At 46.3% G+C, this 576,716-nt stretch overlaps 1 protein-coding gene and 1 long non-coding RNA gene across 3 annotated transcripts; one reads left to right on the top strand and one right to left on the bottom strand.

The window, feature by feature from the left end:
* Positions 1 to 65,697: 65,697 nt before the first annotated feature.
* LOC143998290 (uncharacterized) lies at positions 65,698 to 66,978 on the bottom strand. Its single transcript, XR_013277830.1, has 2 exons — positions 66,812 to 66,978; positions 65,698 to 66,565 (listed from the first exon to the last, which is right to left on the bottom strand). It is a non-coding gene; the product is annotated as an uncharacterized LOC143998290 (long non-coding RNA).
* A 153,848-nt stretch (positions 66,979 to 220,826) lies between these two features.
* Positions 220,827 to 476,950, top strand: CCDC127 (coiled-coil domain containing 127). Of its 2 annotated transcripts, none has more exons than XM_077491977.1 (3): positions 220,827 to 220,955; positions 379,536 to 379,657; positions 476,143 to 476,950. In XM_077491977.1, the coding sequence occupies exons 2-3, from the start codon at positions 379,540 to 379,542 to the stop codon at positions 476,811 to 476,813; spliced, it is 789 nt and encodes a 262-aa protein (XP_077348103.1). In that variant the 5' UTR covers positions 220,827 to 220,955; positions 379,536 to 379,539; the 3' UTR covers positions 476,814 to 476,950. The 2 variants fall into 2 exon arrangements, with proteins under 2 accessions (XP_077348103.1, XP_077348104.1); XM_077491978.1 differs by lacking the exon at positions 220,827 to 220,955 and adding an exon at positions 221,031 to 221,052.
* The last annotated feature ends 99,766 nt before the right edge of the window (positions 476,951 to 576,716 follow it).

The following is a 576,716-nucleotide window of genomic DNA, read 5'->3' on the forward strand; positions in this document are numbered from 1 at the left end:
ATTTTGGAAAGGAGACACCCCAAGCTATTTGCTGAGAGGTATGGTGAGTATTTTGCAGACCTTCATTTTTGTCACAAAGTTTAGAAAATTTAAAAAAAGAAAAAATATACATTTTTCTTTTTTTTTTCTTCATTTTCAAAAACAAATGATAGCTGCAAAATACTCACCATGCCTCTCAGCAAATAGCTTGGGGTGTCTACTTTCCAAAATGGTGTCATTTGGGGGGGGGGGGGGTTTGTGCCATCTTGGCATTTTATGGCCTTCAAAACTGTAATAGGTAGTGAGGAGTGAAATCAAAAATTTACGCCCTTAGAAAGCCTGAAGGCGGTGCTTGGTTTTCGGGGCCCCGTACGCGGCTAGGCTCCCAAAAAGTCCCACACATGTGGTATCCCCGTACTCAGGAGAAGTAGCAGAATTTATTTTGGGGTGTAATTTCACATATGCCCATAGCATGTGTGAGCAATATATCATTTAGTGACAACTTTGTGAAAAATAAATAAAGTTTGTAATATTCCCGCAACTTGTGGCAAAATATAAAATATTCCATGGACTCAACATGCCTCTCAGCAAATAGCGTGGGCTGTCTACTTTCTAAAATGGGGTCATTTGTGGGGGTTTTGTGCCATCTTGTCATTTTATGGCCTTCAAAACTGTGATAGGCAGTGAGGAGTGAAATTACAAATGTATGCCCTTAGAAATCCTGAAGGCGGTGCTTGGCTTTCGGGGGCCCCGTTAGGCTTCCAAAAAGTCGACCACATGTGGTATCCCCGTACTCAGGAGAAGCAGCAGAATGTATTTTGGGGTACAATTCCACATATAACCATGGCATGTGTGAGCAATATATCATTTAGTGACAACTTTGTGTAAAAAAAAAAATAATAATTTTTTTTTTGTCATTATTCAATCGCTTGAGGCAAAAAAATAAAATATTCAATGGGCTCAACATGCCTCTTATCAATTTCCTTAGGGTATCTACTTTCCAAAATGGGGTCATTTGGGGGGGTTTTGTACTGCCCTGCCATTTTAGCACCTCAAGAAATGAGATAGGCAGTCATAAACTAAAAGCTGCGTAAATTCCAGAAAATTTACCTTAGTTTGTAGATGTGAAAACTTTTGCGCAAACCAATAAATATACAGTTATTGACTTTTTTTTTACCAAAGACATGTGGCTGAATAAATTATGGCCTAAATGTATGACTAAAATTGAGTTTATTGGATTTTTCTAATAACAAAAAGTTGAAAATATCATTTTTTTTCAAAATTTACGGTCTTTTTACATTTATATCGCAAAAAATTAAATCGCAGAGTCAGTCAAATACCTTTAAAGCTCTATTTGTGGGAAAAAAAGGACGCAAATTTTGTTTGGGTACAACATTGCATGACCGCTCAATTACCAGTTAAGGCAGCGCAGTGCCAAATTGTAAAAAGACCTCTGGTCATTGACCAGCAAAATGGTCCGGTCTGAAAGTGGTTAAAGCCAAGCATGACCTCCCTAGTACTGCCCTATTTGGGTACCTTCAGATACGGCATTATGCCCTTAATATTGCCCCGACACTACAGTTCTCCATGCTTTCCCCATTTGAGAGAGTAGTCCTTTCAGCTCCCTCACAGATAAATATCTACAAAGTTTTAAACTCTGAGGTCAGACCTAACGACAGACTCTCCCTCAGGAAACTTAGCTACATACGCAAGTGGGAAGAAAACCTTGGGGAGGAACTCTCCCCTGCACAAGGGAGGTGTAGGGGAGAGTATGGTCCTGTGCGGCCAAAAGTTCTAGGTGTCTTCATGAGGTTCTGAGGTGTCTTCATGACCGTGGCACACTGTTCCACCATATCTACTGGAGTTGCCCAGCTCTCCAGTCCTACTGGAGCTTGGTGCAGGGCCTTCTCCATCAGCTGTTGGAGGTGGATGTCCCCCTTTCCCCTAAGCTATTCCTACTGGGTCTTCTCCCTCCCATTCTCTCTGGACTAGCAAAAAGGCTTGCCACACATATTCTCACGGCAGCAAGGTGTTTAGTAGCATTACAGAAGAATCGACAACCCCCAACTCTCTCAAATCTGTACACCAGAATTAAAGATGTGGAGCTCATGGAGTCTATATGGGCCCAACTAGAAGACCGAATGGCCAGACACACAGCAATATGGGAGAGTTGGTATCTCTGGGTGGAACCCCCTTGACTGCTGGGGCACCCCCCCTCTGCGCCCGGGGTCTTCGTCTGCATAAGATCCACGGGTGGTGAGTCTAGATGGTTGGAATTACTCTCTACTACACGTTCCCTCCTCTTTCTTTCCTTTCTTTACTATCCCCCTTCCTTAAATACAGTCCATGCATTTACAGAAACATTTTCTTCCTCGTGGTATGTTTAACTAATGATTGGGACCTGCATATAGGTCTATAGGAACTACCACTGTGTTGGACACACGCTTTCTTAGCCCCTGGAGATTCCAACAACCAAATCCAACAGATTTTGTCTGACGAATCTTGTCCGAAACTGTTGCAGTTTCGGTCGGACGAAGTTGTCGGAAAATCCAATCGTTCAGAACGTGATGACGTTATTTCGTTACGACGGGACTACGTTCAGGCTAGTAGCCAATAGCTTTGGTGTAGGAATTTGATCTGAGCATGCGTGGCACTTTGTCCGATCGGAATTCTCTACACATGATCGGAGTATGTCCGATCGGACCAGTTTGACGGAAAATATTTCCAGCAAGTTGGAAAATTTGGTCCGACGGAAACAGTCTGATGCATACCACACACAGTCGGATTATCCGACAAAACGGTCCGATAGGACACATTCCGACGGATTCTCCGACCGTGTGTACAAGGGCTTAGAGTTGAGCCTCAACCCTGGTGGGTCAACCAGCAAGGCCTTACGCTTGATAATTGCAGGATGCATCTACATTACCTACGGAAGTCTGCTGATGCTTTCTTTCTTCCCTCCCCTCTCCCCTGCTGTGTTGGTTTTACCCCACTACCCCCCCCCCTCCCTTGTTTTTGTGCTCTGTATTTTTGCATTGTAATAAGTAAACCTTATTAAAAATTATCAATTTTAAAAAAAATATTACATTTTATTTATGGAATATATTCATTTGTCCAATTACATTTGAGCCCCTGAAAATAGGGAGACCGTGTATAAAAATAACTGCAGTAACTCAAATTTGTACTTGATATTTATGTTCAACCCCTTGAAATAAAACTGAAATCTGTACTTCAAATGAATTTGAATTGTTTTGTTTTGATTTTATTCTGGTGGCATACAGAGCCAAAAGTATGAAAATTGTGCCTGTTTCCATAAATATATGGAACTAACTGTAGTTCCAATAAAGAAATTGGAAGGTTGGGACTTTATATAAAGCACATAGTTGCAAATGAGTGAATATGGTGAATATAACAAGATGTTTATTAGTTCATATACATGACATACAAACACATTCTTAATGTCAGGTTCTGAAAGAGTTAAACAAGATAATAACATGGGTATCAATTAATATTGCAAGGTTAAGGTTCCACAATTCACCAAAATGAATATCAGTATGCATATACAGTATAAATATTACATGTTAATGCCTGCATTACCTCAATGATCCCTGTCATGATTGGTAGGGGTTTGTGCTAGATAACATAAATTCAGATAAGCGCATAATAATAACACGGCTTATGCTAGCTCTATGCATTTTGTGTCTTTGACCCATTCTTTAGGAGCAAGCACGTGATGTATCTGAAATTAAAAATAAGTTGTCTAAATGATCTAACATGTATCAATAAATAAGGGGGTGGGACAACCCCCCCGCCCCCCAGATGGATTCTTGTAAGTTACCAAACTTACAAGAATCCATGCACAAATGGTGCAGTGCTGAAGACCATCATCCATCTGGAGACATCATGACCAGGAGCTGTGGTGGCAAGCCTGGTGATAGCAGCCCACACCGACAACATTTAAGGTGGGCATAGGCACACAGGGCACTTCTGGTGTGTGATGGAAATGATGAGTGAGCCAACCAAGTGTAACTTCTGTGAAAAATGTTTAATGAAATTTTATATATATATATATATATATATATATATATATATATATATATATATATATGCCATGGTTGGCAGAAACCCGTGCTCATAATGAAAGTGATGGGTGCAAGAGTGAGGGCTAACTACAAATAGGGCTGGAAAAAAATGATAAAAGTCAATAAGGGGGAAGGGAGAGAGAGACCACCAACCACCAAGGAGACAATTGTAGGATAATACAGACAGATGAGCGAAGATGTCTCGTGTGATTTCAATAATACCTGAAACTGGGAAGAGAGAGGAGGACCGTGATACACTGTGTGTGTGAAGGAGACACCACCACAGAGCAAACCCCCAACATCGTGCACATATGCAAGTTGAGAGGGAGGCGCAATCCCCTAGGCGATGAATCGCCCGGCAAATGGCACCATGGCACCCTCTCATGACACTCACGGAGATGGAGAAACTCCCACCGGCTTACCAGTGCCATGAGGATGCTGAACATTCAGCATGTATGACATGGCATCAATGCGCAGTGACGGTGCAACTGCCCCCCAAAGGCGTCATAAGAGGCGGGGGAGGGAAGGAGGCCCTCAGTGTGCATCGCAGCTTCAGGACCAGATGAGAACAGATGGCCCAACATCACCAACTCATACACCACCAATGCCATGGCTTCATATAAAGTCCCACAAACCCCTATCTCCTTTGTTTAGTACCTAACTTTTCTCTTTTCTTGCAAGGTACTGAATAATTTACTCTGACCTTAGCTAAACTTTACACCGGCCATAAACTGTCCAATCTGTTCACAGCCCTTGACACTACATAGCTAGTTTCATAAGCAACTAGCTTTGACTCGGCTTCTCCTGCTGCCCTCTTTCATGGTGGTCTCCATTGGACTCACTCCCCCAGACCCAACAGACAGAAAGGAGGTGGAGTTGGCTTCCTTCTATCCCCACAATGCACCTTCCAAGTCCTTCCTGTCCCTCCCTCTCTATCCCTCTCTTCTTTCGAGATGCACTGTATTAGTCTGTTTTCTCTAATTTCTCTGAGGATTGCAGCAATTTATCGGCCCCCTGAACCGGTGGACACATACTTACTCTCATTCCAATGGTAATACCCTTGACTTTGTATTCTCCCATCTCTGCAACCCTGGCAACCTCATCAACACCCCCTTTCCTCTCTCTGATCACAACCTGATTACTTTCACTGTATCATTGCCTCCAACCACCCATCCCTCCAAGCAGCAAACAATTACTTGTAGAAACCTTCGCCACTTTAACCCTTCTCTTATCTATTCTGCTACTGACCACCTATATGACATAATCTCTCCCCTGTCCTGTCCTGACCTTGCCACCTCTGTCTACAAAAGTTCACTCTCATCCTCACTAGATGCACTTGCTCCTCTAACCACACGCAGTATCAGGCCCCGACCATTACAACCCTGGCAAACTGACAACACTAGAAATCTCAAGAGACGTTGCCATGCTCTTGAACGACTGTGGCATAAAACCAAATGCCTGCCTGACTTCACCCTATATAAATCTGCCCTTCTAAATACAATATAATTAAATACAATTCCTGTCTCCATGCTGCCAAACAAGCCTACTTTGTCTCTCTTATTAATTCCCTTCATCCAGTCCCCGTCAGCTCTTCTCAACTCTGCTTCGTCCCCCACCCCTAACTCACTCACTGGCCAAGAGATTGCCAATCACTTCAAAGACAAGATTGATGAAATTCGTGAGGACACCTCCACTGTGCGTACATCTTCCCCACCCAACATGCCTTGCCTAACAGCACATTCAACACTGTGCTCTTTTGAATTGGCTACTACTGAAGAGGTTACAAAACTTTTCTCAGATGCCCACCTAACCAATTGTCCATTGGATCCTGTTCCCTCACAACTACTACGGTCACCCTCTTCTTCTATCCTATGCTCCCTCACTCACATCTTCAATCTCTCCTTCTCTAGTGGCACCTTCCCCTCCCCTCAAAAACATGTGCAGATTACTCCCATACTTAAAAAGCCCTCACTGTACCCTACCAACCTGAACAACTTAAGACCCATCTCATTGCTCCCATTCACCTCTCAACTTCTAGAACACTACAATCATCTTACCTTCTTGACCCCTTACAGTCTGGCTTTTGCTCGCAGCACTCCACGGAAACTGCCTTACTAAAACTCACTAACGATTTAATAACTGCTAAAACCAACAGCCAGTACTCCATATTTTTCCTATTTGACCTCTCTGCGGCCTTTGATACTATTGACGACCCGCTCGTTCTCAAAAAACTACATTCCGATGGCCTCCGAGATTCTGCTCTATCCTGGTTCTCTGCCTATTTATCACAGTGCTCCTTCAGTGTCACCTACAACTCTTTCTCCTCCTCTCCATTGCCCCTTTCTGTGGGGGTCCCCCAAGGCTCTGTTCTTGGACCCCTTCTCTTCTCTATCTATACCTTCTCCCTTGGTCACTTGATAACAGCCCACGGCTTCCAATACCACTTATAAGCTGATGACACCCAAATCTATCTGTCTACTCCTCACCTCAATCCTTCAGTCTCCTCTCGCATTACTAACTTACTAACTTACATATCAGCATGGATGTCACACCACTTCCTTAAAGGGGTTGTAAAGGTAATGTTTTTTCACCTTAATGCATTCTATGCATTAAGGTGAAAAAACATCTGACACTGCCTGCGCCCCCAGCCCCCCGTTTTACTTACCTCACCCCTCGAAAATCCCGCGCTCACCCCCGCCGTCCTCTTCACCGTTCAGCCTGGCCGCTGATTGGCTGGAGTGGATGGATGGAAAGTAGCGCAGCCATTGGCTCGAGCTGCTGTCAATCACATCCACTGAGGTGGAGCGCCGGGGGGGGCGGGCCGTGTGATACAGCGAGCGGCTATAGCCGCCGGCTGTATCACGGGAGCGCGCCCGCAGGTGCTTCTCACCATGTGAGGGAGCTCACATGAATGTGAGAAGTACCTGTGGGAGGAAGCCGAGACAGCCGCCGAGGGACCCCTGAAGAGCAGGTTCGGGGCCACTCTGTGCAAAACGAGCTGCACAGTGGAGGTAAGTATAACATGTTTGTTATTTAAAAAAAAAAAAAAACTTTACAGTCCCTTTAAACTAAATCTCTCTAAAACTGAGCTATTAATATTTCCCCCCGCCCTTTTCCATCAAAATCAACAATGCAACCATCAGTCCCTTCCCTCACGCCAGGGTACTAATTGTAATCCTAGAATCTGACTTGTTTTTTCAAACTCAAGGAGGTTTTGGTTGCGGGCTTATGATTTGGGTGTAAGATAAGAAGCTCTGTCTTTGATTGGTTCAGCTGGAGGGAGTTGGTGGTCATCCAGTCCTCTATTGATTTGAAGCAGTTTTCAAGTTGTTGTTGGTGATCTTTTTTTCCATTGATCCGGAAATAAAGTTGCGTGTCGTCAGCGTAAGAGTGGAAGCAGAGATCTGAGCATCTGATGATTTGAAGGAGTGGGCGAATGTAAATGTTGAAGAGAACGGGTGACAACGGAGAGCCTTGAGGGACTCCGCAGGTGACTGCCCGAGTTTCGGAGAGGAATTTTCCTAGTTTCACTGTCTGTGACCGATTTCCTAGGAAGGACGCGAACCATTGGAGATCTATGTCTTGGACTCCGGCTACTTCTGTGAGGCGGACGAGTAGAGTATTGTGATCTACTGTATCAAACGCTGCACTTAGGTCTAGCAGTACGAGGAGACACGGCTCTCCGTCATCTGCTGCTTCGAGGGCGTCATCCCAAATCTTGAGGAGAGCTGTTTCTGTTCCATGACCCGGGCGGAAGCCTGATTGCAGCGGGTCCAGGAGTTTGTGAGTATCCAGGTGAAGTTGTAGCTGATGTACTACAGCTTTCTCCATGATCTTAGAAATGGTGTTGAGGCTTGTAATTGGCCTACGGTTGTTTGAATCCTGAGGGTCCAGGTTTGGTTTCTTGAGTAGAGGTTTGACGATGCCTTGTTTGAGGATGCTGGGAACAATCCCTTCGTGGAATGATCGGTTTATGAGGTGGGTTATGGTTGGAGCCACGATGTCGGAGCATTCTTTCAGTAGTTTTGTGGGGATGATGTCAATAGGTGAGGTACTGTCACGCAGTTTATTAACGATGTTTTTTGCGGTGTCTACGGTAATTGGGGATAGTGAAAATTTTGGCGGTTGCGGTATGTTGGTGCAGACATCCGCTTTATGTATTTGCTGGCTGAGGTTGGATGTTTTCTTCTGATAAATTGTTTCCCTGATGGTTTTGACTTTATCGATGAAAAAATCGGACAGTTTGTCACAGTAATCCTGGGATTCGCTTTCTGGGGGTTCTAGGCACGCCGGATTCATTGATTGATTAACCAGTTTAAACAGTTCCCGTGGTTGGTTTGCGGCCGTTGAGATTGTATATGAGAAGTGGTCCTTTTTGGCTTTGAAGATTGCTTTCCGATAATTCTCTGTGAGACCTTTGTAGTTAAATAGGTTTTCCTCGTGGGATTTCTTCTCCATGTTTTTTCCGCTCTTCTGCGTTCTTGCTTTAGTACGGAGAGGGAGCTATTAAACCATCCAGCATTTTTCTTCCTGATGAGTGCCCTGCATTTTGGTGCTACCGAGTCTGCTGATTGCAGTAATGCCTTGTTCAGGGAGTTGAGTGTTTCTTCCGTAGAGTGGTTTAAGGTTATTGTAGATATCTTTTTGGACAGAGTGGTTTTGAAGGCTTCGGAGTACAGTTTTTTATGCGATCTGGTCCAGTGCGTTGTTACAGGTTTCCGTTTGGCGTTGGTGATGTTGGTAGCGATTTTGAATTTGATGGCGTGGTGATCCATCCATGGCAGAGTTATGTTGTCGAGTATGTTGACGTCGATGTTCTGTTTGAAAATGAGGTCCAGGGTGTGTCCTGACCCATGCGTGGGAGTCTTTATCAGTTGCTGTAGACCCAGTTCTTCTAGTTGATTGATGCAGGCAGTCACGATGGGGCCTTTAGGCTCGTTTGCCCAAAGGTTGAAATCTCAGAGTGCCAGGAAATTTTTTAATTTTAGGGTGTGCATTGCAAAGGATTCCGTGAGGGGTGAAAGAAGATTGGACTTTGGTCCCGGTGGTCTGTAGCACAGTAGAATATGAGTGGTGTCATGGGGTGTTGGTTGAAGATGTAGCGTCAGGGTTTCCATAAAAGGAACTGGGTTCTGAGATGATGGTTTAGTGAGATCCAGGTGACCTTTAAAGATCACTGCTAGGCCTCCTCCTTTTTTCCCTATCCGGTGTTCGGTTAGGATCCTGTAGTTTTCCGGCACCAATTCGGTGAGGATGGTGTTGCAGTCAGAGGTTAACCAGCTTTCGGTGATGAAGAGGCAGTCTACATTGTTCTCGATGATGAAGTCGTGTACTTCCAGTCTATGTTTGACTGCAGACCTGGCGTTAATCAAGGCGCAATCTAATTGTAGTGGTCGAGTAGATGTCTTCCTGTGGTTGGGAGCTGCTTGTCGTCCGGTTTTTAATAGTTGTTCTCTTTGAAGTATTTTTTGTATGGAAGATGGCAATGTGGTGTTGATGTTCCTTAGTCTGTGCAGAACTTCAGCTGAGTATTTGAAGTAGCACATGGTTTGTGGATGCTGTTGCTGGTACTATGGGCCTAAGATGATGATCCTGATCAGGGTATTGATCCTGAGGTGGGGCTAGGTATCAGACTTGCCGCCGTGCTTGAGGCTATTAGCGCGCAAGTTGATCAGGGGATGCCTATATGGATGCGGAAGGAGTTGTTGTATTCGGTTGCTGGCTGTTCCAGCTACCTTTACTTAAGGTGGAGGTCTCCGCTCAGAAAAGAAGTCTGGCTGTGATCTGGAATAGTCGTCCTAGGATAGCGTAAAAAATGGAAAGGAGGCCGGAGGTAGGGGTATGCTAACCTATGGCTGTTCCAGAGGAAGGTGAAAAACCCCCTGACAGTAGCAGCCAAACGCACCAGTGGGGCAAAAATTCCTTCCTGACCCCCGTAGGCGGTCGGACGGAGTCCCTGGAACAATCACTGGGGGGGGGGGGGGAGTGGAGGTGCGAGCTTAGCTGGCTGCGGTTGTCCCCTTTAAACACTCTGGTTCCGGTGAATCTGGCTTGCTGTCAGCCTGACGTTTCTGGAAAGCTGTCTGGTTGCCCCTTGCAGTGGGATCTTTAAAATGGAGGGGAGGATGGAGGTAGGATAGAGGTTAGAGACTCCTGTCTTAACTCCTGTTTTCAACTCCTGGTTGTTAACTCTCCACTTTAGTTCAAAAAATCCACTTGTGTTCACAAAATCCACATGCAAGCCACAATCAGGGAGCAAGCTCCTGGAGGAGTTTGTATAACTACCTTTATACACCTGTGAACAATTAACCCCTCCCCTAATTTGGCAGGAAGAAAGAGGGGGGAAAAAAATGCTGTTTAAAAAGTGTCAGAAAAAAGGTCTTTTAAAAACTGCTAGCAAATGTATCAAATAAAGGAGGGGAGAAAATAAAACACCCCCAAAAACAACACTTGCAAGCAGAAGCAGTCAAGCAGAAGCAGTCAAAGCACAACTCCTGGTTGTTAACTCTCCACTTTAGTTCAAAAAATCCACTTGTGTTCACAAAATCCACATGCAAGCCACAATCAGGGAGCAAGCTCCTGGAGGAGTTTGTATAACTACCTTTATACACCTGTGAACAATTAACCCCTCCCCTAATTTGGCAGGAAGAAAGAGGGGGGAAAAAAATGCTGTTTAAAAAGTGTCAGAAAAAAGGTCTTTTAAAAACTGCTAGCAAATGTATCAAATAAAGGAGGGGAGAAAATAAAACACCCCCAAAAACAACACTTGCAAGCAGAAGCAGTCAAGCAGAAGCAGTCAAAGCACAACTCCTGGTTGTTAACTCTCCACTTTAGTTCAAAAAATCGACTTGTGTTCACAAAATCCACATGCAAGCCACAATCAGGGAGCAAGCTCTATAGTCTTACCCCTCTTCAGTCTATCACCTTACCAACCGCTCAGTGTCTGCCAACCTTCTCCATCAATCCCACTGGCTCCCAATCAACCAGCAAATTAACCCTTTCATGACTAAGCCTATTTTTGGCATTTGGTGTTTACAAGTTAAAATCCATATTTTTTGCTAGAAAATTACTTGGCACCCCCAAACATTATATATATTTTTTTAGCAGAGACTCTAGAGAATAAAACGGCAATTGTTGCAATATTTTATGTCACTCGGTATTTGCGCAGCGGTGTTTTAAATGCAAATGTTGGGAAAAGGGACACTTTCATGAATTGAAAAAAAATGAAACAGTATTATTAGCCCAATTTTTTTGCATAATGTGAAAGATAATGTTACGCCGAGTAAATAGATACCAAACATGTCACACTTTATAATTGCACGCACTTGTGGAATGACGACAAAGTACAGTACCTAAAAATCTCAATAGGCGACGTTACCAGGTTAGCGTTACAGAGGAGGTCTAGTGCTAGAATTATTGCTCTCGCTCTGACGATCGCGGCGATACCTCACGTGTGATTTGAACACCGTTTACATATGCGAGCGCGACATCCGTATGCGTTTTCTTTGCTTCGCAAGCTCGCGGGATGGTGGGCGCTTTAAAAAAAATGTTTTATTTATTTTAAAATGAATAAATTGTTTAAAAAAAATTTTTTATCACTTTTATTGTTGTCACAAGGAATGTAAACACCCCATGTGACAGTAATAGGTGGTGACGGATACTCTTTATGGAGGGATCGGGGGGTCCCTCCTTTATACCTCAAAGTATTCAGATCGCCAAAAACTGCGATTCTGAATACTGTATATTTTTTTAAACCGGCACCATTGGCAGCCGAGTAAACGGGAAGTGACGTCATGATGTTGCTTCCGTGTTTACTATTAGGAGACTGAAATGATGCTGATTATGGCGTCATTCCAGTTCCTCCCCAGCAGCCGGAGGCATCGGAGCGTGAATCGGTGCTCCCTATTGAGCGGGAGCACCGGTAAAAGCAGCGGGAGGGGACGTCCCCCCGGCATAACAGCCGAGCGGCTTTTAGTCGCTTCGGTTGGTATGGCTGGATAGCCAATCGCCCGCTGTAAAAAACGGTACCGGGATGATGCCTGATTCCAATCATCCCAGTATAACCCCCAGACGCTGAGTACGCAGATCTGCGTACGCTCCGCGGGAAGGGGTTAAATTCTAAATACTAAGCACAACATACAAAGCCATTCACAACTCTGCCCCGAGCTACATCACCAATCTTGTCTTCAAATATCACCCAAATTGTCCTCTCCGCTCTTCTTAACTCGCTACCTCCACCTGTCCGGCTATCCCCTACTCTTGCTACCTTCAGGCAATCCCTGAAAACTCATCTCTTCAGGAAAGCCTATCACGTCTCTAACTAATCTTTTACCACTTCCATCAGTTCATTCCCCACAGTTACAACCTTTTGTACCACCTGCCCCACCCTATTAGATTTTAAGCTCTTCTAAGCAGGGCCCTCTTAATCCTCTTGTATTTTATTGTATTATAACTGTATTGTCTCCCTTGTAAAGCGATGCGTAAACTGTTGGCGCCTGTATAATAAATAATAACCGCAATTGCACATTTTCTTTTGTGAATCAGCCTCCCCAACTCAACACATTATCTCCTATTGGTTTAAACGAGGCAATCAAACCTTTTTAGCATTATTTAAAGTAGGGTTGCAACAATACTGATACTAGTATCTTTGCTGATACGAAGCATTTGCATGATTACTTGTACTCATGCAACTGCTCTGATGCCTGGATACCTGGGCAGCCTCACAGATGATGGGTGTGGTGGTGGGAGAGGTACAAGCACCAATCTCCCTGTGTGGCTTTCAATAAAGTAGCTGACAGCCTCTTCTCCTCTCCCTCCCGTGGCTTTCAGCTGCTTTATTGAAAGCCATGCAGGGGGATCAGTGCCTGTAACTCCCTTCACCGCCACACTGATCACCCCCGACTGTTCCATGTCCTCTTCCAGCTCCCCTCTGTCCCAGATCTGTCAGAATGGAGAGCAGAGGAAGGAGCAGGTAAATATGACCATTTACCAACTCCTTCCTTTTCTTAATAAACAGAATCAGTGATCAGTGACTCTGTCCATTTGTATCTGAGCATTGTAAACTGTGTTACGATGCTTTAGTTTATGAATGGAGAGGAGCCACTGTCTCTTGTCCATTTATCTTTGATGCAGCTGAGGCTGCAGAGAAAGAGCCTGGGGAATCTGTGTCCCTTTCCTTGTCTCAAAGGGGAAATATCAGGGGTATGTTTAGACCCCTGATATCTCCCAAAAGGGCCCCAACAGGGCTGATAAAAAAGAATAATAAAAAAAAAGAAAGAATTGTAATAAATATTTAAAAGTAAAATTGTATAAAAAATGAAAGCATTGAAAAAAATATATAAATTGTAAAAAATAATAAAATAAATACATTGTAAAAAAATATTGTTAAAAAAGTGTACTTGACAAAAAGTAATGGTGCTTGTACTCGACCATAAAAAGTGGTATCGGTGCAACCCTAATCTAAAGTTCCACAGCCTGCTCCTTTTACATGTCTGAGAACCACAATGCCTTTGGTACATATCTAACACCTTTTATAGCTCATCTCATTCTCATGCTCACTTCTTCTCAGTAACTTACCCACACACCAGCTATTCATGCTTTTTCTTCTTAGCGCTAACTTTATGTAGCACATCTCTGTATCAGGCAACTTTCTCCAACAGCAATGTTTCAAGACCAGCTGTGGTATTGTACGTGTCCAGGTAAATTTTTATGTACTGTATGTATGTGTATGAATGCATGCATATGTATGTGTGTATACAGATATTTACCATACATGTCCAACACGACCCCCACCCCCATTTTCCCTACACCTATCATCACATTTTTTCCATCATGTTGTACATGTCATTCATTATTTTGCTTGCGGCACAATCATGTTTTGACCACAGCCATATATATCTTTTGTTCCATCTGGATCATTTACGTGTCTGGTTAATTTTTGTGCAATTGCTCACTCAACTAGTTTACTGAATTACACAGAAGTGTGTGAGCCAGACAGAGCAATATACATGTCTTCATGTTGGCACCATCCCACTAATTATTGCAAGGGGGGACTCCCCAAGCCATAGGCAAAAAATGGGACTTTGAATGTGCCAACAACAATAAGGAGGAAACAAAAAATCTAATATATAAAAGTCAAAATGTATTTTATCATATTAAAAAACACAGAGTGCCATCTGGTTAAAACCACATAATTCAGAACAGGTAAAAGACTTCGGCAGGCAGTGGCCAATGATTCAAGCACGTAAAATCAATGTGTTTCGCTGTATTTAGCTTCATCTGGATTCATGCTTGGAGATGGCAACTGAAAAAATAAAGAAAAAATTTGACACTACTAAGAAGACATTATATACACCAAAGATCATCTTGGATATTGATATATTCATACATATTTGTTCATTATAGTGACCAGGGAACACAGAGAAAAAACAAGAGGGAAGTGGTGAGGAAGCATTAAGGAAAACAAATGGCATCATGGGGGACATTTAAAAAAAAAAAAAGGAGGGGCCCCAGCCAGTCATTCCAATGTGTGTAACCATAACAAACACTTACCCATATAACTAGTGCTGACAAAAGATCAATAAACTCTAATATCGGGTGATCAGGTCCCCTTATTGGATAGAGATAGGCTTTGCAGTTAGAAAGGTTCCCTTAAAATTAACACCACAGAAAAGAAGATTTGACGGTATCACAGGTGTGGGTCGGAAAAGAAAATAATGATACCATAACTTAGGACAGTGCTACTACAGCAATTCACACCAATCCTTATATAATCCATCCATATTCACAGATTGGAAGCCAAAATGCTGGAAAACACAAGATGACAAATATTTCTAAAGACAGCGGGTTCCTTTTTTATTGATGCAGGGAAAAAGCAAGGGGTCATAAAACAAAGGTGCCTTACCAGTGTAGAAATAATCAGAGCAGCCCAAATCTTGGTTATATATAGCAAATGCTAAAGGGCTTTGAATGCATGGGAACATAAAGAATGATAACATACCAAAAAGCAGAAAGCTTAGAAGATGCATGTCTCCACAATAAGGAGGGAATCATAGCAGCATGCAGATAAATAGAAAATATCTCAGTCATTTGTGCATCGCAATGCTAAGGTGCCTAGGAAGCATAAATAAGTCCAATAACATACCAAATAGTGGATCAATGGCATAGACCAGGTCTGCCTCTCCAGTCTGTGAAGACTGAGGCATATGGGTCCACCTTATATACACATCTTTCCTCAGGGTAAATTGGCTGCAGCCCCCGTGCCCCGCCATTGAGGGGTACATGTGCCGAGACAGGGCACCCCGTCTCCCTGACACACACACTCTCCATCATCAGTGATGACATTACATCCTGTAAAGACACGGAGGAGTGGTGGACTCCATGTTAGAACGCCCTTGTTGAATGCAGTGAGGACGCCATCTTAGTACACCTTCAGATAGTAAGACCATCGGCCCCAATAAGCTTAGTCCGCAGGGAATATCCCTCATATACCAGTCCATCACCCCATGGAAAACACAACAAAATGACTTCTCAAATCCAGACAGCGATCACAAAAAAAAGAAAGAATTTTTAAAAGAATTTGTGGATGAGACTTCCAGAATGCCCTTTTAAAAAAATCCATTAAAGGTAGGATTTTTAGAAGCCATTATAGTACAGGTCGGGGTGGTGACCCCTGCATTGGATTACCATTGGGAACTTTTAAATGCAGAAACTGCAATTTTTGCAAATTTGTGGAAAAAATTTCAGCAATCACCCTACCGAATGGCAAATAGTGGAAGAGCATAGTGTCATGAAAAACGGTGGGGATTGTCTATTTACTCAGCTGTTCATGCAGTGCTTTCTATGTAGGAAAAACTAAAAGGAGATTCAGGGAGTGCATCCATGACCATGTCAATGATATGAAGGGGGCCGACCTCTTAAGTCCAGTAGTTAGACATTTTGCTGTGAAATATGAACCAGTTTAACCAGTTCCCTACTGCTGTATTGTAAAATGACGGCACCAGGAACTGTTCCTCCCTCCGGGCGGATGTCGTATGACGTCTTCTATAATTGGTTCAAATAGTATGGGGCGCTACCCACCCTGGGGAGATCCCAAATAATCAATTAAAATTGGAAAGAATAAAACTGGAATAAATAAATAACTCAATCTTCTGTATCTATCTTCTAAATAATAATAAATAAACAAATATAAAGCAGCGGTGCAAAATAGCAACAATGCAAAATAACCTGTAAACTTAGTGTAATATGCAATAGATGTGCAATAATCCTAATACTGATCTTTCAGTTTGAACCTTAAAGTGCATAAATATTCAATACATTTTCAGTGCATAAATATTCGATAAGTAAAGTGCAAACACAATATTAAAGTGCAGAAGTCATAAGATATTGTGCAAATATTCAAATTTGTGTATCCAACTCATAAATGTGCTGAATTTTCTTAAAGTGCAATCTGCGACAGGAAGAGAAAAAAAAAAGAGAAAAGAAAAATGTTCTGAATCCGGAATCCAAACTAAAATAAAGTCTTGATATTTTTCAAATACTGGAAAAAAAACACACAAAACTTCTTCATAAAAATTAATCTAGAGGTTTCTTTAAAGTGCCAAAACTCTGTGCAATAGATGTTCAAACAATGCCAATTCATGCATCCATTGTGATTTGTGCAGTCCGGGGTGCGCCCCACTGTTTCCCCTATCCTCTCACCTCAATTAACCCCTAGTTGTGCTGTATAATACTGGCCAATGCTCCCAATCGGCCGATCAATCTCCTATGATTGACCTCTCTAATAATCAATCCACAGCTGTAATCCGATCTTAACCAGTATCAACAGGACCCAATCCGGAGGTGAGATAAAGAAGGAATAAGGGGCTCCAATGTGTAGTAAATCAATAAATAAAATGTATTTACACACAATATCACTTACATTTGAAATCAGTAAAAAACGGGGGGTGTGGCTTGGATGGCTTCCGGAGCAGACATGTTCCCCGAAGCTCCTGGTTAAGCCTGCCTGCACAATCATCAATACCTGCCTCACAGTGCCACAGACCATGGGCAAATCCCTCAAGGACAGAGCAGCTGGCTCCTGGGGATAATCCACTAGAGCCTCCTCAGCTCTGCCGCTGCTCATCACTGAATATTTTAACCCCGAAGCTCCGGCGGGACTACACGCGGCCAAGATGGTGCCGGCGCCATCATCTTGTGCAGCAGCCCTCTCCTCCTCACCACCACAAGCGCCGCCGGGACACACAGCTACAGCTCTGAGGGGGACCTCAGTGTGACATATACCCCTACCTCCTCCGCTAGCCCCCTGACCGGACCCTCTGCTCCCGCTGATGGACACATGGTGGGGAGCCTGTCATAGCCGTTCCACCCCTGCCTAGTGGACTCCCCGCCATCTCCCTTGGCAAATGTGGACCAGTCAGCTTCTCTCTCCCCATCCTGGGACCCCTGCTCTCTGCCACAAAGGCCCCAGGCTACCAGAGACAAACCCCTCCTCTCCTTCCCCTCTTCAGAGGGATCACTCACAGGCTCCGGCTCATCTCCCTACCTCAAAGCCTCCAGGGGCCTTATTCGCCAGCTGCATGCTTGCAAGGACCCTCCAAAAACACCAATTACAAAGCCGGCACTCTCTTTTGATTGCCCCAGGGAGGCTACCCTCCGCCATCAACCCACCCGCCCCCTGCACAGGATTTATATGTCCAGGCTGCAATGGACTCTGATGCTGAACCCGAGGCGTGCTCATCCTGGCAAGATTATGTTCACTGCATGCCCACAAAGCAGGAATTCTGTATTCTCATCCAAGAAGTCCGCGAAACCTGCAGATCCGACATTAATATGCTGCGCACTGACCTCCATCAGCTATCTGCTAAAGTCACATCCTTAGAGGAAGAGGCATGCGATACTAAGCATGAACTCTCACAAATACACGAACGCCTGACAGTGCAGGCTTCCACCCTCAGGGACTTTCAATGCCATCTCGCGGACCTCGATAATAGAGGTAGACATAATAACATCAGGATTCGGGGTCTCCCAGAGGTGACTCAGGGCGAAGATTTACCCGCAACTCTGCAAGATATCTTCAACAATATATTGGGCTGCCCGGAACACATCAGAGTTAAATTGGACTGAGCCTATCCCCCCGTCCGTCTTCGCAGACAAGGGTACAGGCCACGAGATGTTATCTGTAGAGTGCATAACTACACCCTCAAAGAAGACATCATGAGAAAAGTACGCAACATGTGCACCATTGATTTTGATGGAGCCTCCATACAGCTCTTCCTGGACCTGTCCTGGTTTACCCTCTAGCAGTGACAGTCCCTACAACCCCTTCTCACCTCATTGAGAGAACACGACTTTTGGTACCACTGGGGCTTTCCCTTTAGCCTCACCGCAAAGCCAGACGGAAGGTCTACCACATTGCGATACCCTTAAGATCTCCAATCCTTCCGCAAAACATCCCACACAGGGCTGGGACCCTTTGCCGACCCCTCCGCCTCGTCCAGAACCCTGGATCCAGGTCCCGGGAAGGAAGCGCCCAAGTCCGCCCCCCCCTGCGGGCCCCCCTCCGCCAACCCCTCAGAGATAAACCTTTGCCTCTCCGAGAGCCCTCTTCATGCAAATGACTTAGCAACTGGCTCATCTCATGTCCCTATTCCAATAGGGCCCCTGAAAGTGTTCTGTTACCTCCCTCATCCAACTCCCTCAATCCAAATTTGGACTTCTCTAGCGAGACAACACACTATTGATCTTACTTGGTATCTGACTGGTGGTATGGGTGCTCATCGGGCACCCCTTAGCTGACAGATGCTCATTCCCCACTCATCCCCCCACCCCCTATCCATCCCCCCTCCCCCACCCCCTACCCTTCCCTCCCTATCAGACCACCCTTCCCTCCCTATTCCCCCATCTGGCCCTCCCTATTCCCCTACCCTACCCTTCTTACTCCCCCAGCCCTTCCTCCCTATTCCTACCCCCTCTCACCCTACCCCCTCCCTCCCATACCCCCATAACCCCCTTGGGTTAATGGTTATATTTGTTCATTAGTTTATTTTTTATGGGTTTAGCCCTGGTTGTGGGTATAGGTCACTCAAACTGATAAATGCAGGGGTTTTTTTCTTCGTACTTATATTTACAAATGCAGGCAGGCCTTGGAGCGGACCGCCTCTGTCCTGGGCCTTCCTCCCTCCCCCCCCGGGGGTTCTCTGGATGGCTCCCTACTATGGTCTCTCTGACTGGGACTTTTCTGCCCCCCCCCCCGATGGGGATCCCCAACCCGCCACCTTTTTTAGGTGGGTTATATTGTGCATGGTAACTGGATTCTGTTTTGTGCTGAGTCTAACGTTTTTATTTTTATGCTTCCTTTCCTCCTCTTCTGGCTTCTTTCTCCCTCTTCCCCATCTCATCTTTAACCTCTTGGATGCCTTCCACCTCTGGGGCTCGAGTTCCATCCACAGGGCCGCAACTCTCCAACCCATAATTGTACCGGGGATGCACCTAGTGACCTCTAGGATCGCCTGGACCCTGTCAAGCCTGTCGGGTAAGCTACCCCCTCCCCACCTAACACATCCACCATGATTGACATATTATCACTTAACGTGAAAGGCCTAAACTCAAATATTAAGCGGAGCCTGGCGATACGAGTGTTTACGAGGTCTACTGCAGATATTATTTTTATCCAAGAGACGCATCTTGCTAAAACTGGTGCCATGGCATTTGCCCTTAAACATTTCCCACAATTATATATGGCCTCTAACCCATGCAAGAGAGCAGGGGTGGCAATTCTTTTTAAACGGGGCACCCCCTTTCAGCTGCAATCCCTATACATCCATATATATATATATATATATATATATATATATATATATATATATATATATATATATATCCACTAGGACACTATCTTATCCTCAGAGGTACTTTGAAAGGTGCTAATATCACGTTATGCAACATTTATGCCCCAAATGTTAACCAAATCTCCTTTTTGACCAAAGTATATAAACGGCTATTTGAAGCACCCCACCAGTATTTGGTCATCAGAGGGGATTTCAACTTGACTTATTCCCCCGGTCTAGACAAACACTCCCTGGGGCGTGGAAAAAATCCCCACAACTACCGACAGAAAATCCATCCTCTTCCGCCAACTGACCAGGAAGCATGCCTTGTTTGATGCTTGCCGCGCTATCTACCCATCAGCTAAACAATTCACCTTTTATTCTCACCCCCACAAATCCCGCTCGCAACTGGACTATTTTTTTGTTAATGCCCCAACTTTAAGAGCCTGTACGGACTCAGACATTCATGCCATCTCATGGTCGGACCATGCCCCTATCAAACTCACCCTTACATTCTCCCCGGGAACCTTCAGCACATGTAACTGCCACTTAAATGACTTCCTACTTAAACATGGCCCTACCAGACTGGAACTGGAGTGAACATTGAAGCTGTACTTTGCAGAAAACGGCTCCTCTGGGGTTTCTGCCTCCTCTCTGTGGGAGGGTCACAAGGCAGTCTTTAGGGGTCAGTGCATATCTCTCTCCACGGCTCTAAAACGGAACGCTAATGCTGTCCGCAGAACTCTTCAAGATAGACTTAAACACTCCAGCAATACTTACTCCACAATGTTCGCACGTAAGCTTAATCAATCCATTAAACCTACCCATGTCTATAAACTCAAAAATAACTCAATTTTCAAAATTTTTTACTCAAATTTACTCTCGGCCCCGTCCTCACTAATTCCCCCTGTAACACTTTCTTGGTTAGATAACCTCCCATTTCCTAAACTTACTCAAACACAAATAGATAATTTAAACGCCCCATGTACAGAAGATGAACTACTCCCAATAATTAAATCTCTTTAGAAAAACTCCGCTCCAGGCCCAGACGGATTCTCCTCCTTCTATTACAAACAATATCACCAACTATTAATACCAAACTTAATAAAATTATATAATAATGTTCTAAAAGGAGATCAATTCCCAGATAAGATGTTACATGCAAATATGTTTCTCATCCCAAAACCAAACAAAGACCACACGTTACCACAAAACTACAGACCAATCTCAGTAATAAACAATGATCTCAAAATATTCAGCCGACTCTTGGCAAATAGATTAGCATCAATAATCCCCTCCTTAATTTCTCCCTATCAATCAGGTTTCATCCCAGGCAGACAAATCACAGACAATATAAGGTTAGTTACAAATGTTATTCAAGACGCCAATATCAATTCCAAGTCAGTCCTTATACTCAGCTTAGATATCAACAAAGCTTTCGACAGCGTATCATGGAATTTCCTAGACATAGTTCTAAATAAATATGGTTTTAAAGGGGAATTTACACATGCATTTCATGCTCTTTATCGTAACCAATCTACTAGAATAAGATTACCGTAATTCGGACTTCTTCAATGTGGGTAGAGGCACTCGTCAAGGCTGCCCCCTCTCCCCATTTTTTCGCTCTAGCGATTGAACCCTTAGCAACAGCTATCCTATTAAACCCAGATATTAAAGGCTATATTGCAAACAACAACACATATGAATTAAGTATGTACGCGGACGACATGATCCTCTTTCTTACACAACCAAATATCGCCCTACCGAACCTGCTACAGACATTCAACACTTTTGCATCTTTATCAGGACTGACAGTAAATGTTTCCAAATCCATAGGTATGCCAATTTAATATTCCACCATCCCAATTAGATTCCTTACGCCCTACATTTGATTTCTCCTGGTCACTAGAATCACTCCCCTACCTGGGCATCTTTCTTACCCCTAATATCAATGATTTATCTTCCAAAAATTATGAACCTTTAATGAATAAATTAAGATTGACTCTTAAAATGTGGAAATCATTTAAAATATCATTCTTAGGCAGAATCACAGCAGTTAAAATGACCATTTTACCAAAAATATTATATCTATTTAGAGCACTCCCAATTAGACTAAACAAAATAATGATCTCTAAATTTCAGACAGTAAATAATAAATATGTATGGCTAGAATCTCACCCACACTTATCCAGAAGGGTATTATATAGACCACAAAGAAGTGGAGGACTTGGCCTCCCGGACTTTTGGTTATACTATTTGTCAGCAAGATGGTCTCAAATGGTCCAATGGCATATTTTCAACTCTAAGGCCGCGTACACACGCGCGGACTGTTTGCCCAACCTTGTTCGTCAAACAGTTTCGGCAAACAGTCCGCTCAAAATTTGCATGAGCGGACTTGCCCACACACGAGCGGACTGTTTGACGAACAAGGTTGGGCAAACAGTTCGCTCAACTTTTGAAATGAACGGACTCGCCCACGTAAGGAGGAGGCAAATCCGCCCATTTCGAGCGCGTGTACAGGTAGGCGGGGCCCGCGAAGGAGACGTCGCGGGCTCCGCCGCCTGGAATGGGCTTAAAGGGGAACCCCAACGCCGAAAAAAATCGGCGTGGGGGTTCCCCCCAAGTCCACACCAGACCCTTGTCCGAGCACGCTACCCGGCCGGCCAGGAAAGGGGGGCGAGCGAGCGCGCCCCCCCTCCTGAGCCGTACCAGGCCGCGTGCCCTCAACATGGGGGGTGCCTTGGGGAAGGGGGGGCCGCGCGGCCCCCCCACCCCAAAGCACCTTGTCCCCATGTTGATGAGGACAAGGGCCTCTTCCCGACAACCCTGGCCGTTGGTTGTCGGGGTCTGCGGGCGGGGGGCTTATCGGAATCCGGGAGCCCCCTTTAAGAAGGGGGCCCCCGGATACCGGCCCCCCACCCTATGTGAATGAGTATGGGGTACAATGTACCCCTACCCATTCACCTGTGGAATAAAGTACAAAAAAAAACACAACACATGGAAAAAGTATTTTATTGCACAGCTCCGGGGGTCTTCCGTCTTCGGGGGTCTTCTCGCCGGACTCCTCCGCTATGTGTGTGTAGCTCTTTTACTAGCGGAGGAGTCCGGCTTTCTTCCTCCCCGCCGCCGGCCTCTTCTCCCGACTTCGGGGGTCTTGTCCCCCTCTTCGGTTCTTCTGCCGGGCCACCGCGCCTGGTCCGGTGGCCCGGTCTTCTGTCGCCGTCTTCCGTTCTTCTGTCGCCGCCTTCGGTTCTTCTGCCGGGCCACCGCGCCTTCTTGTAGCTCTTTTACAGGCGGTGGCCCGGTCTTCTGTCGCCATCGCCGCCGCCGCCTTCCGTTCTTGTTCTTCTTCTTGTTCTTCTTCTTCTCCTGGAGATGTTGACTCGACGATCTCTCCGGCCGGAATGCCAGGGACACGCTCCGCTGCCACTTATATAGTGACAATGGGGCGGTGTCACATGGTATATGTCACATGGGTTGGTCACATGGGTTGATGTCACATGGGGACTATGACATCGTAAGGGGGCGGGGTCACCATGTGACCAACCCATGTGACATATACCATGTGACACCGCCCCATTGTCACTATATAAGTGACCGCACAGCGCGGCTCTGGCATTCCGGCCGGAGAGATCGTCGAGTCAACATCTCCAGGAGAAGAACAAGAAGAAGAACAAGAAGAACAAGAACGGAAGGCGGCGGCGGCGGCGACGACAGCGGCGACAGAAGACCGGGCCACCGCCTGTAAAAGAGCTACAAGAAGGCGCGGTGGCCCGGCAGAAGAACCGAAGGCGGCGACAGAAGAACGGAAGACGGCGACAGAAGACCGGGCCACCGGACCAGGCGCGGTGGCCCGGCAGAAGAACCGAAGAGGGGGACAAGACCCCCGAAGTCGGGAGAAGAGGCCGGCGGCGGGGAGGAAGAAAGCCGGACTCCTCCGCTAGTAAAAGAGCTACACACACATAGCGGAGGAGTGCGGCGAGAAGACCCCCGAAGACGGAAGACCCCCGGAGCTGTGCAATAAAATACTTTTTCCATGTGTTGTGTTTTTTTTTGTACTTTATTCCACAGGTGAATGGGTAGGGGTACATTGTACCCCATACTCATTCACATAGGGTGGGGGGCCGGTATCCGGGGGCCCCCTTCTTAAAGGGGGCTCCCGGATTCCGATAAGCCCCCCGCCCGCAGACCCCGACAACCAACGGCCAGGGTTGTCGGGAAGAGGCCCTTGTCCTCATCAACATGGGGACAAGGTGCTTTGGGGTGGGGGGGCCGCGCGGCCCCCCCTTCCCCAAGGCACCCCCCATGTTGAGGGCACGCGGCCTGGTACGGCTCAGGAGGGGGGGCGCGCTCGCTCGCCCCCCTTTCCTGGCCGGCCGGGTAGCGTGCTCGGACAAGGGTCTGGTGTGGACTTGGGGGGAACCCCCACGCCGATTTTTTTCGGCGTTGGGGTTCCCCTTTAAGCCCATTCCAGGCGGCGGAGCCCGCGACGTCTCCTTCGCGGGCCCCGCCTACCTGTACACGCGCTCGAAATGGGCGGACTTTCCGAGCGGGAACAGTCCGCTCATTTCGAAAGTACAGCGGACAGGCCCACACACGGGCGGACTGTTCGCTCAAACACAGTTTCAGCGGACAGTTTTTCGGAATTTCCGAAAGACTTTGTCCGTCCAACTGTCCGCTGAAACTGTCCGCTGAAAGCCCACACACGAGCGGACTGTCCGCCCAAACACTGTTCAGCGGACAAGGTTGGGCGAACAGTCCGCCCGTGTGTACGCGGCCTAAGGTACCATGGGTCAGATTTGAAAAAGAGTCCATCAAACCACTATCCATCTCAGGTATTCTCTGGGGCAATAAAGTCCCAATATACACCATCGACGCCCTCAACCAACGACCTCACACTCATACCAACTATGGAAACTACACAATAAAAAATTAAATCTTATTTCTAGATCTCTACCCCACGCCTCCTTTGTAGGCGACCCAAAATTTCCACAAAACACTAATGACGTGGTTGACTTGTCTTAGTGGATCAGCAATAATCTCATCTCTCTCACGAACTTTATAGAAAACAATAATTTCACCTCATTCGCCTACCTCCAAACACCAAATACAGAATTTTGTAGATTCTTACAGATCAGACATTTCTTCAATACGTATTTCGAAATAGCAAATCCTCATCCCCCCTCATTCTTTGAAAATATCTGTCTTAAAACACCAAGAAAATCCGGTATGATCTCAGAAATATATCTTAACCTTCTCAATAACACTGAAATAACCAAACTCCCATATATGATCAAATGGGAACAGGAAATAAATCTCTCGTTCTCATCTCACGAATGGGACATTTGTATTAGCAATGTATACAAATGTACGAGATCAATCACAGTTAAAGAGACTGCATACTATTTTTTTTACCAGATGGTACTACACCCCAGTCAAATTACATTCCATATACCCCACAACACCTCAAATATGCTTCAGAGGCTGCAACTCCCCAGGTTCATTTTCACATATCTTCTGGGACTGTACCAAAATCACACATATATGAAAACAGAGAATTTTGCCTCAGTGATTTCAAATAATAATATACAGCTAACCTTACAAAATTGTCTCTTATATGCCCCTATCTCCTGTCTTTCCACCTATAATATGAGATTGATTCATACAATATGTGTCGCAATTCATTGGTTAATAGCATTCCATTGGAAATCCCAATCCATTCCTTTGGAACATCTTAAAAACAGAGTTAACAACATTAATCTGATGGAAAAGATATTCCATATCACACAGAATACCACCCATTTATATAATAAGAAATGGGACCCATGGTTTAACCACTCCACCTCCTTTTTTAATCCTCTCTGAAATTTGGTGTCTCAAAAAGGGCTGTCCAAAACGTATGCACTATTATGATTCTTATCCAACACTACACTAAACTAAGTTACGAACCATGGCAATATATATGCATTGATTTTGTACAAGATTTTTATGAAGATTTTCTATGTATAACTTGTCATTCATTGTAATTATTATGTTATATCTATGCTTACTCTTTGTACTACATTTATGTACCAAATAAAATAGTTTGTAAACAAAAAAAAGATAGACTTAAACACTTGGAAGCGCGACTACTTTCCTCCCCGTCCCTGGCCACCCTCAGGGAGCTCATAAGTGTCAGGGCCGGGCTGAAAGACATAGACCTGGGTAAGATAGAGAAGGCTCTGCTTAGGCTCCAGCAGACCTACTATGATAAAGCCAAAAAACCACAAACACACTCCTAGCCAGACAACTACATGAATGGGCGGCGACCTCCTCACCTGCCCACCTAAAAGATGCTAAAGGCATTCTTCAGTCCCACCCCACTAAAATCGCCCCAACTTTTCCATGACTATTATTCTACTCTATACAATGACCCGAATGTCCTGCATAATCCCCCCTCTCCTGAACTGTCCCAGAACATCAACTCCTACCTGGCGGACTGTGACCTCCCTGTACTCTCCTCTTCGGCTCTTGAGAGTCTCTAACTCCTCTATCACAGAAGAGGAGATAGGGGACACAGTCAAATTGTTACCGAATGACAAAGCCCCGGGTCCAGATGGCCTACCATACCGGTACTATAAAACCTTCCTACCACATTTACTCCCCCATATGACAACCCTGTTTAACTAATTTCTATCAGGCACACCTATCCCAAGGGATATGCAAGCCTCCTTCCTCACGCTAATTCACAAACCGGCAAAGACCACACCCTCCCCTCTATTTATAGACCAATGGCCAGGGGTCAAGTCCTGGGGAAAAAAAGTGTGGGAACTCCCACCCAAGATCCACTCCCCCACCAAAAAATATAAAAAAATGATACGCTCATATGCATGAATGCTTCAAAAGTGGTATTTTTCATCCAATGTTCGTATTGTGTGTATGAAGTTTGAACTGTTAGTACATCAAAAAAAAAACAATCCTCAATAAACAAATACGGCAATTCTCTGAATAATCAGGATTCATTCAATTGTGCTTCCATGCAAATGTGAACATCATGTTCTGATCTTTATTGGGGAATTTTATTTTGTATATAGAGTGTTTATGTGGTGAGTTTACACTTTTCATTGAACAGAGTTTGGATAACACAGGGTTAAACGGAAAGGTCATAAATGAACTGCACATTATCTGGACAGAATGCTTGGGGGGATAGTGATGTGTTTCTGTTTAGGAGATGTATGTTAGCTTGGGGGGCTGCAAATTCTGCAGGACTCCAACACACGCTCACTGATATTCCAACCCTTCACATATTTCCACATAAACTTCCCTCCTGGCATTAAACTTTGCCAGGTATTGTGGTCAGCTTACCACCCCAAACTGATGTCCCTCCCTCAGCTCACCTCTCCCTGAATGTCCTGTGAGCAGAATAGCTGATCTACCCGTCAGCTAGACCTAGACCTGATCTACCCATCAGCTAGCTGTTATTGACAGGTAGATCGAAGTGGAAGCTGTCATAGGGCCCCCTACTGGCAATGCCTAAATGGTCAGGTGTGCGGCACTTACTATTGCAAGCTGTGTTGGCAGCTGCTGGTGTAGCACCTGCCACACAGCTCACATACTTCAAAGTCTTGCAGGACATGGCTGCTAACGGGAACTGAGTTCTTGTTGTGGAAAAAGTATAAGAACTGCGTTCCCATGCGTTCCCACTGGACTTGAGCCCTGCCAATGGCACTTTTCAGCACAGATTTAAAAATCTTTACGAAACTACTGGCAAAAGGTTGAACGTCCTCATGCAGTCGCTAATCCATAGAGACCAAGTAGGATTTGTTCCTTTTCGCCAAGCTGGGGACAATACTCAGAGGGTCATCGACCTCATGGAGGTTGCGAACAGGACCAGACTGAAGGCTTTACTGCTTAGTCTAGACGCGGAAAAGGTCTTTGATAGGCTGAGCTGGCCCTTCCTGTTCGCAACTCTCCATCGGGCAGGTATTGAGGGACCCTTCCTCAGAGCCATCACTCACCTGTATTCATCCCCCTCGGCCAGTGTCCATACCCAATTCACCACTTCCGCTATCTTCCAGATCTCCAATGGGACCCAGCAAGGCTGCCCGCTCTCCCCTCTTCTATACGCCCTATGTATCGAACCCCTAGCAGCCCATATCAGAAAGAACCAGAACATTCACAGGATACCAGTCCATATTAGAGATTTTAGATATCAGGCTACAAAATCAATAGCTCTAAAACGGAAGCCCTCCCCCTTATATACCCCACCAAACACTATCGGTCCTCTCACAAACGTTTCATTATACGTGGAAGATGTCCTCTCTAAAGTACCTTGACACCTACCTATGATTCTCTATAAGGCCAATTTTCCCCAACTCTATGCATCCATCACAGCCTCCCTGGCCAAGTGGAAGTCTCTGAAGTTATCACTTCTTGGTTGCCTCGCAACATTAAAGATGACCATTTTACCCAAACTTCTATACCTTTTTGAGACACTACCCATCCCCGCCCCAAACTCACACTTCAAGAGACTACATGGCGATCTCCTAAATTTTTTATGGAATTATAAGAGGCACCAGATCAACAGATGTTGAAACAGAGGTTTTGTACGCTCCCCGAAATCAGGGCGCCCTCACGTTCCCTAATATAGCCAAGTATTATTTGGCTGCCCAGTTGCACCCTGTGGCCTCTTGGTGCACCCTCCATGCCTTTAACCACTAGACACAAATTGAGAAACTGTGGTTAGCCCCCGTCCATCCGAACTCCATGCTATGGAGCTCTAATGTAGCAGCTGGAAGTGTGCAGCTATTAGGACCAATGGCGCTTCTACGTACACTATGGCGGCGCTCAAAATTGACATACCCGCTTACCATTACCTCCTCTCCAGTGACCCTCATTCTTGTTTACACCTAATATCCCAGATAGCCTGACTTTGCAGACGTCCCACTTCTGGATGGAAAAAGGCCTATTCCACTATGGTCACCTGATAGACCCCAGTACTAGATTTTTAAACTCCTTCCAGGACCTGCAAAACACCTTTAATATACCCAGACAAGCCTTTTTTAGTTATCTGCAATTACGGCATTATGCACAATCCCTGGTAGTGAACCTTCAATTCTCTCCACTAACCGAATTTGAAAAACTGTGTCTAGAGGGCTCGTCCCCGAAAGGTATGATCTCGCGCACTTATCAGCTTCTGACCATGAACACATCGCCAGTCAGGCCACGACATGCCTACATGGGTAAGTGGGAGCATGCCCTGGGCGAAGCTATACCCCTAAGCACATGGCAGCTCATATGGTCGCAGGCCTCTAGGAGCTCCATATGTACACTCTATAAAAAGAATATAAGATTTTATTCTATTTGTATCAGACCCCTGACCTGCTCCACTCCATATATCCCTCGGCCGACTCTCGATGCTGGCATTGCTATAAGGATAGGGGAACGCTATTTCATATATACTGGACCTGCCCTCTACTAGCCCCATACTGGCGGATGGTGCATTCCCTGCTCCAATCCATCTTCAGTGCTGAGGTGCCCTTCCACCCGAAAATCTTCCTTCTGGGCTTACCACGTGTCTCATTCTCTAAACTGTCAAAGAAACTGTTATCACACGTGCTAACTGCAGCATGGTGTCTGGTGGCCCTAAAGTGGAAACAGAATGAACCCCCTTCTCTATTCGAGCTGCACACCAGGATCAGAGATGTTAAAAGAATGGAGTACCTGAAAGCCTCCCTAAATTGCACTCTTAATAAATATAACAGAATATGGGAGCCTTGGGTCCTGCTGGAGACTCCCATAATTTAATGATCTGCAATTCTCACCCCACGGAGACCATCGGTGCATGGGAAGGATGTCTTTAAGGCGGTGTCGGGCACCCCCGGGGCGGGCGGTTGTCCTATCTTTTTACTATTCTATCTCCTATCCCACTTTTCCTTTCTTGACTAAGCTTTTCTAATCTCTATTATTTTTTTTTTCTCTCTCCCCTCATTTGTTAACGAGTCCTTGTACAGGCTGTATACTACTACGTCCGCTTTACTATACGACAACTGTGCCTGCTGTCAAGGGCTGTAAGCTGCATAAGCCGGCAATGAGCTTTACTCTTGGCTGCACTGTTTGTTGCTTAAATACCTGAAAGTATAATCACCATTGTACCGTGTATTTTCCTGTACTCTATTTTAGAATGTTATGTCTTTATGTTTGTTTCTTTCTTGAAAATCAGTAAAACTGCCAGTTTTCAAAAAATCAAGTAAAAAACGATGAAGACACGGGGTACTTCCAGTTTCGGCCACGACCGGCAGTGACCACGACACCTGCCTCCTCCCTGACGCGTTGCATCACTGATCATGTGACTTTGTCAAAGGGTTTGACCCTTTGTGTGTAAACACACAGATCCACGTCCTGTCACGTTCTGTCAGGGGAGAGGAGAACTGATCGGCTGTTCCTTGTACAGAGGAACACCGATTGGTCCCCTCCCCCCACAGTTAGATTCACTCTCTAGGACACACATTTAACCCCTGCAGCGCCCCTAGTGTTAATGCTTTCCCTGCCAGTCACATTTATAAAGTAAATCGGTGCATTTTTTATAGCACCAGTCGCTTTATAAATGTGAATGGTCCCAAAATAGTGTCAAAAGTGTCCGATCTGTCTGCCGCATTGTCACAGTCACAATAAAAATCGCAGATCCCCGCCATTAGTAGTAAAAAATAAATAAAAATGACAAATCTATACCCCATTTTGTAGACGCTATAACTTTTGCGCAAACCAATCAATATACGCTTATTGGGATTTTTTTTACCAAAAATATGTAGAAGTCATATCGGCCTAAACTGAGGGAAATTTTTTATTTTTTTTAAATGGGATATTTATTATAGCAAAAAGTAAAATAAATGTTGTGGTTTTTTTTTTTCTAAATATATGCTCTTTTTTTGTTCATAGCGCAAAAAATAAAAAAAGCAGGAGGTGATCAAATGCCACCAAAAGAAAGTTCTATTTGTGTGGGGAAAAAAAAGGATAAAAATTTAATTTGGGTACAACGTCGCATGACTGCGCAATTGTCATTCAAAATGTGACAGCGCTGAAAGCTGAAAATTGGCCTGGGCAGGAAGGGGGTGAAAATGTCCTGTATGGAAGTGGTTAAAGGAAATGCGTTTTGTTGCCCTTGAGAGAATTCATCCCCACCTGAGAGGACGGGTTTTTGATAATGTAATTCTGCAAAAAGAGTGCAGATGGATATACACTCTTGGCTTGCATGACACCTGGCCTGAATGAGAAACTAAGCTATGCCCTGTTTCTTTAAAAATTATATGTAAAATATTGCATTGGGGTTTACATCATAACCCGAATGACCCATAAAAACTTGCACCCACAGCATATAACCCACATTTTCAAAAAAGGTTTTGCCTTTTATTTGGGATTTCTCATTTATAGATTTGTTTGTACTGGAATATATTTTTTTTTTAATGTAAAACAATGGAGGACTTATATAATTTATTGATTCCCCCCCTCCGTTGGGGACAAAGGACATTCATGCCTGCTCTTTTGACACATTAATATCAGTGAACATATAGGAACATAAAACATGCATAATGTTGGAATAGTACATCACCTTGAGGTGCTTTCTAATCTGGAGGGCTGTTTGTGGTTGATATTTTGTCTTTTTTTTTTATCTCTATCTATGGATTTGGGAGGTGTCGGGTGTATTTTCACTCTCCTCTTTCCCTTTGTTTTATGGTCCCTTGCTTTTCCCCTGCATCAATATGAAATGAATCCGCTGTCTCTAGAAACATTTGTCATCTTGGATAGGCATAATAAGGTGTAAATATGGATTATATAAGGTTTGGTGTGAATTGTTGTGGTAACACGATCTCAAGTTATGGTATCGATATTTGCTTTTCAGACCCACACCTGTGATACAGTAAAATATTATCTTCTGCGGTGTTAATTGTAAGGGAAACTTTGACTCCATCGTCTATCTCTATCCAATATATATATATATATATATATATATATATATATATATATATATATATATATATATTGTGACAGAGCGAGGCTCTGTCCCTATGAAATTGGAGGAAAACGAGACGCAGACACAGAGTTTGCATATCTCCAGCCCTGTGTCTGGGTCTTGATGTTAACGAGCAGGGTGTGTGCCCAGCTGCATATAAGCCATATAAATGAAGGGCTGTTGGTGTGGAAGGTAGAGGAGTGTGAACAGCTTGCTGCTGGCTGAAGAGTGGTTTGCCCTGTGGGAGACTGTAGTCCGTGTAAGGGACTGGGAAAGGCTGACAACCTTGAGAGTCAGGAAGACTAAGGAAGTCGGTGAGTCCAGGGGGCTGGAAAGAGTTGACAAATCTGTTGGGAGCAAGCAGAGGAACTGTTGACAATTGAGAGCCAGGTGGCTTGGTATGTTCATTTGTGTGCTGAATGAATTTAAACCCCTGCGTGGGATTACTGGATGAACTAAATATTTTTGTTTTCTTATAATAAACGTGGGCTACCAGGCCCTTAACCATAAAACGCCTGCCTGATGTAGACTAAAACGTGCATCTACCAATTGTGCTTAATCACCCCAACATTACAATATATATATATATATTTATGGTCCAGAGCCCTCTGACCGATACGGATAAGGATGACAAACAAGGTTAACATAAACTCGCTTACTTGAAATGGACCTGAAAGTGTGCCCTGGTCTGACGTACGGTATACCAAAATAAGGGGGCATACCTTAGATAGAGAAGTGGGTGATAAATGAAATGAATATGAATGGAGTGAAATGAGTACTCTCATGAGGAGTATAATGCTTGAGAAATGCCCTGAAAAAGGGGATGGGTGGGTGGGTATCGCGCACCGGAACCGACGAGGAGGATAGGCGAACGGGCTGGTTATATACTCCACCGGGCTCCTCCCATAATTTCAGGCCACCATACTGGCCTTTCTATTTATGGTCCAGAGCCCTCTGACCGATACGGATAAGGATGACAAACAAGGTTAACATAAACTCGCTTACTTGAAATGGACCTGAAAGTGTGCCCTGGTCTGACGTACGGTATACCAAAATAAGGGGGCAAAAACATTCAGGTAGGGGTTGCATTTTATTGATTCAAGTTTGTTACTGGGTGAGCTCGACAAAGGCCTGGGCCATCTCCACTAGCGGATTGGGTATGTAGCGGGCGAAACAGGTGGACCTCCATCTGCCCAACCTCTCGATAACGTGGTCCGGGACCCCCTGGCGGGATGCCGCCGAAGCTGCTCCGATACGGAATGAATGTCCGGAGTAGTGAGTAGGATAGAGGTGAAAGATACCCAGGAGTATCCTGAGATGTTCCATAAAGCGGGCAGCGTTCAGAGGCTTAGTGTGAAATGGCAGAAGCAGACTAGTTCCTTGTTGATCAGCCAAAAGGGTCAACAAGCGGGTGAGAATGGCGACCGGGTACCAGCGGTTGTAGGACTTATAGAAGTGTATGTCCGTACCCGAGCCAAGCTGCTGTGTCTTGGAGACTGCTAAGTGTAAGACGAAATGGTCTTTGTATCGGACCAGGTGGTGCTTGCACAGCATGCGTGCTGTGAGGCTACTACAAGTAAACTCGCTTGGCCGTAAGAAGCCGAAGAAGGCCGGGTGTATGGCTGCTTGTAAATGACACTAATGTGGAGACCGAAAAGGTGAAGTGGCCAGGATATCTGACATATTTCTAAAATGTCTCCTGTGGTAGGCAGTCGTTTGGTGCCGGCCATCGGCTGGCGCTTCTGGATACCGCGCATAACAGCCTGAACGGCGTGGTAAAAATAAGGAGGGTACGGTAGGGTCCTGGAGGGAGGTGAAATGTTATACACCGGTCAGGTATAGCTGGATCGTATTAAAGGATAACGCCAACTGCGAGTGGCAGTAGGAAAAGAAGGCTATGACTTGCTTGACACGGGACGTCTCTGTGCTGTGATACGTGATGAAGCGGTTAAAGGCCCTCCAGGCTTATTGATAGGCCTTGAGGGTATTGCGGGAAAAGGGAGTGATCAATGAGTTGGGTAGCCGCTAGGAGGTGAGGGGCTAATCCAGGGTCAGTTGAGACCAGTCCGGGATAGCTGCTGATGTGGGTCCGGCTCCGGGTACCTGATCGGAAAACGAGACGAGGTTAAAGCGGGAGAGGGCGTCCGCTGCCTGATTGAATTTACCGGGGATAAAGGAACAACGGATGTTGAACTGAAACAACAACAAGAGCTGGACCAGTCGACGTAGGAAGGACATAAACAACAGAGAGGACGCCTTGGCGCAGCCAGGAATTGCCAGTAACTGGGGAGGCCAGGGAGCTGCGAGCCAGAGGTGGCCAAAAACAGCCGCAAGCCCGTGGAGGCCGCTGCGTCGGTCATCACCTGGGGAGAAAGGGAAGACACGGAGGGAATGAACAGGGAGACACCATTCCCAGACGATAGGAATTCCTCCCGCATAGCAAGGACTGCTATTGCCGCGGGATCCAGGCTGAGGACTTGCTCTGGATCCTGTGAGAGGGACAGTAAGACCAATAGGCGTGACACAAAGGCGCGCCCCTGAGGGATGATGCGCATAGCGAAACTCGACATGCCGTGTAGGGACTGTAGGTGTCTTTTGGATGACTAGACTGGGGAATATGCGAGGATATTATATGCCCCTAAAGATGGTAGTTGTGATGGGCGAGCGTTTGCCGTTGGCTATGGGCTGATGCCTCTGGATGCCTCGTAGTGGGGATCTTGCTGTATGGGCCAAATGACAGATGGCTCTCCGTGCACTGTAAGGATAAGAAATGCTGAACGCTGGCTAGAAATAGCCTGGGCGTGCTACAGGAAGAAGCCAGTTGCGTGTGTCAACATGATCCTGGTGCGGGACGGAAGTTGAACTCAACTGTCCTAAGGAAGAGACCGGTAGGCAGACAACAGTGAGTGGTTTGTAAGAAAAGCCACAGGAGACGAGTGGCCAATTAAGTGCTGCTGAAAATGACGTGTAGCCAGTTCGTGTGCCACTGAGAACGTGCTTGCCAACGAATGATTGCAAGAAGTTATGCTAAGTCGCGAGCCTTGGCATGACCAAAAGTGTGTTAAACGTGTGCTTGCGACAATTGCCCGGGAATTTGTCACTGGAGATGTGTACGTAGTGACTGTGAGCCATTCGTGTTACCGCATGTGTACTGCGAAGACTGCAGGAGTTGTGCTTGAATGTATGTTTGGACGCGTGCTTGCGATGATTGCAAGATGTTACCCAGGATGCGTGCTTGCTATGATTGCAAGATGTTATGCTAGGATGCGTGCCTGCAACTAATGCGAGGAGTTATGCCAGGACTCGTGCTTGCAACGATTGCAAGGAATTATGGTAGGTCACATGGGTAGCCAGGCCGGAAAGACAGAAGTCCATCCAGTCCCACCACAAATCAAAATAAATAAGGTATCACACAACCCGACACACCCAATTCTACGCCCGCAGCTGATCCAGAGGAAGGCAAAAAAACCCCAACAGAGCATAGCCCAATTTGCTACAGCAGGGGAAAAAATTCCTTCCTGACCCCTCGAGAGGCAATCGGATTTTTCCCTGGATCAACTATACCTATAAATATAAGTACCCCGTAATACAACGTACCTTTAGGAAGGTATCCAGGCTTTCCCCAAAGCAATCTATCGAGCAGCCAGAAGTGCCTGCCAACAATGATTGCCATAAGTTGTGCCTGGACATCTGCCTGCAACGATTGCAAGAGGTCTATGCTAGAATGCGTGCTTGCCATGATTGCAAGAGGTCTATGCTCGAGTGCGTGCTTGTAATGAGTGCAAGAGGTCTATGCTCAAACGCGTGCTTGCGATGATCGCAAGAGGTCTATGCTCAAACGCGTGCTTGCAATGATTGCAAGAGGTCTATGCTCGAATGCATGCTTGCAATGAGTGCCAGAGGTCTATGCTCGAATGTGTGCATGCAATGATTGCGAGAAGTCTATGTCTGGATGCGTGCTTGCCATGATTGCAAGAAGTCTACGCTTGGATGTGTGTTTGCAACGATTGCAAGAAGTCTACGCTTGTATGTGGAGAAAACAGCGAGACCCGCCTAAACGAAGCTGTGTTTCCCTTCCGAGGCAACTAATAATGAAATGAGGCCGAGGAGCAAGGCCCCCGGTAGGCGTCCAAACATTGAAGAATCAACTGGACCCCAACCGGGAAGCGGTATGTGACAGTGAAATGAGAGAACCTGCCATGACAGAGATCCAGATCGCCATGCCACAACTTGCGACCGAGCATGAAACGGATTCTGGAGCATGTACTGAAATGAGGCCATTCCTGGGGCACGCCGAGACGAATTTGGTACACAGATGTGACTATTCGTACCGGCACGTGATAGGTGAAATGAAATGAAACCCATGACAAAGACAAGAATCAGAGGACGAGCCCATGAACCAAACAGATGAATCCTGTCTTTGGAGCATGTACTGAAATGAGGCGTAGCAGCTGGGCACACCAGAACGAATCAGTGCATAAAAACAAAATGCGACAGGATTCGAATTGGAGCGTAATAAGTGACAGAAATGATATGCCATGACAGAGACAAGATTCAACGACTGGACTGATGGTTACAACAAAGAATCCGTCTCTGGAGCATGTACTGAAATGAGGCATAGCAGCTGGGCACACCAGAACGAATCGGTGCATAAAAGAATGCGACAGGATTCGAATTGGAGCGTAATAAGTGACAGAAATGATATGCCATGACAGAGACAAGATTCAACGACTGGACTGATGGTTACAACAAAGAATCCGTCTCTGGAGCATGTACTGAAATGAGGCGTAGCAGCTGGGCACACCAGAACGAATCGGTGCATAAAAGAATGCGACAGGATTCGAATTGGAGCGTAATAAGTGACAGAAATGATATGCCATGACAGAGACAAGATTCAACGACTGGACTGATGGTTACAACAAAGAATCCATCTCTGGAGCATGTACTGAAATGAGGCGTAGCAGCTGGGCACACCAGAACGAATCGGTGCATAAAAGAATGCGACAGGATTCGAATTGGAGCGTAATAAGTGACAGAAATGATATGCCATGACAGAGACAAGATTCAACGACTGGACTGATGGTTACAACAAAGAATCCGTCTCTGGAGCATGTACTGAAATGAGGCGTAGCAGCTGGGCACACCAGAACGAATCGGTGCATAAAAGAATGCGACAGGATTCGAATTGGAGCGTAATAAGTGACAGAAATGGTATGCCATGACAAAGACTAGAATCAGGGACCGTGCCTGATCCTGCGAGTGACTCAGTCTCTGGAGCATGTACAGAAATGAGGCCGAACCCTGGGGCACTTCGAAGCGAATCGGTGCATCGGAGATGCAACAAGATTCGCACCGGAGCGCGGTAAGTGACAGAAATGATGAAATGATTATTCGAATTGGAACGGTCCGACCGGTTTACGGCTTGAAAACAACGTGAAATTGCCATTGTCGGGACTGCTTGATTTAACGTAATGAGCAGTCGGCTGTGATTTCGAAACGATTCGATCGATTCGGATATAGAGAAATGATCGGGGAGTCGTTCGGCTTAGAAATGACGTGCCTACGAAACGAAGTGCCTGATGTGGCACGATCGACATGTCCCGAAAAGGTGATAACGACTTCTTCCGAAAGAAAAGGGGGTAGTGACATGAGGTAACGAGTACGAGTGCCACAGTTTAAAACGTTCGAAAAAATGAAAGTGAGAGGTTCGTGAGTCCAGGGAATCTCGTTTGCGTGACATTGTAACACGTGAACTGAAAAGGGTGCCGAAGCCCTACCTGCGACAGCCGGCCCAGACGTGTTGTACGACAACAGAAAATTTCGTTGAGCGACACTCGGACGGCAAACACACGGACGCTGACGAATGACAAGACGACTTGTCAAATGCGAAGGCGAACGGACAACGCGGGAACTCACGAACACGGCTCACTACGTTTTGGTCTCGAGGATAGTCGGCCCTTGATTTCTGACGTATCAGATATCGCGCACCGGAACCGACGAGGAGGATAGGCGAACGGGCTGGTTATATACTCCACCGGGCTCCTCCCATAATTTCAGGCCACCATACTGGCCTTTCTATATATATATATATATATATATATATATATATATATATCTACCTTATATTAGAGTTTATAGATCTTGTGTCAGCACTAGTTATATGGGTAGTGTTTTTTATGGTTACACATTGGGGTGACTGGCTGGGATCCCCCCCTTTTTTAAGTGTTTCCTTAATCCTTCCCCTCCCCCTCCCTTCTTTATTTTCCTTTTTTTCCTCTTCTGTCCTCCCTGATTACTATTATGAACAATTATAGGGTTGTCACAATACAACTTTTTTAAGACGGAGTACAATTAACAATACTTTTTTTTTTTCAAGTTTTGTATTTAAGTAAAGCATACAGAAATACAGAAAATACCACAATGGTGTGCATAAATAACTTTCATCGGTGTGCAATACAAATATTTGACCAAAATACTCAGACACCACATTGTAGTTGAAGATGGATCAAACATCTGAAGAGCAACCCTGTAATTCCCAGTCTAGGAAGTCTCTTTACCCCGCATGACAATTTTGCATGTCAATTACAGTTATGCTACTAACAAATAGAGAAAAAATAGAAACAACCCTAAGGTCTAAGCAACAAGAAGAGATCAGTAGGGCAAAAGCAGAAAGAGAAGGATGGGAGAGCAACTAAAGAAGGGGGTGTCAGCAACCTGTTACTCCATCCATGGCCAGGTAGCCTCACGGAATGACCCATGTCCAGGTGACTAGGCCACCAGCTCCACAAACTCCTCAGAGTAGATGAATTTATGCAAATAGAACCACTTCTTGAGAAAATTCTCATAGAGACCTTTCTCCGTGGCCACCAAATCCTCCATTGTGTTAATTTCCAAGACATTTTTCAACCAAACGGCAACCGATGGTGGCTGAGTCTGCTTTCCAGAACAGTGGGATGCAGCTTTTCACCACTGTGAGCAAGAGGCAATATGGATATTGAAGTAGAATAATAACGTATTGAACGAGGCAGGACCTCAGTGATGCAGGTTTATTAACAACAGTTTGGAACATACAGGTTTATGTTCTTAAGTTATTATTAATAGCTGTGCAAACATAGTCCCACCACATGGCCATAACACATGTATGAGGTGAATCTGGGATCGACAACTACAAGCATTCTTTTTTTATATGGGAAATTGTTGTGACAATTTAGGACTGTGGAGCGCATGAAGGCAATGGAGGAGAGGGAAGGTCAGGGACCAGGGTAGGCAAAGAAGAGGGTGCAGGAGATGATCACCAGCAGCGTGACATACAGCAATGACACCTGCACCGTGATAGAGTGATCTGACAACAGCATCGTGATAGAGAGCACTGACATCAGCAGCGTGACATAAAGCACTCACACCAGCACTGTGATATACAGCACTGTGATATACAGCACTGACAGCAGCACCGTGATATACAGCACTGACACCTGCACCGTAAGCAGCCCAAGGAGGAAGTCAGCATAGCACAGGGATGGTGGGAGCCCCTCATAATGAGCATAGCACAGGGATGGTGGGAGCCCCTCATAATAAGCAGCCCCAGGAGGATGTCAGCATAGCACAGGGATGGTGGGAGCCCCTCATAATAAGCAGCCCCAGGAGTAAGTCAGCACAGCACAAGGATGGTGGGAGCCCCTCATAATGAGCATAGCACAGGGATGGTGGGAGCACCTCAAAATATGCACAGCAGGGGCGTGGCCTAACCATGGAGGAGTGAAGACGTGTGTCTCCTCAGCTCCGTCTCACCGCCGCATGATAGCAGCATAAGGAGGGTGAATCCGTCCCCATCCTCACACAGCGATGTCCCACAAGAGCCGGGCGTCGTCCCAGCATCCGCGGGTGGACCGCTCGAGGCAAGCGCAGCTAGATAACTTCTTCCCGGGGCAGGAGGAGAAGGGCCGGGAGGCCTCCAAAATGGCGCCGGCCGGCAAGGCCCTGGAGCCTGGCAAGGCCGCGCCAGCCGCGGCCGCAAAGTCGCACCGGAGGGATGCATCGCCGATACCTTCCCCGCAGTCGGTGAGTGATTCGGCCCCCCCGACCTCCCCCAGGGTCCCCCGGTTTGCTGGCAGAAGCTCCTGACGAACCGGACCCCCTGGCTGACGCAGATATCAGGCGCCATATTCTGTCCCTCCCCACCAAGGCTGACCTGGAGCGCTTTGCTGATAGAGTGGAGAAGGCGTTTAAAGAGGACATTGCACAGCTTAAGGCAGACACAGTACACCTGGGGGGCAGGATGGAGTCCCTGGAGCAGAGGTTTGAAGAGACCCTCCCTGTCATAAACATGCTACAGGATAAATGTGATGCGCAAGGCCGTCAGATTGAGGCCCTGCTTTGTCAGTTGGACGATACCGAGAACCGCAGTCGCAGAGCTAACATTAGGATCCGGGGCCTCCCCGAGGCCACGGGAGCTAGAGACATTATTCCCACCCTGGAAGGCGTCTTTAAGGAGATTCTAGGCCTGCCTGCCACAGCTACTGTAGAAATTGACCATGCACATAGGGCCCTGAAACCCCCCTCTCAAGATGTGAATAATCCAAGAGATATTATCTGTAAGCTACATAAATATACGCTTAAGGATCGCATAATGCAGAAAATGAGAGGGAAACCCTATTTTGACTTTGATGGTGCACATCTGGCTTTTTACCAGGACATTTCCAGGCGCACTCTTATGCAACGTAGGGCTGGTTATTCAAGAGGCTGGACTGTCATACCGGTGGGGGTTTCCCTTTGCCCTCCAGGTTACTAGGGACGGTAAGACCGTGACTCTCCACACTAAAGATGATCTCCCACACTTTTTAGCTTCCTTGGAGCTGGAACAGGTTGACTTTCCGGACTGGAGGAACCCTTCGGACTTTGCGGCTTTTAGATTGCCGACACCGCAACCGTGGCTGCCCGCTAGAAGTCAAAACCGCAGACGGCGCCATAGGAGACAATCCATGGATCCTTCCACGGACTCTGTTGACCTGGGTCCCTGAGGGTGCTGAATCTTTCTCCCAAGGACACGCTCCTGTGATCTGCAGAACTCTGGGTTGACTTGCCTTACCTGGAACTCCCCACGGCAGCTTGTGCTGGTTCGAGTTTTTGATTCACATTTGCAGTTATTTTTTTTTTCTTTTTTGACATTGTTTTTGTTATGCCGTGGGGAACCTGCTATGCGTTAGTCATTGCCACCTTACTTATTTTCCCCCTCCTTTATCGCACCAAGTTAGATGCGGTAGACGGAGATGGGGGCCCCCTTCCCTCTTCACTATGGGATTCCACGTACCCCCAGTAGGATACCCGTTTTTCCCCCTTTTTTTTTTTTACTTTTTACGGGCTTAGATCCTTGTTTGGATATGAAGTTGTGGCCTAGGCCCCACCCCCCTCCTGTGTGGGGTGGGGACCTTGACATAACTTTTAGTTTTTTTCTACCTCTGGCCGACCTTGGCCGCTATGTTTTATCATATGTGCCTTATCTATGTCTCACACGTATGTTTTTTCTCCCCTTTTCTCTTTCTCTCTCTTCCCTGGTCTGCTCTCTTTTTTCTGACTCTTCTTTCTTTAGGTCAACTCTGCCATTTTGTCGTCTGCACCGGGCACACCACCAGTTCTCGGGCATAACCCAGCCTAAATTTTTTGGATGGCTACACTGCAGGTAAGCACTTACAATGTTAGGGGCCTATGCTCCCCTCATAAGCGTAGTAAGCTCTCTCCTTCAGGAGACTCACTTTACGCATCAGTCGTCCCCTAGACTACCTACCCATCTTTTTAACCAGTGGTTCCTGAGCAACTCCCCCCTAGCTAAATCGAGAGGTACAGCCATTGCATACACAAGTCCTGCCCCTTTCAACCCTCTGATCACAGGGTAGACCCTCAGGGCAGGTATGTTTTCTTGAAGGGCACAATAGCTGGACAACTATACACATTCGCGACGCTTTATGCCCTTAACGCTGACCAACTCACTTTTATTGACCGTACATTAGACCGTCTAGCAGATTTTAGGGAAGGCTTTTTAATTGTAGGAGACGACTTTAACGTAAGCCCCGACCCCCAGCTGGACACATCCCATGCGAGACCCTCACATTCCTACAAATTCCTTAAACACTTCCGCAAGACTATGCAATCTCATCTCCTATCGGACGGTTGGCGGACACTACACCCCTCTGATAGGGACTACAGTTACTATTCAAAGGTTCATGATGTATACACACGCATTGACCACATCTACGTTGACCGCAATGTTCTGGAACTCCTTCAGTCTGCGTCTATCGACGTAATTTCTATTTCAGATCAGGCCCCAGTGACGGTTGCCTTTGCCCTGCCCATGGGCCTGCAGAGGACCTGGACATGGCGGCTCAATGATAATTTACTGGATGATGGGGTCGCGATGAAGGAGGTCACAGATACACTAACTAACTACTTCAGGGAAAATTTGTCAGCTGAATTGGGTGAAGGGGTTATATGGGAAGCACATAAGGCGGTGGTTAGAGGAGCCTTAATTTCCCAGGGGTCTAGGCTGAAAGAGGAACGAAGGGCTGATTTTACATGGGTATATACTGCTTTTCAGAAAGCGGAACTCGATCATAAGACTAGTGGGAGTCCAGAGGCATTGTCGGCTTTGACGGAGCTACGGGAATTATTTCTGCGGTTATTAGACCGCCAAGCCCGCAAACAATTTCGCTTTTTGGCCCATAAATATTATGAACACGGGAATAAATGCGGAAGGATGCTGGCCCGCGCCCTCCGTAAACGCCACGCTCAGACATATATTCACAAATTGCACAATTCTGCGGGGGTTCCGGTGATCCAATCCTCTAAAATAGCGGCCGGGTTCCGAGAGTATTACACAACACTATATAATCTAGACAATCTCCCCCGCAACCCGAGTGGATAGACTCACGGCGACCCGTGCCTACTTGGCGGCGGCTGACCTACCGAAACTTACTGAAGAACAATCCGCAGCCCTGGAGCTCCCAATTACTGAGGAGGAGCTTGGGGCCACGGTGGAGTCCTTGCCTAATGGTAAGAGTCCTGGTCCGGACGGATTCACTAAGGTCTACTACAAAGCTTTCCTGCCCCGGCTGCAGGCTCCCATGTGCGCCTATTTTAACGCAATAGCTAGCGGTGGTGCCATCCCCCCAGAAGCCCTTCTAGCTCACATTACTGTGATACCGAAGGAAGACATAAAGATTCTGACGAAAATTTTAGCAAATAGAATGAAGCACCTTATTCCTGACCTTGTCCACCCTGACCAGACGGGCTTTGTAGCCGGGAGAGAAGCCAGGGGTAACTCCCTTCGGGCGGTCCATCTTATTCACTGGGCCCGCTCCCGCCCAGTCCCACAACCGTATATTGTTTTGTCCACAGGCGCTGAAAAGGCCTTTGACCGCATAGACTGGTCCTACCTGACAGAGGTGCTTCACTCCATACAATTAGGCCCACGGATGTTGACTACGATCGCGGCCCTATACTCCACACCCTGTGCTCAGGTCAAGGTGAATGGGACTTTGTCGGCCCGGTTCCCCATTAGAAACGGCACAAGGCAGGGGTGTCCTCTTTCACCCCTCTTGTTTGCCCTGGTGCTGGAGCCTTTTCTCCGCACAGTGAGGGCTAGCCCTGATATTAAGGGCCTCCAAGTTGGTAATACGGAACACAAACTCTCGGCCTATGCTGATGATGTGCTGTTTCACCTTACGGACCCCCTGCTCTCTCTGCCAAACCTGATGAGGGAACTGAAACTTTTTGGATCGTTATCTAATTTTAAGATAAATTTTTCAAAGTCAGAAATACTCCCCATTCAATTGGCCCCTCACCTAATAGCATCCCTCAAGGCAGCCTTTCCCTTTGTTTGGACTATGTCGTCCCTGCGATACTTGGGAGTGCACTTAACAAACCGTTTTGATACCTTATACCTAGCCAATTACCCACCTTTATTGGATGCGATCAAGCGAGATCTCTTGCAATGGATGGGGACGGCGTTTACATGGTTTGGTCGGGTGAACGTCATAAAGATGAATGTCCTACCACGTATACTCTTTTACTTGCAGATGATTCCGATCCCCTTGCCCAAGTGCTTCTTTGACCGCTTAAGTAGTATGATGTCTCGTTTTATTTGGAACGATCGTAAACCTAGAATAGCGTTACAGGTGCTACGTCGTTCGAAGAGGAGGGGGGGCCTGGGTGTCCCAGACATCAGACAGTATTATCGAGCTATAGCCCTCCAGAGGATTCTGGATTGGCATTTCCACTCTCGAACTAAGCTCTGGGTCCCTCTGGAGAAATGTCTGGCGGGTAGGAACTTATCTTACGCGCCCTGGCTGCCCCGGGAATATAGAGGCCTGGCGGAGATGACCTCCCCCTTGACGACCCATGTGTTTTCAGTTTGGGACAGGATCAACCCACTCCTAAAGCTGGCTCCCCCTATGTCCCCGTTGGCCCCACTGGGTGGCTTCTTATGGTTCCCACCGGGAGAACAGATGGCTTTCTTCGAGACTTGGGTTGATGATGGGAACGCTAGCTGCGGGAAACTCATGAGGGATGGTGGTCTTATGCCGTATGAAGCCCTGCCCGTAGGTAGTCGCGTCTCACGACTGAATTTCTGGAGATACAGACAACTGCACCACTTTTTCCAGGTACATGGTCGAACTATTAGGGATCCCCTGTCCCTCACCCCACTTGAGCGCATCTTTCTTGTGGAAGAGCCGACTCCACACCTGGTTTCTCAGTTATACCAGCTGTTGGACTCGGCCGGCCCCCAGACCACCCCTGCCTATATCAGACGATGGGAGACTGACATAGGGACGACGTTTACGGAGACGCAGTTATCACCCATCACCCATTCGTCCTCTAGAGACTCCAAGGTCCAGGAGACCAATTTTAAACTATTGGCACGTTGGTACCGGGTGCCAGCGGACTTAGCTTGTATTTACCGCTCCGCATCGGAGTTCTGTTGGAGAGGGTGTGGGGACCGAGGGACCCTAGTTCACATATGGTGGGATTGCCCCCTAATTCGACCCTTCTGGGAAGACATACAGGACCAAGTAAAGGTAGTAACAGGGATAGATGTCACTCTCTCGCCGCTGCACTTCCTTCTGCAGGTACCCCCGGTTCCGCTCAATACATATAAGAATACTGTGCTGGCACATTTGCTGAATGCAGCAAGACGCCTGATTCCAATATACTGGAGAAGGCCTGGAATCCCCACTCGGGAGGAGTGGTGCAGGGGAGTGAACGCGGTGAAAGAGGCGGAGCATTGGGTTGCCACCTGTAAGGGCCTTGAAGACCGATTTCATGATGTCTGGAGACCCTGGACGGCATATGCATCGGACCCTAACCAAGTACCCTCAAGTTTAGACGTGGCCCTGCTGGAGTTGGCAGACCCTACCCTTAAAGCTCTCAGATTGGGTGGAGCCCGGGGGGGACTAGATTTCCCCCTGGGGGCTCTTAGCAAGGGAATACTGCCTATGCAACCTAACGTTCGGGAATGGTGTGCCCGGTGCTGACAAAGCGGACATTTGGTACTTATACTCAGGTAAATTGGCCTACGCTACCTGTCCTCTACCTGTCCTTTTCTTCCTACCTCCCTTCCCTTCTTTCTACCTCTCCTAATCTATCCCCCTCCCCTTATCCGCTGCAGCCGCAGCTGTTCTTCCTTTCTACCCTATGCTGTCCTTTTCTCTCCTCCTCTTCCTCCCTTTTTTTACGTCTCAACCTCTCCCTGGTCTGAATGTCGTAGAGCCTGAGATACCAGAGCGGGTAGATGGTGGGCTGTGATCCCTTCATTAGCCCCGGGGCATCCGGGCGAGAATTTCCGAGGTTGGCAGGTGGAGACGTTCTGGTCGACCCTCTGTGGTGACGCTGGATTCCCGGGATGCGCTAGTGGTGGAGGGCGGCTAGCTGGCGGCTGTTAGCCCCCCCCCCTCTACCCTAGTGACGGGATGGCGTCCACTCTTCAGATAATTTTTATACCAGAGTAGTCAACGCCTACAAGCCTGTTTTTTTACCCTTGCAACTATAAGGTTTCACCAGCCTACCCATTACATGTATGCCCACGACATTCTTCCATTTTCTATGACTCTGTGACCTCTTTCTTTATGTATGTCTATTTGTTCAACTTACATGCTGCTAAACCAACCCTAAGGCGGTTTTTATGCAGCCGATAGGTATTGCACTTAAATGTGATGTTGAGCTTGTCTTGTATTTCATGTTTCTGTTTCTGTTATATTGCAATAAATACTGATTATACAAAAAATATGCACAGCAGAGGTACAGCCCCAGGAGGATGTCAGCACAGCACAGGGATGGTGGGAGCCCCTCATAATATGCACAGCAGAGGTACAGCCCCAGGAGGATGTCAGCACAGCACAGGGATGGTGGGAGCCCCTCATAATAAGCAGCCCCAGTAGAAATATGACACCGCTCAACCTCTTCAAAGGAGGAGGGTACGGGCATATAGTACGGTGTGCTTTTTTTGGACAAGGAAGTGAGCCAAATGAAGAAAGAAGGTCTGTGTGCTCGATTAAAAAAATTGTTTATAGACATACACATGGTCTACTGGTCACATGTGTTGAATTCCTCTGAGATCTATGCCTCATTCATTTTTAGAAATGTGAGGTAGTTAACACTGTCGTGAGCTAGGCGAGTACGCTTATCGGTCACGATCCCCCCTGCTGATGTAGTCGGACACCTGGCGGTCTAGGCGTTCCCTGATGCTGGATCCGGATGACACCTGTCGATGGATCGGCTGAAAGAATGACCTCATATCCGAAGTCACCAACACATCTTCAAACCGGCCTCTTCTTGCAGGCGCTGTTGGATTGCTACCCGCAACTCCTTCTCTGGGAGTGGGAATTGCTCCTCTGCCAGCGCACGCAAAGGCAGAATGCAGCATTTCTCGAAGCAAGTCCTGGAAGTGCTGCATTCTGACAGCCCTCTGTGACAGCGGTAACATTTCCGCCATTTTGTGTTTGTACCGGGGGTCTAAGTACGTTGCCACCCAGTACTGGTCCTTGACCCTTATGCTTTTTATACGGGGGTCCCTATTAAAACACTGGAGCATGAAGGCCCCCATTTGCACTAAAGTGGAAGCAGTGTGGTGGCCTGGCTCCTGCTCATCATCCAGGATAATGTCGTCCTCTTCATTCTCCTCTCCCCATCCACGCACAACAGGGATCCCAGAAAGGTTTAAAGCATGCTCTTCTTGCTCCTCCTCATCCGCCCCGCCACCATCCTCCTCTGACTCCTCTTCAGACTTCTGTTGTTCACTTGTCTCAGATAGAGTAGCCCCCCGGGAATTCATCCAGCATTGCGACTTCCTCATCTTCCCGCTCCTGCTCCTCCACAGCTTGATCAATGACACGAGGCAATGCACGCGCCATAAAGAAGGCATAAGGTACCATGTCACTGATGGCGCCATGGCTGCGACTGACCAGTTTGGTGATCTCCTCAAATGGCCGCAGAAGTGTGCATGCGTCGCGCATGAGCAGCCACTGGCGCGGTGAAAAAAAACCCAGCTCCCCAGAACCGGTTCTGCCGCAGAGTTCATACAGGTAGACAACTGCACGTTTTTGCTGGAGCAGCCTATCAAGCATATAGAAGGTTGAGTTCCATCGCGTCGGGCAATCGCAAATAAGACGTCTGACCGGCAGATTGTGTCGCCGCTGAATGTCAGCAAGGCGAGCCATGGCCGTGTAAGATCTTCTGAAATGGGCCGAGATTTTCCTTGCCTGCCCCAAGATGTCCTGGACCCCAGGGTATTTGACAACGAATCGCTGCACGACCAAGTTTAAGACGTGTGCCATGCATGGCACGTGCATGATTTTGCCCTGTTTCAATGCGCTAAGCAGATTGGCACCGTTGTCACACACCACTTTACCAACTGTCAAATTGAGCGGTGTTAGCCACTGATCTGCCTGTGAACGCAAAGCTGAAAGGAGTGTCGGGCCAGTGGGGCTCTTGACTTCCAGGCACAACAGATGCAGCTCGGCATGGCAATGTCTCACCTGGCATGTCGAATAGGTTCTGGGGAGCTTGGGCGGAGCAGCGGAAGAGACGCTAGCAGCGGAAAAGGAGGAGTCAGCCGAGGAGGAGAGGGAGGAGGATGGAGTAGGAGGAGGAGGAGTAGAAGAGTCAGGCCTGCATGCAATCCGTGGCGGTAAAACCAAATCTACACAGGTGCCACGGGTTACATGCTTAATGGCCGTCAGAAGGTTCACCCAGTGGGCAGTAAAAGTGATATACCTTCCCTGCCCGTGCTTGCTAGACCACATGTCTGTGGTCAGATGTATCTTGGCACCGACACTGTGTGCCAGAGATACATTCACTTGCCGCTGAACATGGCCATATAGCTCTGGGATGCCCTTCTCTGAGAAATACTTCCTTCCTGGGACCTTCCATTGTGGTGTTCCAATGGCCACAAATTTGCGAAAGGCCTCCGAGTCCACCAGTTTATATGGCAGTAGTTGGCGGGCTATGAGTTCTGACAAGCCAGCCGTCAACCGTTGGGTTATCCGGCGTCATCATTTTTTCACACTAGAACATTAGGCCCACGGAAGACTGCCTTTTTGCAGAAAAACGTGAGCTTGGCGTGATGGAAGGTGGAGTGGAGGACAATTGTGAGGAGAGAGGAGAAGGAGAAGTAGAAGACGAGGCTGGACGGGGAGAGCCTGCAGTGTGGCTTTGTGTGTTCCGTTGCTCCTACCCGGCTCGGTGATGGCTGCTCATGTGCCTTCTTAAGGCGGTCGCCCCTAGGTGAGTGTTGGGCTTACCGCACCAAATGCGTTGACTGCAAAGATTGCAGGTGGCAACGCTATTGTCAGCAGCGGACACGTTAAAAAAAGCCCACACTGCGGAGCCATGTCGATGACTTGCTCCTGATACATTTGCAGTCTGCTTTGTCCCTCCTGTGCAATGTAAGTTATTCCTGCTTCTCCTCCCTATCTGCTGGTCCATATCTCCCTCTGAACTCCCCTCCTCTTCCTCTCTTGTGGGCACCCACGTGACATCACTAGACACGTCATCATCAACGTCACCTTCCCCACCGCTATAAGTAGAGATCTCGGAGTAGGCAGCAACACCGAGGACCAACCTTCTCCTTGGGCTGATCTGGGTACTGTCGTCAGACTGCTGAGTAGCGGTTGTTGCTGCCTCCTCTTCCTGATCCAATACCAAGAGTGGCTGCGCATCAGAAATGTCTTGATATGGATCGGAAAATAATTCCTGTGACTCAAGCGGAAGGTATGTGGTGGTGGTAGTGTCTTTGGGGGTGCACATAGCAGAGAGTGAAGAAGAGGGTGCAGATCGAGAGGATGAGGAGGGTGCAGAAGAGTAAGGCTGAGCGTGCCACTCAACCAAGTCTGGTGCGTCCTTTAAAGTAATTGAATGCACCTTCTGCAACTTCCCACTTTGGCTCAAGCCTGTTGCTCCTACCCTACCACCCCTGCGGAAGGGCCTGCCTCTTCCTCTGCCTGTCATTTTTTAAATGACCCTGTGACAAAACTCTCGGTCCCTATACCGATGAAGGACTGCTGCAGTATAGGGCAGCGGTCAGCAGTAGTGCACCTCAACCCTATGTATTGTGGACCTATACCAGTCCTTATAGAGTAGCAGACTGTACGTCACTCAACCCTATACCTTACCAGTCCTTATAAGGACTTTTGTGGACCAAGTAGGTTGTGTGTGAGTGATTAGCAGACTGTACGTCAGTCCCTATACCGATGAAGGACTGCTGCAGTATAGGGCAGCGGTCAGCAGTAGTGCACCTCAACTCTATATATTGTGGACCTATACCAGTCCTTATAGAATGGCAGACTGTACCTCACTCAACCCTATGTACTGTAGCACCCTATACCTTACCAGTCCTTATAAGGACTTTTGTGGACCAAGTAGGTTGTGTGTGAGTGATTAGCAGACTGTACGTCAGTCCCTATACCGATGAAGGACTGCTGCAGTATAGGTCAGCGATCAGCAGTAGTGCACCTCAACCCTATGTACTGTGGACCGATACCAGTCCTTATAGAATGGCAGACTGTACCTCACTCAACCCTATGTACTGTAGCACCCTAGACAGACCAAGTTACCAGTCCTTATAAGGAGCTTTGTGGAACAAGTGGGTTGTGAATGATTAGCAGACTGCAGCAGAAGGGCAGCAGTCAAGTATAATATTCTTTCTATATTTTGAAGAAAGAATATTATACGTGTACAAGCCTATTACCATACCACTGGTACCAGTCCTGAAAAGAACCTTTGTGGAACTAATAGTAACAGCTACTGATTAAACTGACCCTCACTGCCTCACACACTGCTTCCTGCCTGTCCCTATATAAACTGACAAAACAGAGGCTACTGGAACAATAATTGAAATAGCACTTTTGTGGACCTGATAGTAACAGCTAATGACTAAACTGGCTGTCCCTGAAGCACACACCGTCCTGTCCCTTTCTCTTAACTGACAAAAGACACTCAGGCTGCTGCAACAATCACTAGCACAGCACTGCCTATCCTGAACTACACCTAACACCTATACCAGTCCTGAAAAGAACTTTTGTGTACCAAATAGCTAGCGATTTGGGTCACTGTAATCTCTCCCTGCTCCACACAGCAACCTCTCCCTATAGTGACAGAAGAAAGAATGTAAAATGGCCACCGGATCGGGTGTATTTATAAGTTAGGGGGAATGTCCAAGTGTCCATGTGCTGTAATGTCTCAATTGGCTGTCCTGTACCCCATGATGGATGTGTCATCATAGGTCAAAGTTCTTTTACACAGTAAACACGGAAGTCCGCCGGGCAAACGGCGCCAATAGTCCGCCGAATGGGCGGACTGCGAACAGCCGAAATTCGCCGCTAAACGACCGCCGGGCGAACCGTTTGGCCATCACTATCAATGACACCCCTGACAGTAGCCCAGGAATAGTGTGGGAGGCACATAAGGCAGTCATCCGTGGGGTACTGATCAAGCATGGGGCACGCATCAAGAAGAGACGCACCGCACAGGTGACAGCATTACTTAGTGACCTACATCTAGCTGAGGCTAGGCATAAGCATATCCAGACTACGGCAGGCGAAACGGAAATCAGGCTTCTTCGGAATAAAATTACCGACTTAATGCAATTCCGAGCCAAGGCAGCATTACAAAAATGTCGACAAATCTCATACGAGTCTGGCAATAAGTGCGGTAGAATTCTACCCCAAACATTAAAAGACCAGGCATTCGCGAGTTACGTCCCCCATATTATGACTCTGCACAACCGGAAAGCTATCCTCCCCCGGGAGATAGCGGGGGAATTTAAGGAATTTTATTTTAAGGAATTTTATATAACTTACAGACTCCCTCCCTCTCCCACACCCAAATTGCTGGATTATCTGTCCGATTCCGATATGCCCAAGCTACCAGAAGAGGTAGGTAGGGCCCTAGAGGAACCTATTACCCAGCAGGAGTTGCAGGCGGCGGTAGGGGCGGCGAAGATCGGAAAGGCCCTGGGACCAGATGGGTTCACGGCCCAATACTATAAAACGTTGCTAACGTCATTGGGGAACTTTATGCTTAAATTCTTCAACTCGTTGGGGACCACACAGACATTTCCAAGGGAATCCCTGCTAGCCCACATCACGGTAATCCCTAAGGATGGGAAGGACCCCTCGCAATGTAGTAGTTATAGGCCAATCTCACTACTCAACACGGACCTTAAGATATTCACAAAATTACTGGCATCCAGAATACAAGGCCTTCTCCTGTCCCTGATCCACCTGGACCAGGTGGGCTTTGTGCCCACCAGGGAAGCACGAGACAATACAGTCAGGGTTCTTAACCTTTTACACATAGCCAATAACACCAAGACCCCCGGGTCTTTCTGGGGATGGACGCGGAGAAGGCCTTCGACAGGGTGAACTGGAGATTCATGACTTCTGTTTTGCGTCATGTGGGCTTTGGCGAGAGGCTACTGAATTGGATTGGCTGTATTTACTCTAATCCAACGGCCCGGGTCCGGGTCAATGGGGTTCTGTCCGAACCCTTTGAGATATGCAATGGAACTCACCAGGGATGCCCGTTGTCCCCTCTCCTTTTCGCCCTGTCACTGGAACCTTTCCTGCGTAAGGTGCGAGCCAATCCGAACATTACGGGAATTCCAGTGGGAGACACACAATACAAAATTGCTGCATATGCAGATGACATGACCAACCCAACAATTTCTCTCCCCAATTTGATGCAGGAATTCAGGGAGTATGGCAACATCTCCAATATGAAAATTAATTTTCATAAATCTGAAGCAATGGGAATAGGTCTCCCCCAGGGTCTTATAGCAACGCTCCATCAGGATTTTAAATTCAAATGGACCCATACAGCCCTGAAATATTTGGGAACGTATATCCCACCAACCATATCCCAAGTCTATGTTTTAAATTTCCCCCCATTACTGTCGACAATTCGTACCCTGCTTGTCAAATGGAATAAGGGTCTGCACTCTTGGCTGGGCAGATGCAACATCGTCAAGATGTGCATCCTCCCTAAATTTCTCTATCTTCTGCAAGCTTTGCCGGTCAATATCCCTTCTCACTATTTTTCACAGACCAGGGCATTATTATCCGACTTTATTTGGGCTCACAAACGACCGAGACTTAACTACCGCCAGCTGACCCGACCGAAACAGCAGGGAGGACTAGCGATACCAGATCTCCGTAGATACTATCAGGCCGCCCATTTGACCAGACTGATAGATTGGAACAGACACCACAATACCAAACTGTGGACCCAGCTGGAACAAGCCCAAACGGGGGTGGCACTGAACAGAGGCCCCTGGTGCCACAGCCGATTACCAAACAGTGTGAAAAGCCATCCTATCATAGGAATAACCTCGCGCATTTGCGCATCTCTTTTTGTGAGCACCAGGCTTGTACCACAGATTTCCCCACTCCGCCCGATTCTGGGGACCCCAGAGTTTTCCCCCGGGGGTCACGGACCCAGCGTTCCGTTCCCTTAGGAAGTCTGGGACCTACCAGGCTTCCCACTTTAAGGGGGGCAAATGGGCGACTACCACTGACATTATGGACCCAGAGGGCCCGTATAAATTGGATTTTTGGAAAGCAACCCAGCTGAAACATTTTTTGAAGTCCCTGACTCCCCCTGACAGTTTCACCCAAAGTTTGACCTCCTATGAAGCTTATTGCTTGGAGGGAGGTGCCATGCCCCATGCCCTGTCTACCACATATCAACTATTGATTACGTCACCGGATGACAGTAGTCCGAGTTGTCTGGGGGCCTGGGAGAGAGATACGCGGTGCAGATTTTCGACACGCCAAAAACAAAATATCTTACATTTTACACACAAATCTTCCATCTGCTCAAGAACACAGGAGACTAACTTTAAAATTGTAACCAGATGGTATAATACCCCGGCGAAGCTGCATCGGATCTTTCCGACATCATCAGACAGATGTTGGAGATGTCGGAGAGAAGAGGGGACGATTCTCCACGTCTTCTGGTCCTGCCCTCTTTTGGAGCGGTTCTGGAGGACGGTTGGGGAAACTATTTCAAAGTTTACTGACATTCCTGTTCCGGATGACCCTGCCTTTTTTCTCCTCCATGCCACAAATATTTCCCGAAAGAAATATAAGACTTCCTTGCTCCGGCATCTACTGGATGCTGCCAAAGCGTGCATCCCACTGAGATGGAAGAGCACACAACCACCGACAATTGGTATGTGGCTGAGAAGGGTTGAGGACATCAAGAAAATGGAAGATTTAATCCTGACAAACGGGGCCAGAACGAGAAATTCACTAAGACATGGTCAGGGTGGAACATATTTATATTCTCAAGGGAGGGTAGGGCCCTTCTGGAAGGGGATGCCTTGAGTAGTTGAGGATATTCCCCGGGTATGAATCACGGAAAGAACGGACATACCACCACTGACGAGCTTGGAGCCCGGCGCTTGGTGATCGATAAAGGGGGATTGTCCTGCCTCCGTGGACCCCACCCCCATCCTACCCCCCCTTCGCTACCCCTTTTCTTCGCACCCCCCCTCCTCCCTCTCTCATTCTCACACCCTTCATCCCCCATCTCCCTGTGCCTAATTTTCTCGCTAATTCTTGTCTTACTTTATAACATTTCTCTCTGTTCTCTTTTAAGGGTTTGGGCTTGGAGAGAACGATAGAGTGTCCTCCACGCCCAAACTATCCTCTCTATATATAAGTTTAAAAATCGGGGTGGGATTTATGGAGCAGACTGGTGTTTCCTTGATAATCTTGGTAAAGGCCTTTGGCCTTTACGGTACGGAGGTGGAGACGCCGTGACGGGAAAGGCTCTTTACTATGGAGCAATGGAGGGAATTGCTTAGACAAGGCCGAGATGTTGGATGTTCCTATTTCTCTGCTCCGTAGGTTAATGTACCACTTGTGCATGTTGTATATCTCACCCGTTACCGCATTGATTTATTTTTATGCTTATTTGTTCACTGTACCATTTACATGTTTTGCTCCATGTTTCTCTGCCCTTTGAATAAAGTATAAATTTGAAAACAAATATCATCACCTCCAGCCACCTGTCTGTGTCTTGTATAAAGTAAATGGGTCTAGTCTAGTCTAGCTTGACACAGATTCTAAAGAGTATTTCACCTATTGTTGTTTTGTTGTTTGTGCTAATTAACCTGCAATTGAATTGTTAGTGAGCTAGGAGCCGAAAAGTCTTATCCCTCAGTCAACTAGTCTGAGTGTTGATTTAGATAATTATCTCATGCTAATTAGGTTAGGTTTTAGTCTTCTACTGTATTATAAATACTTGGCATTTTGGTTCTAATAAATCAGTCCATGTTGAGCAGCTAAGCAAGTCTCGTCTTGTTTTGGGCTTGTAAGCGGTTGGAGTATCTGATTGGAGTCAGATTGGAGCAAGCGGGATATACTGACGGAAGCACTCAATCGGAGTGTGGGATCGGTTCTGTCTCATTGTTGACAAGCAGTGGGATACTTCTTGCAATCTGGAACATCTAAACCTCCACCTGGATCCAAGGTTCGGATAGCAGGAGAGGAGGAGAGGTACAGATACCAGCCGCCATGGAAAAGGAATTCAGAAGGAGGTTGCGAGAGAGGCAGCTACAGCACAGAGGACCAGTATCAGAGAAGGTCCTGCTGGGATGGTTTGATTCTATTCGCTGCGGACTCTGGAAGGAAGCGCTAGCCCGTGAGCAGCGCCACCAGGGAAAAGTTCTCCCCTCCAACCAGGAAAGGTACTGGTCGCAGTATGGATTGCGGGTGCTGTTTTTAGGAGAAAAACCGCACAAGGAGCAGACAGCTGAATTAAGCAGGCTGGTCTGGGCAGAGATGAAGCGGGATGAGAGTTACAGAGCCCTCCGGTGGCATGTATCCCAAGCATATCCCTAGATAGCGGATGACAGCCCAACGGAAGGCTTAAACTACGGCGGCCTGGGACTGTTGTATGTGAAGCTGACAGGGGACTCTAACTTTGGAAGTGATTTGGAGTGGCGGTTGGATGAAATCATGGATTACAGAAAAGAGATACTGAACGTCTCGGAAGTACACTGGGCACTGGAAGATTTGGAGTTTCTGGCCGATCAGGAATGGGAGCTGGAGATCGCCTACAGACGGCTGCTAGATTCTGCTCAGTGCCAGGGCTGGGCTTCCTTTGCCTGGGACTATAAGGAAATATCAGTGGACAACTCTGAAATCCTGGCTGAAGAGTCAGCAATGTGGCAGAGTAACAGTGTGCTTTGCCAACCTGCCCCCGCAGCTATGGACGCGGAGGTCTTATGACGGATGCAGCAAGTGCTGACTGACCTTGATGATCCTGTTTCTGCATGGGATGATCTTGGATGGACGAATGTGCCTGTCCAGCAGCATGCCGGAGAACCGACAGTGGAAAATCTGGAGATTGCCATCCCCAAAGCTGAAGTGCAGACAACAGGGCAAAGCTATGCTAACCTCTGCTCAGCACCGACAGCATCTTCTGGGTTCTACGGACAGGAGATGGTGAAACTATATCCCCAGACACCAGTTGCAGAGACAGGGGATTTGATAGACTTTTCTGCTGAGGAAGAAGGACCGTATGAGCCTCCAGCAGAAGAGCTGGTATTAGGGCCAAACTTTACTGTGCTCTGCCAAGCACCAACAGCAGTGTCTCTGGAATTACAAGGAACTTCCCCAGCTGAAGCGCTGGTCACTGGACAGAGGGTCCAAGGCCTCTGCCCCACGTCTGTGGCAGTTCCGGAGGTTCAGGGTGACAAGGTGGTGGTCACTTCCCAGCAGCAGATCAGGATACAGGGGGAGAAGGGAGAGAATGTGTTTGTCGTCCCTCCCCAACAGTTGGCCAGGGTGGAGGAAGCAGTCTTTCCTCTCCAGCAAAGATCCATGCACCTGGAAGACAGTGATAGAGAAATGTCTTCCCAGCAGCCAGATGAGGGAACAGAAAAGGAATCAGCCGGCTCACCTTCTCCATGGCAGTTACACCATTTGGGAGTGGAGGAAGCCAGCCTCCTGCCACAACAGTTAACCGGAGTGGTGGATGTGGAGTCCCCAGCAGAAGTGCTGGCAACAGGTCAGACTGCTACCAACCTCTGCCCAGCACCGGCAACTGTGGAGTTACAAGAGACTCCCCCAGCTGAAGTGCTGGCCACCGGACAGAGGGTCCAAGACCTCTGCCCCACACCTGCAGTAGTTCTAGGGGCCCATGGTGAGAAGATGACGGTTACTCCCCAACTGTTAGCCAGAGTGGATGATGTGGAGCCCTCAGCTGAGCTGCTAACAGGGCAGAATGCTACTGGCCCCTACACACAACTGCAGCTTGAGCTGATATTGGGGTATGGAACTTTGGTCTCCACTGACACAACGTCAGAAAATGGTGCAGCACTGAGACAGGAGGATGTCAGCCTTGCTTTGCAAGAACTGGGGGATTTTCACCTACCAAAAGTGGACGGGGATGCCGGGCGGTCGGATCCCCAACAGCATTACGGAGTGAGCCCAGTCACCCTGTCTTCTCTCCAGCATCTGAAAGGACTCCAACGGCGGGCGTGTTCTCCGAGAGAGGCATAGGTTGGCTGGGTAAGTAATGCTCTGTTTGGGACACTTTATCTGGGGTACTGTGTGGATACCAGCATTAGAGGACTGGAACCCCTGACTAACTTCGTAGCCAACTCGTCTGGGGTCTCCTCCTGTGTTAGTCTCCTGCCGAAAGGGGAGAAATGTGACAGACCTAGCTGGGACCAAGGAAATTGGAGGGGACTGAATGCGAGCCTCTTGCCTTGTGATTATGGGCCCTCGCATTTGGGGGAACGGTGCTCTTTGTGAGCTGTATGCCTAGGGACCCCTGAGGTGGTACTACTTGGATTCAGGTCCGTGCCCCCCCCCCCCCAAGACACACAGACTCTGGATATGTAAATGCCATGTTACCAATAGACTGAATCACACTATTGGGACATTATATGTCATATAGGTTTTAACTCCTATATGTATGCATTCATATATTGGTTTCACAAAAAGGTACTATATTATATATATATATATATATATATATATACACATATACATATATATACACATATTTATGGTTCAGAGCCCTATGTCCGATACGTATAACGATGACAAACAGGGTTAACATAAACTTACCACTTGAAATAGACCTGAGGGTGTGCCCTGGTCTAACGTACGGTATACCAAAATAAGGGGGCATACCCTAGATAAGAAATGAGGATTAAATGAAATGAACATGAAATGAAGTGAAATGAGTACTCTGTGAGGAGTATGATGCCTTGAGAAATGCCCTAAAAAGGGGATGGGAGGGTGGGTATTGCACACAGGAACCGACAAGGAACACAGCAGAATGGGCTGATTAAATACCCCTCCGGGCTCCTCCCATAAATTCCGGCCACCGTACTGGCTGATAAGGAACACAGCTGAACGGGCTGATCAATTACTCCTCCGGGCTCCTCCCATAAATACAGGCCACCATACTGGCCTTTCAACTTATGGTTCAGAGCCCTATGTCCGATACGTATAGCGATGACAAACAGGGTTAACATAAACTTACCACTTGAAATAGACCTGAGGGTGTGCCCTGGTCTAAAGTACGGTATACCAAAATAAGGGGGCAAAAACATACTGGTAGGGAATTGCTCTTTATCGATTGAGTTTGATCACTGAGTGAGTTTAACAGATGCCTGAGCTTATTTCCACCTGAGGATTGTGGCTGTACTGGGTGAAGCAGGCAGACTCCTACCTGCCTAGCTATTCAATGATATTGTCTGGGGACCCGCTGTTACCGATTCTGTAAAAGTGGATGTCTACGCTGGAGCTTACTTGCTGCTCTTTGAAACCGCTAGGGGAAGTACGAAGTGATCTTTGTATCAGGCTAAGTAGCGTCTACATAGCTCTCGGCCTGCTGGATTACCGCAAGTGAACTTTCCAGGTCACAGGAACCTGTAGTAGGCCAACACCTGGCTGCTTGTAGGACCATGCTAGGGGAGAGAACAACCGAGGGGATAGTCAGGATGGTCGGAATACCCTTAAGGATGTCACCCATTCGGGTAAGCATTTGTCACCGACCATCGGTTGGATTTCCTGGACTTCACGAAGCACGGTTCAACCAGCGTGGGACATGAATAAAGAAGGTTTGCGGGGTCCGGCAAGGACAAGAAATGTTGCCTGCCGGCTAGGTATAGCCGAACAGTGTTATGGTATAGGCAGCTGAGTATGACAGTATGAGGGAAAGGCCAGTAACTGCCTGATGTTGGAGGTTTCATAGGAGTGGTGTATCCGGAATTTCTGAAGGCCCTCCAGGCTGTCTGGTAGTTTGAGCATGTTGCGAGAAAGTGAGACGTTTACGAGTTTGGTCGCTGTTTGTAGATATTGTACTAAACCGGGGTTTAGGTGAGACCGACCAAGGACAACGGCTGACACTGGATCGGCTCCAGTCAAATATGACAGCACATCTGCTACGAGATTGCTCTAGGCCAGGAACAATGTATAGTCAACTTTAAACTGAATTATAATGACAGCTGTACCAGCCTACCCAGGCAGGACATGACTGCTAGGGATTTAGACCTATCTTGCAATAATCTCTGCTGGTTGCCTGATGGTGGCCAAAAATTGCAGCGAAGCCTGTGATGGTCGCTACATCTGTCCCTAGCTGGGGTGATAGGGGCGAGATAGACGGTATAAACATGATATACCATGATATTGAAAGATCCGTGGCATCCAGATTAAGGGTCTGACAGGGGCCCTGAATCTGGGAGGGGAAGACGAGGATGCATGACATAAAGACCAACCCTGGGGAATGACCATATCGCAGAACTGAGCATACCCGAAACAGACTGAAGCTGCTTCTAGGTATACCCCTGTGTGTGGGTGAAGTGTTTGAAAAACTGACCTGATAGGGTCAGCTTGTCAAGAGGGAAACTGGCGTGCGAGGATAATCTACATGTCCCTAAAGATGGCAGTTGTGATGGGCAAGCGTCTAGCGTTGGCTACAGGCAGATGTTTCTGGATACCCGTTAGAGGGGATCTTACTGTATGGGCCATCAACAGACGGCTCACCGGGGTCCTGTAGGGATAGAAATGTCGGGTGCTGGCTAGATATAGCCTGACCGTATTACGAGAAGAAGCCAGCTGCGTGTGGCAACTCGACCTCTGGTGTAGGACGGAAGCTGAACTCAACTGCCCAACGGGGGGAATGAGCGTCAGGAATGGCGAGTGGCGTAGTCACTGGGGCTAAGTGGCCAAATGAGTACCGCTGAAAATGATGTGTGGCTGAGTGCCAACAAAATGCTTGCAACGATCACAAGTTATGCTAAGTTGCACGCCTAGCCGTGATAGCAAGTGTTGCGCTTAAATGTGTGCACACAATGATAGCAAGGGAGTTAACGTCACTGGAGATGTGTTTGTGGTGGCTGGACTCGGTGGTGTCGCAGACATCCGGACACAGGGCTGTGAGCAGTATGACCTGAAAAGACTGAATAAGTTATGCCAAGATGCGTGCTTGCTACGATTGCAAGAAGTTATGCTAGGATGCGTAGTTAGCTAGGTTGAAAAGACAAAGTCCACCCAGCCCACGACAAAATCAACAATTTAGACAAACAACATTGCACAACCCGACACACCCAATGCTATCCCCACAGCTGATCCAGAGGAAGGCAAAAAAAAAAAACCCCGCAGAGCATGCTCTAATTAGCTACAGCAGGGGAAAAAATTCCTTCCTGACCCCTCGAGCGGCAATCAGATTTCTCCCTGGATCAACCTACCTACAATATAGCACCCCGTTATACTACGTACGTTAGGAAGATATCCAGGCCTTACCCAGCAATGCACTGAGCCAGCCAGAACTGCCTGCCAGCAAGGATAGTACTACGTTTGTGCCTGGGGCTTGCTAGCGACAACTGCAAAGTTTATGCTAGGATGTGTGCTAGCAACCATTGCAAGAAGCAGGGGCGTAACTAGAAATCACAGGGCCCCATAGCAAAATGTTGTATGGGCCCCCCCACCAAAAAAAAATGAACTAATGCCATTAAACAACAGACTACCACACCCATGTGGCACAGTACCCAGGCAACAGCTTATATTAATTTTGAACAACAAAGTATGCAGTATACTGTATGCAGCCCCTGAAGGGAACACATTGCTGACCTCCAGGCCTTCTAACCAATTTCTGTTCTGTTATATAAAATGAAATAGTTCAACTCACCATAATGCAAAATCAGTGGGATCCCTGAGCGTGTCACTTGCCATCATCGCCTGCCACCAGATGCAGATTGTAACTTGTCACACGTTGTGAAATGTCACCTACCACATGCTGCGGATTGTACACTTGCCACATCCCAGATTGTCACTTGCCAAGTCACCTGCCACACATTATGGATTGTCACTTGCCACGTCCTGGATTGTCACTTGCCACGTCACTTGCCACACATTATGGATTGTCACTTGCCACGGCCTGGATTGTCACTTGCCACACATTAAGGATTGTCACTTGTCACATCACCTGCCACACGTTGCGGATTGTCCACTTGCCACGTCGCCTGCCACCAGATGCAGATTGTCACTTGTCACACATTGCAGAATGTCACCTGCCACATGTTGCGGATTGTCCACTTGCCACGTCCCGGATTGTCACTTGCCACGTTACCTGCCACACATTACGGATTGTCACTTGCCATGTCCTAGATTGTCACTTGCCACGTCTCGGGTTGTCACTTGCCACGTCACCTGCCACACATTACGGATTGTCATTTGCCACGTCACCTGCCACACATTACGGATTGTCACTTGCCACGTCACCTGCCACACATTACGGATTGTCACTTGTCAGGTCACGGATTTTCACTTGCCACGTCACCTGCCACATGTTACGGATTGTCACTTGCCACATCCAGGTTGTCACTTGCCACGTCACCTGCCACACATTACGGATTGTCACTTGCCACGTCCTAGATTGCCACACTTTACAGATTGCCACTTACCACATCCTAGATTGTCACTTGCCACACATTATGTATTGTCACTTGCACGTCCCGGGTTGTCACGTGCCACGTCACCTGCCACACATTACGGATTGTCACTTGTCACATCACGGATTTTCACTTGCCACGTCACCTGCCACATGTTACGGATTGTCACTTGCCACATCCAGGTTGTCACTTGCCATGTCACCTGCCACACGTTACGGATTGTCACTTGCCACGTCCCTGGTTGTCACTTGCCACGTTGTCTGCCACACATTATGGATTGTCATTTGCCACGTCATGGATTTTCACTTGCCACGTCACCTGCCACACGTTACGGATTGTCACTTGCCACATCCCGGGTTGTCACTTGCCACGTCACCTGCCACACATTACGGATTGTCACTTGCCACGTCACCTGCCACACATTATGGATTGTCACTTGTCACGTCACAGATTTTCACTTGCCACGTCACCTGCCACATGTTACGGATTGTCACTTGCCACATCCAGGTTGTCACTTGCCACGTCACCTGCCACACATTATGGATTGTCACTTGCCACGTCACCTGCCACACATTACAGATTGTCACTTGTCACGTATTTTCACATGCCACATCACCTGCCACATGTTACGGATTGTCACTTGCCACATCCAGGTTGTCACTTGCCATGTCACCAGCCACACGTTACGGATTGTCACTTGCCACGTCCCTGGTTGTTACTTGCCACGTTGCCTGCCACACATTATGGATTGTCACTTGCTCTGCCACTTTCCTGCTGTGTCACAGAGTCAGGCAGCAGATTATCAGTCAGGCAGCAGAGAGATAATGTCATCTCTCTGCTTCCTGGCTGCCTGCACAGTGAGGGGGAACTGCACTGCAGGGATGAGAGGGCGGCGAGAGATGATGTCATCTCTATGCTCCCCCGCCCGTCAGCTCCCTGATTGGCCAGCCCGCTCACGCCCACTCTCTCACCAGCGGACCGGCCACTCTCATCTGCCTCCCACTATCACCCGCGGAGCCGCCCGCGGACCACCCGCGGAGCCGCCCGTGGAGCCACGGCACCTATCCTCACCGGGCCCCACTTGACTGCGGGCCCCATAGCGCCCGCATGTGTTGCTATGGCGGTAGTTCCGCCACTGGCAAGAAGTCTATGCTTGGATGCGTGTTTGCAACGATTGCAAGAAGTTTATGCTTGGATGTGAGTCTGCCACGATTGCAGGGAGTCATGCCTAGATGTGCTTGTGGTGACTGCAGGATGATTGTGATTGGATGCGTGCTAGCAACAAGCTTGCACAGAGTTGTACTTGGATGCGTGCAAAATGAATCCGATATGAACCGGATGTATGTGTGAAATGAATCCTATGAATTGGTTATGTGATAATCCGACCCAATCGATCGTGGAGTAGATGACAATGAATCCGATATGAATTGTTGAGTTATACCCATAAGGCTGAAAAGACGGGTGCGGATTAATGCGTTGCTGGTTTGAGGGATTTGAGTTGGTAAGCGATGAATATGTGGAATGAAATAAATGAAATGTTTGCCGTGATGTAGACAAGAATTGGTATGTTTATGATTAATGATGAGTTGGAACTGCGGAGCACAGAACGAAATGAGGTCAAGACACCTGGGGCATGCCTCGATGAATCAGTGCATGGAGGGTGCTACTGGACTTGACTGACCTGTAAACACAAAGGCCAAACCAGTTGAGGATTCCATACCTGTCATAGACAACTGGCCAAATGGTGACTCCTAATGGGAGTGGTGAGCTTTGAAATAAAACGAAATGACATAAAATAAAATGAAATGAGACAAACAAACACAATGAAATGTTTTTTTTTTTTTTCCCTTTTTCTATTATTATTATTTCTTCCTTTCCCCCCCCCTTTTTTTTTTTTTTTATGAAATGAGACGAACAAACATAAACAAAATGTTGCCTTTGATGAGAACCTGCCATGGCAGAAGCGCAGTTCGGTCGTGTCACCGGCGCCACTGACAGCGAGCCGGACTCTGGAGCATGTACTGAAATTAGGCAATTCGTGAAATGAGGCCAAATGAGCATGGCCCCCTGTCCAGAACCCGAATTTGTAAAACAACTGGGTTTGAACCGAGGTGCAGGAGGTGACAGTGAGATGAGTGAAATGAGTGAATCCGCCATGACAGAGGCCCGAATCGCCATGCCGTAACTTTGCGACTGAGCACGAAACGGACTCTGGAGCATGTACTGAAATGAGGCCAGTCCTGGGGCACGCCGAGACGAATTAGAACATAGGTGTGACTATTCGTGTCGGAGCGTGATAGGTGAAACGAAATGATACCCATGACAAAGACAGGGATCAACGGCTGTGCTCAAGAATCAACGGTGAACCCTGTCTCTGGAGCATGTACTGAAATGAGGCGAAGCAGCTGGGCACACCGGAACGAAACGGTGCACATAACTGCGACAGGATTCGAATCGGAGCGTAATAAGTGACATACCATGACAGAGACCGGAATCAACGAGTGGCCCACCGATTCGGTAAAGAATCCGTCTCTGGAGCATGTATAGAAATGAGGCCAAACAACTGGGCGTACCGAGGCGAATCGGTGCATCGATATAATGCGACTGGATTCGTAACGGGGCGTGATAGGTGACCAGAAATGATATGCCATGACAAAGACAAGAATCGAAAACCGTGGCTGAACCTGCGAATGATTCTGTCACTGGAGCATGTATTGAAATGAGGCCGACAACTGGGGCACACCGGAGCGAATCGGTGCATCGGAGATGCGACTAGATTCGAATCGGAGCGCGACTCGTGACCGAAATGAAATGATTGAAATGATCGAAAATGATTGAAATGATAGAAACGATTGAACTGATCGAAACGATTGAAATGATTGAAACGATTGAAATGATTGAAACTCTCCGGTTAGTTAGAATTTAGGACGTCTGTTTGGGAATTTTCGAAATGATCCGAACGATTCGGACGTAGGGACCCGTGATTTGGTCGGTATGCGGAAGGTTTGAAAAATGAAATGCTCGATGTGGAGTCATGAACGAGTGACCACGACTTCTTTCGAGAAGAATGAAATAAAATGCAATGATTAAAACGATTAAAATGAGCCGGTTAATTAGAATTTAGAACATCTGATTGGGAATTTCGAAATGAACCGGACGATTAAGGCCGCGTACACACGCGGGGACTGTTCGCTCAACTTTGTCCGCTGAACAGTGTTTCGACAGTTTCAGCGGACAGTCTGACGAACAAAGTTTTTCGGAAATTCCGAAAAACTGTCCGCTGAAACTTGGTTTGAGCGGACAGTCCGCCCGTGTGTAGGCTTGTTCGTCAAACTAAGTCTCGCGCATGCTCAGAAAGAATTTACACGCCGAAGGTTGCATTGCAGTGTATAGGACGTCGTTTTCTAGTCCCGTCGTACGTGCCGTTCACGTCATCGCGCGCGGTTTCAGCGGACTGTTCGTTCGTCGTGTGTGGGCAAGTCCGTCCATGCTAATTTTGAGCGGACTGTCCGCTGAAACTGTTTGACGAACAAAGTTGAGCGAACAGTCCCCGCGTGTGTACGCGGCCTCAGACGTTTCAGTAGAGACCAGTGATTTGGTCGGTATAGTGGGTTTGTGAAATGAAATGCTCGATGTGGTGTCACGAACGGGTGACCACGACTTCTTTCGAGAAGCAAGGAGCACAAATGTTTAGAGGTAACGGATGCGTGAACGATATCGGAAAAATACGAAGGTGATATTTCAGTGAGTGGTTCGTGAGTTCAACAGATCACAGTTTAGTGACATGAAATAACATGAAATGAGAAATGGGAGCCGAAGCCCTACCCGTGGCCGCCTAACCAGATGCGTTGCACGATACCGGCAAGTTTCGAGTTGTTGCGCCTCAGACAATACACAAACGCTCACGACGGCAAAACCGACTGTAACACGAGGATGAAGACAGGACTTCAATGAAGACGGAACTCACGAACACTGCACTCCTTCTATCGAACGGTCTCGAATAGTGGGCCCTAGATCTGTGGTATTGCACACAGGAACCGACAAGGAACACAGCAGAATGGGCTGATTAAATACCCCTCCGGGCTCCTCCCATAAATGCCGGCCACCGTACTGGCTGATAAGGAACACAGCTGAACGGGCTGATCAATTACTCCTCCGGGCTCCTCCCATAAATACAGGCCACCATACTGGCCTTTCAACATATATACACATACACACACACACACACACATACAAATCTAACTGCTTTATTCAATATTGTCTATATATATATATACACACACACATACACACACACACACACATCAGTGTTCTCTTATTCAATGTATTTTAACAGTTTTAATGAGGACACATGCAGACCATTTTTCAAACTAAATTAATTTAATATACATAAACTTCCCATATTCCACATATTTACTTTTTAAACCACCAGTATAAGACGTTTTATCACTTATTCTTGACAATGTTTATTTATTACCTTTAAGGAATTTTATCTTATCAGACTATAGTTCAACTGCTGTGAAAGTATTCCTCTTCTAAGCAGTTGACTTAAAAACTTACAATGAACTATTCTATATTATAAATATTATTGTATTAACTCACTCCTATAAATGAATAACTTTCAATTAAAAGTGTAAACTCACCACATAAACACTCTATATACAAAATAAAATTCCCCAATAAAGATCAGAACATGATGGTCACATTTGCATGGAAGCACAATTGAATGAATGCTGATTATTCAGAGAATTACCATATTTATGTTTATTGAGGATTGTTTTTTTGTTTTTTTTATGTACTAACAGTTAAACTTCATACACACAATACGAAAATTGGATGAAAAATACCACTTTTAAAGCGTTCGTGCATATGAGCGTATCATTTTTTTTTTTTTTTTGGCAGGCGAGTGGATCTTGGGTGGGAGTTCTCACACTTTTTTCCCCAGGACTTGACCCCTGCCCATAAGGCTCTGAATTTTCCTGCATAGGTCTTTTCAGCTTAGGCAAGTGCTTGATGTTTTTGGAGAGATCTCATCTTCATCATCATTTGCTGGTCCAGTATCATAGCACAAGCTGCTTTGGATGCTGTAAGACAGTGCATACCTGTTCTGCAAAGATACAAGTCTCAGATTTTCCAGTTTCACCTTTATTGCATGAAATCCTTCCTTTGTAACAATTAACATTTGTAACAAGTTGCATCATGTCTTCTGCGATCAACCGATATTTGTCTACATACAAAAAGGAAACCTGTAAGCGCAGAGATATGTGTACCTCTATACGTGCAACAATCACAGTTCATTAGTCCATATGATAAGCTAAACAATGGCAGATCCCAAAAGGAGATAATGGTAGGCACAGCTATCCTTATAGAGAAGCAAGCTCTATAATAGGAAGACAAAGGAACAAAAAGGAAGTGCCACCTTAGTGAAAAAAGTTAAGTAAGATTTTAATGATACAGCAATAAATGCACTTACAGGAAGGTGAATAAAATCAGGCTCATCTGTGCGCACAGGGTGCAGTCCAGTGGCTGGTCCATCCTAATCCACGGGGAGATGGTTGTGGGAGACAAGATGTGCAGCCTTTTCCTGTGGCCACCAGGAAGACAGCCAGGTCCAACGTGGAACGCAGGTGGAACACAGGCGATGACATCACAGGAAGCAGAACCAGGGGAAGCAACAAGGGAGGAAGTTCTGGAGAGAACAAACAGGCTACACGCTTGGAGTCTACTGCTCCTTCTACAGGCCTATGGAGGTACTGCTGGTGAGGAGCTATTTATGTGTCAAGCTGCTTGTGGGACAACAGGTGCCAGCACACCATGATCCCACTGACAGCAACAAAATTCAAAACAAACTAATTGGATTAAGGTTGATATATAACTACAGGATGTAATCTATTAAGAAAGTATCATAGTATTAAAATTAAAAGAGTGTTGTATTGGATTATGTGTGTGTATGACACGATCTGACCAACGAGGGAGCAGCGGGCGGGGCCAAAAACATGACCAAAAGTTAAAAGAGAGGAGGTTAAGGCTAGAAACACAATGTGTCAAAATAAAAGCTCATGTATAAAACTAAAATCGAGAGATGCATACATGCATGTACTTTCACCAAAGGGTGCACACATGTACAGCATCCATATATAGAATGCATGGGCTCGTATTGAATGTAAAGTGCATTAAAACATAATGTATAAACACAGGGAGGACAGTAATAAAATCAAATACAGTATAAGCATATAAAACATCAAGAAACTCCATCATTCATAAAAAATATATATATATGTGAGAGAAATATATCTACACACACAGGTATAAACCACAAGTGAATAAAATAGATTCGATTAAAAATTGTTATACGTATGAATCTATGTGTGAAAAAGGGATATGTGATGTCTGCCAATAATAATAATAATTTTTTTTTAAAAGGGTGTGGGGTTTAGAGACATAATTAGAAGTATGTACGTAAACAGTGATGAACCCCATGAGGAAGTCAGTGTATGACGAAACGTTGAGGGAGTGGCTGTGCGGCAATCATCCCCAGTAATGTGCAGCGTTTTGGAGCTGAACGAGTAAGTGGTGATTCGCATCTGTGTCTGGGCACCGAGGAGGGGGTGAGATTAACGCTAACAAGCTCGTACACCTTGGGTCCGCCGTGGCCACAGTCCAAATTTGTGCTGTTGTGCTGTTCAGGAGTGAGGCTTGCTGGGACTTTGATATTTATGTGCTGGCTTTTGAACTGTGAAATGTGAGTGTAAAGTTTGAAGTTTTTGTGTTTTAATAAATTGGTTTATACGGTTTTACACTATTGGAGCACCTTTATTATTTTACATGTGGAATATCTGAATTTGCACAATGGATGATTGGAGCAACGATTAACTTGCTGTTTGGTTTACTTATGCATTAGGAGTCAGTCAGTGCATTTCTAAAGGGAGAGGAATCACTGATCACTTTGGTGTGGTGGATGGAATAAGAAGATACATTACTTCAAAGGATATTTTGTACACTTTTACGAACTTTATTTTGAATTTTTTGTTTTTGACACATTTATTTGGCTCACAGGGTGTTACAATTGTTGATTTCACACACGTTGTTTATACCATTTAATTGATGTCACTTTTCTTGTGGAGTTAGTTATAATTTATATGTAAGTGCCACTATCTTTTCCCTTTTTCTGGTCTTAGTTTTAAAGGTAAAATACAATTTGAACTTAATTTAGTGCATTCCTTTTACTTCTACAACATCCGCTAAAATAATATACATGTATCTATATAGTTTTATCATAATACAATACTCTTAAGCCGTGTACACACGTTCGGAGAATCCGTCGGAATGTGTCCTATCGGACCGTGTTGTCGGATAATCCGACTGTGTGTGGTATGCATCGGACTGATTCCGTCGGAATATCCGTCAGACCCAATTTTCCAACTTGTTGGAAATATTTTCCGACCAACTGGTTCGATTCGGACATACTCCGATCATGTGTAGAGAATTTTGATCGGACAAAGTGCCACGCATGCTCAGATCAAATTCCTACATCAAAGCTATTGGCTACTAGCCTGAATGTAGTCCCATCGTAATGAAATTACGTCATCACGTTCTGAAAGATCGGATTTTTCGACAACTTAGTCTAACCGTGTGTATGCAACAGTTTCAGACGGATTTGGTTGTCAAAATCTCCGACCGTGTGTACAGGGGCTTAGAATATTCCTCAACATTATTAGTACATGTTTTCAGTATGAAATATTTTATATAGATTATTATTTTACATTTTATTTCCTAGTTTCCAGCCAATACTATTTCCCATACAATAAATGTAAAATTCTTATAATTTCTTAAAGCGGAGGTCCACCCTAAAGTGGACCTTCCGCTCATTGGAATCCTCCCCCCCTCCGGCACCACAATTGGCACCTTTCAGGGGGGAGGGGGGTGCAGATACCTGTACAGTACAGGTATCTGCACCCACTTCCGGCGTAGATTCTGCAGAAAGGAACGCCCCTTTCCGCAGAATCTACGCCCCTTTCCGAAAGTCCCCCGCTGCCTGCTGGGAAACACACGGATCCCAGAGACAGCGGGGACCATCCTTATTGCGCAGCGCGACTCGCGCATGCGCAATAGGGAACCGGGAAATGAAGCCGAAAGGCTCCACTTCCTGATTCCCATAACCAAGATAGCGGTGGCAGCACCCGAGAGACGATCGAGAGATCGGCTTCGGGTGCCGACATCGCGGGCGCGCTGGGCGGGTAAGTGTCCTTATTTTAAAAGTCAGCAGCTACAGTATTTGTAGCTGCTGGCTTTAAAAAAAAAAAAAACGGCGGAACTCCCGGCGGACTCCCGCTTTAACCTTGATGCCACCTACCAGTCACTATTACCCTGGTCATGTCATAGGGCAATATTGTCAGTCCAGATATTTCCTTAGTTTTCATTCTGTAGTCTTCCCACAAAGTTTGCTAAACCCAAAACCATTTCACTTTTTGCCCATCCCTGCTACTGTAGAATATTATGCAATAACAGTCAGCATGGGTCTCTTCTGTCAGTCACTTCTATACTGTAAAAGACAGTAGCCTATTTTTAATTACTCTGGTTTATTTTTTGACCTCTCCTATGTCTTAAAACATGAATTATAAAACATCATATTAAATAAATCTGTACACACACACACACATATATATATATATCTTGCTTTTTTTTTCTTTTTTTTATAAATATCCCCAACATATAAATGAGAGTTCTTGGCCCACATCATGCAAATATCAAGATATAAATAACATTATGTATCTTGAAAAAAAATGTGTTTATAATGATTGAACATTTTCTCAAAGTGGAACTCTACTCATAAAAATGTGATAAAAAATAGGATTTTTCTCTGAAGTTCATTGACGGACACAGCTCCTTTAAATCTTGACCGTAGGGTTATCACGCCACCTTCAGGACAGAACATGTAACATGTAAAAACAGCAAGACTGCATAGCTCCGCCCAGGGGATGGTCCCTCTGGCTGTAACCCCTCAGCCTGCTTCCTGCAGCTCAGTATGTCAACAAGCAGTACAGCGTAAAATAGGAGGGGTGGGTGCTGTGTCCATCAATGAACTTCAGAGAAAAGGATTTTACGCGGAGTACAAAAATCCTATTTTCTCTTTCGTTCATTGATGGACATAGCTCCTTTAAATCTTGACCGCAGGGATGTCCCCAAGCAGTGTCAAAACGAGGGGTGGAAACAGCAAATAACTTCACCCACAACCAGAGGAACGCCACAACAGAGGAGTTGACATCTGAAACGGCTGCACCAGAACTTGCGACCAACATATGCATCAAAAATGCATTTACAACAAAAACGTAACTTTCTTTAAAAAAGAAAAAAAGCGTAAATTGCAGCTTTACACAACCACCTGCAAAACATTGCGGCCAAAGCAAGCATCCAAAGATGCGCTTACATCAACTTTGTAGAATTTTGTGAAAGTGTGAACGGACGACCAAGTCGCCGCCTTACACATCTGGGAGACAGACGCTTGATGTCGGAAAGCCCAAGAGGTCCCGATTGCCCTGACGTGGTAACAGTTTGAGCAGGGGAAAGGCATAAATCAGCCGATACTGCACCCATGGAGCCCTTAACGTGCCTGACACGTCCGCCCAGGGGTCTCTTGTCCTGCACACAAACCTCTGCACCTTTCGATTGAGCCAAGAGGCCAAGAAATCCATGTCTGGTGTGATCCACCGCAGGCAAAGAAGACTGAATACCTCCGGATGCAATGACCATTCTCCTCGGTCCAGCATCTGGCAACTTAGGTAGTCCACCTGCCAGTTTTCTATGCCCGGGATGTAAATGGCCAAAAAGGCTGGTCAGCTGAGATTGTGTTTCCCAGCAGGCAGCGGGGCACTTGCGGATAGGGGCGGGCACTTGCGGAAAGGGGCGTAATCTACGCCCCTTTCCGCAGAGAGCTATCCCGGAAGTGGGTGCAGATACCTGTACAGTACAGGTATCTGCACCCCCCTCCCCCCTGAAAGGTGCCAATTGTGGCGCCGGAGGGGGGGAGGGTTCCGATGAGTGGAAGGTCCACTTTAGGGTGGACCTCCGCTTTAAGCTGCAGAGGGAACAGCTGGGGGTGTACACATGATATGGCTGCAGCTGGAGGTATACCCAGGGTGCAATCCACACAGTTGCGGTATAGTGATGCTGCATTTACGGGCTTAAAACAGGTGGTGAAGAGGCAACATAGGCCTCTTTACCACCTTTCAAATGCCTTTGAAAAGCGATCTGTGCATGGATTGCTTTGCAGAGGAGCAGCAGTACTGGCTGCTATCACACACAAGCCTTACAAAAGCAGTTCTGATGGTACAGGAATGGGGGGGGGGTCTGGATTAAAAGTAACATACACAGACACATGCAGACAAATGCACGCACACACATACACACACACACATACAGACAGGCATACATACAGGCATGCATACATACAGACAGACAGACAGACAAGCATGCATACATACAGACAGGCATGCATGCAGACAGACATGCATGCATACAGACAGGCATGCATGCATACAGACAGACATGCATACAGACAGACAGACATGCATACAGACAGACAGACATGCATGCATACAGACAGACAGACAGGCATGCACACAGACAGACAGGCATGCATGCATACAGACAGACAGGCAGGCATGCATACATACAGGAATGCATACAGACAGACAGGCATGCAGACAGACAGGCATGCAGACAGACAGACATGCATACAGACAGACATGCACACAGATAGACAGACATGACCACACACATGAATAAAGCACTTTTAAAATGAATCTAGCTTGTAGCATATTACAGTATCTTTCCAGCTTCCTCATTCAGCCGGGTACTGCACTGTAGGGGGAAGCAGAGAGCACAGCACACTCCTCTGCACTTTACTTTCACTTTTGGGGCTGAGGAGCTTCTCACAGTGCCGATGAACAGCTCGGCAGGGGATCGTTTATCTGACAGCCCTGATAGCCAGGCGGGCCGTTCAAAACCGGGACGCGGGCCGCGAGTGGCCCGCGGGCCAGACTTTGGACATGCCTGGTCTATGCCAAGCATAGAACAGAATGGAACAGATTTTTCATAAAAATGGGTACAATTATCTAATATCAGTGCTGTGTACACCCCAATCATGGGAAATACTTCGTACATCATACATTTGCATTACAATAGGAAAAACTTTGATTTACTTTAAAAAGGAGCACACATTTATTAAAGTATATCTATATCAGGGGCGTGTCCAAGATGGCGACGTGAGCGGTCGCACTCTCTGTGAGCTCCGCCGGCATCCTCTGTATAACCCGCTTTCACGGCTCACAACCCCGCGATTTTTGCCTATGGAGCATCTGGATGAGGCGGCAGACTCCCCTTGCGCAATCCGGTAAGGGAAAGAAGTTGAAATTCCCCCCAATCTCAGAGCAAGAGCCACCACCTCCGGCTGAGCACGTGGCCACGCGCCTCACTAATATGGCCTCCCAGACCCCCCCCTGTGGATCCCCCTGACTCCAGGCCACCCTGGCTGGCTGAGGTGATGGCTGCAATAGCGACCTGCCAGTCGACCCTTACCGCCAAAATAGAGGAGGTGCAGCTGGATGTAAGCCTCATAAGGCAGGACATTGAAAAGCTCCACTCCAGAGTGTCTGAGATGGAGCACCGCATATCACGTGTGGAGGATGATTCTATGGAGCACACGGCGTCCCTCCGCACCCTCCATACTAAAGTGAGGGCCCTGGAGTTTAGGGCGGAGAACGCCGAGAACAGGAACAGGAGGAACAACCTCAGGATTATTGGCTTGCCGAAGGCGGCTGAAGGCAGTGATCCAACGACCTTTGTGGAATCTATGCTGCACTCCCTTGTTCCTGGTGTGCGCTTCTCCCCTCATTATATGGCTGAGAGGGCCCACCGCGTTCTGCCGAAGCCGAATCCCCAGCAGGGGAGCAGGGGGACAGCAGGGGGAACTTCTCTACCAAAATGCTAAACAGATGATATTTCCGGATTACTCCGTGAAAACCCAGAGGTAGCCTCTGACCAAGTCTTTTGACCAAGTCAAGGGGGCCCTGAAAGCCTGCAACATTAAATACAGCATGCTTTTCCCTGCCCGGCTGCGGGTCCAAGACGGGGAGTCCACGCGATTCTTCCACTTGCCTAAGGAAGCATCCGACTGGCTGGATACCCTGCAGCCAAACCGCTGACTGAGTTAACTGTAAATACTTTATCCAATATAGAATTTTGGGACACCCAACCGCGATGAGACAGGCCACTTTGCTGTTTAGGGGTTGCAGTCCCGTTGTTTGCGGACCCCCATCCTTCATTGCACTGTTGGGGCCCCCTGGCCCTTCCCCCCGCTTTTTTTTTACCCTGCTATATCAGGGGACTGTTCCACCCCTCTCCTGGGAGCGGGCTGTCCAGATCAGAGACGTGTACTTTTGGGAGGAACACAGACACTTCTGCAGGGCTTCGTCCTTTGTTGGCCTGGTCTCAACTTCACCGCGGTTTACCCTTGGTTTGGATGCAAGGCGTTCTTTCTTGCAAGTTAATTTTTCACTGCAACATAAGTTTTGTGCCCCTGGCGAACTCAGGAGACTACTCTCAATGTTTAATCCGCACCCTCCAGGTACTGTACTATGTTCAGCAGTGCCGGTTGGAAGACACTAATATTGCTGTGGGGTACATTGCCACATCAGATCTATGGTCCTGAATCCTGTACCAGCTACTACCCCCACATGCCTTTGACGCCCGGTGGAGGAGCACACTGTGGAGAGTGGACAGGCTCAGACGGATACCCCCGGCTGCTTTCCGGTGGACTCCGGCTCGCCTCTTACACGGGTCCCCCCTTTGCAGCCAGAGTGCTGAGTTGGGACTTGGGGATGAAAGCCCTTCCCAGTTTTGGAGGACAGGGTGGGGTGGGGGGGGGAATTTTCTGACCCTTATGGGCTGTTATGGGTTTGACTTGTTTTTTTTGCTTTTTCATTGTTCTCTCTTAATAAGTTTGGATGTTTTATTGAATGTGCTTTGCATTGCTTCCTGAGTAAACTAATCTTACATGCAGAACTGAGGCCCACAGACGCTCCGCTCCGGGTCCATGAGCCTTTCTCCAGCGAGTTTGAGTCCAGTTCACCCTGCACTTCCCATGCTGACTGACCAACATGGCTACTCTTAAAATAATGTCCTGGAACACCAGGGGCCTCAACTCCCCAGTTAAGAGGTCACTGGTCTTCCAGTTTATAAGGTCCCATAGCCCCCACATATGCATCCTCCAGGAGACCCATTTGGTGGGTAGCAGAACTCTAGCTCTTAAAAAGCCGTGGGTGGGCAGCCATTACCACTCCACCTACTCCACCTTTGCCAGAGGGGTGAGCATACTAGTGGCTAAATCATTGCCCTTTAAGCTCCTGGACATGGCGCTGGACCCGGACGTTAGATATATTATTCTTCACGTGAGGATCCTCTCGCAAACATGGTCCATTGTGGGTCTGTACCTGCCTCTTCCTGCTTCACTGAAGTTACTGAATAGGATAACAGCTAAACTAGCCAATTTTGGCTCGGATCACATGGTACTGTTGGGTGACTTTAACATAACCCCCGAACCTAGTGTTGATAGACTGGCGGCTGCGGGTCCTGCGGGCCCTGGTCTTTTAGCCTGGGCCGAAACATATGGTTTAACCGATGTCTGGAGAGGGAGACACCCTCAGACTCGGGCCTACACCTGCCACTCTGCAACACAAGCTCCCCGGCTAAACTTTGGAGGCTCTCGAGGTTTTGGATCTCAGATCAGGATGTAGATTTCCAGTTTACTGTGGCGATGGACGGTTACTGGGCTGATAACAAGGGCACTGTGGACTCGATGATGGTGTGCGACACCTTCAAGGCATTTACAAGGGGACAATACCGGTCCATTATAGCCAGGGTTAGGAGGGAGAGGCGCTCCGCCTTGGTGGCAGCTGAGACTGAGGCTCCCAGGAGGAGCTCTATATTAGGTCCCGGGACCCTCAACACTACACTAGACTGCAAGCCCTGACTAGAGAGGTCCTCTCTTTTAGGACCTCCCTGACCCAAAAGAAGCTTCTCGCACAATCCCAGCGTATTTTTGAACAGGGAGAGAGGTCCGGCAGACTGCTGGCATGGCTCTCTAGAGAGCAATCAGGGAGCACTAGTATTCCCCATATCCTTGGCCCTAATGGGGACCTCCTCTACATGTCGGAAGAAATTAATTGCTGCTTTGCCACATACTATCAAGGGCTTTACACCTCGCAGGTGACTTTTAGTGATGAAGACCTAGACTCATACTTAGCAGAGGTTGACGTCCCTGTCCTGACGGACAAATACAGCTCAATGTTAGACAGTCCCATCACCCCAGATGAAACGCTCAGAGCACTTAAATCTATGCAACCGGGCAAAACCCCTGGCCCTGACGGTATTCCAGTAGAGCGGTATAAGCAATACCCTGACGTTCTGGTCGGTAGGCTCCATGTCATGCTGCTTGCGGCAGAGGACGCACAATTGCTCCCACCCTCCATGGGAGAAGTGGTCATTGTTGTAATTCCGAAGCCGGGGAAGGATCCCTCCCTATGCCCCTCGTATAGACCAATCTCGCTTTTGAACATCAACGCTAAGATATTGGCTAAAATGTTGGCAAATAGACTTAACAAGGTCATAACGGCGCTGGTACACCCCGACCAAACGGGTTTCATGCCGGGTGGGGGCACGGATATCAATATTAGAAGGCTTTTTGCCCATATAGCTAGGGCTGATGCGGAGGGGGAATCCTTGGTGGCCTCGCTCGACGCCAAGAAGGCCTTCGACTCAGTTGAGTGGAGGTACTTATAGGTGACCCTGACTAAATTCGGTTTTGGTCGTAGGTATATTTCTTGGGTCAAGATGCTTTATGCTTCCCCCCAGGCCAGGGTTTACACTAACGCTTCCCTCTCCGAGCCCTTTCCACTTAGTCGAGGCACGAGACAGGGATGTCCCCTGTCCCCGGGCCTCTTCGCCTTGGCCATAGAGCACCTGGCCGCACTCATCAGAGCGGACGGCGAGATACAGGGTATTCCAGTTGGGATCATTCAGGAGAAAATTTCCCCGTATGCAGATGATGCCCTGTTATACCTTTCTGACTTGTCTACCGCCATGCAGAGAGTTCTGACCCTGTTTGATCATTTTAGCACTCTTTTCGGGTATACGCATTAATTAGGACACGTCTGAACTTTTCTCGCTCCACCCTTCCATCCACAGGCCAAATTTACAGACACATCTTAAATGGGCAGACAAGATTAAATATTTGGGAATCAAGATTACTACAGACCTGGGCGAGCATGCTGCTCGGAACCTCCAGCCACTCATGCAGCAGGTCTCCACCAAATGTGCAGCCTGGCGTTCACTCCCCCTCACACTGATAGGCAGAGTTAACCTTCTGAAAATGATGCTATTGCCCAAATTCCTGTATTTCTTCCATAACACCCCGATCCATATCCCCAAGGCTTTATTCAGGAGACTGGAGGGGCAGATGGGATCATTTGTCTGGATGGGGAGACCACCTAGGGTGGCGAAACAAATACTCTATCTGCCCCTTTCCAGTGGAGGATTGGTGCTCCCTAATTTCCAAATTTACTACTGGGCAGCAGTTTTGGTTACAGTTAGGTGGTGGTTCTCCCAGCCCAGGCAGAACCTGGCTGTTACACTGGAAGCGGCAATCATGGGGTCCTACGCAGCTCTTAGCAACCTCCGTTTTAGGGGGGAAAAAGCTGATACCTCCATAACGATCCCCATGAAAACTACAATCGGCCTGGAGGGAGGCTAGGGAAATTCATGCGAAACCCTTCCATGTGTCCCCCCACATGCCCCTTTGCTGTAACCCTCTCTTGCCCCATTTTGGTTCCCTGCCGGACCCCTCGGTGTGGGCCAAACTGGGGATAAAGACGATACAACACATAGTTAGAAATGGTACTCTCATGTCCTTCCAGGACATGAGGTCCCTATACTCGCAGTCAGCGAAGTGGATGTTTCACTACTGGCAATTGAATCATGCTTTTAAAGCCCAGTTCCCGGAGGCAATAACTTTAGAGTCTGACCCAGTGGAGAGGCTCCTGACCTCTACAGCGATGGGTAGGCCCATCTCTTCCCTTTATATGTACTTGACTGTGGCCCATGACACCAAGCTGACCCGATCCTTTGATAAATGGAAACTGGACATTCCTACGCTAGATGGCGAACAATGGGAGGAGTGTGTATCCGTGTCTATCCCAACGATGATTGCAGCCAGGGATAGGTTCATACAGCTCAAGTTCGTGCATAGGGCTTACTTCACCCCACAAAGGCTGGCTCGGATATTCCCCCAAAGAGATCCATTGTGTCCCAGGTGCAGGGATGCGGTTGGCTCTTTCTGGCACATGGGTTGGACTTGTCCTAAGATCCGGCCCTACTGGAAGCAGATAGTCGACACGCTCAGTGAGGTGTCCGGTGCCAGGGTCCCGCCCGACCCCTGGTCCTCCTTCTGAGTCATATGGAGGAGATCCAGGGGGACAGATACACTAAACTGTTTTTGTCTTTCTCCTTGTTCTATGCCAGAAGAGAAATTCTTCTCAGATGGAAATCGGTGGAACCACCTCGGAGGGAGACCTGGAGCCATACAATAAATGCTATGCTGCCACTATACAGACTCACCTATGAAAGCAGACAATGCCCTGTTAAATTTGACAAAATATGGTCCGACTGGATTGACGCTAACGGCTGAACCTCACTAGAACTTATTCCTGGGATCACCCACAAATAGTTAGATTGAGGCACTGGACTTGTGCCCCCCGCCCCCCCCCCCCACCCCCAGTGGTTGACCCACTCTTCACTTGCTTAGGTGGGGAATTCAGACCAGGCTACCCTTGGGTTTCCACGGTTTGAGCACATAGGCTACTTACAGCGGACAACAATGTCTGCTCTAGTAGGAGGGGGGGAAGGGGAGGAAGAGGGTGGATGCATCGGGGAGTAATGGGACTAAGTACTGCAGCTGGAGATTGGAGATGGGAAAAGAATGATGATCTGTTCATGTATATCTCTGTAGCCATTTTTTTTTTCTTCTGCACCTGAAACTGTACTACTGTTTTGTCTTTCAATAGAACATCTCTGTTAAAAAAAAAAAAGTGTATCTATATCTACAGCTTTGTTCTTTCATTGCAATATAGTCTATATGCAGGCACACAAAATAGACTTTGTAGAACTACATTTTTATAATGTTCATAATTAAAAATAAATAAAAAATATTACACGGTCACTTGCACAGTCTGTTAAATTCAAAGAGGTTAAGAAAATGTGCATTACTATGTTCCTGCTTATCCAAAAGAAGACAATAAAACCTGAAAACATTAATCAGTGTTATTATCAATAATGAAACAATGCCTAGATCAACATCCTACAAACTTAAGATATCTAAATATTTGAGTATACCATCACTAGCAACAATTACCACTGTTTTGGAGCGAAAGAAAGCTTCACATTTTTATAAGACACGGTTTCTGTTGTCAGTAAAACTTTCTAAATTTAAGATTAAAATGTATTATGTGTTCTTTACAGGGAAAATAAGTAAATAGAATGCCATTACAGTTTATTTAATTACATTTGACACATTAGCACATTGTGCTCAAGTCTCCATAAATTTTTTTTCCCCACATCAATAAATGTAACACTTATAATTGGTGACCAAAAACAAGCCACATATCTGGGAATCTTGGGATAAGGCTAACCCAATATTTAATAAAGTAACAAAACTATAGAATGGATCCCACAATATATATATTATATATATATTATCCGCTTCGCGCCTGCCCTATAGCCGAAAGACGGCTACAGAGCGGACGCTATCTGCCGGAAAGGCCATCCCCGGACGTCCTCCTGTTTACTTCCGCAATGCGTGCTTCCGGGTGCCCGCATCGCGGATGTTCTGTGCTGGCCGTGTCCCTTGGACACAGCCAGTCACAGATTGCTGTAAACGGCCAATCACATCGGCCGTTTACAGCGCGATTGGCCTATCCAATGAGAGATGATCTCATATGTAAACATATGAGATCATCTCTCAGCGCCGCTCTCCCTCCTCACACAGACAGCGTGTGAGAACAGCTGCAGCGGCCGTAAGTAAAAAATAAAAATTAAAAATTAAAAATAAAAAAAGTGCCATCCTCCCCCAGTGCAATCCACCCCCAGTGCCATCCGCCCCCAGTGCCACCTACCCCCAGTGCCACCTACCCCCAGTGCCACCTGTTAGTGCTATCTGTCCCCAGTGCCACCTGTTGTCAGTGCCATTTGTCCCCAGTGCCATCTGTCATCAGTGCCACGTGTCATCAGTGCCACATAGTGCCATCTGTCATCAGTGCCACATATTAGTGCCATCTGTCATCATTGCCACATATTAGTGCCATCTGTCATCGGTGCCACGCATCAGTGCCATTTGTCATCAGTGCCATTTGTCATTAGTGCCATTTGTCATCAGTGCCACCTGTCAGTGTCACGTGCCATCTGTTGTCAGTGTCACCAATGCCACTTATCAGTGCCATCTGTCATCAGTGTCACGCGTCATCGGTGCCACGTGTGTGAACAGCTGCAGCGGCCGTAAGTAAAAAATAAAAATTAAAAATAAAAAATAAAAAAAGTGCCATCCGCCCCAGTGCCATCCTCCCCCAGTGCAATCCACCCCCAGTGCCATCCGCCCCCAGTGCCACCTACCCCCAGTGACACCTACCCCCAGTGCCACCTGTTAGTGCTATCTGTCCCCAGTGACACCTGTTGTCAGTGCCATTTGTCCCCAGTGCCATCTGTCATCAGTGCCACGTGTCATCAGTGCCACATAGTGCCATCTGTCATCAGTGCCACATATTAGTGCCATCTGTCATCATTGCCACATATTAGTGCCATCTGTCATCGGTGCCACGTATCAGTGCCATTTGTCATCAGTGCCATTTGTCATCAGTGCCACCTGTCAGTGTCATGTGCCATCTGTTGTCAGTGTCACCAATGCCACTTATCAGTGCCATCTGTCATCAGTGTCACGCGTCATCGGTGCCACGTATTAGTGCATCTGTCATCGGTGCCACGTATTAGTGCCACCTGTCATCAGTGCCACGTATTAGTGCCATCTGTCATCAGTGCCACATATTAGTGCCACCTGTCATCAGTGCCACGTATTAGTGCCACCTGTCATCAGTGCCACATATAAGTGCCATCTTTCATCAGTGCCACATATTAGTGCCATCTGTCATCAGTGCCACGTGTCATCATTGCCACGTATCAGTGCCATCTGTCATCAGTGTCACGTGTCGTTGTCCTGGTGCTCCAGGGCCTTCAAAAGTGTAATAGGTAGTCAACAAGTTAGATGTGTAATTTATGCTCTTAGAACACATGATGGCACTCCCTGCATGTTGGGCCTCTCTATGTGGCCAGGCTGTGAAAAAGTCCCACACATGTGGTATTGTAATACTCAGGAGGAGTAGCAGAATTTTTTTGGGGGTGTAATTTGTGGTATACACATGCCATGTGAGAAAAATAATCTATTACAATGACAATTTTGTGGAAAAAATTAAAAAAATTAAAAATCTTAATTTTTTTAAGAATTGTGGGAAAAAAATGACAACATCAAAAAGCTCACCATGCCTCTTACTAAATACCTTGGAATGTCTACTTTCCAAAAAGGGGTCATTTGGGCGGTATTTGCACTTTCCTGACTTGTTCGGGTTGCAATAAATTAGATCGGCCGCTAGTACATCAGATGTGATCAATTTTGTATGATTCGCACCACAGCTTGTAGACTCTCTAACTTTCACAAAGACCAAATAATATCCACTAATTTGGGTTATTTTTACCAAAGACATGTAGCAGTATAAATTGTGGCCAAAATTTATGAAGAAAAATTAATAATTTGCATAATTTTGTCACAGAAACAAAGAAATATTTGTTTTTTTTCAAAATTTTCGGTCTTTTTTTATTTATAGCGCAAAAAATAAAATCCCCAGAGGTGATCAAATACCACCAAAAGAAAGCTCTATTTGTGGGAAAAAAAGGACAAAAAATTCATTTGGGTACAGTGTTGCATGACTGAGTAATTGTCATTCAAAGTGTGAGAGCACCGAAAGCTGAAAATTGGTCTGGGCAGGAAGGGTGTTTAAGTGCCCAGTAAGCAAGTGGTTATATTTTTATATATATATTGTAATATTGGGGGTTGTTTAACTGAAGTGTAGCACTCACTAGCGAGACCAATCCACACCAGAAAACTCAATTTCAGGGCTTTTCGACCCACTTTTATTAAAAAAAGAAAAGAAAATGTCCATCAATAGCTCCCACGCAGGGGTTTCAATTTCACAGCAGTCATAAATGAAAAATAACAAGCCACCTGGCTTTATGGTCAGCAGTACTGCGGTTTGGGCTTTACCCTTCAGCCCTCTTGGCCATATAACAGAGATCACGGACTGTACCTCTTTTACTCTTCCTCACTGCTCATCCCACAGCTTTGGGCTTTCTGACTACACCATGCAGACATGCATGCTTCTCCCTTGCTTGCCTGGACTCCTCGGGAGGGTGGAGCTCAGAACCATGGTCAGGTGTCTAGAAATAGACCAACACACACCAGTCAGTATGCTGGTGAATCCCAAAATCTGGACCCAGGATTGGGGATTTCATCCCACCCAGATCACTACGAAATCCCCGGGCTCCAGATCCCAAAACAGAATTTAGTAAATAATGAGGAAACTGAAAAGTTAGTTTCCTCCCAATGTTGCAAGCTCCCTGGAGCCCCTCAACCCGCCTGGTTGAAAATATTGGATCCATACACTGGTGGGGTACCATACTACCACAATATATATACATATATATATATATATATATATATACACACACAATACACACACTTGTACAATAAAGTATTATACTTAATTGGTTGGTTGCAGATTTACATTGTATGCTATTACTGTGTATGATCCCCAAAAATCCACATTTTAATATAATTTTTTTAAGGAGAGCCTCTCCTAAAATATGTCTTATGTATATTTCACCCATAGCTTCAAGGTCTTTCAAAATGTTATTAGTTACCTAGAGTTCCCTTAAGAATAATTATATACACATTTTATTGTTAATTCGATCTATTAGTTAATTAACAAATTAATAATTAACTAATTAATTATTGTTAATGCAGAGTGACCCTGTCAGGTCACCTTGAGGCGAGGTGACAGATGCACACCGTAGGGATCAGGAGTGCACCGCAAGGTTGTGGACCCTACGGCTGACTGCTGCGGACGGGAGACAGGTCCCACCGGGGTTAGAGCGTAAGATTCCCTGGGGCACGGAGTCTAAAGCCCCGTACACATGAGAGGACTTATGTCCGACAGACTTCCGAAGGAGTTCTGCCGGAGTTCTGCCGGAGTTCCGACAGAGTTCTGACTGACTTTTCGGCTGAGTGGACTTGGCCACACACAATCACACTAAACTCCGACGGATTCGAACGTGATGACGTAAGACTGGATTTGAATAAGGAAGTTCATAGCCAGTAGCCAATAGCTGCCCTAGCGTCGATTTTAGTCCGTCGGAATAGCATACACACGAGCAAATTTTTCGAAGGGACCGGGTCCGGCGGAGTTCCGTCGGAAAAATTTGAAGCATGTTCCATATTCTAAAGTCCGTCAGACTTTGGTGAATCAAAAGTCCGTTGCAGCCCACACACGATCGAATAGTCTGACGGAATCAGTCCGTCGGACTTTGGATGTTGAAAAGTCCGCTCGTGTGTACGGGGCATAAGAGCCAGCAGGTGTTCAGCAGAGCCTCGAGTGGTGAGGATGGACTTGGCTGCAACTGGCTCCAGGTCGCGACCCCCAGGGTCCCCCAGCTCACACCCACAGTAGGCAACAGGTGGATAGGGATGGTGAGGACAAAGCCAAGGTCAGGGCCACAAGCAGACAGGAATAGTCAGGGACACGCCAAAAGGTCAGGATCACAGGCAAACAGGGATAGTCAAAGACACGCTAAAGTCGGTAACAGACCAACAGAAGAGCACACGGCAGGTAACAGGAAGCTAAACACACAAAGGAATTCACAATGGTTGATCAGCAGGGCTGGCCTGCAGTGCACAGGTTAATATAGAGCTCTCTGATAGGAGCTAGGGTGGAGTCATGCCAGAGGAGGGATTATAAAAGCAGTCAGGTGAGGGTCGGCTGGTCTCTAGAGATGAACACATGGAAACAGGTAAGCAGACCAACTCTATTGCATAACCATGACAGTACCCTCCCTCTTACGGGGCCTCTCCCTCCCCCGCCTGGGTCCAGGCTTAAAGGGAAACTCCAGATGGAACCTCCTTAACAGACTAGGAGCAAAGACCTCAGATGCAGTGATCCAAGACCTCTCCTCAGGGCCAAACCCTTTCCAATGTACGGGGTACTGAAGAATGCCTTTACGGAGCCGGGAATCCAAAACTTGACTAACCCCGTATTTTAGATTATCTTCAGAGACTGGAACCGAGGTAGGAAGAGGACGAGAGAACTTGAGGACTAAAGGCTTTTTAGGAATGGGTAAAGGCATGAGAAGATCAGGAGCCTGAGCAGGGTCCCCCAGACCCTTAAAGATGAGCTGAGCATCTAGAACAGGACCACCAGACTGGGCAGAGGTCAGTGGATCCCTGAGGTCAGGTTGGTTAGAAGGTGTCATGTCACAAGAGTCAATCTGAATAGCTGAAACACAAACAGAATGCAGAGAACCCTGAGAAAAAGATTGAAAACTCCACCTGGCCGAATGTGGCAGTCTATCCAAAGGATGGATTGAGCCTCTTAAACGGGTTTGAACGAACATAGTAGCAGTAGGGTGAGGCCGGGTCACCTAAGGTCCTGAACAAGAAGCAGGAAGATCATTGGGCATGGGCTGGACTGGCATAACTGGTGCAGAGGCTGACTGACTAATATTGTCAGGTGTAGCGACCATCTTAATCGCATCACAGGGCATAGCAACTGTGGAACTTGCAGACAAGTTAGCCTGGCTGTGCGTCCATGGGAGATTAGGGACAGGCAAAGGTAAATGGTTATGCAAACTAGAGTGAATGATCGACTATGGTTCATAGGTGGGCCCCTCATTCAGAGTACCACATGACCTAGAGAGTGCATCAGTCCGACTATTGCAGGACGCATCCCAGAGATCGCTATATGCAGCGGGAAGAGCAGAAGATACTGGGATGGTGGTAACAGGAAGTTTCTCTTTTGAGGTACCCTTGAGTAGGCAGGAAGAGGAACAGGAGGGACCCCAAGCCAGGATCTGTCCAGCAGACCAGTAAACGTGTGGAGAATGGAGCCGTAACCAAGGAAGACCTAATATGATAGGAGATGAAGCCTTAGGTAAGACAAGGAAGGATATCCACTCCTGGTGGAGTGTCCCTACTGACATCTTAACAGGAAGAGTCTGGAAGCGGATAGGGCCCCCTGGGAGAACAGTGCCACCAATCGCCAAGACCACCAATAGCGTTGTAAGGGGCAAAAGGGTAAGTCTCATGGAGGATGCAGTTTCCCAATCCATGAAATTGGCAGCGGCTCTGGAATCCAGATGTGCTGAGACCGAACCAGAGGAAGCACAGACATGAAGCAACACAGAAAGGAGAAGACGAGAAGGTGAAGGTGATATTTCAGGGTCTAATACTCCACCTTCCAGATGTATTAGCCCTGAGCGTTTTTCCGGACGAAGAGAACAAGTGTCACGGAAATGACCTTTGGCCCCACAATAGAGGCATAGGCCCACAGTTCTGCGCCAGCGCGTTCTTCAGGAGATAACCTTGTCCGGCCCAACTGCATAGGTTCCTCAGCAGGCAGGGGGTGCGCCTCGGATCGAAGAGAAGGGACTGGGGGGCTCAGGCTGCCTAAAGAACGGAGACTGCTGGCATCTTTTTTCCAAGGCCCTCTCCTGAAAGCGAATATCGATCTGGTTACACAAGGTGATGACACTGCCCAGACCAGCAGAAAGGGATCTTCCTGCTAATTCATCCTTCACTCTATCAGAGAGGCCATGTAAAAAGGTTGCAACTAGGGCCTCATTATTCCAGCTCAGTTCAGCTGTGAGGATACGGAACTGAAGAGCATACTGTCCCACAAAAGTGGACTCTTGACGAAGACGTAAAAGAGCGCTAGCCGCTGAGGAGACATGACCCGGTTCCTCAAAGATATTCCGAAAAAGTTTCAAGAAATCAGACAGGCTAGAAACCACTGGATCATTCAGTTCCCACAGAGGGGCAGCCCAAGCTAGTGCCTCGCCGGACAGGAGGGATATAATATATGCTACTTTCGCCCGATCGGAAAGGAAGTTTTGGGGCTGAAGTTCAAAATGAATTGTGCACTGGCTAAGGAACCCCCTGCAAGCTTTGGAGTCCCCAGAGAAACGGGCCGGAGCTGGTAGTTGTAATGAATGTGTAGCTGGGACTGATGCGATAGGTGCAGCGGCAGATAGCAGTTGATGTTGTTGAACCGGGGGTCCTAATGAGGCCTGAACCTGTTCAACACAGGATGCCAAATCCTGAAGGAATCGCATCACCTGGGTCTGATGCGATTCTTGGGTCTCAAGTCTGCGAACTAAGCTCTGCAATGGATCATCTGCAGGAAGCGGCACGTCAGCCGGGTCCATGGCTGATCAAACTGTCAGGTCACCTTGAGGCGAGGTGACAGATGCACACCGTAGGGATCAGGAGTGCACCGCAAGGTTGTGGACCCTAAGGCTGACTGCTGCGGACGGGAGACAGGTCCCACCGGGGTTCGAGCGTAAGATTCCCTGGGGCACTGAGTCTAAGAGCCAGCAGGTGTTCACCAGAGCCTCGAGTGGTGAGGATGGACTTGGCTGCAACTGGCTCCAGGTCGCGATCCCCAGGGTCCCCCAGCTCACACCCACAGTAGGCAACAGGTGGATAGGGATGGTGAGGACAAAGCCAAGGTCAGGGCCACAAGCAGACAGGAATAGTCAGGGACACGCCAAAAGGTCAGGATCACAGGCAAACAGGGATAGTCAAAGACACGCCAAAGTCGGTAACAGACCAACAGAAGAGCACACGGCAGGTAACAGGAAGCTAAACACACAAAGGAATACACAATGGTTGATCAGCAGGGCTGGCCTGCAGTGCACAGGTTAATATAGAGCTCTCTGATAGGAGCTAGGGTGGAGTCAAGCCAGAGGAGGGATTACAAAAGCAGTCAGGTGAGGGTCGGCTGGTCTCTAGAGATGAACACATGGAAACAGGTAAGCAGACCAACTCTATTGCATAACCATGACAGTACCCTCCCTCTTACGGGGCCTCTCCCTTCCCCGTCTGGGTCCAGGCTTAAAGGGAAACTCCAGATGGAACCTCCTCAACAGACTAGCAGCAAAGACCTCAGATGCAGTGATCCAAGACCTCTCCTAAGGGCCAAACCCTTTCCAATGTACGAGGTACTGAAGAATGCCTTTATGGAGCCGGGAATCCAAAACTTGACTAACCTCGTATTTTAGATTATCCTCAGAGACTGGAACCGAGGTAGGAAGAGGACGAGAGGACTTGAGGACTAAAGGCTTTTTAGGAATGGGTAAAGGCATGAGAAGATCAGGAGCCTGAGCAGGGTCCCCCAGACCCTTAAAGATGAGCTTAGCATCTAGAACAGGACCACCAGACTGGGCAGAGGTCAGTGGATCCCTGAGGTCAGGTTGGTTAGAAGGTGACATGTCACAAGAGTCAATCTGAATAGCTGAAACAAACAGAATGCAGAGAACCCTGAGAAAAAGATTGAAAACCCCACCTGGCCGAATGTGGCAGTCTATCCAAAGGATGGATTGAGCCTCTTAAATGGGTTTGAACGGACATAGTAGCAGTAGGGTGAGGCCGGGTCAACGAAGGTCCTGAACAAGAAGCAGGAAGATCATTGGGCATGGGCTGGGCTGGCATAACTGGTGCAGAGGCGGACTGACTAATATTGTCAGGTGTAGCGACCATCTCAATCGCATCACAGGGCATAGCAACTGTGGAACTTGCAGACAAGTTAGCCTGGCTGTGCATCCGTGGGAGATTAGGGACAGGCAAAGGTAAATGGTTATGCAAACTAGAGTGAATGAAAGTGTAAGATTCCCTGGGGCGCGGAGTCTAAGAGCCAGCAGGTGTTCAGCAGAGCCTCGAGTGGTGAGGATGGACTTGGCTGCAACTGGCTCCAGGTCGCGACCCCCAGGGTCCCCCAGCTCACACCCACAGTAGGCAACAGGTGGATAGGGATGGTGAGGACAAAGCCAAGGTCAGGGCCACAAGCAGACAGGATTAGTCAGGGACACGCCAAAAGGTCAGGATCACAGGCAAACAGGGATAGTCAAAGACACGCCAAAGTCAGTAACAGACCAACAGAAGAGCACACGGCAGGTAACAGGAAGCTAAACACACAAGGGAATACACAATGGTTGATCAGCAGGGCTGGCCTGCAGTGCACAGGTTAATATAGAGCTCTCTGATAGGAGCTAGGGTGAAGTCATGCCAGAGGATGGATTACAAAAGCAGTCAGGTGAGGGTCGGCTGGTCTCTAGAGATGAACACATGGAAACAAGTAAGCAGACCAACTCTATTGCATAACCATGACAGACCCTAATCCAAAAACTGACTTTGCCACCTGTGTAGCATAACTAGGAATAAAAAAAAATGAAAAGGAGTGAACTTTTACAAAGTATAACTTTACATATGAAAACGTGCTGGCTGCTCCTAGAATAAAGAAACAAAATTATTACTTTAGTCAAACTAAAAATCAGCCTGATGATTACTAAATATTGTAATCTGGTAGGACAAAATAAGTTATAGCCAATACCAAAAAGGGAGCTTGCTCACCAGAGCTTACAAGCTAATATTAAAAATGAAGATTCTAATTACCCCCCCCCCCCCCCCCCCCCCCCGTATGTGCTGCATAGCTGGATGGTAGCACTGTTTTTACAATGCATTACAATGCATCACTCTTCACTATTCTTTTTATAAAATAAGAAACAAATTCTAATTTGGAGTTCCCTTTCACCAAATAAATAAATCCCATTGCTATCTTTGTAAATACTACTAACTACTAGGCAAATATATAAATATGTATAAACAAAATTTAGCGCTATGAAGTGATAGTAAGGATACTAAGGAACCAGAAAGTAGATTCTTAGTAAGTGTAAACAACCTGTGTTTAAAAAGACAGGGGTACGTTTAAGACTTATTGTAAGATAAGTGTAAACAACATCATAAACAAAGCGCGATAATTAGTGCAGTGAAACAATGACAGTGCCTGAATAGTATGGCAACAGTGGGGTCACATAACATTGAATCTTGTGTGGGCAAACTATTATCAGTTCATCAGTATATACAGTTCATCTGTCTAAGCCTAAATCTCCTTATATGGCCAGTCTCCTCATATCAGCCAGGATAATATTGTCATGGTACTACTTAGAGCGAACCCACAGGCGAGCAGGTGACACGTGATCCCCCAGGGCGTGGAATCTAAGAGTCAGCCGGTGTTCCGCCAGTGACCCTCTCACGAAGGTCTGGACTTAGCTGCGTGCTGACCCCAGGTCACGACCCCCCGGGTTCACCCTGCTCACTAGGGAAGTTCCAGAAGACACTGTAGACTAGAATGGATGGATGAAGCAAGGAGAGCCAGGTAGTGAGCCAAGGTCTGGGTGGGCTGCAGACAACGTAATCAGAACAAGCCGGGTCGGCACACAGAAGATCAGTTCACGAGAAGTCAGGTAAAACAGGTTACACAGGGAAGCTTCAGAAACAAACGTTGCTCAAGCAATGGTAGCTAGTTAGGAAGGAATTTAAATAGAGAAGCACATGAGGGGCTGGACAGGAAGTAGCAGGAAGGAAACATATATCAGGCAACAGGTGAAGGGCGTCTTACGAGGCCTCCCTACACGTCTGGGGGCTGGCTTGGAGGGAAATTTCTGATGGAATCTGGTCACCAGACGTGGGGCAGAGACATCAGTGGCAGGGACCCAAGACCTCTCCTCCGGACCATAGCCCTTCCAATCAATGAGATAGAACAACCTCCCCCGGCAGTACTTGGAGTCCAATATTACTTTAATCTCATACTGATCCGAGGTATCAGCCACAGGAGCGGGGTGAGAAGAAGGGCGAGAAAAGCGATTGAGAACCAGTGGCCTGAGCAGGGAGAGATGGAAGGTGTTGGGTATCCTGAGATGAGAGGGTAAACGGAGCTTGAAAGCCACTGGATTGATCTGGAGGAGAATAGGAAATGGACCAATGAAGCGAGGGGCAAATTTCATCGAGGGTACCCGAAGTCGGATGTGCTTGGTAGAGAGCCAAACTCTATCGCCAGGCAGGAACTTAGGAGCTGGACAGCGATGACGATCTGCCGCCATTTTATGCCTGGAAGCAGCTAGATGAAGATTCCCAGAGACTTCTTTCCAGATAGAGTTGAAGGACCTTTGGGTCTCGGCTGCTGCTGGTACCACAGGAGAAATGGGAACAGGAAAGGGAACAGATGGATGCTGCCCATAAACTGTGAAGAAAGGAGATTTCCCAGAACTGGCACTGGCGTGATGGTTTAAGGCAAACTCTGCCCAGGGCAAAAGGTCCACCCAGTCATCTTGGTGAGCAGAAATGAAGGCACGGAGAAAAGGTTCTACATTTTGATTGACACGTTCCGTTTGCCCATTGGACTGGGGATAGAAGGCAGATGAAAAATTAAATTTAATCCCAAAAGAGCTGGCCAAGGCTCTCCAAAACCGGGCAGTAAATTGAACTCCTCTGTCAGAGACAATATGGGAAGGCATCCCATGAAGACGAAAGATCTCCTTTATGAAAGTTGTGGCAAGACTGGGAGCAGAAGGTACCAGCCAAACTCTATCGCCAGGCAGGAACTTAGGAGCTGGACGGCGATGACGATCTGCCGCCATTTTATGCCTGGAAGCAGCTAGATGAAGATTCCCAGAGACTTCTTTCCAGATAGAGTTGAAGGACCTTTGGGTCTCGTTTTCTCTGTGCCTTCATTTCTGCTCACCAATTCCTCTACCAGCCTGGGAGAGGAATCAAGTGACACATTTTGGAGAACCGATCCACCACTACCCAGATGACTGTAGAACCTGTTGAGGAAGTCAGATCTGAGATAAAGTCCATGGCAATACAATGCCAAGGTACATCGGGCACTGGTAAGGGCAAAAGCAACCCAGCAGGGGCGGACGTGGAAGATTTGGAAAGTACACAAACCGAACAAGCTTGAATGTATTCCTTGACATCCTTACGAAGAGAGGGCCACCAATAATGACGCTGAAGAAGGTCACAAGTACGAGGAATGCCAGGATGTCCAGAAAACTTGGAGTCATGTGCCCAAGCAAGGAGTTTGGGACGAAGTGCAGGGGCTAAAAAAGTTTTACCAGGAGGAGGCTGCGTAGACTGGAGCTGAGTGGTGGCTAGAATACGATGCGGAGGAATGATGGGACCAGGATCTAGGTGATTCTCAGAATCATTGACATCAAACGACCTGGACAAGGCATCGGCTCGAAGGTTCTTGGCACCTGGACGGTAAGTAATTCAATGGGTTCAAGGGACCAGAACCGAGCATTTACACCTTTGCGGGTGAGTGATGTAATAGGAGCCACCAAGGTGGAGTAGTTACGAATGAATTGGCGGTAATAATTGGTGAAGCCCAAAAAGCGTTGGGTGGCTTTAAGACCAGAGGGCTGAGGCCACTCGGAGATGGCCCGAAGATTGGCTGGGTCCATGAAGAGACCTTGTGACGAGATTATATAGCCCAGGAATGGAACTTGTGTTTGTTCAAATAGACACTTCTCCAATTTTGCACATAGACAATTGTCCCATAGACGCTGTAGCACAGTTTTTACATGAAGACGATGGGTAGATAAGTCTGGCGAGAAAATTAGAATATCATCCAGATATACAATAACACAGACATACAGAAGGTCGCGAAAGATCTCGTTAACAAAATTTTGGAAGACCGCTGGGGCATTGCATAAGCCGAAGGGCATCACAAGATACTCATAATGCCCATCCCTGATGTTAAAGGCAGTCATCCATTCGTCTCCTTCCCGGATTCTTATTAAATTGTAGGCCCCTCTAAGATCCAATTTAGTAAAGATATGAGAACCTTGCAGTCTGTCAAAGAGTTCGGAAATTAAAGGAAGAGGGTATCGGTTCTTCACGGTGATGGCGTTAAGACCCCTGTAGTTGATGCATGGACGGAGTGAACCATCTTTTTTTGCTACAAAGAAGAACCCGGCTCCGGCAGGTGAGTTAGATTTCCTGATGAAACCCTTTTGCAGGTTTTCCCGAATGTATTCAGACATGGCTTGTGTCTCGGGGATAGATAAAGGGTAGACTCGGCCACGGGGAGGAGAGGTCCCAGGTAAAAGCTCAATGGAGCAGTCAAAGTCTCTATGAGGAGGAAGGCGATCGGTGGCCTTTTTGCAGAAAACATCTTGGAAGGATTGATATTGGGCAGGCAACATGGGAGTTGTGGAGGTCTCAGCAAGAGGAATGGAAGAAGGAGGTAGCACCCTGGAAATACACCTTTGTTGGCATGGAGGGCTCCAAGCCAATACTTGTCCAGAATTCCAGTCCAGATGTGGGGAGTGTTTCTGCAACCATGGGAGGCCCAGCATGATGGGACTGGAAGATTTAGGCAATATTAGGAAAGAGATCTCCTCACTATGCAAAGCCCCAATGCGTAACTCTATAGGAGAGGTTTTAAAACGGATTGGACTCATAGTCAAGAAGGAGCCGTGTACTGTGGTCAAGGAGAGAGGCATAGCCAAGGCAACAAAGGCGATGCCCAACTCGGAAGCTACAGACTGTGAAATTCCCGGCAGCATTAGAATCCACGTATGCAGAGAGTTGATAGGCATTCTGAGCCCAGCGGATAGCTACGGGAAGGGTGAAACGAGGAGAATTAATGGATCAGTCTAGATCACCTCCCTCTGAGTAAGCTAGACCCTGGAGTTTCCCGGACGAAGTGGACAGGAGTTCAAAAGATGTATTTTATCGCCACAATAAAGGCACAAACCCAGTCCCATGCGTTGGCCGCGCTCCTCGGGAGTGAGACGGGTTCGCCCAAGCTGCATAGGTTCCTCCAACACGTGAGAGGTCGAAGACGGAGAGGATTGCACCGATCTTTGGACTACCTGTGCTGGACGGCCAGCAGGGAGATGACTGGATCTGGATTTCTCCAGAGCCCGCTCCTGGAAGTGAATGTCAATTTGAATGCTCAATGCGATTAAGTCATCCAATGTGGTGGGAATGGCGCGTCCAGCAAGTTCATCCTTGACACGGTCAGATAGGCCTTGCCAGAAGGTAGCAGTAAGGGCCTCATTATTCCATTTGAGTTCAGCGGCCAGCGTACGGAATCGAACTGCGTATTGGCCGACTTTCATTTCTTGCTGACGAAGATAAAGGAGGGCCCCAGCAGACGAAGACGCTCTGCCAGGCTCATCAAAAGTTTTCCGAAATGCATCCAAAAAGAGCTGGAGGTCAGAGGTGATAGGCGCGTGTGATTCCCAGAGTGGAGAGGCCCAAGCTAAAGCATCATCAGAGAGGAGAGAGATGATATATGCGACTTTGGTGCGATCAGTTGGAAAATGATGGCTGGAAAGTTCAAAGTGGATGGAACACTGATTAATGAAGCCCCGACAAGCCTTAGGATCACCGGAGAACCGAGGTGGTGATGGCAGATGCAGGCAGGGATTGCCAGGTGCAGCAGGTAAGACCGGAGCAACTGAAGCAGGAGCAGAAACGGGAGGAGCTGAAGTTGCAGCGAGTTGCAGACGATCCAGACAAGAGGCTAGATCCTGGAGAACCAGCATTATTTGGTCTTGCTGGGAATTAAGCCTCTGAACTAGATGTTGCATGGGATCCTCGGTCAATGGCCGATTCTCAGAGACGCTCATGGCTTGAGCAAACTGTCACGGTACTACTTACAGTGAACCCACAGACGAGCAGGTGACACGGGATCCCCCAGGGCGTGGAATCTAAGAGTCAGCCGGTGTTCCGCCAGTGACCCTCTCACGAAGGTTTGGACTTAGCTGCGTGCTGACCCCAGGTCACGACCCCCGGGTTCACCCTGCTCGCTAGTGAAGTACCAGAAGACACTGTAGACTAGAATTGGTGGATGAAGCAAGGCAAGATGAGGTCGGCAACCTTACCATTGTACCGTGGATCAAGGAGAGTGGCCAGCCAGTAATGGTCCCTCTCCTTGATCCGAAGAATACGAGGATCCTTCCGCAGGCTTTGCAGGATCAGAGAGGCCATGCAGCGTAGGTTAGCAGAGGCATTCGGTCCGGGGTCCTCTGGGTCACTAAGGACAACATGATCCGCCGCTACCTCCTCCCAGCCACGTACAAGTCCACGGGTTTCTTGGGACTGTAAATCTTCCCTACAAGACTGCTGCTGCTGCTGATGCTGAGTGCCAGCCTCCACCTCCATGCTGACACAATCATCCTCCTCCTCCTCCTCCTCCTCCTCATCCTCTTCCTGTGTGATGGGTGGCACAGCAGGAACACTGTCTGGATAAAGGGGGCCTTGAGAGGCAAGGAAGTCCTCCTCTTCCTGCCTCTGTTCTGCCTCAAGTGCCCTGTCCATTATTCCACGCAGCGTATACTCCAAGAGGTGGACAAGAGGTACAGTGTCACTGATGCATGCACTGTCACTGCTCACCATCCTTGTGGCCTCCTCAAATGGTGACAGGACAGTGCATGCATCCCTGATCATGCCCCACTGGCGTGGTGAGAAAAAACCGAGCTACCCTGACCCTGTCCTGGTGCCATAGTCACACAGGTACTCATTGATGGCCCTCTGCTGCGTGTGCAGCCGCTGCAGCATGGCCAACGTTGAGTTCCACCTGGTGGGCATGTCACATATAAGGCGGTTCTTGGGCAGGTTCAACTCCTTTTGGAGCTCAGCCAGCCGAGCACAGGCATTAAATGATCGGCGGAAATGCACACAGACTTTCCTGGCCTTCTTCAGGACATCCTGTAAGCCCGGGTACCTGCCCAAGAACCGCTGCACCACCAGGTTAAGGACGTGAGCCACACAGGGCACATGGGTCAGTTGTCCCTGTCGGAGGGCGGAGAGGAGGTTGGTGCCATTGTCGCAAACCACCATTCCTGGCTTAAGCTGGCGTGACGTCAACCACCTCTCGGCCTGCCCCTGCAGAGCTGACAAAACATCCGCCCCAGTGTGGCTCCTGTCCCCCAAACAAACCAGCGCAAGCACGGCATGGCATCGTTTTGCCTGCGTACTTGCGTAGCCCCTGGAACGCCTATGGAGCACCGCTGGTTCTGAGGACAGAGCACTGGAAGAGGCCATGGAGGAAGAAGAGGAGGGGGTGGAGGAGAGAGGTGTGTCACAACCAATAGTAGAATTTTGGAGGCGTGGTGGCGGAACAACCTCTAACACTACTGCACCTTGTCCTGCAACCTTCCCAGCTTCCAGAAGAGTGACCCAATGGGCCGTGAAAGACAGGTAACGTCCCTGTCCATGCCTGCTGGACCATGAGTCAGCGGTAATATGCACCTTACCGCTGACCGCCCTGTCCAGCGAGGCAAGGACATTGCCTTCCACATGCCGGTAGAGAGCCGGAATCGCCTTCCGTGAGAAAAAGTGGCGTTTGGGGACCTGCCACTGAGGAACCGCACATTGTACAAACTCATGGAAGGGGGCCGAGTCTACCAACTGAAAAGGCAGCAGTTGAAGTGCTAGCAATTTAGCCAAGCTAGCATTCAACCGCTGGGCATGTGGATGGCTGGGAGTGAACTTCTTTCGCCGGTCCAGCAGCTGGGGCTGCTGACGTGGGTGTACTGCTAGCAGCCCGGAAGTACTTGGCTGTGACACACCTAATTGTACACCTTCATTCCTCTCAGAGCAGGTTTCAGAGAGGACTGAATCTCCTACAACTGACTGCAAGCTCTATTTAAAACGAGCAAGATAGCTAGCTATATAGATGGATATAGCGGTGTATACTGGGTTCAGAGCCCGCAGACAGCACGCACAATCTCCTACAACTGACTGCAAGCTCTATTTAAAACGAGCAAGATAGCTAGCTAGCTATATAGGTGGATATAGCGGTGTATACTGGGTTCAGAGCACGCAGACAGCACGCACAATCTTCTACAACTGACTGCACGCTCTATTTAAAACGAGCAAGATAGCTAGCTATACAGATGGATATAGCGGTGTATACTGGGTTCAGAGCACGCAGACAGCACGCACAATCTTCTACAACTGACTGCACGCTCTATTTAAAACGAGCAAGATAGCTAGCTATACAGATGGATATAGCGGTGTATACTGGGTTCAGAGCACGCAGACAGCACGCACAATCTTCTACAACTGACTGCACGCTCTATTTAAAACGAGCAAGATAGCTAGCTATACAGATGGATATAGCGGTGTATACTGGGTTCAGAGCACGCAGACAGCACGCACAACAACAACACGGCCGGCGGGATTTTAAAATCTGTTATCACAAAAAGTTTATGAATAAAACTCCTTGTCATACATACTGCACTATGGATATGCACGTGATACCAGTGGAGGAACGGGGGTCTCCCAGGACAACAGCAAACTATTGCCAGAGAGCAACACAGTAGCTCATACTGTGGAGGCTGATCCACCCCGGATGGGGTAAGATTTTTGGTGAGAGCAATCACATTATCATTCACTGTGCACTGGGAGCAGCAGTTGCAGATACTTTTTGAAGACATTCACGGAGGATCTTTTACTACTATTATTCACCTGTTATTTATGATGTGTCACTTAGCATATTGATTTTTTCATAAACGTGGGACTTTCACTGATTGTAATTTTAAATAGTGTTTGATATTGTTTTGATAACTTTTTTTCAAAATTATTTCTTCATTTTTCTTCATATTGTATGCTTAAATCTCACTTGGGATTTGCACGGTTGCATTTCTATTATTATATATATTTTATTGCAATTGAATGTTCACTTATTTTTATTTAATTTTTTGTCTTATAGTAAGGCTTGCACTTTTATGGTATTGACACAGGTGCATGTGATTTTATATGGAATTTTTCTAATAACACCAGACACCAACATGTGCTATAAAGGAATTTTTGGGGTTTATTATTATTATTTACCAGCATGCTGATAATTCATGCACTAGTCAGTCTATAGCTTTTTTTCCACAATTCTGATTTCAATTTCTTTCATCATTGAGTATTTAAACTTAAAGGTATAGTGCCAAGTCTATTTCTCTTTTTTTATCATAAGATTATTTCCACCTATATAGGGTGGCAAATTAAATAGAGGCTGCTCATACCACAGATACATTAATTGGTTCCGTAGCGCAACCTTCCTCCAACCTTGCTTTTCATATAAACAAAGAAAGTTGTGGATTGTCCACTTGCCATGTCACTTGCCACTTCACCTGCCACTTCACTTGCCACAAGTTGTGGATTGCCACTTGCCACGTCACTTGCCACCTGCCATGTCACTTGCCACAAGTTGTGGATTGTCCACTTGCCATGTTACTTGCCACTTCACCTGCCACGTCACTTGCCACAAGTTGTGGATTGTCCACTTGCCAAGTCACTTGCCACGTCACCTGTCATGTCACCTGCCACAAGTTGTGGATTGTCCACTTGCCATGTCGCCTGCCACATCACCTGCCACAAGTTGTGGATTGTCCACTTGCCACGTTACCTGCCACAAGTTGTGGATTGTCCATTTGCCACGTCACCTGCCACAAGTTGTGGATTGTCCACTTGCCACGTCACCTGCCAGAAGTTGTGGATTGTCCACTCGCCACATCACCTGCCATGTCACTTGCCACAAGATGTGGATTGTCCACTTGCCACGTCACCTGCCGCAAGTTGTGGATTGTCCACTTGCCACATCACCTGCCATGTCACTTGCCACAAGTTGTGGATTGTCCACTTGCCACATCACCTGCCACAAGTTGTGGATTGTCCACTTGCCATGTCACTTGCCACCTGCCATGTCACTTGCCACAAGTTGTGGATTGTCCACTTGCCATGTTACTTGCCACTTCACCTGCCACGTCACTTGCCACAAGTTGTGGATTGTCCACTTGCCAAGTCACTTGCCACGTCACCTGTCATGTCACCTGCCACAAGTTGTGGATTGTCCACTTGCCATGTCGCCTGCCACATCACCTGCCACAAGTTGTGGATTGTCCACTTGCCACGTTACCTGCCACAAGTTGTGGATTGTCCATTTGCCACGTCACCTGCCACAAGTTGTGGATTGTCCACTTGCCACGTCACCTGCCAGAAGTTGTGGATTGTCCACTCGCCACATCACCTGCCATGTCACTTGCCACAAGATGTGGATTGTCCACTTGCCACGTCACCTGCCGCAAGTTGTGGATTGTCCACTTGCCACATCACCTGCCATGTCACTTGCCACAAGTTGTGGATTGTCCACTTGCCACATCACCTGCCACAAGTTGTGGATTGTCCACTTGCCATGTCACCTGCCACAAGTTGTGGATTGTCCACTTGTCACGTCACCTGCCATGTCACCTGCCACATCACCTGTCACAAGTTGTGGATTGTCCACTTGTCACGTCACCTGCCACAAGTTGTGGATTGTCCACTTGCTATGTCACCTGCCACAAGTTGTGGATTGTCCACTCGCTACATCACCTGCCATGTCACTTGCCACAAGTTGTGGATTGTCCACTTGCCACATCACCTGCCACAAGTTGTGGATTGTCCACTCACCACATCACCTGCCATGTCACTTGCCACAAGTTGTGGATTGTCCACTTGCCATGTCACCTGCCACAAGTTGTGGATTGTCCACTTGCCACGTCACCTGCCACAAGTTGTGGATTGTCCACTTGTCACGACACCTGCCACAAGTTGTGGATTGCCCACTTGTCACTTCACCTGTCACGTCACCTGCCACAAGTTGTGGATTGTCCACTTGCCACGTCACCTTCCACAAGTTGTGGATTGTCCACCTGCCACATCACCTGCCATGTCTCCTGCCAAGTCACCTGCCACAAGTTGTGGATTGTCCACCTGCCACGACACCTGCCACAAGTTGTAGATTGTCCACTTGCCACAAAACTTGCCACTTCACCTGCCACTTCACTTGTCACAAGTTGTATATTTTCCACTTGCCACGTCACTTGCCACCTGCCATGTCACTTGCCACAAGTTGTGGATTGTCCAGTTGCAATTGCAATTGTTTAAAATATTTTTTAATGTTTTTTCATCATTTGCAATGATTTTTGAGATTTTTAATGTCAAAAAAATAGGTCACCTCTAAAAACGCTTATAAACGAAAATGCGGCAAAACGTGGGAGCGGCGTTTTGCGTCTGAAACGTGGAAACTTTTGTGTCTGAACCCATTTTTTTTGCTTCTGGAAAAACAAGGTGAAATGCAACTGCCTAAAAACGGCAAAAAACTAGACTGTACATGGACACATAGGATAACATTGAATGAGTTCAGGGGCAGTTGAAAAAAGTTTCCAACTGCCTCTGAACATGCATTTAACAGCGTCTCATGTGCATGAAGCCTTATGAGCAGAGATGTCACAAATCTCAATGTGTATTTCTGCTGTGCCACAAAAACATCCCAGCAAGGACAAACCTTCACTACTGAGGTCTACTGGTGTGCAGCCAAGGAGGAGTCATGGTGTATCCCTTTATGAAATAACCAACAGGGGCAATTTATTTTATAGGCATAGCCTGGACTGTAGATACTAAACCTTCACCACCAGTGAAGGAACAAATCCTAAAATAGTTGGACAAACTGCTATAGTAGTTGTTGTCCTACCTTACCTCCATAGACTGAGCAAACGCTAGCCAGCTCATACCCAGGTGGGTCTGATTAGCAACTAAAGTCTCAATGAGCCCATCCCTAGAGACCAATTTAAGACAGCCTCTAGAAGAGGTGGTTACCAATTTAGCCTGGGGGTAAATAGCTACTTGCAGGCTTCAAACAAGCAATCATGTAGCTCTTGCATAGGTTTGCACAGAAAATCCTCAATTAAAAGGATGTGGGAGGGGGCATGGCCTGGACATGGCCGAGGAAGGTCGCGTTTGAACAGAGCTCCCGGCCGAATCCTTTCCTCGTCGACTCACACAGCTCCATAGACTGCAGAATGCTCTCTGCCAAGCGGCGTACATCACAGAGACACAGAGGTAAGAACAAACTGACCCCCAGACCCGCACCTTTGGGAGAAATCCAGCACCTCTTTCGCCGCAGCCAGCCGGGTGCTGTGGAATCCAACATGGCGCAGGTACAGACCTCTCACATGACAGACTAAGACCGCGCATCGCGGTCGGCATCCCCGGCGAGCCCCCACAGCCCAGAGATCTTTCCTAGCACTCCGCATGCTTTCTCATCGGGTTCCGCATTCCAATCCAACCTGTGGAGCAGATGCGGAGATGAGAGTGATTCTTAAAGCGCTCCTGACAAAAGCGTATATAGAAGCACTGGTGGGCAGGGTGGAAGCGGCCCACCGTAAAGAAATGCAGGCGGTGAAGCAGGAGATACAGTCGCTCTCTAGCAGGCTCACATCTGGAGAGTCGACCCTGGCGACTCTAGATAGCAGGGTCACAGCTTTGGAGGCGCATGGGACAACACAGGCAGAGAGGTCCCTTGGACTGCAATTACATATGGAGGAAATGGAGGACAGGAGCCGCAGGAATAACGTGGCTATGCAGTCTTCCTGAAGCCACGGATGCGTCTGACCTGGAGGCTATGGTGACGGACATCTTCCGCAGGGTCGCTGGTGACCAAATTCGGGGTCGTCTAGAGTTTGATCGGATGCATAGGGCATTGGGCCCCAGATCGGAGGACCCAGCAAGGCCCAGAGATGTGATCTGTCATCTGCACCACTACGCCCATAAAGATATCATTGCACGCAAAGCTTGTGAGAGACCTGGAGTTGGATGGGGCGCCACTGGCGATCTTCCCCGACATTTCCAGGGTGACCTTGCAGTGACGTGTGCTCATGAAACCTCTGCTGGACTTAGCAAGAAGTCAGGGGTTCACATACCGCAGGGGGTTTCCCCTGGACTTTCTGCCACGGTACCAAGGCCACAGGAATAACCCCATGCCAAGAGGGGGTTGACCCCTTGACCACCGTGGAACAGACGGAGCTCAAGGGAGGAGTCGCCAGGAGCAAGCCAAAAATTCTGATTGCAGAAGGGCTGCATCTTCCCTGAACACAGCGTATATCAGAGGTACTTTTTCATAACGTCCTGATTACTTCAGCTGCACAGCTGACCTCCCAGACCCAGGGGTATGTTGCCCAACCGCACCCCAGATGTCTAAGTGGCTAGTCCCCTGTTCCCCCCCATCCCTCCCATGCCCGCTGTTCCTAAGTACCAGTGGACATTACTCTCTGCACAGTGGAGCATGCTTTGGGGGTTGGGCAATATCCCGCCACGTGTTTTTTAGGGGTCCATGGGGTGCGGAGTGCACCGTTCCCATGGGGCAGTTGGACATGCTCGCCATGGTGCTATTGGCCGGACAAGCAACAAGTTACTGGTACTTTATACAAGTGTAGTGTCGTGATCCTAGTTGGGGGGAGGCTATTTTGTGTTGGCCACCACTTATTTGGGAGGGTTGCCCAGAGTTGCCGCGGGTGGCAGTGTGGAAGGGTAGCCTCTGGGAGCTGACGCAGAGATGGTGTCTAATGCTGAGTGGTGGTGCCCCCTCCCTTCCTCCCTCCCTCCCTTCCTTCCTTCATCCCTAACCCTGCTTTACCCGAGATCAAGTCATGATATTGAACATGAGGGGGACCTCTGGGGAGTGCTTTAGACCAAGGTCGCCCCTGCAGCAGGGAGGTTTTTTTCCTGCAGGGATCCCTTTACCAGAACGAGAGGGGCGATGGGGCATGGTGACAGAGGTTCCCATTTCCTTTGGGTAGCCAGGGGGTAGACATGGGCCCATGGGTTCTGTGCACACCCTGAGATGGGTTGGGGGGGTGGCGTTATCTAGGTGGGGGAGGTGGGCTGGGGGGATGGCGAGATTTGTTTATCCCTAATAGCAGAGGGGGCCCTCGAATGGGGTGAGCGGCCATCGATTACCACTGGGGTATTGAACTTTGCGCATGGGGACGGGGGGTGCTGCTCCGGTTTAGTGCACCCCTTGGCCTAGTACACAGTGAGGACCTGAGCCAGAAAAGCCTATCTGATAATGAAAAGCATACTACACGTGTCTGGGGGGATGATCTTAGCCCTGGATAATGCTGCTGATCTCCTACAAGGAGAGTTTATCTGTTTGTAAGTTTTGTATTTACATTTTGATATGACCTACACTGTTCTTTATACTCTGTAGATAATAGCAACTGTTTTATTATGTTTTAAAGCTGCAATTGTTCACTCAAATGATGAGTCAGTTGGGGGGGATGGCTGGAGCCTTACACCTTCATGGGTTACAGTCCGTCTCCGCCCCCAATTAGGCCTGCACTTGCCTCCACTTTTTAGTGGTGGAGGGTTTGTGCCTTATTAAGTTTCTACTTGCAACCTTAGCTAGTGGGCCTCGTAACTGAGACCGGAACTACATCTACCTTTCTTTTCTTCTCCTTCTCCCCTTCCCATCCCTTGCTTCTCCCTTTCCTCACTCCCCTTCCCTTTTTCCCCCTCCCCTTCCACCCTTGGTAGCCAGGGCAATGGACTCCATGAAATTTGTATCAATTAATGCCAAGGGATTTAACAGCCCAGAGAAGAGACGCATTCTAATGAATGACCTCCACAAATTACATGCGGACATCGCTTTCATTCAGGAAACTCATTTTAAATATGAGAAATACCCGCTCCTTAAAAACGTCTTCAATATAGATTGGGCCCTGGGCAAAAATTTTCTTGGGCCCCCCCCCCCCCCATGCAATTTCCCTCTCCACCTACTCTGAGACATAAAATAAATAGCAGCTAGATCTAAAATCAGTTTTCTGTTTCAGATCAGGCAGCAATTGCAATTGGTTGCCAGCAGTTACAGCATATCATTTCTGCTTACTGACTAGTTGCTAGAGGTTACAGCACATGTTACGGCTCACTGATTAGTTGCTAGAGGTTACAGCACATCACCTCCTCACAGCAGGGGAGCATGATATACATAGAAATGCCACCTTTATTTACATATCAATGCTGCCGGACGCAGCTATTTACTTAGTATTGTCACCGCTATTTACATATGAATACTGGTTATTTATATGTAAACACAGGGTCTGCAGGTGAGTCACTTGCACACAACAATAGGGCAGAGCTAGGCAGCATTAGTACCAGCACTTCACACAGATATTAGGACACAGCACAGGAATAAAACTTCAAGGGACAAGAGAATTTAAACCTGGATAGTTGGCAAGTATGAGGCAGCTGTTTTGGGCCCCACAACAATGACAGGGCCCAGGGCAGCTGCCCCTTTTGCCCTGCCTTAAAGACGGCCCTGCCGACGGCTTACCATTCCACCAACCCCTCAGCCAAATCTAAAGGGGTCTCCATCCTAATATCAACGAAACTCCCCTGGCAATGCCAAGCAACCTTAGGAGACCCAGAGGGTCGCTTTATGTTCATTAAGGGACTGGTGGGGGTATTCCTCTTATGCTGGCCTCCATTTATGCACCAAATGAGCACCAGAGTGTCTTCATTGCGCGGGTCCTAGATAAACTAGGGGAGTTTACCATGGGACAATTAATTCTGGGAGGTGACTTCAACGTCTCGCTAATACCCTCCTCAGACACATCTTCGGGACAGTCCTTGATACCCCCGTTACATAGGAAACGTATAGCTAACTCTCTACATAAGGCACAACTGGTGGATTTGTGGTGCTTAACACATTCTGAAGAACGTGACTACATGTTCTACTCGCACACCCACAAGCTATACTCGAGGATTGACTTTTTTCTTGTACCTCATAACCAACTGCACTCGGTAAAAAACACCTCCATCGGGCACATCACATGGTCGAAACACGCCCCCATTACCCTTGAATATTTTCTGACGGGGCGACCCTCGGCTAGTTCAAGATTCTGGCAGCTGAATGAGACCCTCAACCAAACCCCTGAACTCATGGCAGAAGTGACGAGGGCGATGTCCCTGTACTTCCATAAAAACCCCAGACTGCGACTTGGGCACCTTATGGGAGGCGCACAAGGCGGTTTTCAGAGGAATACTGATCAGCCATGGTTCACGGATAAAGAGGGAGCGATCGGAGCAGTTGACTGGGTTGCTGTCCACTATGTCCACATTGGAAGCAAGTCACAAACATGGCCCCTCCCAGTCACTCGAGTCCGAGCTGGGCACGGTTCGTAGGCAGATAACCGATCTGCTACACTACAGGGCTAAAGAGGCGCTGCAGTGTTGTCGACAGGCTTCCTATGTAGCCGGTGATAAATGTGGTAAAATATTGGCCAGAACGGTGCAAGAACAAAAGCCTCCTACATACCCCACATTATTAATCCTGATGGTCAAAGAGTCATCCTACCTGAACAGCTATCTGACGAGTTTGGGCAATTCTACTCTAAACTATATAATTTGAAGTGCAACCAGCCTTCCCAGGCTGCTATAAATGAATATATAGTGTCCTACTAGCTGCCCTCCCTGTCGGCGGATATACGAGAAGACCTAGAGGCTCCCATTACCATGGAGGAACTTAGTTCCGCCACTGGACACATGAAACCAGGTAAAAACCCAGGACCAGACGGATACTCTATCTTATATTATAAGAGCTTCCTCCCCATATTAGGTCCACACATGGTGTCATTCTTCAATGCAATTGGGTCCGAAACGACTTTCTCTAGAGAGATGCTGAAAACCCACATATCCCTGATCCCCAAGGAAGATAAAGACCCCACTCTGTGTGGCAGCTACAGACCCATATCCCTATTAAATGTGGATTTAAAATTATTCTCCAAAATTCTAGCATCCCGTTTAGCGCACCATCTCCAAACCCTATACACCTGGACCAAGTGGGTTTCATACCTGTAAAGGTAGGTCCTTGCTCTGTTAGGTGCTCGATTTCCCTCTTCCTATCTTTCCTAGGCCGTGGTCTGGATGTACTTGGGAGTCCCATTCACCGGTGAGATAACCAAAACTCATACACGAGATGTATGTGAATAATGATTACATTTAATGTTTTGAATACAACAGGTTATATGCTGAGACAATTGGGGTGGCACCCTGTGGAGTAGCCAATCAGGGATACCCTCGTAGCTGTACACCAAACTTTTCCTAGTAACAGGTTTATTGACAGAACAAGCAGGATAAGCAGAAAATCGTGTCTTCATGGCAAAGCACGTCATTAACCTTCACGAGATAAGAATAAGACTACAATATTCAACAACATTGTGCTAATAGTCTGTGATCCAGACGTTCTAGGTCACAGACGCAGTTAAGGGAATATAAGATAATTGCATATCTTGGCTTTCTCTGTACAAACTCTCGCGGCCAAGGGCATTCTAAGAAAACAGCATATTTTCCAAATAGCGAGCATCTATATCTTAACAGTAAGGCCGCGTACACACGCGCGGACTGTTCGCCCAACTTTGTCCGTCCAACAGTTTCGGCAAACAGTCCGCTCAAACTTAGCATGGACGGACATGGCCACACACGACGGACGAACAGTTTGCTGAAACCGTGCGCGATGACGTGAACGGCACGTACGACGGGACGAAAAATACGACGTCCTATACACTGCATTATAGCTTTCGGCGTGAAAATCCTTTCTGAGCATGCGCGAGACTTAGTTGGCCGAACAAGCCTACACACGAGCGAACAGTCCGCTGAAACCTTGTTTCAGCGGACAGTTTTTCGGAATTTCCGTAAGACCTTGTTCGTCCAACTGTCCGCTGAAACTGTCCGCTGAAGCCCCACACACGAGCGGACTGTCCGCCCAAACACTGTTCAGCGGACAAGGTTGGGCGAACAGTCCGCCCTTGTGTACGCGGCCTTAGAATTCTAGCTTGGTCATACAAAGTTTAAAATGGAAGACAGTATAACAAAATGGAGACATGCTAATCCTTATAATCCCTCCTGTGATCATAACTTTGGCACGAAGTTATCGATCATCCTCTATACCAGACATTCTTGGAAAAAGCCATAAGTGTTTTCTCTTCGTCATTGGGCTTGGTTGCTATTGTTGGATGGGAAACCTTGGAGGCTGCTATGCAGCAGCACTTGACGATCACATAGAACATTACTATCAACAACACTATCATCACTAATACGAGAAATATTTTCTTGAAAAATCCCAGTATTGTTGGGGCTAAAGAAAACGTTTTACTGTCCTGGGGGGGTAGTTTGTTCCGTGCTACCTTTACTCCTAAACCTTTGTTGTTATTATTATTATGATTACTGGGCCTTGGAACTAATGCTCTTCTGTCTAGTGATCGGTTCTCAGTACCTTTTGAGCTTCTTGTAAACCCACACGACCCTGTCATGATACATGTCATCATGACTATAGAAAAAAACACAAAAGTCAATACTATCGACCAGAGCAAAATGGTGTGTAGTACATACTGATCTTCTAAGCCCCTGTCTCTTTCTTTTTTCAAAGACTTCAGTCCGAGCTGGTGGGAGGAGGAGGAAAGTCCAGGGAGATTCTGCCGAACTGTTCCTGGAGGGTCTGTAGGTTCGTCTCTGGGGTCCCTTTGGTGGTGGCGTCCTCCTGTTGGTCTTGGGCAAATGTCCTCTGGGGGTGTTCTGGAGTCGGTGGAGGTTCGGGGCATTTTTTTTAGTCTGCTGGCATGGATCCACTGAGGGGTGTAGTCTGTGAGGACAGCAGTCCTGGAGACCTTCTCCATGTTCCATGGACCGGAGTAGATGGGCCCCACGTGCTTCCGTTGGGCAAGCTGCTTGATCAACACTTTATCCCCCGGGATGAAGGGGTGAGTAGGTTCTGTTGGAAGAGGAGAAAAGGTGACAGCAACTTGTTCATTATGTTCTTCTACTGTACTTACCAGATGTTTCACGTACTCTTCCTGTAAAGAATATAGGTTAATGTCAGTCTGTGCATCTAATGCTTTTAAGGTTTTTTCATACAGCTGTTGCAAGGGTTGGGACCCTATATGTCCGGGACCATGCAGGTAGGAAAGGATGAGGGCCGAGCTGGCTTCGGGGATCCCAATGACCCCTCCATTTGTCCAAAGGCCTCTTTGGTCTTTGGACAATCCTTGCTGGACCCAGAAAAGGACATCAGCGTCTGTGGCCATGGATTGGATTTGGGCTGCAACTGAGGGGAAATCTGGCGCTGAAAAATCTTGTTGGAAAAATATTGTGGTAGGGGCGGGTGGATGTGTGGAGGAATTTGCCGCCGCTCGAGCGCATCTATCCGCAAGGGCGTTGCCTCGGGCAATGTAGCTACCAGTGGTGGTGTGAGCCTTGACTTTAATAATCGCCAAATGTTTGGGCAGTAGTATAGCCTGGAGAAGGGCCAGGATATGCTCCTTATTGGCTATAATTTTGTTATCAGCCGTTCTAAACCCCCTGTTAGCCCAGATCACCCCGAAATCGTGAACCACGCCGAAGGCGTATCGACTGTCAGTGTAAATATTGACATCCCTATTTGTGAACAGGATGCATGCTCTGGTGAGGGCTACCAGTTCCGCGACCTGTGCCGAGGAAGGCGGAAGTGGCTTAGCCTCCAGAACCAGATCTGGGAGTTGTACTACCGCGTATCCTGTCAGAAAAGTGGAATCCGAAGGGCGCGAGCAACTGCCGTCCACAAAAACTTCCTCTGCACCGGCCAGAGGTACGTCTGTTAAGTCCTTACGTGGGGAGGTGACTTGGTCCAACACTTTTGTGCAGTCATGCATTTTGGATGGTTCACCATAATTCATGAGTTTGAGCAGAGAATGTAATAGCCTGAGGATGGGGGAGGTGTCAGAGGTGTGTTTGATGGTCAGTTTGGAGGTGTTTAGAAGAATGATTTCATACCCGCTGGCTCTTTGGGTGGTCATATGTTGTGTATTGAGGTTTTGGATAAGGTGGGTGACTGAGTGGGTAGTGTATACAGTTAGGGGGTGTCCCAGAACTAACTTGTTGGCTTCTTGAATGGCCATGGCACATGCGGCCATGTTCTGGAGGCAAGCAGGCATGACCTGGACCTGGAGTGGGAGTTTCTTTGAAAGGAAAGCCACCGGTCGGTAAGAATTACCGTGCTCTTGGGCAAGAACTGCTGCAAAGGCAGATCCATTAACTACACAATATAGATAAAAAGTTTTCCTGTAGTCCACTAGTCCTAAGGCCGGGGCGGAGGCAAGGGAGGAGAGGAGGGTGTTAAATGAGTGTAACATTTCCTCCGTCCATTCCACCACTTTTGGCGCAGTGGAGAGCGTGGCCCTCCTCAGAATGGAGTCATGAAATGAGCAGTCAGGGATCCATTGCCGGCAATAGACGATTGCTCCCAGGAAAGACAAGAGGGCGGCCTTGTCCCTGGGTGGCTGCAGAGCGTTAAGGGCTGCGGCACGGTGGGGGGAAACACTTCTCTCTCCCTTGTTGAGGATGCACCCCAAGTACTCTACAGTAGGGGGTCACCCACTGTATCTTTTTCCGTGAGGCCAAGTGACCTGCCTTGGCTAGGTGATCCAGCAAGTTTTTTGAGTCTTCTTCACAAGCTTCTGGGGTAGGGCTGCAGAGAAGGAGGTCATCCACATATTGGATGAGTACCGACCCGGCGCTCGATTGCCAGGATTTGACTGTCTCATTCAATACCATAGAGAAGGCTGCCGGGCTGTCCACATAGCCCTGCGGTAGGCGGGTCCAGGTCAGTTGCCCCTTCCCCCCCCCCCCCCAAGAAAAAGCAAACATGGGCTGGGCCAGTGGATCCACAGGGATGCTAAAGAAAGCGTTAGCTAAGTCAATTACCGTGTAGGCCACTGAGTTTGCCGGTATGCAAGAAAAAATAAAGGCAATGTCTGAGACCAGAGGGGGGAGGGGAACCACCATTTTGTTGACTGCCCTGAGGTCCTGGGATGAAACCTACACTCGCGTTATTCTCTGCCCAAATAGCATGGGTTTCCAGGGAGGCAGGTAAGAGTACAAAATACCCTTTTTTGGATTGTCTCTTTGGGCCTTGTAAGTCGCAGAGTGCGGAGCTGGCAGTTACTGCTCCCTGTGGATCAAATTTGATCACCACTCCCAGTTTGGACATTAAGTCCCTTCCCATCAGGGAGACTGGGCATTGGGGCAGGATGGCAAACCGTTGTTGGCAAAGTAGCACCCCCTCCGGGGTGGTTACTGATAAGGGTGGGGTGATAGGGTGGGTAACAGGAGTCCCATTAATACCTGTGGAGCTTCCCTCAGAACATTGTGGCGTGTCAAAGGTCACATCATTGATGGAGCTAGAGGTGGCACCAGTGTCAATTAGAAAACAAATGCGTTTTCCATCTACACCCAGGATCACCTGGGGTAGGCTCCTCCAGGACACATTGTAACATACCAGGCTGAGGGAAGGGACATACTCCAGGCAGCCCTATGTCCTGCTTGAGGGTTGGGTGGCAGGCCATTGCATGGGAATAGGGGCTGGTGGGGGTGGTGGAACACGAAGGGCGGCATTGTTAGGTGGAGGGGGTCTTTGGGGTCCTTGATAGGGCTGGTGATATCTGGGGCCTGACACTGGTCCTTGGTAAGTTGGGGGACGTTGATGTTGTGGAGTTGAAGGAAAGGCGTTAGGGTAACGCCTTCGTCCATTTCCCTTCCCCCAAGGTCCCGTTTGGCCCCTACGGTAGGGACAATTGGACTTCCAATGTCCCATTTGACCACAGTTGAAACAACCCTGGTCTGGTGGTTGGGGGGCATATTCTGGTCTTCGAGTGGGGGCATATGGTTGGAGTGCCATTAAAGGGGTTGGGGGTTCAAATGTGTTATAAAATAACCCCCCTTTTTGTTCAAAAACCCCGGAAGTTTCCCTGGAGCGGGTGTCTGACATGAAATCCTCCGGGGGTTGGGTAGCCCATTTGGGGTTAATTAATTTTAGCAGCTGTACTACTTTTGGCTCCCCTCCGGCCATTACAGTAGTGGTAAAAAGGGACCCATCCGCCCCATCTACCACTTTCCAGAGGTTGTATACTCGGGTGCAAAAATCATATAATTTTTCCTTCGGGGCTTGTTTTGTTTGGACCAGATCTTGCAGAGCTGTGATCCCTTTGTAAAGGGTGCTCCAATGTTGTCCTAGGGTTTTCCAGAAAGCTGGCCAGCCCCCTTTTCCCTGGACATGGGCATTAAACAGGTCTTTTACCTTTGGGGGGTCGGGGCAGTCGGGGTCTAGAATATGTATTATACTCTCAAGATCAATCGGGTCCAGATTTGACCCGGCGCACTGGCGCAACAGGAAGGTGGCAGCTTCCCTAGGATGTTTTCTGGGGGATAGACAGAGTTCTTTGAGTTTTGTCAGTGTGCCTAGGGGCAGGGGTAGGTGAATTTCTGTGTTACCAATGGTCATAAGGGGAGCCTTAATATCGGGGGTGTCCTCATCATCCTCGTCAGTAACTACGGGAGTGGCCATAGGTGAGATAATGGGTCCTGGCGCTGGTATGGGTACGGGTAGTGGTTTCTCTGTAGCCAACTTGATTTTGACCTTACTCCTGGTGACCACCCCCATCTTAGAGAGTTTTTCCATGGCCCGATTGTCTTCGGGACTCAGGACTACAGCCTCTCCCTCAGTGGGATCACTGCTTTGGGAGGTTCCCGGGCTCTGGTCCGGGTCTCCCTCTGTTTCTCGTTTTGCTTGTGCTAGGGCGGCTCAGGCTTCCCTCAAAATGCTATGTCCCTGTTCTATTTTAGCTCTGGCTGCCTCTACCTCAAGGGCAAACCGTTCCTTCTCTTCCCTAAAGTCTTTTTGCTCAGGGGTCTCCCTCGCCTTCCCATCGGCTTCTACTCGGTCCTGGTACTCCTGGCCCTCCCTGTCCCTTTTGGCTTGGGATTCCCTGTCCCATTGTTGTCTTTGGTGCGGGGTGGAGGCGTTGTACAGTGCAGCGGATATGGCAGCCATGTCTACCCCAAGGCTGGGGTAGATGGCCAAGGCCTGGGCAACCTCGCCCTCGTCAGTTTTGACAAGGACATAAGGAGGGGGTATTTCTGGGGCATTCAGGGGTGTAGTTATAGGGGCCGAGGGTATTGGTTTTCCTTCTGTGAGGGCATGATTTTTGGCATGCTTTTTTTTATAAATTTTTAGAGGGGCTTCCCATATCTTGCAAGATTTTTTCATGTAATCTACATCCCACTTCCCGGGGGGGTATGAGTGCTTATGTAACTGACAAATCTTTTTTACTACATGCCAATCTTCTGTGTTGCAGGGGCCCGCGGGACCTATATCATGGATCCCTAATTGCTGGCACCTTTCCCTAACCTGACTCCAAAATGGTTCTACATAGGGACCGGGCACTATAGTCTGCACATACTGATAGGGAGTAGGTTGTTCATAAGGGGTCCCGTCTTTGCCTACAGTATTCCCCATTATGGGGGGGTGTTATGAGATGCTTGGTAAGGGGGCAGAGGTGATAGCAGCCAGTGGCACGAATCACCTGTTGTTGAACTTCTTCCAGGGAATGTAAAGCAAGGAGGTGGGATTCACTGACTGGGCTATGCAGGTTTATTCTGACTAGCGTGACAACGGGAGATGTTTCGTCCTGGGGGTACACAGGGCGTTCTCCTAGTCTAGTGGAATATCCCCCTGGGCGAGTGGCTATCAATATCAGGATATCAATTTGTTTAACCACTTTCAGACCGGACCATTTTGCTGGTAAATGACCAGAGGTCTTTTTACAATTTGGCACTGCGCTGCTTTAACTGGTAATTGCGCGGTCATGCAATGTTGTACCCAAACAAAATTTGCGTCCTTTTCTTCCCACAAATAGAGCTTTCTTTTGATGGTATTTGATTGCCTCTGCGATTTTTTTTGCGATATAAACGTAAAAAGACCGCAAATTTTGAAAAAAAATTATATTTTCTACTTTTTGTTATTAGAAAAATCCAATAAACTCAATTTTAGTCATACATTTAGGCAAAAATGTATTCAGCCACATGTCTTTGGTAAAAAAAAAGTCAATAATTGTATATTTATTGGTTTGCGCAAAAGTTGTCACATCTACAAACTAAGGTACGTTTTCTGGAATTTACGCAGCTTTTAGTTTACGACTGCCTATCTCATTTCTTGAGATGCTAAAATGGCAGGGCAGTACAAAACCCCCCCCAAATGACCCCATTTTGGAAAGTAGACACCCTAAGGAAATTGATAAGTGGCATGTTGAGCCCATTGAATATTTTATTTTTTTGCCTCAAGCGATTGAATAATGACAAAAAATTTTTTTTTTTTTTTTTTTTACACAAAGTTGTCACTAAATGATATATGACACCCCAAAATAAATTCTGCTGCTTCTCCTGAGTACGGGGATACCACATATGTGGGACTTTTTGGGAGCCTAGCCGCGTACGGGGCCCCGAAAACCAAGCACCGCCTTCAGGCTTTCTAAGGGCGTAAATTTTTGATTTCACTTCTCACTACCTATTACAGTTTTGAAGGCCATAAAATGCCAAAATGGCACAAAACCCCCACAAATGACCCCATTTTAGAAAGTAGACACCCCAAGCTATTTGCTGAGAGGAATTTTGAGTCCATGGAATATTTTATATTTTGCCACAAGTTGCGGGAAAATTACAAACTTTAATTTTTTTTTATTTTTTTTTCACAAAGTTGTCACTAAATTGATATATTGCTCACACATGCTATGGGCATATGTGAAATGACACCCCAAAATAAATTCTGCTGCTTCTCCTGAGTACGGGGATACCACATATGTGGGACTTTTTGGGAGCCTAGCCGCGTACGGGGCCCCGAAAACCAAGAACCGCCTTCAGGTTTTCTAAGGGCGTAAATATTTGACTTCACTCCTCACTACCTATTACAGTTTTGAAGGCCATAAAATGCCAAGATGGCACAAAACCCCCACAAATGACCCCATTTTAGAAAGTAGACACCCCAAGCTATTTGCTGAGAGGCATTTTGAGTCCATGGAATATTTTATATTTTGCCACAAGTTGCGGGAAAATTACAAACTTTAATTTTTATTTTTTCACAAAGTTGTCACTAAATGATATATTGCTCACGCATGCCATGGGCATATGTGAAATGACACCCCAAAATAAATTCTGCTGCTTCTCCTGAGTACGGGGATACCACATATGTGGGACTTTTTGGGAGCCTAGCCGCGTACGGGGTCCGAAAACCAAGCACCGCCTTCAGGCTTTCTAAGGGCGTTACAGTTTTGAAGGCCATAAAATGCCAAGATGGCACAAACCCCCCCCAAATGACCCCATTTTGGAAAGTAGACACCCCTAAATTTAGGGGTACACTAGTGAGACTAGGTAATAAATGGCGGGTGCCCTGAAACTATAAAAAATAACTAACCAACCAGCGTTACCTGTAACAGTTATATGGTGATCACTGGTGAAAGGGTTAACTAGGGGGCAATCAGGGGGCTTTATGCGGTAGTATATGGGGGTCCCTGGCGCTATAAAAAGCTGCGGCGAACCTAAATACCTACCTGCCTAACTAGCGTCACCTGTGACACTAATACAGCGATCAGAAAAACGATCGCTTATTAAGCTGGGTTCACACTGGAGCGATGCGGGAACGCCACGAATCCGCGGCGGGTTCCCGCATCGCATGCCTCCCGGCGGCAGTTCACACTGCCCTATGCGAACTGCTGGGAGTGTCAGTGAAATGTTAATGACACCCCCAGATCAGTTCGCATATCGCAGTGCGATCTGCAAACTCGGATCGCATGGTGTGAACACCCATGCGATCCGATTCTGCTGCGGACCAAAAAAAGGGTCCAGTGCGAGTTTGCCGCGGGTGCGGCGGGTGCGACACGAATTCAGCCATACTATCTGTATGGCTGAACTCGAATCGCACAGAGATCGGATGTGATTTGCACTGCAGTGCGGTGCGAATCACATCCGTTCTCATAAACCGCTGCAATGTGAACCCAGCCTTAGTGACACTGGCGACGGGGGGTGATCACCGGGTTAAACCTTTATTGGGGGGGTTAGGGGGGTACCTTAGAACTAAAGGGGGCTAACCCTAACTGCCCTAACAGTTATTACAGTCACAAATGACACCCGCCGGGTGATCAGGGGGTTAAACCTTTATTAGGTAATAAATGGCGGGTGCCCTGAAACTATAAAAAAATAACTAACCAACCAGCGTCACCTGTAACAGTTATATGGTGATCACTGGTGAAAGGGTTAACTAGGGGGCAATCAGGGGGCTTTATGCGGTAGTATATGGGGGTCCCTGGCGCTATAAAAAGCTGCGGCGAACCTAAATACCTACCTGCCTAACTAGCGTCACCTGTGACACTAATACAGCGATCAGAAAAACGATCGCTTATTAGGCTGGGTTCACACTGGAGCGATGCGGGAACGCCACGAATCCGCAGCGGGTTCCCGCATCGCATGCCTCCCGGCGGCAGTTCACACTGCCCTATGCGAACTGCTGGGAGTGTCAGTGAAATGTTAATGACACCCCCAGATCAGTTCGCATATCGCAGTGCGATCTGCAAACTCGGATCGCATGGTGTGAACACCCATGCGATCCGATTCTGCTGCGGGCCAAAAAAAGGGTCCCGTGCGAATTTGCGGCGGGTGCGATGCGAATTCAGCCATACTATCTGTATGGCTGAACTCGAATCGCACAGAGATCGGATGTGATTTGCACTGCAGTGCGGTGCGAATCACATTCGTTCTCATAAACCGCTGCAATGTGAACCCAGCCTTAGTGACACTGGCGACGGGGGGTGATCACGGGGTTAAACCTTTATTGGGGGGGTTAGGGGGGTACATTAGAACTAAAGGGGGCTAACCCTAACTGCCCTAACAGTTATTACAGTCACAAATGACACCAATGCAAAAATAAAATAAAAAATGACATTGGTGTCACTGTGACTGGGGGGCAGGGGTAATTGGGGGGGTGATCGGGGGGGGGGGTGTGAGTGTGCCTGGCATGTTCTACTGTGTAGTGTCGTGTTGGTGCAACTCACCGATCCTCTCTACTCGGTGTCGGAACGAAAAATACCGACACGGAGGAGAGATTACATCACTTCCTCTCCTGTGTTTACATTACAGGAGAGGAAGTGATGTCACGGAGCATTTTCATTCGTCGGGAGCGATCGCGAGGGGGTGGCCATGAATGAATGGCCGTCCCCTCATCCGGGATCGCTCCCGAACGAATACCGACCCGCGGGCAGGCAAGGACGTACATGTAAGCCCTTATGCCTGCCCGTGCCATTCTGTCGACGTACATCGTCGTGCGCCGGTCGGGAAGTGGTTAAGAAACAATAAACCAACAGTACAGCGAGGGCAAGGGTTAACAATTTCACAGCAATCTGGATCACAAGGTAAAGACATTGAAAGAACAGCAAAATACAAAAAAACAATTGAAAAGGCAAGTTTGAAATACTTACGTAACCAGGAAAGAAAAATATGAACAACTAAATCACATACAATCGTTTTACATGACTAGATAAAATGTGCACTGTGTTTGATTTGATCAAATTACCCTTCGGGCGTCCCTTGAACATCCGACCTTATTTGGGGAGGGCGCAATCTATTGCTTCCCTTCCCTGTAATGTTCCTCTTTAATCTATTTTACTTAATAGTTTTAAGTCAGGCCAACCTAGCCGGACTCTCTTTTAATCTATTTTACTTAATAGTTTTAAGTCAGGCCAACCTAGCCGGACTCTCTTTTCAGGTACGAGCCCTCTACTTCTCCCGATGGGCCAGCCTAGCCCACCGCGGAGGCACAGCAGCAATACAGGTCCCGCATGTGGCGGTCACCGCGGCAGTATGAGTGACACCAAAAGATCCTCACCAATAAGGTAAATAAATCAGTAGTCACTCACCTGCCGAATCGATGACCCCACTTCTGGTACCAGCGGTAAAGGTAGGTCCTTGCTCTGTTAGGTGCTCGATTTCCCTCTTCCTATCTTTCCTAGGCCGTGGTCTGGATGTACTTGGGAGTCCCATTCACCGGTGAGATAACCAAAACTCATACACGAGATGTATGTGAATAATGATTACATTTAATGTTTTGAATACAACAGGTTATATGCTGAGACAATTGGGGTGGCACCCTGTGGAGTAGCCAATCAGGGATACCCTCGTAGCTGTACACCAAACTTTTCCTAGTAACAGGTTTATTGACAGAACAAGCAGGATAAGCAGAAAATCGTGTCTTCATGGCAAAGCACGTCATTAACCTTCACGAGATAAGAATAAGACTACAATATTCAACAACATTGTGCTAATAGTCTGTGATCCAGACGTTCTAGGTCACAGACGCAGTTAAGGGAATATAAGATAATTGCATATCTTGGCTTTCTCTGTACAAACTCTCGCGGCCAAGGGCATTCTAAGAAAACAGCATATTTTCCAAATAGCGAGCATCTATATCTTAGCAGTTAGAATTCTAGCTTGGTCATACAAAGTTTAAAATGGAAGACAGTATAACAAAATGGAGACATGCTAATCCTTATAATACCCAACAGAGAAGCCCGAGATAACACGATCAGAGTCCTTAACCTCCTTCATGTAGCCAATAAATGGAATTACCCGTGTATGAGGTGCTAGTCGGTTGGCAAGGATCTTAGCGGTGTAAAAGAACTTTGACCTATGATGACACATCCATCATGGGGTACAGGACAGCCAATTGAGACATTACAGCACATGGACACTTGGACATTCCCCCTAACTTATAAATACACCCGATCCGGCGGCCATTTTACATTCTTTCTTCTGTCACTATAGGGAGAGGTTGCTGTGTGGAGCAGGGAGAGATTGCAGTGACCCAAATCGCTAGCTATTTGGTACACAAAAGTTCTTTTCAGGACTGGTATATGTGTTAGGTGTAGTTCAGGATATAGGTTTGAGGCAGTGCTGTGCTAGTGATTGTTGCAGCAGCCTGAGTGTCTTTTGTCAGTTTAGAGAAAGGGACAGGACGGTGTGTGCTGCAGGGAGAGTCAGTTTAATCATTACGTTAATACCACTCAACACTGCGCTATCCCAACTGCAGCTGTGTCTTTTATGAAATAAGCGCTTGATTCATTGTATACATGTAAGTTCATTACTTTTTTATAAAATTTTCTTTTAAAAACGGAATTATACTATTGTGGCCCTCATTTCTTTTTGTATGGGTTCGACAATGTGAGTTGGATTATATCGCTGAAGATTTGACATTTTTTGAGTACTGGAATGAAATAGTCTGATCTGAAACTTCCCTGGAGAGTTTATCTTTGAAAGATTTTGCATACGAGTGCACAAGCCTTTGCGATCCTTCGAATGTATATTCGTTTGGATCTAATACATCTGGTAAGCCTATATCATAAATGGTGATGGGAATACCACGTGGTGTCTGCATGTTATTCTCATATAAAGAAGGTGGACGGTGATTTCTACTTCACGTGTGGATTGGATCATTATCTACGAGAGACTTTTTTGTGTCTCTTTTTGGACTTTCTTGCATCACTATATGTTTTTTTATGATTTTTTACACTAATGAATTATGTACATAAGGTGTATTTTTAAATGAATGCTATACAATTCTGGATTTGATATCTGTATAATATTGTGAGATCACTGATTGGTTATATATAAGGTCACTCTTTCCTTCTTTTTAGCGCTACACTATGATTTAAAGAGGAAGTAAACCCTGATGGGTTTACTTCCTCTTTTTTTCCCTGCAAAGGTAAAGCATAATGGACTACTATGCATCGCATAGTAGCTCATTATGTGTCACTTACCTGACACAGGAGCCAGCAAAGTCGCCGCTGATCCCTGTAGTCCGCCGCATCCATCTTGCTAGTGGCGTCTCGCAGCTCCGACCAATGACAGCGGCGAAGCCGCGATGACGTCACTCCCGCACATGCGCACGGGAGTCGCGTCTCGCAGCTCCGCCTCTGCCATTCGGCGAAGCCGCGATGACGTCACTCCCGCGCATGCGCACGGGAGTCGACAAATTAGGCAAATCCATTCTTGGATTTGCCGCATTTAGTGCGCCTGCGCGCCGCTGTCTACGGCGCATGCGCCGTAGACAGCGGTGCCCATTTTCGGGCAAATATCTCCTAAACCATATAGGTTTAGGAGATATTGCTTGGACCTACAGGTAAGCCTTAATCTAGGCTTACCTGTAGGTCAAAGTGGTTTGAAGGGGTTTACTTCCTCTTTAACATTTGCAGTTTAATCATTAGCTGTTACTATCAGGTCCACAAAAGTGCTATTCCAGTAACTAGTTATTGTTCCAGCAGCCTCTGTTTTGTCAGTTTATATAGGGACAGGCAGGAAGCTGTGTGTGAGGCAGTGAGGGTCAGTTTAATCAGTAGCTGTTACTATATTAGGTCCACAAAGGTTCTTTTCAGGACTGGTATCAGTGGTATGGTAATAGGCTTGTACACGTATAATATTCTTTCTTCCAAATATAGAAAGAATATTATACTTGACTGCTGCCCTTCTGCTGCAGTCTGCTAATCAGTCACAACCTACTTGTTCCACAAAGGTCCTTATAAGGACTGGTAAGGTCTAGGGTGCTACAGTACATAGGGTTGAGTGAGGTACAGTCTGCTATTCTATAAGGACTGGTATAGGTCCACAATACATAGGGTTGAGGTGCACTACTGCTGACCGATGCCCTATACTGCAGCAGTCCTTCATCAGTATAGGGACTGACGTACAGTCTGCTAATCAGTCACACACAACCTACTTGTTCCACAAAGGTCCTTATAAGGACTGGTAACCTGGTCTAGGGTGCTACAGTACATAGGGTTGAGTGAGGTACAGTCTGCTATTCTATAAGGACTGGTATAGGTCCACAATACATAGGGTTGATGTGTACTACTGCTGACCGCTGCCCTATACTGCAGCAGTCCTTCATCAGTATAGGGACTGACGTACAGTCTGCTAATCAGTCACAACCTACTTGTTCCACAAAGGTCCTTATAAGGACTGGTAAGGTATAGGGTACTACAGTACATAGGGTTGAGTGAGGTACAGTCTGCTATTCTATAAGGACTGATATAGGTCCACAATACATAGGGTTGATGTGCACTACTGCTGACCGCTGCCCTATACTGCAGCAGTCCTTTATCAGTATAGGGACTGACATACAGTCTGCTAATCAGTCACACACAACCTACTTGTTCCACAAAGGTCCTTATAAGGACTGGTAAGGTATAGGGTACTACAGTACATAGGGTTGAGTGAGGTACAGTCTGCTATTCCTTAAGGACTGGTATAGGTCCACAATACATAGGGTTGAGGTGCACTACTGCTGACCACTGCCCTATACTGCAGCAGTCCTTCATCAGTATAGGGACTGAGAGTTTTGTCACAGGGTCATTTAAAAAATGACAGGCAGAGGAAGAGGCAGGCCCTTCCGCAGGGGTGGTAGGGGTAGGGCAGGAGCAACAGGCTTGAGCCAAAGTGGGAAGTTGCAGAAGGTGCGTTCAATTACTTTAAAGGACGCACCAGACTTGGTTGAGTGGCTCACTTAGCCTTACTCTTCTGCACCCTCCTCATCCTCTCGATCTGCACCCTCTTCTTCACTCTCTGCTATGTGCACCCCCAAAGACACTACCACCAACAACACCACCACATACCTTCCGCTTAAGTCACAGGAATTATTTTCCGAGCCATATCAAGACATTTCTGATGCGCAGCCACTCTTGGTATTGGATCAGGAAGAGGAGGTAGCAACAACCGCTACTCAGCAGTCTGACGACAGTACCCAGATGGGCCCAAGGAGGAGGTTGGTCCCCGGTGTTGCTGCCTACTCCGAGATCTCTACTTATAGCGGTGGGGAAGGTGACGTCGATGATGACGTGTCTAGTGATGTCACGTGGGTGCCCACAAGAGAGGAAGAGGAGGGGAGTTCAGAGGGAGATATGGACCAGCAGATAGGGAGGAGAAGCAGGAATAACTTACATTGCACAGGAGGGACAAAGCAGACTGCAAATGTATCAGGAGCGAGTCATCGACCATGTACGGTCACATCTGGCGATCCCAGGACACCGGCACATGGCTCCGCAGTGTGGGCTTTTTTTAACGTTTCCGCTGCTGACAATAGCGTTGCCATCCGCAATCTTTACAGTCAACACATTAGACGCGGTAAGCCCAACACTCACCTAGGGATGACCGCCTTAAGAAGGCACATAAGCAGCCATCACCGAGCCCAGTGGGAGCAACGGAACACACAATGCCACACTCCAGGCTCTCACCGTCCAGCCTCGTCTTCTACTTCTCCTTCTCCTCTCTAATCACAATTGTCCTCCACTCCACCTTCCATCACGCCAAGCTCACGTTTTTCTGCAAAAAGGCAGGCTTCTATGGGCCTAATGTTCGAGCGTAAAAAAATGATGACGCCAGATAACCCTCTTGCCCAACGGTTGACGGCTGGCTTGTCAGAACTCATAGCCCACCAACTACTGCCATATAAACTGGTGGACTCGGAGGCCTTTCGTAAATTTGTGGCCATTGGAACACCACAATGGAAGGTCCCAGGAAGGAAGTATTTCTCACAGAAGGGCATCCCAGAGCTATATGGTTATGTTCAGCGGCAAGTGAATGTATCTCTGGCACACAGTGTCAGTGCCAAGATACATCTGACCACAGACACGTGGTCTAGCAAACACGGGCAGGGAAGGTATATAACTTTTACTGCCCACTGGGTGAACCTTCTGACGGCTGTCAAGCATGTAACCCGTGGCACCCGTGTAGATTTGGTTTTACCGCCACGGATTGCATGCAGGCCTGGCTCTTCTTCTCCTCCTCCCTCTCCTTCTCGGCTGACTCCTCCTTTTCCGCTGCTAGCGTCTCTTCCGCTGCGCCGCCCAAGCTCCCCAGAACCTATTCGACATGCTAGGTGAGACGTTGCCATGCCGTGCTGCGTCTGTTGTGCCTGGAAGCCAAGAACCACACTGGCCTGGCACTCCTTTCAGCTTTGCGTTCACAGGCAGATCAGTGGCTAACACCGCTCAATTTGACAGTTGGTAAAGTGGTGTGTGACAAGGGTGCCAATCTGCTTAGCGCATTGAAACAGGGCAAAATCACGCACGTGCCATGCATGGCACACGTCTTAAACTTGGTTGTGCAGCGATTCGTTGTCAAATACCCTGGGGTCCAGGACATCTTGCGGCAGGTAAGGAAAATCTCGGGCCATTTCAGAAGATCTTACACAGCCATGGCTCGCCTTGCTGACATTAAGCGGCGACACAATCTGCCGGTCAGACATCTTATTTGCGATTGCCCGACGCGATGGAACTCAACCTTCTATATGCTTGATAGGCTGCTCCAGCAGAAACGTGCAGTTAACGTCTACCTGTATGAACTCTGCGGCAGAACAGGTTCTGGGGAGCTGGGGTTTTTTCACCGCGCCAGTGGCTGCTCATGCGCGACGCATGCAGACTTCTGCGGCCATTTGAGGAGATCACCAAACTGGTCAGTCGCAGCCATGGCGCCATCAGTGACATGGTACCTTATGCCTTCTTTATGGAGCGTGCATTGCGTCGTGTCATTGATCAAGCTGTGGAGGAGCAGGAGCGGGAAGATGAGGAAGTCGCAATGCTGGATGAATTCCCAGGGGGGGCTACTCTATCTGAGACAAGTGAACAACAGGAGTCTGAAGAGGAGTCAGAGGAGGATGCCGGGGCGGATGAGGAGGAGCAAGAAGAGCATGCTTTAAACCTTTCTGGGACCCCTGTTGTTGTGCGTGGATGGGGAGAGGAGAATGAAGAGGACGACATTATCCTGGATGATAAGCAGGAGCCAGGCCACCACACCGCTTCCAGTTTAGTGCAAATGGGGGCCTTCATACTCCAGTGTTTTAATAGGGACCCCCGTATAAAAAGCATAAGGGTCAAGGACCAGTACTGGGAGGCAACGTACTTAGACCCCCGGTACAAAAACAAAATGGTGGAAATGTTACCGCCTTTACAGAGGGCTGTCAGAATGCAGCACTTCCAGGCCTTGCTTCGAGAAATGCTGCATTCTGCTTTTGCGTGCGCTGGCAGAGGAGCAATTCCCACTCCCAGAGAAGGAGTTGCGGGTACCAATCCAACAGCGCCTGCAAGAAGAGGCCGGTTTGAAGATGTGTTGGTGACTTCGGATATGAGGTCATTCTTTCAGCCGACCCATCGACAGGCGTCATCCGGATCCAGCATCAGGGAACGCCTAGACCGTCAGGTGTCCGACTACATCGGGTTAACGGCCGATGTGGACGCTCTGAGGAGTGATGAACCCCTGGACTACTGGGTGGGCAGGCTCGACCTCTGGCCAGAGCTTGCCCAATTTGCAATCGAACTGTTGGCTTGCCCCTCGTCCAGTGTCCTGTCCGAAAGGACGTTCAGCGCAGCAGGGGGGATCGTGACCGATAAGCGTACTCGCCTAGCTCACGACAGTGTTAACTACCTCACATTTCTAAAAATGAATGAGGCATGGATCTCGGAGGAATTCAACACATGTGACCAGTATACCATGTATATGTCTATAAACAATTTTTTTAATCGAGCACACAGACCTTCTTTCTTCATTTGGCTCACTTCCTTGTCCAAAAAAAGCACACCGTACTATATGCCCATACCCTCCTCTTTGAAGAGATTGAGCGGTGTCATATTTCTACTGGGGCTGCTTATTATGAGGGGCTCCCACTATCCCTGTGCTGTGCTGACTTCCTCCTGGGGCTGCTTATTATGAGGGGCTCCTACCATCCCTGTGCTGTGCTGACTTCCTCCTGGGGCTGTACCTCTGCTGTGCATATTATGAGGGGCTCCCACCATCCCTGTGCTATGATTATTATGATGGGCTGCCACCATCCCTGTGCTGTGCTGACTTCCTCCTGGGGCTGCTTATTATGAGGGGCTTCCACCATCCCTGTGCTGTGCTGACTTCCTCCTGGGGCTGCTTATTATGAGGGGCTCCCACAATCCCTGTGCTATGCTTATTATGAGGGGCTCCCACCATCCCTGTGCTGTGCTGACTTCCTCCTGGGGCTGCATATTATGAGGGGCTCCCACCATCCCTATGCTGTGCTGACTTCCTCCTGGGGCTGCTTATTATGAGGGGCTCCCACCATCCCTGTGCTATGCTTATTATGAGGGGCTCCCACCATCCCTGTGCTGTGCTGACTTCCTCCTGGGCTATGCTTATTATGAGGGGCTCCCACCATCCCTGTGCTGTGCTGACTTCCTCCTGGGGCTGGTTATTATGAGGGGCTCCAACCATCCCTGTGCTGTGCTGACTTCCTCCTGGGGCTGCATATTATGAGGGGCTCCCACCATCCCTATGCTGTGCTGACTTCCTCCTGGGGCTGCTTATTATGAGGGGCTCCCACCATCCCTGTGCTATGCTTATTATGAGGGGCTCCCACCATCCCTGTGCTGTGCTGACTTCCTCCTGGGGCTGCTTATTATGAGGGGCTCCCACCATCCCTGTGCTGTGCTGACTTCCTCCTGGGGCTGGTTATTATGAGGGGCTCCAACCATCCCTGTGCTGTGCTGACTTCCTCCTGGGGCTGCTTATTATGAGGGGCTCCAACCATCCTTGTGCTGTGCTGACTTCCTCCTGGGGCTGCTTATTATGAGGGGCTCCCACCATCCCTGTGCTGTGCTGACTTCCTCTTGGGGCTGCTTATTATGAGGGGCTCCCACCATCCCTGTGCTGTGCTGACTTCCTCCTGGGGCTGCTTATTATGAGGGGCTCCCACCATCCCTGTGCTATGCTGACATCCTCCTGAGGCTGCTTATTATGAGGGGCTCCCACCATCCCTGTGCTGTGCTGACTACCTCCTGGGGCTGTACCTATGCTGTGCATATTATGAGGGGCTCCCACCATCCCTGTGCTATGCTCATTATGACGGGCTCCCAACATCCCTGTGCTATGCTCATTATGAGGGGCTCCCACCATCCCTGTGCTATGCTCATTATGAGGGGCTCCCACCATCCCTGTGCTATGCTGACTTCCTCCTGGGGCTGCTTAAGGTGCAGGTGTCAGTGCTGTATATCACGGTGCTGGTGTCAGTGCTGTATATCACGGTGCTGGTGTCAGTGCTTTATGTCACGCTGCTGATGTCAGTGCTCTCTATCACGGTGCTGTTGTCAGATCACTCTATCACGGTGCAGGTGTCATTGCTGTATGTCACGCTGCTGATGTCAGTGCTCTCTAACACGGTGCTGCTGTCGGTGCTGTATATTACGGTGCTGGTGTTAGTGCTTTATGTCACGCTGCTGATGTCAGTGCTCTCTATCACGGTGCTGTTGTCAGATCACTCTATCACGGTGCAGGTGTCATTGCTGTATGTCACGCTGCTGATGTCAGTGCTCTCTATCACGGTGCTGCTGTCAGATGACTCTATCACGGTGCAGGTGTCATTGCTGTATGTCATTCTGCTGGTGATCATCTCCTGCACCCTCTTTGCCTACCCTGACCTTCCCTCTCCTCCATTGCCTTCATGTGCTCCACAGTCCTGAATTGTCACAACAATTTCCCATATAAAAAAAGAATGCTTGTAGTTGTCGATCCCAGATTCACCTCATACATGTGTTATGTCATTGGCCATGTGGTGGGACTATGTTTGCACAGCTAATAATTATTTTGTGGCTGCAAATTTGATCTGTAGGTTTGCAAAGTTCGCCTCTGATTGAAGTCAATGGGGCCCGCCGCGAACATTCCGGTTCGCAAACTATCGGCCGCGTTCACGGTCCGCGTTCGCGAAACGTCCCGTCGGAGGTTCCTCCATCACTACCAAGCACTAGACGACAACAGCCTTGGGGGACATCAGGAATGACCTTTATTTGACATCTCACACAAAATATATATACAGCGGGGTGACTAAAACCTAACCTAATTAGCATGAGCTAATTATCTAATTCAACACTCAGATTAGTTGACTGAGGGATAAGACTTTTTGGCTCCTGCCGAATTCAATTGCAGGTTAATTAGCACAAACAACAAAACAACAATAGGTGAAATACTCTTTATAATCTGTGTCAAGCCAGACTAGACTCATTTACATTATACAAGACAGTCAGGGTGGCTGGAGGTGATGATATTAGCATCTAAGAGTTTGTGTCCCAATAGTGTGATTTAGTCTATTGCTAACATGGCATTTACATATCCAGAGTCTGTATGTCTTGGGCGGGCACGGACCTGAATCCAAGTAACACCACCTCAGGGGTCCCTAGGCATACAGCTCACAAAGAGCACCGTTCCCCCAAATGCGAGGGCCCATAATCACAAGGCAAGAGGCTCACTCAGACTAGTTTGACTGAAGGGATAAGACATTTCGGCTCCTAGCTCACAATTCAATAAACATTACTATAAACATAAACAAAGGAATAATTAGCACAAACAACAACGTTTGGAATGCCCTTGCAAGCCAGACTAGACTCATTTACATCTCAGACAGGTGTCTGGAGTTAATGACATTAGCATCTGACAGTGTGTGTCCCAATAGCATGAGACAACACACATCATCTATACATATATACAGCATTGAATCTGACTAGCACAGATTATAGCGGGGTTCTCATTCACCCTATGCCCCTTAAAATCCAGGGCCCATAATCGATCGGCAAGAGGCTCGCACTCAGTCCTCTCAAAAAGCCTGTGTCCCGGCTAGATCTGTCACACATCTCCCCTTTCGGCAGGAGACTAACACAGGAGGAGACCCCAGGGGAGATATGGACCTGGCATCAGAGTTTCCGGGGCTGCTGCGGATCGTCCTTTCAGCATACACCAGGACTTTGTCTGAGGATGAATACCGGGAGCTCAGGCAGCAGATTCGGGTGGAGCTCTGGATTGGAGCTCTCCAGCTCGCTGGTATAAAACAGGGCAAGTGCTTTCCAACCCAAGAGCCATGGGCCAGTGACCAATGGGCATTGCGGATGGCATTCCTGGGAGAGTGGCCCCAGGAGCAATGGGTGACTGAGTTGGACAGGCTGGTCCAGCAGGAGATAGAGCTGGACAATCATTATCAGGCTCTGCAATGGCACGCAGAGCAGGGACATTTAGGGGAGACAACAGAATGCTCTCCGGAGGGATATGACTTTGGAGGCCCTGGATTGCTGTGGGAGAGCCTTACAGATCGTTTTATGTTTGGCGATGAAGGGGAACCTACCCTTGAGAACCTGCGAGAATATAGAGAGGCTATTCTCGGTCTTGCAGGGGTCTCAGAGCTTAAACCTGATCTGGACCATTTGTTAAGGAAGGAACAGCATCTGGAAAGGGCATACAGGAAACTGTTCAGCAGCATGCCAGAGAAACGGCAGTGGAAACTCCGGAGATTGTCGTCCCCAAACCTGAAGTTCTGACAACAGGGCAGAGTTATGTTAACTTCTGCCCAGCACCAACAGTGGCTTTGGCCTTCTTGAGCGAAGAGGTAGTCGGCCTATCTCCCACAACACTGACAGGGACATGTGATTTTCTGCCAGCAGCATCTATGGAGTTACAACAAACTTTTCCAGCTGAGGATCTAGTAATTGAACAGAGGGCCCAAGACCTCTGTCCCACACGTTTAGCAATTCCAGAGACTGGGGATTTAATAGAAGTTTCTGTAGAGGAGGAACTACCTTGCAAACCCCCAAGAGAAGTGCCAAGACCTCTGCCCCACACATTCCGCAATTCGGGAGACCCAGGGTGAGGAGGTGGCAGTCTATCACAAGCTGCAGATCAGGATCCAAGGAGAGAATGCAGTCGTCACCTCACAACTGCAGCTTTATCTGGTGTCAATGGATGGGCCTGTGGTCTCCACTAACAGAACACCAGCAGAAGTGCTGGCAACCGGGCAGAGTGATACCAACCTCTGCCCAGCACCGGCAACAACTGAGGAGTTCCAGGGAGCTGGGGCAGTCAGCCTCTCTCCCCAACAATTAGCTGGAGCAGATGATGTACGGAAGCTCCTACACCCCGCTGAACTGCTGGCAATGGAACAGAGTGCTGCTGACCTCTGCCCACAACAAACAGAGGACAGATTTCCTATAAAGGTGGATGGAACTTCAGTCTCCACCTATATACCCCAGGGATTCTCGGCAGTTGGCCCAGATGCCCTACAGCCTGACGGACTGAGCCCAACCACCCTGTCTTCTCTCCAGTGGCTGAAAGGACTCCGGGGAGAAGGGGCGGTCCACACCAGCATCAGGCCTGTTCTCTGAGAGAGGCAGAGGTTGGCTGGGTGAGGAATACTCTGTTTGGGACAATTTGTTTGGGGTACTGTGTGGATACCAGCATTAGAGGACTGTAACCCCTGACTAACTTCGGAGTCAACCCGTCTGGGGTGACTTAAGTCTGCTATCCTGATCTTGGATCCTAGTGGAGGTTTGGATGTCCCAGACTGCAGGAAGCAACCCACTGCTTGCCACCAATGTGACGGAACCGATCCCACACTCCGATTGAGTGTTTCCGTCTATATACCGCTTCCTAAGTCCTGGAACATAAGTCTAATGGATCTGGCTATAGGAACCCCCAAGCACTAGACGAAACCAGGCTTGGAAGACATCAGGAATGACCTTTATTTGAGATCTCACACAAAATATATATACAGCGGGGTGACTAAAACCTAACCTAATTAGCATGAGCTAATTATCTAATCAACACTCAGACTAGTTTGACTGAAGGGATAAGACATTTCGGCTCCTAGCTCACAATTCAATAAACATTACTCATAATTAAACATAATCGATCGGCAAGAGGCTCGCACTCAGTCCTTTCAAAAAGCCTGTGTCCCGGCTAGGTCTGTCACATGAGCATTCTACCCAAATTTCTGTACCTCATTCAGGCTCTCCCTATACACATTCCCCGGTCCTTTTTCAAGCAAGTCCACGCAATGTTCACCCACTTCGTCTGGGCAAATAAAAAACCCAGAATCAGCAGAATCTACATCTCCCTGCCAAAATGTCAGGGAGGTCTAGCGTTACCAGACATCAAGCAATGCTACCTAGCCTCGCACTTAGGTCATATTTTAGACTGGAGGCGCAATAGGCAATCCAAACTCTGGGTAAAAATTGAGCAGGCCCAAACGAATATCCCGTTAACCACCTCAATACAGGACACTTAAACCCACTTCCTTCCCAGACCAATTTTCAGCTTTCAGTGCTCTCTCACTTTGAATGACAATTACTCAGTCATGCTACACTGTAACCAAATGAATTTTTTATCATTTTGTTCACACAATTAGAGCTTTCTTTTGGTGGTATTTATTCATCACTTCATTTATTATTTTTTGTAATATAAGCGAAAAAAGAGCGAATTTTTTGAAAAAAAATTTTTTTTCTACTTTCTCTTTTAAAAGAAACCAAAAAAATCTAATTTTGGCGAAAATTTAGGCCAAAATGTATTCTACTACAGGTCTTTGGTAAAAAAAATCCTGATAAGTGTATGATCATTGGTTTGTGTGAAAGTTATAGAGCCTACAAGCCATGCTATGCATAATTGAAAATGTATCAATCCTAATGCACTGATGGCCTATCTCAGTTCTTGAGGCCCTAAAATGTCAGGACAGTACAATAACCCCCCAAATGACCCCTTTTTGGAAAGAAGACAGTCTGCGATAATTGGTAAGAGGCGTAGTGAATTTTTTGAAGTTGCAATTTTTTTCCCACAATGCTTTGGAAAATTAAGAAATATATATATATTTTTTTCTTCACTAAATTATCATATTTACAAGTTATTTCTCACACATGGTGCAGGCATAATTGCAATTACACCCCAAAATACATTCTGCTATTCGTCCTGAGTATGGAGATACCCCATGTGTCAGACTTTTCCACAGCCTGGCCACATACAGAGGCCCAACATCCATGTAGCACCATCAGGCGTTCTAAAGGCATAAATTTAACACATTTCAACACATGAAACACATTTCATTTCCTGAGCACCTATTACATTTTTGAAGGCCCTGGAGCACCAGGACAATGGAATTACCCACAAAGTGACCCCATTTTGTAAAGAAAACAACCTAATGTATATTCTATGAGGCATAATGAGTCTTTTGAACATGTAATTTCTTTCCACAAGTTTTTGGAAAATGTGGAAAGAAAATAAAAACCTATTTTTTTTTTCACAAAGTTGTCAATTTAGAAGATCTTTCTAACACATAACATGTACATAGCCAAAATGACACCCCAAAATACATTCTGCTACTCGTCCTGAGTATGGCGATACCCCATGTGTCAGACTTTTCCACAGCCTAGCAACATACAGAGGCCCAACATCCATATAGCACCATCAGGCGTTCTAAAGGCATAAATTACACATTTCATTTCCTGAGTACCTATTACATTTTTGAAGGCCCTGGAGCACCAGGACAATGGAATTACCCACAAAGTGACCCCGTTTTGTAAAGAAAACAACCTAATGTATATTCTCTGAGGCATAATGAGTCTTTTGAACATGTAATTTCTTTCCACAAGTTTTTGGAAAATGTGGAAAGAAAATAAAAACCTATTTTTTTTTCACAAAGTTGTCAATTTAGAAGATCTTTCTAACACATAACATGTACATAGCCAAAATGACACCCCAAAATACATTCTGCTACTCGTCCTGAGTATGGTGATACCCCATGTGTCAGACTTTTCCACAGCCTGGCTGCATACAGAAGCCAAACATACAAGTACCACCTTCAGGCTTCTAACATATAGCATGTACACACCAAGAATTACACACCAAAATACATTCTGCTGAGCAAAGGGTAAAAAAAAGGCTCACCTGTGGTTTTAGCAGGCAGGGACACCGTTCCAGAGCAGTCAAAGCATTTTCTAGACAGCCAAAGGAAATGTCCGGGAATTGTCCAGGCAGCAGACAGATATGGAAAATTATGAACATGGTTCAGTACAGTCCAAGGTTTAGCAGGCAGTTCAGGCATAGGCATGTCCAGTTCAGGTGGCAGGCACAGGCATGGCCAGTTCAGGTGGCAGGCAAAGGCAGGGCCAGTTCAGATGGCAGCAGGCGGCACTTTGTACATTGGGCCTTGGTCAGGTAAGACCCGAGGACAGGGGTAGAGGCTTCTTCCCACCCAAATCTCTACGAAGCCTCCGAGTCTCCAGACCCTAATCCGAGAAAACGAAAAACCTGGAGAAAAAGGTTTTCTCCACTCGGAAAACTTTTTCTGGAGCCCCTCACATGTGAGACCCCTGTGCTGTACAGTGGCAGGGCAAATTATCAGTTCAGGAGGCAGGCAAAAAGCATGGTCATTTAACAGGCCGAGGTCAATTCACGTTGAAGGCAGAAATATGTTTGGCAGAAGCATAGTCATTTAACAGTCCGGGTCATACACAGAAATGGCAGAAAGTGGAAACTGGAAAGAAATCATCTTCACTTTACTAATAGTTTAGTGAAGTATGATAGCTTCGATAGCAAGTTCCAATGCAGAGGCCTGGCTGGGAGGCATAGTCTGGACAGTAGTATCGGGTGTCACGGCGAATTCCTCTACTTGTACACACACGGCATTTTTTTGGGGGTTTGCGACCTGTTTGGGTAGGAGGGAGGATGTCGGGAAAGTGCCTTTCATGGAGTCTGGCTACTGCATCAGAGCGAATTAGTTGAGTGGGTTGGCCATGGGGATAGACAAGGGCTGTGATGACATCTTCTTGGAATCTTAGATAGGTCAGGGAACTTTGGGTGCTCTTAGAAAAAATAATATAAGAATTGAACATGGCCAGTTGCATCAAATAAACGGCGACTTTCTTGTACCAAAACAGTGATCTCCTGGTGGCCAAGTAGGGCTGCATCATCTGGTCATTCATATCCACCCCCCCCATGTATAAGTTATACTCGTGGATACATTTTGGCTTCTGGATGGGGCCTTTTCTTCTTTGCAGTTCCACCAAGGTGTCATTGTGTATTGTGGAAAGGATGTAGACATCTCTTTTTTTATCTCTCCACTTCACCGCTAGTACCTCGTCAGTCCGCATACTGGCCATTTCACCCTGTTTTAATTTCTTGGTGACCAATATCTGTGGGAAGCCTTTGCGGTTGGTCCATGCTGTCCCACAGGCCACAGTCTGCTTTAGGTATAGATGGCGGAAAAGTGGGAGACTTGTGTAGAAATTGTCTACATATAGGTGGTAACCTTTCCCAAGCAATGGTTGGATCAGCTGCCAGACAATTTTGCCACTTGTTCACATGTAGGTAGGGCATCCAGGGGGGTTTAGCTGTCGGTCTTTTCTCTCATAAATTATGAAGTCATATGTGTAACCCATGGCCCTGTCACACGCCTTATAAAATTTTACCCCACATCTGGCTCTTTTACTGGGCATGTATTGTTGTATTCCAAGTCGCCCAGTGAAGTGTAATAGGGATTCATCCACACAAATATTTTTATCAGGGGTAAACATCTGTTTGAAACTGGCGGAAAAAAAATTGATCAGGGGCCGAATTTTGAATAATTTATCATAACTGGGATGATTTCGAGGGAGGCATTGGGCATTGTTATTGAAATGTAAAAATCTCATGATCATCTCATAACGGTTTCTGGGCATAATTGATGAATAGACCAGCATGTGGTGGATAGGTTGGGTAGACCAGTAGGAATGGACTTCATTTTTTTTTGTTAGCCCCATGTTGAGGGTTAGGCCAAGGAAAATTTTAAATTCTTCCACGGTGAGGGGTTTCCAAAAAAAAGGACGGGCATAGGAAGAACTGGGATTGTTGGCTATATGTTGGCTGGCATATAGATTACATTGCTCCACAATGTCGGTTAGGAGATCATTGGTAAAAAATAAATGAAAATAATAAAGTGGGGTTACATTTTCCGTCTGTATCTGAGGGCCTGGCTGGGATTTAAAAAGGGGAATAACAGGTTCTACTGACGTATCGGGCAGCCATGTTGGATACAGCAGAACATCTGGAAGGCTAGTATGGGCACTGCCTCGTTGATGGGATGCTCCGTTGCTAGTATCTGGCTTATCTTCAAGGAAGGTTGCAGAACTGCTGGTGGATGCCGCTACTCTCGTCCGACATACTCTGGAGCATCTGGAAAGCCTCCTCTGCGCTGTACGACCTTTTAGTCATGTTGACGGGCAGATGTCAGATGGCGGGCGGAAGATGTCAGATGGCGGGCGTCAGATGTGCCTGATGGCGGGCGTCAGATGGGCCTGATGGCGGGCGTCAGATGGGCCTGAAGGCGGGCGTCAGATGGGCCTGATGGCGGGCGTCAGATGCGCCTGGTGATGGCGGGCCGATGCGCCTGGTGATGGCGGGCAGATGCGCCTGGTGATGGCGGGCAGATGCGCCTGGTGATGGCGGGCAGATGCGCCTAGTGATGGCGGGGCAGATGCGCCTGGTGATGGCGGGGCAGATGCTCCTGGTGATGGCGGGGCAGATGCGCCTGGTGATGGCGGGCAGATGCGCCTGGTGATGGCGGGCAGATGCGCCTGGTGATGGCGGGGCAGATGCGCCTGGTGATGGCGGGGCAGATGCGCCTGGTGATGGCGGGCAGATGCGCCTGGTGATGGCGGGTCAGATGCGCCTGGTGATGGCGGGCAGATGCGCCTGGTGATGGCGGGCAGATGCGCCTGGTGATGGCGGGTCAGATGCGCCTGGTGAAGGCGGGGCAGATGCGCCTGGTGATGGCGGTCAGATGCACCTGGTGATGGCGGGTCAGATGCACCTGGTGATGGCGGGCAGGTGTGCCTGGTGATGGCGGGCAGGTGCGCCTGGTGATGGCGGGCAGGTGCGCCTGGTGATGGCGGGCAGATGCGCCTGGTGATGGCGGGTCAGATGCGCCTGGTGATGGCGGGTCAGATGCGCCTGGTGATGGCTGGTCAGATGCGCCTGGTGATGGCGGCAGATGCGCCTGGTGATGGCGGGCAGGTGCGCCTGGTGATGGCGGGTGGCTGATGTGTCAGATGGCGGGCTGATGTGCCAGGTGTTTTTGGGGACACTGTGTTTTGGGGGACACTGTGTTTTGGGGACACTGTGTTTTGGGGGACACTGTGTTTTGGGGGACACTAGCTGGGAGATCAGTGGGTAAACAGCAGACAAACAGCTATAAAACTCACTGATCTTCCCGGCTGAAGCACAGATTTCTCTTCCTCTCCTCACTGACAGGTTCTGTGTGAGGAGAGGAAGAGATGAGAGCAGTTACAACTGCTCTCTATTTACATTACATGACGACTGTGATTGGACACAGTCGTCATGTGATCAGGAGGGCCAATCACATGGCCCTCCTGTTGTATTTTTCTCTCCGGTCTCCGGGGGTCTCAGGCAGATCGGGATCGCGCCGCTGCGCGGGCACGTGGCGGCGCGATCACCGGTTATCTGCCACCCATCCCCCTTTGTTTACTTACGATGGCTGTGATTAGACACAGAAATCGTGTGGATCAGGAGGGCAAATTACATTGCCCTCCTGCCGATCCGAGATGCGGCGTGTGCGGGGGACACACGCGCATCGGGATCGCGTAGTTGTTTCTTTGACAGGACGTTCGGGAGCGTCCTGTCAGGAGTAGAGAGCTCCCACCCGGCCGTTTATATGCAGTGGCCGGGTGGGAAGTGGTTAAAAAGCGCGCTCTGGTGCTTGGCCTCAGCCCCTGGGGATCTGAAGAGCTACCCGCTACTGGGTACCACCCTGCGCCACAGTAAACAATGCTCTTTACAATACTCCTTGGCCTCAACATGTTCACCACTCTACCCAGTATTGGGTCACCCGGATTTTCTGCCGGGTCTAGAACCCAATGAGTACAGAGGCCCGAGGGAGGCCGGCTTAGATTGTGCCACTGCATTTGTGATCGATGGCGCTGGCAATTCATTGCGGGAATGACTGATTTGACGGAAGTGTTTTGTCTCCCTTTTTGGAAGGCAGTGCAGTTGCATCACTTTATTCACTCATTACCCAACCCTAGGGATTTCACTAGACAACCGATGGAATTTGAAGAGTTGTGCTGTGGTACTGACCCCGTCACAAAAACCTTATCCAGCATGTACTCCATGCTCAGCAATGCTACGTCACCACCACATTTACTCTACATCGCCAAGTGGGAGAGAGACCTCAATCGCACATTTTCTGAGACACAAAAACAAAAGACCATCAGTTGTGCCCTCCAAACATCCTTGTGCACCAAAATACAGGAAACCAATTATAAAATCATGTTGTGTTGGTATCTCACACCCTCTAGATTAAATAAGTGCTTCCCCGACACCTTGGATCGCTGCTGGCAATGCAAGAGGGAAGAGGGATCAATGCTTCATGTGTTTTGGTCTTGCCCCGACCTACGGAGATTCTGGGGGGAAGTTTGAGGCATCACTCAGAAAGTTTACGGAATACGAAATACCAGAGGATGCGGCCTTCTTCCTCCTTCACTTATCCGAAGTGCCGATCAAAAAATACAAAAAAACGCTAACTCGCCACCTGCTGAATGCTGCAAAGGCATGCATTCCAATGCGCTGGAAACAAACTTGCCCCCCTACAGTAGCGGATTGGCTGAGGAAGGTTGGAAGATTTGGTTCTCACAGCTCAGCATAAACACGAGACATACTTAGCAACCTGGTCAAATTGGAAAATCTTTATCTATTCAGAAGGAGTCTCGCTCCTGAACTCTTGACTGCATACAAATAATTTAGGTTACCAAAACTCCTAAAGTAATGGTGTTATACACACCCACGCCCTGGCTGCTCTCCCCTTCACCCCCCCCCCCCACTTTTTTGTCTCCTTCCCCCCTCCCCTCTCTGTTCACTCTTCTTCCTTTACCCATCGTTGCTACCCTCCGTCCCCCTACCCCAACTATACTTACTTCCTTTATAAGTTTGTCAGAAAATGGAAAATGAAGGGAGGAGAACCGGCTAAAACCGAGCGGAGAGTAACTGATTGGTTCTTACTGCGACCAAGTCACCACACTTTGTCTCTGTCATAACAATTTTAGATGTGAATTGACTTTTTGTTTGCTGCCATATTGCATATGAGGTCTGTAAAATGCTATACATTTTGAATGTTTATTTTTTTTGTATTGCTGGGAATTTTCCCTTTGTTGGTGTTCAATAAAAATTTTTATATTTGGGAAAAAAATAAGGGATGTAGGAACCGATCTATGGTAAATCGCCTTTAGATCTGCCACTGAGTGGATTGTAGCCCAAACCAACAAAAAAGGTTGTTCTTACCTCCTACACTATAATATAACCACAGTGTAAAGGTGGAGTGGGAGGTTGGAGCTTATGAAAGTTACCTATAGCAAGCAACCCCAAAAAGGAGGATCTGTCACAAGGGAACCCCTACTGTGCCACACAGAAGCTTGTTCCCTGCCCATCGTTGAATGTTAGGTCAGCTTTTAAGCATCTTGAAGCAACTTCAGATTCCTAGCAGCTGGGCTAATAGGGTCGGTAACCTAGAGCACCTGCTGACCAGGGGAGCTTCTGAATCCACAAATCACTGCCCAATTAATAACTTGTTCAGTGGTATACCTGGCCTGTAAGTAACTTTTTGTATCTACCAGGTTCCCTCTGTACGTTATATTCATCCCTACTAATGTACCACAACTGGGCATGTAGGGAGAGGTGTCTCTGTAGTGTCTCTGCTGTAAGAGGAAGCTGTGGCTGGTGGTTTTAGCAGTAGCGTCTGGGCTATTTGTATCCCGACCCCAGGTTTTGCACTGCACCAGTCAGTATATACACGGGGAAAAGGGAAAAATGCCTTACCTACCTCTTTCCCATCTGAGGTGGTTTAGGCACACTCGTTCCTCTGCACCACCTGTCCACCATACAGCTTCTCTGATGTAAGAGGGAGCTGCGGCTGGTGTTTTTAGCAGAAGCTTCTGGGTTATTTGAATCCAGACCCCAGGGGAGATTATCTCAAATGCCCAAAAACCCTCTGGCTGGAATTGGAGATTTTGCAGCTAAATTCCCAAGGCAAAGGAAAGTACTCACCGTTGTCGTCTTTCCCTTTTGCCACAGCCACCCGGCTTGCTTTTCCATCCTTAAGGTCCACATGCAAGGAGGATAACCGCCAAAGTGCCCCCCCAACTGCTGTCCCCATAGGGAGGTGCAAGGTTAGGCTGTGTCCTGCACTGTACCAGTCAGTATATACACATGGGGGGGGGGGGGCAATGCCTTCCGTTCCTCATTCCTATCTGAGGTGGTTTAGGCAGACATCCACCATAGTGAACTGGTGCCTCCTCGCTCTAGTGAAAGGAGGATGTGGGCGCCTGCTGACTCTCGGCCTTCCCTCCTGGGTAAGAATGCCGCCGCCATTTTCCAGAGGTTTGAAAATGACGTGGGTGCTTGTCACCGCACCCTCTCCAGCAGCCCACGTGAGCTACCGGGGGCCCAGGAGTCAAGGACACGATCCCCCTAGAAAGAACCAATTGCCAGCACCCCCGTCTGAACAGTCACCTGGACAGGTAAGGAGGGGAGACAGGATAATGGCGCCTGAAGTTCTGCGTACACCACTGTACCCAGGGTCCTTCAACTCTCAGGGGGGCTCTTCCAATTTCTGCTGCCCCCCTGAGGAAAAGATAGGGGCACCCCCCAGGAAGGATAAGAATATCCTACCAGACCCAGAGGCTTCCCAAGCTTGTGGTCCAGCTCCCAGGGGGAGACCACCAGCCCCAGGCTTCGGGTCATTTGGAAAAAAAAACAGTTTCACTGTGTAGGGAGAAACACAATCAAAAACTGAGGATCAAGGGGAAGGGTGGGGACTTAAAAAAGCTGTTGATTGATTGTGTTTTCTGTAGGGAGGAGCCTCTCATCTCAGGTGTGCCGTCCTGGAAGATGACTTGTGAAAAAAAGTTTTAAAAATTAGTGTTTTTTCGGGAGCAGATTTTAATGACGTTTTTAAAGCAAAAAAAAAAAAAGTGAAATATTCCTTTAAATATCGTGCCTGAGGGGTGTCTATATTATGCCTGTGAAGTAGCACATGTTTCCCGTGTTTAGAACACTCCCTGCACAAAATGAAATTTCTAACGGAAAAAAAGTAATTTAAAACTGCTCGCGGTTTTAATGTAATGTTCAGACATTTCCGGCAATATGAATGAAAACCATTGAGAAAAATGGCATGAGTAGCCCCCCCCTGCCCGTTACCAGCCCCATTGGGTCTTGTATGGATATTAAGGGGAACCCCGTACCCAAATTAAAAAAAGGAAAGGCGTGGGGCCTCCTAGGCCCTATATACTCAGAACAGCAGTATACAGGCAGTGCAAAGAAGACAGGGACTGTGTAGGTTTGTTGTGTTAAGTAGAATCTGTTTGTAATTTTGAACTGGTACATTTTTAAAGTTTTAGCTCCAGTCAAAAAATCTATTTTTAAGCTTTTTGGAAAACATAGGGAAGGGTTATCACCTCTGTATACTTTTTTTTTGCTGTCAGTCTTTTTTCATCTCACTTCCTGTTGTCTCCTTCCGTTTGCAAGTAGGAGACGTTTGTAAGTTGGATGTTTGAAAGTAGGGGCCTGCCCTATATGTTCTGCAGGAATTTGGGCTTAAGGTGTTGGTGTTGGAACTCCCTGCTGTGGACTATTATATCAAGAATTGTAATTACATGCCATTGTTAAATAGTGGTAGAAAAATTGGGCCTTTGGTGGTGGTGCTGGTGCCATAACACTGTAAGTCCTCACAGTTACTCTTGGTGGGCGCTGGAACGGGCCCTGCTGTGAATTATATAAAAAATCTTAATTACATGCACCTGTTGAACAGGGGCTGAAAAATTTGGCCTTAGGCACTGGTGCTACATAACTGCAACCCCTCACAGATACTCTAGTTTGAGCGCAGGAAGGAGCCCTGCTGCAAAGTATTGCATCAAAAATTGTAATTACACGCCCTGTTAAACGGCTGAAAAATTGGGCATTAGCCACTGGTGGAGGCGCCCAGAACCAAAAATGTTCTTCCAAGCTATCAGCAGGATCATTGAGGAGGAAGAGGATAGTCAGTCAGCATAACAGGATAGTCACTCAGCATCAGCATAGGCAGTCTTGAAGGGATGTAACATTTAAAAAAAAATTGTTCCGTTACATCAGCTTCAGGTGCTTGGTAGCTGGTGGTGATCCAAGGCTGATTCATATTTATGAAGTCAGTCAATCAACCGAGTCGGTGGACAGTGATCGGTTACAAAGCCTCCAGCAGCACTGAATGTGCGTTCCGAAAGAACGCTGGATGCAGGACAGGCCAGTAGCTGAATTGTATACTGTGCAAGCTCTGGCCAGTGATCCATCCTCAAGACCCAGTAACCCAGAGCATTTTCGGTGAGAAAGGTGTCCAAGTCTGATCTTGCCCCTAGGTATTCCTGCACCATGTAAATCAGAAGCTGTGCGGGTGATGGTTGCTGGAATCAATCATACCTTGGGGCTGCGGACTAAAAAATTGTCTGAATGCATCGGTCAGACGGCCACCTTCTCCACCGCTCCTTCTGTGACTGACCGAAGCATCAGTAACACGTTGTCCAAGACCAGGAATTTTTAACCTCCCAGTTTCTGGGAACGCGTTGCACAGACCTTTCTGCAAGGCCTCCCGAAGATGTCTCATCCTCTGCTCCCTCTGCAATGGCAAGATAAGCTCCATAACCTTACCCTTGTACCGTGGATCAAGGAGAGTTGCCAGCCAGTAATGATCCCTCTCCTTGATCTGCTGAATATGGGGATCCTTCCGCAGGCTTTGCAGGATCAGGGAGGACAAGCAGCATAGGTTAGCTGAGGCATTTGGTCCGGAGTACTCTGGGTCACTAAGGACGACATGATCTGCAGCCACCTCCTCCCAGCCACGTACAAGTCCACAGGTTTCTTGGGACTGTAAATCATCCCTACAAGACTGCTGCTGAGTGCCAGGCTCCCCCTTCATGCTGCACCACCAAGTTAAGGACGTGAGACACACAGGGCACATGGGTAAGTTGTCCCTGTCGGAGGGCGGAGAGGAAGTTGGTGCCATTGTCGCAAACCCCCATTCCTGGCTTAAGCTGGCGTGGCGTCAACCACCTCTCGGCCTGCCCCTACAGAGCTGACAGAATATCTGCCCCAGTGTGGCACCTGTCCCCCAAGCACACCAGCGCAAGCATGGCATTTCATATTTTTGCCTGCGTACTTGCCTAGCCCCTTGAACGCCTATGGAGCACCGCTGGTTCCAAGGACAAAGCACAGGAAGGGGCCATGGAGGAAGAAGAGGAGGAGGGGTGGAGAAGAGAGGTGTGTCACAATCACCAGTAGTAGCATTTTGGAGGCGTGGTGGCAGGAACAACCTCCAACACTACTGCACCTTGAGGAACCGCACACTGCACAAACTCACGGAAGGGGGCCGAGTCTACCAACTGAAAAGGCAGCAGTTGAAGTGCTAGCAATTTAGCCAAGCTAGCATTCAACTGCTGGGCATGTGGATGGCTGGGAGTGTACTTCTTTCGATGGTCCGGCAGCTGGGGCAGGGAAATTTGCCTGGTACAATCGGACGTCAGTGTACCGCTAGCAGATTGCCCACAAGTACTTGGCTGTAACACACCTAATTCTACACTAGTGATGGACGAACTTCCGATGGGACGTTTCGTGTACACGATCCGCGAACGTGCCCAAATAGTCGTGAACCACAAGGTTCGCAGCGGACCCCATTCACTTAAATGACAGATGAACCTTAAAAACCTCCAGGTCATATTTTCAGCCACAAAATACTTACTAGCTGTGCGCACATAGTCCCACAACATGGACACTGACATACCAGAAGTATCACGTGAATCTGGGATCAACAACGAAAAGCATTCTTTTTTTATCTGTGAAATTTTGACAATTCACGGGCGGCACAGTGGTGTAGTGGTTAGCACTCTCCTCTAGCAGTAAGAAGGGTCACTGGTTTGAATACCAACCACGACACTACCTGCCTGGACTTTGCATGTTCTCCCTGTGCCTGTGTGGGTTTCCTCCGGGTACTCCGGTTTCCTCCCATAAACCAAAGACATGCAGGTAGGTTAATTGGCTTCTGTCCAAAATTGGCCCTAGTATATGAATGGGGACCTTGGATTGTGGGCTCCCTGAGGGTAGGGACCAATGTGAGTGTGTAATTTGCGGGGATAGGGACAATTGTAGACACTCACTCAGGTTGAACTGGATGGACTGGTGTCTTTATTCAACCTTACTAACTATGACACTAACTATGAAACTATGTAATGTAATGTATTTCAGGAGCGCATGAAGGCCATTTAGGAGAGGCAAGGTCAGGTCAGGCTATGAAGGGGGTGCAGGAGATGATCAGTGCCACATTCAGGGCAGCGCAGTCCTGTGCCTGTGTCCCAGTGTGCCAACCTGTGCTTGAGCCCCTCCCTCTGCCCGGCCCTTACCCCCACCTATGCAGGGCTCCACTGTGGTGGTCTGGAGGTGCCAGTCCAGTGCTGATCCTCAGCCATGGTGCTGGCACTGCCTGCTGATTGGCTTCTCCGCTGCTATCTCCCTCACTGTCTGAAACCAGCACCGTGATAGAGAGCGAGCACTGACACCAGCACCATGATAGAGAGCAACAGGGATCCTAGAAAGGTTTAAAGCATGCTCTTCTTGCTCCTCCTCATCTTCCGCCCCAGCACCATCCTCCTCTGACTCCTCTTCAGACTCCTGTTGTTGACTTGTCTCAGATAGAGTAGCCCCCCTGGGAATTCATCCAGCATTGTGACTTCCTCATCTTCCTGCTCCTCCACGGCTTGATAAATGACACGACACAATGCACGCTCCATAAAGAAGGCATGATGTTACTGATGGCGCCATGGCTGCGACTGACCAGTTTGGTGATCTCATCAAATGACCGCAGAAGTCTGCATGCATCGAGCATGAGCAGCCACTGGCGCGGTGAAAAAAAAACAAGCTACCAGAACCTGTTCTGCCGCAGAGTTCAGACAGGTAGTCGTTAACTGCACGTTTCTGCTGGAGCAGCCTATCAAGCATATAGAAGGTTGAGTTCCATCGCGTCGGGCAATCGCAAATAAGACGTCTGACCGGCAGATTGTGTCGCTGCTGAATGTCAGCAAGGCGAGCCATGGCCGTGTAAGACCTTCTGAAATGGGCCGAGATTTTCCTTGCCTGTCGCCAGATGTCCTGGACCCCAGGGTATTTGACAACGAATCACTGCACGACCAATTTTAAGACGTGTGCCATGCACGGCACGTGTGTAATTTTGCCCTGTTTCAATGCACTAAGCAGATTGGCACAGTTTTCACACACTTTACCAACTGCCAAATTGAGCGGTGTTAGCCACTGATCTGCCTGTGAACGCAAAGCTGAAAGGAGTGCAGGGCCAGTGTGGCTCTTGGCTTCCAGGCACAACAGACGCAACACAGCATGGCAACGTCTCACCTGGCATGTGGAATAGGTTCTGGGGATCTTGGGTGGCGCAGCGGAAGAGACGCTAGCAGTGGAAAAGGAGGAGTCAGCGGAGGAGAAGAGGGAGGATGGAGTAGGAGGAGGTGAAGAAGAGCCAGGCCTGCATGCAATCCGTGGCGGTAAAACCAAATCTACACGGGTGCCACGGGTTACACGCTTGACGGCGGTCAGAAGGTTCACCCAGTGTGCAGTAAAAGTTATATACCTTCCCTGCCGTGTTTGCTAGACCACGTGTCTGTGGTCAGATGTATCTTGGCAACAACACTTTGTGCCAGAGATACATTCACTTGCCGCTGAACATGGCCTTATAGCTCTGGGATGCCCTTCTGTGAGAAATACTTCCTTCCTGGGACCTCCCATTGTGGTGTTCCAATGGCCATAAATTTTCGAAAGGCCTCCAAGTCCACCAGTTTATATGGCAGTAGTTGGCAGGCTAACAGTTCTGACAAGCCAGCGGTCAACCGTTGGGTTGGGTTAGCCGGCGTCATCATTTTTTTACGCTCGAACATTTGGCCCACGGAAGCCTGCCTTTTTCCAGAAAAACAGGAGGATGGCATGATGTAACACATCATGGAGTGGAGGACAATTCTGAAGAGAGAGGAGAAGGAGAGGAGAAAGGAGAAGTAGAAAAGGCTGGACGGTGAGAGCCTGGAGTGTGGCTCGGTGATGGCAGCTCATGTGCCTTCTGAAAGCGGTCTTCCCTACGTAAATGTTGGTCTTACCGCGACTTATGCATTGACTGCAAAGGCTGCAGATGGCAGCACTGTTGTCAGCAGCGGACACGTTAAAAAAAGCCATGTGCCGGCATCCTGAGAGCGCCAGATGTGACCATACATGGTTGATGTCTCGCTCCTGATACATTAGCAATCTGGTTTGTCCCTCCTGTGCAATGTAAGTTCCGCCTGCTTCTCCTCCCTATCTGCTGGTCCATATCTCCTTCTGAACTCCCCTCCTCTCCTTCCTCTCTTGTGGGCATCCACGTGCCATCACTAGACACGTCATCATCAACGTCACCTTCCCCACCACTATAATTAGAGATCCCGGAGTAGGCAGCAACAACGGGGACCAACCTCCTTGGGCTGATCTGGGTACTGTCGTCAGACTGCTGAGTGGCGGTTGTTGCTACCTCCTCTTCCTGATCCAATGCCAAGAATGGCTGCACATTGGCAATGTCTTGTGATGGATCGGAAAATAATTCCTGTGACTCAAGCGGAGGGTATATAGTGGTGGTGGTGTTGGTGGTAGTGTCTTTGGGGGTGCACACAGCAGAGAGTGAAGAAGAGGGTGCAGATTGAGAGGATGAGGAGGGTGCAGAAGAGTAAGGCTGAGTGAGCCACTCAACCAAGTCTGGTGCATCCTTTGACGTAATCGAACGCACCTTCCGCAATTTCCCACTTTGGCTCAAGCCTGTTGCTCCTGCCCTACGCCTACCACCCCTGCGGAAGGGGCCTGCCTCTTCCTCTGCCTGTCATTTTTTAAATGATCCTGTGACAAAAGTCTCTAGAGAAGTGCAGTATGTATGTGGAAGAAGGTATATAACATCCCGCTTCAATCTGTCGTTTTGGGGGGCCACTGGTCTATCACACCAGTTATAATACTTTTTTCTAATTGCGTTTGCACTCTTTGTAGTATCGCTGCAGAATCACAGTAACAATGCTGCACAGTGGAAATGCACTATAGTATGCAAGTATTTTATACGTGTATTACACCCCTATATACTACACACCAAATAGTACACCTATACCAGTCCTTAAAAGGACCTTTGTGGACCTAATAGTAGCTAGTAGGGATGGCCGAACGGTTTGCCCGGCGGTCGTTTCGCGGCGAATTTCGGCTGTTCGCCGTCCGCCCGATCGGCGGACTATTGCCGCCGTTCGCCCGGCGGACTTCCGTGTTTACTGTGTAAAAGAACTTTGACCTATGATGACACATCCATCATGGGGTACAGGACAGCCAATTGAGACATTACAGCACATGGACACTTGGACATACCCCCTAACTTATACCGATCCGGCGGCCATTTTACATTCTTTCGTATGTCACTATAGGGAGAGGTTGCTGTGTGGAGCAGGGAGAGATTGCAGTGACCCAAATCGCTAGCTATTTGGTCCACAAAAGTTATTTTCAGGACTGGTATAGGTGTTAGGTGTAGTTCCTGATATAGGTTTGAGGCACTGCTGTGCTACTGATTGTTGCAGCAGCCTGTCTTTTGTCAGTGTAGAGAGAGTGACAGGACGCTGTGGGCTGCAGGGACAGTCAGTTTAATCATTAGCTGTTACTATTAGGTCCACAAAAGTGCTATTCAAGTTATTGTTCCAGCAGCCTCTGTTTTGTCAGTTTAAATAGGGACAGGCAGGAAGCTGTGTGTGAGGCAGTGAGGGACAGTCAGTTTAATCAGTAGCTGTTACTATTAGGTCCACAAAGGTTCTTTTCAGGACTGGTATGGTAATAGGCTTGTACACGTATAATATTCTTTCTTCCAAAAATAGAAAGAATATTATACTTGACTGCTGCCCTTCTGCTGCAGTAGTCCTTTATGAGTATAGGGACTGAGGTACAGTCTGCTAATCATTCACAACCTACTTGTTCCACAAAGGTCCTTATAAGGACTGGTAAGGTCTAGGGTGCTACAGTACATAGGGTTGAGTGAGGTACAGTCTGCTATTCCTTAAGGACTGGTATAGGTCCACAACACATAGGGTTGAGGTGCACTACTGCTGAGTCTGACCACTGCCCTATACTGCAGCAGTCCTTTATGAGTATAGGGACTGAGGTACAGTCTGCTAATCATTCACAACCTACTTGTTCCACAAAGATCCTTATAAGGATTGGTAAGGTATAGGGTGCTACAGTCCACAATATATAGGGTTGAGGTGCACTACTGCTGACTGCTGCCCTATACTGCAGCAGTCCTTTATCAGTATAGGCACTGAGAGTTTTGTCACAGGGTCATTTAAAAAATGACAGGCAGAGGAAGAGGCAGGCCCTTCTGCAGGGGTGGTAGGGGTAGGGCAGGAGCAACAGGCTTGAGCCAAAGTGGGAAGTTGCAGAAGGTGCGTTCAATTACTTTAAAGGACGCACCAGACTTGGTTGAGTGGCTCACTCAGCCTTAGGCCGCGTACACACGGGCGGACTGTATGGCCTACTTAGTCCGCCGAAACACATTTCAGTGGACAGTCCGCTCGTGTGTGGGTTTCAGCGGACTTTTTCAGCGTGCAGTCTGGCGTACTAAGTATTTCGGAATTTCCGTAATTCTGTCCGTCATACTTTGGTTTCAGCGGACAATCCGCTCGTGAGTAGGCTAGTTCGACGAACTAAGAATGGCGCATGCTCAGAAAGGATTTACACGGCGGAAAGGTGCATTGCTGTGTATTGGACTTCCTATTTCTAGTCCCGTCGTACGTGCTGTACACGTCATCGCGCAAGCTTTCGACGGACTGTTTGTGCATCCGTGTGTGGTCAAGTCCGTTCATTCGAAAGTATGACGGACTGTCCGTCGGATTGTATGACGGACTAAGTAGGCCATACAATCCGCCCGTGTGTACGCGGCCTTACTCTTCTGCACCCTCCTCATCCTCTCGATCTGCACCCTCTTCTTCACTCTCTGCTATGTGCACCCACAAAGACACTACCACCAACAACACCACCACATACCTTCAGCTTGAGTCACAGGAATTATTTTCCGATCCATATTAAGACATTTCTGATGCGCAGCCACTCTTGGTATTGGATCAGGAAGAGGAGGTAGCAACAACCGCTACTCAGCAGTCTGACGACAGTACCCAGATCAGCCCAAGGAGGAGGTTGGTCCCCGGTGTTACTGCCTACTCCGAGATCTCTACTTATAGCGGTGGGGAAGGTGATGTCGATGATGACGTGTCTAGTGATGTCACGTGGGTGCCCACAAGAGAGGAAGAGGAGGGGAGTTCAGAGGGAGATATGGACCAGCAGATAGGGAGGAGAAGCAGGAATAACTTACATTGCACAGGAGGGACAAAGCAGACTGCAAATGTATCAGGAGTGAGTCATCGACCATGTACGGTCACATCTGGCGCTCCCAGGACACCGGCACATGGCTCTGCAATGTGGGCTTTTTTTAACGTGTCCGCTGCTGACAATAGCGTTGCCATCTGCAATCTTTGCAGTCAACGCATTAGTCGCGGTAAGCCCAACACTCACCTAGGGACGACCGCCTTAAGAAGGCACATGAGCAGCCATCACCAAGCCCAGTGGGAGCAACGGAACACACAAAGCCACACTCCAGGCTCTCACCGTCCAGCCTCGTCTTCTACTTCTCCTCTCTCCTCACAATTGTCCTCCACTCCACCTTCCATCATGCCGTCCTCACGTTTTTCTGGAAAAAGACAGGCTTCCGTGGGCCAAATGTTCGAGCGTAAAAAAATGATGACGCCGGATAACCCTCTTGCCCAACGGTTGACGGCTGGCTTGTCAGAACTGATAGCCCGCCAACTACTGCCATATAAACTGGTGGACTCAGAGGCCTTTCGAAAATTTGTGGCCATTGGAACACCACAATGGAAGGTCCCAGGTAGGAAGTATTTCTCAGAGAATGGCATCCCAGAGCTATATGGCCATGTTCAGTGTCGGTGCCAAGATACATCTGACCACAGACACGTGGTCTAGCAAACACGTGCAGGGAAGGTATATCACTTTTACTGCCCACTGGGTGAACCTTCTGACGGCCGTCAAGCATGTAACCCGTGGCACCCGTGTAGATTTGGTTTTACCGCACGGATTGCATGCAGGCCTGGCTCTTCTTTTCCTCCTCCTCCTCCTACTCCATCCTCCTCCTTCTCCTCCTCGGCTGACTCCTCCTTTTCCACTGCTAGCGTCTCTTCCGCTGTACCGCCCAAGCTCCCCAGAACCTATTCGACATGCCAGGTGAGACGTTGCCATGCCGTGCTGCGTCTGTTGTGCCTGGAAGCCAAGAGCCACACTGGACCGGCACTCCTTTCAGCTTTGCATTCACAGGCAGATCAGTGGCTAACACCGCTCAATTTGACAGTTGGTAAAGTGGTGTGTGACAAGGGTGCCAATCTGCTTAGCGCATTGAAACAGGGCAAAATCACGCACGTGCCATGCATGGCACACGTCTTCAACTTGGTCGTGCAGCGATTCGTTGTCAAATACCCTGGGGTCCAGGACATCTGGCGACAGGCAAGGAAAATCTCGGCCCATTTCAGAAGGTCTTACACGGCCATGGCTCGCCTTGCTGACATTCAGCAGCGACACAATCTGCCGGTCAGACGTCTTATTTGCGATTGCCCGACGTGATGGAACTCAACCTTCTATATGCTTGATAGGCTGCTCCAGCAGAAACGTGCAGTTAACGTCTACCTGTATGAACTCTGCGGCAGAACAGGTTCTGGGGAGCTGGGCTTTTTTTCACCGCGCCAGTGGCTGCTCATGCGCGACGCATGCAGACTTCTGCGGCCATTTGAGGAGATCACCAAACTGGTCAGTCACAGCCATGGCGCCATCAGTGACATGGTACCTTATGCCTTCTTTATGGAGCGTGCATTGCGTCGTGTCATTGATCAAGCTGTGGAGGAGCAGGAGCGGGAAGATGAGGAAGTCGCAATACTGGATGAATTCCCGGGGGGGCTACTCTATCTGAGACAAGTCAACAACAGGAGTCAGAAGAGGAGTCAGAGGAGGATGGTGCCGGGGCGGATGAGGAGGAGCAAGAAGAGCATGCTTTAAACCTTTCTGGGACCCCTGTTGTTGTGCGTGGATGATGAGAGGAGAATGAAGAGGACGACATTATCCTGGATGATGAGCAGGAGCCAGGCCACCACACCGCTTCCAGTTTAGTGCAAATGGGGGCCTTCATGCTCCAGTGTTTTAATAGGGACCCCCGTATAAAAAGCATAAGGGTCAAGGACCAGTACTGGGAGGCAACGTACTTAGACCCCCGGTACAAACACAAAATGGTGGAAATGTTACCGCCTTTACAGAGGTCTGTCAGAATGCAGCACTTCCAGGCCTTGCCTCGAGAAATGCTGCATTCTGCTTTTGCGTGCGCTGGCAGAGGAGCAATTCCCACTCCCAGAGAAGGAGTTGCGGGTACCAATCCAACAGCGCCTGCAAGAAGAGGCTGGTTTGAAGATGTGTTGGTGACTTCGGATATGAGGTCATTCTTTCAGCCGACCCATCGACAGGTGTCATCCGGATCCAGCATCAGGGAACGTCTAGACCGCCAGGTGTCCGACTACATCGGGTTAACGGCCGATGTGGACGCTCTGAGGAGTGATGGACCCCTGGACTACTGGGTGGGCAGGCTTGACCTCTGGCCAGAGCTTGCCCAATTTGCAATCAAACTGTTGGCTTGCCCCTCGTCCTGTGTCCTGTCCGAAAGGACGTTCAGCGCAGCAGGGGGGATCGTGACTGATAAGCGTACTCGCCTAGCTCACGACAGTGTTAACTACCTCACATTTCTAAAAATGAATGAGGCATGGATCTCGGAGGAATTCAACACATGTGCCCAGTAGACCATGTATATGTCTATAAAAATTTTTTTAATCGAGCACACAGACCTTCTTTCTTCATTTGGCTCACTTCCTTGTCCAAAAAAAGCACACCGTACTATATGCCCGTACCCTCCTGTTTGAAGAGGTTGAGCGGTGTCATATTTCTACTGGGGCTGCTTATTATGAGGGGCTCCCACCATCCCTGTGCTGTGCTGACTTCCTCCTGGGGCTGTACCTCTGCTGTGCATATTATGAGGGGCTCCCACCATCCCTGTGCTATGCTCATTATGAGGGGCTCCCACCATCCCTGTGCTATGCTCATTATGAGGGGCTCCCACCATCCCTGTGCTATGCTGACTTCCTCCTGGGGCTGCTTACGGTGCAGGTGTCAGTGCTTTATGTCACGCTGCTGATGTCAGTACTGTATATCATGGTGCTGGTGTCAGTGCTTTATGTCACGCTGCTGATGTCAGTGCTCTCTATCACGGTGCTGGTGTCAGATCACTCTATCACGGTGCAGGTTTCATTGCTGTATGTCACGCTGCTGATGTCAGTGCTCTCTATCACGGTGCTGCTGTCAGTGCTGTATATCACGGTGCTGGTGTTAGTGCTTTATGTCACACTGCTGATGTCAGTGCTCTCTATCACGGTGCTGGTGTCAGATCACTCTATCACGGTGCAGGTGTCATTGCTGTATGTCACGCTGCTGTCAGTGCTCTCTATCACGGTGCTGCTGTCAGTGCTGTATATCACGCTGCTGGTGTTAGTGCTTTATATCACGCTGCTCATGTCAGTGCTCTCTATCACGGTGCTGGTGTCAGATCACTCTATCATGGTGCAGGTGTCATTGCTGTATGTCACGCTGCTGTCAGTGCTCTCTATCACGGTGCTGCTGTCAGTGCTCTCTATCACGGTGCTGCTGTCAGTGCTGTATATCACGGTGCTGGTGTCAGTGGTTTATGTCACGTTGCTGATGTCAGTGCTCTCTATCACGGTGCTGGTGTCATTGCCGTATGCCACGCTGCTGATGTCAGTGCTCTCTATCACGGTGCTGCTGTCAGATGACTCTATCACGGTGCAGGTGTCATTGCTGTATGTCACGCTGCTGGTGATCATCTCCTGCACCCTCTTCTTTGCCTACTCTGACCTTCCCTCTCCTCCATTGCCTTTATGCGCTCCACAGTACTGAATTGTCACAACTATTTCACATATAAAAAAAGAATGCTTGTAGTTGTCGATCCCAGATTCACCTCATACATGTGTTATGTCATTGGCCATGTGGTGGGACTATGTTTGCACAGCTAGTAAATATTTTGTGGCTGCAAATGTGACCTGTAGGTTTGCAAAGTTCGCCTCCCATTGAAGTCAATGGTGCCCCCCTGCAAACGTTACGGTTCGCAAACTATCGGCCGCGTTCGCGAAACGTCCCGTCGGAAGTTCATCCATCACTAGTAGCTAGCTAGTAGCTAGTGAATTGCAGACTGTCCCTGCTCCAAACACCAAACTGTCCCTACACTGAGAAACGACAGCAGCAGAATCGGTCAGCAGCACTGCATACAGTGCACTATAATATGCTTTCTATATTTGAAAGAAAGTATATTATACGTGTATTACAACCCTATATACTGTACACCTATACCAGTCCTTAAAAGGACCTTTGTGGACCTAATAGTAGCTAGCTAGTAGCTAGTGAATTGCAGACTGTCCCTGTGACAGACCTAGCTGGGACCAAGGCTCTTGGAGGGGACTGAATGCGAGCCTCTTGCCTTGTGATTATGGGCCCTTGCATTTGGGGGAACGGTGCTCTTTGTGAGCTGTATGCCTAGGGACCCCTGAGGTGGTGTTACTTGGATTCAGGTCCGTGCCCGCCCAAGACATACAGACTCTGGATATGTAAATGCCATGTTAGCAATAGACTAAATCACACTATTGGGACACAAACTCTTAAGCCGCGTACACACGGGCGGACTGTCTGGCCAACTTAGTCCACCGAAACACATTTCAGCGGACAGTCCGCTCGTGTGTGGGCTTCAGCGGACTTTTTCAGCGTGCAGTCTGGCGGACTAAGTATTTCGGAATTTCCGTAATACTGTCAGTCGGACTCGCATTTCGGCGGACAATCCGCCCGTGTGTATGCCAGTCCGCCGTACTTTTGAAATGAGCGGACTTTTCCCGCCCGGAGAAAAGTCCGCTCATTTCGAGCGGGTATCCAGGTAGGCGGGGCCCGCGAAGGAGACGTCGCTGGCCCCGCCGCCTGGTATGGACTTAAAGGGGAAATCCAACGCCGAAAAAAATCGGCGTGGGGGTCCCCCCCAAGTCCACAACAGACCCTTGTCCGAGCACGCTACCCGGCCGGCCAGGAAAGGGGGGCGAGCGTGCGCCCCCCTCCTGAGCCGTACCAGGCCGCGTGCCCTCAACATGGGGGGGTGCCTTGGGGAAGGGGGGGCCGCGCGGGCCCCCCACCCCAAAGCACCTTGTCCCCATGTTGATGAGGACAAGGGCCTCTTCCCGACAACCCTGGCCGTTGGTTGTCGGGGTCTGCGGGCGGGGGCTTATCGGAATCCGGGAGCCCCCTTTAATAAGGGGGCCCCCGGATACCGGCCCCCCCACCCTATGTGAATGAGTATGGGGTACAATGTACCCCTACCCATTCACCTGTTAAATAAAAGTACCAAAAAAAACACAACACACGAGATAAAATACTTTATTGCACAGCTCCGGGGGTCTTCCGTCTTCGGGGGTCTTCTCGCCGGACTCCTCCGCTATCTTCTTGTAGCTCGTTTGCTAGCGGAGGAGTCCGGCTTTCTTCCTCGCCGCCGGCCTCTTCTCCCGACTTCGGGGGTCTTGTCCCCCTCTTCGGTTCTTTTGCCGGGCCACCGCGCCTTCTTATAGCTCTTTTACAGGCGGTGGCCCGGTCTTCTGTCGCCGCCGCCGCCGCCTTCCGTTCTTCTTCTTCTTCTTCTCCAGGAGATGTTGCCTCGACGATCTCTCCGGCCGGAATGCCAGGGACGCACTGCGCGGCCACTTATATAGGGACAATGGGGCAGTGTCACATGGCTTTATGTCACATGGGTTGGTGTCACATGGTGACCCCGCCCCCTTACGATGTCATAGTCCCCATGTGACATCAACCCATGTGACCAACCCATGTGACATAAAGCCATGTGACACCGCCCCATTGTCCCTATATAAGTGGTCGCTCAGTGCGTCCCTGGCATTCCGGCCGGAGAGATCGTCGAGGCAACATCTCCTGGAGAAGAAGAAAAAGAAGAAGAACGGAAGGCAGCGGCGGTGGCGACAGAAGACCGGGCCACCGCCTGTAAAAGAGCTATAAGAAGGCGCGGTGGCCCGGCAGAAGAACCGAAGAGGGGGACAAGACCCCCGAAGTCGGGAGAAGAGGCCGGCGGCGAGGAAGAAAGCCGGACTCCTCCGCTAGCAAAAGAGCTACAAGAAGATAGCGGAGGAGTCCGGCGAGAAGACCCCCGAAGACGGAAGACCCCCGGAGCTGTGCAATAAAGTATTTTATCTCGTGTGTTGTGGTTTTTTTGGTACTTTTATTTTACAGGTGAATGGGTAGGGGTACATTGTACCCCATACTCATTCACATAGGGTGGGGGGCCGGTATCCGGGGGCCCCCTTATTAAAGGGGGCTCCCGGATTCCGATAAGCCCCCCGCCCGCAGACCCCGACAACCAACGGCCAGGGTTGTCGGGAAGAGGCCCTTGTCCTCATCAACATGGGGACAAGGTGCTTTGGGGTGGGGGGGCCGCGCGGCCCCCCCTTCCCCAAGGCACCCCCCCATGTTGAGGGCACGCAGCCTGGTACGGCTCAGGAGGGGGGGGCGCTCGCTCGCCCCCCTTTCCTGGCCGGCCGGGTAGCGTGCTCGGACAAGGGTCTGTTGTGGACTTGGGGGGTACCCCCACGCCGATTTTTTTTGGCGTTGGGGTTCCCCTTTAAGTGCATACCAGGCGGCGGGGTCAGCGACGTCTCCTTCGCGGGCCCCGCCTACCTGGAGACGCGCTCGAAATGAGCGGACTTTCCTCTGTGTGTGTGGGCGAGTCTGTTCATTTCAAAAGTAGGGCGGATAGTATGGCGGACTTAGTACGCCGTATTAGTCCGCTCAAAAAGTGGTGTGTGTGGTCAAGTCCGTTCATTCGAAAGTATGACGGACTGTCCGTCGGATTGTCTGACGGACTAAGTTGGCCAGACAGTCCGCCCGTGTGTATGAGGCTTTTAGATGCTAATATCATCACCTCCAGCCATCCTGACTGTCTTGTATAATGTAAATGAGTCTAGTCTGGCTTGACACAGATTATAAAGAGTATTTCACCTATTGTTGTTTTGTTGTTTGTGCTAATTAACCTGCAATTGAATTCGACAGGAGCCGAAAAGTCTTATCCCTCAGTCAACTAATCTGAGTGTTGATTTAGATAATTAGCTCATGCTAATTAGGTTAGGTTTTAGTCACCCCGCTGTATATATTTTGTGTGAGATCTCAAATAAAGGATTCCTGATGTCCTCCTAAGACTGGTGTCATCTAGTTCTTGGGGTTCCTATAGCCAGATCCATTGGACTTGTGTTCCAGGACTTAGGAATAGGGATGAGCTTCGTGTTCGAGTCGAACATACGTTTGACTCGAACATTGGCTGTTCGCCCGTTCAGCGAATTCCGAACGTTATGGGCCGTTCGTGCCAAATTCGTGTGGCGCTCACGGCCCACAATGCACTGCGATGGCGCAGTGCATTGCTGGCTCATGATTGGCCAAGCATGCACTGTGACCCCGCATGCTTGGCCAATCACAGCGCCGGCAGCGAGGAGAGCCATGATTGGCCACAGGCAGGATGCCAGCTCGTCTACCTCAAAGACCCACACCAAAGAACAAAGCGGACCTCTCCTTGCTCCTCATCAGCTGGCATCTCCAACCCCACTAGACCTTCAGTCCTCTCTGAAACCTGCTCTGAGAGGAATGAAGGTGTAGAATTAGGTGTGTCACAGCCAAGTGCTTCCGGGCACTCTGCTAGCAGTACACCCACGTCCGATTATAGCAGGCAAATGTCCCTGCCCCAGCTGCTGGACCGGCGAAAGAAGTTCACTCCCAGCCATCCACATGCCCAGCGGTTGAATGCTAGCTTGGCTAAATTGCTAGCACTTCAACTGCTGCCTTTTCAGTTGGTAGACTCGGCCCCTTCCGTGAGTTTGTACAATGTGCGGTTCCTCAGTGGCAGGTCCCCAAACGCCACTTTTTCTCACGGAAGGCGATTCCGGCTCTCTACCGGCATGTGGAAGGCAATGTCCTGGCCTCGCTGGACAGGGCGGTCAGTGGTAAGGTGCATATTACCGCTGACTCATGGTCCAGCAGGCATGGACAGGGACGTTACCTGTCTTTCACGGCCCATTGGGTCACTCTTCTGGCAGCTGGGAAGGATGCAGGACAAGGTGCAGTAGTGTTGGAGGTTGTTCCGCCACCACGCCTCCAAAATGCTACTATTGGTTGTGACACACCTCTCTCCTCCACCCCCTCCTCTTCTTCTTCCTCCATGGCCTCTTCCAGTGCTCTGTCCTCAGAACCAGCGGTGTTCCGTAGGCGTTCCAGGGGCTATGTAAGTACGCAGGCAAAACAATGCCGTGCTTGCGCTGGTTTGTTTGGGGGACAGGAGCCACACTGGGGCGGATGTTTTGTCAGCTCTGCAGGGGCAGGCCGAGAGGTGGTTGACGCCATGCCAGCTTAAGCCAGGAATGGTGGTTTGCGAAAATGGCACCAACCTCCTCTCCGCCCTCCGACAGGGACAACTGACCCATGTGCCCTGTGTAGCTCACGTCCTTAACCTGGTGGTGCAGCGGTTCTTGGGCAGGTACCCGGGCTTACAGGATGTCCTGAAGAAGGCCAGGAAAGTCTGTGTGCATTTCCGCCGATCATTTAATGCCTGTGCTCGGCTGGCTGAGCTCCAAAAGGAGTTGAACCTGCCCAACCTTATATGTGACATGCCCACCAGGTGGAACTCAACATTGGCCATGCTGCAGCGGCTGCACACGCAGCAGAGGGCCATCAATGAGTACCTGTGCGACTACGTCACCAGGACAGGGTCAGTGGGGCATGATCAGGGATGCATGCACTGTCCTGTCACCGTTTGAGGAAGCCACAAGGATGGTGAGCAGTGACAGTGCATGCATCAGTGACACTGTACCTCTTGTCCACCTCTTGGAGCATACGCTGCGTGGAATAATGGACAGGGCACTTGAGGCAGAACAGAGGCAGGAAGAGGAGGACTTCCTTGCCTCTCAAGGCCCCCTTTATCCAGACAGTGTTCCTGCTGTGCCACCCATCACACAGAAAGAGGATGAGGAGGAGGAGGATGATTGTGTCAGCATGGAGGTGGAGGCTGGCACTCAGCATCAGCAGTAGCAGCAGTCTTGTAGGGATGATTTACAGTCCCAAGAAACCCGTGGACTTCTACGTGGCTGGGAGGAGGTAGCTGCGGATCATGTTGTCCTTAGTGACCCAGAGGACTCCGGACCGAATGCCTCAGCTAACCTACGCTGCATGGCCTCCCTGATCCTGCAAAGCCTGCGGAAGGATCCTCGTATTCTTCGGATCAAGGAGAGGGACCATTACTGGCTGGCCACTCCCCTTGATCCACGGTACAAGGGTAAGGTTGCTGACCTTATCTTGCCATCGCAGAGGGAGCAGAGGATGAGACATCTCTGGGAGGCCTTGCAGAAAGGTCTGTGCAACGCGTTCCCAGAGACTGGGAGGTTACAAACTCCTGGTCCTGGTCAACGTGTTGCTGAGGCATCGGTCAGAAGGAACGGTGGAGAAGGTGGCCGTCTGACTGATGCTTTCAGACAATTTTTTAGTCCGCAGCCCCAAGGTATGATCGGTTTCAGCAACCATCACCAGCATCTGATTTACATGGTGCAGGAATACCTAGGGCCAAGGTCAGACTTGGACACCTTTCCCACCGAAAATCCTCTGGCTTACTGGGTCTTGAGGATGGATCACTGGCCAGAACTTGCACAGTATGCAATTGAGCTACTGGCCTGTTCTGCATCCAGCGTTCTTTCGGAACGCACCTTCAGTGCTGCTGGTGGCTTTGTTACCGATCACAGGGTGCGCCTGTCCACTGAATCAGTTGATTGACTGACCTTCATCAAGATGAATCAGTCTTGGATCACCCACAGCTACCAAGCACCTGAAGCTGATGTAACCGAATAATTTTTTTTGAAATATCACATCCCTTCAAGACTGTCTATGCTGATGCTGAGTGACTGTCCTGTTATGTTGATTGTCTATCCTCTTCCTCCTCCGCTGATATGTTGGAAGAACATTTCTGGTTCTGGGTGATGCCATCAGCCCAATTTTTCTGCCCCTGTTTAACAGGGGCGTTTAATTACAATTTTTGATGCAATGCTTTGCAGCAGGGCTAATTCCTGCACTACAACTAGAGTATATGGGAGAGGTTGCAGTGTCGTGGCACCAGCACCAGTGCCTAAGGCCCAATTTTCCTGCCCCTGTTTAACAGGGACATGTAATTACAATTCTTGATATAATATTTCACGGGAGGGCCCGTTCCTGTGCACCAGCACCACAACCACCAAAGGTAAATTTTTCTACCACTGTTCAACAATGCCATGTAATTACAATTCTTGATATAATCGTTCACAGCAGGGCGCTCCAGCACCCACCAAGAGTCACTTTGAGGGCTTACAATGTTGTGGCAAAACCAACACCTTGTTCCGCCATTTCTGCAGAGCATATAGGGTAGGCCCCTACTTTCAAACATCCAACTTACAAACATCTCCTACTTGCAAACGGAAGGAGACAACAGCAAGTGAGATGATGGACGACAAAACAAATTATACAGGGGTGATAACCCTTCCCTATGTTTTCCAAAAAGCTTAAAAATAGTTTTTTTGACTGGAGCTACACTTTAAAAATGTACCAGTTGAAAATTACAAACAGATTCAACTTAACACAACAAACCTACACAGTCCCTGTCTTGTTTGCACCGCCTTTATACTGCTGTTCTGAGTATATAGGGCCCAGGCCCTATATACTCAGAACAGCAGTATAAAGGCGGGGCGGTATAAAGGCGGTATAAAGGCGGTATAACAGCGGTATAAAGGCGGGGCGGAGCAGTATAAAGGCTGGGCCACACGCATTTCCTTTTTTTAATATGGGTACGGGGTTCCCCTTAATATGTGTACAAGACCCAAAGGGGCTGGTAATGGGCAGGGAGGGCTACCCATGCCATTTTTCTCAATGATTTTCAACCATTTTGCAGGAACCAGATATAACATTAAAACCGCAAGCAGTTTTAAATTATGTTATTTCCGTTAAATGTCATTTTGTGCAGGGACTGTTCTAAACACGGGAAACACTTGGCACTTCACAGGCATACTACAGACACCCCCCAGGCACAATATTTAAAGAAATATTTCACTTTTTTTTCACTTTAATCGTCATTAAAATCAGTGCTCCTGCCAAAATGGCCATTTTTAAAACTTTTTTTTGCATTGACCCATGTCCCCTGAGGCAGGAGCCAGGTCCCCAAACCCTTTTTAGGACAGTATCTTGCATATTAGCCATTAAAATTAGCACTTTTAAATTCGAACGTTCGAATCCCATAGACTTCAATGGGGTTCTAACGTTCGTACGAATTTGGGGTCCGTTCGAAAGTTCTGGTGCGAACCGAACCGGGGGTGTTCGGCTCATCCCTACTTAGGAAGCATTATATAGACGGAAGCACTCAATCGGAGTGTGGGATCGGTTCCGTCACATTGGTGGCAAGCAGTGGGTTGCTTCCTGCAGTCTGGGACATACAAACCTCCACTGGGATCCAAGATCAGGATAGCACACTTAGGTCACCCCAGCGGAGACATGGTCCTTTCAGCATACACCAGGACTGTGTCTGAGGATGAATACCTGGAGCTCAGGCAGCGGATTCGGGTGGAGCTCTGGATTGGAACCCTCCAGCTGGCTGGTATAAAACAGGGCAAGTGCCTTCCAACCCTAGAGCAACGGGCCAGTGACCATAGGGCATTGCGGATGGCATTCCTGGGAGAGTGGCCCCAGGAGCAATGGGTGACTGAGTTGGACAGGCTGATCCAGCAGGAGATAGAGCTGGACAATCATTATCGGGCTCTGCATTGGCACGCAGAGCAGGGATATTTAGGGGAGACAACAGAATGCTCTCCGGAGGGATATGACTTTGGAGGCCCTGGATTGCTGTGGGAGAGCCTTACAGATAGTTTTGTGTTTGACGATGAAGAGGAACCTACCCTTGAGGACCTGCGAGAATATAGAGAGGCTATGCTCAGTCTTGCAGGGGTCTCAGAGCTTAAACCTGATCTGGACCATTTGTTAAGGAAGGAACAGCATCTGGAAAGGGCATACAGGAAACTGCTAGAACACGTTCAGCAGCATGCCAGAGAATCGGCAGTGGAAACTCCAGAGATTGTCGTCCCCAAACCTGAAGTTCTGACAACAGGGCAGAGTTCTGCTAACTTCTGCCCAGCACCAACAGTGGCTTTGGCCTTCTTGGGAGAAGAGGTAGTCGGCATTTCTCCCACTACACTGACAGGGATATGTGATTTTCCTGCCAGCAGCATCTATGGAGTTACAACAAACTTCTCCAGCTGAGAATCTGGTAATTGAACAGAGGGCCCAAGACCTCTGTCCCACACTTTTAGCAATTCCAGAGACTGGGGATTTAATAGAGGTTTCTGTAGAGGAGGAACCACCTAGCAAACCCCCAGCAGAAGTGCTGGCAACCGGACAGAGGGTCCAAGACCTCTGCCACACACCTGCCGCAATTTGGGAGGCTCAGGGTGAGGAGGTGGCAGTCTATCGCAAGCTGCAGATCAGGATCCAAGGAGAGAATGCAGTCGTCACCTCACAACTGCAGCTTGATCTGGTGTCGGTGGATGGGCCTGTGGTCTCCACTAACAGAACACCAGCAGAAGTGCTGGCAACCGGGCAGAGTGCTACCAACCTCTGCCCACCACCGGCAACAACTTTGGAGTTCCAGGGAGCTGGGGCAGTCAGCCTCTTTCCCCAACTGTTAGCTGGAGCAGATGATGTAATGAAGCACCTACACCCAGCTGAACTGCTGGCAATGGAACAGAGCGCTGCTGGACTCTGCCCACAACAAACAGTGGACAGATTTCCTGTAAAGGTGGATGGGACTTCAGTCTCCACCTGTATACCCCAGGGATTCTGGGCAGTAGGCCCAGATGCCCAACAGTATGACGGACTAAGCCCAACCACCCTGTCTTCTCTCCTGCGGCTAAAGGGACTCCAGGGGGAAGGACCGGTCCACACCTCTCCCCAGCGTCAGGCATGCTCTCTGAGAGAGGCACAGGTTGGCTGGGTGAGGAATACTCTGTTTGGGACACTTTATCTGGGGTACTGTGTGGATACCAGCATTAGAGGACTGGATCCCCTGACTAACTTCGGAGTCAACCCGTCTGGGGTCTCCTCCTGTGTTAGTCTCCTGCCGAAAGGGGAGAAATGTGACAGACCTAGCTGGGACCAAGGCTCTTGGAGGGGACTGAATGCGAGCCTCTTGCCTTGTGATTATGGGCCCTCGCATTTGGGGGAACGGTGCTCTTTATGAGCTGTATGCCTGAGGACCCCTGAAGTGGTGTTACTTGGATTCAGGTCCGTGCCCCCCCAAGACATACAGACTCTGGATATGTAAATGCCATGTTAACAATAGACTAAATCACACTATTCAAAGGAGGGGGGTAAGTGCTGAAAATGGTCTGGAAATGGCCTGACCCACATCCCAGTTAATGGTAGATGCGGAAAGGGTCAGGACAAATATTTAGTAGGCAATATCTTACTTTAAAACAAATATTTTTATTTTACTATAAAAAAAATCAAAGGGGTAGTTGTTATATGGGCAAAACAGAAGCCCAAATGGTAGAAGGAATATGAATGAATGTGTGGATACAAAAAGCAAAAATAGGATGCAAAATACAATAAACACAAAGAGCACAATACAGGTGAATATTCCTATTCCGACGCATTTTGAGTATTTCAAACTCTTCCTCAGGGAAATGGATCAGCAAACATATAATATCAATCTACAAAAAAAGAGATAACATAAGAGGGCGTCAATGGAGGTCCCTCACAGAACCCGCGGGGGGTAATCTAAAAAGGGTACATAGGATGTAAATAAGATTGAAAGGAGATTGAAATAAAGTAAGTAATGTGTATATACATATTATATATATACTGGGTAAGCTCAAACAGGTCAGCATAAAATGAAATGATTGACCGGGTATGGCCTCTCCGTGAGCAATTGAAGTGGTACCTGGAAAGCCACTGAAAAATTTGTAGAATTGTATTGCGGAAAAAAGCTGGCGGTGGTAAATGACAGACACAGCGCTCAGGTCGAAGCACGTCTGGTGTTTCAAACAGGCAGTGGGTCTGGAAATAGTTGTTGTAAACACCAGACGTGCTTCGACCTGAGCGCTGTGTCCATCATTTACCACCGCCAGCTTTTTTCCGCAATACAATACAAACACCAAACTGTCCCTACACTGAGAAACGACAGCAGCAGAATCGGTCAGCAGCACTGCATACAGTGCACTATAATATATATTTGAAAGAAAGTATATTATACGTGTATTACAACCCTATATACTGTACACCTATACCAGTCCTTAAAAGGACCTTTGTGGACCTAATAGTAGCTAGCTAGTAGCTAGTGAATTGCAGACTGTCCCTGTGACAGACCTAGCTGGGACCAAGGCTCTTGGAGGGGACTGAATGCGAGCCTCTTGCCTTGTGATTATGGGCCCTCGCATTTGGGGGAACGGTGCTCTTTGTGAGCTGTATGCCTAGGGACCCCTGAGGTGGTGTTACTTGGATTCAGGTCCGTGCCCGCCCAAGACATACAGACTCTGGATATGTAAATGCCATGTTAGCAATAGACTAAATCACACTATTGGGACACAAACTCTTAGATGCTAATATCATCACCTCCAGCCACCCTGACTGTCTTGTATAATGTAAATGAGTCTAGTCTGGCTTGACACAGATTATAAAGAGTATTTCACCTATTGTTGTTTTGTTGTTTGTGCTAATTAACCTGCAATTGAATTCGGCAGGAGCCAAAAAGTCTTATCCCTCAGTCAACTAATCTGAGTGTTGAATTAGATAATTAGCTCATGCTAATTAGGTTAGGTTTTAGTCACCCCGCTGTATATATTTTGTGTGAGATCTCAAATAAAGGATTCCTGATGTCCTCCTAAGACTGGTGTCGTCTAGTTCTTGGGGGTTCCTATAGCCAGATCCATTGGACTTGTGTTCCAGGACTTAGGAAGCGATATATAGACGGAAGCACTCAATCGGAGTGTGGGTTCGGTTCCGTCACAGCCCCTACTCCAAACATCAAACTGCCCCTCCCTACACTGAGAAACAACAGCTGCAGAATCGGTCAGCAGCACTGCACTATAATATGCTTTCTATATTTGAAAGAAAGTATATTATACGTGTATTACAACCCTATATACTGTACACTAGGGATGAGCTTCGTGTTCGAGTCGAACATACGTTCAACTCGAACATCGGCTGTTCGCCCGTTCGGCGAATTCCGAACGTTATGGGCCGTTCGTGCCAAATTCGTGTGGCGCTCACGGCCCACAATGCACTGCGATGGAGCAGTGCATTGCTGGCTCATGATTGGCCAAGCATGCACTGTGACCCCGCATGCTTGGCCAATCACAGCGCCGACAGCTAGGAGAGCCATGATTGGCCACAGGCAGGATGCCTGTGGCCAATCATAGCTCAGGCTGTGTAGTACATGCCCCACACTATAAAAGGCCGCCAGCGCGGTGGCCTTGTGTAGTGTGTTGGCGTCTGAAGCAGTTAGTGGGTGTTCTGTGTACATTCAACACAGTATACTCCGATCGTTATCGGACGATTTTTCGATCTTGCTCTTCTGTAGTGGTTGTTGTCTGCGTGCCCTGACCGCAGTATACACCGCTATATTCACCTATATAGCTAGCGATATATCTATCTTTTATAATAGAGCTTGCAGTCAGTGTTAGGAGCTTGTGCGTGCTGTCTGCGTGCTCTGTACCCAGTACACACCGCTATATCCACCTACATAGCTCTTCTCTATTTGAGCCATCTGCCATCTGCAGGAGTTATTGGACGTTGTGTGTGCCTCCAGCACAGCACAGTATATATCTGTATTTACCCCTTATCGCTGGTGTTCTATAATAAAGGCATCTGCAGGAGTTAGTGGGTGTTGTGTGCCTCCAGCACAATATACACCTGTATCTACCCTTTATTGCTGTTCTTTAATAGAGCCATCTGCAGGGCTTAGTGGGTGTTGTGTGCCTCCAGTACAGTATACCCCTTTATCTACCCTTTATTGCTGGTGTTCTATAATAAAGGCATCTGCAGGAGTTAGTGGGTGCTGTGTGCCTCCAGCACAATATACACCTGTATCTACCCTTTATTGCTGTTCTCTAATAGAGCCATCTGCAGGGCTTAGTGGGTGTTGTGTGCCTCCAGTGCAGTATACCCCTTTATCTACCCTTTATTGCTGGTGTTCTATAATAAAGGCATCTGCAGGAGTTAGTGGGTGTTGTGTGCCTCCAGCACAATATACACTACCCAATTGCTGTTTTACCCAACTTCCTTCAGGCCATTACCATGTCTGGAAGGCCAGCAAGGAGAGGCAGACAGGCGCGAGCCGATAAAAGAGGGCAAGCAGGCTCTGTGTCTAGAGACAACAGTGCTGGTCGTGGACGCGGTGCATTGTCATCATCAGCACGTGGCCATGGGACACGCTTGTCCTTTTTGGCAGCTGGACATGTTGAGCCGCAACATGCCAACGACTTGGTAGAGTGGATGACCAAGCCCTCTTCATCCTCCTCATCCTCTCTCACCCAGTCTCAGGGTACTAGCAAAGCAGCTGCCAACGCATCGTCTTCCCTCGTCTCAATGTCATCATCAGTGACTCCTTCCCTAGACCCACCACGTCCTCCTGAGGAGTCTCCTGAACTCTTTGAGCACAGTGTTGGGTACATGCTCCAGGAGGATGCCCAGTGTTTTGTAGGCTCTAATGATGATACTCAGCTAAAGAAGGCAGTAGCGTGAATGCAGAGAGAGGGGATGCTTAAGAAGGACAGCAATCTGGCAGTCATGTTCCACAAGCTGCAGCATACTGCCAGGTTTGCTACAGCGATGAAGAGGGAGGGGATGATGAGGGCACTGACTCCACGTGGGAGTCTGGTAGGAGAGAGGAGGAGGAGGAGGCACATGCCCAACGAGGCAGGATGCCCTCCGGGGGCCAGCTTAGGAGCAGCACACCGACTGAATCACACCGCAGAGCTCCGCCTGTGCAGGGCGCTGCCTCTGCGTGTTAGTCTAAAAGTTCTTTGGTGTGGGCCTTTTTTGAGACGAGTGCATCAGATCGCACCGCTGCTATTTGCAACATATGTCTCAAGCGTATCTCGCGTGGCCAAAACATCAGCCGCTTGGGCACCACATGCTTGACCAGACATATGTTGACCTGCCATGCAGCTCGTTGGCAAGCGTACCTCAAAGACCCACACCAAAGAACAAAGCGGACCTCTCCTTGCTCCTCATCAGCTGGCATCTCCAACCCCACTAGACCTTCAGTCCTCTCTGAAACCTGCTCTGAGAGGAATGAAGGTGTAGAATTAGGTGTGTCACAGCCAAGTGCTTCCGGGCACTCTGCTAGCAGTACACCCACGTCCGATTATAGCAGGCAAATGTCCCTGCCCCAGCTGCTGGACCGGCGAAAGAAGTTCACTCCCAGCCATCCACATGCCCAGCGATTGAATGCTAGCTTGGCTAAATTGCTAGCACTTCAACTGCTGCCTTTTCAGTTGGTAGACTCGGCCCCCTTCCGTGAGTTTGTACAATGTGCGGTTCCTCAGTGGCAGGTCCCCAAACGCCACTTTTTCTCACGGAAGGCGATGCCGGCTCTCTACCGGCATGTGGAAGGCAATGTCCTTGCCTCGCTGGACAGGGCGGTCAGCGGTAAGGTGCATATTACCGCTGACTCATGGTCCAGCAGGCATGGACAGGGACGTTACCTGTCTTTCACTGCGCCATTGGGTCACTCTTCTGGCAGCTGGGAAGGATGCAGGACAAGGTGCAGTAGTGTTGGAGGTTGTTCCGCCACCACGCCTCCAAAATGCTACTATTGGTTGTGACACACCTCTCTCCTCCACCCCCTCCTCTTCTTCTTCCTCCATGGCCTCTTCCAGTGCTCTGTCCTCAGAACCAGTGGTGCTCCGTAGGCGTTCCAGGGGCTACGCAAGTACGCAGGCAAAACTATGCCATGCCGTGCTTGCGCTGGTTTGTTTGGGGGACAGGAGCCCCACTGGGGCGGATGTTTTGTCAGCTCTGCAGGGGCAGGCCGAGAGGTGGTTGACGCCATGCCAGCTTAAGCCAGGAATGGTGGTTTGCGACAATGGCACCAACCTCCTCTCCGCCCTCCAACAGGGACAACTGACCCATGTGCCCTGTGTAGCTCACGTCCTTAACCTGGTGGTGCAGCGGTTCTTTGGCAGGTACCCGGGCTTACAGGATGTCCTGAAGCAGGCCAGGAAAGTCTGTGTGCATTTTCACCGATCATTTAATGCCTGTGCTCGGCTGGCTGAGCTCCAAAAGGAGTTGAACCTGCCCAAGAACCGCCTTATATGTGACATGCCCACCAGGTGGAACTCAACGTTGGCCATGCTGCAGCGGCTGCACACGCAGCAGAGGGCCATCAATGAGTACCTTTGCGACTACGGCACCAGGACAGGGTCAGGGGAGCTCGGTTTTTTCTCACCACGCCAGTGGGGCATGATCAGGGATGCATGCACTGTCCTGTCACCGTTTGAGGAGGCCACAAGGATGGTGAGCAGTGACAGTGCATGCATCAGTGACACTGTACCTCCAGTCCACCTCTTGGAGCATATGCTGCGTGGAATAATGGACAGGGCACTTGAGGCAGAACAAAGGCAGGAAGAGGAGGACTTCCTTGCCTCTCAAGGCCCCCTTTATCCAGACAGTGTTCCTGCTGTGCCACCCATCACACAGGAAGAGGATGAGGAGGATTATTGTGTCAGCATGGAGATGGAGGCTGGCACTCAGCATCAGCAGCAGCAGTCTTGTAGGGATGATTTACAGTCCCAAGAAACCCGTGGACTTCTACGTGGCTAGAAGGAGGTAGCTGCGGATCATGTTGTCCTTAGTGACCCAGAGGACTCCGGACCGAATGCCTCAGCTAACCTACGCTGCATGGCCTCCCTGATCCTTCAAAAGCCTGCGGAAGGATCCTCGTATTCTTCGGATCAAGGAGAGGGACCATTACTGGCTGGCCACTCTCCTTGATCCACGGTACAAGGGTAAGGTTGCCGACCTTATCTTGCCATCGCAGAGGGAGCAGAGGATGAGACATCTCCGGGAGGCCTTGCAGAAAGGTCTGTGCAATGCGTTCCCAGACACTGGGAGGTTACAAACTCCTGGTCCTGGACAACGTGTTGCTGAGGCATCAGTCAGAAGAAGCGGTGGAGAAGGTGGCCGTCTGACTGATGCTTTCAGACAATTTTTTAGTCCGCAGCCCCAAGGTATGATCGGTTCCAGCAACCATCGCCAGCGTCTGATTTACATGGTGCAGGAATACCTAGGGGCAAGGTCAGACTTGGACACCTTTCCCACCGAAAATCCTCTGGCTTACTGGGTCTTGAGGATGGATCACTGACCAGAGCTTGCACAGTATGCAATTGAGCTACTGGCCTGTCCTGCATCCAGCGTTCTTTCGGAACGCACCTTCAGTGCTGCTGGTGGCTTTGTTACCGATCACAGGGTGCGCCTGTCCACCGAATCAGTTGATCGACTGACCTTCATCAAGATGAATCAGTCTTGGATAACCCACAGCTACCAAGCACCTGAAGCTGATGTAACCGAATAATTTTTTTTGAAATATCACATCCCTTCAAGACTGCCTATGCTGATGCTGAGTGACTGTCCTGTTATGTTGATTGTCTATCCTCTTCCTCCTCCGCTGATATGTTGGAAGAACATTTCTGGTTCTGGGTGATGCCATCAGCCCAATTTTTCTGCTCCTGTTTAACAGTGGAGTTTAATTAAAATTTTTGATGCAATGCTTTGCAGCAGGGCTAATTCCTGCAATAAAACTAGAGTATACGGGAGAGGTTGCAGTGTCGTGGCACCAGCACCAGTGCCTAAGGCCCAATTTTTCTGCCCCTGTTTAACAGGGGCATTTAATTACAATTTTTGATGCAATGCTTTGCAGCAGGGCTAATTCCTGCAATAAAACTAGAGTATATGGGAGAGGTTGCTGTGTCGTGGCACCAGCACCAGTGCCTAAGGCCCAATTTTTCTGCCCCTGTTTAACAGGGACATGTAATTACAATTCTTGATATAATATTTCACAGGAGGGCCCGTTCCTGTGCCCCCCCCAGAGTAACTGTGAGGACTTATAGTGTTGTGGCACCAGCACCACAACCACCAAAGGTCAATTTTTCTACCACTGTTCAACAATGGCATGTAATTACAATTCTTGATATAATCGTTCACAGCAGGGCACTCCAGCACCCACCAAGAGTCACTTTGAGGGCTTACAATGTTGTGGCAAAACCAACACCTTGTTCCGCCATTTCTGCAGAGCATATAGGGCAGGCCCCTACTTTCAAACATCCAACTTACAAACATCTCCTACTTGCAAACGGAAGGAGACAACAGCAAGTGAGATGAAAAAAGATGGACAACAAAACAAATTATACAGGGGTGATAACCCTTCCCTATGTTTTCCAAAAAGCTTAAAAATCGTTTTTTTGACTGGAGCTACACTTTAAAAATGTACCAGTTGAAAATTACAAACAGATTCAACTTAACACAACAAACCTACACAGTCTCTGTCTTGTTTGCACCGCCTTTATACTGCTGTTCTGAGTATATAGGGCCTGGGGGCCACACGCATTTCCTTTTTTAATATGGGTACGGGGTTCCCCTTAATATGTGTACAAGACCCAAAGGGGCTGGTAATGGGCAGGGAGGGCTACCCATGCCATTTTTCTCAATGATTTTCAACCATATTGCAGGAACCAGATATAACATTAAAACCGCAAGCAGTTTTAAATGACGTTATTTCCGTTAAATGTCATTTTGTGCAGGGACTGTTCTAAACACGGGAAACACTTGGCACTTCACAGGCATACTACAGACACCCCCCAGGCACAATATTTAAAGAAATATTTCACTTTTTTTTCACTTTAATCGTCATTAAAATCAGTGCTCCCGCCAAAACGGCCATTTTTAAAACTTTTTTTTGCATTGACCCATGTCCCCTGGGGCAGGAGCCAGGTCCCCAAACCATTTTTAGGACAGTATCTTGCATATTAGCCGTTAAAATTAGCACTTTTAATTTCGAACGTTCGAGTCCCATAGACTTCAATGGGGTTCTAACGTTCGTGCGAATTTGGGGTCCGTTCGAAAGTTCTGGTGCGAACGGATCCGGGGGGTGTTCGGCTCATCCCTACTTAGGAAGCGTTATATAGACGGAAGCACTCAATCGGAGTGTGGGATCGGTTCCGTCACATTGGTGGCAAGCAGTGGGTTGCTTCCTGCAGTCTGGGACATACAAACCTCCACTGGGATCCAAGATCAGGATAGTATACTTAGGTCACCCCAGCGGAGATATGGACCTAGCATCAGAGTTCCCGGGACTGCTGCGAATCGTCCTTTCAGCATACACCAGGACTGTGTCTGAGGATGAATATCTGGAGCTCAGGCAGCGGATTCGGGTGGAGCTCTGGATTGGAACCCTCCAGCTGGCTGGTATAAAACAGGGCAAGTGCCTTCCAACCCAAGAGCAACGGGCCAGTGACCATAGGACATTGCGGATGGCATTCCTGGGAGAGTGGCCCCAGGAGCAATGGGTGACTGAGTTGGACAGGCTGGTCCAGCAGGAGATAGAGCTGGACAATCATTATCAGGCTCTGCAATGGCACGCAGAGCAGGGACATTTAGGGGAGACAACAGAATGCTCTCCGGAGGGGTATGACTTTGGAGGCCCTGGATTGCTGTGGGAGAGCCTTACAGATCGTTTTGTGTTTGGCGATGAAGAGGAACCTACCCTTGAGGACCTGCGAGAATATAGAGAGGCTATGCTCAGTCTTGCAGGGGTCTCAGAGCTTAAACCTGATCTGGACCATTTGTTAAGGAAGGAACAGCATCTAGAAAGGGCATACAGGAAACTGCTAGAACACGTTCAGCAGCATGCCAGAGAATCGGCAGTGGAAACTCCAGAGATTGTCGTCCCCAAACCTGAAGTTCTGACAACAGGGCAGAGTTCTGCTAACTTCTGCCCAGCACCAACAGTGGCTTTGGCCTTCTTGGGAGAAGAGGTAGTCGGCGTTTCTCCCACTACACTGACAGGGATATGTGATTTTCCTGCCAGCAGCATCTATGGAGTTACAACAAACTTCTCCAGCTGAGGATCTGGTAATTGAACAGAGGGCCCAAGACCTCTGTCCCACACTTTTAGCAATTCCAGAGACTGGGGATTTAATAGAGGTTTCTGTAGAGGAGGAACCACCTAGCAAAGCCCCAGCAGAAGTGCTGGCAACCGGACAGAGGGTCCAAGACCTCTGCCGCACACCTGCCGCAATTTAGGAGGCCCAGGGTGAGGAGGTGGCAGTCTATCGCGAGCTGCAGATCAGGATCCAAGGAGAGAATGCAGTCGTCACCTCACAACTGCAGCTTGATCTGGTGTCGGTGGATGGGCCTGTGGTCTCCACTAACAGAACACCAGCAGAAGTGCTGGCAACCGGGCAGAGTGCTACCAACCTCTGCCCACCACCGGCAACAACTTTGGAGTTCCAGGGAGCTGGGGCAGTCAGCCTCTCTCCCCAACCGTTAGCTGGAGCAGATGATGTAGGGAAGCACTTACACCCAGCTGAACTGCTGGCAATGGAACAGAGCGCTGCTGGACTCTGCCCACAACAAACAGTGGACAGATTTCCTGTAAAGGTGGATGGGACTTCAGTCTCCACCTGTATACCCCAGGGATTCTGGGCAGTAGGCCCAGATGCCCAACAGTATGACGGACTGAGCCCAACCACCCTGTCTTCTCTCCTGCGGCTAAAGGGACTCCAGGGGGAAGGACCGGCCCACACCTCTCCCCAGCGTCAGGCATGTTCTCTGAGAGAGGCACAGCTTGGCTGGGTGAGGAATACTCTGTTTGGGACACTTTATCTGGGGTACTGTGTGGATACCAGCATTAGAGGACTGGATCCCCTGACTAACTTCGGAGTCAACCCGTCTGGGGTCTCCTCCTGTGTTCTCCTGCCGAAAGGGGAGAAATGTGACAGACCTAGCTGGGACCAAGGCTCTTGGAGGGGACTGAATGCGAGCCTCTTGCTTTGTGATTATGGGCCCTCGCATTTGGGGGAACGGTGCTCTTTGTGAGCTGTATGCCTGGGAACCCCTGAAGTGGTGTTACTTGGATTCAGGTCCGTGCCCCCCCAAGACTCTGGATATGTAAATGCCATGTTAACAATAGACTAAATCATACTATTCAAAGGAGGGTGGTAAGTGCTGCAAATGGTCTGGAAATGGCCTGACCCACATCCCAGTTAATGGTAGATGCAGAAAGGGTCAGGACAAATATTTAGTAGGCAATATCTTACTTTAAAACAAATATTTTTATTTTACTATAAAAAAAATCAAAGGGGTAGTTGTTATATGGGCAAAACAGAAGCCCAAATGGTAGAAGGAATATGAATGAATGTGTGGATACAAAAAGCAAAAATAGGATGCAAAATACAATAAACACAAAGAGCACAATACAGGTGAATATTCCTATTCCGACGCGTTTTGAGTGTTTCAAACTCTTCCTCAGGGAAATGGATCAGCAAACATATAATATCAATCTACAAAAAAAGAGATAACATAAGAGGGCGTCAATGGAGGTCCCTCACAGAACCCGCGGGGGGTAATCTAAAAAGGGTACATAGGATGTAAATAAGATTGAAAGGAGATTGAAATAAAGTAAGTAATGTGTGTATACATATTATATATATACAGGGTAAGCTCAAACAGGTCAGCATAAAATGAAAATTTGTAGAATTGTATTGCGGAAAAAAGCTGGCGGTGGTAAATGACAGACACAGCGCTCAGGTCGAAGCACGTCTGGTGTTTCAAACAGGCAGTGGGTCTGGAAATAGTTGTTGTAAGCACCAGACGTGCTTCGACCTGAGCGCTGTGTCCATCATTTACCACCGCCAGCTTTTTTCCGCAATACAATTCTACAAATTTTTCAGTGGCTTTCCAGGTAATCATACTCCTTTATTACCACTTCAATTGCTCACGGAGAGGCTATACCCGGTCAATCATTTCATTTTATGCTGACCTGTTTGAGCTTACCCAGTATATATATATATAATATGTATATACACATTACTTACTTTTATTTCAATCTCCTTTCAATCTTATTTACATCCTATGTACCCTTTTTAGATTACCCCCCGCGGGTTCTGTGAGGGACCTCCATTTACGCCCTCTGTTGGGTAAACCCCTACTTCCTCACTCAAGGTCGTGAGCCTTCCATCCAGGGCGGGAGCAATTTTTCAAGGATCAATCTCTCTCCACCTCCTGGTTCCTTCGTCGGATGCGAGGAGATAAAAGGCAGCACAAAAAACATCCCCCCTTCCTGTTCTCCTGAGGTCCATCATTGTTTTTAACTATGTATAATTATGGATGCATTTATGACATATCGAGCTTCTGATACAGGGTCAGTACAGCCCTAGCTTTTACTCAATGTCAGTATGCTACAGTGACTATAACCTTTGTATTAGCCACGCATCTTATGTTATCTCTTTTTTTGTAGATTGAGATTATATGTTTGCTGATCCATTTCCCTGAAGAAGAGTTTGAAACACTCGAAACGCGTCGGAATAGGAATATTCACCTGTATTGTGCTCTTTGTGTTTATTGTATTTTGCATCCTGTTTTTGCTTTTTGTATCCACACATTCATTCATATTCCCTCTACCATTTGGGCTTCTGTTTTCTCCATATAACTACCCCTTTGATTTTACTTGTAGTAAAATAAAAATATTTGTTTTAAAGTATTTGTCCTGCCCCTTTAAAGTCCCGCTGAGGCACCCTTTCCGCATCTAAATCACACTATTGGGACACAAACTCTTATCACCTCCAGCCACCCTGACTGTTTTGTATAATGTAAATGAGTCTAGTCTGGCTTGACACAGATTATAAAGAGTATTTCACCTATTGTTGTTTTGTTGTTTGTGCTAATTAACCTGCAATTGAATTCGGCAGGAGCCGAAAAGTCTTATCCCTCAGTCAACTAATCTGAGTGTTGATTTAGATAATTAGCTCATGCTAATTAGGTTAGGTTTTAGTCACCCCGCTGTATATATTTTGTGTGAGATCTCAAATAAAGGATTCCTGATGTCCTCCTAAGACTGGTGTTGTCTAGTTCTTGGGGGTTCCTATAGCCAGATCCATTGGACTTGTGTTCCAGGACTTAGGAAGCGATATATAGACGGAAGCACTCAATCGGAGTGTGGGATCGGTTCCGTCACAGTCCCTGCTCCAAACACCAAACTGCCCCTCCCTACACTGAGAAACGACAGCTGCAGAATCGGTCAGCAGCACTGCACTATAATATGCTTTCTATATTTGAAAGAAAGTATATTATACGTGTATTACAACCCTATATACTGTACACTAGGGATGAGCTTCGTGTTCGAGTCGAACATACGTTCAACTCGAACATCGGCTGTTCGCCCGTTCGGCGAATTCCGAACGTTATGGGCCGTTCACGCCAAATTCGTGTGGCGCTCACGGCTCACAATGCACTGCGATGGCGCAGTGCATTGCTGGCTCATGATTGGCCAAGCATGCACTGTGACCCCGCATGCTTGGCCAATCACAGCGCCGACAGCGAGGAGAGCCATGATTGGCCACAGGCAGGATGCCTGTGGCCAATCATAGCTCAGGCTGTGTAGTACATGCCCCACACTATAAAAGGCCGCCAGCGTGGCGGCCTTGTGTAGTGTGTTGGCGTCTGAAGCAGTTAGTGGGTGTTCTGTGTACATTCAACACAGTATACTCCGATCGTTATCAGACGATTTTTCAATCTTGCTCTTCTGTAGTGGTTGTTGTCTGTGTGCCCTGACCGCAGTATACACCGCTATATTCACCTATATAGCTAGCGATATATCTATATTTTATAATAGAGCTTGCAGTCAGTGTTAGGAGCTTGTGCGTGCTGTCTGCGTGCTCTGTACCCAGTACACACCGCTATATCCATCTACATAGCTCTTCTCTATTTGAGCCATCTGCCATCTGCAGGAGTTATTGGAAGTTGTGTGTGCCTCCAGCACAGCACAGTATACATCTGTATTTACCCTTTATTGCTGGTGTTCTATAGTAAAGGCATCTGCAGGAGTTAGTGGGTGCTGTGTGCCTCCAGCACAATATACACCTGTATCTACCCTTTATTGCTGTTCTCTAATAGAATGATAAAAACAGTGTAGCGCTTCAATAATAATAAATGTGATCAACATAAATTATATAAAAAATAATATAACAGAGATCGTATGAATATGAATGCCTAGAGGAAAGTCCAACATTGGCCGCACATTCCACTATGTAGCAGGTACGAGGGTGACCGAACCGTCACAGAAGAGGAAAAATGGACTAGGCGAATGTATTCATGTGAATCTGCTTGACTGTAAACATCAAGAGAAAGTGGATAAAATACTTCTTACCAACTCAGTTGGACTCACACAGTCGTATGACAGTTGAGTCTAGAAGGCTTGAGGTCACAGTCTGGGACCAAGGAGTACGAAGAGGGAAGTCTGTTGAGCTGATGGATGAGCTCCAAACGATTGTAGGCCCAATGATGGATCCTTTCAGAAGGAACGTCAAGGTTGTTTGAAGTCAAGCTCAGACGCGGCCCGTTGTACTGATGCTCCAATCTCCCCCGAATGGGGAGGGAGATGTTATAGAGGTTTAAGCCAAAGAAACGGAAAAAGGAAAAAAGGCTCCACATGGTGCAGGTCAAACGGTATAAAAATGTTGGTTTATTGAAGTCAAAAAATAATTAATGACTTAGTGATCACATAAAAAATATAAAATAGAAATTAAAAGCAATGTAGGGTGCCAACAGCTCGCCCAACGCGTTTCGACATATGTGTCTTCTACAGGGGCAATAAAACTAGAGTATATGGGAGAGGTTGCAGTGTCGTTGCACCAGCACCAGTGCCTAAGGCCCAATTTTTCTGCCCCTGTTTAACAGGGGCATTTAATTACAATTTTTGATGCAATGCTTTGCAGCAGGGCTAATTCCTGCAATAAAACTAGAGTATATGGGAGAGGTTGCAGTGTCGTGGCACCAGCACCAGTGCCTAAGGCCCAATTTTTCTGCCCCTGTTTAACAGGGACATGTAATTACAATTCTTGATATAATATTTCACAGGAGGGCCCGTTCCTGTGCCCACCCAGAGTAACTGTGAGGACTTATAGTGTTGTGGCACCAGCACCACAACCACCAAAGGTAAATTTTTCTACCACTGTTCAACAATGGCATGTAATTACAATTCTTGATATAATCGTTCACAGCAGGGCGCTCCAGCACCCACCAAGAGTCACTTTGAGGGCTTACAATGTTGTGGCAAAACCAACACCTTGTTCCGCCATTTCTGCAGAGCATATAGGGCAGGCCCCTACTTTCAAACATCCAACTTACAAACATCTCCTACTTGCAAACGGAAGGAGACAACAGCAAGTGAGATGAAAAAAGATGGACGACAAAACAAATTATACAGGGGTGATAACCCTTCCCTATGTTTTCCAAAAAGCTTAAAAATCGTTTTTTTGACTGGAGCTACACTTTAAAAATGTACCAGTTGAAAATTACAAACAGATTCAACTTAACACAACAAACCTACACAGTCCCTGTCTTGTTTGCACCGCCTGTATACTGCTGTTCTGAGTATATAGGGCCTGGGGGCCACACGCATTTCCTTTTTTTAATATGGGTACGGGGTTCCCCTTAATATGCGTACAAGACCCAAAGGGGCTGGTAATGGGCAGGGAGGGCTACCCATGCCATTTTTCTCAATGATTTTCAACCATATTGCAGGAACCAGATATAACATTAAAACCACAAGCAGTTTTAAATGATGTTATTTCCGTTAAATGTCATTTTGTGCAGGGACTGTTCTAAACACGGGAAACACTTGGCACTTCACAGGCATACTACAGACACCTCCCCCAGGCAGGATATTTAAAGGAATATTTCACTTTTTTTTTTCACTTTAATCGTCATTAAAATCAGTGCTCCCGCCAAAACGGCCATTTTTAAAACTTTTTTTTGCATTGACCCATGTCCCCTGGGGCAGGAGCCAGGTCCCCAAACCCTTTTTAGGACAGTATCTTGCATATTAGCCGTTAAAATTAGCACTTTTAATTTCGAACGTTCGAGTCCCATAGACTTCAATGGGGTTCTAACGTTCGTATGAATTTGGGGTCCGTTCGAAAGTTCTGGTGCGAACCGAACCAGGGGGTGTTCGGCTCATCCCTACTGTACACCTATACCAGTCCTTAAAAGGAGTTTTATGGACCTAATAGTAAGTAATAGCTAGTGATTAGACTGAGGCCGCGTACACACGCGGGGACTGTTCGCCCAACTTTGTCCGTCAAACAGTTTCGGCAAACAGTCCGCTCAAAATTAGCATGGACGGACATGGCCACACACGACGGACGAACAGTTTGCTGAAACCGTGCGCGATGACGTGAACGGCACGTACGACGGGACGAAAAATACGACGTCCTATACACTGCATTATAACTTTCGGCGTGAAAATCCTTTCTGAGCATGCGCGCAACTTTGTTTGACGAACAAGCCTACACACGAGCGGACTGTTCGCTAAAACAAGGTTTCAGCGGACAGTTTTTCGGAAATTCCGAAAAACCTTGTCCGTCAAACTGTCCGCTGAAACTGTCCGCTGAAAGCCCACACACGAGCGGACTGTCCGCCCAAACACTGTTCAGCGGACAAAGTTGGGCGAACAGTCCGCCCGTGTGTACGCGGCCTGACTGTTCCTGCTCCACACAGCGTCCGTTCCCTACACTGACAAAAGACAGAATGTAAAATGGCCACCAGATCAAGTCTATTTAAAAGGTAGGGGGTATGTCCATGTGCTGAAATGTCTCAATTGGCTGTTCTGTACCCCATGATGGATGTGTCATGGGTCAAAGTTCTTCACAATGTAAACTAATATGTCCGCTGCGAACAGCGCCAGAAGTCCGCCGGTTTGGCGAATTGCGAACGAACAAAGTTTGCCGTGAACCAATAGCCGGGCTAACCGCAAGGCCATCCCTATTCTACACCTTCATTCCTCTCAGTGCAGGTTTCAGAGAGGACTGAAGGTATAGTGGGGTTGGAGATCCCAGCTGATGAGGCACAAGGAGAGGTCCGCTTTGTTCTTTGGTGTGGGTCTTTTAGGTACGCTTGCCAACGAACTGCATGGCAGGTCGACATATGTCTGGTCAAGCATGTGGTGCCCAAGCGGCTGATGTTTTTGCCATGCAAGATATGCTTGAGACATATGTTGCAAATAGCAGCAGTGCGATCTGATGCACTTGTCTCAAAAAAGCCCACACCAAAGAACTTTTGGAATAATGCGCAGAGGCAGCACCCTGCACAGGCGGAGCTCTGTGGTGTGATTCAGTAGGTGTGCTGCCCTTAAGCTGGCCCCTGGAGGGCATCCTGCCTCATTGGAGATAGTATCAGCAGAACACCAGCAGTTGGGGTAACTTTAGCCGTACACTGTGCAGGTGGCTGTCAGAGAAGTTACCTGGCTGGTTGCGGTGCTGGTGTGCGGCGATGTGTGACGGTGCGCGCTGGTGCGCGTGTTCCTGTGTAGGCTGTGGTGCGCGCCCCTGCGGGTGCTGGTGCGCGCCAGTGTGCGCTCCTGCTGGCGCCGGTGCGCGCCGATGCGCGCCGGTGCGCGCTGTTGTGTGCACTCCTGGTGGCACTGGTGTGCGTGTTGGTGCTCGGGCGCGCGTGCGGGCACGGTACTTGGCGCCAATCGGCCTATTTAGGTCTGCCGCATATTTCACTCAAGTGCTGCCATATCATCAGCTCCCCCGGTTCCTGCTCCGTTGCCTGTATCCACGTTCCTGCATCCCGATCTCCTGATGACCCGGCTTTCTCTTGGACACCCCTGATCTCCGCCTGCACCTGACCTTGGCCTGTTCTGACCTCGCTCCTGCCTGTTTCTTTTGTACCGTTGCTGCCCGCCTGTTGCCGAATCCTGCTTGTACCCGGTCCTGCCTGCTTGGCTCCTGCTCCGCACCCAGATTGCCTGTGTTCCTGTCTACTCTCCTGCTGCTTCGGAGTTTCTCCTGCTTCCAGCTCCTGGGCCCTCATCACAGGTTCTCATACCACTCCGCACTTCCAGCCACCTGTCTACTCTACCAGGGGTTGTAAGTCGGACACGTACGGGAGACCACCCTCTGCCCCAGCGGACTCACCGGTCTGGTAAGTGGAAGTCTGACAGTATCAGGCAGCCATGACCGAGTCCGGGCAGGGGGCCTCCCCCATGGACGAACTATGCAGACATCTGGCTGGTCTGACTCAAGCCGTAAAGAACCTCCAGGAAGGTTATTCAAGATTGGAGGAGCAAGTTCAAGCCTTATCCTCTTCATCTAATCCCCAAGGAACATCTTCAGCCGGCCTTTCACCCGCACCCTCCGTAGTGATGCTTCCTCCAGAGCCACGAGTACTTACGCCCGGGAGATTTCCCGGAGATCGCAGCAAGTACCGTGCATTCCGCAATTCCTGCAAGCTTTATTTCGCACTGCAACCTCGGACATTCTCTCTTGAAGCAACTAAGGTGGGCTTTGTGATATCCCTGTTGTCTGGCGAGCCACAGACCTGGGCCCACCGCCTACTGAAGCAACAATCTGGGTCCCTGGATAGTCTTGATAACTTTTTCTTGGCGATGTCCCAGCTATATGAGGACCCCCAATTGACTGCGACTGCAGAAGCCGCAATGCACTCTCTCCAACAAGGTCGCAGAGCGGCCGAGGACTATGCGGTTGAGTTCCGCCGCTGGAGATCCGACACGGATTGGAACGACGCCGCCCTGCGTCACCAATTCCAGGTGGGACTATCTGACCCACTCAAGGATGAGTTAGCACGAGTGGGGATACCACAAACCTTGGATGAGCTTATCAATCTCTCCATTCAGATTGATCGTCGCTTAACCACTTCAGCTCCGGACCAATAAATACCTTAAGGACCAGAGGTGTTTTTGCAATTTCGCACTGCGCTGCTTTAACTGGTAATTGCGCGGTCATGCAATATTGCACCCAAACGAAATTTGCGTCCTTTTCTTCCCACAAATAGAGCTTTCTTTTGATGGTATTTGATTGCCTCTGCGATTTTTATTTTTTGCGATATAAATGGAAAAAGAGCGAAAATTTTGAAAAAAAATGATATTTTCTTCTTTTTGTTATAAGAAAAATTGAATAAACTAAATTTTAGTCATACATTGAGGGCAAAATTTATTCAGCCACATGTCTTTAGTAAAAAAAATGTCAATAAGCGTATATTTTTTGGTTTGCGCAAAAGTTATAGCGTCTACAAACTAGAGTACATTTTCTGGAATTTACACAGCTTTTAATTTATGACTGCCTATCTCATTTCTTGAGGTGCTAAAATGGCAGGGCAGTACAAACCCCCCCCAAATGACCCCATTTTGGAAAGTAGACACCCCAAGGAAACTGCTGATGGGTATGTTGAGCCCATTGAATATTTATTTTTTTTGTCCTAAGGGATTGAATAATGACAAAAAAAAAAAAAAAAAAAAGTACAAAAAGTTGTCACTAAATGATATATTGCTCACACATGCCATGGTTATATGTGGAATTGCACCCCAAAATATATTCCGCTACTTCTCCCGAGTACGGGGATACCACATGTGTGGGACTTTTTGGGAGTCTAGTCGCGCACGGCATCCCGAAAACCAATCACCACCTTCAGGATTTCTAAGGGTGCAAATTTTTGATTTCACCCCTCACTACCTATCACAGTTTCGAAGGCCATAAAAAGCCAAAATAGCACAAAACCCCCCAAAATGACCCCATTTTGGAAAGTAGACACCCCAAGCTATTTACTGAGAGGCATGTTGAGTCCATGGAATATTTTATATTTTGCCACAAGTTGCGGGAATATTACAAACTTTTTTTTTTTTGCACAAAGTTGTCACTAAATGATATATTGCTCACACATGCTATGGGCATATGTGAAATGACACCCCAAAATAGATTCTGCTGCTTCTCCTGAGTACAGGGATACCACATGTGTGGGACTTTTTGGGAGCCTAGCCGCGTACAGGACCCCGAAATCCAAGCACCGCCTTCAGGATTTCTAAGGGCATAATTTTTTTATTTTACTCCTCACTACCTATCACTACCTATCACAGTTTTGACGGCCATAAAATGCCAAGATGGCACAAAACCCCCCCAAATGACCCCATTTTGGAAAGTAGACACCCCAAGGAAACTGCTGATGGGTATGTTGAGCCCATTGAATATTTATTTTTTTTGTCCTAAGGGATTGAATAATGACTAAAAAAAAAAAAAAAAAAAAAATGTACAAAAAGTTGTCACTAAATGATATATTGCTCACACATGCCATGGTTATATGTGGAATTGCACCCCAAAATATATTCCGCTACTTCTCCCGAGTACGGGGATACCACATGTGTGGGATTTTTTGGGAGTATAGTCGCGCACGGCATCCCGAAAACCAATCACCACCTTCAGGATTTCTAAGGGTGCAAATTTTTGATTTCACCCCTCACTACCTATCACAGTTTCGAAGGCCATAAAAAGCCAAAATAGCACAAAACCCCCCAAAATGACCCCATTTTGGAAAGTAGACACCCCAAGCTATTTACTGAGAGGCATGTTGAGTCCATGGAATATTTTATATTTTGCCACAAGTTGCGGGAATATTACAAACTTTTTTTTTTTGCACAAAGTTGTCACTAAATGATATATTGCTCACACATGCTATGGGCATATGTGAAATGACACCCCAAAATACATTCTGCTGCTTCTCCTGAGTACAGGGATACCACATGTGTGGGACTTTTTGGGAGCCTAGCCGCGTACGGGACCCCGAAATCCAAGCACCGCCTTCAGGATTTCTAAGGGCATAATTTTTTTATTTTACTCCTCACTACCTATCACAGTTTTGACGGCCATAAAATGCCAAGATGGCACAAAACCCCCCCAAATGACCCCATTTTGGAAAGTAGACACCCCAAGGAAACTGCTGATGGGTATGTTGAGCCCATTGAATATTTATTTTTTTTGTCCTAAGGGATTGAATAATGACTAAAAAAAAAAAAAAAAAAAAATGTACAAAAAGTTGTCACTAAATGATATATTGCTCACACATGCCATGGTTATATGTGGAATTGTACCCCAAAATATATTCCGCTACTTCTCCCGAGTACGGGGATACCACATATGTGGGACTTTTTGGGAGTCTAGTCGCGCACGGCATCCCGAAAACCAATCACCACCTTCAGGATTTCTAAGGGTGCAAATTTTTGATTTCACCCCTCACTACCTATCACAGTTTCGAAGGCCATAAAAAGCCAAAATAGCACAAAACCCCCCAAAATGACCCCATTTTGGAAAGTAGACACCCCAAGCTATTTACTGAGAGGCATGTTGAGTCCATGGAATATTTTATATTTTGCCACAAGTTGCGGGAATATTACAAACTTTTTTTTTTTGCACAAAGTTGTCACTAAATGATATATTGCTCACACATGCTATGGGCATATGTGAAATGACACCCCAAAATAGATTCTGCTGCTTCTCCTGAGTACAGGGATACCACATGTGTGGGACTTTTTGGGAGCCTAGCCGCGTACGGGACCCCAAAATCCAAGCACCGCCTTCAGGATTTCTAAGGGCATAATTTTTTTATTTTACTCCTCACTACCTATCACTACCTATCACAGTTTTGACGGCCATAAAATGCCAAGATGGCACAAAACCCCCCCAAATGACCCCATTTTGGAAAGTAGACACCCCAAGGAAACTGCTGATGGGTATGTTGAGCCCATTGAATATTTATTTTTTTTGTCCTAAGGGATTGAATAATGACTAAAAAAAAAAAAAAATGTACAAAAAGTTGTCACTAAATGATATATTGCTCACACATGCCATGGTTATATGTGGAATTGCACCCCAAAATATATTCAGCTACTTCTCCCGAGTATGGGGATACCACATGTGTGGGACTTTTTGGGAGTCTAGTCGCGTACGGCACCCTGAAAACCAATCACCACCTTCAGGATTTCTAAGGGTGCAAAGGCCATAAAATGCCAAAATAGCACAAAACCCCCCCAAATTACCCCATTTTGGAAAGTAGACACCCCAAGCTATTTACTGAGAGTCATGTTGTCTGAACGAAAAAAAAGAGATTGATCGGTGGGTATGCCCACCATTAGATACCTCCCTTCATCCACCCACTTCTAATGATGGACATACATGCACCATTTATATATGCCGAAGCATGGGGGCATCCTCCCGCAAAAAAGTTATGCCGCGTACATACGTTCAAACTTTTCCATGGGCAAGCCCCCTGTCGGAATTTTGACCGTATGTACGCGGCATTAGGAGCAAAATCACTCCTCCACCCCTTATGCCCCCATGCTTCGGCATATATGCTCTTTTTTAACTGTGGTGGTGAAATCAGCGCCTACAGCACTGGAGTCACGGTTTTATGTATCGTGGGAGCAAACGCTGTTGCTGTCAAGATAAATAAATCCGCGCTGCAGCTGAATGGCGTACCTGCTAAGCAAATTATGGTTAACGTTAAAACAAAGTAACATCCCAGTAAAACCTTACCATACCATACCTGCAAAGCAATTGCCAAAAAAAAACTGTAAAAAATAAAACATTTTTTAACACAACCTGTGCCTAAAATATATATATGCCGAAGCATGGGGGCATCCTCCTGCAAAAAAGTTATGCTGCGTACATACGTTCAAACTTTTCCACGGGCAAGCCCTCCGTCGGAATTTTGACCGTATGTACGCGGCATTAGGAGCAAAATCACTCCTCCACCCCTTATGCCCCCATGCTTCGGCATATATGCTCTTTTTTAACTGTGGTGGTGAAATCACCGCCTACAGCACTGGAGTCACGGCTTTATGTATCGTGGGAGCAAACGCTGTTGCTGTCAAGATAAATAAATCCGCGCTGCAGCTGAATGGCGTACCTGCTAAGCAAATTATGGTTAACGTTAAAACAAAGTAACATCCCAGTAAAACCTTACCATACCATACCTGCAAAGCAATTGCCAAAAAAAACAGTAAAAAATAAAACATTTTTTAACACAACCTGTGCCTAAAATATATATATGCCGAAGCATGGGGGCATCCTCCCGCAAAAAAGTTATGCTGCGTACATACGTTCAAACTTTTCCACGGGCAAGCCCTCCGTCGGAATTTTGACCGTATGTACGCGGCATTAGGAGCAAAATCGCTCCTCCACCCCTTATGCCCCCATGCTTCGGCATATATGCTCTTTTTTAACTGTGGTGGTGAAATCACCTCCTACAGCACTGGAGTCGCGGCTTTATGTATCGTGGGAGCAAACGCTGTTGCTGTCAAGATAAATAAATCCACGCTGCAGCTGAATGGCGTACCTGAAAACATGAAAAATGGTTAACAATAACACAGTAAACAGTAAAGTATAAAAAATTTGAGAGAAGAGAGAGAGAGAGAGAGAGAGAGAGAACAATAAAACGACAACTATTTTTGGTTTTTATATTTTATATTTTTTTTGGTTTTTTTATTTTACTTTTTTTTTTTTTTTTTTTTATACACTTTTTTTTTAACTGTAAACTGTAACTGTAACGGTTCGGGTCTCTCAAAATGCGATGGCATCTTGGGAGACCCTGTGTAAGTGTGCCTAGCCTGTGAAATGCTGTACCCTACGCTAATACTTCACTAGTGTGTGGTAGCGTTCAAAACACTCACCCTGACAAAGACCAGGATTGCCAGGACAGCGTGGACAATAAGAACGGGTGTCACGCCTATATCCGCGCTTGCTACAGACACAACATCTTTTTTGGGGGGCTCGTTGGGTAGGGGTACTCGGGAGGACATAAGAATAATGCCTCTCATGCAGCCGGCTTACTGCATTTGGTTGGGAATGGTGAGGTACAGAACCGTCTGGAAACAGAAGCTCTGTGACAACCTCTCTTTGGAAGAAAAGAAAGGTTAATGTTCCGCCTGAAGTTTTGTATAGCACAAAAGCATTCAGCAAAGCCAATTGAAATAAGTAAGCAGACACTTTTTTGTACCAGCGTCTGGTCTTACGGGAAGTTAGATACGGCGCCAACATCTGGTCATTGAGGTCCACCCCTCCCATATTTTTGTTATATTCGTGGACACAGAGGGGTTTCTCCACAATACCAGTCGCCGTAGAAATTTGGACCGTCGTGTCTGCATGAAGGGAGGTAAGAACGAAAACATTCTTATTATCCCTCCACTTCATAGCGAGCAAATTATTACACCAATAGCAGGCTCTCTCCCCCAGCCTAAGACGGGAATCTACAAGCCGCTGGGGAAAGCCCCGGCGATTAGGTCGCACGGTGCCACATGCTCCAATCTGATTATCAAATAAATGACTAAACAGTGGCACGCTGGTGTAATAGTTGTCCACGTACAAGTGGTACCCCTTTCCGAATAAGGGTGACACCAATTTCCACACTATCTTGCCAGCGCTTCCTATGTAATCAGGGCAGTTCTCCGGCTCTACGTAACTATCTTTACCCTCATAAACCATAAAGCTCCATGCATAGCCTGTGGCCCTATCACAGCACTTATAGAGCTTGACCCCGTATCTGGTACGCTTGTTGGGAATGTACTGTTTGAATGACAAGCGACCAGTAAACTTAACCAGGGACTCATCAACGCAGACAACTTTTTGGGGAGTAAACAAGTCTGCAAAACGTTGGTTGAAGTGGTTTATGAGGGGCCGAATTTTGTAGAGCCGATCGTATTCAGGGTCTCCACGTGGACGACAAAGTTCATTGTCACTGAAGTGCAAGAACCGCAAGATCTGCTCGTATCGTTTCCTGGACATGGAGTTAGAGAACACGGGCATGTGGTCAGCCGGATGCGTGGACCAATAAGCCCGCATTCGCATAAATTTGTGTGTGCCCATGTTGAGGGAAAGGCCCAAAAACGTCTTAAATTCGGAAACCGTAACTGGTTTCCAATCTCTGGCAAGAGACGGCAACTGGGGATTAGCGGCGATGCGTTGACCAGCATATAAATTGGTTTGGTCCACAATAGATCTATAGAGATCTTCCGTGAGATACAGAGAATAAAAATCGAGTGGCGTAAAATCATCTGTATCCACCTGAATACCGGGTTGGGCAGTGAATGGGGGAAGTACGGGTTCTGCAGAAGTGGTGGGCACCCAATCAGGATTGGCGAATTCTGCAGGAAGGGCACTATGGGTACGACGGGCCTGTCTTTGTCTTCTTCTTGGTGGCAGCGGGACACTACTTGTGCTTGCCACCTCGCCAGCTTGAACTGCACTTATGGGACTCGCCACGTCACCACGTGATACTGCAGTGCTGGATGTACGTCCAGGGTGTACTAGGCCGCTGGTGCTTGCCAGTTCACCAAAAGGATGAGCGGCGCTAGTACTGGCTCTATACTCCATACGAGGGACTTGCGGTTCCTGCACCTCAACAACATCAGAAAATCGGGGTCGGGTACGCCTGACAATAGCAGGGACCTCTTCTTCGTCGTCAGAGCTATCTGACATGGAGGCGCTGTCCTCTACAGGTTCGTATTCTGAGCCTGAATCTGACAGATCAGTGTCTTCCTCTTCACTATCTGTCATGCTCAGAAACGTGTAGGCCTCTTCACTAGTGTACCTTCGCTTTGCCATTTTGGGCTCTAAATTTAGGGGTACAGTAGTGAGACTCACAGGTAAAAAAGCACCTAGCCTGTCAGCGACTGTATAAAACGCTACCAAAAAAAACTGTTAGCGATCGCAGGGATCAGGCCTGACTCTGCGAACGCTGCAGTTATGTGTGTTGTGTTTTGTAAGTGACAGTGATCGATCGATACTGCACTTGGGTGGGCTGGGCTGGGCTGGGCTGGGCAGAGGGGCAAAACGCAGGTGCTAGCAGGTATCTGGGCTGATCCCGCTAACAATGTGTTTTTTTAGAACCCTAAATTGCTGGGCACGCTAGTATAGATCTGATCAGATCAGATATTGATCTGTTCGGATACTATACCACTAAGGGAGGTGTATGCTTTGCGCGTGTGTGTTAGCGGTGCTGGCACTAACCTAGCACTGCCTGGGGCGACGCAGACCCTTTCTGACCCTAAAACCAAATTTATATCACCCGCCGGGTGATCAGGGGTTAAAACCTTTATTGGGTATTTATATGGGGGTACCTGAAGCTTTATAAAAAGCTGACGGGGAACCTAAATAACTAAATAACTAACTGGCTAACCAGCGTCACCAGTGACACTTATGCAGCGATCGCTGGTGAAAGGGTTAACTCTAGGGGCAATCAAAGGGTTAAAACCTTTATTATGTTATATATCGGGGTACCTAACGGTATAAAAACCTGGCGTTGAACCTAAAAAAAAAACTAGCTTCCTAGCGGGACCAGTGACATTATTGCAGCGATCAGAAAAACGATCGCTTAGTGACACTGGTAAAAGAGGGTGAAAGGGTTAACTGGGAGGGCAATCAAGGGGTTAAACCTTTATTAGGGGGGGGTAGGGGGCTACCCTGGACCTAAAGGGGCCTAACACTAGCTGCCCTGACACTTTTTACAGTCACAACTGACACTAAATGTAGTGATCAATAAATAAATGAACACTGCATTAGTGACACTGTGACTGGGGGGGGGGGGGCGGGGGGCCGATCGGGGGGGTGATCGGGGGGTGACTGGGGTGAAATGTGTGCCTGTGTGTACCTATGTGTCAGTGGACTGTTGGTGCACTTACTTGAAGGTCTTCACTCCTCGCTGTCCGGTTCAAAAAGACCGCCACGAGGAGTGTGACATCACTTCCTCCTCCTGTGTTTACATTTTCACAGGGGAGGAAGTTCGTCACTGGCCAGGAGCGATCGAGAGGGGATGGGCGGAAACCAACGGCCATCCCCTCATCGCCGATCGCTCCGGCACCGAAAGGGACCGCCGTATCTAGCGGGAGGGGGTCCGATCGGACCCCCCACCCGCTAGAAGGCATTCACGTACATTTACGTGATTGTGCCTTCCCGTGCCATTGTGTTGACGTACATTGGCAATACGGCGGTCCTCAAGTGGTTAAGGGAGCGTCGGTCGGAGAGATCTTCCAGCCATTTCCGTCCCACTTGGATGCTCCCCAAGGTTCCAAGTTCTGCTGGTCAGTTTCTACCCACTTCTACTGCTCCAGCTCAAGAAGTTCCCGAACCAATGCAGCTTGGTTTGCTCCGGCCCTCGCTGACCCCTGAAAAAAAACAGCGCAGACGTACCCACAACCTGTGTCTCTACTGTGGGGAACCTGAGTACTATGTCAGGGCCTGCCCCAACAAGACATGTAAGTGTGTAACCACTTCTTCCATGTGTGCATCTGTTCTGCATAAACCCAGTTCTCACCTTGCTCTTCTCATCACATTACAGCTTCCAGGAGGGAATTTTCCAGTGTCAGCTATCATTGACTCCGGATCATGCAGCTGTTTTATCGATCAGACTTTCGCTGCCAACCATCACATCTCACTTCTACCCAAGGCCCAGGGGCTTGCTGTACACCTTGCGGATGGCTCCGCCCTTAGTTCCGGTCCAGTCACACAAGAAACCGTCCCTTTGTTGGCTACCATCAGCACTTGTCACCAGGAGCACCTACGTCTGGATGCCATCTCTTCCCCCCTTTTTCCCATCATCCTGGGTATGCCTTGGCTGCAGGCCCACAATCCCAGCATAAACTGGGCCACAGGAGAAGTCAGATTCCTTTCAGAGTATTGCCAGCAACACTGCTTAGGCCGACCATCCGATGATCCCTCTCAACTTCTCTGCTTGGATGTTGATCCAGAACTACGTCAGTCCATCCCCGAACCTTATAGAGACTTTCTAGACGTATTCAGCAAGAGAGGAGCAGAGACACTTCCCCCTCACAGGCCTTATGACTGCCCTATTGAACTGCTACCAGGCACCGAAGTTCCTTTTGGGAGAATTTTCCCACTAACGGAGCAGGAGCTAGATACTCTGAAAGACTATATCGACGAAAACCTGAAAAATGGGTTTATCCGTCCTTCCACCTCCCCAGCCGGTGCTGGCATTTTCTTTGTCGAAAAGAAAGACCATTCCCTGCGTCCTTGCATCGACTATCGGGAGTTGAACAAGATAACTATTAAAAACCGTTATCCTTTACCCCTAGTACCCAAATTATTTCAAAGGCCTGGGACCGCAGTCATCTTCACGAAATTAGATCTTCACGGAGCTTACAATTTAATCCGTATCCGAGAAGGAGATGAGTGGAAGACGGCTTTCCGTACTCGATTTGGGCACTTCGAGTACCTTGTCATGCCCTTCGGGTTGTGTAACGCCCCCGCAACCTTTCAACATTCTGTCAACGACATTTTTCGTGACTACCTGGACTTACATGTAATTGTGTACCTGGACGATATCCTAATCTTCTCATCATTAGATGATCACCGTAGACACGTCCGTAATGTTCTAACCTGACTCAGGCTACACGGGCTTTATGCAAAACTCGAAAAATGTGAGTTTGAACGCCAGTCTATCCAATTCTTGGGCTTGGTCATATCGGTCGAGGGCATCAAAATGGACCCCCAAAAGGTGTCTGCCATCCTGGACTGGCCTGCGCCTGTGGATAAAAAGGGTGTACAGCGCTTCATTGGCTTCTCTAACTTTTATCGGAAGTTCATCAGAGGCTTTTCTGCAATAATTGCCCCCATTACCGAACTGACCAGGCAGGGTACCCGATTCTCTTGGACCCCCAAGGCCCAGGCGGCCTTTAAAAAATGTAAGGCGTTGTTTACTTCAGCCACTATTCTGAAACATCCAGATCCAGCTCTGCCCTTCGTCCTTGAGGTTGATGCTTCAGAAATCGCTGTTGGGGCAGTGCTCTCTCAGCGGCAGGGTGCCAAGGCCCTCCTCTATCCGGTAGCGCTCTTTTCCCGTAAACTCTCGATGTCCGAGAGGAACTGTGATGTTGGAGATCGAGAACTTCTGGCCATTAAGGCGGCTCTGGAGGAGTGGCGTTACCTATTGGAGGGTGCTGCACATCCCATCTTGGTCTACACCGACCATAAGAATCTGGAATATTTGAGAACAGCCAAAAGACTAAGACCACGGCAAGCCAGATGGGCCCTTTTTTTTCCCAGATTCCAATTTCATATTACCTACAGACCTGGTTCTAAGAATGTTAAGCCGGGTGCGCTGTCTTGCATGTTTTCTGATCCTGAAAAGACTCTGCCTCCCGATAAAATCCTCCCTTCTGGGAACTTCCTGCTCCTCCAAGGGGACCTTATCTCCCAGATCAGACAGGCTTCTGTGGGAATGCCCCTGGTCCCTGAAGCCAGCCTAAGAGAAGGTTTATTCTGGCATAAAGGCAAGATTGTGGTTCCTGAGGCCTTAAAAGTGAACGTATTGGAGCTCTGCCACGACCACAAAATGGCTGGACACTTTGGTACCCTGAAGACTGCCGAACTGGTCCAGCGCACCTTCTGGTGGCCCCAACTACTCAATGATTGTAAGAATTATGTGGACTCATGTAGCACTTGTGCCCGAAGTAAGAACAGCCGGACAGAGCTTGGGGTCTACTGAAACCCTTACCTGTTCCTGAGAGACCATGGAAAATGATCTCAATGGATTTCATTGTGGAACTTCCCCCATCCGAGGGGTTCTCTACCATCTTCGTTGTGGTGGACAGGTTGTCCAAGATGGCTCATTTCCTCCCAATGAGGGGCACCCCCTCGGCCATGGAGACAGCCAAGATCTTTGTTAAGGAAATTGTAAGGCTGCATGGGGTCCCAGCGAGCATCGTGTCCGATTGAGGTGTCCAATTCACCTCAAGGTTTTGGATGGCGCTCTGCGGATCCCTTGTAATCCCTTTTCATCAGCCTATCACCCCCAGACAAATGGACAAACTGAAAGAACGAATCAGTCCTTGGAGCAATACATCCACTGTTTTTCCTCCTTCTCTCAGGACGACTGGGTCTCCTTATTACCCGTGGCGGAGTTCTCGTACAACAACTCCTTGCATTCCGCCATCAATCAAACACCATTCTTTGCCAATTACGGCTTCCACCCAGCTTTTCTACCTAGTTCGATACCAGAATGTACTATTCCTGCAGTTTCCGAGACTTTGGATTTCTTCTCCACCAACAACAAACGCCTAAGGGAGACTATGGCCAAGTCTCAGGAGTACTATAAAAAGATGTTTGATAAGAAGAGATGTGGAAAACTTATCCTGGCGCCCGGCAACCAAGTGTGGTTGTCCACAGTTAACCTGAAAATGGCCTGTCCCTCTAGGAAATTTGGCCCTAAATTCATGGGTCCCTTCACAGTGAAGAGAAAAATAAACAAAGTCACCTATGAGCTTGATCTACCTGACTCTCTTAAAGTGCACCCGGTCTTTCACGTGACTTTACTGAAACCAGTTACCCCAAACCCCTTTGCTGGCCGCACTACCGGCCCACCCGAACCTGTCGAATGAATGAGTCGAAGCAATTCTCGATTGCAGAAAGAAGGGTAACGTAATCCAGTACCTCATCAAATGGAAAGGGTATGGCCCTGAGGACAACTCCTGGGAGCCCGAGAGCAACTTGCATGCTCAGGAACTTTTACGGGCTTTCAAGAACCGCCATGCTTCCAGATTGACCCAATTGGGCAGCCGGAGTCTGCCCTTAAGGAGGGGGCACTGTCAGAGAAGTTACCTGGCTGGTCGCGGTGCTGGCCGTGCTGGTGTGCGGCGATGTGCGATGGTGCGTGCTGGTGCGCGTGTTCCTGGCGCGCTGTGGTGCGCGCCCTGGTGCGCGCCAGTGTGCGCTGTTGTGTGCACTCCTGGTGGCACTGGTGTGCGTGCTGGCGCTCTGGCGCGCGTGCGAGCGCATGCACGTGCACTTAGGCGTGCACGGTGCTTGGCGCCAATTGGCCTATTTAGGTCTGAAGCATATTTCACTCAAGTGCTGCCTGATCATCAGCTCCCCCGGTTCCTGCTCCATTGCCTGTATCCACGTTCCTGCATTCCGATCTCCTGACGACCCGGCTTTCTCTTGGACACCCCTGATCTCCGCCTGCACCTGACCTCGGCCTGTTCTGACTTCGCTCCTGCCTGTTCCTTTTGTACCGTTGCTGCCCGCCTGTTGCCGAATCCTGCTTGTACCCGGTCCTGCCTGCTCCGCACCCAGATTGCCTGTTTTCCTGTCTACTCTCCTGCTGCTTCGGAGTTTCTCCTACTTCCAGCTCCTGGGCCCTCATCACAGGCTCTCATACCACTCCGCACTTCCAGCCACCTGTCTACTCTACCAGGGGTTGTAAGTCGGACACGTACGGGAGACCACCCTCTGCCCAAGCGGACTCACCGGTCTGGTAAGTGGAAGTCTGACAGTGGCACAATACACCGACTGTAATTACTGCAGCTGCCTGCCAGCGGTATAGGATCAGCAGAACACCAGCAGTTGGGGTAGCTTTAGGAGTGTCCCTAACTATATTTAAAAGTGTATGTTTGATACTTAATAAACAGTTTCATGCTCTGGAAGTCTTACTCAGAAGACTGGTGTGGCTTGTCTCGTGATTGAGGGGTTAAGGGCTGCAGGCTGCGGGTGCGTTTGGGCGACAGGAGGCACAGGTCTGGCAGAGATGCTCAGCAGGGGTATCCGAGATCCGTCACAACCAGAAATCGGGGTAGCTTTAGGCGTACACTGTGCAGGTGGCACAATACACAAACTGTAATTACTGGAGCTGCCTGCGGTATAGGTTTAGAAGAACACCAGCAATTACGGTAGCTTTAGGTGCAAACTGTGCAGATGACACAGTAAACCGACTGTAATTGCTACAGCTGCCTGCGGATAGAATCAGCAGAACACCAGCAACTGGGGTAGCTTTAGGCGTACACTGTGCAGATAGGACAATACACCGAATGTAATTTCTACAGCTGCCTGTGGTATAGGACCAGCAGAACACCAGCAACTGGGGTAGCTTTAGCTGTACACTGTGCAAGTGGCACAATACACTGACTGTAACTGCTACAGCTGCCTGTGGTATAGGACCAGAAGAACACCAGCAATCGGGGTAGCTTCAGGTGGCACAATACACCGACTATAACTGCTGCAGCTGCATGTGGTATAGGACCAAAAGAACACCAGCAATTGGGGTAGCTTCAGGTGTACACTGTGCAGGTGGCACAATACTCTGACTGTAACTGCTGCAGCAGCTGCCTGTGGTATAGGATCAGAAGAACACTAGCAATTGGGGTAGCTTTGGGTGTACACTGTGCAGGTGGCACAATACACCAACTGTAACTGCTACAGCTGCCTGTGGTATAGGACCAGAAGAACACCAGCAATTCGGGTAGCTTTAGGCGTACACTGTGCAGGTGGCACAATGCACCAACTGTAATTACCGGAGCTGCCTGTGGTATAGGATCAGAAGAACACCAGCAATTGGTGTAGCTTTAGCTGTACACTGTGCAGGTGACACAATGCACCGGTTGTAATTATTGCAGCTGCCTACCAGCAGTATAGGATCAAGGTTTAAGAGGTATATAGTATGATCCGCTTTTGGTAGCCAACATCCCAAAATTGAACAATATCGAAAATTTTCCCCTCAGGAAAAGCGGGACTTTTGAGGCATAAACTGTAACACTTACAATAATTTTATAAAGAATATATAAAATACTTTTATTAAAACAAAAAAAGAAAAGAACACATTCATTTTAAGTATTACAAAAAGAAAACAGAACATTAATTCCTTCATATAATCATATTAATAAAACAATTTATATGTTTTAAACGTATTTTTCCAAAGGTGTAATGTTGTCAAAATGTATCATTATATACATGTGCGTTTGGAAAAAGCAATTGAACAAAATAAATATTGTGCATCCAATGTAGCCTACGCATTACGGAGTCTTAAGCTCCTTCTTCAGGGATAATTCATTTTTGCACGTTTACTTTGAAAAAAAGAAGAAGAATCTACAAAACATAACAAGAAAATATGTATACATTCTCAGTGATAAAACAAACAAACAAAAAAAAACGCTGGTCCTGTAACAGAAACGCCTGTTAAAATAATCTCATATGTCCAGAACAATGTGAGGTCATCGTGGTCAGAGCGTGTCTTTTAAGGGGAGATTTCCAATATTATTGTTCGCAATCTTCAAAGCATAGAGTAATCTATTCACATACTCAAATGATGCAAAGCTTTCAAGACCGCCGCAGCGCCTAATAATCATATAGTATCTTCCATCTGTAGCAATATATGGAAGGTTTGGAGTGGGGCGTATACACCATGTCAGACCTAAAAGAGGGCATTATATACATTGATCCCCATTAGTTACCGAACAGAAAAGCATGGAAAGCAGCATAGACAGTTACATTTTGTTACCTTCAGCTGTATCGCCTAAAAATTAGCCTCCTCACTGACCATCACGGAATGAGCATCTAAAAGATCCTTGCTCATTTATATATCCCACAACTCCACCTCCTTACCTCCCCTTGCAGGTGAAGATGATAATGATCACCTGCATCGACTCCCACACACCTGAGCGGTCCCCCCATACCCATATCCAAAATGTCATTGTGGGAGGAGTGACGTCATGCGTCACGTTCCCACCGACATGCATGCGCAGTCCGTTCCTATACAGCCGTTGGAAAGGGTGAAAAACGTTGGATAGACTACATCCCCCAGAGTGCACAGCGTTAGCAACCCAGGCTAACGGCTGCACCTTCATGTCGGATGTGTCAGCATAACCGCCCGCACATCCGACCAAGATGCCATAATGACGGACGTAATCAGACAAGAACAGCAGGATTATGGGGTGACATAACACCCACCCCCCGCTGTTCACACAGTGAACATGACTGCAAATAAAAGGCCACCGGGACAAGACAGTATATGCTAATCGACATAAAATCAAAACAGCATCCTCCCATCCATGGTGGCCTATGCGTGCCGGGATCCCACCCAGAACAGACCCAACATGGAAAACAAAGGGAGGGCCCCTCTCATCAAGGAAAAAGGAACACGCGGGTGGGAGCCGAGAAGGAGAAAAAAAAAGGGGGGATATTTTACATATTCACATATCTACTTCTCCATACCTCTTGATACAAAGCCTTCCAAAAAAGGTCTATTTACTGCCTCATTCAGGCCAGGGAAGCTTGTAATTGGAAGATCCATTTTAATTCTTTTTGTAATAAGATCTTGTTCCAATCCCCCTTATTTATTGGGGTGTATTCTGTCCAAAACCGTGAATCTAACCTTGGGAAAGATACCACCGTGTAAAGGTAGATCCGGAATAGCTTTTTTCATGCTCCAAATATGTTTGGATATCCGTGATCGCAATTCCAATTTAGTTTTTCCTACATAAAAGGAATTACACTCCTTTTAAGTAAGTATATCACCCCTATCGTCTTACAATTGGCGAAGTGTGTTGCTTTTAAAGATTTTCCATTATGCAATATACACATGGGTCCCACCTGTAAATATTGACAAAAGGTGCAGCCCCCACATGTATATGTTCCCTTAACTGTACATGGATCTCCCCGATTTTGCCCCTTAAACTCACTTTGTATAATCCGATCCCTTATTGCGGTTGCACGTCTGAAGGTAATAGGGGGTTTGTTTGGTACAAACCTACCTAAATTTGGATCCATAGACAAAAGGTGCCAATATTTTTGTACAATATTGCGAATTTTGTTATGCTGATTGGAATACGATAGTATAATTCTAGTCCTATTGTCTTTGCCTTCACGGCTGTCGATTTTCTGTTTCTGGGAGTACAGAAGTTTGTGCCTTGTTTTTCCAAGGATTTTTTATATGCCTTTTTAAGAGAGGTCTTGGAGTACCCTCTCTCCAAAAGGCGGATTTATAAATCCTTAGCTTTAACTTGGAAACTTTTTTCGTCTGAACAGTTTCTCCTAGTTCTTTAATACTGGCTGAAAGGTATTCGATGTTATAAGGGAATTGGGGTGGAAACTCGATGCATGCAGGATCGAGTTTCCAGCTGTGGGTTTTCTGAAGAGACAAGTCTGGATGGCACCGCCCTCACTACAGAGGACCCTGACATCCAGAAATGTTATCTCATCAGGGTGATGAAACATAGTAAACATGAGATTAGAATGGTTTTTGTTCAACCTTGCCAGAGAGTCTGGCGGAATATCTGTTTGTCCATCCCAAATCAAAAAAACATCATCGATATATCTGGCCCACATCCAAATGTGGTCAGTGTATATCATCATCTGTTCATCTGCAATCAAAAAAAAGTATAGGATCAGTAGAACACCAGCAATTGGGGTAGCTTTAGGTGCAAACACTGACTGTTGTTACAGCTGCCTGCAGATAGAATCAGCAGAACACCAGCAATTGGAGTAGCTTTAGACGTACACTGTGCAGGTGGCACAATACACTGACTGTAATAGCAATAGCTTAAAAGGAAATTCAGACACCGTCTCTCCATCTATCTCTCTCTATGAGCGACGCAACACACTACGCAAGGCCGCTGCGCAGGCGGCCTTATATTGTGTGGGGTATGTACTAAACCCCCTGAGCATGCTGCCAGTGGCCAATTATGGCTCTCTTCGCTGATAACACTGTGATTGGCCAAGCATGTGGGTCATAGTGCATGCTTGGCCAATCATCAGCCAGCAATGCACTGCGATGCTTTGCGATGGTTCGTGAGCGCCACTCGAATTTGGCGCGAACGGCCCATAATGTTCTGGTTTCGCTGAACAGCCGGTTTCGAGTCGAAAATGGGTTTGACTCGAACACTCAGCTCATCCCTACTTGTAAAGATCCCTTTTCTTTTTTCCATGCATATACCGTATCTATCGGCGTATAACATGCACCCCAAGTTTAGGAGGGAATTTTAAGGAAGAAAAACTTACATTTAAATGCCCATCAATGCAGCCTTATCAGTGTCCATTGCAGCCTTGTCCCAGTGCAGCCTTGCCCCCAGTGTCCATTGCTTGGACAATTTAGAATTGGCAGAGCGGAACGAACGCTGCTAAGATCGCAAGGACATGGGCGGAGCCGAGATACACATAGCAAAGTGTACTTGGCTTTTCCGCTCACAGTCACACCCAGTCACGCTCTATGATGGAAATAAGACAGGTCCAATGGTGTGACTGGACATGACTGTGAGCGGAGCTGAGTACACACGGCTATGTGTATCTCGGCGGCGACTGCTCCGCTCAAAGTAAGCGGAGATCGGTGGGGATCGGCGTATAACACTATTTTTATATTCTATGTTATTTATCACTCACTAGGTCAGGAGGAATATTTCATCTCTCCTTCAGACGCTAATGCCGCGTACACACGATCAGACTATCCGGTGGACTTGGTCTGGCAGACCAGAGTCCGCCGAACAATCCGCCTGTGTGTGGGATCTGGCAGACTTTTTTCCCCCAAAAGTCTGGCGGACTAAGAAAGTAGTTTGGACTCAAAAATTGTCCGCTGGACTATGAGTCCGGCGGACAATCCGGCCGTCTGTGTGCTAGTCCGTCGGACTTTTGAAATGAACAGTCTTTCCCGCACATGGAGAAAAGTCCATTAATTTTGAACGTGGCTCCAGGTAACCGGGACTAGCGAAGGAAGTCGATGTTGCCGCCTTCGGTGGCGAGATTGACACGTCACTAGCCCCGTCACCTGGTATGGACTTAAAGGGGAAGCCCTACGCCCAAGGTCCATATCAGACCCTTATTTGAGCACGCAGCCCGGGCCGGTCAGGAAAGGTGGTGGGGACGAGCGAGCGCCCCCTCTCCTGAGCCGTACCAGGCCATGTGCCCTCAACATGGGGGGTGCTTGGGGAGAAGGGGGCCCTGCGGCCCCCCACACCCCAAAGCACCTTGTCCCCATGTTGATGAGGACAAGGGCCTCTTCTCGACAACCCTGGCCGTTGGTTGTCGGGGGTCTGCGGGCGGGGGGCTTATCGGAATCCAGGAGCCCCCTTTAATAAGGGGGCCCCCAGATACCGACCCCCCCACCCTATGTGAATGAATATGGGGTACAATGTACCCCTACCTATTCACCTGGTGAAAAAAATGTAAATAAAACACAACACAAGGCTTTAAAATCATTTATTGCACAGCTCCGGGGGTCTTTTTCCGTCTTGGGGGGTCTTCTCGCCGCACTCCTCCGCTATCTTCTGCTAGCTCTTTTACTAGCGGAGGAGCACGGCTTTCTTCTTTGTCGCCGCTCGGGGGTCTTGTCCCCCTCTTCGGTTCTTCTTGCAGGGCCTCCGCTCCTTCTTCCAGCTCGGTCTTCTGTCACCGCCTTCTCTTCTTCTTCCTTGAGATGTTGACTCGACGCTCTCTCTGGCCGGGAGGAAGAAGAAGGAGGAGGGAGGAGGAGGGGGAAGGAGGAAGGAGGAAGGAGGGAGAAGGAAGGAGGGAGGAAGGAGGGAGGAGGAAGGAGGAAGGAGGGAGAAGGAAGGAGGGAGGAAGGAGGGAGGAGGAAGGAGGAAGGAGGAAGGAGGAAGGAGGAAGGAGGAAGAGAAGAAGGAGGAGGAAGAAGGGAGGAACAAGAAAGGAAGAAGGAGGAAGGAGGAAGGAGGAAGGAGGAAGGAGGAAGGAGGAAGGAGGAAGGAGGAGGAGAAGAAGGAGGAGGAAGAAGGGAGGAACAAGAAAGGAAGAAGGAGGAAGGAGGAAGGAGGAAGGAGGAAGGAGGAAGGAGGAAGGAGGAAGGAGGAGGAGAAGAAGGAGGAGGAAGAAGGGAGGAACAAGAAAGGAAGAAGGAGGAAGGAGGAAGGAGGAAGGAGGAAGGAGGAAGGAGGAAGGAGGAAGGAGGAGGAGAAGAAGGAGGAGGAACAAGAAAGGAAGGAGGAGGAGAAGAAGGAGGAGGAACAAGAAAGGAAGAAGGAGGAGGAAGAAGGAGGAACAAGAAAGGAAGAAGGAGGAGGAAGAAGGAGGAACAAGAAAGGAAGAAGGAGGAGGAAGAAGGAGGAACAAGAAAGGAAGAAGGAGGAGGAAGAAGGAGGAACAAGAAAGGAAGAAGGAGGAGGAAGAAGGAGGAGGAAGAAGGAGGAACAAGAAAGGAAGAAGGAGGAGGAAGAAGGAGGAGGAAGAAGGAGGAGGAAGAAGGAGGAACAAGAAAGGAAGAAGGAGGAGGAAGGAGGAGGAAGGAGGAGGAAGGAGGAGGAAGGAGGAGGAAGGAGGAGGAAGGAGGAGGAAGGAGGAGGAAGGAGGAGGAAGGAGGAGGAAGGAGGAGGAAGGAGGAGGAGGAGGAGGAGGAGAAAGATGAGGAGGAAGAAGAAAGGAGGAAGGAGGAGGAGGGAGGAGGAGGAAGATGAGGAGAAAGATGAGGAGGAAGACTGGAGGAGGAGGAGGAAGAGAGGAGGAGAAAGAAGGGAGGAGGAAGAGGAAGAAGAACAAGAAAGGAAGAAGGAGGAAGAAGAAGAAGGAGAAGGAGGAAGAAGGAGGAGGAGGAGGAAGAAGAACAAGAAAGGAAGAAGAAGGAGGAAGAAGGAGGAGGAGGAAGAAGAAGAAGGAAGAAGGAAGAAGAAGAAGGAAGAAGAAGGAGGAAGAAGGAGGAAGAAGGAGGAGGAGGAAGAAGAAGAAGGAAGAAGGAAGAAGGAAGAAGGAAGAAGGAAGAAGAAGAAGGAAGAAGAAGGAGGAAGAAGAAGAAGGAAGAAGAAGGAGGAAGAAGAACAAGAAAGGAAGAAGGAGGAAGAAGGAGGAGGAGGAGGAGGAAGAAGAACAAGAAAGGAAGAAGAAGGAGGAAGAAGGAGGAGGAGGAAGAAGAAGAAGGAAGAAGGAAGAAGGAAGAAGGAAGAAGAAGAAGGAAGAAGAAGAAGGAAGAAGAAGGAGGAAGAAGAAGAAGGAAGAAGAAGGAGGAAGAAGAACAAGAAAGGAAGAAGAAGGAGGAAGAAGGAGGAGGAGGAAGAAGAAGAAGAAGGAAGAAGAAGAAGGAAGAAGAAGGAGGAAGAAGAAGAAGGAAGAAGAAGGAGGAAGAAGAAGGAGGAAGAAGAAGAAGGAAGAAGAAGAAGGAAGAAGAAGAAGGAAGAAGAAGGAGGAAGAAGAAGAAGGAAGAAGAAGGAGGAAGAAGAACAAGAAAGGAAGAAGAAGGGAAGAAGAAGGAGGAAGAAGGAGGAGGAGGAAGAAGAAGAACAAGAAAGGAAGAAGAAGGAGGAAGAAGGAGGAGGAGGAGGAAGAAGAACAAGAAAGGAAGAAGAAGGAGGAAGAAGGAGGAGGAGGAAGAAGAAGAAGAAGAAGGAAGAAGGAAGAAGGAAGAAGAAGAAGGAAGAAGAAGAAGGAAGAAGAAGGAGGAAGAAGGAGGAGGAGGAAGAAGAAGAAGGAAGAAGGAAGAAGAAGGAAGAAGGAAGAAGAAGGAGGAAGAAGAAGAAGGAAGAAGAAGAAGAAGAGAAGAAGGAAGAAGGAGGAGGAAGAGAAGAAGGAAGAAGAAGAAGGAAGAAGGAGGAGGAAGGAGGAAGGAGGAGGAGGAGGAGAAGGTGGAGGAAGAAGAAGGAGAAGGAGGAAGAAGAAGAGAAGAAGAGAAGAAGGAAGAAGAAGAAGGAAGAAGAAGAAGGAGGGAGGAGGAAGGTGGGAGGAGGGGGAACAAGAAAGGAAGAAGGAGGAGGAAGAAGAAGAAGGAGGAGGAAGAAGAAGAAGGAGAAGAAGGAGGAAGAAGAAGAAGGAGAAGAAAGAGGAGGAAGAAGAACAAGAAGGAGGAGGAGGAGGAAGAAATTAGAAAGAAGAAGGAGGAGGAGGAAGAAAGTAGAAAGAAGAAGGAGAAGAAGGAAAGAGGAAGAAGGAGGAGGAGGAAGAAGAAGGAGGAGAAGAAGAAGGAGGAGGATGAGGAAGAAGGAAAAGAAGGATGAGCAGGAGGAGGAAGAAGGAGGAGAAGGAGGAGGAGGAAGACGAAAGAAAGGAGGAGGAGGAGGAGGAGGAGGAAGAAGGAGGAGGAGGAAGAAGAAGGAGGAGGAGGAAGGAGAAGGAGGAGGAGGAGGAGGAGGAAGAAGAAGGAGGAAGAAGAAGAACAAGAAAGGAAGGAGGCAGAAGGAGGAGGAAGAAGGAGAAAGAAGGAAGAAGGAGGAAGGAGGACGGGCCACAGCTAGTAAAAGAGCTGGAAGAAGGAGCGGAGGCCCGGCAAGAAGAACCAAAGAGGGGGACAAGACCCCCGAAGTCAGAAGAAGAGGCAGAGGCAACAGAAGACCAGGCCACCACTAGTAAAAGAGCTAAAAGGAAGAAAGCGGAGGCCCGGCAAGAAGAACCGAAGAGGGGGACAAGACCCCCGAAGTTGGAAGAAGACCCCCGGGTGGCGACGAAGAAGAAAGCCAGGCTCCTCCGCTAGTAATAGAGTTAGCAGAAGATAGCGGAGGAGTCCGGCGGAAAGACCCCCAAGACGGAAGAAGACCCCCGGAGCTGTGTAATAAATTATTTTGAAACCTTGTGTTGTGTTTTATTTACATTTTTTCACAAGGTGAATGGGTAGGGGTACATTGTACCCCAATACTCATGCACATAGGGTGGGGGGCCAGTATCTGGGGGTCCCCTTTATTAAAGGGGGCTCCCTGATTCCGATGAGCCTCCAGACTCCGACAACCAACGGTCAGGGTTGTCTGGAAAAGGCCCTTGTTCTCACCAACATGGAGACGAGGTGCTTTGGGGTGCTTCCCCAAAGCACCCCCCCATGTTGAGGGCACGCGGCCTGGTACGGCTCAGGAGGGGGGGCTCGCTCATACCCACCCCCTTTCCTGACCGGCCGGGCTGCGTGCGCAGATTGTCACAGATCAGCTGTGGAGCTGATCTGTGTCTCACCTTTAGGCTGGGTTCACACTGCTGCGGGGGGAGATCCGGATGTGATTCGCACCGCAAATCACATCCGATCTCCGTAGCGATGCGAGTTCAGCCATACAGATAGTATGGCTGAATTCGCAGCGCTCCCGCAGCAAACTCGCACGGGACCCTTTTTTTGGTCCGCAACAGAATCGGATCGCATGGGGGTTCACACCATGCGATCCGATTCCTGTCCGAGTCAGCAGATCGCACTGCGATATGCGGACGGATCTGGGGGTGTCATTAACATAACATTGACACTCCCAGCCATCCGCATAGGGCAGTGTGAACTGCCGGCGGGAGTAATGCGATGCGGGAAAACGCCGCGGATTCGCGGCATTCCCGCATCGCAGCGGTGTGAACCCGGCCTTAATGTAGTGGGTCGGCTGGCATCTGTTGTCCACTGTCAGGTGTTCAGCTCTGTGCACTCTGCAGTTATGGGCGTCGACGCCCTTCACCTGTTGCCTGATATATGTTTCCTTCCTGCTACTTCCTGTCCAGCCCCTCATGTGCTTCTCCATTTAAATCCCTTCCTAACTTGCTACCATCGCTTGAGCAATGTTTGTTTCTGAAGCTCCCCTGTGTAACCTGTTTTACCTGACTTCTCGTGAACTGATCTTCTGTGTACTGACCCGGCTTGTTCTGATTACGTTGTCTGCAGCCTGCCCTGACCTTGGCTCACTACCTGGCTTTCCTTGCTTCATCCATCCATCCTTGTCTACAGTGTCTTCTGGTACTTCCCTAGTGAGCAGGGTGAACCCGGGGGTCGTGACCTGGGGTCAGCACGCAGTCCAAACCTTCGTGAGAGGTTCACTGGCGGAACACCGACTGACTCTTAGATTCCATGCCTTGGGGGATCCCGTATCACCTGCTCGCCTGTGGGTTCACTGTAAGTAGTACCGTGACAGTTTGCTCAAGCCATGAGCGTCTCTGAGAATCGGCCATTGACCAAGGATCCAATGCAACATCTAGTTCAGAGACTTAACTCCCAGCAAGCTAATCAAGAGCAAATAATGCTGGTTCTCCAGGATCTTGCCTCTTGTCTGGATTGTCTGCAACTCGCTGCAAGTTCAGCCCCTCCCGTTCCTGCTCCTGCTTCAGTTGCTCCGGTCTTACCTGCTGCACCTGGCAATCCCTGCCTGCATCTGCCGTCGCCACCTCGGTTCTCCGGTGATCCTAAGGCTTGTCGGGGCTTCATTAATCAGTGTTTCATCCACTTCGAACTTTCCAGCCACCATTTTCCTACTGATCACACCAAAGTCGCATACATCATCTCTCTCCTCTCCGATGACTTGGGCCTCTCCACTCTGGGAATCACATGCTCCTATCACCTCTGACCTCCAACTCTTTTTGGATGCATTTCGGAAAACTTTGGTGAGCCCAGCAGAGTGTCTTCGTCTGCTGGGACCCTCCTTCGTCTTCGTCAGCAAGAAATGACAGTCGGCCAATACGCAGTTCGATTCCGTACGCTGGCTTCATTAATCAGTGTTTCATCCACTTCGAACTTTCCAGCCACCATTTTCCCACTGATCGCACTAAAGTCGCATACATCATCTCTCTCCTCTCCGATGATGCTTTAGCTTGGGCCTCTCCACTCTGGGAATCACACGCTCCTATCACCTCTGACCTCCAACTCTTTTTGGATGCATTTCGTAAAACTTTGGTGAGCCCGGCAGAGTGTCTTCGTCTGCTGGGACCCTCCTTCGTCTTCGTCAGCAAGAAATGACAGTCAGCCAATACGCAGTTCGATTCCGTACGCTGGCCGCTGAACTCAAATGGAATAATGAGGCCCTTACTGCTACCTTCTGGCAAGGCCTATCTGATCGTGTCAAGGATGAACTCGCTGGACGCACCATTCCCACCACATTGGATGACTTAATCGCATTGAGCATTCAAATTGACATTCGCTTCCAGGAGCGGGCTCTGGAGAAATACAGATCCAGTCATCCCCCTGCTGGCCATCCAGCACAGGTAGTCCAAAGATCGGTGCAATCCTCTCCGTCTTCGACCTCTCACGTGTTGGAGGAACCTATCCAGCTTGGGCGAACCAGCCTTACTCCCAAGGAGCGTAGCCGACGCATGGGACTGGGTTTGTGCCTTTACTGTGGCGATAAAGGACATCTTTTGAACTCCTGTCCAGTCCGTCCGGGAAACTCCAGGGTCTAGCTCACTCGGAGGGAGGTGATCTAGACCGATCCGTTAATTTCCATTGCTTCTCTTGTTTTACCCTTCCCGTGGCTATCCGCTGGGCTCAGAATGCCTATCAACTCATACGTGGATTCTGGTGCTCCCGGGAATTTCATTGAACAATCTTTAGCTTCTGAGTTAGGCGACGCCTTTGTTGCCTTGGCTATACCCCTCTCCGTGACCGCAGTAGACGGCTCCCTGTTGCCTATGAGTCCAATCCAATCCAGTTTAAAACCTCTCCTATAGAGTTACGCATTGGGGCTTTGCATAGTGAGGAGTTCTCTTTCCTAATATTGCCTAAATCCTCCAGTCCCATCATCCTGGGCCTTCCATGGTTGCAGAAACACTCTCCACATCTTGACTGGAATTCTGGACAAGTATTGGCTTGGAGCCCTCCATGCCAACAACGGTGTATTTCCAGGGTGCTACCTCCTCCTTCCATTCCTCTTGCTGAGACCTCCACAACTCCCATGTTGCCTGCCCAATATCAATCCTTCCAAGATGTTTTCTGCAAAAAGGCTACCGATCGCCTTCCTCCTCATAGAGACTTTGACTGCTCCATTGAGCTTTTACCTGGGACCTCTCCTCCCCGTGGCCGAGTCTACCCTCTATCTATCCCCGAGACACAAGCCATGTCTGAATACATTCGGGAAAACCTGCAAAAGGGTTTCATCAGGAAATCGAACTCACCTGCTTGAGCCGGGTTCTTCTTTGTAGCGAAAAAAGATGGTTCACTCCGTCCATGCATCGACTACAGGGGTCTTAACGCCATCACCGTGAAGAACCGATACCCTCTTCCTTTAATTTCCGAACTCTTTGACAGACTGCGAGGTTCTCATATCTTTACTAAATTGGATCTTAGAGGGGCCTACAATTTAATAAGAATCCGGGAAGGAGACGAATGGATGACCGCCTTTAACATCAGGGATGGGCATTATGAGTATCTTGTGATGCCCTTCGGCTTATGCAATGCCCCAGCCTTCCAAAATTTTGTTAACGAGATCTTTCGCGACCGTCTGTATGTCTGTGTTATTGTATATCTGGATGATATTCTAATTTTCTCGCCAGACTTACCTACCCATCGTCTTCATGTAAAAACTGTGCTACAGCGTCTGCGGGACAATTGTCTATATGCAAAATTGGAGAAGTGTCTATTTGAACAAACACAAGTTCCATTCCTGGGCTATATAATCTCGTCACAAGGTCTCCTTATGGACCCAGCCAAACTTCGGGCCATCTCCGAGTGGCCTCAGCCCTCTGGTCTTAAAGCCACCCAACGCTTTTTGGGCTTCACCAAGTACTAACGCCAATTCATTCGTAACTACTTCACCTTGGTGGCTCCTATTACATCGCTCACCTGCAAAGGTGTAAATGCTCGGCTCTGGTCCCCTGAAGCCATTGAAGCTTTCCGCAAACTCAAGGCAGCCTTCCTCTCCGCCCCTATTCTTCTACGTCTGGACATTACTAAACCCTTTTCTTTGGAGGTAGATGCCTCTTCTGTAGGAGTCGGGGCCGTTCTACTCCAAGCTCAGCAGGGCAAGTCTCAACCTTGCGGATTCTTTTCCAAGAAGTTTTCTGATGCTGAGAAAAACTATATCATTGGGGACTGTGAGCTACTCGCCATTAAACTAGCTCTTCAAGAATGGCGACATCTTCTTGTATTACCATCTATACTGATCATAAAAATCTGCAGTATTTACAATCCGCAAAACGCTTGAACCCACGTCAAGCTCGCTGGGCCCTCTTTTTCGACCGCTTCAATTTTAACATTACTTTCCGTCCAGGTGCCAAGAACCTTCAAGCCGATGCCTTGTCCAGGTCGTTTGATGTCAATGATTCTGAGAATCACCTAGATCCTGGTCCCATCATTCCTCCGCAACGTATTCTAGCCACCACTCAGCTCCAGTCTACGCAGCCTCCTCCCGGTAAAACTTTTGTAGCCCCTGCACTTCACCCCAAACTCCTTGCTTGGGCACATGACTCCAAGTTCTCTGGACATCCTGTCATACCTCGTACTTGTGACCTTCTTCAGCTTTATTATTGGTGGCCCTCTCTTTGTAAAGATGTCAAGGAATACATTCAAGCTTGTTCGGTTTGTGTACTTTCCCAATCTTCCATGTCCGCCCCTGCTGGGTTGCTTTTGCCCTTACCAGTGCCCGATGTACCTTGGCGTTGTATTGCCATGGACTTTATCTCAGATCTCAGAGGCCCTCAACAGGTTCTACAGTCATCTGGGTAGTGGTGGATCGGTTCTCCAAAATGTGTCACTTGTTTTCTCTCCCAGGTCTACCTTCTGCTCCCAGTCTTGCCACAACTTTCATTAAGGAGATCTTTCGTCTTCACGGGATGCCTTCCCATATCGTCTCTGACAGAGGAGTTCAATTTACTGCCTGGTTTTGGAGAGCCTTGGCCAGCTCCTTTGGGATTAAATTGGATTTTTCATATGCCTTTTATCCCCAGCCCAATGGGCAAACGAAACGTGTCAATCAAAATGTAGAACGTTTTCTCTGTGCCTTCATTTCTGCTCACCAAGATGACTGGGTGGACCTTTTGCCCTGGGCAGAGTTTGCCTTAAACCATCACGCCAATGCCAGTTCTGGGAAATCTCCTTTCTTCACAGTTTATGGGCAGCATCCATCTGTTCCCTTTCCTGTTCCCATTTCTCCTGTGGTACCAGCAGCAGCCGAGACCCAAAGGTCCTTCAACTCAATCTGGAAAGAAGTCTCTGGGAATCTTCATCTAGCTGCTTCCAGGCATAAAACGGCGGCAGATCGTCATCGCCGTCCGGCTCCTAAGTTCCTGCCTGGCGATAGAGTTTGGCTCTCTACCAAGCCCATCCAACTCCGGGTACCCTCGATGAAATTTGCTCCTCACTTCATTGGTCCATTTCCTATTCTCCACCAGATCTAGTGGCTTTCAAGCTCTGTCTACCCTCTCATCTCAGGATACCCAACACCTTCCATGTCTCCCTGCTCAGGCCACTGGTCCTCAATCGCTTTTCTCGCCCTTCTTCTCAACCCGCTCCTGTGGCTGATACCTCGGATCAGTATGAGATTAAAGTAATATTGGACTCCAAGTACTCCCGGGAGAGGTTATTCTATCTAATGGATTGGAAGGGCTATGGTCCAGAGGAGAGGTCTTGGGTCTCTGCCACGGATTTCTTTCCCCCATGTCTGGTGACCAGATTCCATCAAAAATTTCCCTCCAAGCCAGCCCCAGACGTGTAGGGAGGCCTCGTAAGAGGGGGGGTACTGTCACAGATCAGCTGCGGAGCTGATCTGTGTCTCACCTTTAATGTAGCGGGTCGGCTGGCATCTGTTGTCCACTGTCAGGTGTTCAGCTCTGTGCACTCTGCAGCCTAATATGTTTCCTTCCTGCTACTTCCTGTCCAGCCCCTCATGTGCTTCTCTATTTAAATCCCTTCCTAACTTGCTACCATTGCTTGAGCAACATTTGTTTCTGAAGCTCCCCTGTGTTTCTGAAGCTCACCTGTTTTACCTGACTTCTCGTGAACTGATCTTCTGTGTACTGACCCGGCTTGTTCTGATTACGTTGCCTGCAGCCCGCCCTGACCTTGGCTCACTACGTGGCTTTCCTTGCTTCATCCATCCTTGTCTACAGTGTCTTCTGGTACTTCCCTGGCGAGCAGGGTGAACCCAGGGGTGGTGACCTGGAGTCAGCACGCAGCTAAGTCCAAACCTTCGTGAGAGGGTCACTGGCGGAACACGCCCTGGGGGATCCCGTGTCATCTGCTTGCCTGTGGGTTCACTGTAAGTAGTACCGTGACACAGATAAGGGTCTGATATGGACTTGGGGGGGACCCCACGCCATTTTTTTGGCGTAGGGCTTCCCCTTTAAGTCCATACCCGGTGACGGGGCCAACAACGTCTGAATCTCGTCCATGGAGGCAGCGACACTGACCGCCTGCGCTAGTCCCATCTACCTGGTGCCTGATTCAAAATGAACGGACTTTCCTCTGTGTGTGTGGGCAAGTCCGTTCATTTCAAAAGTACGGCGGACTCCCGCCATAGTGTCCAGGCGGATTTTGTGGCGGTTTGGCCACCAGACTAAGTCTGCCGGATAGTCTGATTGTGTGTACGCGGCATAAGGGGCACCATTATTATTATTCTTTTCTAGTTGGTCTTTTTTACCATCTATGGTCACCTGTAGCTCATGTTTTGCCTTGATGCAGCCTAAAAATTTAGCTATCCCGGCAGTGGTTGGCCCCCCTGTAAGCAGTGGTGCACTGAATAGGGGAGACGCATGTACGTAAGACTTTTATTGAATGTAAATGATTGTATTTTAAAGCAATCTAATTTGTTTAATTGTTTGTATTTTTCGATAGAAGGCATTGTATCCTACAAGTGACCAGCATCCCCTGAGGAAGCCCGTCATATGGGTAAAACATGTTGATGGGAAGCGCATCATCTTTTGCTGTGTCGCTAATGTTGTAATTGGCTGCATTTGCTTTATCTACTTATTCTTGTTCTGTGTTTTTATATTTGAATTCTTATTTTGGTCCTTCAAAATAAAATAATTATTTTATACATTATATTTGATATTTTATTTATTGATTCGCAGGTAAAAAGTCCCCATTTTGTCCATTGGTTTATTATCTAATTTTGGGATGTGGTGCTAAAAAAAAAGAAAGGAAGTGACTAAATCAGATTTCTCTTTCGTTCATTGACGGACACAGCTCCTTTAATTCTTGACCTTAGGGTTCTCACGCCACTTCAGGAGAGGACTAGGCAGAACATGTAAGACATGTAAACAGCAAGACTGCACAGCACCGCCCAGGGGGTGGTTCCTCTGGCTATAACCCCTCACCCTGCTTCCTGTAGCTCAGTTTTTTTTCTGCCTAGTGTAGGAGAAGGACCTGGCTCCCTGAGGGGATCATTGGTCCTGTGATTTTTTTTTCATTTTTTCTACAATTTTTGATCCTGTGATCTACAATCAACAGCCGGCTGAGTGGCAGGCTGGATAATATAGATCCTTGTAGTCTCCCCAGCCTGGCCATCGAGCATGAGCAGACCCTAGCTATGCGCTGGGTCGGCCACGACATGCCCATTCTGCTCCAGGATGCTGCAGGAACCTCTGCTGAGGTTAGCGGTCCCTTTTGGGTCCCGCAAACCAGCCCACACACCTAAGGTGTTTCATATTTGACTTATTTTCATCTACAAGGAATGGAGAAGTCCACAGCGGGCCTTTTCAGTGCCAAGAAGAATGAGGGTGCGTGACCCCATTGAGGAGAGCCTCCTGAAAAAATGGAAAGTCTCCTCCGGTCGTTGACCCACCGGTATCCAGGTTAAATGAAGTAACCACGATTCTGGTAGAAGGGACTCCTGGCTTCGAGGATCCTGCCGACAGGAGGGCCGAAGCAGTGGCCCGGTCCATGTTTATGGTAGTGGGGTCAGCGTTACAACCTGAGCTGGCCACGGCCTTGGTGTCACAGACTCTTACTGAATGGGCAAAGCACCATGAATTGGAGAACCAACAGTCTCCCCTGGTCTGTGTAGAGCTGGCAGACCAGTTGGTGCTTTCTGGAGCTTTGCTGGATGACATTATTAAAAATGTTACCAGTGAGAAGAGCATGTTGCTCCCACAGTCCAAGAAGGGTAAGGAGCAACGCCGTAGGCAAGGGCTCTCTTTTTCCGCTCAGAAACTTATTTTTCGCCCGCCCGGGTCGTAAGGTAAGCGTTCCCAGTCCGACAAGGCGCCTGCTGAAGGACAAAAGCGCCCCTGGTTTCGCAAGCCAAACACGTCTGCGAACAAAAATGTTGCCGCATGAAGGTTTGCCCCCGCCCAACTCTCAGGTGGGGGGGGGGGGTCGCCTTCGGGAGTTTGCAGGTGGACCTCTCTACTGTCCGACCAGTGGGTTTGAGAACTGGTTTCATCGGGATACAAGATCGTTTCTTTCTTGTCCACTAAACAGATTTTTTCCCTCCAACCTACCTCTACTTCCAACTAGTCGGGAAGCCCTCTTCGGGGCAGTATGGGACCTGCTACCATGCAGGATGATAGTACCTGTACCGTTGCTGGAAAGGTTTCAGGTATTCTACTCCAATCTGTCTGTAGTCTCCAAAAAAGAAAGTCCTGGACTTGAAGCTTTGTGACAGTGCAAAGGTTCAGGATGGAATCAGTTCGCTCTGTGGTCGCTGCACTCCATCAGGGGGACTTCCTGGCGTCCCTGGATATCCAGGATGCATATTTACATGTATCCATATGCCTCAGGCATCAGAGGTTTCTGCGATTTGCAGTTGGGGAAGAGCACTATCAGTTTGTGGCTCTCCCTTTTGGCCTGGCGTCAGCACCCCGAGTCTTTACCAAAGTGTTAGCTCCAATTCTGGCGCTGTTAAGGCAATGTGGGATCGCAATTGTGGGTTACCTAGACAGCCTCCTTCTGAGAGCAGCTCAGGCCCGGTCGTCCGTCGCCGCCGCCCCTTCTTACGACTTCAGGGGCCTTGTCCCCCTCTTTGGTTCTTCTTGCCGGGCCACCGCTTCTTCTTCCAGCTCTTTTACTAGCGGTGGCCCGGTCTTGTCGCTGTTGCTGTCGCCGCCACCTTCCGTTCTTCTTCTTCTTCTGGAGATGTTGACTCAACGCTCTCTCCGGCCGCAATGCCAGAGGCGCGGTGTGCGGTGACTTATATAGGGACTTATGATGTCACATTCCCAGCATCCTCCAGGACTGTGACATCATAAGGGGTGGGGTCACCATGTGACATCAACCGGTGACCCCGCCCCTTGTCCCTATATAAGTCGCCGCACATCACGCCCCTGGCATTGCGGCTGGAGAGAGCGTTGAGTCAACATCTCCAGAAGAACGGAAGGCGGCAGCAGAGACAGCGACAGAAGACCGGGCCACCGCTAGTAAAAGAGCTGGAAAAAGAAGCGGTGGCCTGGCAAGAAGAACCGAAGAGGGGGACAAGACCCCCGAAGTCGGAAGAAGGAATGGCGGCGACGGAAGACCGGGCCTCCGCTAGTAAAAGAGCTAAAGGAAGAAAGCAGAGGCCTGGCAAGAAGAACCGAAGAGGGGGACAAGACCCCCGAGCAGTGGCAAAGAAGAAAACCGGGCTCCTCTGAGCTAGCAGAAGATAGCGGAGGAGTCCGGCGAGAAGACCCCCCAAGACGGAAGACCCCCGGAGCAGTGCAATAAATTATTTTCAAACCTTGTGTGTTGTGTTTTAAAAAAAAAAAAAAATTCACAGGTGAATGGGTAGAGGTACCCCATACTCATTCACATAGGGTGGGGGGCCGGTATCCGGGGGCCCCCTTATTAAAGGGGGCTCCCAGATTCCGATAAGCCTCCCACCCGCAGACCCCAACAACCAACGGCCAGGGTTGTCAGGAAGAGGCCCTTGTCCTCATCAACATGGGGACAAGGTGCTTTGGGTTGGGGGGGCTGCAGGGTGCCCCCCTTCCCCCAAAGCACCCACCCCCCATGTTGAGGGCACGCGGCCTGGTATGGCTCAGGAGGGGGGGCGCTCGCTCGTCCCCACCCCCTTTCCTGACAGGCCGGGCTGCGTGCTCGGATAGGGGTCTGGTATGGATTTTGGGGGGGACCCCACACCATTTTTTTCGGCATAGGGGATTCGACGGCACCTACTGTACATCTCCATTTGTGAGGAGATGGGGTGGCATCCATACACTTATTCATTTTCCAGGATCCTGCTGTTTTTGCAGCGAGGAGTGGATCAGAAACTTTCTTTAAGCACCATCAAGGGACAGATATCAGCCACGTACACACGACCGGACTTTCCGGCTGACTAGGTCAGACAGTCTTCTTCCTGACTGACTTTTGGCAGAGTTCCGACGGACTTTCTGAATGAACGGACTTGGCCACACACAATTACACCAAAGTCCGACGGATTCGAACGCGATGACGTATGACCGTACTAGAATAAGGAAGTTCATAGCCAGTAGCCAATAGCTGCTCTAGTGTCGGTTTCTATCCGTCGGAATAGCATACAGACGGGTGGATTTCTCCATAACAACTGGGTCTGGGGGAGTTCCAGCTGAAAATTTTGAAACATGTTCTATTTCTAAAGTCCATCAGATTTTTGGACAGCAAAGGTCCGATGGAGTCGACACACAATCAAACTGTCTGACGGATTCATTCTGTCGGACCTTTGCCGTCAAAGTCCGGTCGTGTGTATGCAGCATTAGCTGTCTTTTTCTGTCATCCCCAAGTATAAGACGGTACTACGTCTGCAGCCCTCTTTCCTTCCAAAGGTTGTTTCGGCATTCCATCTAAGTGAGCACATTGTGTTACCTTCCTTATGTCCTAAGCTGACATACCCAAAAGAGGTTGCCTTACATTCCCTGGATGTGGTCTGGGCTTTATGCGCTTATCTGTCTGCTACACCTCCCTTCCAGAAGTCAGACTCTGTTTGTCTCGTGGCTGGCCCGAAAAAGGGTCTGGCGGTCTCGTTGTCCACCATGTCTCGGTGGATAAGACAGATCGTGGTTCAGGCCTATGGCTTAAAGGGGCGCGTGTCCCCTTTTCCTGTCACGGCTCATTCCACCAGAGCAGTTGGTGCCTCGTGGGCTTTCCAACATCAAGCATCAGTCTCCCAGGTGTGTAAGGCAGCGACTTTGTCGTCCGTTCACACTTTCACTAAATTCTACAAAGTTGACGTAAGCGCATCTTTGGATGCAATTACACTTTCTTTAAGTTACTAGTTTGTTGTGAACGCATCTTTTGATGCACAAATTGGCCGCTAGTTTTGATGGAGGCCGTTTAAGATAGTGACTGTTGAGGTGTTCCCTTTGTTGTGGGTTAAGTTATGTTTTGCTGTTTCCACCCCTTGTTTTTTGACACTGCTTGGGGACGTCCCTAAGGTCAAGAGGTCAAGAATTAATGGAGCTGTGTCCGTCAATGAACGAAAGAGAAAATTGGATTTTTGGACTTTCCGTAAAATCCTTTTTTCTGAAGTTCATTGATGGACACAGCACCCACCCCTCCTATTTATGTTTGTACTGCTTTTTGACAAACTGAGCTACAGGAAGCAGGATGAGGGGTTATAGCCAAAGGGACCACCCCATGGGCGGTGCTGTGCAGTCTTGCTGTTTTACATGTTTTGCCTAGTCCTCTCCTCAAGTGGCTTGATAACCCTAAGGTCAAGAATTAAAGGAGCTGTGTCTGTCAATGAACTTCAGAGAAAATGATTTTACAGGGAGTACAAAATCCAATTTTTAGATTTTTATCAAATGTATTTTATTAAAATGGTTTTGGAGTAAAAATCGATCTAAAGATAGTTTTCTATTTAGGATACATTAATATTTTAGTTGATTCAGCATGAAATGGAGCTTAGTTATGTAGCATTAGGCTGTATATTCTGAAAAATTAAAATTTTTGGTAAACTCATTCAATGAATCCAAGCTCTGATGCATTCACACAATTTTACTGTAACCATGACATAAAACAAAGCTCAGGAATATTCCGGAATATTCCTTTATCCCATTGTTTTGCAAATCTACGTACACTAACTGTATGATTGAATCGGTTCTGATATCACCGTTTTACTAACCTGACAGCTTATTATTCCAAATAGGAAACCTTCATTTTGTTTCCAAATATTAAAGATTCTAACTACCGGCAACAATGAGTCCTTACATTCAAAGAGCACCTGACATTCCAGATCCACCTGTTAGCGGGCATCCACTCACCTGCTGCCGCCATGCTCCTCACCTTGTGTCACTGCCGCATCACCAGCCGTCCTATTAACCACTTGCTTACTGGGCACTTAAACAACCTTCCTGCCCAGACCAATTTTCAGCTTTCGGTGCTCTCACACTTTGAATGACAATTACTCAGTCATGCAACACTGTACCCAAATGAATTTTTTGTCCTTTTTTTCCCACAAATAGAGCTTTCTTTTGGTGGTAGTTGATCACCTCTGGGTTTTTTATTTTTTGCGCTATAAATGAAAAAAGACCGAAAATTTTGAAAAAAAAAAAAGCATATTTCTTTGTTTCTGTGACAAAATTATGCAAATTATTAATTTTTCTTCATAAATTTTAGCCACAATTTATACTGCTACATATCTTTGGTAAAAATAACCCAAATTAGTGGATATTATTTGGTCTTTGTGAAAGTTAGAGAGTCTACAAGCTGTGGTGCGAATCATACCAAATTGATCACATCTGATGTACTGGTGGCCTATCTCACTTCTTGTGATCCGAAACAAGCCAGGAAAGTACAAATACCCCCCCAATAACCCCTTTTTGGAAAGTAGACATTCCAAGGTATTTAGTAAGAGGCATGGTGAGCTTTTTGATGTTGTAATTTTTTTCCCACAATTCTTTGCAAAATTAAGATTTTTTACTTTTTTTTTTTTCCCCACAAAATTGTCATTGTAATAATAGGATTTTTATATACAGCTTACCTGTAAAATCATTTTCTTGAGAGTACATCACGGGACACAGGAGCTCATTACATAGTGGGTTATATAGGCACCTCTGGGTAATGGACACTGGTTAACCCCAATTAAGGAGAATTCCTCCCCTATATAACCCCTCCCATATGGGAGGCACCTTAGTTTTGTAGCAAAGCAATAGGAAACCACGTAAAACCCAAGAGGGGCGGGAGCCCTGTGTCCCGTGATGTACTCTCAAGAAAAGGATTTTACAGGTAAGCTGTATATAAAAATCCTATTTTCTTGATCATACATCATGGGACACAGGAGCTCATTACATAGTGGGATGTCCCAAAGCAATGCTCAGATTGAGGGGAGGGAGACACAGATCATAATTATAGACCGCCATGGGCCGGAGGACCTAAACTGCAGCCTGCAGTACACTGCGCCAAAAGGCGATATCCTCTTGCCCTCTGACATCCACCTGATAGAATCTGGTGAATGTGTGGACTGGTGACCAAGTTTCAGCCTTACAGATCTGAGCCAAGGAGGCCTGGTGATGCACTGCCCAAGAAGCACTTACAGCCCTAGTAGAGTGCGCCTTCACTTGAAAAGGAGGGATTTTCCCTTTAACACTATAGGCCTGAGAAATAATCTGTCTAATCCACCTTGAGAGAGTGGATTTTGATGCCGCCTGGCCCTTCCGGCAAAATAAATAAGCAATCAGTTTTCCTTATCTAGCCGTTGCTTGAAGATAGATACTGATTGCCCTAACCACATCCAAAGTATGCAAAGATTCTTCTTCTGCGGACTGTGGGTCCGGAAAAAAGGATGGTAGGATTATATCTTGATTCAAACGGAATCCCAAAACCACCTTAGGTAGAAAGGACCTGTTGGGGGCGCATGACCCCCCGGTCCTTATGAACAATTAGATACGGCTCTTTGCTGGAGAGAGCTGCTAGTTCTGACACTCTTCAAGCCGTGGAAATGGTTACCAAGAAAACCAATTTTTTGGTCAAAAGAACTAATGAAGCCAGATGCAAAGGTTCAAAAGGTTGCCCCTGCAAAGCCGAGAGAACCAAATTCAGATCCCATGGGCATACCGGAGGTTTGACTGGCGGCCTTATCCGCATAGCCCCCTGGATGAAAGCCCGCACCAGGGAATGCGATGCAAGTGGCTTCTGAAAAAACACTGACAAGGCCGAAATCTGCACCTTGATAGTGCTTACGGCCAAATTAATTTCTAGGCCTGACTGGAGAAAGGCCAAGATCCTGCTAATGACATACTTTCTAGGATGCCATTCCTTGAGTTCACACCAGGAAACATATGCCCTCCAGATTTTGCAGTAAATAAGCCTGGAGGCCGACTTTCTGGCATTAACCAGAGTAGAAAGGACTGGCCCCGAAAGCCCACGGTTTCTCAGAATGTGGGTCTCAGCAGCCAAACTGTCAAATTCAGACTGTGTAAAGCAGGATGGTAAATTGGACCCTGTGAGAGCAGATCTGGCCGGAGAGGGAGGATCCATGGCCTGCCTACTGCCAACTTCATGATCTCTGCGTACCATGGTCGCCTGGGCCAAGCCGGGGCTACCAAAAGAACCGTTTTTGTCTCCCTCTTGACTCTTCCCAGGAACCGCGACAGAAGCGGGGACGGGGGGGAGGCATAAATCAGATTGTACTGATCCCAGGGAACTGTCAGAGCCTCTGACCCCTGAGCAAGTGTATCTCTTGTTCTTGACACGAATTTGTCCAGTTTTCTGTTGAACCTGGATGCAAACAGATCTACGTCTGGAGTACCCCGCCTGCGACATACGTCCAAAAACACGTCGAGGTGCAGAGCCCATTCTCCTGGGCACAACTGCTGGCGGCTCAGAAAATCCGCCTGCCAATTTTCCACTCCTGGAATGAAGACTGCAGAAAGGCATGGAACATGCTTTTCTGCCCAGACAAGTATGCGATTCACCTCCTTTTGCGCAACCAGCTCCTGGCACCGCCCTGGTGATTGATATAGGCCACTGCTGTGGCATTGTCGGACTGAATCCGAACAGGGAGACCCCGTAGTCTGGAAGACCACTTTATGAGAGCCATACAAAATGCCCGGATCTCCAAGACATTTATCGGCAATAGCTTCTCGATCGCAGACCATTTCTCCTGCGAGCACGTCTCCTCTAACACTGCTCCCCGCCCTGTCAGGCTGGCATCTGTCATAATAACCTTCCATGGAAGAGGAAGAAAGGTTTTGCCTTTCAGCAAATTCTCGGTTTGTAACCACCAGATGAGACTCTTGAGTGTCCCTGGGGATAGACACATCTTCTGACCAGAATTAGGCGCACCAGATCCCCGATGGCCAAGGCTTTTGGCCTTGGTAGAAACACCTTGCCCTGAGCGGTGTCGATAAACATACCCAGGTATTCCAACCTGGTAGCAGGCTGTAGGGACGACTTTTCTAGGTTTATAATCCAACCTAGGCGTTCCAGGTATTCTAGTGTTCTGGAAACACTGTGGTTCAGGAACGCTACTGTTTTCTCCATGAGAAACAAGTCGTCTAGATAAGCCATGATGGCTATACCCTGAGCTCTTAGGTTTGCCAAGAGAGGGTCCAGAATCTTTGTGAAGACTTGAGGGGCCGTAGTGAGCCTGAAGGGCAAGGCCACAAATTGAAAATGGCGCCGATCTACCGCGAACCTTAGATACTTTTGGTGTGCGGGAAAAATTGGCACATGGAGATATGCATCCTTGATGTCTATTGATGCCATAAATTCTCCCCTTTGCAGGCACATGGAGATATGCATCCTTGATGTCTATTGATGCCATAAATTCTCCCCTTTGCACAGTGCGAATTGACTGCATTCGGAAGGACCGGATGCGTAAAAACCGGTTCAGATCCTTCAGATCCAGGATAGGTCTGACACTTCCATTTGGCTTCGGAACGGTGAAGAGATTCGAGTAAAACCCTGAACCCTGTTCTTTTGGGTCCACTTCTACTATCACCCCTTGGGATAGTAAGTGATCATAGGCCAGAAATAGCGGTTTTTGCTTTACTGGATCCCTGGGGATCCTTGACCTTAGAAAGCGAGAAGGTGGAATCTCCTGAAACTCTAGCCTGTAGCCCAGAGATACCGAAGACATCACCCACTTGTCCCGGATCTCTTCCCGCCAGGCTTCTGCAAACTGCCGAAGCCTTCCCCCCACTCAGCCGAGCGCCTTCCTTCACAAGGAAGCTTTTGGGCTCTGCTTGGCAGGCTTTCTCCCCAAGTCTTTTTCTTTTTTTGGACGAATTTGTCTAATTCTTCTCCAAACAGACGTTCCCCTTTAAACGGGAACCCAATCAAATGCTTCTTGCATTATAGCTCAGCTGCCCAATTATTTAGCCATAGGGCCCTTCGCATGTGTACCAACAGGAGAGACAAACGAGATGCTTGTTGGACAGAATCCAAAATTGCATCAATCATGAAACACAGAATTTGAGGTATTTCTGCATAATTCTCCACTTCCTCACTGGGAAGGAGGCCAAGCATCTGCTTAACCTGTTCCTTGAGGAACTGACACAACCCCACGGCTGCGACTGTAGGTTGCACTACTGCGCCAGTGATGGAAAAGGAGGCTTTTAATAATGTTTCCAACCTCTTATCAGTTGGATCTTTAACCACTTGCTTACTGGGCACTTAAACCCCCCTCCTGCCCAGATCAATTTTCAGTTTTCAGCGCTGATGCACTTTGAATGACAATTGCGCGGTCATACAACACTGTACCCAAATGAAACTTTTATCATTTTTTTTCCCACAAATAGAGCTTTCTTTTGGTGGTATTTAATTACAGCTGGGAGTTTTATTTTTTGCTAAACAAACAAAAAAAGATGCAAAAAAAAAAAAATCATGTTTAATAGTTTGTTATAAAATTTTGCAAACAGGTCATTTTTCTCCTTCATTGAAATGCGCTGATGAGGCGGCACTGGTGGGCACTGATGGGCACTAATAGGCACAGTTAAGGTGACACTAATAGGCACAGATAAGGTGGCACCGATAGGCACAGATAAGGCAGTACTGATGGGCACAGATAAGACGGCACTGATAGGTGGCACGGATGGGTGGCACTAAGGGGCACTGATAGATGGGACTGATAGGTGGCGCTGATAGGTGGCTCTGCTGGGCGGCACTGATAGATAACACTGATGGGCACGGATATGTGGCACTGAGGTGCAGCAATGTTGTTGAGGCAGATTGTGGGCACTGATAGGTGGCACTGATGTATGGCACTGCTGGGTGGCATTATGGGCACTGATGGGTGGCACTTTATTAATGCTCTGGGGGTTACTGGCAGGGGGCACTGATACACTGGCCGTGATTGGGACTAATGTGATCGGCTTTTTTTTTCTCTCCTCACGCTGTCAGCGCGAGGAGGAAAAATAGCCGATTACCGGCTCTGTTTTGTCACATGATTAGCTGTCATTGGCTGACAGCTGATCATGTGGTAAGGGGTCGGGATCGACCCCTTGCTCGGATCAGTGATCAGGCGAGTCTCATTGACTCGCCGATCACAGAGCGCGCCAAGCGCGCCCCTCAGGGGGCGTGCAGGCCGCTCGTGCATGGGACGATGTCAATAGACGTAGTCCCGGCAAAGGAGGTCCGCGCTGTAGCCGTCATTCGGCTATAGCGCGGATCTCAAGAGGTTAAATACCTGAGCATTATCCAACGGACAGGTCAGGTTTTTATTCACACAAGAAACAGCCGCATCGACAGATGGGACCCCCCATTTCTTGGTGAAACTTTCCTCCAGAGGATAATGCATAGAAAACCTTTTAGGAGGAGTAAACAGTTTATCGGGATGTCCCCAATCCTCATACATCAATTTATCCATTAAGGGATGAATTGGAAAGGAAAAAGCAGTCTGTGGGACCTTCCTGACTCCTAGGGAAGAAACAGAGGAAGTAGCGACTTCAGCAGCAGGCATTCTGAATGTGGTACGCACCAAATCAGTATAATACTGCACCTGTTTTCTGAGCGCCTGGGAGGAGGGGACTCTCTCCTCTTCCTCTGATTCCTCCGACTGCTCAGGATCCCTGTCCCAAGATAGGGATCTCTCCTCATTGTCAGAAGAATCATCTGAAAGAGGAATCTTAGCAGAGGGAGGGGATCTACCCCTTTCCCTGCTATCTTTCAGGGAAGCAGAAATAAAATTCATGATTCTCCCTTCAAAACCCTCCAATGTAGCCCTAAGGGAGTCCTCAGTGATGTATACCAGGGCTGAGACATTAGGAGAGGCTGCAAAACCTGACAGGGGCACTGACTCATCCTGTGAGGCTGGCTCCAGTCTTGCAGGGGGGGATGGTAACTTACAGGCATTTTTAGAACCCCTGGACCTAGGCGGTGATTTACCAGTGCCCTTGTTACCTCCCCCTGAGACCCTCTTACAAGGAGACATAGTCCTAAGCTACAAAGTAGAGGTACTAGTATAAAGTGCAATCACTGTTGTGCTTAAAGTCTCAGGCCGCGTACACACGGGCGGACTGTTCGCCCAACCTTGTCCCCTGAACAGTGTTTGGGCGGACAGTCCGCTCGTGTGTGGGCTTTCAGCGGACAGTTTCAGCGGACAGTTGGACGGACAATGTCTTTCGGAAATTCCGAAAAACTGTCCGCTGAAACTGTGTTTGAGCGAACAGTCCGCCCGTGTGTGGGCTTGTCCGCTGTACTTTCGAAATGAGCGGACTGTTCCCGCTCGGAAAGTCCGCCCATTTCGAGCGCGTGTACAGGTAGGCGGGGCCCGCGAAGGAGACGTCGCGGGCTCCGCCGCTGGAATGGGCTTAAAGGGGAACCCCAACGCCGAAAAAAATCGGCGTGGGGGTTCCCCCCAAGTCCACACCAGACCCTTGTCCGAGCACGCTACCCGGCCGGCCAGGAAAGGGGGGCGAGCGAGCGCGCCCCCCCTCCTGAGCCGTACCAGGCCGCGTGCCCTCAACATGGGGGGGTGCCTTGGGGAAGGGGGGGGCCGCGCGGCCCCCCCACCCCAAAGCACCTTGTCCCCATGTTGATGAGGACAAGGGCCTCTTCCCGACAACCCTGGCCGTTGGTTGTCGGGGTCTGCGGGCGGGGGGCTTATCGGAATCCGGGAGCCCCCTTTAAGAAGGGGGCCCCCGGATACCGGCCCCCCACCCTATGTGAATGAGTATGGGGTACAATGTACCCCTACCCATTCACCTGTGAAATAAAGTACAAATAAAAACACAACACAGGGGGAAAAAATATTTTATTGCACAGCCGGGGGTCTTCCGTCTTCGGGGGTCTTCTCGCCGGACTCCTCCGCTATGTGTGTGTAGCTCTTTTGCCAGCGGAGGAGTCCGGCTTTCTTCCTCCCCGCCGCCGGCCTCTTCTCCCGACTTCGGGGGTCTTGTCCCCCTCTTCGGTTCTTCTGCCGGGCCACCGCGCCTGGTCCGGTGGCCCGGTCTTCTGTCGCCGTCTTCCGTCGCCGCCTTCGGTTCTTCTGCCGGGCCACCGCGCCTTCTTGTAGCTCTTTTACAGGCGGTGGCCCGGTCTTCTGTCGCCGTCGCCGCCTTCCGTTCGTGTTCTTCTTCTTGTTCTTCTCCTGGAGATGTTGACTCGACGAGCTCTCCGGCCGGAATGCCGGGGACGCGCTGTGCGGTCACTTATATAGTGACAATGGGGCGGGGTCACATGGTATATGTCACATGGGTTGGTCACATGGGTTGATGTCACATGGGGACTATGACATCGTAAGGGGGCGGGGTCACCATGTGACATCAACCCATGTGACATATACCATGTGACCCCGCCCCATTGTCACTATATAAGTCACAGCGCAGGGCGGCTCTGGCATTCCGGCCGGAGGGAGCGACGTGTCAACATCGCCTGGAGAAGAACAAGAAGAACAAGAAGAAGAACACGAACGGAAGGCGGCGACGGCGACAGAAGACCGGGCCACCGCCTGTAAAAGAGCTACAAGAAGGCGCGGTGGCCCGGCAGAAGAACCGAAGGCGGCGACGGAAGACGGCGACAGAAGACCGGGCCACCGGACCAGGCGCGGTGGCCCGGCAGAAGAACCGAAGAGGGGGACAAGACCCCCGAAGTCGGGAGAAGAGGCCGGCGGCGGGGAGGAAGAAAGCCGGACTCCTCCGCTGGCAAAAGAGCTACACACACATAGCGGAGGAGTCCGGCGAGAAGACCCCCGAAGACGGAAGACCCCCGGCTGTGCAATAAAATATTTTTTCCCCCTGTGTTGTGTTTTTATTTGTACTTTATTTCACAGGTGAATGGGTAGGGGTACATTGTACCCCATACTCATTCACATAGGGTGGGGGGCCGGTATCCGGGGGCCCCCTTCTTAAAGGGGGCTCCCGGATTCCGATAAGCCCCCCGCCCGCAGACCCCGACAACCAACGGCCAGGGTTGTCGGGAAGAGGCCCTTGTCCTCATCAACATGGGGACAAGGTGCTTTGGGGTGGGGGGGCCGCGCGGCCCCCCCCTTCCCCAAGGCACCCCCCCATGTTGAGGGCACGCGGCCTGGTACGGCTCAGGAGGGGGGGCGCGCTCGCTCGCCCCCCTTTCCTGGCCGGCCGGGTAGCGTGCTCGGACAAGGGTCTGGTGTGGACTTGGGGGGAACCCCCACGCCGATTTTTTTCGGCGTTGGGGTTCCCCTTTAAGCCCATTCCAGGCGGCGGAGCCCGCGACGTCTCCTTCGCGGGCCCCGCCTACCTGTACACGCGCTCGAAATGGGCGGACTTGCCTCCGCCTTACGTGGGCGAGTCCGTTCATTTCAAAAGTTGAGCGAACTGTTTGCCCAACCTTGTTCGTCAAACAGTCCGCTCGTGTGTGGGCAAGTCCGCTCATGCAAATTTTGAGCGGACTGTTTGATGAAACTGTTTGCCGAACAAGGTTGGGCGAACAGTCCGCCCGTGTGTACGCGGCCTCACAATAAATATATATGCTTAATACTGCATAACCTGATGCTGATTAGGTGTCTAGGTTTGCCTGGATCCAATCCCCTGGGATGCTCACTGCCCACAGCTCCTGTGTCTCACACTTACAGCCCCCTGACACTCTGGGCTTTTAAAAACTGCTGCCTGGCGCCTGCGCAGTACAGCGACATGCACACCAACATGCACAGCTCACAACCACACCCCCCCATTAGCCCAGGAGCGCGCTCGGCGCGCGTGCACGTGCACGAGGACCGCCGGAATCCAGCAGGGGGGGGGGGATCTCCATCAGAGCTGCGTGGGACCCCCAGACTACGAGGGACCCCTGTATTACCTTGTTGTGGCAGGGACTGCAGTGGAGACGTGAGACCTCTGGAGAACCAGGCTTCACTGAGCGTGTGTACTGAAAGGCATGTAAGTATGCATCAGGCTGCTCTTACTCCCTCTAGTGGTGGAAACCAGGTAAGACATACTACTACTCAAAATGAAGAAATCCATAATATAATTATATATAGGATTAACTTCCCTTACCTGTCCTCGCCGCAGGATTTGCTGATTCCAGCCTTCACCCATCACGGCGGGCAGAGTTTGCCAACCTTCAGGTTTATCTGGGGTTCTTTCTCAGAAGAACCTCCTACCTGGACCTTGTAAAAGACTCTGCCAGAAATTTTCGTGCCATCTGTGTAAACAGTACACCAAGTCTGGTTTTCCCAGAGCCCAGTCTTCCAATAGGAGAGGACTTACAGGCCAAACCTAGTTTCTTCGGATGGTACATACCATCTTGGGAGTCAAATATCGGCCAGAGATATGGATCCGGTTTGTTGTAGCCCTTAGGCCCCCCCGCAGGGACCTGCACAGAGCTTTCTTCATAGCACATGTTTTACGTGACCAACCACCATAGACACTGGCGAAAAAACTGAGGTGCCTCCCATATGGGAGGGGTTATATAGGGGAGGAACTCTCCTTAATTGGGGTTAACCAGTGTCCAATCACCAGAGGTGCCTATGTAACCCACTATGTAATGAGCTCCTTTGTCCCGTGATGTATGATCAAGAAAGGTTATTTCTCTCACATGGCATGTGTATACCACAAATGACACCCCCCAAAAATTTCTGCTACTCCTCCTGAGTATTACAATACCACATGTGTGGGACTTTTTCACAGCCTGGCCACATAGAGAGGCCCAACATGCAGGGAGCGCCGTCACGTGTTCTAGGAGTATAAATTACACATCTAACTTGTTGACTACCTATTACACTTTTGAAGGCCCTGGAGCACCAGGACAATGACACGTGACACTGATGACAGATGGCACTGATACGTGGCAATGATGACACTTATACGTGGCACTGATGACACGTGGCACTAATGACAGATGGCACTAATATGTGGCACTGATGACAGATGACACTTATACGTGGCACTGATGACACGTGGCACTAATACGTGGCACTGATGACAGATGGCACTAATACCATCTTTTTCGCGTGACACTGATGACAGATGGCACTGATAAGTGGCATTGATGACATGTGACACTGACAACAGATGGCACGTGACACTGACAGGTGGCACTGATGACAAATGGAACTGATACGTGGCACTGATGACAGATGGCACTAATATGTGGCACTGATGACAGATGGCACTATGTGGCACTGATGACACGTGGCACTGATGACAGATGGCACTTATACGTGGCACTGATGACAGATGGCACTGGGGACAAATAACACTGACAACAGGTGGCACTGGGGACAGATAGCACTAACAGGTGGCACTGGGGACAGATAGCACTAACAGGTGGCACTGGGGGCAGGTAGCACTGGGGAGGATGGAACTGGGGCGGATGGCACTTTTTTTTTCCACTTACGGCCGCTGTAGCCGTTCATCTCTCCCTTCTCACACACTGTCTGTGTGAGGAGGGAGAGCGGCGCTGAGAGATGATCTCATATGTTTACATATGAGATCATCTCACATTGGACACGCCGATCGTGCTGTAAACGGCCGCTGTGATTGGCTGTTTACAGCGATCTGTGTTTGCCTGTCTACGGGGGACACGGCAAACACAAAACTTCCCAGATGCACACCTGTGGCGGCGCGCATTGCGGAAGTAAACACGAGGATGTCCAGGGACGGCCTCCCAGACGAGAGCGCCCGCTCTAAAGCTGTCATTCGGCTATAGGGCAGGCGGGAAGCGGTTAAAGAGGAAGTAAAGGCACTGACATTTAAAAAAAAAAAAGATGCAACCTGCAAGGCAAAGGCATAATGAGCTAGTATGCATAGCATACTAGCTCGTTATATAAAACTTACCTGAGAACGAAGCCCCCGAAGCGGTCCTCCTTCTTCACCGCTGCCATGTATCCTGGAGAGACTTCTGGGTCTCGCTGCTCCGGCGATGTGATCACATCGCCAGAGCCACAATGACGTCACTCCCGTTCATGTGCACGGGAGCCGCCACGAGCGGCATATCGTCGTTATCTGCAGCGTGCTCAGTGCGTCTGCGCTGTAGACAGCGGTGCCTGTCTTTTTGTAAATATCTCCTAAACCGTGTAAGTTTAGGAGATATTTCTTGGATCTACAGGTAAGCCTTAATCTAGGCTTACAGTGAATGGGACTGTCGGTGAGTCAACAGCGCATCAGAGGAGGAGCCACTGTGGGCCAGAGATGACAGTTGTTCTCTAAAAATTATGATTTAAATTGAGCTGATTTAAATCAAATCCAGCCTGTCTCACAACACAAGCCCACCACTTCTAGAACTTCTTTCAGTGAAAGTGCCCCGTAGTGGCACCACCACTAGCTGCTGGAGAGTCATGGCAAAAAGAGGCTCTGCTTACACTGGCCACTGCCCTACTGACAACGTAGGGTGGACCGTGGAGTGGCACAGAACTAAGTCTTTGCTCAGGGTGACAGAATGTATAGCTTTGTCACTGTCTAGAACAGAAGGTAGGGGGCGCTTTGTGCAATACCATTGCACAGCGCAGGGTTTTTTTTCCCTTTAAACAGCCTTTACAATTACAACCACTTTAAACTGCAAACCCATTCGGCAGGGGTAATTCAGCACACCTCACAATCCTTCTGCACTTTGGCACTCACCCCTGACAACCCAGCAGCACCTTCCTACACTTTACAAGGTTTTTTTGCAGGATCTCTAGCTCCTCGAGGTGTCACCCACTTGCTCCTCCCTAAACTAACATCACTTCCGGATCCTTGGAGCGAATGTGGACTTATCTATCTTGTTTTGCGTTTGTTACGTCTGTTCAGATTTTATCAGCAGCATTCTCGGGCTGTATAAGCAGGTGAGCTGTGACTAAAACGATTTGCTACATCTAGGAGTTTGCGATTTCGTGATATAGTCAACGCTGGCTCGTGTTTGATGTTCCGTTTTTAAGATAGGTAGGCATAGTGCGATGGTTTTTAGAAACCAAAGGTCATTGAACAGTGATCTGAAAGTGGCTGAATGAATGTATCATAAAAAAACATTCTCGGAGGCTCTTTAGAGTAAACACTGCAGCGTCCCCTGTTGTCCATCTTCTGGCTGTGGAACTGCTCATAGCACATAGGCTTTGTCAAACTTCTTAGCGTGTTAGCTGTGCACTGCGCTGTACAGTACTGTGTTGTATTTATTGATCTCTCCCTCTGGGTATTTAAAGCACCCTTAAAGCGGGGTTCCACCCTAAAGTGGAACCGCCGCTGATCGGAACCGCCCCCCCCCCCTCCGGTGTCACAATTGGCACCTTTCAGGGGGAGGGGTGTCAAAGACAGGTATTTACACCCACTTCCGGGCATAGATTCCCGTGGGAGTCTATGTCATTTCCTGCCCTGCCGCGCTGTCTGCTGGGACACACACGGGTCTCAGAGACAGCGCAGAGAATTCCTATTGCGCTGCGCGACTCGCGCTTGCGCAGTAGGGAACCGGGAAGTGAAGCCGATTCGCTTCACTTCCTGATTCCCTCACCTAGAATGGTGACGGCAGCAGCCGAGAGCCAAGCGATCGATCGGCCTCGGCTGCCGGCATCGCTGGAACCCGGGACAGGTGAGTGTCCATTTTATTAAAAGTCAGCAGCTGTCGTATTTATAGCTGCTGGCTTTTAATATATATATGTATATTTTTTTTGGTGGAATCCCTCTTTAATTACTGCCGTTTTTTTGTGATGTGACTCAGGCTGGGTTCACACTGCTGCGATGCGGGAACGCTGCAAATCTACTGCGGGTTCCCGCATTGCATGCCCCTCAGCGGCAGTTCACACTGCCCTATGCTAACTGCTGGGAGTGTCAGTGAAAAGTTAATGACACCTCCAAATCAGTTCGCATATCGCAGTGCGATCTGTAAACTTGGACAGGAATCGGATCGCATGGTGTGAACACCCATGCAATCCGATTCTGCTGCGGACCAAAAAAAGGGTCCTGTACGAGTTTGGGCCGGATGCGATGCGAATTCAGCCATACTATCTGTATGGCTGAAATCGCATCGCACAGAGATCGCATGTGATTTGCACTGCAGTGCGGTGCGAATCACATCCGATCTCGTACACTGCAGCAGTGTGAACCCAGCCTTTAACCACTTGAGATCCGCGCTATAGTCAATTGACGGCTACAGTGCGGATCTCCTTTTCCGGGACTACGTCTATTGACGTAGTCCCGTGTACGAGCGGCCTGCGCGCCCCCTGAGGGGCGCGTGCGGCGCGCTCTGTGATCGGCGAGTCCATGAGACTCACCTGATCACCGATCCGTGCAAGGGGTCGATCCCGACCCCTTATCACGTGATCAGCTGTCAGCCAATGACAGCTGATCATGTGATATAATGGAGCCGGTAATCGGCTATTATTCCTCCTCGCGCTGACAGCGCGAGGAGAAAAAAAAAAGCCGATCACCGGCGGCCGTGATCGGGACATCAGTCCCGATCACGGCCAGCCCTGCTAGCGCCCACCTGCCCCCTGCCAGTGCCCACCTGCCCCCTGCAGTGCCCCACTTATTAAAAGTGCCCATAGTGCCACCCAGCACTGCCCACAGTGCCACCCACAGTGCCACCCAGCAGTGCCCACAATCTGCCTCAAAGGTGCTGCACCCCAGTGCCGCCCAGCAGTGCCGCCCATCAGTGCCCAGCAGTGCCGCCTATCAGAGCCACCTATCAGTGCCCATCCGTGCCACCCATCCGTGCCATCTTATCTGTGCCCATCTTTGCCCATCAGTGCCGCCTTATCTGTGCCCATCAGTGCCGCCTTATCTGTGCCTATTAGTGCCCACCAGTGCAGCCCATCAGTGCCCACCAGTGCAGCCCATCAGTGCCCACCAGTGCAGCCTATCAGTGCCGCCTAATCAGCGCACTTCAATGAAGGAGAAAAATGACCCGTTTGCTAAATTTTATAACAAACTATTAAAACATGATTTTTTTTTTTTTTGCATCTTTTTTGGTTTGTTTAGCAAAAAATAAAACTCCGAGCTGTAATTAAATACCACCAAAAGAAAGCTCTATTTGCGGGAAAAAAATGATAAAAATTTAATTTGGGTACAGTGTTGTATGCCCGTGCAATTGTCATTCAAAGTGCATCAGCGCTGAAAGCTGAAAATTGGTCTGGGACTGAGGGGGGTTTAAGTGCCCAGTAAGCAAGTGGTTAAGGACACGTTCACGTTTAGTAAACTTGTAGTAGGAAAACAGTTGTTGTTTTTTGTTTTCCCCTTGCTAAACTGCAGCCAAGCATCCTTTTGCCCATCTGCTTGCTTGCCATGACAGCTGCAGCCTGTTAAGGTTAAAGATGCTTTGAGCATGGCATCATTTTAACCACTTGACAACTGAGCACTTACACACCTCCTCCCTCCTCCCCCGTGACCACACCAATTTTGAGCTTTCGGTGCTCTCACACTTTGAATATTACTCAGTCATGTAATACTGTACCCAAATGATTTTTTTTACGCCCCCCCCCCCCCCCCCCCCCCCATACAAATAGAGCTTTCTTTTGATGGTATTTGATCACCTCCTGGGTTTTTTATTTTCTGTGCTCAAATTTTGCAGATTATTAATTTTTTCTTAATAATTTTTGGCCACAATTTTATACTGCTACATAAGCTTTGGTCAAAATAACCCAAATTAGTGTATATTATTTGGTCTTTGTGAAAGTTATAGTCTACAAGCTGTGGTGCAAATCATAAAAAAATTGATCACACCTGATGTACTGGTGGCCTATCTAATTTCTTGTGATCGAACAAGCCACGAAAGTACAAATACCCCCCCCCCCCCCCCCATGACCCTTTTTTTTTTTAAAGTAGACATTCCAAGGCATTTAGTAAGATCCATGGTGAGGTTTTTGATGTCAGTTTTTTTTTCCCACAAAATTGTCATTGTAATATGTTATTTCTCTCACATGGCATGTGTATACCATAAATGACACCACAAAATACATTCTGCTACTCCTTTTGAGTATAACAATACCAAATGTGTGGGACTTTTTTACAGCCTAGCCCAGGGGTGCCCAACCTTTTGAAGAGCGAGGGCCACTTAAGCGACTTTGTAACCGATCGTGGGCTACAATGAGCACAGCAGGCAGATGTTAGGTCCGTGCAGAGCTGAGACAGCCCACACTACTCTATGGGTCCTCCGATCCGCCCTGACGTAAGGGAATTGATCCTCTTCTGTTTATTTTTTAGCGATCAGATTGGAGGTAGGCGGAAGTAAAAGGACAGAAATCTGTTTACATGTGCACTAATCACAGGCAGTGAGACATTGCCCGATCTCTGCAGCCACACATCGGGCCAATGTCTCACTGCCTGTGATTAGCGCAGCGCTGTGCCAACTTCCTGGCGGGCTCTACACATAGAGCATGCGAACACACCTGAGCTCATCCCTACAGGTAATAACAGGAGCCTATGCCTCAGTGCAGGTAACCTGAAGGTGCACTGCACCTGTGGGTCAGTTTGAAAGCAACCCATTAACCACTGTGCAGATATTTTAGTGATAAACTGACCTTTAGTAACAGTCTTCCATTTAGGTATCACCTGCTGTTGCTGTCCCTGGCAGAGTGCATTTGGTATCACTCCGCCTGTGGGAAGATACGGCGCTATACAGGGAACATCAGCTAATACAGCTCTGCTCCACAGCTGCTTGCTTTGTCAGCTTCATTAACAACACAGATGCTCTGGGATGGCGGATCTGCAACCTATGATCAGGGCTTGCCAATCTGCCTTCCCACAGAAGGAGGTTACGGGCCACCTCAGAGGGCTCTGCGGGCCACATGTGGCCCCCAGGCCACTGGTTGGGCACCCCTGGCCTAGCCACTTAGAGAGGCCCAACATGCAGGGAGCACCATCAGGTGTTCTAGGAGCACAAATTACAACTTATTGACTGCCGATGGCGATTACACTTTTGTTGAAGGCCCTGGAGCACCAGGACAATGACATGTGGCACTGACGATCACTCACGCTACAGCTGCTCGCTTTACCTGCTCACACGCTGTCTGTGTGAGGAGGGAGCGCAATGAGAGAAAAATCTCTGTAGGGACGCTTTAAATCATCTTTCATTGGAAATTCAGCTCGAGTGCTAAATGGCCACTGGGGACACAGAATTTCCCCGATGCTCACCCAGGGCGGCACGCAAAGGGGAAATAAACAAGAGGGCGCCCAGGGACGTCCTGCCGGCAATTGGAGTCTGCGCTGTAGCCATCTTTCGGCTATAGTGCAGACGCCTAGTGGTTAAGTGGAGTCTGCTTGTTTATTGTAGCCCCACTCCCCCATCTTAAACTGCTGCTGCAAAAAGTATCAGTTATTGTTTTTCACCCACCGGTATTTCTTTTTTTCAGTGGGGTGGGGGGGGGGGGGGGTGTTACTATGCAAAAAAAAAAAAATCTCATATGAAGGAGCCCAAATAAAGCTTATATAGTGTATTTATTAAAATTTTTTGCTGTAGCATAGAAACAAAACCTGGCCAAAAGAACATAGGCGGCCTTCTAAGCTCTCCTTCGTATGAGATTTTTTGCTTAATACCGGTCTCCTATGATGCTCTGATGCTCTCCTGGAGCTTCTACTGCTTTGAATGAGACGTTGCCAAGCTTCAGAATCCTGGGTACTGCAAGCGGTGCGTACGTAAGGAACACACGGTGTGAGTGGGCAGAGTTTTTGCGTTCCGGCGTCTGGAAGTGTGAGAGATGTACTTCCGCCAGATTCGTGTCATCAGGGGGCGTTGCACGACCTGTTCCAGTCCTTTGGGCGCAGTGGTGTGGCTACAGGGCTGTCTGGAGCGGTGTGAAGACTCAGGGAGACTGAGTAAGACACTGGAACCATGGAGGGCACAGTTGTGCAGGTGGACTCCGGTTCGGCAGGCTCCAGCACCTCTCAGGTAAGCTTGGTGAGGGCAGACCAGGACTTACACTGGGGGGTGGAGGGGTCACTCTGACCATAGTACCCTCCCGGGGCAGGGAACCTGCTGGTGAGGGGGGCATTTCCTAGGCAGACCCTAAAAGCACAGTGGTGTGGGGTGGTATTCTAATGGGACCCTGTTTTTCTTTGTTTTTAGGTCAAACAGGACAGAGCCCAGATACCTTTGCCCAGAAGGAAATGTGCCGTGTGTGGGGCTAAGTTAGGCACCGGTTGGGAGAAGCCGCTTTGCCCGGATTGTGTCAGTAGCCTGGTTAAAGAGGACTCGGTGGCAGCTTGCCACAAAGTTTTGACATCCCTAAAGGATGAAATAGCATCCACTTTCCATCCATTCAAGAGCATGATGGATAGGATGCAGGGTCCTTCTGTCTCCTTACCCAGGGCTGTGAGTATGCCCTCCTTGTCTGAACCAAGTCAGGAGGAAGAGGTGGATAAGGAGAGGGTACCATGATCGTTGACCTCCTCTAGGACAGAGTCTACTTCTGAGTCAGAGGGGGAGGAAGAGTCCACTAGATCATCGAGATACAAGCTGTCTTTGGACGATGTGGGTGACCTCCTTAAGGCAATATATGACACATTGGAGATCAGGGAAGAACAGGTCCAACTTTTAAAACACAACATGATGTATCAAGGGTTGAGTGCATTGAAATACAGGGTTGATTTAGGCGATTCTGCTGTAGTGGGAACAACTGGAAAAGAGGCCGTTTTTTTCAGGTAGCCTTAAAAGAAGGTTCCCTTTTGAGACGGATGCGGTGCATCCCTGGAACAAGGTTCCCAAACTTGATGCTCCCTTGGCTAAAGTCTCTAAAAAGACAGATTTGGCCTTTGATGATATGGGTTCTCTCAGGGATCCCATGGATAAGAGGGGAGACGTGCTGCTTAAGAGGGCCTGGGATGCCTCTTCGATTGGGCTTAAACCACCCCCTAGCAGCTACCTGTGTGGCCAGAAACTTAGTGTTGGCTTACACAGTTAGTCTCATATCTCAGCGGGCACTTCCAGGCAACAACTGTTGAAGTCCTTCCTTCCGCTACTGTTCAAGGCAGTGGGGTTTTTGGCCAATGCCTCCACAGAATCAGTCAAATTGGCTGCTAGATCTGCCGCATTAGCGAACGCAGCCAGAAGGGCCGTTTGGCTTAAAACCTGGACAGGGGATGCAGCTTCGAAATTGAAGCTATGCGGATTACCTTTTTCAGGGGACCACTTGTTTGGGCCCGGCCTGCAAGAGGCGTTAGAGCGCACGCAGGATAGGAAGAAAGCTTTCCCAGAGAAGAAAAAGAAGGCTGAAGGAAAGCGCTTTTTTCGAGGCTCTAGGCAGCAGAACCTGCAGGAAAGGGAGGTTCGCCCCAAAAAACATTGGTCAGGTCATAAGGGAAGGGGCAGAGGAGGAATATTATTCAATCCTCCTCAACCCTCCCCTAAAACCCAGTGACTGTGTCCCGGTGGGAGGAAGGCTGGGGAAGTTCCTTCCACAATGGGATGCTTCAACTGAAAGTCCATTCATACGAGATGTAATAAGGAACGGCTACAGGTTGGAGTTTGGTTCAGTTCCCCTCCCGAATTTTCAGGTAACCAGATTACCAAGGGACCAAGAGAAGGCAAAGGCTCTGGGTCTGCTTCTGGGAGATCTGGTAGACCAAGAAGTACTGGTGCAGGTGCCTCCGGAGGAGCAAGGCTTGGGGGTTTACTCCCACGTGTTTATGGTAAAGAAACCTTTTGGGAAATTTAGGTTGATACTGAATCTCCGCCCCTGCACAGGTTCATAAAATACAAGCGGTTCCGTATGGGGTCAATCTTCTCGGTAACCAAGTTTCTGTTTCAGGGTTGTCACATGGCCACCGTGGATCTCAGGGATGCATATTTGCATATCCCGATTGTTCCGGAGTCCCAGAGGTTTCTCAGGCTGCCAGTGAGGATGAACACGGGAGTGGTACACCTCCTCCAGTTTCGAGCTCTCCCTTTTGGGCTCTCGGTCTCACTAAGGATCTTTACAAAGGTACTGGTAGAGGTGCTGGCCCCGTTAAAGTGGAAGTAAATCCATGGATTTAAACAGTTAAAAAAAAAAGGCATGCCAGGAATGCTAACTGCACATTGGCTGTGCTCTCAGCCAAACTATCAAACCATCCAATGGCTGGTGTCCTAACGAATCACATGTGCAGCACCATAGCAGTTGAAGATTAAACAGAGGCAAAGATGGCAGCTTCCTTGGCTGAAAACGATGGGGGAGTTTACTTCCACTTTAAGGCTCAGGGCTATAACAGTGATTCCATATCTGGACGATCTCTTGTTTATAGCTCAGTCGGCCCAACAGCTGCAGAAGGACGTGCAGGAGGCCTTGGGTTTCCTGCGTTCACTGGGGTGGTTGATCAACCAGGAAAAATCCCAGTTGACCCTCTCAAAGGAAGTCCTGTATTTAGGGTGTAGGATCTCTTTGGTGGAGATGAGGGTATTTCTTCCTGTGGAGAAGATCAACAAGCTAGAGCAGGCGGTAGCCCAGCTTCAATCAGGTCGGGAAGCCCAGATCAGGGAGGTTATAAGAGTCCTGGGATTGATGACATCATGCTTTCCAGCGGTGGCCTGGGCAAGGCATCATCAGCGCCCGTTGCAGAGACTTATGCTCCGCTATTGGAATGGCAGGGAGCAGAGCCTGGATCAGGTTATGCCCCTATCTTCGGCCGTCAGGAGGTCTCTGTGGTGGTGGCGGGCCCAGGTCAACCTGGACAAGGGTCTTGGTCCCCACAAGCTATGGTGGTGCTCACGACCGATGCCAGTGCGCTGGGTTGGGGTGCCCACCTACAGGGAGCCTTAGCCCAAGGAACCTGGTCGAATGTAGAGGCAGGTCGTTCCTCAAACCAGAAGGAGCTTCTGGCAGTTTGGAATGCTATAGAAACCTTCCAGTCACGGCTACAGGGCAGGGATCTGCAGGTTCGGTCAGACAATGTGGTAGCAGTAGCTTATCTGAACAAGCAGGGGGGAACCAGAAGCCCCGCGCTGCAGGCTATTGCGGATAGAATCTTCTGCTGGGCCAAGAAGAACTTTTCCTCGATATCAGCCATTCATCTGAAGGGAACTCAGAATTCGCTGGCCGATTTTCTCAGTTGGCAGAAGGTAGGCCAGGACGAGTGGTTCCTCAACACGGAAGTGTTCGAGGAGATTGTTCTGGGGAAGGCTAGAAATAGACCTATTTGCAACAGGAAGGTGACAGTTTTTTTCATTTCACCCACAGGATCGGGCCAGGGGGATAGACGCCCTTGCCAATCCATGGCAGTTCGGCCTGTGTTATGCCTTCCCTCCTGTAAGGATGGTGGCGGAGGTTCTGCAGAAGTTCCGGTTGGAAGCTACGGACCTCATTTTTAGTGGCTCCTTTTTGGCCAAGGAGACCCTGGTTTGCCAGCATAAAGAAGTTGGCTGTTCATCCTCCAATATTACTTCCAGTCAGGGCGGATTTGCTTTCCCAGGGGCCCATTCTGCATCCTCAGATAGAGAGACTCAAGCTTGCGGCCTGGTATCTGAGGAACAGATCTTAAGATCACAGGGTTTTTCAGAGAGAGTGGTTAAGACCTTGTTAGAATGCCGTAAACCAGTAACTAGAGGGATTTACTCTAAGATAGGGAAAAGGTTTAACTCCTGGTTGCGAGAACAGGGAATTGGACGTCCCGGGGTCCCGGCAGTCCTAGATTTTCTGCAAGCGGGGGTAGAGCTGGGCCTTTCTATCAGCACACTAAAGGTACAGGTGGCGGCCTTAAGTGTTTTTCTTCAGTCCCCTCTCCAGCAGAATCCTTTCATCAAAAACTTCTTCAAAGCTCTGGCTAGATCCAGGCCTGCGAAGATGACCTGTCCTACTTGGGATTTGTCCTCGGTCCTTAGAACTTTTGACCCGAGATCCCTTTGAACCCTTAAAGAAAGTGTCACTTAAATGGATGGTACTAAAGACAGTTTTTTTGATAGCGATCACCTCAGCTAGAAGGGTGAGTGATCTGCAAGCGCTCTCGGTCAGGGAGCCGTTTTTGTTAGTTTTAGAGGACAGACTGACCCTAGTTTTCTCCCTAAGGTTGTGTCCACTTTTCATATTCATTCATATTCATATTTTACCCACGTTTTTCTCAGCCTCAGGTGTAGATGAGGCGAGATCTTTAAGTTTGTTAGATGTCAGAAGAAGCCTATTAATTTTTTTGGAAGCCACTAGGGTCTTCAGGAAGTCAGACTCTCTTTTTGTTAATTTTTTCGGGTGCCCGCAAGGGCTGCAAGGCTTCCAAATCGTCTATTGCCAGGTGGATACGAATGGCAATAGTTAAAGCCTATGAATTAGAGGGGAAGCAGGCTCCCTTAGTTAAGGCACACTACCAGGGCGGTTTCTGCGTCATGGGCAGAGAGGGCTAGAGCCTCTCCGGAGGAGATCTGCAAGGCAGCAACTTGGTCCAGCTACTCTACGTTTGCAAGACGTTACGGTCTGTATTTATGGTCTGATAAAGAGCAGACTTTTGGACGAAAGGTCCTCCAGGCAGTGGTCCCGCCCTGACAAGGTAAATTCCTTGCTTATCATCTCAGAGGCTGTCCTGGAAGACGATATGAGAAAACCGGAGTTAGACTTACCGGTAACTCTTTTTCTAGGAGTCTTCCAGGACAGCCTGGTTTCCCACCCAGAGTTGTTTAAGTTGGACTAAGTGGTGAAGATGTGTACTAACGTGGTTGTTAGTGTCTTATGTCTTTCAGAGCCTTCCGGCGGTTCTTGGAGTAAAACTGAGGGCCTGGAGGACCACACCTTTATTTGATTGGGATGACGTGTTTCGTGTCCCGGAGGGAGGAGCCCTATATCTCAGAGGCTGTCCTGGAAGACTCCTAGAAAAAGTTACCGGTAAGTCTAACTCCGGTTTTCCGACATTTGGTGTTTACAAGTTAAAATCCCTATTTTTTTTTTTTTTATGGTTACCAAGTTAGTTTTATAGAGGAGGTCTAGTGATAGAATTATTGCTCTCAGTCTGGCAATTGCGGCGATACATCACATGTGTGATTTGAACACTGTTTACATATGCGGACGTGACTTCCGTATGCATTTTCTTTTGCTGCGTGAGCTCGCGGTGAGGGGGGCAGTTTGTAAAACTATTTTTTTCTTTATTTCATTTTTATATTACTAATTTTTTTTATTTTATTTTTTTTTGTGATCACTTTTATCATAATAGGTGGTGACAGATGCTCTTTAAGGAGGGATCAGAGGTGTAAAAGATCCCAAATCCCTCCTTTTTAGACTTCAAAGTATTCAGATCACTGAATCTGAATACTGTATAATTTTTTTTTTTTTTTAAATCTGGTGCCATTGGGAGCCGAGTAAACAGGAAGTGACGTTATGACGTCGCTTCCGTGTTTACATCAAGGGGACTGGAACAAAGCCGTTTCCGGCTTTGTTCCACTCTGTCACTAGCCGCCGGAAGAGCTGGATCGTCACCCGGGAAGAGTGGTGGGAGGGGGGACGTCCACTTTTCGCTCCTCCGGGATAACAACTGAGCGACTTTTAGCCGCATCGGTTGCTATCCTCAGAAAACCGATCGCCTGCTCTAAACAGTACCAGGATGATGCCTGCAGCTGCGGGCATCATTCCGGTATAACCCCCAAAAGCCGAGTACACACATCTGCGTACGCTCGGCGGGAATGGGATAAGGAGTGTACAGGGGGAGGGTACGTGGGCATAGTGCAGGAGGGCACAGTGCAGGGGGAGGGTAAGTGGACACAGTGCAGGGGGCAGGAGGGTACAGTATAGAGACAGTAATGTATAATGCGGAGCTGCTCTCGCGGATCCTAGCTATTCTGGCATGCTGTCACTGTGGCAAGAAAGAAAGAAAGGAAAGAAAGAAAGAAAATAACATCCATCATATAAGTGTGTACCACAGTAAAATGTTATATAGAATGATAGATGTCAAGAATAATTAATATATGTACATTCCAAAGTGCTGGTACAATAAATAATCAGCATAAAACATACATGTTACACACACAAATCCAACAAAACTGTGCTGCAATAAACTTGTGCAGATCCACTGCAAACTATTTGCTTGGACTTCAGTGTACCATCACCAAAATAAAGCACATACCATTTACTTACCAAAAAAATTAGACTCCTTTAAACTCATGAGGTCACATGCACTTGTCGTCTGCTGGATATTTACTTCACTCAAAAAACAACACTGCAGGCATAGTAGCTTGGTCCGGTACCAACCACAGAGAACCCTGTAAATGCAAAGAATAAAGCTATACAAGTAAACTATTTTGTTGCTTTATCCTAGTAAAGTTTGCAACACAGTATATCCTGGTAATGCAGTATGTTTTATTCGTTGCATAAATGGGGTTGCTGTGGTTAGTATCTGACCAGGCAGTTACTGTAACTGCGTTGTCACTTTTTTGAGTGAAGTGGCTGTAAATATCCTGCAGATGACAAGTGCATGTAACTTCATAAATTTAAGGAGTCAAATTTTTTGGTAAGCAAATGGTATGTGCTTTGCACAGACTTCAGTGTACCATCACCAAAAAAAACAACTTGCAGTGGATATGCACAAGATTATGACAGCACAATTGGAGTGTGTGTGTGTGTGTGTGTGTGTGTGTGTGTGTGTATTTAGGCACTTTCACATGAAGGATCCAATTGGGTCCACCTGTCAGTTTTTCAGGCAGGCCCGATCGGACCCTCCATTCTCCTCCTATGGAGCAGGGAATGTAAATGGACTTTTGTCCACTTACACCCGCCTACCTTTAATCCGACCCAACAAACTGAAAGGGGATCAATTACCCTCTGTCTGGGCTGATCAGGATGAATGTCAGTTGGGTATAAACAGACTGGCGGTCTGTTTACACCTGACTGCCCATAGAGCAGTATGGGCTGTGTCTGCTTGGCATAAGTGGAGCAGACGCAGGCGGACCTGTTAACCTCTTGCTCTGCTCAGAGGGTAGTCCCTGTTATGCCCCTTTGGCACAGGGTCTCTCAGGGTGTTGCTAGCAATGCTGCCAGTGTCTGCTCAGCAAGTGACACACAGGCTGGATGCACATCTTAACCAGGGAAGGGTTTATTACTCACTCAGAAAGCGATGTACATTCTTACATGGAGGACTCATATACAACAGATCTCCCTCTAAATATCATGCTGCTGTTTCCAGTCCCACACACACGCTGTAACTGACTTCCTGGTACAGCCCCTCTCCCAGCATGCATCAGGAGAAGGGGGTTGAGGGTCACAGTGATTCTGCATACACATTACAGTCCCATGTACTCTCTAACTGCCATCATCTCTAATTTCCTTGCTCTGTCCTTATATCCTCTTCTCTGCCCCATCTATCCCTCTTCTATCTCTAGATGGTCCCTATTGGGTACATGCAGCAGGCTGTGTAATCGGTACAGTCAGACATGATACAGCACCTTATCTCCACCTTCCTCTGAGAATGCATGCCATTCCTGCTACTATGTCTGCTGGCCCCTCTCTTCTCACTTACCTCCAGTTCACCAATGAGTATGCTGGAATGGAGGCGCTTCTGGTACCACCCATGTGGGAGGACATTCTCTTGGATAAAAGCCGCAACTCATCGATGTGCTGAAATTAAAGGCCATCTGCCTTTCATGTGGGAGTAGGAGGGGCCGCGGAAGCTGATGAAAGTTAGTGTGGAGGCTGAAGCTCACAGTGCCCGACACTGCATGTTGCTGGTCTGATGTCGGCTTTGCTGAGCAGGACGGTGCCAGCATAAGCACTTGAGGGACCATGGGCTTCAGTGCCCCCCCACTCCTGCCTGCGGCCAGCCCTGCTGAGTGGCTCTAGCTGTGATCCGGAGCTGTCAGCCTCAGATTAGACTCTCTAATTAGACAGATCAGGCAGCTGGGAGGCCCCTCCCAGTGCAGGGCCTAAGACGACCGCCTAATTTGCCAAATTAGAGAGCTGTCTCTGGTTACCGTCACTAAGGAGCACTGTGAATTTTTCTGGATTTTTTAGGTCTATTTATTTTCAGTTTCCGTTGAGTGTTCTGGCACACTGCATTGTCACAACGGATTTTTCGAATTCCAGTACAGACTTTTTTTGCAACATTGTTCTATTTGGTAATTTTTATATTCAATGCTTATTTCTTTAGTTTTAGTGATACTTTAACCACGGAAGGACTGAGCCTCTTTTTGAGATTTCTTGCCCAAAAAAAAAAAAACTGTAAATTTATCCCAATTTTTAACTTATTTTTTTTTATTTTTTTTTTTTTTTAAATTGTGAAAGATGTTACCCCAAGTAAATTGATACCCAACATGTCATGCTTCAAAATAGTGCCCGCTCGTGGAATGGCGACAAACTTTTACCCTTAAAAATCTTCATAGAAAGGCGACATTTAAAAAATTCTACAGGTTGCATGTTTTGAACTACAGAGGAGGTCTAGGGTTAGAATTTATTGCTCTCACTCTACCGATCGCGGCAATACCTCACGTGTGGTTTGAACACCATTTTCATATGCGGGTGCTACTGACATGTGTTAACTTCTGTACACGAGCTGGGCGGGATGGGGCGCGTTTACAACATTTTATTTTTTATTTTTATTTTTTTCCTATTTTACCCTTGTAATAGAAAAAAAAGCATGACAGGACTGTGACAGACCTAGCTGGGACCAAGGCTTTTTGAGAGGACTGAATGTGAGCCTCTTGCCGACGGATTATGGGCCCTGGATTTTAAGGGGCACAGGGTGAATGAGAACCCCACTATAATCTGTGCTAGTCAGATTCAATGCTGTGTGTATATATAATGTGTGTTGTCTCATGCTGTTGGGACACAAACTATTAGATGCTAATGTCATGAACTCCAGCCACCTGTCTGTTGTGTAAATGAGTCTAGTCTGAGTATTGACACATTGTTTGTGCTAATTAACCCTGTGTTTATGTTTATGGGAACGTTTCTTGAATTGTTAGCCTCGGTTCACACAGGGGCGACACGACTTCAGGACGACTTTGTGAGGCAACTTGGAGACGACTTGAACACGACTTTTAGACACGACCTGGGGCGACTTACAAGTCGCCCCAGGCCAGGCGACTTTTGCCGTGGCCAATCAGAGAATGAGCTCTGAAGGGGGAACTCCACGGCAAAAAATTTGGCATGGGTTCCCCCTCCGAGAGCATACCAGGCCCTTAGGTCTGGTATGGATTCCAAGGGGAACCCCCTACGCCGAAAAAACGGCGTGGGGGTCCCCCCCAGATCCACACCAGACCCTTTTCCGAGCACGCTACCCGGCCTGCCAGGAAAAGGGGTGGGGACGAGCTGGCGGCCCCCCCTCCTGAGCCGTACCAGGCCGCGTGCCCTCAACATGGGGGGGGGGGGGTGCCTTGGGGGAGGGGGGGGCGTGTGGCCCCCCCACCCCAAAGCACCTTGTCCCCATGTTGATGAGGACAAGGGCCTCTTCCCGACAACCCTGGCCGTTGGTTGTCGGGGTCTGCGGGCGGGGGGCTTATCGGAATCCGGGAGCCTCCTTTAATAAGGGGGCCCCCGGATACCGGGCCCCCACCCTATGTGAGTATGGGGTACAATGTACCCCTACCCATTCACCTGTAAAATAAAAGTACAAAAAAAACACAACACACGAGATAAAATACTTTATTGCACAGCTCCGGGGGTCTTCTCGCCAGACTCCTCCGCTATCTTCTTGTAGCTCTTTTGCTAGCGGAGGAGTCCGGCTTTCTTCCTCGCCGCCGGCCTCTTCTTCCGACTTCGGGGGTCTTGTCCCCCTCTTCGGTTCTTCTGCCGGGCCACCGCGCCTTCTTATAGCTCTTTTACAGGCGGTGGCCATGTGACATCAACCCATGTGACACTGCCCCTGTCCCTATATAAGTGGCAGCGCAGCGTGTCCCTGGCATTGCGGCCGGAGAGAGCGCTGAGTCAACATCTCCTGGAGAAGAAGAACGGAACGCAGCGGCGGCGGCGACAGAAGACCGGGCCACCGCCTGTAAAAGAGCTATAAGAAGGCGCGATGGCCCGGCAGAAGATCCGAAGAGGGGGACAAGACCCCCGAAGTCGGAAGAAGAGGCTGGCGGCGAGGAAGAAAGTCGGACTCTTCCGCTAGCAAAAGAGCTACAAGAAGATAGCGGAGGAGTCCGGCGAGAAGACCCCCGAAGACGGAAGACCCCCGGAGCTGTGCAATAAAGTATTTTATCTCGTGTGTTGTGTTTTTTTTTTTGTACTTTTATTTTACAGGTGAATGGGTAGGGGTACATTATACCCCATACTCATTCACATAGGGTGGGGGGCCGGTATCCAGGGGCCCCCTTATTGAAGGGGGCTCCAGGATTCCGATAAGCCCCCCCGTCCGCAGACCCCGACAACTAACGGCCAGGGTTGTCGGGAAGAGGCCCTTGTCCTCATCAACATGGGGACAAGGTGCTTTGGGGTGGGGGGGCCGCACGCCCCCCTCCCCCCAAGGCACCCCCCCATGTTGAGGGCACGCGGCCTGGTACGGCTCAGGAGGGGGGGGCGCCCGCTCGTCCCCACCCCCTTTCCTGGCCGGCCGGGTAGCGTGCTCGGATAAGGGTCTGGTGTGGATCTGGGGGGACCCCCACGCCGTTTTTTCCGGCGTAGGGGGTTCCCCTTGGAATCCATACCAGACCTAAGGGCCTGGTATGCTCTCGGAGGGGGAACCCACGCCAATTTTTTTTCAGAAATTTGGCGTGGAGTTCCCCCTTCAGAGCTAGTAATTCTGTCAAAGTCTCCTCCGTATAGACAGAGATCCGACTTGGAGGCGACCTCCATTGAAATCAATGGGTACAAGTCGCCTACAAGTCGGATTGAAGTAGTACAGGAACTTCTTTTGAAGTCGGAGGCGACTTCAATAGTGTGCATTAAGACGGCTCTCATTCACTTACATTGATTTTTAAATGTCGTCCGACCTGAGGCGACTAGGGGCGACCTGAAGTCGGATCGCAGTCGCCCCTGTGTGAACCGAGCCTTAGTGAGATAGGAGCCGAAAAATCTTATCCCTCAGTCAACTAGTCTGAGTGGCATGCTAATTAGGTTAGGTTTTAGTTTTCTACTGTATTATAAATACTTGGCATTTTGGCTCTAATAAATGAGTCCATGTTAGCACTAAGCAAGTCTCATTTTTTTATTTTTTATTTATTTATTTATTTATTTTTTGTGCTTGTGAGCGGTTGGAATATCGGATGTCTATATTCAGACTTAGGAAGCGGTATACTGATGGAAGCACTCAATCGGAGTGTGGGATCGGTTCTGTCACAAGGACCTCCTAAATATGAGATCTGGGATCAAAAAGACCTCAGATCTCATATTTACACTAAAATGCAATAAAAAAAGTCCCTTTTTAAAAGCTATGGGTAGAAGTGACATTTTCTATTTATTTTATATAATCTTTATAGAATTTTTTTCTTTTGTGACATAACAATCGAATAAAACAGAAGACATACAGAACTGTCCAGCCATGCATCCATATAATATACAGAGCAGTAGGCTCGATTAGCCGTCCAAAGAGGATCTAAGAAACAAAGGTGTCTATTGCGTGGTCAGGAAAATGTATAAGTCCAAACATTATTGGGGTGTCCCCAATCACGCTGTTGGACACAGAAGGTGGTTAAGGGTAGATATCACCAAGTCAGACAGGTCACATAAAAACCAAGACACAAACAACAAAGGACGCGAATGTGACCAAAAGTTTGCGAACCACAAGCGGACCCCTTTGACTTTAATGGCAGGCGAACCTTAAAAACCTCCAGGTCATATTTTCAGCCACAAAATACTTACTAGCTGTGCACACATAGTCCCACAACATGGACACTGACATGACATAAAAGTATTAAGTGAATCTGGGATCGACAACGACAAGCATTCTTCTTTTTTTTTTTTTTTTATCTGTGAAATTTTGACAATTCAGGAGCGCATGAAGGCCATGGAGGAGAGGCAAGGTCAGGCCAGGCTATGAAGGGGGTGCAGGAGATGATCAGTGCTACAGTCAGGGCAGCGCAGTCCTGTGCCAGTGTCCCAGTGTGCCAACCTGTGCTTGTGCCCCTACCTCTGCCCGGCCCTTACCCCCGCCTATGCAGGGCTCGACTGCGGTGGTCCGCAGGTGCCAGTCCAGTGCTGATCCTTAGCCATGGTGCTGGCACTGCCTGCTGATTGGCTTCTCCGCTGCTATCTCCCTTTACTGTCTGACACCAGCACCGTGATCGAGACAGAGCACTGAGCACTGACACCAGCACCGTGATAGAGAGCCCCGCTTCAATCTGTCGTTTTGGGGGGCCACAGATCTATCACACCAGTTATAATACTTTTTTCTAATTGTGTTTGTCATTCTTTGTAGTATCGCTGCAGAACCGCTCAGCAGTCACAATGCTGCACAGTGGAAATGCACTATGCTATGCTTTCTATATTTGCAAGTATTTTATACGTGTCTTCCACCCCTAATATACTGCACACCAAATAGTACACCTATACCAGTCCTTTAAAAGGACCTTTGTGGACCTAATAGTAGCTAGCGAATTGCAGACTGTCCCTGCTCCCTCCCTACACTGAGAAACGACGGCTGCAGAATCGGTCATCAGCACTGCATGCAGTGCACTATAATATGCTTTCTATAGTTGAAAGAAAGTATATAAGTGTATTACAACCCTATATACTGTACACCTATCTATACCAGTCCTTTAAAAGGACCTTTTGTGGACCTAGTAGTAGCTAGCTAATAGCTAGTGAATTGCAGACTGTCCCTGCTCCAAAATACAAACTGTCCCTCCCTACACTGAGAAACGACAGCTGCAGAATTGGTCAGCACTCAGCTCAGCAGCACAGCAGTGAAGTAGAATATGCTTTCTATATTTGAAAGAAAGTATATTATACGTGTACAACCCTATATACTGTACACCTATACCAGTCTTTAAAAGGACCTTTTGTGGACCTAGTAGCTAGTGATTTGCAGACTGTCCCTGCTCCAAACACCAAACTGTCCCTCAGTCCCTATACTGATAAAAGACAGCTGCAGAATAGGTCAGCACTCAGCAGCACAGCAGTGCACCATAATATACTTTCTATATTTGAAAGAAAGTGTATTACAACCCTATATACTGTACACCTATACCAGTCCTTAAAAGGACTTTTGACCTAATAGTAATAGCTAATTAGCTAGCTAGTGATTAGACTGACTGTCCCTGCTCCACACAGCGTCCTTTCCCTACACTGACAAAAGACAGAATGTAAAATGGCTGCCAGATCAGGTCTATTTATAAGGTAGGGGGTATGTCCATGTGCTGAAATGTCTCAATTGGCTGTCCTGTACCCCATGATGGATGTGTCATGGGTCAAAGTTCTTCACAATGTAAACGCATATGTCTGCCGCAAACAGCGGCAGAATTCCGCCGGTTTGGCGAATCGCGAACGAGCAAAATTTGATGCGAACCGACCGCCGGACGAACCGCAAGGCCATCTCTACTCATGAGCATATCTGCAGCAGTTCAAATATTACTCTGGATCAAGAATCAGTCTGACAATTTATTCTCCTCCCGTTGAGGACTGGTCTGTTGGCTGTGCGTCCATAGCTTCCCCCTCTGTGTAGTGAATCCATGTGGCCCATATGCTTTACCACTTGTCATACCTATCCCTGCACCTCGCCATCCACTCCTCTGCAGCCTTGATATTATTCACTAACCGTACCCAGTCCGAGCGGCTCGGTATTTGGCTATTCTTCCAATATATAGGAATCAATCTCCTAGCCGCATTGAAGAGATGGGGCAGTACTGATTTTCGGTAAAGGCCTAGAGGAATGATGGGGACATGCAGGGGGAATCGGGGAGATCTACATCTAGGATCATTTTAATTTGGGTTCTAATATCTTGCCAGAAAGGGAGTATCTTAGGACAGTCCCACCATGTGTGCAGAAAAGAACCTCTATGGCCACATTCCCGCCAGCAGGCATCTGAGGACAGCAGGTACATTTTTTTTGAGCCTGGTGGGGATCCTATACCACATTGTCGGCACCTTTTTTAAAACTATTTTCCTGCATTTTCGTGTCAACAGAGCTGGAATGAGTGAGGCGGTATAGTTGGTCAAGTTGAGTATCAGTAAATTCATGTTGCAAGTCCCTTTCCCATTCTCGAATGTAGGTGGGTTTCCCAGGGGGCCCCCATCTCTGTAATGGCTCGTAAAGGACAGATATAGAATGCGGGATCAAGCTGGGTGACATGCACAGCTTCTCAAAGGGGGTGGGGGAACGTATGGTGTGTTGCAAACCACGCACAAAGTGCTGAAGCTGCCCATGTCCCCAGCTGTCCATCTGGAATCCACCATAAAGGGCTCTGAGTTCCTCCAGTGGGAGCAGTCTCTGGTCGTGGAACAACCTACCGCATCTCAACTCTCCATCTGATGTCCATGTGCGAAGGAAAGATGGTTGCTCTCCCGGGGAGAACCATGGGTGGCCCCCTAGGGGTGCCAACGGGGAAAATGGGGGGGAGCTGTCCTGATTTATTTAAAGCATCCCATAAATTTAAAGCATGGGCAGTTGTTTAGGGAGACATAGATCGACAGACCTCTATGTGCTTGGGGAAGCCATGGGGCATGAGAGAGATATGCGACCCGCCAATAATTTTTCTAACGGTACCCAGACCTTAGTAAATACCCCATGATGCCAGTCCAATATCCTCTGAAGGGCGATGGCCTCATAGTACTTGCGTACATCTGGGGCTCCTAGGCCTCCCATCCTCTTGGGTCTCTTTAAGGTTCAGAGAGTCAAACGAGGGCTCCGCCCCACCAGATATATTTAAGAAATGCACTGTTGAGAGACAAGATTTGGAGATGAAACAGAATGTGAGGCAACACGTTCATCTTTAACACACTGACTCGACCCATCCACGAACAGGCCTCCCTATCCCATCGGAGCAGATCAGATTTGGTAGTGGAGAGTAGTTGGGTATAATTTAGGGCTGCAACTAAGGATTATTTTCATAATCGATTAGTTGGCCGATTATTGTTTCGATTAATTGGTTGATAACCTTAAAGAGGAAGTAAACCCTGATGGGTTTACTTCCTCTTTCATTCCCTGCAAAGGTAAAGCATAATGGACTACTATGCATCGCATAGTAGCCCATTATGTGTCACTTACCTGACACAGGAGCCAGCGAAGTCGCCGCTGTCCCCTGTAGTCCGCCGCATCCATCTTGCTGGTGGCATCTCGCAGCTCCGCCGCTGTCATTCGGCGAAGCCGCGGTGACATCACTCCCGCGCATGCGAGTCGACACGCGTGGCAGCTCAATTCTTGGAAATGCCGCGCTCAGTGCGCCTGCGTGCCGCTGTCTACGGCGCATGCGCCGTAGACAGCGGTGCCCGTTTTCGGGCAAATATCTCCTAAACCATATAGGTTTAGGAGATATTGCTTGGACCTACAGGTAAGCCTTAATCTAGGCTTACCTGTAGGTCAAAGTGGTTTGTAAGGGTTTACAACCACTTTAACCACTTCAATAGAGTGCAGTTACACCCCCTTCCTGACCAGACCAATTTTCAGCTTTCAGCGCTCTCACAGTTTGAATGATAATTACTCATCCAACACTGTATCCATATGAAACTTGCGTCCTTTTTTCCACACAAATAGAGCTTTCTTTTAGTGGTATTTAATCACTAGTGGGTTTTTTTTTTTTGTGCTATAAATAAAATAAAACGTAAATTTTGTGAAAAAAATGCCTTTTTCTTTGTTTCTGTCATAAATTTTTGCTAATTAGTAATTTTTCTACATAAATTTTGGCCAAAATTTATACTGCTACATATCTTTGGTAAAAATAACCCACATTAGTATATATTATTTGGTCTTTGTGAAAGTTAGTCTACAAACTATGGTGCCAATCACTGAAAATTGATCACTTCTGATCAGGCCTTCAGTACATCAGGTGTACCTCGATTCTTGAGACACTAACAAGTCAGGAAAGTACAAATACCCCCCAAATGACCCCTTTTTACAAAGTAGACATCCCAAGGTATTAAGTAAGTAGCATGGTGAGTTTTTTTTTAAGTTGTCATTTTTTCCCACAATTCTTTGCAAAATGAAGATTTTTATTTTATTTTATTTTTTTTTTACTAAATTGTCATATTATCAGGTTATTTCTCACACACAACATATGCATACAACAAATTACACCCCAAAATACATTCTGTTACTCTTCCTGAGTACGGCGATACCACATGTGTGAGACTTTTACACAACCTGGCCACATACAGAGCACTAATATTGAAGTAGTACCTTCAGACGTTCTACGAGCAAAAATGACGCATCTCATTTCTCAACCACCTATTACACTTTTGAAGACCCTGGAGTACCAGGACAGTGAAATTTCCCATAAAATGACCCCATTTTGGAAAGCAAACACCCCAACGTATAATCTGTGAGGCATAATGAGTCTTTTGAATGGTTACTTTTTTTCAGAAGTTTTTGGAATATGTGGAAAAAAATTAAAACGCATTTTTTGTTTACACAAAATTGTCAATTTATAAGATATTTCTAACACACATAGCATGTATATAGCAAAAATTACACCCCAAAATACATTCTGCTACTCCTCCCGAGTATGGCGATACTACATCTGTAGGACTTTTACACAGCCTGGCCACATAGAGAGGCCGAACATTGAAGTAGTACGTTCAGGCGTTCTAGGAGCATAAATGACACATCTCATTTCATTCGTACCCATCACACTTTTGAAGGTCCTGGACCACCAGGACAGTGAAATTACCCTCAAAATGACCCCATTTTGGAAAGCAAACACCCCAATGTATATTCTATGAGACATGGGCTGCAAATAGGTACTCGGGTACTCCTATGGGCTGGAGATAGGTACTCGGGTACTCTTATGGCCTGGTGACAGGTACTCGGGTACTCTTATGGCCTGGTGACAGGTACTCAGGTACTCTTATGGCCTGGTGACAGGTACTCGGGTACTCTTATGGCCTGGTGACAGGTACTCGGGTACTCTTATGGCCTGGTGACAGGTACTCGGGTACTCTTATGGCCTGGTGACAGGTACTCGGGTACTCTTATGGCCTGGTGACAGGTACTCGGGTACTCTTATGGCCTGGTGACAGGTACTCGGGTACTCTGATGGCCTGGTGACAGGTACTCGGGTACTCTGATGGCCTGGTGACAGGTACTCGGGTACTCTGATGGCCTGGTGACAGGTACTCGGATACTCTGATGGCCTGGTGACAGGTACTCTGATGGTTTGGTGACTGGTATTTGGGTACTCTGAAGGGCAGTGACAGGTACTCATATGGACTGTGACAGGTACTCGGGTACTCAGATGGACTGTGACAGGTACTCGGGTACTCAGATGGACTGTGACAGGTACTCGGGTACTCAGATGGACTGTGACAGGTACTCGGGTACCCTGATGGACTGTGACAGGTACTCGGGTACCCTGATGGACTGTGACAGGTACTCGGGTACCCTGATGGACTGTGACAGGTACTCGGGTACCCTAATGGACTGTGACAGGTACTCGGGTACCCTAATGGACTGTGACAGGTACTCGGGTACCCTAATGGACTGTGACAGGTACTCGGGTACCCTAATGGACTGTGACAGGTACTCGGGTACCCTAATGGACTGTGACAGGTACTCGGGTACCCTAATGGACTGTGACAGGTACTCGGGTACCCTAATGGACTGTGACAGGTACTCGGGTACCCTAATGGACTGTGACAGGTACTCGGGTACCCTAATGGACTGTGACAGGTACTCGGGTACCCTAATGGACTGTGACAGGTACTCGGGTACTCTAATGGACTGTGACAGGTACTCGGTACTCGAATGGACTGTGACAGGTACTCGGTACTCGAATGGACTGTGACAGGTACTCGGTACTCTAATGGACTGTGACAGGTACTCGGTACTCTAATGGACCGTGACAGGTACTCGGTACTCTAATGGACCGTGACAGGTACTCGGGCACCCTGATGGGCCGGGACAGGTACTCGGGTACCCTGATGGGCCGGGACAGGTACTCGGGTACCCTGATGGGCCGGGACAGGTACTCGGGTACCCTGATGGGCCGGGACAGGTACTCGGGTACCCTGATGGGCCGGGACAGGTACTCGGGTACCCTGATGGGCCGGGACAGGTACTCGGGTACCCTGATGGGCCGGGACAGGTACTCGGGTACCCTGATGGGCCGGGACAGGTACTCGGGTACCCTGATGGGCCGGGACAGGTACTCGGGTACCCTGATGGGCCGGGACAGGTACTCGGGTACCCTGATGGGCCGGGACAGGTACTCGGGTACCCTGATGGGCCGGGACAGGTACTCTGATGGACTGTGATTGACAGGTACTATGAGGGGTGGTGACAGGTCCTCTTTATTGGGGGGGGGGGGCAGGCAGGCAATCAGTGTGATTGGTGTACACTAGGCGGTAACAAGATGTTACCACAATCTCCTCCTCACACACGATCGGTGTGTGAGGAGGAGAACAACCCGGTAACATCTCGTTACCGCGGTTTGTTTACATTTTAGTGATCGGCTGTGAAAGGATCACAGCCGATCACGTGGGTAAACAGCTTCGGTGACGAGCAGTGTTCCCGGGGAACACGCCGCCACCGAAGTGCACGCGCAGTGCGCTCACGTTCGCGCGCTTACGCCGTGCACAGTCGGGGTGTGACCATCTGTGATCGGCCGTGACTTCATCACGGCCGATCACGTGGTAAACAGCCATAACGAATGGCTGTTCACCCCCTTCGGTGGCGAGCGGTGTCTCCGTGACACGCCGCCACCGAAGAAACAGGGATGCGCGCGCGATCGCGCGCATTCCCTGTTTAAACGGGAGGCCGTCATATGACGGCCTCCCGCCACAATAGGTGCGCCGCCTGGCCGTCATTTGACAGCCGGCGGTCGGCATCTATTTAAGGAAAAGTGTGGTGTATAATTTAGTTAATATGTAAAGTTTTAAAAGCAATTTATTCTTAAATATCTCTATATGCAGTGGTAAGAATAAACAACTATATGGTTAGGGAGCAAAATATCTAATCCACTCTCAGAATAACAGACAGACAGACAGAGATATATTGTATATACTATTAAAGGGTGAATCTGGTAAATATCAGACTCCAGATTATTTAAAAAACGAATTTCCTCCTTTCAAAAATTTAATTTTTAAGAATGTTCTGTCACGTACCTTACAGCGGAGTCCCAATGCTGGGGGTGGCCTCACAGTCACAGAATGTGACGGTTCTGGTCTCAACACCCCTGGAAGTGAGGACAGGGAATGTTGAGGCAGCAAAAGGGTGCAGGTTGAAGATAGAGGCTTGAAGACATGGTACCCTCATGAAGGAAGAGGTGTAGACTGGTCACCGGAGGTGTTCAGCGGTAGCAGTGCAGGCATGTGGAAACTGTGCACATCAGGAACAGGCAAGATTGGCAACTGGCTGGCAACGAAGTACAGGAACAGAAGGCAGGTTCGTAGTGAAGGACAGGCAGAGGTCTGGCAATGTGCTGGCAGCGAGGTACAAAGTCAGGAAGCAAGCCGAAGTAGAGAGTCCAAGCCGAGGTCAGTATACTAAATCCATTAAGTAGTAAGCAGGGGTGATCCAGAAGAGTAGTCAAGAAAGCCGGGTAATCGGGAACAAGGTAACAGGTACAACAGCGGTCAGGTATCTCAGGAACGAGCTGAAAGATGATCTAGCACTGGTATCGGGTCAGGACCCTGTTTATATATGGTGACGTGCCATTATTGGTGGACGTGGTCGTGCGTGCGCGAGTGCATCCACGTGTTCGTATTAGCGCGTGTGTCTGTTCATTCCCGGAACTCATTCGCCTCTGACGGGGGACACCGCGCATGGCCCTTGGAACGAAAATAAGCTGCTGCTGTACGGGGACGGACATTCACACGGTGAGTTCCCTGACATGTTTGTTCGATTTTCTAATCGTTAGTGGGGTCAAATCGACGTTCATTTTCAACCACATTGCCGGGGAAATTTAGAAATAATAGAAATTTTCTTGGTCAAAGGAATTTTCACACTGTATGTGGCTTTCGTTCAGAAGTTAAATTTTTAAAAGCAGAATGTTAAAAAAAAAAAAAAAAAGTGAAAATTTCAAATTGCAGCAATAACGCATTGCATGCTTTTCTGAAGCTTCTCCATTGCAGTGTATTGAACCAAAAAAGCACAGTTTTGCTTAAAAAAAAGTCCCTGACCCTTTACAAATATGCAGCAGTGGGGGGAAAAAAAAAGCAAGAGACAGGGTGAATGTTTGGCCCGTGCCCGTACCCAATGAAACGGCTGAATAGCTTGATTTGAGTTGTCCCTCGCCTCCCTCCCAGCCTTAAACCCCGTCTGGTCAGGATGTATGAGAGAAGGAAAAATGGGTTGGAGGCAATTCGCTAATATTTTTGCTAAAATTTTGATGTCTGTATTCAGTAGTGATATTGACCTGTAACTACTGAGGGCCGTGTGATCCTTCCCCCTCCTTGGGCAGTCTAGGCCTCAGTCAGATAGTCTAGGACAGTGATTCTCAACCAGGGTTCCATGGAACACTAGGGTTCCTCCAGAGGTTACTAGGGGTTCCTTCAGCATTGGGCAAATTCTGCCTCTCATTTAAGTTCCCATTGACACCATTGATCTTTTTAGCTATCTGTAAGGAGGTAATTCGTCCCAATGACCACAAGTGTAAGGACCATTCCTCTCACTGACCATCACACTAATGTATCATGAGTGTAGGGTTCCCGAGAGCGGAGAACGATTTCATGATTTTGTTTCTGATCTACCATCAGGTTAGGTAATTTGGCAGAGAGATGATACAGTTGGGCGTCGTCTCTGAAGGTGGCTGTGATTTTACAAACGAGGACTACAGGGGGGCTGCCCCGGTTTGAAGCTTATGCACATGACCCGAGGCCTGTTGTCTTTTTAGGGCCCTAGCCAGCAGACGCCCACACTTATTTCCATTCTCATAAAATGTATGCGATACGTGACGCAAGCGGGCACGTGTGCGGATATCTAGCAGGGTAGCAAGCTCCAGGCAAAGGGCCTGGAGCTCTGCCGTCAGCTGCGGGGTCAGCCGTCGCTTGTTTGAGTTCCGCCAGTTGTATTTTCTGTAGAAGTGAGTGAAGGTCACCTTCCCACGCTATTTTTAGCCGTACACCCTGGGATATGGGTTCACCCCTAATAACTGTCTTGTGGCCTTTCCAAATGGACGCTGCCCCCACCTCAGCTGATGAGCTGTCGGCAAAATATAAAGCTATTGATTCTGAGACACATTTAGACGCCTTGTACTTGCCAGTCGGCACCATCTTTGGAGTCTCCAGCGCGGTGTGGCCCCGCTCAGAAAAGTACAGATCCAGGGATTCGGATCGGTGTCGGGAGACCCGCTGAGGCTGCGGAGATGTCTGCCGCGTGGGAGGCATGCCTGGAGCCGAAAATCCCACTGGAAAGGCTGCTGTGGGTGCTGTTAAGCTGGCGGGTAGACATAGCTCCTCGGCCACCCATCCTCACACGCTCATGCTGCAGCCACGCCCCAGATTCCGAAAGTGATATTTTGACATCGCTTCTGCCCTGCAATGGTATGGAGATGGGTGGGGGCCATCTTCCCCTCACTCCTTTTGAAGGAAAGAGCAACATCTGATTGCCACTGCTAACTGCTCTGGAAAGCAGCGGAGGGCACCGCAGCGCGGCAGGAGGGGCCGGGTGCCCTCTCCCACTGCCGATAAGTGATCTTGCGGCAAATCCACCACAGAGACCACTTTTATCTGAAAGCAGACTGCTGGGCGAAGAAGATAGGAAGGCCGAGTCGGTGGCTCGTTCCTTATTTACGGTTGTGGGGTCAGCCGTGCGACCTGTACTGGCATCCGCACTGGTGTCAGACACTGAGTGGGCAAAACTTTTGCACGGCGAATTGGGAGAGCAGAATGCCTCCCCTGTCTGCGTGGAGCTAGCAGACCAACTAGTGCAAGGATTTAAGTACATTTGTGATGCGGCCCTGGATACTCTCCCTCTGTTATCCAGGGCTGCAGTGTCAGCTGTGGTGCTGAGGCGCCTAATTTGGCTGAAATGCTGGTCTTCTGACCAGGCATCCGAAAAAGCCCTGAGGGATCTTCCCTTCCTTGGCGAGCGGCTCTTCGGAGCCTCGTTGGATGACATTATTAAGAATGCCACTGGTGGTAAGAGTACATTAATCCCACAGGCCAGGAAGGCCAAAGAGCCTCGCCGCAGGCAAGAGCCCTCTTTTTCCGCTCACAAGCGTTTTTTTTTTTTTTTTTTTTTTTTTTTCCGTCCGCCTGGTGCTTTGGCAAAAAGCCCCCAGTCCGACAGGACGCCCACGGACGGCAAGAATCGTCCCTGGAACTGCAAGCCTAACAAGCCTGCGACCAAAAGTGCTACCGCATGAAGGTTTATCGAGTGGGGGATCTTCTTCGGGAGTTTGCAGCCCGGTGGACCTCCCGGTTATCTGACCAATGGGTCTGCGATCTGATTTCCACAGGCTACAAGATAGAGTTGCTCTATCCCTCGAGCATACCCGGTTTGCCAGGAGGCCCTGTTGGGAGCAATAAGGGACTTGCTGAATCAGGGGTAATTGTACCGGTTCCAGAATCGGAACGCTTCCAGGGGCTCTACTCAAATCTGTCTGTGCTCTACAAGAAGGAAGGGGTACGTCCAATCTTGGACTTAAAAGCCCTCAACCACTTTGTATAGGTGCAGAGGTGCAGGATGGAATCGGTTCGCTCAGTTGTCATTGCACTCCATCAAGGACTTCCTGGCATCCTTGGATATCCAGGATGCTTACCTGCACATACCCATTTGCCTTCAGCATCAATTATTTCTGCGTTTGGCAGTAGGGGAAGCCCACTACCAGTTTGTGGCTCTTCCTTTTGGCCTGGCGTCAGCCCCCTGAGTCTTTACCAAAGTACTGGCTCCAGTATTGGCGTTGCTGAGGCAGCGCGGGATCGCTATCATGGGTTTACCTAGATCTCCTCCTGAGAGCATCTTCCACCTCAGAATTGGAGGAGGATGTGGCGATCACCATGCAGACCCTGCAAGAATTTGGGTGGTTGTTGAACTTAAAGAAGTCGGTGGTTGTACCAACTCATCGTCTGGAGTACCTGGGGTTGCTGTTGGACTCCAGGGAAGTGAGAGTTTTTCTCCCCTCGAACAAATTGCTGACTCTCAGGTCTGCGGTCAATCTGATGAACTGCAAGTGGTCGTCGCTCCGCTTTTGCATGCGAGTGCTGGGACTCTTGGTGGCCTCCTTCGAGGCAGTACCTTATGCCCAGTTCCACACCAGAGTCCTGCAGAAGGGGATAAAGACAAAATGGGACAAAACTCCGTTATGTCCCTGGATCGGCAGATCCAGGTGAGCCAACAAGTCAGGGATTCCCTGATCTGGTGGTTGAGGACCCCGGTGATTTAGTCCGGAAAATCGTTTCTTCCTCTGAACTGGACGGTGATCACTACAGACGCCAGTCTGTCCGGCTGGGGTGGAGTGATGGGGATTCAGTCGGCTCGGGGCCTCTGGTCGACGGAAGAATCCAAGTTGCCGATCAATCTGCTCGAATTTAGAGCAATCGGGCTGTGCCTCCAATCGTGGTCGACGTGTCTTCAAGGGCGTCCAACCAGGATACAGTAAGACAACGCCACGGCTGTTGCGTACATAAATCACCAAGGGGGAACAAAAAGCTCAGCCGCTGCTCGGGAGGTCGCTCACATACTTCGGTGGGCAGAGCTACATGTTCCGGCCCTGTCAGCCATTTACATCCCGGGGGTGAAAAATTGGCAGGCGGACTATCTGAGCCGCCAGATGCTGGACCCAGGAGAATGGGCGTTGCATCTGGAGATATTCCAGCTGCTGTGCCTGAAATGGGGCACACCAGATGTGGATCTCTTGGCCTCCCGTCTCAATCGGAAGGTGCAGAGATTCTTGTCCAGGACGAGCGATCCGTGGGCAGACGCGCTGGTGGCTCAGTGGGATCAGTACCAGCTGATCTACTCCTTTCCTCCACTAAAACTGTTGCCACGTCTACTTCGCAGAGTGGAAGTTGAGGGGATTCCAGTAATCCTGGTTGCCCCAGATTGGCCTCAGCGGCCCTGGTATGCAGACCTGGTGCGTCTGGTGGCAGACGCTCCCTGGCGACTGCCACTGCGGGAGGACCTCCTATCTCAAGGTCAAATCTTTAACCCTGCTTTACCATCGCTGGCTTTACGGTGTAGTGTCATATTTTGCTGCCTATCACAGAATGGTGCGGAAGTGACGTTGCCGCCAGAATTTGCTTACTGCGCATGCGCAAAGCGTTCCAAACACTCGCGCCGTGCGTTCCAACATAGTTTCGGCAATACCGTTCAGCGAAACCATCACATAATGTTACGGAAGTGATGTTACAGACAACACAAACACTGGGCCGTGCGTTACAACACTAATACTTCTCTTGTTACCTAGTATCATTTTTTACCAACCATGCTGAGCTACGTGCAATGTTAGGTTTTGCATTGCTGGGACTTGTAGTGCCTATCCTGAGCTACATGCTTCAATGTTCAGTGTCCTCACAGATGCAACAATCTTGGGGTGCGAGGGGTCCCCGAGTCAGTGACGGATCTTTTGTCTACGGTCCAAAAGCTGTTCCACACGTTGCTCCCTGAGGCTCCGCTTACGGCCTTCGCTTGTGACAGGATCCACAGGGCCCTGCGCCCCCCCCCCACCCCCGAGAAGCCCCCGAGAGACATAGTTCTGTGTCTAAAGGACTTCCTGGTAAAAGAAGATGTGCTGCGGGCTTCGAGAAATACCCCGAATTTGCGTCTGGAGAATGCACCCATACAAATCTACCCAGATATCTCTCCTACCACGTTGGATAAACGTAGAAGAATGAAAGAGGTCACTACAGTACTACAGTCTGCAAGGATCCGCTACAGATGGGGATTCCCATTTAAGTTGCAAGTCCCGCATAACGGCACGACTTACACTGTGCTTACTCCCGCCGAGGGAAAGGAGCTTCTGGTCAAGCTGGGCCTTTTAGACGCCGCCGCCTTACCACGACTGCCATCAACTCCATGCCACTCCGCCATCTGGGCCACCCCTCCCCCCAGAAGGGACCGCCGAACCTGACAACTTGTTCGACCCTTGGTGGCTCTCTACATGGTCTCTCCCGACATGCTAGACATCGCAGAAAGTCTCCGGCTTGGAAGTCGCTTCTCTGCTCCGCACACTGGCCTGCCCCCCTGACTCCATTCCCGTTGAGCCCGGCGGGCTCCCCCAGGACTCTACGCTGCCCGGGATGCTAGACCACTGGCAGGTATTATCGCCTGGATCCTTCATTGCAAGGATACGCTGCTGGACTCGCGGGGTTGGAGGTTTGGACCATTTGGTCCAGGTTATTTTTTTTCTTTGGGTAGAGGGGAGCCTTTCTCCCCCCCCACCCCCCAAGACTGTATAGTGTCACTTTTAGGCACATTTTTCAGGTTGCTAAAGTACTTTCACTTACTGTTCTCTATGAGTTTCTGTTTTTGTTTTATTTTTTTCTCTACTGCCTTGATGCCATTTTATTTTAATTTTTCTACTCATGCTGCTAATTTTGCACTGTTAATGATTGTTAGCGATGGTGCTGCTGCTCTCCGCTCTATTAATGATGCTGTCTTCTCTAGTGTTATATTGCTGATGTTGTATGTGGGCGACCCTCTTGGACTGAGCTCCCCTCATCCTGTAAACTTCTTTCGATGGATGATTCATGGGTCTTAAAATTATAACTCACAATGTCAAGGGATTTAATTCCCCACAAAAAAGGAGGAAGGCCTTTAGGTCTTACAAGTCCTTAGGGGCGGAGATCCTCCTCTTACAGGAGACTCACTTCTCCTCTAATAACCATCCCTCCTATTTTGACAAATCCTACAAACAATGTTTTTACTCGACTTATGAGTCCAGGACCAGAGGGGCGGCCATATTTATAAAAAACAAAGTATTGTTCCAGGTTCAACAGTCTTATATCAAACCCACTTAGTAGGTTTGTTATAGTTCAGGGCTCTATACAGGGCAAGTCCCTGACTCTGGCCTCTGTGTATGCCCCTAACTCTGCACAGGCTACCTTTTTTAAGAGCTTTTTCCAAGTTCTGGAAAAATTTCACTCCTCTCACCTGTTCATAGGGGGGGATTTCAACCTTGTGGCTCATTCAAAGCTAGATAGGTCGAGTGATAGCCAGGCCAGTAACGCATTTTCCAGATCTCTCCTGACTGCACTAAAAGACCAACAGCTCTCTGACGTATGGAGGGCGCATAATATAGGCTCCAGGGAATATACGTTTTTCTCCCACCCCCACGACACATACTCGCGTTTGGACTACCTATTCTGCACCCCCATTTTGCTTGCGAACTCTACCTCCTCTAACATACATATTTGCCCATGGTCGGACCATCACATTGTTTCCTGCGATCTCTCTAGTATAGGCCTTCCATATGCTGACCGGTCCTGGCGCATTAATGACTCTCTCCTTACGGACCCTGTGGTACGCGAGCAATTGGCCGAACGCCTCGCGGAATACTTTAGACTAAACGACATTGAGGACATTGCCCCTACTACCCTCTGGACAGCCCATAAGGCGGTTATGAGGGGACACCTGATAGAGATCTCCACGACCAGAAAAAGACAGAAAGTGCTTGAAGCCCGACAGCTCACCTTAGACCTCCATAAACTTTACCATCAACATAGCCATTCTCCATCCCAGGATGTGTTAATCCAGATTAATGACAAGCGGAGGACCCTGGACACTATTTTGTCAGAACACGCTGAAAAATCCCTTAGATGGGCCAAAGCTCGATTCCTTTTAAACAACAATTCTGCCTCTACGTCCTTTGCTAGGAAGCTCAAGCAACACTCCCAGCCCACCCACGTATACAAATTGAGGAACAGGGATGGTAACCTCACCTCCCACCCCAGGGAGGAATTGCAAATTTTCACCTCCTTCTACCAACAGGTGTATGCGGCTCCTAGTTCCCCTCCCCGAGTCCCCCCACAGTCCTGGTTAGACCCCCTACGGCTCCCTTGCCTATCCCCTGAACAACTACTGACCCTTAATGCCCCTTGCACGACGGAAGAGGTGACTTCGGTCATCTCTTCCCTCAAGCCTGCTTAAACCCCTGGTCCCGACGTTTTTTTTCGGCGACCTACTATAAGAAATTTGCGGATTCCCTACTCCCTAAACTGACCAAGCTCTATAACTTTATCTTAAGGGGGCAGCATTTTCCAGAGGAGATGCTCCTAGCTAGCCTGTCACTCATCCCAAAGCCAGGGAAGGACCTCACCCAGCCTCAAAATTTTAGACCTATCTCCGTTATCAACAACGATCTAAAAATTTTTGGGAGAATTTTAGCAGACCGCCTAGCCTCGATCATCACCTCCCTTGTCTCTCCGGAACAAACGGGCTTTATACCCTCGAGACAAATTACTGACAATATCCGTTTGGCCTCCAATATCATCCAAGATGCGGATGCTGGCTCCCGTGGGGTCCTGATGCTAAGTCTGGATATAAATAAGGCCTTTGACAGCGTTCTCTGGTCATACTTGGAGGCTGTCTTGACTAAGTTTGGCTTTCAGGGGGAGTTTGTTCATGGCTTTCGGGCCCTGTACCATCACCCCCACACGAGCGTTAGGATCCCGGGTGCTAGTTCTGCGTATTTCCCCTTGGGTGGGGGCACGAGGCAGGGGTGTGCCCTCTCTCCACTTTTATTTGCCCTGGCCATGGAACCCCTGACGAGATCCATTTTGGATAACCCTAACATACGGGGCTATATGAAAGGGGACCAGGAATTTAAGGTCAGTCTATACGCTGATGATGTTCTTTTGTTCTTATCCGACCCCCCCTTATCTCCCTACCCAATCTATTCGCCTCCATATCCTCTTTTCACAGTGCCTCTGGATTAGGGGTCAATCCGGCTAAATGTTCGGCCATGCCTATTCACCTCCCCTCTCCCCTTTTAGAATCCCTTAAGGACTCCTACAAATTTTCGTGGAACCATAACTCTCTCCAATATTTAGGTATTAAGCTTACCCGACACTCAAGCAGCTGTACTCCCTTAATTACCCGCAGGCATTCTCTTCCATTAAATCCCTCCTTAACCAATGGTCCACCTATCATATTTCATTTTTAGGGTGCATCCAAGCAGTAAAAATGTCCATTCTCCCAAAACTTCTTCTATTTTTGATGATGATCTAGATAGGTCAGCCCACTATCAATTTCTCCAGATAAGACACTTTTACTCCACTTTGTTCCAGGAACTAAGAGGGGCTGGGAAGACGCCGTTTGAGGGACTATGTGGGGAGGCAGCCAGGGATAGGGGCACCATCTCAGCTCTATACAGACACCTTAATGAGTTCAAAGTGGCCCCTAAGTCCGTGGCAATGTTGGGCTGGGAGGCGGAGGTGGCTCAGGAATTTTCTGTAGAGGACTGGGAGGTTATGGTTGACAATATGCAGAAATGTACTTGCTCTGTTTCCACTAAGGAATCGGCCCTTAAGCTTCATACCAGGTGGTATTACTCCCCTGACCGTCTGCATAGGATGTTTCCTCTGGTGTCGGCCTCCTGCTTTAGGGGATGTCAGAGTAGAGGCACGCTCCTTCACATTTTTTGGGAGTGTAAAGCCTTGGAACATATCTGGGCCAAGACCTCTGTATTGGTTGAGAGGATCACTGGCACCTCCTATTACGCTTTCGTACCAGATGTGTGTTCTCTATGCTGATATCCCAGGAGCCCCCCGTCTACAGCAGAGGCTGATCCATACTCTCTTTAACGCCATTCAGTGGGTGGTAGCGCTGAATTGGAAGAGCCCCTTGGTACCATGGTCACAGGTTATTCACCGCATGGAGTCCATTAGACTAATGGAGCGCATTCACCATTCTCTTAGACTCCATGCCAGTATTTGATGGGAAGTGGAGTGGATGGGCGGCCCTCCTCCTTGCATCCAGGCTGGAGGACCCATGACCCACACGGGTGATGGGTCTCAAGGCTATATTATATGCAAAGAGGGTCCCCTCCCGCACTGGAGGAAGGGCTGGCAGGACGTTGGTTTTGTGACTACGGAACACAGCTAACATCATGGCCTGGTTGAACTACTGATCTAGTGCATCGAAGGCATTCTAGTAGTATTCTTCTTCGTTTTTTTTTTTTTTTTCTCTATCTTTTTATTGGGTTTTCTTTTTCTTTGTTTCTTTTAATGTTGGTTATTCTATGACCCTATTTGTTCCCAGAGATGCCTCATGGAGGTATTTTTGATGACGCCTCTGTGCCCCACCTGGCCTGTAGTAGTATTCTTGAAATGACACTTTCCTGCTTGTTGGATAGGTAAACTTGGGTGTTCTTTGTCCATTCTGCTGGGACACCAACTACAGTATAACTATTGACCTTGTATCCATTAATGCTATTTTTGTAACTGGTATTCTCTGTGACAAATTGCCTGTACTTTCATAATAAAATCGTTTGAAAACAATGTTCAGTGTCCTCATCCCTATCCCCATGCTTCAATGTTCAGTGTCCTCATCCTTATCCCCGGGCTTCAATGTTCAGTGTCCTCATCCCTATCCCCATGCTTCAATGTTCAGTGTCCTCATCCTTATCCCCGTGCTTCAATGTTCAGTGTCCTCATCCCTATCCCCCATGCTTCAATGTTCAGTGTCCTCATCCTTATCCCCGGGCTTCAATGTTCAGTGTCCTCGTCCTTATCCCCGGGCTTCAATGTTCAGTGTCCTCATCCCTATCCCCATGCTTCAATGTTCAGTGTCCTCATTAGAGGTCGACCGATATGGGTTTTTCTCTGGCCGATGCCGATATTTAGAAATCATGGCGGCCGATAGCCGATATATGATGCCGATTTTTTTTTTGGGCCGATATGTTAGGCCGATTTTATTTATTTATTTTTAATCCCCCTTGATCTAACACTCCTTTCCCACTGGGGCGTTTTTCAGGCGCTTTTGGGCTAAAAATAGTGCCTGTAAAGTGCCTGCAAAATGGCTCCCCTGCAGTCTGTGTGAAAGACAGAGTGCTTTCACACTGAGGCGATGCGCTGGCAGGATCTTAAAAAAAAAGTCCTGCAAGCAGCACGTTTGGAGTGGTGTATACCGCTCCTCCACCACTCCTGCCCATTGATATGAATGGGCACCACTGCCGAAGCGCATGCAATGCGATTTGGCAGCGGTGCTTCATGGGCGCATTTAACCTCTTCCTTGGCCGCTAGCTGGGTTATATGTGCCCCACTAGCAGCCAAATAGCACCGCTAAAATGATGGTAAAGAGCCGCTAAAACTTGCGTTTTACCATCAACGTCTGCCCGCTCCAGTGTGAAAGCAGCCTTCATAAGTGATACAGAAAATTTCTTACACTTAAAGCGGAGGTCCACCCTAAAATGGACCTTCCGCTCATCGGATTCCTCCCCCCCTCCGGCGCCACAATTGGCACCTTTCAGGGGGGAGGGGGGTGCAGTTACCTGGATAATCCAGGTAACTGCACCCACTTCCGGGCTAGCTCTCTGCGGAAAGGGGCGTACATTACGCCCCTTTCCGCAAGTGCCCGCCCCCTTTCGCAAGTGCCCCGCTGCCTGCTGGGAAACGCACAGATCCCAGAGGCAGCGGGGACCGTCCTCATTGCGCAGCGCGGCTCGCTAGGATCTCTGCTAAAAAAATATATATAATTTTTGGGGGGTCTAAGTGATTTTCTGGCAGAAAATACAGGATTTTTACTTAAAGCGGGAGTCCACCGGGACTCCGCGTTTTTTTTTTTTTATTTTTTTTTTTTTTTTTTAAAAGCCAGCAGCTACAAATACTGCAGCTGCTGACTTTTAAATAGTGACACTTACCTGTCCAGCGCGCCCGCGATGTCGGCACCCGAAGCCGATCGCTCGCTCGTCTGGCGGGTCCTGCCGCCGCCATCTTGGGTATGGGAATCAGGAAATGGAGCCTTTCGGCTTCATTTCCCGGTTCCCTACTGCGCATGCGCGAGCCGCGCGCCGCAATCCGGACGGTCCCCGCTGCCTCTGGGAGCTGTGTGTTTCCCAGCAGGCAGCGGGGCACTTGCTGAAGGGGGCGGGCGCTTGCGGAAAGGGGCGTAACGTACGCCCCTTTCCGCAGAGAGCTAGCCCGGAAGTGGGTGCAGTTACCTGGATTATCCAGGTAACTGCACCCCCTCCCCCCTGAAAGGTGCCGATTGTGGCGCCGGGGGGGGGGGGGGGATTCCGATGAGCGGAGGTCCATTTTAGGGTGGACCTCCGCTTTAAACTGAGAACTTCTACACAGAGATGACTTCATTCATTCAGAAGTGTAAACATTGTATCATTTAGTTCTTTTCTTGGCAGTCTGCCCAGAGAGGAGGAAAGTGTTGCTATGACTACTCAGCAACTTACACTGACTTCTTACAGAAGTAATTTCAAATTCCCGCTGTAGAATCGGCTTTTTATCAGCACAATCGGCCGATGCCAATTATTTAAAAAACGGTCGACCTCTAGTCCTCATCCTTATCCCCGTGCTTCGATGAGGACACTGAACATTGAAGCATGGGGATAAGGATGAGGACACTGAACATTGAAGCCCGGGGATAAGGATGAGGACACTGAACATTGAAGCCCGGGGATAAGGATGAGGACACTGAACATTGAAGCATGTAGCTCAGGATAGGCACTACAAGTCCCAGCAATGCAAAACCTAACATTGCACGTAGCTCAGCATGGTTGGTAAAAAATGATACTAGGTAACAAGGGAAGTATTAGTGTTGTAACGCACGGCCCAGTGTTTGTGTTGTCTGTAACATCACTTCCGTAACATTATGTGATGGTTTCGCTGAACGGTATTGCCGAAACTATGTTGGAACGCACGGCGCGAGTGTTTGGAACGCTTTGCACATGCGCAGTACGCAATTTCTGGTGGCAACGTCACTTCCGCACCATTCTGTGATAGGCAGCAAAATATGACACTACACCGGCATGGCTATTGAGAGCGCTATCCATAGGAACCCATGTTAAAAAAAAATTCTCTGCATTTCTGAAAAACGCATTAGTGTGAATTGAGCCTTACAGATTTAATAATCTTCACTCAATAGTGAAGACTCGCTTTTAATTAATCAGTCACATTACAGGAAAACTCATCAGCACTAGAATGGGTTTTTTAAAGTAAACGCCACTACAACTTGAGTAAAGATTCACAACTCCTTTACTTAGTAAGTCTGAATATGTATGGGTTGGAGCTGCATGATTCTGGCAAAATGAGAATCAAATTTTATTTTTATTTTTTGCCTAAAATAAAGGAACATCATTTTTCACATTAAACGAAAAAATTTGGACTAAATTTACTGTTTTTAGGGTGTGTTTTTTGTTTTTGTTATTTTTTTGTTTTTTTTCATTGAAGTGTGCGTGTTTTCCCCAAAAATTGCGTTTGAAAGACCGCTGAGCAAATATATTGCAACATGAAATATTGCAACAGCCATTTTATTCTCTAGGGGTCTCTGCTAAAAAAAAAAAAAAAAATGTTTTCCAGGTTGAGTAATTTTCTAGCAAAAATACGAATTTTAACCACTTAACAACCACCCATTACCGATTAACGGCTTCAGGGCGGTTGTTTAACTTTGAGAGGCCGTTAATTAACAGCCTCCCAGAATTCTGCTCTCGCGCGCCCCCTGGGGCGCGCACACGAGATCATCCGTGACCGCTGGGTCCAGTGAATCACGGTAAACAGCCGCTCGTCGCGGCCGTTTACCACGTGATCGCTTTGTCAAATGACGGAGTGATCACTTGTAAACAAACCGGCGTCATGTTATGACGCCGGTTCCTCCCTCCCCCTCTCTGTAACGATCAGTACAGCGGAGGGGAAAGTGTCAGCAGCGCTGTGGGCTGCATCTGCAGTGCCCACATCGCTGCTCACCGAATTTAACCCCTCAATTCCCTGCCATTACTCTGCAGTACCCTGCCATACCCCCCAATACTCTGCAATACCCCACCAATACCTGTAAATACTCTGCAATACCCTGCCATAAATTGCCATACCCAGCCATACTTGGAGATACCCTGCAATACCCAGCCATATACTCCCCCCACCCCTCACCGCCCTCCGGTGCTTCTACCAACTCGCCAATACGATCAAAGCCAGAATCCTTTTTTTTTTTTTTTTTTTTTTACTTTTTTATTTCAGGCTTCCCAGCCTAGAGGTGAGATGTGGGGTCATACTGACCCCCAGATTTCACTGTAAAGAGGACCTGTCATCCCATATTCCTATAACAATGGATGTTTACATTCCTTGTAATAGGAATAAGGAAAAATTTATTTTTGAGGAAAAAAATGTCAAACTAAAATAAATAAAGTAAAATGAACAATAAAAAACGCATACATAAGCCCCGCCCACATATGAAAACGGTGTTCAAACCACACATGTGAGGTATCGCCGTGAACGTTAGAGCGAGAGCAATAATTCCAGCCCTAGACCTCCTCTGTAACTCAAAACATGTAACCAGTAAAAAAAAATTAAAGCGTCGCCTATGGGGATTTTTAAGTAGCGACGTTTGGCGCCATTCCACGGGCATGTGCAATTTTGAAGAGTGACATGTTCAATATCTATTTACTCAGCATAACTTCATCTTTCACTTTATGCAAAAATTGGGCTAACTTGACTGTTTTTTTTTTTTTTTTTTTTTTTTAAGCACAAAACAGTTTTTTCCCGCAAAAAAAAACGCGTTAGAAAAATTGCTGCGCAAATACCGTGTGAGATAAAAATTTGCAACGACCACCATTGTATTCTCCAGGGTCTTTGCTAAAAAAAAATATATAATGTTTTGGGGTTCTGTGTAATTTTCTAGCAAATAAATTATGATTTTTACATGTAGGAGAGCAATGTCAGAATTGTCCTGGGTGCTCCAAAACTCCTGATGGCGCTCCCTGCATTTTGGGCCTCTGTATGTGGCCACGCTGTGTAAAAGTCTCACACATGTGGTATCGCCGTACTCGGGAGTAATAGCAGAATGTGTTTTGGGGTGTAATTTGTGGTATGCATATGCTGTGTGTGAGAAATAACCTGATAATATGACAATTTTGTGGAAAAAAAAAAAGGAAAAAAAAATCTTGATTTTGCTAAGAATTGTGGGAAAAAATGACAACTTCAAAAAACTCATCATGCCTCTTACTAAATACATTGGAATGTCTTATTTCCAAAAAGGGGGTATTTGTACTTTTTTGGCATGTTAGGGTCTCAAGAATTGAAATGGGCCATCAGTACTTCAGGTGTGATCAATTTTCAGATATTGGCACCATAGCTTGTGGACTCTATAACTTTCACAAAGACCAAATAATATCCACCAATTTGTACTTATTTTTACCAAAGATATGTAGTAGTATAAATTTTGGCCAAAATTTATGAAGAGAAAATTACTAAGCTGCTAAATTTTATAACAGAAACCAAGAAAAATTCATTTTTTCACAGAATTTTCGGTCTTTTTTTCTTTTTATAGCACAAAAAATAAAAAACCCAGCAGTGATTAAATACCACCAAAAGAAAGCTCTATTTGTGTGGAAAAAAAGGACAAAAATTTCATATGGGTACAGTGTTGCATGACTGAGTAATTGTCATTCAAAATGTGAGAGCACCAAAAGCTGAAAATTAAGGGTGTTTAAGTGCCCAGTGGTCAAGTGGTTAACTTGTAAGCAATAAGTGTTAGAAAATGGCTTTGTTTTTAAGTGGTTAAAGTGACCTAATTTACAGACCAAGTTCATCCCTTTTGAAAGAACTAAATAATACGTTGTAGTTATCTCAGTACTGAGGAATGTTGCTAAACATTTGGCGTGTTGTGCTTTTTTTTAAATTTTTTTTTTTTTCAGCTCTGAGAAGAGAACATCTCTGCACTTGTTAGAATCGAGGAAATGGCAGATTAGGATCGTGGGGGGGTTGAAAATCGAGATTCCCACATTTTTTTTTTCTAACGATTAATCGTGCAACTCTAGTATGGGTCCCTAAAAAAAACAAAAAAACAAAAAAAAAAACACCTTGTGAAACGTTCATCGAGAAGCACTAGAAAGAGAAATGCAACATCCCGATGTGTTATGCCAGAAGGCTTGTTCAGAGAAGACTTAGTTCTGCAGTGAAGTACTGCACATGCAAGAACCCTTTGATAGCATTATTTACTATGTGGGTCAGAAGTATTTAAATTTGCGCTACTTAACCACTTGACAACTGGGCACTTAAACCCCCCTCGTCACCAGACCAACTTTCAGCTTTCAGTGCTCTCACACTTTGAATGACAATTACTCAGTCATGTAACACTGTACCCGAATAAATTTTTATTGTCCCTTCCCCCCCCCCCCCCCCCCCACAAATAGAGCTTTCTTTTGGTGGTGTTTGATCACCTCTGGGTTTTTTATTTTTTGCGCTATAAATGAAAAAAGACCAAAAATTTTGAAAAAAAACACCTTTTTTTTTCTTTTCTTTCTGTGATTAAAATTTTGCAATTTTGCAATTTTTTTCATTAATTTTGGCCACTATTTATACTGCTACATATCTTTGGTAAAAATAACCCAAATTAGTGGATATTATTTGTTTGTGAAAGTTAGAGAGTCTACAAGCTGTGGTGCAAACTTTTTTGAAAGTAGACATTCCAAGGTATTTAGTAAAGAGGCATGGTGAGGTTTTTGCTGTTGTAATTTTTTTTTTCCCACAATTCTTTGCAAAATTAAGATTTTTTTTTATTTTTTTCACAAAATTGTCATTGTAATAGGTTATTTCTCTCACTTGGCATGTGTATACCACAGATGACGCCCCAAAATAAATTCTGCTACTCCTCCTGAGTATTACGATACCACATGTGTGGGACTTTTCCACAGCCTCACCACTTGGAGAGGCCCAACATGCAGGGAGCGCCATCACGTGTTCTAGGAGCATTAATTGCACATCTAACTTGAGACTAAAAGTGTTGACTATTACACCTTTTGAAGGCCCTGGAGCACCAGGACAGTGGCACTGATACGTGGCATTGATGACACGTAACACTGATGACAAATGTTACGTGACACTGATACGTGGCACTGTTGACGTGACAGTGATATGGCACTGATGACAGATGGCACTATGTGGCACTTAAACGTAGCACGGATGACAGATGTCACTGACACAATGCACGGATGACAGATGGCACTATGTGGCACTTATACGTGGCACTGATACTTGGCACTAATATGTGGCACTGATGACACGTGACAGTGATATGGCACTGATGACAGATGGCCCTATGTGGCACTAATGACACATGGTACTGATGACAGATGGCACTGATACGTGGCACTGACACGTGACACTGACAGATGGCACGTGACACGAATACGTGGCACTGATACATGGCACTGATGACACGTGACAGTGATATGACACTGTGGCGCTAATGACACGTGGCACTGATGACAGTTGGCACTGACACGTGACACTGATGACAGATGGCACTGATATGTGACAGTGATGTGGCACAGATAGCACTTGTACGTGGCACTGGGGACAGGTGGCACACTGAGGACAGATTACTTATGGCCGCTGCAGCCGCTAATCTCTCCCTCACACGCTTTCTGACAGACAGCGTGTGAGGAGGGAAAGCCGGCGATGAGAGATGATCTCATATGTTTACATATGAGATCATCTCTCATTGGACACGCCGATCACGCTGTAAACAGCCGCTGTGATTGGCCGTTTTTACAGTGATCTGTGACTGGCTGTGTCCAGGGGACACGGCCAGCACAGAACTTCCCCAATGCGTGCTCGTGGAAGTAAACGGGACGACTTTCAGGGACGGCCTCCCGGCAATTGGCGTCCGCGCTGCAGCAGTCTTTCGGCTATAGCGCGGACGCCTAGTGGTTAAGGATGGTGGTCATTGCTAACTGAACCACTTAAGGCAACATAATTGCGTACCTGTACTTCATCCCCTTCGCTGGCCACTCTCCCGCTTTGATTAGACACATCGGGAGCCAATCAAGCGCCTACCTGCGATCGTTTAGAGGAGAGACAAAACGGTGGTCTGCCTATATAAACAAGACATACCGCTGTTTTGTCAGGAACTAGGGAACACAGATGTCCCTCTTCCTCCATTTAAACCACCCCCCCACAAAGAAATCATTCTCTAGGAGCACACTTAAAGGGATTGTAAAGGGAATTTTTTTATTTATTTAAAATAACAAACATGTTATACTTACCTCCACTGTGCATTTCGTTTTGCACAGAGTGGCCCCGAACCTGCTCTTCTGGGGTCCCTCGGTGGCTGTCTCTGCTTCCTCCCGCATATGCTTCTCACGTTCATGCGAGCTCCCTCGCATGGTGAGAAGCATCTGCGGGCGCGCTCCCGTGATACAGCCGGCGGCTATAGCCGCTCGCTGTATCACACGGCCCCGCCCCCGGCACTCCGCGTCAGTGGATGTGATTGACAGCAGCGCAAGCCAATGGCTGCGCTGCTTTCCATCCATCCACTCCAGCCAATCAGCGGTCAGGCTGAATGGTGGAAAGGACGTCGGGGGACGAGCGCCGGACATTCGAGGGGTCAGGTAAGTAAAACGGGGGGGCTGGGGGCGCTAGAACTGTCAGATGTTTTTTCACCTTAATGCATAGAATGCATTAAGGTGAAAAATCTATTTACCTCTACAACCCCTTTAATTCTTTGATCGCCCCTGTTAACCCTTTTCCTGCCAGTGTAATTTATACAGTGATAGTGCCTTTTTTTTATTTTATTTTTTCTAAGCACTGATCACTGGTCCCCAAAAAGTGTCACTTCCAAGTGTCAGATATGTCTGCTGCAATGTGTCGCAGTCCAGTTTTTTAAAACGATAAGAAAAATAAAAAGTGCATAAAAATATCCCATAGTTTGTAGACTTTCTAACTTTTGCACAAACCAGTATACACTTATTGGGAAATATGTAGCTTACACGTTGGCCTAAATTGATGAAGGAAACATCGCCTTACATTTTAGAGTCTGACCGATCTATCGGCCGATATTTGGCGCTTTTTAATTAATCAGCATCGGCCGATTGTGCTGATGAGAGAGGCCTATCACTTCAGCGCAACTTGCAAAAGATTTCTGTAATAGAAGTCAATGCAAGTTTCCTGAAGTGTTCTGTGGTATGACTTCTCCTCTCTGGGCAGTCTGCCAAGAAAAGATCAAAGAGATGCAATGTTTCTTCTTCAATAAACTGAACTCTGTGTGTAGGAGTTCTCAGTTTAACCATTTAAAGCGGGATTCCACCCTAAAGTGGAACTTCCGCTGATCGGAACCCTGCCCTGCCCTCCGGTGTCACAATTGGCACCTTACAGGGGGGAGGGGGGTGGAGATACCTGTCAAAGACAGGTATTTACACCCACTTCCGGGCATAGACTCCCGTGGGAGTCTGTCATTTCCTGTCCTGCCGCGCTGTCTGCTGGGAAACACACGGGTCCCAGTGACAGCGCGGACAATTCCTATTGCGCTGCGCGACTCGCGAATGCGCAGTAGGGAACCGGGAAGTGAAGCAGATTTGCTTCACTTCCTGATTCTCTCACCTAGAATGGTGACGACAGCAGCCGAGAGCCGAGCGATCGATCAGCCTTGGCTGCCGGCATCGCTGGAACCCAGGACAGGTGAGTGTCCATTTATTAAAAGTCAGCAGCTGTAGTATTTATAGCTGCTGGCTTTTAATATTTTTTTTTTTAGGTGGAATCCCTCTTTAAAGACTAAATTTTTTCTGACACTTGTTGCTTACAAGTAAAAATCCTGTATTTTCTGCTAGAAAATCACTTAGAACCCCCAACAATTATATATAATTACCAGAGATCCTAGGGAATAAAATGACGGTTGTTGCAATATTTTATGTCACGGTATTTGCGCAGCAGTCTTTCAAACGCAATTTTTTGGGGAAAAAATACACGAATGATTTAAAAAAACAAACAGTAAAGTTGGCCCATTTATTTTTATTTATTTATTTTTTATTTTATTTTTTCGTCAAACTTTTGCGTACTTGTTTTTGTGTATGTAATATATAGTTTTTTTGTTTAATCTAAATTATACATACACGTGAACTGATTGGAGGTTTGTTTTGTTTAATGTTTAAATGTAAGACATTTTCTGTATCACTTGTTACTTAGTGGGGTGCCCCCTAAAAAAAAAATGTAAAAGTAGGGATGCACCGAATGGGTTTTTTGGTGCCGATACCGAAAATGAAAAATACACTAGGCCGAAAACCGATACCGAAAATGACTGTTTTGTTTTTAAAAAATATTTTTATACAGGAGATGGTCAGAGACTGGGGACATGGTACGGAAGGTGGTCAGAGACTGGCGGCGTGGTACGGGAGGTGGTCAGAGACTGGCGACATGATTAAAGGAGATAAGTGTGTTGTCCCCTGTGCAGCCAGTGTGTTGTCCCCTGTGCAGCCAGGAGAGAGGAGAGCCGCCTCCGCCGTCTGGTTCAATAGAGCACCGGGAACATCACAGCTTTAATTTCAATAGCTGTGTGTTCCCCCGTCGTGCGCCGTCACATACAGCCCCTCCCCCTTGTCCGGGGAACTGTGATAGACAGATTACCCTTCCAGATTGGACGGGTGATCTGTCTATCACGCTCCGCTAGCGGCGCCGTCATTCGTACTGTGGGCACAGTGAAGCCACAGCTGGGCACCCACTGCGCGAGCGGCGCAGGGCACCGTGATACGCTGCACAGTCACCTGGGACATGTGACAGGTCCCAGGTGACTGTGCTGCACGAGGGGAAGTGATGTCACCAGCTCGGACAAGGAAAAAGGCAGACTACGAGGGACCCCCTAGCAACGGGTATTTAGAGGTGAGTAAACATTTTTTTTTTCCTATTATTATTATTATTATTATAATATTATTATTATTAATAATAATTTTTTTAAAGATTTTTTTAAACAATTTTGTATTTTTTTTTTTTTTGGTGACAACACCACTTTAAGGCTTCTTTCACACTGGAGCAGGCAGACGTTGACGGTAAAACACTGCTAGTTTTAGAGGCGCTATTATAACCCAGCTAGTGTCCAAGGAAGGGGTTAAATGCGCCTGTGAAGCGCCGCTGCCAAATCGCATTGCAGGCGCTTCGGCAGCAGTGCCCATTCATTTCAATGAGCAGGAGTGGTGGAGGAACGGTATACACCGCTCCAAAGATGCTGCTTGCAGGACTTTTTATTTTTTTTTTTAACGTCCTGCCAGCACACCACCTCAGTGTGAAAGCACTCAAGCATTCACAAAGACTGCAGGGGAGCCATTTTGCAGGCACTTTACAGGCGCTATTTTTAGCCCAAAAGCGCCTGAAAAATGCCCCAGTGCGAAAGTTGTCGGTTAGATTTTATGAGATGAAGGGGAAAAAAAATCGCCTAACATATCGGCCCAAAAAAATGGGCATCATATATCGGCCATCAGCTGCCGCGATTTCTAAATATCGGCATCGGCCAGAGAAAAACCCATATCGGTCGACCTCTACTTACATTTCAAGATTTAAGCCTCCCCGTCCCACCGGCCCCTCAGCTCTGGTGTTTCCTCCGGTGGGGAGACACCGCTAAAGGAGCCAGGGGCTAAAATAGTCGGGGAAGCTAAGGCCGATCATTTCCAGGGCGGGGGGGCCAAGGTCTTTCTCCCTCTCTCCTACCTTGCAGTCTGAGAGGCTAGTGAGCTTGGGACTTGGATGTCTGTGAGTCGTGCGCCTCCAGCTTCTCTTAGTGAAGCCACAAAGCTGGAGGGGTCTGCTTTCTTCTGCCCAGGGGGAGCATTAGGCGGAAGTACATGGTGACCGCCCTGCTTGCAGTCAGTGTGGAGCTCTGAGCACTGAATCGGATGACGGGTGAGGTCAGTTCCGGTGGGGGTCAGTGCTTACGCCTGACCCGCGACTTCCAATTCTGGCTGCGGGATTTGAAAAGCATGCCGTGCTTTGGGCTGGTGCTGCCTCATTTCTTCTGTGAGGACAGGCAAAGGAGACCACTGATCTTCGACAGGAAATGTCAGAAGCGGAGGCTTCACGAACTGCTCCTGGAGCAGTTCGTGCAGCCTTTTCACAGGTCTCCAGGCATACTGACCTGGTCTTTGAGGACATGAGAGCGCTCCCAGATCCCATGGATAAGAGGGCGGACTCGCTCTTGAAAAAAATCCTGGGATTCATCCCTAGGTAACCTCAAGCCCGCCATGGCATCCACAGTGGTGGCACGGAACATGGAATATTGGTTGACACAAATTAAAGCGCACATAGAAGTAGGAACGTCTAAAGAAATTATCCTGTCTTCTTTTCCCATGCTCCTTTAAAGGGGTGGCTTATCTTGCAGATGCCCTGGCAAGATCAGTGCATATGTTGGCAAGATCTGCACCCTTGTCAGATTTGGGAAAGAGGGCCTTATGGTTTAAGACGTGGCAGGGAGATAGTGCGTCTAAGGTCAAGCTCAGCGGAATCCTTTTCACAGGGGATTTGGATTTTGGGCCTGGTTTGGAGGCCGTCTTGGATCGGATGGCTGACAAGAAAAAGGCCTTTCCTATTAAAAGGAAAATTGCAGAGACTAAAAGTCTTGCCCTCTGGAAGTTTGAACCCCCAAAAACTTAACGGCAAAAGAAAGTTTGGGGACAGAAAGGCAAAGGGCGTGGCGGGGGGCTATTTTTCGCCCTCCTGAACAGCCCAAAAAGACCAAATGATGGAACCACAGTGGGAGGAAGATTGGGGTCCTTCCTCCCACAGTGGGATATGATTACCTCCAACCAGTTTGTTTTGGGGATCATATGAAGAGGATACAGGTTGGAGTTTTCAAAGTCCCCACCACTCAGACTTCTGGTCCCTGAGCTGCCAAAATGTGCAGAAAGGGCTTCAGCTCTTCTTTTCTCCCTAGAGGAGTTGGAGGAACAAAAGGTGGTAGTACAAGTCTCAACAGAAGAGACTGGCAGGGGCTTCTACTCCCACATCTTTGTGGTCCGCAAACCGTCGGCAAAGTTCAGGCTCATCCTGAACCTGAAGCCTCTGAATGTCTGTCACCTACAATAGGTTCCGAATGGACTCAATCTACTCGGTTAAAGTGCTTCTTCCCCCAAACAGTATCCAAGACTATGACGACCGATACAGGTTGGGGTGCACATCTAGATTCCCGAATAGTTCAGGGTGTTTGGCTGAGAAAGGACGCAAAGAAGTCCTCGAACTGGAGGGAGCTGAGAGCTATAGCTTTGGCACTCAGAGCCTTTCAGAGGGAACTCCAGGGACAGCATGTGAGAGTCCGATCGGACAACTCCTCAGCGGTAGCCTATATAAACAGGCAGGGGGGTACCAAAAGCAGATCCCTGTGGGTAGAAGCAAACAATTTGTCCCTTTCAGCAGTATTTTTTGAAGGGGGAGCAAAACCAGGTTGCAGATTTTCTCAGCAGGAAAATTCTGAGAGATTGCGACTAGGTTTTGAACCAGGAGGTCTTCAAGGCAATCACTTGGAAGTGGGGGATGGCATGTGTAGACCTCTTTGCTTTGAGAGAAAACAGAAAGACGCGCCTCTTCTTCTCCCTGAGCAGATGGGATGGGGCACTTGGAGTAGGGTGTTCTCCAAATGCTCTCTCCCCCCCCCCATACTGATTTCAGCAGTACTGAGAAAGTTCCAGGTGGAGAGCACAACTATCATTCTGATCACACCTTATTGGCCCAGGAGGCCATGGTTTTCATCTTGAAGAGCCTAGCGGTGGAGCCTCCTTGGATTATGCCAGTCCAGGTGGATCTTCTTTCTCAGGGGGCAGTCTGTTGTCATCAGGTGGATCGGTGGAGCCTTGCAGCTTGGCTACCGAGGAGGAATTGCTGAGAGGCAGGGGTTTCTCGGATCGTTTAGTGTAGGGCCGCAACTAACGATTATTTTCATAATCTATTAGTTGGCAGATTATTGTTTTGATCGGTTAATAACCTTTAAAAAAAAGTGTGGTGTATAATTTAGTTAATATGTAAAGTTAAAAAAAAAGGCAATTTATTCTTAAATATCTTTATTCAGTGGTAAATCTAAATAACCAACTATATATGGTTAGGGAGCAAAATATCTAATCCACTCTGAGAATAACAAACAGAAGAGAGATACTGTATATATTAGAGGGGAGATGTACTGTATATACTATTAGAGGAGAGCTATACTGTATATACACCGGTACTATTAGAAGAGATATACTGTATATACTATTAGAGGCTATATACTGTATATAGTATTAGAGGAGAGATATAATGTATGTACTATTAGAGGAGATATACTATATAAACTATTAGAGATGTATTGTATATACTATTAGAGGAGAGATATACTATTAGAGGAGAGATATACTATTTGAGGAATGATATAGCGTATATACTATTAAAGCTATAGTGTATATACTATTAGAGGAGAGAGATACTATTAAAGGGTCAATCTAGTAAATATCATCAGACTCATTAACTTTAATCCCATTTTGTTACTGGCCGATTAATCGATTCATTTCATAATCGATTAGTTGTCGATTAATCGATTAGTTGTTTCAGCCCTAGTTTAGTGACAACCCTTCTAAGTTGCAGAAAAAGGGAGACGCAAGCTATCTGCCTGAAAGTGTGGAAACGTTTCAATAGGTGGTGCACAGAGAGTTCCTTTTGATATACGCAGCTCTGTAGCCGTATCAGAATTTCTGCAGTCAGGGGCGGACATAGGGTTAGCCCTTAGCACCCTGAAAGGACAGGTATCAGCTTTGAGTGTTTTTCTGTAAAAACAACTAACAGATCCGTGGATAGCCAGGTTTTTCAAAGTAGGCAGAGACCAGTCGGAGTCTCCTCTTTCCCAGTGTGGGATCTTTCTTTCGTTTTACAGGCCCTCACGGGTGACCCATTTGAGCCGTTGGAGACCCGTACGTTAAATTTGATCACCCTCAAAACTGTTTTTGATGGTGATCACCACGGCAAGGAGAGTGAGTGAACTCAAAGCCCTCTCAATTAAGGCACCTTTTTTCAGGTATTTCCGGACCGTGTGATATTTTATTTTTTTATTTTTTTTAAAACGATCTGGCATTTTTGCCAAAGGTGGCCTCTACTTTTCATAGAGGCCAAGAAATTATTTTACCTACCTTTTTTGTTTGAATCCTGTGAGGGAAAAGGAACATAAATTTCATAAGTTGGATATTAGGTGTGTGCTTCTGTACTTGGATATCCTGGAAAGTCTGATTCCTTTTTTGTAAGGCAGTGTTTCCTGAGATGGGAGGAGCCAAGGTCTCTCTATGGTGCTGTCCTGGAACACTCCTGGAAAAGGATGTTAACAGTAAGTAACTTCGTCCCTTTTTATTTTTTTTATTTTTTTTATGGGTTGTGTTTTATAACAGAAAGTAAAAAATAATGGTTTATTTTCCAAATTGTCAGTCTCTTTTTTTTTTTTTTTTTATTTTTTTTTTTTTATAGCGCAAAATATCAAAACCAAATACCGCCAAAAGAATGCTTTGGGGGGGGGGGGAGCGTACCACTGTGAAATTGTCAGTAAAAGCAGCGCAGTGCCATATCGCAAAAATTGGCCTTCCGCAGCTGAAGTGGTTAAAGTGGTCGCCGCATATAAATGTCTGTGATTTGTAACCATACAACTGTACAGTTACGCCCAGGGGGCAATCCCTCTGGCTATAACCCCTCAGCCTGCTTCCTGCAGCTCAGTTTTTTCTGCCTAGTGAAGGCGAAGGACGTAGGCTCCCTGCTCCTGGAGATTTCTTTACTGGAATTTTTGCCTTTTGCGCAAGATATTGATCCTGTGACCTGCTATCAACAGCCAGCTGGGTGACAGGCTGGATAAATATAGATCCTTGTAGTCTCCCCAGCCCTACCATCCAGCGTGAGCAGGCCCTAGCTACACGCTGAGGCGGCCATGACATGCCCCTCAGGCTCCAGGGGAGGTCGGTGAGCTACATGCTCCAGGGCACACATATGACTGGACTACGGATTTCTTTGTCACAGTGTGCCATGGACAGCAGCCACCCCATACTGCTCGGTGTGGTTCTGTGATGGGATGCCTCCAGCTTGTCCGGATGGTAAGTATAGCTCTCCCTGTCTCGGCAGGACAGAGCAGCTGGGCATTCGCTGGGAGGTCGATTAGGAGGTCCCTCTTCTACCTTTCCTCTCTCCCTGTCCCTGTGTCCCCCCCCCCCCCCCCCCGCAGGAGACGCTGCATGGCTGGGCTCTGGTGTGGTGTATGTACCTCGGCTGGGGGTCCTCCCGGGGTTGCGGCTCTGACCCTTAGCTGGGAGCTGCGCTGACTGTCCATGTGCTGTCATCTTTTTCTCTGCTGGAGTCTGTGGGCTATGCAGGTGCTACCACCATAGTGGTGGCCGCCGCCATTTTCTGTAGTCTGTGAGCAGCATTGCCGTCGGTCATTTTCCTAGTGTTTTTTCCCCATACAGGAACGGCTGGCGGCCATTTTCCTGTAGCCTCAGCTCGGTTTTTCTACCCAGTGTTGGTTCTTGTGCCTCAGAACAGCATGGTTTTTACTCCTGGACACTTGTGACTGAAACAGGACACAGTGATCAGCGACAGCACGGTGCAGTACTTGGTCAGGGTGGCGAGTCCTGCGGTGGTGTCCCTCAGGCTGTTAGCAGCTAGGAGGGCGAGATTTAATGCCTTATCCGAAGTCCCCAAGGGTGGGTCAGCATCTCGTCAGAAGCTGGCATTTCTTCCCCAGATCTCCCTGCAACTGCAACCAGCTCGCCTGCAAATAGTGCAGTGCCTTTGGATGCTTTGTCGGCGGTCCTGGAAACGTTCATTGCCAGGGTGGAGGGGCGCAAGGGGGAGTAAAAAAGTCCCCCCCTTCCTTCGGGGAGAGCTTTGATTCAGACTCGAGCCCTGCAGCCACTGTTCTGATGTGTCGTAGGATGCTGACCAGGACTCTTCAGACAGTGAGGATAATTCTGTGTCCGGGTCCGCACAGGAAAAAGCGCTAGTTGGAGCACTTATCACCGCTGTGCGGGATACCCTGAAAATACAGGATGCAGTAGGATCCTCTGCTGAGATGTCGGTCCCTTTTGGGTCCCATAAACTGGCCCGTACACCTAAGGTGCTTCCCTAGCTGGCTTATTTTGATAAGTTCATATACAAGGAATGGGGAAGCCTGCAGCGGACCTTTTCGGTTACAAAAAGGATGGCGGTGCATTACCCCTTTTTTTTTGAAGAGAGCCTCTTTAAAAAATGGTTGGCTCCCCCGGTCGTTGACCCCCCCCCCCCCCCAGTATCCAGGTTAAATAAAGTAACCACGATTCCGGTAGAAGGGGCTCCTCCATTTTAGGACCCTTCCGACAGGAGAGCTGAGGCAGTGGCCTGGTCCATGTTTATGGTAGTGGGGTCAGCGCTACGACTGGTATTGGCCACGGCATTGATGTCGCAGACCCTTACCGAGTGGGCAAAACTATTGCACCATGAGCTAGAGAGGCATCAGTCTCCAGTCTGCATAGAACTAGCAGACCAGCTGGTGCATGGCCTCAAGTATGTCTGTGATGCAGCCCTAGATACACTGCCCCTGCTCTACAGAGCATCAGTATCAGCAGTGGTGCTACGGCGCCTGATCTGTCTGCGGACCAGGCATCTAAAAAAGCTCTGACAGATTTGCCCTTCCTTGGTGAGTGGATATTTGGAGCTTCGCCGGATGACATTATTAAAAATGTCACAGGTGGGAAGAGCACGTTGCTCCCACAGCCCAAGAAGGGTAAGGAGCCAACGCCACAGGCAAGGGCCCTCCTTTTCTGCTCAAGAGGCTGTTACGTCTGCCTGGGATTTCAGAGCAACTGCTGAGGGACAGAAGTGTCCCTGGTCTTGCAAGCCTGTGAGCAAAAGTACTACTGCATAAAGGTTTGCCCCCGCCTGACACTCGGGTGGAGGGTCACCTTCGGGAGTTTACAGCTCGGCGGGCCTCTCTGCTGTCCGAACGATGGGTCTGCGAACTGATTTCATTGGGCTACTTTTTTTCCTCCAGCATACCTTTCCTCCCAGTTTGGGGCAATAAGGGATCTGTTTAGTCGCAGGGTGATAGTCCCTGGTTTCAGGGATTCTACTCCAATCTGTTTGTAGTCTCCAAAAAGGAAGGAGTACGTCCAATTCTGGACCTAAAAGCCCTCAACTGCTTTGTGAAAGTACAAAGGTTCAGAATGGAATCAGTTTGCTCCGTAGTCGCTGCAAGCCACCAGGGGAACTCCCTGGCGTCTCTGGATATCCAGGATGCATACTTGCAGAAACCTCCGATGCCTGAGGCATATGGGTATATACAATTTCCATTGGGGGGAAGAGCACTACCAGTTTGTGGCTCTCCCCTTTGGTCTGGCATCAGCACCCCGAGTCTTTACCAAAGTATTGGCTCCAATTTTGGCGTTGCTGCGACAACGTGGGTTATCTAGACAACCTCCCTCTGAGGGCAGCTTCCGCCTCAGAATTAAGGGAGGATGTGACGATCACCATGCAAACTCTACAGGCGTTTGGGTGGGCGTTGAACCTCAAGAAGTTAATACTGGTGCCGATTCAGCGTCTGGAATACCTAGGCTTACTGCTGAACTCTGTATTGGCGAGAGTGTTTCTCCCTTCAGGCAAACTACTATACTCTCTGAGCTGCGGTAAAGTTGTTGATGAACCACAGGTTTTCATCGCTGCGTTTCTGCATGCGAGTTCTGGGCCACGTGGTAGCCTCCTTCGAGGCGGTAACCTACACCCAATTTCACACCAGAGTCTTGCAGAGGGAGGTACTGTCCAAATGGGACAATTCTCTGTCCTGGGATTGGCAGATTCGGGTGAGCCAATTAGTCAGGGACTCTCTTCTTTGGTGGCTGAGGTCTCCGGCCCTTCGGTGCGTAAAATCGCTCCTGCCTCTTCATTGGACAGTAATCACAACGGACGCCAGCCTGACCAGCTGGGTTGGAGTGCTGGGGCAACAGTCGACTCGGGGCCTCTGGTCACGGAAGGAATCCCAGTTGCCGATCAATGTGCTTGAGCTTCGAGCGATCAGGCTATGTCTCTCCACATGGTCGATGAGGTTATGAGGGCGTGTGATCAGGATCCTGTCAGACAATGCCAGGGCGGTGGCATATGTCAACCATCAAGGAGGAACAAGGAGCTCGGCTGCAGCACTAGAGGTCGCTTGCATCCTCCGGTGGGCAGAGTGACATGTACCTGTCCTGTTGGCCATATACATCCCAGGAGTAGAAAACTGGCAGGTGGACTACTTAAGTCGCCAGATGCTGGACCCAGGAGAATGGTCGTTGCATCCGGAGGTCTTCAGGCTTCTTTGCCTGCCGTGGGGCACACCAGATGTGGATCTCCTGGCCTCTCGGCTCAATCAAAAGGTGCGGAGGTTCATGTCCAGGACAAGAGATCCTTGGGCGGACACATCAGACGCGTTTGGTGGCTCCATCGGAGCAGTACCAGCAAATTTACGCCTTCCCTCCGCTCAAACTGTTACCACTTCTGCTTCACAGTGGAGGCCAAGGGGATTCCAGTGATACGGATTGCCCCAGATTGGCCCCGGCATACCTGGTACGCTGACCTAGTACGCCTGGTGGTGGATGCTCCTTGGTGGTTGCCAATGCGAGAAGACCTTCTGTCACAAGGTCCAATACTCCATCCTGCTTTACCGTCGCTAGTTTTAACAGCATGGCTGTTGAAAGCCAGGTGCTAAGGGACCGAGGTCTGTCGGACTCGGTAATCTCCACTATGGTGAGAGCACGAAATTCTTCTCGGAAGATATAACATCGTATGTGGAAGGCTTACATCTCCATGTGTGAGGAGATGGGGTGGCGTCCGCGTGCCTATTCTATTTCCAGGAACCTGCTGCTCTTACAGTGAGGAGTGGGCCAGAAGCTGGCTTTAAGCTCAGTCATGGGACAGATATCAGCCTTGGCTGTCTCTTTCCCATGTCCCCTGGTGTCTCTCACTCATTGGTAAGCACCTTTTGTGCCAGGGGTTTGGCATGTAGTCCCTCCGGCGCAACCACCCCTACCTCCGTGGCATCTGAACCTGGTGCTATGAGCACTTCAGAAACCACCGTTTGAGAACATCGGGGAAATACCCTTATTGATTCTTTCTCAGAAAGTAGGCTTTCTAGTGGCTATTACATCTGCCAGGAGGGTTTCTGAGTTGGCAGCCTTGTCTTGCAAGTCGCCATATCTGGTGCGCAACCTTCTTTTCTTCCAAAGGTGGTTTCAGCTTTTCATCTCAATGAGGACATTGTGCTACCATCCCTGTGTCCTAAGCTGGCCCCTGCCTAAGAAGGTGGCCCTCCATTCCCTGGATGTGGTCCGGGCCCTAAGGGTATATCTGTCTGCCACAGCTCCCTTCCAGAAGTCAGACTGTTTTTTTCAGTGGCTGGTCTGAAAAAAGGGCTGGCAGTCTCGTCAACCACCATATCACAGTGGATCAGACAGATCGTGGTCCAGGCTTACGCCTTGAAGGGGCAGCTACCCCCCTTTCCCATCACAGCCCATTCCACCAGGGCAATTGGGACCTCCTGGGCTTTCCGACATCAAGCACCTGTCTCCCAGGTGTGTAAGGCTGCGACTTGGTCGTCCGTTGACACTTTCACAAAGTTCTACAAAGTTGATGTAAGTGCATCTTCAGATGCTTGTTTTGGCTGCAAAGTTTTGCAGGTGGCCGTGTAATCGTTGTAATTTACACTCTTTCTTTGTGTTAGAGAAAGGTTGCATTTTGGTTGTAAACGCATTCTGATGCATACGTTGGCCGCAAGTTCTGATGCGGTCATTTCAGATGACGACTCCTCCGTTGAGAAGCGCCTCTGGCTGTGGGTGAAGTTATGTTTGCTGTTTCCACCCCTCGTTCTGACGCTGCTTGGGGACATCCCTACGGTCAAGATTTAAAGGAGCTGTGTCCGTCAGTGAACGAAAGAAAATAGTATTTTTGTACTCGCTGTAAAATCCTTTTCTCTGAAGTTCATTGACGGACAAGGCACCCGCCCCTCCAAATATTTTCATACTGCTTCTTGATGTACTGAGCTGCAGGAAGCAGGCTTAGTGGTTATATCCAGTGGGGCATGATAACCCTACGGTCAAGATTTAAAGGAGCTGTGTCCGTCAATGAACTTCAGAGAAAAGGATTTTACGGTGAGTACAAAAATCATTTTTTTTTCGGCAGACAAAAGCTGGATGTGCAGACTACAAAATCTTTGTCGGATGTGAACTCAACGTCCAATTTTTGCTTCATTAGTACCATTTTTGTACAAAAAAAAAAAACGTAAAGGCGAGAAACGAAAGAATACATGCAAAACGATTCAACACATTAAGTCACTTCTGACCCTGTATTCTGTCGTATGAAAATTTTCGTATTGTGAGTAACCTCTTCACTTTCAACTTGAGACTAGCATGCCACAAAAAATATGTTTCTGTTGTCCGATAATCTGTGTGTGTTTGTGCGTGCGTGCGTGCGCGCGCGCGGCTTTAGTTAAGGAGATTGGTGAGTTCACGAATATCCTCCCCTGCTTGGCATCTGCACAGTACAACAGGACTTAAAGTCATCCAGTCGTGAAGTGCAATGTAGTGTGTTGCACCTTACCAGTGCTTAGATGTGCTGGCAGTAGTATTTATTTTTCAAATTTTTCATTTTTATTTTGGTGCTTCTGCCAATTAACTATTCCTCTACTAGGGTAATCTTGCTGCATTGTATTTATAGGGGAGCACTTGTAACCTGGGGCTGCTTTCCAAATTTGGTCTACAAACCCCTCCTCTATCCTTACATGGAGGTGTGTTGCGTTGTAGTTCACAGAAGATGGCTGAGAAAGCGGATAACCTTGCTTGAGATCTCTTTATTTTTTTTAAGATAATTTCCTATAATTATAGAAAATGTGCTTAATATTAAAGGATACCTCTCGTTAGTTTTCCACCTGCCCCAAAGTTTAAAATCTATCTGACCATGCTGCTTAGCTACTGAGGGCAGATTCAAATGGCAATCTATCCCTCTGTTGGTCCCCTAAAGCAGGGGCCTCCGAACTTTCTAAACAAAGCCTAGTGCTCATAGGCATAGCATAACCCCTCAGGATTTTTAGGACAAAACCAGGAAGGTATTTAAAAAATATAATTTGTTTTTGTATGTAATGAAACAGAAACATTAAAATCAATTTCAATGCAGAGATACAAGCAGGTATGTAGCTGCCCTCTAGTTGTGATGGGCTAGTGCACGTGGATATTAGAGATGACACCTGACATGTTTCAGACTCGTACGTCTTTCATATGCTAATGTTATCTAAAGCATACATGTTCTATAATAAGCATATTTGAACATTAGTACAGTAATATAGTCTCATATATAGGTCAGCTTCTTTATGGAATTGGATAACCATATACACAATAGACATGGCAAAGGAGATGATACTCGCATGCATGAGCTGATCCCTACTGAATAAAGAGGGAGGTTGGCAGTGTGGATTTGGCCTGCACTACTGCTACCTTGCAGTGGGGAACAGATGGTATATAGCTGAAATGATAAACCAACAGCATGGAGAAATTGGGGCTAGGCAACCCCACGATGACTGCGAGAAGTCCCGCTGATTGGATTGGTCATTCCCATCAGCATAAGGTCGGCCGCAACTTCTAAACTAAATTGAATTTGTGACTTTATGTCTGAGAGACAAAAAAGGCAGAGGTATTGTATTATAGTAAGCGTGTGATAGCCTTAATCGGAATGGTAACAGAGTAAAAAAGTAAGAGCAAGCTTTACTATATAAGGGAGGTATTCGCAGGTCTGTTGGTCCTGTCAGCAAAGCACTAGCAATGTGAGTGCTGCTGTTGACAGGAAGTTTAACCACTTGCTTACTGGGCACTTAAACCCCCCTCATGCCCAGACCAATTTTCAGCTTTCAGTGCTCTCACACTTTGAATGACAATTACTCAGTCATGCAACACTGTAACCAAATGATTTTTTTGTCCTTTTCTTCATACCAATAGAGCTTTCTTTTGGTGGTATTTTGATCACCTCTCGGTTTTTTATTTTCTGCGCTATAAATGAAAAAAGACCGAATTTTTTTGAAAAAAAATGAATTTTTCTTAGTTTCTGTGATAAAATTTTTCTTCATACATTTTGGCCACAGTTTATACTACTACTACTACACATCTTTGGTAAAAATAACCCAAATTATTGCATATTATATGATCTGTGTGAAATTTATAGAGTCTACAAGCTATGGTGCAAATCATAAAGATTTGCAAAAAAGATCACATCTGATGTACTAAGGCTAACAAGCCAGGAAAGTACAAATGACCCCTTTTTGGAAAGTAGACGTTCCAATGTATTTAGTAAGAGGCATGGTGAGTTATTTTAAGTTGTCATTTTTTCCCTCAATTCTTTGCAAAATTAAGATTTTTTTTTTTTCACAAAATTTTCATTGTAAAAGCTTATTTCTCCCACACAGAATGTGCATACCACAAATAACACCCCAAAATACATACTCCTAGTCCTCCTGAGTATAACGATACCACATGTGTGAGACTTTTACACAGCCTGACCACATACAGAGGCCTAATTTTGAAGTAGCGCCTTCAGGCATTCTAGGAGCATAAATTACACATTTCATTTCTCAACCACCTATTACAGTTTTAAAGGCCCTGGAACACCAGGGCAATGGAAACGTCCAGAAAATGACCCCATTTTGGAAAGCTAACACCCCAACGTATTATCTATGAGGCATAATGAGTCTTTTCAATGGTTCATTTTTTTCCAGAAGTTTTTGGAAAATGTGGAAAAAAAATGAAAACGCATTTTTTTTTTACACAAAGTTGTCCGTTTATAAGATATTTCCAACGCATAGCATTTACATAGCAAAAATAACACCCCAAAATACATTCTACTACTTTTCCTGAGTATGGCAATATAACATGTGTGAGAAGTTTACACAACCTGGCCACATACAGAGGCGCAACATGCAAGGAACACTGTCGGCATTCCAGGGACACATAGCCTGCACATACCAAGAATTACACCCCCAAATACATTATGCTGAGCAAAGGGTAAAGACAAGATTACCTGTGGTTTTAGAAGCGCAGTTGTCCACAGGAGGATATCACTGGTCCAGGCAGCAGGCAGGGACTTGGTCAGCAACAGCGAACACAATTTTTCAGGCAGCAGGCAGGGATACTGTCCATATACAGTCCAGGGTCAGTGCAGAGATATTGTCAGCAGTGCCAAAAATATTGGTCCTGGTAGTAGGCAGGTCCATGTGGTGTGGTCAGTGCGGCATGACGGCAGTAAGTCCTACAGGCAGCAGACAGAAGTAGAGCCTCGTTCAGGACAGAATGGGGATGGGGTAGAGGCTTCTCCCTCCCAAATCTCTTTGAAGCCTCCAAGTCTCCAGACCCTAATCTAGGAATAAGAAAACAAAGAAAATTGTTTTCTTCATCCAGAAAAACTATACTGGAGCCCCTCACATATGTGGGACCCCGTGTTGAATCCCACTAGTCCAGTTGCAGAATACAAGATCAGTCCAAGAGGCAGGCAAATATCGTGGTCAAACAGTCCAAGGTCCGCTCCAGATCAGGCAGAGGTATGTACAGAATCGTTAGGCAGAAGCATGGTCGAATAACAGTCCAGGGTCAGTTCCAGATCAGGCAGCGGTATGTACAGAATCGGCAGGCATAAGAGGGGTCAAATAACAAGCCAGGGTCAGTTAGAGAGCAGGCAGTGGCATAAGGGGTGTGAAGGTGTATGAAGGCAGGAACTGAGGATTATGTTTACCATACTTCACTAGAAATTTATTGAAGTATGGTAACGCCGAAAACAGTCGCCTATGCAGAGGCCTGGTTGGGAAGGACATTGTGCACAATAATATGTCTCTCTTCTGACTCCTGCTCTGGTACATACCTTACATCTTTTTTGACGTCTTTGGCCTGTTGGTTTGGGAGGGATTTTATCGGGAAAGTGGCGCTCGGAGAGTCGACTAATAACGTCTGATCGGATATTTTCTGGTGGGCCGTTTGGGAAAATAAGGGCAGTGAAAACTTCCTTCTGGTAGCCAAAGAAACGTTTGGGGTTTTGGGTGGAGTTGCGGTAAATAACATAGGAATTGTAAATGGCCAATTGAAAAAAATTGCTACTTTTTTGTACCAATGGTATGTCCGTCTTGTGGCAAGATATGGTTCCATCATTTGGTCATTGAAGTCGACTCCCCCCCCCATGAACAAATTGTATTCATAAATGCATTTTTGTTTTTTTACGGGGCCATTCCTTCTGAGGATTTCCACAAACGTATCATTGTGGATAGAAGACAACATATACACATCCCTTCTGTCCCTCCACTTCACTGCCAGAACCTCCTTGTTTCTCAGACTTGTGGTTTCTCCTTTTCGCAGCTTCTTATTCACAAGACTTTGAGGAAAGCCCTTCCGATTCCTTTTTACGGTGCCTGGTGCTGGCGTCTTCCTCCGGTGAAGGTTGTGGAACAGGGGCAGAGATGTGTAGAAGTTGTCTACATACAGGTGGTAGCCTTTATCCAATAGGGGGTATATGAGGTCCCAAACAACTTTTCCGCTGGATCCCAAGTAGTCCGGACAATTAGGGGGCTGCAGCTGGGTGTCCTTCCCTTCGTACACTATGAATGAATATGTGTACCATGTGGCTCGGTCGCATAATTTGTAGATCTTCACCCCATAGCGGGCCCTTTTGCTGGGCATAAATTGCTTCATTTTAAGCCTACCACTAAATTTAATAAGGGACTCATCCACACATATGTGTTGGTCCGGGGTAAACAATTTGGGGAATGTTTGTGAAAAATAATGAAGTATTGGTCGAATTTTGTAAAGCCTGTCGTAATTTGGGTCATTTAGTGGAAGGCACTGGGTATTGTCGCTGAAATGTAAGAACCTCAGGATCATCTGATACCTGGTTCTGGGCATTACCGCGGAGAAGAGCGGTGTGTGGTGGAGGGGGTGGGTTGACCAATAGGTACGCAATTGATTTTTTTTGTTGAGTCCCATGTTAAATGTGAGGCCTAAAAAAACCTTGAACTCCTCCACTGTTAGGTCTCTCCATTCGTAGGGACGGACATAATAAGATGTTGGATTTTTCAAAATAAATTGTTGTGCATACAGGTTGCACTGGGCCACAATTGACGACAACATATCCTCCGTAAAAGTTAAATAAAAAAAATCTATTGGGGTAAAATTCTCCGTGTCCACCTGGACTCCTGGCTGGGCAGTGAAAGGGGGAACATTGGCCTCTCCTGAATTAGGAGGAAGCCACAAGGGGTTCTGAAGGGCATAGGGAAGGCCGGCATGGCTCCTAACCCTTTGGGGCTGAGATGACACCCCACTGGTACTTGGCCTTTCTTGCCGGGGGGCACTGCGGTGCTGGTGGACGGCACTGCCTCACTAGAACGCCTTTGTTTGATGGGCCGGATATCTTCCTCCTCGGATTCAGTCAATGTTTCACTGCTGAGGACTGGCTCATAATTTATGTCAGCTTCAGAATCCGAATCTGAAAGAGAATCTGAAGAGGAGAGCTCCCCGTTGCTCTTGTCGGCCGTGGAAAGAATTTTGTACGCCTCCTCGGCGGAAAAGACTTGTTTAGACATGGTTGCTGGTGTTAAGCCTGCACTGATGGGCACTGATGAGGTGGCACTGATGTGCACTGATTGATGGCACAGATGTGCACTGATTGTACAGATGGGCGCATTTGAGGCGGCACAGATGGGCGCATTTGAGGCGGCACAGATGGGGGCGCATTTGAGGCGGCACAGATGGGGGCGCATTTGAGGCCGGACAGATGGGCGCATTTGAGGTGGCACAGATGGGCACTGCTGAGGCGGCACAGATGGGCACTGCTGAGGCGGCACAGATGGGCACCGATTGGCACTGGCGGTGCACAGGTGGGCACTGGCGGGGTAGAGATGGGCACTGGCGGGGTAGAGATGGCACTAATATCACTATTTGGCACTTGTAGAAGTAACTCACAGAATCTCTCTCCTCACACGCTGTCTCTGTGTGAGGAGACAGATTCGGCAATGGGAGATGATCTCATTTGTTTACATTTGAGATCACCCATTGGAGGCGGCAATCGCGCTGTAAACGGCCGCTGTGATTGGCCGTTTACAGCGATCTGTGATTGGCTGTGTCCAGGGGACAAAGCCAACACAGATTTTCCCCGATTCGCGCTCCCGGGGCGCGCGGGGAGCAATTAAAGGGGACGATGTCAATAGACGTAGTCCCGGCATTCGAGATCCGCGTTGTAGCCGTCATTTGATTATAGCGCGGATTTCAAGTGGTTAAAGCCAAAAAGACTATTACTAACAGCTGTGAACAGGTTGCATTAAGCACCCAGAGCTGTTGCCGATGAGGCAGAGTATTGCGCAACCATCTGCCTCAGAGTTCCCTGACGGAGTGGCATGGACCCGCCCATGAGGGCAGGGCCACGTCCCGCATCATCCTGTCACCAGCACATGTGTAGCCTGCCCCTCAGCGCTCCATACTGGGAGGCAAACAGGAGACAAAGGTATAGATTGGCATTTCTGTGCAGGTTCGTTGTGCCACATCCTATAAAAACTGCAAAAAGAGAGAAAACCCCTATTGGCGGACTTTGGAGGCACGTACAACAGTAAAGTAGAGTAAGAACTACTTTTATTTAAACAAAATATATGTATGTAATAGCAAAAAAAATAAAAAATGTATATCACAAAACAATTAAAAGACAAGCAGCACTGTCCGTGATACAATATAGCTAATAAATGTATCACCCATACAGAGTAAGGTAGACTGAAGTACTCGTTATCCTACGCGTTTCGGAGGTATTATGATCTCCTTCATCAGGGGTAGGTAATGGACATAAAGGGTAATTCTGGTGGAGAACAGAAATGGCAGGACATTAGGATGTATTAATGACATACAGACAATGTAAAATCATCCAATATTATAGTTGCATATCAAATTACAAAGATGTAGACAATGCGGCATGTTAGTGGTTAAAAAACACTTGAATCGAGCAGGTATACGTGGCTTTCCAATGTACAAGGCTCACTTATATAAATGTGTATACACTAGGTTGGATTTACTCCTAAGGTAATGAGGGGGTCCTAAGGATCCCATTCCCCCTCCCCGATGGACACGACCCTGGGGATACACTGAGGCGACAGTGGCAAAAGAGCCTGAAAGAAAAAAGACATAGGCAATGTGGTGTTTGGAGAAAAAAAAAAAAAAAACACATGATTTATGAATCTGGAAACAAGACGGGACTGGTTAATATAAGCAAAAAGAGTACCTGTGGTAGTGCCCCCAGTGGGAGAAACAAATGGATAAAAGCAACCGAGTCTCCGAGATGTACTCGTAGCTGTAAAAATATCAATATAATTTTTTATTTTAAAGAAAAAGCAAGTGAAAAAAAATAAAATATATGAAAATGAAACCGAGGTACAACCAGGCAGTGAGCTGCACCATATGGCGGAAACTGCCATCGGTGTGTAGCAATGAATGGACAAGCCGGAGGCAATTACCTGGAGAGATCGGAGACTGAGAACCACGAGACCGTCTGCTCATCGTCCCACAGCAAACGGCTGTGGAGTACTGGCGGACATTGAGTCTGGGGTTTAAGAAGGCCGCCTCTCCAATCAGCTGGCGCAGAGCTGATTGCAGCAGCTGATGGAGAGGGAGGGGAAAGGGGATCAGATGCTGGCACGCCCCCTGAGCAGTGTGAGCGCAGCTCCGTCCCCAGCACACATGTCAAGAACACTAGCGCCGGAACAGGGTCCCACCCACTCCACCCACCAACACACCAAGCTTCCCCAGCGGACAGTGCATGTCTGTTGGAGTCGCAAGATGGAGGGCAGTCGGCGCTGGATCCCGTCGGCTGCAATCTCCATAAACGCCACCGTGGGTGAAAAAACCCCCGGCGACTTTGTGTGCCGGGCGATCCCTCGGCGCCGATCCAGGCCAGGGGGGAAAACAGGAGAGCAAGGACTGAAAAGTTGAGGAGTTACTTGCGTACAAGGAATGCATTAAACAGGGTGAATTACAAAGGGGGGATGCCGGCGAACAGTACAACAGAGCCACCATATGTAGCTCAATGAAATAATAGAGGACGAACTCCTAAATAAATAAAAACATTAACAGGAGCCCTGGAAGCTGGAAACCACCAATTTACAAATAATGAAGTACAAACAGAGAGTAGTATTATCTACAAATGAAAAAAATTATTGCAACATACATAGATATGTCATGGCATTAGAAGGCATACATTGTAATGTAAGGCCACATGAACTAGAAATATAAATGTAGATGTAAGACTCACAATCTTATTATGCTGATGATGTACGTAATAAAAGGGCAAAAACGGAAATGAAGCCATATCACATAGCATAATGGAGTATATATTGAGCAGTGTAGAATTCTTGCACATTATTAATTTGTTGTTTGCGCGGGAGTGACGTCATCGCGCCCCCCCCCCGAATGACAGCGGCGGAGCTGCGAGACCCCACCGAAAAGATAGATGCGCCGGACTACAGGGGACAGCGGTGACATCCTGTGTCAGGTAATGCTTTAGGGCATGAGGCATGAAAATTCCATATAAATTCTGCCTAACACTTTGCAAAAGATGCATTCTGAAGGCGTTGTGTGTTACCTTACTACTCAACCACACATAATGCCTTCAGAATGCATCTTTTGCAAAGTTAGGCAGAATTTATATGGCATTATGCCTCTTGACCTAAAGTGTTGTTGTTTAACACCACAAAAATGCTGTTCAACATACAATAACACTATGTATTGTAATTGTAATCATCATTGATTGAATTAAATACATAGTGTTGTTGTAGAGAGTGCTGATTGAGCAGTATTTATGTGGTGTGTTACTTTTATTGTAATGTAAAACATACCTGAGGAGGTAACATAGTTTTCAAGAAGGAGGCAGAGCCATATCCACAAAAGCACTGCTGCTCGAGTCTGAACTGCTGCTCAACACTGTGTGTGCAAAAACACAAGTGCCAAAAAATACAAGGTAACGCTTTAGGGCATGAGGCATGAAAATGCCATATAAATTCTGCCTAACACTTTTCAAAAGATGCATTCAGAAGGCATTGTGCAACAGTGTGTGGTACTAACGTAACTAACCTTACCTTACTACTCAACCACACATAATGCCTTCAGAACAGAATGCAGCTTTTGCAAAGTGTTAGGCAGAATTTATATGGCATTATGCCTCTTGACCTAAAGTGTTGTTGTTTAACCATTTCAGCTCCGGACCAATAAACACCTTAAGGACCAGAGGTCTTTTTCCAATTTCGCACTGTGCTGCTTTAACTGGTAATTGCGCGGTCATGCAATATTGCACCCAAACGAAATTTGCGTCCTTTTCTTCCCACAAATAGAGCTTTCTTTTGATGGTATTTGATTGCCTCTGCGATTTTTTTGCGATATAAATGGAAAAAGAGCGAAAATTTTGAAAGAAAAAGATATTTTCTTCTTTTTGTTATAAGAAAAATCGAATAAACTAAATTTTAGTCATACATTGAGGGCAAAATTTATTCAGCCACATGTCTTTAGTAAAAAAAATGTCAATAAGCGTATATTTTTTGGTTTGCGCAAAAGTTATAGCGTCTACAAACTAGAGTACATTTTCTGGAATTTACACAGCTTTTAATTTGACTGCCTATCTCATTTCTTGAGGTGCTAAAATGGCAGGGCAGTACAAACCCCCCCCCAAATGACCCCATTTTGGAAAGTAGACACCCCAAGGAAATTGCTGATGGGTATGTTGAGCCCATTGAATATTTATTTTTTTTGTCCTAAGGGATTGAATAATGACAAAAAAAAATAAATTTTTACAAAAAGTTGTCACTAAATGATATATTGCTCACACATGCCATGGTTATATGTGGAATTGCACCCCAAAATATATTCCGCTACTTCTCCCGAGTATGGGGATACCACATGTGGGACTTTTTGGGAGTCTAGTCGCGCACGGCCCCCCGAAAACCAATCACCACCTTCAGGATTTCTAAGGGTGCAAATTTTTGATTTGACTCCTCACTACATATCACAGTTTCGAAGGCCATAAAATGCCAAAATGGCACAAAACCCCCCAAAATGACTACATTTTGGAAAGTAGACACCCCAAGCTATTTACTGAGAGGCATGTTGAGTCCATGGAATATTTTATATTTTGCCAAAAGTTGCGGGAATATTACAAACTTTTTTTTTTTTTGCACAAAGTTGTCACTAAATGATATATTGCTCACACATGCTATGGGCAGAAGTCAAATTACACCCCAAAATAAATTCTGCTGCTTCTCCCGAGTACGGGGATACCACATGTGGGGGACTTTTTGGGAGCCTAGCCACGTACGGGACCCCGAAAACCAAGCACTGCCTTCCGGATTTAAATATAAAATGCTACCAAAAAAACTGTTAGCGATCGCAGGGATCAGGCCTGACTCTGCGATCGCTGCAGTTATGTGTTTAGTGTTTTGTAAGTGACAGTGATCGATCGATACTGCACTTGGGTGGGCTGGGCAGAGGGGCAAAACGCAGGTGCTAGCAGGTATCTGGGCTGATCCCGCTAACAATGCGTTTTTTTTGGAACCCTAAACTGCTGGGGATGCTAGTATAGATCTGATCAGATCAGATATTGATCTGTTCAGATTCTATACCACTACGGGAGGTGTATGCTTTGCGCGTGGGTGTTAGCGGTACTGGCACTAACCTAGCGCTGCCTGGGGCGACGCAGACCCTGACCCTAAAACCTAATTGATATCACCCGCCGGGTGATCAGGGGGTTAAACCTTTATTGGGTAATAAATGGTGGGTGCCCTGATGCTATAAAAAGCAAACTAACCAGAGTCACCCGTAACACTTATACGGTGATCAGTGGTGAAAGGGTTAACTAGGGGCAATCAGGGGGTTCAAATTTTTATTAGGTAGTATATGGGGGTCCCTGGCGCTATATAAAAACCTGACGGGGAACCTAAATAACTAACTGGCTAACCAGCGTCACCAGTGACACTTGTATACTTGTACACTTGATACTGTGATCGCTGGTGAAAGGGTTAACTAGGGGCAATCAGGGGGTTAAAACCATTATTGGGTAGTATATCGGGGTACCTAGCGCTATAAAAACCTGGCGGTGAACCTAAAAAAAAATAACTAGCTACCTAGCGACAGTAGCGACACTGATGCAGCGATCAGAAAAATGATCGCTTAGTGACACTGGCAAAAGGGGGTGAAAGGGTTAACTAGGGGCAATCAGGATGTTAAAACCATTATTGGGTAGTATATCGGGGTACCTAGCGATATAAAAACCTGGCGGTGAACCTAAAAAAATAGCTACCTAGCGACACTAGCGACTCTGATGCAGCGATCAGAAAAATTATCGCTTAGTGACACTGGCAAAAGGGGGTGAAAGGGTTAACTCTAGGGGCAATCGGGGTTAAATCTTTATTGGGGGGTGATAGGGGGCTACCCTGGACCTAACACTAACTGCCCTGACAGTTTTTACTTTTACAACTGACACTGAATGCATTGATCAGTAAAGAAATGATCAATGCAATCAGTGACACTGTGATTGGGGGGGGAGGGGGGGCGGGGGGCGATCGGGGGGGGGGGTTTGTGTACCTACGTGTACCTATGTGTCAGTGTAGTGTTTTGGTGCACTTACTTTGTGTCTTCTCCTCGTAGTCCGGTCAAAAAGACCGCCCCGAGGAGAATGACATCACTTCCTCCTTCCTGTGTAAACAATACACAGTGGGAGGACGTTCGTCATTGGCCAGGAGAGATCGAGAGGGGGTGGCCAGAAACCAACGGCCATCCCCTCATCACGGATCGCTCCCGGAGGGAAACGGACCGCCGTAGCCAGCGGGAGGGGGTCCGATCGGACCCCCCACCCGCTGGAAGGCAGGCACGTACATCTACGTGCTTGTGCCTGCCTGTGCCATTCTGATGACGTAGAATGGCAATACGGCGGTCCTTAAGTGGTTAACACCACAAAAATGCTGGTCAACATACAATAACACTATGTAATTGTAATCATTGATGATTGAATACATAGTGTTATTGTAGAGTCAGAGTGCTGATTGAGCAGTATTTTTGTGGTGTGTTACTTTAATTGTAATGTAAAACATACCTGAGGAGGTAACATAGTTTTCAAGAAGGAGCCATATCCAACAAAAGCACTGCTGCTCTGAATCTAAAGTCTGAACTGCTGCTCAACACTGTGCAAAAACACAAGTTCCCAAAAAAAACGTAACGCTTTAGGGCATGAGGCATGAAAATGCCATATAAATTCTGCCTAACACTTTGTAAAAGATGAATTCAGAAGGCATTGTGCTGGGTAACCTTACTACTCCTCAGCCACACATAATGCCTTCAGAATGCATCTTTTGCAAAGTGTTAGGCAGAATTTATATGGCATTATGCCTCTTGACCTAAAGTGTTGCTGTTTAACACCGCAAAAATGCTGGTCAACATACAATAACACTATGTAATTGTAATCATTGATGATTGAATATATAGTGTTATTGTAGAGTCAGAGTGCTGATTGAGCAGTATTTTTGTGGTGTGTTACTTTAATTGTAATGTAAAACATAACTGAGGAGGTAACATAGTTTTCAAGAAGGAGCCATATCCAACAAAAGCACTGCTGTGGTGTGTTACTTTAATTGTAATGTAAAACATACCTGAGGAGGTAAGTTTTCAAGGAAGGAAGCAAGGAGGAACCAAGCCCACCAAAAGCACTGCTCAACACTGTGTGGCTGTGCAAAAATATGGCCAATACAACACTGAAGGCAGCCATGAGCCATCTCAACATAAATATACTAATACAGCCCAACAAGAACACAACGCAGTCATGACAAGTGCAAAAGGTGTTACTTCCTCCATTACAATGCTATATTTTAGCATTGCAATGGAGGAAGGTTAGCATATCAACATGCTCTGATGTTAGGCTTGCTCTTTTTTAGTCACAATGTTGCCAGCAACTGAGAAAAGCCTTTCAGATGGGGTTGATGTTGCAGGCACAGACAAGTAACTCTTTGCCAGCATGGCCAAGATGGGAATCCTCTTTTCAATTTCTTTTCAATTTCCTTCCACCATTTCAGCGGATTTCCTTCCTTTAGAATAGCCTGCTCACTGAAATACATGTGTATCTCATTCCGCACAACTTCACTGTGGGTTTCTTGATCTTGGATGTGACCAGTGTCGTCCTCGCCATTACTGTGGTGGTCATCTGAATCTGAAGAACCGAGCTGCACTGTTTGACCGTTGTTCCTCACATCGCTGTTGCGTTTGCTCTTCCTCATATCTTCTTTTCACTTCAAGAGCAAGAGCTTGGACCTTGAGGTGAACTTTTAAACTGTCCTCTGCTGGCAGGAATTTTAGTTTGCGGAATCTGGGGTCCAGGGCTGCTGCAATAAGACATATATTTTCTCCACCATCATCTCTGAATTTAGTTTCCCGCTCCCATCTTGATGTCATCTCCTGTGCAGCAACACTTTGGAAAGCTTTGACTGCTGCTGTCTCGCAAATTGTGCTCTGTATGGATTTCTGGAGGCCCTTTACCAGAGGAGGTAGAGCGGAAGCAGTCACATAGGACTCTCCACTCAAGAAAACAGTAGCACACTCAAATGGCTTCAGGACTTGTTCCACTTCCTCAAGTAAGCTCCACTGATCATGTTTTAAATCTAGGAAGCGCTTCCCTCGTGGTGTGACATCAGGATCGGAAAGAGTTGCAGTCACAGGCCACCTCTGTTCAAGCAGGCGGCTGATCATGTGTAAAGTACTGTTCCATCTTACGGATACATCATTTATTAGTGCATGCTCAGGGGTACCCATTTGTTGCTGCATTGCTTTAAGCTTTGTAGTGGCCAGCTCACTTTTTTTTAAATGTTCCACAAGGCACTTTGCAGCCCTCAGGGTCTTGCTGATCTGGGGATCCCTCAGGGCATGGTTGACAACTAACTGCAATGTATGACCAGCACACCTGAGAGAAGAGATGCCATGCTTTTCTTCCAAAATACGCAGCAATCATGTTGAGTATGCTATTGGTATATGCAACGGCCATTTGGGGTGTGCAAACAGTGACATCCTTTTTATGGAAGAAGAACTCCTGTACACAGCTTTGCCTCTTCCTGAGAAAAAAGAAAAAAGACACACAATAATAATTAACATTTAGGAACCTGAACCAAGTTTAACCACTTGCTTACTGGCCACTTAAACACCCTTCCTGACCAGACCAATTTTCAGTTTTTGGTGCTCTCACACTTTGAATGACAATTACTCAATCATGCAACACTGTACCCAAATGAATTTTGTGTCCTTTTTTTCCCACAAATAGAGCTTTCTTTTGGTGGTATTTGATCACCTCTGGGGTTTTTATTTTTTGCGCTATAAATGAAAAATGACCGAAAATTTTGAAAAAAACGCATATTTCTTTGTTTCTGTGACAGAATTATGCAAATTATTAATTTTTCTTCATAAATTTTGGCCACAATTTATACTGCTACATATCTTAGGTAAAAATAACCCAAATTAGTGGATATTATTTGGTCTTTGTGAAAGTTAGAGAGTCTACAAGCTGTGGTGCGAATCGCACAAAATTGATCACATCTGATGTACTGGTGGCCTATCTCGCTTCTTGTGACCCGAACAAGCCAGGAAAGTACAAATACCCCCCAAATGACCCCTTTTTGGAAAGTAGACATTCCAATGTAATTAGTAAGAGGCATGGTGAGCTTTTTGATGTTGACATTTTTTTCCCACAATTCTTTGCAAAATTAAGATTTTTCATTTTTTTTATTTTTCTCCACAAAATTGTCATTGTAATAGGTTATTTCTCTCACATGTGTATACCACAAATGACACCCCCAAAAAAATTCTGCTACTCCTCCTGAATATTACAATATCACATGTGTGTGACTTTTTCACAGCCTGGCCACATAGAGAGGCCCAACATGCAGGGAGCGCCATCACGTGTTCTAGGAGCATAAATTACACATCTAACTTGTTGACTACTTATTACACTTTTGAAATACCAGGACAATGACACGTGACACTGATGACAGATGGCACTGATACGTGGCAATGATGACACTTATACGTGGCACTGATGACACGTGGCACTGATGACAGATGGCACTAATATGTGGCACTGATGACAGATGGCACTAATATGTGGCACTGATGACAGATGGCACTAATATGTGGCACTGATGACAGATGACACTAATACGTGGCACTGATGACACGTGGCACTGATGACACGTGGCACTGATGACACGTGGCACTAATACGTGGCACTAATACGGGCCACCGATGACAGATGGCACTAATACGTGGCACCGATGACGCGTGACACTGATGACAGATGGCACTGATAAGTGGCATTGATGACACGTGACACTGACAACAGATGGCACGTGACACTGACAGGTGGCACTGATGACAAATGGCACTGATACGTGGCACTGATGACAGATGGCACTAATACGTGGCACTGATGACAGGTGGCACTAATGACACGTGGCACTGATGACAGGTGCCACTTATACATGGCACTGGGGACAAATGGCACTGACAACAGGTGGCACTGGGGACAGATAGCACTGGGGGCAGGTGGCACTGGGGTGGGGCGGATGGCACTGGGGCGGATGGCACTGGGGCGGATGGCACTGGGGCAGGATGGTACTGGGGCAGGATGGCACTTTTTTTTTTACACTTTTTTTCTCTGTGCACTTACGGCTGCTGCAGCCGTTCATCTCTCCCCTCTCACACGCTGTCTGTGTGAGGAGGGAGAGCGGCGCTGAGAGATGATCTCATATGTTTACATATGAGATCATCTCCCATTGGACACGCCGATCACGCTGTAAATGGCCGCTGTGATTGGCCGTTTACAGCGATCTGTGTTTGCCTGTCCCCGGGGGACACAGCGAACACAGAACTTCCGCGATGCGCGCCCGCGGTGGCGTGCATTGCGGAAGTAAACAATAGGACGTCCAGGGACGGCCAATTGCAGGAAAGCGCCTGCTCTAAGGCTGTAAATCGGCTATAGGGCGGGCGCGAGGTGGTTAACCAACATGAATGCTCAATGCTGCTAATAATGTACTTGTACTGCATATTTAAAAGAGGGTATGGGTAGTGTAGTAAATGTCTGTCTGCAATTAAATTAATATTATATTGTTGCTGCTCTGTGTATTGGAAGAAAAGCATGGCATCTCTTCTCTCAGCTCATACATTGCAGGAAGTTGTCAAACCATGCCCTGAGGGATCCCCAGATCAGCAAGAGGGCTGCAGTGCAAAAAGTGCCTTGTGAATGTGAAACATAAAAAAAAAATAAAAACATGAGATGGCCACTAAAAAAAAGAAATTGGCAAAGCAGCACAGCAACAAATATGTACCCCTGGCCCCTGAGCATGCATTAATAATGATTTATCTTACTTACTAGCAGTAGCAGCATGAGCATATAAAATATATTAATAAATATTGACCACAAATTACTCCCAAAATGAACAAAATACTAGTAAGTAAGTAGTAAGTACTTACAAAGATGGCTCGTCCGTTTTGAGGCCGTAGTGCGCCAGAATGTTTTCTTCTGAGGTGCTCGTGCATCGCAGTAGTGCTGCCGTGGTACGCCAGTTCGGTTTTGCAGAGGGAACAAAGGACCATTTTATCTGGCCTCTGTTTAAAGAATTCCCATACCTTTGAAAGTCGTGGTCTGCACCGGAACTTTTTTCCCATTCCCATTCCCAGGAGCAGGAGCAGCAGCTGCCGCCACCATTACCAGCATTTACCCGCGTGATGACACGTGCGTGACACGACAACGCCATTTACGCACGTTGACGAATTTTCTTAGTCGACGTTGTCAATTACGTTGACGCATCGTGGCAGCTCTAGTTGTTTGTTCCTAGACGTTTTCCTCTAACCAATTAGTGGTACACTGTTTGTGTCTCCCATGCCTGAGCTGATCGTTCTGAACCACTGGGTGGCACATATTCTCCTTTTTGGTGGGCATATGTTTTAACATACATTTTTTTTCAATTATTCCACTGCATGAGGCAATTAACTGGGCTTCCTGCTGTGACTGCCCAGGGCACGAGAGACTGCTGATCCCCGCCTGTCATGGCGGTGGTTCGGAGTCCCTTTGCCCATTGGAGCTCTGCCTTCGGGCTTGTGCTCTTTCCTCTTATGTTGGAAAAACAAAAGTTGAGTTTTGGAGAAGCCTACAGACATATTTTGAGTATGCAATCATGCGACCCAGACTTGCCTCTGGGCCGGCACACAACTTTAGTCCATAACGGCAAATTCTCTAAGGTCAAATCTTTCATTTTAGACCGCATACATCTAAATCCGGGGGGGGGGGGGGGGAGGACTGGAATAAGACCCTCCTCCAATTGGAATCCCGTTGGATTTATAAATTAAAAGCTACCCAGCTACCAGGCCTCAATGATAGCATCTGGTTCAAACCATTTCTTGAAGGTTTCTCAACAGGAAATATGGAAAAATTTACCCCCCCCCCCCCCCCAATCTGTTAAGTTCTCGTTGATCCTCCGTGGTGCTGTCCTGGACAGACGACTAAAGAAAACTAGAGTTAGACTTACCGGTAACTCTGTTTCTAGGAGTCGTCCAGGACAGCAGGGATTCCCTCCCTATATGCTGTTATTTGTTTCAGAAGCTGCTCCGGGGAAGTTATCGGTTAAATACAGAGGAAGAAGGGGACTGGAGCCGCCCCTTAAAGATCTGTTGATGTGTTTCCTGCCTCTAGAGGTGAAGCCTATCTCTCTAGTGCTGTCCTGGACGACTTCTAGAAACAGAGTTACCGGTAAGTCTAACTCTCGTTTTCGTCTGGCCCTAAAATATTGGCCAAAGGGGATGGACGCCAATAACTGTTCAGGATCAAAACTGGACGCTGCCAGGATCATATTTCCTGCCGTGGGTTTTCTAAAGAGTTCACTTTGGAAAGAACTGTCACTATCTTTGGTGATGGCTAGATCCAAAAAAGAAACCCTAGACGTATTGTAAGTCATTGTAAATTGGAGATTGAATGTGTTTTTCGAATTTAATATAATCCAAAAATTCCAATTGAAGTGCAGCCGAACCATTCCATATCATGATATCGTATATGTAGCGATACCAGGCTGCAACGTGCCTGGCATAGCTACATGCTTCAGCATCCAAAAACGGTAAGCTTTACCACTCCCCCAGGTACAGATTGGCGTATGTCGATGCACAAGTGCCCATGGCAATGCCCTGTACCTGGAGGTAGCGGGAATTGTCAAATGAAAAAAGTTGTGCTTGAGAATGAACTCCATAGCTGCCGCAGCAAAATCCACCAAAACATGTCAGATGACTGAGAGGCTGACATCGTGTGGGATGGAACTATACAGGGCCTCCGCTTCAATGGCCACTAGATATGTGTCGCCACTGACGTGGAGGCCGTCCAAAATCTGAAGATGATCTAACGTGTCTCTAGTATAGGACAGTAATGCCTCCATCATTGGTTGTAGTGACCTATGCATCTGCTCAGGTTGTCTGTAAGGCTACCCCTCCCAGACATGAGCCCTGGAGGCTTTAGCAAATTTTTATGCACTTTTGGGAGCGCATAAAATGTTGCCTCACATGGGAACAGTGTTCTCACAAATTCAAGTGTTTTTATCAATAATGTTTTGATCATATGCCTGATCTACCAGGACATAGAATTCCTGTAAAAAAAAGGTTGATCAAAGATCTAGGTATACATTTGTAATTGTGGATTATCTAAAATGTCATGGCACATATTGACATAGTCTACATTGTCTGAATAACAATGTTACCGCCTTTGTCAGCTGGTTTTATAGTTATAGCAGGGTTTTCCTTCAATAATTATAATGCTATTTGTTCGCTATATGTAAGATTGTTATGTCCCCGATGTGAGTATTTTAAAGCGCGTATGTCCTTGGAGACCAGTTTTCTTTGAAAAAAAAATATTTTTAAAATGTGTTTAGCTTTGGGTAATGAGGGTATTGGAATAAAACCATCTACCTCTACCTTTCAAGATCTATAGAGTCTATGAGATCAGTTGGCTCATTTTGATCCAGTAGATCAGTGAGACTTTGGAGAGCAGTGAATTCAATGGTGGTTTGAAATGAACAGTCAGATTTTTTTTTTTGTGCAACTACATTTCAGCAAAAGATTGAGAATAAACAGGTGTATATCTTTAATAACCTCAAATTTGTCAATGTGTGTTACAGGACAGAAGGTGAGACCCTTTTCCAAAACTGAAATCCCATTGATTGATAAAGTGTGATCAGAAAGATTAATGATATATAACAATTGTGAGGTGGTGGGTAACTCTCTTTTTGGGTTTGTGAGTGTTTATGCTTTCTGGTGCTTTTTGTTTTTTGTGCCCCCGTGTGCTAAAAAAAAATCGCATTGGTACGATGTTGCTGGGAGTGAATTGGATCTAGGGGTGTTGGATTGATATGGTGCATTACTGTGGGTGTGAGAGGTATTGAACCCACCTAAAAATCCTGAGGGGTTATGCTATGCCTGTGTGTGTATATATATATATATATATATATATATATATATGTGTGTGTGTGTGTGTGTGTGTATATATGTATATATATATATATATAATATATCATATTTTGTGTACATTGCAAATTTTCTCGTTTATCGATATTGTTATGAAATTTTGAGACTCCGTTATATCATATCCTTGGCTAGGAGCTTATTGGACCTTCTTTACATTGCCCTCAAATACACAATTTTAATTTTTTTGGCTCTTGTATTCATCAATCAGTTGTCACCAGTTAATATCTCTTACGGCCATGGCTGAATTTCCTAGGGGAAGAGTGGGACAACTTGATGACTAGCACAGCCAAAGAGTTTAACACCAAAGAACTCATTGAATCTGAGATTAAGTTCGCTTTTTTAAATCTGACACACACAGTACAAAAAAAAGCTTCACTTTTTTGGCACATAAAATCATTCAAGGACTGTCCAAAACAATATCAACCCGTTTTGGACATCGGGTTCAGATTTTCCCATCCTTTGAGAGGATTAAACCAGAGTTCAAAGTTGGGGGGGAAGTACTTAAACAATGTTCAGCTGAACTTATGAATTTACTAATTCATGAGTACCGCAGGAGAATCATAGCTTGACACCCTTAACCTTCAACTCATAAAATTTATAACCAATTCTTCATGACCAGCTGGAAACCCAATTACGAGAGAGATTTGAGAAAGTTAACAAGGATATCTTGATCAAAAAAAGAGAAGAACATTTTTTTTTTTTTTTTTTTTAGGGAAAAAAAGCCCTTCAAGAAGAATGGGCCTATAGGTGGACTGATGGAGATCGAACATCCAATTCCAAACCCACAATTCCCCAATGGATTAATACTCAAAGAAAAACATCTAAAACTACCAGTCTTCTGAACACCTTACAGCCCAAACAAGCAGACACCAGAAACATGGTCGCCCAACCAATATTTCGAACAATGACATTTCTGATCCTGACGATTCCTCAGCTTCACAGGCTAGAGAGCACTCCAATGCTCTACACAAGACTAAAACCTCTCACACCCACAGTAATGCACCATATCAATCCAACAATTCACTCCCAGGAACCTCGCACCAAAGTGTTTTTCCCTCTTCCGTCTTTCAGGACCGCACGTTTGAGAGACCTCGGGTCCACCCTTCTTGGGAAACACCGCCTCCACCAGATTTTTAAAACCATTCCTCCCCTTCAGCTTTGTTGGTGTTTCCTCCGGTGAGGAGACATCGCTAGGAACCTGGGTTTAATTCAGCTGGGGAGGCTGAGTCCAGTGTTATCCTGAAGGTGGAACGTTTGTTCTGGTCGAAGGAAGGATCCGGAGAGATTGAGGTCTCTCATACATTGCAGCAGGGCTGGGGAGTCTGTTACCTCCAGTATCTGGTGCGTCCCATCCTTCCTTGGGGAAAGCGGAGGCCTGGGACGTTCGTTTTGGCACTGCCTGGGGAAGGTGTTTGCTGGATGTGTCCGTGTCTCCCCCTCGTTAGTGTGGTCAGCATGTAGTGCAACGCTGGGTCAGATGACTGGCGACGTCTTTTCCAACGGGAGAGGTCACGTCCGATTCACCCACGACTTCTGGTTCCAGTCGTGGGACGCCAAAATGAACAGTGAGAAGGCTGGTGCCCCATTCCTGCTGTAGGGACAGCTAAGAGGAGCAGTTTTTGGTGAATCGACCGTTCGGACCGAAGGGATGTCTGGGTCTGATGGATCCCGTTCGGTTTCGGGTGATGCCAGCACCAGCAATTCTAAGGTAAGTGAAACCCTGGGGTGGTGTTCCCTTACTACTTCCTGTTTAGCTCCACGGGTGATCTCCCCTCCTTGGTGGGAGGGGAAGAGTTGCACGTCTGGGACCCTGGTGGTGGTTGGTCCTGGGAGGGTGCACTCCGGGTGTCGGTCTGGTGTTCATTTTTTACTGGCAGGGGCTGACGCTTGTGCGTTTTTTTGTCATTACAGGAAAAGTCTATGGAAAAATATAAGCCCTCACATGGGTCCAAGAAGTGCCCCTTATGTAGAAGTGTGTTAGGGGAATCTTGGGGGAAAGTATTATGCAGGAATTGCATTGAGTGCCTAGTCAAGGATCATGCTGAGGAACAAAGTTCTAGTCTGGTGGCTTCTGTTAAAGAGCTCTCCAGCACTTTTCAGTCTTCTAAAGCTTTGTTTGAGAATTTTCAGCCTATACAGCCCCCAGCTAGTCCTCTGCCAGCACAACAGGCTGTCACACCTGGCCCCTTGGCAGGTCCCTCTGCTAATGAAGGGTTACCTGGGGGTAGCAGAACGACACTTAAGGATGATCATGGCAGTGAATCCTCTCTCTTCTTCTTCAAACATTGACTACAGAAGACAGAGAATAACGTCCATATATGCAGGCACAAGGGTGGTCTGCATAACCATATCATGTAGAATGATTAATAAACCGTTTACTAAAACAAAAATGTCGTTTGACAAAAGGCCGTAGGCCAGAAAGAGACAAAGAAACATAACATTCACATGGTCATCATGGTGAATCTCAGGGGGGGTGGGTCGGTTACCAGGGATAGTACATAGAGAAGGTGAATAGGAGGGGGGGGAGATGGGAATAGATGTCAGGGGATGTTACAACTGACAGCTATGATCATGAAGGGTGTACAGGCAGGGGAGCCACATAGCCCGACCGATCCCAGGGCCCCCATACCTTATCAAATTGGGTAACCAAGTCGTGCACCAAGGCCGTCGGGTATTCCATTCTCCGAATATCGGACACCAATTGAAGAAATCTAGGCCATGGGGGAGCTGCGCCCGACAGCCAGCACAACGGGATAAGCCTCTTAGCAGCCAATAGAATATAGGAGACAAGCCTGTTTGTATTTTTAGGTAGGCCAGAAACAGGAAGACCCAACAAACAGTGTAAGAGGTCAATTGGGAGGGACACCCCCGTCACCTCCGCCACCAATGACCCCATCGATATCCAAAAGGGACGTATCGGGGGGCATTGCCAAAAAATATAAAACGGTGACCCAATGTCAAGCCCACATCGCCAGCAGCGCAGCGAAACTGAGGGGTCATATTTGTGGATGACATCAGGGGGTCCTATACCAGAACATGAGGATTTTAATTGCCATTTCCCTTTGCATAACACACTTAGAGGATTTAAAGGTAGAGGACCAAATCCTATCCCATGTCTGTAGGGTGATAGGTTTGTCTAACAACCGAGACCACCTACCCATATACAGATGTGTAAGTTCATTTAAGGGGGTCGACTCATGGAGGATTTGGTGTGAAGTAACTGATAAATGCAATCTATTATTATTATCAGTTATGTATTATTTTGTCTAGTCCCTATAGTTTAGTTAGTCTATCTATACTCTGAGCACACGCTATCGTTAATATCACAATACTATAACAATTAGCTATGAAACCAAATACACGGTCTAGGATCAATCAAATCTCCTTTATTTCCCAAGGAAATAAGACAGCTTGCATAAGGTATCAATAGAAGTTACAAAAATACATAGCATACAATCAGAATACAATATAAGTAATACTTATCAGACCCTCGTTACTGGACCTCCTGATGGAATGAGAGGCCAAACTCATTGTTGAAACCCTTTTTGATAAATACACCTCAGCCACACCACACCCCACTGCCCTCCCTCCTTTGCCTGTGGACCAATCAGCGTCTCTGGGGCGTCTCCTCCCCCAGGCTAATTACCTCTGACAGTCCTGCCATAACTGGCCTCTGGGGGGCAGTGTTTGCCCATGAATTGTAACTGCTCCGACTGGGTTCACATCTTGTGATTCAATCTCGGACGCCCTTCCCGCTCATTTCGTTATCTTCTTTGTCCTTACAGACAGACCGGCGCCGTCATTGTCCTAAATGTCTTTGAAGCTTCGTGCACACCAGGTGGGCTGAATAGAACTCCTTCTGCTATGCAGATTTTGTCTGGTGCCACATTCCTCTCAAATATCAATATGGCTGAGTTTGGTTGTACAAACAGATGTGTAGAACTTTATATGTATTCCAACACAGTGGATAGAGGAAATTAAATGTAGTTGGTGGGGTCCCTGAGCGCAAAGGTGCTCAAAAGCTGTGGGGTTATTAAGGATTAAAGTCGGAGACTTGGAGCTAAAGAGGTGCCTAACCTGTAGGTAAAAGTAAAATGAATGCTTGCTTGGGGATGTCATATTTTTCACGAAAAGTCTCGAAGGCGTGAAGCCTACGCGAAACAGGGTGCACCAGGTTCCTAAGTTGGAAAAGGGGGGCATCTAGCCACGGGGAAATTCTACCCAACGATAGTCCATCGGGGATAATAGGGTTAAACAGCACATTCGTGAGGGGGGAGCAGGGTGAGGAAAGGGAGTACTTTTTGATGCACTTTTGCCACAGGTCCAGGGTAAAGGTCATTGGGGCCGTACATTGACGTCTAAGGTTTGGGTGTAGAGGGGATGGAGCGCCCCAGATCAAGGAGCATGGATGAGACAGATATAGAACCCCCTTCTCATTAGCAGCCCACTGACTCGTGGCATTAAGAGAGGACCAGGTGGTAATAATTCGTAAATGTGTAGCCCCCAAACCACCTCGATCCCTAGGCGCAAACACCGCTGAACTGGCAAAGAGGTGAGACCTATCAGCCCAAATAAATTTTAGAAAGCGTCTTTGGAGAAGTTTAAGCTGTGAGGCCGGAATGGCAACCGGCAGTGTCTCAAAGTGGTAAAGCAATCTGGGCAAGACTGACATTTTAAGGAAGTTGATCCTGCCCAGAAGGGACAAAGGGTATCTGGACCACGTCTGTAGGGAATTATTTATATCCTGGAATAGGGCAGGAAAGTTTGCACAAAAAAGGTGGGAGTAGGAAGGGGTCAGAAAAACACCCAGGTATTTGAGTGAGTCATTGCACCATCTATAAGGATAGGTTTCCTTCAGCCTAGAGAGTTGTGTGGTGGGTATGTGTATGGGTAGGGCTTCAGTCTTTGAGGTGTTAACTTTGCACCCAGAGATACTCCCAAAGGTGAGGGATATCTGTGGATTGGTAATAGTTAGCAAGATGTCGTCCACGAAGAGTGATAGCTTATACTCCCCCTGTCGCATCGCCACCCCACGGATATCTGGATGAGAACATATGGCCTCGGCTAGGGGTTCTAGACATAAAAAAAATAACGGTGATAAAGGACACCCCTGCCGAGTGCCATTCATCAAGGGGAAACGAGGCAACAAGGATGACATCTGTACCTGGGCAGTAACCATTGAGTACAAAGCCTCGAGCGTGTTTAAAAAGGGGCCATTAAAACCATAAACCTTGAGTGTGGCGAATATATAGGGCCAGCTAAGCCTATCGAAGGCCTTCTGGGCATCTAAACTGAGTAGGAGTGCTGATTTGTTGGTCCTGTCCAAAAGGTCAATCAGGTTGATTATGCGTCGGGTGTTCTCCCCGGCATGCCTGCCAGGGACAAACCCCACCTGGTCTCTGTGAACAAGCTTGGGGGCAAGAACTGATAGTCCAGAAGCAAGGATTTTCGTAAATATCTTGTTATCCGAATTTAGAAGGGCTATAGGTCTATAATTATCTGGAATGGAGGGGTCCTTACCCGGGTTGGGGATCACTGAGATAAAGGAGTGTGAGAAATGGGGGTGGGGAGGAGTGCCCTCTAGTAGAGAATCAAATAAAGTAAGCATGTGCGGTCCCAAGATGTCCAAATAGGTTTTATAGTAGAAATAAGGGGGACCGTCAGGGCCAGGTGCTTTATGTGAAGGAAGCTCCCGTATAGCAACCGAGAGCTCATCTGCTGTTACGGTTTTGTTTAGGGCCTCTAAATCAGTTGGCAAGAGCTTAGGAAGTTTCAGGTTGGAGAAAAAGGACTTAAATTTCTCGTGTAAAGTGAAAGTGATTTTCAGGGGATAGACAATTATAGAGTTTATGCTAAAAATCGCAAAAGTGTTTGACATTTCACGAGGGCAATGGGTCCTAGATCCGTCGGGCCGGGAGAGAAACTCAGGGAAGGAGTTGAATGTGCGCTGACGTAGTTTAACTAACATTTTATGGGGCTTATTGGAAAATTCGTAGAATTTCTGCTTCATCCAGAGCAGCAATTTAGCTGCCCGGTCGGGTTGCGCTGTTTTAATCTGTTCCCTAAGCAGAGTGACTCTCTGCAATCTCTCCACCGTGGGGGCGCCCAAGAGCCTCTGCTCCGCCGAGAGAAGAGCAGAAGTTAGAGATCGAATATATATTCGGTTCTGTCTCTCTTCAATCTAGAGCTCTCTGCAGTGCAAGCACCTCTAAAAACAGCCTTGTGGGCTTCCCACAGGGTGGAAAAATCGGAGACTGACCTTGTTTAGTTGGAAAAATTCTGTAAGGCTCTGCGCAAGGACAGAGCGGGAGCTTTCAGATTGTAAAAGGTGATTATTAAGTCGCCAGTGGCAAGATCTGGGGTAGGCCTGTGTGAGCAAGAGATCTAGGGTAATGGGGGCATGGTCAGACCAGGTAATCGGCATCATCTCAGAATCAACCACATGGGGAATGAGGGGGGCAGATATAAGGAAGTGGTCGAGTCGTGAGTACATTTTATGAGCTGGGGAATAGAAGGTAAATTGTTGAGCTGTGGGGTGTTTAATCCTCCATGAGTTGAAAAGTCGGTGGGATCTAATAAGCTGACGAAAGGAGGTAGCTTGAGAGGCAACCTTCTTAGAGGGTGTTGACGAGAACAGTGTTTGCCTATCTCTAGAGGGGGACATAACCAAGTTAAAATCCCCGCCGACTATCATAAAGGGAGGAATCAAATAAGCCACTAAGGAATTAAATCTGACCAACAGGGGCATACAGGTTCACGAGGGTCAGAGAGGTGTTAAAGCATTGACAGTGTAGGGTTCGGTATCTGCCATGGGGGTCTGCATGGGATGTTTTAACCTTTTATGGGGCATGACTTTTTGATCAGAATCGCAACACCTGCCCTGCCTGTAGGATCAGAGGCTAGAAAGGAGGTGGGGAAGTACTTGGAGGCAAACTTAAGGGAGCCATCCGCTTTAAAATGGGTTTCTTGCACCATGATCACGTCTGCACCAGAGGACCTGAATTCCTTCAGGGCCAACCAGCGCTTGCGTATAGAGCCTAGGCCCTTTACATTATATGAAAAAAGCTTCAAAGCCATAAGGGCGGACTAAATGAATAAGCATGTGTAAGTATGTGGAGGTTGCAGCACATCCAAAAATAAGTAGCATTGGACAAGGACTCTAATCGACAGAATGTGTCAGTAGCGTCGGTTATACCCAGGCGGTGGGGGAGGAATAGGTACACCCAGAACCAGGATAACCTGAGGCCAAACCAGCCTATGCTGTGCACTGTGCACTAGAGTTAAAATTAAGCTTTGGTGCTAGGACCCTTCTTATCGTGCACCTAAGTTCAAAAAATAAGTGTGTTTTATATATAATCTATGTATAATTTTATTCAGTATTGCTATTAGATAGCCTTTTTGCGGTGTGTGTGTGTGTGTGTGTGTGTGTGTGTGTGTGTGTGTGTGTGTGTGTGTGTGTGTGTGTGTGACAACCAAAAAAAAAAATATATATATATTAACCAAAAAAATATATATTATTCCTGTATCCACCATACGGTGGTGTTTGCTAAATATCTGTATGAGTACTGCTTGCAACTCCGTGATGGTTTCTATATATTCATTAATAAAATACCCAAAGTGAACAACCAAAAAATATAAAAATATATAAAATATATATATGAATAATAAACAACAAAATTATTTAGTGATCTAAACTCAATATTCTGCAACTACGAGTCCCAAAAGTGACGGTACAGAGTGATCATGCAATGACAAGAAAAAGTCCTTCAATACCCAAAAGAAATTTTCCAAAATCGCATCTCTAAATTGCTGAAAAATCGCATATAGTCTTTAAAACAGAGTAAGGTAAAGTGATTAGTGCAGGAAGGTTAGGAACATTCCTCTCAGTGTTGAAGAGATATAATTGCGCTCACCAGAGAAAGTACCCTCAGAAGGGTTAGCCGAGCGTTCACAGTATAAGCCACTGTGCTGCTTGCTTTAGACTCTGCTCCTGCTGTACTGGGGGAATGTTCACCCTTTACTTCCGCGTGTGTTCCATTATTAAGTGCATAGAGGAGGAAACAAAAGTATATCCATAGTGCAACACTGTATTTTAACCTTTTTATTCAGTATATAAGAAATTTACTCACAATATCTTTAAAATCAAATCGCGTGTGTGTCGGCTTCGCCGGCCGCTGCTGCCTGTTAACAGTGTGAAGGTGCACGTCCTTGGCCACGCCCTACGCGTTTCGTCGGAGCGACGTCATCTGGAGCAGCCATATTGGTGCACCTTGACGCTTATGTAGGGTGCAGCGCTCCACTGCGCTTGCGCGACGAATCCGCGCCATTTTGGATGTGGGAATGCCCTGGTTTCTATGCCACGATGTTACTTTGGTTACGTGCGGTGTGCGCTCTGCATCATCGCAGGTCACACATCATCGCTCCCTCAAAGAGGGATGACACGCTTGGATACCATGTAATGTTACATCTGCACCATGGGCACATGTCATTTCTGCTGGGGAGTTCTGTATTAGTGTATTATTTCCTTAACGGCTCATCCCTAGTTCTAAGTCCTATTACTGTGGAGCACTGCAGCCTACTGTTTTTACAAATGTTCAGAACCAAGCAAACAGTAGACATTAATAAAAATGTAAAAATATAAAAAAAATATAAAAAATATGTATAATAAACTGTAAGAGTTACTGTATATGTACATGATCAGAAAATGTTCAAGCATCTTATACTCCAAATATTATTATGATGCAAACCCATGAATGGTATGCCCTCCCATAGAGGTGGGCATTTGAAAAAGAGAATTAAAAACAATATGAAGAAATTTGATGAAGAAATTTCCATAAGGATGGATGCAATTATTTTATTCTCCTGAAAAAAGATCGAAAAATATATAAGATAATAGAAAAATTAAATAAAAAATTAAATAAAAATTAAATAAAAGTAGAAATAGAATTATATTCTGCAAGGGAGAAATATTAAAAGAAAATACTAATATAGTATCAATATTGAAGTTACGTACTCATTAAGATGGGGGGGAGTAATCTACTTATTGAAATAGGAGGAAGGGGAGTCTTACTATTTAGTCCTTTTTTGGGTCTAATGACATAACAGATCTTTCCTATGGCTTTATGGGGTCAGGCTGAGAGCCTTCTTTTCAAATATTTTTTTTTTTGTACAGCCCATACATAGGGTATGCATATTAAGTTGGGGTCCCACTTATATGCAGGGTATAGATATTCAATTAAGGTCCAACCTTTATATTACCCCTATATAAATAAATAGGGACTTGAATGGTGAATGATATTCTTTCTTATTTTTCTTATTTGTTCTAATGCAACATTCGATCCGGCCAATTGGAAAGGCTGGTATAATTCATTCATGTAAGCCAAAATCATATTCACGTGGTCCCTGGGTCGAATGTTGCACTGAATTTAATCTCATTGGTTTTATGGGTGCAAACCCTACATTACATTCGATCCTGAGTCATATAATGTATAGCCTTTAGTGCAGGAGAGGGGGAACTGAATTCTTAAAATAGGTTCTCAAAGTTTAGTTATCATAAATTAAAAATTAGTTAGAAAACAATTGAGATCCAAATCCACATTCATTCCCCGTGGCTGGAGGGTATCTAAGTTGTATATCCATTTGGTCTCATTTTTGGATATTTTAATTGTTTTGTCCTCCCCTCTCCAGTGGGCTCTTATTTTGTCAATTCCATAAAACACCATTTGTCCTGGGTCACGGTTGTGGAAGTCTCTAAAGTGTCTGGAGACACTGTTTTGGGGTACCCTTTTTTAATATTCCTGATGTGTTCCCCTATTCTGGTTTGGAGTTCTCTCGTGGTTCTCCCTACATATTGCTTGGAGCAAGGACACTCTATAATGTAGGTAACGTAAGTACTTTTACAAGTGATAAGCTCATTTATTCTATATTCTCTTTTGTTTGAGGATGACTTGAAAGTGGTTCTCCTTTTTTCTGTTTTTTTTTACTGTTTTTACAGGGGAGGCATTTACCGCATTTGTAAAAGCCTTTTAAATTTCCTGCAATTTTTATTTGCCTTGGAGGGTCGATTGTATTTTTAACCAATTTGTTCCTCAGTGTGGGTGCCCTTCTATAAATGAACAGAGGTTTTTTTGGTAGGATATCTTTAAGTGAGCTGTCGGCTTTCAGGATGGGCCAGTGTTTTTTGATAATGGATTCTACATCTCTGTGTTGCCTGTTGTAACCAGTAAGGAAGGCAATTGGTAAGTTGTTAGCTTTTATCTCTCGTTTTTTTATCTTCTAGTAGTTTGTTCCGTTCCATTTGTTTTATTTCATTTTTCAACTTAGGCCTTTTTCATCGTATCCCTTGTTTTTAAATCTCTCAATGATGCACTAGTAAACAGTGTAACTGAGCTATAAGAATGGACACAATAGAACAAAAATGTTAAAAAGAAACCTCAACAAAAGTGTTGGAAAAATAAGAAAGGGAACAAAAACAAAAAAGAATTGAACATCTGAAGAGCCTGAGGGAAACATGCACCTCAGGGGACCCAGGGTATCAACCCAGGCCAGGAGGGTCATGGCCGGACGATCACCAGAGGTGGTCGGACGTAAAGGTGGAAGGGCCATCCACGCTCCTTATGAAAGCGGAAATTAACAAATGCCATTAACAACATACAGTCTTTAGTAAGAACTGAACCCCATGGGATGGGGAAAAATAGTCCCAGTGTCACGATCTAAGGAAGGCCGAGATGCTGAGAGGGCTCCCCTTGCGGCCGAGTGCAGCACAACCCTGAAGATGACACAGGGATGCAGTGCCCACAGTAGCACAGGTTGCCTGGTAGCAGCAGCAGATGAAAGAGCTGAGTAAACAAGTCTCCGGAGGCAACTGTGCAAGGAAGTTCAGGAGAGAGATAACAGAAGTCCAATAGCAGGGTCCAGGCCAGGCCGAGGGTCAAACACGGAAGATCAGTCCTGAGGTCGGAGCAAACGGGTCCTGAGCTGAAGACCGGAGAGCAGGAGCCAAGCCAAGCCGAGGTCGGGTGCAGGGAGCAGACAAGGGACGTCGGGTACAAGCCAGAGGTAGGAGCCAGGAGAACAACAGAAGCAGGTCAAACAAGCCGGGTCGGTACACAGGAGATCAGACAGCAGGAATCACGGACACAGGTACACAGGAGAAGCTGACGATAATGCCAGCGATGCGGCACTGTCAGGTGAACGTTTAAATAGGCAAGGTGCCTAGGTCACGTCGTGTGCGCGCCATAGCGTTCGTACGTCTACGACGTGTAATGTTATGCGTTCGTATCACACCGCGTACTCGCACTTGATCAGACGCAACGTCGGGCGTTCGTATTGGAACCACATTGCGCCTCCGCGTGCGCTGACGCGCGTTAACACGAACGTACCTCGCGAGGTTGCGCCTATTTCCCTGACACCCAGTTTGAACATTCAAGATACGGGACAGACTTGATATACTCTTAGCAACAGGATCCTCTCCTTTCAATTCACAGATGGAAAAGAGAGGATGAGGGAGTATAAACGGCATACAAAACTGAACTAAGTGGGATCTGGCGGGGGAGTTCAGGGGGGTTGCTTGGAGAACCGTGGATGATGAGGAGTGGAGAGGTGCCTCCTGGGTTTGCTCCTCACAGGTGTCCAGATGCGACTTGGGGTGTTGGGGAGTGGGCGAATCTGGGCTTCAGCAGGATGCATGTCCTCCGCAGGAAGGGGAGGTAGCCCAAGGCTCTTGAAAAGGGATTCGCTCTCCGGAAGGTCCCGTAAGGTATGTTGAGCTCCATTTTTTGACACCAGTAAACGAAAGGGGAACCCCCAATAATATGGGATCTTGTGATGTTGCAAGTAGGAGGTGATCGGCCGGAGGTTCCTGCATTTAGCCAGGGTGATGGGAGAGAGGTCACTAAAAATCTGCCGTTTCACCCCTTTGTAGACAATTTGAGGTTTGTTGCATGTGGATTGGATCAGTGCCTCCTTACTCTCGAAGAAGTGGAACTGTACAATAATATCTCTGGGTCTAGCTCCAGCAGGAGGTTTGGGGACCAGAGAGAGGTGGGCTCTGTCAAGGCGCCAGTCTATGTCCACGACCGAGGGGGCCAGAGTGTTGAAGAGGCCCAGGAGGTAGGCGCGTAAATCAGAGTCTCCCACAGTTTCCGGGATACCTCTAAAATGCAGGTTCTGGCATCTCTCTCTATTTTCCAGGTCCTCCTGTTGCAGCTTTAATTGAGAAACTGAGAGGCGCAGGTTGTGGTTGTCCTCCTCGACAGCCTGGACATAGCTGACCATCTCGCCAAATTTATTTTCGAGTGTATCTGTGTGCTCACCAAGTTGGTTAATTTCCTTTCTCAGTTCCACCGTAAGTTTATTTTACCTCGGCCGAGACAGTTGTAATTAATTGGAGCAAAAGGGGTAATTTGGCATCCAATTTGGCATCCAAGATAGCAGGTGTAAGGATCCCCTGCGTTGGAGGCGGTCCTGGGTCAGGGGCTTGGGGGTCAGCAGCTGGGGGAATGCCAGAGCCCTCCATTCCCAAAGGCGAGTCCATGGTGGAAAAAGCATCCGGGGGGGGATGGGAGGGTGCAGGTTGAGATCTGGTAACAAAATGGTCCATAATAGGCCCTGTCCGCTGTTCAGGGATATGTTTGTAATGTTCCTGCTGCTGGCCAATTTTTCCCATGGGGTGCTTTGGTACTGTAAAGAAGAGAAAAGCTTACCCCCGGGGCTGTTAGTAGCAAGTGTTGTTTTGCGGGGGTCGCGGAGAGCAGATGGGCACTTTAACTCATTTAAAAGTCACGGTGGTTGAAGGTGATGGAGATCATAAAGATAACTGATGGTGGGTGCAGTTAATTTCAGGAGAATCCAGTCCCCCTGCACACTATGAGGCTGTGATGGTCGTAACTATAAGGTGCTGGGTGTAGCAAGATGGCCGCCTACACCCAGAATAGGCCGGAGCCAGGGCCTTGCCTGAATAAGGCTGCAGAGGAGACTGGGCCTGCTGCAGAAACATGTAATCTTTAGCCCCCCTGTGATATTCAAATAGTCAGTAGCAGCGCCCAACCAATGGGGGGGGGGGGACTGGAAGGGGGGATCCGCAAACTACCCCTTGAGGGATTTACCGGACTAGGTAGAGACAGGATGGGGGGGTCCCAGGTGGTGTCCGCCTGTGTGGGTTCAGCAATCGAGCGCCTCCTCCCGGAAATTTCTTTACTCCGCCGCCGGAGCGGCTTCCGGCGGGCCCCATAGGAAAGAGCAGTGCCTCCGGAGGCCTAGTAGGCCGCAAGATGGCGGCCAGCAGGGCGGCCAATGGAGAGTGTAACGGGCCGAATCCCACGGTCCACAGAGGTCAGGTTTTGGCCAAAAAGGTATGGGCATGTAGCGGAGGTCCCGGTGGACAAGATGGGCTAGTTTGTGGGTAATCTGAGCAATCCACAGCGGAGGATGGCCGTGGATTGCCTTCTAGCCAGCGGAGCTCTGACAGCGTGCGTCCTTCCTCGGATCCAGCCGGCCACGCCCCCCCGAATCCTCACTTTTCTGAGTCAGAGGGAGAGAAGGTGGACGCTGAGTCCTCCAGATCCTCCTTTTACAAGCTCTCCTTGGGAAGTCCTTGAATCCGAGAGAGCTGAGAGCCATCTTCTTGGCTCTCAGGTTTTTCCAACAAAAAATAAGGTCTTGCCATTAGGACATGAGAGCATCAGGTATGTGTAATTTTTTATGATGCATCTTTAGGTCTCTCTAGTCTGGCCGGAGGTGTTCGTGCAAAAGCTGAAGGGCTGGAGGGAATTTTAAAGATTTGGTGGAGGCGGTGTTTCCTGAGAAGGGAGGAGCCGAGGTCTCTCAAGTGTGCTGTTCTGAAAGACTCCTGGAAAAAACGTTACCAGTACGTAACTTCGATTTTTTTTTTTTTTTTCTTTCTCACACCACCATTGAACTCGCTGCTCTCCAAAATCTCACTGATCTATTGGATGAAAATGAGCCAATTGATCTCATAGACTCTATAGATCTTGAAAGTATACAAGCAGAAGTAGATGGGGTTATTCCAATACCCTCATTACCCAAAGCTAAAAACATTTCTTTGAAAAAAAAGTCAAGTTTGTATCCTCCACCTAGTACAAATCCAAATGCTGCAATATTTTTAAAATTGGTCTCCCAAGGACATACGCTCTTTAAAATACTCACCTCATGGACATAACAATCTTGCATATAGTGAACAAATAGCATTACAATCATTGAAGGAAAACCCCGCTATAGCTATAAAACCATCTGACAAAGGCGTTAACTTTGTAATTCAGTACACTGTAGACTGTCAGTATGTGCCATGACATTTTAGATAATCCACAATTGTACAAATGTATACCTAGATCTTTGATCAGCGGTTTTGTACAGGAATTCTATGCGCTGATAGATCAGGCATATAATAAAAACATTATTGATAAAACACTTGAATTTGTGAGAACACCGTTCCCATGTGAGGCAACATTTTAAGCGCTCCCAAAAGTGCATAAAAATGTCCTAAAGCCCCCAGGAAGACCTATTTTTGTCTGGGAGGGGTAGCCTTACAGACAACCTGAGCAGATACATAGGTTACTACAACCAGGGGTGGAGGCATTACTGTCCTACACTAGATGCACTATATTTCATCTTCAGATTTTGGACGCCTCCATGTCAGTGGTGACACCTATCTAGTCGCTATTGACGTGGAGACCCTGTATAGTTCCATCCCACACGATGCCGGCCTCTCAGTCATCCGACATGTTTTGTCGGGTTCGGGGTGATACACCGACTGGTTGGTTTTTTGTTGTGGCAGCTTTTGGAGTTTGTTCTCAAGCACAAGCTTTTTTCATTTGACAATTCCCACTACATCCAGGTACAGGGCGTTGCCATGGGCACTTGTTTGCACTCCGGGATACGACAATCTGTACCTGGGGGAGTGGGAAGGATTACGGTTTTTGGATGCTGAAGCATGTAGCTATGCCAGGCACATTGTAGCCTGGTATCACTACATATGATATTATAATTATATGGAACGATTCAGCTGCACTTCTATTGGAATTTTTGGATTATATTAATTCGAAAAACACATTCAATCTCCAATTTACAATGACTTACAATACGTCTAGTGTTTCCTTTTTGGCTCTAGCCATCACCAAAGATAGTGACGGTTCTTTCCTAAGTGAACTCTTTAGAAAACCCACAGCAGGAAATGTGATCCTGGCAGCATCCAGTTTTCATCCTGAACCATTATTGGCGTCCACCCCCTTTGGCCAATATATTGGTGCCAGACGAAATTGTACCAGTGATGCCCTCTTTGATAAAGAGGCTGCAACACTGAGACAAAGACTATGTGCTAGAGGATACTCCAACGGTATCCTCAAAAAGGCATACAAGAAGGCCAGAAATAAATCAAGGAGGGATCTTCCGTTTTCTAAAAAAAAAAAAAAAAAAAAATTGGTGACCCTTCTCCCACACGCGTTATCAGATATTGCCAACATCGACAAATTACAGACATACAACAAAAATATTGGCACTGATTAAGTATGGAAACTACGTTGGCACCTTTTTGTATCAACACAACCCCTCATTACATATAGAAGAGCCCCTCTTTACGAGATACTCGTTCACAGCGAATTCAAGGGCAATATGCACAATCGCAGTAAATTAACGGGCACCTTCAGATGTGGTAACTGTAATTACTGCCAATATATGGACACCAAAAAAGTGATAGTGCTACCCAATGGAGAGCAATTCAGATACAAATACTTTGTGAATTGTCGCATTGTGGGGGTAGTTTACCTGCTGCAGTGTGAATGCAGTTTCTTTTACGTTGGTAAAATTAAATTTTCCTTTTGGCGAAGAATTTATCTACACATTGTATCAATAAAATGGACCTGGATCTCCCCAATGGTTGACATTGCCGTACAGTTCGCGCTGACTGCACTCCCAAAGTGCGTTTTTATTGGCTTTGGATCACATTCCTACTAGTTCCAGATGGGGCGACTCCAATAAAGCACTCTTACAGAGTGAATTAAGGTGGATATTCCACCTCAATGCCACCGCACCTCCAGGCTTTAATGAGACGTTCACTTTCAAACCCTTCTTGGAGGGGTTCCAATGAGGGGTTTGCGACTTGGGTCTCTAATTTACATTAGAGGGGTTTCTCTGTATACTTCAATACCAATATTTCATTACATTACAATTCATTACAATTTCATTACAATAAAAGGAGGAAAGAAATGTCACTTTTTTTATTTGAGGCAAGTCACTGAATGCATACCTTATTCAATTTATTTATAAATAAACAAACTAATGCTTAGACAATTTTGGCTCATCATGAAAAATCGATTATGTTCATGGAACTTTAATGAATGGATGAGTGTCCTTTTGTAACTATAATGCTTATTATGTTTTATCTTACTCTGTATAACTATTACATATTCATGCAAATGTATTACATTATACTTTGTCCTGTATTTTTTTTAAATATTTTTTATTTAAATAATCTTTATTCATTTTCTTCATAAATACAATCTTTATATAATTACATCAAGTTTTTAACAATATAAAAACTAAGGCACAGAGTATGACGGTAACAGACATTCAGTCACTCCTTCATAGGTTTAACAATTATCCAATTTCACAACGTTACTTTCCTTCCCTTTCCCTTCCTCCCCTTAATCAAAAAAATGAAAAAAAAAGAGAAAAAAATATACTTCTCCTCTCTGCCTTTCTCTGCCTTTCCTCCTGCTCTCCCCTCCCTTCTCTATCCCCCTCCCTCCCTCTACACAATACCTCCTATGTTCCTACATTGGGTATCCCATCCCATCCTATCCATCCATGGCTTCCACATTTTTTCAAATTCTTTCATATTTCCTCTTTTTATATATACTATCCTTTCCTTCCATACTGTTTCTGTTATTAAAGCGGGGTTCCACCCTAAAGTGGAACTTCCGCTGATCGGAACCCTCCCCCCCCTCTGATGTCACAATTGGCACCTTACAGGGGGGAGGGGGGTGGAGATACCTGTCAAAGACAGGTATTTACACCCACTTCCGGGCATAGACTCCCATGGGAGTCTGTCATTTCCTGTCCTGCCGCGCTGTCTGCTGGGACACACACAGGTCCCAGTGACAGCGCGGACAGTTCCTATTGCACTGCGCGACTCGCGCATGCGCAGTAGGGAACCGGGAAGTGAAGCCGATTCTCTTCACTTCCTGATTTCCTCACCTAGAATGGTGATGGCAGCAGCCGAGAGCCGAGCGATCGATCGGCCTCGGCTGCTGGCATCGCTGGAACCCGGGACAGGTGAGTGTCCATTTATTAAGTCAGCAGCTGTAGTATTTATAGCTGCTGGCTTTTAATATATTTTTTTTTTTTAGGTGGAATCCCTCTTTAACTTCACCCATTCTACTACTGAAGGGGGTTTCTCTGCCTGCCACCTCTGTGCTATAAGCTTTCTTGCCTGGAACATACACCTCAGTATTGCTTTAATTGTAACCAGGCCCAGTACACATAGTCTGGGGTCTCCCCATACTCCCACTCTGAACGTTTCTTTCAGAATGTGGATCATTTCTGACCAGTAGCGGAACAGTCTGGGACACCTCCAGAACATGTGGGCCAGGTCTCCGGTGTCCTGACACCTTGGGCACTTATCATCCGCTCTCTTCCCTAAACCAAACAATCGCTTGGGAGTATAATATGATCTATGCAGCAACATCAGGTGCGAGACCTTCTGCGCATGCGAGATTGAGATAGAATGTCCTGCCTCCAGTATCTTCCGCCATTGCTCATCCGAGAGTATCCTAAATTCCTCCTCCCATTTCCCTCTACATTTAAGTTTCTCTGGGTTTTCTATATTCCCTTCAGATATGTATGGATAGATTTCTGCTATAAATCCCCCTGCTTTTTTCTTAGTTCTACCGTAAAAAGGGGAACTATTCCAAACTGGCCCTTGTTAATTAAATTGTTTATCCAAAGCATGTCGGATTTGCAGGTATTTATAAAATGAATGTTTTGGTATATCATACTCTGCCCTCAATACATTAAATGTTTTTAATATATTTCCTTCATATAATTGGGCTAGTTTATCAATCCCCTTTATCTCCCAGGGTCTGTATCTACCTATCAATTCCAGTTCTGGTAAATTCAAATTGTTCCATAGTGGGATATATTTAATCAAACCTCCTAACCCCTTTATTGCCTTTACTGCCTTCCAGACTTTGAGCCAGTTTTATCGTGGGTATTCTATGTTTAAATGAGTTTGCCTCCAGTGCTTCCACTATTGTATTATGAGGAGTCTCTGCTATCGTCAATACCTCATTTATTCCACCATCCCCATCCTTACTTGTCCCCAGATGCTGTAATTGAGCTGCTAAAAAATAGCTCCGTGGGTGAGGCACTGCCATCCCTCCTTTCCTGGTTGGTAATTGTTTTTTTTAATTTTTTTATTCTTTATTTCTTTGCAAAGATACAAAACATAGGTTGTTAATAATAATTACATATACGAAACACTTTCTGGTAACCACATGTTCTATTAAACAACATCAATAAGAAAGCAACATAATGTATTCCTGCCGGTTTTGTAAACAAAACAATATCAGTACAGTATCAATTCCCCATAGCGATCCTCTTCCTTCTCCCTTAGAGAGAGAAGAAAAAAGGGGGGGAGGGAACAAAGAGGATAGGGACGAGGGAGAAAAGGGGAGGAAACCGACCCCACCCACCAAAGGGTAAGGTTCACATCACTCGACCAATTAGTCTAATCCTCAGCTTCCTCTCCAATCAACCTCTTCTCTCCTCTGACTGTAAAAATATTTCCCATGTGGCCCAGACTTGCGCTATAAATTCTCTTTCCTCCGAAGGCATAGGGATCAAATTCTCCATGATCCAAATTTTCCTTACTTTGTTTAACCATTGCGAAATTTGTGGTGCCCCTGTTTCCTTCCAGCAAGTGGTGATGCAGCTTTTAGCTGCGTTCACCAGATGACATGGCATTGAATTCTTGTATCTCTCTAGTGGGATGTGTGTACATTATAATAGAAAAAAGGCCGGGTCTTCCATAAGATAATCAGTAAACAGTTGAGAGATTTTCCGAACCTCTTCCCAAAACTGTCTAATTACTGGGCAATACCTAAAAATATGGGCAATAGTGCCTCTCTCCTTACCGCACCTCCAACATCTGTCCGATGACTCTGGAAAGAAAGTATGTATTCGTGATGGAGTATAATACCAACGCATTAATACTTTATAATTGAATTCCTGTATCTTGACACATCTAGATGATTTAAAAGTCAAATGTATTATTTTCTGAAGTTGGAACGGGGTGAAGGTTTGTCCGAGATCCCTTTCCCATTTATCTAAACTCATTATATCAATATCCTCCGAAGGAGAAATTAATAAGGCATATATCTTAGAAATAATATGGGAAAGAGACTCCTTCTCCTCACAATATCCTTCAAACTTAGTAAGTGGCTGATCAAAATCCTCAGTCGATCCCAAAGGATCCAAGAAATGTTTAACCTGTAACGCCTGCCAAAGGGGTAGTTCATATTGTCCTACTGATTGCATTAACATTTCTATTGATGGCCATTTTTTAGACCTCAAGAAATGTGATGCCTGAAAACATCCCTTCTCTTAAATTTCTAAATACTCCTGGTTCCAGGCCGAGCAGGAAGTGTGGATTCCCAAGAATGGGAAATTAAGGAGATTTTGCTGTTGAGATTCTGGGGATCCATACGGCTTTAGCTCCCATCTGGAGCGTAGGTCCTATTAAAGGATGGGCTCTTAATATAGGAGGTATAGCCGCGCCGCACCACATGGCTCTATCTAAAGGATTGGGGCTTACTTGTTGTTCCATAGCGACCCACCTTTTACTGTCTCTATGACGGCACCAGTCCACAATTCTACCAAGCTGAGTAGCTTGGTAGTATTTGTATAAATCCGGTGCTGCAATTCCACCCGCCTGTTTAGGCAGTGTTAACAGCTTCCTATTAATCCTAGGACGCTTACTTGCCCATATAAACTTTATAAAAATTGTTCGGATTTTACTAAAAAAGGCCAGTGGAATCCGGATCGGTAACGCCTGGAACAGATAAAGAAACTTGGGGACTATGTTCATTTTCAAGATATTGCTTCTCCCAAACCAGGAGTGTGAGGATTTACTCCATTCATTCAACATTATGCTGATTTCCCTTAATAAGGGTGGAAAATGTAATGCATATGCATCTATTAAAGCGGAGGTCCACCCTAAAGTGGACCTTCCGCTCATCGGAACCCTCCCCCCCTCCGGTGCCACAATCGGCACCTTTCAGGGGGGAGGGGGGTGCAGTTACCTGGATAATCCAGGTAACTGCACCCACTTCCGGGATAGCTCTCTGCGGAAAGGGGCGTAACTTACGCCCCTTTCCGCAAGTGCCCACCCCTTCCCGCAAGTGCCCCGCTGCCTGCTGGGAAACATACAGATCCCAGAGGCAGCGGGGAGCGTCCTTATTGCGCAGCGCGATTCGCGCATGCGCAGTAGGGAACCGGGAAATGAAGCCGAAAGGCTCCATTTCCTGATTCCCATACCCAAGATGGCGGCGGCAGGACCTGACAGACGACCTAGAGATCGGCTTCGGGTGCCGACATCGCGGGCGCGCTGGACAGGTAAGTGTCACTATTTTAAAAGTCAGCAGCTGCAGTATTTGTAGCTGCTGGCTTTAAAAAAAAAAAAAGGTGGACTCCCGCTTTAAGTTGGGTGGAATCTGTATCCCTAGATAGTTCAGCGCTGTAGCTGTCCATTTAAACTTAAAATTGTCCTCCAGATTTTTTTGGATGGAACCCTCCAGTAATATCCCCATCGCCTCTGACTTACTGTAGTTTATTTTAAAACTAGACAGAGCTCCGTAACGCTCTATTTCCCCCAATAAATTGGGTAATGATATTTGTGGACAAGAAAGTGAAAATAATAAATCGTGTGCATATGCTGAAAGTTTATATTCCTGATCCGCTAAGGCAGGGCTCGACAAACCCCGGGCGCCCGGTCGCATTTGCGACTAGAATTCGTGTCCTGGCGCCTGAGGCAACGCTGCTGGGGTATCCTGTCTCCATTTGGACCCCAAACTCCGCCGCGCAATTGCATCGGGCCGCGCCGGCCAGTAATTGAGGCCGCAGCTTTGCGGCCTTCTAAAATCTTTCGGTAGTCTGGCACCATCTTGTGGTGGATGTAGAAATTACACCCTATTCCAATAATGCTAATCCTAATGGAGTGAAGCTCCCCTGCCTGTTTTTCACTGCCCGCCCATTTCCTTCCCAAAGTGAAGAGAAGGAAGTGATTGCGGGCGTCATCTGGCGCCTTTTGCCCAACGGTGAGTGTGGTGGCTGGTAAATGGCTTCTCAATATATATATATATATATATATATATATATATATATATATATATATATATATATATATATATATATAATATTATTATTATTATTTTTTTTTTTGTAAAAAGTAAAAAAAAATATTTTAATTAAGGGGAAAAAAAAAAATATTATTTGTAATCCTCCCTGCTTGACCCCTTTCACAAGGGCTGTCTGATCAGGTTCACCTGTCAGTTTTTCAGGCGGACCTGATCTAACCCTTAGCGGGGATATGACGTTAATAAGCGGGAACATGGCGGAAATAAAAGTCACATTCTTTTGTTAACCACTTCGTGCCCGCGCTATAGACAAAAGATGTCTACAGCGCGGACACCAATTGCCGGGAGGGCGTCCCTGGACATCCTCCTGTTTAATTCCCCTCTGAACGCCGCCAGGGGCGCACATCGGGGAAGTTCTGTGTTGGCCGTGTCCCTTGGATACAGCAAATCACAGATCATGCTAAATGGCCAATCACAGCGGCCATTTAGCACTCAAGCGGTGTGTCCAATGAGAGGTGATCTCATATGTGGGGGGCTGGGGGCTATCTTCCCCTCACTCGTCTCAATGTCAGGCCAGGGACAGGTCCAGATCGCCGTCACGGACCTGGCTCCTCACTTTTTTAGCTGGCTCCTAGAATCCAAGCAAATTTGTCAACCCCTGCGCTAAGGGAATGCCTTTAATATCGGGGTTCTGTCTAATTCTATTTAACAAAGGTTCCAGTGACAACGCAAATAAGAGGCGACAGGGGACATCCCTGATGCGTCCCATTAGATATTGGGAAATTTTCAGAGTTTATCCCATTAACCACTTCAATACTTCAATAGGCACTTAAACACCTTCCTGCCTAGACCAATTTTGAGCTTTCAGCGCTGTTGCACTTTGAATGACAATTGTGCGGTCATGCTACACTGTACCCAAATTAAATTTTTATCATTTTTTTCCCACAAATGGAGCTTTCTTTTGGTGGTATTTGATCACCTCTGCGGTTTTTGTGTGGGAGTGTGGGAGCGCTGTGATGATACACTAATTGGTAGGTCATTGAGAGTGTATCTTAAAAGGTTTTTATTTTTTGCTAAGCAAATAAAAAAATACCGAAAATTTTGAAAAAAAACGTTTTTTTTTGTTTCAGTTTCAAAACTTTGCAAATAAGTAAGTTTTCTCCTTCACTGATGGGGTTACACTGATGGGCAATGATAAGGTGGCACTGATGGGCACCGATGAGGTGGCACCAATGAAGTGGCACTGATGGGGTGGCATTGATGGACACCGATATGTGGCACTGATAGGCGGCACTGATGGGCGACACGGATGGGCACTGATAGGTGGCACAAATTGGCACTGATAGCTGGCACGGATTGGCATGGATGGGCATGGATAGGCGGCACAGGTGGGCATGGGTAGGCGGCACAGGTGGGCATGGATGGGCACTGATAGGTGGCATGGATGGGCACTGATAGGCGGCACAGATGGGAACTGATAGGCGGCATTGTATTATAATATATTGTACCAATGGATGCCAATCAGTGCCAATCAATAATGCATGCCAATCAGTGATGCCCATTGTGGGCACTGATTGGCATCCATTATGGGCACTGATTGGCATCCATTGTGGCACTGACTGGAATCCCTGGTGGTCTAGGGTGGCATACCTTGTCCTGGGCATCCCTGGTGGTCTGGTGGCGTCCCTGGTGGTCCAGTGTGGGCATCCTCGGGGGGGCTGTGCTGATAATCGATCAGCACAGACCCCCCCCCCTGTCAGAGGAGCAGCCGATCGGCTCTCCTCTACTCGCGTCTGACAGACGCGAGTGAGGAAAAGCCGATCACCGGCTTTTCCTATTTACACTGTGATCAGCCGTGATTGGACACGGCTGATCACGTGGTAAAGAGTCTCCGTCTGAGACTTTTTACCGAGATCGTAGTTGCCGGGTGTCAGACTGACACCCCGCAACAACGATCGCCGCGATGCGTGCCCCCGGGGGCGCGCAGCGGCTCATAATCCTGATCACGTCATATGACGTCCGGTCAGGATTATGCAACCACTTTGCCACCGTCTATTTGTTATAGGGCGGGCGGCAAGTGGTTAACCTTCACCAATGCTTGTGGCTTTGAATATATTCAAACATTCGATCCCCAAGGCCCATTTGTTTTAAGACTCCTAACATAAAGGGCCAATTGACCCTATCGAAGGCCTTTTCTGCATCTGTATTCACAAAGATACTCGGCAACTTCCTATGGTTTACATATTGAATTAAATTCAAAACTTTAATTGTACTATCCCTAGCTTCACGTGTGGGGATGAACCCCACTTGGTCCAAATGAACCAACTGCATCATAAACGGCTGTAGGCGAGATGCAAGTATCTTCGTGAATATTTTATAGGCCGTGTTTAGTAATGATATTGGACGATAGCTACTGCATATTGACTGATCCTTTCCTTCTTTTGGAATAAGTACAATATGTGCCCTTAATGCTTCTACAGGTGGAGGCGCGGTTTTTCCTTGTATGTTAAATGTTTTAACCATATAGGGGACTAGTTGTAAATGAAAACTTTTAAAGTATTGCAGAGTAAATCCATCTGGACCAGGAGCCCTTCCTTGCCTCAACATCTTTATTGCCGAAGTTACTTCTTCTGTTGTTATTGGTAACTCAAGTTTTCTTCGCGCTGGAGATGACAATCTCGCTAAATGTGAGGATTCGAGATATTCTTCTAATGATGAAGAGGAATGGGAGGGAACTGGAAGATTATACAATGAAGTATAATATTGTCTGAATTCCTCTGCAATATCTTTCGGTAGTGAGGATTTAAGATTTCCTTTTGTTCTGATATAGGGTATATATGAGCGGAGTCGTTGCTTTTTTAGTTTCCTTGCTAACACTTGACCACATTTATCTCCTGATTCATATTACTCTCCTCTCTTGTTGTAAAATAGCCCTTGCCTTATACCAAAGGAGATCAGATAGTTGTCTTCTTAAATGTGCTAATTCTATCCCTATGTCCTTCTCCATTGACCTCTTATGTTGTATCTCTATCTCCCTTATCCTCTCCAATAATCTACCTGTTTCCTCTTCTCTAGCTCTCTTTATTCGGGATCCATGTTTTATTAGAATTCCTCTAATTACTACTTTATGGGCTTCCCACACTATCCCCATTTCAGTCTCTCCGTTATCATTAATTTTAAAATACGAATCGATTTCTTTAACCATCTCTTCTCGGATTTCAGGACGTTGCAAAAGACTTTCATTCAATTTCCAGTTCCAATCCATCTTATGTGTGGCCTCCTTCAGAGAAATATTGATCGTGACTGGCGCATGGTCAGACCATGTTATATTTCCTATACATATGTCCTGTACTAACGATACTGTTCGCTAAGATAGTAGAAAGAAATCGATGCGTGAATACCGTTGGTGGGGGTTTGAGAAAAATGTATAATCCCTCTCACCTGCATGGAAAGCCCTCCATACATCAACCAATTGAAGTTCGTTTAATTTGCGAAGATATTTTTCCTAATTCTTCCAGAGACAGAAGATGTTCCATTTGAAGTGTCTAGTTTGGGATCTAGAGGGACATTAAAGTCCCCCCCTATAATGAGTATCCCTTCCTTAAATTACATTAATTTTGATAAGGCTTTATTCAAAAACCCATCTTGATGTATGTTTGGGGCGTAAACTGTAGCGAGAGTTACTTTAACATTTCCTATAAGTCCCTTAAGGAATAGATATCTTCCCCCTGGTTCTTGACATTTATCCAACAGAGACCACGTTATACGATTGGAAATTAAAATGGTCACTCCCTTCCCTTGGTTTTAGCCTCTTGATTTATGGCATGATAAACATTTGGAAAATTTCTATTTTGGAGGTAGGGAAATTTTCCCTCCTTCAGATGTGTTTCTTGTACCATGCCAATATCAGTTTTGGAGCGTTTTAAATCATTTAATAGCATTTTACGTTTTTCGGGAACATTAAGTCCTCTGGTATTAAGTGATGTTACACGTAATCCCTCCATTTTGTCTGGGCTAAAAAAAAATTTAAAAAAAAGGGGGGGGGGGAGGACCCCCTATGGGGAATATCTTTCAAATTTCCCCCACACCTACCTATGGGTTCTCAGTTTCCCGTAGGTGTAAGGTATGGGTGGGTAGCTAGCAAATACGGGGGAAAAGGAAACGCTACCTCCCCTCCAGGTAGTCCCTTTATATTAACATCCATTCTGGCAACCTCAATAATTTGATCCGGTTTTTTTCTCATCAATTCCCTCTCCCTCTATTCAATATTATGCAGCACACAATATATATAATTCTCCCATACCCTTGCCATGTATTCCAATTCAGGTCCAACTATAATCCCCCAAGCCAGTCCAAGAACTATACCCTACTATTTAGGGGCAAAACCCTTTCCTCTCCCCAACCCCTTCCCCCCCCCCAAAAAAAACACTCCTTTTCCCTTCCCTTATAAAAAATAATTATCCTTGTATTCCTATTATTCTAATACCCATTGAAGTTATCCCAATCCTTATCCCCTTAACCCAAAGTAGGTGTATATTTTTAGTGTATACTTTATAGTGTATATTGTAATTACAACCTTTATATCACCCCCCATCCACCCACCTGCCCTCCTAAATCCCCACCCCTCCCCTCATACCCCTACGACATTACCCCCAAATCCTATAACAAACCAAATCAACATGGACCCTAAATCAGTGATATCAAATCTCAATATTTTATTGTGTGAGTAGTGAGCACCTAAGTTTTATTTTGTTAACTAATATTTGTGTCTATCTAATAAAATCTGTTCCCGTGAAAAAAAAAAAAAGGAAAGAAAACTTATGGGGGGAGGGGGAGGATAACATGCCAATCATGTACATATTATTTTATATCATCCTATATATATATATATATATTATGCAAAATAAATTATCCAGGGTCCATACTGAACCCTGGCCCTTAACAAAAGGGGGGATATCACCCAGTGTATATATACGTAACCCTTATTCTCTTATAGCACATTGACCTAGGGTAAGGAGCCCGCATCAGCTATTTGCTGTGCAGTTGCTTCTTTACTACCCATCAAGACTTTTTCACCACCAGTCCTTAAAGCCCCCTCTTTTAAACGTCTTTTCTTTATAGGCTGAAGCCAATCTTGCACCTCACACCAGTCGGCTTCCAAAAAGGAAAATAAAGCCGGTAAATCCTGTGGAGATGAAAGCACAAAAGAGGCTGATCCCCTTTTAACCATCAGGGAGATTGGGTACCCCCATCGGTAGGTACCCCCCGAGGACTTTATTTTCTCCAGTATTGGCCGCAGTTGAGCCCTCCGCTGTAGAGTAGCTTTTGATAAGTCCGGTAGAATACTGATCTTGGCGCCCTCATAAACTATCGGGCCTACATCCCATGCTTTCCGACTAATTCTCTCCCTATGAGCATATCTATGTAAACACCCGATTACATCCCTCGGTCTGGACAGGTCTATTGCACGTGGGCCTGGAGCTCTGTGGAGTCTGTCAAATTCAATTTCTCCTGGGGTCATAGTAACCCCCAGGTTATGGCAGATAGAAACCACAGTCCTGTGTAGATGATCCTCCAATACTTTCGGGGATGCCTCTAAATCTGAGATTGTTTCTCCTACTTCGGTCTTCAGCCGCTTCAAATTTTAATTGTATAATGGATGTCTGTGCTATCTGCTCTCTTTCTAATTTGGACACCCTTTCCTCTATACTATTGAAAGCTGATGTTTCCACATTTACCCTTTCTGTTAAAGCCTGTACCTCTGACCGTATTGACTGCATTTCCCTTCTGTGTCCCTCCTCCAGTCGGCACACCAGGGCCTCCATTTCTTGGCGCGTTGGGAGAGCCGGCATAATTGTTCTCAGGGCCTCTATTTCTTGGTGAGTTGGAAGGGCTTGCATTACTGATCTTTAATCCATACCGCCTGTAGGTTCCTCAAATATTTCCCCGACATCCCGCCTCTAACCCCGATTCAGGCCTTGCCCGCGCCTGATTTATGTCCAATGCTGCGTCTGGTGATAATGGGAGACTCATCCGAGGTGCTGCCATTGGGATCTCAATACCAGCCGTCTCCCTAGTCTCTAGCGTGGACGCCCGAGCTGTTGCTGCCCGTGTAACTCCTTTTGCGCAGTTTTTTCCTCTTTCCTTCTCCTTGTGCTGTGCATCCCCAGTGAGGAGGCAAATTCCAGATTTAGATATCAATAGTGAGGAGAGTGGGGGAAAAAACAGTGCCCTATATATCAGTATTAGCCCTGTATATAAAATGGTGGAAATACAGCACTCTCCAACAGTTTTTTTTTTTTATTTTATTTTTTTAATTTTTTTAGCAAAGGCTCACCGTAGGCTTCTTTAGCAGTCTTAACTCAGTCTTAATTCAGTATATGAGATAGTGTAGGTTCAGCACTTCAACAGTTTAACATAGGCTCACCTCTCCATGTACTTCCATGTGCTTCTTACATTTCTGTGCCTCCAAACCTGCAGATTCCTTCAGTCAGCTTGCTTTCTCAGAATTCTCCCAGAGCTCCTATCTTTACAATGGGCGGGATGGGTAGGGAGGGATAGGATGGATCAAGGCAGAGAGATGAAGCACTAGCTGCACTAGCAGCCCTGTTGCTCCCAGGGCTGGCTTCTCACAGTGACACTCGCGTCCACCTCCGCCTCCACTCTCTCTCACACCTGGTTGGTAATTGTAAGGTCTGGAGGCTGATCCTTGACACTCCACCTCTCCATATAAGTTCTCTGAATAATTCTTCGATTTTCTTAAACCATTTTTTGTCAACCCATATCGGGGAGTTATGCCGCAAATACAGCATCTGGGGCATCCACAACATTTTGATCAAATTGCATCTTCCTGCAACTGATAGTGGGAGCCTCTTCCATATTTCAATTTTAGTTTTAAATTTAGCTATTAGTGGAAGTATATTATCACCAATATATTTGTTAGGATCTCTTTTAATAAGTATCCCTAAATATTTTATTTGATCGACCACCTTTTATCTGCGGGATTGCCAACAAGCTTCGATTCCCTAGTGGATCCACCGGCATTAGGGCTGACTTTTCCCAGCTTATGACCAATCCCGTAAAACTACCAAAATCAGCCAAGATGTTCATCCCCTGCCTAAGGGACTGCTCCGTGTCCCCCAGAAAGAGGAGGACATCATCTGCATACAATGCTATTTTCTCCTCCCCCCCCCCCCCCATCCTTCTCTGGAAGCCTTCCATATTTATATTTGATCTTATTGCGATGGCTAATGGCTCCATAGCAAGAGCAAAAATCAGGGGTGACAATGGGCACCCCTGTCTTGTTCCCTTCTCCAGAAAAAACCTGTCTGAATACTCATCATTAACCCTTACTCGTGCACTAGGACCATTATATAGGGTCTGTACCTAAGCAATAAACGTGGGGCCAAAACCAAATGCACCCAGTGTTCGCCATATATATCCTCATTCTAGACTATTGAAGGCCTTACCCACATCCAAAGCCATAACTGCTCTTTTTATCCACATTTTCTGTTGGTATCTGTAGGTTTAGGTAAAGCCTCCTGACGTTCATACTGGTGGATCTACCGGGGATAAATCCCGTTTGATCAGGATGCACAAGTCTCGTAATAATTTTATTCAGTCTGGCTGCCAACACTTTAGCTAATATTTTAGCATCAGAACAAAGAAGAGATATAGGTCGATAAGATTTCGTATCTAGTAGATCTTTCCCCTCCTTATGCAAGACAACTATCGTTGCTTCAGTCATTGATTTGGGCAACCTCCCTTCTTCTTTTGCCCAGTTTAATACTTTAAGGAGCTCTGGGAGCAGTATTTTCCCATAATATTTGTACGTTTCCACTGACAGACCATCCGGACCTGGGGACTTCTGGTTGGCCATTTCTACCACCGCTGATTGAATTTCCTCTAGTGTTAGTGGGGCTTCCATTACCCCCTTCTCCTCTTCAGCGAGGGACGGAATTTTAATGTTATTGAAAAATTTATCCATTTCCTTGTCTTTCGCCGCTCCTGAGATCTGTATAATTTCTCATAATATGCTCTAAAAGTGTCTATGGTCACTGAGCCCTGTGTTTGTAATTTCTCCTTTCTCTGTCCTGATCGCGGGGACAACGGACGGCAAGGAATTGGTACTTGCCAAATGTGCAAACTCTTTCCCCCTCCCCATAAGCAATTTGTTTCTGAAATCTTTTATTCTCTATTTTCCTAGTAATCACCGTTTTATATTCCTGTTGTTTTTCTAACCATATATTTTGTTTCTCTGGGGTGGAGTTTTCCACATATATACTCTTTCAGCTTCCATTACCTCCTCTTTTACTCTGTTCTCCCATTCCTTTGACGTCCTCTTAATTTTCACAACTTGTTGGATGAGGATTCCCCTAAGATAGGCCTTTTAATGCATCCCATATCGCTCCTCTTGCTGCAGTATCTTTGTTAAACTCTAAAAATTCTTCTAGCCTGGTTAACACCCCATCTGGTTCACCAATTATTTCCAACCATACTGGATTCAACTTCCATACCCTGGGAGTTCTTTTTTTCTTCTATATTTACTGATAGGGTGATATACTATATCCCTCACTACTTGGTTTGCTTCCTCGTTCCCCAGAACCAGATCTATTCTGGAGAGTGAGGAATAGGAGCTTGAGAAACATGAATATTGTAACGAGGTTGGATTTTGCACCCTCCACATATCAAACAGCCCCCCTCCTGTAAAAACCGAGACAAGCAACTCTCGTCTCCCTTCTGCATATATCTTCTTGATGGGAACCTGTCCTGGTTTTTATTAATAACCTTGTTAATGTCCCCCACTGCTATAACCGGAATCCCAGATTTATCCACTATAAATTCCAATAAGCAGTAAAGAACCTCCAACCCAAATGGAGGGGGGATATATATGTTTGCCAGTATATACTCCCGGTTCTCTATTCCACAATGCAAGAAAACATATCGCCCCTCTTTATGCTGATCTGCTGACATGCAAACGCAACTTCTTTCCTTACCAACACTGCCACCTCCCTTGAGTAGGAGGTGTGGACTGAGTGGAATTGAGATTGAAACTTCTTACTTCGCATTTGTAGCTTAGTTTCTTCAGTTAAATGGATCTCCTGAAGGCAGATCAGCTGAACATCACAACCTTCGAGGACATCAAACACTGCTGCTTGCTTGGCAGGTGTACCCATCCCCCGAACGTTCCATGACCCAATATTCAAAACTCTAGTCTGCATTACTTAACCACTTGGCACCCATACTACGTCTATTGACGTCATGGGCTTTCGGTGGTTATATCTGAATGATGCCTGAGGCCACAGACATCATTCAGATATCAGCGTTTTCAGCCAGCGATTCCCTGCACCCTAAGAATGATCATAGCGGCTGTTCCGCCGCTTTATCATTCTTACGGGCAGCAGCAGGGGAAGCCCCCCTCCCGCTGCCCTCCGGTGCTTGTACCGACTCACTGCTTCCATCGATGAGTCGGTGACAGGATCTGCCGGCCCCTGCCAGTTACCATAGAGATTTCCGGTGGACCAGATCGTCCCCGGAGTCTGTATGATCGTTCGGAGGCCGGGCGCGATGTTATGACGTCACGCCCGGCCTCGGTATTCAAATTAACGGCGCCGATTTGGCAGGGAAGCCAGGATTGTTTTTTTTTTGTTTTTTTTTTAATTATTATTTGAATAAACCTCAACAACCGGATCTAATTATAATTATAAGCCTCAACAACCGGATCCATCCTGCCACTGTGGCTCCATGATGGTACTTGGGCCTTGCATAGAAGAACAAGGTTTTGCCTTGAACACTCCTCTTTAAGGGCTGGACCCTAGGAATCGGGACTCTTTTTGGTCTTGCTACATCACCTAAAGCTGTCCTGAGGGGTGTACTATACACGGTCCAAAGGAGTGGAACCTCTATTAAAAGGGCCCCAGTCTTTGAAGGTTTAACCACGCTGCCCATCGTGATGGGTGGATTTTTTGATCTGTCTGTTTACAGCAGTATCCTGCAGTGAGGAAAATGTAAGAGGAAAGCATAGAAACTGCAAAGTCCACCTATGACTTTTCTTTAAATTATATTGTAAAATGCCCTAAAAACTCCTCTAGAGGGAGTAATAGTGTACAAACCCTGTTTAAATCTTTGCTAATACAGCGTGTCTCAACAGCTGGAGGGGGGGTTCTCCTCTCCCCCCTAAATGGGGAAACTGAGTGGATAGGCATACATGTTGTTTTTAAAAAAAGCATAATTCTGAAAAGCTGATAAAACTGCTGTGTAAATCTGCTTCCCCCCGCCTCCCCTCTGAGGTGGCTCTCTTGCTAAAGCACAGGAAAGGGCGTGGCGCATAGACAATCAGGCTCACACCTGAAAAAGCTTAAAGCTGATACTCTGGGAAATAGTGTCTATCAGAGCAGCTGAAGCAAGGCTGCCACAGGATACAGAAGCTCTGGTGCATGTGAGGGGTTTTCAAAGGCATTTTCAGTACAGGAAAAAACGTATTGTTTAGCATTAGATCATTCTATGCTACCACTGTTTTTCCTACGATTGTTCAAATAAATAGAACAGTTAATACCTTAGCTTTTTGTGCTTTGCACTATGGCTTCAAGGCTTACTACTAAGGCACCAAAACCACCCCCAGACGCTGGGAACTCCAGACATGCCCCCACATTGTCATCCTCTCCGGAGATACCTGACATGGCAAGCCAGGGTGAGTCATTGAAAGCAATTGGTGGTGCAGCTGCTTCTCACACTTCAGCCCCTGTATATGTGACTGAAGATGCATTTTCCTCTGCCCTGCAGGGCTTATAAGGAATATTAGTCACATCCTCCCTTAAAGGGGATAAGAAGCGTGCTAGATCCCTCTCTCCCACTCCAAACCCCTTACCAGGGGAACAGTGTGGACAGGATGAGGTATTGTCCTCAAATGATTGGTTAAAAACAAACAGATTACTCCTCTGTGGCGGAAACCGTTGAAGTTTCATCTTCACAATCTGAGGTACAAATCCTTACGGACATGTTTCGCTCCACTTTCATGCTACCCCTAACAGTGTCAGCTGCAGTAGATGCTGCGATTTTCAGTGTGAATAAAAGTTTAACTTGTCCAGTAGACAATGCACAAATTCTAAAGGATCCAACAGATAAAAAGTTGGAATTCCTGTTAAAAACCTATTTTTCTTTAGCAGGTACTGTTGCTCAGCCTGCAATTGCAGCTATAGGCGTCTGTCAGTCCTTAAAAGACCAGTTCACAGAGGTCCTTAATGAGCTCCCTGCACAACAGGCCAGTAAGTTGGCCGATTTTACCCAAACAATTATATTTTGCCATACACGCTAGAAAGTATTTTATTCACCAGGTGTCTCGCCTTGCTCGTACACATGCATAGGACCCTTTGGCTAAAGGGTTGGTCTGCCGAAGCACCCTGCAAGAACATACTGTCTAGTTTCCCATTTCATGGGGAGTGACTATTTGGCGATGATTTGGATAAATTCATCCTATTTCCAGTGGAAAAAGTACTGTTTTGCCAGTCAAAAGAAAGTATAAACGTCCTTCATTTAAACAGACTTTCTCTCCTGTGCCAAGCACATCTGCCTTTAGGCAGTGCCAATGGTTTTCACTGTCAGATTCCAGAGGAAAATTACAGGGCCATGCCCAGGCTCAAAGGAAGACCTGGAGCCACAAGACTACAAAGCAGAATACAAAGACCTCTTCATGAAGAAGCGTCTCCCCTCACCAAAGTGGGGGGAAGACTTCTGCATTTCGCAGAAGTCTGGCAGAGGGAAACTCAGGACAGATGGGCTCTCTCCACAGGGACTCTAGGATATAAACTAAAGTTTTGGTAGTTTCCACCATCTCACTTTCTGAGATCAAACATTCCCAAGGATCCAGGGAAAAAGACTATCCCTGTTTCAAGTATTAGACCGATTATTGACTCAAGGGGTAATCGTACAGAACCCCACAGAAGAACAAGGTTTAGGTTTCTATTCAAACCTGTTTATGGTACCAAAACTGAATGGAGATGTCGGGCCCTTTCTGGATCTAAAAAAAAATCGAAATTAATTCAAAAAATTCATAAATTTCCTATGGAATCGATCAGGTCAGTGGTCTCCATCCTACAAGGCGAATAACTTCTGGCGTCCATCGACGTCAGGGACGCATATCTGCATTATCCTGCATAGCCACAGCACCATGGGTATTCACAAAAATACTGGCCCCACCTATAGCCAGATTTAGGGCACAGGGCATAACAGTATTGGCGTACCTAGACGATCTATTGTTAATAGACCTGTCGCTTAAGGCAAAGCGTACGCATTACAACCAGTTACCTGGAAAGAGAAGTCTTCCTTAAAACCAGTAAGAAGGCTGGATTACTTAGACCTGATCATAAATACAGCCCAGAAAAGGGTGTTCTTGCCTCCAGCAAAGATCATTTCCATGCAAGAGCTGGTATGGGTGGTCAGGTCAAATGCAAACCCTTCAATTCGCCTTTGCATGAGTTTGTTAGGAAAGATGGTAGCTTCATTCGAAGCAGTCCCCTATGCCCAGTTCAATTCAAGACTTGCAAAACAGAATCCTCTGCTTGGAACAAGATGATCCAAGCTTTGGACTTGCCAATGCGGCTGTCCCCAGGAGTGTCTCAAAGCCTCAGTTGGTGGTTACGAAGCCAGAATTTGCTGAAGGGGAAATCCTTCAGACCAATAATCTGGAAAGTGGCATCGACAGATGCCAGCCTCTCAGGCTGGGGAGTGGTACTAGAGGAGATGACTGTCCAGGGACAGTGGTATCAGGGATTTATTAGACCAGACTGTGTGGACTGCAAGAGGAAACCCAAAGCGCATATAAGGTGAAATAATAGTGTTTATTATAAGTGACAAGAACGTGAAAACAAACGGTGCACTACCAACCACAAACAACAAGTAATATATACAATAAATGGGAATTACCAGAGTTGTAAATAAAAGCCAGGCCCAGGTCATACACCGGGTAATCAGTAGATGCGTAAGGATGGGGAACCAGCAGGAGAGGGAGAGGACGGACGGATGGATGGGCTGCAGAGCAGGGATCTTAGGCAAACCGGAGGGACAGGTCTGGGATGGGGGGTCAGATACAGGCTCATGGTCAGGATAGCAGGCTCAAGGTCAGGATCCAGGGAGAAAGATACCAAGGCAAGCATGTGAAGGCTTTCCTGGTATTTATAAGACTACCAATGATTTACCTCATGTAACGGCTGAGCGCAGAAGGTGCTGTCTTCTCCACACTGCTGGAGTACACCCGCTGGTGGGCACCGGTACTACAGCCCAAATTCCAACAGTGCCACAGGAGGTAGGTCCTCTTATTACAGGCCCTGGGTGTTAGAAGACACCCGCTGGTGGACACTGGTACTGCAATCCAAGAGACCAACAGCGCCACCAACAGGTGGACCTTTTCATGACAAGTGGTCAAAACTTGAAAGAGCCCTGCTCATCAAAATCCTAGAGATTTCTGAAAACCTGGAACTCCAGGTTAAAGAATTGTTCAATCCGACAATGCCACGGCTGTGGCCTATATCAATCACCAAGGGGCACCAAGAGTCTCTCAGCTCAGAGAGAGGTGAACCATATCCTAACTTGGGCAGAAAGGAATGCCCCATCCCTATCGGCAGTTTTCATTCCGGAAGTAGAAAATTGGAAGCCGGACTATCTAAGTCGCCAGCAGTTATTTCCAGGGGAATGGTCTCTTCACCCCGAAGTGTTTCGGGCTGTTTGCCAAAGATGGGGGACTCCGGACATAGATCTTCTAGCGTCCAGATTAAACATGAAGTTGGTCAACTTTGTGTCTAGAACAAGGGATCCACTCGCATACGGAACAGCAAGGCTGGTAATCCCATTGGATCAGTTTTCACTGAGCTACGCTTTTCCCCCCGATTCAGTTGCTGCCTTAACGACTTTGCAGGATCAAGCTGGAAAGAAAGCCGGTAATTCTGTTAGCACCAGAAGGTCAAGGTAAGCAGAGATTGTAAATATGGCAGTGCAGGATCCTTGGCCTCTCCCACTAAAGCCAGATCTGCTATCGCAGAGGCCAATATTCCATCCTACTTTGCGAACGCTAAATTTATAAGCTTGGCTATTGAGACCCACATTTTGAAGAAGCATGGGCTTTCCGGGTCTGTTATCTCAACTTTAATCAATGCAAGGAAACCAGTTTCCAGATTTGTATGTTATAGAGTTTGGAAAACTTCTGTTTCCTGGTTTGAATCCAAGGGTTGGCACCCTCGGAGATATATTATAGGCAGAATCCTTGCCTTTTTACAATTGGGCGTACAGATGAAGTTGGCCCTAAGTACTATTAAGGGCCAAGTCTCAGCCTTATCGGTTTTATTTCGAAGACCGCTTGCTATGCATTCTTTAGTCCGATGTTTTATGCAAGGGGTGATGCAGATTAATCCGCCAGTTAAATCACCTTTAACCCCTTGGGACTTGAATTTGTCAGTGTCACAAAAACCGCCATTTGAACCATTACAGCATGTTCCCTTAGTCCTTCTGACTAGGAAGCTGATATTTTTGGTTGTTATATCCTCAGCAAGGAGTGTTTCAAAATTGGCTGCTCGCTCTTGTAAAGAACCATATTTGATTATTCATGTGGACAGAGTGGTGTTATGCCCTCGTCCAGGCTTTTTGCCAAAAGTGGTTTCAGGCTTCATCTGAATGACGATATTGTCCTGCCATCATGTTTCTCAAAACCATGTTCCAGGGAAGAAAAATCGCTACGTTGTCTTGATGTAGTGAGTCACCGCTCAGAGTCGTAAGACTGATGTCTTATTTATTCTGCCAGAAGGTCCTAAAAAAGGACAGGCAGCGTCAAAATCCACTGTTGCTAAGTGGAGTCGGCAAGTTATAATTCAAAATTATGATTTAAGGGGTAAGATTCCCCCTATTTAAGTTAAGGCACACTCTACCAGAGCGGTTAGTGCTTCTTGGGCAGGCCTCCTTTGCTCAGATTTGCAAGGCCACAACTTTGTCTTTGGTCCATACATTCACAAGATTTTACCAAGTGGATGTAAGAAGGAATGAGGATATCTCTTTCGGGCGCAGTGTGCTGCAGGCAGCAGTATAAGTCCTCAAGGTCTGGGGGTGCCCTACGGCTTGTGTCTCCCTCCCCTCAAGTAGCATTGCTATGGGACATCCCACTAAGTAAATACTTAAGGCTCTGTGTCCTGTGATGTACGATAAAGAAATAGGATTTTTATAACAGCTTACCTGTAAAGTCCTTTTCTTGGAGTACATCATAGGACACAGAGGTCCCGCCCCTCTTCTTTTATATGGGGTTTAAGTATATTATATCGCTTGGCTACAAAAACTGAGGTACTCCTGGAAGGAGGATTTATATAGGGGAAGAGGAGCATTACAGGCAAAACCTTGTTCTTCTATGCGAGGCCTGGGTACCATCCTGGAGCCACAGTGGTGGGATGGATCCGATGGTTGAGGCTTTCTAAATCCAGCATGGATCCCTCCTGGAGCTCTGCAGAGCACATCTTAACTTGTGCCAACACCTTTAGACACTGGCAAACAAACTGAGGTACTCTTGGAAGAAGGAGGGGCTATATAGGGGAGTCAACTTCCTGTATTGGGTGTGCCAGTGTCGACACCTGAAGGTAGCTATAACCCACTAAGTAAATACTTAAGGCTCTGTGTCCTATGATGTACTCCCAAGAAAAGGACTTTACAGGTGAGCTGTTATAAAAATCCTATCTTTCTTCAATAAATATTTTTTAAATACCTTCCTAGTTTGTCCTAAAAATCCTGAAGGTTTATGCTGTGCCTATGAGCACTAGGCTTTGTCTGTTTATCTATTGTATTGGCCAGACCAGGTTTTACACGTTCCTTAAATTTCCAACTTTCTAAACCAAGGGCCAGTTTACTATCCTCCTGACTTTGAGGGGGCCGGACTGTCGCCAGTGTGTGTGGAAAATGCCCTGGCATCAATTGGAGTAAAGAATGGCCCATGATTGGTATCTGTGTGAGGAATACTGCCCCATTGTTGGTATTAGGGGAAAAAATAGTGCCCCATTGTTGGTATTAGGGGAAAAATAGTGTCCCATCACTGGTGTCAGTGGGAAGAATAGTGCCCCATTGTTGAGGTCACTAGTATGATTAGTGCCCTATTGTTATCAGTAAGGAATGAGGATAGAGGACAGGTAGGATTAGTGCCCTAATTCAGTGTCCGTATCAGTGAGAATAGAGGACCATTTAATAGGGCTGTGATGCAGCAACGGTGAACTGGAGAGGGGCGCTGCCCTGGACAGCAGAAGAAGCTTTAATATGCTGCGCGGCCTGGGAGATTAAAAAAAGGCTGCTGGGAACTGCCTCGAACTATGGGGGATGTAGTCAGTTTTCTATAAAGCCAAGAACTGAATGGGACCACAAGTCCCAGGAGGACTGAGCAGCAGGAGAAGAAAGGTGACCAGAGGCTGAGCTGGTAAGTTGGAGAGCTGCCTGCTGTGATTGTTTGTAATGGTGTCTGCAAGAGATTGGGCTGCCACATCCTGTGTGGAGGGCATGTGACGAATGCGGGTGACAGATCCCCGCCCTCCTCGCTAACTGGCGAAAAAAAAGAACCGGCCAACCTCACACCACGCTGTCACTTGCGTAACCATGCCACAATCAGCTGCACAAAGATTTTCCAGCTTGCGGAACCACAATCTAGGTGCGGGCAGCCTGAGAGTGATTGTCACTGGGCTAATTACACAATTAACCCTTTAACTGCCACCACCCCCGTTTTAAAAGACAGAGCTGGGGGGACTCGTAATTTAAGCAATACCAATTATTATAATTTTAGAATAAGCGTCTACAACACACACTGCCACCACAGACAGGTCTGCTCAGTGCCTTACTCTACCACAGTAGCGCCCTTTTAAGAGACCGGTTCGTTTATAGTTTGCATCAAGAGCTTTAAAGACAAGGTTAACACTTTTCAACATAAGGGTTTATTATTAAATTGGTTGGTGCGAATAAAACATTTACAGAAAAAGGAGGTTTCAAAAAATAGACAATATACAGCCACAAAGAAATAAGGTAGAATTGGGAAGGAAGAATACTTGCAATTAATGTCTGAGGTTTGATCAGAGTTCAATCAATGAGCAAAGGTAATCGGTTCTCAAACTTGGCAGATGTTCTTGTCTACACTCATGACCCTGTCCCAGGTACACTTTGTGATACATATTCATATCTCTGCCTCTCTACTGTTTATTGACTGCAGATATCCATTTTAGTGATCAGCATGATATTTGCTTCAAAACAATTTCACATATGACAGGTTTCTCATTTCAGGGTCACTTAGGAGGAGTAAGGACTTAGGAGGAGTAAGGGGTCCCAGTGGCTTCCCATATGACCTGACCTAGGGGTGTCTGGACTTGAAATGTTAGAAATTATCTGAGGAAACTAAATATGTCCATATTATGGCTGTGCTATGATTGCTTTGGAAGTTAAGGAAACATGTTAACGTTTCAAAACTATACTAATCTGTCTGCACTCTGTGGTTTGAGGTATTTACGACGGGTATCTGTTCTCTGAGAGGGTGACAGTTTTACAACAGGGTGACAGTTTTACAACAGGCCTGAATATCTTGCCAGGCAACATGAGCCTTGTTTATTGACCTAGCCTGGTTCTGCTTCCTCTGCTGAGATAACCTTTCTTTCCTTTTGAAAATTTTAAAAGCTTTCGATTCCTAAGACAAGGGAGGGGGAAGTTAAGATGGTTCTGTAATGTTGGCTGGGTTCCACACAACATGGCAACTAGTTACAACATCTCCTGTCCCGGACGTGTCATCGTTACAGGCATGGCTGTTAAAGAGAGAAGGGGCATCACCGATTCCATGAAAGATCATTAGTACAGGGTTCCGAATTGCTACCAACATCACTGGTTCCAGACACCAGAGAGCGGGAGATTTAGTTGCTCCCTGCAAAGTGGTGAAGTTGCTGGCCACAACTTAATTACCCACGTCTTAAAGGATCAGTGTCACCTTGCCTTTAGATTCTCTTTGGTTATTTACGTCCTGTACTGTGGAATCCCCTAAAACCAGGGGCCTCCAAACTTTCTGAAAAAAGGGCCAGTTACTATCTTCCTGAATTTGAGGGGGGTGAACTATGGCCAGTGTGGGTAGAAAATGCCCTGGTGTCAGTGGGAGTGAATGGCCACTTTTTGGTCTTTTTTCAGTTATGGTGCAAAAAATAAAAAAAGAGGTGATCAAATGCCCCCAAAAGAAAACTCTATTTGTGGGGGTAAAAAAAGGACAAAAATTTCACATGGGTACAATGCTGTATGACTAATTGGTATTCAAAATGTGAGAGCACCGAAAGCTGAAAATTGGTCTGGTAAGGAAGGGGCACCAGTGGGTAAGCGGTTAAAGACGCAGCCTATTTTTTTTCAGACTTGGAGTTTACAAGTTTAAATCAGATATAGATTATATATAAATATTACATTTATGGTCGGAGCCCTCCGCTCTAAGATATGAAAGAACACATAAAGACGTCACAAGACTAACAACATAAAACAGACCTGAAGTGTGCCCTGGCCTGCTGTAAGGTAAGCCCTGGTGAACTGGTCGGTGAGCCCTGGCCTGCTGGGCGATATGCCAAGAGAAGGGCGCAAAAGACTTGGTTAGGGAGGTAATTATTAATTTATGTACAATAAGAAACTACAGGGCAAGGTTGCTGAAAGCTCGTGAAATCTCCACTTGTGGATTGGGGATGTATCGAGCGAAGCAGGTGGATTTCTACCTGCCCACCTTTTTGATCACGTGGTCTGGCGCCCCATTTCGTTAGGCTGCTCCAACGCTAAAGATTGTCCAGAAAAAGTCCTAAGTAGCTCAAAAGGATCCTGACGTGACTGAGACATCTTGTCTTTAAAAGGAAAATCCAACCTTAACTTGCTGGATCCTTTAATATCAGTGCATTATCCACTGGACATGCGAGAGACTGCTCACTGAGGTGATTGCAACATTAATAGCTGGAACTCTCCCATTCAGAAAACATAAGTTATGCATGAATAGGAAAAAACATCCCCAGGTGGAGGAGGTTCAAATGAACCCCATTAGAGGCAGTTAACTCAAGCGCCTGTGGTGGGCAACAAATGAGTTAAGGGATAAACACCCAACTTGTTCGGCTACTCCCTCCCTGTTAGGATCCTCCAAAGAGTAAAAATAAATATCTTTCAATATTCGGAAAGATATACCTGATCCCCAGCCTCTTGCACCTCAACAAAAGGGCCCAGAAGACTATATGTTTAGTCCTACTATGGAGAGACATCATAGCAATAATCTTTTAAATAGTAGAAGAAAAACCTGTTTGTATGAAATACACAGGGACAGAAGTGTCCTACACTTGATGGTTCACCCGACTGGCCGCATTTTTCTTTTTACCTCTCGGGTAGGAAGACATTCTTTTGGAAGGGTTTTTAGTTTGTTGTATACCATTAACCCCTTAGAACCCTTAGGAGGAGTGTCTGGTCCCTGTGTCACTCATAGCTTACAGTACAAAGCAGAGGCAGTACCAGCAAAATGTTTCACTTGCTAGGCTATAGTACAGTACAATAACTGCTATTAATCCTAGCTATACAGTACAAAGTTGTCAAAAGGAAAATTGCCTGTGTCACAATACCTGACCAGCAACCACTCTGCTCTGTCCCTCCAGGGGTATAGGAGTGAATTTCTCTCTGGAGCAGCGAAAACCGCTCGGGAGAAAGATAGATCGGAATTATTACAGGAGAGACAACCAAGGGAGTGTGATGGTGCATTCAGCTTACCCTTTATCATTACCTTTTCGATTCAGTATTGCAGTTTTAAAAAAATTGTTGCAAAGGCATTGGCACCTGTTAACCAGCAACCAAGTCCTTGGAACAGTTTTCCCAGATAAACCACGGGTTGTCTTTTAAAGGTGCCCCGTCTTTGGGCAGTTAGGGTAGCACCTAGTGTGCAAGATCTGCCTAGAGGGGATAGGTGTTTTTTTTTTTTCAAAATCTTACGGGATACTATAGATGTAAAAACTGTCAGGTTTGCACTCTGAATGGGTGCAGGGAAAGAAAGATCTGCAGGTTCAGCTCCACTAATACATCAAAATCTTATCAAGTGGAACCCTTTATTACTTGCTCTTCAGAGGGATTTGTGTACCTTATACAGTGCCTGTGTGGCCTACAATACGTGGGGAGGACCAAGGCGGCCCTCCGCGTTAGACTAAATGAACATATAGGTAATATTAGGAGGGGCTTTGATAAGCATCCTGTGTCTAGACACTACGACCAAGTTCAAAACAGGGATCCATCGAATACTCTGTATGTGGGTATAGACAAATATAGACCACACTGGAGAGGTGGATCCCTCGTTAGAGAAATTTCGAAGTTAGAAATGGCTTGGATATACAGACTTAAGACCTATTCACCTTTCGCCTCAATGTCGACACTGACGTGAATGCCTTCATCAACAATTCGTGAGGGCGCTTGCCTCAGTGCGATATTGATAGAAGTGACCATGACCCTCTAGGTAGTTAGAAGAATACTTCCTCTTAGGATAATGTATCAAGATCCCCATTGAAATACTCCAGTTTTAATTAAATTTTATTTTATTTATGTGCGCTTTTAAAATTTCTTGGGAAAATGTATATTGCCATAGGAAAGAAGGTCTCATAACTTTTGTTTTTCAATGTAAATATATTATTTTCTGATGGTTGACCACCTGATCCATCACTTTGAGCCTCATGATATCCAGATCCGAGCAAATTTATAATTTGGCAGTATCCTATTCAGTTTTGATGTCTGAAATTGTGCAAATTTTACATGTTAGATTTCACTTGTCTTTGGCTGTGGGGGGGGGGGGGGGGGGGTCAAAGACATGAGAAGGTTTTAGAGTAACTGAGCTATACATATGTTAATTGTCACATTTCATAAAAAAAATTAAATTTTTACTTGAGACTGTCGTCCGTTGCGATCTTGGCACAATTTTTTTGTTCCGATCGTATTGTGTATGACGGTGGGATAATTGAACATTTGTGTAGACCCGCCCTCGATTGGGTGTGTGGTTTTGTTGCTTAAAGTTATTATGTCTAGTGGCCCAGTATCGATTTTTATAGCGATATTTTTTATGAGACCATATTTAAATTGTTAGGTGGGGGCATCACCTTCCTGCCTTATGATCGTATTGGCATGGTGGACTCCAGGTTTTGTGTTGTCATCGTGGTACTCCTTTTTCCCCTTATATGGATAGGTGAATTGCACTTATCCCCCTCTGCTGTGGTGTCAGCAGAAGAAGTTGAGTGTAGCATTAGGGAAAAGGAAACTGGAAGCTCATCCTTTGATGTTTGATGAATGGTTAATCTTAAGTGTATTTTTATCTTTTTCTTTCAGGCCACCTTTTATAATTATATGATCGGTATAGGGTATCTCGTGAGAATCCCTACAGTATAGAGAAGTTCTTTCTTCGTTTTGGATTGCCACTATTGAGGCTCTTCCGCTAGTGATTGAAAGACGCAGGGAGGTGACGCAGCACACCGCCCGTGCCCCTTGATGATGTAATCTTCCAAAACTTGTAGGGCGGAGCGACGCGCTGACGTCACCTTGTGTTTGAAGACGAACGCTCAGGAGAATGGGTTTGTCCGTGTGTGTATCGGCCGATGCACCGGACTTGAGGTTCCTTTTGATTTTATGCTTGTAAGTGTTGCTCTTTTTTTTATACAATAAATAGGTGGGTTTTACACTATCAGAGCTCTTTTGTTTTCTATGTTGCAACGTCAACGTCTGTTTGGACCAACAATTGTTTGACTGGAGAGCACCGAGGGGTTGTCCACTGTCCGGAAGTTATATATTATAAAGGAAACTTCGTGATTGTGCGGAGATCTGGGAGATCCATTGTTACAGGCTTTCTATGACCTTCTGTAATGGGAGGTCACAGGCATTTGGTAAGCAGCCAATCCTTAAGTTTTGGTGGTGGATCGATCACAGTATTTACATATGAAGATTCGTTTTATGGATGGACTTCATTTAAATTTTACATCTTCTCACGGGTGTTCTACAGGTCCTTCTCAAAAAATTAGCATATTGTGATAAAGTTCATTATTTTCTGTAATGTACTGATAAACATTAGACTTTCATATATTTTAGATTCATTACACACAACTGAAGTAGTTCAAGCCTTTTCTTGTTTTAATATTGATGATTTTGGCATACAGCTCCTGAAAACCCAAAAATCCTATCTCAAAAAATTAGTATATTTCATCCGACCAATAAAAGAAAAGTGTTTTTAATACAAAAAAAGTCAACCTTCAAATAATTATGTTCAGTTATGCACTCAATACTTGGTCGGGAATCCTATTGCAGAAATGACTGCTTCAATGCGGCGTGGCATGGAGGCAACCAGCCTGTGGCACTGCTGAGGTGTTATGGAGGCCCAGGATGCTTCGATAGCGGCCTTAAGCTCATCCAGAGTGTTGGGTCTTGCGTCTCTCAACTTTCTCTTCCCAATATCCCACAGATTCTCTATGGGGTTCAGGTCAGGAGAGTTGGCAGGCCAATTGAGCACAGTAATACCATGGTCAGTAAACCATTTACCAGTGGTTTTGGCACTGTAAGCAGGTGCCAGGTCGTGCTGAAAAATGAAATCTTCATCTCCATAAAGCTTTTCAGCAGATGGAAGCATTAAGTGCTCCAAAATCTCCTGATAGCTAGCTGCATTGACCCTGCCCTTGATAAAACACAGAGGACCAACACCAGCAGCTGACATGGCACCCCAGACCATCACTGACTGTGGGTACTTGACACTGGACCTCAGGCATTTTGGCATTTCCCTCTCCCCAGTCTTCCTCCAGACTCTGGCACCTTGATTTCCGAATGACATGCAAAATTTGCTTTCATCCGAAAAAAGTACTTTGGACCACTGAGCAACAGTCCAGTGCTGCTTCTCTGTAGCCCAGGTCAGGCGCTTCTGCCGCTGTTTCTGGTTCAAAAGTGGCTTGACCTGGGGAATGCGGCACCTGTAGCCCATTTCCTGCACACGCCTGTTCACGGTGGCTCTGGATGTTTCTACTCCAGACTCAGTCCACTGCTTCCGCAGGTCCTCCAAGGTCTGGAATTGGTCCTTCTCCACAATCTTCTTCAGGGTCCGGTCACCTCTTCTCGTTGTGCAGCGTTTTCTGCCACACTTTTTCCTTCCCACAGACTTCCCACTGAGGTGCCTTGATACAGCACTCTGGGAACAGCCTATTCGTTCAGAAATTTCTTTCTGTGTCTTACCCTCTTGCTTGAGGGTGTCAATGATGGCCTTCTGGACAGCAGTCAGGTCGGCAGTCTTACCCATGATTGCGGTTTTGAGTAATGAACCAGGCTGGGAGTTTTTAAAAGCCTCAGGAATCTTTTGCAGGTGTTTAGAGTTAATTAGTTGATTCAGATGATTAGGTTAATAGCTTGTTTAGAGAACCTTTTCATGATATGCTAATTTTTTGAGATAGGAATTTTGGGTTTTCATGAGCTGTATGCCAAAATCATCAATATTAAAACAAGAAAAGGCTTGAACTACTTCAGTTGTGTGTAATGAATCTAAAATATATGAAAGTCTAATGTTTATCAGTACATTACAGAAAATAATGAACTTTATCACAATATGCTATTTTTTTGAGAAGGACCTGTATATACACATTGTTTATATGGACTTGATAAATTGGGTATTTGTCTGTACCATTTCCATATGGGCACGGATTAATATATTTTTTCCTATTAATATTCCTTTTTATAATCCTTGAATAATCAATCAATATTAACATTTTTTCTGTTCGTTACATGTGGGATTGTATATGGTTGATGTATTAAATTGTTTTGTGATTTACAGTTGCAAATGACATAAATTGTTTGGGAAAAATTTTTGTCACCAAAAATTCTTTGCACACTATTAATTTGGATTTAGCGCAGCTCTGTAGTTGTTTTGTTTGTTTTTTACTGTAAGATATGTTCATGCAGTAGAGTTGCAGCTTCACATATATTTTAGATTAAATTTTCGCACTTTGGTGTAATTTTTTTCCTTAGCGCAGGTTCTTTTCCTTTTTACACCTCTGTCCCTGCACCGCCAGGCAGCAGCTAGTGACCTCCGCCAACAGGGCCCGTAGTGACTCGTTGGTGTCGGCTAGATACACCAATGTGTCATCCACATAAAGCGAAATGCATTCCTCTATATTAGCAATTGGGAGTCTTTTAATTGAGAGGGAGGAGCAGATGTGAACTGCAAGCGGTTCCATGGCCAGGGCAAACAGAGGGGCAACAACGGCACTCCTGTCTGGTGCCCCTAGTGATTGGAAAGGGGTCGGTGATGGGATTGACTCGAACATGAGCTACCGGGGAGGTATAAAGGAGTTTTATCCATGCTACAATACGGGGACCAAAGCCATTCATTTGTAATACCCAAAAAAGGTATGGCCATTCCACACTGTCAATTGCCTTGCAAGTGTCCAAAGACACAATGGCAAGAGTAGGAAAGTCATGTGGATACTGCAGGTTGTGAAACAGCCTGCAAATATTCATCCTGGTGGACCTGCCGGGAATAATTCCTCACTGGTCACTGTTGACCAGGGACGCAACTACGTTGTTTAACCACTTGCTTACTGGGTACTTAAACCCCCCTCCTGCCCAGAACAATTTTCAGCTTTCAGCGCTTACACACTTTGAATGACAATTGCGCGGCCATACAACACTGTACCCAAATGGAATTTTTATAATTTTTTCCCCACAAATAGAGCTTTCTTTTGGTGGTATTTAATTACAGCTGGGAGTTTTATTTTTTGCTAAACAAACAAAAAAAAGCAAAAAAAATAAAATGTTTAATAGTTTGTTATAAAATTTTGCAAACAGGTCATTTTTCTCCTTCGTTGAAATGCGCTGATGAGCCTGCACTGGTGGGCACTGATGGGCACAGTTAAGGTGGCACTGATGGGCACAGTTAAGGTGGCACGGATGTGTGGCACTAATGGGCACTGATAGGTACCACTGATTAGGGATGCAACGGATCGTCACCGATCCGTGATCCGAACAGGTCACACCGCTCGGATCGGCACATTCCGCGATCCGCAGAGCGCTCCGCGGTCTTGGCCTTAGGAAAAGCCGCGGCTTCGGCCTAGCTCCGAAGCGGCGGCCATCTTTCTACACCCAGGCTGTTTACACTGATCGCTCAGACGGAGCGATCACTTGTAAACAAACCGGCGTCATGTCATGACGCCGGTTCCTCTCTCCCCTCTCTGTACTAACCTGTACAGTGGAGGGGAGAGATCCTGAGATGGAAGCAGCTATCCCTCCATACCCTGCAGTACCCAGCAATACCCTGCCAATACTCTGCAGTACCCCAATACTCTGCAGTACCCCAATACTCTGCAGCACCCCAATACTCTGCAGTACCCCAATACTCTGCAGTACCCCAATACTCTGCAGTACCCCAATACTCTGCAGTACCCCAATACTCTAGCAGTACCCCAATACTCTAGCAGTACTCTAGCAATACCCCAATACTCTGCAATACCCTGCCAATACTCTGCAATACCCTGCCGATACTCTAGCGATACCCTGCCTGCCGATACTCTAGCGATACCCTGCCTGCCGATACTCTAGCGATACCCTGCCTGCCGATACTCTAGCGATACCCTGCCTGCCGATACTCTAGCGATACCCTGCCTGCCGATACTCTAGCGATACCCTGCCTGCCGATACTCTAGCGATACCCTGCCTGCCGATACTCTGCCATGCCCAGCCGTACTCAGCCAATATTACAGTGGGGGAGATTGTGGATATTACAGTGGGGACTATATGATGGTGGAATTTTCACAGGTTTTTGCTAATTAAATTATTATTTGCTGATCCAATCCGTGACTCTGATCCGAGGAACGATCTGATCCGTGAGTTTTTTGATCCGTTGCACCCCTACCACTGATAGATGGGACGGATGGGCACTGATAGGTGGCACTGATAGGTGACACTGATGGGCACGGGTATGTGGCACTGAGGTGCAGCACTGTTGAGGAAGATTGTGGGCACTAATGGGTGGCACTATGGGCACTAATGGGTGGCACTTTTGCCTTTCCTTAGGTGGCACTGGTAGGGGGCAGGAGGGCACTGATGATCTGGTGCCAGCTCGCCGTGATCGGGACTGAAATCCCTCTCTCGGCCTTTTTTTTTTTTTTTTTTTTTTTCCCTCGCGCTGTCAGCGTAAGGAGAAAAAATAGCCGATTACCAGCTCTGTTGTCATCACATGATCGGCTGTCATTGGCTGACAGCTGGTCATGTGGTAAGGGGTCGGGATTGATCCCTTACTCCGATCTGTGATCAGGCGAGTCTCATAGACTCACTGATCACAGAGCGTGCCATGCGTGCCCCTCAGGGGGCGCGCAGGCCGCTTGTGCATGGGCCGACGTCAATAGATGTCATCACGGCAAAGCAGGTTCGCGCTGTAGCCGTCATTCGGCTATAGCGCGGATCTCTAGCGGTTAAACGATTAGCTAGTATTTTGGCCAGAATCTTAACGTCCAGATTAATGAGCAAAATTGGACGGTAAGATTCGCATTTGAGTGAGTCCTTTATGGGGTTTCAATAGAAGTATGATCAAAGCCTCCCGCATAGTTGGGGGAGGACGCCAACATCTAGGGCTTTGTTATAGGTTTACAAAAGAAAGGGGGACACAAGGTCTTTAAATTGTGTGTATCATTCGGTCGGGAAACCATCTAGGCCAGGGGTCTTGTGTGTAGACGTTTGTGAAATGGCCACAGTAATCTGCTCGACCTGAGGCTCCTCCAGCATATTGCGCCCCTCTCTCGATAAGGTGTCAGCCAAGTAGTCATTCAGTTGAGGTTCATCATAGTCAACCCTAGATGTGTACAGGTCTTTGTAAAAGAATAAGGAGTCTAGGATATCCCCTGGGTTATCACTGATGGTGCCCTGGGCCATACTAATAAGTGGAATGGAAATGGGAGAATGCCAAGAGACGTCCGGCTTTATTACCATATTCAAATGATTTCCGAGTAGCGTGCAGCATGTGTTTCTGCGTGAGATCTAGCAGACGGAATTCATACTCCCTACGGCTCTGTAGCCATGCCTCCCTTGTGTCAGACGCAGGGTTAGAGACATAAACAAATTCTACATGAACCAGAACAGTCTCAAGTTCATCAGTGAGCATCCGATTATTTCTGTGCATGACCCCTGTGATGGACATAAAGGTGCCCCTCAGAGTTGTCTTGAATGCGTCCCATTCAGTGGAGGGATCCACCTTAACCAGGTTGTCCCTCCAGTAATTGGCAATGCTCTTCCTGCATTCTCCCTGCACTATCTCATCCTCCAACCAGTAAAGGTTCAGGTACCAAACTGCAGGTCCCAAACCTGGAGGAGGAGGTCCACAGAGAGGGGCATGATCACCCCTGGGCAGATATGAAACAGCAGAGACAACAGGGAGAGTCTCAGCTGGGGCAAACGCCATATCTAGCCTGGACATGGTGTGGAAAGATTCCAAATGGCAGTAAAGTTGCTCACATCTGGATGTATCCAGCGCCATACTTCTGTAAGGCCATGGTGGTGTAGTGATTAGCACTCTCACCTAGCAGTAAGAAGGTCGTTGGTTCAAATCCCAACCACGACACTACCTGCCTGGAGTTTGCATGTTCTCCCTGTCCCTGCGTGGGTTTCCTCCGGGTACTCTGGTTTCCTCCCACAATCCATAGACATGCAGGTAGGTTAATTGGCTTCTGTCCAAAATTGGACCTAGTATATGAATGGGGACCTTGGATTGTGGGCTCCTTGAGGGTTGGGACCAATGTGAGTATGCAACGTACAGGGATAGGGACAATTGTAGACACTCACTCAGGTTGAGCTGGATGGACTGGTGTCTTTATTCAACCTAATTAACTCTGAACTATGAAACTATGAACCTGGACCCATTCTACAAAGGAGGGGAAGGGCCTACCTCCACCCCCCAAGCGATCCATTGCTGGATCTAAAATTGCATTAAAGTCCCCCACATAGAGTAGGGGGCCAGGGGGTCTAGTCAATAGCTGCAGTGACAATTTGGAGAGTACTTCCACTGGGGGGAATAACTCCTTTTGAGTGTATTGGCCACTTGTTTAATAAATAAGACAACCTGTTGGGCATCATCATCCTCATCCCTGGTTGCTTATTCAAAGCAAAATTCACAGTCATGTTCCACCACATCTTCCCCTTTGGAGAGTCTGAAGAGGCTGATTTGCCTGGGAAGGCCATTAGATTGGTCATTGCTAGAACATATAACCATATAAAAGCAAGACTCGTACAGCCATGTTCATCCACATCATCTTTATTGAAGAGTCCGAAGAGAAGAGGGCTGTTTTGCAGTGAGACTGGTAATTACCAATAGATAACCTTTCCACAGGGTTTTGTGTGCCATTTAACAAATCAGCCCATAAAAATAATTGAATGCAGTAAAATAGTTTGCTTAGTAAAAAAAAAAAAAAAAAAAAAAAGGGTTAACCACTGCCACTCCATCTACAGCCCTCATTTACCAGGCGGTTTATGAGCTAAACCTTGCCATGCCGTTAACCAGGACATAATGAAAGTTTGTTTTGAACAAAGAAAAAGGTAGGAATTTTCAACAATTACAATAATAATCTGCAGTGTACACAAACCAAGGGAATTATAGACATCATAAACCTGCTTCTCCCCATTTTTCTGGACAGCGCATAGAAATATAAAAGGATCTCCCATATCTCAACAGGCCAAGGCTGGCTCCAGTAGTCATCCACAGGTGACTTCTCTACCTTCTCTGGAAATGCTGGTCTTTTGAGGGGGTTGGCATAATGGCACAACAGTAAAGCAGTAAAGCAAACAAGAGAAGCCGCCAACAGGTTATTGCCATGTGTCAACAGACAAAGTGTTACTTTGTGTACCTGTTATGGAAGCACTCGGGCTATGCATAGAGACGGCAGGGTCAAGGCACCACAATACCCAGCAATGCAGCATTCATTTGGATACAAAGCATTTTTCAAATTTAGCTCAGCCATCCTCCGTCATCCGACCGCAAACACCGGCACAGCGCGGTTGCACGTGCATAGGGGAGACTCTTCCAACACCGCTGTCCACTTTACATGGACCCAGCTGACCCCAGACAAGGCTGTTAGCCCTGACAAAAGCCGACCAGAGGACCAGCAGCAGGGCTCCCTGGATTATGGGTCATTTAGCCAAGACACCAGGGACTGTGTCCAGTCTAATCCACACATGGATGGACGGCCAGCAATTTAGACCAGCCAGGTAGAGGAGCACACCTAGGAAAAAAACGCTGAGGCTGTAGGTGAGCTCAAATATATATTACGTCCTGGAGGCATGGGGGGGGCGCATATACCCAGCTGTGCTGCCATGGAGCCGTCAGGAAAAACATTTTCATGCCTGTGTTAGAAATCTTGGGAGTAGGGGCGTGGCCTGGACATAGGGGAGTGAAGTCACTTGGTGCTTGAGCTCCCGACCCCAGACCCATTAAACAAGTCTGTTATGCCATTTTACCAGCTTTTTTCTATCCGGCCATGAGTTACTGTAAGAGAGGCAAATACAAGGGTTCTGCTAAGATGACTCTGGCGGCCCAGATTGACAGATACCTCAAGGAAAAGCCCAAGACAGGCCCGGAGGCCCACACCGAGTGGTCTCCAGGAGGTATGGCATCCTCACAGCAGTCGGGCTCGCACCCTCTGACGGGAATCCCGACTTTGTGAAACCCCCAATCAAGCAGCCAGACAGGGGCCAGTCTCTCCACGCAGCCATCGGGTGAAGACTCGAACATCCGAGCACTGCTAAGGGCTCTCCCCGCCAAGGCGGACGTGAAGGCACTGGTACTCAAAGTAGAGGAGCAGCATTGCTGTGACCTCCAGGAGATTTGCTCAGAGCTTCATGAGATAGATGAGTGGCTGGCTGGCCAGAGAAGAAGCCTCGGTGGGGACCTTAGAGAACCGAGTGGCACAGCTGGAGAGAGCACACCAGAGGCAGCAGGACCTTCACGCTGAAGTTTTGGAGAACTGAAGCCTCCGCCAAAATCTACGGTTTTGGGGAATACCCGAAGCGACTGGCCCGGAGAACCTAACAAACGGTAAGGGCAATTGTACACAAACTGCTAGATGGACACCTCCCTGCTTCCTTGGAGTTTGCTATGGTGCTTGGCCCCAAACATACTACGGGACCCTTTTGCCTTCCTGGGGATGGAACCGTTCCCACTGTGGGACTGGCTGAGTCCCCTACCAAGCAGAGATCCTTGTTCAGCTCCTCAGGGCGCCCCGATGGGTCTCCCTCGTTGTTCCTCCAGGCGCAGACAGAGAGCCCACTCCGATCCGGAGGGGCGATCCGAAGCCGTGAGACCTAAGGACGCACGCATGTAAGTGATGGGCTCGGGTTGACTGTGCTATGGGATAGTGTCTATTTTATGCCCATCAAAAGGTCCAGAGTGTTCAGCAGTATCCCCTCTCCTTCCCACCACCTATCTGGACTCCCCTCTGTGTGTCCCGTTCAGACCATCTGGTCCGAACGGCCGTTTTGGATACCACATGATGAACAATATGGGGCCCCCAATGACACAATGCGATCCGTGGAAGTGCTGAACTGTGACTGCTTTACCATCCCAAAGGAAGGGGATCTTGGCAGAAACTGGGAGACTGACGTCTGGGGTGGTTTAGCTGTATTCGGTTAGCATAAGCACTGAACTCCCGTAACTGTCATGGAATCCACAATACACGCTATGAGGAAACCCACCCATGGACTTCAACCCAGCAAGCTAAGATGGACCTAGCACAGCTTGAGAGCATAGGCTATGTATATAGCAAGTGGGTAAAACATTGTGTCTTGGAGGTGGGTGCGGTTGGAATGTGGGTGGGGGCGGGGGGGGCTGCGGGACATGCAGGGGAGTTGGGACTAAAATGTACTCTTTTATTGTAACCATGCAGCCCGGTGCTCAATCTCTTCAAGTACTGTGGGTGGGGTCGGGGTGGCCATCCTGTAGTCGGGGTGATCCTCCCAGCTGGAATCTGCCCGGGGGGTGGACCGAACCTCCAGAGGGAGCGGTCAGTGCTGGGCTGTACAAGAGGAACTTATCTAAACTATGCTATAAGGAGGAGGAGCTCTGGAATGAGGGCACTGTTATTGCTAAACTATTCCTCTGGTCCCTAATGTGCAGACATGCCTGTAGTTATGCCCGTTGCTGTAGCATTATGCTCCACTTTTGCTCAACAGGGAGATACCTCACACCTGCTGCACACCCACTATGTTTTACGGATACAAGGGGCTCCCATTGGGTCCCCCTGGGTCGTGTCCATCTGTACATGGAAATTGGGCTTTAGCAGGTGAAGTGGGTCCTCCACAAATTTCACAAATTACAATCGCTGATTTGCTTCTCGGTTATACTGGTTTCTGTTTTGGCTGTTTATGCTTTTATTTCCTGTGTGTTTTTTTTTTTTTTTCTTTTTTTCTTTCCCTTTTTAATGGTTTGGGTCTGGTTAGGGAGTTCCTGACCCCTGTTTTGTCTAGCCACTTCCCTACAGAGGACAACACCCCTCTGAGGCTCAGAATTGGAGTCCTAAGGGTGTATTGAGACAAAGTTTCAAACCCTGTTGGCGTTTTAGCCATTCGGGTTTACTAATATCAGTGACCTGCAGTTTTATTTTTCACCTTACTCCCCCTTCTGTCTCCTCTCTGTGCCTCTTTCATTTTCCTCTTCCACTCCTTTCTCCTTCCCCTCCCTTTTTTTCCCTCCCTCTTTCTCCCCCCTTCCTCCAGCCACCCTTAGATGGATTTCCTTTAATGTAAAGGGATTTGATAACCCAGAGAAATGGTCCATGGTGTTATCATACTTGAGACATGCGAAAGCCCATATATGCTTCCTCCAGGAGACTCCTTATCGAGCCGATGGAACACTGATACGATCGCTGCTTCCTGACTGCCTATCACGGATGCTCCCCAGAAGAGGTTAGCATATTTATACGAACCACAACACCATGGACGCTACGTGACCGGGGGAGTGACAGGCCCTGTTTGTGAAAGGGACTCGGGACAGCTCTTTGGTGAACCTGTATCTTCCCAACACTGGCCAGATTGGATTCCTCGAATCCACTCTAACAAAGTGTAAGAATTTGCCGAAGGGGCAGTGATCCTAGGGGAGTGATATATCAACTTTACCATGAATTCTTCCTTAGACACATCCAGGCAAACGCCCCAGATTTCTTATGCAGCACTCAAATGCCTAAAGAGGAACCTTTGTGCTTTCCACTTGGTTGACATATGGAGGGTATTGAACCCAACCCAGAGGGACTATACGTTCTATTCACACCCTCATGACTCTTATGCTAGAATCGATCTTCTAATGTTGCCCCAGTCTTTACTTTTAAGGGTAAGATCTGCCTCTATAGGGTCCATCACCTTTTTGACCATGCCCTGGTTTTCGTGGACAAAGATGTCTTGCCCCTGCACCTAAACAATTGCAGTGGAAGCTCAATGACACACTGATTCAGACCCTGGAGGTGGTAGAGGCGGTCTCTAGTGAACTGAGGAATTTTTTTTCTCTTCTAATGCGGACATGGACAGCGCTCCCCTGATGGACTGGGAAGCCCATAAGTGTACTATTAGAGGACTCTTAATAAAAATCGGTACCCGCTTCAAGAAGGCAAGGGCTCAGCAGACTCTAGACCTTCTAGGAAAAATTTAGGGCGCTAGAATCCACCCATAAACACCCGGGTGCGGCAGGACCCAACAGCCCTGAGAAATCAATTGAGATCCCTGGCTTTGGTCAGGGCTAAGGCAATTATTGAAAAATTTTAACGTACCTTCTATGAGCATAGTAATAAGTGTGGAAAATTATTAGCAGGGACCCTGAGAGCCCAACGGGCGCAAGCCTTTATTCCTAAGCTTATGGGGGAAGGTGGCTCCGAGGTGCATGCTACTGAAGAGATTGCAGACCGGTTCTGCAAATACTATACCTCATTATATAATCTGCCGCATCAATCAGAGAAGTCCGTAGAAAGGGAAGCCATATGGGAGTATATCCAAAAATCCGGCCTTCCTCGGCTCCCTGTCGAGGATTTGATGGCTTTGGAAGAGCCGCTATCGGGAGCGGAGGTGAAGCTAGCCCGCATGCAAAATGGCAATGCCTCAGGCTCTAATGGGTACTTGTTAGCATATTACAAGATTTTTGGCGATATTCTGACACCACACTTTCTAGCGTCTTTTATAACGACGCTGGGGAGGGAACGACTCCCCCAGAGGACTCGCTATGAGCCTTAATTTCAGTGATACCCAAGGAAGATAAGGACTCCTTACTATGCCAAAACTATAGGCCAATATCCCTTCTTAAAGTTGACCTAAAGATCTTCACAAAGGTCCTCTCATTGCGGCTGTCGGAGTGGATTCCATCGCTCGTCCATTCAGACCAGGTCGGTTTTGTGCCCTCGAGGCGAGGGACAACACCACAAAACCAATTAATCAAACCAATTAACAAAACCAATTAATCTTATCCATGCGGCCTGAACACAGGGTACCCCGATGTTGCTACTTTCGACCGAGGCCGAAAAGATGTTCGATAGGGTGCACTGGCCCTTTCTGATTGAGACCCTTTGCCACGTAGTGTGACAGACCTAGTCGGGACAGAGGCTGTTGGACGGGACAGAATGCGAGCCTCTTGCCTTGGGATTATGGGCCCTCGCATTTGGGGGAACGGTGCTCTTTGTGAGCTGTATGCCTGGAGACCCCTGAGGTGGTGTTACTTGGATTCAGTCTGTGTTGAGAAGCTAAGCAAGTATTGTCTTGTTTTGTGCTTGGGAGTGGTCTGATATCTATATTCAGACTTAGGAAGCGGTATACTGACTCAATCGGAGTGTGGGATCGGTTCCGTCACATTGGTGGCAAGCAGTGGGTTGCTTCCTGCAGTCTAGGACATCCAAACATTCATCTGGAATCTGGAGATATGGACCTGGCATTAGAGTTCCCGGGGCTGCTAGGGATCGTCCTTTCAACATACACCAGGACTGTGTCTGAGCATGAATACCTGGAGTTCAGGCAGTGGATTTGGGTGGAGCTCTGAATTGGAGCCCTCCAGCTCGCTGGTATAAAACAGGGCAAGTGCTTTCCAACCCAAGAGCAACGGGCCAGTGACCAACGGGCATTGCGGATGGCATTACTGGGAGAGTGGCCCCAGGAGCAATGGGTGACTAAGTTGGACGGGCTGGTCCAGCAGGAGACAGAGCTGGACAATCATTATCAGGCTCTGCAATGGCACGCAGAGCAGGGATATTTAAGGGAGACATCAGAATGCTCTCCGGAGGGATAGTACTTTGGAGGCCCTGGATTGCTGTGGGAGAGCCTTAGAGATCATTTTGTGTTTGGCGATGAAGGAGAACCTACCCTTGAGGACCTGCAAGAATATAGAGGCTATGCTCGGTCTTGCAGGGGTCTCAGAGCTTAAACCTGATCTGGTCCATTTGTTAAGGAAGGAACAGCATCTGGAAAGGGCATTGTGACAGACGGAGGCTGTTGGAGTGGACAGAATGCAAGCCTCTTGCCTTGGGCCCTTGCATTTGGAGGAACGGTACTCTTTGTGAGCTGTATGCCTGGGGACCCCAGAGGTGGTGTTACTTGGATTCAGTTCATGTTGAGCAGCTAAACAAGTGTCGTCTTGTTTTGTGCTTGTGAGCGGTTGGAATATCTATCTATATTCAGACTGTGGAAGCGGTATACTGATGGAAGCACTCAGTCGGAGTGTGGGATCGGTTCCGTCACACGTAGGATTAGGTCAGAGGATGATGAACTGGATACATCTATTCCAGGCCCCCTGGCCAAGTAAATGGTCAGCTCTCCTCCCCTTTGGTATAACCAATGGGACGAGACAGGGCTGCCCCCATCCCCATTGATATTTATCTTGTCCCTGGAGCTCTTCCTACTCACTGTAATGCCGCATACACACGACCGGACTTTTCAACGGCCTTGGTCCGGCGGACTGGAATCTGTCGGACAATATGATCGTGTGTGGGCTTTAGCGTACGTTTTCTTGCCAAAAGTCTGGCGGACCTAGAAATAAAACTTGCTTCAAATCTTTCTGACGGACTTGAGTCCGGTCGAAAAATCTGGCCATCTGTGTGCTAGTCCGACGGTCTAAAACCGACGCTAGCTATTGGCTACTGGCTATGAACTTCCTTATTCTACATCATCACGTTCGAATCCGTCAGACTTTTGGAGTGATCGTGTGTGGCCAAGTCCGTTCATTTAAAAGTCCGGCGGACCTCAGCTGCAAAGTCCATTGGATTGTCCGTCGACCAAGTCTGTCAAAGTCCGGTCATGTGTATGCGGCATTAGAGACAATCCCAACATACCGGGAATCCATCTAAGTGACTTCCTGTCTCCTAAAATAGCAGCTTTTGCTGATGCCCTCCCTTTTTTTAAAATATATTTAACTCCCTGGTTTCTGTTTGGGAGGTGCAGCATAATAAAAATTAACATTTATGCTCCGACTATTATACCACCTTCAGACCCTCCCTGTCAGGACCCCGAATACCTTCTTTAGAGCAGTGAACCGAGCATTGATTTATGTGGACTCGGGATCCCCCGCAGCTAGCTCAGTCCATTCTACACCTACCAAAAACGCTAGGAGGAATGGCCTTCCCATACACTACCTTGTATCACGTGGCTTGCCACTTGATGAGGATCATTGATTGGTGTCGCCATGGGACACTGAAACAATGTATACAATTAGAGCAGATTCTGTTGGGGCAGATTTAGAAGGGCTGCCTTGGTGCCAGAAGAGCCTGTCAGAACGTGTAATTAAACATCCTACGGTAGGTGAAACATGGCGAATGGCCCAATAAAACCCCAATCGATCGCGCCTAAGCCATCACCACTTACACCAGTAACTGGGAATCTAGATTTTAACCTGAGTGACGCCAGATTTCAGGCTCTGAAGGGAAGTGACAGATGTCAGCTTTGCCACTTCACCAGAAATGGACAGTGGATGTCCAGAGAAAACATAATATAAGATCCTCTCTTAGTGAGTCTCTGTTTTTGGCAAAAAATCCAGCTAACTCACTTTTTATTAGATCACATCCCTCTCCGGGGCAATTTTTAAGAGCCTTCACACCTTTCGAGCTTCTCTGCTCAGAGCTAGAGCCTAAACGTCATACCATCCTGGTAACATACCAGCTCCTTATCACACTCCCCAAGGGGTCTAGACCTCCCTATATAGCTAAATGGGAATGGCATCTGGAAATACAGCTAACCGAGAGACAGGTGGATAGGATAACTAACTAGAAAATGCATTTCCTGGAGAAAATGCGTGGGAATGCTGAATAGCATCAAAACTGCCCCATATTATTGCCCCACATTCTTCTATTATAAATCAGTACATGGTGTGTCTGTGCTCTCCCCTGGGCTCTGTAATCTGAGATTCTCCAGCTGCCTCCCCCCACTGCCCATCACTGTGTATAAGAAGCTTTGGTAACCATGGAAACAAACGCAGACAACAAAAGCCTGGATGCCCTAAATTAATTTAATTTTCTGAAATGATCACTAAACTTAAACGGCTTTTTCACAAAAACTGTAAAGGATATCAAACTGAAAAGATATAGGCAGATAGCTGAATATTTTGTGAACATTTTAAAGTTTGTTTGGCGTCTGTAGATGAAAGTATGAAGGAACGGAAACTTTTGGGGTGGAAGATTTTAAGGATTTTAAGCATGCTCTCATTGACTTCAATGTTAAAAAAAAAATAAAATAAAAAAAAAGTGTTAAAAAGCTTAATATTTTAAAAAGTAGAAATAGTAGAAAAAAAGTTGAAGTCTCATCAGCTGAAAGAGCTGAGCATTTTAAAAGTTGAATGGCTTTAATAGCTAAAAGTATGCAGAATTTACGCAGTGCCAAAAAATTTACGGAATAATAATAAAAAGATGATTAATAAATAAAAACTAATAATTTAGCAGTCCCACTAATAATTCTCTTCACATATAAAACATTGATATGTGCTAACCAACAGGGGGCAGGGTTCAAAGTGTCACAATGGTACTACACTCCAGTCAGGCTGCACAGGATGTTCCCTCAGAGCTCAGACCTATGTTGGAGATGTGGAGAGGAGGAGGTACTCTTCTTCATGTTTTCTAGTCTTGTAGGCTCCTGACCTCCTATTAGACAGAGGTCCTACGCATCACACAGAAGTTCAGACCGGAGGCTGCCTAAGACTCCCGAGTTCTTCCTACTAAATCACCATGAAATACAGAGCAAAACATACAGGAAATCAATCATACCCTCAATCATACCCTTACTAGTCATGGCAGCGAAAAGTTGTATCCCCCCACTTTGGACGGAGCCTCTGCGAGTGGCGGTATGGTTGAAGAGCACAGCTGATATACACAGAATGGAGGACCTGGTGGCAACTAACAGGGAAGTGGTTCTATTGGCTTGAATTCTTCTATTCCAAGGAGTATGCAAGGCTGACGGCATAAGTACCTAGGGAGCAGGAAATCTGGGATAACTACTGAGAAACCGATGGAGGGACTGGAGGAAGGGTCCCCCCCTTCCTCTCCTCTTTCCACCCCAATCCCCCCCCCCCCCCCCCCCTTTATGTTTTTTTTTTCTATTTCTTTTTTCCCCCTCTTCCTTTTCTTTCTTAATCTCATTTTACCGAATATCCTTTCTTAATTTCTCAAAAGGATTGACGCCCCATAGGTCATACTCTACCTCTTATTACTCATTTACAAAGTGAAATCTACTATCACACGGGACACAACAAGCTTCTTAATCTTGGGACCGGCTTCCCAGGCCGGAGATTTATAAGTTATTAAACAGTCATGATTTATCGTTTGATCCACAGAGTGGTGAAGACATATTGGTAGTACAAACACAGTTGTTTTGTCCTCTGTACCCAAGTAGGTTTACTGTTTATACCTTATTTCTTTGCAAATAAAGAATTAAAAAAAAATAATAATCTTGGGAGCAGCACCTGTTTGTGGCCAGTTTATGGTGAAATTATGCTCTTTCCACTTCCGGATTATGGCTCCACCAGTGCTCACTGGAACATTCAGAAGTTTAGAAATCCTTCTGTAACCTATGTCGTCAGTATGTTTTGCAACAATTTGGTTGCAAATGTTACATAGGTTGAAAAAAGACACAAGTCCATCTAGTTCAAACACAAAAAAAATAATAATAATAATATACAATCCCATATACCAAATTCTATACCCACAGTTGATCCAGATTAAGGCAAAAAAAAAACCCTGCCTTGGGAGATCTTTGCTTTTACCCATCACAAGATGTTTCTTGTAGGACACCTTGGTAATGATGCACCTTTTTTATAGGCCATCAGTTGAGATTAAACCAGCTGATATTAATTTGCACTGACAAGGGGCAATGATTGCTTTCTAATTACTGATAGATTTTAGCTGGTGTCTTGGCTATCCATGCCTTTTTTGCACCTTCCTTTCTTTGTGTTCAATACTTTTTCCCTGTCATTCCATTTTATTACACATAACTTAAAGCGGAGTTCCACCCAAAAGTGGAACTTCCACTTTAAGCACTCCTCGCACCCTTACATGCCACATTTAGCATGTAATCTTTTTTTTTTTTTGGCAGGGGGTGGGGCTGGTACCTTATTTTTTAGTGTGACCTCTAGGTGGCCCCTCCCTGCCTGCAATCTTCTTGGACACGTCAGAAGTCCCAGAAGATTGCTTGGCCTATAGCAGAGCGCAGCCATAAATTGTTGCGGCTCGGTGCCCACCATTGCTATGACGGCAGAGAAGAGAGGGGCTTTGGGCGCCCACATCCGCTGGACCTTGGAACAGGTAAGTGTCTGTTATTAAAAGTCAGCAACTACACTTTTTGTAGCTGCTGACTTAAAAAATAAACTAAAAAACAGGTGGAACTCCGCTTTAATTTCTGAACTCGTTTTGGTTCCCTTTAGAAATATATTTACCTAGAAAAATGGTGATGTGTTCAATGCTTTTTTACCCGCTATGTGTCTCTCTCTCTCTCTCTCTCTCTCTCTCTCTCTCTCTCTATCTATCTATCTATCTATCTATCTATCTATCTATCTATCTATATATATCTCTCCAGAAGTCGGATATACAGGATATTTTAACTGGGAGTCAGATGTGATGCTATATGAAGGATGGAGGGGAGATATAAATATTAAAATAGCACTGAAGGTTGAGACTTTTTTTTTTTTTTTTTTTTTTTCACGGATATAATCAAATTAAATATAATGCACAATACTAATAAACTTTTATTTTAATTGTAATGCCTTATATTGCCTCCAGTCTATCGGCCTCCATCTTCTCTGGGTTCAGAAGCAGATCTTCCCTGCACAAAGCCCTTAACCTTTACAGCTCCAGAAGTTTTACCCCCCTTCATGACCAGGCAATTTTTTTTGCGATACCGAACTGTGTTACTTTTACTGACAATAAGGCAGTTGTGTGACTCTGTACCCAGGTATCCTTTTTTTTCCCCACAAATATAGCTTTCTTTTGGTGGTAGTTGATCACCTCCTGTGTTTTTAAAAAAAATTTGCGCTATAGACAAAAAAACTGACAATTTTGAAAACCAACCCAACAGACAGTGCGGGGGGACGGGAAGAGGCGGAGACTCCCATGGGAGTATGTGCCCGGAAGTGGGTGCAAATGCCTGTCTTGGTTATCTGCACCCCACTGAAAGGTGCCAAATGTGACACTGGAGGGGGTGTTCCGAAAAGTGGAGGTAAAATTTTTGTGTGAATCTCTGCTTTAATATCTGGAACAATTGCAGCTTCCGATCTTGAGTTTAGGAGCTTTTGGCTTTTTTTTTCTTCTTCTAAACGCAATTCCATCAAAGCCTACACATAGGCTTTTAGCAGAGTTTAGGCAAGGTTAGGAATTGCGTTAAAGGTTAATATCAACAACAGAATCTCTGAGCCTTTTTCTATTCGGAATGGTACACGCCAGCGATGCCCGCTGTCCCCCCCATTATCTTCATTCTGACAATGGAACCCTTTTTAAGAAAAGTGCGTGCTAATGTAAACATTAAGGGCATAACAACAAAGGGAGAGGAACATAAGCTTATACTGATGATTTGATTTTTTTTTTATAACCTCCCCAGTCATCGCTCTCCCATCTCGTTTGCTGGAATTATGAGAATATGGGAACATAGCAAATTTTAAAGTGAATTACAGCAATTGGAAGCAATGGGCATAGAAGGAAACATTACTATATCAGATAAATACACAGTTCGATTGCAGATGGACAGATACCTATATAAACTATCTAGGAACTAAAATACCGAAGGACCTGAGTAGAATATTTGACTTGAACTAGGCTCCAATGGGAACACAGTTAAAACTTGATCTCCAGCAATGGGTTAAGGAAGTCTTTACATGCCTTGAGAGGACAAATATTATAAAAATGAATATGATGCTAAGGCTTTTGTATTTGTTACAAACCCTTCAAATTAAGATCCCGTCAAGCTATCTAAGAGACCTTTATTCAAGATTATTGAGGTTTATTTTGGCTGGGAGACCAGCAAGAGTACGTAGAGCTATTATATCACTCCCTAAAGAAAAGGGCATTCCGGACCCAGTTAGATATGAAGAAGCTTCACATCGAGCCAGAGTGTTAGATTGGTGCTCAACCCACAAGAGGAAACCGTGGGTCCAAATGGAACAGGCGATGGTAGATATCCCCTTAGAGGGAGTGGTTTGGCTTGCTGAAACTGATATCCCAAAGGCGGTGAGGAAACGTCCAACGGTAGGTGCTACGGTATGAACAGTAAAAAATTTTTTGAGAAATACGACGCTGTCAGTATACTCGAGCCCTATGGTCCCAATTCTGGGCACACCGGCTTTTCAGCCAGGTATGCCAGATTTGTGATTCGAAGTGGAGAAGGGGTAAAAATAGGCTTTTTCAGTGGACAAACGGCTAATGACAAGAAGAGAGATAGAATCGAAGATAGTACTGGAATTCTATTTTTTTCAGGATGACGCAATTATGTACTTTTATTCAATCAAAGTTGAATATATATCCCGAAGTATGGATGATATCTAACTTTGAGCAGGTTTGCTTAGATGGGGAATCGCTAGGGCACTCACTGTCACATTTTTACTCCACATTAACAGAATTAGAGGCACCACAGGACCTTATCTTTAAACATGCGTGGGAAAGGGAGCTGGGGATGACATTTTCCCAAATGCAGAAAGATAGGATTTTGTTATCCACCCACAAGGCATCCGTGGCGAGTAGGTACCAGGAGAGAGGATATAAAATCCTTACCAGATGGTACAGAACACAGTCGGTACTGCATCGGATATTTCCCCAGGTCTTTGATGTGTGCTAAAAAACAACACAAGATACTAGCGCTCTAAAAGATACAGGTGTGTCTTTTTCAGTTCAGTCTGTATTGTTCATTAAAATAAATTCAAAACAGTTTTTATCAAAGCAAGATGTTTTTTTTTAAAGTTATCTGAGAAAACAGTACTTGGAATTTGCTGAAAATCCAGAAAGGTTGCTTGCTGTCGTTAGAGGATAGGGGATGTATGTGCACAATCACCTGCGGCAGATGCTTCTTTAGCGTGAAGTCATCTCATAAATAGGATACTAATAAAATAATATATATAAGAGCGCCAAATCAGTAAAAAGTGCATATATTTTATACAATCAATAAAAGTCTCACATCTATAATTATTATTGTCCTTCGTTTGATAGTCAAATCACTGTTCCCTTTCGCTGGTGCTGCTACTGGATCAATCCTCCTCCACAGCGCGCTAGGGGAAGCTCCGCTGTGTTCTGTGATGCACAGAGACACAGACTGGCTCGTAGACAGCGTGTGACGTCAGCCGGGGGGTACCTAAGAGCACAACGCGTTTCTGAGCTTGCGCAAGCCTCGTTCGGGCATGCGCGCTCCTTTCTCAAGTGCAGGTATAGGCAATGCTGCAGTGGACTGCTCTTAGAGTGAATAGATAATGACAGACAAGATGGCAATTAACCCTATAATCGATGCAAGCAGGTTGAGAGGGTTATACTAATGATAATACTATGGCAAGTGAATAAAATATATTTTTCAACGAAGGTGAACTTGAAAAAGGTGAAAAGTTTTAGAGAAGAGTTTTTTTTTATTTATATATATATATATATATATATTATAGAATGTATGTATAAAAGAGTTGTGAAAAATTAAGAGAAGTGAAAATGAAAATAAATAAAAATTTTAATGCAAAAATACTAATAATAAAATTAATAATGATAATAAAAATAACAAAAATAGTGATAATAATGGAAATGAAATAAATAAAAATAAAAATTAGAATAAAGATGAAAATATGAATAATAGGAATAAAAATGATAATAAAAATAAATATAAAAAATAAACATGAAAATAAATATAAAGATGGTAATAGTACGTAAATTTATAGATGGTAGGTAATTTTGGATCTCAAAAGTGTTGATAATAGGCCAAATTGAGGAATGCCTATAGAGACGTTGATAACAACTAAAGGCTTGAATAATGTGAACATGGTGATCATAATGATAACAACAACAATAATAGTAGTAATAGTAATAATGCTACCACTACCACCATTACTACTGCTAATCAATCTTGACTGGTTGAAGGTATTATAAATGAAGAAATAACTTCATGGTAATGGCATATAATCATGAGCCCAGTTACAGATAAATGCGACTTAATCGCGTTTTTAAACGCACAACAATGATGTTGATGGTGGAGATACAAGATCAATATATGACAATTGTATGTGAAAACTCGCGTCAAAATTGAGGTGATGCTATTAAATTATGTTTAAAAGATGTGTATAAAAAGGTATATGTATAAAGGAGGAAGGAAGGAAAATTGTTTACGAGCCTTCACAGTTAAAATATATACCCAAGTTCTGTGTGTACAGAAACGGAGAGATCAAACATATAACAATTATATAAAAATCATGTACGTAAAAAGGAGAAATCACATACATAAAAACAAGGTATTCCACATGCATATATATATACCAAGGAGAGGAGGGGAAGGGCATTGGCATTGTGATTGCAGTCCTTCCAGGAGAGAAATGAGATCACTAATATACAAGCGAAATAACAACAATAGTAGTAATAGTAATAATGCTACCACTACTACTAGTAATAAATCTTGACTGGTTGGAGGTATTATAAATGAAGAAATAACTTCATGGTAATAGCATATAATCATGAGACCAATTACAGATAAATGCAACCTAGTCGCATTTTTAAACACACGACAGTGATGTTGATGGTGGAGATGCAAGATCAATATATGACAATTGTATGTGAAAACTCACGTCATAATTGATATAGGTGATGCGATTAAATTATGTTTAAAAGATATGTGTATAAAAAGGTATATGTATAAAGGAGGGAAGGAAAACTGTTTACGAGCCTTCACAGTTAAAGTATATACCCAAGTTCTGTGTGTACAGAAACAGAGAGATCAAAAATATATAACAATTATTTAAAAATCATATACATAAAAAGAAGAAATCGCATACATAAAAAAATCGCTTACAAAAAAACAAGGTATTCCATGTGCATATATATATACCAAGGAGGGGAGGGGAAGGGCATTGGCATTGGGATCGCAGTCCTTCCAGGAGAGAAACAAGGAGAGAAATGAGATCACTAATATATAAGCAAGAACTATTTTAGAGGATAGTATGGATCTCGATTTCCTCATTGAGGCCATTAGGAGCGAGGGTGTCCAAAGAAAAAATCCAATATGTTTCGCGCTCACATAATCTGGAGAAGCGTTCTGCTTCAGACACCCCCGCTGGTATGGACTCGACCCAAACTTGTAGGTCTATGGTGTATCGATCATGAAATTCTAAAAAGTGTTGGGGTACACTATGTTTGAACCTAGTTCAATCAGTCGTCTGTTTGCCAAAACGCTGTCTAAGAGGGCAGATGGTCCGGCCTACATACAGCATTTTTCAGGGACAGGTGAGGCCGTACACAACATAGTTGCTGGAGCAGTTGTGGAACTGGGTTGCTGAGTGTATGATACCCTTATGGGTAAAGCTCTTCTGGCCATGATTGACAAAATCGCACGTCTTGCACAGTGTTTTATTGCATCTATACATGCCTACAAGTGGAATAAGGCACAAGGGACCGGGTTCTTGTTTATATTTGAGTTTGCTCGGTGCAATTTTATTTTTAAGAGTTGGTGCCCTCCTGTGGGTAACTTTTGCTCTATCTCCCAGGGAGGAGCACAAATGTGGGTCCTGTTTTAAGATATCCCAATGTTTGCCCAAAATGTACTCCATTTTTTTGTATTGTCTGTGAAAGCTAGTAATAAACCGTACAGAGGTTTCTTCTGGGGGCTTAGCGGATTTTGGTTTCTTTTTGGGTAGGTAGATGTTATAAGCATGTTCGACTAAATCTGGAGGATAACCCTTATCAATGAACTTCTCCTTTAGATGGGAACTCTGTAATATGTAGTCGCTGTCTCTGGTACAGTTTTGTCTAAGTCTGCAAAACTGACCCTTAGGGATGTTTTTTACCCACGAGGGGTGATGGCAGCTGTTGAAATGAAGGTATGAGTTACCTGCGGTGGGTTTAGTATAATTACGGGCAAAGATAGTTTCCCTCGTGGCTCAATTCCAGATCGAGAAAAGCAAGACTATCTTTATCCCATACGGAAAAGGACAAGCCAAACTCGTTATTACAATGGCGGACGAAATCGTCTACCTGGGATGGATTATCTTTTTCCTTTCTCTTAATTTTTCACAACTTTTATACATACATTCTTTGTTCCATATATATATATATATATATATATCTCTCTCTTCTCTAAAACTTTTCACCTTTTTCAAGTTCACCTTCGTTGCCATATATTTTATTCACTTGCCATAGTATTATCATTAGTATAACTCTCTCAACCTGCTTGCATCGATTATAGGGTTAATTGCTATCTTGTCTGTCATTATCTATTCACTCTCCTATTTAAGAGCAGTCCACTGCAGCATTGCCTATACCTGCACTTGAGAAAGGAGCACGCATGCCCGAACGAGGCTTGCGCAAGCTCAGAAACGCGTTGTGCTCTTGGGTACCCCCCGGCTGACGTCACACGCTGTCTACGAGCCAGTCTGTGTCCCTGTGCATCACAGAACACAGCGGAGCTTCCCCTAGCGCGCTGTGCAGGAGGATTAATCCAGTAACAGCATCAGCGAAAGGGAACAGTGATTTGACTATCAAACGGAGGACAATAATAATTATGGATGTAAGTGAGACTTTTATTGATTGTATAAAATAAATGCACTTTTTACTGATTTGGCGCTCTTCTATATATTCTTTTATTTGATGTGTGCTGGTAGTGTCATGAGGCGGAGGGTACTATGTTGCACATTTTTTAGAATTGTGTGAAAATTTAAAGGATTTTTTTTTTGGAGAATGGTAGCAGAAACTGTTATAACAATTACAGGTGTGTGTCTAGGAGAAAATCCGGCTGCGTATTTGCTGAATGATGTTCCTATGTCAGTGGAAAAATATAAAAATTCACTGTTGAAACATCATCTTAACTGCGGCAAAGGCCATGTATCCAAGCTCTGTGGAAAAGCGATATTCCTCTAGAGCACAGTGGTTGGATAGAGTGGCGCAAATCCAACAAATGGAAAAACGTACTATGATGTTGAAGGAATAAAATGAGAAATATCAGAAGATATGGGCCCTCTATCTTGCAAACGGAGGGAGGGGGAGAATACAGATAGGGTTGTCGGGGGGGGGGGGGGGGGGGGGAGGGGAAGAGAAATATTTATTTATTTATTTTTTCATATATCAGGGGACACAGAGCCATAGTAATTACTATGTGGGTTATAGGCCACCTTTAGGTGATGGACACTGGCACGCCCCTTAATTAAAAAGTGCACTCCCTCTATTACCTCTCCCACTACTGGGAACACCTCAGTTTTTTCGCCAGTGTCTAAGGTGTTGGTCACGAGTAAAGATGTGCTGTGCTGAGCTCTACTGGAGCAATCCTTGCTGGGGCTAGCCATGCTGGCCGGATCCATTCAAAGTGTCTTTTTGGCCAAATTGAATGGTACCCAGGCCTCGTATCCAAAGAAATTAGGTTTTGCTTGTGAATGCTTATCTTTTTATAGAGCTGGATCCTGGGAATCCAGTACTTTTGGTAATAAGGCCATAAAGTTTTACTGGCAGGGTGCTGTTACAGGTGCAGGATAGCGGGTTCCCTCTAGGGTCCCCAGCTCCTGAAGGTTTAATGGAACCGACCTGAAGGGTGAAGATTGGGTCTGTTGGTTTACCAGAGAAAACCCTGCGGTGGGAAAAGGTAAGTTTGAATTTTCTTATGACTGTCTCCTTTAACCACTTGGCACCCAAGGTACGTCCTGGGACGTCCTTGACTTTCCGGGGGTATATCTGAATGATGCCTGAAGCTACAGACATCATTCAGATATTGGCATTTTCAGGCAGCGATTCCCTGCACCATTTGAATGATCATAGCGGCTGTCCCGCCGCTTGATCGTTCTTGCGGGAGGGGACGTCTGCCCACCGGTGCTTCTACCGACTCACCGCTTCCATTGGTAAGTCAGACACAGGATCTACTGGCCCCCGGATGGTGATCATAGAGATTTCCAGCAGACCAAATGGTCGCTGGAGTCTCTATGATCGTTCGGAGGCCGGGCGCGATGTTATGACATCACGTCCGGCCTCTGCATTCAAATAACGGCGCTGGATCTTTTTTTTTTTTTTTTTTTCTTTTTTTTTTTAGGCTTCCCAGCCTAGAGGTGAGATGTGGGGTCTTATTGACCTCATATCTCACTGTAAATAGGTCTGATGGTCTGATCATGCCATATTCCTATTACAAGGGATGTTTACATTCCTTGTAATAGGCATAAAAAAATTTTTAAAGCGCCCCTGTCCCCGTGAGCTCGTATGCAGAAGCGAATGCATACGTAAGTTCCGCCCACATATGAAACCGGTGTTCAAACCACACACATGTGAGGTATCGTCACGAACGTTAGAGCGAGAGCAATAATCCTAGCCCTAGACCTCCTGTAACTCAAAATGTAACCAGTAAAAAATTTTAAAGCGTCACCTATGGGGATTTTTCAATGCCAAAGCACAACTTTGAAGCGTGACATGTTGGGTATCTATTTACTCTGCGTATCTTCATCTTTCACATTGTGCAAAAGAATTGGGCTAACTTTACCGTTGTGTTTTTTTTTTTTTTTTGTTTTTTTTTCTGAAAAAAACATGTTAAAAAAAAATTGCTGCGCAAATACCGTGCGAGATAAAAAGTTGCAACAACCGCCATTGTATTCTCTAGGGCAGTGATGGCGAACCTTGGCACCCCAGATGTTTTGGAACTACATTTCCCATGATGCTCATCCACTCTGCAGTGTAGTGGAGAATCATGGGAAATGTAGTTCCAAAACATCTGGGGTGCCAAGGTTCGCCATCACCGCTCTAGGGTCTTTGCTAAAAAAACATATATAATGTTTGGGGGTTCTATGTAAATTTTCTAGCAAAAAAATTATGAATTTTACATGTAGGAGAAAAATGTCAGAATTGGCCTGGGTGCAAAGTGGTTAAAGGGGTTGTAAAGGTAAATCTTTTTTCACCTCAATGCATTCTATGCATTAAGGTGAAAAAACATCTGACAGTCCCGGCGCCCCCAGTCCCCCCGTTTTTACTTACCTCACCCCTCAAATGTCCCACTCTCGTCCTAGACTTCCTCTTCACCACTCAGCCTGGCCGCTGATTGGCTGGAGTGGATGGATGGAAAGCAGCGCAGCCATTGGCTCGCGCTGCTGTCAATCACATCCACTGACGCGGAGCGCCGGGGGGCGGGGCCGTGTGATACAGCGAGCGGCTATAGCCGCCGGCTGTATCACGGGAGCGCGCCCCGCAGATGCTTCTCACCATGCGAGGGAGCTCGCATGAACGTGAGAAGCATCTGAGGGAGGAAGCAGAGACAGCTAGCGAGGGACCCCAGAAACCCAGAGACCCGCTGAGAGAGCATGCTGTGTCAGGAGAGCTGAGATGCTTCTTCCTCCAGGCAGCCGAGACTTCTGGTAAACTTGGGAGTTCTCCCTACCAATCACCCCCCTGTGCTGATTGTCTTACCCCTCTCCTGGGAGAAGTGCTTAGGTTTTCTTTAAAAAAAAAAAAAGGATTACAAGACCCCCCCCCCCCCCCCCGCACCATGCTGCTTCATCCCGTTGGCCCCCGGGGAGTGGGAGCACGTCGCTCGTGCGGGAAATGCTTCTTTTTTGAAAAAAAAAAAGGTAATGGGAGAGCCATGGCTAACGTGGGGGGGGGGGCTAAGCGCGGTGTTGGCACAGACGTCCAAACACGAGGAGGCATGTTTTAAAGGCACCATATCTATTGTTGCAGCTGTGGAGGGATACAGGAACAAAGTGGCATTAGTGGTTGGTGACAGGCATTCCTTTTGGCACATTTACTATTGTATCAGGCTGAGCTTTGATAAACGGCAGCAGAGCTGGACTATCGCTCAAGCAGCGCATGCGATTTCTTCTGATGGTACCTCCGCTTTGTGCATCGGGCTAAGGTCAGAAGGGGGGTTAAAACTCCCCCAGAAATAGAGCTAATGGAGTCCCGCCTCTAGCTCTGGTAAGCCTACTCATCTCTACAGATGGCATCCTCCCCCCCAGAGGGAGTGACTGGTTAGAGTGAGCATCAAGGGCATGAAATGTTTACAATTGTTTTCAACACTGCAGCCCCTGTGTATTTTACCAAAGGTTTTTTTTTTCCCTCAGCCATGATGGGTTTAAAACAGGGGTTGACAAATTTGCTTTGAATCTAGGAGCCAGTTAAAGTTGGGAGACAGTTTGTTTTTTTTGTTTTTTTTTAGAGTGGTATGGATTGTCAGCTCCCAGGGTTAGGCCAGTAATTTTCACCCCATAGCCTTAACTCACAACGGAGCACCAGTCAATAACTCCAATGTAACACTGTTACATCTGGGTTATGGGCTGACCAGAAAGAGTAAGGCTGGCAACAGATGGAACTGGTTGGCTTAGGCAGGTGGCAATGGTTGGTGGTACTGGTTGCCATTGGCAGGTGGCATTGGTTGGCACGTGGAACTGACAGATGGCACTGGCAGCATTGATTGGTGCTGGCACTGGCAGGTGACACTGGTTGGCACTGGCAGGCATTGGCAGGTGGCACTGGTTTGGAACTGGCAGGTGGCATTGGTTGGCACTGGCAGGTGGCTCTGGCATGTGCCACTGGTTGGTGGCACTGGCAGGTGTCACTATTGGCACTGGCAGGTGGCCCTGATTGGCGATGGCAGGTGGCACTGATTGGCGTTGGCACGTGGCACTGGTTGGCGGTGGCACTGATTGGCAGGTGGCACTGGCAGATGGCACCGATTGGTGGTGGCACTGGTTGGTGGTGGCAGGTGGCACTGGCGGGTAGCACTGGTTGGCACTGGCAGATGGCACTGGTTGGTGGTGGCAGTTGGCACTGTCAGGTGGAACTGGTTGGGGGTGGCACTGGTTGGCACTGGCAGGTGACACTGGTTGACAGTGGCACTGGTTGGCACTGGCAGGTTTCACGCTGAGCACTCAGTAACTTTGTGAAACTGATAAACAGAGGAGCTGTCAGAATAGAGCTTAATGCCAGGGTGGGTTGGACCCAACAGCTATCAAACACCAGCCAATGATTGGGCTGCTTAAGAAAAGGGGCAGGGCCACATACACGTAGCGGCCTGCCCAGATCCCATTGGCTGGTGTTTGATAGCTGCTGGGTTCCGTCAACCCCAGCCGGGTTCCACCCACCCCCGACATTAAGCTTGAATCTGACAGATCTTCCTCTCTCAGTTGCTTGTCAGTTTCACACACTCAGTGGCTCTGGCAAGCATCAAGCGCCGCGCTGAGTGTGGAGGAGAACGGTGGTCAGTGTTGATGCACTGCACGTCTGGGGCATTGATAGTGAGTGGGCTGGTGGCAGCCTAGGCGTCATGGTACGATTTCTAGTCGCTGTGACATCCTGGCTCCTGGTGTTTGTCCAGCCCTGGTTTAAAAAACAATGCTACTTTAATCGCACAGATTCCCTTTCATTGCCCTGGACCGTCAAACGGGGGAACTAGGGGCGGGAGAAGATTAATCCCCCTCAGGGGACCATGGTGAGGCTGGTGACTTCTATTCTGAGGTGTCAAATGTAAAAAAAACTCTGGCAGATTGAGCAGCCTGGCTGACAGTAATTGCTTAATCGTTGAGGCCAGTTTAACAGGTGTTCTAGGATCCTGCTCAGCAGGCCCAGAATTCTGGCAGCTTTATGCTTGCAATAATGGCTTGTGAATTCCTTTTTCCTCAAGGTTCTCAGGCAGTTGCTGGCTTATAAACTAGTCAAAAGCACAACTGCTGAGATCCCTATGGCACTTTGTACCTGTACAGCCTGAGAATACCAGGTGCTATACACGGTTCTGTGCACATTGTTGCTAAACACAAACGGCTAAACGCATGAGTGCAGGAACTCACATCAGCGGAGGATAAACTTCCTTTCACCATGCAGAAAAGGCTGGCTAGTCTTCCTTTTGCGGTAGAACAGCCATTTGAGGTTGTTTGGATATTTCATCCAAAGAAATTCTAGTAGGAAAGGTACCCTCTTTATTTCCATTTAAGTAAATATATTTTCATTTTTAAAAGCTCCTTATCAGGAGGTGCTCCACTAGCTCAATGAGGGGAATTATTCTGCAGTTCTCATGGATCTGACAAAGACGAAGGACTTCCTCAGTAGCTCCAATCTGGATTTCCAAGAGCTCCCGTCTCCTGTTTTTTTTCTCAGATAAAACGTTCCTAAGGATCCAGAGAAAAATAAATCTTTTCTTTCCTCATGGAATATATCCGATCAATAGTCTCCTTCCTACAAGGGGGTGAGCTTCTGGTGTCTATTGGCATCAAGGATGCTTTTCGCCATGTGCCGGTCTTCCCTGCTCACCAGAATTTTCTATGCTTCAAGGTAGAAAATCTTAATTTCCAGTTTTTAGCTCTACTTTTTAGGGCTAGCTACTGCACTTTGAGTTTGTATAAAGATCCTGGCTCCTCCCTTTGCCAGGTTAAGTGCTAAAAGTATAACTATACTAGCCTACTTAGATGATCTACTCTTGATAGGTCAGTCAGTAGGCCATTTAAACCAAGGTCTGGTTACCGCAGTCAGATACCTGGAATATTTGGATTGGATCATCAACCTAGTAAGATCCTCCTTGAAACCATCAAGGAGATTGCAGTACTTAGGGCTGATCATAGATACAGTCCAGAAAAGGATATTTTTGCCCCAGGAAGGGGTCAGTTCCTTGGGGCTAGGTTCGCACTAGTGCGACTTTTCATGCGATTTGGGACTGAAGGGTCGCATGTCGAGTCATGCTCCATGATTTCCAATGAGTACCGTTCATGTCTGTGCGACTTCAGAGCACATCGGCTTCTAAGTAGTCCCTGCACTGCTTTGGTCCCACTTTGGTGCGATTTGATGTCCAAAATGGACTTCAAGAATACACAGGCATTGCTTCAGTTCGCGGCGGAAAATCGCGTGACTTTGGGGATGCAGTAGTGGAGACATGGCTTAAGGGAACTGATTCGGTTGGTCAAAACAAAGAAGAATCCTTCTATTTTTGCATGTGTTTATTGGGAAAGATGGTGGCTTCTTCGAAGCCGTTCCTTATGCGCAGTTCCATTCAAAACTGAGGCAAGACAGTATCCTGTCGACTTGGAATAAGAAGGTCCAAACTCTGAACTTCTCGTTGCGTTATCCGCCAAAGTACGTCAGAGCCTCAATTGATGGTCGATTTTTTATACCGGTTTCCTGGAAAGTGGTAACAGATACCAGCCGTTTGGGCTGGGGAGCAGTCCTGGAAGAAGCGTCTGTCCGAGGGACATGGCCCAGATCAGAGATGATCTTTGGCCCATCAATATTCTAGAAAATTCGGACAGTACGCCTGGCCCCGGAAGCCTGGATGCTCAGATGCTGGATGCTGAGACACCCTTCACACCACACCGCCCATAGCGTGGGCGGTAAAACGCTGCTATTTTTAGTGGCGTTTTACTGCCGGATTTGCAGGCGAGGTGCTAGCGGCCGAGAAAGGGTTAAAACCGCCGGCAATACGCCGCAATAGTGGCGTTTTGCCAGCGGTATTACAGCACTGCCCTATTGATTTCAATGGGGAGCAGCGGTGAAGGAGCGGTAAACACACCGCTCCTTCACCGCTCCAAAGAAGCTGCTGGCAGGACTTTTCCCTGACGTCCTGCCAGCGCCTGCAAAACACCCTGGTGTGAAAGGGGTCTAAAAAAATTGTACTGTTAGGATCCAATCCAAAAATGCCACAGTTATATCAGTCACCAAGGGGGCACGAGAAGTCTAGCAGCTCAGAAAGAGGTGAATAATTTTTTTCTATCTTGGGCAGAAAGCAACATTCCTTGTCTATCAGCAATTTTTAATCCAGGAATGGAGAATCCGGATGTGGGTCTATTGGCGTCTGGGTTCAACGACAACTTTGTGTCAAGGACAAGCGAGCCAATGGCATACGAAACCGATGCATTGGTATTTCCATGGGGTCAATTTTCACTGATCTATGCTTTCTCTCCTGTTCTGCTTCCGTGCCTTCTTTGCAGGATCAAGCAAGAAGGGAAAGAGGTGATTCTTGTGGCCCAGGAGATCTTGGTTTGCTGAGATCATAAAGATGGTATTAGGGGACCCTTGATCCCTACCACTGTGGCCAGACCTTCTTTTGCAATGTCCGGTATTCCATCCTTCCTTAGAAACGCTAAGTTTAACGGTTTGGCTATTGAAACCCACATTCTAAAATAAGACCGCAGCCTGTCCGCTTCAGTAGTTTCTACTTGCTTCTCACTCTCTGGTTTGTAACTTTATTCCGGGGGTAAAGCATATTAATCCTCCAGTTTGGTCACCCCTGAAACATTCAGACTTAATTTTAGGCCTCTTTCACACTGACGTCCCGTTCAGGCCCGCCTGTCAGTTTTTCAGGCGGACCTGAACGGGTGCTCCATAGAGGTCTATGGAGCGTCGCATGTCAGCGGTGACATGTCCGCTGACATCCGACCCGCTCCGATCCGAAAAAGTGTAACGGAGGAAAAAGCTATTTTTCCATCCGTCTGCGGATCGGATCGGGTGACGACGGTCCGTCGTCATCCGATCTCCCATAGGGGAGAGCGGCGCTGTGACAGGTCCATCCCTGCGCAGTGTGCAGAGACGGAGCTGTCATCTCCCTGCTCAGCGGGGATCGGCGGAGTGATCCCCGCTGAGCAAACGGACATCCACGGGGCGGATCAGAACTGATCCGCCCCGTGTGAAAGGACCCTTAGTCCTGTCGGCTTACAGAAGCAGCCTTTTGTGTCAATACGGAGATATACCCTTGATTCTCTTGACGGTGAAATTTTTTTTTTCTTGATTGCCATATCTTCGGCAAAAAGAGTATCAGCATTGGCTGCTCTTTCTTGTAAAGAGACATATTGGTTGTTCATAAGGATGAGGTTGTATTGCAGCCTCATGCTGAATTCCTACCGAATTTAAACCAGGATATTGTTCTGCCTTGACTTTTTTATTTTTTTTCCCCAGAACCTAGTTTCTGTGTAAGAAAGGTCACTACATTCTGTTGATGTGGTGAGAGCGGTCAAGGTTTTTTGAAAGTGACTGCTCGGAGTCATAAAACAGATGTTTTTGTTTGTGTTTCCAGACGATCCTAAAAGAGGACAGGCATCGTCGGAATCTATTTCTAAATAGGTTACATAGTTACAAGTCATTATTCAAACGTATGGCTTAAAGAGGAAGGTTCTTCCTTTTTATATTAAAGCGCACTCCACCGGAGCTGTTAGTGCCTCTAGGGCAGTGCATTTCCAAGCCATGGCTCAGATCTGAAAGGCCGTAACTTGATCTTCAATCCATACATTTACCAGATTCTATCAAGTAGATGTAAAGGATTATGAGGATATCGCCTTTGTATGCAGTGTACTGCAGGCTGCAGTATGATTCCTCTAGTCCCTTGGTGCCCTACAATTGTCTCTCTCCCTTCACTTAGCATTGCTATGGGACATCCCACATAGTAACTAATATGGCTCTGTTTCCCCTGATGAAAATAAAATAGGATTTTTTAAAATGGCTAACCTGTAAAATCCTTTTCTTTGATGTACATCAGGGGACACAGAGGTCCCTCCCTTCTTGGTGTACACGTATATTGCTTTGCTACAAAACTGAGGTGTTCCCAGTAGTGGAAGGGGTTATATAGGGAGTGCACTTTTTAAGGGCATGCCGGTGTCCATCACCTGAAGGTGGCCTATAACCCACATAGTAACTACTATGGCTCTGTGTCCCCTGATGTACCTCAAAGGAAAGGATTTTACAGGTAAGCGGTTTTAAAAAAAAAACTATTTTTTTTTGTTTTTTTTTTGTTTTTTTTCTTTATTTGAAAAGAGAAGCTTGGTTGTGTTAGAGAGCTGATCATAACGAAATGGTATTTGTTATATAGTGAATAATTCTAAAAATCTAAAATTCTAAAATGTGGATGAAGATGGTAGTATAAAAGAGATGTAATATATGATAGAGAAAATATATGACCTGTATAAGATGTAATATTATTTTTGTGAAAATAAAGAACACTGAGAACACAGCAAAAATGTGGTTTGCGTTTTTGCTGCATATTGCGTTTTCCCAGTGCTGCAGTAAGGAGCTGCCAGTATACATGAAAGCTAATCTGAAAATCCTCCACCCCCTTGGGGTGACTCGGAAGGGGGGAGTTCCTGCACCTACTCTCTGAGGGGGAAAAAAAGCCCTGAAAAAAATAATAAAAATATATAATTTATAAAAAAAAGTTTAATGTCTGTACGTTTTGGTGCACCACTATTGGATATTAAACCCACTGTCACAAGATTTACCCCGTCTGCAAGTACTTTAAAATTTGTGTTAATCAACAGAGGGAGAGGTGCTTCGTCCAGTGCCAGATTTTGGGATAATGCAGACTGCACGCAGGAGAGAGCCTTTTCCAAGCTCATAAATAACTTGGTAAGATGTAGAGAGAGGAGGTCAGAGAATTTTTGCTCGTAGACATCTCTGAAAACAAGTCCCAATTTTTCAGTGTCTGTGACCTGTTGTAGTTCCAATAGAGAAATCTCTGCATCTATGGAGGTTCTCAAGAGCTCACGGAATTTCAGAAGTGCGAGTTTAGGAACAAAGTGTTAATCCTTAAAGTAGAACTATAGGCAAAACTTTTTGGTTATAACCCCCTGTCAGAATATTTTTTTTCTCCATCTGTGTCTCATTGCAGAGAATCCCCTTCGCTTCCTGTCTCATAGCTGAACAGAAAGTGAGAGGAAATCCTTGCAAATTAAGGAAATTCCTTGGGAACCCCCAGGTCACCAGAACTAGCTTCCCCATTGGAAGATTTTCCCTCTATTACTTTTCTGGGGACAACCCAAAATTTGGGATTTTCTTTCACTTTCAATGAACATGGTAAACAGGACAAATAGGGTGAATCTCCTTAATGGGGGTACAGACAGCATTAAAAACTGACGAGTTTTAATCCCTCTCCCCTCTATCCAAAACAAAAAAACTAAAAAAAAAAAGTTTCCCTTTTAGTTATACTTTAATAAGGTTCACTGTAAGGTTGCATCAAATTGTATGAAATTGGAATGTTTATAGGTAGGTGCAACATCCCGAGTGGCCTCTATTAATTTCATTCTAAAGTACAGAAATATGAATTATTCACAATGTAATCAATGTACTGAAAATAATATCAGATAATACAATTACATAGACTAAAGAGCTCTGCAGAAATGTTATTTAATCATTATTTGAAATGTCTAAACATAATTTATTTTCTTACATCAGGGGACACAGAGCCATAGTAGTTATGATGTGGGTTACATGCAACACTGATAGGTGATGGACACTGGCACGCCCCTAGGGCAAGACGTGTACTCCCTATATAACCCCTCCCACTACTTGGAGTCCTCGGTTTTTTCACCAGTATCTAAGGTGTTGGTCATGAGTAAGGATGTTCTGTGCTGAGCTCCACTGGAATCAATCTTTGCTGGGGCTAGCCATGCTGACCGGATCCATTCTGATGTCTCTTCATGAGCTAAATGAATGGTACCCAGGCCTCATGTCCAAAGAAACAAGGTTTTGCTTGTGAACGCTTCTCTTTAGAGAGCTGGGCCAGTGCTTTTTAGTAGTAAGACCATAACATTTTTACAGGCAGGGTGCTGTCGCAGGTTCAGGGTTGTGGGTAACCCGAGGTGTGTCACCACTGGGGGCTGTATTGAGCACTCAACGTCCTGACACTGGAAACAGCACAGAAGCCTTCATTCTCCTCTTCTCCAGACTCAACAGATCCTCCGGTAAGAAGGGGGGTCTGCTTCTCTTCCTCTGCCCCCAAAATAGGTTCTTCCCCCCCCCCCCCCCCCCATGCCTGCATGTCCACAGGACGCCACTCGTGCAGGAAAACACTTTCCTTTGAAAGGAAAGGGGAGCTGTAATTCACGCGTGGGGGGGGGGGGGGGTGATGGTAACGGCATTAGACACCAGCCACACATGTAGGAAGTTGATTTTAGCGCTGTGTATGTGAAAGCTGCTGCTGGCTGTGGAGGATGCAGGATGGCGGCTTGTTCAGGTTAGTGAACACAATTTGTTTTCCCTTTTGACACATTATACTTTACCAGGCTTGGATTAATAACAGCTAATGGCGCTGAACTATAGCCTAGCAATGTACATTCTTTTTGCATAGTGCCTCTGCTTTATGCTTCAGGCTATGAATGGTTATGGTCTCTAAAAGGGTCAATGTTTTTTTCACTATAAACTGAATCCATTTCCAAATGAATGTCATCCTCCTCTAAGAGGGATATGGTTAGTCAGATTGAGCTGTCGGGAAACTGTTGTTGCATAAAACTCGTCAGTCCCTGTATATATCATGCAAAAGGTTTTTTTTTTTTTTTTTTGTAAATTTGAAAGAAGATTAATGCTATAATGTCTCTCCATAGTGGGGCTAAACATAGCAGATTCCCATCTAGTCCTCAGGACCCTCTTGTTGAGGTGCAGGAGGCTGGGGATCAGGTAGATCTTCCAAAATATTTGGAAGATACTTATTTATCCTCTTCAGAGGATCCGAATATGGAAGGAGTAGCATCACAAGACAGGTTGCTTGTGTACTCCCTTACTCAACCTTTTTTGCTTCCTGCAGTACAGGCTCTTGAGGTACCTACCTTTAATTGGGTTCATTAGAACCTCCCCACCTGGGGATGATTTTTCCTATTCATGCATGGCTAAAAAAGCTTTTGTATTCTTAATGGGAACACCCGGATAAACAATATTATCCTCCCAAGAAATTCTCCACACTATGAAAGAGGATTTCTATGAAGCAAATGGGGGGGTTCCACCAATTGATGCTGCGATCACCTCAATGAGCAGAGTCTCACATGTCCGGTGGATAATGCACTGATGTTAAAGGATCCAACAAATAAAAAGTTGGAACTTATTTTTAAAGACAATATGTCTTTTGCAAGTTGAGTAGCACAGCTGGTTCTTGCTGCAATTGGTGTATCTCAGTCCATTAAGGAACAGTTTTTGGAGATACCTGAAATTCTGCCTGATCAGCAGGCCCAGCAATGGGCTTGTGTATCTGACGCACTATATCTCACAGTAGATTCTATGAAATACTCTATAATTTAAGCCTTATGGCTTATGCTTGGACTAGTGCATTCTCCCAGAGTTCTGTGGCTGAAATATTGATCAGCCGAAGCACTGTGTAAAAAGCTCTTAGCCAGTTTTTTTCCCCTTCATGGGGTATAGCTATTTAGAGACAATCTGGCTAAGTACATCCAAAGAACCTCTAATGGGGAAAGCTCTCTTTTACCAGTAAAGAAGAGGTTCAAACATTTCTCCTTTAATCATGCTGCCTCTCCTATGCCAGGGGCATCTGCCTCTAGGCAGCCTTGACGGCCTCAACCATCAGGTTTAAGGAAAAGTCACCAAGGGCAACACCAGGGTCAGAAGAGATCTCGGGGCAGAAAGCCCACAAAGCAGAATGCTGACGCCTTCTCATGAAGGGGCACCCCCACTTATTTCTAATGCCACGTACACACGTATCAGACTATCCGGCGGACTTAGTCTGGCGGACTGTCCGCCAGACTTTCCGAACGAGCTACCTGCCCACATACGGTACTTTTGCGGCGGACTAGGTACGGAGGACTAAGTCCGCCGGACTATTCGCCGTACTTTTGAAATGAACGGACTTGCCCACACACGCGGAGGAAAGTCCGCTCATTTTGAACGCGGCTCCAGGTAGCCAGGAACAGCGAAGGAAGCGTCGCTGGCCCCGTCACCTGGTATGGACTTAAAGGGGAATCCCTATGCCAAAAAAAACGGCGTGGGGGTCCATATCAGACCCTTATCTGAGCACGCTACCCGGCCGGCCAGGAAAGGGGGTGGGGACAAGCGAGCGCCCCCCTCCTGAGCCGTACCAGGCCGCGTGCCCTCAACATGGGGGGGTGCCTTGGGGAAGGGGGAGCGCGCCCCCACCCCAAAGCAACTTGTCCCCATGTTGATGAGGAAAAGGGCCTCTTCCCGACAACCCTTACCGTTGGTTGTCGGGGTCTGTGGGCGAGGGGCTTAGCGGAATCCGTGAGCCCCCTTTAATAAGGGGGTCCCCGGATCCCAGCCCCCCACCCTATGTGAATGAGTATGGGGTACAATGTACCCCTACCCATTCACCTGTGAAAAAAAAAAAAACACAACACACAAGGGTTAAAATAGTTTATTGCACAGCTCCGTGGGTCTTCTTCTGTCTTCGAAGACAGCGACAGAAGACCGGGCCACCGCTTGTAAAAGCTAGAAGAAGGCGCGGTGGCCAGGCAAGAAGAACCGATGAGGGGGACAAGACCCCCGAAGTCGGAAGAAGAGGGCGGCGGCGAAGAAAAAAGCCGGGCTCCTCAGCTAGTAAAAGAGCTAGCAGAAGATAGCGGAGGAGTCCGGCGAGAAGTCCCCCGAAGACAAAAGAAGATAATGCAATAAACTATCTTAACCCTTGTGTGTTTTTTTTTTTTTTTTTTATACATTTTTTTCACAGGTGAATAGGTAGAGGTACATTGTACCCCACACTCATTCACATAGGGTGGGGGGGCCGGGATCCAGGGGCCCCCTTATTAAAGGGGGCTCCCGGATTCTGATAAGCCCCCCGCCCGCAGACCCCAACAACCAACGGGCAGGGTTGTTGGGAAGAGGCCCTTGTCCTCAACAACATGGGGACAAGGTGCTTTGGGGTGGGGGGGCCCCGTGACCCCCCCCTTCTTCAAGGCACCCCCCATGTTGAGGGCACGCGGCCTGGTACGGCTCAGGAGGGGGGGTGCACACACGGCCGTACTGTCTGCCGAAATGCGAGTACGGCGGACAGATTGATGTGCAAAACTCCAATCTTAGTCCGCCGGACTTTTGGGTAAAAAAAAGTCCGCCGGAGCTTACACACGGGCGGATTTTCCGGCGGACTTTTCCACCAGATCGTTTGATCGTGCGTACGTGGCATAAGGGAAAATGTTCCCAAGGATCCAGAGAAAAAGAAGTCTCTCTTTCTGGCCTCTGGATCAGCTGTTATCCCAGTCGGGGATATCGGAGGTTCCCTTACAGGGTTTGGCTCAAACCTTTTACGGTTCCAGAACCAAACAGAGAGGTAAGACCCATTCTAGATCTCGAAGATCTGAATTGGCACTTAAACATCCGATCCTTTCATAATCCGATCGGTTGTGTCCATCTTTCAAGGAGGGGAGTTTTTTTGGCTTTAATCGGTATCAAAAATGCATATCTCCATGTGCCAAATTTTCCTGCTCATGAGAAATTTCTGTGTTTTGAAATATAAAATTATCTTTTCGGTTGTGGCCCTGCCATTCGGTTTAGCCATAGCACCACAAGTGTTCTGAGATTCTGGCACCTCCTTTAGCCAGATTAAGGGCTCAAGGCATAACGGTCCTAGCCTATTTAAAGTATCTTCTTTTTAATAGATCATTCAGTCTCAGGTCTAAAACCAGAGTCTGATCACAGCCGTAACTACCTGAAATCTCTGGGTTGGATACTCAACCTAGGAAAATTCTCCTTAAAACCATCAAGGAGATTACAGTACTTGGGGGCTGGTTATAGATACCATACAGAAGGTGTTCTTACCCCAGACAAGAATCGGTTCCATTGTAGGACTAATTCAACTTATCAAAACAAAGGAACATTCCTTCCATTCGGCTGTGCAGGATATTTTTAGGGGAAATGGTGGCCTCCTTCGAGGTCGTCCCTTACGCGCAGTTTTTACTCAAAAACTGCTTCAAAACACCATCCTGACGGTCTGGAATAAAAATATTCAGACCTTGTTTTCAATCTGCTTGGCTCCTGACATAAGTCAGAGCCTAAATTGGTGGTTGTTATCCAGCTAAAGGAAAATCTTTATCCTGGATGGTGTTAACAGATGCTAGCCTTCTAGGCTGGGGAGCAGCCCTAGAAGAAGATTCTGTCCATGGGAGATGGTCCAGGTTAGAGGACCTTGCCTATCAACTTTTTTTGGAAGATTTTGGCAGTAAGTCGGGCCCTAGAATCTGGGATGGCTTACATCAATCACTAGAGGGGCATGAGAGGTTGTACAGCCCAAAAAGAGGTGAATAATGTTCTAGCTTGGGCAGAAAACATTCCTTGCCTATCGGCAATTTTCATTTTCAGGAATAGAGAATTGAGTCACCAACAATTATTTCTGGGAGAATGATCTCTTCACCTCGACATCTTCCTAGCGATATGACAGAGCTGGGGTATTCCGGACATGGACCTATTCACGTCCAAATTCATCAACAAAGTCGACAACTTTGTGTCGAACAAGGGATCCGCTAGCAGGCGGAACAGACGCATTAGTCTTCCCATGGGATCAGTTTTCACTGATCTATAAGTTTCCTCCAGTTCTGCTACTTCCGCGCCTCCTCTGCAGGATTAAGCAGGAACGAAAGGCAATTCTGGCGGCCCCAGTGGGTCCCAGAAGATCTTGATTTACCAAGATCATAAAGATAGCAGTAGAAGTCCTTCGCACTCTGCCATTATAGCCAGCTTCTCACACAAGGTCCGGTATTTCACCCTACCTTACGGATGAAAAATTTAACAGGTTTGACTCTTGAATCCCACACTCTAAAAGATCGTGATCTCCTTCGGTAGTGTCTACTTTGATTAATGCCAGGAAGCCGCATTCCAGAATCACTTACTATAGAGTCTGGAAGGCATATGTTTCTTGATGTGGATCCTGGGGTTGGCACCCCAGGAAGTTTCGTAGGCAGGATCCCTGATTTCCTGCATATGGGATCTGAAATTAATCTGGCCTCGACTTCTATCAAAAGCCAGATCCCAGCCCTATCAGTGTTTTCAATGGCCTCTTGCTTCCCACACTTGGTGCGCAGCTTATTCAGGGGGTAACAGATTATTCCCCCATTAATGCACCTCTGAATCCTTGGGATTTAAATTTGGTCTCATCAGCTTTGCTGAATCAGGCACTTGAACCTTTACAAGAAATTTCCTTGGTTCTTTTGACAAGAAAGAGATGATCTTTCTGGTTGCCATTTCTTCTGCTAGAAGAGTATCGGAACTTGCTGCTCTGTCTTGTAAAGAGCCATATTTGATCATGCATAAGGATGAGGTGTTTTTTGTCCTCATCCTGAATGCCTACCAAAAGTGATAACAGGTTTTTTTCATTTAAACCAAGATGATATTCTTGCTTCTTTCTCCCCAGAGCCTCTATCTGGGGAAGAGAAAGCACTGCATTCCCTTGATGTAGTAAGAGCGATCAGAGTTTATTTAAAGGCGACCTCTGAGGTTCGCAAAATACATGTTTTGTTTGTACTGCCAGAAGGTCCAAAATGTGGACAGGCAGTGGCAAAATCTACTATTTTACAAATGGATTCGTCAAGTGATTGTTCAAGTTTCGACTTAAGAAGAAAATTCTTCCTCCTTATGCTAGAGCACACTCATCCAGGGCGATTAGTGCCTATTGGGTGGTGCCTCATAAGGCCTCTATGGCTCAGATCTGTAAGGCCGCGACTTTGTCTTCGGTTCATACGTTTAATATCCTCATGACCTTTAATATCGATTTGATAAAATCTGATAAAGGTCATATTAAAGGCCTTTGGGCGCAGTATACTGCAGGCTGCAGTATGAGTCCTCTGGTCTCCTGTTTATTGTTCTGTCCCCCCCCCCCCCCCCCCTTTCAGTTGCCATTGCTATGGGACATCCCACATAGTAAGTACTATGGCTCTGTGTCCCCTGATGTAAGAAAAGAAAACAGGATTTTAAAACTGCTTACCTGTAAAATCCTTTTTCTTTGATGTACATCAGAAGACACAGAGGTTCCTCCGTTCTTGGTATACACTTTTTTTATTGCTTTGCTACAAAACTGAGAACTCACAGTAGTGGGAGGGGTTATATAGGCAGTACACATCTTGCCTTAGGGGCGTGCCAGTGACCATCACCTATCAGTGGTCCATATAACCCACATACCCTGTTTCCCCGAAAATAAGACCTAGCGTGATTGTTGGTGATGGCTGCAATATAAGCCCTACCCTGAAAATAAGACCTACAAGGACTTTAACTAGGGCTTATTTGGGGGGTAGGGCTTATATTGCAGCCATCACCAACAATCATGCTAGGTCTTATTTTTGGGGAAACTGGGTAGTAACTTCTATGGCTCTGTGTCCCCTGGTGTACATCAAAGAAAAGGATTTTACAGATAAGCGTTTTTAAAAATCCTGTTTTTGTTTTCTGTTTAAGGTAAATGCTGATGAATAATTTGAACAATCCGCCTCAGTGGAACATCCAACCTAATGAAGATGGAAATGGGAGTAAATGGAATTATGCTTTGCTTGTTCCCCTAATGGGACTTGCTGCTTTCCGTAAGTATTTTGAATGTTTGGTCAACCTCACTGTAATTTTGTCTAGCTCACCTGGTTTTGTTACAACTAAAGCCCAGTTCCATAGAAACATTTTTTCTTTCCTGACATTAATGATGGCCAAAAAGATTGAAAATGCTGTAATCAACTAAAATAACCGCACAGTGGTTAACCACCTTAAGGGCCGAGTGTCTTTCTGAGATTTGAATATGAAACATATTGTTTTTGCTAGAAAATTACTTAGAACCCCAAACGTTATATAATTTTTTTTCTAACACCCTAGAGACTAAAATGGTGGTCGTGGCAATATGTCACACCATATTTGCGCAGCAGTCTTACAAGCACACTTTGTTTTGAAAAAATGCACTTTTTTGAATTAAAAAATAAAACCGTAAATTACGCTGAATAAATTGATACCCAACATGTCATGGTTCAAAATTGCGCCCGCTAATGGAATGGTGACAAGCTTTTACCCCTAGAAATCTCCACAGGCAACATTTAAAAAATTCTACAGGTTGCATGCTTTGAGTTACAGAGGGGGTTCAGAATTATTGCACTCGATCTACCGATCGCGGCGATACCTCACGTGTAGTTTGAACACTGTTTTCACATGCGGGCGCTGCTCACGTATGCGTTCACTTCTGCGCACGAGCTCGGCGGGACGGGGCACATTTCGATTTTTTTTTTCTCATTTATTTTACCTTTTTTATTTTTACGCTGTCTTTTTAAAAAAAAAAATGGTGTCGCTTTTATTCTTATTACAAGGAATGTAAACATCCCTTGTAGTAGAAAAAAAGGATGACAGGACCTCCTAAATATGAGATCTGGGGTCAAAAAGACCGCAGATCTCATATTTGCACTAAAATGCAATAGAAAAGAAAAATGTAATTTTGAAAAAAAAAAGAAAAAGGCCCTTTAACCACATTCCGACTGGCGCAAGCCGATATATATCAGCAGAATGGCACAGACAGGCAAATGGGCATACGGGTACGTCCCTTTAAATTTGCCACCATGCCATCCCGTGCATGCGCTGGTCGGGACCTCCTTGAGTCCGATAAAGTCCCGTGGACTCTATCGCCACGGTGATAGCCGCGATCATCTCACGGGAAGGAAGAACAGGGAGATGCTAATGTAAACAAGCATTTCCCTGTTCTGCCTTGTGACAGTGTCACTGATCTCTGCTCACTGTGATTGGAGCAGAGATCAGTGACGTGTCATACACAGCCATGCCCCCCGCACAGTTAGAAACACTCCCCAGGGCTCACTTAACCCCTACACTGCTACCTAGGGGTTAATCCCTTCACTGCCAGTGTCATTTACACAGGAATCAGTGCATTTGTACAGCACTGAAATGAATGAATGAAATACTTATATAGCGCACAATGCGAACTGAATCGCCTCTAGCACTGATTGCTGTATAAATGACTGGTCCCAAAAATGTGTCAAAAATGTCCGATGTGTGTGCCATAATGTCGCAGTCTTGATAAAAATCGCTGATAGCCGCCATTGGTAGTAAAAAAAAAAAAAATATTAGTAAAAATGCCATAAAACTATCCCATATTTTGTAAACGCTATAACTTTTGCGAAAACCAATCAATAATCGCTTATTGTGATATTTGTGGTATAAAAAAATGGAAAAAAAAGAATACATATCTGCCTAAATTTAGGGGAAAAAAAATAATATATTTTTGGGGATATTTATTATAGCAAAATGTAAAAAATTATTAATTTTTTTCAAAATTGTCACTTATTTTTTGCGACTATAAACAAAAAAAAAAAACTGCAGGGGTGATCAAATACAACCAAATTAAAGCTCTATTTGTGGAGAAAAGGGACATCAATTTTGTTTGGGAGCCACGTCGCATGACCGCGCAATTGTCAGTTAAAGCGGCGCAGTGCCGTCGCTTCCGCCCTACGATGATATGGAGACGGTTTGGTGCCATCTTCCCCTCACTCGTCTCCATACCTAGCAGGGAGAAGGATCCATTTGCCTCCGCCGTTACCGATGGCTCCAGTAAGCGGTGGCGGGGGGAGCTCTCTCCCACCACCGTTAAAAGTGATCTCGCAGTGAATCCACCACAGAGACCACTTTTATCTGAAAGTGGACCACCCGCTGAAGAAGAGGATTGCCGGGGTTATGACAGCTAGCTGCTGCCATAACAAAAGATTCCTCTTCAAAGTAGCAACGTATAACGACGGCCAGCAGACTGTAAGTGGTTAAGTTGTTAGCACTTTTGCCTGCCAGCACTAGGGGTCGTTGGTTTGAATCTCAACCATGGCAAAACCTGCCTGGAGTTTACAGGTTCTCATTGTGCCCAAGTGGGTTTCCTGGATACTCTGGGTTTCTCCGACACTCCAAAGACATGCTAATAGGTTAATTGTCTCCTGTCTAAATTGGCGCTACTGTGTGTGTATGAATGAAAGCTAGGGACCATAGATTGAAAGCTCCTTGAGGGTGAAGATGGATGTGAATGTACAATATAAAAAAATGAAATGGTTCTGTAAACTTAGGCTATTGAGGGGTGCATGCACATGGCTGAACATGGCAGCAGCACATTAACCCAGCTCTGCTCCACTCCAGCTAAGAACAGCTGATCTGGGACCTGCGCTGATCTCATATCTGCCGAATGGTCTCCTAGCCGCCCTGGTTACCTTCCTATGGGGAAGCAGAAACCCAAGGCAGCTCAGTTGCCAGAGGACACACTGCCGGGCTAGCCAATATGGCGCAGGAAAAAAGGGGGTACAGGCGGGCAGGCCTGTCAAGAGGTTACTATAGGCAACAATAAATAGTTCAATATTACATTGATCGATTTAAACAATATATTTTTTTATTATGTTCAAAAACTTACCATAAATAATTAAAACCAAGTGCAATTCATAAAGGTTGCCCACACAAATAAACAAATTCACCACAGATGAATAAAACTCACAGGACACACATAAAAAACATTTACACAAATACACAACACACAACGCAGGTCCGGACCAGTTGCTATAAACTATTGTAACCACTATTGTTAAATGCCAAAGGTTATAAATAATCTAGGCGAAACAATTGTTCAATAGTCCTAATTGGTCACTAAACGGTTAACCGATAGTTTAGAGCAAACTGAGGAGAGGGAATGAAATTGATGGACGGGATTGAAACTAAATAGCAATTTTTCAAGGCACAAGTGTTTCAAGCTTCTTTTAACCACTTGACCACTGGGCACTTAAACACTCTTAATAACCAGACCAATTTTCAGCTTTTGGTGCTCTCACATTTTGAATGACAATTACTCAGTCATGCAACACTGTACCCATATGAAATTTTTGTCCTTTTTTTCACACAAATAGAGCTTTCTTTTGGTGGTATTTAATCACTGCTGGGTTTTTTTATTTTTTGTGCTATAAAAGAAAAATCCTGAAAATTCTGTAAAAAAATGAATTGTTCTTTGTTATAAAATTTAGCAGATTATTAATTTTTCTTCATAAATTTTGGCCAAAATTTTTACTACTACATATCTTTGATAAAAATAAGTAAAAATTGGTGGATATTATTTGGTCTTTGTGAAGGTTAGAGTCCACAAGCTATGGTGCCAATATCTGAAAATTGATCACGCCTGAAGGACTGACGGCCTATCTCATTTCTTGAGACCCTAACATGCCATAAAAGTACAAATATCCCCCAAATGACCCCTTTTTGGAAATAAGACACTCCAAGGTATTTAATAAGAGGCATGATGATTTTTTTTGAAATTTGTAATTTTTTCCCACAATTCTTTTCAAAATCGAGATTTTTTTTCCCTTTTTTCACAAAATTGTCATATTAGGTTATTTCTCACACACAGCATATGCATACCACAAATGACACCCCAAAACACATTCTGCTATTACTCCCAAGTATGGTGATACCACATGTGTGAGACTTTTACACAGCGTGGCCACATAGAGGCCCAACATGCAGGAAGCACCATCATGCGTTCTGGAGCACCCAGGACAACTCTTTCTCTCCTACATGTAAGAATCATCATTTATTTGCTAGAAAATTACACCCCAAAACATTATATATGTTTTTTTTAGAAAAGATCCTAGAGGATACAATGGTGGTTGTTGCAATTTTTTATCTCACACGATATCTGTGCTGCAATTTTCTAACGCGTTTTTTTGGAAAAATAAACAGTTTTGTGCTTTAAAAAAAAAACAAAAAAAAATGTAAAGTTAGCCCAATGTTTTTGCATAATGTGAAAGATGAAGTTATGCTGAGTAAATAGATACCTAACATGTCACTCTTCAAAATTGCACACGTCGTGGAATGGTGCCAAATGTCGCTACTTAATCCCCATAGGTGACGCTTTAAATTTTTTTACTGGTTACATGTTTTGGGTTACAGAGGTGGGCTAGAATTATTGCTCTCGCTCTAACGTTCGCAGCGATACCTCACGTGTGGTTTTTTGAGCACCGTTTTCATATGTGGGCGGGACTTATGTATGCATTCACTTCTGCATGCGAGCACATGGGGACAGTGGCACTTTAAATTTTTTTTATTTTTTTTATTAATTTTACTTCATTTTAGTTTGACTTTTTTTTTCCCCCAACTATACATTTTTTGATCACTTTTATTCCTATTGCAATGTAAACATCCCTTGTAATAGGAATATGGCATGAAAGGTCCTCTTTACAGTGAGATATGGGGTCAATAAGACCCCACATCTCACCTCTAGGTTGGGAAGCCTGAAAAAAAAAATTATTCTGGCTTTGATCGTATTGGCGAGTCGGTAGAAGCACCGGAGGGCGATGGGGGTTCGGCCTTCTCGCCTCCTGTAAGAACGATCTAGCAGTGGAACAGCTGCTATGATTGTTCTTATGGTGTAGGGACAATCCGAGAAGAAGCTACGCTAAGAGTCAGCAAGAGTGGAAAGACTTTTTGAGCTGCCTTTAAAAATGCTTGGAAACTGTCCAGATCTAATCATTGCAGTGTGTGTTGTTTTCTGATATCGTGGAAGCCATCTACCGCCAGATCTGTTTGAATTGATCAGTAGCTAAATCATGTGCACTTTTTCTAGCTGCCGCTACCTAAAAGGCCAGTGGATCTATGCACAAATCCTTTTACAGCAAGGTTGCTTGGCTAAAAATCCATATGAATACCAGATGGGAGTTTAATTGATATATGCCAATAGAAAATCAACTGCACCTTTATAGTGTGCTGATGTGGATACTTTGTACCTACTATTTAAAAGAAGTCGTTACCAAGCTTGAAACACGTGTACCTTGACAAATTGCTATTTAGTTTCAATCCTGTCCATCAATTTCATTCTCTCTCCTCAGTTTGCTCTAAACTCTTGGTTAACCATTTAGTGACCAATTAGGACTATTGAACAATTGTTCACCTAGATTATTTATAACCTTTGGCATTTAACAATAGCGGTTACAATAGTTTATAGCAACTGGTCCGGATCTGCGTTGTGTGTTGTGTATTTGTATAAATGTTTTTTTTATGTGTGTCCTGTGAGTTTTTAGTCTGTGGTGAATTTATTGTTTGTGTGGGCAACCTTTATGAATTGCACTTGGTTTTAATTATTTATGGTAAATTTTTGAATATAATAATAGAAAAATATATTGTTTAAATCGATCAATTTAATATTGAACTATTGTTGCCTCTTCACATTCCGGGCCTGCCAGTCTGTATCCCCTTTTTTTCCTATATGCTAATGGGTTGCGGCAATAACGCCCTAAAGGGCGAATGATTACATTTTTGGTCAAATGAATTGACCTAGTACTAGTGGGCAACTCTGCACTCCCTTCCCCTTCCCCTATTTGCTTACACTTCAGGAGCAGAGGGAGGTGAGCCAACATTGACCTTTAAAAAAGGGAGACTTTAACATTTCAACCCCAGAAGGATTTGCCCCCTTAATGACCAAGCTGTTTTTTGCGATATGGCACTGCGTCCCTTTAACTGACAATTGCGTGGTTGTGCGATGCTGTAACCAAACAAAATTTATGTCCTTTTTTTTTCCCCACAAATAAACCTTTCTTTTCTTACATCAGGGGACACAGAGCCATAGAACTTACTATGTGGGTTATAGGGCCACTGATGGGTGATGGGCACTGGCACACCCCAAGGCAAGAAATGTACTCCCTATATAACCCACTACTGGGAGTCCTCAGTTTTTTCGCCAGTGTCTAAGGTATTGGTCAGGAGTAAAGATGTGCTGTGCTCCACTGGAAGCAATCCTTGCTGAGGCTAGCCATGCTGACCTGATCCGTTCAGAGTGTCCTTTCATGGGCTAAAGGAATGGCACCAGGGCCTCGTGTCCAAAGAAACAAGGTTTTGCTTGCAAATGCTTCTCTTGGAGAGCTGGACCCTGGGATCCAGTACTTTTTTGGTAGTAAGGCCATAAAGTTTTTTTTTTTTTTTTTTACTGGCAGGGTGCTGTTGCAGGCCCAGGATTGTGGGTAACCTCTAGGTTCCCCTGTTCCTGAAGGTTTCGGAGCTCACAGTGAAGGGTGAAGATTGGGTTTATCTCAGATAACCCTGCAGGTAAGTGGAGATTTTCTTATGAGTTTCTCCTTTTAAGTTATAATGTTGTCATGCTTATGTGTCACCACTGTGGGCTGTATTGAGCACTCAGCGCCTGATCCTGGAAACAGCGCTGTGTCAGAAGCCTTCATTTCTCCCTCTCCTCGGGCCACAAGCAGATCCTTCAGTAATAAAGGGGGGACTGGTTCTCCTCCTGCGCCCCCAATGTTGGAATTTTCCCCTTCGGGAAACTTTATATGCCAAAAAGCATTTCTTTAAAAAAAAAAAAAGCAGACCACGCGGCCGCTCAGTGGTAGATTTACACCCCCCCCCCGCTGCCATATAGGCGCTTGAAGCCCGCAGCTTGCACGGGAAGAGACTTTCATTTGAAAGAAGGGGGGCATAATTAGCGCGAGGGGCAGGGCTAACGGCATCAGATGCCGGCCATACCTGGAGGAAGTTGTTAAAGCACTGTTGTGTGTAGCTGCTGCTGGCTCTGGAGGGACATATGAGCAGGAGGTTGGCTTGCTTCAGGTTTGGTGACACAGGCATTCCCTTTGACACATTATTACTTTACCAGGCTAGGTATTAATAGCAGCTTATAGCGCTGGACTATTCTTTTGCTAGTAGCGCCTTTTGTGCTTCAGGCTATAAGTGGTAAAGGGACCAGGAACTCCTCTAAGGGTTCTAAAGAGTCAATGTTTTCACAACAAACTAAATCCATTTCCAAAAGAATGTCATCCTCCTCAGAGTGATGCGGCCAGCCAGATTGAGCTGTCAAGGGAGACTGTTGTTGCAGCTGCATTAGACACTTCAGTCCCTGCATATATCACACAAGAGGTTTTACTTCTACCATTCATAATTTTGAAAAGAAGATTGATCCTATATCTCTTCCTAGTGGGGACAAATGTAGCAGATCCCCATCTAATGCTCAGAACCCTCTTATTGAGGTGCAGGAGGCTGGGCATCAGGTAGATCTTCCCAAAGATTTGGAAGATACTTATTTATCCTCTTCCGAGGATTCTAATGTAGGAGGAGCAGCATCACAAGACAGGTTGCTTATGCACTCTTACTAAATTGGTTCGTTCACCCTTTTTGCTGCCTGCGGGCACAGGCTCTTGAGGAACCCACCTCTAATTTGGGATCATTAAAACCTCTCCCATCTGGGGATGCTTTTCCTATTCGTGCATGGCTAAAAAGCTTATGTATTCTGAATGGGAACATCCAGATAAACATCCTCCTAAGAAATTCTCCCCTCTTTTACTATGGAAGAGGATTTCTATAAGAAATGGGGGCTTCCAGCAATTGATGCTGCAATCACCTCAGTGAACAAGAATCTCACATGTCTGGTGGATAATGTGCTAATATTGGAACTTCTTTCTAAAAGCAATATGTCTTTGGCAAGTTCGGTAGCACAGCCGGTTCTTGTGGCAATTGGTGTATCTCAGTCCATTAAAGAACAGTTTGTGGAGTTACTTAAAATTCTGCAGGATCAGCAGGCCCAGCAATGGGCTGATGTATCAGAGGCACTATGTTTCACAGTAAATGCTATGAAAGATTCTATCATTCAAGCGTCACGGATTATGCTTGGACTAGTGCATTATCACAGCGTTCTATGGCTGAAAAATTGGTCAGCCAAAGCACCGTGTAAAAAGCTCTTAGCCAATTTTCCCTTTCATGGTGAACAGCTATTTGGAGACGATCTGGATAAAAACATCCAAAAGATCTCTAATGGGAAAATCTCTTTTACCAGTAAGGAAGAAGTTCAAACATTTCTCCTTTAAGCGCGCTGCCTCACATGTGCCAGGGGCATCAGCCTCTAGGCAGTCTCGATGGCCTCAACCGTCAGGTTCAAGGGGAAGACCCCAAGGACAGCACCAGGGTCAGAAGAGATCTTGGGACAGAGCTCACAAAGAAGAATGCTAAAGCTTCCTTATGAAGGGGCGCCCCGCTCGCTTGGGTGGGGAGTTAGGCTCCCGCAATTCTAAGAGATCTGGCAGGAACAATGTCAGGACAGATGTGTGGCTTCTGCAGTTTCTCTAGGTTACAAACTAGAGTTCCAAGAGTTTCCGTTGCCTCGTTTTTTAAGGTCAAATGTTCCAAGGGATCCAGAGAAAAAAGTCTTTCTAGCTCTGGATCATCTAATATCCCAGTCGGCGATATCAGAGGTTCCCTTAGTGGAACAGGGCGCAGGTTTTCATTCAAACCTTTTCACGTTTCCAAAACCAAACGGGGAGGTAAGACCCATTCTAGATCTCAAATATCTGAATCGCCACTTAAACATCTGATCGGTTTTTTCCATCCTGCGATGAGGGGAGTTTTTGGCTTCAGTCGATATCAAAGATGCATATCTCCACATGCCAATATTTTCCGCTCACCAGACATTTCTGCACTTCGAAATAGAAAATCATCATTTTCAGTTTGTGGCCTTGCAATTTGGTCTAGCCACAGCACCACGGGTGTTCTCAAAAATTCTGGCACCTCCTTTAGCCAGATTAAGGGCTCAAGGTATAATGGTCCTAGCCTATTTAGACAATCTACTTTTAATAGATCATTCAGTCTCAGGTCTAAACCAGTGTTTGATCACAGCAGTAAACTACCTGGAATCTCGGGGTTGGATACTCAACCTAGAAAAATCCTCCCTAAATCTATCAGATTACAGTACCTGGGGCTGGTCATAGATACCATACAGAAGAAGGTATTCTTACCCCAGACAAGAATCTGTTCCATTATAGGACTAATTCAACTTATCAAAGCAAAGAAAAATCCTTCCATTCGGTTGTTCGTGAGATTGTTGGGGAAAATGGTGGCCTCCTTTGAGGCCGTCCCTTACGCGCAGTTTCACTCAAGACTGCTTCAAAGCACCATCCTGTCACCCTGGAACAAAAAGGTTTAGGCCTTGGATTTTCCAATACGTCAGAGCCTAAATTGACTGTTGATATCCAGCAACCTCCAAAAGGGAAAATCGTTTCTACCAGTTTCCTGGAAAGTGGTGACAACAGATGCCAGCCTTCTGGAAGAAGATTCTGTCCTATCAACATTTTGGAGATTCGGGCATTACGTCTTACCCTAGAGTCTTGAACAGTCAGACTACGGTATTGTCCTGTCAGGATTCAGTCCGACAATGCCACAACTGTGGCTTACATCACTCACCAGGGGGGCATGAGAAGTTGTGCAGCCCAAAAAGAGGTGAATCATGTTCTAGCTTGGGCAGGACACAACATTCCTTGCCTATCAGCAATTTTCCTTCCAGGAATAGAGAATTGGCAGGCGGACTACTTGAGTCCCCACAATTATTTCCGGGGGAATGGTCTCTTCACCCCATCTTCCTAGCGATATGCCAGAAATGGGGTATTCCAGACATGGACCTGTTCGCGTCCAGATTCAGCAACAAAGTCGACAACTTTGTGTCGAAAATTAGTGATCCGCTAGCGTGCGGAACAGATGCATTAGTCTTCCCATGGGATCAGTTTTCACTGATCTATGCGTTTCCTCCAGTTCTGCTGCTTCCGCGTCTTCTCCGCAGGATCAAGCAGGAATGAAAGGAGGTAATTCTAGTGGCCCCAGCATGGCCCAGAAGATCTTGGTTTGCCGAGAACATAGTTGGCGGTAGGAGTCCCTTGGACTCTGCCATTATGGACAGACCTTCTCGCACAAGGTCCGGTATTCCATCCTACCTTACAGGTGCTAAATTTAACGGTTTGGCTATTGAGACCCACATTCTAAAGGATTGTGTGTTGTTGCCTTTGGTAGTGTCTACCTTGATTAATGCCAGGAAACTGGCCTCCAGAATCATTAACTATAGAGTCTGGAAGGCATTGTTTCTTGGTGTGGATCCAGGGGTTGGCACCCCAGGAAATATGTCATAGGTAGTAGGATCCTTGATTTCCTGCAAATGGGATTAGAAATGAAGCTGGCCTTGAGTACTATCAAGGACCAGATCTCAGCCTTGTCAGTATTTTTTCAACAGCCTCTTGCTTCCCACTCTGGTGTGTATCTTTCCGTAGGGGGTAATATGGATTAATCCCATATCAATTCCCTGATGAAGTCATTTGACGATACGCGTAGGAACACAATTGGCCAGTAAGGACACCGGAAGTGACGTCCGGAAGCACGAGCGTGACACGCGTTCGTTTAGCTGTGCTTTTTATTATTGTTTTAAATGTGAGTACCTACATCTTCGTTTTATACCCAATAAATTGTGAATACATACTTCACCATTGGAGTGTTCCCCTTGTTTTTCCTGCATGCTACAACGTGTCCACGGTGAATGAGAGTCTAGGATTACATCACCTATTGTACCTGCATTACTGGACAACAAGCGTTACTTTGGAAATGCTGTTTACCTTACAGCAGTAAGGTAAGGTAATTACTGCACCTAGTGTGAGGATACAATACGCATAGGAGCACTGGTGGAATTCACTTCTTGTTTTTGGAGCACGCAGGATACTGCTTTGTTTATCACTAAATGGACATATTTTACCACCAAATGGACATGCTCTCTGTATAATTGTAGTTCACCTTATATATATATTTTTTGGAGCTTTTGTTCAAAAACACATTTCACTGTTTATGGACTATTAGTATTTTGTTCATACACATGGTACACTGCACATGGACTATTAGCATTTTGTGCAATTTTTGATTTGTATTACACTTGTATAACGACACATTTTTTTTTTTTTTTTTTTGTTCTCCGTACCATATCATTTATATATGTGTGCACTCAACACTATCTCACTATCATCAATAGAAGATCTTTTTTACCAAGTTTTTTTTACCAAGTTTTTTATGTCAAGTTTTTTATGTTAAGTGCACAATCTTACCTGTGGTATTGCACTTTGGAATTTATGCACATTGTCTGAGCTTATTTAAATATACAGTTCCACATTTTACTTTATTTTATTTTTGTTTGGTTGGTACTTGAGTACATGTTTATTTTAGTTTAATTAGATTTATTTAGCTGGAGCGCAACACCATTTCTTAATTACTATCACTTAATTTGGGGAGGGTTTACACCCCTGCTGGTGTTTTGCTGCAACCACACTAGTTCTAGTACACATTGATAGGCGCGAGAATACTTTCACTTCCAATCCCATATCAAGGCACCTCTAAATCCTTGGGATTTAAATTTTGGTCTTATCGGCTTTGCAGAATCAGCCATTTGAGCCTTTACGAGAAATTCCCTTGGTTCTCTTGACGAGAAAGATAATCTTTCTGGTTGCCGTTTCTTCTGCTAGAAGAATATTTAAAACAGCGGCTCTATCTTGTAAAGAGCCATATTTGATCATGCATAAGGATAAGGTGGTTTTATGTCCTCATCCTGAATTCCTACCAAAAGTGGTAATAAGTTTTCATTTAAACCAAGATATTCTTCCCCCTTTCTCTCCAGAGCCTCAATCTAGGGAAGAAAAGGCACTACATTCTCTTGATGTAATAAGAGCGATCAGAGTCTATTTAAAGGCGACTGCTCAGGTTCGCAAAACAGATGTTTTATTTGTGCTGCCAGAAGGTCCAAAAAGGGGACAGGCAGCATCAAAATCTACTATTTTCAAATGGATTCGTCAAGTCATTATTCAAGACTTACAGCTTAAAGAAGAAAATTCCTCCTTTTCACGTTAAAGCAAACTTAACCAGGGCTATTAGTGCCTCTTGGGTGGTGCATCATGAGGCCTCTATGGCTCAGATCTTAGATTTTAAAGATCTTGAGTATATTGCCTTTGGGCGCAGTGTTCTGCAGTATGAGTTCTCTGGCCTCCTTTTTTTGTTGTCTCCCTCCCTTCAGTTGCCATTGCTATGGGACATCCCACATAGTAAGTACTATGGCTTTGTGTCCCCTACTGTAAGAAAAGAAAACAGAATTTTTAAACCAGTTTACCTGTAAAATCCTTTTCTTTTATGTACATCAGGGGACACAGAGGTCTCTCCCTTCTTGGTGTACACTTGTATTGATTGGCTACAAAACTGAGGACTCCCAGTAGTGGGAGGGGTTATATAGGGAGTACACGTCTTGCCTTAGGGTGTGCCAGTGTCCATCACCCATCAGTGGTCCATATAACCCACATAGTAAGTACTATGGCTCTTTGTCCCCTGATGTTCATCAAAGAAAAGGATTTTACAGGTAAGCTGTTTTAAAAATCCTGTTTTCTTTTGGTGGTATTCAGCTCTGCATTTTTTTTTTTGAGCTATAAACAAAGAGCGACAATTTTGGCGGAAAAGAGCTTTTTTTTTATTTTATTTTTTTTAACTTTTTGCAATAATTCATATCCAAAAAATATAAAAAAAAATGTATTCATTGGTTTAGGCCGATATATATTATTGTACGGATTTTTGGTTAAAAAAAATTGCAATAGGCGTATGTTATCGCGTCTACAAACTATGGGATTTTTTTTTGTTTTTTTTTTGTTTTTACTAGTAATGGCCATGATCTGTGATTTTGAGCTAGTGCGGTGGACAAATCTGACCCCACGTGACACTTTTTGGGGACCAGTGACATTATTACATCGATCAGTGCTATAAAAATGCACTGATCAATGTAAAAATTACACTGGCAGGGAAGGGGTGATGAATATCGAATGGGACATTAACTGTTTCCGGCTTGAGTTTCACCTGTGCTCCTGATGGTCCTTGGCCGCGACACACCACCGCTGATCTCACGACTTGTATGGTCCACTTTTATGCAACTTTTTTGTTTTTGTCTTTTCTTTTTGATCTTTTCATGTGTTTGTTGGTATTTGATTGTGCCAAGATATATCCTTCAGTAAAAAAAGAGAAAAAAAATTATTCTGGACTTTGAATGAGGTGATAGGGGCTGTTCAAATCCCCTCCTCCATCCCAATTCAATAATTAAAAGGGCAAAGGGCGTGACTTTATATGAGGCACACTGAAGCAGAAACATAAAATTTGGTAAAAAACAAGTTTTAATAAATTCAAATAGTCATATATTTATATTATTGCACATAGCTATATATTAGTATTTTCAATTTCATCAAGATATACATTCCAACAAGGACTTTATGGCAAATACATGAAAAACTTGATATTTAGTAAACACAAATTATGTGTAGATACGTGACGCATTAAAGTGTCACTTAAGGAAAAAAGCAAAAACCAGGGGAAATGAGTCAAGAAGAAACGTCCCATGCTTTGTTGAAAACTGTATACAAAAAACGTCATTTGAAGTCTCTACGCATTTCGTGACCTTATAGCCACTCGTCAGGAGCAAAACCGTAATGGTTACCTATAGATAGAATAAACAACCATATTTTAAATCGTCTGGGGGGAAAAAAACACCCCGAGCAGGTGAAAGTGTAGGATATGGCACAAATTAAGTGTTAAAGGTGGGATGGCCTTGATGAGGGGACCTCTGAAAAAGGAACAAACAGGGTTGTACGTGTAAGAAATTGTATGAAAGGTTAGGGAAGGCGTAAAACAAAGAGAGAATGAGGGACTAAAATGCAACCTTTCATACAATTTCTTACACTTACAACCCTGTTTGTTCATTTTTCAGAGGTCACCTTCATCAAGGCCACCCCACCTTTAACAGTTAATTTGTACCCTAGCCTACATTTTAACCTGCTCGGCGTGTTTGGAGGAGATGGAGGACCAAAGCCGTAGAAATAACCTGAGGCTCCGGAGCCTACCGGAGGCCACAGGCCCAGCGGACTTGCCACAGTCACCAACATATTTAAGAGGGTGGTGGGTGAACATCTACCGGAGCAGATAGAAGTGGATTGGGTGCACAGAGCCCTGGGCCCTCGCTCATCTGACCCATCCAGGCCATGAGACGTGATCTGCAGAATGCATCACTACATTCATAAAGAAGCTATAGCCCGCAGGGCCTGCGAATTGGGTGAGCTGGAGTTCGATGCTACAACTATAAAACTTCTACCAGATTTTCCAGATCTACGATGCACCGGCGGACCCTCCTGAAACCGCTCCTGGTCCTGGCCAGGGGATGCAACGCGACCTATCGCTGGGGCTTCCCTTTGTTGGTCACCTTCCTCAAGGATCCGAAGGTGTTCCTCCTGGGATCCCCCCGGAGGCCGTACTTGCTCTCTTTACTTTCCTTGGAGCGGACCCCATCGACCTCCCCAACTGGCTGTTACCTCCCGCATGCTCAGGGGCATCCAAACACAGGGAGAGCTAACACTCTGCAACCACAAAGTCCGCAGAGGAATGGACGACGGCCTCACTCGCTTTCTCTGGATGAGACCTGGGAGGCGTGAGTAGCTTCACCTGCCCCTTATGCTCCGCTGCTCTACCATATGTGACTGTTTGCCCCCCCCCCCCATACCCCCCTGCTCCTACCTGTCCCTGTTTTGATGCTTAGAGTGTCAACCTGTACCACACGGTGCCAGCCTACCTTGTGAGTACCTCCGCGTGGTACTCCCATGACTCAGCCTGCTCTTGGCAACCCCCCAACCTGGCTCAACCCCCGCTGGCGGGATGGAGGACATTGTCTACCCACGCTCCGTTGAGCCTGTACTCACACCCATGTTTGTGGAGAGAAGACTCTCACTTTAGCCACAGGACTGATTGGTTGAGACATCAGAGAGGTAAGACTAAACTTCACACAGTCAATGTCCCACCTGCACCTTTGGTTGTATGCAAGCATGCGTTGCACTGAGGTGGATGCCGTACCTCCCAAAGTACTGTTTGCACCAGCCCAGCCTATCGTGTTATCTTATTACTGAGAGGCGAGAAACACAAAGAGTTTGCCCAGGACTGTGTATTACACTGCCTATCAAGATTCATAATGAGATGGCCACTGAGGTGATAACGGATATCCTAAGAGGATATCCCATTCTGACTCCCAGCTTCCATCACTTCCAACAGACACTCAGGAAATACTTGATGAATGATAATCCTAGAGGAACTACAAGCGGCGGTAAACTCTGAGGGTGGGTGAAGACCCACGGATATACCGCCCAATATTATAAGAACTTCCTCCAAATACTAGGCCCGCGTTTAGTGACATTTTTTTTTGAGAACTAACATTTTTATATTGACTTTCGAAGAAAAAAGACCTACCAACACAAGGTACAGGTCAGTACATTTTGCCGTAAAACAAGAAATCCTGGTTCAAATTCAACAGATATGTTGGCCGGCGACAAAGTTCGGTCTAGCTAAAAACACTTCCAAAGATTGTAGAGACAACACGTTAGTTTAGTAACACTACAAGTTACGCCTGTACAGAGATGCACAAATCGGTACAAGAGAGGGAGAATGTAGAAGAGAGGGTGAAATGGAAAAGAGAAGGAGTAGAACATAGTGGAGAGGAGAGAGAAAGAAAGGATGGCTGCCCACCCCTAGAGCCCCGTTTCCCCCGAGAAGCATCTGCCCTAGTTACCGATGATCTTCAAAAACCTAGGACCTATGTAGCGTTAGGCCACAGAGATCTCCCCGGGGGTTCCCATATTCAATTGTGTTTATCAAGAGCATTGTTCAAGGAGGCCGTCAAATACTCCATTCTTTTAACATCTCTGATCCTGGACTGCAGCTCGACTACTGAGGGGGGGGCTCCTTCCTCTTCCACCTCAGGGCCACCAGACATCGCGCTGCAGTCAGTATGTGGGTCAAGAGCCTTTTGGAGAGTTTAGAGAAGGAGGCAGGTGGAAGATATTTGGATCGAGGGGCACTCCAGTCTCGGAGATTGAAGCAGGGAGTGTACGGTCTGCCGGTAGGGGAGGAGTAGAGGGCAGGTCCAATAGATATGATATAGCGTCCCCCTGGCCTTACAGCATCGCCAGCACAGGGAGTCAGCTGAGGGGTATATGGAGTGGAGCAGATTAGGAGTCGGATACCAGTGGAGAAGAATCTTGTATTCTCTTTATAGAGTGTACAAATGGAACTCCTAGCTGCCTCTGACCATATGAGCCACCACTTGCTCAGAGGTATATCTATACCCAGGTTCTGCTCCCACTTATTCATATACGCATGTCGTGGCCCGGTAGGTAACCCATTCATAATCAGGAGTTGGTAAGTGCGCAATATCTTACCTCTAGGAGAGGGACCCTCTAAGCATATTTTTTCAAACTCCGTTAAGGGGGAAAATTGGAGATTTGCTACCAGGGATTGCACATAGTGACATATTTGTAAGTAACTATAAAATGCCTGTTTGGGTATATTAAAGGCATCCTGTAGGTCTTTGAAGAATCTTAGGGTTCTGGTTCTAGGGTCAACCAGTTGGCCATAGTGAAAAAGGGCCCTCTCCATTCAGAACTGGGACATCTGTGAATTTAAACTATCTGGGATATTAGGAGTGAATAAAAAAGTGACTAGGGAAGAGGTAGTGGTAAGCGGGTTTGCCAATGTGGCATGCCGCTATAATGTGCGTAGGAGCGCCATTGGCTCTAGTAGCTGTAGACCACCACCCACTACTCCAGAGCTCCATGGACGGGAGCTAGCCATAGTTTCTCAATTTGCGTCCATCGGTTGTAAGCATTAAGAGTGCACCAAGAGGCCACAGGGCGTAGTTGAGCCAGTAAATAGTATTTGGCTATATTAGGGAACGCCAGGCCACCTTGATTGCGGTGGGTGTATAAAACCGATCTAGCAATTCAATGCCTCTTGTAGTGGCAGAAAAAATGTATCAAGTCGCCCTGGAGCCTCTTAAAGTGCGAGGCCGGGATGGGAATGGGCAGGGTCTCATAGAGATATAAAAGTTTAGGTAGGATTGTCATCTTCAAAGTTGCCAGGCGACCGAAAAGGGACAACCCCAAGAATTTACACCTGGTCAGGCAGGCAGGCCCTGATGGAGGTGTAGAGCTGGGGGAAGTTGGCTTTGTAAAGTGTCGTATGTGGGGGTGATGTGAACCCCAAGGTATTTTAAGGAGGACGTCTTCCATGAGTAGCTAAACGCTTGCGAGAGGGCCGCTAATGTTTGGTGGGATATGTTGAGGGGAAGGGCTTCCGTTTTTGAGTTATTGATCTTGTAACCTGAGAGAGCACTATATCGGTCTAATTCTGCATGGAGATTTGGGAGTGAAACATGGGGTTGCATAAGGGTGAGGAGGACATCATTCGCAAACAGGGAGACCTTAAAGTCTCTAATACGGACCGGAATACCATGTATGTTTGGGTTGTTTCTGATATGGGCCGCTAGGGGTTCGATGCTTAGGGAGTATAAAAGAGGGGAAAGCGGGCAGCCTTGTCGAGTTCCCTTGGAGATCTGGAAAGCGGGAGAGGTGGCAAACTGGGTGCAGACCTGGGCCGAAGGGGAGGAATACAGATGAGCAATGGCTCGGAGAAAGGGACCCCCAATACCGACCCGGAAGTGAGTCGCAAACAGAAAGGGCCAGCTCAGCCTATCAAAGGCTTTTTCTGCATCCAAGCTGAGCAAAAGTGCCTCCAGCCTGGTCCTTTTTGCAACATCTACGAGGTCGATAACCCTCCGAGTGTTGTCACTTGCCTGGCGGAGCGGAATAAATCCTACTTGGTCCTTGTGGATTAGTGCCGGCATGAAATTGTTCAATCTGTTGGCTAATAGTTTCGTAAAAATGTTTAAGTCCATGTTGAAGAGTGCAGTCGGCCTATAATTGGAGGGTAGGGTGTGGTCCTTTCTGGATTTGGGGATCAGCATAAGAAAGGAGGTTTGCATATCCCTTGGGATAGGCATGTCTGATAGAAATGCGTTAGTCGTCATGTGGGGAAGCAGGTGTGGGAGGAAAGTTTTATAGTAAAGGTATGGCAAGCCATCCAGCCCAGGGGCCTTGTTATTTGGCAAAGATTTAATTGTGGCAGTTATCTCCTCTTCTGTAATAGATAGGTTGAGGTCCGTTAGGGCTGAAGAGGAGAGCATGGGAAGATCACACTCTGTCAGGTAAGTTTGGATATTTCGGGATAGGTCGGGGGAAGGGGGGTTGTGTGGGACACTGGAGTCATTGTACAAGGTTGAATAGTATTTATGAAAGAGCTGGGCAATTTTAGAGGGTTGAGACTGGAGATCGCCATTCGTATCTTTGAAGTAGGTAGGCGAGGAAGTCTCCACCCGATCTCGGACTTTCCTCGCTAGAAATGTATGTGGTTTATTGGCCTTATCGTAGAAGGTCTGTCGCAGTCTGAGGAGTGCCTTCTCTACCTTGCCCATATCTATGTCCTTCAGTCCAGCCCTGGTACTTATAAGTTCCCTGAGAGTAGTTAGGGACAGATGGGAAAGCTGTTCGTGCTTCCAAGTGTTTGAGTTTGTCTAGTAGAGCCCGCCGAGTTGTGTTGGCGTTTCGCTTTAGAGCAGTGGAAAGGGATATGCGCTGACCCCTAAAGACCGTCTTGTGACCCTCCCAGAGGGAGGAGATAGAGACCTCAGGGGAGCTATTCTCTGCAAACTATAGCTTCAGAGTTTGCTCTAGTTCCATTCTGGAAGGGTCATGCTTGAGTAAAAACTCATTAAGACGCCAGTGGCATGTACGGAAGGAGAGTGTGAGGGAGAGTTTAATCGGAGCGTGGTCTGACCATGAGATAGCCTGTAAAGCTCTCAAGGTCGGCGTGTTAACGAAAAAGTAGTCTAGTCCCGAATGGGACTTGTGGGGGTGGGAATAGAAGGTGAATTGTTTAGCCGACGGGTAAGCGGTGCGCCAGGTATCGAACAGAGCATGGTCAATTGGCGAAATAGGGTGGATTTCCTGTCGACGGCTTTTGGGGGTTCCTCCACGGCCTATGAAGTCTGTCGAGGTGTGGGGAGTAGGTTAAATTAAAGTCCCCTCCAATGACCAGATATTGGTGGGGAGCTGCAAACAATCGTTTGTACAATCTGGATAGGAAAGAGGTTTAGTTAGTGTTCGGGGCATAGACATTACACAGAGTGAGGTCAGCTCCCTGCCAGGAACCCCTGAGAATTAGATGGTGTCCTTGTGGGTCAGAATATAGGGATAGTAACTGGAAGGGAGAGCCCTGCTTGAAAAGAATTGCTACTCCTGCTCGTTTACGTGGGCTGGAGGCCAGGTATAGTTGGGGGAAGTGTTTAAGGGCAAATGCCATGGTATCAGTTTTAGTGAGATGTGTCTACTGGATAAAAATGATGTCCCCCTAGAGCGCTTAAATTCCGTAGAGCTAAGCTCCATTTGATACTAGAGTTAAGGCCCACGTTTAATGACAGTATGTCAATCGTGGTGGGCGTAATGAGGGGGGGTGATGATAGCTTACCCAGCAGGCTTGGTGATGTCCAAATATTTGGGGGTTTCACGGGTCGAGTCCCCAGGATGATTCCGAGTCGGCGACTCAAAGCCCTGAGAATGAAGTCTGAGCTCCAGGGTTGGAGGGCGCCCAAGATGTTAGAGATTAGAGGGGAGAGAAACGAGAAGAAGCCAGAAAGAGAGTAGACAAAGGCTCAAAAAAAAAAAAAAAACATAAAGGTCAGCATACAATCAGGTCTGTATAACCATTCACAATATAACCCACCTGAAAAAGGTGGCGGGTTGGGAGACTCGGAAGGGCTCCTCCCGACGGGGGAGGTAAAAAAAAACAGTTGGGTAAAATAGTGCCATGAGCCGTTCGGAGATCCCCCCGGGAGGGAGGCGGAGGACCCAGGACAGGAGTGACCCTCTCCCACGCCTGCCTGCAATTGCAAATACAATTAGTAAACCTGCAGTTATCAACTGACATAAGCTATGGCTATAACCACAACAACGACCCGTGTAAACTGATAGAACTATTGCTTAAGTAGGATCTGTGGTGTAGAAGTTCCCATCTTTCGAAATAGGCATATCTTCCCATATTGCGCCTCTTTGGGGACCACCCGGGAGGGGGGAAAGGAGGTCCCCAGCAGGTCACCCCTCTATGTAACGGGGGAGGGAGGAGGGGAAGAGGGGGGAGATGGGTGAGGAAGGGGATAGGCCCGCGGCCTGGGAGGGGTCCTGCGGGGGACCCACAGCCCCCTCGCTAAGCAGGATAAAGTCAAAGTCAGATACTCTAGGTAAATAAATCCAGGTATTTGAATAGAGAGGACAAGAAGGGCCTAGTGGGAACTTGGGTAGGAGGGGTCAATTAGCCAGTCTTCCATATGGGAGGAGGAGATAAAAGGGGAGAGGTTTATCTCTGGTGCGGTGGAGGGGCCAGCAGGATGCGATCTCGGGCGTTTTCTCCCGGTAACTTGGATCCAGGGGTCTGCAGAGGTGGGGGGTCGGCAGAGGGTCCCATCCAGGGGTGGGTGGAACCGGGAAACCGTGGAAACCCCAGTGGTATCGAAAGTCATGTTCCCTCAGTGTTGCAAGAAGTGGCTGTAAGGAACGGCGTTGCTGGAGAGTCAGCCATGACAGATCCGGAAAAAGCTGTATGGAGGTGCCATCAAAGTCAATGGAGCGCATATTGCGCCCTGCTGTCATGATGTCCTGCTTGAGATTGTAGTTGTAAAACCCTGCAGATCACGTCTCGTGGTCTGGGTCCTGGACCACGTGGGCGGAGAGAACGATGGGCTCGGTCCAGTTTAATTCTTGAACCGGGCGGCCCAGTATGTTGAAAATAGCTTGTAAAGTTGCATTTAGATCTTCATCCTGGGTCGCCACCGGGAGGCCACGGACCCTGGTGTTGTTGCGCCTGCCTCTATTATTGAGGTCCTCGAGGTGGCGTTGAACGTCCCGAATGGTAGAAGCTTGCGAGGTCAGGCGATCATGTATTTGCGAGAGTTCCTGCCTGGTGTCGCAGGCTTCCTCTTCCAAAGAGGTGACTTTAGTAGATAATTAGTGAAGATCAGTACGCAGCATACTGATCTCAGATCTGCAGGTTTCACGCTTTTCTTGAATAAGCATGCGGAAGTCCCGTAGGCCTACAGCGACCGTAATCCCGCCAGGACGTATACGCTTCAGGTTCAGCGTCTGGGTCGAGTGCAGCCCGTTCGTGGGGTGGGGTCGGGCAGTGCATTGACGGGGTGGCTGCCGTGGGGTGGTTGGAGAGAGGCAGCAGATATAGATTTCTTGTCCTTGAAAGAGTCCTGCATATGGTCTGTCTGTGGGGGAGAATGAGCCCCTCGAAGCAGTGGTGACTGTGAGGCTGGGTGGGATGCTGGGGCTTTAGATGGACCTGACATGGTAAAGGAAGGGGGGGGGGCACTGGCCTTGGAGACCTGGGCTCGCTGTGAGAGGGAGTGGGGGTTAGTGACATTTTTTAATGCTATGGATTCTGGTGCCAACTTTCCTAGAGATACCCAGAAAGCCCATATATCCCTGATCCACAAAGAAGGGAAGAACCCAGGCCTATGCGGTAGCTACAGGCCCAAATCCCTTTTAAATACGGACCTGAAACTGTTTTTGAAAATAATTAGCTGCCAGACTGGCACAACATCTCCAAAACCTAATACAGCTTGTCCAGGTCGGGTTCATACCCACTAGAGGGGCAAGAGACAACGCCATTAAGGTACTTAATCTCCAAGTAGCAAGCGCCAATAGAGGCCTCTGTGTATTTGTGAGCACCGACACCAAAAAGGCATTTGATAGGGTGAACTGGAACTACATGTTCTCCGTTCTCCGTCACATTGGTTTAGGAGATAAGATGCTGAGATGGATTAGCAACATATACTCAAACCCCTCAGCCCAGGTAAAGGCAAACGGAGTACTCTCAAGCTCATTGCCTATTGGAAACAGAACAAGACAGGGGTGCCCATTATCCCCCCTTCTTTTTGTCCTTTACTAGAAACTGTTACTTTGCACCATCAGATTAAATCCGGACATTCCAGGGCTCCAAGTGGGTAGTTCTCACTGCACAATATCAGTGTATGCAGATGACCGACTATTCTCCTTAACAGACCCTAGAATCTCCCTACCAAATCTCCTTCGAGAATTTAAGGTATATGGAGCAATCTCCCATCTAAAGATAAACTTAACTTAACTCTAAATCTGAATCTATGGGTGTAGCAGTGCCCCCTCGCACCTTACTTGACTTGCAAGCCAATTTTTGATTTAAGTGGACAGACACAGTATTAAAATAGGCACAAAAATGCCCTCTGACATATCAGGAACGTTTGATCTTAACCCCCCCCCCCCTACTGACCAAGGCTCGCACTCTACTGGAGAAGTGGCACTTAGGTCTTCATTCCTGATTTGGAAGGTGTAACCTTCTTAAAATGAGCATACTACCCAAATTAATTTACCTTTTACAAGCCCTACCTGTTCATATCCCACCCTCCTTTTTTAAGCAAGTACAGGCCCTCTTCACCAGATTTGTAAGGGCGCATAAAAAGCCCAGGCTACGCGGCTCACAAATGACACTCCCCAAAAACTAGGGAGGCCTAGCACTACCTGACGTACGACAATACTATCTTGCCTCCTATTTGGGACGGATACTCGACTGGAGACGGAATAATTCATCCAAACTGTGGGTGCAAATTGAACAGTCCCAAACTCGCATACCATTGAAAGGTGTGCTATGGTGATCTACCCCAAGGACTAAAGTCACACCCGCATACGGGTACCACTTTGAGACATAGCCATCAAGTTGCCATCCACATGGCCCTCACGTCCAAAGACTCACCACTATTCCCAATACTTGGCCACCTAAACTTTGAACTGGGCCTACACTCGATGGAATATAGAAATCTCAGAAACTCTGACTACGATCATGCAGCCAAATTTGTCGTCGTCGGGAAATGGTTATCCGTCACAAACCTGACCGACTTGACAGGAGCTTACAAACTCCCTCTCTGGAAAGCAATACAACTGCCCCACTTCCTCCATTTCCTTTCTAGGCGCCAAGATTTTGCACGCCAGCAAACGTCATTCGAGGACTTTTGTTCGGGAACTGACCCGTTGGCCCATATATTATCCCAAACACACTCACTGTTAATTACTCCAAAAGAACAACCACATTTCCTTTCTAGGCGCCAAGATTTTGCACGCCAGCAAACGTCATTCGAGGACTTTTGTTCGGGAACTGACCCGTTGGCCCATATATTATCCCAAACACACTCACTGTTAATTACTCCAAAAGAACAACCACATTTGCCCTGTCTGACCAGATGGGAAATAGACCTTAACTGCACGTTCTCAGCAGCACAAAAGCAACGGATTATCACTCTTGCCCTCAAATCCTCAAGTTGTACTAAAATGCAAGAAACTAACTTTAAGTTGCTGACCCCTATAACTTTTGCGCAAACCATCAATATACCCTTATTGCAATTTTTTTACCAAAAATATGTAGAATGCATATCGGCCTAAACTGAGAATAATTTTTTTTTTTTATATATATATTTTTGGGGGATATTTATTATAGCAAAAAGTAAAAAATATTGCTTTTTTTTTTCAAAATTGTTGCTCTTTTTTTATTTGTACCGCAAAACTTAAAAATCGCAGAGGTGATCAAATGGCACCAACGGAAAGTTCTATTTGTGGGAAAAAAGGACGTCAATTTTGTTTGGGTGTAACGTCGCAGGACCGCGTAATTGTCAGTTAAAGTAACGCAGTGCCGAATTGCAAAAAGTGCTCTGGTCAGGAAGGGGGTAAAATCTTCCGGGGCTGAAGTGGTTAAATTCTATGTATGTCTTCACACTGGTTCGTTGCTCTTCCTTTGTGGTGTTAAAAATCTTGCTGCATTTTTCGTCAGTTGAAACAAAAATTGTACCTCCCCATTGAAATGCATTGAAAATGCAGGAAGAACACCTCAACGAACGTGTTAAATTTTTGATGCGGTTTTTGAGTCACATGACCTATGAAAAACACACCATAAGCACAGTAAAATCTTGGTAAAATCGCATGCAATTTCTGAGCCATTATCGGTACCTTTTTCCTCTATTGGCAAAATGCCAAAAGCACAATTTTTGGCCACACAAAATTAGTAGGAGATAGAGAGATTGGGGTAGAGAATTCCAAAGGATGGGAGAGGTTCTAGAAAACTCCCGGAGGGGAGCATGGCCTAAGGGGAAAAGAGAACTAGAGAGCAGGAAGCCTTGGGACGAATGAAGAGAGCTATTTGGTATTTAGAGACTAGGTTAGTGATGTAGCTGGGGGCCGAGTTGTGAATGGCTTTGTAAGTTATTGTTAGAATCTTAAATTTTATTTGTTGGATGAGCGGAAGCCAGTGGACGGATTGGCAGAGGTGGGAAGCAGACGCTGAGAGGTTTGTAAGGTAGATGAGCCTGACATTAGCATTCATGATGGACCAAAGGGGGAATTGCGTATTTAAAGGTAAGCCAATGAGGAGGGCGTGGCGGTAGTCGAGGCGAGAGATGACCAGGGATTGAATTAGAAGCTTTGTGGTGTCATTGGTTAGGAAGAGGCATATTTTGGAGATGTTACAGAATACTTTATTGATCCCAAATGAAATTATGACACACACTTAACAAAGACAACACAAGATCACAACAATAAACTGAACAAGATGCAAAAACACAACAAAATTACCAATAACAGCCATTAACACGGAATAACAAAAGTAAAACTACACTACAAATAAAACAGCCATACAATTAAAATATAACATAGAATAACTAACACAGATTAAAATAACAGGAGGTGGAGGTGGCAAGCTATGGACAGTGATTGGATTTGGGCCGAAAGATCAGGACTACACCTAGGACCTTGGCATGGGGGGGATGGGTTGAGCTGTTGATTTTGACAGGAAAATCAGGGTAAGAGGCACGAGGGGGAGGAAATATTATGAGCTCAGATGTGGATAGAGTGAGTTTGAGGAAGTGCTGTGAAATCCAGGCTGGCATGTAAGTTGGCGATGCATGAGGAGACTGATGGAGTGAGCTGAGAGGTAGAAGATAGATTTTGGTGTGATCGGAGTAGAAGTGGTATTGAAAGCCATGGGAGGGAGGAGATGTAGCTTGAAAATAGGAGAGGCTCAAGAACAGAAACTTGGGGGGACCCCAACTGAGAAAGGAAGGGGAGAGGAGGAAGTAGAATTGTAAGTGACACTGAAGGTGTGGTGGAATAGGTATGATGAGATCCAGCTAAGAGTCATAGAGACCAAAGGAATTGAGTTTTTTGAGGAAGTGGTGGTCCACGGTTTCAAAGGCAGCAGAGAGGTTCAGGAGGAGTAGTACAAGATGGTGTCCATTCGTTTTAGCTGTTAGCTCGTTTTTGAGTTTGAGAGCAGTTTCCGTGCAGAGTTTAGGGAGAAATCCAGACTGAAGGGCAGGGGTGGCCCGTCCATTAAGGGCGCACGGGCGCCGCCCCCTCTCTCCAGCCGCCCCCTCTATGTAGAATGGATAGATTCATACATTGCATGAACCTATCCATGGCCGCTGCCGCCACCCTCTATTCAGGCATCCGGCCCCTTTTAGGGTGCCGAACGCCTGAATTATAGCGGCGGGGTTTTTTTTTTTTGCACCTGATTGGAGCCATAGGCACTAATCTGTTTAAAAAATGTGGATTCGGAGTGCAGAGCATTGTTCTCGGAGCACACTCAGTTGTGTTAGAAAAACAAATGAATGTTTGCTTTTCTAACATGGAACCGCCTCTCCGCCAATCGGGCAGTGCAGGTCAGATACCTGATTGGCTGAAAGGGCAGGCACTGCTATGGGACGCCTGGCAGGAAGATGCGACACGGAGTGCACAGCTCGCCTGACCCGCCACCAAGATGGGGGAAAGTGCCAGTCAGACAGGGGGGGTCACAGTGGCGGCACTTGATGGGGCACAGTGGCTGCAATTAATGGCAAAAAGATGAGGATGCATGAGGAAGTTTACCATCCCCATAGGGCTAGCATATAGAGCCTGTACAGCATGAAGAAAAGGACCTCTGATGCCTATGTTTCAGAGTAGCAAATGGAAAGTGATCAAAGGTCTTTTCAGCATCAAGGCTCAAAATTAACCCTCCAGAGTGTTTTTAGTTATGTGCCCCCTCTCCCTAAATATGTGTCCCCAGAGTTCCCTTTCCTTAGATCGAGTCCCCAGAGTTTGCCCTTACATCAGAGACGCACACTTTTTTATTAGGAACCCCAAAGTCTCCCCTTATATTTAGGATCCAATACCCCCCCACATCAGGGTCCTTATAGCCCCCCTTACATCAGGCCCCCCCTCCTTAGATCAAGGTCCCCAGAGTCTCTCCTCAAATCAGTGATTTGAGTTCCCTCTTACATCAGAGTCCCCTTTTCATTAGGGTCCCCAGAGTTCCCCCTTGCATCAGAGTCCCTAAAGCGACCTTACATCATGGTCGCTATAGCTCATTCCCTTTCAAAGGGGTCCCCAAAGTTAGAAGGGGAGAGCAGAGTGGGGTAAGGAGAGTAGAGCAGTTTAAGTGAATAGTTGGGGTAGTGGAAGGGGAGGAGGGAGTATTGTGAAGACCCCAACTTACATCAGGTTCAATTCCTTCTCATAACAGCAGTAAGGCTGGGCACTGGGACCAGATAGGTTTGGAGGAGGAACAACTTCCTCTGAATGCCAGGGCCTGGAGGAGGGGCAAACAGGTGATTGGTTGCTAGGACATGAGCATACCTAGCAACCAAAACATATCGATGAGTACAGTGGGCGGTGGTGGTGATGCATGCTGTCAGCCACTGTACATTCAGGGACAGCCCTGATTGCTGCACAGCCTGCACTGTTGCTGAGCAGCGTGGCTGTGGTAGCAGGGGGTGCTGACTGGGTATTTGGGCAGTACTCTATAGGGGGGGTTTGGACCCAGTAACAACTGGTTGGGGGCCCGCACCCGTGGCTGCACCCTAGGTAGCAGCTGCCTAGTGGCAGCGACTCATTGCAACCTTCCAGCCCACCTAATGAAGAGTTGCGTTAAAAAAAAGTCATGTCATAACAGTAATAAAGCCGTGAAAGGGAAAATGCAATAAGAGGTAAGCATCCCAATTAGAGATGGAACCTAATCAAAATATAGTCACAGAAAAATTGGGACCACAAGAGGTCAAAACTACTATACATAGACATATGCATATAGTGAACTATCAAGATTAAAGTAAAGAGGGAGGTATAAAAAAGAGGGGAATAAAAAAAGGGAGTGGGAGGTTAAAAGGGGGGAAAAAAGGAAGGCAAGATGAGGGGCAGGGGAAAGGAGAAAGAACAAAGAACTTGAAGCTCAATCCAACAGCAAGATTATGTAATGTATGCAGGAGTACCTACAGAATTGCAGTTATGAGTTGGCTATGGCAGAGTCTTGAAAAAGCTGAAGAAAATGAATGTAAAACTGCACAGATCATCAAAGGTATTATGTAAAGCCCTTAGAATCATTGTTGTCTGGTCGAAGCCCATGGCTGACGGTTCATTCGCCAAGAGGTAGTATCCTGATGAAAAGACAAGTAGAGGATCCCAATCTGAGATCTTTGGGCAGGTCAGTTTGAGATCCACGCAGAACCATGACAAGCCCTGGAAAATGCAGCATTGGCGACTTCCCATCGTGATAAGACATTAAACTGAATGTAAATCCCCACTTGTATATGATAAAATGATCACATAGCATAGTAATCAAAGGCTGCAAAGAGCTTCTTTGTTGAAGAGTTATCCAAGATAAGTCTGGAAATAGTTGCAGTACAGTGCCATCAAACTCAATTGAGCATGTTTTTGGTTATGTGCATAATCTCCTCCTCCTTTTTACTTTCAAAATGTTTTTATTAAACAATTTACATCAGGACCGTTTTTAAGGCAGGGCAAAAGGGCCCAAAGCAGCTGCCTCATACTTGCCAACTATCCCAGTTTAAATTCCCTTATACCTTGAAGTTTTAGTCTCATGCTGTGTTCCGATATCTCAGTGTAAACTTCTGCTGCTGCCCAGCTCGGCCCTATTGCCATGTACAGTTGACTCACCTGCAGACTCGGCGTTTACATGTAAATAAACTGCATTGTTATGTAAGTGGCGGCATTAATATTTAAATAGCCATGGACCGTGGCATTGATATGTAAATAGAGACTGCATTCATTTGTATAGCATGTCCCTGAGGTCACATCCACCATCACTTCTGCTGAATACTGCCCACTGGGGAGGTAAAGGAGCATGCTTGAAAGTCCTTCCTACAACTGTGGTCATGAAGCCTGACATCAGCCTGTTCTGCAAAAGTAAGCAAATTGGAGGTGGAACCCTTCTTCAAAATAACATGGTGTCACAGCCCCCATGAATTTTGTTGCATGTGAATATGCAGGCAGGCAGCGAGGAGATATGCTGTAACTTTTAGCAACCAATCAGTGAGCAGTAATGCTGTGCACTAACCTCTTGCAACCAATCTGTGAGCAGTAATAATGTGCAGTAACCTCTAACAACCAATTATTGAGTGGTATAGATGTTCAGTAACCTCTGGCAAGCAATCAGTGAGCAATAATAATGTGCAGTAACCTCTAACAACCAATCAACAAGCAGTAGTCATGTGCTGTAACATCTAGAAAATAACAGTGAGCCATAATGTGTGCTGTAACCTCTAGCAGCCAGTCAGTGAGCGGTAATGATACACTGTAACCTCTGGCAACCAATTGCAATCACTGCCTAATTTGATTCTGTAAACTGATTTTGAGTCTAGCTGCTATTTATTGTATGTCTCAAAGCATGTGGAGAGCAAAATGGAAGTGGGGGCCCAAGAAAATGTTTGCCCAGGGTCCAATCAATTTTAAAGACTGCCCGGATTTACATATACAACATGATCTTGCATGTTTGTATGGCAATACAGTAATCAGATATGGGTAACTGGTTACAGCAGTAGGTACTAATTGCAAATTATAAGTGAGCATTTTGCAGATAAAGCAAATGTAGAATAGTCAACTTGGCATTTAAATTTATAGGTGGTAGCTGCCTATCTCAAGGAATCTAGGCGGTTGTTCCAGTGCAGGTGTCAGAATCCAAGAGCCACCGATCCCAAATTTTATTGTACTTGGCTGGGCCCCTGTTTTTGTATACAATTTTTTTATATGACAGGGTGTTGTTCACATCTATCTTCCAGTCAGTGAGGCTAAGGGGCGATGGTCGCATCCATTGTTTAGCAAGAGTTTATCTTTGTGACGCTATCAATGTCCTGGTCTGGGAATATGTCTAGTATACATTGTTTCAGGTCTAGGGTGAGTGGAGAGCCCATGGTGTCATGTAAAAAGTCCACAACCTGCTTCCAGAATCCTTGTATTAGGGGGCATGCCCATATGAGGTGGAAGAACGTGCTCGACTTTGTGGCACAGGGGGCAGGTGGAGGTGCAAATCTCTCTTGTATTTAGCTATTCTGAGAGGGGTGAGGTACGCACAGTGTAGGATAAAAATTTGAGATAGCCTATCAAATAGCTTAGGGGATACTGCTTTATAGGAATCTAGTGCTTCAGTCCATTCTTCGTCTTCCAACTGACCCACCTCTCTCTCCCTTTATGATTTATTATATGCTAATTTAGTGGAGGACGGTGTGTTGAGCATGTTATAAAAGGTGGAAACTCATTTTTGTGGATCTGTACATTTAACCACTGCCATGATAGCATTGGAGGTGGGCTGTGGGCAGGACTGTACAAACTGGGATTGCATAGCATTGCATGCCTGTAGGAACCTAAAGAACATGAAATACGGGAGTGCGAATTCATTGCGTAGGATGTCTCAGTTCCCCGTTGGAGAGTAGGTGGTGCAGGTAGAAGATTCCTCTGGATCCCCAGATCTCTGGGTTAGGGATCCGTAGAAATTATGTGAGTATCTTGTTATGCCAAATAGGATTGAAGTCTTTAAGTGGAGGAATCCCTAGTTTATTTATGGCGATGTCCCAGATGCATCTATATTGATACAGTAAGGTCTTGCAATCCTCCTCACGCCGGGCACCTCCAGATCCTACCACAATTGCACAGAGAGGCTCTGAGGTGTGTTGCACCCAACTCAGGCACAGAAAAGTGCAGAATCTCTCCCTGTCTGTCTTATCTATGTGGTATAACTGGAGTAACTGGGAAGCAGCATAGTAGCAACTGAATTCTGGTATGGCTGTACGGCACAGATCAGTAGGATTTTGCAGAATCCGCCAGGCTAGTTTGTGTCTGGTGGATCCCCAAACGAATGGTTTGAGGAGGGCCTCCATGATCCTAAAATATTTCAAATGTAGGTAGATGGGGGGCAGTGAATATACAATATTTTAGGTAGCAGTACCATATTTATTAGGTTAATGTGTCCCCAGACACCGAGTGGCAGGCAAGCCCAAGTTTGTATTTTAGATTTTAGATGGTTCGTGTAAATAGAGGTTCCACATTAAGACGCATATACTCTGCTGGGAACCTAGATACGTGTACGCCTAGGTATTTAATGAGAGACATGCTCTGTAGCAGCCTGAGCTTCAGGGGGTGGAAAGCTATCTAAGGGTAGGATTTGTGACTTTTCTTAGTTAATTTTAATCCCAGAAAATGTTCCAAAATGTTCTATCGTTCTTAATGCAGTTTGGAGAGAGGGACCCGAGTCAGCCAAGTACATCAAGGTGTTATCAGCATACATGCTGATTTTTTTCGGTTAAGCCACCCGCACTAAGACCTCTGGGTTTTCCCATATGGAGACTGCAAGGGGTTCTGCTGCCAGTGCATATAATGATGGGGACAGCAGACAGCCCTGCCTTGTACCCCGTGTCAAACTGAACGCCGGGATGGCCATCCGTTGGCCACCAGCCTAGCTTGTGGGTCCTGATACAACAATTGAATCCACTTGATAGTCCTAGGCCCAAATCCGTAACATTCTAAGCATCTCCAAAAATATTTCCAATCCACTGAATCAAATGCTTTAGCCTTATCTAAAGTCACTACCTCCCGCAAACCTGCATCCTCATGTGAGGCCTGAAGGTTAATATACAATCTCTGTAAGTTAAACGACATGTTGCGTCCTGGCATAAAAACCCACCTGGTCCGTATGAATTGGAGAGAGGATAACTTGGTTAATATGGTTAGCAAGAACCTTAGTCAGGACCTTAATGTCAACCTGCAGTAAGAAGATAAGGGCGGTAAGAAGCGGGCTGTCTTGGGTCCTTTCCTGGCTTGGGTGTTAGAAACTATGATCGCCTCTCTCATAGAGGGAGGCAGCTCAAAGGTGTCAAAAGCATAGTTATAGAGGGCTAGCAATTTAGGTATAAGCAAGTCACTATACTGTAGATAAAACTCAATGGGTAGGCCACCAGAGCCTGGGGGATTTGGATCTAGCAAAGCTAGCCAGAGCCTCAGTAATTTCATCCGTTGTAAGGGGGGCCTCTAGCACTGCTATTTGGTCTTCTTCTGTGAGTTGTGGGAAGGTGATTCCCTGTAAAAAAAAAAAAAAAAAAAAAAAATCATCAAGCCTCCCTCATCTGGGGTCATGAACGTTTTACAATTCCGCAAAGAAGCCTACAAATTTAGCAATTACCCTGGGAGGATCAGTGATCAATTCACCACCATCCCCATGTAATATTACCACCGGTCTTTCTTCGTTATGTAATAAATATGCTAGCAGGTTGCTCGTGCGTTCACCATGCTCAAATAATTTTTGTTTGGAGAAGAAGAGCCTCTGTCTAGCCTTCTCATACTGGAGCTGGCCCACCACTCTAATTTGCAGTTTAAGTGAGGCAGCAAGGGCTGGTGTTGGGTCACGTGCATATGTCTGTTCAGAGGAGGATAACTCCGCCATCACCTTATCAATTGCAGTGGCAGAGTCAGCCTTCAGCCTATTAATGTGGGAGATCAGAGTGGAGCGGACATGTACCTGAAAGGTTTCCCACACCACCAGTGGGGAGGCAGACTGACCATTTTCAATAAAGTAAAGTTTCCAAGTATTTACAAGCTCATCATCCTTCGGTAACAGTGATAACCAGAATGGGTTTAGGCTCCAGGAACAGGGTGGTTTAGTAATCGGGAGGGAGAGGGTGATCCAATAAGGGCTGTGGTCTGACAAGAGTCTGGGGCAGAAGGCCGCCTCCTCCAGACGCAGAGCAAGTATTTGAGAAATCATAATGAAATCTATGTGGGATAGAGTGTTATGTGTAGGTTAGGGCATGTGGGTACCTATGGCGCCACGTGTCAAGCAGATTAAAAGTTGATGTCAATTTAGAGAATCCGGTTGCATGTGCATTCCCTGAGGGTGGTGCTCCCATTCCGGTTCTGTCGAAGGTGTGATTCATAGTGTTATTGATGTCTCCCATCCAGATGGCCTGTACTGAAGGATAGCGAGTCATGTATGCAAACCCCACTGTAAGGACCTCGGTACAGAATGGTGGGGGATTATAACAAGCCAGTAGAAGAAACGGCTCTCCATACAGTTTAGCATTTAAGAAAATGTATCTCCCCTGAGGATCAGAGGAGATGTCTCACAGTTCAAAGTGGATTGACTTGGCAATGAGAACTGAGACTCCTCATGCATGGGACGTGTGGGTCGAGTTATATGCCTATCCAACCCATGGACGGTGGGGGGGCCAGTTGCAGCCTCCCCTCCACATGTCTCAACCAGTACCATCACATCCGCGTGTTGTTTCTTGAGAAAGGAAAGGGCTTCCGACCTCTCAATCTTATCTCGCAGGCCCCTCACATTCCAAGTAAGGAATTGCCATGCATCAAAAAAGTTAAATTCCCTACCCCCCCCTCCACCCCAACCTACACCCACCCCAACTGGTGCAGGCATATTCCCAAACCTTGTTAGAACAGTCAACTAGGAGAAAACCAAGTTGTAATAGGCAATGAGGACATAAAAATTGCAGGTGGAAGTTCTGGAGGGATAGTACATCTATTCTTGATGTCACACATCTGGCATGAAACTTGTAGATGCCGCTGAAAACAGTGCAGTAGCCAGTCCTGTCATCACAACCATATCTCCTAGCTGACGGGAGAGCGAAAAATCGCTGAACTTCACATGTAGTTTGTAGGACTGCTTTTGCTCCAAAAAAACAGTAGTGGAATCAGTGACACTTAAGGGAAAGTTGGAGAGACATGCTGGGGTAGTTCAAATGAGGAATGTCTTGTCTTGGGAGCGAGAGTCCTCAGGGCAACACTTGGTTCATGGGGTAGATGAACAAATATGGCGTATCCGGACCCAACAACGAAGCCTCTGTCCAGTGGCTGGATAGGATTCGAGGGAGTGTTTAGTTGGGTTTCATTAGATGCATGTTGTGGTAAAAATCAGCCGAAGGAGTATTTCAGGGTATTGCAATTTGTTCACCATCATCAAATTGTCCAGCAGGGAGTCAGTGTGGAAAATGGGGGGACCAGAGAACTAGAGGTACCTAACCACCACCTAGTTCCATGCTCATGCAGGGACATCTTGCTTCTCCAGCCAGGTTATAACTTCCTCTGGGTCTTCAAAAAAGAGATCCCTGCCTTTGCTCTCTACTCTGAGGCATGCAGGGAATAACATGGAGTATTTTAGGTGTTAAATTCTCAGGTGTCTCTTAGCTTCCATGAAGCTCTGGTGGCAACACTGCATCTCAGCCGAGAAATCCAGGAAAACAGCCACCTTCCCATTACCAAACAGAATATTGCCCTTCTCCCTGGTGAGGCTCAAGGCAGCATCCTGGTCCTTGTAGTTAAGAAGCTTCCCTATAAATGTGCAGCGGAGGCTCCTTGGGAAGGGGGCTTGGCAGGCATGCGGTGTGCTCTCTCCACCACCAGCGTTTGGGAGAAGGCCTTACGACCGTACGTAGTGGTGAGCAGCTGCTCAAGGAACGCTGTGGGGTCCTTACGTTTCACCCCCCTCAGGGAGATTGCACCTCCTCAGTCTATTTTCCATGTCATCCTGCTTTGCAAATAACTGGTTAATTTGTAGTTGAATGCGATCGGTCCCCGGCAGTGGTGTGGTGGCAGCCTCCACGGCCCCCAGGTGGTTCTCTGACATTTTCACCCAATCATGGAGATTCTGGAAGTCCTGCCAGAGTAGTGAAATATCAAAGGAATTAACCCAAATAGATGTAGCGCATTTGAAATGAAATGAATGACTGAGGTTTGAACTACTTAACTGCACGCTGCAAGCCGGTGTACTACCAGCACTGATTGCCAGACGCTCTTCCTCGTGTAGAGGTTTAAGAAGGAAAAGGAGGACATTATATGATTAAAGATCTTGTTGGGATTTCCTAAAATCGCATGTAAAGTGGATACGTTAAATAAGTTCTACAGGAAAACCATTAATGAACTTTGTTCGATAGACTTTAATGGAGCATGAACTGTTGTAAACCCGTGGTGTTATAAGGGCCTCCAATCTATTCAGACAGTCTGGCTATACAAGTTATATAGGGGATAGAACATGTAGAAAAGGCTATGCACTTAAAAGTAGTTATCCCCGTTGTTGATTACTGCTACTAATGTGACCATACACATGCCGATTTTCCTTACTTTACAATCATTTATTATTTTAAATTGATATTCTAATCGGCATATCGTCAGGTGTATGGCCACAGAGGTGCCTCATCCGTCTAGTGTTGTATGTACATAATTTGTGTGTTTTCTATGTTCGGTGTTGCCAGGGTGTATTATTTATGTCGGTAGAGATGATCCAATGATATAGTGGATCATTTTGTGGAGCACTTAGGATCGATTTCTTTACTATAATTAAATTTGGGTCAAATATTTATAATTATAATATATAATTCTTTTATGTATTTCTAATAAATTATATCAAAAATATTTTATTTCTATTAGTTATATGTCTTATGTGTCTGCCAATGCCATAAGTAGCTGCTATCTTTTCCCTTTGTTGGGTGACACCTTCTATAGTGGGGCACAAGAATAGGAGAAAAATCTTTTTGTTAAAGTGGATGTAAACCCGATTTCATGAAATTTGAGCTGGGCACATAGAACTGCAGTGTTTTTTTTTCTTGTCTCTCCAAAGCCCTGTGTCTAGTAGCTGTCTCCTGCTGCATTCCTCTGTTATCAGCCTGACAAGTTTCCATCACATTATAAGAGTTTGGAGTCAGGGAAGGTTGCTATAATCCGATTAGCACAGCTCTGGACGATACAATGGAGAGAGCTGAGAGTCTCTACCTATGTGTAGAGGGGGTGTGCACCTTTCCTCCAATCAGCTGTCTTGGCTGTGTGCCCAGGCTTCTCTGCAACAATAACCGGGAAGAGAAAAAAAAATCCTAAAGCTCCATACACACTATCAGATTTTCTGCTGATTTTTTTTCCTTCAGATTTACCAAAACCATATAATATGAGGTCAAACCTTAGGAGTTTCAATTTGTATGCAATCAGGCAGGCCCTTGCACTACATGATTTTGGTAAATCTAAAGACAAAAATCTGCAGAAAATCTGATAGTGTGTATGGGGCTTACACGAAGGGCACTTTCTAAACAGTATCTAAAGCTGAAGACACCAGATATGGATGTAATACTTATATAGGGAGGTTTGTTTCACCTCTGTGTATTATCTGTGGCTGTTCACTTCATTGGGTATATGTGAGGGTTTACATCCACTTTTAAGATCTGTAGCTTATGGAAGGCCTCTGGTCTTTATTGCGGAGCCCTCTTTCACATGGCACTTCAACGCCCTAATAACAGAAGCATGAATAGACAGTTGTGTCTGTAGGGCTGAGACCAATGGTTTAGTCGACTGCAGTTAATCATCTGTGGTGTCAACCATGGCCGTGAGATTACGTAAATCTGTAAGCAGCATACCAATTTTAGCTCGGCATGTTTCTCTAACCACATGTCGACCGGGCCATAGCCGAAAGACGGCTACAGCGCAGTCGGCATATTCCCAGAATCTTGCTCCCGCGCACCCCCGGGAATATCCGTGAGCGGAGGACCCGGCACATCACGATAAATGGCCGCTGACAGCGGCTGTTTACCACGTGATCACTCCGTCAAATAACGGAGCGATCACTTGTAAAAAAAACAGTGTCCCATCTGGTTCCCCTCTCCCCTCCCCGTACCTATTGGTACAGTGCAAGGGGAGAGATCGGGTGCAGCAGGCGCTGTGAGCTAGATGTGTAGTGCCCACAGCGCTGATCTGTGCCCATTCCAGCCATAGATTCATCCTCAGAAATACTCTCCCATCCATCCTCAGAAATACTCTACCACCCATGCTCAGAAATTCTCATCAGTCCATCCCATCCATGCTCAGAAATACTCAATCCATCCCATCCATGCTCAGCCATCCATACTAAGCAATCCATCCATCCATACTCAGAAATACTCATCCATGCTCACCAATACTCATCCATCCATCCATACTTAGCAATACTCACCCATCCATCCATACTCGGCAATACTCATCCATCCATCCATACTCAGCAATACTCATCCATCCTCAGCAAATCTGCTCCATCCATCCATGCTCAGCCACTTATACTCAGCAATACTCATTCATCTATACTCAGCCACCTATACTCAACAATACTCATCCATCCATACTCAGCCATACCCACCCAGCCATACTCAGCCATACCCAGTCATCCCATCCATACCCAGCCATCCACATTCATGGCTCAACCATGCTTAACCATCCCCATTCACGGCTTATGCATGCTACATCAGTTCGCATCCATGCCACTACAGTGCCTCAATGTGTAAAAGGTAGTCAAATTGGATTGTATGCCCCTAGAACGCCTGATGGTGCTCCCTGCATGTTGGGCCTCTGTATGTGACCAGGCTGTGTAAAAGTCTCACCTGTGGTATCGTCATACTCGGGAGTAGTGGAATCTATTTTGGGGTATAATTTTTGGTATGTACATGCTATGTGTTAGAAATATTATATAAATAGACAGCGTTGTGTAAAAAAATAAAAACCTACATTTTCTTTCCACGTTTTCCAAAAACTTGTAGAAAAAAAAATACATGTTCAAAAGACTTGATATGCCTCATGGATTATATGTTGGGTTGTTTTCTTTCCAAAATAGGGTATTTTTTGGGCATTTCCATTGTAAGTATAAGAGGGAGTCAAGAAATGATGTGTAATTTATGCTCCAAGAATGCCTGATAGTGCTCCCTGCATGTTGGGCCTCTGTATGTGGCCACGGTGTGTAAAAGTCCCACACGTGGTATCGATATACTCAGGAGGTGTAGTAGAATGTATTTTGGGGTGTAATTTGTGGTATGCATATGCTGTGTGTGAGAAATAACCTGATATGACCCTTTTGTGAAAAAAATAAAATAAAATCTTGATTTAGCAAAGAATTGTGGGAAAAAATTACAACTTCAAAAAACTCACTATGCCACTGTCTAAATAATTGGAATGTCTGCTTTCCAAAAAGGGGTAATTTTGGGGGGTATTTGTACTGTCCTGGCTTGTTGGGGTCTCAAGAAATGAGCTAGGCCATCAGTACTTCAGGTGTGATCAATTTTCTGTTATTTGCACCATAGCCTTTGGACTCTAACTTTCACACAGACCAAATATACACTGATTTGGATTATTTTTACCAAAGATATGAAGCAGTATAAAATTTGGCCAAAATGTATGAATAAAAATTCTTAATTTGCTATATTTTATAACAGAAACAAAGAAAAATTTAATTTTTTTTTTACAGAATTTTCGGTCTTTTTTTCATTTGTAGTGCAAAAAAAAAAAGTGGTGCCACCAAAAGAAAGCTCTATTTGTGTGAACAAAGGGACACAAATTTCATATGGGTACAGTGTTGCATGACTGAGTAATTGTCATTCAAAGTGTGAGAGCACCAAAAACTGAAAATTGGTTTGGTTAGGAAGGCGGTTTAAGTTCCCAGTTGTCAAGTGGTTAACTACTTGGATTAAAAGACAAACATCTCTTTGTAGGAATATATTTCACATATTCTTGACAGGTGGAGGACTGGACCATCTCGGAGTCTGATTTAAATGAAAGAGCTTGCTGAGAGGCTGATTGACGCAAATGCTAAGAGACTTGAGAGGAAGGAGGCTCAATTGTGGAAGAGGCAACTGGACCAATCCCCAAAGGTTTGCCCTGAATGCAAGTCAACACACCAAATGGAAAGTTGGTAATATCTTATGGTGTACTCAGGGTTCCGAGATGCTGGCAGAGGTCATTGGTTCAGGCATGGCAGGAGAAGTTGTCCCCTTAGCGGCCAGTGGAGAGTGATGGTTGCCCTTGTGGCTGTGGTGGTTGTCACTGGGGTAAGGCTACCAAAAGAGGCGAGTACAGACATGCGTAGTCTGCCCTGAAACTGCTTTTGTGGTATGGAAGCACTGCTGAGTCCAGCTTGTGGAGCTGAGACAGATGATGGAAGTTGGGTAAATGGTGTAGCGCTCCAAAAAAACGATAATAAAAAGACATAGCATTCATGATAAAAAGTTCATAAAAGAAATTCATCTATGTGAGCCAGAAAACTGGAAGCAATCAGAACAGAGTCCACCAGAACACCAGTTCTTGGGTGAAGGTGACGGGCTCTATACTTCTTTCTTTTATGGTGGATTCTGATCACTGGACATTTCATGGTTCCATTTATTGTGTCCAGCAATTTAGTGTTCGCAGCTATTGGTTTATTTTATTTTATTTTCATTAAGTGCAGCAAATCTTTACTTTTCAGAAGATGGAAGTTGTTGGCCACACTTGTGGAGATGTGCAGTCCTGGGACTGTGGAGATGGCTGATATTGGGGAGAGGCCATGGACTCCATACCATCCAGTATATTGGTACAGGGAGAGGACATATGGGAGTCCATTATAGCAACTGCTGCAGTAAGGGATACACTGCTCTTGGTGCCTGCAGCAGATAGAGATGCCCTGCAGCAGTGGATGCGAGTGGGTACAATGTAGGACCAGGAAAGAGTCTGGCTGAGCTCTATGTAGAGAGCTGGCAGAGAGACAAAGTAGTCTGTGTAGCCACCAGGCAGAGAGCAGAGCGATACTTGTGAGGGAGCTGAGAGAAGCACTGAATTAGAGCTGCAGATAGCGGCCTGGGGTTAATGAAAGGCAGCTTTGTGAGTAGCCAGAGAGGAAGGTGCTTTCCCAGTGTTGAGGATTGTTGCGGGAGCCTCAGCTGTGTCAGCTGCACTTCTGGAGGAAAAGAAGCAGGCAAGATGACACCTGGCTGCAGTTGCTCATCTCCTACTGCCTAAGCCATGGCCAGGTCGAAAAAGGACCTGATGGTGGTTGCTGTGGTGGTGGATTTTTAGCATAGGCAGTCTGGGTATCCCTTTGATGCTTTAGCTTGCCAAAAATCAATGTGCTATGCCTCTAATACAGCGGGCTGGTGCAGGAGCTCAGCTAGCAAATGACCATTCCCAGAGCTATCCAAACCACTCCCCTGTCAGAAACCATAAACCAGATGGAAATAAAGTGCACTTATTATCACACCTTCAATGAAATTACAAAAATTACACAGTTCAACAACGTAGTTATTAACAAGCCAGGGTTTGGTTGCCAGAGAGGTTAATCAGACGAGCTGTGGTCAGAAAACCAGAAGTCCGCGTAGTGAAGAGCAAATATATGGAACAGGAATCAAAGGAAAGTCAGCCAAGCCAAGTCATACACAGAAGCACAGGAAGGAAGCACTTGGACCACACAAGGGCGAAGAGGACATGAGCTAAGCTGCCTGAATAGAAAAAAGAGGTTGGCTGTAGGCTGGACTAATGAGGCAGGTTAATGGCTGGTAATCAACCCACAGGTGAGCAGCTTCTGAGCACTGAAAAAAAGATGCTTGTTAAGTAGCAGGAACCCAGCCTTGACAGTACTCCCTCCTCAACGACCCCTCCCCTTGGTGGGGACACCAGGCTTGAGGGGAAAACATATTTGGAAAGCGCAGAGGGGGACAGGAGCATGTACATCTGAGGATAAGACCCAAGAGTGTTCCTCCAGACCGTAACCCCTCCAGTCAACTAGATATTTTATGCGTCCACTAAACCTATGTGATTCAATGATAGACTGTTTCTCATATTCCTCATGATTGTCAACCTGAACTGGGTGAGGGCGTGGTACCAAGGTGGTATAGCGATTACATACCAAAGGTTTTAATAAGGAAGCAGAATATGTTAAAAATATGCATGTTGGAAGGAAGATCTAATGCGTAGGCCACTGGGTTAACCTTGCAGAGTATGCGGAAAGGCCCAATATACCAAGGTGCCAATTTTAGTGAGGGAACACAGAATCGGAGGTTATAGGAAGACACCTAAACCCTCTCCCAAACTTTGGGGGAGCAGGTAGGTGTCGATGGTAAGCATTGAGTTTGCAAGGATTCTTGAACCTGCACCCAAGTGGACTGGAGTTCCCAAAGATTTTCCTCTAACACAGGAATGCATCAGGCAATATGGATGGCTGGAACCCATAGTTCACCAGGCTTATCTTTCAGGAATGCTTGCCACGCAAAGACGCCACCTAAGGTCTGTCCCCTACAGGAACTCAGGGGTGGGCGTTTCCCAGGGGGGTTGGACAAGTCTTCAATAAGTGACCTGCTTGGCCACAGTAAAGGCACAATCTCTCTCCCTTCTCCTAAAGGTCCTCTCTTAGGCAGAGAGATATATAAATCCCAGCTGCATGGCCTCAACTTCACTAGAGTCCTCGGGCCCAGGAGGCATGGGTGGGCATGCAAAACTCAGAGCCAAACTTACAAGAGGCCTCTATTGCTGTCTAGTATCAACAAGAATGGCAAACGAGATCAACTCCTCAAGACTTCCAGGTTCCTTTCGAGCTGCAATCTCAACTTTAATATTATCAGAAAAGTCATGGGAAAAGGTAGCCGCAAGAGCCTTATTGTTCCAACCAACTTCTGCTTCCAGAGTACGGAATTCAATAGAGTAGTCAGCAACAGTTCTCGTCCTCTGTTTACTGGACATGAGGCTTTTGGAAGCAGAGATTTTTGTGTCTCCCTTAGAGGGTTTGCCCAAGCCAGGGCTTTATTAGAGAACAAAGAAATAATAAAGCCTACTTTGCTTATGTCAGAAGGGAACGCCTGGGCAACATCTTAAAAATATATTCCAACCTGACTGAGAAACCCTCTGCAGTGAGCTGGATCGACCCCAAAATGCTGAGGAAGCAGAGAAGAACCAGTCATACCTCTTACAGTACTAGTGTTAGAGGCAGCTGAACAGAGACTGAGATAGGGATAGCTTGCAACACTGGTTGTACTAGAGCAGCTGGAGTAGTAGGCTCCAGGTGAGCAGTTCGAATCCGGAGCATTTGTAATGCTATGGCAAACTGATCCATGTGGTGGTCCTGCTCGTCCAATCTGTAGAAAATATTACAACTGGGTAAATTGCCTGCATTTTCTGGATTCATGGCTCTTGCGCAATGTCAGGAACCATAAACCTGAGGGAGACACAGTGCGGTTAAAATTTCACCTTTAATGAAATGGCAAAAATAACACCGTTCAGGAACATTTTCAAAAAACAGAAGCCAGGGCTTGGATGCCAGAGCGGGTAATCAGATGAGTTGGGGTCATGAAACCAGAAGTCAGAATAGTTGGGAGCAAAAGTGGCCTTCAGGGATTCAAAGGCTTTAATGGAATCCGGGGACCAATTCAGTGGGTTGCCCTCTTTATTGGTCATATCCGTTAGGGGTTTGACCAGAGAAGAGAAATTATAAATACATTTCCGATTTAATAATTGGCAAAGCCAAAAAATAGTTGTAGAGGACGTAGACCTCTCTGCTGTCTTACCGTGGGTCGAGGCCACTGTAAGGCTGCAGATAGTTTCTCTGGGTCCATCGAAAAACCAGCAACAGATATGACATATCCCAAAAGTTTAACCTGTTAACAATGAAACTCACACTTTTCCAACTTGCAATACAGATTGTTGACTGTATGGTAGTTCTCTAGGCATTTAGAATATATGAGAATATCATTGAGGTAAACCACCACATTTTGCTGCAGAATATCTGAGGACATTGTAAATTCACAATAAATAACTGGAAAAGTGAAGGAGCATTGCAGAGACCAAAGGGCATGATCAGGTATTCATAGTGTCTGCTCCAGGGATGGACCTACAAGGGTTGCAGGGGTCGCAAAGCGGGCCTCCTATATGCCTAGCTAGGAGGGGCAATAAAGTGCTCTCTGCCTGCCCCTACAATGCAGTACCCGACAGGAAGAGTTGAGGTACAGTATTGACATTTTTTTGAAAAGGCAATCTGTATGTATGCGTCTTTTATAGGGATGAGTCATAAGTTAAAGTTGGATTAAGTAGGCAGTATATATATATATATATATATATATAATATTATAAATTGATACACCACCTGAAGTGTATTATATGCAAACCGCCAAATGCACTGTATAGCCTACACTGAATGCAGAGTGTGTATGTATGTATGTATATATATATGTGTGTGTGTGTGTGTGTGTGTGTGTGTGTGTATGCTAAATGCAGAATTGAGATATATATGCATTCAGTGTAGGTAGGCTATACAGTGCATTCAGCAGTTTGCAGTATATAATACACTTCAGGTGGTTTATCAATAAATATATATTAGTCTTGCATGTGTGCATAGCGTGTGTGTGTGTATATATATATATATATATATATATATATATGTGTGTGTGTGTGTGTGTGTGTGTGTGTGTGTGTGTGCCACTAACCCCCGAAGCAGCTGCTGGTTATTGTTGGGCTTATCTTCACCCTCCGTTCTCTTTCTTGCATGTCTAGGGGATGTACCATAATAGACGGCCCAGTAACTTGAGACTGACAATAGATCCACTTGAATGGATTTTATTTGCAAAACTCAGACAATTGAACAGTCTTTCAACTTGACATCAGAGGGTTGGAAAAGGAAGTTCAGGTACTCTTAATGTCAAAGTCCAAAAACGTTAAAGAACTTGCTTACTTTGACTGCATCCAGAGAATAGCCATTCGCAGCTGGATGATCACTCGAGTTGGACAGTCCCAGTTACAAGGCCTAGCAGCCAACTTGGTGCTTACTCAAAAACAAAGCCATTGTCAGACGTAGAACGTGTAGGGAAACTAAGCTTTAGAACACTTGTAGGATACCTCTATCTTTCAGCCTGCTTGGCGATATATCCACAAGACTGGATTCTCTCGGTTACTAAAGCCATTCTAGGCTCTTGTTAAGAAAACCAACCCGTATGTGGTGTTCTTCTAAAGAGTCCTCCCCTGGAATGCTCAAAGTACACTGAGTTTCTCCCAAACCGGAGACGGCACCCAACCACCTCAGAAGCCTCCTTTAGGTTCCTTGCCTTGGGCTAGCCAGCTCCAAGACATTAAAGTCAGGTGGATCCACACCCCAGGCCATAGCCTTCCTAAGGGCTGGTCAGGAGGACCAGGGCCATGTAATCAGCACATCATATGCAGAAGAATCCAGAAAATCGACAATGGAAAGAAGGATCCACCTCTCCAGGCTGATCCACCGAGAAACTGGACGCTCCAAACAGATAGGGGTCCCAGGTGCAGGCTAATTGCACTAGCCAAATGAAAAAAACAAAATGACACTGGACATCCGCACTCCAGATGAGGTAAAGTATATTGTGCCTTTATTGTTTCCAAAAAAAAACCTTCACATCATACGAGTCACAATGGCAAAGGGAATGTAGAACAAGGAATGCTGATGCGTTTCACGCTGAATTTCGCGCTTACTCATAGCTAATCCTTGTTCTGAACAGAAAGCATATATATATTAAATGAGTGTCATGTGATAGTGTGATTAGAGCATAAGTGGTTGTAACCACCGGTAATTCATTAGCCTAGAGTCTCCACACATGTGAACCTCACACCCAATTAAATAAGTGAAATTGTAGAGCTTGAAACTAAAGATAAACCAAATAAGTGAAAAGAAAAAGGAAGGAGAAATAAATGAAATTAAAGTGGAGTTGCCCCCCAAAAAATAAAACCACTTAAAAATCTTTAAAAAAATCAAAAAAAAATAACTGGCAAAAAAAAAATTTTTTACTCACCTCTAAATACCGGTTGCTAGGGGGTCCCTCGTAGTCTGCCTTCTTCATTGCCCGGGCTGGTGACATCACTTCCCCTCGCGCCGCACATTCACCTGGGACCTGTCACGTGTCCCAGGTGACTGTACGGCGTATCACGGCGCCCTGCGCCGCTCGCGCATGCGCAGTGGGTGCCCGGCTGTGAAGCCACAGCCGGGTGCCCACAGTATGCATGACGGCGGAGCGGGGAGCGAGGGGGGGGCTTCGTTCCCCCGCATCGCTGGAACCCGGGACAGGTAAGTGTCCGATTATTAAAAGCCAGCAGCTGCAGTATTTGTAGCTGCTGACTTTTAATTTTTTTTTTTTAGGGGGTACCCCACTTTAATATATGAAAAATAATTTTAGAGTAAATGTGTGAGTGTAAAAAAAATAGTGTGTAGTGTGAAATGTGTCAAACAAAAACTTATGAAAGTGAAAATATATGTCAAAAACACAAAACAAAGTAAAAAATAAAAAATGAAAAGGGTGAAAAATGTGTAGAAAAAGTCAGGGGTGGGTGTGAAATAATATATATAATATCAAGTGGATAAAACAAAACAAAAATGTGAGTGGGAATGGTGAGTATGAGTGGAATGTGAGTGTGTATCAAAAAGAAGGAAATGAAAAATAGATAATAAATGAGTTTTGTATGCATGTGAATATTGGAAAATGCTAATCTAAAATTGTGTAAGAGCATAATAAAACTGAGTTCTATGTATAAAGTATGAAAGAAATTATTGGCAATGGAATTGGATTGAACATCTCTCCACAGGGTCAATTATTGAGTATAATCTATATAAACTGTCAAATGTTGACATACAGTGGAGAGGAGTGATGTAAATAAAAAAACGATATAGTTATGATGAATTGTTCACATGTCTGGAAGCTCCAATGCTCCAAACAAACCAATCTGAAACTAATCACCAATCCATGGCCGAAAACCCTCATACACAGATCGATCTTGGTAGGTCTTGAATTATCATCAATAGGGAACCAAGCTTTTGTCATGCTGTGATTATAAATACATAATAAAAAAACAGATAAATTAATGAAAAATATGACTCCTTATTATACATAAAGTAAAAACTCCATGATACATTGTAAAAACACGCAGTATAAGTAAAATCATTAATCGTTAAAGCAAGTTTAAATCGAATGCAGTGTTGTTCGGCTGTACATTCTAAATGCCACTCAGACATGTACATATTGTGGTGGCATGGGTGTTATTTATATTGAACGTACTGATGTTATAAAGAAAAGAAACTGCCAAACAAAGAAGAAAAGAGAAAGAAAGAGGGAGAAGAAAAGAATGCAGAACCCTTACTAGCAATAAGGTGGACACTCCCAACAGGAGTCTAGAAGCACAGAGGACACAGAACAGAGCTTGAGGGGGAAAAAAAAGGGAAGGGAAAGCCACTCAGACTTTTTTCAAAAGACTCCCAAGCAGACACTAACTTGGTTGTAATATCTCAGGATAAACCTTGTAAATACATAAAAAAAAAAAAAAGTAAAATAAACCCAAGAAAAGAAATCTCAATCAACCTATAAATATACATATGTTAACATGGATACCCATACAAAGTCCCCAGTAGTGACAACCTAGAAAGTAAATAATTTTTTATGTAAATATAGGTATGTTAATTTTGGGGACATAATAGGGTATCACAAGTGACACTGCATATAGATAAATGTGGGTATGTTGGCTTTGGGGGCATACTAGGGTATCACTAATAACACAATAAATAGAAAAATGGAAAAATATTGCACCTAAATCGCGATCAACAGTCGCCATGTATGTGCGGGTATGTGAATATTCCATCTCAAAATGCATTAACGTAAACATTCATGCGTTATCCTTAATATGATGTAAAGAAAAATGTATCATCTGATGTGTAAGTATGTCAACCTAAGTGCATGTATGGGCGTCAGCCACAACACAACGCACAGGTGACCATAAAGATGTATAGATTGATATAATGTATCGTATAAGAGTCGTGCCTATATAAAGGTCCATGGGACCTATTTTAAAGGGAAAAAAGAAGAAAACATGAATGAATAGTGAATAACGCCTTTCTATTTCTATTCTTGGGTCTATTTTAATTTTTTTTTATGTATTTACAAGGTTTATCCTGAGATATTACAACCAAGTTGGTGTCTGCTTGGGAGTCTTTTGAAAAAAGTCTGAGTGGCTTTCCCATCCCTTTTTTTTTTTTTTTTCCTCAAGCTCTGTTCTGTGTCCTCTGCGCTTCTAGACTCCTGTTGGAGCGTCCACCTTATTGCTAGTAAGGGTTCTGCATTCTTTTCTTCTCCCTCTTTTTTCCTTTCTTCCTTTCTCTTTTCTTCTTTGTTTGGCTGTTTCTTTTCTTTATAACATCAGTATGTTCTATGTAAATAACACCCATGCCACCATGGATACGGACATAATGAGTTGGTCCGTTTGTCTATATGCCATGTTTTCGAACATGTATATACATGAAAATTTTCTAACCCGGTTATAGGGTATTCACAATATGTACATGTCTGAGTGGAGTTGTATTTTTCATAAATTTATCTGTTTTTTATTATTTATTTATAATCACAGCATGACAAAAGCTTTGTTCCCTATTGATAATTCAAGACCTACCAAGATCGATCTGTGTATGAGGGTTTTCAGCCATGGATTGGCGATTAGTTTCAGATTGGTTTGTTTGGAGCATTGGAGCTTCCAGACATGTGAACAATTCATCATAACTATAACGTTTTTTTATTTACATCACTCCTCTCCACTGTATGCCAACATTTGACAGTTTATATAGATTATACTCAATAATTGACCCTGTGGAGAGATGTTCAATCCAATTCCATTGCCAATAATTTCTTTCATACTTTATACATAGAACTCAGTTTTATTATGCTCTTACACAATTTTAGATGAGCATTTTCCAATATTCACATGCATACAAAACTCATTTATTATCTATTTTTCATTTCCTTCTTTTTGATACACACTCACATTCCACTCATACTCACACTCACCATTCCCACTCACATTTTTGTTTTATCCACTTGATATTATATATATTATTTCACACCCACCCCTGACTTTTTCTACACATTTTTCACCCTTTTCATTTTTTATTTTTTACTTTGTTTTGTTTTTGTTTTTGACATATATTTTCACTTTCATAAGTTTTTGTTTGACACATTTCACACTACACACTATTTTTTTTTACACTCACACATTTACTCTAAAATTATTTTTCATATATTCATTTAATTTATTTCTCCTTCCTTTTTCTTATCACTTATTTGGTTTATCTTTAGTTTCAACCTCTACAATTTCACTTTTCATTATTTATTAATTGAGTGTGAGGTTCACATGTGTGGAGACTCCAGGCTAATGAATTACCGGTGGTTACAACCACTTATACTCTAATCACACTATCACATGATGACACTCATTTAATATATATATGTTTTCTGTTCAGAACAAGGATTAGCTATGAGTAAGCGCTAAATTCAGCGTGAAACGCGTCAGTTTCCTTGTTCTACATTCCCTTTGCTGTTGTGACTCGCATGATGTGAAGGTTTTTTATTGGAAACAATAAAGGCACAATCTACTTTACCTGATCCAGACTGCGGCTATCCAGAGTTCTTTTGGTTTTTTAATTTAATCAGCACATCATACTGGACCGGAACCCCGAAGCACGTGACGTCCGCATCTTAAGTACCCTCTCCCAGAGGGCACAGCGAGAGGGCCACTCCCACTGACTTGGCTCCGAAAGAGTAACTTATGCACCTAACCAGACTATAGTTCCACGCCTGCCAAAGAGACAGTGCCCCCTGTGGCAAGGCTGAACATCTCACAGTCCAGTCAGACTGATGCAGAGGTCCAATTTAGACAAATATACCCAAACCAAACAGCAATTTAGGCAACTTTAATTTTAGAAAAACACATAGCGTCGCTACACACTCCCCCTGCTTATTTAGACGATGTCCTCATTGTCTGGGAAAGACAGGAAAAAAGAAACCCAGAGCTAACAACTAGTCCTACCAAAAAAAAAATATTAGTACCTGAATGTTACGGTGGGAATGAGGAAAAAGGGAAAGGAACAATAGTAAAACTTCCATATTGCATCAAACACAGAATTATCTCACATTAGTTACCACCCAAGCCTGTCTATCTACCCCACCCATTCTCTGGCAGTTTGATAGATGCTCTCCGGTGAATCCTGGAAAAGAAAAGAACATATATGCATAAATAATATAAAAATAAAATGACTAAGTCTAAGAAGACTTTATTCATTTTCAACTTAAATCAGAACTAGTAATTCAGTTCTCTCTCCCTAAGGTATCAGCGGCTGCATGTGCGATAGAAGTGTATGTAGCTGCGGGTTACATAGTCATACAGTAGACCACACTGTGTTCCGGCCCACGGGTATGAGCGGAGACATCCCGTAACTCAGATTAGTCTACAGTCTGGTCTACAGCAGCGGTGCTCAGCCAATCACAGCAAGCAATGTAGACTAGTCTGTGTTTATGGAAGTCTCCGCCCATATCTGGAACACAGTGTGATATAGAGTATAGTACTGGAGTATGTAGACGGTCACAGATACAGAACATACAGTTTTGCACATGCAGCGGGCTGAAAGCTTAGGGAGAGACAATCAATGACTGACATAGTTTGTCCCAACAACAAACTATGTATAAAGAACAACATAACAAATATGGCAGAAGGCCGTTATTCTGTTTCACAGTATCTGTAAAATATAAGTTTAACATATGCTAAATGCAATAAAAAAATTTTATTTTATTTTCAACTTGAGAACTAGTAATTTTATTTTCCCCCTAAGTTCTCTCCCTAAGGTGTCAGCGGCTGCATGTGCGATAAAAATGTATGTATGTAGGGGCGCGATCGCGGGAGATGGCTGCTTAATCCCCTGTCTCCGCGCCACCGGCCGCTTTACCTTCGGCTGATCGAGCACCACCGCTGAGCTACCACCGGCCGAACAGCTCCTGGAACGGCAGACACTATCGGGCACCCGCGGGCATGCACCGCTTGCAGAAATAGAAGGCTAAGCTCCATAAACAGCCCAAAACAGCTGCCGCCACGGGAAAGGGCAAGATGGCGCCCGAAACTTCGGAGCTGGACGATACCACAAGGATCTCCGCAGCAGCCCCAGCTTCCCCCACAGACAGCCTGCTATAGTATCCCTCGGACCTGGTAAGCCCTGACATTCAGGATGACAATATGCTGGCAAAGTTTCCCTCTATAGTGAGGGATGACCGTAGCCTCACGCAAACTCTCCTCTGACCTCATGCAGGGCCTTAAAGAGCTAGGCCACTGCACAAATCAGCTTAAACAGCGTGTGGACTTAACTACTACAGTCCTGGAAGGTCATGAGGAGGTTGATAAATTGAATGCTGAGCTGGAAACTCTGCGTGATAAATTAGAGGACTCTGAAAACAGGGCCCGCAGGGATAATCTTAGGATCCAAGGACTCCCTGAAGTTATCACTGGTTTACAAGGCACAGCCACGGCTCTCTTTCAGGAGTTAGCCCCAGAGATCCCACTGGAACGTCTTGAATTCGACTATATTCATAGATCCCTAACACCTAAACCCACGGAGGGCCCCCCTAGGGATGTTATTGTAAAGTTTAATTTCTACCGTACCAAAGAAAGACTTTTGCAGGCAGCAAGAGAGCACCCGGAGATCTCTTTCCAAAACTACTCCCTGCAACTGTTTGCAGAACTCTCCCCAGTCACAATTGCTAAGAGGAGAACCCTGAAGCCTTACCTCTGAGTATTGCAATCTAATGGCATCAAGTAATAGATGAGGTTTCCCTTTCAAACTTTTTTTCCTACCAAGGCCGCCATGTCCAAATCTCTTGTGTCCAACTTGAAACGCCATTTTCAAGAACTTCATCTGGATCTCCCTTCATCTCAAGACGGCCCCTCTACCTCGACCCTATGCCCACAGATGTCTCAGCTCTCCGCGGTTCCTCACAAGCATCCAAGCAGGGCTCCCAGGCCCTTCGTTCACTTCAAGCCTAGCGATTCCAGGACGTTCCTAATGGATGAGAAACTGAACTTTTTATGATTGGAGTTACTATTTCCCTCAGGTCCTGCATCCTGAAGATGCTAGAACCGCACCGTTGGTATCACACCTCTCCCAGTCAATTCCTTTTTTTTTTGTTCAGTTTTACCCGTCAACGGGCCTATTGTTGTTACTCGTACAAGGCCGGCCTGTCCATTCGCGGGTCTGCCACCCCGGGTTGCCCAAATAGTTGATGGTGGCCGGGGTGGATTGTGCTACATGGCTGGCGGGCTGGCTGTTTTAGAGATCACTTCGTTTAATTGCCTATTATGTACGGTGGGCCCACGTGGGGTCCCCGGGCGTGTCCCCCACCCTTCGGTACCTCGGTCCTGTGGCCTTTGGGGACGACCCCAGCTCCATTGTTTGTATGCCTTAATGAGAGAGAATTTATTTATATATTTTTTTTTTGAAGCTGGTAAATGAGCATGCTTTTTCTCACTGGGGGGGCCTCGCCAGAATTCCCGGTGGGGCCTCGGGAGGGCCCCACCAATTTCAGGTTTAAGTTGGGAACCATTATTTATTCCCAACCAGTTGGTAATTCATGTTTACTGTTATACTGAGTGCTCATTTTTTTCAGACATTTCTGTTTTATAGTTTGGGGGCGCAGTGGTCCACCGGACCCCTTCGGCCTGCGCAATCAAAGTGTCGACACTTGTCTGGGACTATGGTCCTGGCCAATCGCTGACCCTTTAGTGGGCCTCCGGACCCACAATTAGTTGCACTAACGTTTAGCTTACGAATGATGCACTGAGATTTTCTCAGCTTAATTGTGCTTGATTCTTCTTTCTTCTTTTACTACTCACTTTTTCTCTCCTTCCAACCCCCATCTTCTTTGCTTCCCCTGAGGTCCTTGGGGGTCGTGCCCGCAGCCACATTTATGCCATTCATTATCTTCCAACTATGACACTGCATTGGTTATCCCTAAATGTTCAAGGTATGAATTCCCCGCAAAAAAGTGAAAATATTTAACCACTTCAATACCCGGCCATAGTCCTATGACGGCCACAGATGGGATCTCCCATCCTGGGTGGACGTCATATGACGGCCTCTGTATTTTGCCGCTCCTGCAGGCCCCCGGGGGCCCGCAGAACGGCGATCGTGGATGAGGTGTGTCCCTCGAACACAGCCCATCCCCCGCGTCCAATCGCAGCCGGTCACATGTACTGTGCCATTACAGCGCTCATGCACGTGCCTATGGCGTGTGCAGAGCGGGGATGCGGCTTGTCACCCTGACACATCCCAACCCCAATCACAGTAAAGAGCCAATGAAATTGGCTCTTTACCACGTGACCGGCTGTGTCCAATCACAGCTGGTCACAGAATGTAAACAAACCGCGGTAACGAGATGTTACCGGGTTCTCCTCACACACTGATCGTGTGTGAGTAGGGGATTGCGGTAACATCTCGTTATCGCCTAGTGTACACCAATCACAGACTGATTACCCCTCCCCACAATAAGGAGGACCTGTCACCACCCATCAAAGTACCTGTCATCACTCATCACAGCCCATCTGAGTACCTGCCAGCCCATCTGAGTACCCGAGTACCTGCCACAGCCCATCTGAGTACCCGAGTACCTGCCACAGCCCATCTGAGTACCCGAGTACCTGTCACAGCCCATCTGAGTACCCGAGTACCTGTCACAGCCCATCTGAGTACCCGAGTACCTGTCACAGCCCATCTGAGTACCTGTCACAGCCCATCTGAGTACCTGTCACAGCCCATCTGAGTACCTGTCACAGCCCATCTGAGTACCTGTCACAGCCCATCTGAGTACCCGTCACAGCCCATCTGAGTACCCGAGTACCTGTCACAGCCCATCTGAGTACCTGAGTACCTGTCCCAGCCCAGGAGGAGTAGCAGAATGTGTTTTGGGGTGTAATGTTTGCTATATACATGCTATGTGTTAGAAATATCTTACAATGGACAACTTTGTGTAAAAAAAATTTTTTCATTTTCTTTCTTTTCTGAAGACTTGTATAAAAAAATGAACCGTTCAAAAGACTCATAATGCTTCATAGAATATACTTTGGGGTGTTTTCCAAAATTGGGCCATTTCGTGGGTAATTCCATTGTCCTTGTGCTCCAGGGCCTTCACAAATGTAATAGGTCGTTAGGAAATTAGAGGTGTAATTTATGCTCCTAGAACACCTGACGGCGCTCCCTGCATGTTGGGCCTCTGTATGTGGACACACTGTAAAAGTCACACACGTGTTATCGCCATACTCGGGATGAGTAGCGGAATGTATTTTGGGGTGTAATTTTTGCTATGTACATGCTTTGAGTTAGAAATATCTTATAAACTGACCACTTTGTGTAAAAAAAAAAAAAAAAAAATTCATTTTCTTTTCTTTTCATTTTCTTTCCATGTTTTCCGAAGACTTGTGGAAAAAAAATTAACTGTTCAAAAGACTCATTGTGCCTCATAGAATATACGTTGGGGTATCTGCTTTCCAAAATGGGGTCATTTTGTGGGAAATTCCACTGTCCTCGTAATTAGGTGTCATTTATGCTCCTAGAACCCCTTACGGTGCTCCTTGCATGTTGGACCTCTCTGTGTGGCAAGCCTGTGTAAAAGTCCCACATGTGGTATCACCATACTCGGGAAGAGTTGCAGACTTTATTTTGCGGTGTAATTGGAAGTATGCATATGCTGTGTATGAGAAAAAAACTTGTTATGATAATTTTGTAAAAAAAAAAAAATTCTTCTTTTTCCCAAGAAGTGTGGGAAAAAATTACAACTTCAAAAAACTCACCATGCCTCTTACTTGTGCCGCTTACAGTCCAAATACCTTGGACTGTCTACTTTTCAAAAAGGGGTCATTTGGGGGGTATTTGTACTTTCCTGACATTTCAGAGCCTCAAGAAAATGAGATAGGCCGTCAGTACATCAGGTGTGATCAGATGTGATCAATTTTCAATGATTTGCACCATAGCTTGTAGACTCTATAACTTTCAAAGAGACTAAATAATATCCACTAATTTGGTTTATTTTTACGATGTAGCCGTATAAATTTTGACCCAAATTTATGAACAAAAAATGACTTCTTTGCAAAATTTTATCAAAAACTAAAGTGTTTTTTGTTTTTTGTTTTTCAAAATGTTCTCACTTATGTCGCAAAAAATAAAAAAACAGTGGTGATTAAATACCACCAAAAGAAAGCTCTATTTGTATGAAAAAAAACTATAAAAATTTTGTTTGGGTACAGTGTTGCATGACTTAGTAACTGGCATTCAAAGTGTGAGAGCGCTGAAAGCTAAAAAAATTGGTCTGGTAAGGAAGGTGTATAAATGCCCTGTATTGAAGTTATTAAGTACCTAAAAAGACAACACATACATGTAGCATGTTTACAGGAAACCCACTTCTCCTCCTTCTCTAGCCCCAGGTACTTTGACGCCCAAAATCCCCAGGTATTTTTGGCTAATGGACCGACCAAACAGAGGGGAGTATTGATAGCCTTTCCTAAGTCTGCCCCTTTTAACTGCACTAAACAGATAGCTGATCCCCGATGGCAGATATCTTCCGTTAGTGGGATCTATTCAGGACTTTGCAGTGACCGTGATGACATATTATGCCCCTAACTCTAACCTGGGCCCCTTCTTGTCGCATGTTTGTTCTCTTTTGCTATCTCACCAAACAGGGACTTTACTTTTAGCCGGGGACTCAAATGTTGCCCTAGACCCAGTACTAGACAAATGCCCCTCGGGAACGCATGGCTGCGACATCTGCTGCTAAAACCTTTTCCCATTCCCTACGCTCCCAAGATCTAGTGGACTTATGGAGGGAATCCCACCCAACGAGTAACGACTATACATACTATTTCCACCCACACCATTCCTATTCTAGAATAGATCATATGATCATGCTTAGAAAACATCTCCCAGTAATAGAATCAGTCTCCATCTTAGCAGCTCCTTGGACGGATCATGACCCACTTTTAGTGGTCTGTCGGTCTTTAATGCACAACCCCCGACACTCCCCATGGATTATGAATGCCTCATTATTAGCGCTGTCAGACGTTAGGGAAGATCTTCTTGGAGCTTCTGGGGAGTACTTTCGAATTAATTCTCCATCTGTCTCCTCTCCGGTGACCCTCTGGGAGGCCTACAAGGCTACGCTCAGGGGACACATTATACAGATGGCATCAAAACGGAAAAAGGAGAGGCAAAAACTACAGGTGACACTGGAATCCCGGTTGGAGTCTATCTCCGCAACTTTTAAACAATCCCCGGCGCCAACCAATCGTAGGCTTCTGGGCCAGGCCCGCACAGAACTGGACCTTTGCCTCACAGACCAGGCGGAGTGTGTGCTCCGCTGGTCTCGACAACATTGGTATATTAAAGCGAACAAACCAAATGCGATGCTGGCCAAACTGCTACGAACTTTTAACCCCAAACCCTCTCCTATCACCTTACGCACTCGACACAACATACTTACTAGTAATCCGATTCGCATACTAGATGAGTTCCGCTATAGACTCTCTAAATAGATATATTCTGCCCAAGATCTTGCTAGCGAATGAGATAGGATGGACTTCCCGCGGCGCATCTCGCTCCCGACTTTGTCCGAGACTCATTGGGAACTCATGGATCGTGGCATCCAGGAATCTGAAGTACGACAATGTATTAAAGATAGGTAAGAGGCCTGGTCCCGACGGCTTCACAGCCCTTTACTATAGAAAGATGGTGGATGTAGTAGCCTCTCCTCTGACAGACATGCTCAAGTCAGTTAAAAGCGGACAAACATTGACATTGGATTTATTGAAAGCTAACATAGTGATGCTGCCAAAGCCCGACCGTGACCATTCCTCTTGGACCAATTTCCGACCCATATCATTAATTAATCTTGACATGAACATTCTCACCAAAATCCTGGCCAACCGCCTAAATACTTTTCTCCCCCGTTTAATTAAGAAGGACCAGGGGGGGTTTGTCCCCATGAAACAAGCAGGGGATGCCATCAGGAGAATCATTCAATTACAACATTTAGCTCATAATCGTTCTTTGGAAACTATGCTTTTATCTCTGGATGTGAACAAGGCCTTTGACACCTTGTCTTGGCCGTACCTTATGTCCGTGCTCCACCACAATCTATTTGGCGCTTTGTTTATGCGGTGGTTGGCGGCCCTGTGCGATGCCCCTCAAGCTAAAATAAAATACTATGGATTTGAATACACTGTTTTTCCCATTCAGAGGGGCACTCGGCAAGGCTTTCCACTTTCGCCCCTCTTGTTCGTTCTGGCTATGGAGCCATTGGCTGAGGCAATTCGCTCACATCCAGACATAAAAGGCATTCCGATTGCAGGTTCTGATCATAAGCTTTTGTTATTTGCAGACAATATCTTATTGACACTGACGTCTTCTATAGTCTCTTTACCAAACCTATTGGAGACCTTTGCATCTCTCTCAGGCCTGCGGGTCAACCCCACAAAGTCAAAAGCAATGTCTGTGAATCTTCCCCACCAGAATTGGCCTACTTTAAAAACGTTCTTTACCTTTCAGTGGCTCCCCTCGCTGCCTTATTTAGGGATCCGCCTCACTCCCACATATGATGGTTTATACCAGGCTAACTTTCCCCCTCTATTTCGGAAACTTAGACACGTTATCTTAGACTTACCTCCCGCTTTCCTGGTTCGGCAGAATCTTCACAGTCCGCATGACTTATCTCCCGAAATTATTGTACTTTTTTCGAGTGTTACCTGTACCGGTCGCTTCCCATATCCTGCGACTTCATCAACGGAAATTGCTAAAATTTATTTGGGGTTCCACCAGACCCCAAATCAAATGATGAATAATGTACGCCCGTCAAATTAATGGTGATTTTTCGGTTCCCAATCTTCAAGCTTATTACTCAGCGGCAACTATAACTCCCCTGGCCCACCTTCATGATGCATACTAAATGCCTCTATGGGCCACTATGGATCTTATCGATTCTCATCCCATCCCTATCTCCTCAATACCATGGTTGCCCCCACTGAACCGCTCACGTGGGTTTGGACCATGTATGGCTCATTCCCTCCGGGTCTGGGACTCTGTTAAATACTCGGCAGGATTATTATCCGCCTACCTGCCATTATTGCGTCTTACCCATTGCCCTTTATTCCCCCCTAGCTGCGAAAATCCTAGGCAATTCTCCTGGTGGGTGGACAGTGGATTCATGGATGTCCACTCTCTGCTCACCCCAACGAGAATACTTACATTTGAGTCCCTTAGATCTTCTCACAATATCCCCCTTAGAGAGCATTATGGTTACCTTCAACTCCGACATTTCATACAACAACTTCTCAAGGCCCTACCTACTCCCCCCTTTTGAACATGTTTGCAGGACCTGACCTCACTCTTCAGGATTAATATCTTTGATTTACTCCTCTATCACCACCTTTAAGAAACCCCCAGTCAGAAAATACCACCTTCAATGGGAGATGGACCTAGGTAGGAGGTTAGAGCTGGAAGACTGGCAGACCATGACAATATCCCTTATGAAAAGCTCCAGGAATGTTTCCATCCTGGAGAATGCATACAAAGTTTTTTACAGGTGGTACTATACACCATCCAGGATAGCTCGCTTTATCCCCTCCTACTCACCCAACTGCTTTCGGGGCTGTGCAAGCGCAGGCACAATGGCCCATATTTGGTGGACATGCCCTAAGGCTTGTAGATTATGGGTTAGGGTTTATACCCTACTACATAATATGCTCCACTCTAGCCTTAGAAGGGACCCCTAGGAAGCTCTTATGTAAACCCATCCTTGAACTTTTTCGCTCGGAACGTCAACTAGCTCAACGTCTCTTTAACACCACTAAGATAACCATTGCGAGAGCATGGAAACCCCCAGCACTTAGCTTTGACGCTGTTAAAAATTGCATGAATTAAATAATGGTCAATGAAAAGCTGACATCATTTACTTCTGACACTCATGACAAATTCCTCAGGGTATGGCAACCCTGGATAACATACAATCAGCCCTCTAGGTTTAACAGCCAACTTCTTTCAATTTGATGGTGTGTGGGCGCGGCTCCCGAGGACTCCTCTTCCTTCCCCCTTTCCTGCACTTCACTTTTTTCTGTATTCCCTCCAAAAGACACCAGATCTCATATTTGGACTTAATTGCAAAAAAATAAATTGTAATTTTAAAAAAATGACAGCAAAAAAAGTGCCTTTAAGACGTATGGGCAGAAGTGATATTTTGACGTCGCTTCCGCCCTGCTATGGTATGGAGATGGGTAGGGGCCATCTTCCCCTCACTCGTCTCCATACCTAGCATGGAGACAAACTCCATCGCCTCCACCGCTACCGGCGGCTCCATTTATCTTGTAGCCGGCAGAACACAGGGATACTGGGGTTATGGCAGCTAGCTGCTGGCATAACAGTGATATCCGTCCCCAAAGTAGGGACGTACATCAGCGGTCAGCAAGTGGTTAACCACTTCAGCCCTGGAAGAATCAGCCGCTCAATGACCAGGCCATTTTTTGCAGCATTTTTTGCGGCACGGCTTTAACTGACAATTGCGCAGTCGTGCGACGCTGTAGCCAAACAAAATTTACATTTTTTTTTCCCCACAAATAGCTTTCTTTTGGCGGTATTTGATCGTCTCTGTGGTTTTTATTTTTTCCTCTATAAACAAAAAAACTATTTTTAAAAAAACACTATTTTGTACTTTTTGCTGTTAATTAGTTCAAATTTTTTTGTTAAAAAAGCTAATTTTTTCCTCAGTTTAGGCAAATAGGTATTCTTCTACATATGTTTGGTAATAAAAATTTCAAAAAGCCTATATTGATTGGTTTGTACAAAAATTATAGCATCTACAAAATAGGGGAAAGATTTATGGCATTTTTATTATTTCTTTTCATACATCAGGAAACACAGAACCATAGTAGTTACTATGTGGGTATTGTATTCCCCCCCCCCCCCCCCCCGGGCGTTTAAGAGCCCGGATTCACAATTAAAAAAAAAAACGCAGCGGCCGCCCCGTGTTTTTTTTTTTTTTTTGTATATCCCCTGCCATGCTTGCTCTGGGTACTGAGGTACCTGTAATCCACCGCTTGTCCGTGAAAACCCCATTCTTTTAAAGATGGGGTGGAGCTGTGGGCAACGCTGGGGGGCAGTGCTAATGGCGTCTGCGTTCTCCGACGCCAGGTGCATGTGGCAGAAACCAGTAAAAGCGCACTGTGTGCTGCTGCTGGCTGTGGAGGGACATGAGCAAAGAGGTGGCATTACTTCAGGTTTGGTGACACAGGCATTTCCCTTGACACATTATTACTGCTTCAGGCTGGGCTGGGCATTAATAGCATCATTATATTGCTGGACTATAGCCTAGCAGTGTATGCATGCTTCTGGTAGTGCCTCTTCTTTATGCATCTGGCTATGAGTGGAAGAGGGACCGGGAACTCCTCAAAGGGTTCTAGGGGTTTGATTGTTCTAAAAGAATGTCATCCTCCTCTGAGATTGATTTGGCTGGTCAAAGTGAGCCATCAGGGGAGACTGGTGTTGCAACAGCACTGGACACTCCAGCCCCTATATATATATATATATATATATATATATCATACAGGAGTTTTTTTCTACCATTTCTAATTTGGAAAAGAAGATTAATGCTATGATCACTCTCCATAGTGGGTCCAAACATAGAAGACCCCCATCCAGTGCTCAGGACCATCATCCTGAGGTACAAGGGGCAGGGGATCAGGAAGGTCTACCAAAAGATCTGGAAGATACTAATATATCCTCTTCCAAGGATCCTAATATGGAGGGAGTAGTCTCATAAGACAGTTTGCTTGTACACTCCTTTACTAAATTGGTTCGCTCAACCTTTTTGCTGCCTATAGCGCAGTCTATTGATGAGCCCACCTCTGGTTTGGGATCGCTAAAGCCTTCCCCATTGGAGGATGCTTTTCCTATCCATTCATGGCTAAAAAGCTGATATATTCGGAACGGAAACGCCCGAATAAGCAGTTTTTGCCTCCAAAAAAAGTTTTCTACACTGTGTCCTATAGAGGAGGAATTCTATAAGAAATGGGGGGTTTCTAGCAATTGATGCTGCAATCGCTTCGGTAAATAAAAATCTCACTTGTCCGGTAGACAATGCGCAGATGTTAAAGGATCCAACAGATAAAAAGATGGAATTTATTTTTAAGAACAACATGTCTATGGCAAGTTCAGTAGCGCAGCCAGTTCTTGCAGCAATTGGTGTATTGGTGTAAAGGATCCAAGGGCGGATCCGGGGGGGGGGGGCAACAGGACAATTGCTTCCCCCCCCCCCTCTGAGGCTGAGCGTGCCCCGAGAATTCAGAGCCACGGTCAGGACATCTCGCAGCCATTCTCAGCATTAGGAATTACTGCCCACACACTCGGGTCTGCACTCTCCATCCCCTGTACCTCTCCCAGCAGTTTTCCAGCCTCTCTCCTGCAGGCTGCTGCTTCGGTGGGATGGAAGGGGATGTGCCTGACACCCGAGACCGCACCTGCCTGGAAGAGGGAGGTGTGAGCAGCTGAGCAGAGGGAGCCGAGTGACTGTAAACTTCCTGTAGGTGAGCTCAGCTAGCAGCACATCATGGATTAGTTTACAGGCACCTCTATGCTGAGTTTGCTAAGTGACTGCAGCTTAGCATAGAGGAGCTGTTATCTGACAAATGGGATTTCATCTTTTCATGTGGCACAGTGAGAGATTGGGCTCATTAAAGCATTGTGACTGCCCCCTGTTGTGTGCCCTCCTGATCCCCTCGGTGTGTGCCCTCCTGATTCCCCTCTGTGTGTGCCCTCCTGATTCCCCTCTGTGTGTGCCCTCCTGATCCCCTCTGTGTGTGCCCTCCTGATCCCCTCTGTGTGTGCCCTCCTGATCCCCTCTGTGTGTGCCCTCCTGATCCCCCTCTGTGTGCGCCCTCCTGATCCCCTCTGTGTGCGCCCTCCTGATCCCCTCTGTGTGCGCCCTCCTGATCCCCTCTGTGTGCGCCCTCCTGATCCCCTCTGTGTGCGCCCTCCTGATCCCCTCTGGTGTGCGCCCTCCTGATCCCTTCTGGTGTGTGCCCTCCTGATCCCCTCTGGTGTGTGCCCTCCTGATCCCCCCTCTAGTGTGTGCCCTCCTGATCCCCCCTCTGGTGTGTGCCCTCCTGATCCCCCCTCTGGTGTGTGCCCTCCTGATCCCCCCTCTGGTGTGTGCCCTCCTGATCCCCCCTCTGGTGTGTGCCCTCCTGATCCCCCCTCTGGTGTGTGCCCTCCTGATCCCCCCTCTGGTGTGTGCCCTCCTGATCCCCCCTCTGGTGTGTGCCCTCCTGATCCCCCCCCCCGGTGTGTGCCCTCCTGATGCCCCCCCGGTGTGTGCGCCCTCCTGATGCCCCCCCGGTGTGTGCGCCCTCCTGATGCCCCCCCGGTGTGTGCGCCCTCCTGATGCCCCCCCCCCGGTGTGTGCGCCCTCCCAAATTGATGACCAGAGACCAGTGGCAGGCTTTATTATATTTGGAGCTTTCCAAACTCTGCTCGGTGCAATCCAACTTCTAAGATCTTTAGGTTTGCAGAACACAACTTCAGGTCTGGATGGCAGGACTTGATTTAAGATAGGATCTTATTTGAGGATGGTCCAATTATGCTGCATTGCTCTTTGGATATTGAATGCCTTTGTATTATATTGAGTACTGAATCTAATGGAGTTCGATGAGTTTTGTTTGTTTGTTTTTCGAGTTATGTTGGCATCTATCACCATATTGTCTGAGAGGTTTTTCGTCATATTGTATCCAGTATTTGGCGAATGCTTGTTCTATGAGATCATCTTTATAGCCCTTCTCTAGGAATTTCCTTTTTAGGATAGACCCTTGCTTCTCATAGTAACTTTTCCTGATACATGTTCTCTTTAGTCTGCAGAATTGCCCATAAGGAATGTTATGAATCCACTTTGGGTGGTGGTGGCTTTTTTGCATGAAGATAGGAGTTCCCGGGACTTGGTTTGAAGTGGGTTTTAGAAAAGATTGTGCTTTCTTCATCTACCTGCAGTTCAAGGTATAGAAACACGAGTGATGTCATCGACAACGTGGGTGAATGATATACCAAACCGATTAGAATTACAGTACTCAAGGAATTTGTTTAACTCTATATCTGATCCATCCCAAATGATCAAAATATTATCTATATATCTAGTATAGAGAGCAAGCTGAGTCCTGAAGGGTTTGTTAGCCTAGATTGAGCAGTCTTCCCAGAGGCCCATGAAGAGATGTGCATAGCTTGGGGCAAATTTGGCTCCCATGGCTGTCCCTCTAGTCTATCTGTAATACTCTTCCACATAGGAGAAGTTATTGTGGGTTAGACAAAACTCAGTGGAGTCGATGAGGAATTTGGTTTGTAGCTGGTGTAGCTTAGGCTGGGTGGGAACTGACTGGATGACAGTACCAACTGGCTGGGAAGGGATTAGCATTTAGTGGCAATCAAAGGGTTGTGTGCCTAACTAGTTGTATTTTCACTAAGCAATGTGCCTGTTTTACTCCCTGGGAGAGAAAAAACAGCCCATCGCTGCTGTCTGTAGAAAGCCTCGTGTTATTTACCAACGCACGGCTCTTTTCTGCCATTTTCCCTGCCAATCAGCGGGTTCTGGCCATAAATCATTGGTCGGAACCCGCTGATCAGCATGTGCTGGAGCAAATGGCAGCACAGCCGGTGTGACAGGAGCATGCGAAAGAGCCAGGTTATGTACATGTATGTGATCTGCCACAGTCGGGTTGCTCTGCCACAGTATATCTGTGGTAGGCTGTCCCCAAGTGTTTAATTTGTTTATTAGTTTTCTTCAGACCACTACTCACTGTCTTTTAATTCAATGGAAGCACCTCAGTAAAACCTTGGAAGCTGTCCACCATGTGGATGTTATGAATCAGAAACCAGGATTGAGGATTAGAAATTTTCAGCAGCGCTGCAATCACGGATGTATGTATTCTGAAAGCACACCCTGTCAGAATAAACAGATCATTGCTGCAGCTGAATGGCGTTCCTGCAAAGCAAACAGTTCACAATAAAACACTGTAATAACAGAACATTAATTCAATAAATCTACAACTATTTTTGTGACTTTTTTGTTACTTAAAAAAAGTGTGTGTGTGTGTGTGTGTGTGTGTGTATATGTATATATATTTTTTTTTTTTTTATATTGTAATTGATAAAAGCTATATATATATTTATATTGTAATTGATAAAAGCTTTAACTACAAACTTTCCAGGCTGTCATTTTAGGGTCTCTCAAAATGCGATAGCCAGTTTCCTGACTACCGAACATCTTTCAAGACCCTGTGTGAATTGTGTACCCTATACTAATACTCTACTAGTGTGTAGCATTGACGGAAGTAGACCTTGATGCAGAGACCAGGTTTGCCAGGACAAAAAAAGGTAGTCCTGTCCAATTCTGTGCCTGCTACAGACTCCTCTTTTTTGGGTTGGAGTACCAGGGATATACATCAGTATACGTGTTTTTGCGCAGCTGGCCCGCACTGTCGCAGTAAATGTAGAGTGCACGGTCAGCAAGTGGTTAGCATGTGTTAAAGCGCCTACCGCTTCAACATGCTTTTTAGAGATTTTTTGATACTTCTGTGATGTATTGATAATACTGTGAAGCACAGAAAGAGCTGATGAGGTGGGTAAATCGGAATATAGGAGATGGGCATCTTGGATGTTTATGCTTCTTAAGCATTGATGTTGTGGATTCAATACAAAATGTTGGCACATGAAAAGTACTTGTTTAGAGATTTTAGGTCCAAGATAGGATGAATACTCCCATTGGGCTTTGGCACCATGAACAGGTTTGAATAGAATCTTTTGAACCTGTCCTCCAGGGGTACCCTACTGATCACTCACTGGAACTAGAAATGGTTCAGGATTGTCCGCAAATCTTACTGTCCTCGAGCAGATTTTGGTTGGTTTGAGGGAAGAAAGCCGTGACTGGGTAGAGTTTGAATCTCTACTATTTTGTAAGCCTTTGAGCCCAAATGTATGGGACATTTGTGACCCAAAGAAAAAACCTGTAAGAAAATATACCCCCACTGTTAGAATTGAGAGTGCCCCTCCACTGTGAAGAGGGCTTTGGGTAGAATTGTTCCATGCCCACAAGATATTCTGTTGGAGAGGCCTTGAATGCAATTGGATGAATAAAAAAAAGGCCTCAAAGGAGGCCACCAAGAGGCTAAAAACTCCCATGAATACTCTCACAGAGGGAGATACCCTGTGATTTAGGGTGCACTCACACTGGGCCCGGTTAAACTGAGTTGGCTGTTCTCCCTTCCCCACTGGTCTGCACTCACACTGAACTATTTAGGAAGTGTTCCTTGGGACATTTACAAGTGTTCCTGGGCACACACTCTAACTAAACAGTCCAGTAATCCTATGCTTCAGTTCATATAGAGAGAGTTATGGCCCTGCATGGTTTGCACTCACATTGAGGCATGCTGTACCAGACCACAAGTGAACCACGCATGTGCAGCCACCTCTTTCAAGTGTTCCTGAGTGTGGTACGCTTAACTGATCCCAGGCATGGTTTGGAGCACTCACACTACACAAACAAACCAGCCCAAGGGGATGAATCCCACCAATGAGTTCTTAAGAGTTCAAGAAGGGATGCAATTCCCTTTTTGATAACTCGGGACGCAGAAGATAGGCCAAATGGCAGTGTGACAAACTGGTCCGCAGACACCACTATTCAGCATGATCAGCTCCTACAATCTCTCCAGCAAACAATCCGCACCCTCACTGCCAAATCTTTTGATGCAGAAAATCATCAACGCAGAAACAACGTGAGGGTCTTGGGTCTACAGAGGGCTGAAACCTTTTTTAAAGATCTTCTGGGCCTCACAGACCTCGTTGCCACCTATGTCGGGGAAAGGTCGCACAGAGTGCCTGCGGGCCACTGTATACCGGTTAGTCCGGTTCCTAAATTTCAGGGACCAGCACAGAATTCTCAGCGAAGCTAGGAAACATCCAGAGCTCTCCTATCAAAATTCTGTGGTACATCTCTTCCCTGATTTCTTGACGGAAGTACTAAAGAAGAGGAAATCCTTTAACGACATCAGGGCTAAACTTCGCATGATGTTTTTTTTTTGTTTTGTTTTTTGCTGTGTGCTGGTTTTCAGAAATAAAAAAAATCTTTTTGACCTACACTATATGGAAGCATTCTTTTATTGCATACTATCCGGATGAGAGTTGCCCTGCTGTCCAGACAGGTTTTTGTGACACTGAAGATCCAGCCTTGGTTCTCTGTCCATCAGAGGTTTGTTTGGTGGTCATCCATAACATCTGTGGAGGTCCTGGATCCTTTGGAGTTCAGTTTATCCACCGATTTCAGCACCCTGTGGCCTTTATGACTCTGTCGCTGACATTTGAGTCCACCTGTTCTGGTAAGAGTACATATACCTCTCTCCTTTGTTGAAGATGTACCATCCTTGATGTTTTTCTTGCCGTACAGTGCCAGCTCATTCCATCTTTGATTTACCATCTATTGGTGGTTGATGCACAGGCTATCTTCAATAGATTTCCTCACTTATTGGACTTTTTCACATTCTTCTTTTATACATGCTATCTTTTGTATGTTTGATTTTTGTATGGTTTCACTTGTATATCAATCTATGTGTTAGAGCTACAATATTCACCATTTATGCTTTATATGTTTGTCACATTTTTTTGTAGCTGCTTCTTTTCTATTTATTTGAGGTTAGATCAGTCACGCCCACATTACCATTTCACTACTTAACTACGACCTAAAAATACTAGCTAAGGTGCTCGTGGCAAGGCTGGTCGAGACTCTGCCTGGGTTGGTGTTATATCCTCTGAGTTGTGAGAGACACAAGACTCTGGTCTGGAACAATGGATGCTTATTTCAGTACTCACTGTACACTGCAACATGCATCTCAGGACAGTGCATTTTATTATGCTGCTTACATGTGCTTTAAGATAGCTACTATGCCCCTTGACCCTTGTTATCACTCCTGGGTGGAGCCAGTCTTAAAGGGGCAGTACATGTGGAACCCTTCAGGTATAACACCTTCCATCCATCCCTAAAAAAAAACAACAAAAAAAAAAAAAAAAAGAGGAAAGGCACAAAACATTAACTAATAACTGTCCAATAACAGTCCTCCAAACACAGGAGATGCACAGGACTTTTCCTGCATCCAGATGTGAGCGCAAGAATCCAGGGACAGTTGCGGCTATACAATGTCATTGGATCAATTTCGGCGGCCCCGTCGAAAGTCTTGTAACCGGTCTTGAAGCTGAAACCGGTCAGGAGGGCGACAGTGTCGTTGAGGTTGGACACCCATCGACTCGGGACCGGAGGAAACAGGGTCGGCTGGAATGGGCACCGGCAGTTGCAAGAAGGAATCCCCCAGCTCAGTGGGTGAACCAACCTCTGGACCAGGGCTGGAGGGCTCTGTTGGAGCTGAGTTCAAAAGTTCAGAGTCAGGGGTGTGGTCTCGGCATGGAGGAGTGAGGACGCACGATTTGGGAGCTCCCGGTCCGTGACCCCTCCGTAGCCCTATCTAGCAGTCTAGCCACACATTACGGCACCCCCGGCTTCACAGCACACCGCTGACGAACCGACGTACCGGCAGAGACACACCGAACGGCGGTATGGATAAGTACCTGGTACCGCTCCGGCCTCCACGCCTGATCTGGCCAAGATGGCGCCCGCGGCCTCCGGCGCGTCCAGCCCAGCGCTGCACAGAGAAGGTGAGAGGGGGACACAGCACACCCATGACCTGCCTCCGTTCTCCTCACCCAGCGATCTATCTCCCTGCCTCCCCCGCTCGCTGTCCCTGGCATCCCTGGGCAGCTTGGAGCACAGCGGCCTGCCGCCATGGCTCCCCCGCGGACCTCAGCACTCCCAGGGGCCACCCCATAGAGACTCCCCCATTCTGGAGCCACGCAGCCAGGCAGCGTCTGCTGCAGTCACACAGGGGGGAGCACAGATGTATTATCCACCCACTCTCCTGGGAGACAGTACAGTGTGGTCTCTGCTGCAAAATCTTCCAACAAAAGAGGATTTTAGCTGCATGCCAGCCAGGATTGAGACGACACTCAGGACTGAGATAGCAAGTGTTAAGCGGGAGGTGGCTGCCACGACCACCCGAGTAGCAGCCTTGGAGAATGATGTGACCTCAATGACCGCGGATTTGACTGGTTTGAAAGGCACACAAGACACCCTGACCAACAGTCGCTCAGTTGCATTTGCTGGTAGACGACCTTGAAAATCACAATCGCAGGCGCAATATTAGGATCAGAGACTTGCCCGAAGCTACTGGTCCATCTGCCCCTAAAGTAATGGTCACAGCCATCTTTAACGCTTGCTTAGACCGCCCTGCTGATACACAGATTATTATTGACAGAGTCCACAGGACCATGGGACCCAGGGGCCCCACAGAGGGCAGGCCACGTGACGTTCTGTGCTGTCTCCATAGCTATTCCGTGAAAGAAGATGTTCTACAGGCGGCGTGGCACAAAGGCAGCATAGATTTTGACGGAGCACAGATGACTCTACTACCAGACTTCTCTCGGAGGACCCTGCAGATGAGACGCTGCCTGCGGCCCCTCCTGGAGAAATTAAATGAACGGAGGATACCCTACAAGTGGGGTCACCCGTTCCACCTCATAGTGCGCAAGAATGGCAGGCCCGTTGCACTACGACACCCCTCTGAGGTTCCATCTTTCTTGGACACGCTGGGTCTACCACCGATCGCTATTCCTGATTGGCTGGCGTTTGTTGTCCCACAAAGCACTCCAGCAGGCGACTTCGACCCACCGGCCAGGCCACAGAGACTGAGGAGAAGCCGCCGACCCCACCGCCGGAGAGCGCAAGCACCTCAAGACCATGAGCCATGAGTGAGTAGTGCTCCCCCCTCATAATTTGATGCCTGGAGAACATTGTTTTTTTCTCCCTTTTTTTTTCTTTTTGTGTTTTGAGACTTTAATTGAGAGCTACCCGGTCCCATCCTTGCCAGAATTCCCCACGGTAGATCCCGGGAGGGGGAGGGGGGTGAAAAACAGGGGGCCCGACCGGACTGTCACCTAGCCGTGGGCCTGGCCTAGAACCGGCTGCCTATGCCTATGACTTTTGTGTAGTGATCAGTTCATGGGCCCCCTAGGACACCATCAGTGGGTCGGCAACCTTTGTGGGAACATTGCCTGTATTGACTGAACACCTTTGGGGTACCCCCCCCCCCTACTTTTTTTGCCGCCTAATGAACTGGATGTCACAGACTGGCCGCCCGCCCGAGGACCTCGGAAAGAGGCGGTCTACCACCCGGGACAGTTGCGAGATCTGTGCAACTGGCTGAGTAGGGGCACCCCCCCTTTTTTTTTTTTTTTCTCCCCCCCCCCACCTAAGGGTGGGGAGGGGATTGGGGGGAGGGAGCGGGAACCTGAGTGATGTGGGGACTTGTATACACACTGTACTGTTTATGGTAATTGGTTGCTCTTATTTTTTCTCTCACTGTTCTCCATGATTTACTGCAAACTGTTGTGAAGATATGTTACTATCCTTTATTTTTGTTAAATGCTGTTGTGTTGCCGTAAGGTTGCTGTCAACACCTGCAGGCCTCTATGGGGCTGCAGGGACCAAGAGCTACGGGAGGGGTACTGCGCTGAGAGTTCCTTCCTCCGCAGTGCCTTACCCCTACCCCCAATAGGCCTTTCTGCCTTAGCCGGCAGGCTTTCTTCGATAGGAGCTTTAGAATTTCCCTGATCCGTCTTTACCTCCACCCCTGTCCCTTCCCTTTTTAAGTTAGGTCTACTCCTAGCCTCCCCCTGCCCGTCCTCCTTGTCCCGCCTTTCCTTTAACCTTTGAATCTCCCCCTACTTTCGGACCCTGATGGTGGGCCCAAGGCCGGTACAGCGGTTGCCATGGCTTTGAAGTTGGTCTCCTGGAATATTAAGGGGTTAAACATACCAGAAAAAAGGTCCAGCTGCCTAACGGAGCTGTGGCGGTTGAGGCCCCAAGTGGCTTTTCTGCAAGAGACTCTGATGCTCAGATTGGACACATTGCTTTGTCCGATCATGCACCGGTTTTCTTAGCACTGAAGCTTCAACCAGAATCGCGGGGCCAATCGTGGTGGCGACTGAATGAGTCACTTCTGAAGGACACAGACACCCACTCAGATTTGCTCCGGGAAATACAGGGCTTCTTTGAGAACAATCAGGACTCAGTCCCCAACCCTCTTACAGTCTGGGCTGCCCATAAATGTTACATTAGGGGCATTCTTATTAAGCATGGGCACAGACTTAAGGTTGCCAGAGCCAAGGCTCTCTCTGATCTTATCTCTAAACTACATGCGTGCGAGCAGCAGCACAAATCTCTGCCGACTGCCGCGCTGGATGCAGAAGTGAAAGACCTTCGGGAGCAAATTAGAGAATTCTCTCTCTTTCAAGCGAAAAATAGACTTATGTGGGTACGTAGAACATACTATGAGTATGGGGACAAATGCAGTAGATCCTTGGCGAACGCCTTACGAGCCCAACGGAACGCGTCTTCAATCCCGGCCATATCCTCCCCCACGGGTGCCAAAATTCATGATTCCAGGGCCATAGCGGAATGCTTCAGATCTTTCTATGAGGCCCTTTACAACTTGCACCCCCAGGCGTCAGCGAACGCCACACAGGCCCAATCCGCCGCCATAGACGCGTATCTGACCTCAGCGAACCTCCCTACCCTTACACCGGAAGAGATGGAGACACTCTCCCAACCAATCTCACTGGAGGAACTGGCGGCTGCACTGAAGGACTCTCCCAAGGGCAAGGCGCCTGGCCTGGATGGGTCCACAGTCCCTTACTATAAGGCATTTCTCCCCTTGTTGAATGCACCCTTTGTCTCGGCCTTTAATGCCATATTGGAGGGCCGGCCTATCCCACCAGAGCTTTTGCAGGCCAGTATTTCAGTCATACCTAAGCCAGAGAAAGACACTCTTCTCTGTGCTAGTTACAGACCTATCTCCCTCCTGAATTGTGACCTGAAACTGTTCACAAAGATTCTGGCGGAAAGACTGGCACCTATTCTTCAACGCCTGATACCACTAGACCAGGTGGGGTTTATTCGTAACAGGGAGGCCAGAGACAGCACCACCAGGACTGTGAATGTTGTGGAACGGGCCAGGCGCCTTAAAGTTCCGCTCATGCTACTATCGGTTGACGCAGAAAAGGCGTTTGATAGGGTGAGCTGGCCCTTTTTGCTGGCCACCCTACAACGCCTGGGGGTCCCTCCTCCTATGATCTCATGGATAATGGCTCTATATTCCTCTCCGACAGCAGTAGTCAGGATTAATGGGATTGCCTCGTCTCGCTTCTCTATTGGCAATGGGACGAGGCAGGGATGTCCTTTGTCCTCCCTCCTATTTATACTCTCCCTTGAGCCCCTACTCCACCACATCAGACTTAATGCTGATATCAAGGGGTTGGAAACCCCGACATATCACCATAAGGTCGCTGCCTTTGCTGATGATCTCCTGTTTTATGTCTCAGAGCCGCACACCACATTACCGAATCTGCTATCAGAAATAAGGCGATATGGAGCTCTCTCAGACTTCAAAATTAACTTGCAGAAATCAGAGGCACTTCACGTCTCCATACCCCACACCGTTCAGACGTCTATGAGCAAAAACGTCCCCTTTCGCTGGGCATCTAAGGCCATACAATACTTGGGGACTAAGATGCCCCCAGACCCGCAGCTTGTTTTCCAACTGAATTTCCAGCCCCTCTTGAAAACCATTACCTCGGACCTGGAGAGATGGTCACATTTGGCAACCTCCTGGTTTGGAAGGTGTAATGTGCTCAAAATGAATGTAATGCCGCGAATTCTGTACCTTATGCAGGCCCTGCCAGTACGAATTCCCCAGTCATTCTTCAAGACTCTACGATCCATCTTTATCAGATACGTTTGGCAAGGCAAACCCCCAAGGCTCAGTCGAACTTTACTACTTAGACCGAAACACAGGGGGGGGATTGGACTTCCAGACCCGGCTTGGTACTATACAGCAGTCCATATGAACAGGACGGTTGACTGGTGCAGGCACTTGGAGGATAAGCTATGGGTTCGTCTTGAGCGAGAATTCATGCCCTTCCCGATTGAAGGATTACCCTGGGGTGGGCCTAGTTTTCCAGGGGTGACGCTGGCGCACCCCCTTGTTGAGCCCATGCTACGAGAGATGGCCAGATACTTCTCACTAGCAGGGGTGCCCAGCTTTCCCTCACCCATGACTCCGATCATTGAACACCCGCAATTTGAACCGGGTATGGTAGACAGGTCCTTTCGCCTCAATCCAGACCAAGATCTGATCAGAGCTTCCCACTTTTTGGGCCCGAGGGCATGGAAGAGTGTCCTGACTATATATGAGCCGTTGGGGCACTCTGCCCTGGGCAGGTGGAAACTGGCCTAACTCTCTCACTTTTTGAAGTCCTTGCCCAACAGTGAGAGCTTTCGCAGACCATTGACTTCGGTCTCTTTCCCAATCGTATGGGATCTTAATGGATCTTCTATCTCGGGGAGACCCGACGTTTATAGGAAAATGGGAGAGGGACCTTGATGTCAGGTTCTCGACGGAACAAAAGACTCGAGTGCTTCTGTTTGCACACAGGTCTTCCTTGTGCAGCAAATACCAGGAAATCACATATAAGATCTTGACTCGCTGGCACAGGACTCCCACAGTCCTAGCAGCCATGTTCCCTGGGCATAGCCCAGAGTGTTGGAGATGCGGCGCACATGCAGGTACACTGCTCCATATATTTTGGGAATGCCCGCAATTGTCCCATTTCTGGGGGCAAGTTCTCCAAGATTATACTTGATCTCACAGCTATTGATCTTAGGAATAACCCAGCGGCGATCTTTCTTAACCTGGCTCCACTTTCTGGTAAGAGATTTCGTAAGTCACTTTTAAAACACCTTCTGAACGCAGCCAGGGCATGCATACCTAGTATGTGGAAGCAGCAGGCCGCCCCGACGATGTCTCAATGGTTTGCGAGAGTTTGCGACATCTATCGAAATGGAACAGCTTACATCATCCCTGCATGATAGAGAGGAGGAACACACCGCTCGATGGATGCCTTGGAGCCTGTTTAGGTATTCGGATGCATACAGAACTTACTTGTGAAACTTGGCAAGAGCATGGAGTGGCGGTTCCGGCCTGGACTCACCACCGGGGTCCCCACAGTCCTTACTTCCACCTGAGGATCGTTCTGGTCCACCCCACCCCCTTTATTCCCCTTCTACCTTTCGACCCAATTTACCCCCCCTTCTTTTCTTTCTGTTCTTTAGCCTCCCCACCCCCCGCCCCCCTTCCATTCGCTCTTCCACTCCCCACAATCCCGATAAAATAACTAGTGATTGCAAGGGCCTTATCGAACTATTTACCCAGTTTTCTCTCTAATGGCTGTTGGCCATGGGAGTGGCCCCGACTGGGCTTCCCATTCTGCGAGTGATCCCAAGCCATTAACAAAGACCCCTCGGGGTCGGCCCAGGGGGGACCACCCCAAGTGCCGCATTAATACAAAAGGGAGTACCGAGCGGGAGAACCAAAGAACCCAGTAAGTGTTAGGGCCTTGGCTGCTCTAGGTCTGATACTGCTGTACTGTGCTAAGCTACCAAATGCTCCCCAACATGTACTGAATGTATTATTTAATGTAATGAGAAGACTGGGTGTCTATTGTTTTTTACAGTTTGATTCTGTATTACCTGCAATCCATAAATAAAGAATTAAAAAAATAAAAAAAAGTTCAGAGTCCTCCCAATCAGTTCCCATGCATTATGATCCGCTGGGAGCAGATCCTTGCAACACTGGTGGTTCAGCCGGCTTCAGGGATTCATGCAGTTGAAAACGAGGACGCAGTTGGTCCACATGCCATCTGCAAATGGAACCATCTTCCAGGCAGACCCTATACATCTTGGGTCCCAAAGTCTCTGCAATGACAGCAGGAAGCCAACGGGTGTTGGAAGCCCCATAAGATTGGGCCCATACCTTTTTGTTGGGCTGTGGATCGGGGGAGCTCATGGTGTTTGACCATCTTGTCTTGGGTCTGCAGTACATGTTCCTGGATGGTTTAAGGGGGGAGCATGTCCAAAACAGTCCATGGCTGCCGACCTAGAAGGAGTTCTGCTGGAGTTCTCCTGGTGGTTGCATGTGGTGTGTTTCTGTAAGCAGAAAGGAAGGAGTCCAGCTGCTGGGGTGACAAGGACTGTTTACTTGTAGCCACTGTAGCTTTGAAATAGCGTTTAAAAGTCTGCACAAACCGCTCTGCTTGACCATTTGTAGCTGGGTGGTAAGGTGCGGTCAACTTGTGCTTGATGTTGTGGGCAGTCAAACGCTGAAACTCCTGACTGGTGAATTGTGCACCATTGTCTGTGACGATTTCTCTGGGGTATCCAAATGTAGCAGCGAGATGTAACAGTATGGAAACTGTTGCCTTAGTTGTTGGCTGAGTAACAGTAATTACCTCAGGCCACTTTGAATGGGTGTCCACTATGATCCAGAAGGTGTGTCCTCTGATCGGACCTGCAAAGTCCAAGTGTGGGCGAAACCAAGGGACCGTGGGCCAAGTCCAGGGCTGGACGCACCCTTGAGGAAGGTCTTTTGCATTTTGTGCACATCCAGCACAAGCATTCACATATGTTGTGATATCTGAGTCTAAGTTTGGCCACCACACATAGCCTCGGGCCTTTTTGTTTCATCCGTGTGCCCCCGGGATGACCAGTATGTAGCAAGTCTAGAATGTGTCTCCGGAGGGTCTGTGGAGTGATCACTCTGTCTCCCCATAAAACACAGTTGCCAGCCACAGTTAATTCCATACGCCTAAGGCAATAAGGTTCATAATCCTGTGTGACGGTTGCAGGCCAACTGGACCGTACCCAGGAGAGTATTGTTTTCAGAAAGGTATCCTTGGCTGTATGGGCTGCTATCTCCCCAGAAGACAAGAAGGACAGGCTGGTGTAACGACAACTCTTGACCGATGGAGAGGAGTCCATTGACCTCCCTGTCAGTTGGGACGTTGCGTCTGCATTAGCATTGGCATCATGACTGCGATACTGGATTTTATAACTGTATGCTCCCAAGAATAGGGCATAGCATTGGAGGCGGGCCGCAGTAGTCTGAGAGATGCCTTTGTCAGGGCTAAAGATCAAGATAAAGAATGGTCTGTCAGTATGGTGAATTCCCTACCATACAGGTATAGATGAAACTTCTTAATTGCCCATATCAGCGCAAAAGCCTCTTTGTCAATGTTTGAGTAATTGCTTTCTGCTTTTGTCAAAGACCTGGAGGCAAATGTCACTGGTTTTTCTGACCTATCTGGTAAGATGTGAGACAGTACAGCCCCCAGACCATAGGGTGAGGCATCACAAGCCAAGGTCAAAGTCTTCTGGAGGTCATAGTGAACAAGCATGCGTGACGCCAACAGCTTCCGCTTAGAGACTTCAAAAGCGCGTTGGCATGCAGCCGACCAGTCCCATCTGGAGTGTTTCTCCAAAAGCTTGTTCAACGGAAACAAGGTGTGTACCAGATCTGGCAGAAATTTGTGGTAATTGTTCAGCAAGCCAAGGTATGATCGCAGCTGCTGGACATTGGTTGGGGCAGGAGCTTTGACTAAAGCATCAACCTTGGCTTCTGTGGTGTGTATACCGTCTGCATCCACAAGGTGGCCACAAAACTCCAATTTAGGCACCATGAATTTGCATTTTGCCAAGTTCACTTTCAGACCCTGCTCTTGGAGTCTGTCCAACACAAGCTCCACGCTTCGCTTGTGTTCCTGGTCCGTCCGTCCTGTGATAAGCATGTCATCTAACAGGCACTGCGTGAAAGGAATGTCCGCCAAAATCTCATCCATCTTTCGTTGCCAAATGGCTGGGGCAGACGCTACACCAAACGCCATCCGATTGTACTCGTACAGTCCCTTGTGGGTGTTGATGGTCAGAAAATTGCGGGAATTAGGATGGACCTCAAACTGTAAATATGCTTGTTTGAGATCAAGCTTGGTGAACTTTTTACCCCCTGCAAGAGAGGCAAAAATGTCATCTACTCTGGGTAGAGGATACTGGTCTATTTCCAGTTGGGAGTTCAGTGCCATGCGGAAATCGCCACAAATGCGTAAGTCCCCATTCGCTTTCTTCACTGGTACAACAGGTGATGCCCACTCGCTGTGCTCTACCTTTGAGATTACACCTTGTTCCTCCAGCCTGCTTCCACTCCTGCTCGGAGTGGGAAAGGTACTGTGCGAGCTTTGAAGAACTTAGGCTGGGCGTTGGGTTTCAGCTTGAGTCTCACACAGTCATGCTTTATTTTCCCCAACTGGTCATCAAAGAACTTTGGGAACCGCTGCTTCAGGGATACCACCCATCCCTCATTATCTCCTAATGGAATTGTCACAGTGTTACAGGGATTTATGGCGATGTCTGGCATACCAAAGTGAGCAATTCAGTCTCTCCCAAAGAGAGGGGGTCCCCCATTTTCTAGTATATATAATGGCAGTCTCTTTGTCTGACCCTTGTACAATACTGCACTTTTGCATAACCCAGTGGGTGGAGTATCTGCTTTGAGTATGTCTGCAGTTTGATTGGTGTTGGGCGGACAGTTGTTCGGGTCTGAAGTTGTCGCCATTGTTTCTGAGTGATAACTGAAACGGCTGCTTCTGTGTCTACATCCATCTTTAGTTTCTTTCCCTCAAAGGTTACCTCTACAGTCATTGCAGAGGGTGCTGAATGCATATGATGTATGTCTAATCTGTGGAGCACTTCCTCATCTTCTGACTCAGATGATGATGTATATCTTCCCACCATATGTCTTTTTCTTTGGGTTCAGAGGTTGTTTATCTTGCACCTTCTTGCTCCGGCAAACTCATTTCAGATGGCCTGTTTTACCACAATTATGACAGGTCTGATCATTAAACCGGCAGACTTTGTGATCATGGTCTGTATTCCCACAACGGTAGCAAGCTGACTCCCCGCTTGGTGGGGGTCTGTATTTCCGGTTTGCAACTGTGGGCTTGACTGCTGTTCTGAAAACTTCCTGTTTCACCTCTTCCCTTCTGCCCTTGGGGTTCAATTCCTCTGCATCTTTCACAGCCATTTTCATCATTGAAGCTATCTCAATTGCCTTTGCAAGGGTAAGGTCTTTCTCTGTTAACAGTCTCTTTTGGCTAGAGTCACAATTCAGTCCCATGACAAACTTATCTCTCAGTGCAGTAGGTCGGTACTCCCCAAAAGAACAGGTAGAGGCTAGTCTGCGAAGGGCGAGCACATAAGCTTTAATTTCTTCACCTGGCTGCTGTGGCCTCTGATAAAAACAAAATCTTTCTGCAATCTCTAGTGGTTTAGGCTGGAAGTGACCCTCTAACAGTGTCAGGAGCTCTGCCAATGTCTTAGTTGCTGGTTTTACAGGGAAAAGGAGATCTCTGAGAGTGTCATATGTCTGAGCACCAACCACTGTCAGAAATACTGCTACTTGCCTTTCATCTGGGATGGCATTTGCACTGAAATACTGTTCCAGTCTCTCAACCCAGGAACTCCAGGATGTCTGTTCTTCATCAAATTCACTTAATGTCCCGATCAATGACATTTTTCTGCTGGGATCTGTGATTGCTTTAATCCAGATGACAATCCACAATGTCTTTGTCTCTCTCTCAGACTGATGGACACTTTGTAAATCCCATCCTCGTCGCCACTGTTATATCCTCTGAGATGTGAGAGACAAAAGACTCTGGTCTGGAACAATGGATGCTTATTTCAGTACTCACTGTACACTGCAACATGCATCTCAGGACAGTACAACTTATTATGCTGCTTACATGTGCTCTAAGATGGCTACTATGCCCCTTGACCCTTATTATCACTCCTGGGTGGAGCCAGCCTTAAAGTGGCAGTACATGTGGAACACTTCAGGTATAACAGTTGGTTGATGCAGATCAAACTGGGTTTATGCCGGGCAAGTCCACCGACATCAATATAAGAAGTCTTTACCCATTTGCAGCTCCCAGAGTCACAATCCTAATCCCATGTACTGGTAGCTTTAGACATAGAAAAAGCTTTTGACAAGGTCACCTGGAATTACATGGCAGCGGTCCTTCGAGCCTTTGGCTTTGGTCCTTCATTCTGCAGCTGGATACACATTCTGTATAAAGCCCCAGTAGCACAAATCAAACTAGGTGGACTTCTTTCTGCCCCCTACCCAGTGGAGCAAGGCACCAGGCAGGGCTGCCCCCTTTCCCTGTTTCTGTTAGTTTTGGTGATGGAGCCTCTTGCCACCACCCTTAGACAAGCAGACTCGGTGAAGGGCATATTGTTGGTACCATAGTTGAAAAAATTGCCCTGTATGCTTAGGACTTGGTGCTTTTTCTCGATGACTCGCTACATGCTTGCTCTGGCTGTTATTTCTGATTTTACCAGGCTGTCAGGGCTGCGGGTCAGCTGGGGCAAATCCCAAATTTTGCCTGAGGCCAGCGAGTGGGCAGATCCTTCACTTCCTTTGGCATGGATTTCCTCCCTCCGTTATCTGGGCATTGCCATCTCTCCATATGTCTCTGATTTCCCCAAACTAAATCTATACCTCTTACTGGATCAGCTCAAACTCAAACTTCAAGCCTCAGCAATCTGCCCCTATGCCCTCATCGGCAGAATTCATTTAATCAAAATTAAAATCCTCCCAGCTTTCCTATATGTACTAAGACATTCCCTGGTTGGGATCCCAGAAAGTTTTTTTCAGCAATTCAGCAAATGCAGCTAACTTATGTATCTCCTTTCCTCCTATATCAGGGTTATTTCTTATTGTCGTCAACAACGGCTCCAATGTCAGAACGAACAGGAGAGGAGATAACGGCCATCCCTGCCTTGTTCCGTTAAATAATTCAAAGGGGGAAGATAATGCTCCATTTATTCTTACTACTGGCATTGGTCTTCTATACAGTACCTCGATCCATTCTAACACCCTGGGACCAATACCCATTGCCTCCAAGGTACCCATCGAGAATCCCCTCGGTCGAACACTTTTTCTGCGTCAATCGACTAGAGCAGACTGGGGATTCCACTCTCCCTCATTCTCTGAAGGAGAAGCAATGTTCTTATTCCATTGTCCCTACTTTCTCTCCCTTCTACAAAACCAGATTGGTCAGGATGAGCTAAGCTCGTCATTAGCTTTTTTTATTCTCATAGCCAGGCCCAGATTGGCCATAGGGCAAACCGGCATTTGCCCGGTGGGCCGGAGCCACCGGGCCGCATATCCTTGCTTTCGGGGGCCAAGGCAGGCTGCTCTTTAAGCCCACGCCAGTCCCCCGACCTTTCCGCGGCCGCCCGGCTGCCAGTTCAGCTCAGGCTCAGTCATCGGCACAAGGGGACGGTAACATGAAGGGGGAGGAGCTAGAGGAGACACCTCTCCACGGCCGCCAGTATAATTCAGGCGTTGGTGCTGGGGGGCGTGACCATGATGGGGAGAGGAGCCTGCTGCAGCCGGATCAGAGAGAACGTAAGTGTGGCCACCTGTAACCTGAATAGGAGGAGTAGTGGGGTGGCTGCATATAAAAGAATCATTCTCTCCATCTTCCTCCCAGAGTCTCTGAATGTCTGTTGCTGCTCCTCTCCCCCTCACAGGCTTCCAGATACAGCGGGAGGAAGATGGAGAGAATAATTCTTCTATATACAGCCACCCCACTACTCCTCCTATCCTGCTTATCTCTGCTGCCCCCACAGTGCTCTCTACACCCCCCCCCACAGTGCTCTCTACACCCCCCCCACAGTGCTCTCTACACCCCCCCCCACAGTGCTCTCTACACCCCCCCCACAGTGCTCTCTACACCCCCCCACAGTGCTCTCTACACCCCCCCCACAGTGCTCTCTACACCCCCCCCACAGTGCTCTCTACACCCCCCCACAGTGCTCTCTACACCCCCCCACAGTGCTCTCTACACCCCCCCACAGTGCTCTCTACACCCCCCCCACAGTGCTCTCTACACCCCCCCCACAGTGCTCTCTACACCCCCCCACAGTGCTCTCTACACCCCCCCACAGTGCTCTCTACACCCCCCCACAGTGCTCTCTACACCCCCCTCCCACAGTGCTCTCTACACCCCCCCCCCCACAGTGCTCTCTACACCCCCCCCCCCACAGTGCTCTCTACACCCCCCCCCCCACAGTGCTCTCTACCCCCCCCCCCACAGTGCTCTCTACACCCCCCCCACAGTGCTCTCTACACCCCCCCACAGTGCTCTCTACACCCCCCCCACAATTCTCTCTACCTCCCCCATTCTATCTGCTGCCCCCCTGTGCCCTCTGTCTCTCTCTGTGTGCTCTCCACCTCCCCCTGTGATATCCACCTCCCCCATGCTTTCCGCTGCCCCCTGTGCCCTCCACTTCTCCACCAGTGCTATCCAGCCCCCGTGCTCTCCTCCTCCCTCTTGTGCACTCCATCTCCCCCATCTGCCCCCCTGTGCCCGACCGCCCCCGTGCCCTCCGCCCCCCCCCAGTGCTCTCCAGCACCCCAGTGCTCTTCAGCCCCCCCAGTGTCTCAACCTCCCTTCTGTGCTCTCCAATTCCCCCATGCTCTATGCTGCCCCCTGTGCCCTCCATCTCTCCCCCTGTGCTCCCCACCTCCCCCATGCTGTCCGCTGCCCCCGTGCCCTCCACCTCCACCCAGTGCTCTCTAGCCACCCGTGCTATCCACCTCCCCCCATGCTCTACACTGCCCCTCCTGTGCTCTCAACCTCCCCCCATGCTCTACGCTGCCCCCCTGTGCCCTCCGCCTCTCCTCCTGTACCCTTCACCTACCCCAATGCTCTCCAGCCCCCCTGTTCTCTCCACCTCCCTCCATGCTCTACGCTGCCCCCCTGTGCCCTCCGTCTCTCCCCCTGTGCTCTCCACCTCCCCCGTGCTCTACGCTGCCCTCTGCCTCTCCCCTTGTGCTTTTCACCTCCCCCATGCTCTACCCTGCTGCCCTGTGCCCTCTGCTTCCCCCCCTGTGCTCTCCACCTCCCTCCTGTGCTCTCCACTTCCCCCCTGTGCTCTTCCACTTTCCCCCTGTGCTTTTCCCCACCCCCCTGTGCTTTTCCCCACCCCCTGTGCTTTTCCCCTCCCCCCTGTGCTTTTCCCCTCCCCCCTTTGCTTTTCCCCACCCCCCTGTGCTCTCCAGCCCCCCCAGTGCTCCCAGCCCCCCTCTTCTCCACCTCCCCCCATGCTCTACATTGCCCCCTGTGCTCTCTGTGTCTCCCCCTTTGCTCTCCACCTCCCCATGCTCTACGCTGTGCCCCCTGCCTCTCCCCCAGTGCTCTCCAGCCCCCCAGTGCTCTCTAGCCCCCCCATGCTCTATGCTGCCCCCCTGTGCCCTCTGCCTCTCCCCCAGTACTAGCCCCCTCCAGTGCTCTCCACCTCACTCATGCTGCCCCCTGTGCCCTCTGCCTCTCCCTCTGTACTCTCTAGCCCCTCCAGTGCTCTACAGCCCCCCCCCCCGTGATCTCCACCTCCCCCATGCTATACGGCGCCCTCCTGTGCCCTATGCCTCTCCCCCAGTGCTCTTTAGCCCCCCCATTGGTCTTTGCCTACTCCCTGTGCTCTCCACCTCCTCCCATACTCTCTGCTGCCCCCCTGTGCCCTCCGCCCCCCCCGTGCTCTGCTGCCCCCCTGTGCCCTCCGCCCCCCCCCCGTGCTCTGCTGCCCCCCTGTGCCCTCCGCCCCCCCCCCGTGCTCTACAACCCCCCAGTGATCTCAGCCTCCCCCCCCCTGCTCTCCACCTCCCACCATGCTCTCCGCCCTGCGCTCTCCTGCCCTCCCTGTGCTCTCCGCCCCACCCTGTGTTTTTGCTTCCCCCTTTGCTCTTCAACCCCCCACTCCCTGTGCTCTCCAGCCCCCCAATGCTCTCCTCTTCTTCCCTGTGTTCTCTGCCTATCACTAGGATTTCCCTAAATTTTCTATAGTATTCTATTATAAAGCCATCCGGCCCTGGGCTTTTCCTCCTTACTGATCCCATTATTGCTTGATTTGCCTCTTGTGCTGTAATCGGCTTCTCCAATTTCTGCACTACCTCCTCTGACAGAGCAGGGATTTTGGCCTGTGTAACATATTCTTTGATTTTCTCTCTTCTATTAAGCTCTGCCTGACCTATTTGTAACCTTTTACTGAATACAGTTGTTTATAATATTCTCTAAATACTTCAGCTATATCTTTAGTGTTATATACCAGGGCTCCTGTTTTATCTTGGATTTTCTCTATATAATTTATGGACCTTTTTTTCCTCAACATTCTGGCTACATTTTTGTATCTTTCCTTCGCTATCTTAAAATAAGTTTTCCTCATTTCTAATCAGGTGGCACAGTGGTGTAGTGGTTAGTGCTCTCACCTATCAGTAAGAAGGGTCGCTGGTTTGAATCCCAACCACGATACTACCTGCCTGGAGTTTGCATATTCTCCCTGTGTCTGCGTGGGTTTCCTCCAGGTACTCTGGTTTCCTGCCACAATTCAAAAGACATGCAGGTAGGTTAATTGGCCTCTATCCAAAATTGGCCCTAGTATATGAATGGGGACCTTGGATTGTGGGCTCCTTGAGGGTAAAGACCGATGTGAGTGTGCAATGTACAGGGATAGGGACAATTGTAGACACTCAGGTTGAACTGGATGGACTAGTGTCTTTATTCAACCTTACTAACTATGAAACTAATTCTATTAATTCTTTCAACTCTTCTCTTTTGATTAATTTACGTTGTAATTCACTGTCATGTCCACTATTATTCCTTTTTTTATGGGATTGTAATAGTCTAGAAATATCTTCTATTAATTCCTTTCTTTTTTTAGATCTTTCTTTTTTTCTTTTAGCTCCCATAGAAATACAGATTCCCCGGATATAAGCTTTGTGGGTCTCCCAGATTATATTCTCTACTACCTCCCCTGTATCATTTATCTGGAAGAAGATGTCTAATTCCCGCTTTATTATTTCTTTAATTCTTCCCCCCTTAAATCCAGTAATTACTCATTGAGTTTCCAGGTAAATGGCTGCTTCTGGACTGCAGGGATCTTAATTTTCATTACCACCGGGGCATGGTCGGATAAAGATCTTATTTCTACATTAGAAGATATCGCAGATTCCAATAACCTATGCTCCAACCAATAATCTATCCGTGTGCATGTCCTGTGTACATGGAAATAAAACAAATAATCCTGTATTCTCGGGTGTTGGATTCTCCATATATCAACTAATTGGAGCTGATGTAGCTGATGTTTTATTGCTTTCAGCTGTGTATTTCTCATCCCTTGTACACGGGATGTACTGTCTTGTTCGGAATCCATAGAGAAATTCAAGTCCTCAGCTATAATGACGATCCCCCTCTTAAACTCCCAAAGTTTGTTGAGTATTTCCCTCAAAAAAAATTGTGGGTCCTCTATTGGCGCTATATATATTGGCTAGTGTGTACTCCACTCCCCATAATTTAATCCTCAAGAAGAGGTATCTTCCCTCCGGGTCGCTCAGTCTATCCTCCAGAGTAAAACAAATCTCCTTCCCCAAACCTATAGAAACACCTTTTGTTTTGTTTGACATTGAATCAGCATAGTACCAGTTTGGGTACCATATAGAGTACAGTCTAATCCTAGACTCATGACTTAAGTGTGTTTCTTGTAAAAAAAAATCCCTGCCCCATACTGCTGGATCTCAAGTAATACCTCATGTCTCTTTATTGGTGAATTCAGCCCTCCAACATTATATGACAGAAAATTAACAGTAGTCATAATGAATAGTTCCTTCCATCTCTCTTCCCCAATGGTTCTTTCTCTATTTGGGGTCTCTATCCTTGAGGTTCTAGGTTGTGGATACCCATTTCCCCCTTCCTCTCTCCCCTCCCCCCTACCCCGGCCTCTCGGCCCCAGTACCGTGGATTAGGATAGTGCCCCGTCCTATCCACGGACCTCATCCCCTGGGGTGTTGCTCCTGCTTTGGCCCCCCGTGTCGGGCATCCCCCCCACCATTACCGTTGGGGGGGATATGTCCGGGCACCCATAGAGGCATCTTCATCCACCCCCCCCCCCCCCTCACCGCCCGTCTTCTTTTATTAATACAATCGCAGCTTATGTATTTCTTGTCCCCTCCCCCCCCCCCCCCCCAAATTTAATTCTCTGCCATTCCCCCTCCCCGCTAGTCACTCTTTCTCCATCTTGTTGTTGTCCGAGGAGAGTTGGGACCGAGATCTCTAATTTTTTTCAAAAGTCCTGTAATTCATCCAAAAATTTTAGTCTTACTGTTCTTCCATCTTTATGTACTACCAATTCTGCCGGGAACCCCCAACTGTATTTTATATTTAACTCCCTTAGTTGGGCTAATAATGGTTTTAGTTTTCTTCTCCGGGCTGAAGTTCCCCCCGACAAGTCTGTAAGCACTTGCAGTTTTGCTTGTATGTACTGTATCGGTGCTCTTCCTCTGAGATTACTCCATATTTTAGCTTTGTCTTCATATTGGTGGAATTTTATAATAATATCCCTTGGGATTTTTTCCCTCAGGCCCGGGGGTTTCCTAATCCGATGTACTCTATGGATTTTTAGCTCCTCCTCTTCCTCTCTGCCCAATAGGGGGTTAAATATTTTTCCCATTGTTTCCTCTAGATTTTCTCCATCCTGTTCTGGCAGGGCTCGCACTCTTAAGTTCTGGCACCTATTCTGATTTTCGTGATCCTCCAGTTTATATGCAATATCCCTCTGGTTTAATTGCAATCTCTTTACTTGTGTTTTTAGTTAGACTATCTCTTTCGCCTGTTTTACCGTTTTTTTCTTCTGCTTCCTCTACTCTCCTCAGGAGAGGACTCATATCCGTTCGTTTGTTATTTCACTTTTTATTGAGTTTTCCAACTTCTCAAACATTTCAAACATCTCCATTTTAGTAGGCATTTGAGATAGGCTTCTCTGTTCTTCTCTTGCACTTATTTCTATTGCTCTCTCTCTTTCTACTTCCCTTATCCCCCTGGGTCTCCTTCTGTTTAGCTAGATCTTTCTTACCTACTTTTGTCCCCTGGGATTTTTTTTCTATTCCTGGGCTTTTGGTTTTTCCCTCCATAGTTGTTAAGTACTTCTGGATTGTGCTTGTGCTTAGGCTCTACCTTGGGGTTTTGGGTTCAGCTGTTCTTTGGGGGCGGCCTCGCATTTTTAACTCCTTTTTTCTTTCCTCTGGCTCAGGGAGAGGGGGAAAAAAAAAAAAAAACACTCCAGAGTCAGGGGACTAAATATTATAGTGTTTTTTTTTTTTCTTTTCCCCTTTCTTCCTCCTCCCCCAAAAGGGATTTATGTCCGCTTTACCGCACTTTAATTGCTCTTTACACTTCACCGCCTACTATTTTGTCCAGGGGACAGAAATGTATTTATTTTTTCTATAGAGGGAGATTTTTATAGTGAGCTTCCTGTAATCTGTCTTGGTTTATAGTTTGCACTTTCCAATTTACAGTGTGCAGTCGACGTGCACCAGGGGAGGTAAGATAGATGGGAGAATCTTTTTTGATCAAATATAGCCAGCATCCATTGAAACTTCAGTATCATTTCCCCTGTTTAAAAAAAAAAACAAGGGGGGGACACCTTATAGCTCAGCTCTTTTAGTATTTCCAGCTATCTCCAGTGATTTCACTCTCCGCCCACTCTCAGCTGCAACACGTTTTTTTTTTTTTTTTAATCTTAAATCCAAGCCCTTCTAAAAAACACATTGCTCATCCAACAACAGGTTATAGGAAGTTCGTAGGCAGGCATTAAAGAGGCATTAAAGAGGCATCAAACAATTTAGTCCATATCCAGCCCTCCTAATAAATAGGTTTCACATCCAACAGCTGTTCATAAGCAGGCATCAAACAGTTAAGCAGTTCATATTCCAAACGGAGCCCTTCTAGAAAGTAAACTTCTCATCCACCAACAGATCATAGTCGGGTATTAAACAGTTCAGCAGTTCATACTCCATATGCTAATCTGATCATGTGCTGTCACCGTTTTACTTGAGCATTACTCCCGTCGGGCTACTAATGAGAAGTGGGGTTTAACAGAACACCACCTTTTTAGCCACCGTTTTTTAATAAATTTTTCTTGATCATACATCACGGGACACAGGAGCTCATTACATAGTGGGTTATATAGGCACCTCTGGTGATTGGACACTGGTTAACCCCAATTAAGGAGAATTCCTCCCCTATATAACCACTCCCATATGGGAGGTACCTCAGTTTTTTTGCCAGTGTCTATGGTGGTTGGTCATGTAAAACATGTGCTATGAAGAAAGCTCTGTGCAGGTCCCTGCGGGGGCCTAAGGGCTACAACAAACCGGATCCATATCTCGGGCCGATATTTTTTAACTCCCAAGATGGTATGGTACCCGAGCCTCGTCAGCCGAAGAAACAAGGTTTGGCCTGTAAGTCCTCTCCTATTGGAAGACTGGGCTCTGGGAAAACCAGACTTGGTGTACTATTGACAGTTTCTGGCAGAGTCTTTTACAAGGTCCAGGTAGGAGGTTCTTCTGAGAAAGAACCCCCAGAAAAAATGGAAGGTTGGCACAACTCTACCCGCCGTGATGGGTGAAGGCTGGAATCTGTCTGTTTTCGGCAATTCCTGCGGCAAGGACAGGTAAGGGAAGTTAATCCTATATATATTATGGATTTCTTCATTTGAGTAGTAGTATGTCTTACCTGGTTTCCACCACTAGAGGGAGTAAGAGCAGCCTGATGCATACTTACATGCCTTTCAGTACACACGCTCAGTGAAGCCTGGTTTTCCAGATGTCTCGCGTCTCCACTGCAATCCCTGCCACAATATAGGTAATACAGGGGTCCCACGTAGTCTGGGGGTCCCATGCAACTCCGATGGAGATTCCCTTCCCCCCCCCCTGGATTCCGTCCGTCCTCGTGCACGCGTGCCGAGTGCGCTCCCGGGCTAATGGAGGAGGGGGGAGTGTGGTTGTGAGCTGTGCACGTCGGTGTGCACGGCGCTGTACGGCGCAGGCGCCAGGCGGCAGTTTTGAAAACCCAGAGCGTCAGGGGGCTGTAAGTGTGAGACACAGGAGCTGTGGGCAGTAAGCATCCCAAGGGATTGGATCCAGGCAAACCTAAGACACCTACTCAGCATCAGGTTGTGCAGTTTAAGCATATATATTTATTGTGAGACTTTAAGCACAACAGTGATTGCACTTTGTACTAGTACCTCTGCTTTGTAGCTTAGGACTATATCTCCTCGTAAGAAGGTCTCAGGGGGAGGTAACAAGGGCACTGGTAAGTCACTGCCTAGGTCCAGGGGTTCTAAAAATGCCTGTAAGTTACCATCCCCCCCTGCAAGACTGGAGCCAGCCTCACAGGATGAGTCTGCCCCTGTCAGGTTTTGCAGCCTCTCCTAATGTCTCAGCCCCGGTATACGTCACTGAGGACTCCCTTAGGGCTACATTGGAGGGTTTTGAAGGGAGAATCATGAATTTTATTTCTGCTTCCCTGAAAGATAGCAGGAAAAGGGGTAGATCCCCCTCCCTCTGCTGAGATTCCTCTTTCAGATGACTCTTCTGGCAATGAGGAGAGATCCCTATCTTGGCACAGGGATCGTGAATAGTCTGAGGAATCAGAGGAAGAGGAGAGAGTCCCCTCCTCCCAGGCGCTCAGAAAACAGGTGCAGTATTATACTGAATTGGTGCTTACCACATTCAGAATGCCTGCTGCTGAAGTCGCTACGTCCTCTGTTTCTTCCCTGGGAGTCAGGAAAGTCCCACGGACTGCTTTTTCCTTTTCAATTCATCCCTTAATGGATAAATTGTTGTATGAGGATTGGGGACATCCCGATAAACTGTTTGCTCCTCCTAAAAGGTTTTCTATGCATTATCCTCTGGAGGAAAGTTTCACCAAGAAATGGGGGGTCCCATCTGTCGATGCGGCTGTTTCTTGCGTGAATAAAAACCTGACCTGTCCGTTGGATAATGCTCAGGTATTTAAAGATCCAACTGATAAGAAGCTGGAAACATTATTAAAAGCCTCCTTTTCCATGACTGGCGCAGTAGTGCAACCTACAGTCGCAGCCATGGGGTTGTGTCAGTTCCTCAAGGAACAGGTTAAGCAGATGCTTGGCCTCCTTCCCAGTGAGGAAGTGGAGAATTATGCAGATATACCTCAAATTATGTGTTTCATGATTGATACGATTTTGGATTCTGTCCAACAAGCATCTCGTTTGTCTCTCCTGTTGGTACACATGCGAAGGGCTCTATGGCTAAAGAATTGGGCAGCTGAGCTATCATGCAAGAAGCATTTGATTGGGTTCCCGTTTAGTGGGAAACGTTTGTTTGGAGAAGAATTAGACTAATTCGTCCAAAAAATTTCAGGGGGTAAATCTACTCTCCTTCCAGTCAAAAGGAGCAAACGTCCATCATTTAGGTGTTCTCTCTCTCCCGGAGCATCAAGCTCTAAACAGTGGCGACGGCCTTCTCAACCCTCCTCTACAGGAAAGGCTCAAGGCCGGGCCCAGTGGCAGAAGAAATCTTGGGGGGCGAAAGCCTGCCAAGCAGAGCACAAAAGCTTCCTTGTGAAGGGACGCCCCCGCTCGGCCGAGTGTGGGGAAGGCTCCTGCAGTTTTGCGGGAGCCTGGCGGGAAGAGATCCGGGACAATTAGGTGATCTCTTCGGTATCTCTGGGCTACAAGCTAGAGTTTCAGGAGATTCCACCTTCTCGCTTTCTAAGGTCAAGGATCCCCAGGGACCCAGTAAAGCAAAAAACGCTATTTCTTGCTTTAGATCACTTACTATCCCAGGGGGTGATAGTAGAAGTGGACCCAAAAGAACAGGGTTCAGGGTTTTACTTGAATCTCTTCACCGTTCCGAAGCCAAATGGAAGTGTCAGATCTATCCTGGATCTAAAGGATCTGAACCGTTTTTTACGCATCCGGTCCTTCCGAATTCAGTCAATTCGCACTGTGGTCTCCGCCCTGCAAGGGGGAGAGTTTATGGCATCAATAGACATCAAGGATGCATATCTCCATGTGCCAATTTTTCCCGCACACCAAAAGTATCTAAGGTTCGCGGTAGAGAGGCGCCATTTTCAATTTGTGGCCTTGCCGTTCGGGCTCGCTACGGCCCCTCGAGTCTTCGCAAAGATTCTGGACCCTCTCTTGGCAAACCTAAGAGCTCAGGGTATAGCCGTCATGGCTTATCTAGACGATTTGCTTCTAATGGAAAAAAACAGTAGCGTTCCAAAACCACAGTGTTACCAGAACACTAGAACACCTGGAACGCCTAGGTTGGATTATAAACCTAGAAAAGTCGTCCCTACAGCCTGCTACCAGGTTGTAATACCTGGGTATGCTTATCGACACCGCTCAGGGCAAGGTGTTTCTTCCAAGGCCAAAAGCCTTGGCCATTGGGGATCTGTTGTGCATGAGACTGTTAGGGAAAATGGTCGCCCATTCGCCCAGTTCCACTCAAGGCCTCTGCAAAGATGCATCCTTGCGGCTTGGAACAGGAAGCCCCAGTCCTTGGATCTTCCTGTGCGTCTATCCCCAGGGACACGCAAGAGTCTCGTCTGGTGGTTACAAACCAAGAATTTGCTGAAAGGCAAAACTTTTCTTCCTCTTCCATGGAAGATTACTACGACAGACGCTAGCCTGACAGGCTGGGGAGCAGTGTTGGGGGAGACGTGCTCGCAGGGGAAATGGTCTGCGATCGAGAAGCTTTTGCCCATAAATGTCTTGGAGATCCGGGCAGTTTATATGGCTCTCATAAAGTGGTCTTACAGACTACGGGGTCTTCCTGTTTGGGTTCCGTCTGACAATGCCACAGCAGTGGCCTATATCAATCACCAGGGCGGTACCAGGAGTCTGGTTGCGCAAAAAGAGGTGAATCTCATATTTGTCTGGGCAGAAAGGCATGTTGTGCCCAGGAGAATGGGCTCTGCACCCCGACGTGTTTTGGAAAATATGTCGCAGGTGGGGTACTCCAGGCGTAGATCTGTTTGCGTCCAGGTTCAACAGAAAACTGGACAAATTCGTGTCAAGAACAAGAGACGCACTTGCTCAGGGGTCAGATGCTCTGACAGTTCCCTGGGATCAGTACAATCTGATTTATGCCTTCCTCCCGTGCCCGCTTCTGTCGCGGTTCCTGGGAAGAGTCAAGAGGGAGAAAAAATCGGTTCTTTTGGTAGCCCCGGCTTGGCCTAGGTGACCGTTGTACGCAGAGATCATGAAGTTGGCAGTAGGCAGGCCGTGGATACTCCCTCTATGGCCAGATCTGCTCTCACAGGGTCCAATTTACCATCCTGCTTTACACAGTCTGAATTTGACGGTTTGGCTGCTGAGACCCACATTCTGAGAGATCGTGGGCTTTCGGGGCCAGTCCTTTCTACTCTGGTTAATGCCAGAAAGCCGGCCTCCAGGCTTATTTATTACAAAATCTGGAGGGCATATGTTTCCTGGTGTGAACTCAGGGAATGGCATCCTAGAAAGTATGTCATTAGCAGGATCTTGGCTTTCCTCCAGTCAGGCCTAGAAATGAATTTGGCCATAAGCACTATCAAGGTGCAGATTTCGGCCTTGTCGGTGTTTTTCCAGAAGCCACTTGCATCGCATTCCCTGGTGCGGGCTTTCATCCAGGGGGCTATGCGGATAAGGCCGCCAGTCAAACCTCCGGTATGCCCTTGGGATCTGAATTTGGTTCTCTCGGCTTTGTAGGGGCAACCATTTGAACCTTTGCACCTGGCTTCATTAGTTCTTCTGCCTAAAAAATTGGTTTTCTTGGTAGCCATATCCATGGCTAGAAGAGTGTCAGAACTAGCAGCTCTCTCCAGCAAAGAGCCGTATCTAATTATTCATTAGGACCGGGTGGTCATGCGTCCCAACAGGTCCTTTCTACCTAAGGTGGTTTCGGGATTCCATTTGAATCAAGATGTAATCCTACCATCCTTTTTTCCGGATCCACAGTCCGCAGAAGAAGAATCTTTGCACACTTTGGATGTGGTTAGGGCAATCAGTATCTATCTTCAAGCAACTGCTCAGATAAGGAAAACTGATTGCTTATTTATTTTGTCGGAAGGCCCTAGGAAGGGCCAGGCTGCATCAAAATCCACTCTCTCAAGGTGGATTAGACAGATTATTTCTCAGGCCTATAGTGTTCAAGGGAAAATCCCTCCTTTTCAAGTGAAAGCGCACTCTACTAGGGCTGTAAGTGCTTCTTGGGCAGTGCATCACCAGGCCTCCCTGGCTCAGATCTGTAAGGCTGCAACTTGGTCGTCAGTCCACACATTCACCAGATTCTATCAGGTAGATGTCAGAGGGCAAGAGGATAACGCCTTTGGGCGCAGTGTACTGCAGGCTGCAGTTTAGGTCCTCCGGTCCATGGTGGTCTATAATTATGATCTGTGTCTCCCTCCCCTCAATCTGAGCATTGCTTTGGGACATCCCACTATGTAATGAGCTCCTGTGTCCCGTGATGTATGATCAAGAAAATAGGATTTTTATATACAGCTTACCTGTAAAATCCTTTTCTTGAGTACATCATACTGTATATAAAAATCCTATTTTACCAGGCTCATCGGGCTAAACAGGCTCTTCAAAACCTTCAATTCTTTTTCTCGTCAAACACCTCAATATCAGCCCCATAAACCAATCCTTCTCCGCGGCTTTCTTATCTGCTGTAGTATCTTCCTCAATCCCTCAACACCTCTCAAGTTCACAGCCCGGGAGAGGGGGGGGGGGGAGGGAGGGCTCCGGAGAGGTTCAAACTTTCTGTTCCATTCAATTCCAGGTGATCTCTGTGCGCCAGTTAAAATACAAACAGGCTACTCTCACCTCCCTCCTCACTGCTGTGATCATCTGATTTCTCAGGCAGTGGGCGGCAGGCTGGTGGGCGGAATGAAGATGGGGCTCAGGTGGCTAAGATAACCTCTGCTAGCGCCGGCATCGGTATACGGATGGCTCGGCTTCTCTCTCCCATCCGACCGGCTCTCGAACTTCCGACGCTGCTGCTGCTACTGAGTGCCTCTTCGTGCACCCTCACAGGTGCCACCTCATGCTCTCCCCCGTCGCGTCACGTCGGCATCCCCGCCCAGATCAAGTGTTTAACTTTTGATGGTTGTTTTGTGTTAGTTTGATATTGAGCCAGGGTATGCCCAGAGGCTCTGTTTTCATTTCTAATATTTTTTTTATTGATTTTAACAGATAAAATGTACAATGAACATTTAGACAATGCAAAAAAAAAAAAAAAAACGGAAACATGTCTAGGCCATCACGGCCTATAAGGCATTAAGAAAACATTTTGTCTGTTCCAGTGTCACGTTGTTTAAGGTACCATGGGTGATCTGATCATTTCAATCAAATTCGGCTGAACTCACCCCATACGTGATTAGACTTGCGATAATTAATGACCATGGGGCCTTCTGCTCCTTACAGGTCTGTCATATAGGGTTCCAAGGGAAATAACTTGCAGAGGAGGAGAAAGAAGGATAGAGGGAAGGAAAGGAGGAGGAGGAAAGATAAGAATAAAAATTAAAAAAAGAGGGGGGGTGTGCACCCCTGTTGTTCTCTGTTTAGTTATACTAACAGCTCATAAACCTTCGGACAGATATTTCAATCACCGTTCCCAGATCTTATCAAAAACGGGTTGTTTATTTTGTAAGATTGCTGTGAGACGTTCATTAACCATGATCCACGACAGCTTCACTTTCACCAAGTCTAAGGGGATCACTGACGCCCTCCAGGATCTAGCTACCGCTATCCTGGCTGCCGTAAAGATAAATGATATATATCTTTCTTCCATGTGCCTTGGCATTCCCTCTATTTGGTCACCCAACAGCGCCGGTGTCGTGATTTAGTTAGATTTACCTGTGTTATTGTGTAGATAAAATTATAAACACGTATCCAAAAATGCCAAACTTCAGGGCATGTCTACCATATATGGTATACTGTGCCTTCTATATCACAGCCCCTGAAACATAAAGAGGAGATGTTTGGTACATAAGTAGCCACTCTCGCTGGTACCATGTACCATCGCATTAAAACCTTATAATTCGCCTCTATCAGTGAGGTATTGATAAATGTTTTTGAGGTGGATTGCGCCATTTTAACCCATTTATCAAGTCCCATTGTTATCTCTATATCCTGTTCCCACTTATTCATGTAAAATAGTTTTTCCGACTTTGAGGACAAGATACTGTATATTTTCGAGATGTGGCATGTGGAGGTTGTGATATCATTTGCCCGCTGTGGGGCCTTCATATAATGCACAATCTGGAGGTAGCGGTATACTTCCGTATCCGGAAGTTGGAATTTTTCTGTTAGAGTTTGTTTCGATAAGATACCTTTGTGGTTTCGTATATCGGCAACACGTATCAAACCCTTATTAGTCCACCAGGCGAACTCCTGAGGATTAAGACCCGGGGTGAAATCGGGGTTTCCCAACAATGGGGCTAGTGGAGAATGGGTGGATCGAAATGCATAAGGCTTCAACAATCTGTACCATAGACTTAATGAAAAAGATAAAGTAGACCACAATATGATTGGTCTGTCACACATGCGTAACCACATCATGTGACTAATCATTTTAGTGGGATGGAGGAATGATTTAATTTTTCATCCATGATGTTTGAGCTAGAGAGGAGTGGGAATGAATTAATTGAATGAATTAATTGAGCTGCTTCGAAGTATTTGGTCAGGTTCGGAATCCCCCAAGCCCCCTCTCATTCTGGGTGTATAGAGGGTGCGCCTATTCACCCTGGGTTTTTTTTTCCTCCCCAAATGAACTTCATAATCATATTCTGAAATGCTTCAATATCAGGTTTATAGATTGCGAACGGGAGCGTTCTGAACAACAGTCGCGGCAATTTTTTTCTTTTTCATCGAGTACAGCTTGCTGAACCACAACGGTAGATTGTTATTCCACCTTTGAAGGTCCGCTGTCAGTTTTCTGTATATGGGAGGATAATTGGCCTGATATAGAGTCTGTAAGGAAGGAGTTTGGGAAATTCATAAATATGGGAGGGCTTATTTTTGCCCCCTAAACTGGAATGATCTTTGAATTTGTTGCACCGTCTGTGGGTCCAATGTTAGGTTTAGCGCTTCCGATTTTGAGTGGTTTATCGTGAGACCTGAAATAGCTGTGAAATGGCGTAGGGTTTGATACAAGTTTGACAGTGACGTTACTGCCGATGAAAGAAAAAAAAAAATATCAGCAAAGAGGGCGCATTTGTGCTCCCTCCACAGTAAGTGACTTTTATATCCGGGTGTTTTCTTAATTTGATTGCTCAGGGTTCCAATGCCAATTTAAATAAGATGGGAGACAGGGGGCAGCCTTGTCGTGTCCCTCTATGTATATCTATGGTGTGTGATCTGTATCCTTTTATCAGGAGTCTGGCAGTAGGTGTGCTGTACAGTGTCTGCTGTGTAGTCATAAAATTAGGTCCGAATCCTTATCTTTTCAATGCATAGTGAATGTACTCCCACGTCACTGAGTCGAACACTTCACAAAGATCTAATGACAATAGCATGCCTTTGCATTTGCCCTGATTGTCCCAATTTGAATGAAGCGCTTTTATGTCTATCACCCATCTGGTCAGGGGCCAGACGATTGGGAACAAATCCTACCTGGTCTGGTTGTAATGTACTTGGAAAGGAAAATGTTCATTCTAGTCGCTAAGATTTTGGTCATTTTTGGTCAGTTTGAGGTCCACGTTAATGAGTGAAATCGGACAATAATTAGCTGGGTCACCATGGTTTTTCATTGGTTTGGGAATTGCATATATGAAGGCAGTGTTCCCTTGTGTGGCCAAGGGTATTCCTCTTCTTAATGCATTGAAAAAGGAGCATAGATGTGGTGTTAAAATGTCTGCATATTTTCTGTAGTAGTGGCCAGTAAAGCCATCTGGGCCCGGTGCTTTAGTAGGATTCAGACTCTTAATTGCTGCTGCAATTTCTCCCTCTGTGAACTCTTCTTCCATTAATTCTATATGGTCCTGTGCTACCTTCGGGTGGGGGATAGCCTGGAAGAATATATCCGCTTGGGTTACTGGGAACAGGTTCAGCTTTTTATATAGTTTTGAGAAGAAGTGTGAAAATTCCTCTATAATTGGGAATTTTGAGTTAACTTGCCTTCCTGAGTCCGCAATCTCAGCATGGCAGGGTTGTACGGTCTGGGATTAAGTTTCCTAGCCAGGAGCGTGGTGGGTTTGTCTGCTAACGTGTAGAATCAATGACTAGACCAGCGAAAATACTTCTCAGCCCTAGTGGTGAGACTAAGTTTTAATGCTGTACCCGCCACTTCTATTTTATGCCTCAGGTCTAGTTGGGGGTTCGATTTTTGTTTCTGGACTGGACTGTTGCAGTTCCTCCTCTTGTATCGTTTGTGAGTGATTATGTTTAGTTCTGGAGGCTATTTGAATCAGTTTGCCACGAATTGTGGCCTTGTCTGCTGCCCAGTTGACACGGGGAGGTATCTGTTGCGTGATTATCCATGAAATAATGGCATAGGGCAGTCTCTATCTCAGTATATGTTAGGATCATTAACCACTTAAGGACCACCTCATGTACATATACGTCGGTAATTTGAAGAGGGATATCACGGTAACGGCAGTAGCTCCTGCCGCAACCAAGATATCCCTCTTTACAGGAGGCGGTCCTGTGTGCGATAACGGTGGTCTCCACGGTGGGTTCGCCGCGAGATCACCGTTATAGGCGGCGGGAAAGGTGCCACCCTTCTCCCACGCCCTCCACCGCTTACTGGAGCCGTCGGTATTGGCGGAGGCGATCGGGTCCTTTCCTCGACTGAGTATGGAGACAAGTGAGTCTAAGATGGCCCCCACTCGTCTCTATACCATAGGAGGGCAGAAGCAACGTCAAAACGTCACTTCCACCCATACCTCTTAAAGGTACATTTTTTTCAATGTCATTTTTTTTCAAATCACTTTTTTTTTTTATATTGCATTTAAGTCCAAATATGAGATCTGAGGACTTTTTGACCCCAGATCTCATATTTAAGAGGACCTGTCATGCTTTTTTTTCTATTACAAGGGATGTTTACATTCCTTGTAATAGGAATAAAAGTGATCCATTTATTTATTTTTTAAAGTGTAAAAATAAAAAAAATCAAGTAAAATTAGATATTTTTTTATTTTTTTAAACGCCCCATCCTGATGAGCTTGCGCACAGAAGCGAACGCATACGTGAGTAGCGCCCGCATATGAAAACGGCGGTCAAACCACACATGTGAGGTATCGCTGCGATCGGTAGAGCGAGAGCAATAATTCTAGTCCTAGCACTCCTCTGTAATGCGAAACATGCAACCTGTCAAATTTTTTAAATGTTGTTTATGGAGATTTTTGAAGGTAAAAGTTTGACGCTATTCCACGAGCGGTGGTGCAATTTTGAAGCATGACTTATTGGGTATCCGTTTACTCGGCGTAACATTATCTTGCACAATATAAAAAAAAAAGGGCTAATTTTACTATTGTCTTATTTTTTTAATTTTAAAAAATGCGCTTGTAAGACCGCTGCGCAAATATGGTGTGAAAAAAAGTATTACAATTTTATTCTCTAGGGTGTTAGAAAAAAAACAAAATGTAATGTTTGGGGGTTCCAAGTAATGTTCTAGCAAAAAAAAACAGTTTTAAACATGTAAACACCAAATCTGAAAAAGAGGCCTGGTCCTTAAGTGGTTAAGTAGTGAGGCATTTAGAAGCCACGCTGAGGGTTTTGGTCTGGTCCATATGTCATTAAATGAAATTAACACTGGAGAGTGGTCTGACCACGAGGTGGACAATATTTTGGCCACGTCCATGGAAGGAAGAAATGTTGATGGTGTGAATACATGGTCTATGCGTGAATATGTTTTGTGAACCTGAGAATAGTGAGTATAATCTCTGGTTGTGGAATTGAGGTCCCTCCAAATGTCTGAGGTCATAGGAGTGTAATATCTGAGCCAGTTTACAACCCTGTTTGGGGGTATGTTTTAATATTGTTTTTTGTGCATTGGTTCTATCCAGGGCTTGATCTAAGAAGACATTACTATCTCTCCCTATTATTAAATGGCCCTGCATATGCGGCATCAATATTTTGAGCATAATCTCAAATTTCACTTGCCCTACATTAGGGGCGTAATATGAGACTAGCGTGACTGTGTGTTCATTTACTTTTCCCACCACCATGATATATCTCCCCTCTTTATCTTTGATTACCATGGTAGGCGTGAACGGGACCCTCTTTGCTACATAGATCGCTACCCTTCATTTTTTCTCTCGACCATTAGATAGGTAGAATGTGGGATATCTAGCATTCAAATATTTGGGAGCTGAGGTGTGGGAAAAATGTGTTTCCTGGAGGAGCAGGATATCAATACCTAATTTGTGATATTTTTGGAAGGCCATAGTTCGTTTCATAGGGGAATTGAGGCCCTGAATGTTATGAGTTAATATTCGGGTATGGGAGGGATGGGCTATTGACATTTAGGTTCGGTAGACTGTACTCGCCTGTTGTAGTTATCCGTCTTTTCCCTCGCAATGTTGATGATTCGGTTGGGGAACAGGGGTGCACTCAAAAGGAGGGGTATAACATAGAAAAGAAAGAAGTAATAGTTATTATCGGGATGAGGTAAACTGGACCAACATTTGCCTTCAACCCAGAGACAGAAAAACGTCAGCTGGCTTAATAGAAACAAAACCATAGAGGTCCGGGAAATCAGAATTCCCATCAGGTAGTATGAGGTTGTCACCACCTGTCAGGTAACGACAAGCTCACTGACTAGTGGCATGTGTTTCTGCCCTGGTCTTTTCCTTCTAAAATGTAATGAAAGCATTTAGGACAAACCGGTGTATCTGCTTGAGCAAAAAAACAAAAACAAAAAAAAAACATTGTAAATAAGCCTGGGAAGGGATTATCATCTAACATTCTGGTATTGGCCATTAAACCAATCTTTTGTATTTTCGTTTGTTGTCTCCCCCCCTGAATAGGAGCCCCCCCCCCCCCCCCCCGAAGTCCAGTAAACACATTAAAACTAAGTAGCAATGTTAACTTAAAACTGTAAGCAACTGCGTAACTCTCAATCCACTCGAGGGGAAGCCTTTTACAGGCGTTTGATTCAAAATATCACCGGGTGGGTATCATTCCCATGAAAAAGTCATTATGGTCATCCATTTGGTCCTGTGGAAGGATGTAGTCTCTTGGATGAAGATTGCTGGCGTTGGTCCCATAATGGGGAGATTGGGCGGCCTCCTGCCTGCTTTTTTTTTTCCAGGTATGTTGTGTGAATGGGAACACATAACAAACATATGATAGTGTCTTCTGAAATTTTGTAAACATGGAACTATACTTTAAATTTGCCATCATTGAGTAAGGCATTACATTCATAATGGCAATGTATAATTTTTACTGTTGCTACCTAAGTAATATGTCTAAAATTCTTGTCCACAGGATGGATCTGGTCAAAGGAATCTGAAACACAAATTAGAAAAGCAAAATTAGAGTATAAACAGAAAATGACTGATGTCCAAAAAGATTTGGAAATTAAATATCAAGACATTGTCGTTGAGAACCGTCGCACAGTGGCCCATTTGCAAATCGAGCTTGAAAAAGAAAAGAACCGGGCACTGAGTTACCGTAAAGCTCTCATATCTCAAAGTCGAAAATTAGTTGAAGAAAGGAAGCTCCTGGAACATGAGCAAGACAAAATAAAGCAAGAAATCAAGGCAGCCCAAAAGAGTGGAGCAGCAGGAGCTTTGTATATAAGCTACATTGATAAAGAAAAAGAATGGCAAATGAAAGCAAAATGTTTACTTGGTGAATTTGAAGAAGCCCTCAAAGAGAGACAGGACATTTACTGTAGCTTTGTGGCACCTAGGAAAAAGAGATTAGAAATTGAAAAAAACTTGCTTGTTAAAGCTGCAACCAATCCAGTAGCAGTAGAATTAGAAATGTCAGAAGGCTTGGTAGACATTTTTAAACATGACACTCACTGTGCAGTATTGTGGAGCATCAATAAGTATGATAATGGTAGACTAATGTGGTTATATTTGAAATATTGGGAACTGCTAGTAGACTTTAAAAAAATCAAGAGAGCTGAAGAAGCTATGTTAGGGAAGTAATGTGTGTGTTTCCATTAAATTAAGACCCTATAGAAAAAAAGCATGGTGGTAAACGTTTAAATTAATACATTTATGCCATTACTTGGTAATTATAACTATTTACATTTAGGAAGAGAGATTAAATGTTTCTCCTATAATTCTAAAATGTGATTTATGCTCATCTCAACTGGTCAGTGCAACCCAAAAATGACTTGATTTCAAGCAATTGTAACAATAGTGCTGCTTTTCACTATGTAATAACAGGCTACTCAACTGCTTTCACGTGCTTAATTGACAGGGAGGTTTTCCAAAATTATGTTAGCAAGGCTTTCTGTGGTTGATTGTGTGAGATTTGAGAAGAGCGTTCGCACTGCAGCAGCATTGTTCAATGACTGGCTGATATTTTCCAACCATTCTGTGGGCAGTATTAAAGGAGTGACTTCCTCTTTGTTTCCCTGCAAAGGTAAAGCATAATGGGCTACTATGCATCGCGGAGTGTCCATCTTCTTTCCGGGTATCGTGGCTCTGGCACCACTCTGACATCACTCGCACGCATGCACATGGGAGCTGCCACTAATGGGAAATCGCCGTTAGCAGCATGCTTAGTAGACAGCGGTGCCTGTCTTTTTGCAAATATCTCCTAAACTGTGTAGGTTTCTTGGACCTACAGGTAAGCCTTAATCTAGGCTTACCTGTAGGTCAAAGTGGTCTGTAAGGGTTTACAACCACTTTAAATGTTTATATAGCTAGCAAAAAGTAAATATTCTCTTAACCTCCCTGATTTGCCTGGACTAAAAGCATGTGGATGTGAATTATTAAAATGAGTAAAGAATGGTGCAGCTCAAAAATATAATACTCCCTAACTCTAACAATGCAAAATAATAAATCTTAGAAACCTTAACCCAGTGGTGACATAACAAACCCCACTTATTCAAAGTGTAATATATCTAACCTCAATACATTCATCACATAACAATGTATTACCAATATGTGAACAATTAATCAAAATCCACAATGATAGTGTGCTGTCCATCTCCATGTGAAATAGTGCAGACATTAAGATCCTTTGCAAATTACAGTGTAGTTTACATGTACTAACTCGTTGTGGAAATGCACGTGTCTGCTCTAGATTTGACCTGACAGGTCAAAATGGACTCGGCTAACTCCAAGTTTGGTGGGTCTCCATTGTCTTTGCTATGTCTTTGCCCTGGGTTTTAGTAGGTCAAATTTCTAACTCACAGGGTAGATATTTATTCATAAAAGGTGAGTTATTCAGGCATACCTTTACTTTGGCAAATGCTCATTTCCCCAGTGTATCCCAATTATCTTTTCTGGAGCCCTTTATGGTGAACCTTTTGAATTTCACATAAGGTACTTTCTGAGGGGGAGCCTAATGTAGCCTTAGATGCTTTACTTGATGGTAAATCACAAGGGGTGCCTCACATCTATCTTTTCCTTGTTTGAAGAGATTTAAAAATCTATTTAAAAGAAACTCCTAAAAATCTCAAAACTCATCAAAAAGGCAAAACTTATCGATGTATGGTGCTAACACCATGACACCAAGGAGGACTACACCTTCTATTCTGCCACTCACCAGCCCTATTCCAGAATAGATAATTTTTCCCCTCCCGTCTTTCAGGACAGCACCCTAGAGAGAGACCTTGGCTCCTCCCCTCTCAGAAAACACCGCCTTAGATTTAGAAATTTAAGCCTCACCGCCCCACCGGACCCTCAGTTCTGGTGTTTTCTCTGGTGGGGAGACACCGCTGAAGGGACCAGGGGTTGAAGTAGCTGGGGAGGCTATGGCCGGCCATTCTGGAGCAGGGGGGAGCCAGGGTCTCTCTTGTTCCCCGTGCTGAGGTGTGCGGGGGAGCGGGGTCTCTCTCCCTCTGTGGCCATCATACCTTTTATGTCTGAGTGGCTAGGGAGCCAACTACTCAGACAACTACCGCATGCCTCCAGCCTCTCCTGGGGAAGTGGCAGGCTGGAGGGGTCCGCTGTGGAGTGCGTGTGATGTTGAGCGAGGAGCTGATGCGCTGAACTGGATGGCGGGTGAAATCCGTTCTGGCGGGGGGGTCAGCGTTTCCGTTTAACCTGCGGCTTCTGGTTCTGACTGCGGGATTTGAAAGGTGGACCAAGTGCTTGGCTGGGGCTACTGCTTCTTTGGCTGTGGGGACAGCATTTTGGAGAAAGGCGCCACCATTCCTCACCTGGACATGTCGGAAGCAGAGGCTTCTCGAACGGCTCCTGGAGATGCCTGCACCAGTCACACAAAGGTGAGAGGAACCCTGGGGTGGTGTTCCCTTACACTTGTTTCCTGTAAGCTCCACGGGTGCTTTTCTTCCCCCTTGGTGGTGGTGGTGGGGGGGAAGGGTTTAACTAGGACCCTGGTGATGGTGTTCTTGGTTAAATCATCCCTGGTGGCTCTCTGTGTTTTTGGTACTGGTGGGTAATGGAAGTTGACTGCTCTTTTTTGTATTTTATTACAGAGCAAGTCTGCGGAAAAATCTAAATTACCCCACAATTCAAATAAAAAGTGTCCCTCATGTAGAGTTACCCTGGGGGAGTCTTGGTCTAAAGCACTCTGTAGAGAATGCATAGAGGGGCTAGTGAGAGATCAGTCAGCTGAGCAGTGTACGGAGCTAGCAGCTTCTGTTAAAGAACTTTCTAACGCTGTGCAATCTTTTAAAACAATGTTTTCTAGTTTTCAGTGGCCACAGTCCCAGGTTAACCCTTGAAAGAAAGTGTAGAAATGTAAATGTAGTGGAAACTCTACATACTCTACACTTCCCAGTAAAATACATATTACTCTAGTATTCTACTATACTCACAGGGGCGTTTCTTAATGAATAGCAAAGTCTTTGTGTAATATGTGAATCAGTATCCCTTCTCCTAAAGGGTGTGTAGCGCAGATATGTATGTCTTCATCCAAGGCATTTTGATCGTACTTTCAGGAGTAGAAATTGAAGAATCCTTAATTCGTTCAATAGTTGGTTTATTGTTCAGAAAGATAAGCAAAGACAAGATTGGCATCTGGTAACATATGGCATGGTTTTGGCTTCTAAGGTGGTAGGTACTTCTGGTGTTACATTTTCAAAGTATAGAGTTCCTTCTCTTCCCACCGATCTTCCCTCCTCTCATAATCCTACTCCATTCTTATACTGTTTCATGGTGTTATGTCAGCATATCCTAATAACACCCATATTTGCATATATACCTAATATGGTTCAGTCTAAAGATAAGTAACATAACTCCACCCATTGTCCTGACATAGTAACTCAAAAATAGAAATACCTACTCAGCAAAACCACTCCTCCCTATACTCTCTGTTGTTCTGTGACCTTCAGAAACCATACTTATTACCTTACATATAACTTGCATATATTTTCAGAAACTTTAATCACTTAAAATATTAACTCAAAAACTTCTAACAATTCCCACTCAATGCACTATATTCAACAAATAATAAGTACATTCATCTTAAATAATAAATGTCTCTGATTCTCTTTTTTTCAATACAAACAATACAATAAACATTAATACAATACACATCAATACATTTTAGTGTGTCAGATATTGTACATAAACATTTTCCAAAACTCTGAGATATTTCTATGAAAAATATTTAAATATTTCATTCCATTGAGAAAGTATGAATTATTATATTTATTAATTTTAATTCTCCATCTAAATCATGTAATATTTTCCTCTTTCAACTTTATAAATGTATTTAACTTCTTGTGAAACTCTTATAACTTTAACCATATCATATAACTATTTTACTTTAATCTTACTTTAAATTATCTTCTTTTCAAGTATATTGTTCCATTATATGACACATTCTCTATGTGTATTCTTATCTGTGAAACCACTGACCTACTGACCTTTAGTCATAAACTCTGGACATGGAGAACAACTGGTACCAAAATGACATTCACACAACTTGGATATTACTTAAATCACTCACACTTTATTTATAGCCCTTTCATACACATTTTGAATCAATTGCTCCAGATGTACCATAGCTAATCACTGGATCAGATAAACCAGAAGTAATTTTCCGACTAAAAATACTTGTCATAATTTTTTCACCTTTTCAATCGTTTCATTCTAAACATAATACAGATTTGAAACAAAATACATAAAAAACGTTCCCATTATTCGATTGACATATTTTATATATTCTATCTATCATTCCATGTATTTTTCAATTTATTTATCCATGACCAGCAATCAACTTTTTCTGTTTCTTTCTTTTTTTTTTTTTTTAAACATTCCAAAATTATTTAATTTAACAATAACTTTGTTTAGACACATTGAAATGCTTTTCTTCATATACTCTAATTATACCTTTTTGTCTTTCCTATTATCTTATCACTATCATCATTATTCAGATAATTCATAAAAAAATTCTTATGAGAATCACATCCTAACTCCCCCTCACATAATGATCGACCGATCAATATGTCGCTTTTAATGCAAGTTCACCAAAAAATAATAGTCCTTGATAACATAATCAAAAAAATAATAACTTTTGAAAAAACAAGAAATGGTAACAAATAGAATTTTAGTTGTGCTTGTTGCATTGTCATGGAAGAACTAAAAAAAAAACGAATTTGTTTTCTTTAAATTTAGAAACAAAAGACATATCTATAAAAGAAAATGAAAACAAGTATCAAATTCTTTTAAAAAATTATGTTTTCCTAAATAATTTTCATTAATCAATTTAAACCATTTTAGAATGATAATCCTGTCTGTATTTACCCATTTTATTCTTATTTTTACCAATTATTTTTATTTTTACCAATACTTTTGAAACAAAAAACTATAATCCCAATGTACCTTAAAAATAACAAAATAATCTTCCCAACTGATATCTCTGTTGACATCCTTGGTACCTTCAGATCTATAATTATTAACCATAACTTTAGCTACTGGAATACATTTCTAAACATACTCATTAGAAGTAGAAATCTCATTCAAGACATCACTTCTTTTTAAATTTAGCAAAGGCCTAGCCATGTTTTGTGAACAAACTTCTGAAATACCTATACCTGTTGTATGCTAAATTTGCAACCACACTACTTTCTATACAACAGATTATATAAAAAAAACTAAGTATGCTAATCTCCATTAACTCAAAAAGTTAACAAACCCTATGTTTAGAAAATAATACAATTTTTAAACTAAAACTATAGCAGGTAAATAAGTCACCCAATATTTACCTTTATCATCTTAACCAATACAATTCATACGTTCTACAATACCTGAGTACTTAAGATGATAAGAAACAAAAACTTTACTAAACCTAAAATTGCATACATGTCCTTCACTACCTGTCCTATCAAATTTTAAATCATTAACTGATTCCATGGTTTGAAATCCAACCCCAATGGAATATGACATAAGTTCACAACAACTTAGCTTTTATAAAAAATATTATTTTTTCTAGAATTACCTCAATTAATCAAAAAGAAACATTAACTAAAAAAACAACATCCTAGCATCCTCCTTTAGCAGGTTAAAAACAAATATAATCAATCTATATAGGTTTGCCAAATCCCTCATTACTTTGTAGTATCAGGTTAGGTCTCTTTCACTTTAGATAATTCTATAAACAAATAAAACAATGTTCAGAAGTTTGATGACAAAGTGTTCTAAAATGATTGGGTCAAATTTTTTTCATTAGCCAAAACAAAAAATCAATCAGTCAGTCAGGTATCTGGATATGCAAAAATAAATATTTTCATTTAAAAATAACTCTCTCCATTATTGTTGGAATCCAATTATTTTTAAAATAAATGTTCTCCTTTATCAGTCTGTACTGATTCTAACTAAGACAACATGTCATAGTCCCCCTCTTTATCCTGTGACTAACATTAAATCTTGTAAAATATAATCTTGCCAGCGAGCGGCTCTCGGCTGCTGCTGCCACCATTCTAGGTGAGGGAATCAGGAAGTGAAGCGAATCGTCTTCACTTCCCGGTTCCCTACTGCGCATGCGCGAGTCGCGCAGCGCAATAGGAATTGTCCGCGCTGTCTCTGAGACCCGTGTGTGTCCCAGCAGACAGTGCGGCAGGACAGGAAATGGCGTAGACTCCCACGGGAGTCTATGCCCGGAAGTGGGTGTAAATACCTGTCTTTGACAGGTATCTCCACCCCCCTCCCCCCTGAAAGGTGCCAATTGTGACACCGGAGGGGGGGGAGGGTTCCAATCAGTGGAAGTTCCACTTTAGAGTGGAACCCCGCTTTAACACAGTGTTTTTAAATCTCACTACAACTGATCTTTTTAACATCCAATTGCCATTAGACAAAGCTGTGTGTATTGACACCTCCTGTCTTCCTTGAAAAGATGTTTTCAAAACAAATGGTGCTAAACCCACAATGTCTCTGATCTGTAGCATTGGACAATGCACCCTTAACACATTTATTTATAAATACCAATGAAATTGTCTCATCATCCACATACACTTGAATGTAAAATGGCTGAGAGAGATTTCTATAATTTACCAAAAATACTAAATTAATAAGGGCTTTCTTTAGATCTTCAAATGTTTGTATATAAGTTATCTTTTGTTATTAAAAATATTTGCCCTACAGTAAGCCTATATAATTCATTAAAATTTACTCAGACAGATACTTTGTCTGCAAAAATCTCAATGAATTCTCGAAAAAAGTTAAGGCCTCAAAAATCTTATTTTTCAAAACAATTACTTTTAAATATATATTTTCCTCATCAGTGAACCCTCTTCCAAGTATCTGGAAAATTTAACACAAAAAATGTATTGTGCTTTGATCCATAAAAGTGAAAAATGCCATGGCATGACTGACCAGTCTGTAACTTGATCTTCATCTCTCTGTTGGTAATACACTCACATGTCACATACTCTTCAGAGAATCATCTGTTACTGACAGTCTTAGCTACCATGGTTTGTACACTCTACACTGTACAATTCGGTAACAATCTCGTTTCTCGTTTTTTTAAATGTTTAACCTTTTTATCACTTTTTAAACATATTTTGTTTGTACATCTGCGAGAAATCATGTACACTGTTATATGACTTTCCTGATTATAATAATGATAAAAAATTGTTTAGACGACAATCTCGTGAAACTCACAGCTTGGGTCCTACCCATGAACTGCGATTGGCCATTTCCCCGAGAAAACTTCTCCCGCAACAAAAGTCCTTACTTTTACCAGAAATACTAATTTACAAAAACTTTTAGCAATAGTTATTTTTACAATTTTTTTTAGATTGAACAAAACTTTCATATTTTAATATTTTCTCTGGGTCACCTTAAGTAAATTAGAACAATTTACTACTTTTAATTTAATAACCAAATCCAAGTTTGGATTTTCTTTTTTTTTAAATTGCTCAATCCTTATTATTTCCTGCAACCAAATCTTTAGAATTTTTGTAAAACACTGAACATCATGTTTTTTACATTATCTCAATTTCATACAGTTCTTTCCACAATCTTAATCAATATTTTTTTCTCTGAAAACTTTGTTCAGGGCTTAAATATTCATAAATATATACATGCAGCATTAAACTTAATTTTCTTCTTAAAGAACTTCTTTACACTCTGGCATAAATTAATTACCTTACTACTGCATGTATTCCTATATTCCATACATATGAAATATATCAATTTCCCGATCGTACTGAGGCTTCTGAGCCTAGAGATGTTAACCATTCCCATGTTATTCTTTAATTTAAACAAACACACTCACCCCTTGTTAGTATGATAGTCCTGTGTGCACTTAAAATAAAACAAGAGATGAATAATGTCCTTTTAACTTTGTTGTTCGTTGCTTTATCTTTCTTTTTCTTCTTTTCTTGTAACTTTTTGCCTTGTTCCTTGAATTGTGTGCTGTAGTGTGCTGTAATATCTTGCCTGTTGATCTATTCTTTGCCTTAGTGCTTGGACCTTCCATCTTCAAACATCAAAATCCGACTTTCATATTAGCTCACCCAAAGTGTACATTTGCCTTTGTACCTACAATGGTGACTTTATCATATAACGTGAAGTCTTTGTTTCTATTTCAACACTTTTTTCTTCTTGGGTAACAACCCAATATTTTCTTATGTGAGACTCTCTCACCACCTTAGGAACTAACCTTGGCAGATATCTTCACGTACGTAACTAAATTACGTCTTCACAAAGTCCTGGATTTTCCAAAAATAACTTTAAGTATACCGTCCAACTGGCCTTGTCAATCAACTTCGTAGGCTGTATCTTTGTATTTTTTTTTTTTCTGTGTACAGAGAGGTGAGAAAACAAAGAGAGAAAAAAACTCACCCTCGCCTTTTTACTGGACCGTTGTCCACATCTGACGCAAATGCCTCCTTCTAGGTTCTTTGATCATTTTTTCCCGAGACTTGACCAATCATGAAATTTGTGTTCATCTCCCCCCTTTGTCAAGGAGTAGGGAAAAAAATTGACCATATTAAAGGGTGTGTAGTGCAGATATGTATGTCTTCATCCAAGGCATTTCGATCGTACTTTCAGGAGTAGAAATTGAAGAATCCTTCATTCATTCAATAATTGGTTTATTGTTCAGAAAGATAAGCAAAGACAAGATTGACATCTGGTAACATATGGCATGGTTTTGGCTTCTAAGGTGGTAGGTACTTCTGGTATTACATTTTCAAAGTATAGAGTTCCTTCTCTTCCCACCAATCTTCCCTCCTCTCATAATCCTACTCCATTCTTATACTGTTTCATGATGTTATGTCAGCATATCCTAATAACACCCATATTTGCATATATACCTAATATGGTTCAGTCTAAAGATAAGTAACATAACCCCACTCATTGTCCTGACATAGTAACTCAAAAATAGAAATACCTACTCAGCAAAACCACTCCTCCCTATACTCTGTTGTTCTGTGACCTTCAGAAACCATACTTATTACCTTACATATAACTTGCATATATTTTCAGAAACTTTTATCACTTAAAATATTAACTCAAAAACTTCTAACAACCCTCCACCAGTACAACAGAGTAGCGAGCCAAGTCTCAGGGATGCTCCCTCGGGGAGTGGTGAGGATCCTGGAGGCTCTAGAGAAGAAGTTGAGGAGGAGCGAGATAGCGAGTCCTCTGGTTCACAAGCGGAGTCAGAGGGAGTAGATGGGGAATCTACTAGAACCTCTCGTTACAAACTTTCCCTGGAGGAAGTGGAAGAGCTCTTGGGAGCTATTCATACCACTTTAGGGAATCAGGAGGAAAAGAAAAAGCTATCGCTCCATGATCAAATGTATAGAGGCCTAGGGTAGCACAAGCAGAGTGTGTTTCCGGTCCATGGGGTCTTGGTTGATGCCATTCAAAAATGGCAGGACCCTGAGATGAAGCCTTTCTTTTCTAGAACTTTGAAAAGGTTTCCCTTTGCGGAAGAGGAAGCGTTGGTGTGGAATAAGTCTCCTAAAATAGATGCAGCCTTTTCACAGGTTTCCAGATATACTGATCTGGCTTTTGAGGATATGGGAACACTCCCAGATCCAATGGACAAGAGGATGGATTCACTCTTGAAAAAATCCTGGGATTCATCCCTGGGTAATCTTAAACCAGCCATGGCGTCCACAGTGGTGGCACGGAACAATGGAATATTGGTTAACGCAAATAAAGGCACACATTGAGGCTGGAACTTCTAAGGAAGCGATCCTGTCTTCTTTCCCCATGCTTCTTAAGGGGGTGGCTTATCTTGCTGATGCTTCAGCAGAATCAGTGCATATGTCAAGGACTGCAGCCTTGTCTTATTCAGCCAGGCGGGCTTTATGGCTCAAGAAGTGGCAGGCGCTTCTAAGGTCAAACTTTGTGGAATCTCTCTCACAGGGGATTTATTGTTTGGTCCTGGCTTGGAGGCCGTTCGATTGAACGGCCGACAAGAAGAAGGCCTTTTCTATTAAAAGGAAACTGACGAGACAAAAAGGAAATCCGAACAAACAAAAAAGGTTTGGGGTCAGAAGGACAAAGGGCGTGGGGGGGCTATTTTTCGCCCTCCTGAACAGCCCAAAAAGTCCAAATGATGGAATCACAGTGGGAGGAAGACTGGGTCACCTAGAGGGGGTGGTTCACCTGTAATTCAGGGCTCTCCCCTTCGGGCTATCCTCTCCCCCCCCCCTTATTTTCACCAAGGTTTTGGTGGAAGTTCTGGCCTTTTTACGTCTCAGAGGTATCTCGGTAGTAGCATACTTAGATGATCTGCTCCTGTTTGCCTCTTCCCAGGAGCAGCTGTCTCTGGATATACAAGTAACGAGACATTCTGGAAAATCTGGGATGGCTCTTAAACCTGGAAAAGTTCAGTTTGAGCCTGTCACAAAAGGTCATTTTTCTGGGTTACAGGTTGGACTCAACAAAGCAGAAAGTTTTCCTTCCTGTAGAAAAGATCCAGAAAGTGGACAGAGCAATGTTGATGCTACAAGGCAACCAGAAAATCTCTGTAAGGAAGGCTATGTCAGCCCTGGGCTTACTAACCTCCTCACTCCCAGCAGTTCAGTGGTCAGGGCTACATTTTTGCCCCTTACAGCTCTTCATTCTGGGAGTTTGGGACCACAGTCTGAGTTCTTTGGACTCCCTGGTAACAGTGCCAAGCCGAGTCAAGAGATCGCTCTGGTGGTGGAGAAAAGGGGGCAGTCTGTCACAGGGTCTGGATTGGGCCCTTCCGGTGTCCACAACTATCACGACCGATGCGAGCGGCATAGGTTGGAGTGCATATCTGGACACCAGGATGGTTCAGGGCACCTGGTTGAGGAGGGACACAGAGTTCCTCAAACTGGAGGAAACAAAAAGCTATAGCCTTGGCGCTCTGAGCCTTTCAGAGGGAACTTCAGGGTCAGCACGTGCGAGTCCGATCAAACAACTCCTCAGCGGTAGCCTATGTCAACAGACAGGGAGGTGCTAAGAGCAGATCCCTGTGGGCCCTGACATAGACCATCCTCAGATGGGTCGAAGAGAACATTCTGTCCCTTTCGGCAGTACATCTGAAGGGAGATCAGAATCAGGTTGTGGATTTTCTCAGCAGGAAAATGCTGAGAGAAGGCAACTGGGTTTTGAAACAGGAGGTGTTTGAGGCAATCACCCGGAAGTGGGGGATGCCATGTATAGACCTTTTTACTTCAAGGGAAAACAGAAAGACGTGTCTGTTCTTCTCCCTGAACAGTGGGGGTTCTCCAAGGGCTATGCTTTCCCCCCTCCTGTTCTGATTCCAGCGGTACTGAGAAAGTTCCAGATGGAGAACATGACTCTCATTCTAGTCGCACCTCATTGGCCCAGGAGGCTGTGATTTTCCATCTTGAAGGGTCTAGCAGTGGAACCACTCTGGATTTTGCCCGTCCAGAAGGATCTTTCACAGGGGCCAATCTGTTGTCGTCAGGTGAAACGGTGGGACCTCACAGCTTGATTTCTGAGGAAGAGTTGCTGAGGGGTAAAGGGGTTCTCAGACCGTTTAGTGTCATTCCTTTTAAGTTGTAGAAAGAGGGAGACACAGACTATGGAAACGTTTCAATAGCTGGTGTTTAGAAAGTTCTTTTGATATACACAGCTCTACAGCAGTATTGGAATTCCTGCAGTCAGGAGCGGACAAGGGGCTAGCCATTAGTACTCTCAAGGGACAGGTATCCGCTCTGAGTGTCTTTTTGGAAAAGCAACAGATCCTTAGGTAGCTAGGTTTTTCAAAGCCTTGTCCAGACAGAAACCATTGAGGGTTTCCCCATTCCCTATATGGGATCTTTCTTTGGTTTTACGGGCCCTTACGGGGGACCCTTTTGAGCCATTGGAAACTTGTGCGTTGAAATTGATTACCCTGAAAACCTGTGTTTTTGGTGGCAATCACTACAGCAAGGAGAGTGAGTCAACTCGAAGCCCTTTCAATTAGGGCACTTTTTTTCGGATCGAGTAATCTTTAGAACCGATCCAGCATTTTTGCCCAAGGTGGCTTCTAGTTTTCACAGAGGACAGGAAATTATTTTACCTACCTTCTGTTCGAATCCTGTGAGGGAACAGGAACATGTTTTTCATAGGTTGGAAGGTTGTTAGAAGGTGCATCCTCCAGTACTTGGATAGTACTAAACAGTTTAGAGAATCTGATTCCTTTTTTGTTTTATTTTCAGGAGCTAAGAAGGGGTCGAAGGCTTCTAGGTGTACAATAGCCAGATGGATTTGATTAGCCATTATTCAGGCCTATGAGGTCCAGGGGATAGGGCCCCCAGAAGGTATTAGGGCACACTCCACCAGGGCAATGGCGACTTCTCAGGCAGAGTGGGCTGGTGCGTCTCCGGAGCAGATTTGTAGGGCTGCAATGTGGTCCAGTTTTGACACGTTTCTGAAGCACCATAGATTGGACCTTCTGTCAGCTAAAGACCAAGCCTATGGGCGTAAGGTTCTGCAAGCAGTAGTCCCTCCCTAAGGTAAGCTGCCCGCTTATCCTCTGTAGGGTGCTGCCCTGAAAGACGGGAGGGGAAAAATGGAGTTACTTACCGGTAACGTCCTTTTCCAGGAGTCTTTCAGGATAGCACCGTTTGTTGGAGGCGGAGCTCATCGTATGAGAACGTCAGGTAAGATATATGTTTGTATGACGTGTTCTTTTGTCTCCCCAGTTGGCCGCAGCTACTCTTGAAGAACTGAGGGGGCGGCGGGGCAGTGAGGCTTAAAATTTCTAAATCTAAGTCCGTCAGTATACCACTTCCTAAGTCTGAATATAGAGATCAGATATTCCAACCGCTCACAAGGCACAAAGCAAGACGACACTCGCTTAGCTGCTCAACATGGACTCATTTCTTAGAACCAAAATGCCAAGTATTTATAATACAGTAGAAGACTAAAACCTAACCTAATTAGCATGAGCTAATTATCTAAATCAACACTCAGACTAGTTGACTGAGGGATAAGACTTTTCAGCTCCTAGTTCACTAACAATTCAAGAAATGTTACCATAAACATAAACACAGGGTTAATTAGCACAAACAATGCGTGAATACTCCTACAAGCCAGACTAGACTCATTTACACAACAGACAGGTGGCTGGAGTTGATGACATTAGCATCGAACAGTTTTTGTCCCAACAGCATGAGGCAACACACATTATATATACAGCATTGAATCTGACTAGCACAGATTATAGTGGGGTTCTCATTCACCCTGTGCCCCTTAAAATCCAGGGCCCATAATCAGTCGGCAAGAGGCTCGCATTCAGTCCTCTCAAAAAGCCTGTGTCCCGGCTAGGTCTGTCACACATCTCCCCTTTCGGCAGGAGACTAACACAGGAGGAGACCCCAGATGGGTTGACTTTGAAGTTAGGGGTTCCAGTCCTCTAATCCTGGTATCCACACAGTACCCCAAAAAAATTGTCCCAAACAGAGTATTCCTCACCCAGCCAACCTCTGCCTCTCTGAGAACATGCCTGATGCTGGGGATAGGTGTGGCATGCCCCTTCTCCCTGGAGTCCTTTCAGCCACTGGAGAGAAGACAGGGTGGTTGGGCTCAGTCCGCCATGCTGTTGGGCATCTGGGCCAACTGCCCAGAATCCCTGGGGTATACAGGTGGAGACTGAAGTCCCATCCACCTTTACAGGAAATCTGTCCTCTGTTCGTTGTGGGCAGAGGCCAGCAGCGCTCTGTTCTGTTGCCAGCAGTTCAGCGGGGTGTAGGAGCTTCTCTACATCATCTGCTCTAGCTAATTGTTGGGGAGAGAGGCTGACTGCCCCAGCTCCCTGGAACTCCGCAGTTGTTGCCGGTGGTGGGCAGAGGTTGGTAGCACTTCTGCTGGTGTTCTGTTAGTGGAGACCTAAGGCCCATCAACTGACCCCAGATCAAGCTGCAGTTGTGAGGTGACGACTGCATTCTCTCCTTGGATCCTGATCTTCAGCTCGTGATAGACTGCCACCCCCTCTGCCTCCAGAATTGCTGCAGGTGTGTGGCAGAGATCTTGGACCCTCTGTCCGGTTGCCAGCACTTCTCCTGGGGGTTTGCCAGGTGGTTCCTCCTCTACAGAAACGTCTATTAAATCCCCAGTCTCTGGAATTGATCTTTTATTTATTTTAACAAAGGCATCCTTCATGTTTAACTTTCACCACCTGTACACTTTCATCTGGCATCTGTCAAAGAATTTTGGCTTTCAATGGAATAAGCATTAAGATGAAAATGTTATATGCTTCTCATGGTTAACTCTAAGTTATGGCTTCTATATGGAAGGATGATGTTACTCATTAGGTATGGTAACTGTTATTTTTCAATAAAAGCTTTTGAAAACAAAAAAAAAATCTTGAATATTACGCAAAGGCGAGCTGATGTCACAGTTCATTCTTCGGTCTGACTTTATCACATCTCTCACCATCTCACTGAAAGTAAACTTGGTATGCTCTGGGAGCTCCAATCCACAGGATTCTCTCATCTCCAGGCTCAAGCTTTTCATTTTTAAAGGTGCTTTTACACAAACATTCTACTTTCATCTTTATAGTAAGAAGAACTAATTCTTCCAGAGAGATGCACTTTATTGACTTCCAACACAGAACAAAGTCTTGCAACAGATGAAAAAATCCAACAGAGTAAATATGACAATGCTAGTAAATATACTAGCCTTCAGAGTCCCATGTTCCCTAGACCTGTGCCTTCATAATCACACACAGAGTGAATACACTGAATGCAAGGTTATATTCAGCTGCAGTCATAAACTGACCCCATTTGCATTCTTGCATATTAACATAGCCCAGAGTCACTATCACTTTGATATGTGGAGTAAATCTTGTCTGTCCACTTCCACTTTAATATGTGTAATTGAGTTGGCTCGGACAATGCAATTGATGGGGAAATCCCAGAACTTAGGGGATTCCAATAACATGTTGACTGCTGACCCACATTCAAAAAGATGTATTTAATATTCAAGCCTATAGTTTTAGCCATAGGCAGGGGAGCAAGCGTATACAGTACACATGGTGAAGTAATTGCTCTCTGAGGCTGGGAGCCTAAAAACATTTATACATTCTAAAGGGGGGTGGGGGAACCTTGTGAGTCTCTTTGTAGGTCTAATCAATTTGTTGGTTATTTACATTGATAAACAGATGGTCATTTGGCACCTAGACGCCACTTCCAAAGTTCTCTAGGAAAATGCCTTTTCACAGCTGGAGGTGTGAATGGCATTTGACCACAAACACAAGAACAGTTTATATACATCCTATAACTAAACATTTGTAAAAAGTATCTCTGCTTAATCAGAATACATGTTTGGATAATAATAACTAAATGTTTGATAAATAAATGGCGATTCCATTTACCCGATCAATCCCATCTTTTGGTCAAATTAAAAATTTACCACATAACTAACAAAACATAAGATAACAGCACTATAACAAACAATTCATACACTAGTTGTGGACAGTTGGGTTCTTAACTATTCAGTGTAGAAATTATTTTGGTGACAGTTAAAGCTGTGTAGTGCCTAACTGGATGTGAATATAAATTGTCAAGATAATGGGGAAGATGGAAAAAACAAAGTCTCATAACACATACAAAACCTAACACAAATGGCATTTTAAAGAAAAGCAGATACAATTACAATTCCTATCAATCGCTTCTAAATTACAACATCTCCCTCTAACTGCCTAATCTTAGTTGAAATATCTATTTTTCTAGTTCATATTCTTCCTAATTTATGTATGCAATTTACTTCTGCAGAAAAACCAAATTTTGCTTTGTCAAGGCTAAACAAAAATGTAAAAATACAAAAATGACTAAAATAAAAATTGCACGTTGATCTAACAATGTCTTTAGTTGATTCCTCCGCTGTAACTTTGAGAGCTAGTCTATAAGACTCCACTGCAACACCTTAAGAATGCATACAATGTTCATACATAATCTTCTTTTCTTCAGGACTATCGCAGTCCACGTGACAAACTTCCGGTAGGTGTGCAGATCTTTTTGAGTTTTGATTTTCTTTTTAGACAGCTGACATAAGTATCAAAGTTCTTCAGACATCTACAAAGCTTTTGAAAGCACTCTTTTCCATCAATGCTGTTTGTGGCTGATGTCATAAAGCCACGAAATCAGGGAGGAAATTTTTGAAGATGGCATCACTCAGATTGTTAGTCCAACATTTTATCTTTAACAAAAATGCCCATAAAGCCTTTGAGTTTTTACTGCTGAAGTAAATCTATGTCCTAGAGGCAATATGATCTATAAGAAAAGAAAAACGTCTTAATACAAAGAGAAACCATTCTCATTCAGTATAAAATATTATTCAACTGTCATTTAAACTAAACAGTCTAGACTATCCTGAATTCAATGAAACATTTATCATGAACAATAGCCTTCTCAGAGGGGGGCTGCTATCATATATATCTTGGATCAGTGATCCTACAGGAACGTAGAAAAGAGAGCACAGAATACAGGATTTACAAGAATGACAGGAGTATAGTGCAGTACTGGGGTTCAGGGTTCACAGGAAGTCAGTTACACAAGATACAGTTGATGTACAAGGGTTCTAAGGCAGGAAGGGTACCTAATGGTACTATCTGGGGAGAACGCAGCAGGTCCTCACATGCAACAATGGTGAGGGCCCTTGAAAGGGCTGAGGCGCAGAGTCTAAGGAACTGCCTTGTCTTCTCCAGAGCTCTTAATGGTAGAGATGGGTTGTGCTGCAAACAGTTCCCTGGTTGCAGCCCTCTTACTCAACCAGGCAGGCAGATACCTAGAACTAAGGGCCAATGGACAAATGAGAATTCCTTGTAGCGCTGAGGTGCTGGATCACTAAATAGTAGGGAGTAAAATTCAAGCTGACAGGTTTGTGCCTGGACACACACAGACATTGGGGACAGATACACAAAGACACATAAGATGGCTAGAAATTAGTAGCCATGCAAACAGTCACACAGGAATCTATAAGAGTAGTGAATGAAAAGGTTTTGGTGTGGGGGTATTGGAGTAGCCATTCACGCTAACTTACTATAACCAACCCAGACCAATAATTGATGTTTGGACTATACCGGTACTTTATGTATAAAGAAAAGGAGATAACTTTTATTATCACATGTTTAATAAATAAAAAAAAAGAACAAAATACAAAACATCATAAATAAAATCATAATACACCCCAGAGCCTTTAGCATATACAGATACTCATAGAAGAGTTCAATTCTGGTGGCGTATAAGAAGGTCTCCTCTACTAGTTTTGCGGATCATCCGCTTCTTCAGGAGGATATCTATATAAATTGTAATAGACAATATACAAGTCATTAACAATCAACCAGTTCATGTATATAGGAAATTGGAACATTATTCAGCCAGTAATTATACAAGATAAAATCAAGGGAAATATAAGGATATTAACTCACCCAAAGGTTCAAAGAAAGGTAAAATTAGACAAATTGTAGGTAAGTGGGCCACTATATTCCCCCTCCGGCGGGCATGGGGGATTGATGCGTATAGCTCTGGTAAAGTAAATAATGCAATAACCCAATTAGTGGCAAGTAGGGAGGGAGGGGGGAGAGGGAGTAGGAGGAAAGGGGAAAGAAAAGAAAAGGGGGGACACACACATATACAAACACACACATATATACGCCCCCCCTCCCCAAAAACAAACACACCCACCCACCTCCAACCCGCCCGCCCCTCCCCCCTCTCGGAAACCCCCTCTACCAAATAGTCAAAGCTTACCAATCACAATGTGTAGGAATGTATGTAATAGCGGAACAAATACCCCACAGGAATTCAATGGCATAAGCAGTAGTTTAAACCTGCAGGCAGTTCAGTATATTGGCTAGGGGTAAGGTGTAGTTGCATCTATATAAAAAATTGTAGAGAAATATATATATATATGAAGTAAACATATACAATGGTAACAAGCAATTAGGGAGTCTAAATAAAATCTCCACAAGAGAGGTATATTACCTGATAGATGTAAAAAAACGCGTAAGACCGCAAGTCCTGCGCTATCACCTGCCCAGACACAGCGGTCTGAATGACCGCTGTTTTATGGGATCCCCAACGAGCGTCCCGTCAGGCGTGCCCGCCGGCAGAACGACGGCGGCGTCTGACGTCACGCCGTCAGCGCCTCCACACTGCGCATGTGCGGTGTGAAATAACACCGCAACGGAAGTGCGCAGGAAGGAACAAACAGACAACGGAAGTTCCGGTGTCACTGTCCTAACCCTGCAAGCCAAATTGTAATAGACAATATACAAGTCATTAACAATCAACCAGTTCATGTATATAGGAAATTGGAACATTATTCAGCCAGTAATTATACAAGATAAAATCAAGGGAAATATAAGGATATTAACTCACCCAAAGGTTCAAAGAAAGGTAAAATTAGACAAATTGTAGGTAAGTGGGCCCCTATATTCCCCCTGCGGTGGGCATGGGGGATTGATGCGTATAGCTCTGGTAAAGTAAATAATACAATAACCCAATTAGTGGCAAGTAGGGAGGGAGGGGGGAAAGAAAAGAAAAAAAAAAGGGGGGGGGGAAAGGAGAGGAAAAGAAAAGGGGGGGAACACACACACACATATATACAAACACACAGATATATACGCCCCCCACCCCCCCTCCCCAAAAACAAACACACCCACCCACCAAAGACCAGGAGGAGCACATGTCCGCCGGAGGGGAAGATACTAAGAAGGGGTTCCACAGTAACAAACACCGGGAAAGAAAAAAGGGAAAATGGGGGGGGGGAGTTTTGTTTGACAAATATGGGTGAGGAAAAATCCTGTACATACAGAAAAGATTTTTTATTATTATGGTTAATTATTTCCATTTAAATTCAACATTGCAGACATGATATTGCAATAACATATCCAGCTACATTACAACAATATATATATGATCAAGGGAAAGTCCCATAAGAAAACATTGATAAAAAAAAAAGAAAGAAACCCTCATATTGACATACTGTTTAAAGTAAATGTTTATAGGAAATTGTCTCATTAAGCCCAGGGGGGTGGGTGGCATCGAGTCGTTTGATCCAGAGGGTTTCTCTCTGTAAAATCGCTCGATCCCAATCCCCACCCCTTGGGTTTGGGGGGAACACCTCCAACACATAAAACTGAATAACAGAGGTATCAAAACGGTGATGGAGACCTATATGCCTCCCAATTGTTGTGAGTTTTCCATTTCCCGAGTAATAGAGGTGATCTCCGATTCGCTGTCTAAATTCCCGGATTGTTTTCCCGATATAGAATGCCTTGCATTTACAGACCATCATATATACAATACCCCTAGTACCACAGTCAGAGAAAGTCCGTGGTCTGAATAATTCAGCGTAGGGACAATCTGGAATTTAGGAACCAGGAACAGCAAAGTGTCCTTGTCAGTGAGGCCCAAAGCATGGGCCTCAGTGCAAAGGGCACAGAGCTCCTGGTGAAATAACATAGTAACAGACTGATCGATTGGTTGATACCAAGTACAGTTGTTAAGGATAGCTATGCACATAGTTTGATATTGGTTGTGCGTCATGAGGACAATATTTCCACCTTTATCAGATGGTTTCACAACCAGATCTGCATGTCTTTGTGCCCGAGACTGTCGATGATCTAAGTTAGGGCTAACTTTATACCATTGTTGCCTTTTAAGGCCCTTAATGGTGGCTTGAAGGAAGGCCCAAATGGCAGGGCAATGTCGTAAGATCGGGAAACCTGCGGGAACGTAATCAAACATTTTTAAGGGTTGATTCAGGTCTTTTAACAGTAGTCGATTGAGGTGAATGGGGGTTTGGGAAGGGGGAGGGTGGGAGTCTTCTGTCTCGATATATTCTATATCGGGAAAACAATCCGGGAATTTGGACAGCGAATCGGAGATCACCTCTTTTACTCGGGAAATTGAAAATTCACAACAATTGGGAGGCATATAGGTCTCCGTCACCGTTTTGATACCTCTGTTATTCAGTTTTATGTGTTGGAGGTGATCCCCCCAAATCCAAGGGGTGGGGATTGGGATCGAGCGATTTTACAGAGAGAAACCCGCTGGATCGAATGACTCGATGCCACCCACCCCCCTGGGCTTAATGAGACAATTTCCTATAAACATTTCCTTTAAACAGTACGTCAATATGGGGGTTTCTTTCTTTTTTTTTTATCAATGTTTTTCTTATGGGACTTTCCCTTGATCATATATATATTGTTGTAATGTAGCTGGATATGTTGTTGCAATATCATGTCTGCGATGTTGAATTTAAATGGAAATAATTAACCATAATAATAAAAAATCTTTTCTGTATGTACAGGATTTTTCCTCACCCATATTTGTCAAAGAAAACTCCCCCCCCCTTTTTTCCCTTTCCCCTTGTTTCTTTCCCGGTGTTTGTTTGTTACTGTGGAACCCCTTCTTAGTATCTCCCCCTCCGGCAGACATGTGCTCCTCCTGGTCTTTGGGCGGGACTTCTCTCCCATGGCTTGCAGGGTTAGGACAGTGACACCGGAACTTCCGTTGTCTGTTTGTTCCTTCCTGCGCACTTCCGTTGCGGTGTTATTTCACACCGCACATGCGCAGTGTGGAGGCGCTGACGGCGTGACGTCAGACGCCGCCGTCGTTCTGCCGGCGGGCACGCCTGATGGGACGCTCGTTGGGGATCCCATAAAACAGCGGTCATTTAGACCGCTGTGTCTGGACAGGCGATAGCGCAGGACTTGTGGTCTTACACGTTTTTTTACACCTATCGGGTAATATTCCTCTCTTGTGGAGATTTTATTTAGACTCCTTAATTGCTTGTTGCCATTATATGAAGTAAACATATACATATATATTTCTCTACTATTTTTGATATAGATGCAACTACACCTTACCCCTAGCCAATATACTGAACTGCCTGCAGGTTTAAACTACTGCTTATGCCATTGAATCCCTGTGGGGTATTTTTTTCCGCTATTACATACATTCCTACACATTATGATCCGTAAGCTTTGACTATTTGGTGGAGGGGGTTTCCGAGAGGGGGGTGGGCGGGTTGGAGGTGGGTGGGTGTGTTTGTTTTTGGGGTGGGGGGCGTATATATCTGTGTGTTTGTATATATGTGTGTGTGTGTGTTTCCCCCCCTCTCTTTCTCTTTCCTCTCTTTTCCTTTTCCCTCCCCCCCTTTTTTTTTTCTTTTCTTTTCTTTCCCCTTTCCCCCTCCCCCCTCCCTCCCTACTTGCCACTAATTGGGTTATTGTTTTATTTACTTTACCAGAGCTATACGCATCAATCCCCCATGCCCACCGCAGGGGGAATATAGGGGCCCACTTACCTACAATTTGTCTAATTTTACCTTTCTTTGAACCTTTGGGTGAGTTAATATCCTTATATTTCCCTTGATTTTATCTTGTATAATTACTGGCTGAATAATGTTCCAATTTCCTATATACATGAACTGGTTGATTGTTAATGACTTGTATATTGTCTATTACAATTTATATAGATATCCTCCTGAAGAAGCGGATGATCCGCGAAACTAGTAGAGTAGACCTTCTTATACGCCACCAAAATTGAACTCTTCTATGAGTATCTGTATATGCTAAAGGCTCTGGGGTGTATTATGATTTTATTTATGATGTTTTGTATTTTGTTATTTTTTTGTATTAAACATGTGATAACTTTTATTATTATCTCCTTTTCTTTATACATAAAGTACCGGTATAGTCCAAACATCAATTATTGGTCTGCGTTGGTTATAGTAAGTTAGCGTGAACGGCTACTCCAATACCCCCACACCAAAACCTTTCATTCTTAAAAATTCTGGATGATGGTACTTGATACTTTGTTTATACTTATCTGAGGCTATACTTGTAATTTCCATAAGAGTAGTGAAGTTTCATGGTGTCACCGAACAGGAAACTAGCTGAACCACTTGACCACTGGGCACTTAAACACCCTTAATAACCAGACCAATTTTCAGCTTTCGGTGCTCTCACATTTTGAATGACAATTACTCAGTCATGCAACACTGGACCTATATGAAGTTTGTGTCCTTTTTTTCACACAAATGGAGCTTTCTTTTGGTGGTATTTAATCACAGCTCGGTTTTTTATTTTTTGTGCTATAAAAGAAAAAATACAGAAAATTCTGTAAAAAAATGAATTTTTCTTTGTTTCTGTTATAAAATTTAGCAGATTAGTAATTTTTTCTTCATACATTTAGGCCAAAATTTATACTACTACATATCTTTGGTAAAAATAAGTACAAATTGGTGGATATTATTTGGTCTTTGTGAAAGTTATAGAGTCCACAAGCTATGGTGCCAATATCTGAAAATTGATCACACCTGAAGTACTGACGGCCTATTTCAATTCTTGAGACTCTAACATGCCAGAAAAGTACAAATATCCCCCAAATGACCCCTTTTTGGAAAGGAGACATTCCAAGGTATTTAGTAAGAGGCATGATGAGTTTTTTGAAGTTGTAATTTTTTCCCACAATTCTTTGCAAAATCAAGATGTTTTTTACTTTTTTTTTTTTTCCACAAAATTGTCATATTATCAGTTTATTTCTCACACACAGCATATGCATACCACAAATTACACCCCAAAACACATTCTGCTATTACTCCCGAGTACGGCGATACCACATGTGTGAGCCTTTTTACACAGTGTGGCCACATACAGAGGCCCAACATGCAGGGAGCGCCATCAGGCGTTCTGGAGCACCCAGGACAATTCTGACATTTCTCACCTACATGTAAAAATCATCATTTATTTGCTAGAAAATTACATAGAATCCCAAAACATTATATATGTTTTTTTTAGCAAACACCCTGGAGAATACAATGGTGGTCGTTGCAACTTTTTATCTCGCACGGTATCTGCGCAGCAATTTTTCGAATGTCTTTTTTGGGAAAAAAAACAGTTTTGTGCTTAAAAAAGAAAACACAGTAAAGTTAGCCCAATTTTTGCATAATGTGAAAGATAAAGTTACGCTGAGTAAATAGATACCTAACATGTCACTCTTCAAAATTGCACACGCTCGTGGAATGGCGCCAAACGTCGCTACTTAAAAATCCCCATAGGCGACGATTTTTTTTTTTTTTTTACTGGTTATATGTTTTGAGTTACAGAGGAGGTCTAGGGCTAGAATTATTGCTCTCGCTCTAACGTTCGCAGCGATACCTCACATGTGTGGTTTGAACACAGTTTTCATATGTGGGCGGGACTTACGTATGCGTTCGCTTCTGCATGCGAGCACATGGGGACAGGGGCGCTTTAAAAAAAACATTTTTTTTTTATTGTTCATTTTACTTTATTTATTTTAGTTTGACATTTTTTTCCCCAAAAATACATTTTTTGATCACTTTTATTCCTATTACAAGGAATGTAAACATCCCTTGTAATAGGAATATGGCATGACAGGTCCTCTTTACAGTGAGATATGGGGTCAATAAGGCCCCGCATCTCACCTCTAAGCTGGGAAGCCTGAAGAAAAAAAAAAAAGATTCTGGCTTTGATCGTATTGGCGAGTCGGTAGAAGCACCGGAGGGCGGCGGGAGGGGGGGGGGATGTCTATGGCTGGGTATTGCAGGGTATCACCGACTATGGCTGGGTGTTGCAGGGTATCGCAGACTATGGCTGGGTATTGCAGGGTATCACAGACTATGGCTGGGTATCTCCGAGTATTGCGTTGCAGAGCATTGCAGGGTATTGGCGGGTGTTGCAGAGCATTGCAGGGTATTGGCGGGTGTTGCAGAGCATTGCAGGGTATTGGCGGGTGTTGCAGAGCATTGCAGGGTATTGGTGGGTGTTGCAGGGTATTGGCGGGTGTTGCAGAGCATTGCAGAGTGTTGCAGGGTATTGGCGGGTGTTGCAGGGTATTGCAGAGAGTTGCAGGGTATTGCAGAGTAATGGCAGGGAATTGAGGGGTTAAATTTCGGTGAGCAGCGATGTGGGCACTGCAGATGCAGCCCACAGTGCTGATGATATTGATCTCTTCCCCCTCCACTGTACCGATCCGTACAGAGAGGGGGAGGGAGGAACCGGCGTCATAACATGACGCCGGTTTGTTTACAAGTGATCGCTCCGTCATTTGACGGAGCGATCACGTGGTAAACGGCCGCGATGTGCCGGGTCCGGATGCTCTCGAGTGCACACCCCAGGGGGCGCGCGAGAGTGGAATTCTGGGAGGACGTCATATGACGGGCTCCCAGAGTTAAACAACCGCCCTGTAGCCGTCATTCGGCTATGGGCCGGTTGTTAAGTGGTTAAAATGGACTTGGAGACACAAAGGCAGACTTGCTTGGGACATTATTATTAAAAGCCTAAGGCAATCTGCTTCAACTTGAAAAGGCAGTACTGGCTGCGCATGTAGCTAATCCAATTAACAGGAGGTCAAATCTCAACTGCAGACCTTATAAGTTAAAGCATTGGAACTAAATGCCAATACCAATACATCACACACATAGGTTGGACTTGTGCCTTCTTTTTTTCTCAACCTCACCTACTATGTAATACCAGCATACCCATACCTGTTGATCTTTGGGGATAGAGGAGACAGATCTGTAGAAAAGCTGAAGATCTGTGACATGTCTAATTTCACATCTTAATAATACCCAAGTAATCTTAACACAATGTAACACTGACATACATGTCGTAATACATTCATTACTTTTTTTTTTTTTTTGTCATCATAGGTTCTCATAGTTTTTTGTTTTTTTTCAATTCAATCTTAATAAAACTTTTCATCATAAAATAATATACAAAAACGATATAAGGCTCAGTTCCCACTATTGCGACTTAAAGTTGCAGCGACTTTGAAAAGGTTCTTGCACTACCTTGATGCAACTCTGATCTAGACACTGTGGAGATGAAACAAATTCACACTCCAGAGTCTCTGAATTAGATGACTTTGGGGGTCACTATAGTGGAAACATAGTCTAAGACAGGAGACGCTTAATTATCTAGGGCAGGGGTGTCAAACTCAATTTCATCGTGGGCCGCATCAGTATTATGATTGTCCTCAAAAGGGCTGGCTGTATCTGTATGATTAGATGTCCAGCGCATCCTCTCCCCTTATATTAGATGTCAAGAGCCACCTCACCATCAGAAGTTGAATCCCCCACTCTCCCTAACATCACAGTGCACCCCCTTTCCTTATGCTACTGCTGGGAAGAAGCTGGATGCATTGCTTGAAAGCAGAAAGTAGGGGTCTGGAGGAGAACCAGGTGAGGGCTGGAGCTCTCCTGCAGCTGCAGGAGAGGTGCGAGGGCCACATGAAATGGCCTGGAGGGCCGGATTCAGCCCGTGGGCCTTGTGTTTTGACACCTGTGATCTAGATATCAGATCATAACACAGCAAAAAAGATTTAGCACTTGATACTGTAAATAGGAACACGAAACTGCAGTACAGACTAAAATGGCTGCACCAATATTTATGAAAATGTAAACACTTTAGAACAATACTTCCATTGGGGAATTGTCTTTGAAGGCTGTGGTCTCCTGTTCTGAAGACCTTAAATAAATCAACTCAGGGCATAGAACTAATCTGAGGAATAAGCATCAACATTTTAGTAACAAAACACATTATATTTTCCTCCTAAAAATAAACCAAACATTAGAGATGTTTAACCACTTAAGGACCGCCGTATTGCCATTGTACGTCATCACAATGGCACAGGCAGGCACAAGCACGTAGATGTACGCGCCTGCCTTCCAGCGGGTGGGGGGTCCAATCGGACCCCCTCCCGCTGGATACGGCGGTCCGTTTCCCTCCAGGAGCGTTGGTTTCTGGCCACCCCCTCTGGATTGCTCCTGACCAATGACGAACTTCCTCCCACTGTGTATTGTTTACACAGGAAGGAGGAAGTGATGTCATTCTCCTCGGGGCGGTCTTTTTGACCGGACTACGAGGAGAAGACTAAAAGTAAGTGCACCAAAACACTACACTGACACATAGGTACACAAACCCCCCACCCGATCGCCCCCCGATCCCCTCCCCCCCCCAGTCACAGTGTCACTGATTGCATTGATCATTTCTTTACTGATCAATGCATTCAGTGTCAGTTGTAACAGTTAAAACTGTCAGGGCAGTTAGTGTTAGGTCCAGGGTAGCCCCCTATCACCCCCCAATAAAGATTTAACCCCCTGATTGCCCCTAGAGTTAACCCTTTCACCCCCTTTTGCCAGTGTCACTAAGCGATCATTTTTCTGATTGCTGCATCAGTGTCGCTACTGTCGCTAGGTAGCTAGTTATTTTTTTAGGTTCACCGCCAGGTTTTTATATCGCTAGGTACCCCGATATACTACCCAATAATGATTTTAACCCCCTGATTGCCCCTAGTTAACCTTTTCACCCCCTTTTGCCAGTGTCACTAAGCGATCATTTTTCTGATCGCTGCATCAGTGTCGCTACTGTCGCTAGGTAGCTAGTTATTTTTTTAGGTTCACCGCCAGGTATTTATAGCGCTAGGTACCCCGATATACTACCCAATAATGGTTTTAACCCCCTGATTGCCCCTAGTTAACCCTTTCACCCCCTTTTGCCACTGTCACTAAGCGATCATTTTTCTGATCGCTGCATTAGTGTCGCTAGTGTCGCTAGGTAGCTAGTTTTTTTTTTAGGTTCACCGCCAGGTTTTTATAGCGCTAGGTACCCCGATATACTACCCAATAATGGTTTTAACCCCCTGATTGCCCCTAGTTAACCCTTTCACCCCCTTTTGTCAGTGTCACTAAGCGATCGTTTTTCTGATCGCTGCATTAGTGTCACTAGTGTCGTTAGGTAGCTAGTTATTTTTTTAGGTTCACTGCCAGGTTTTTATAGCGTTAGGTACCCCCATATACTACCCAATAATGGTTTTAACCCCCTGATTGTCCCTAGTTAACCCTTTCACCAGTGATCACAGTATAAGTGTCACTGGTGATGCTGGTTAGCCAGTTAGTTATTTAGGTTCCCCGTCAGGTTTTTATATAGTGCCAGGGACCCCAATATACTACCTAATAAAAGTTTGAACACCCTGATTGCCCCTAGTTAACCCTTTCACCACTGATCACCGTATAAGTGTTATGGGTGACTCTAGTTAGTTTGCTTTTTATAGCATCGGGGCACCCACCATTTATTACCCAATAAAGGTTTAACCCCCTGATCACCCGGCGGGTGATATCAATTAGGTTTTAGGGTCAGGGTCTGCGTCGCCCCAGGCAGCACTAGGTTAGTGCCAGTACCGCTAACACCCACACGCAAAGCATAAACCTCCTGTAGTGGTATAGAATCTGAACAGATCAATATCTGATCTGATCAGATCTATACTAGCGTCCCCAGCAGTTCAGGGTTCCAAAAAGACGCATTGTTAGCGGGATCAGCCCAGATACCTGCTAGCACCTGCGTTTTGCCCCTCTGCCCAGCCCACCCAAGTGCAGTATCGTTCGATCACTGTCACTTACAAAACACTAAACACATAACTGCAGTGATCGCAGAGTCAGGCCTGATCCCTGCGATCGCTAACAGTTTTTTGGTAGCATTTTATATTTAAATCCGGAAGGCAGTGCTTGATTTTTGGGGTCCCGTACGTGGCTAGGCTCCCAAAAAGTCCCCCACATATGGTATCCCCGTACTCGGGAGAAGCAGCAGAATTTATTTTGGGGTGTAATTTGACTTATGCCCATAGCATGTGTGAGCAATATATCATTTAGTGACAACTTTGTGCAAAAAAAAAAAGTTTGTAATATTCCCGCAACTTGTGGCAAAATATAAAATATTCCATGGACTCAACATGCCTCTCAGTAAATAGCTTGGGGTGTCTACTTTCCAAAATGGGGTCATTTTGGGGGGTTTTGTGCTATTTTGGCATTTTATGGCCTTCGAAACTGTGATGGGTAGTGAGGAGTCAAATCAAAAATTTGCACCCTTAGGCCGCGTACACACGGGCGGACTGTTCGCCCAACCTTGTCCGCTGAACAGTGTTTGGGCGGACAGTCCGCTCGTGTGTGGGCTTTCAGCGGACAGTTTCAGCGGACAGTTGGACGGACAAAGTCTTTCGGAAATTCCGAAAAACTGTCCGCTGAAACTGTGTTTGAGCGAACAGTCCGCCCGTGTGTGGGCCTGTCCGCTGTACTTTCGAAATGAGCGGACTGTTCCCGCTCGGAAAGTCCGCCCATTTCGAGCGCGTGTACAGGTAGGCGGGGCCCGCGAAGGAGACGTCGCGGGCTCCGCCGCCTGGAATGGGCTTAAAGGGGAACCCCAACGCCGAAAAAAATCGGCGTGGGGGTTCCCCCAAAGTCCACACCAGACCCTTGTCCGAGCACGCTACCCGGCCGGCCAGGAAAGGGGGGCGAGCGAGCGCGCCCCCCCTCCTGAGCCGTACCAGGCCGCGTGCCCTCAACATGGGGGGGTGCCTTGGGGAAGGGGGGGCCGCGCGGCCCCCCCACCCCAAAGCACCTTGTCCCCATGTTGATGAGGACAAGGGCCTCTTCCCGACAACCCTGGCCGTTGGTTGTCGGGGTCTGCGGGCGGGGGGCTTATCGGAATACGGGAGCCCCCTTTAAGAAGGGGGCCCCCGGATACCGGCCCCCCACCCTATGTGAATGAGTATGGGGTACAATGTACCCCTACCCATTCACCTGTGAAATAAAGTACAAAAAAAAACACAACACAGGGAAAAAATATTTTATTGCACAGCTCCGGGGGTCTTCCGTCTTCGGGGGTCTTCTCGCCGGACTCCTCCGCTATCTGTGTGTAGCTCTTTTACTAGCGGAGGAGTCCGGCTTTCTTCCTCCCCGCCGCCGGCCTCTTCTCCCGACTTCGGGGGTCTTGTCCCCCTCTTCGGTTCCTCTGTCGCCGCTGCCTTCCGTTCTTCTGTCGCCGCCTTCGGTTCTTCTGCCGGGCCACCGCGCCTTCTTGTAGCTCTTTTACAGGCGGTGGCCCGGTCTTCTGTCGCCGCTGTCGTCGCCGCCGCCGCCGCCTTCCGTTCTTCTTCTTCTTCTTGTTCTTCTTCTTCTTCTCCTGGAGATGTTGACTCGACGAGGTCTCCGGCCGGAATGCCAGAGCCGCGCTGTGCGGTCACTTATATAGTGACAATGGGGCGGTGTCACATGGTATATGTCACATGGGTTGGTCACATGGTGACCCCGCCCCCTTACGATGTCATAGTCCCCATGTGACATCAACCCATGTGACCAACCCATGTGACATATACCATGTGACACCGCCCCATTGTCACTATATAAGTGACCGCACAGCGCGGCTCTGGCATTCCGGCCGGAGAGCTCGTCGAGTCAACATCTCCAGGAGAAGAAGAAGAAGAACAAGAAGAAGAAGAAGAACGGAAGGTGGCGGCGGCGGTGGCGGCGGCGGCGACGACAGCGGCGACAGAAGACCGGGCCACCGCCTGTAAAAGAGCTACAAGAAGGCGCGGTGGCCCGGCAGAAGAACCGAAGGCGGCGACAGAAGAACGGAAGGCAGCGGCGACAGAAGACCGGGCCACCGCCTGTAAAAGAGCTACAAGAAGGCGCGGTGGCCCGGCAGAAGAACCGAAGAGGGGGACAAGACCCCCGAAGTCGGGAGAAGAGGCCGGCGGCGGGGAGGAAGAAAGCCGGACTCCTCCGCTAGTAAAAGAGCTACACACAGATAGCGGAGGAGTCCGGCGAGAAGACCCCCGAAGACGGAAGACCCCCGGAGCTGTGCAATAAAATATTTTTTCCCTGTGTTGTGTTTTTTTTTGTACTTTATTTCACAGGTGAATGGGTAGGGGTACATTGTACCCCATACTCATTCACATAGGGTGGGGGGCCGGTATCCGGGGGCCCCCTTCTTAAAGGGGGCTCCCGGATTCCGATAAGCCCCCCGCCCGCAGCCCCCGACAACCAACGGCCAGGGTTGTCGGGAAGAGGCCCTTGTCCTCATCAACATGGGGACAAGGTGCTTTGGGGTGGGGGGGCCGCGCGGCCCCCCCTTCCCCAAGGCACCCCCCCATGTTGAGGGCACGCGGCCTGGTACGGCTCAGGAGGGGGGGCGCGCTCGCTCGCCCCCCTTTCCTGGCCGGCCGGGTAGCGTGCTCGGACAAGGGTCTGGTGTGGACTTTGGGGGAACCCCCACGCCGATTTTTTTCAGCGTTGGGGTTCCCCTTTAAGCCCATTCCAGGCGGCGGAGCCCGCGACGTCTCCTTCACGGGCCCCGCCTACCTGTACACGCGCTCGAAATGGGCGGATTTGCCTCCTCCTTACGTGGGCGAGTCCGTTCATTTCAAAAGTTGAGCGAACTGTTTGGCAAACAGTTTGCTGAAACAGTCCGCTCGTGTGTGGGCAAGTCCGCTCATGCAAATTTTGAGCGGACTGTTTGCCGAAACTGTTTGACGAACAAGGTTGGGCAAACAGTCCGCGCGTGTGTACGCGGCCTTAGAAATCCTGAAGGTGGTGATTGGTTTTCGGGGTGCCGTGCGCGACTAGACTCCCAAAAAGTCCCACACATGTGGTATCCTCATACTCGGGAGAAGTAGCGGAATATATTTTGGGGTGCAATTCCACATATAACCATGGCATGTGTGAGCAATATATCATTTAGTGACAACTTTTTGTAAAAATTTTTTATTTTTTTTGTCATTATTCAATCCCTTAGGGCAAAAAAAATAAAATATTCAATGGGCTCAACATACCCATCAGCAATTTCCTTGGGGTGTCTACTTTCCAAAATTGGGTCATTTGGGGGGGGGTTTGTACTGCCCTGCCATTTTAGCACCTCAAGAAATGAGATAGGCAGTCATAAATTAAAAGCTGTGTAAATTCCAGAAAATGTACTCTAGTTTGTAGACGCTATAACTTTTGCGCAAACCAAAAAATATACGCTTATTGACATTTTTTTTACTAAAGACATGTGGCTGAATAAATTTTGCCCTCAATGTATGACTAAAATTTAGTTTATTCGATTTTTCTTGTAACAAAAAGAAGAAACTATGTTTTTTTTTCAAAATTTTCGCTCTTTTTCCATTTATATCGCAAAAAATTAAAATCGCAGAGGCAATCAAATACCATCAAAAGAAAGCTCTATTTGTGGGAAGAAAAGGACGCAAATTTCATTTGGGTGCAATATTGCATGACCGCGCAATTACCAGTTAAAGCAGCGCAGTGTGAAATTGGAAAAAGACCTCTGGTCCTTAAGGTGTTTATTGGTCCGGGGCTTAAGGCCGCGTACACACGCGCGGACTGTTCGCCCAACCTTGTCCGCTGAACAGTGTTTGGGCGGACAGTCCGCTCGTGTGTGGGGCTTCAGCGGACAGTTTCAGCGGACAGTTGGCCGAACAAGGTCTTACGGAAATTCCGAAAAACTGTCCGCTGAAACAAGGTTTCAGCGGACTGTTCGCTCGTGTGTAGGCTTGTTCGGCCAACTAAGTCTCGCGCATGCTCAGAAAGGATTTCCACGTCGGAAGGTTGCATTGCAGTGTATAGGACGTCGTATTTTTCGTCCCGTCGTACGTGCCGTTCACGTCATCGCGCACGGTTTCAGCAAACTGTTCGTCCGTCGTGTGTGGCCATGTCCGTCCATGCTAAGTTTGAGCGGACTGTTCGCTCAAACTGTTGGACGGACAAAGTTGGGCCAACAGTCCGCGCGTGTGTACGCGGCCTTAGTGGTTAACATTTTCTTTCTTGGATATTTTACCAGTGCACTTTTTCTAATACCAAAAATTGTTTGACGTCAAACTAAATGTTACCACGTGGATTTTATGTATGGTATACCATTACTATTAAAAAAAAAAAACTATTATTTACCATGGTTAAAAATGAGCAGCTCAAAAAAAAAAAAAAAAATTTCTTCCTATAAGTTCCCCTATGTCTTACAAGACAGTTATACTTTACCACACTGAGCATATTGGAAAACCCTCTTCAAAAACTGTTTCTTCTATGGAAACAAATATATAATTTACATGTTTGTGTGTATTAATGGTAATATTATTAGGAGGTATTTTACTTCTCTCTTTTTATTTTTATTTTTTTACAGTTCACTCAGCTCACTCAATTTGCATGACAATACCGCTGTTCACATACACACACAAGCCATGCAATTTAACCTGTGTCAAAGAAAGGGGGGGGGGGGGGGGGGTGTTTGCTCCTTTAAACTATAAAACACCATTCCTTGTTTTTAAACTTTAATCATCAGTAAAAGGCTTTCTTTAAATCACTAATCTTTTAACTTTTCACTTTAATTATTTTTATCAATTTTATTAAGTCTATTGGGCGTGGCTTCAATGACCACATAATTAGCCACCCAGCAAGTATTAGAATTTTAAGTCAGAAATAAAAAAAATGTTAGTCTCTCTCTATATATATATATATATATATATATATTTTTTTTTTTTTTTTTTAAAGGTCACACTTTACAGACAAAATATTTTTCTTGCTTCTAAATGTTGCAGTGACCAACATGCCACTGCCTTGGGACATTGCCACAAGGGCAATTCCAGGTAAAATCACTTTAAAACATACATCACAAACATCAAAACAAATCATCATGCCACCCATATTCATACTGTGTTACTATTATTTCACATTGATCAGTCCCTAACCTCAAGGAGCTTACAATCCTAAGGTCCTCAACTCACATTCATACATACACTAGGGACAATTTACACAGGATCCAATTAACCTACCAGCATTTCCCCGGAGTATGGGAAGAGACTGGAGTACCAAGAGGAAACTCATGCAGGCACAGGGAGACCACACAAACTCCATGTAGGTAAAGTTGTGGTTTGGATCAACTGTTTTGCTGATACAGCACTTTGGGCGTGTTAATACAACTAACATGACATTACAATCCAATGATCTCACACACATATATACAACAAACATAACTCTCACATTTAGCCAACTACACCCTGTAGACACAAATATTATACAGGACAATCAGTTTCTTTCATTTCCTCTTTTTTTTTTCAACACTTTTTTTTTTTTTGCCTTCTAGTGGTACAAAACCCGTGTGCTTTTGTTTCATTCCTTGAGGGACTCGGCCACTCCTGTTCCCAAGGTGAATCTTTGGCAATCCAGGAGAAGCTCCCGGTGGGATCACACAGACCCCAATCTGAGGTGTACTGGGTGGTACAATTCCCCATTTCACACGGTGATGAGACTTCCTCAAGAATTCATCTATTATTAAACCCAATGGTCACACAGACACACTTTTACTTAATAATAGCAGGAACTGTATATCTGGCCCCCAATCCTGGCTAAGGATCGTTACCAGACTATACACTGCATAAATCAGCCACACAGACTGACAGTCATACAACTGGGGGGGGGGGGATTAGTCACAGAAGCTGCTTAAAAAAAGTTAATTCTGTTAAAACACACTCCTTTCTAAAAAGAAACAGTCCACTTATATGCAAGATACATGGCAGCATATATGACAGGCACACAACTGAATGGGGTCACACAGACAGATTAAAACAGTTCAAGAATGTAAAAAGCACTCCTTTAGACAAGCCACTCATGCAGGACACACAGCATCACATATTCCAACAAATGGTACAGTACAGTAACAAAAACATGTCAATAGGAGAAAATTCTAGAGTATAGAATCTGACAGTTCTGCTTCCCTAAAGTCTTCCACATTAGCTTATAGGCACTGTGCAGAATAGGAGAGATAGTACATCTGCTCATGGTGTAGTTTTATGGCGAACTACGCAGACGAGAACCGGAAGATAGAATTTCATTCAAAACTGGTACTACGGTTTCAAGCTGCGCTGTTTTTTTTTAAGCAGGCCATCACCCTCAGCAATAAACCAAGGCCTCACCACACATAGTACCTTATCAACCACAGCCTATGAATGTCCGAAGACCCAATTCTTGACCTGGCCTGTCACCCAGATGCAGGAAATGCAAAAATCCTAGCTAAGCACAAATCGCACCTGAAATAGGGCAAGCCATTCACACAGAACACCCACTTGCAAGGACAGTAATAAGTACAGATAGTATGGAAAGTAAAAAGAAACATAAAAATAACTAAATTCAACAGTGAAGGTTCTTGGAAAGAGTACTTCTACATGACACCAACTTACAGAAATAGGCACAGCACAAGGGGAAGTCACAGTAAGCAAAAAGTTAGCTTACCTTCACCAACAGAAGTGAATTCCCAGCTTGTGTTGTTCCATTTCTTTGCGATGTCTGTAGAGTTATCATTTCAGGCATTCGAAGGACCAATTGATAGGGAAATCCCAGAGCTTAGGGGATTCCAATAACATGTTGACTGCTGAACCACATTCAAAAAGATGTATTTAATATTCAAGCCTATGGCTGGCCGACGCCTCCACAGCCTCTGACCCGCAGCCTACTTAACAAGTTACCTTTTGCTAGTAAACTGGAAACTGCACCAGTGGAAATGTCGTTTGTCTGAGTAGCATGTTTTAACTCCAAGTTGTCCTGCTGCACATGGAGTCAGCTATCTGTGGCCAATGAGGTGCCTTAGACTCTCCGTCATATTCTGTATGTACCAAACTGTCTTGTATTACAACTCTGTATACACCACGCCTGTAACTGTAGTCGTGACCAATGTATGTGTTCTTTTTTGTTTGTTAGTTTGCTTGCTGTTGTTTACTGCCTAAATCTTAATAAAAAGATTTGCAAAAAAAAAAAAATATTCAAGCCTATAGTTTTAGCCATAGGCAGGAGAGCAAGCGTATACAGTACACATGGTGAAGCAATTGCTCTCTGAGGCTGGGAGCCTAAAAACATTTATACATTCTAAAGGGGGTGGAGGAACCTTGTGAGTCTCTTTGTAGGTCTAATAAATTTGTTTGTTATTTACATTGATAAACAGATGGTCATTTGGCACCTAGACGTCACTTCCAAAGTTCTCTGGGAAACTGCCTTTTCACAGCTGGAGGTGAAAATGGCATTTGACCACAAACACAAGAACAGTTTATATACATCCTATAACTAAACATTTGTAAAAAGTATCTCTGCTTAATCAGAATACATGTTTTGATAATCATAACTACATGTTTGATAAATAAATGGCGATTCCATTTACCCGATCACAATCATTGTCAACTGAAATCTGGCCTGGTCAATCATGTACTGTATGTATGTGTGGCTTTATATATATAATATAAATCCCACATAAATCTACCAACATGTTACAACACGTTATAGAAAGGGGCAAATTTAATTCCCATGTAAGGAAGGCAGCACAATTGCCAGGAAGAGTTAAACTGACGTTTTAGACTTGGCAGTACATCCCCATCCAGATTAATATTGCATGCCTCTGTCTTTGTCCAATTCACCTCCAAGCCGAAAATTTAATTCACGATAACAAGGTCATAAGCGATTGTAGGAAAGTGAGAAAAAGAAGCAGTGAAAAATGCACTTTTGTGCTGGATACCCCCACTCGCAACCCCAAGAATGTTTGGATGTGACCGAATGGCAATAGCTAAGGTTTCAATAGCAATAATAAAATAGAGTGGAGAGAGAGGGCAGCCCTGTCATGTACCTGAAGCAATCAGGAGGGAATCTGAAGTATATCCTCTCATTGGAATCTGGGTCAAGGGGTTACTAAACAAAGTCCCTAGAAAGGATAGAAACTTGCCATTTAGATAAAATTCTAAACAGATTTGACCACGATAAAATGTCAAACACTTTCCTGATATCCAGAGAAAGAAAACGTCCCTTCCGTGGCTGCCCCCCCATCCCATGGCAAGCGAAGGATGAAAATAAGATCAATAGCCTGGTGAATCTGGTCTGACACCTGTCTGTGCAGGAAGAATCTCCCACTTGGTCTTAGTGAATAGAGTGGGCTATAAAGTCATTCAATCTGGTGGCAAAAATTTTCACCAATAACTTCAAATCTGAATTAATCAGCAAAATCAGCCTGGTGGTTTGGCACTCCTGGACATCCGGAAATATCAGGTGGGTAGGGTCATAGTCTGGTGACGCCATTCTAATGGCATACTCTGGACCCAACTGGATCAGGCCCAAACAAATATCCCCCTAATGAGTGCACTATAGTGCTATGACTCTCTTCCTCAGGAACTAAAATCCCACCTGCTAGTAGGGACTACCCTCCATATTAGTTCCCAGGCATCTCAGCAGACTTTCCTAACATCCAGAGACTCGCCCTTGCTCCCGATCCTGGGGAATCCTCAATTTTCTCGTGGCCTTCAATGCTCGGAATTCAAAACCCTATGTCACTCAGGTATCGACCATGCCTCTAGATTCATGGTAGTGGGAAGATGGCCATCTGTAACAGAGCTGATGAACACTTCAGGTCCCTTTCAACTCCCATTCTGGAATGCCTTGCAACTGCATCAATTACTACATTCTATCCCCAACCCTTTGAGTTTTATCCATCAATTGACTACTTTTGAAGAGTATTATTCTGATACAGATCCTTTACCCCAAGTCCTTTCCAAAACATACTCCCTATTGAGCATCCCTTTGTAACAGCCCCATCTACCCTGCATAGCAAGTGGGAGACAGATTTATGTGCCACCTTTACGTTATATTCTTTATAGTAAGAAGAACCATCAAAGTACCAGCACTTACTTTTGTAATGGATATGATTGAAATATCACAATGAAATGTCTATTCCATAATATGTTTTTAAATATACAAGTAAATGTTTCAAACAAGCTTCTGCTTATTAGCCTTAAACTCATATTCAATAGATAATGTGCACAACTCACAACTGTGCACAGCTCACCCCTCCCTTATCATGGAACAGCAAGAGTTAATGAAAAGACTGCACCTGCTTCTACACCCAAAAATACAACATCAATGTGGAGGAGCAAGATACCCTATATGGCTTTAATAGAATGCTACTCCCCTATATGGACAAGGACGCAGCCAGCTTAAAATCTATGCACTGTCATGCATTATCATTATCATAAGATGTATACATTTTTGTGGTCACTTTGTAGTTTGCATAAACCTGCCTAATCTGACAACGAAATGTCCGGCTATCGGTATATAAGTTGAAAACAGGAACTAAAATATATAGAAAGTTGATACACTGATACTGTGTCTATCTTAGTGAATTTTGCTTTTGGTGTGGCCACACCTTAATACTGTTAATCTGACCAGGGGCATAAATAATCTTGAACCTTGACTGGTTCTAACCAAAACAATTGGTGCCCACAACGTGGAGCTCGAGATTAGGCCCAAAGGAAAGATTTGATCACCTCCGGCAAAACGGTAAGACAGTTTTAATATCTAGTATACTGTTTTATCCTGTAGTCGTGATTGGTTAATCTGTGTCCATATTGGCTGCCTGCGGTCCTCAAAGACAGATATCTATCTTGTCTTGAGTCTATTGGTATAATAATGAACCTGCAATTATATCTGCCGCCTGTTTTGTTTTGTTGATCGATCTTGTGTTTTGTGGCAGCTGTTGGGAATGAGGGATTGATTATGTAGTCATGGATGAATTAGTTGACGTGGTTTAAACTTCTCCTGGGGGAATAATTATATAGTTATATAGTTACATAGTTACAAAGGTTCAATAAAGACACTAGTCCATCCAGTTCAACCTGAGTGAGTGTCCACAATTGTCCCCATCCCTGTACACTGCACACCCACATCGGTCCCTACCCCCAAGGATCCAACAATACAAGGTCCCCATTCATATACTAGGGCCAATTTGGGACAGAAGCCAATCAACCTACCTGCATGTCTTTGGAGTGTGGGAGGAAACCGGAGTACCCGGAGGAAACCCACGCAGGCATAGGGAGAACATGCAAACTCCATGCAGGTAGTGTCATGGTTGGGATTCAAACCAGCGACCCTTTTTACTGCTAGGTGAGAGTGCTAACCACTACACCACTGTGCCGCCCAATGCCGCCGATGCGCATCCACTCTTGGCATTGGATCAGGAAGAGGAGGTAGCAACAACCGCCATTTAGCAGTCTGACGACAGTACCCAGATCAGCCCAAGGAGGAGGTTGGTCCCCGGTGTTGCTGCCTACTCTGAAATCTCTAATTATAGCGGTGGAGAAGGTGACGTCGATGATGACGTGTCTAGTGATGTCACATGGGTGCCCACAAGAGACGAAGAGGAGGGGAGTTCAGAGGGAGATATGGAGCAGCAGATAGGGAGGAGGCGGAACTTAGATTGCACAGGAGGGACAAACCAGACTGCTAATGTATCAGGAGCGAGGCATCAACCATGTATGGTCACATCTGGCACTCCCAGGACGCCAGCACATGGCTCCGCAGTGTGGGCTTTTTTTAACGTGTCCGCTGCTGACAATAGTGTTGCCACCTGCAGCCTTTGCAGTCAACGCATAAGTTGCGGTAAGCCTAACACTCACCTAGGGACGACCACCTTATGAAGGCACATGAGCTGCCATCACCGAGCCCAGTGGGAGCAACGGAACCCACAAAAACACACTCCAGGCTCTCACCGCCCAGCCTCGTCTTCTACTTCTCCTTCTCCTCTCTCCTCACAATTGTCCTCCACTCCACCTTCCATCATGCCGTCCTCACGTTTTTCTGGAAAAAGACAGGCTTCCGTGGGCCAAATGTTCGAGCGTAAAAAATTGATGACGCCGGATAACCCTCTTGCCCAACGGTTGACGGCTGGCTTGTCAGAACTGATAGCCCGCCAACTACTGCCATATAAACTGGTGAACTCGGAGGCCTTTTGAAAATTTGTGGCCATTGGAACACCACAATGGAAGGTCCCAGGTAGGGATGAGCCGAACACCCCCCCGGTTCGGTTCACACCAGAACTTTCAAACGGACCCCAAATTCGTACGAACTTTAGAACCCCATTGAAGTCTATGGGACTCGAATGTTCGAAATTAAAAATCCTAATTTTAACGGCTAATATGCAAGATACTGTCCTAAAAAGGGTTTGGGGACCTGGCTCCTGCCCCAGGGGACATGGGTCAATGCAAAAAAAAGTTTTAAAAACGGACGTTTTGGCGGGAGCACTGATTTTAATGACGATTAAAGTGAAAAAAAAAGTGAAATATTCCTTTAAATATGGTGCCTGGGGGGTGTCTGTAGTATGCCTGTGAAGTGCCACATGTTTCCCGTGTTTAGAACAGTCCCTGCACAAAATGACATTAAACGGAAATAACACCATTTAAAACTGCTTGCGGTTTTAATGTTATATCTGGTTCCTGCAATATGGTTGAAAATCATTGAGAAAAATGGCATGGGTAGCCCTCACTGCCCATTACCAGCCTATTTGGGTCTTGTATGCATATTAAGGGGAACCCTGTACCCATATTAAAAAAAGGAAATGCGTGTGGCCCCCAGGCCCTATATACTCAGAACAGCAGTATACAGGCGGTGCAAACAAGACAGGGACTGTGTAGGTTTGTTGTGTTAAGTTGAATCTGTTTTTAATTTTCAACTGGTACATTTTTAAAGTGTAGTTCCAGTCAAAAAAACTATTTTTAAGCTTTTTGGAAAACATAGGGAAGGGTTATCACCCCTGTATAAATTTGTTTTGTCGTCCATCTTTTTTCATCTCACTTGCTGTTGTCTCCTTCCGTTTGCAAGTAGGAGATGTTTGTAAGTTGGATGTTTGAAAGTAGGGGCCTGCCCTATGTGCTCTGCAGAAATGGCGGAACAAGGTGTTGGTTTTGCCACAACATTGTAAGCCCTCAAAGTGACTCTTGGTGGGCGCTGGAGCGCCCTGCTGTGAACGATTATATCAAGAATTGTAATTACATGCCATTGTTGAACAGTGGTAGAAAAATTGACCTTTGGTGGTTGTGGTGCTGGTGCCACAACACTATAAGTCCTTACCGTTACTCTGGGTGGGCACAGGAAGGGGCCCTCCTGTGAAATATTATATCAAGAATTGTAATTACATGTCCCTGTTAAACAGGGGCAGAAAAATTTGGCCTTAGGCACTGGTACTGGTGCCACCACACTGCAACCTCTCCCATATACTCTAGTTTTATTGCAGGAATTAGCCCTGCTGCAAAGCATTGCATCAAAAATTGTAATTAAATGCCCCTGTTAAACAGGGGCAGAAAAATTGGGCCTTAGGCACTGGTGCTGGTGCGACCACACTGCAACCTCTTCCATATACTCTAGTTTTATTGCAGGAATTAGCCCTGCTGCAAAGCATTGCATCAAAAATTGTACTTAAACGCCCCTGTTAAACAGGGGCAGAAAAATTGGGCCTTAGGCACTGGTGCTGGTGCCACCACACTGCAATCTCTCCCATATACTCTAGTTTTATTGCAGGAATTAGCCCTGCTGCAAAGCATTGCATCAAAAATTGTAATTAAACGCCCCTGTTAAACAGGGGCAGAAAAATTGGGCCTTAGGCACTGGTGCTGGTGCCACCACACTGCAACCTCTGCCATATACTCTTGTTTTATTGCAGGAATTAGCCCAGCTGCAAAGCATTGCATCAAAAATTGTAATTAAACGCCCCTGTTAAACAGGGGCAGAAAAATTGGGCCTTAGGCATTGGTGCTGGTGCCACCACACTGCAACCTCTGCCATATACTCTTGTTTTATTGCAGGAATTAGCCCAGCTGCAAAGCATTGCATCAAAAATTGTAATTAAACGCCCCTGTTAAACAGGGGCAGAAAAATTGGGCCTTAGGCACTGGTGCTGGTGCCACCACACTGCAACCTCTCCCATATACTCTTGTTTGATTGCAGGAATTAGCCCAGCTGCAAAGCATTGCATCAAAAATTGTAATTAAACGCCCCAAGAAAAATTGGGCCTTAGGCATCACCCAGAACCAGAAATGTTCTTCCAACATATCAGCGGAGGAGGAAGAGGATAGACAATCAACATAACAGGACAGTCACTCAGCATCAGCATAGGCAGTCTTGAAGGGATGTGATATTTCAAAAAAAATTATTCTGTTACATCAGCTTCAGGTGCTTGGTAGCTGTGGGTGATCCAAGACTGATTCATCTTGATGAAGGTCAGTCGATCAACTGATTCGGTGGACAGGCGCAACCTGTGATCGGTAACAAAGCCACCAGCAGCACTGAAGGTGCGTTCCGAAAGAACGCTGGATGCAGGACAGGCCAGTAGCTTAATTGCATACTGTGCAAGCTCTGGCCAGTGATCTATCCTCAAGACCCAGTAAGCCAGAGGATTTTCGGTGGGAAAGGTGTCCAAGTCTGACCTTGCCCCTAGGTATTCCTGCACCATGTAAATCAGACGCTGGCGATGGGTGCTGGAACCGATCATACCTTGGGGCTGCGGACTAAAAAATTGTCTGAAAGCATCAGTCAGACGGCCACCTTCTCCACCGCTCCTTCTGACCGATGCCTCAGCAACACGTTGTCCAGGACCAGGAGTTTGTAACCTCCCAGTCTCTGGGAACGCGTTGCACAGACCTTTCTGCAAGGCCTCCCGGAGATGTCTCATCCTCTGCTCCCTCTGCGATGGCAAGATAAGGTCGGCAACCTTACCCTTGTACCGTGGATCAAGGAGAGTGGCCAGCCAGTAATGGTCCCTCTCCTTGATCCGAAGAATACAAGGATCCTTCCGCAGGCTTTGCAGGATCAGGGAGGCCATGCAGCGTAGGTTAGCTGAGGCATTCGGTCCGGAGTCCTCTGGGTCACTAAGGACAACATGATCCGCAGCTACCTCCTCCCAGCCACGTGCAAGTCCACGTGTTTCTTGGGACTGTAAATCATCCCTACAAGACTGCTGCTGCTGCTGATGCTGAGTGCCAGCCTCCACCTCCATGCTGACACTATCATCCTCCTCTTCCTCCTCCTCATCCTCTTCCTGTGTGATGGGTGGCACAGCAGGAACACTGTCTAGATAAAGGGGGTCTTGAGAGGCAAGGAAGTCTTTCTCTTCCTGCCTCTGTTCTGCCTCAAGTGCCCTGTCCATTATTCCACGCAGTGTATGCTCCAAGAGGTGGACAAGAGGTACAGTGTCACTGATGCATGCACTGTCACTGCTCACCATCCTTGTGGCCTCCTCAAACGGTGACAGGGCAGTGCATGCATTCCTGATCATGCCCCACTGGCGTGGTGAGAAAAAACCGAGCTCCCCTGACCCTGTCCTGGTGCCATAGTTGCACAGGTACTCATTGATGGCCCTCTGCTGCGTGTGCAGCCGCTGCAGCATGGCCAACGTTGAGTTCCACCTGGTGGGCATGTCACATATAAGGCGGTTCTTGGGCAGGTTCAACTCCTTTTGGAGCTCAGCCAGCCGAGCACAGGCATTAAATGATCGGCGGAAATGCACACAGACTTTCCTGGCCTGCTTCAGGACATCCTGTAAGCCGGGGTACCTGCCCAAGAACCGCTGCACCACCAGGTTAAGGACGTGAGCTACACAGGGCACATGGGTCAGTTGTCCCTGTCGGAGGGCGGAGAGGAGGTTGGTGCCATTGTCACAAACCACCATTCCTGGCTTAAGCTGGCGTGGCGTCAACCACCTCTCGGCCTGCCCCTGCAGAGCTGACAAAACATCCGCCCCAGTGTGGCTCCTGTCCCCCAAACAAACCAGCGCAAGCACGGAATGGCATCGTTTTGCCTGCGTACTTGCGTAGCCCCTGGAACGAGTACGGAGCACCGCTGGTTCTGAGGACAGAACACTGGAAGAGGCCATGGAGGAAGATGAAGAGGAGGGGGTGGAGGAGAGAGGTGTGTCACAACCAATAGTAGCATTTTGGAGGCGTGGTGGCGGAACAACCTCCAACACTACTGCACCTTGTCCTGCATCCTTCCCAGCTGCCAGAAAAGTGACCCAATGGGCCGTGAAAGACAGGTAACGTCCCTGTCCATGCCTGCTGGACCATGAGTTAGCGGTAATATGCACCTTACCGCTGACCGCCCTGTCCAGCGAGGCAAGGACATTGCCCTCCACATGCCGGTAGAGAGCCGGAATCGCCTTCCGTGAGAAAAAGTGGTGTTTGGGGACCTGCCACTGAGGAACCGCACATTGTACAAACTCACGGAAGGGGGCCGAGTCTACCAACTGAAAAGGCAGCAGTTGAAGTGCTAGCAATTTAGCCAAGCTAGCATTCAACCGCTGGGCATGTGGATGGCTGGGAGTGAACTTCTTTCGCCGGTCCAGGGGCAGGGACATTTGCCTGCTATAATCGGACGTGGGTGTACCGCTAGCAGAGTTCCCGGAAGCACTTGGCTGTGACACACCTAATTCTACACCTTCATTCCACTCAGAGCAGGTTTCAGAGAGGACTGAAGGTCTAGTGGGGTTGGAGATGCCAGCTGATGAGGAGCAAGGAGAGGTCCGCTTTGTTCTTTGGTGTGGGTCTTTGAGGTACGCTTGCCAACGAGCTGCATGGCAGGTCAACATATGTCTGGTCAAGCATGTGGTGCCCAAGCGGCTGATGTTTTGGCCACGCGAGATACGCTTGAGACATATGTTGCAAATAGCAGCGGTGCAATCTGATGCACTCGTCTCAAAAAAGGTCCACACCAAAGAACTTTTAGAATAACGCGCAGAGGCAGCGCCCTGCACAGGCAGAGCTCTGCGGTGTGATTCAGTCGGTGTGCTGCCACTAAGCTGGCCCCCGGAGGGCATCCTGCCTCATTGGACATGTGCCTCCTCCTCCTCCTCCTCCTCCTCTCTCCTTCCAGGCACCCACGTGGAGTCAGTGCCCTCATCATCCCCTACCTCTTTATCGCTGTAGCAAACCTGGCAGTATGCTGCAGCTTGTGGAACATGACTGCCAGATTGCTATCCTTCTTGAGCATCCCCTCTCTCTGCGCTCACGCTACTGCCTTCCTCTAGCTGAGTGTCTTTATCAGAGCCCACAAAACACTGGGCATCCTCCTGGAGCATGTACCCAACACTGTGCTCAAAGAGTTCAGGAGACTCCTCAGGAGGACGTGGTGGGTCTAGGGAAGGAGTCACTGATGATGACATTGAGAGGAGGGAAGACGATGCGTTGGCAGCTTCTTTGCTAGTACCCTGAGACTGGGTGAGAGAGGATGAGGAGGATAAAGAGGGCTTGGTCATCCACTCTACCAAGTCGTTGGCATGTTGTGGTTCAACATGTCCAGCTGCCGAAAAGAAGGACAAGCGTGTCCCATGGCCACGTGCTGATGACAATGCACCACGTCCACCACCAGCACTGTTGTCTCTAGACACAGAGCCTGCTTGCCCTCTTTTATCGGCTCGCGCCTGTCTGCCTCTCCTTGCTGGCCTTCCAGACATGGTAATGGCCTGAAGGGAGTTGGGTAAAACAGCAGTGTAATGGAGTCACACAACACCCACTAAGCCCTGCAGATGGCTCTATTAGAGAACAGCAATAAACGGTAGATACAGGTGTATATTGTGCTGGAGTCACACAACACCCAATAACTCCTGCAGATGCCTTTATTATAGAACACCAGAGATAAAGGGGTATACTGTAATTGAGTCACACAACACCCACTAAGCCCTGCAGATGGCTCTATTAGAGAACAGCAATAAAGGGTAGATACAGGTGTATATTGTGCTGGAGGCACAAAAAACCCACTAACTCCTGCAGATGCCTTTTTTATAGAACACCTGAGATAAAGGGCTATATACAGATGTATACTGTGCTGTGCTGGAGGCACACACAACTTCCAATAACTCCTGCAGATGGCAAGTGGGCTCAAATAGAGAAGAGCTATGTAGGTGGATATAGCGGTGTGTACTGGGTACAGAGCACGCAGACAGCACGCACAAGCTCCTAGCACTACTGACTGCAAGCTCTAATATAAAAGATAGATCACTAGCTATATAGGTGAGTTGAATATAGCGGTGTATACTGCGGTCAGGGCACACAGACAACAACCACTACACAACAGCAAGATCGAAAATCGGCCGAAAACTATCGGTGTGTACTGTGTTGAAGGTACACAGAACACCCACTAACTGCTTCAGACGCCAACACACTACACTAGGCCGCCGCGCTGGCGGCCTTATATAGTGTGGGGCATGTACTACACAGCCTGAGCTATGATTGGCCACATCCTGCCTGTGGCCAATCATGGCTCTCCTCGCTGCTGGCACTGTGATTGGCCAAGCATGCGGGGTCACAGTGCATGCTTGGCCAATCATGAACCAGCAATGCACTGCGATGACGCAGTGCATTGTGGGCCGTGAGTGCCACGCGAATTTGGCGCGAACGGCCCATAACGTTCGGAATTCGCCGAACGGGCGAACAGCCGATGTTCGAGTCGAACGTATGTTCGACTCGAACACGAAGCTCATCCCTAGTCCCAGGAAGGAAGTATTTCTCACAGAAGGGCATCCCAGAGCTATATGGCCATGTTCAGCGGCAAGTGAATGTATCTCTGGCACACAGTGTCGGTGCCAAGATACATCTGACCACAGACACGTGGTCTAGCAAACATGGGCAGGGAAGGTATATAACTTTTACTGTCCACTGGGTGAACCTTCTGAAGGCCATCAAGCATGTACTCCATCCTCCTCGGCTGACTCCTCCTTTTCCGTTGCTAGCGTCTCTTCCGCTGCGCTGCCCAAGATCCCCAGAACTTATTTGACATGCCAGGTGAGACGTTGCCATGCTGTGCTGCGTCTGTTGTGCCTGGAAGCCAAGAGCCACACTGGCCCTGCACTCCTTTCAGCTTTGCGTTCACAGGCAGATCAGTGTCAATTTGACAGTTGGTAAAGTGGTGTGTGACAACGGTGCCAATCTGATTAGCCCATTTAAACAGGGCAAAATTACACGTGCCATGCATGGCACACGTCTTAAACTTGGTCGTGCAGCGATTCGTTGACAAATACCCTGGGGTCCAGGACATCTTGCGGCAGGCAAGGAAAATCTTGGCCCATTTCAGAAGATCTTACACGGCCATGGCTCGCCTTGCTGACATTCAGTGGCGACACAATCTGCCGGTCAGACGTCTTATTTGCGATTGCCCAATGCAATGGAACTCAACCTCCTATATGCTTGATTGGCTGCTCCAGCAGAAACATGCAGTTGACGACTACCTGTACAAACTCTGCGGCAGAACAGGTTCTGGGGAGCTTGGTTCTTTTTTCACCACGCCAGCTCATGCGCAACGCATGCAGACTTCTGCGGCCATTTGATGAGATCACCAAACTGGTCAGTCGCAGCCATGGCACCATCAGTGACATCGTACCTCATGCCTTCTTTATGGAGCGTGCATTGCATCATTGATCAAGCCGTGGAGGAGCAGGAACAGGAAGATGAGGAAGTCGCAATGTGGGATAAATTCCCGGGGGGCTACTCTATCTGAGACAAGTCAACAACAGGAGTCTGAAGAGGAGTCAGAGGAGGATGGTGCCAGGGCAGATGAGGAGGAACAAGAAGAGCATGCTTTAAACCTTTCTGGGATCCCTGTTGTTGTTCGTGGATGGGGAGAAGAGAACGAGGAGGACGACATTATCCTGGATGATGAGCAGGAGCCAGGCCACCACACCGCTTTCAGTTTAGTGCAAATGGGGGCCTTCATGCTCCAGTGTTTTAACAGGGACCCCTGTATTAAAAGCATAAAGGTCAAGGACCAGTACTGGGTGGCAACATACTTAGACCCCCCGGTACAAACACAAAATGGCAGAAATGTTTCCACCATCACAGAGGGCTGTCAGAATGGAGCTCTTACAGGTCTTGCTTTGAGAAATGCTGCATTCTGCTTTTGCGTCCACTGGCAGAGGAGGAATTCCCACTCCCAGAGAGAGTTGTGGGTACCAATCCAACAGCGCCTGCAAGAAGAGGGCAGTTTGAAGATGTGTTGGTGATTTCTGATATGAGATCATTCTTTCAGCCGACCCATCGACAGGTCTTATCCGGATCCAGCATCCGGGAACGCCTAGACCGACAAGTGTCCAACTACATCGGATTAACATCCGATGTGGACGCTCTGAGAAGTGATGAACCCCTGGACTACTGGGTGGACAGGCTTGACCTCTGGCCAGAGCTTGCCCAATTTGCAATGGAACTGTTGGCTTGCCCCTCGTCCAGTGTCCTGTCCGAAAGGACGTTCAGCGCAGCAGGGGGGATCGTGACCGATAAGCGCACTCGCCTAGCTTACAACAGTGTTACTACCTCACATTTATAAAAATTAATGAGGCGTGGATCTCAGATTCTGATTCAGAATTCAACACATGTGACCAGTAGACCATGTATATGCATAACTCTATAAACGATTTATTTAATCTAGCACACGGACCTTTTTTCTATCTTTGGCTCAGTTCCTTGTACAAAAAAAAGCACACCATACTATATGCCCATACCCTCCTGTTTGAAGAGGTTGAGCGGTGTCATATTTTTGGGTCCCGCAGCGAGTTGCTGGTATCAGTGCTGGTGTCAGTGCTCTCTATCTCGGTGTTGGTGTGGTGTCAGTGCTCTCTATCACGGTGCTGGTGTCAGTGCTCTCTCTCTCTATCTTGGTGCTGGTGTCAGTGTTCTCTATCATGGTGCTGGTGTCAGTGCTCTCTATCTTGGTGCTGGTGGTGTCAGTGCTCTCTATCATGGTGCTGGTGCCAGTGCTCTCTATCACGGTGCTGGTGTCAGTGCTCTCTATCACGGTGCTGGTGTCAGTGCTCTCTATCTCAGCGTTGGTCTGGTCTCAGTGCTCGCTATCATGGTTCTGGTATCGGTGCTCTCACGGTGCTGGTGTCAGTGCTCTCTATCACAGTGCTGGTGTCAGTGCTCTCTATCACGGTGCTGGTGTCAGTGCTCTCTATCACGGTGCTGGTGTCAGTGCTCAGTCTCTATCGCGGTGCTGGTGTCAGTGCTCAGTCTCTATCGCGGTGCTGGTTTCAGACAGTGAGGGAGATAGCAGCGGAGAAGCCAATCAGCAGGCAGTGCTGGTACCATGGCTGAGGATCAGCAGCACTGAACTGGCACCTCCGGACCACCGCAGAGGAGCCCTGCATAGGTGGGGCTAAGGGCCGGGCAGGGGGAGGGGCACAGGCACAGGTTGGCACACTGGGACACTGGCACAGGACTGCGCTGCCCTGACTGTGGCACTGATCATCTCCTGCACCCCCTTCATAGCCTGGCCTGACCATGCCTCTCCTCCATGGCCTTCATGCGCTCCTGAATTGTCAAAATTTCACAGATAAAAAAAAGAATGCTTGTCGTTGTCGATCCCAGATTCACTTAATACTTTTGTTATGTCAGTGTCCATGTTGTGGGACTATGTGTGCACAGCTAGTATTTTGTGGCTGGAAATATGACCTGGAGGTTTTTAAGGTTCGTCTGCCATTAAAGTTGATGGGGTCCACCGCGAACCTTGTGGTTCGCAAACTTTTGGTCACGTTCACGGTTCGCTTCGGAAGTTCATCCATCGCTACTCGTGACCCGTCTGGCAATTCTGAGCAGACGACACAAAAATATCCCAGTCATCAAGACAGAACGTAGCAAGGTAGTGTTATATATTGGAAAGTAGAGCTGCATGATTCTGGGAAAAATTTGAATCACGATTATTTTGCTTAGAATGAAGATCACGATTCTCTCACGAATCTCAAAAAACTGTTTTATTTGAAAAATGTACAATCTCTGAGAACATTAGGTTATCAAACCAAATGGCAATAAAATAAGCATACAGAAAAGGGAGATCATCACTATAACACTGGATAAAACATGAATGTGATTTTGCATGTAGTGGCCACTTGCCACATCCCTGGGATTGTATAGAACATACAAAGGACTGTTCTTCCCCCTTGGATGGGACTTTTAAGGCCACAAACAAACACTGAAGTGCATTAGAAATTTTATTTATTTCACATAAGATAGATCACAAATGGTCAATGGTTAAAAAGCTTAATTTGTTTTGCTTTGTTTGTCACATGTATTATACCACATCTAGTGGTTTATGCCTTTAACCATTGATCATTGTTGTATGATCTATCTGTTTATATAAAAATAAATCAATTTTCTAATGCACTTCAGTGTTTGTGGCCTTAAGTCCCATCCAAGGGGGATTTGGGAACAGTCCTTTGTTCTAAAATAACTTAAGCCATAATACTCTGGCTTCAATCAAACAAAATGTGAAATAAAGAAATTACAATTACTTCAAAAAACATTCAGGTAACAGTTACTAACAGATCATCTTCACTGTCAGTGTCAGTGTTGCCTAAGAACAGATAAGAGTGTAAATCCAAGGAGACAAGCGTTCGGATTGTTGTTGCTGTGAGCCTGTAGCTGGAACTGGTGCCCCTTCACTTTGTGCAGCTTTGAAAAAGCTACCCAAGGTTCAGGTTGTGAATGTAGTGGCCACATCCCTGGATTGTATAGAACAAATGACTGTTCCTTCCCCCTTGGCCTGGATGGGACTTTTTAAGGCCACAAACACTGAAGTGCATTAGAAATTTGATTTTACACAAAGATAGATCACTCACATAATGATCAATGGTTACAAAGCATAATTTGTTTTGCTTTGTTTGTCACATGTATTTTATACCACATCTAGTGGTTTATGCCTTTAACCATTGATCATTGTTGTGTGATGATGTGATCTATCTTTTTATATAAAAATAAATCAATGTTCTAATGCACTTCAGTGTTTGTGGTCTTAAAAGTCCCATCCAAGGGGGGATTTGGGAACAGTCCTTTGTTCTAAAATAACAAGCCATAATACACTGGCTTCAGTCAAACAAAATGTAAAATAAAGAAATTACAGTTACTTCAAAAAACATTCAGGTTACTGTTCATCTTCACTGTCAGTGTTGCCTAAGGACAGATAAGAGTGTAAAATCCAAGGACAAGAGTCTGGATTGTTGTTGCTGTGAGCCTGAGGCTGCAACTGGTGCCCCTTCACTTTGTACAGCTTTGAAAAAGCTACCCAAGGTTCAGGTTGTGAATGTACTGTAGTGGCCACATCCCTGGATTGTATAGACCTGTATGTATATGGCCCATCTAACTTTAGTGCCCTCTTGCTAGTCTGTTTCTGAAGTTAGAATTTTGCCCTGTAACCAGCCAAGCTTTATTACCTTCTGAGTGATAATTGAAATCCACCCACACCCCACCCCTATCAGTATAAAGATAAGCTTCATTTTGGGGGAAGCTATTGCAGGGGGCACACTTGCAACTGGGGCTCTTTCTCCAAGTGGGGGGATTTCTATAAGTGGAAGCACTTCTGACTCTGCACTTCAGCGAATGCACAAAGCGAAGGTACACAAGAAAATACTTTGAAAAACACCACAAAGACACCAGGTGACCTCGTTTTACCCTTTAGCTCTTTCTCCTTATAACATGCACTCTCTACCACTCCTTCTGACAGCTCTGTCCTCTATACTAAAATTATCTCAACTCCGCCCCTCTTCTCCCCCCCACAGCATATATATATCACCCTCACTTCTGTCCTCTCCTTATTACTGCACCCACCAACTCCTGCTAATTCTAAATCCACACACACTAAAAATCTCCAAGACCCTGGGGCATGTCCCTTCATATAAATCTCACTCCCATATTACCTCCCTCATCCTCCTGCTTCTCCTAACCTCTGGAGATATATCCCCAAACCCTGGGCCTCCGTCATTAAACTGTACCCATCACCCTGCACCCTCTGGCAGCAGCCGCAATCAACATAATTTAGTTCCCATTTCTATTCTTCCCAAGACCAGACTCCCTTTCTCTTGTGCCCTTTGGAACTCCCGCTCTGTCTGCAACAAACTCACCTCTCTCCATGATATCTTTATCGCCAACTCATTTAACCTACTCGCCATCACCGAAACCTGGCTCCACGAATCCGACACTGCGTCTTCTGCTGCCCTATCCCATGGTGGTCTTCTTTGGACTCACTCCCCCAGATCCAATGGACGTAAGGGAGGAGGTGTTGGAATCCTTCTAGCCCCACATAGCACCTTTCAGGTACTTCAGCCACCTCCCTCTCTGTCACGCTCCTCTTTCGAAGCACACTGCATTCGTCTCTTCACTCCAATTTCTCTAAGAATAGCCGTGATCTACAGGCCCCCTGGACCAGTATCAACATTTCTTGATTACTTCTCTGCCTGGTTACCCTACTTTCTTTCTTCTGAAATCCCCACAATCATTCTCAGGGACTTCAACATCCCTATTAATACTAACACTTCTGCCCCTTCCAAACTTCTCAGCCTAACCTCCTCCTTTGACCTGAAGCAGTGGATACATCCTACTCACTCCGAAGGCAATATCCTTGACCTCGTTTTCTTTCACCTTTGCACTCCATTCAACCTCTCTAACTAGCCATTCCCTCTCTCTGATCACCACCTTATTAGTTTCACTCTCTCCCTCTCCTTCACCTCCTCTCCCTTCAACCGCATTAAAGTTACCCGCAGAAACCTACGTCATCTCAACCCTTCACTTCTCTACTCTACTGTCGACAACCTCTACAACAAAATCTCACCCCTATCCTGCACCAACCTAGCCACTTTTGTCTACAACGCTTCACTTCTAGCCTCTCTGGACTCACTGGCCCCCCTCACTACACACAAAATCAAGCCTCAACCCCTTCAGTCTTGGCAAACAGATGTCACTAGAAGTCTGAAAAAACATAGTCGTGCTCATGAGAGCCTGTGGCGCAAGACCAAGTCTCAGAGAGATTTCAACCAATATAAATCTACCCTCCAAAAATACAATTCCAGCCTCCTCTCTGCCAAGCAGAACTATTTTATCACTCTCAACAGCATTCTATCATCCCGTCCCCGTCAACTCTTCTCTACTTTCAACTCTCTACTTCGTCCTCCACCCGCCAACTCACTCACTGCCCAGGAGATTGCCAATCACTTCAAACAGAAGATTGATTCAATTCGCGCGGAGATCTCTACTGTTCTGATACCGTCCATGCTTTACACATTATGCCCACAGGCACAATCATTACTTCCCTCTTTCAACCCCACCACTATAGACGAAGTTGCTAGACTACTTGGTAATGTCGACCTTACCACCTGCCCTCTGGATCCTGTTCCCTCAATAATGCTATGTTCACCTTCTGGCTCTATGCTACACTCTCTAACTCACATCTTCAATCTCTCCCTTTCTTCTGGCATCTTCCCCAACTCTCTAAAACATGCACTTGTCAAACCCATACTTAAAAAACCCTCACTGGACCCATCCAATCCTAACAACCTATGCCCCATCTCCTTGCTCCCCTTCTTATCCAAACTCCTTGAATGTCTGGTCTACAACCGACTGAGTGTCCACCTCGCTGATAATAGCCTTCTTGATCCTCTTCAGTCTAGATTTCGTCCTCAACACTCCCCAGAAACTGCTCTACTAAAACTAACAAACGATCTACTAACGGCCAAAACCAATCGACATTATTCTGTACTCCTCCTCCTGGACCTCTCTGCTGCCTTTGATACGGTTGACCACCCCCTCCTCCTCAAAAAACTCCACACCTTTGGTCTCCGTGACTGTACTCTACGATGGTTCTCTTCCTACTTATCCAACCGCACCTTAAGAGTTTCTCACAACTCTACTTCCTCCTCTCCTCTTCCTTTCTCTGTTGGGGTCCCCCAACGTTCTGTTCTTGGACCACTCCTATTTTCAATCTATACCTCCTCCCTGGGTCAACTGATAGCCTCCCATGGCTTCCACTACCACCTCTATGCTGACGACACCCAAATCTATTTCTCTACCCCTCAGCTTACTCCCTCTGTCTCCTCACGTATCACTAATTTACTATCGGATATATCAGTCTGGATGTCACACCACTTCCTCAAACTCAATCTATCCAAAAGCGAACTTATAATTTTTCCTCCCCCATATGCCCCTTCCGCTGATCTCACTGTCAAAATCGATGGCACAACCATAAGCCCATCCTCTCACGCCAAGGTTCTAGGTGTAGTCCTGGACTCTGAACTCTCCTTCAAGCAACACATCCAATCACTGTCCAAATCCTGCCGCCTCAACCTCCGCAACATCTTCAAAATATGCCCCTTTCTAACCAATGACACAACAAAGCTCTTAATCCACTCACTGGTCATCTCCCGCCTCGACTACTGCAACTCCCTTCTCATTGGCTTACCTCTACATAGTCTATCACCTCTTCAATCCATCATGAATGCCGCTGCCAGACTCATCCACCTTACCAATCGCTCTGTGTCTGCTACTCCTCTCTGTCAATCCCTCCACTGGCTTCCGCTCAGCCAAAGAATTAAATTCAAAATACTAACAACTATGTACAAAGCCATCCACAACTCTGCCCCCAGCTACATCACTAGCTTAGTCTCTAAATACCAACCTACTCGTTCTCTTCGTTCCTCTGAAGACCTCCTGCTCTCTAGCTCCCTCATCACCTGCTCCCATACTCGCCTCCGGGACTTTTCCAAAGCCTCTCTAATCCTATGGAATGCCCTACCCCAATCTGTCCGCCTATCTCCTACTTTATTAGCTTTTAGACGATCCCTGAAAACACTTCTCTTCAGAGAAGCCTACCCCACCCACACCTAACTTTATTTTAATTTTCTCCATCAGCTCATCCCCCACAGTTATTACCTTTTGTTTCAACTTGACCCTCCCTTCCAGATTGTAAGCTCTAACGAGCAGGGCCCTCTGATCCCTCCTGTATTGATTTGTATTGTAAGTGTACTGTCTGCCCTCATATTGTAAAGCACTGCTCAAACTGTTGGCGCTATATAAATCCTGAATAATAATATAGAACAAAGGACTGTTCCTTCCCCCTTGGCCTTTGGATGGGACTTTTAAGGCCACACTGAAGTGTGTTAGAAATTGATTTATTTTTATATAAAGATAGATCATCACATACAATGATCAATGGTTAAGATAATTTGTTTTGCTTTGTTTGTCACATGTATTATTATACCACATCTAGTGGTTATGCCTTTAAGTCTTTAACCATTGATCATTGATGTTGTGTGAGCTATCTTTTTATGTAAAAATCTATTTTCTAACACACTTCAGTGTTTGTGGCCTTAAAAGTCCCATCCTAGGGGGATTGGGGAACAGTCCTTTGTTCTAAAATAAGCCTAATGCCGCGTACACACGATCAAACAAGCGGGTGGAAAAGTCCGGCAAACTCAAGTCCGCCAGACAATCCCCCCGTGTGTAGCCTCCGGCATATTTTTTGACCCGAAAGTACGGCGAACTTAGAAAGAAGTTTTGCACTGCAATCTTCCCGCCGGACTCGCATTTCGGCCATGTGTATGCCAGTCCACCGTACTTTTGAAATGAGCGGACTTTTCCCGCCCGGAGAAAAGTCCGCTCATTTCAAAAGTACGGTGGAGCGGGTCTGCAGGTAGGCGGGGCCCGCGAAGGAGACGCCGCTGGCCCTGCCACCTGGTATGGACTTAAAGGGGAACCCCAACGCCGAAAAAAAATCGTCGTGGGGGTCTCCCCAAAGTCCACAACAGACCCTTGTCCGAGCACGCTACCCGGCCGGCCAGAAAAGGAGGGGCGAGCGAGCGCCCCCCCTCCTGAGCCGTACCAGGCCACGTGCCCTCAACATGGGGGGTGCCTTGGGGAAGGGGGGGCCGCGCGGCCCCCCCACCCCAAAGCACCTTGTCCCCATGTTGATGAGGACAAGGGCCTCTTCCCGACAACCCTGGCCGTTGGTTGTCGGGGTCTGCGGGCGGGGGGCTTATCGGAATCCGGGAGCCCCCTTTAATAAGGGGGCGCCCGGATACTGGCCCCCCACCCTATGTGAATGAGTATGGGGTACAATGTACCCCTACCCATTCACCTGTCAAATAAAGTACAAAAAAACACAACACACAAGATAAAATAATTTATTGCACAGCTCCGGGGGTCTTACGTATTCGGGGGTCTTCTCGCCGGACTCCTCCGCTATCTTCTTGTAGCTCTTTTACTAGCGGAGGAGCCCGGCATTCTTCTTCATCGCCGCGGCCTCTTCTTCCGACTTCAGGGGTCTTGTCCCCCTCTTCGGTTCTTCTGCCGGGCCACCGCGCCTTCATCTAGCTCTTTTACAGGCGGTGGCCCGGTCTTCTGTCGCCGCCGCCGCCTTCCGTTCTTCTGTTCTTGTCTTCTTCTTCTTCAGATGTTGCCTCGCCGAGTCCTCCACTCACAATGACGGGGAGCAGGCACGCGGCGACTTATATAGGGACAAGGGGCGGGGTCTTTGGTGGATGTCAAAAACAAAGAGAGGGAATAGATATGGCGCTATACCGGTATGTGAGGACTCTCAGTATGCTGGCAAATAAAATGCGGACATAAATGTGCTATGTTGTGTTAGTGAACATCATCTGAGTGGGGGCACATATAATTTTCAGCGTGCTGGTTGATTTAGCACAGAAACACATATTGCATATATTTCTCAGCGTGCTGGTTGATAAAACTCTAAATCACAAAATATCACAAAAAATCACAAAATAATCACAAAATAAAGGTCACGATATCACAAAACCTTGTGACCCTATTATGAAATGCTTATCTCTATATCATAGCAGTATATGGTTATTAATAAGGTGCAAGTGCAAATAAATTCATATGTGCCTTGAAAAAAGGTAAAGCTGAGAATAGGACTAAATGTGATAACTGGTGCAAAGACCGTGAGTGTTATACTAATATACAAAAATAAGATACAAAATTAAGATGCAAAAGTAAAAATAAAAAAATAAAAGGTGAATAATCTAATATTTAGTCCAATGTGATGCTATATAATAGACATAAAAATGCCATAAAAACTAAATGCAATTTAGATCTGGGCTCCAGATGGCGTCCGTGTGACGAAACGCGTATGGCGTGGCCAGACAGCGTACACCTCGAGCTCAGACGGAGATAACAGAGCGGGAATTTTAAAGATATATGCACTACCGCACTTTTAATCAACCTGTTTGTAAGTAGTTTTAATCTATTTTGCTGCAATAAAAACAAAGTTTTAAAACGGTATCACACTATGGATGTGCCTCATCTCTACCTTATATAAACGTGGCACACCGCACTCACGGAGGAACGAGGGATCCCTAACTTTTACAGCTGAAGGAAGCCAGAGAGCGGCACAATAGCTAATATTGTGAAAGTTGATCCACCCCGGATGGGGTCCTTTTTCCGGTGAGAGCATAATAATATAACACACTAATAGCCACCGAATGCGAAGAACACCGCTGGAAACCATCACCCCCCTCCTTTTTTTCACCTGCGGAACATTCCGTCACTCACTAGAGACTTGTTTTACCACGTTTATTGTCCACAATTCACCTGCATTTTTTGCACATTTTTATATTTTTTGCACATTTTTATATTTTTATATTTTTATTTTTTATATTTTATTTTTATACTATATCATCTTTTCATTGCGTTTATAATTAATTGCATTTAGTTTTTATGGCATTTTTATGTCTATTATATAGCATCACATTGGACTAAATATTAGATTATTCACCTTTTATTTTATTTTTATTTTTACTTTTGCATCTTAATTTTGTATCTTATTTTTGTATATTAGTATAACACTCACGGTCTTTGCACCAGTTATCACATTTAGTCCTATTCTCAGCTTTACCTTTTTTCAAGGCACATATGAATTTATTTGCACTTGCACCTTATTAATAACCATATACTGCTATGATATAGAGATAAGCATTTCATAATAGGGTCACAAGGTTTTGTGATATCGTGACCTTTATTTTGTGATTATTTTGTGATTTTTTGTGATATTTTGTGATTTAGAGTTTTATCAACCAACACGCTGAGAAATATATACAATACGTGTTTCTGTGCTAAATCAACCAGCACGCTGAAAATTATATGTGCCCCCACTCAGGTGATGTTCACTAACACAACATAGCACATTTATGTCCGCATTTTATTTGCCAGCATACTGAGAGTCCTCACATACCGGTATAGCGCCATATCCATTCCCTCTCTTTGTTTTTGCATCTTTCCACCCATTTGGGTGGAAATCAATAGAGGCTGCTCTTACCTTTACTTTGTACTCAGTTTTCATCTTTACTCATATTTAATTCTAAGATTCCATAGCGCAACCTACACCCCATTTAATTTGGTGGATGTCACATGGGTGGATGTCACATGGGTTGATGTCACATGGCGACAGTCCCAGCGTCCTCCGGGACTGTGACATCGTAAGGGGGCGGGGTCACCATGTGACATCCACCCATGTGACATCCACCGAAGACCCCATCCCTTGTCCCTATATAAGTCGCCGCGTGCCCGCTCCCCGTCATTGTGAGCGGAGGACTCCGCGAGGCAACATCTGAAGAAGAAGAAGAAGACAAGAACAGAAGAACGGAAGGCGGCGGCGGCGACAGAAGACCGGGCCACCGCCTGTAAAAGAGCTAGAAGAAGGCGCGGTGGCCCGGCAGAAGAACTGAAGAGGGGGACAAGACCCCCGAAGTCGGAAGAAGAGGCCACGGCGACGAAGAAGAATGCCGGGCTCCTCCGCTAGTAAAAGAGCTACAAGAAGATAGCGGAGGAGTCCGGCGAGAAGACCCCCGAAGACGGAAGACCCCCCGGAGCTGTGCAATAAATTATTTTATCTTGTGTGTTGTGTTTTTTTTGTACTTCATTTGACAGGTGAATGGGTAGGGGTACATTGTACCCCATACTCATTCACATAGGGTGGGGGGCCGGTATCCGGGGGCCCCCTTATTAAAGGGGGCTCCCAGATTCCGATAAGCCCCCCGCCTGCAGACCCCGACAACCAACGGCCAGGGTTGTCTGGAAGAGGCCCTTGTCCTCATCAACATGGGGACAAGGTGCTCTGGGGTGGGGGGGCCGCGCGGCCCCCCCTTACCCAAGGCACCCCCCATGTTGAGGGCACGCGGCCTGGTACGGCTCAGGAGGGGGGCGCTCGCTCGCCCCTCCTTTCCTGGCCGGCCGGATAGCGTGCTCGGACAAGGGTCTGTTGTGGACTTGGGGGGGACCCCCACGCCGATTTTTTTTCGGCGTGGGGTTCCCCTTTAAGTCCATATCAGGCGGCGGGGCCAGCGACGTCTCCTTCGCGGGCCCCCCCTACCTGGAGACACGTTTGAAATGAGCGGACTTTCCTCCGCGTGTGTGGGCGAGTCCGTTCATTTCAAAAGTACGGCGTACTTAGTACGCCGTATTAGTCCGCTGAAAAAGTGCCGTGTGTGGGCAAGTAGCCCGTTCGGAAAGTCCAACGGACAGTCTGGCGGAAAGTCCGCCAGACTAAGTACGTTGGACAGACGGCTACGCGGCTTTAGTAGTACTCTGGCTTCAATCAAACTAATTTTATAGAAATGACAATGACTGTAATGAAAAACAATGTGAAAGAAAGAAATTACAATTACATTAAAAAAACATTCAGGTAGGTAGTATCATCATGATACTACCTGAATGTTTTTGAATGTAATTGTAATGTCAGATAAAGATAACAGATTTAAAGTTTAGCTAGAAACACAAGCCTATCCACATTTTGTGGCTTCAGCGCAGAACGGCGACAAGTGACAATGTTGCGCCCTGTGCTAAAAACCCTTTCAGAAGGGGAACTGGTTGCAGGAATGCAAAGGTATTTTCTGACCAGTGCAGGCAATCTTGGATACTGCTCCTTGTGAGTCTTCCACCAGACTAACGGATCATCTTCACTGTCAGTGTTTCCTAAGAACAGATAAGAGTGTAGCTCCAAGCACAAGCTTTCGGATTGCTGTTGCTGTGAGCCTGAGGCTGGATCTGGTGCCCCTTCACTTGCTGATTTGAAAAAGCTACCCAAGCTCTTTGGAGCCTTCTTTGCATGCCATTGACCACTAGGAGTTGTAGGGAGGCTTTCCTTAGCTGTTGTTAGCTTTGACATCTCCTCTTTTAGTCTGTTCTGGACAGCAGTTTTGTTATCTTTATTAACGTAAGTCATCTTAAACCTGGGATCAAGGGTTGCGGCTATGTCGAGAAGGTCTTGTGTTTTTTGGTCCTGATATTTTTCCTCCAGATACCCCATTATCTTTGATTTCATTGTGCAAATAAGATCAGAGTCATCTTCCTTAACAGCCAAAACAGAAGAAATAGGTGTAGAGCAGGTTTCACAGAAGAGATACTGACATACTGCTCTCCTGAAAGAGCATTTGTGAAGTCTGCCAGTGGGGTGAGAGTCTTGTCCACAGCCTCCAGGATCTCTAGGTCTTGGCATGTTGGCAAGAGGTGCCTAGCCTTGCGGTCAGAAGAGAGGACATGGGTGCTGCTCAAGTATCCTCCTCACCATAGCCTGCCTAGATCCCCACCTTGTTGGGCACTCTGTCTTGAGCTTGTGGTCTGGTAAACAGAGTTGTTTTTGTGCCTCAGAAAGCTCTATCTTCCTCCTCTAACTATAGCTAAAACACCCAGACAAGCTTTTTGCACAAACCCATAGCAATCGTGTCCAGTGTTTTATGGATATGGCCTTTACAATGTTGCTTCTGTTGTCTGTAGTGATCCACACAAGAATCTTCTCCTCCACTTTCCAGTTGATGGGAGCATCCTTTAACCACTGGAGATCCACGCTATAGCCGAATGACGGCTACAGCGCGGACCTGCTTTGCCGGGACCACGTCTATTGACGTCGTCCCGTGCACGAGTGGCCTGCGCGCCCCCTGAGGGGCATGCGCGGCACACTCTGTGATCATATCTATGTGACTCACCTGGTCAGGGATCGATCCCGACCCCTTACCACGTGATCAGCTGTCAGCCAATGACAGCTGATCATGTGACACAACAGTGCCAGTAATCGGCCATTTTTCCTCCTCGCGCTGAGAGCGCGAGGAAAAAAATAAAAAAGGCGATCACCGGGGGCCGTGAGAGGGACTTCAGTCCCGATCACGGCCAGCTCATCAGTGCCCACCTGCCCCCTGCCAGTGCCACCTAGATGTTCAAAAAGTGCCACCCATCAGTGCCCATAGTGCCGCCCACAGTGCCACCCATCAGTGCCCACAGTGCCACCCATCAGTACCCACAGTGCCACCTATCAGTGCCCACAATCTGCCTCAAGAGTGCTGCACCTCAGTGCAACATATCCATGCCCATCAGTGTCATCTACCAGTGCCCAGCAGTGCCGCCCATCAGTGTCACCTATCAGTGCCCATCAGTGGTACCTATCAGTGCCCCTTAGTGCCACCCATCCGTGCCACCCATCAGTGCCACCTATCAGTGCCATCTTATCTGTGCCCATCTTTGCCCATCAGTGCCGCCTTATCTGTGCCCATTAGTACTGCCTTATCTGTGCCTATCGGTGCCACCTTATCTGTGCCTATTAGTGCTGCCTTAACTGTGCCTATCAGTGCCCACCAGTGCAGCCAATCAGTGCCCACCAGTGCCGCCTCATCAGCGCATTTCAAAGAAGGAGAAAAATGACCTGTTTGCAAAATTTTATAACAAACTATTAAACATGATTTTTTATTTTGCATTATTTTTTTGTTTGTTTAGCAAAAAATAAAACTCCAAGCTGTAATTCAATACCACCAAAAGAAAGCTCTATTTGTGGGAAAAAAATGATAAAAATGTAATTTGGGTACAGTGTTATATGGCCACGCAATTGTCATTCAAAGTGCATCAGCGCTGAAAGCTGAAAATTGGTCTGGGCAGGAGGGGGGTTTAAGTGCCCAGTAAGCAATGGGTAATCCCTGCGCCAAAGCTTCGCCAGTGTGGTCCTCAGGGAAAAACCCAGTTTGTAGGCACCGACTTGTCATCTCAAAATTATCATTAATGAAATGGATTGTTAAACTCATGTATGGTTCCATTGCTCTGCCGGACCATAAATCTGAAGTTGCTGCAAAATTAAGTACATCTTGCAATTCCGTTGCAACTCTTTCACGACATTTGAATTACAGACCAGGGATTGCAACACGTGAAAAATAAGTACGAAAGGGCAATTGAAAGCGCTTATCAAGAGTTTGAATTCGTTTTTTAAACCCCTCTTTTTCAACAGTGGTCATGGGAGCCATGTCTTTAGCCAGGTGAAATGTGATTGCTTCTGTTATTTCTTTGCGCCTGAGAGAGTTTGTCGGGTACGGTGTTGCATTAAATAATGTTCCTTTAATTGACGTTTGTTTCATATGCTTGCAGGTACTTTGTGATTGAGCAGTATTATTTTTCCCTACCATCTCCTATTCTTGTATGTGATTACGTTTCAGGTGATTAAACAGATTGGTGGCGTTACCCTTTAGTGCACAAACAACGGCTAAACATTGCTTGCAGTAGATGGTTTGCTGAGTGTCATCATCTGGTTTGAATCCGAAATAAGCCCACACTTGGGATTCAGCTCCTCTGTTTAGAACAAAAACATCTGAGTTTATAATTTTATCAGACTCACTTGCGCATTGCTCTTCCTCTGAGTCTGTGCCTGCGGCAGCCTCTGCACTGTCTGCACCAGCCTCTGTCTCACTCATTTTTCTACGGCCAGGCACTGCAGGCAGGCACCACCAGTGATTGCACTGATACAGAAGACCCCATCTGGGCTAAAGAGTCCTGTGTATATTCTCCAAATTGCTAAGGTGCTGCTGCAGCTCTCTCTCTTTCCATTATATTCAACTGGGTGTGGTGTGGTGGACGGAAGCAGACAGATCTGTTGACAATGTTCTTGTTGTGTGTACCTAGAGAAAACAAATTGAGAGTACACACTGTCATTTGCCTTAGTTTGAAAACACTGTATTAAGTTGCAGCTAGCTATATGCACATTGCACATGCATGCACTATTGCACTGACATTGAAAAGGCAACAAACAGTGTTTTTTTGTTTGTTTTTTTAAAGTCACACAACCTGGTGCTGTCATGGCTGGGCCCCAAACCGCTTGCAGATGACAGTCGGACAGGCTAGGCTATTAAAAAAGGGGCATGTGAGGAGTGGACTTAAAATACTGGCAACAACCACTGTCCATTAATATATTATGAATATTACCACAGTCTGAGTCAGCTAGCCTAGAAGTACTCATATTATGAATATTACCACAGTTAGCCACAGTGACAGTCTGAGTCAGCTACCATACCCATATTATAGATATTAGCACAGTCAGTCAGCTACCCCCCCCCCCCCCCCCCCAGAGGCCCATACTGAGACTCTCTGGGTCGCACTAGCTGACTGTGGTAATATTCATAATATGGGAGTAGCTGGGCAGGGCCGGATTAACATAGGGGCTATTGAAGCTGCAGCTCCAGGCCCCTTACCTTAAGATAGGCCCATTTAAAAATAAAAATCACAGCGGTTACATACGGAGCGGCCAGTTTAAATACAAGCTGGCACACTCTGTTTGCAGCAGACTGAGAGGATGAGCTTACAGTGCCTCTCCTCACTTCTTGTCAGAGGCACTGAGCTCAATAGACATCTTGGAGCCTGCCGAGTTTGACAGGCAGTACCGCCTGTCAAACTCACCTATTGATTTCAATGGCGCCACTCTGCAACTGCAAGCCAAACTCGCTCGCAGTAGCAGCATAGTCCAACAATGTAAAACTACCATTCAGCAATGTAATAAAAAAATTATAAAATAAAAAAACACAAGGAGGAGCCAGTAGCATCTCATGAAGGGCTGTCAGCTGCTGCTATACCACTCACTGAAAAACAATCCATCACAGATCACTTTTAAGAGGGCAGTAAGTAAGCATTACCGCAAATTTGAAAGAAGCGCGAAACACATTATCCATTTCACACTCCCCACCAACCAGGTCACTCCCCAGCCACTTCCCATGTTAGCCACCTCCCTTCAACTTATATTACAGGGGACCATTTCCCAACCTTGCAGACGACAGATCCTACTCCAAAAGATATCACTCCCAGTTACTCCCCCCCACCCGCTGATTGATATACCTTCATGACCACCTCCCACCCCCCTGCCAACAGACCTCTCTCCCCAGGCTGTTCCCACACACCCTCTCACCTGCTGACCTGTGGATGGGGGAATCACTGCCACGGTGTTATTGTGTTCTGCCAGTGTAGAGCCTTTCCAACCCACAGAATACTATGATCAGTGTTGCTAACTATAGCTGGCAGCACTGGTTGTTTTGGGAAAAACCTGACAGGCTGGTTTTACTCAAGTCAATTAATAGATTGACTTGTGTATAACCAGCTAGCCCATACATAGATCGACTATGGCTAGTCTTTGCTCAATTGGCTTAATTTCAATTCATGTATGGCCCGCTTAACCGCTATGCAGTCCCTAAACATCCTTCCACATTTTTCCTTCCCAGATTCCTTCATCCTCCTCACCTGTACATACTGCTTACTGTCATACCCTCTCCTGTACATACTGCCCCACTGTCATACCCTCCACACTCCTCTCCTGTACATACTACCAACTATCTTTTTCTCCATACTCCGCTCCTGTACATACTGCCCCATCATACCCTCCACACTCCCCTCCTGTAAATACTGCCCCCATCATACCCTCCACACTCCTCTCCTATACATAGTGCCCACTGTTGTACCCTCCACATTCCTCTCCCTCACCTGCACATACTTCCCACTTTTATACCGTCTATACACCTACCCTATGCCTCTTACCCATAAAAATTGTTCTTTAAAATTATATTTAATATCCTTAATGTTACCAGCTCTAGAATGGGCACACTTTTGTTAGTTCAACTAAAGGAAATCTTCTCAGTCCTCATATTTGTTCTGCCCATTGTTAGTACTCATTTGACTTTGTGATTACTACTGTGATGTATAGAGGAACATAAGGCATGTCCGCTACTCTAAATACACCACTGGAAAAAAAAAAAGTGTCCCTGAAAATATTTTTGAAATGTTGGCAACTATGCACTTGGGCACGGCTCAAGGGTCACTGGGTCAGTAGGGGGCCCCATGATATTAAAGCGGATAATTTACTAGTATGCACAGCATATTAGCAAATTATGGTACACTCACCTGTCAGAGCCCTCCAATGCTGCACTGTGATAGTGATATATCTGGTGGGTCCCGGGAGCTTCCATCTTCACCTGGTCTTCCTTCCGGGTTCTGTACCTTCGTTCACTTGCCTTGGCTGGACTTCACTGCTGTCACTCCCATGCATGCTCAAGCGCATCCTCTCTCTCTCATCCTTCCTCCCTTACCCCTCACCCATCTCTCACCCCCTTTCTCTCTCTCTCTCTCTATTTAATTGAATTTGCTATAACAAAAAACTGTTTGTATTTTTAATTATGTTTTATCTTATTATTTTTTTTTTTTTTAAAAGCCCCACCATAATCCTCAGCACCAGGCCCATGATGTTCTTAGTCTGGCCCTGTAGCTGGGGGTAGCTAAGGGGGTAATATGGGGGTAGCTAAGCTGACTCAGTCAGAGTCAGACTGTCACTGTGGTAATATTCATAATATGGGGGTAGGTGACTCAGTCAGACTGTCACTGTGGTAATATTCATAATATGGGGTAGCGTAGCTGACTCAGAATGTCACTGTTACTATGTGTGTGGTGTGCTGTGGTAATATCCATAATATGGGCATTGGGTAGCGTAGCTGACTCAGAATGTCACTGTGACAGTGAGTGTGACTGTGCTTGCTGCTGTGGTAATAATAATCATAATAAGGGACAGTGGTCCACTCCTCGCTCGGCTCAATCACTCACACACAGGCTCACAATACATGAATATACAATATACATGTGGTGGAAGGAAGGAGGAAGCTCACGTGTTGGAATTGGAAATCAGATCCGCGGCGTGCAGTGTGCACACACTGCTGTGCTGTATTCGTTTCCCGGCCACAGTGTACCGCCCACGCCCAGGCATCACGACTTCCAGTTCCACTCCAGCGGTTTGTGTGAACTGCTCCGCATCTCGCTCTCCAATGACTGACATCAGTTCCGGTTGCTGACGTCAGTGTTACACGGTGCCGCTTACTTGGAACTGGTGGGAATATCAAAATGGCGGGCATATCAAAATCACGGGTCATCCAGCCTGGAGATCGCGAGGGGGGGGTGAATCGAGATCACGATCTTATTACGATTAATAAAAAGCACGTGACATGTTTGGACCCCAATGCAACATAAGCATGCTTCCATCCCTGTATTAATAAAAGGAAATGAGAGAAGTGGATTATGGGACTTTAAATGAGGCATGGATATGTGTTTGAAATGGTCTAGGATACCTAAAATGTAATTAATTGTCACTGTCCCTGCAGGGAAAATCTGTATACCCATAGAAAGTTGCTAATCAATCCAATAAATTAAATACAAATTCTAAGTAGTAGATATATATAATGTATCATAATATATAATACATGGGTCATGCAACAAGAAGCATAATTAATTGTAGTAATAATCATGTTGACATATTTAATGTATATAATGGATAGACATAATTGGTACAAGCACTCACAATTAAAAAATTGAATGGATATACAGAGCAGGTGAACATGGTTATCCTAATAAATATAACTATAAATGAATAAAAGAAATTCATGATTGTAGCAAACTTGACTTGGTATCCCTGAGTATGGACTCTACGCGTTTTATGGCGATTTCAGCCAATCTTTAGGAGTGGGATGCATCAAAAATTGCTAAATAAATAGATGAAATAAATAAGTAAATAGGTCGGTCACAGTCTCAAATGAATAAATCATTGCTTTCAAAAAGAGAGCAGGTCTTAAATGTGGATGCATTACCTTTGGCCACGTTCAGATGAATAACCCAACAGACCCAAAAAGGGAATAGGATGGGGGCACTGAATGAGCTGTCTCCCCCGGGGTTGAGGCGGGGACACATCCCCTTCACCCTAAGCTATAGCTCTCCAAGGAACATGGAGAAGGGGCAGTGGGAAACAGCGGCCAACGGGAGAACTGAGGGTATACAATCATTTGGATATATTGGGTTTTTGTATTTCCATAGCAGGTCACAAAGGGAACGGGTGTCTTCCATAATAATAATAATAAATAATAATAATAATAATAAAAAGCACATGACTTGTTTGGACCCCGATGCAACATAAGCATGCCTCCATCCCTGTATTAATAAAAGGAAATGAAAAAAGTGGATTATGGGACTTTAAATGAGGCATGGATATGTGTTTGAAATGGTCTAGGATACCTAAAATGTAATTAATTGTCACTGTCCCTGTGGGGAAAATCTGTATACCCATAGAAAGTTGCTAATCAATCCAATAAATTAAATACAAATACTAAATAGTAGGTATATATAATGTATCATAACATATAATACATGGGTCATGCAACAAGAAGCATAATTAATTGTAGTAATAATCATGTTGACATATTTATTGTATATAATGGATAGACATAATTGGTACAAGCAATCACAATTAAAAAATTGAATGGATATACAGAGCAGGTGAACATGGTTATCCTAATAAATATAACTATAAATGAATAAAAGAAATTCATGATTGTAGCAAACTTGACTTGGCATCCCTGAGTATGGACTCTATGCGTTTCATGGCGATTTCAGCCAATCTTTAGGAGTGGGATGCATCAAAAATCGCTAAATAAAGAGATGAAATAAATAAGTAAATAGGTCAGTCACAGTCTCAAATGAAAAATCATTGCTTTCAAAAAGAGAGCAGGTCTTAAATGTGGATGCATTACCTTTGGCGGTTCATGTTGACATTAAATATGTCAACATGATTATTACTACAATTAATTATGCTTCTTGTTGCATGACCCATGTATTATATATTATGATACATTATATATACCCACTACTTAGTATTTGTATTTTATTTATTGGATTGATTAGCAACTTTCTATGGGTATTCAGATTTTCCCCGCAGGGACAGTGACAATTAATTACATTTTACGTATCCTAGACCATTTCAAACACATATCCATGCCTCATTTAAAGTCCCATAATCCACTTTTTTCATTTCCTTATTACGATTAATCGTGCCGCTCTATTGGAAAGTGGTCCGAACGAGGACAGGTGGCAGTCAGAAGTTTTTCAGACCCCTTGAGCCCGGACACAGAAGTTCTTCAATAGCTAATAATGGGGCAAAAGTTAGAAAGACCCATAGAGGGCAGTTAGGCTTGTGATTTAGTGTTGGAACGAGAGGGTGAGGATGCTGTGAAGAAAGTAAGAAGAAAGAAATTAGCAACAGTGTGTGGGATTGATATGCATTTGGGTGGAAGCTAAAAGGTAGATGATATTTTATGTAATATTTTGAAACATAAAAAAGGTCTGTTGTCAGATCACAGGCTGCTGCGAGTAGCAGACGCTTGGTTTAAAGTTGCAAAAGCTATTCAAGAGGACGGGTTTACAGAACATAAAAATAATCAAAATGGTCATATTGTATATGTGTATAGAAAGCTAGAAAAGAGGAAGCTGGGGGGCGTGGTCTAGGCATGGCGGCGTGTGGACGTTCTCTCACGGAGCTCCCGATCATCGGCTCTCCCGAAGCCTAACCGAGCAGAAAGGTGCTCACCGGACCCCTGAATGTCCAGGAAAATGGATCGCCACTTTGCCGCAACACCCACCGAACAGCATGGATCGCTACCTACGGCCACAACAACCCGCGTCATCCACCCCCGTGATTCTCAAGATGGCGCCCGCCCGTCATACAGCCACAGGGGAGGACGGCGCAGAGCAGGGTCCATCACTGCAGACAGCGGAGGATCACATTATGCCACCATTCACGCCTCCCAGTGATCTCTTCCCCTGCCTCCACAGAATGCTAACATGCTCCGCAGCAGCAGATGATGACATGTGCAGCCCTGAACTCTCTACATCTCCCATGGCCTCCACACCACATGGGGTCCTGTACACATGGAGGCCCAGAGCACAATTCAGACGAGCAGGGATCATTATCACTACATCAGGGCACAGTGAGTAAATACCCTAACCCACCCCATTCACAGGTCCCCTTAGATTCAGGTCCCCTTAGATTCAGATTCAGTGCAAAAGCTCTGGGCATTCCAACAGTTGCCCACAAGAGATGGCTTAGAGATGATAGCTCATAGAATGGAGACAGCCCTGAGAGGAGAAGTGCAAAACGTCAAGCAAGAGGTGTCGAGTAAAGAGTTACTGTCCTTGAACAAGAACAGCAGACAATCACACAGACCATGCAAGTCTTGCAGACCTCTAACACTGACCTCAATGAGCAAATGATACAAATACAACTACATTTGGATGACTTGGAGAACCGTAGCCGATGACAAAACATCAGGCTGCGAGGGATCCCAGAATCTGTCCCGCAATTAGAGTTGCGCGCGACAGTGGCTAACATCTTTAACCACTTCGCGCCCAGGCCAATTCTGACATTCTCTCCTACATGTAAAATTCCAAATTTTTTTGCTAGAAAATTACATAGAACCCCCAAACATTATATATGTTTTTTTAGCAAAGACCCTAGAGAATACAATTGCAACTTTTTATCTCTCACGGTATTTGCGCAGCAATTTTTCGAACACGTTTTTTTCCAGAAAAAAAAACAGTTTCATGCTTAAAAAAAACCCAGTAAAGTTAGCCCAATTTTTTTGCATAATGTGAAAGAGGAGGACACGCCGAGTAAATAGATACCCAACATGTCACGCTTCAAAATTGCACGCACTTGTGGAAAGGCGCCAAACTTTGGTATTTAAAAATCCCCATAAGGCGCACTTTAAATTTTTTTACTGGTTACATGTTTTGGGTTACAGAGGAGGTCTAGAGCTAGAATTATTGCTCTCGCTCTAACGTTCGCGGCAATACCTCACGTGTGGTTTGAACACCGTTTTCATATGTGGGCGGGACTTATGTATGCGTTCGCTTCTGTGTACGAGCTCACGGGGACAGGGGCAATTTACATTTTTTTTTTATTGTTAATTTTATTTTTATTTTTTTAGTTTGACACAAAAAAAAAAAATTGATGACTTTTATTCCTATTACAAGGAATGTAAACATCCCTTGTCATAGGAATATGGCACGATCGGACATATTTACAGTGAGATATGGGGTCAATAAGACCCCATATCTCACCTCTAGGCTGGGAAGAATAAAATCAAAAAAAAAAAAAACGATCCTGGCTTCCTAGCCAGATCGGCACTGTTAATTTGAATACAGAGGCTGGGCGTGACGTCATAACATCGCACCCGGCCTCCGAACGATCATAGAGACTCCGGGGACGATCTGGTCCACCAGAAATCTCTATGGTAACTTGCGGGGGCCGGCGGATCCTGTGACCGACTCACCGATGGAAGCGGCGAGTCGGTACAAGCACCGGAGGGTGGCGGGAGGGGGGGCATCCCCTCCCGCCGCCCGTAAGAACGATCAAGTGGTGGAACAGCCGCTATGATCATTCTTATGGTGCAGGGAATCGCCGGCTGAAAACGGCAATATCTGAATGATGTCTGTGGCCTCATGCATCATTCAGATATAACCACCGAAAGCCCATGACGTCAATAGACGTAGTATGGGCGCCAAGTGGTTAATCGCTATCTAGACCGCACGCCAGATACAGATATAGTTATCGATAGAGTGCACAGGACCATGGGCCCTAGATTCGGCCCCTCTGACAGACCCAGAGACGTCCTCTGCTGTTTGCACTCTTTTATCCTCAAAGAGGAGATACTAAGAAGAGCGTGGCAAGTGGGGGTCCTAGAATTTGATGGTGTCACAATCCACCTTCTTCCATTTTCAAAAGACTCTTCTGATGCGGAGGTCACTAAAACCTCTTCTGGACGGACTTGGCCGGAAGGGGCTCACTTACAAATGGGGTCACCCATTTCACCTCATAGTCCGCAATGGTCCAAATGCCTTTTCCCTACGCCACCCATCAGAGCTTCCAGACCTGTTTTCTTTCGCAGAGATGGAGCCAGTTCCAATTCCCAACTGGCTCACAGTGATCGTCCCCAGGGATCCGCTACATCAGGCCCCCATGGCCAGACCACAAAGGGCTCAAAGCAACCACCTTAAAGCGGAGCTCCACCTGAATTACAACTCCTATGCCCTTAGGATTGTCTTGTGGTCTAATTGCAGGATATCCCCCTTACCTTGCTGCTGGCATCTTCTGTCTTTTTCTCTTTTTGAATTTACTGGTCCTGGAGATTCCGGATAGGGTGGCGGTGTGGCTGCGGATATGGGCGGGGCTTCAGCGGCAGGTCTGCGCTACCTGTTGGCCTGCACAGTCTGTGCGGTGCCCAGTTCTCGCGCGAGGAAGAAAAAGGAAGTGACGTCATGATGACACCCATGTTCAGAGGGCGGTTCACAAACCGCCATTTGAATCGTGGGCAAAATGTAATACTGACCAGTATACCTGTTCAGTATTACCTGTGTAGACCAGACGCAGCACGAGGACAACGAGGACCACGGGGACCACGAGGAGCCAGCTTTCATTCAAAAGAAACTAACATCTAATCTGCTAACTCAAGGTAAGTCTAAATATTTATATTAAAATACTATACTATTGTCAAAAATGTTAAAATCAATAGCATTTAACCGCTTCCCGCCCGCCCTATAGCCGAATGACGGCTATAGAGCGGGCGCTCTCATCCGGGAGGCTATCCCTGGACGTCCTGGCGTTTACTTCTACACAAGGACCTACACAAGATTATAGAACAAACGACTGCAGTGGAAAACAGGGTGAGCGAAATAGAAGACAAACTCCCTGCTCGGGAGGCCCATGCCGCCTACCAACTAGCCAAGGACACTAATAGAGCCGATGACATGGAGAATAACCTGCGACAAAACAATATACTCGCATATTAGGATTGCCAGAGAAAACAGATGGGAGAGATACCACTAGTTTTGTGGAGACCTGGCTGACCAAGATTTTTGGTAAGGAGGCCTTTTTCCCATTCTTTACAGTTGAATAGGCGCACCACACCCCAGGTCGCCCACCACAACAAGGAGCTCCCCCCAGACCCATTTTGCATTACAGAGACGGAGAAGCGACTGAGACACACAAAAGAGAACACCAACGCTCAGATAAATGGGGTTAGAGTGTCATTCTATCTGGACTTCTCTGCAGAAGTACAGAAACACAGGGCCAAATTCTCGAATGTGAAGAGGCATCTGAGGGCATGCATGATGCTGGATTCTGGAACTGCTGTTCTGCAAACACATACATACCCGAGATCAAGGGCCTCTGGCTCATGATTAAATACCCTAACCAGGGACATTACTTGCCTACACTAGCCCCACCAAGCCCCCTCAAGAGGGGGACCCCCAAACCTATTCAGCCCCATGAGCCCAGATATGTAGCAGAACTTTCCAGGGGCTGTACCAGAATCATGCTCCTCACTAAGGTCATGTATAATTGTTCCCAATGGCTGAATTACCAATAATTTCCTGGAATGATAGGGGCTTAGGCCCTCCACTTAAGCGTATGATGATTTCCACTTGTCTGAAAAAGTATCATCCTATGATTTTATGTATGCAGGAAACAAATTTAACTAATGAAACTCAAAGTTGCCTTAAATATGCTTGGATGGGAAAGGCCTACTATTCCAGTCACACCTCCTACTCAAGAGGGGTAAGTGTAATGATACATGGATCAGTGGACTTCCAAGAATTTGTTTGTATAGATGCAGAGGGAAGGTTTATTTTCTTGCACTGTCGGGTTGGGAGGGTGCAATGTATCCTGGCTTGTGTATATATATACCCCTGCCGTTTACTGTGGCAGTACTCCGGTTTTTGCTAGCTTATTTGGCTGACCAGATTTGCCACTGCTGGTAGTGGGGGATTTTAATTGCTGGTTGAGTCCCTCCATGGACAGACACCTGAGTTCCGAGTCTCCATTGCGGAGACTGCTTAACGAGGTGGGATGGGTTGATACAGTATATGGAGACACAAAAATCCTTCAGATAGACAATTCTCCTGCTTCTACAAAACTCATGGGACACTATCCAGAATTGATCTTGCTGTATGTAACCTTGCCATGCTCGCATCCATCTTAGAAGTGATATATTAGTGTGTCAGATCACTCACATTTGTTGATTAGCTTAATTATATCCCCACTAGCCAAGCTTCCAAGAGCTCCATGGAAATTCAATACCTTTTGGCTGAAATTATTTTTGACTCACGATGGAATGGAGCGGAGCATAAGGGAATTTCTGGATGGCTGGGAATTTGCAGAATCCCTAGTGACAGAATGGAATGCCTTTAAGGCCTATATGAGGGGACTGCTTATATTAGAAATTGGAAAGGTAAAGAAAAACAAATCTAGCAATTGCAGGAACTGGAGGAGAAATATCCAGACAGACTTGGTCAGGGAGGCATGGCAGTTGGCCCAATCTGCTTATGAGCGACTGCTATCCTCCAAGGCAGAGAAGAAACAATTTTTCTCCAAGTTAATGTTCTTTGAAGAAGGAGAAAGCACAGGACGCCTTTTGGCTAGGATAGCTAATTCACAACAAAGCTCTCCTGCTATTGGAGCTATTAAAACACTGGAGGGCAAGATAGTGAGCTCTTCTGATCAAATTCTATCGGAGTTAGCCAGATTTTATGAGAACCTGTACCTTCCAACAGCGCAATATACCCCGGAAGAACTTACAGAATACCTACAAGGCATCGACTTTCCACAACTCACGGATGATCAAAGGAAAGCCCTAGATGCTCTACTCACTATAGAAGAGCTACAGATGGCGCTGCCGGCGTTCCCTAACTGTAAGGCCCCCAGGACAGACGGATTAGCCATGGAAGTTTACAAGCATTATGCGGAAATACTTTTACCAAAACTTCTAATGGTGTTTAATGTAGCCAGGGAACAATGGGGTTTTGCCTCCCTCTATGTCTACGGCCAACATTGTCCTCATATTGAAACCCAGAAAAGACCCTGTAGACCCAGGCACATACAGGCCTGTATCTCTGCTACAGAGCAATATTAAACTCTTGGCCAAAATCCTGGCGATTAGGTTGAATATTGCCATTACGGATATTGTACATCCGGATCAGGCAGGATTCACGCCCAAGTTGATGGTAATAAATCTAAGGAGGCTTTACCTGCAGGCCCCGGCGGATAATGTGGAACAGAGGGCCCTGTTCTCACTGCATGCTATGAAGGCCTTCTATAGCGTCGAAGCGGGAGTACCTGTGGGAGATCCTTAGATGATTTGGATTTGGAAACACATACATTTCATGGCTGTGTCTGCTATATCACAACCCACAGGCAGGTATTCGAGCGCCTGGGGCTATGTCACACGCCTTTACTCTAGGTAGGGGCATGAGACAGGGGTGCCCATTGTCACCCCTGCTCTTTGCATTAGCCATAGAGGCCCTAGCAATTAAAGTAAGAGCCCACCCGGGTATTACGGGCTTTAGATATGGGCACAAACAGGAGAAACTGATGTTATACGCAGGTGACACTATGATCCTACTTGTGGATGTGGATGGCTCCCTCTCAGAAGCCATGTCTACCATAGTGGAGTTCGGCAGGTGCTCAGGGATTCAGATTAACTGGACCAAATTCTCCCTGATGTTCACTGACGAAGGGGGGGGGGTGCCCCCACCACTAATACCGTACCTGTAACTACCTTGTTCAGATACTTGGGGATCCAGGTGACACCTAAGATCCGTGACTACGGGAGATTAAATATATCCCCAATGCTACAAAAGTTCAGGGATCGGATTAAGAATGGTGCAGAAAAACAATGAAACTGTGAAATAGCCTATGATACTTTTACCTTCTTAGGCGTGTGAATTTATGCATGTGTACAGCTATCTACATACAACTGCTTTCTATGTGCATACACTTTCAGAAACTCCTTGGACCTGAAAAGATACTTATAAACAAAAGTTATTACTCTATCCTTCATATTTAACTTGCGAAGAGTGGTAAACAATACAACATTCGTGTACATTGGTAAATTGTCACCGACATTCCTCAAAACTGCCAATAACAGAACCCTCTGTAACCCTTAAGGCCCATACACACGATCAGACTTTTTGACAACAAACATGCAAATTAGCTGTTTTGGAGCAACATCCGACCGTGTGTATGCTCCATCGGACAAACTTTTTTGGTTTTCATCAGACTTTTGTTGGCTGTGCGAACGGACAAACTTTCTGGCAACAAAAGTCCGATGGAGCAAAGTCTGATCGTGTGTACAGAAAACCATAGGACTTTTGTACAAAATACAAACAGGCATGCTCAGAACCAATGCAAAAGATCAGACAACAATACAGAAGTTGACCAAAGGTGGCGGTAAAGAGCAGAAAAACCACGTGATTTGGTGAAAGTTGGCTGAAAAAGTCCTGCTGTGTGTATGCAATACAAGTTCAGGGCCGACGCCTTTTGTACAAAAATCCAAGGGAAAGTTTGTACAAAGTCCTATCGTGTGTATGAGGCTTTACTTTCACGTCCCTACTAAAATAAAACAGCCACGACACACGAGGGGTGTCACGGTAGATATTTTTTGTTTTACAACATACACACAATGAGAACACTAAAACATGAGACAAACATTTAGATACAAATGTGGGGGAGATATTTCATAGTTTCCAAAACAAAAATGAAAAAAATAAAAAAAACAACCAGACGGAATGCTGCCTTCACTCTTTTAGTAATAGAAAAAAAAATACAATGGGAAAGACATGAGTAGCTCAAAATCTTTGCATGGACCTGCCACACAAAGTCCAAAAACAGACATGAGAATTTTAAAACATACAAACGTGTACTACACATCCATCAACTCACTCATCATTACAGATTTCTGAAACCTCCAGACATCAAAAGGAATACACCTTACAGTACCCTCTGACCATATATGCCAATCTTTAAGGGGTTTAATGGCCTTTTCCCCAAAACTAGAATTCATATACTGTGCAACCATCTGAATATGGGAAACCTTGCATCCTGTCCCTTGCATGGATTGCTCATTAACCATAGTGATTTGAACCAATTTCGGAGAGCACTGCCCGGTGCCTTCTTTTACGGTGGATTTATGGATTACAACCACTATAGCTGGTCCAGTCCCCCAACTAGAAACCTTTAACTGTGGCATAAACGCTAGGGCTTGTCCCAACACTTTTGGCACAGAATTACAGAGTACCACTCTTTTAACAACCAACTATTAACTATGCCAAATGATTAGTCAACAACCACAGATCACTCCCCGAATTATGTCTCTACTCCTCACAGTGTATGCATACACAAGCGCATTGCGTTGTACGACCGTACATTGCGTCACCAGACTAAACTGCACAGGACACTTATGCCCGCTTTCTCTACAGAACAATGTGACTGTTCTCTGTACCTAGATGTTACAACAATAACATGGATGCCTCCTGTTTACTCTCTACCCAAAACAAAAGACCCCAAGCTAACTTCCTGTTGCATACTTGCAAAGATCTTCCTGTCTGAAATATCAATGAAGAGGGAGGGGGAGGGGGGGGGGGGGGGGCCTAGTTTCATATTATATCTATCAAGACATTAAAAAAATCTATGGCGCAACAAAAGTCAAAAACTTGAACTCCTGCAAAAAGATGGCTCAAAGAGGTCAACCAAAGCCTTTCTTTTCTACTGCAGGCTATACAATACAAACATCAGCTAAAGCGCATGGTTACACACACACATGCACAAAGGAATTGGAGCAGCTTCCACTCTGGGATGACCCACAGACCAAACAGCACAAAATCCTTAAACTGCGCCTCTACAAACTAAAATCACATTTTTAAACCTGGCCCAAAAGCAGAGCCATTCCACCCATAACACAAAACACAGCAGACACAAAATGGTAGTTGCAACAAATGAACATCAAGCCACGCCCGTACGGCGACCACAAGAGCTGGGCACCATGGCAGACAGCAAAATGGCTGACAACAAAAGGACCAGATGGCAGACATCAAAATGGCCGACAACAAAAGGGCCATGCTAAAAGACCAACACATGAAATGCAGTTGCTGATCCCGCCAAAACCAAGATTTCTTCACTAAAACACCAACACTTTCTCTCCACAAAAATACACATTTAATACACCACATGAACTCTTACAAAGGCTTTTAGGCTATATACTACTAAGGACTAGGGATGAGCTTGGTGTTCGAATCGAACATGCGTTCTACTCGAACACCGGCTGTTTGCCTGTTCGGCAAAGCCAGAAATCTGTGGGCCGTTCGCACCATATTCTAGTGACGCTCATGGCCCACAATGCACTGCGCCATCGCAGTGCATTACTGGCTCATGATTGGCCAAGCATGCACTGTGACCCCGCATGCTTGGCCAATCACAGCACCGGCAGCGAGGAGAGCCATAATTGGCCACAGGCAGGATCCCTGTGGCCAATTATAGCTCAGGGGGTTTAGTACATGCCCCACACTATATAAGGCCGCCGGCGCGGCGGCCTTGTGTAGTGTGTTACGGCGTTCAGGGAGAGAGCAGGATAGGCAGGAACAGTGTGTTCTTTTCTTGTGAACCTAGCGCTGTTAAAGTGGGTGTTATGTGCCTCCAACAAAGTATACACCTGAAGATGCTGGTGTTCTTTAATAAAGGTATCTGCAGGAGTTAAAGTGGGTGTTGTGTGCCTCCAGCACAGTATACACTTGAAGATACCCTTTATTGCTGGTGTTCTGTAATATAGGCATCTGCAGCAAAGTGGGTTTTGTGTGCCTCCAGCACAGTATACACCTGAAGATACCGCTTATTGCTGGTGTTCTGTAATACAGTCATCTGCAGGAGTTAAAGTGCTTGTTGTGTGTCTCCAGCACAGTATACACCTGAAGATACCCCTTTATTACTGGTGTTTGGTAATACAGGCATCTGCAGCAGTTAAATTGGATGTTGTGTGCCTCCAGCACAGTATACACCTGAAGATACCCTTTATTACTGGTGTTCTGTAATACAGGCATCTGCAGCAGTTAAATTGGGTGATGTGTACCTCCAGCACAGTATACACCTGAAGATACCCCTTTTTGCTGGTGTTCTGTAATACAGGCATCTGCAGCAGTTAAAGTGGGTGTTGTGTACCTCCAGCACAGTATACACCTGAAGCTACCTATTATTACTGGTGTTCTGTAATACAGGCATCTGCAGCAGTGAAAGTGGGTGTTGTGTGCCTCCAGCACAGTATACACCTGAAGATACCCCTTATTGCTGGTGTTCTGTAATACAGGCATCTACAGCATATACAGTGGGTGTTGTGTGCCTCCTGCACAGTATACACCTGATTGCTGGTGGTGTTCTGTTTCTGTAACAGGCAGGCAGCTGCAGTAATTACAATCGTTGTACTGTGTCATCTGCTCAGCTTGCACCTTAAGCTACCCAATTGCTGGTTTTCCCATCTCCCTGCAGGCCATTACTATGTCTGGAAGGCCAACAAGGAGAGACAGACAGTCACAAGCCAATAAACGAGGGCAAGCAGGCTCTGTGTCTAGAGACAACAGTGCTGGTCGTGGACGCGGTGCATCATCATCAGCACGTGGCCACGGGACATGCTTGTCCTTATTTTCGGCAGCTGGACGTGTTGAGCCGCATCATGAGGAAGACTTGGTAGAGTGGATGACCAGCCCCCCTCATCCTCCTCATCCTCTCTCACCTAGGCTCAGGGTACTAGCAAAGAAGCTGCCAACGCGTCCTCCACTCTTGTCTCAATGTCATCAGTCACTCCTTCCCTAGACCCACCATGTCCTCCTGAGGAGTCCTCCAAACTGTTTGAGCACAGTGTTGGGTACATGCTCCAGGAGGATGCCCAGTGTTTTGTGGGCTCTGATAAAGACACTCAGCTAGAGGAAGGCAGTAGCGTGAGCGCAGAGAGAGGGGATGCTCAAGAAGGACAGCAATCTGGCAGTCATGTTCCATCAGCTGCAGCATACTGCCAGGTTTGCTCCAGTGATAAAGAGGGAGGGGATGATGAGGTCACTAACTCCATGTGGGTGCCTGATAGGAGAGAGGAGGAGGAAGCACATCTCCAATGAGGCAGGATGCCCTCCGGGGGCCAGCTTAGGGGCAGCACACTGACTGAATCACACCGCAGAGCTCCACCTGTGCAGGGCGCTGCCTCTGCGCGTTATTCCAAAAGTTCTTTGGCGTGGGCCTTTTTTGAGATGAGTGCATCAGAATGCATCGCTGCTATCTGCAACATATGTCTCAAGCGTATCTCGTGTGGCCAAAACATCAGCCGCTTGAGTACAACACGCTTAACCAGACATATGTTGACCTGCCATGCAACACGTTGGCAAGCGTACCTTAAAGACCCACACCAAAGAACAAAGCAGACCTCTCCTTCCTCCTCATCAGCTGGGATCTCCAATCCCACTAGACCTTCAGTCCTCTCTGAAACCTGCACTGAGGGGAATGAAGTTGTAGAATTAGGTGTGTCACAGCCAAGTACTTGCGGGCACTCTGCTAGCAGTACACCGACGTCCGATTGTACCAGGCAAATTTCCCTGCCCCAGCTGCTGGACTGTAGAAAGAAGTTCACTCCCAACCATCCACGTGCCCAGCGGTTGAATGCTAGCTTGGCTAAATTGCTAGCACTTCAGCTGCTGCCTTTTCAGTTGGTAGGCTTGGCCCCCTTCTGTGAGTTTGTGCAATGTGTGGTTCCTCAGTGGCAGGTCCCCAAGGATGCAGGACAAGGTGCAGTAGTGTTGGAGGTTGTTCCACCACCACGCCTCCAAAATGCTACTACTGGTTGTGGCACATCTCTCTCCTCCACCCCCTCCTCTTCTTCTTCCTCCATGGCCTCTTGTAGTGCTTTGTCCTCGGAACCAGCGGTGCTCCGTAGACATTCAAGGGGCTATGCAAGTACGCAGGCAAAAAGATGCCATGCCGTGCTTGCACTGGTTTGTTTGGGGGACAGGAGCCACACTGGGGCAGATATTTTGTCAGCTCTGCAGGGGCAGGCCGAGAGGTGGTTGATGCCACGCCAGCTTAAGCCAGGAATGGTGGTTTGCGACAATGGCACCAACCTCCTCTCCGCCCTCCGACAGGGAAAACTAACCCATGTGCCCTGTTTGGCTCACATCCTTAACCTGGTGGTGCAGTGGTTCTTGGGCAGGTACCCGGGCTTACAGGATGTCCTGAGGCACGCCAGAAAAGTCTGTGTGCATTTCCACCGATCATCTAATGCCAGTGCTTGGCTGGCTGAGCTCCAAAAGGTGTTGAACCTGCCCAAGAACCGCTTTATATGTGACCTACCCACCAGGTGGAACTCAACGTTGGCCATGCTGCAGCGGCTGTACATGCAGCAGAGGGCCATCAATGAGTACCTGTGCGACTGTGGCACCAGGACAGGGTCAGCGGAGCCTTGTTTTTTTTTCACCACGCCAGTGGGGCATGATCAGGGATGCATGCACTGTCCTATCACCATTTGAGGAGGCCATGAGGATGGTGAGCAGTGACAGTGCATGCATCAGTGACACTGTACCTCCAGTCCACCTGTTGGAGCATACGCTGAGTGGAATAATGGACAGGGCACTTGAGGCAGAACAAAGGCAGGAAGAGGACTTTCTTTCCTTTCAAGGTCCCCTTTATCCAGACAGTGTTCCTGCTGTCCCACCCATCACACAGGAAGAGGACGAGGAGGAGGAGGAGGCTTGTGTCAGCATGGAGGTGGAGCCTGGAAATCAGCAGCAGCCGTCTTTTAGGGATGATTTACAGTCCCAAGAAACCCGTGGACTTGTATGTGGCTGGGAGGAGGTGGCTGCGGATCATGTTGTCCTTAGTGACCCAGAGGACTCCGGATTGAATGCCTCAGCTAACCTATGCTGCATTACCTCCCTGATCCTGCCAAGCCTGCGGAAGGATCCTCATATTCTTTGGATCAAGGAGAGGGACCATTACTGGCTGGCCACTCTCCTTGATCCACAGTACAAGGGTAAGGTAGCGGACCTTATCTTGCCGTCGCAGAGGGAGCAGAGGATGAGACATCTCCGGAAAGGCCTTGCAGAAAGGTCTGTGCAATGCGTTCCCAGAGACTGGGAGGTTACAAACTCCTGGTCCTGTACAACGTGTTGCTGAGGCTTTGGTCAGTCACAGAAGGAGCGGTGGAAAAGGTGGCCATCTGACCGATGCGTTCAGACAATTTTTTAGTCAGCAGCCCCAAGGTATGATTGGTTCCAGCAACCATCGCCAGCGTCTGATTTACATGGTGCAGGAATACCTAGGGGCAAGGTTAGACTTGGACACCTTTCCCACCAAAAATCCTCTGGCTTACTGGGTCTTGAGGATGGATCACTGGCCAGAGCTTGCACAGTATGCAATTAAGCTACTGAAAAAAGAAAAAAACACAGTTCGAAAGGCACAAACTGCAAAAGAGGTTACTTCTGGCACCAAAAATCTTTTTTCAAGATAAAGTTAATTCATACAAAAATTATGTTTTTATTTTGGTATATTAAATTATATTATTACAGTATCCACAATTAAATTACTAGAAAACAAAAAGCAATTCATAAAGAATACCCATATATAAATAGACAATACAGTAAGACAAACTTTCAACAGGACATACATAAATTACACACACAACAAACACAGAAAAATGATGCTGGTCCGGACCAATTGCTGTTGGCTGCCGTAATTGATCATTATATATTAATATATTTTAATGAAACTTTTGAGAAGTACTCACAATATCTTTAAACATTTACGAAGCAGTCAACAGCAACCTAGGAGGAGGGGGGGGAGGCAGATAATTAAACTACAACTATTGCTATCAGCCTGGTTTCTACCTAGTTTTGTAGCAGAGTGTTCTTTAACTAATAAATATAAGGTGCAAGTTCATTCACCAACATTAGTATAAACAAGTTCCATGTGAATATATTTTCCATTTAGACCGTGCTACTTTGTTTCACAGAATTTTTCCGTACTGACATCAATTCCTTTTAAGCAGGCTAAAACCAAAGCCACACAAGATGTGTATATTACAAGCCGACTGAGCTTTTCAGACACAAAGGCAATTCATTACTATTGTATCAATGGGCACCGTGATATCCCAATAGTTCATTGACAGGCTTTGAATGTTCGGGTATATATCTCATACGTTACCATGGCTCTCCAAAGCCCTGTTGTCTGATTCTCAGTTAGAGTAAAGACAAGAAGTCCAGCCTTTCGCCATTCGCTCAGCGGGCGTATCCTAAGCGCTATTATCCAGCATTCAGCAAAGTCCACTCAGTGTGCCACACACACGGATCAACCACATATCGATCATTTATTTTTCAATGTGGATTGTTTTTGTCAGCACTTGTAGTCCTGTGCTGTTAGGAGTTTACCTTATATGACCCGCGTGAGCAGAGGGAAGCGTATAAAGGCTCCGGTCTTTATGGAAAAGGAATACTTTTGTAGCCGGTTTGAATGGAGGCTCTCTGCTAGCCAAGCTGCGTCCCCTGTCTCCAGCCTATGCAAGGCTCATGCAGTGTCCTGGTGTGACGTCACCTCTTTTGCAGTTTGTGCCTTTCAAACTGTGTTTTTTTCTTTTTTCATATGCTATTTGGTTACGGCACCAACACCTTAATTAAGGACCTAATAGTGGTCAAATAAAAGTGACCCGGTATTAGTGGATAAACTTGCACCCTCTTCCCCCTTCCCCTTTTCCCGAAACAAAACAATTGAGCTACTGGCCTGTCCTGCTTTCGGAACGCACATTCAGTGCTGCTGGAGGCTTTGTAACCGATCACAGGGTGCTCCTGTCCACCGACTCAGTTGATCGACTGACTTCCATAAAGCTGAATCAGCCTTGGATCACCACCAGCTACCAAGCACCTGAAGCTGATGTAACCGAAATTTTTTTTTTGAAATGTCACATCCCTTCAAGGCTGCCTATGCTGATGCTGAGTGACTGTCCTGTTATGTTGACTGACTATCCTCTTCCTCCTCAATGATCCTGCTGATAGCTTGGAAGAACATTTTTGGTTCTGGGTGACGCCACCAGTGGCTAAGGCCCAATTTTCCAGCCCCTGTTTAACAGGGGCATGTAATTGCAATTTTTGATGCAATGCTTTGCAGCAGGGCTCATTCCTGCACTCCAACTAGAGTATCTGGGAGTTGAAGTGTCGTGCCCAGCACCAGTGCCTAAGGCCCAATTTTTCAGCCCCTGTTTAACAGGGGCATGTAATTACAATTTTTGATGCAATGCTTTGCAGCAGGGCTCATTCCTGCACTCCAGCTAGAGTATCTGGGAGAGGTTGCATATTGATATAATATTTCACAGCAGGGCCCGTTCCAGCGCCCCACCAAGAGTAACTGTGAGTTTTATGCCACCAGCACCACCACCACAACCACCAAAGGCCCAGTTTTTCTACCACTGTTTAACAAGGGCATGTAATTACAATTCTTGATATAATCGTTCACAGCAGGGCGCTCCAGCGCCCACCAAGGCTCACTTTGAGGGCTTACAGTGTTGTGGCAACACCAACACCTTAGGCCCACATTTCTGCAGAACATATAGGGCAGGCCCCTACTTTCAAACATCCAACTTACAAACGTCTCCTACTTGCAAACGGAAGGAGACAAGAGGAAGTGAGATGAAAAAAGACGGACGGCCCAACAAATTATACATGGGTGATAACCCTTTCCTATGTTTTCCAAAAAGCTTAAAAATAGATTTTTTAACTGGAGCTACACTTACAAGGAGGTTCTATTCACTCCTAAGGTCCTGGCCTGCCATCCTAATACGTGCCCTTTCAGTATAATGGTATAATGAATCTTACCTATCACTCTATTTCCCACATATCCCCAATGAAACAGACATTTTGTTGTCCTTGTCCTCAAAGACAACAAAAGCAATCACAAACAGGAAGCCCTGGCCCCAACAGCCAATCGCTTCCTTCACAGGATATGATCAAACAGGATATGACCAAATAGGATATGAGTTTATACAACAACCAATGACTACCATTCCTGCTGATGGGAGATTATCTGCAGGTGTACACTATGGCACCCCAAATATGTTGATCAGGCATACAGGGGTGACACGAGCGCACATCCACTAAACCCATAATGTCTTTGCAGAGTGATTACATCCCCCCAGAGGAACGTCTGTGCATCACACAAGGGCCCTTTCAAGGGCGGACATATCCCCACTCTGCAAACACCTCTCTCCAACCTCAGGAAGTTTTTTCACTACCAAATGGATCTCAACCAGCGTCCATCTGCCTCAGTCAGCTCTTTAGAGCGGGTTGCGGGAGAACTAACACTGGAAGATACTATGACAATACATATTAAAATACATCTTCATAAAATTTCCACAACTTTCACTTGCAAATGACCTGCAAGAGACTTGTTTGCTGTACCTTAGCCCACCTTTAAATGGGTAGTACCATTGCATCATAGTGATTTACCTTATTAACGCTGCCAGGACCTGCATTCCCTGTCACTGGAAATCCTGTCTGATACCCATGACTGGTCAGTGGATTAAGGTATTTATATCATGACTATGGAAGACCTTACAAAGTCTTTCCAGAGACAAGAGAACAGTATCTGTAAAACTTTTTTTTTATTATATATATTTTTTATTGGAGTTTAACAAATACAATACAGTATCTTTGAACACAGTTAGTAACAGTTACCATTAAACACTAACCAACATTATACTGTCTTTGGCAAGTAACAATCCTGTTGAAATATGCTATAATGCAATGCTATTTGGTAGTATCGCTGTCGAAAACCAAATAAGTAACGAGACTCATGGCCCTGTCTCGCCTCCTCCAACGCCCCATCTGGGAACAAACTGCGCCGGAGGGGCTCGACATAGGAAGAAATGATCACTCTCATTCAAAGTTGATAAGTCACACTCTCAACCATAGTCTTGTTCACATGAACTTTAGGTAAGACTGGTCTATTTAGCACTATTGCTATTGATATTGTAGTTGTATGGATATCAAGGGGGAGAAAGAAGGGAGAGGAAGGGGGGGAATCTTTTATCGCCCGTACCATTCTTTCCAACACTTCCAATTATTATTAAAGGTTTTGCAAGAGGTTCTTCTAATTGCTAATAGTCTTTCGTATGGGTAATTAAGGTTAACCTGTGCTGTCACTTCCGTTTGGAGAGAGGGTGCTTCTCCATTGTCTGGCTATGACTACTTTTGCGGTAATTAAGATGTGAATAACCACTATCCGAAATTGGTTAGGATAGTTGTTTATGCCTAGGTGGAGGACTGCTAGTGCTGGGTCTGGAGCTTGTATTATCCCAGTAATGTCTGCAAGGATAGTAAAACTTTTTCTCCAGCAAATAGATAGGTTTTTGCATTGCCAAATATATATGTAAAATTGTTCCAGGGGTACCGCATTCCCTCCAGCATAACATGGAGTGAGTAGAGAACATTTTAGCCAGTTGATAAGGGGTTCTATACCACTTTGTTAATATTTTTTGGGTTAATTCCCAATGATTGATGCAACTTGTGGCTTTGTAATTGTACCGAAACACTGTGGTCCAGTGTTCTTTCTCGTAAGTTTTATTCAAATCTTTTTCCCATGACAGTATCACTGGGGATTTAGAAAATTCTTGTTTGGATTGGAGTGTGTTGTAAATGAGAGATATTCCTTTACACTCATCATTAAAGAAGTGCCACACAGAAGCGTTTATTTCAATTAGTGGCAAGGGATACTTAGCTAAGAAAGAGGAGAGTTGCCTATATAACAAGTTACTCGTAGAGGGTAAATTATATTTGGCCTGTAAGAGATGGAAATTCAGGGGGACCCCCTTATCTAGGAGATCCTCAAACCACTCTATACTGTGGTCTACTCATTTGGTGATGTAGCTATACGGGAGTAATACTCCAAGCGTTTGAAATTTTTATTGTGAAGTGTGGGGTATCTTGGGTTGGGTCAATAAATGGTTGGGTCAATAAATGTCTCCAAGCTAAAATCGAGGTTTTGGTTGTTGGGGAGAGGGATGTTAAGGAGAAAGGTTTCCAGGAAACTGCAAGCAGTAATAGACTCATAGGGTGTATTTTATTAACTGTAGCTTCTATACTCACCCAGAGAGGTGCAGGATGAGTACTAAACCAATGCTTAGTTTGTGCTAAGATGGATGCCCAGTAATAGTCCTTTAGATCTGGGAGGCCCATCCGGCCTGCCTTTCTGTGTTGTATAAGGATATTGTGGGAACAGTGGGCTCTTTTCCCTTGCCAAAGGAACAGTTTAAGTGTTTTATTCAATTTGTGGAAATGGGATGCTTTAAATTGAAATTATAACCAATCAGAATTGGAGGCAACTTTGAACCAATGAGGTGACCCTGAGTTCTGATTGGTAGGCATGAGGTTTTCTAACCACATAAATCTAGTCCCTAGAGATACTAAATCTCTCTCTCTCTCAAACTCTCATGGACTGGGCACGTAAGATAATGTATTTTCCTTATCTCTCTTCATCCTGCTAGGCCCCCCTTTTGCAAAAATGGTAACATAGGGAAAAACTAGAAAGGCCGCGTACACACGCGGGGACTGTTCGCCCAACTTTGTCCGTCAAACAGTTTCGGCAAACAGTCCGCTCAAACTTAGCATGGACGGACATGGCCACACACGACGGACGAACAGTTTGCTGAAACCGTGCGCGATGACGTGAACGGCACGTACGACGGGACGAAAAATACGACGCCCTATACACTGCATTATAGCTTTCGTCGTGAAAATCCTTTCTGAGCATGCGCGCAACTTTGTTTGACGAACAAGCCTACACACGAGCGGACTGTTCGCTGAAACAAGGTTTCAGCGGACAGTTTTTCGGAAATTCCGAAAAACCTTGTCCGTCAAACTGTCCGCTGAAACTGTCCGCTGAAAGCCCACACACGAGCGGACTGTCCGCCCAAACACTGTTCAGCGGACAAAGTTGGGCGAACATACGCGGCCATACTGTGTCTGTGTTATTATTATGTCTCTTTCCTTTTTTTTCTGTAACCCTGTCTACCATAGGACTTTGCCTTAATATAATAAGAATCTTGTGAAAGGATGTGTATGACCATTATAGCAATATCTGGTAACATCGTTGTTTTTAAGGTTGTATCCTCCACATAATATGGGGTACCCTCTAACATTTCTTTTCTGTACTATAGTAAGTTTAAATAAATTAGATTGTTATCCTTTTCGCACATATATCATTTGTTCTTAATTCCATGGTTTGATTCATATAGATAAAAGGTTTTTAATCACTTATTTTATGTATAGGTAAGTATATACAGTGATAATCCTCACAATGTTTATACTCTCGTGCCCCAAATCCAAAAAATGTATAAACACAAGCGCTTAGTAGGCAGCAGTGGAAATCATAAAAAATCTGCAGCTGCTTAAAATTACTATTCGTATGAGTAGTATTCTAAAACTGAGAAATTATTGTACCATATACCAGAAGAGACAATCTGTGACCACACAGTCACAGCTTTCCACTGGTACACTGGAAAGCAGCGCTATATAACAGTGAACCTTTGCTGTAAATACATTCAAATAATAATATGTGTATACATGTGCGATTTCTGTATGACCATCACATATATCATACACTGTGCAATCACTTTACGATATTGTTATAAAATCCGGATGAGGATATTTTTACTCCCCCCTTACTCTTCTCCCAAGTTCAAAAGCAATGTCACTACGGGAGGCAATGAGGTCTCAGATGATGTCCATTAACGGACGAAACGCGTCAGCGTAACGATACTAGGACGCACCATAAGAGAAGGTTAGAGGTACACATTCAGTTGTATGCCCGATGCAGTCCAGGGGGAAGGTGATCCAGTGGATTATGCTGTGGTGATAATCTGAATATGCCTGATTTTGAATTATTGTTTGTGAGTGTATTCTTTGTTGTATTTAAATAAATTGGAGTGTTTTACGGTATTACACTATATATATATTTTTTGATTCTCCATTCACGTTACAACTATTGGGACGGTTGAAGTAACAGTCACAACCATGATCTAAGGGAGGATGATGGAAAGAGTGGACCCCACTGAGTATATATGAAGTGCTGATTTGACCTATATATTCCGGTAAGAGTTCTACCAAAAGGGGGTGTCTTTCCACCTGTCACTAAGAACCCCCCGTTTGTGGAAACCACGTGTGGAGGTGTGATAAGAAGGCTACAGCGGTGCATTGCCTCCCGTAGTGACATTGCTTTTGAACTTGGGAGAAGAGTAAGGGGGGAGTAAAAATATCCTCATCCGGATTTTATAACAATATCGTAAAGTGATTGCACAGTGTATGATATATGTGATGGTCATACAGAAATCGCACATGTATACACATATTATTATTTGAATGTATTTACAGCAAAGGTTCACTGTTATATAGCGCTGCTTTCCAGTGTACCAGTGGAAAGCTGTGACTGTGTGGTCACAGATTGTCTCTTCTGGTATATGGTACAATAATTTCCAAGTATATACAGTGCCTTGCGAAAGTATTCGGCCCCCTTGAACTTTTCAACCTTTTGCCACATTTCAGGCTTCAAACATAAAGATATAAAATTTTTTGTGAAGAATCACCAACAAGTGGGACACAATTGTGAAGTGGAACGAAATCTATTGGATTTTTGAAACTTTTTTAACTAATAAAAAAATGAAAAGTGGGGCGTGCAAAATTATTCGTCCCCCTTGCGTTAATACTTTGTAGAGCCACCTTTTGCTGCGATTACAGCTGCAAGTCGCTTGGGGTATGTCTCTATCAGTTTTGCACATTGAGAGACTGAAATTCTTGCCCATTCTTCCTTGCAAAACAGCTGGAGCTCAGTGAGGTTGGATGGAGAGCGTTTGTGAACAGCAGTTTTCAGCTCTTTCCACAGATTCTCGATGGATTCAGGTCTGGACTTTGACTTGGCCATTCTAACACCTGGATACATTTATTTGTGAACCATTCCTTTGTAGATTTTGCTGTATGTTTGGGATCATTGTCTTGTTGGAAGATAAATCTCCGTCCCAGTTTCAGGTCTTTTGCAGACTCCAACAGGTTTTTTTCATCCAGAATGGTCCTATATTTGGCTGCATCCATCTTCCCCTCAATTTTAACCATCTTCCCTGCTGAAGAAAAGCAGGCCCAAACCATGATGCTGCCACCAGCATGTTTGATAGTGGGGATGGTGTGTTGAGGGTGATGAGCTGTGTTGCTTTTACGCCAAACATATCGTTTTGCATTGTGGGCAAAAAGTTTGATTTTGGTTTCATCTGACCAGAGCACCTTCTTCCACATGCTTGGTGTGTCTCCCAGGTGGCTTGTGGCAAACTTTAGACAAGACTTTTTATGGATATCTCTGAGAAATGGCTTTCTTCTTGTCACTCTTCCATAAACGCCAGATTTGTGCAGTGTACGACTGATTGTTGTCCTATGGACAGACTCTCCCACCTCAGCTGTAGTTCTCTGCAGTTCATCCAGAGTGATCATGGGCCTCTTGGCTGCATCTCTGATCAGTCTTCTCCTTATCTGAGCTGAAAGTTTAGAGGGACGGCCAGGTCTTGGTAGATTTGCAGTGGTCTGATACTCCTTCCATTTCAAAATGATCGCTTGCACAGTGCTCCTTGGGATGTTTAAAGCTTGGGAAATCTTTTTGTATCCAAATCCGGCTTTAAACTTCTCCACAACAGTATTACGGACCTACCTGGTGTGTTCCTTGGTCTTCTTGATGCTCTCTGTGCTTTCAACAGAACCCTGAGACTATCACAGAGCAGGTGCATTTATACAGAGACTTGATTACACACAGGTGGATTCTATTTATCACCATCAGTCATTTAGGACAACATTGGATCATTCAGAGATCCTCGCTGAACTTCTGGAGTGAGTTTGCTGCACTGAAAGTAAAGGGGCCGAATAATTTTGCATGCACCACTTTTCAGTTTTTTATTTGCTAAAAAAGTTTAAAATATCCAATAGATTTCGTTCCACTTCACAATTGTGTCCCACTTGTTGGTGATTCTTCACAAAAAATAAAGAATTTTATATCTTTATGTTTGAAGCCTGAAATGTGGCAAAAGTTTGAAATGTTCAAGGGGGCCAAATACTTTCGCAAGGCACTGTAAGTGAGCTAGGCAAATTAGCCGTAACAGATGGTGCCTCCTTGTGTGAGGAAGTTTAACGTTTTGGGTGAATGCGATTTCTTATATGGAAGACAGAGCTGGTTTTGTTCACCTGTCTCCCATTTGAAAACCCAGACTGGCAAACTTCTCAGAACTAATCCTTTGTAATCTTTTGTCTGTATTAATACTTTAATGAGATTTTGAATAATGTGGATATATAAAATGAAATTGTACGTGCGAATAATGGTGAAATTTGGAATCTTTGAGACAGTGGAAAAGGAAATGTGCCTCTGCCAAAAAGCAATTTCAGTTGGCCCTTTGAATGAGATTAGGCCAACCATTGTAATGGGGACAAACACCGGTGGGCATAGAGCTGTGTTTCCACTTGTGCAACTCCAAAGTCGCATGATTTAGAGTGACTGTGCGGTGCGACTTTGGTGTGGCTTTGAATGCGACTTTGATCCAAATTTACACTCTGGGTCGGATTTGCACCCGGAGTCACACAGGAGTGGTGCAAGTACCTTTTCATTACCCCGTGATGACGTCCTGTTAGTGATGAAACGCGTAGTGAGGAGGAGCGACGCACTGACGTCACCGCTTCACGTGCTTGTCCCAGAAGTATTGGGCGTTGTAAATCGAGACCGGCCGGCTCGAGTTTTATATGTGATTTGTCCATTGATGTTATGTAAGTGCGCAATTGGCGTTTTTTATTTATTTTATTAAAGTGTTTGGTTTTACACTATTGCGAGCCTTATATCTCTTTTATGGTCGCTGATGTGAGGGACTGGTTGGAGCTGTGAGAGGTTTTTTCATCACCCTACTTATCTGAATATCCCGGGCTGGGGAGAGCAAGTCATCTGCGTTTTATGGTTCTCTGTAATAAAGAACCATAAACTTCTGGTAAGCGGCAGTGTTAACCGTGGTGGAGGTGCTCACAACTTACACTAGTTTGAATGGTCTGTCATCGTTTCATCACTGCGGAGTTACTATCACTATTTCTCAACTTGGGACTTTTTTTATATGGACTTTTTAATGTTATGATTATCAAAGTGTTTCTTTTACACTGTTCATTAATTGTGTGTTTTTTGTTATATGACCGTACCGCGTTAGTTAGTGGACCGGTCAGATATTAGTCTTTGTTTAAGTATATTGGTGTTTTTTACTGTATTTTTTACACATATTTTTGCATAGGATTGGTGTTAATATTCACTTATTTATTTCTGAGATGTAATATTTTTTTTGCGCAACCCACCCTTTTTTCTGTCTTGTGTCGAATGTAGCATAATATTTGGGTTTGTAGCACCTTTTTATTTTTGTGGTCAGGCAAGCGCGGTTTTACCTTTTTTTCTTTTTACCTTTTCATAGTCATTGCAGCTTTGAGTTGCATAGATTGGGATTGGTGCTATTGAAATCAATGGGCTGCGACTTGTAATGTGACTTTGTGTCCAAAGTCGCATGGCAAATTGCATTAGTGGAAACGGAGCCTAGGTCACACGGAATTATCTTGTGTGTATAAATTGGGACTGCAACTGACGATTGTTTCCATAATCGATTGGTTGGCCAATTTTTTTTCGATTAATCAGTTGATAGCCTTGGGGAAAGTGTGGGGTATGATTTGGTTAATATGTGGGGTTTGAAGAAAGAGGCGATTTGTTCTTAGATATCTCTATGCAGTGGTGAATGTAAATAACCATCTATATGGTTAGGGAACAGAGTGGTAGACAGAGGATGTATGCTGTGTTTACTGTTTAATTCTTTCTTCAAGAAGGATGTCATTTTGGGAGCGTTCGTTTAATTTTTTTGGTTGGATTGATGTTTATTTTCAACTACAGTGATGGGAAGATTTGGAAATAATAGGGAACTTCTTGGTCAAAGCAATTTTTTGGCGGTGTGTGTGGTTTTCGTTCAGAAATTACATTGGTTTTAAAAACAGGAGCGGGCTAAAGGATGGGTAATCGAATCACTTCAAAAGGGCGTCTAACCGTGGGGACATTCGGAGTAGTACGCTAGCAGCCCGCACCGGCCGTGTACAATAATCGGAGATGCGGGGCCGGTTATAGTGATAAAGGCGAAACAATAACTGCTCCAAAAAGTAAAGCATCAGGTTCTCTGTATGCAGAGCCCGAGAAACCCTACCACGTGACCCTGAAGGAAGAGAGGATAGATAAATATGGGCCTTGGGTTATATATGCAAGATTGGGATCGTTGGACTGTAAACAGGTATTGTAAGAAACTTAACGTACGGGAAGATCTGTACCGTGCTCATCACACTAAGATGACACGGCCATAGGACTTCAGCTGCCCAGTCAGTTAGAGGAAATAACAGAGCAAGGGATTTGGGTATGTCTGAATTCAGGGGGACATCCTCCACACTTAAGGTATGTACCAACAATGCTCCATCCCTGGTGTTTCTGAAAGAATAAATCCCGGGAAGGTAAGAGTTTTTTTATTGCCCCCATACAGGCGGAGAAGGGGCTAATGAAATGGGATGGATCTTTGAAAGAATTTCAAACTTACCAAACAGATGTTATGGGTTTAACAAGAAGTACAGGTTATGATAGAAAACATGTTGATAGGTGTGATGCCTAGAGGTCGTCTTGGACCTAATTGTGTGAGTGTGGGTGTGGAGTATGCAATATAGATTGTGTCGTGTGAAGTTTGGTCTCAGCTGCTGACAGCCCATCCAAATGACTACCCTTCTTTCTGACCAAGTCAGTGAGAATGTAAAGCAAACTGTATTGACATGCAAATGACCTGAGCCAAGATTTGTACTAATGAATTGAAAAGGTGCATTTACTAAATTGTGTTTGTTTTCCAGAGAAGACAGTTCTGCGAGAGGAAATGGTACCCCTAAAAGGTTTATTACAAGTTGCAATTTTTTTTCTCTCTCACCATGGTGAATACATTTTTGTTTGGGGAATTATTGGTATACCATAAAACAAAAATCCACATGGTATTAATATGTACTAAGTAATACATATTAATAATGAGTTGAGCTCAACGATTTTTTGGGTATTTTAAAAAAGTGCACTATTTATGTAATGTAATGTGATGTACGGTATATTGGTTTCACATGCTAATGTCTTATCACAGGTATATAACCAGTGTTTTTTTTTCCAGGCGAAAAAATTTAATGTTTATTACTACATTTTATTGGTGTTTTATCCCTCAGATTCAATAATTGGGTTTCATGGCTTACAGAACAAAGAATATCACCATCACCATAGACAATTTTTTTCTTTTTCCTGGGTTCAGCACCAATATCTAGTGGATGCTTCTATTTGTCAGCCCAATCAGCTGTGTTTCGGACTACCTAAGTGTGTGTGGTATGTTCTGATCCAACATGTATGAAGCTCTGGTATGAACGAGTTTCTTGTTCCACTGATTGGCCATGATTGATACTTGTAGTTCCATGGATTTAACTGGTAAGGGTCGGCAATTACATGTTATCTCACAAGACTTGTGTTTAAGACTGCTTCACCCCCCTGCTGTCATTATAATTAGTTACACACCCAGCCAGTGCTTTCTTTGCAAGCGTAGCTCTTTGCCTTAGGCTAAGGTATGTTAATGTGCCTAGCTATCTGGGTGTCCCCAAGTGTAGTTCACAACTGTTTCCTTCCGTGTCACCATGCAATCCTATTTTCTCCTAGAGTTTCCTGTTTGTCTGCTTTTATGTGGCTATTTGTTATCAATTACCTAATGAATATTGGTGTGTTTCAAGACACACTGGTCGGCTCGTGTACTTACTACTGTTCAGTGATCTCAGCACCTTAGTCCTGCAAGGGATTTTTCTTTGCCTGTTGGCCAGTTGTGTCAGGTAGCAACAGTTCCTCGAGCTGGATATACATTATGAAATTTCTATTTTCCAATTTCCTTGCATGCGATTTACCTGCAGATGTGTAGTTTGCATACTGTATGCCAGATTGCATACAAGTTGAAAGTGTATAGGTCTGGCCCCGTATTGTATAGTTTGGGTTGAGTCTGGAGAAAAGTTGTGCAGGAAGTTTGTATGGGGTGCTCCCCACTCTTGGCTGTTCCAAGGACCCTCACTTTGGTTATATGTGTGGGCATGCTGTATTCTCATCAGTTAATACCTATCGGTGTCCTCCCTGTCCTAGTGTACCTTAACTAGTGGTCTATGTCCTGCGTGCCAAGAAGACCAGTGCCCCAATGTTGCACTATGCCCCTGTCATTCATGGGAGTCCAGTCTAAAGAGTGTGGACAGTTTGTTTGGTATGGGTGAAGGATATCATGGTCTGATTACCAAATTGATAAAGGAGGGAGAAGGTGTGCAGACTCTATTAAGAAACGAGTGTACCTGTTGGCAGGTGGTTTCAATTCGGGTACTCAGACCATTTCCCATACTTAGGATAAAAGAGAGGGTTAAGGGAGACTGCCTTTGGAGTTGGAGGTGGGGCACTGGGTACCTTATAACACTATGGAGCTGGAGATACTCAGGACCACATTGGGAGGTCTTGTGCTACATATCAGGGAAGGGGTTAGGAAAACCAACTTGCTCTGTCCAGCATCACTTTGCAAGGATAGACAGACAGGGGGTAGTATCCAGGTTGCCTATGAGTCGTAATAGATTGGTTGATGACTCAGTTCCAGGATCGTCCAAAAAATCAAACTTGCACTGTTCGCATCCCTAATGGCAGGGATGGAACGTTGTGCAGATATTGTGGTCAATCTGGGTGCTATCCTATCAGACTCTACGGTGTTACACCCTGGAGTCCATCTTGTTCTGATGGTTTAGTCTGGACAGCCTCAGATGACTGGTACTGATGAGTGCTGGAGAAAGGAAGGTGTTGTGCTATGGGAAAAGACAATAATACTGGCACAGGAGGGGATCAGGTCCAATGGAGGCCGGGGTAGTGTCCCAACTGGTCCTAAACAAAGTAAAAAATAATCGAGACCTGAGACAAGGGTATTGGTGCTGATATCGGACGTCCAGTGATGCCCTATATTCTGCATACGGGTTGAACTGTTCTCAGCGCGGTACACTACCTCAGGGAGTATATTGCACATCTTCCCCTGTCCTGGTAAATAGATATAGCAGGGACACAAGTGCGGACCCCTATTACCCCAGAGAAAAGGTTTTTATAAAAAACCTGACATCCCCTATTGAAACTTCCATTGGGATTCGGGAGGAGTTAAAAGTTGGGTAGTTGGGTGGTTTGGGCAACAGAATTCAGATAGTGCCAACAGTCTGTGCAGGGCGTAAATAGAAGGGCCCTGCTCAAGGGGTTTATGATCTAAGGAGAAGAGAGTGGTACAAAAAATAATAGCGGCTGAGAATATGGAGCTGGCTGAGGTTTTTAGGGATCACCTAGTGGTGGTCACGGTAGGAGCTGGCTGGACATATGGGGATGGTGGAGTTCCAGAGGTTCTGGAGCGGTCCTGATGTTGAGCATGGGAGGAGGTAACAAGAGAGCTGGAAATCAGGATGTCTTAGGAGGAGTGAAATGGACGATTTGGGTGAGCTCACAATCAAAAGAGGTTAATCTAAATATCTCCAACTAAGGTTTGTTAATGGGAAAAGTTTATTCAGGTACTGTCTTAGGGCTACAGCTTTTAGTAAACTCCACCCTGTTGCTGTCCTGATTTGGGTAGCTATTAACCACTTCAGCTCCGGTCCAATTGTCAGCCTAAGGACCAGAGGTCTTTTTACAATTTCGCACTGCACTGCTTTAACTGGTAATTGCACGGTCATGCAATGTTGTACCCAATCGAAATTTGCGTCCTTTTCTTCCCACAAATAGAGCTTTCTTTTGATGGTATTTGATTGCCTCTGCGATATTTATTTTTTACGATATAAAAGGAAAAAGACTAAAAATTAAAAATATATATATATTTTCTACTTTTTGTTATAAGAAAAATCGAAAAATCGAATAAACTAAATTTTAGTCATACATTTAGGCCAAAATGTATTAGCCTAAATGTTAGTAAAAAAAAATGTCAATAAGCGTATATATATATATATATATATATATATATATATATTTTTTTTTTTTTTTAAACTTCTTTTTATTATTAGTAATCATTACAGACAGGTATTGTATAACAGGCATTTTACATCAGGGTGTAGCATAAACAGGTTATCATTCAAGTTATTACTCCAAACACCGTTTCTTACAATCTTAGTTTCCCTGTCCTTTAGTTATACAGTAAGTGTGTACTTTTTCTCCCCCCCTATTCCCAAACAACAATAAACAAACAAACTTCTGCATGCATATATTGGATAATCAGGCGGTCAAAAATGCTAAGCTCAGACCCATTCCCCTAGGCTCGAGAGAGGTATTACTCCCATTTAATGTCGGGTTCAAAGTTCAGAAGTTCCACACGTCTCTACCTTTTCCACCCATTCTCCCCATATTTTAAGAAACTTTCCTGCCTTTCCCCTTGTCTCATAGGTTATTTTGTATACCGGTATATCCTGATTAATCAAGGTTTTCCATCTGTTTAAGGAGATCATTGCTGTTTGTGTCCATTGTAAGAGTATAGACTTCCTAGCGTAGTATAATAGAAAGCGCAAAAACTGTTTACGGTAACTACTAAGTTCCACTTCCTCAAAGACTGAGAGGAGACACCATTTAGGACTACATATATTGGGCAGGTCAAAAGTGACCGCAACAAAGTGGGTCACCTGAGACCAAAACGGTCTTATCTTCTCACAGTCCCGTAGCAAGTTTCCTTCCCCTCTACCACACTTATGACACTATGGGCTGGGTATTTTCCGCGTTCTAAAAAGTCGCAGAGGAGTGTAAGATATCCTATGAAAAATACGTATCTGTATCATTCTATCTCTGGCGGAGATAGCAGTGCCAAAATATGTATCCAGGAGTTCATCCCAGTTATCCTCTGAAAGATCAGGTATATCCCTTGTCCATTGTTGTTTCAGGATTTGTAGTCTAGTAGCCCTGGGTTCAATCAGCACCTTATAATAAGTGGAGACTAGTTTTACGTGTTCTGGGCGTTCTAGCGCTCCCTCTAACGTAAAATTCTGAAAAAAGACACCCCTGAGTACCAGCTGAGAGTTAGATGCGTGTTTTCGTTGTAAATATCTAAATCTCCAGGTCTCAGGTATACCCAGCTCCTGTCGCAGCGTGGGGAATGTTTTAAAGCCCCCCTCCTCGTACAGTTGGTGAACGTATTTTAAGCCCTTCTCAGTCCACCTGCCTGCATCGGGTAAATCACGGAAATGTGGAAACGACGGGTTATTCCATATGGGTTGATTGGGTGAGATCGTAGGTTGGGCCTCAGGCACCAGTGTCTGACACAGTTTAAAGATTTTGAGAGAGACCTTGATCATCTCTGTACCGCTCCTCCCATCAACCCCACCCCTAAATATGACGTTCAATAGAGCTCCATAGGAGGAAAGCGAAGCTGCCTCTGCCGCAGTCGCAGCATCATTCAGTTGTGGGAACAGCCACCAATGTACAGTGCCTTGCGAAAGTATTCGGCCCCCTTGAACTTTTCAACCTTTTGCCACATTTCAGGCTTCAAACATAAAGATATAAAAATTTTATTTTTTGTGAAGAATCACCAGCAAGTGGGACACAATTGTGAAGTGGAACGAAATCTATTGGATTTTTTAAACTTTTTTAACTAATAAAAAAATGAAAAGTGGGGCGTGCAAAATTATTTGGCCCCTTTAATTTCAGTGCAGCAAACTCACTCCAGAAGTTCAGCGAGGATCTCTGAATGATCCAATGTTGTCCTAAATGACTGATGGTGATAAATAGAATCCACCTGTGTGTAATCAAGTCTCTGAATAAATGCACCTGCTCTGTGGTAGTCTCAGGGTTCTGTTGAAAGCGCAGAGAGCATCATGAAGACCAAGGAACACACCAGGCAGGTCCGTAATACTGTTAACCTTAAGGGAAGCTATACAAGGGAGAAGATTATCTGAGATATACTTCGTAATTGGTAGCTGGACCAACACTCCTAGATATTTAAACTTTGTGGCAATCTGCAATGGACAATTTTGCGGTAATTGATCAGGAGAGTCCGAGTCTATTGGGAACACAATGGATTTGGTCCAATTAATTTTCAGCCCGGAATATGCGCCAAAAGCAGTGATCAACTGCAGCAGCCTGGGGATCGTACATTTTGGATTAGACAAATAAAGCAGCATGTCGTCGGCATATAGTGATATACGCTCTTCCAATGAGCCTATCCACATGCCCTGTAGTTCCGTGGAACCTCTTAACAACCTTGCCAGAGGCTCCACTGCCATCGCATATAGAAGGGGTGACAGAGGACAGCCCTGTCAGGTGCCTCTATGAATTCTAAAGGGTTTAGAAATGGTACCGTTAAGCCGAAGGCGTGCTATGGGTTGGTCATACAATATTCTAATCCAGGTAATAACATTGTTTCCGAATCCAAATTTTTCCATAAAGTAAAGGAGATAAGGCCATTCCACCGAATCAAACGCCTTATGGGCGTCCAGGGACACTATCACTCTAGGGACTGTTAGTGGATTAGGGGCTTGTAGATTGGTATATAATCTGCGAACGTTACTATATGTAGATCTTCCGGGGATAAATCCGGTCTTATCCGGGTTAATTAGGGTGTTAATTACAGAATTTAATCGAGTGGGTAAAATTTTTGATAACATTTTTAGGTCCGTATTAATTAGTGAGATTGGCCTGTATGATTCACAGTAAAGAGGGTCTTTGTTGGGCTTGGGGATTAATACAATAAGTGCTTCTTTCATGGATGGGGGTAGGCAGCGTTGTGTAAAAATGGTTGAAAAAAGTTTGCACAGTCTGGGGACCAGGATATCTTGATATTCTAGATAGCATTCAATGGGAAACCCATCTGGACCCGGGGTTTTGTGTTTAGCAAAGTTTTTAATGGTGAGCGTTATCTCCTCTACAGAAATGGGCGACTCCAGTGACATCTTCTGTTCTAAGGGCAATACAGGGAAGTCAATCGTATCGACATATTCATATAGTTCTGGAATGGTATAGTGGGCCTGGGATCGATATAAGTTTGTGTAAAAGTTCTGGAAAGTCTCCAGGATCTCTTCCTGTGTGTCTCTAAGTGTATCAGAAGCATCATAGATGCAAGGGATGAAGATGGGGTCAGGGAGCGGTGCGGCCAAGAACGCCAGCAGTTTTCCGCTCCTATCGCCCATTTCGAAAATCCGCTGACGTTGATACAGGATTTTTTCTGAGTCTTTGAAAGAAGTGTTAGTTCATACTCTCTACTAATGCTCTGTAAGTTCTGATAACGGAGAGGAGAAGGATCCCCAACATAGCAAGCCTCTGCCTCCTTTAACTGAGAGGCCAACTCCCGTAGTCGCTCCCCATTTGCCCTCCTCAGATTTAGCACCCCCTTCATGTAGGTCCCTCTAGAAACCGCCTTAAAAGCATCCCAAGTAATTAATTCCGGGACCTCATCCCTGTTTTCCTGCCAAAAGTTAGTCACTGCGTCTCTACATGTAAATGTCACCATGGGCTCCTGCAGCCAATATGAACTCATCCGCCACACCTGGTCGCCCAAGTTTGTGCGTGCTCTCATAGTCAATTGCAGGGGTGAGTGATCTGAGACTGCCCTCGGTAAGTAGGAAATCTCCTCTACTCCGAGCAACGCAGCCCCAGAGAGGAAAAACATATCCAGCCTAGAAAGAGATCTATAAGACGCCGATGCACAAGAAAACTCCCGCAACTCCGGGTGTTTCCAACGCCATACCTCCTTCAAATCATAGGGCGCGGCCCAGTCACTTAACGCTGGGGACGACCGTCTAGTGCATCGGAGCCTATCTTGATCTGCGTTCATGACCTGGTTAAAGTCTCCTCCTATAAGGCGGTGACCTTGTAACATGGGCAGCACCACCATCATACAGTTCAAAGGGTGGCAGCATATACAGATTCACTAAAGTATATAACACTCCCTGGTATTGTAAAACCACCACAACATAACAGCCCTGCGGGTCAGTCTTGACCTCCAGTATCTGGACCGGTAAAAATCTTAATATAAGTATAGATACACCTCTAGAGTAACTTGAATAAGTCGCATGAACGGCATGTGCAATGTATCTCTTCTTAAGGGCCATGACCCGGGATCCCACCAAGTGAGTTTCTTGGAGCATAATTATTTGCACCTTAGTACGTTTTAGATAATCAAAGACGAGTGATCTCTTAATCTTTGAATTAAATCCTCTGACATTCCAGGTGATACAATTAAAACTCATCGGTGGGATGCAGAGCCCATACAACAGAAAAGGGGAGGAAGGACAGTCCAAGAAGAACCTGGTCCCCCCCCCCCCCCCCCCTGTCTACTAATATATCTTGAACACTTCATAAGGGAATCAAGAACTGATCACTTCTATTCCACCATTTTTTCCTCTTCCAGTTCATGCGTGCAGTGTCTATGCAATAAAAAAAAAAAAAAAAAACAACCCAAACTTAACCATCCAAGTACCCCCCTCCCCCCTCCCTGCTCATTGCCCCCAACCATCCCTGTCTGCAAGACAGGGATGGAATCGGTGCGGTCGGATGCTATGCAGGATACTTCGGTGCCGGAGGAGCTCTCAAGACACGCTGTCTACATGTCCGCCGCTGGACACGCCCCCAATAAGCGTATCTTTATTGGTTTGCGCAAAAGTTATAGTGTCTACAAACTAGAGTACATTTTCTGGAATGTACATACCTTTTAATTTATGACTGCCTATCTCATTTCTTGAGGTGCTAAAATGGCAGGGCAGTACAAACCCCCCCCAAATGACCCCATTTTGGAAAGTAGACACCCCAAGGAAATTGCTGAGGGGCATGTTGAGCCCATTGAATTTTTTTTTTTGTCCCAAGTGAATGAATAATGACACAAAAAGCAAGTTTACAAAAAGTTGTCACTAAATGATATATTGCTCACACATGCCATAGTTATATGTGAAATTGCTCCCAAAAAGTCCCACATATGTGGTATCCCCGTACTCAGGAGAAGCAGCAGAATATATTTTGGGTAGCAATTTCACATATAACTATGGCATGTGTGAGCAATATATCATTTAGTGACAACTTTTTGTAAACTTGCTTTTTGTGTCATTATTCATTCACTTGGGACAAAAAAAAAAACGTACGGCACCCCGAAAACCAATCACTGCCTTCAGGATTTCTAAGGGTGCAAATTTTTGATTTCACTCCTCACTACCTATCACAGTTTCGAAGGCCATAAAATGCCAAAACCCCCCCAAACGAGCCCATTTTGGAAAGTAGACACCCCAAGCTATTTACTGAGAGGCATGTTGAGTCCATGAAATATTTTATATTTTGCCACAAGTTGCAGGAATATTACAATTTTTTTTTTTTTGCACAAAGTTGTCAATAAATTATATATTGCTCACACATGCTATGGGCATAAGTGAAATTACACCCCAAAATTAATTCTGCTGCTTCTCCCGAGTACGCGGATACCACATGTGGGGGACTTTTTGGGAGCCTAGCCACGTACGGGACCCCGAAAACCAAGCACTGCCTTCAGGATTTTAATATAAAACGCTA

This window comes from Lithobates pipiens, unplaced genomic scaffold (assembly GCF_037356315.1).
Source record: "Lithobates pipiens isolate NorthernLeopardFrog02 unplaced genomic scaffold, aLitPip1_a1.2 Scaffold_19, whole genome shotgun sequence".
In the NCBI taxonomy this organism is placed as follows: domain Eukaryota; kingdom Metazoa; phylum Chordata; class Amphibia; order Anura; family Ranidae; genus Lithobates; species Lithobates pipiens.

Excerpts from the sequence above, each read along its gene's own strand:
- CCDC127 (XM_077491977.1), top strand. The coding sequence starts at position 379,540 with ATGCTGATGAATAATTTGAACAATCCGCCTCAGTGGAACATCCAACCT. Across the intron at positions 379,658-476,142 it reads AATGGGACTTGCTGCTTTCC|GATGGATCTGGTCAAAGGAA; the intron begins GTAAGTATTTTG and ends TCTTGTCCACAG.